At 40.7% G+C, this 576716-nt stretch overlaps 1 protein-coding gene and 6 long non-coding RNA genes across 11 annotated transcripts; 3 read left to right on the top strand and 4 right to left on the bottom strand.

The window, feature by feature from the left end:
• Positions 1 to 13564: 13564 nt before the first annotated feature.
• On the bottom strand, positions 13565 to 16628 carry LOC135734548 (uncharacterized). Of its 4 annotated transcripts, XR_010527407.2 has the most exons (5): positions 16453 to 16628; positions 16093 to 16150; positions 15580 to 15754; positions 15324 to 15481; positions 13565 to 14758 (listed from the first exon to the last, which is right to left on the bottom strand). It is a non-coding gene; the product is annotated as an uncharacterized lncRNA (long non-coding RNA). The 4 variants fall into 4 exon arrangements; XR_010527406.2 differs by having other exon boundaries at positions 13566 to 14758; positions 16093 to 16627; XR_010527408.2 differs by lacking the exon at positions 16093 to 16150 and having other exon boundaries at positions 13566 to 14758; positions 16453 to 16627.
• A 70401-nt stretch (positions 16629 to 87029) lies between these two features.
• LOC135734549 (uncharacterized) lies at positions 87030 to 97056 on the bottom strand. Its single transcript, XR_010527409.1, has 5 exons — positions 96906 to 97056; positions 96164 to 96302; positions 95992 to 96065; positions 88452 to 88627; positions 87030 to 88323 (listed from the first exon to the last, which is right to left on the bottom strand). It is a non-coding gene; the product is annotated as an uncharacterized lncRNA (long non-coding RNA).
• Positions 97057 to 128392: 31336 nt separating this feature from the next.
• On the top strand, positions 128393 to 129990 carry LOC135734475 (uncharacterized). Its single transcript, XR_010527353.2, has 3 exons — positions 128393 to 129466; positions 129556 to 129621; positions 129696 to 129990. It is a non-coding gene; the product is annotated as an uncharacterized lncRNA (long non-coding RNA).
• A 7271-nt stretch (positions 129991 to 137261) lies between these two features.
• On the bottom strand, positions 137262 to 138858 carry LOC135734476 (uncharacterized). The gene is made up of 3 exons (XR_010527354.2): positions 137786 to 138858; positions 137631 to 137696; positions 137262 to 137556 (listed from the first exon to the last, which is right to left on the bottom strand). It is a non-coding gene; the product is annotated as an uncharacterized lncRNA (long non-coding RNA).
• A 5574-nt stretch (positions 138859 to 144432) lies between these two features.
• LOC135734550 (uncharacterized) lies at positions 144433 to 462971 on the bottom strand. Its single transcript, XM_065253394.2, has 9 exons — positions 462768 to 462971; positions 339877 to 340079; positions 339662 to 339754; positions 339484 to 339579; positions 339274 to 339384; positions 160316 to 160448; positions 159534 to 160221; positions 159401 to 159432; positions 144433 to 146178 (listed from the first exon to the last, which is right to left on the bottom strand). Exons 1-9 carry the CDS (start codon positions 462796 to 462798, stop codon positions 144779 to 144781), a joined length of 2787 nt encoding a protein of 928 aa, XP_065109466.1. The 5' UTR covers positions 462799 to 462971; the 3' UTR covers positions 144433 to 144778.
• Positions 440571 to 444832, top strand: LOC135734477 (uncharacterized). Its single transcript, XR_010527355.2, has 5 exons — positions 440571 to 441007; positions 441510 to 441605; positions 442650 to 442781; positions 442864 to 442923; positions 444080 to 444832. It is a non-coding gene; the product is annotated as an uncharacterized lncRNA (long non-coding RNA).
• LOC135734478 (uncharacterized) lies at positions 454226 to 461230 on the top strand. Of its 2 annotated transcripts, none has more exons than XR_012334713.1 (5): positions 454226 to 454324; positions 455115 to 455161; positions 456891 to 456937; positions 459738 to 459874; positions 461127 to 461230. It is a non-coding gene; the product is annotated as an uncharacterized lncRNA (long non-coding RNA). The 2 variants fall into 2 exon arrangements; XR_010527356.2 differs by having other exon boundaries at positions 461111 to 461210.
• Positions 462972 to 576716: the final 113745 nt, after the last annotated feature.

The following is a 576716-nucleotide window of genomic DNA, read 5'->3' as shown; positions in this document are numbered from 1 at the left end:
CCAGGATGATCAAAGACAGTCTGGAGTTACCTAGTACTGTGACAGTTAGAAGACGTCTGTGTGAAGCTAATCTATTTTCAAGAATCCCCCGCAAAGTCCCTCTGTTAAAAAAAAGGCATGTGCAGAAGAGGTTACAATTTGCCAAAGAACACATCAACTGGCCTAAAGAGAAATGGAGGAACATTTTGTGGACTGATGAGAGTAAAATTGTTCTTTTTGGGTCCAAGGGCCACAGGAGGCAGTTTGTGAGACGACCCCCAAACTCTGAATTCAAGCCACAGTACACAGTGAAGACAGTGAAGCATGGAGCATGATATGGGCATGTTTCTCCTACTATGGTGTTGGGCCTATTTATCGCATACCAGGGATCATGGATCAGTTTGCATATGTTAAAATACTTGAAGAGGTCATGTTGCCCTATGCTGAAGAGGACATGCCCTTGAAATGGTTGTTTCAACAAGACAATGACCCAAAACACACTAGTAAACGGGCAAAGTCTTGGTTCCAAACCAACAAAATTAATGTTATGGAGTGGCCAGCCCAATCTCCAGACCTTAATCCAATTGAGAACTTGTGGGGTGATATCAAAAATGCTGTTTCTGAAGCAAAACCAAGAAATGTGAATGAATTGTTAAAGAATCATGGAGTGTAATAACAGCTGAGAGGTGCCACAAGTTGGTTGACTCCATGCCACACAGATGTCAAGCAGTTTTAAAAAACTGTGGTCATACAACTAAATATTAGTTTAGTGAATTACAGGATTGCTAAATCCCAGAAAAAAAAATGTTTGTACAAAATAGTTTTGAGTTTGTACAGTCAAAGGTAGACACTGCTATTTTTTTGAACACACCCCTTTCAACTAATTGCCCAATTGCACAGCCTTAAGAGCGTGCATATCATGAATGCTGGGTCTCATTTGTTTTCTGAGAATCTACTGAACCTACTGGTAACTTGTTTGCCACGTAGCAATAAAAAATATACTAAAAACCTTGATTATTCTGGTTAGTCACATTGTACTGCTATTATTTTGAACAAGACTGTATTTAGGACTCTTGGCGTGCTTAGATTAACCTAAAAGTCGGCACACACATCAGAGTTGTCGGCTGTTAAGTGTGCACAAACAGGTCACACATAGGCGTGTCTCTTAAGTGGCTCACTAGCGCCTCCGTTTGTCTAACATGTGGGGTTTCTTTTACCTACAGTCCCCAAATGGGTCAGTTACAACATTAAATAGCCCAATGATATTACCCAATTGATGCCCTTGCCCACCGTGCATCGTTTTCTCGGACGCACCGTGTAGCGGTAAAAAAACGTGCGAGGGCCCGCCATTGCTGCTTGCAGCTATATTTATTTATTTATTATTTTTTTTTTTTACACTTTTGGACTTTTTGGGGGCCTTAACATACTCGAAAACTCTTGAAATTTGGCACAGACGTCAGAGTCGTCCGTCATCGCAGAAATCCAAAGGCTGGAATACGGGCGTGGCACAGGGGCTCTGTAGCGCCCCCTGTAATGCAAAAAAAAACATTGATGCACAGATCGAGCAAACATGTACGCACATGTACGGGAGTTGGTACGCATATAGATCTCATCGACCCAAACAACTTTCGTACTCAAACATTTTAGCTCCGCCCAACAGGAAGTCGGCTATTTTGTATTGTTTCAAAAATGTATGTGGTGAACTTTTAAATACTCCTCCTAGAGGATTCTTGGGATTGATACCAAACGTGGTGAACGTGATGTTGAGATATTGTACTTCTAAATTGCGAAGGGATTTTTGATATCTCGAACGGTGCTGCCGAGAAACTCAGAGAAACAGGAAGTGTCTAATATCTAAGGCAAAAAAATTCTTATTGTGATGCCAAGCAGAGTGTTTGTTCGCCTGAAGATTCCGATCGCAATGATGTGCCTATTGTGAGTCTCGGGTATAGCGCCACCACCAGGCGCCAGGAAGCCTGTCAGTCATAAAGGTGGATTTTTTTGACAGTTCCATCCGATGTTCTTTTAAATACTTCTTCTAGGATATTCATGCGATTGACACCAAAAGTGGTCAACATGATCCCGAGACATTGTAGATGATAAATTGCGAAGGGATTTTTGATATCGCGAACGCTGTTGCCATGGCAACGCGTCAAACTTTACTTTCATTTTGAAGGCATATTTAAGCCTTTCAGTTGACGCTGATGTTCTTTTAAATACTCCTTCTAGGATATTCATGCGATTGACACCAGAAGTGGTGTACATGATGCCGAGACATTGTAGATGATAAATTGCGAAGGGATTTTTGATATCTCGAACGCTGTTCCCATGGCAACGCCGCAAACTTTACTTTTATTTCAGACATTTCTAAGGCTCTTGACGTGCTTAGATTAACCTTAAAGTCGGCACACACATCAGAGTTGTCGGCTGTTAAGTGTGCACAAAAATGTCAGACATAGGCGTGTCTCTTAAGTGGCTCACTAGTGCCCCTGTTTGTCTAAAATGTGGGGTTTCTTTTAGCTACAGTCCCCAAATGGCTCAGTAACAACATTAAATAGCCCACTGATATTTACCCACTTGATGCCCTTGCCCACCGCGCATCGTTTTCTCGGAGGCACCGTGTAGCGGTAAAAAACATGCGAGGGCCCGCCATTGCTGCTTGCAGCTATATTTTTTATTATTATTTTTTTATTTTTTATTTTTTTTAACACTTTTGGACTTTTTGGGGGCCTTAACATACTCGAAAACTCTTGAAAATTGGCACAGACGTCAGAGTTGTCCGTCATCGCAGAAATCCAAAGGCTGGAACACGGGCGTGGCACAGGGGCTCTGTAGCGCCCCCTGTAATGCAATAAAAAACATTGATGCACAGATCGGGCAAAAATGTACGCACATGTACGAGACTTGGTACGCTTATAGATCTCATCGACCCGAACAACTTTCGCCCTCTAACATTTAAGCTCCGCCCAACAGGAAGTCGGCTATTTTGGATTGTTTAAAAAATGCATGCGTTGAACTTTTATATACTCCTCCCAGGGGATTCATGCGATTGACACCAAACGTGGTGAACATGATGTCGAGACATTGGACTTGCTAAATTGCGAAGGGATTTTTGATATCTCGAACGGTTCTGCCATGGCGAGGCGACAAAGTTGTGGCGAAATCAGAGAAACAGGAAGTGTCTAATATCTAGGGCAAAAAATGTCTTATTGTGATGACACGCGGGGTGTTTGTTCGTCTGAAGATTCTGATCGCATCGATGTGCCTATTGTGACTCCCGGGTATAGCGCCACCACCAGGCGCCAGGAAGTGTGTCAGTCATAAAGGTGGATTTTTTTGACAGTATCATGCGATGTTCTTTTAAATACTCCTCCTAGGATTTTCATGAGATTGACACCAGAAGTGGTCAACATGATGCCGAGACATTGTAGATGATAAATTGCGAAGGGATTTTTGATATCTCAAACGCTGTTCCCATGGCAACGCGTCAAACTTTACTTTCATTTTAAAGGCATATTTAAGCCTTTCTGTTGCATGCAGGAAACTTTTAAATACTCCTTCTAGGATTTTCATGAGATTGACACCAGAAGTGGTCAACATGATGCCGAGACATTGTAGATGATAAATTGCGAAGGGATTTTTGATATCTCAAACGCTGTTCCCATGGCAACGCGTCAAACTTTACTTTCATTTTAGAGGCATATTTAAGCCTTTCAGTTGACGCCAATGTTCTTTTAAATACTCCTTCTAGAATATTCATGCGATTGACACCAGAAGTGGTCAACATGATGCCGAGACATTGTAGATGATAAATTGCGAAGGGATTTTTGATATCTCGAACGCTGTTCCCATGGCAATGCGCCAAACTTTAGTTTCATTTTAAAGGCTTATTTAAGCCTTTCAGTTGACACAGATGTTCTTTTAAATACTCCTTCTAGAATATTATTGAGATTGACACCAAAAGGGGTCAACATGATGCCGAGACATAGTAGATGATAAATTGCGAAGGGATTTTTGATATCTCGAACGCTGTTCCCATGGCAACGCCCCAAACTTTACATTTATTTCAGGCATATTTAGGACTCTTGGCGTGCTTAGATTAACCTAAACGTTGGCACACACATCAGAGTTGTCGACTGTTAAGTGTGCACAAATAGGTCAGGCAAAGGCGTGTCTCTTAAGTGGCTCACTAGCGCCCCCGTTTGTCTAAAATGTGGGGTTTTTCTTTTACCTACAGTCCCCAAATGGCTCAGTAACAACATTAAATAGCCCACTGATGTTTACCCACTTGATGCCCTTGCCCGCCGTGCATCGTTTTCTCGGACGCATCGTGTAGCGGTAAAAAAACGTGCGAGGGCCCGCCATTGCTGCTTGCAGCTATATTTTTTTTTTTTTTTTTAACACTTTTGGACTTTTTGGGTGCCTTAACATACTCGAAAACTCTTGTAATTTGGCACAGACGTCAGAGTCGTCCGTCATCGCAGAAATCCAAAGTCTGGAACACGGGCGTGGCACGGGGGCTCTATAGCGCCCCCTGAAATGCAAAAAAAAAACATTGATGCACAGATCGGGCAAAAATGTGCGCACATGTACGAGAGTTGGTACGCATATAGATCTCATCGACCCGAACAACTTTCGCCCTCTAACATTTAAGCTCCGCCCAACAGGAAGTCGGCTATTTTGGATTGTTTAAAAAATGCATGCGTTGAACTTTTAAATACTCCTCCTAGTGGATTCATGGGATTGACACCAAACGTGGTGATCGAGATGCCGAGACATTGTACTTGCTAAATTGCGAAGGGATTTTTGATATCTCGAACGGTTCTGCCATGGCGAGGTGACGAATTTATGGCGAATTCAGAGAAACAGGAAGTGTCTAATATCTAAGGCAAAAAATATCTTATTGTGATGCCATGCGGGGGGTTTGTTCGTCTGAAGATTCCGATCGCATCGATGTGCCTATTGTGACTTCCGGGTATAGCGCCACCACCAGGCGCCAGGAAGTATGTCAGTCACAAAGCTGGATTTTTTTTGACAGTTCCATGCTATCTTCTTTTAAATACTCCTTCTAGAAAAATCATGCAATTGACACCAAAAGTGGTCAACATGATGCCGAGAGATTGTAGATGATAAATTGTGAAGGGATTTTTGATATCTCAAACGCTGTTCCCATGGTAACCTGTTAAACTTTACTTTCATTTTTAAGGCATATTTAAACCTTACATCTGCATGCGGTAAACTTTTAAATACTCCTCGTGAGGAAATAATGTGATTGACTCCAGAAGTGGTCAACATAATGCCGAGAGATTGTAGATGATAAATTGCGAAGGGATTTTTGATATCTCAAACGCTGTTCCCATGGCAACGCGTCAAACTTTACTTTCATTTTAAAGGCATATTTAAGCCTTTCAGTTGACTCCGATGTTCCTTTAAATACTCCTTCTAGGATATTCATGCGATCAACACCAGAAGTGGTCAACATGATGCTGAGGCATAGTAGATGATAAATTGCAAAGGGATTTTTGATATCTCGAACGCTGTTCCCATGGCAACGCGTCAAACTTTACTTTCATTTTAAAGGCATTTTTAAGCCTTTCAGTTGACGCCAATGTTTCTTTAAATACTCCTTCTAGGATATTCATGCGATTAACACCAGAAGTGGTCAACATGATGGCGAGACATTGTAGATGATAAATTGCGAAGGGATTTTTGATATATCGAACGCTGTTCCCATGGCAACGCCGCAAACTTTACTTTTATTTCAGGCATATTTAAGGCTCTTGGCGTGCTTAGATTAACCTAAAAGTCGGCACACACATCAGAGTTGTCGGCTGTTAAGTGTGCACAAAAAGGTCAGGCATAGGCGTGTCTCTTAAGTCGCTCACTAGTGCCCCTGTTTGTCTAAAATGTGGGGTTTCTTTTAGCTACAGTCCCCAAATGGCTCAGTAACAACATTAAATAGCCCACTGATATTTACCCACTTGATGCCCTTGCCCACCGTGCATCGTTTTCTCGGACGCACCGTGTAGCGGTAAAAAAACGTGCGAGGGCCCGCCATTGCTGCTTGCAGCTATATTTTTAGGGCCCGAGCACTGAGGAGCAGGCCAGAATGGCCTGCACCGTAGGTGCGAAGCCCTATTGTTTTTGCTCGGATTATTATTAGGGCCCGAGCACCGAGGAGCAAGCCAGAATGGCCTGCACCGTAGGTGCGAAGCCCTATTGTTTTTGCTCGGATTATTAGGGCCCGAGCACCGAGGAGCAGGCCAGAATGGCCTGCACCGTAGGTGCGAAGCCCTATTGTTTTTGCTCGGATTATTATTATTATTATTATTTTTTTTTTTTTTTTTAACACTTTTGGACTTTTTGGGAGCCTTAACATACTCGAAAACTCTTGAAATTTGGCACAGACGTCAGAGTCGCTCGTCATCGCAGAAATCCAAAGGCTGGAACACGGGTGTGGCACGGGGGCTCTATAGCGCCCCCTGTAATGCAAGAAAAAACATTGATGCACAGATCGGGCAAAAATGTACGCACATGTACGGGAGTTGGTACGCTTATAGATCTCATCGACCCGAACAACTTTCGCCCTCTAACATTTAAGCTCCGCCCAACAGGAAGTCGGCTATTTTGGACTGTTTAAAAAATGCATGCATTGAACTTTTAAATACTCCTCCTAGGGGATTCGTGCGAATGACACCAAATGTGGTGATCATGATGTCGAGACATTGTACTTGCTAAATTGCGAAGGGATTTTTGATATCTCAAACGGTTCTGCCATAGCGAGGCGACAAAGTTGTGGCGAAATCAGAGAAACAGGAAGTGTTTAATATCTAAGGTAAAAAATGTCTCATGGTGATGCCATGTGGGGTGTTTGTTCGTCTGAAGATTCCGATCGCATCGATGTGCCTATTGTGACTCCCGGGTATAGCGCCACCACCAGGCGCCAGGAAGTGTGTCAGTCATGAACTTTTAAATACTTCTCCTAGAGAATTCATACGATTGACACGAAAACTTGGTGAACATGATGCTGAGACATTGGACTTGCTAAATTGCGAAGGGATTTTTGATATCTCAAACGGTGTTGCCATGATGAGGCGACAAATTTATGGCGAATTCAATGAAACAGGAAGTGTCTAATATCTAAAGCAAAAAATGTTTTATTGGGATGAAACGCAGTGTGTATGTTCGGCCAAGGATTCCGATCGCATCGATGTGCCTATTTTGAGTCTCGGGTATAGTGCCACCAACAGGCACCAGGAAATGTGGCAGTCACAAAAGGTGGATTTCTTGACAGTTGCATATGGTGAACTTTTAAATACTCCTCCTAGGATTTTCATGCGATTGACACCAAAAGCGGTCAACACGATGCTGAGACATTGTAGATGATAAATTGCGAAGGGATTTTTGATATCTCGAAAGCTGTTCCCATGGCAACACGTCAAACTTTACTTTCATTTTCAGGCATATTTAAGCTCTTGGCGTGCACTTTGAGTGCCTTAACATGCTCGAAAACAACGGAAATTTGGCACAGATGTCAAAGTCACGTGCCACTAGGCTCATGCAAAGGCTGGAATATGGGCGTGGCAAGGGAGCTCTGTAGCGCCCCCTGTAATGCAAAAAAATAACATTGATGCACAGATCGGGCAAAAATGTACGCACATGTACGGGAGTTGGTACGCATATAGATCTCATCGACCCGAACAACTTTCGCACTCTAAGATTTAAGCTCCGCCCAACAGGAATTCGGCTATTTTGGATTGTTTAAAAAATTAATGCGTTGAACTTTTAAATACTCCTCCTAGTGGATTCATGGGATTGACACCAAACATGGTGAACATGATGTCGAGACATTGGACTTGCTAAATTGCGAAGGGATTTTTGATATCTCGAACGGTTCTGCCATGGCGAGGCGACAAATTTATGGCGAAATCAGAGAAACAGGAAGTGTCTAATATCTAAGGCAAAAAATGTCTTATTGCGATGCCAAGCGGGGTGTTTGTTCGCCTGAAGATTCCGATCGCATCGATGTGCCTATTGTGACTCCCGGGTATAGCGCCACCACCAGGCGCCAGGAAGTGTGTCAGTCACAAAGCTGGATTTTTTTGACAGTTCCATGCGATGTTCTTTTAAATACTCCTCCTAGGATTTTCATGCGATTGACACGAGAATTGGTCAACATGATGCCAAGACATTGTAGGTGATAAATTGCGAAGGGATTTTTGATATCTCAAACGCTGTTCCCATGGCAACCTGTCAAACTTTACTTTCATTTTTTAGGCATATGTAAACCTTACATCTGCGTGTGGTAAAATTTTAAATACTCCTCCTGAGGAAATAATGTGATTGACTCCAGAAGTGGTCAACATAATGCTGAGACATTGTAGATGATGAATTGTGAAGGGATTTTTGATATCTCAAACGCTGTTCCCATGGCAACGCCGCAAACTTTACTTTCATTTTAAAGGCATATTTAAGGCTCTTGACGTGCTTAGATTAACCTTAAAGTTGGCACACACATCAGAGTTGTCGGCTGTTAAGTGTGCACAAAAATGTCAGACATAGGCGTGTCTCTTAAGTGGCTCACTAGCGCCTCCGTTTGTCTAACATGTGGGGTTTCTTTTACCTACAGTCCCCAAATGGCTCAGTAACAACATTAAATAGCCCACTGATATTACCCACTTGATGCCCTTGCCCACCGTGCATCGTTTTCTCGGACGCACCGTGTAGCGGTAAAAAAAACGTGCGAGGGCCCGCCATTGCTGCTTGCAGCTATATTTAGGGCCCGAGCACCGAGGAGCAGGCCAGAATGGCCTGCACCGTAGGTGCGAAGCCCTATTGTTTTTGCTCGGATTATTATTATTATTATTATTATTATTATTTTTTTAACAGTTTTGGGCACTTTGGGTGCCTTAACATACTCGAAAACTCTTGAAATTTGGCACAGACGTCAGAGTCGTCTGTCATTGCGAACAGGCAAAGGCTGGAACACGGGTGTGGCAAAGGGGCTCTGTAGCGCCCCCTGTAATGCAAAAAAAACCATTAATGCACAGATCGGACAAACATGTACCCACATGTACGGGAGTTGGTACGCATATAGATCTCATCGACCCGAACAACTTACGCACTCTAAGATTTAAGCTCCGCCCAACAGGAAGTCGGCTATTTTGGATTGTTTAAAAAATGAATGCGTTGAACTTTTAAATACTCCTCCTAGTGGATTCATGGGATTGACACCAAACGTGGTGAACATGATGTCGAGACATTGGACTTGCTAAATTGCGAAGGGATTTTTGATATCTCGAACGGTTCTGCCATGGCGAGGCGACAAATTTATGGCGAAATCAGAGAAACAGGAAGTGTCTAATATCTAAGGCAAAAAATTTCTTATTGTGATGCCAAGCGGGGTGTTTGTTCGCCTGAAGATTCCGATCGCATCGATGTGCCTATTGTGAGTCTCGGGTATAGCGCCACCACGAGGCGCCAGGAAGTTTGTCAGTCACAAAGGTGGATTTTTTTGACAGTTCCATCCGATGTTCTTTTAAATACTCCTTCTAGGATATTCATGCGATTGACACCAAAAATGGTGAACATGATGCTGAGACATTGTAGATGATAAATTGCGAAGGGATTTTTGATATCTCGAACGCTGTTCCCATGGCAACGCCCCAAACTTTACATTTATTTCAGGCATATTTAGGACTCTTGGCGTGCTTAGATTAACCTAAAAGTCGGCACAAACATCAGAGTTGTCGGCTGTTCAGAGTGGACAAATAGGTCAGACAAAGGCTTGTCTCTTAAGTGGCTCACTAGTGCCCCCGTTTGTCTAAAATGTGGGGGTTTTTTAGCTACAGTCCCCAAATGGCTCAGTAACAACATGAAATAGCCCACTGGTATTTACCCACTTGATGCCCTTGCCCACCGTGCATCGTTTTCTCGAACGCAGCGTGTAGCGGTAAAAAAACGTGCGAGGGCCCGCCATTGCTGCTTGCAGCTATATTTATTATTATTAGGGCTCGAGCACCGAGGAGCAGGCCAGAATGGCCTGCACCGTAGGTGCGAAGCCCTATTGTTTTTGCTCGGATTTATTATTTTTATTATTATTTTTTTTTTTTTTTTTTTTTTTTTTTTAACACTTTTGGACTTTTTGGGGGCCTTAACATACTCGAAAACTCTTGAAAATTGGCACAGACGTCAGAGTCGTCCGTCATCGCAGAAATCCAAAGGCTGGAACACGGGCGTGGCACGGGGGCTCTGTAGCGCCCCCTGTAATGCAATAAAAAAACATTGATGCACAGATCGGGCAAAAATGTACGCACATGTACGAGACTTGGTACGCTTATAGATCTCATTGACCCGAACAACTTTCGCCCTCTAACATTTAAGCTCCGCCCAACAGGAAGTCGGCTATTTTGGATTGTTTAAAAAATGCATGCGTTGAACTTTTATATACTCCTCCCAGGGGATTCATGCGATTGACACCAAACGTGGTAAACATGATGTCGAGACATTGGACTTGCTAAATTGCGAAGGGATTTTTGATATCTCGAACGGTTCTGCCATGGCGAGGCGACAAAGTTGTGGCGAAATCAGAGAAACAGGAAGTGTCTAATATCTAGGGCAAAAAATGTCTTATTGTGATGACACGCGGGGTGTTTGTTCGTCTGAAGATTCCGATCGCATCGATGTGCCTATTGTGACTCCCGGGTATAGCGCCACCACCAGGCGCCAGGAAGTGTGTCAGTCACAAAGCTGGATTTTTTTGACAGTTCCATGCGATGTTCTTTTAAATACTCCGTCTAGGATTTTCATGAGATTGACACCAGAAGTGGTCAACATGATGCAGAGACATTGTAGATGATAAATTGCGAAGGGATTTTTGATATCTCAAACGCTGTTCCCATGGCAACGCGTCAAACTTTACTTTCATTTTAAAGGCATATTTAAGCCTTTCTGTTGCATGCAGGAAACTTTTAAATACTCCTTCTAGGATTTTCATGAGATTGACACCAGAAGTGGTCAACATGATGCCAAGACATTGTAGATGATAAATTGCGAAGGGATTTTTGATATCTCGAACGCTGTTTCCATGGCAACGCGTCAAACTTTACTTTCATTTTAAAGGCATATTTAAGCCTTTCAGTTGATGCCAATGTTCTTTTAAATACTCCTTCTAGGATTTTCATGAGATTGACACCAGAAGTTGTCAACATGATGCCGAGACATTGTAGATGATAAATTGCGAAGGGATTTTTTATATCTCAAACGCTGTTCCCATGGCAACGCATCAAACTTTGCTTTCATTTTCCAGCATATTTAAGGCTGACAGTTACATGCTGTGAACCTTTAAATACTCCTCGTATGGGATTCATGAGATTGACTCCAGAAGTGGTCAACATGATGCTGAGACATTGTAGATGATAAATTGTGAAGGAATTTTTGACAGCTCGAACGCTGTTCCCATGGCAACGCGTCAAATGTTACTTTCATTTTAAAGGCCTATTTAAGCCTTTAAGTTGATGCCGATGTTCTTTAAAATACTCCTTCTAGAATATTCATGCGATTAACACCAAAAGTGGTCAACATGATGCTGAGGCATAGTAGATGATAAATTGTGAAGGGATTTTTGATATCTCAAACGCTGTTCCCATGGCAACGCGTCAAACTTTACTTTCATTTTAAAGGCATATTTAAGCCTTACAGTTGCATGCAGTGAACTTTTATATACTCCTTCTAGAATAATCATGCAATTGACACCAAAAGTGTTCAACATGAAGCCGAGATATTGTAGATGATAAATTGCGAAGGGATTTTTGATATCTCAAACGCTGTTCCCATGGCAACGCGTCAAAGTTTACTTTAATTTTAAAGGCATATTTAAGCCTTTCAGTTGACGCCGATGTTCCTTTAAATACTCCTTCTAGGATATTCATGCGATTAACACCAGAAGTGGTCAACATGATGCCGAGACATTGTAGATGATAAATTGCGAAGGGATTTTTGATATCTCGAACACTGTTCCCATGGCAACGCCGCAAACTACTTTTATTTCAGGCATATTTAAGGCTCTTGGCGTGATTAGATTAACCTTAAAGTTGGCACACACATCAGAGTTGTCAGCTGTTAAGTGTGCACAAAAAGGTCAGATATAGGCGTGTCTCTTAAGTGGCTCACTAGCGCCCCTGTTTGTCTAAAATGTGGGGTTTTTGTTTTACCTACAGTCCCCAAATGACTCAGTAAAAACATTAAAAATAGCCCACTGATGTTTACCCACTTGATGCCCTTGCCCACCGGGCATCATTTTCTCGGACGCATCGTGTAGCGGTAAAAAAACGTGCGAGGGCCCGCCATTGCTGCTTGCAGCTATATTTTTATTTATTTTTTTAACACTTTTGGACTTTTTGGGGGCCTTAACATACTCGAAAACTCTTGAAATTTGGCACAGATGTCAGAGTCGTCCGTCATCGCAGAAATCCAAAGGCTGGAACACGGGCGTGGCACGGGGGCTCTATAGCGCCCCCTGTAATGCAAAAAAAAACATTGATGCACAGATCGGGCAAAAATTTACGCACATGTACGAGAGTTGGTACGCATATAGATCTCATCGACCCGAACAACTTTCGCCCTCTAACATTTAAGCTCCGCCCAACAGGAAGTCGGCTATTTTGGATTGTTTAAAAAATGCATTCGTTGAACTTTTAAATACTCCTCCTAGTGGATTCATGGGATTGACACCAAACGTGGTGATCATGATGTCGAGACATTGTACTTGCTAAATTGCGAAGGGATTTTTGATATCTCGAACGGTTCTGCCATGGCGAGGCGACGAATTTATGGAGAATTTAGAGAAACAGGAAGTGTCTAATTTCTAAGGCAAAAAATATCTTATTGTGATGCCATGCAGGGTGTTTGTTCGTCTGAAGATTCAGAACGCATCGATGTGCCTATTGTGACTCCCGGGTATAGCGCCACCACCAGGCGCCAGGAAGTGTGTCAGTCACAAAGCTGGATTTTTTTTGACAATTCCATGCTATGCTCTTTTAAATACTCCTTCTAGAAAAATCATGCAATTGACACCAAAAGTGGTGAACATGAAGCCGAGAGATTGTAGATGATAAATTGCGAAGGGATTTTTGATATCTCAAACGCTGTTCCCATGGCAACGCGTCAAAGTTTACTTTCATTTTAAAGGCATATTTAAGCCTTTCAGTTGACGCCGATGTTCCTTTAAATACTCCTTCTAGGATATTCATGCAATTGACACCAAAAGTGGTCAACATGATGCCGAGACATTGTAGATGATAAATTGCAAAGGGATTTTTGATATCTCAAACGCTGTTCCCATGGCAATGCGTCAAACTTTACTTTCATTTTAAAGGCATATTTAAGCCTTTTAGTTGACGCCGATGTTCCTTTAATATACTCCTTCTAGGATATTCATGCGATTAACACCAGAAGTGGTCAACATGATGGCGAGACATTGTAGATGATAAATTGCGAAGGGATTTTTGATATCTCGAACGCTATTCCCATGGCAATGTGTCAAACTTTAGTTTCATTTTAAAGGCATATTTAAGCCTTACAGTTGCATGCAGTGAACTTTTATTATACTCCTTCTAGAATAATCATGCAATTGACACCAAAAGTGGTCAACATGAAGCCGAGATATTGTAGATGATAAATTGCGAAGGGATTCTTGATATTTCAAACGCTGTTCCCATGACAACTTGTCAAACTTTACTTTCATTTTTAAGGCATATTTAAACCTTACAGCTGCATGCGGTAAATTTTTAAATACTCCTCCTGAGGAAATAATGTGATTGACTCCAGAAGTGGTCAACATAATGCTGAGACATTGTAGATGATAAATTGCGAAGGGATTTTTGATATCTCAAACGCTGTTCCCATCAAGTACACCTGACTGCAGCTTGCAGATCGGGGCGTGGATGACTCTAGGGAGGACCTGAACAGGCAGCCCCTCCCATAACGCGTATCATTGGTTAGTAGCACAGTAATGACGTCGACGCCACGGTAAACAGGAAATGCGGTTGAAAACTGTGCGATCTTTAAAATGTGCGTTACATCGCGCTGACGTTATGAAATAATACTTTAATAAAACGATTTATTATTAAAGAAAAGTATAAAGTAATAATGGAGTAGAGCATATAGTTTCAATTATGCCTGATCTAATGTGAACTTTTAAGGAATTTCAGAGTATTGTGTAATATTTGTGTAGATTTTAAAAGTTTTTCAGATTATGTTGCACTTCATTGTGTAATTACAAAATTACCGTAAACATTAATGGCACCTTATATATTTCGTATTTTAATCACTCCTCTAATAGTTCTTGTTTATTTTTGTGCTTAATATAGGCTATTACTAAACATTTATGCCTATAAAGAAGTTAAACTACATACAGTACATTGTCAATCTCTGTATCCCATAGTATGCATGCCACTCAAAAACACCAAACCCATACCAGTGATAACTTTTATTTCAAAACAAAAATAATTGTTTAAAAGACATACACATACAGATAATCACGTACATTAACCGTACACACACAATCTACACAGCCTGAAGTTCCCCTCCATCATTGAAAAAACAATCAAATGAGCAATAGCCCTGAACCTCCTTGTCGGAATAAAACCCATTCAGGACTCCCCTTCTGCCATCACCTACATATCCAGGTGGGCAGTCCTTGTATATTTCAAAGTCAACGAGTAGGGCACCCGGAGCTCTTGCCCATATTGTCTGGAAAATGCACTCCAGTTCACAACACCTAATTTAGATAAAATACAGAACAAACAATATTGAATCATTTTGAAGAAATTGGCAAATTGGAAATAGGCATAAACATAGTAAAGAGTCATGCAAGGAATTTTTTTATGTATATGTTACACATAATACAGGAAAATGTTAGACAAAATATACTTGAGTGTTATTGGCTTTGTCTGTAAAGTACCTAAGAGACTCACTTTTTGTTTATGAACAACATAAACCAGTTAAAAAAGTTTGTTAACACAAGCAACACAAGCTTAAATTTGACTTGAGAAAGCCTATCCTACAAGTTTGAAATAGAAGTTTGAAGAATTTCAGTTTGCAGCAAAGTAGTTTTCAAGCTGAAAGTTTTGAAGGCAATACAGTCTATCAGACACAGACAAACAGACAGATGGACGGATAGACATGACAGATAGGTAGAGATAGATAGACAGACAGATAGATAGGAAGAACAGACAGATAGATAGATTGCACAAACGAACAAACAGAAATAGATGGACAGACAGACAGACAGACTTTCTCAAGTATCTTTTAAAGTACTCACAATTTAGATTTAAAAAACGTACTGTTTGGACATACAAAGGGGACCTTTTCTCTGAACTTGGGCTTGCTGAAAACGTCTCTGAAAACCTTGCATGTCAGTGAAAGTCACCATAAAGCCATATTGTCCTCTTTGTAACGACTCCCATCAGGATCTGCCAGAGGATGTAAGGTCAGGTGGCATCTGTTTAAAGTAGCAAACAGTCAGTCCAAAATGTAACTTTACATACAACTTATTAAAAGTGTAACTGAAAAATTGACAGGAGTTTATAATGCACTTACCTTGGTCAAATAATCCACAGGCCGGGGGATTTCATCACCTCTAAATTGGAGAGTAAGAACAAGAGTAGCATCATTTTCAAACCCCTGTTATTTAGGTTCAAGATTTGAAATGGGAACCAACACCTGCTTCTTTACGCTCCTCTTTTACTGGAGTTGCTCTTTCAGCATCTCTGACCTTCAAAAGTTTAAAATATAAAGTCTCATAAAAACAGTTTGTTCTTAATGACATCCCTTTTAGGACCATAATTGAAATCCACTTGTTTAGATCGATACATGTAATGAATTTATCTATAGTTAAAAACATTTATTTTAAAATGCTAAATTTAAGCATTTGGTAATTGAAGCTTCAATGAAAAGTATGTATTAAAAAAAAAGAAAACAAACAAACAAACATCAAAGGGGGAATTCTCCAAAAGCAGCAGACACTGATGTATGACAGGCTAAGTTAAAAATTAATACTGAGTTAGTTTACTTTTAATTATATGGGGGGTTTCTATTGTCTATTTCACTAACCTCTGTAAAATCAAAGGTCCCTACTGTCAGAAAGCTCAGTGAATACTGAAATGGTTTCCTGATCAATAAATAAATGTATACTTATCAATAACATATCAAAATAGTTTACATTTAAAAATGTATTCATAGAAAAAAGTCCTAGAATATAACTTTGTTGTTGTTACTATTAACTCTTAAATCCTATATTTCTTCTTTTGGTTCAGTTTTGCTTTGTTTTAATCATAATCCCACCAAACCGCACGCTCGCGCACGCATGCGCGCACACACGCGCAGTCCTAGTTATTTTAACATCACACTAAACGCCACTTCAAAATTAAAAATTGTAAATAAAATAGAACAAAAACAGGAGCTTGTACTCACCATGCAGCGATAAACATCGGAAATGAAAACTTGCTATAATCGACGTCATGACTTCACGCCACTAACCAATGAGAAGCAGTGTGGGCGGGCCTGCACGTGCAGCACCGTCCCAGGTGCATACCCGCCCAAATCTGCAGGCTGCAGACAGGGGCTTCTCGTTCCCATGGCAACGCGTCAGATTTTACTTTCATTTTAAAGGCTTATTTAAGCCTTTAAGTTGACGCTGATGTTCTTTTAAATACTCCTTCTAGAATATTCATGAGATTGACACCAGAAGTGGTCAACATGATGCCGAGACATTGTAGATGATAAATTGCGAAGGGATTTTTGATATCTCAAACGCTGTTCCCATGGCAACGCGCCAAACTTTACTTTCATTTTAAAGGCTTATTTAAGCCTTTCAGTTGACGCCGATGTTCTTTTAACTACTCCTTCTAGAATATTAATGAGATTGACACCAGAAGTGGTCAACATGATGCCGAGACATTGTAGATGATAAATTGCGAAGGGATTTTTGATATCTCGAACGCTGTTCCCATGGCAACGCCCCAAACTTTACATTTATTTCAGGCATATTTAGGATTCTTGGCGTGCTTAGATTAACCTAAAAGTCGGCACACACATCAGAGTTGTCGGCTGTTAAGTGTGCACAAACAGGTCAGACATAGGTGTGTCTCTTAAGTGGCTCACTAGCGCCCCCGTTTGTCTAAAATGTGGGGTTTCTTTTACCTACAGTCCCCAAATGGCTCAGTAACAACATGAAAAACCGTGCATAGTTTTCTCGGACGCACCGTGTAGCGGTAAAAAAACGTGCGAGGGCCCGCCATTGCTGCTTGCAGCTCTATTTTTTTTTTTTTTTTTTTTTTTTTTTTTAACACTTTTGGACTTTTTGGGAGCCTTAACATACTCGAAAACTCTTGAAATTTGGCACAGACGTCAGAGTCGCTCGTCATCGCAGAAATCCAAAGGCTGGAACACGGGCGTGGCACGGGGGCTCTATAGCGCCCCCTGTAATGCAAGAAAAAACATTGATGCACAGATCGGGCAAAAATGTACGCACATGTACGGGAGTTGGTACGCTTATAGATCTCATCGACCCGAACAACTTTCGCCCTCTAACATTTAAGCTCCGCCCAACAGGAAGTCGGCTATTTTGGACTGTTTAAAAAATGCAAGCATTGAACTTTTAAATACTCCTCCTAGGGGATTCGTGCGAATGACACCAAACGTGGTGATCATGATGTCGAGACATTGTACTTGCTAAATTGCGAAGGGATTTTTGATATCTCGAACGGTTCTGCCATGGCGAGGCGACAAAGTTGTGGCGAAATCAGAGAAACAGGAAGTGTTTAATATCTAAGGCAAAAAATATCTTATTGTGATGCCATGCGGGTAGTTTGTTCGTCTGAAGATTCTGATCGCATCGATGTGCCTATTGTGACTCCCGGGTATAGCGCCACCACCAGGCGCCAGGAAGTATGTCAGTCATGAACTTTTAAATACTTCTCCTAGGGAATTCATACGATTGACACCAAACGTGGTGAACATGATGCTGAGACATTGGACTTGCTAAATTGCGAAGGGATTTTTGATATCTCAAACGGTGTTGCCATGGCGAGGCGACAAATTTATGGCGAATTCAATGAAACAGGAAGTGTCTAATATCTAAAGCAAAAAATGTCTTATTGGGATGAAACGCAGTGTGTATGTTCGGCCAAGGATTCCGATCGCATTGATGTGCCTATTTTGAGTCTCGGGTATAGCGCCACCAACAGGCACCAGGAAGTGTGGCAGTCACAAAAGGTGGATTGACAGTTGCATGTGGTTAACTTTTAAATACTCCTCCTAGGATTTTCATGCGATTGACACCAAAAGTGGTCAACATGATGCTGAGACATTGTAGATGATAAATTGCGAAGGGATTTTTGATATCTCTAACGCTGTTCCCATGGCAACACGTCAAACTTTACTTTCTTTTTCAGGCATATTTAAGCTCTTGGCGTGCACTTTGGGTGCCTTAACATGCTCGAAAACAACAGAAATTTGGCACAGCTGTAAAAGTCACGTGCCACTAGGCTCATGCAAAGGCTGGAATATGGGCGTGGCACGAGGGCTCTGTAGCGCCCCCTGTAATGCAAAAACAATCATTGTTGCGCAGATCGGGCAAACATGTACGCACATGTACGAGAGTTGGTACGCATATAGATCTCATCGACCCGAACAACTTTCGCCCTCTAACATTTAAGCTCAGCCCAACAGGAAGTCGGCTATTTTGGATTGTTTAAAAAATGCATGCGTTGAACTTTTAAATACTCCTCCTAGAGGATGCATGCGATTAACACCAAACGTGGTGAACATGATGTCAAGACATTGGACTTGCTAAATTGCGAAGGGATTTTTGATATTTCGAACGGTTCTGCCATGGCGAGGCGACGAATTTATGGCGAATTCAGAGAAACAGGAAGTGTCTAATATCAAAGGCAAAAAATGTCTTATTGTGATGACACGCGGTGTGTTTGTTCGTCTGAAGATTCCGATCGCATCGATGTGCCTATTGTGACTCCCGGGTATAGCGCCACCACCAGGCGCCAGGAAGTGTGTCAGTCACTCCGATCGCATCGATGTGCCTATTGTGACTCCCGGGTATAGCGCCACCACCAGGCGCCAGGAAGTGTGTCAGTCACAAAGCTGGATTTTTTTGACAGTTCCATGCGATGTTCTTTTAAATACTCCTTCTAGGATTTTCATTCGATTGACACAAGAAGTGGTCAACATGATGCAGAGACATTGTAGATGATAAATTGCGAAGGGATTTTTGATATCTCGAACGCTGTTCCCATGGCAACGCGTCAAACTTTAATTTAATTTTAAAGGCATATTTAAGCCTTACAGTTGCATGCGATGTTCTTTTAAATACTCCTTCTAGGATTTTCATGCGATTGACACAAGAAGTGGTCAACATGATGCAGAGACATTGTAGATGATAAATTGCGAAGGGATTTTTGATATCTCGAACACTGTTCCCATGGCAACCTGTCAAACTTTACTTTCATTTTAAAGGCATATTTAAGCCTTACAGTTGCATGCGATGTTCTTTTAAATACTCCTTCTAGGATTTTCATGCGATTGACACAAGAAGTGGTCAACATGATGCAGAGACATTGTAGATGATAAATTGCGAAGGGATTTTTGATATCTCGAACGCTGTTCCCATGGCAACGCGTCAAACTTTAATTTAATTTCAGGCATGTTTAAGGCTCTTGGCGTGCTTAGTCGAACTTTAAAGTTGGCACACACATCAGAGTTGTCGGCTGTTAAGTGTGCACAAAAAGGTCAGATATAGGCGTGTCTATTTAGTCAGTGACTAGCGCCCCCGTTTGTCTAAAATATGGGGTTTCTTTTACCTACTGTACCTAAATGGGTCAGTAGCAACATGAAATAGTCCACTGATATTTACCCACTTGATGCACATGCCCACCGTGCATCGTTTTCTCGGAGGCACCGTGTAGCGGTAAAAAAACGTGCGAGGGCCCGCCATCGCTGCTTGCAGCTATATTTTATTATTATTATTTTTTTTTTTTTTAACACTTTTGGACATTTTGGGGGCTTAACATACTCGAAAACTCTTGAAAATTGGCACAGACGTCAGAGTCGTCCGTCATCGCAGAAATCCAAAGGCTGGAACACGGGCGTGGCACAGGGGCTCTGTAGCGCCCCCTGTAATGCAATAAAAAACATTGATGCACAGATCGGGCAAAAATGTACGCACATGTACGAGACTTGGTACGCTTATAGATCTCATCGACCCGAACCGTTTTCGCCCTCTAACATTTAAGCTCCGCCCAACAGGAAGTCGGCTATTTTGGATTGTTTAAAAAATGCATGCGTTGAACTTTTATATACTCCTCCCAGGGGATTCATGCGATTGACACCAAACGTGGTGAACATGATGCCGAGACATTGGACTTGCTAAATTGCGAAGGGATTTTTGATATCTCGAACGGTTCTGCCATGGCGAGGCGACAAAGTTGTGGCGACATCAGAGAATCAGGAAGTGTCTAATATCTAGGGCAAAAAATGTTTTATTGTAATGACACGCGGGGTGTTTGTTCGTCTGAAGATTCCGATCGCATCGATGTGCCTATTGTGACTCCCGGGTATAGCGCCACCACCAGGCGCCAGGAAGTGTGTCAGTCACAAAGGTGGATTTTTTTTACAGTTCCATGCAATGTTCTTTTAAATGCTCCTCCTAGAATGTTTATGCGATTGACATCAAAAGTGGTCAACATGATGGCGAGACATTGTAGATGATAAATTGCGAAGGGATTTTTGATATCTCGAACGCTGTTCCCATGGCAACGCGTCAAACTTTACTTTCATTTTTAAGGCATATTTAAGCCTTTCAGTTGACGCCGATGTTCTTTTAAATACTCCTTCTAGAATATTCATGCGATTGACTCCAGAAGTGGTCATCATGATGCTGAGGCATTGTAGATGATAAATTGCGAAGGGATTTTTGATATCTCAAATGCTGTTCCCATGGCAACGCGTCAAACTTTACTTTCATATTAAAGGCATATTTGAGCCTTTCAGTTGAAACCGATGTTCTTTTGAATACTCCTTCTAGAATATTCATGCGATTGACACCAAAAGTGGTCAACATGATGCTGAGACATTGTAGATGATAAATTGCAAAGGGATTTTTGATATCTTGAACGCTGTTCCCATGGCAACGTGTCAAACTTTACTTTAATTTTAAAGGCATGTTTAAGGCTCTTGGCGTGCTTAGTTGAACTTTAAATGTGGCACACACATTAGAGTTGTTGGCTGTTAAGTGTGCACAAGCAGGTCAGACATAGGCGTGTCTCTTAAGTGGCTCACTAGTGCCCCCGTTTGTCTAAAATGTGGAGTTTCTTTTACCTACAGTCCCCAAATTGCTCAGTAACAACATTAAATAGCCCACTGATATTTACCCACTTGAGGCCCTTGCCCACCGTGCATCATTTTCTCGGACGCACCGTGTAGCGGTAAAAAAACGTGCGAGGGCCCGCCATTGCTGCTTGCAGCTATATTTATTATTATTTTTTTAACACTTTTGGACTTTTTGGGTGCCTTAACATACTCGAAAACTCTTGAAAATTGGCACAGACACCAGAGTCGTCCATCATCGCAGAAATCCAAAGGCTGGAACACGGGCGTGCCACGGGGGCTCTATAGCGCCCCCTGTAATGCAAAAACAAACATTGGGGCACAGATCGGGCAAAAATGTACGCACATGTACGAGAGTTGGTACGCATATAGATCTCATCGACCCGAACAACTTTCGCACTCTAACATTTAAGCTCTGCCCAACAGGAAGTCGGCTATTTTGGATTGTTTAAAAAATGCATGCGTTGAACTTTTAAATATTCCTCCTAGTGGATTCATGGGATTGACACCAAACGTGGTAAACATGATGTCGAGACATTGTACTTGTTAAATTGCGAAGGGATTTTTGATATCTCGAACGTTTCTGCCATGGCGAGGCGACAAATTTATGGCGAAATCAGAGAAACAGGAAGTGTCTAATATCTAAGGAAGTGTCTAATATCTAAGGAAGTGTCTAATATCTAATACTCCTTCTAGGATATTCATGCGATTAACACCAGAAGTGGTCTACATGATGCCGAGACATTGTAGATGATAAATTGCGAAGGGATTTTTGATATCTCGAATGCTGTTCCCATAGCAATGCCGCAAACTTTACTTTTATTTCTGGCATATTTAAGGCTCTTGACGTGCTTAGATTAACCTAAAAATTGCTCTTAAGTGTGCACAAAAAGGTGAGACATAGGCGTGTCTCTTAAGTGGCTCACTAGCGCCCCCGTTTGTCTAAAATGTGGGGTTTCTTTTACCTACAGTCCCCAAATGGGTCAGTAACAACATTAAATAGCCCACTGATATTTACCCACTTGATGCCCTTGCCCACTGTGCATCGTTTTCTCGGATGCACCGTGTAGCGGTAAAAAACGTGCGAGGGCCCGCCATTGCTGCTTGCAGCTATATTTATTCTTGTTTTTACTGTTTTTTTATTATTATTTGAAGGTATTCCTTGTTATTTGTGATATTGTGTTTGAAAACATTAATAAAAACCACCAAATATCTCTTCTTAAGATGAATACGCATTGTTTAATTATTGTGGCTTGCTGTACCAACCCATTCTCTGATTTATCAAGAATATTTCCAAAGTAACGATTGCTAAGATATTCATGACCAGGGTCTATCCACAGATTGTACCACATTGTTTTAAGTGTTGGATGTGTGCATGCTATGGTTTCACAAAACATCCATTTACATTCAAAACCTATGGCTTCAATGCCTTAATGTCATCAACTTTTTTTTCGGTCACATCAACAGCACCAAAAAATTTTTAGAGCGTGCAAACTGATTTACTTCGTTTTAAACATGTTGTGTGGTTTCGGTCTAGATTTTTACAGAAAACATCAGAACATGGCAACGTTTTAACAATTACAAGAATGCTGAAACATTTTACTTTTAAGTGTCTCCCAAGAGTAAGTGTGGGTGTGACAAATACTTTTGGATTGTTTGGAAACGATATGAATGCAGTGAAACTATGCAAAAGTTTTGAACTTTAACATAATTTTATATGGGTCCTGATTTTTAAAAGCTGCAATGTTTCTTACACACAGAGCTATTCACATCACAAGTCTGAATGTTTAATAACATAAAAACCTTTTTTTTTTGTAGATCTCACACAATACTGATTTCATAGGATGTATATACGACATGTCGTGTATGCAAGGGTTTGTTGGCGTATTTTAAACACAAGCTGTTTATTTTAATCTTTAAACAAATGTGTATGACAAAAGTTGTTCTGACTGAACTGACACTAAGGATCAATGCTGAAATGTTAAATCTAAGTAATTGCAAAACAACCTTAACCACTATATAGATGTTTTCAATCTATTGGTACCGGTTTTAAATGTGACCAAACTATTTCAAACAGTACCAAGTTGTAGATGGTTGCGACTTAATTTACAAGGTTTTAACACACATTACTGTTTTGTCACGGTGTGTTTCATAGCATTGCTGTTGCATACAACAGGCTCTCAAGTTTATGTTAAAAGGATTACTAAATAAAAACCTAAGCATTCTGTATTATGTTGCCACTGATGATTTTACAAGTTTACAGTTTCAAACATTTTGCTATCTTCGCTGTGAAAGATTTAGTAAATAAATCTAAAACATACACAGTGTTGAGGCGTTCCCTTAATCTTCTAGCAACGATTTTCAAGAGATTACCAACATGTATGATCTACTAACTGTCAGGGGATCTGTGATATTATTTTCTGAAGAAATTAAAAAGTTAGCTATCTAATGGCTACTGCACAATAACTTAAGCGATAAAGAGTTTGACAAATGTTACATAACCTATAGAAACAAAACAAGATGAATTACAAAGTCACTGACATAAGGTTTACACATAAACAAATCACGCAGATGTTTAAAGTGAAGTTGTTCCACCCAGAGAGGAGTGTCCCTAACTCCAGGACTCCTATCTCCGCCTATCCATTACAGTCATTAAAACGGCGCCAGTATGGTTCATTCAAACACATTCGCTTAACAAGTTTCAAGAAACTATGTACTCCTACTGATACACCAACACATTCGCGCTACCCACCCCAGAGCATTATGAAGATGAGAAAGCCTACAGTTGAACCTGTGCACTCAATAAGTCCACCACAGTTCCTGATGGCGGCCCATCATCCTACAACAACACCACCCTTTGTACGGCTCAAGTAATGTCTGATGATGTTCCAATGGACCTGTGCCCCCAAGAAGGAATTGACAATGCCTGCTGAATCAATACACTATGCGTGTATCCATTCCGCAGACTGTTTGGTGTCAAGATCATGAAGCAGGCGTCGTGATACATCTGTTCCAAACTTGATGACAAAAAGCTAAAGGCGCTCTGTAGCATCTTTAGAGACTCTTACCTATGTGGTTTGTGTGTGTTTACAATATCAAATAATGATCAAATTGCTGTTTGTGAAATTATTGAACCGATGGATGATCACATTCTTGTGAAAAACGTTGTGATTTTCTACACTACAATGATAACATATGATGTATTTCTTTTACTTGATGAGAAATAAAAAACATATACCACTTTAAACATCTGCGTGATTTGTTTAAGTGTAAACCTTATGTCAGTGACTTTGTAATTCATCTTGTTTTGTTTCTATAGATTATGTAACATTTGTCAAACTCTTTATCGCTTAAGTTATTGTGCAGTAGCCATTAGATAGCTAACTTTTTAATTACTTCAGAAAATAATATCACAGATCCCCTGACAGTTAGTACATCATACATGTTGGTAATCTCTTGAAAATCGTTGCTAGAAGATTAAGGGAACGCCTCAACACTGTGTATGTTTTAGATTTATTTACTAAATCTTTCACAGCGAAGATAGCAAAATGTTTGAAACTGTAAACTTGTAAAATCATCAGTGGCAACATAATACAGAATGCTTAGGTTTTTATTTAGTAATCCTTTTAACATAAACTTGAGAGCCTGTTGTATGCAACAGCAATGCGATGAAACACACCGTGACAAAACAGTAATGTGTGTTAAAACCTTGTAAATTAAGTCGCAACCATCTACAACTTGGTACTGTTTGAAATAGTTTGGTCACATTTAAAACCGGTACCAATAGATTGAAAACATCTATATAGTGGTTAAGGTTGTTTTGCAATTACTTAGATTTAACATTTCAGCATCGATCCTTAGTGTCAGTTCAGTCAGAACAACTTTTGTCATACACATTTGTTTAAAGATTAAAATAAACAGCTTGTGTCTAAAATACGCCAACAAACCCTTGCATACACGACATTCATATACACGTCGTATATACACAGGGGCGCTGTAAAGGGGGGGGTAAACAATGACGATTCTCGGGGCCCACGAGTAGGAGGGGGCCCAGAGAAGCCCCCAAAATTGTGTTGCTAAAAAATATTTAATAGTAAAATTATTAACTTTAAATTATTCTATTTGCCGTTTCCTGGTATCAAAAGAAATGTATTTGTTTAGGAAACACAACATCCGTGGGCCCCTTTCCCCCTCTCAATTATCATAAAATGGTTCAGTCCGCCCAAATTGTATAGTCCAGGCAACACAGCTTGACTTCACTTATAGCGCCGGCAGAATATCAACTTGACTGACGAGGAAGTGAAAATGCCTCAAAAATCTGGAAGTCAAAAATGAAAAGAGAAAAAAATAAGAGAAGTGAAAGAGGCAAAGGGTCGACAGCATGATACCCAATTTTTCACAAGAAAGGGTTTGTAAGTAGACCTAAATTGTTAGTGGACCGCCCGCCCGTGACAATGATCGTAGCCTACAGCACTTTTCTGTGCTTACGCGCACGCTTTGTACATGAGGCCCCAGGTCTCTACGGTAGTATTTTTAGACAAGTAAGCATGTTTCGATAGAGCAGGGTGCAACGGGTGCACGGCTTTGCCTCACAGGCAGTCGTTGTCGGCATCTTTGTACGAGGCTCCGCTGGTCCGCCCACTTTCAGCACCCTGCTGCGGTCCACGCTGTTGCACCTGTCTTGCAAGCAGCCTAACTTCATGAACTCTGATAAAAATCCTCTGCCAGCTACTGTACAAACTACTATCAGCTGTTTGTGAGGTTTCAGTGCATCTCTTGAAGATGATGTGGAGTTGTAATACTTTCACATTATCTGATTCAGACCGACTCGGCAAAACTCAATTTAAACAGCGCAAAATGACTGCCTGTGGACGTTATAGATAGAAATGATTATATTTCTGTTTTTATTCACACAATAAATATTTAAACTAGTTTTAATGAAAATCCATGTAGTTTTAGGAAAAGGAAGGGAGCAGCAAGGCTTTAGGATTTATTTAGACAAAGTTATAGACTATGCAAATTTCAAAATGGTCAAAATGACGCTTGTTCGTTCTAGTGTTAAAGATAGTTACCACACTGCAAAAAATGATTTTCAAGAAAAAAATCGTATTATTTTTGTCTTGTTTTCAGTGAAAATATCTAAAATTTCTTAAATAAAGATGCTTTTTCTTGACAACAACCCAAGAATATTAATCTAGTTTTTAGAACAAAAATATTAAATTTCAAAGTGATTTTGTGCATAAAACAAGCAAAAAAAATCTTAAACATTTTTCTTAAACACTAAATTCAAGAAAAAATGAAGAAAAATTTGCTTACCCCATTGGCAGATTTTTTTTGAAAAAGCATCTTAATTTAGGAATTTTAAGATATTTTTACTGAAAACAAGAAAAAAATACTAAGATTTTATTTTCTTGAAAATCATTTTTTGCAATGCATAAGTTTAAATGTTGCAGTTAAAATGACTGCTGGTGGCCGTTCTAGTGTTAAATGTGGATGATAAAGGGACTCAATTTTCTCCCCATGTTATGTCAAGAAAACGCTGGAAAAAATAATAATACACAGTTTTAGTTAAACGTTCAACACTGCAAAAAAGTGACTTTCTTACTTGGTATTTTTTTCTTGTTTTCTGTAGAAATATCTAAAAATTCTTAAATTAAGATGCTTTTTCTTGATGAGCAGAATAACCTAAGTAAATGAGTCTAGTTTTAAGACTAATTAATATACAATTTCAGTGAAATTGTCCTTAAAACAAGCAAAATGATCTGCCAATGGGGTGAGAAAAAAACTTTTTTCTTAAACACTTAATTCAAGTAAAATTTTCTCACCCCATTGGTAGTCAAAATACAAAAACAGTGCATGATTTTATGTGAATTAATATGAAAAAAGTCTCAGCTGTGTTGGGGGCCCTGTCAAGATTCTTTTAATGGGGCCCAAAATCCTTAGCAGCGCCCCTGTATATACATCCTATGAAATCAGTATTGTGTGAGATCTACAAAAAAAAGGGTTTTATGTTATTAAACATTCAGACTTGTGATGTGAATAGATCTGTGTGTAAGAAACATTGCAGCTTACTGCTTTTAAAAATCAGGACCCATATAAAATTATGTTAAAGTTCAAAACTTTTGCATAGTTTCTCTGCATTCATATAGTTTCCAAACAATCCAAAAGTATTTGTCACACCAACACTTACTCTTGGGAGACACTTAAAAGTAAAATGTTTCAGCATTCTTGTAAATTTTAAAACGTCGTCATGTTCTGATGTTTTCTATAAAATCTAGACCGAAACCACACAACATGTTTAAAACGAAGTAAATCAGTTTGCACGCTCTAAAAAATTTTTGGTGCTGTTGATGTGAACGAAATTAAGTTGATGACATAAAGGCATTGAAGCCATAGGTTTTGAATGTAAATGGATGTTTTGTGAAACCATAGCATGCACACATCCAACACTTAAAACAATGTGGTACAATCTGTGGATAGACCCTGGTCATGAATATCTTAACAATTGTTACTTTGGAAATATTCTTGATAAATCAGAGAATGGGTTGGTAAAGCAAGCCACAATAATTAAACAATGCGTATTCATCTTAAGAAGAGATATTTGGTGTTTTTTATCAATGTTTTCAAACACAATATCACAAATAACAAGCAATACCTTCAAATAATAAAAAAAAACTGTAAAAACAAGAATAAATATAGCTGCAAGCAGCAATGGCGGGCCCTCGCACGTTTTTTTACCGCTACACGGTGCGTCCGAGAAAACGATGCACAGTGGGCAAGGGCATCAAGTGGGTAAATATCAGTGGGCTATTTAATGTTGTTACTGAGCCATTTGGGGACTGTAGGTAAAAGAAACCCCACATTTTAGAGAAATGGGGGCACTAGTGAGCCACTTAAGAGACACACCTATGTCTGACCTGTTTGTGCACACTTAACAGCCGACAACTCTGATGTGTGTGCCGACTTTTAGGTTAATATAAACACGCCAAGAGCCCTAAATATGCCTGAAATAAAAGTAAAGTTTGGGGCGTTGCCATGGGAACAGCATTTGAGATATCAAAAATCCCTTTGCAATTTATCATCTACAATGTCTCGGCATCATGTAGACCGCTTTTGGTGTCAATCGCATGAATATTCTAGAAGGAGTATTTAAAAGAACATCGACGTCAACTGAAAGGCTTAAATATGCCTTTAAAATGAAAGTAAAGTTTGACGTGTTGCCATGGGAACAGCGTTCGAGATATCAAAAATCCCTTCGCAATTTATCATCTACAATCTCTCGGCTTCATGTTGACCACTTTTGGTGTCAATTGCATGATTTTTCTAGAAGGAGTATTTAAAAGAACATAGCATAGAACTGTAAAAAAAATCCAGCTTTGTGACTGACGCACTTCCTGGCGCCTGGTGGTGGCGCTATACCCGGGAGTCACAATAGGCACATCGATGCGATCGGAATCTTCAGACGAACAAACACTCCGCATGGCATCACAATAAGATATTTTTTGCCTTAGATATTAGACACTTCCTGTTTCTCTGAATTCGCCATAAATTCGTCGCCTCGCCATGGCAGAACCGTTCGAGATATCAAAAATCCCTTCGCAATTTAGCAAGTACAATATCTCGGCATCATGACCACCACGTTTGGTGTCAATCCCATGAATCCACTAGGAGGAGTATTTAAAAATTCAACGCATGCATATTTTAAACAATCCAAAATAGCCGACTTCCTGTTGGGCGGAGCTTAAATGTTAGAGGGCGAAAGTTGTTCGGGTCGATGAGATCTATATGCGTACCAACTCTCGTACATGTGCGCACATTTTTGCCCGATCTGTGCATCAATGTTTTTTTTTGCATTACAGGGGGCGCTATAGAGCCCCAGTGCCACGCCCGTGTTCCAGCCTTTGGATTTCTGCGATGACGGACGACTCTGACATCTGTGCCAAATTACAAGAGTTTTCGAGTATGTTAAGGCACCCAAAAAGTCCAAAAGTGTTAAAAAAAAAAAAAAAATAAAATAAAAAATAATAATAATAATAAAAAATATAGCTGCAAGCAGCAATGGCGGGCCCTCGCACGTTTTTTTACCGCTACACGGTGCGTCCGAGAAAACAATGCACGGTGGGCAAGGGCATCAAGTGGGTAAATATCAGTGGGCTATTTAATGTTGTTACTGAGCCATTTGGGGACTGTAGGTAAAAGAAACCCCACATTTTAGACAAACGGGGGCACTAGTGAGCCACTAAAGAGACACGCCTTTGTCTGACCTATTTGTCCACTCTGAACAGCCGACAACTCTGATGTTTGTGCCGACTTTTAGGTTAATCTAAGCACGCCAAGAGTCCTAAATATGCCTGAAAAAAATGTAAAGTTTGGGGCGTTGCCATGGGAACAGCGTTCGAGATATCAAAAATCCCTTCGCAATTTATCATCTACTATGTCTCGGCATCATGTTGACCGCTTTTGGTGTCAATCGCATGAATATCCTAGAAGGAGTATTTAAAGGAACATCGGCGTCAACTGAAAGGCTTAAATATGCCTTTAAAATGAAAGTAAAATCTGACGCGTTGCCATGGGAACAGCGTTTGAGATATCAAAAATCCCTTCGCAATTTATCAACTACAATGTCTCAGCATTATGTTGACCACTTCTGGAGTCAATCACATTATTTCCTCAGGAGGAGTATTTAAAAATTTACCGCATGCAGCTGTAAGGTTTAAATATGCCTTAAAAATGAAAGTAAAGTTTGACAGGTTGTCATGGGAACAGCGTTTGAAATATCAAGAATCCCTTCGCAATTTATCATCTACAATATCTCGGCTTCATGTTGACCACTTTTGGTGTCAATTGCATGATTATTCTAGAAGGAGTATATAAAAGTTCACTGCATGCAACTGTAAGGCTTAAATATGCCTTTAAAATGAAAGTAAAGTTTGACACGTTGCCATGGGAATAGCGTTCGAGATATCAAAAATCCCTTCGCAATTTATCATCTACAATGTCTCGCCATCATGTTGACCACTTCTGGTGTTAATCGCATGAATATCCTAGAAGGAGTATATTAAAGGAACATCGGCGTCAATTAAAAGGCTTAAATATGCCTTTAAAATGAAAGTAAAGTTTGACGCGTTGCCATGGGAACAGCGTTGGAGATATCAAAAATCCCTTCGCAATTTATCATCTACAATCTCTCGGCTACATGTTGACCACTTTTGGTGTCAATTGCATGATTTTTCTAGAAGGAGTATTTGAAAGAACATAGCATGGAATTGTCAAAAAAAATCCAGCTTTGTGACTGATACACTTCCTGGCGCCTGGTGGTGGCGCTATACCCGGGAGTCACAATAGGCACATCGATGCGATCGGAATCTTCAGACGAACAAACACCCTGCATGGCATCACAATAAGATATTTTTTGCCTTAGAAATTAGACACTTCCTGTTTCTCTAAATTCGCCATAAATTCGTCGCCTCGCCATGGCAGAACCGTTCGAGATATCAAAAATCCCTTCGCAATTTAGCAAGTACAATGTCTCGACATCATGATCACCACGTTTGGTGTCAATCCCATGAATCCACTAGGAGGAGTATTTAAAAGTTCAACGAATGCATTTTTTAAACAATCCAAAATAGCCGACTTCCTGTTGGGCGGAGCTTAAATGTTAGAGGGCGAAAGTTGTTCGGGTCGATGAGATCTATATGCGTACCAACTCTCGTACATGTGCGTAAATTTTTGCCCGATCTGTGCATCAATGTTTTTTTTTGCATTACAGGGGGCGCTATAGAGCCCCCGTGCCACGCCCGTGTTCCAGCCTTTGGATTTCTGCGATGACGGACGACTCTGACGTCTGTGCCAATTTTCAAGAGTTTTCGAGTATGTTAAGGCCCCCAAAAAGTCCAAAAGTGTTAAAAAAAATAAAAAAAAAAAAAAAAAAATAATAAAAATAATAATCCGAGCAAAAACAATAGGGCTTCGCACCTACGGTGCAGGCCATTCTGGCCTGCTCCTCGGTGCTCGGGCCCTAATAATAATCCGAGCAAAAACAATAGGGCTTCGCACCTTTCGGTGCAGGCCATTCTGGCCTGCTCCTCGGTGCTCGAGCCCTAATAATAATCCGAGCAAAAACAATAGGGCTTCGCACCATTCGGTGCAGGCCATTCTGGCCTGCTCCTCGGTGCTCGGGCCCTAATAATGAGTATAAGAAACACCAACAAGATATCAAAAACATGTATAAAACGGATTATATAAACGTTGAAAAATCCCCCAGTATCTGGTATTAAGAACACTCAAACGGTATAAGTTTAAAACGTCAGCAAACAAATGATGATTTGTCACTTACAAAGTCGGTATTTTTAGTGACAATTTCGGTGCTTTACTCAAACTGTTTTCTACGCTCTGTATCCTGGTTTGAAAAACCGTCGACTACAAACTGCTTAAACTGTACATAATAGTACCAGACATAATGCAAAAAGTCTTTGATCTCTTCTAGAGTCACTTCATTTCCTGTGCTGTCCGTGACCTGTTCATCAGCCGCAAGTTCGTTTCTATAGGCCTGTTGATTACCAGGCAGGGGCTCCGGGTCCTGTTCGGAAGACGCGGCGCTTCGGATCTCAAGGGTCGGGGTCAAGACAGATGGGCACAATTCTGTATCCTCAGAATCAACCTCTTCTCGATTTAGGGATACCACCGCGGGGGCCTGTTCGGAAGCCGTGAAGCTTTGGACCTCAAGGCTCTGGGTCAAGACAGATGGGTACAATTCTGTATCCTCAGAATTGTTGTCTTCTCAATTTATGTGGATCACCCCTAACTCTGGGGTCTGTTCGGAAGCCACAGGTGTTTCTTGAACATTCATGGACGCTGATGGCGATTGCGACGGTGAAGGTAGTTCAAAATCGCAAGCGTCCCACGCATTAATCAGATCCTCATCCCAATCTACAAAGCTCACTGCTATGTCATGTGTGCTCGACCCTGCAATCAGATAAAACCTGTTATTAAAAATACCAAAATAAAACCTTTTTGTTTAAAACACCTCTAATGCTGTATAAACACACCTTGTCCAGATGTTCTAGCGTCAGACTCCAAAGGTGATACATTATCGATCGCGATGACGCTGGCATTCAAAACTGTAAAATGATGAACATGTTATTAGAAATCACCTTAAAATAAAACAATCTGTTTAAAGACCATATATAGATACGCACCGGGGGACGCACTCTGAGCCGTTCGTTGTCTCTTTGCATCAACATTTCGTAAAGTTGTATGCTGTCCCCTTGGGGGGTGAACCGTGGCCTGATTGGATCGCTGTCTTTTGCATGCTTCATGGCCACCCCGTGTTGTGTGGGGTATATTATCCACCAGGATAGACAAATCCACTGCAATACCAGAGGTCAAATGTTTAGCTTTTAAATAATTAACTTTATTGTAACTCATCAGTAAAAACACCTTTACGTACAGAGCGGTTTGCGTATCCCAGATCTACCAACGTTGTGTCGAGTAGTCTGAGCACGGGTCCCTGTGAAAGATGGATCGTAAGCCCCATGGCAGCAGTCACACGCACGCACGCACACACGCACACACACACACACACGTCTTACCGTTCTCGTTATTTCTGAGAAACCCTGTTGTATTGGGTATGCTGTCCAGGAGGTTACACAAATTCGCTACAATGATGACAGAATTTTTAAGTATTTTTGAAAACAGACAAAATGTTGGAACCAAAAAAAAGTAAAACACCAATACGCACCGAGTGTGCGGAGACCTGCAACTCCCCACACCACATCTCGATCAGATGATCTAATGTTGTTATGCACTGTGAAAATAGTTGGGTTGTTTGTAAGATACGTTGTAACCAACACACACACACACACACACACACACACACACACACACACACACACACACACACACACACACACACACACACACACACACACACATAAACACATACACACACCCACACACACACACACACACACACACATAAACACATACACACACCCACACACACACACACACACACACACACACACACACACACACACACAGATAAACAACTTACAGTTTTCGGGTCCTCAATCCTGAAGGAATTAGAGTGTTATAGATTTATTTATTTAATGTAAGTGCATCGTTTAAAATTATATGTAGAAAACGTTAAAACATACCTGACGACCTATTTAAATCACAAATTTCAGCTGCAACATTAGCGTAGTCGGGGTCGTTCAGGGCACCTAAAACAACAACACATGATATGTTATCCGATTCTTTGTGGTTTTTTTTTTTTGTAACACACAACATATTTGAAAAACAATACATACTTTTAAACACACTCACCAATAAGGTATGACTCCATTTCTTTTCTAGACTTTTTAACGTAGACTTTCTTGCTGCGAGTTCCAATCACAAGTTTTCAGGGGTGTTAAAATACATTCTGAGTGGGGCCTTACTTTATACGAAGCTGGTACATAGGTATGTCTGTTAAAGACGAGAGATCTGGTTTGTGTCAACTGATAACAGTTTGTAAGGATATTTGATTCTTGATTGTCTGTAGAGAAACTTATGATGTTACAAACGCAACTTAAAAGACCGCATAAAATACGCATTGGTTGATTATATTGGTTTAGAGACGCTTATAAAAAACATGTGGGTAATTAACCTCCATGCATGTCTCTGATTTGTTCTAACTAGTTTCAATGTAATGAAACCACCTGCCGTTGCATCAGAGAGACGAATATCATAAATTATTTGACCCATTAGGGACCAGACAGATAAACACATTGTTTTCACTACAACCCCGTGATGCATAGACGGGCGCTTGGGTTGTTGTGAACAGAGAAACACACACACACACACACACACACACACACACACACACACGTGTCCCCCGCTCGCACATCCATACACGATCATAAGAACAAACCTCTGAAACATCATACCTGTTTTAGATGCCCCCGGTGCCAAAATACTCTCTTTATTCAGAACACAGAACAGTTAATATCTAATCACCCGATATAAAAAATATTGTGGTCTGCTCCTACAAACCTAAAAATGTATGATTCTTCATGTATGGTCCTGTTTTAACCAGTGACGTTACATCTAAAATAAGCCTTTATTTTGTCATGGTGGGGCATAGTTACATTATTGTATACATACGTGTATACAAGGGATGGGTTCCATAATGAATACAACCATAATATGGGGTATAAATGTCTTAAAACTTTCAAATGATGCGTGGAGAGAAATACGTTGATCGTAAATATACATACACATGCACGATTTTAGTAATCATATTGTATACAAACCATAAGATGGGATGAAATGTCTTAAGCTTTAAAAAGTTTGTTTTTAAAACCCCGTAGATATAAGTACGCATCAGGCCACGTTGGTGCGCGCATTCACATGTTTTAATCAGAGCCTTGGTTAAAGAAATCCCTAAATCTAAAATAAACCCTTATTTGGCCAAAGCGGACAGAATTACATTTATTGTGTAATAACCACATATTCACAGTTGGTTTTATGGTTACATTAATTTAAAACAAACCCCAGATGAGATGAAAATGTCTTTAATCGTTTAAAAGTTTCCTAACGGTAGATGTGAACACGCATTCGCGTATGTTCTCTATTGTAAACGCCGGAGCGCGATCTAATGGCATGAACAGAATACGGATCATGAAAAGATTCAACTTTTATTTAAATAAATACCCTTTAGTCTAAAGAGTATAGTATTGACGGCCCCCTGTGGTTATGGCACAGTTCATTGCTATACACGTACTGTGTGCTTCATTAAATAATTTGTGATGTTACAAACTTTTAGATCCTGCAGTGTTTGCCATAAAAATAGGTGCTGGTGCTTCACCTAAAATCTAAAATAAACCTTTTACTTTTTGTCAGTGTGACCATATTACATTTTACCACTACAGTTTTAAAAGACTCTAGCTATTTTACAATCCGCCCCCTGCTGTGAATTATCTCTCTCTCTCTCTCTCTCTCACACACACACACACACACACACACACACACACACACACACACACACACACACACACACACACACACACACACACACACACACACACACACACACACACACACACACACACACACACACACACACACAGAGCAGCTTGTGCAAGCTTGTGACTGCTCAGAAAAAATAGCCTAGTTCAATAGAAAATATCAGATTTAAGTTTGACCAGTTACAACTAAAATATTTGATTCTTCCGTGACTTTAAAGAAGTCTCTTGACAAAAACAAACGTTTATATCAAGATGTATTTGTCATACACGCTGCTACTTCACCTACGATCTAAAATAATACTTTATTTTTGTCAGAGCAGACAATATATGACTTGTTGTATAATATACACATATTCACACCTGGTTTTAAGAAGCATTTAATTAAAAATAAACCCCTAAGATGGGATGAAGACGTCTTAAAAACATTTAAAAGTTTATTAACGTCAGATATAAGTTCTCTGTCACCATCGGTGCGTGTATACACATGTCTTAATCAGAGACTTGGTTAAAGAATCCCCTAAATCTAAAATAAACCCTTATTTTGCCATAGCGGACAGAATTACATTTATTAAGTTTATTTTAAGACGGCAGATATGACCGCACACCCGGTGCGTTCTCAGGCTCCGCCGGAGAGTAATCTTTAATACGCGTGAACCTAGAGAGCAGGTCATGAAAAGATTCACGGATTTCGTGAACCGTTTAAAATTTTATTTAGTTTAAAATACACAGGCTTTCGTCTAAAGAAACAGACAGGACCGTTGAACATCGGCCCCCGCTGTGAGACACTCTGGGGGCTACGGGTTTGAGAAGCGCTGGGACTAGAAGTGAGGGGTGAACGAGCACACAGGACGGAGACCGCTCATGACACCTGACAGAAAACTGGACAGTCTAAAACAATAAAACTTTTTTGACAGCAATAAACATGACAGCACACTCTTGACAAAAAACACACACGCAGGAAAAAACATCATGTTGATTGACACGTTGTAAAACGATCACAGTCCGGACAGCCGATGTCTAAAACCCCCATTAAATAGGATTGTCAAAACTAGACAGCATGTACACCGTTTGATTGATAGTCCCACCCACCTGTCAAAAGGGGTAATAAATCATATTTTGACATATACCGGGTCGTTACAACTACTCATACTGTCAAAATGATTGATGATGAGCTCTGGGGGGAGGGGCGACCTTTGACCTCTGGGGGGAGGATGACCTTTGACCGGACCACAAACGTCGTGAACTTTTGACCGAACCACCCACGTCGTGAACTTTTGACCGGACCACCCACGTCGTGAACTTTTGACCGGACCTCCCACGTCGTAAACTTTTGACCAGACCTCCCACGTCGTGAACTTTTGACCGGACTGCCCACGTCGTGAACTTTTGACCGGACCGCCCACATCAGGAACTTTTGAACCGACCGCACACAAGACGTTGAACTTTTAACCGGAACAGTCACATTGCGTTGACATGTTTATGACCGGGGTTATCTCCGGGGCCCAATAAATCAAGTCCTCCTACGATAAAACAATAAAAACAGTGTTTACACAGGTGGTCATTGTTAAAACCGCATTCCATGCCCCCATCATAAATTATGTAAGGCGGGGCCCCAATATGTATAATAAAAGCTGGGAAAATCACAGTTACGACAATCACATGGAACATGGATAGCGCATGCAGCTCGCGCAGTACTCCGGTGAGCGAATGGCAAATTGACCTGAATCATCTCGGTATGGCGCCGAAAAAACAGCGCAGGCATATCTGCCTGACAAAGTTTCTTCACGAAAATAAGAACATCGCGGATGATGAAATTTTGCTAGAAAGTAACATACTAGTCGGTTACAAGTTTAACAAAGAGACACATACTGTAATACTCTACAACGCTGAGAAAAAAGGTGAATATACACCAGGACTGGACCCCTGCATAGTTTTCGGTGACAAGGACTGGACATTGTTTAACAACAATGTCTGGAAAGATCTGCATGATTCTAAAAAGAGGCCAGGAGACTGCATCTACTTTTTCTTCTGCAAAGACAACACAAAGCTTTGCGAGCCACTGGTGGGGGTTCTACGTGACAAGCACCACAGTCTCTATGAGATGCAATTTTTGTTCAAGTGGCGTGATCTGCGAGGCATGAAAAAAAAAATTTCTACCATAAACAAAATGTTCAAGTGGTGCGACATGCATGATTGGTATTGCAGTTAAAGTACAGCTGTTTCACCCCGAGAAGTGCTCACGTGGCTAATTCCCTCTCGGACCGTCTCCGCCCATTAACTACCCCCATTCGTCACGACCGCTATAAAGCAGTAGGTAGGACCATCTCCACCAGCAATGTCTCAAGACAGCGATTCATATAACATGTCCGAGCCTTCTCTCTACATTGATGATGACTCTTACGACGATAACGCCAACCAACACTTACCCAATGACGACAACGAACCTACTGAAGAATTCAGATGCCCATCGGAGGAGGGGCTAAGACGCCTAAAAGAACTGTACGCTAATGCTACCGATAACGCACTCGATAGCACAGATGGGTGCTTTACAGACGTCGGATTAAAAATCATCAAAGGAGTGATCGGAGTGCTGCTAAACCACCTTGTCAACAACAAGATCAAGCAAGAGTGTCTGGGGTGCGAGATAAACCACCCTGGTCAGCATCGACATTCCTGTCTGTATGAATCGCCCTCATACTTTTTCGACTTACACTTTGGAGAGTTTGCAGATAAGCTGTTTCAACCCATCCTACATCCCATCGTCAACTACGCGCAGCGGGCTAAAGGCTGATCCTCGGGCTATTCAAGGGGCTGCAGGAGCTATTCTCCACGAGTTAAAAGACGAACCGAACATCATCTCGAAACTAGAAGAAATCTCAGAAAACCTGCAGGGTGACGACACAGACATCCTAATTTTTGACATCGCCGATTTCTGGAAAATGAACGCCATTAAAGAATAGCCATCAAAAGATGGGGAACTTCTGCAGACCGCGAATCATCATACCCTCTATTTTTAAAGGGTATTACAAAAGGCAATGGACTTGATGCATAAGACAATCGAGATGAAAAATGATCCGACCATGGAAAGCGTTCGTCTTTCAAATTTTAAGTCTAACTGTCAAATTCATGGGACAATATGAGTAACTTCTGCATTAAAGACCGAGTGTCGGTCTGTGCTAGCCTCAAAAAAGTTTTGGACGTTGTGTGTAAATGTAGAGATGAGATGGGTATAACAGAAATCATGACTATGTGTACATATGTATCTGAGATCTGTCGGACCCTGATTTCAAAAGATGAGAAACACGAGATTGGCAAAATTGTAGAAACTCTGGTCGACTACATGCTCAACCGAAACATGATGACCTGCATAGACGTGTTTAGTAAATATGCGGGGTGCTAAAGAATAAGACTTCGTTCATACTGCAAACATTAATGCTCAATTCCGATTTTTTGATAAAAAAATCGATTTTTTTGCAAGGACGTTCACATTTCCAATTAAATGCGACATTTTGTGATCTCCTGTGAACGTGAAATGACCCAGAAGTGACCCGCATGCGCAGAAGAGTACTCAATGGCCAATGATGTCACTCGTTGTTTGCGGAAGTAGTTAACGTTAAAAATGTATGTCAACAACAGTGTTGTGAACAGCGGAGCTCTTTTTGCAAAGTTACTTTCCCAACGGAGCCAGCACAGTTTCAATCTTCTCGCTTTAAGAAGAAAATTAAAAAGAAGGAGGAGAGCAAGGTTTTTGGCCATGGCGTTTTGTGGAGCAGTGTTAGCAACGTAGGTACAGAGAAACGTGTGGGTGCGGAGTCGCAGCCAGGAGTGGTGGGATACTGATGTGAGTGGCTTCACTAATACAGAATTTATCAGTAACTTTCGACCAGATTCACCTTCGATTATGTTTGTGAGCGCCTTCAATTAACTCTGTCACGGGAAGAGACATGTCTGCGGCGGCCCATAACAGTGCAGAAATGCGTTGGAGTGTATTGGCTAGCAACAGGTGCGTGCTATCATACGATAGCTAACTTGTTCGGCATAGCCAAGTCTACAGTCTGCTCCATTGTACACAAGTTCTGCGAAGCAGTTCGCCGTGTCCTCATGCCCCAGTACATAAAACTGCCCAAAGGGGATGACCTGCAAGAGGTCATTGAAGGCTTCAAGCAGAGAAGGGGTTTCCCTCAGTGTGGAGAAGCTATTGATGGGAGTCATATCCCCATCATTGCTCCAGAGGATAACCACGCAGAGTATTTCAACCGCAAAGGGTGGCACTCAGTTCTGCTCCAGGGTGTCGTAGATCATTGGTTTTGGTAAGAAATATATATATTGTTTTTATAATAATTTAAAAGTACTGTACTTGCCTCAATTTCTTTTGGTAGAGCCATACATCTGCAAGAATATTATCCTTGAAAATACTGTACATAGGACACTGTACACTGTTCAGTAATTTAACACTGTCTTCCAACAGCTTCACCAACATCTATGCTGGATGGCCAGGGAGTGTTCATGATGCGAGGGTACTCCGGAATTCCATGTGTACTCACTCGCAGAGAGAGGGAAGCTTTTTCCACCAGTGAGTAATCTAGTGATAGTGATTTATAACGTATACAATATCTTTAATTATTTAGCTTTTTTGTGCTTTTAAATCTTAAGGACACTGAGGAGATAATGGGCGTTCAAGTGCCAATCATGCTGCTCGGTGACCCGGCTTATCCCCTTCAAAGCTGGCTGTTAAAAGAATACTGTGACACAGGGACCCTGACAGCTGAGCAGAAGTACTTCAATGAGCGCCACAGCAGAGCCAGGATGACTGTGGAGTGCGCTTTTGGCCGACTGAAGGGCCGGTGGAGGTGCCTTGCTAAACGGCTGGATGTGGACGTTTCCCTGGTCCCCACCGTAATCAGTGCATGTTGCACACTCCACAACATGTGTGAAATGCACGGGAGAATTATGAAGAGGCTGGTGGAACTGTTCCTCATGTTGAGAGATGGGCTGAAGGAGGGGGATTTGTAGATGTGCAGCCATCAAGAGTCAGAGAAGCACTGACTCAGCTTTTTCTTAGCCAAAGTTGAGCCACAAACTGGGCTGTCACAATAATTACAATATCGTTAAACATTTTGTAATTTTTGACCTCAATGTTTATCTGTACATATATTTGTTAATTAGTTTCTTTGTCATTACAAGGTCTTCAATATTTTAATAGCTCAATATATTAAATTTAAAAAAAAAATCTTGCATCATTTGTTTGACGATGTTACTTGACTTAAAATAAATTAAAGTTGAACTTCATGCTTTTAAAAGCCATTCTATGAGATGTTTCATTTGTAGTTTTTAAGTGAGTTGCTTTGCATTTAGTGTTAGATGTATAAAAAATTAAGTAAATGAAAATAAATTTTATTTAGGCCTACTCTAGAATTGCATGGGATGCTGGAGCTTATTTCATCGTACAATTGACACAAATAAAATGAAATAACATCAGGAAATGTATGACTTTATTTAAACATTTAAGTCAAATTTTCCAACCAATCACAGTTCAGGAAAATGATTTCACAGTACAATCAAATAGGTTTAAAAGAAAAAAATAACATTTCTTTTTGCATTTTACTGTAATATGTTACAATAGCTGCAATAAGTTTTTAAATAACATTTTCAATACTGCTATTGCAGTTTCCTTTTTATTAAGAGAAAACAGTGTGGCTATAATAGTGCAAACAAATACAATGCAACATATTGCATATCAATAACCTTCACACTTCAACCTGAACATTGTGCAAAACTGCATCATTAACTGGCATTAATATTTTAGAACCATTCATAAACTTGTAAAGTGGGTTTCATCATCTTTAGACTGGAAAGGTGGCTGATGATCCTTGTTGTTGAAAGCCTGTTTACCCTGAGTATTTGCCTGTGCCTGGAAAAATGACTGAGTGAGATAAGGATGTGGATGTGTATTCTTATTTTTTTTTTTTTTGAAGATTTTATTTTACTTTTTCAGTATAACAATTAAAACAAACATCAGACAGAACACAACATACACATACACCAATAAAAAATAAATAAATATATATAAAGAAGGAAAAAAAAAACAAACAAAAAAAGAGAGATACAGTTGAAACAATTAAGAATTCAATTTAAACAAATCAAATCCGATGGTACTGTTTTTATATAATTCAAAAATGGATTCCAAGTTTTATAAAATAATTCACTTCTCCCCCTCAAGTTATATGTAATCTTTTCTAATGGTACACAGTTGCAAATTTCTGACAACCACAAACCAATTGGGACTTCAAAATTTGCTTTCCATTTCAGAGCAATACATTTCTTTGCTATTATCAACAAGATTTCAGTAAGCTTAATAGCTCGATTATTTTGGATATTAGAGTTAGCAAAATTACCTAATAAACATATCTCTGGATCCAATGGAAAATCACTTCCAAGGATCTGTGATATAATATCACATACTTGTACCCAAAATACCTTCACTTTAGGGCACAACCAGGTAGAATGCAAAAATGTTCCTTCTTCTGTACCACATCTAAAGCAAAGGGGTGAAATGCTATTTTTAAATTTATGCAATCTGGATGGAGTATAATACAGCTGGTGTAAGAAATTAAACTGGATTAATCTATATCTGGAATTCAAAGTTGTGGTGACCCCATCTTTGCATAACTGACCCCACAGATCGTCATCTAGCGTTATCTCCAAGTCCTGCTCCCATCTTTTTTTGGATTTATCTCGGTCCTCTACAGGCTGCCTTGACATCAGAGCTTCATATATTCTTGAAATTATTTTATACAGTGGCTTATCCGAAAAACAGAGTTGTTCCATAACTGTCAGTTCAGGTATATTGGGATATGTTTTGGATTTTGCCCTTAAACAATCTCGTAATTGCAAATAACTAAAGAAATCTTTATTACTCAAGTTGTATGTATTCCTTAACTGTTCGAATGACATTAAAACACTATCTTCAAAGCAGTGTTCCAAACGTATAATTCCCTTGTCTGCCCAAGTTCTAAAATTTTTGTTTTGATAACACATTGGGAGCAATCTATTTCCCCATAAAGGTGTTTTAGGGGAAAGAAAGGTCTCCTGCCCGAACAACGACTGCAGTTTATACCAGATCTGAACTGATTGAATAATCATTGGGTTACTGGTTCTTGTTTTAATCAATTTGTTATCCCATGTATATAATATATTAGCAGGGCACTCTTCTTTTATATCAGATGTCTCCATATTAAGCCAAGACGGATAAGGGGTATCAGCAAACATCTGAGCCAAATACCTGGATTGGGCTGCCCAATAATACATCTTAAAATTGGGAAGCTTCAGTCCTCCTTTGTTATAGTCCAAAGTCAATTTATCAAGGCCAACCCTAGGAGTTTTTCGATGCCAAATAAATGATCTTATCATTCCATTAAGAGACATGAAAAAAGAATTAGGGATTGATATTGGAAGAGTTTGAAACATGTATAAAGTTTTGGGCAAAATATTCATTTTAACTACATTTATTCTACCAAATAATGTGAGTGGTAGATCCATCCACTTCGTTAAATCTTTACCAATTTTTTCTAAAAGATTAGCCAAATTAAGTTTATAGAGATTCTTCAGATTACCATCTACTTGAATACCTAGATATGTAATGCCTGTAGGTGAGCACTTAAAGGAAAAAGTATCCAGTGAAGTATAATTAAACCCTGATAATGGCAAAATTTCACTTTTGTCAATATTAACTTTATATCCGGAAAAAGTACTGTATAATTGTAACACATTCTGTAATTTTGATAAGGATTCTACTGGATTAGTTAGGAACAAGAGAATGTCATCGGCAAACAATGATATTTTGTGAGTTTAGTGACCAATATCAAAGCCCTTTATATCGGGATTACATCTAATAGCCTCGGCTAAAGGTTCGATAGTGAGAGCAAAGAGAGCTGGGCTAAGGGGGCATCCTTGTCTACATCCCCGGTACAGAGAGAAGGAGGTAGAGATATTTCCATTTGTAACAATTTTAGCCTTTGGAGATTTATAAAGTGATTGAATTAGGTGTATAAATGCTTCTCCGAATCCAAACTTTTTCAATACTTCAAATAAATAGAACCACTCTACCCGATCAAAAGCCTTTTCGGCATCTAGAGAAACAGCTACTCCCGGTATATGTTTTTCTTTGGCAGTGTAAATTACATTAAAAAATCTCCTCAGATTGTTTGCCGATAACCTCCCAATTACAAAACCAGTTTGGTCCGGGTTAATTAACTGGGGGAGTCGGGTTTCTAATCTTTTAGCTACCATTTTTGTAACTAATTTATAATCCACATTAAGGAGTGAAATTGGCCTATAAGAGGCACATTTCGTTGGATCCTTACCTTTCTTGTATATTACTGAAATTATTGCATTAGAAAAGGAATCTGGAAAACATTGGTCCACCCTAGACTGATCTAGAACTTCCATTAAATATGGCACAATCAAATCCTTAAATTCTTTAAAAAATTCAGCTGGGAAGCCATCCTCACCCGGTGATTTATTATTAGGTAATAGATTAATTGCTTCAATTAGCTCAGGGGCAGAGAAAGGTTCATCCAAACTAAGTCTGTCTTCCTCTGAAAGATATGGTAGATTGATTGAGGATAGGAAAGTATCCATTTGTGAATGATCTGTACACATTTGAGAAGTATATAACTCCGTATAATACTGCTTAAACGCATTGTTAATCTCCACAGGGTTGTATGTTTCCATATTACCAGTATTTATAGCATTTATCGTTCGTTTCTGTTCATCTCGTTTCAATTGCCAAGCCAAAACTTTGTGTGCTTTCTCACCAAGCTCATAATAACGCTGCTTAGAATAGGTAATAGCTTTCTCTGCCTGATAGGTGTTCAATTTATTATATTCCATTTTTTTATTTAGTAATTCCTTATAAACATCCTTTGTCTGTGACTTATGGTATAATTTTTCAAGTGCTAAAATTTCAGATTCTAAAGTATTCAGTTTGGAATTTTTTGTTTTTATTAACCCTTTAGTGTAAGCAATACATTGACCCCTAAGAAAAGCCTTTAAAGTGTCCCATAGTAGAAAGCTATTTGGACATGAAGGTTTATTTGTAGAAGTAAAAATATCAATCTGTTCTCTTATGAATTTATGGAATTCAGGCTGTTTAAGAAGGGTGGGGTTAAGCCTCCACCTATATGTACCTCCTGTTTTTTCTGGAATGGTCAGTGACATTACCAGCGGAGAATGGTCACTCAGTAATCGAGGGAGATATTCAACATTTAACACACGATATAAAAGTTGAGTGGACAACAAAAAGTAATCTATACGAGTATGTGTACCATGAGGATGTGAAAAAAACGAGTAGTCTCTATCTTGTGGGTGTTCCTGTCTCCAAACATCAGTAAGGTTAAGATCTTTCATAAAAGCAATGGTAGCTTTAGCTGCTTTGGAGAGAGGCAATGGTTTAGTAGAAGATCTATCTAATACATTATCTAGAAAAAAATTAAAATCTCCTCCTACCAAGAGTGAACCTGGTGCTTGGGCAATTTGGAGAAAAATATTCTGCATAAACAAATGATCGTCAATATTTGGAGCATATATATTCAGCATCGTCCACTGTTCAGAATACATATGGCCTTGTATCATGACATATCGTCCCAAAGGGTCGAGGATCGACTTCGTAACCGTAAAAGGGATATTTTTGTTTATCAATATTGCCGTCCCTCTTGACTTGGAGTTAAACGACGATGCAAAAACTTGACCGACCCATTCCCTTTTTAATTTTATATGCTCGGGGTCTGTTAAATGAGTTTCTTGTAAGAAAACTATCTCTGCCCCCAATTTTTTAAGGTACATATAGACTTTTTTCCTTTTAACCGGACTATGTAGACCTTTCACATTAAACGTCACAAATTTCAATGGTTTTATCATGTATAACCCGTGCTCTCGATATCACCATATTGAATAACCTCCTGTTTAATTGTCTCCATCCAGATCGAACCAATGTCACAGATTTGAAATGCCAAAAAGTACCTCTCAGGAAAACTAACAAACAAACGAAAAAAAAACACATATATAAACACTTATATAAACACAGAATAGCTGCTGAACCAGAACCATACAGCAACCAAGGAAAAAAAACACTCCGTTGAGAAACGATAAAGTCGCTCTAACTTTCTTAAACAAATAAAGTCAGTGAGCTCTTCTTACACCTAAAATGCACTGAAAAACCAAAAGTCACTTTGTAAAGTATAGTGATCCAAAACATATTGAACTAAATTATAAATAATAATAATAAAATTGTATTATCCATCCATGTAAAATTAGTGTCTGGTTTAGTCTATAATCAGGTGGAATCTTCGAATTAAATGTGAACATATAGGCACTCACCGGAACTCCGGTTAATTCTCCCGGAGCACCGCGGGTCCATACCTCAATTTAACTTCGTTCAAAAAGTTACTCAGACGTGATCCGACAGAAATTTTAATGCTTCGTCCGGCGTGTAACAGATCCGTGCTCCACCATCCGCCGTGAGAATTCGGATACGAGCGGGATACATGAGATGACATTTAACGTTCTTTTCCTTTAATGCTTTGAGAGCTGGAATCATTTCTTTTCTACGGCTCATCACCTCCGAAGAGAAATCCGGATAGAAGCTGATTCTCTTTCCATCAAATGAAATTGGAGCTTTTTCCCTTGCAATACGTAAAATGCTTTCACGATCCTGGAATCTCAGAAGTCGGATAAGGATGTGCCGCGGAGCCTTTCCTGGGATTCGCGCCGCCGGGAGTCGGTGGGCGCGCTCGATGACGAGCGGAATTCGGAAGTTTTCTTCTCCCAAAACATTCGGTAGCCATGTGCTGAAAAATTCAACCGTGTCGCGGCCTTCCACTCCCTCACTCAGCCCAACCAAGCGGATGTTATTCCTTCTGCTATAGTTTTCCATGTATTCCAGCTTATTTTTGAGAACCGCGTTATCTTTTTGGAGGAGACTGAGGGACCGCTCATTTCCAGAAATTGTGTCTTCCACATCGCTGATTCTTTGCTCAGCAACGGCAACCCGGGTCTGCGTAGAGGAGACAGACACCGTGAGGGCATCAATAGAGCCTTGGATAGAGTTGCGAAGCTCCGACATCTGGGAAATTAGTTCCTGCTTAACACTCCCGATTACCTCACGAAACTCCTTAAGTGCGGCGGCAATCATGCTCGCAGAACTTTCCCCCTCAGAGACGTTCATCTCGGCGCCATTTTGCGGGGTCTTTTTCTCGGTAGTTTCGGCGGTTTTATGCTCGTCTTTCTTGGGTTTTGGACGACACTCCATTATTCCACGTTGATCACCAGTACCAGGTAATAAATTCCCACTATTTAAACGAAGTTTCAGTGCTTATTTCAAATGTTATTAGACAATTTCTAGAGAGCTCGCTTAGTTACGTCTAACTACTCTGGGCGCATCACGTGACTCCCCGTGGATGTGTATTATTGAGGGGCAGTGGTTGATTTAAATCTTGAAAGAAGGGCTGGATGGGAGATGGAGAGGAAGCCACAGGAAACCTTGTGAAATGATGAGTAGGAGGACGAATTAAGTTGTAAATCTGAGGGGGCTGAATTGGTGGTTGGTAGAAAGGTGGCTGTGGAGGCTGGATTGATCTCTCCATAAACTGAGATATCATGGCGAACATTTTACTATCATGCTCATGCTGAGCTGCTTGCATCTTCAACAAAAGATCTGTGTCGTCATCTTTAAGGGCACTGGTAATCTTGTCAGCAAACACCTCCAGCGTTGCCTCCATCTTTGATTTTCTTTTTCTGCTCTTGGCAGTAGTAGCTGTAAAAAAAATCAGATCAAAATAAGGATTACCATGTTTAATTTTGTATTAGTATAACACTAAAAACGCCAAGCATTCCAGTTTATATCTAGTAATAATTATGATTATTTATGGCCATTTATAAACAATACTACCCAGGTGAAAAAGTAGTACACTTCCATAGTGTATTTAAAGTGCTTTATTTTCGCGCACTAATTTTGTACTTAATATACTCAAAATTAATCTTTAGTACTTCTTAAGATAATCTTAAGATCATCTAAAGCCTGGTGCACACTGTGAGATTTCAGCCACGATTTAGCTGTCTGGGACAAATTTTTAAATCATAAAAGATTTCTGGAATCCTAGGCTAATATCTGCCGTCTTTGATCGCTAGTTTGACATGTTCACAGACAGCCGATTAATGACCGTTGCGATCAAAATTATCCTCCGACAAAATTCTGGCAGTGTCAGAAATTTTGTGTTACAATCCTGCTGTGTGACATAGTAGATTAGTGTCTCTCAATGGATGGATGTCAAAGTGGTGCCCTCAGCATAACGTAGGGTTTATAGACAATTGGAAGCATTTCTGGGGAAGACCATTTCTCCTAACCCGAGATGGCCTTCATCCGTCATCGGAAGGAAGTGCTATACTCACTAAAAATCTGATCAATAGTCTTAATTCTGATATAGTATGACTATCCAGGGCCCAGGTCAGGAAACAGACGGATCGGCTTAACCGTCCATCTGTTAGCTGCCGTGATATGTCAAGATCACATATATCCCAGCACTTCGAGTCAATCTTACCGAAATATCAGCACATTTCAACTGTATCTGTTCCCCGAACATATAAATACAGGGCACCGCTTGTTACATCTGGTACAAATCTGATTCAAATAAAATTAGAAAACAATACATTAACAGATGAATCTCGAATCTTAAAATTCGGCCTTCTTAACATTAGATCGCTTACCAATAAAGAACCTATTCTTAATGAAATAATTACAGACCAAAACTTAGATGTACTCTGTTTAACAGAAACCTGGCTTAAAGCAGACGACTACATTAGTTTAAATGAATCCACCCCACAAGACTATTATTATAAACACGAACCTCGATTAAATGGGAGAGGGGGTGGTGTAGCTACAATATACAACACAATGTTTAAAGTAAACCAAAAATCTGAGCTAAAATTTAAATCATTTGAAGTAATGTTGTTAAATATGGAAATAACTGATCGTAACCACAAACAGCTTTCTTTTGCTTTAGCGACAATCTATAGACCACCGGGCCACCATGCAGATTTCCTTAATGAAATAGCAGATTTCCTATCTGAGCTTGTAGTCACTGTAGATAAAGCTCTTATTGTTGGTGATTTTAATGTCCATGTGGACAACCCAAAAGACGCATTAGGACGTGCGTTTATAGATGTTCTAATTCTCTCAATATTAGACAAAACGTGACAGGGCCAACGCATACTCGTAATCACACATTAGACTTAATTCTGTCACTCGGACTCAATATTAATGACGTCGAAATATCACCTCAGAGTGATGCAGTTTCTGACCATTACCTTGTGTCATACACTGTACTTCTAGATAGGATCACTCAATCTACAACATGCTACCGACTAGCCAGAACAATAATTTCCACCACTAAAGATAGCTTTATTAGCACTCTTCCAGACCTGTCCCAAATGAAACATGTAGCAGATAACTGTGACGATCTAGATATTGAAATAGAAAACCTAAACAATGTCTGTTCTAACACATTGGATGCCGTTGCTCCCATTCGAAAAAAGAGATTAAAAGAAAAACCGCCAGCTCCATGGTATGACCATCACACAGCAGCCCTTAAAAAGGCAGCTAGAAAAATGGAAAGAAATTATAGAAGCACAAAGTTAGAAGTATGGCGCGCAGCATGGAAACAGAGTGTTAAACACTACAGACAGGCTATTAAAACCGCCAGATCTACATATCTTAGCAAGCTTATAAATGAGAATCATAATAACCCTCGTTTCCTCTTTAGCACAGTTGCAAAACTGACAAGAAACAAAGAACAAACAGAAACCAATAGTAAACTTCAACACAATAGTAACGATTTCATGAACTTCTTTTCTAACAAAATTACGGCTATTAGGGAAAACATCGTAACTACCCAAGCAGCCATCACTCTACCCATTAGTTCACTAAACACTAGATTACCATATGAACATTTTGATTCATTTAAACCTACTACAATAGATGAGCTCTCTAAACTAGTCACATCATCCAAATCATCGTCCTGTATATTAGACCCCGTTCCCACAAAACTACTTAAAGAGGTATTCCCTGTAGTGTCAACCCCGGTTCTAAATATCTTTAACTCATCGTTAAAAATAGGATACGTTCCAACAGCTTTCAAGCTAGCAGTTATTAAACCGCTGATTAAAAAACCACAGCTTGATCAGGGAGAGCTTAATAACTTTAGACCAATCTCAAATCTCCCTTTTCTTTCGAAAATATTAGAAAAAGTAGTGGCAAGCCAGTTACGCACATTCTTGACAAATAATAGTACGTATGAAAAGTTCCAATCAGGATTCAGGCCCCACCATAGCACAGAGACAGCGTTGCTTAGAGTTACAAATGACCTCCTATTAACATCCGATCGTGGTGAAATCTCAATTCTTATTTTACTAGACCTTAGCGCAGCCTTTGACACAATAGACCACACAATCTTACTCAATAGACTAGAAAACTATGTTGGTATCAGTGGTCAGGCGTTAGCCTGGTTTAGGTCGTATCTAACCAATCGCTATCACTTTGTTTATGTAAATGAGGAACAGTCATATCACTCCCTGGTTAAATATGGTGTACCGCAGGGATCAGTTTTAGGTCCTATCCTGTTCTCATTATATATGTTACCTCTAGGAGACATTATCAGGAAACATAACATAAGTTTTCACTGCTATGCGGATGATACCCAGCTTTACATTTCCTCACATCCCAGCGAAACCCACACGTTTTCTAAGCTAACAGACTGCATTAGCGATGTTAGTGACTGGATGGCATATAACTTTCTTAAGCTCAACTCCAATAAGACAGAGATGCTTATTATTGAACCGAATCGCTACAAACATAATATGTCAGATTACAAGTTGCACATAGATGGCTGCACTGTGGTACCATCTTCCTCGGTTAGGAACTTAGGTGTGATGTTCGACAGCAATTTATCCTTCGATAGTCATATCGGCAACGTCTGCCGCACAGCATTCTTCCATCTTAGAAATATCTCAAAAATCCGCCATATACTGTCTACATCTGACGCAGAGAAGCTTATTCATGCTTTTATGACCTCTAGAATAGACTATTGTAACTCGCTACTTGGGGGATGCCATGCAAATCAGGTAAACAAGCTGCAGCTAATTCAAAACGCTTCTGCTAGAGTGCTTACTAGATCTAAGAAGTATGACCACATAAGTCCAATTCTAGCATCTTTACACTGGCTACCAGTTAATTATCGCATACAATTTAAAATATCACTTACCACCTACAAAGCCTTAAATGGCCTAGCACCCTCATATCTTAGAGAATTACTATCAGAATACAATCCATCACGTGCACTGCGTTCGCAAAACTCTGGTCTCTTAGTTATCCCTAAAATATCAAAAGTGTCTAAAGGTGGAAGATCCTTTTCCTACTTAGCCCCTAAGCTCTGGAATGATTTACCAACCGTTGTCCGAGAATCAGACACAATAGATACCTTTAAATCTAGACTTAAAACTTTTCTCTTTAACAAGGCATTCACATAATTTGTTTTAGTAATGGTACTCATCTCACAATAGATAGCTTGTACAACCTGATAAATAAATAAACTAAATCCTCATTTTCGTCAACATTTCAAAGCATGGTAAATGCTATTAATAAACTTAAGAAAATGTTTAATCTCTCCTTACTTGTTTACATATTTGCAGCAAACCATGGGCCGAGGCATAAACTTTCAAAAACAAATTTCACGTATAAAATAGAAAAGGCTACATATAAGGAAAAGAAACGCTACTTTGTGCACATACAAACCACAATACAAGGCCAAAACTTCAACACTAGCCCAAAAAACCCCGAATCGGGCCATTAATTGCCAAGCGCAGAGGAGTGATTGAAAATTATGTATGGAATTATGTTATCACTTGTTCGGCCCTCCACCTGAGGTTTCTGAGTCGAGTAGGGGAGTACTGTGAAGCCTAGACAGGCATCAGGGAGATGACTGGCGCAGTCACGTCCCCGTCTCCCCTTTACTCCCTTGCTCGTCCGGATTTTAATAAAGCTCGGTGGGTATAGATTTGTGGTGTTAAGCCCACTAGTCGGGGGCGGGACTTCAGTCCTTAAAAGGGCGTCACTGCATCCATTTCCTAAAAATATTCGCCGTCCCGTGCATTTTTCTCGTTCTCCCTAAACCGAACTGTGCAGAGTCTGTCACTGGGATGACGTATCTTCAATACGTATATGTATGTGTGTGTGTATGTATGTATGTATGTATGTATAAGTATATATATATATATATATATGTATGTTTGTGTATATGTACATGTGTATACATATGAATGGCCCCTACGCTAATTGGGTTTTGTTTTTCTTTCTTCATGTCTCGTCCTCGTCTCCGAGGACACTTGAGACAAACAGACCCAGTTCCGGTAAATGTGAAAGTTGGCACACCTCTGACTCACCGGCAGACCGTCAACGTGATGCCCAGCTGATGCATGCCCAACGACCACCAGCAGAACCCGCTTTACCTCCGCCTAATCTCCTTAATCGTTTCAATGTATATATAAATATAGTAGTCAACATTTGAAGTGGATCAAAAACGTTCATCAAAGTTGTCCTAAGACAAGAACGGGTATTGGGCATTGGCTTTAAGACAACTTTTAGGAAAAGTTTTGATCCACTTCAAATGTTGACTAGTGTATATCTCCCAAGGGTTTTTTCCTCCTAAGACTTTTTTTTACTTCCCCTGCTGAGTCTGGGGTTTTTTTCTCATAGGGGGTTTTTCAACCCGGGGAGGCAGCCTTCTTGGGCTTTACTTAGCACCCTCTTCTTTACGTTACATTAGCAATACGCACGCTTATAATGTTGATTCATAGCTGCAGCAAATTTAGCTGCTATCGTGTATTATGTTGTGCTATCTGTCGTTTTTTTTAAGCTTTCCACTGCTTCTATTACTGTAAAGCTGCTTTGAAACAATCACAAATTGTGAAAAGCGCTATATAAATAAAATTGAATTGAATTGAACATCTCCCTACGACAACCGGCAAATCAAGACCCAAAAAAAGCACAGAACCAGATGACGCAATTAGTGCGGCGACAACAACAAATCAACGCAGACAAATGTCAAAAAGAGCCAGATAGACTATACTGCAGAAAGAGACTTGTGGAGTTATGGAAACATAAAGAGTGTTTGTACAATGTGTCATCACCACTGTATAGGATAAAAATGAAGCAGCCTGGAGAGAAATCGCGCTGGAAATACAAATGCCAGGTACTCTTCTCCTTCGTTTTTTCTTCTTTTATGCTTGAGACAAGTCATGATTAAAATGAATGATAGCTGTTGTTTCGGTTTGCTAGCCTTCGCTTTAGCGTGTGTTCGCCCAGCCGTCGTCGATCGATGGCGTAAAACTGCGGACGCGTTTGTTTGCGTGCGTCCGTTTTTTACAAGTCTTTAAACTCGTACAGTCTGACATTGATGGAAAATGAGATCATACAGTGTGACATGGACTTAACTATGATCTTGATCGCACAGTGTGGCAAGCAACAATCCTAAAGGACTTTTTAAAATCGCACAGTGTATACTGGGCTTAAGTGTACTTCACTGTGCTATTTTGAGATACCATAAATATGAACTAAAATGTGCTAAAAATGTATTTAAAAAATGTATTTGCATACCACTTGTAGTAAACTTGAACCCATCTTTGTATGAAAGTTGAGTTCAAGTTTAATACAAGTGTTAATTAAATACATTTTTAATACAGAAATAGTATGTTACATATGCATTTTAGTTCATATTCATGGTGTCTCAAAATAGCACAGTGAAGTACACCTAGATAATCTTATGAACATCTTAAGAAGTACTAAAGATGAATTTTTAGTACATTAAGTACAAAATTAGAGTGCAAAAATAAAGCACTTTAAGTACACTATGGAAGTGTACTACTTTTTCACCTTGGTAAGCTGTTAAGGAGTGGAAGCCAGTTCAACGTTTAATTCAAACAAATTAATTTCATATCACATGTTTTAGGTCGAAGGTTGCCAAGAATTCTATCAACCTCTTAACTTTCGCTTTAACTTTTTTTTTTTTTTTGAGTGCATTTTCTTGGGCTTTACCCAAATCTAAAAGCTTACAGCCTACATACCAGACTAACACCTCATTTGAAAGCTATAAAACTGATCTAACATTGTCGTGTTGCCATCAGTTTTTGACTTTTTTATGATCACAAATCTGTCAATTTTTTGTTGCACTTTCATCATATTTTTATTTCTTTTTGTCACGTTTTCATCACTTTTTTGTCATGTTTTTGTCACTTTTTAGTTGCATTTTCGTAAAATTTTCATTGCTTTTTTTCAAGAGGCTTTTAGATTTGGGTAATGACAGAAAATGTATTCGGTTCAGGTGGGGGTTAAGAGGTTAGTTGAGTTGGAAAACGATCAAAATACAGCCAAAAACATACAAGCAGTGGATGTGGAAGATGCATGGCTGTTCACAGATGTATCTTCACTTGCTGCAGAACTTTCATCACAGGTAGAGGCAGAAGGCAAAAGAGCTAGAAGGGTCCCATCACCTGTGTATGCATTTAACAAACTGTCACCCATCGTATTTGTATGTTATAAAGTTAAGTCACAGTAGCCATGTGCAAATAACCCACCTGTATCACCGAAAGAGCAACTAGCTACGCTGGCCGCGACAGCTGCGGGACCTGGGCTCTCCTCCTCGGGCTCCTCTTGGACAAAGCAGCTGTCCAACAGTTCTAGTGGCTGAACGCTGGGCTTATCCCCCAAAATGCGGTCCAACTCTTCGTAAAATGGACAGGTGATACGTTGATGGCCACTTCGTTTGTTCCAGTCTTTAACCTCCTTGTATTTGGCTCGGAGGCTTTTAATTTTTCGCTGGCATTGAAGCCAGGATCGTCTGTAACCACGCTCGGCCATTTCGCGGGAAATATTTTCATATACCGCCCGGTTCCGATAAGAGCCCTCGAGTTTGGCCTGAATAGAGCTGTCACCCCAAATATTGATCAAATATGTGACCTCGCTTCCCTTCCATTGACTCGACTCAGCAACATCGTCCGCCATTGTTGTTGTTTCTTCTTCTCCTTCCCGCCTACTTCAACACAGAATTATGACGTTTGTAGCGCATCAATGACGTACGGGTCGGATACATGTGGCCTGGCCGTTCAGACGAAGGTCGCATTTCAAAAGATCGGATACGTATCGGATTCAGGACCACATACCCAAGTGGCCTGGGTCACATTTGAAAATATCGGATCTGTGTCGTTCAGACTGTCATGAAAAGATCAGATACAGGTCGCATAGGGGCAAAAAAGTCGAAATTGGGTCGTTTCAGCCTGCAGTGTGAACGAAGTCTAAGAGCAGGCTGGAGGTTACTAAAGCCTTTGAATCTATACTCAAAGAGGGGAGAGTTCCACAGAAATTGCAGACGGATCAGGGCAAGGAATTTTTTAACAAACATTTTCAAGATTTGATGAAAAAGCACGACATTTACCATTTTGCTACCGCCACCGATTTGAAAGCGAGCGTCGTAGAGAGATTTAACAGGACATTGAAAACCAGGATGTGGAGGCTTTTAAGGGCCACTAATTCGCGTCGATACATAGATGTTTTACAAGACATTACGCAAGGATACAACACCGGTTATCACATGAGTATTAAAATGCGTCCGGTCGATGTCAATAAGGAGAACGAACCCCTGGTGTTTCAAAACCTGTACGCCGGTATGAAGAGCGAGAAACGGTCGTTTAAATTTAAAGTAGGTTATGTTGTTAGAATTTCTAAAGTCAGAGGCACTTTCACCAAAAGGTTACGAGCAGAACTACACAGAAGAATTTTTCACCGTGGCCGCGTGTGTGCCGAGACAGCCGCCTGTCTACAGACTTTCCGATTATGATGGAGAAATCATCTACGGTGTTTTTTACGAAGAAGAGCTACAAAAAATTATTGTGAGCAAAGACAAGTCGTTTAAGGTAGAAAAGATTTTAGGGGAGAAAAAAAAGGCTGAAATACACTCGTTTTAGTTAAATGGTTAGGCTGGCCCAATAAATTTAATAGCTACGTAGACAAAAAAGCCCTGGTGGACTTGCAACCGTCTTAAAATCGCGATGATCACGAAACGCAAAGTCATTTGAACCAAAAGCTACCATGGACGACGACGGTTTCTACGTCACACTACCGTGCAACGCTTCTTTGTCAGTTAACCCCAACAATCGAATATCTAGTTACAGAACAAAACTAGCGACGCCTAACGACTTGAAAGGACGATGGATGGTTGGACTGTGCGAGATTGAATATCCTAAAAGCTGGTACAACTTTAACCAGGAAGACGCAGCTTTCTTGCTAAACATGTATCCCGGCCGCAAGATAGATGCAACCCAAAATCCCGACAGAAGCCCTAAGGTTGACCAACTATCGAGATGGGTTGTTTCAAAGGATTTAAATATAAACCCCGGTTACTATGGTGATGTTCAGGCGGTGATTCAAACTATCAACGACTCGTTAATTTCATCAGGGCGCCTGGCTCTCGATCGTATAACAAACAAAGTTTTTCTGACGGCCAAGCCTAACGTTTCATTGACCTTCTACGGAAAGCTAGCCCATATTTTAGGATTGATACCGAATGTTCCTACAGGACGAGAAAACTACCATGAAAAAGCAGATTTTGAAAGAGATGTTGTGACGTATGCCCCTCATCAAACTGATATCCACGCCGGCTTTTACACAATCTACGTTTACACCGACATTATCGAATACCAGACCGTGGCGACTCGCAAGTCCCCCTTTTGAGATGTGTACATATTATGGGTAAAGACAAAGAATCGGTCAGTGTCAGGTACAACAAACCTCACTACGTGTCGATCAACAAGTCACTCATCACGGATGTCACAGTCGAATTAAAGGACGACCAAAATCGTGAAATACCATTTTCTCACGGAAAAGTTGTCATAAAATTGCACTTTAAACCGGCTAAACAATCTGTACTTTGAAAATGAGCTATTACAATCATCGTGCGATGAATGCGGACAATTACGTCGCCTATTACAGGGACCAGGCCGGGTCTGGATTACCTGGATACGCGGGAGGAGCCGTCATGTATGGCGCCGGTCTAGGAGGTATTTTCAGAGGATTGTTCAGAATGGCGGTGCCGTTACTAAAAAAAGGATTCAGCATCGCAAAGCCTCATCTAAAAACGGCTGCTAAACACATAGTTTCGGACGTCGTATCGAACGCTCTATCGAGCTTTCATACCGATAAACCTCAAGACAGGTCGGGCCTGATGGTTATGGCACGTAAGCATCTGTATAAACCCCCGGGAGCGAGGAGGCGTGGTCATTCGATAAAGAAAACAAATAGCGGTCAGAAGAAACGTTCAGCAGCGCAAAGAAAGCGCAAGAAGCCTGTTAAACGAAACGCAACGGTGAAGAGATCCCTAAAGACCATATTCTAGCATGGCGTTACTGCACAACATGTCTGGAGAATGTATCAAGTCGGAGCTGGATATATTTACAGTTCCGCCGACGCAGACGTCTCTTGAGAAAAATGCTTATTTAGAGGTTCCATCATAGAGTGTCTCATGAACTACAGTAAAGATGCTCTGGAATCTCTTTTCACGCCCGGTCTGTTTTACAAGGACACTGCGGGTCACACGGACGTCCGCGACCCCGTAGGACGAAACAGGGGCCTGCTGAAGAGATCGTCCTTCACACACGGCAGCCAAGCGGTAGATCTGCTAGTGCCTATTCACGGCGACATTTTCTTTCAGGAAAATTTCTGATAAACGCCGTCTGCGTTTCGCCATCCGTCAGACTGGGTCACGCCCAGGCGCTGCTCAGCACGACCGCCAAGAACCCTGTCGACAGAGTTCTCAAAACCATCTCTCTACCTACAGGATTGCGCGTTTCGTTTAAGAAAATCTGTTTTTAGGAACGCTGCCAAAATCAATCATCCTGGGGATGGTTGATAACGACGCTTTTTCCGGATCTTATGATGAAAACCCATTCACTTTCAATCATTACGACTTGGAGTTCCTAGCCATCTATGCCGACGGTAAACAAATACTGTCAAAACCGCTGCAGCCGGATTTCGAATCGGGTTCCGCTGTGCGTGAATATTACCAGCTGGTAATGTCCACGGGAAGACATCTGAAAAACCACGCTCTCGCGATCGATAGAGATGATTTTCGGGCCGGATACTCGCTGTTTTCGTTTAATCTCACGCCTGACGAAGAGTGCGGGCAACATCTATTGCTGGTCAAGTCCGGGAACATCAGGCTCGAAGCAAGATTTAAAAATCCACTACCCCACACCATCACGATGATTATTTATGCGGTGTTTGATTCGATCATACAAATTTCAAACTGCAGACAGGTCATGGTCGATTATTATTGAGCGAAATGAATACTTTAACACTCACGCCGCCATCTTAGTCAAGTCCGCATTCAGGAGAGACTATTAGCGTAGTGTACACACTTTTCTTAGTGACGTATGACAAATTCAGAGGGCGTGGGCACAGAGCAGCAGCAGAGTAGCCTCCGTAGGCTGCGTAAGCTCTCATCCTGAATGCGGACGCGCCTAAGATGGCGGCGCTACCGGAAGGTATTTATTTTCGTTAATAAAGTTTTAAATATGGATATTTCTACAACAACACCGCGCGGATTACTCGCCGAAGACCTTTGTTTATCATCCTGGAGCCGTTTGGATTTAATTTGTGAAGGATGGACGCACTTTTTTTGGACTTGAAGGTCGTGGACTATGGGTGGACCCCGTAACATTACATTTAATCAACTGAAAGATCTAAAACATTTTATAAAATATCCAAAAATGTGTTTGTCTGAAAAACGATGGACATGCAACTCGGACAGCTTGGGGGTGAGTAAATCATGGGTTTAATATCATTTTTGGCCGAACTATCCCTTTAAGGAATAATTCGCTCGTCTAACATGTTGACTCGGAACTGTAGAAAAGGGTATGTTTAATTCAGCAAAGGCTTTTAGAAACTCGTTCCACCCCAACGGTCTTCGCTCATCTCTGACCTTTTGGGGGTTAGTAATGCTTTTTATCAAATCGAGCATGTGCGACCCCGGAATAGGGCGTCCCTTAAACACAAACTCCCCCGACGTGTTCCACGCAGACAGATCTTTAGCTTTAATAAATTTTTCTAATATGTACCGACTGTTTTTCACGCTTCTAGAGTGCACATTCTTCATCACTTCGTCAGCAACAGCGTCCATCTCAGCCTCGTCTTTGTCGGCTTTGCGATCGGCGATGGTGCTGGTGGTTTGTGGTAAGGACAGCGTTAAAGCGGCACTCTCTTGATCCCCTTGTTTAACGACCGCTAAATACCTGGTAGGATTGTGGAGTAAAGTTTGACCTTCTCATATTGATCCAAATCAGACCTTAGTAAAATGTTTCTTATGGAAGTGTCCAGATCATTTTCGACGACTTGCTGAATGTTCTCTCGAACGTTTTCAGATTTCAGCTTGTCCAGTTGGTGGCGTGGAACTAAATACATTTTCTTCGCATACTCCATATTCAACCTGTTTTAGAAGCTATTAAGCTGGAAATAAAGGGGGCCGCCACGCTGAGGAGAGGCAAAAGAAATCTGCCCTTCTGGTTCAAAACGCACTTCTTGGCAGACAGGCTGATTTTTTTTATCGGCTACCAGTTTGCAATAGTCTTTGGGTCTGATCGGAATCGTGCCGTATAAGATGTTAAGAGCTACTTCGCACAGCGTTAAAATGAGCTCTTCGGATGCAGATTGTAAAATAAGTAACCTCTGTTTAGGTGTAGCCTAGATAAACCACTTGGCTGTCGGAAAGCAACCCGGTTCTGAGACGATATTGTTCAGGAGTTTTTGCTTTATAGTCTATCAATAAATATCCTAAGGGTCGGCTGGTCGCGTCGTGATAACACTCCATAAAGTATTTTGCATTACCGGGGTACATCTGACGACCCAGCACAGCGACCTGATTGGTGTTATATAATAACAAATAATTGGTGTTCAGGCTGATGGTTCTACTGGATTTACCTTGAGCCCAAATAAATTCTGGACGACATAAATAGCGCTGAGATTTCGATGGTGGACATACTGAGTAAAAACCTTTTGGACTTCCTTGTTTGCGCTTGCCTCGTCCATACAGTCGTCTAGCACGAGTAACGAATTCTGATCATTTGGAAATAAATTATCATCATTCAGTCTCTTTTGTATTCCTTCAACAAACTTAATGTTGTACATTTTAAGCAGTTCATCATACAGAGGTTGCCAACAATCGTACAAAAACACAATGTGATCAATCTTTTTAGAAATCACATTCATATCATTTTCCAGCAACAGTTTAACAAAAAAAGACTTCCCTGAATTCGAGGGGCCATTTATGACGGATGAGAAAGGGTGTTGGAGCCTGAAATCAAAATTAGAAGCCTCCCGCATCCCCCTGTGTTCAGAACCCATAAGGAAGGCTGCTGAAGTCGGCCAGAAGTCTACTTTTGTTATACACCAGCCTAAACCTTTTGACGACTGATTTGTTGTGCAGCGTGAGATGCTTTTTATCTCTCACAATGTTTTCAGTGTGTGCCAGGAGGCGGCGCAAGTTATCGTGCGATGTCGCATAGCTGTCAACCAGATCAATCAGAGTGTCTAATCGGATCGTTTGAGAATTTTTTGCGTTTAGGGTTATTCCCTAGCCTTCATAGTAACCTTCCTTTAGCGGTACGATAGCCATAAGACTTTGGTCCGCTAGAACAGAACTCTGAAATCACCATCGTCCTATTCGTTCGTCAGCTCCCCTAGATAATCCCCCAGCGGGGGATCCCAGTCGCCGTCCCTAGAAACGAATATAACGCTGTCTGTGTCAGAGTATCACAAACGATCGCCGAGTTTATCCATGAGTTCTTACAACTCCAGTCGCGCATGAGTGGTTGTAAATGCCCCTGCGAACACGTTAATGTCGTTTGTTTTGCACAAATCGCCTTCGGTTTTTGAAACTGAACGAGAGCCACGTCGTCCGAGACGAACGTGAAATATTTCAACGCTGTGATTCCGTTGAAAACAATTCTGGTGAAATTTTCAGGTTTTTTCATGAGTAGCGTTTTGGGGAGGTTCTCGCGCATAGAAAAGCGCCCCCAAAGAGAATTCAACAGTAGTTTATTGATGGATCTCTGAGCAGGGTTGTAACTGATCTTTCAGGGTCGAGAATGTACTTTGCTTTGTCTGCGTCCGTGACAACGTTCGCGGGGTAACCGGACGCTTGTTGTTTCAATTGCAAAAACGTTTTCACGTAATCAATTCAATTCAATTCAATTTTATTTATATAGCGCTTTTCACAAGTGTTAATTGTTGCAAAGCAGCTTTACATGAGAAGATGTAGAGGAGAACACAGAAAATCAATAGATAATATAAGAAGTAGAATATAGCGGCTAAGGTTAAACAGTACAAGCGTGCATATTAATAATGTAACTTATACAGTAAAGTGCTAAGTTAAGCCAAAGTTGGCTGACTCTCCCTGGGACGAAAAAAACCCCTAGGAAAAAATGTGAGTGCTTTGCTCTAGACAAAAATAACTACTGCGGTAAAAGTACATTTACTGGACATTTTATGTGAATGCTTTGTTAAAGAAGAATGTCTTAAGTTTAGATTTAAATTGATCGGCTGTGTCTGATACTCGAACATTATTTGGTAAATCATTCCAGAGCTTAGGGGCTAAGTAGGAAAAGGATCTACCACCTTTAGACACTTTTGCACGGAAGTGACGATGGCGCCTATGTTTGGCTTGGCCGCGTCTCTTTCTGTATTTTATGTCTCTTGGTCCCAGATATTTATTTTATTATGTCTTTAAATGCCACTATTTTTGTCTACAAATGTATCAGCGGCCCTGGTTTACGATCGGCAATTGCTAATGCTTATTAGAGCTGAAATGTCCGGTTTTATGGGTATCGGTGATCCACCTCCAATACCACCCTGTATCCGCCTGTGTTTACCAAGTCATGATCTCTCGCTGCACTGCGACTGGAGAAGAAAGTCTGCGTACCTGCCCAAGAAGTGTGGTAAACGAAAGAGGCGAGGGACCAGAGCAGGTTTCCAGGTTAAGAATCGTTGCCTATGGAAATACTCCCTTGCTGGCATTCGGACCGATCTGGATTATAATCTTCCATCTTGCAATAGTTTGGAGAAATAGTTATCATTGTCAGCTGGTAAGCGTAGAAACATTTTCCTCTTTTGAACTGCAAATCACTAGAGTTGGTCGGATAATGCCATTCTTTTGTATCCTCATTTACCATCCTCCTGGTCCTGCTGGGCAGTTTTTAACAGAGTTTGCGGATTTTATGTCTTCTGTTATTAAGTTTGAAAAGTTATTAATGGTTGGGGATTTTAACCTGCACACTGATGTTGCGGATAATCATGCCGCAAATGATTTTCTTAGTATTACGGATTCACATAATCTAAAGCAGCATGTAAATGGACCCACACATACTGGTGGTCATACATTAGACCTTGTTTTTACACTAGGTTTGGATGTTGAAAAATTATGTTGTGAGGATATGTCGATTAGTGACCATAAGTGTATATTTTTCAAACTTTCTGCTATTGCTGATCCCCCTTGCAAAAATCGTCTGACAAAATCACGTATTATTACGCAAACAACTGTTGAGCAATTTATTTCGATGTTTGATTGTAATCTTAATTTGATTAAGGGTTGTAGCAATGATGTTAACCTCTCAATTCAATCTTTTAATGGTGTATGCTTATCTGTGTTGGACGAAGTGGCCCCTTAAATAATAAAATCCAAGCCTATCTGTAACACCTCGCCTTGGATGACGGAAGATGTACGTTGTCTAAGGAGGAGGTGCCGTAAGACTGAACGTTTGTGGAAATCCACTGGGCTTGAAGTACATCGCCTGTACCTTAAGGAACTTATGCAAGATTTTAACAATTTAGTTATGAAATGTAGGGGTGCTTATTTTTTCTAATTTAATCTCCTCCTCTAAGCGAAACCCTAAGATTTTATTTGACACCATACATAATATTGTATCTCCTCCTGCGATTGAGACAACAATGGATTCTCAAAATGATTGTGATAGGTTGCGGTCTTTTTTTATTGATAAGGTGCAGTCTATTAGATCAAATATTCTGTGTGGACACATTCTCTAAACATTATTCGTTCACCTAGGCCTATTATCATTGAGTCATTCAAACCAATCAGCTTCCTTGATTTGCTAAACTTGACTAAAAAAATGAATATGTCTTTTTGTCCACAAGATATTATACCCCTTTCGTTATTTTTAAAAGTACTCCCTGCACTTGGCCCTAGTATAGTATCTATTGTTCATTCCTCTCTGGCCACAGGCTGTGTTCCATCATATTTTAAACATCCCACAATTACACCTATAATAAAAAAACCTAATTTGGATCCATCAGTTTTGAAAAACTATCGGCCAATTTCAAAGTTACCATTATTGGCAAAAATTCTCGAAAAAGTTGTGGCTAACCAACTGACAGCTGTTTTAGAGAATTTTGAATTATATGACAAATTTCAGTCAGGTTTTAGGAAGAGACACTCTACTGAAACCGTCTTAGTTAGAGTTAATAATGACCTTCAGATGGCTTCGGATGCAGGCCTATGTTCAGTGTTGGTACTTCTTGATCTTAGTTCGGCTTTTGATACTGTGGATCACCAAATTATGATTAGGAGATTACGTGAATGGGTGGGTGTATCAGGAGTGGCCCTAGATTGGTTTACCTCATATCTTTCACACAGAAGTTTTGATGTATCCATTGGTGATGTAGCGATTCAGCGGGAGGAGGGGAATAACGTTATTTGAAACACTATAAACCTCCGACTGAAATACTACGGGGATTCCCAAGGGAACTATACAAGTTTATCAGGTTTTACCTGGCGTAGCAGAATTAATAATAACAATTAATTAATATGTTCGTCCACCGAAGACATATATCCATAATCGTATATTAACATCTAAGAAACGTTAATTTCATGGCCTTTAAAATTAACCTTCTCACTGATATACAGTGCTACTCGCAGCTTGTAGCTGGATCAAAAGGCAGAAATAGTGACTTTAATTTCGTGAGCATTGAACACAGAAACAATTCAATTGTGAAAATGCAAAACCGGTTAATTAACAACAAAACGAAGTACACACAACGACTAACTAAACATACACATACAATAACATAAAACATAGATGAGAAAGAAAAGACTGAAAAGCTAGAGAGAGAGTAAAAGATTGGCAATAGCACTATTGCTTAACATCTGCACAAACCATCGGAAAAGCTCTAAGGATCGCCTTAATTTTCATAAGGGGTAAAGCTTAAACATCAGCGAGTAGAACAAGGTTAATACTTGCATTTGGCTCTTTGTGATGTAGTACTAAGTTTCTGGTGCGCGCGGGTGCGAGCAGAGAGAGAGAGAGAGAGAATCCAGGTGTGTTCGTAAGTCCGTTTGGTTGTTCCGTATGGCGGATTGTTCCGCGTAAATTGTCCGAACTCGAAGTGCAAAGTGCAAGCCAGGAAATTACTGTCCCGAAGAGTAGGACAGGGCTCAGAGAAAAGATGATGAATCCGAGGGACTCTGGGTGAGTCTCAGCGAGTTTCCAAACTGCGCTGACGGGTTACCTGAGTAACCGAGCGACTGAGCGCTCCTGAGTGATTGAGCGATTGAGCTACTGAGCGATGATGGCTTGGGCGATAGGCCGTTTTGACCTTTCACGCGCCCAGCCCATTTTAGGTGAATGACCAATGTGCGAAGTGTTCGATCGCGCGGGAAACAAGCCTTTGTTCTTTCAGACATCACATTTGCGTAATTGCCAAATGATAAAAGTTTGTTTCCATAACTCTTCAAATCGATATTAAATGACATTGATGCGGCTTATGGTAATATGATACATAGAAATGATTAGGAAATAAAGAGTGGATTAATTTGATACTAGACAAGACATGGGTTTAAGATCACGTTGAATAATAATTTCATACCTAAGATATGAACCATGCTACAGTAAACAAAATCTAACTAAAGTGTTAACACACAGTTACATCACACATACACGATCATGCAGTAAAGGGATATAAAATATATATACATTTAAACAGCTCATTGTGATCTTTAAATGTGGTTTCATCACAGACATATAGTCTGTGCCCCCTGCTGTGTCTCTGGCGATCATCGTTCGATCGGCTCTGATGGAATTCCTTTGAACCTCCTTTTACGACGGCATTTGTTTTAATTGTCGCCCACTTTACAGCCTTGATAGGTGATAGAGGAGACAGGGTTATCTAATTATCACAATTTTAGGGCTGTTACAGTCCAGACGCCAAATGGCCTCAATCTGACTCCGAGCCATTTGCTACAGTGATTTCCACTCGGCTTCGGCACCATTGTTTTGTGGTGTTCAACAGGGCTCAGTGTTAGGTCCAATATTGTTTATTTTATACTTGTTGCCTCTGGGTCAGATTATTCAAGATTTTAACATTTCTTATCATTTTTACGCAGATGACATTCAGCTGCATTTTACTTTTAGACAAAATGATTCATCCAAGCTTTCAAGGCTCTTAGATTGTATAGATGCCATAAACAGCTGGATGGCTGAATTTTTTTTGCAGCTGAACCCAGATAGGCTTTAATTGTAGCACCAGACAGTGCTATCCCTCTGATAATGCAGGAAATTGGACCTTTGTCATCTGCGGTCCGGCCTAGTTTAAGGAACCTAGGGGTTGTATTTGATAAGTCCTTATCTTTTGAAACCCATATAAAATCACTGACAAAATCATGTTTTTTTCATTTACGTAATATCAGTAAATTGAGGTCTGTGGTCTCCCAGTCAGAACTAGAGATGCTTATTCATGCTTTCATTTCTTCCCGTATTGATTACTGTAATTCACTTTTTTTCTCACTTAATAAATCTGTTCTTCATCGACTACAATCTATTCAAAATGCACCGGCTAGGTTACTTACTAGATCAAATAAGCGTACTCATATTACCCCGATACTCTACTCGCTTCATTGGCTTCCTGTAACTTACAGGATCCAATTTAAAATTCTAACCTTGACATATAGGGCTTTAAATGGTCAGGCCCCTGTTTATCTGGCTGATATAATTCATCTCCATAACCCACTTCGGTCTCTCAGGTCAAATAACCAAAATCTGCTGTCTATGCCGCGTACTCGTTTAAAGACATGTGGGGATAGAGCCTTTGCCACTATGGCACCCAGACTCTGGAATGCTTTTTAAAAAGTTATTAAGATCTCCCTGGTCAAGGTTTGGCAGTGAAAACTGTTGGACTTTAAGGCGTCCATTGCATGTTCATAATTTAGAGGAAAGGCACAAAATACAAATATCTAAGTTCAAATATTTATTGATCAGATATGAAAAAGTTTTACAGCGCGCTGGGTCGTCTCAAGTGGCGAACAACCAGCTCAGGAAGTAACATGCATATTTATAAAATATGTGACGTCGATCTTCTTCTTAGAATCTCCACCCACAAAGGCCGTTCCCCTCGTCAATCTGACTCCATCACCACACCCAGTTTCAGCCTGTAGGCGAAGATGGACACACACAGACAAAGAAAAAACAAACTGTTCTCCGCGCATCCCTGTGGGCCATGCAGTCCGTCACTTTCTCCCCAGTACTCCTCCACTTCACATATGATTGACTTCACATAGCACATTATAATGCTTTCTTAAAAACAAATCATTAATAAAACATTCATTTATTCATAAAAAACATAAGCTGTAAGATAAAAGTGATTATTATGTAAAACACATTTCAATATCATGACATTATTTAATTATTCGTAAAATTGGTTATATGAATAAGGCACACATTAACTTCTTTAGATAGATAAACACATATTAAATCTTTTACTGCAATACTACTTCTAAGCAAACACTTTAATCATTATTAAAAACCATCTGTTAGGGAAGAAAACACACACACACACACACACACACACACACACACACACACACACACACACACACACACACACACACACACAAAGAACAAGCACAGGAGATTCTGTTCTTCAAGGTTGAGCTGCCATGCCCCCATTAAGTTATTCTGTATGCAACCTTCATTTCATTGGTTAATACAAATTTATCAAAGACAACATCTTATATTTATTACATCAATTATTCAATGATTAATACTAATTAAGTAAGAAATACATTGCATATTTTATCATGTGAATATTAAAGCATTGGTTAATAACATGGTTGCCTGTTTACTTTTCCCCCTCAGGCCTCGCTCTTATCTTGATCATTGCCAGGCGTATATTCCTAGCTAATCCTCCTTGCAGCTTTTTACACACACACAAAAGCTGGTAACTTTCCACTCTCCAATACAAACACCTCATTTTTACATAATAGCTCAGTGCATATATGAAACACACAGTGTTTGTAGAATAAAATGATTAATTAAAGAAATATAAAATGGAACAAAATTAATTTCCACAAAACTCGTTACTCACAAAACAACATATCAGAACGCCTGGGAAAATGCCAAACTTCATCAATCCTAGCAATCACGTACCCCTTCTTGACGGCCTTCAAAAGCTCAATACTGACCCAGCAACTTGAGAGCTCCCTTTCTTCATCCGTGTGACTGCAGCACGACGTCTGATTTTCAGCATGAGCACATGTAAGACACAGTGGAAAAAATAATATTCCATTGCATCTACACGGGAGTACGATGTGCAGTAATTTACGGGGAGGGTACACGACGGCCTTGATAAGTCCGTAATAGTTTTCGATCGGCTTGAAATCATTGAAAATTGAAAATGATTTTGGGGTGACCGATGGGGTAGGTTTTCGTAGACTGACAGAAGGGATACAAGCTGGTGAAATCGACATATCTTATTCTTTCTCCTTCTGCCGTTTTGTGATAGAGTTTGTAGGCGTTCTTTCGACCACCAAAGAGAGCGTCCCTGGGCTTCAGTCTCTCTGGAGCAGAGTAGGTACTCATAAATAATTTTACCGAGGGATCGTCTCGTTTCATTTTGGTCCATTCGCACTCCCAAATTACCTCGATTTCTAACCCGTATGCGTTCTGCAGAATATCGACCTTTTCGTTAAACTGTCTCCTGAGAACCCCGTAGGGCATGCCCGACATGGGATGCGTGTAATGCTCTGGATATCGACACCAATGGCCATGAAATGTACAACCGGCAAATTCGTACCCGTATCTCGTACCTTGGATTTCCACAAACCCGTCCAGGTAATATTTACCGATAGACACTTCACCGTGGTTCAGGGCATGGTGAATGTCCAAGTTTCGAGTCTTTTTAACATACTTCAGCCATTCGATTGAAGCATTCGAGTACGTCTTACTCTTCTGAACGTACGCGTTGTTGTGCGTAAGAGCCAGCATCTTACTGTCGAGAAAATGCGTTTTAAACACGCCCATACAACAACTAGCCAGCGTTGTATAGTTGAAGGCGTCGAGCTCGGTGCACGCGATGAATGCGTTGCGGTATTTCATGCAAGCTTCGCGTAATAAGACCACGTCGTTCACATCGTACTCTTTCAGCTCTCTTAGTCAAAAAATTTCCCCGAAACGGTGGCGTACGACTCGTCAAACTTAGCCTGGTTTTTATCGTCATGTTATCGTAGCCGTAGAACTTTTTATCAGGGTAGGGGCCTACATAGCATTCGTTTTCCACCCTGTTGAAATGATGGGGAAAGTACCCTTTTTCCGTCGTAGTCAAGTTTAGCACTGCAGGCATCTTAGACAAGGCCATGGAAATGAAAGAGTAGCTGTCGATATATCTCTGGGCATACACATCATCATACATGTAGATTAATTTACACCCTTGCATGATGATGTCCAACGTAAGCCCCGCTTTGCAAAAATATTCCAAAATGAGAAAAGAATCGAATTTGGATGCGTAGTGGGCTATGAAAGTGTAGCCTTTGTATCGACGTTGCCTGAAATGGTTGATTAGGCACGATACGCAGTAGGGTCCTTCCGCTACAAATTTCTCACCTTGAAAAGTGATCGCGCATACAAAGTTGGCGACGTGTTTTCCGTTTTCGTAACGGGTTTCAAAATCGTAGAAGATGTATTTCTCGCTAGTATCCTTAGGATTTATAGGCCGAATAAAGCACTGATGCATCCCCTCGGTCCCAAGATCTTCGCCGCAATGGACACATTGGAAAGGCTTGCTTTCGTGCTTATCTACAGCACCCTGGACATCGTATCGTCTGTTGCACAATTTACAGTATTTTGTCATATCGCACGGCACACGGTCTCTGCCCGGGGGTATCTTCTTGTGCGCTTTGTAACCGTAATCCGATTTGCAAAAATCGCAAACAATCGGCGCAATGCACTGTTCTTGCACGGTGTTTGTGGCAATTGGGGTCGAAACACACGTTGCAGATGCGGCTACAGTGATGGTGCTTAAGGTTGCTGTAGCCTTTATAACAGAACTCACATACGTAGTCGGAACCGATGAACGCCTTCAGATTAAGAATCGTGTAAAAGTGTTTGTCGTGTAAATAGAGGTGCAACGTTTTTGGATGTGGCTCGCTCTGATTTGCGAATGTTTCTACCGGTCCATCGGACGTTCTGTAAAAAACAACTATTTTGATGTCAAACAGTCTTTCAAACTTCGTTATGTCGCAAAGGCTGATCTTGTCTTGATTAGAGAACCCTGCGTCATTCTGAATGACCGCGGCGCATCTTTCCAGTTTGCTCTCAGGGAATGCGGATCGAGAAAATGTGTGAGACAGATAGAGAAGCACAGATTATTAGAGATATTCATTAGACAAAACAAACTCGTCTTTTTTCTTTTGATCACCTGGTCCAGAGCCAAATCTGTAAGTTTGCGTCGAACACCTCCCTGCCTGTTCATTGCCACGGAAGGGCCTATCTCGACCACATCATCACACAATAGCCGCTCTTCGCTTTGTACATTTTTTTCAATTTGATCTGTAAATAACACGACATCGTAATTATTTTCCAGGGATAAAATTGCAGATACATCAGATTTGAGACTGGGACCCCTTAGGGTCAAATTGTTCACACTACCGTCGCCGCCGATCTGTCTAACAAATGCTACAATTTCAATCATGGTGTCGTGCAGGCGCATGTGATACGAAGCTAAATCTGTGGCTCTAATCTCTCTCAGATTCATGGATCTTTGCAATTCCACGCTATTGAAACGAGGTCTCGGAGAAACATGAAAGTCATTTACAGTTCCACCATCTCGTATCAGCACTTCAATCTCGACTCTGCTCAGTGAAGGTGTATTGGAAGGGGAGCGTCTGTGCGATCTTGATAGCGTCTGTAGGGGGATCTGAGGTAGTAGATGGACCTGAGGTGTTTGGTAGTGCACCGCCATCTTGGTAAAGCGTATTTAGCAGTTCTCATAGTTGAGGGTCCGAATCAAAATGGATGAATTGCTGTGACGGCTCAGAATTTGGATAAGCGTTTAACATTTGTTGTTGTGACCTACTGGACTCTTCGGGCACTGCACTCTGTGACTGATCCGAAAGAGAATGACCGCTATGCGCAACGTCTGAACAATTTTCATCATCCATTGTACATTAATTTTCAGATATTACAAAAAGCAGATAAACGATAAAATCTTAAACACGTGGTAGATATATGCTAGATTAAAACAAAATTAAAGATAAAACATGAGATAGATGAAAACAAAATTAAAGATAAAACATGAGGTAGATGAAAACAAAATAAGTGGTAATACCTGAGGTAGATATATGCTAGATGAAAACAAAATAAATGCTAAAACATGAGATAGATAAATTCTAATATCTTAAACATGAGGTAGATAAAAATAGCTAAACATATGTGACCTGATCCAGCAAAATGAGTCACAGTGACCCAAATTTCAAAATTGAGATTTTGGTATCAGTGGAAAGAGGAGATAATAAGCTTTCAAATGATATCCTAGTCAAAGTCATACCTTGAATGGTTTTAAAGATATAGACATTTGAATTAAGGTTGTCTGTCTTCTTTTTCCAACTGAAAACCTGAGAAAAACGCCTTTAAAGTTTTTTGCCCCTTTTTTGTAGATATCTTTCAAAATCCATTGCATTTTTAAAGGGATAAACAATTTATTTTACAGCTTAATTTGACCAAAGACATTAATATAAATGCTATTTCAGTAAACCAAGAAACAAGCTTATAAATCAAACAGAATGATGTTTATTGAAAATGTGTAACAGAAAGGTTTCTGTGATGTTTGGGGTTTGAGTTAGGGGAAGGGAATAGAACATGGAAACCAGAATGTGTGTGTGTGTGTGTGTGTGTGTGTGTGTGTGTGTGTGTGTGTGTGTGTGTGTGTGTGTGTGTGTGTGTGTGTTCGCGTGTGTGTGTGTGTTCGCGTGTGTGTGTTCGCGTGTGTGTGTGCGCGGGGGCGCGCGTGTGTGAGAGAAAATGAGAGAGACAGAGAGACAAGCAAAAAGAAAACAAATAATGCTTGCCTATGCAATCATATCTTTGTGTAGGCTAGTTAACAATAACAGTGTAAACAATTCAAAAAGGAGTTAAATAGGAGAGTAGTGTGCTGCGAGACTGACAAGAGGATGGCTGGACCAATCAGGTGCCCCGGGGTTTCCCATTGACAAACGATCAGCGTTTATGAAGATTTCTGATTGGCTCTAAAACAACGTGTAACACCATATTTGGAGAGATAGTGACGTTTCAGGGGATCCCCGGAATGCTCGGAGGTGACGAGAGTATTTGAGAAAAGCAATTTCCAGCGGATTAAGTAAAACTGTTTCAACTTTAATAGTCATTTAAACACCTTTACTCAATTATTTGGACTACGAAACTTTGGGAGATTATGTTTTAATGTCTGTTCTTTGAAATTAGCTAAAAATATTTTTTTTGATAATTTCATTGTTTTTCCACATTATCGGCTCATATCTTAAAATAGAACGTTGCGACTTCCGACTCATTTCGCCAGATCGGGTCACATATGTAAAATAGCATTGGATATAGAAAAAGAGTAATAATGGTGTATAAATCTTATAAAAATTGCACTATGGATAAAATATAGGGAAAACCATAGCATAAACGGCTTCGAACATTTGTCGTCTTTCTCTCATCTGCTCGAATGTTAAGTCGTGCAAACGACCGATTGAATTCTCGGCAGTTTGAATTTGGCGTCGTAAATCATGAGCTATTTCCTCTATGGCTGAACCATGTCTATCTAGGCCCATGTGAATAGCACCGTCATGAGCATCAAGCTGAACATAAATCTGGCGTACACGATCGTCTAACTCGTGTAGTTTGCGGTCGAAACTGTCTAATCTGCTATGAAGTTCGCGGTCACGACTGTCAAAATGGTTTTTAAACTATTCAATTTGAACCAGTAATCGGTTACCAAATTCAGGTAACAGTTGAGGATTTTCAATTTGTTCTGACAAGCTTTCGTCATTATTTTCATCAACGGATGCATGGATACTGTTCGATGTCTGCTGACCGCTCGATGGTAATCCGTTGTCATTACCCCAGGAAGCTTGATCCCAGACATTCATTTGTGACTCGAACCAGTCCGCCTCATCACCAGCGCATGCGCTATGATCACTAGCCCAAGATGAACAACCCCATCCGTTCTGGTGTGAGGTGCTACAGCCAGGCTCGCAATCACTACACTCAAGACAGTTTTCTGCGTGAGTAAACATAACAGAAATAAGCAAGCTGCGACTACAGTTTATATTCAATGAGTCAAAAGATGGCTCACCGTATAGCGGTACGACCTCTGCTGCATCAACGCCGAACCCCTCCTCGTGCAAGGGATCTGAAAGATCTATCACATCCCCCCACTCGTGTTCGACAGTCAGATCTATCACCACCTGATCACCGCTCGGTTTACGTGAAAATTCACTCGTGGTCGAATCGACAAAGCCTGATATCATCCATTTATCTCCATTAAAAATGATGAGGCTTTATTTTAAATAGTTACAGCTAGAAAAAAGAACATTTACCGTAGCCGCTGCTGTAGTCGTTTTGTAGAGGTATAGTCACTATTTTAAATAAATCAATTAGTATTTCACTATTAAAAATAGCAGTCTCTGAAATTTTTAAAGAGATTTAAATGATATATTTTTTTCCAAGCAGAATTACCTATAACAAATAATTAAATTTTATTTTCTGCAAAAAGATATTAAGACAATAAGACAATTAGAGACTTAGTAGACTTTCAAAGTCGATAAGCGAGCCATCACAGGAACCTAAGAAACAGACCTGTTACCGTTGAGACATTAAAAATTAATTATATAGCTCGTTGGGGAGATCACAGATAGATAGATAGATAGATAGATAGATAGATAGATAGATAGATAGATAGATAGATAGGTAGATAGATAGATAGATAGATAGATAGATAGATAGATAGATAGATAGATAGATAGATATAGATAAGGGATGTCACGAGAAGCGATACTTCGGTACCAAGACGATACCAACATTTTTTTAAACATGACGGTACCTGCTTTCTCTGGTACCGGAGGTACCGAGGCTGCAATACTCTTCCGGGACTGATGGGGGCAGCATATACGCGCCTGTGTATTTGACGCTCCACAAGAGTTAAAGAAGAGGAAGAACGCCTCTTACAAGCACATGGGAATCTCTCTAAAGTAGTTTGTCGCTATCAAACATAGAATTTGGCAAAGCTCTTGAAAGACAGACACCCCGATCTCTTTAAAGAATTCAAGGTAAGTTTTAATTCACATTAACATTATATACAAACCGTAAAACTTAAATTTTATACTGAAACCCAGACCCTATATAATGTTTGTTTGAGGCAGCTGGCATTAATACCGTGTAACCAGCTAACTTTATGCTAGATGTTAATGTTTTGTGTAAGTCAGTTATTTGTTAATGACGCTGTGTTTCTAACATAAACTAAAATCTATAAATGGGCGACCATGCATAACCATTTAGTCATCCTGTTAGCAAAATGTAACCTAATGTCACTGGATGAAGTATTAAAATGTTAAGGGTTTTTAATAACTATTTTCATCCTGCAACAATGTGAGTGATATTAAAACTAATGATTGCATTCAGAGTATGTGTATGTGCCCGTGCATGTGTTATAAGTGCACCTTAGCACCTGTAGCTTTAGCTGATTTATTAGTCATTGTCAGACAGTATGTTAAATAAATAAAATGTATTTCTTATTCTCTCTCTTTTTAACAGTATCAGCCAGAGGAGGATGTACACCAAGAGAGTCAGGAGAAAAGTCAACAAACATTAACACAGACAACCTAAACAGAAGCTCTTAAACATTTTCTACAATGTTGAAATGTTTTAATAAAAAAAATATTTAAGTATAAGTGTTCTTTTTTTACACACTGTGGTACCGACTTAGGTACCGAGTACCGTGTACTTTTTGTGGTATTGGTACCGACTACTAGATTTTTGGTACCGTGACATCCCTAATATAGATATATAATCATGGCAACGTCTTCCGGTTTCACATTCGGTTTCAAATCCGGGTCTTTAAGACAATCGATAGCTAATAAACATTGTGATAAACCTCTGTTAGCGCAAAAACACATCGGACGCATTGGTGAATGATCACAACTATTTCCGATAAAATTAGAACAGTGTTAACAAGTTTTACAGCTAGTTTATCTAAAACTGTGCCAATAGTCAGAGTCCATTGATTTCACCGTCATCAGCCTCATGCTACGTCATTGTGTGCGACGTACAAAACTTAAGGAATTCAATTTTATAATATTGTAAGCAGTAAAAACAAAAATCAGAAAATCGACGGTTTGATGATCATTTTAGCAAAATTTTAAATAATAAGAAATATGCGTGAGAACCGTAGTTTTCACAAATATATCCCAAGAGTGGACCGCGGCCTAAATATATCATAATAAAAGCTTGCAGGTCTCACATCCGGCTTAACGTGCCCTAGCGTTAAGTTAGAGACAAAAGTTTTTAGAAACTTAATTTTATTTTCACAAAAGCAGAAAAACACAAATCAGAGAATCGACAGGATGGTGATAATTTTAGCAATATTTTAAATAATAAGCAATATGCGTGAAAACCGTAGTTTTCACAAATATATCCCAAGAGTGGACCGCTGCCTAAATATATCATAATAAAAGTTGCAGGCCGCACATCCGGCTTAACTTAGCTTAGCGTTAAGAGCCGAGACTTTTTAGAAACTTAATTTTATATCCACATAATCAGTAAAAACACACACCAGAAAATCGACAGTTTGGTGATAATTTTAGCAATATTTTAAATAATAAGCAATATAAGAGGAACCTGTAGTAAAGTTTGTTCACAAATATATCCCAAGATTAGACTATACGTCACAACCGCATCTGAAATATATCATAATAAAAGCTCGCCAAAGTTAAATAAAATGTGTAATTGCCCCAACAGAATTAATAAAATCGCTTCGCCTACAGTCACAGCGTGCCATATTTCAGTGCAGTGATTTCGTTCAAAGTGTTGTTGTCATTGAATTGGAGGCATGAACGCGGGTGGTTGACTGTTTTATATCGAAGGATGGGAGGGAGGCGTCATAGACGTGTCAGAAGGGCTGAAGCTTGATACATTTTTTAGGTGATTAGATGGTCGGTAAATGGCAGCATCGCGCCATCTACTGTCACAGGCATAACGGTAGGTAAGGAATGTTGTAACTGATGACACTTGTGGTCCACTTGTGGTTCACTAACGACTGTAGGATTGAGTGTCTTCAGTTAATGGTTGATTTAAGAGTTAAGACATTAAAACGGCATGTGAGACGCGCTGCAATGCAGGCTTTTAATTAACTAGTTATGAATGCTGTAACTTGTGATCCACGGAGACCGTGGATAATGATTATAGGGTCATCAGATGACCGTAAAAACCCACCGTTAGGACAGCATTGATTTAAGAGTTAAAACATTAAAATGACATGTGAGACGTGCTGCAATGTAGGCTTTTAAATAGCTCATTATGAATGAGTGTCATATGGCCAATGCCATTGGAGATAAACTGAGTAAAAACATTTCATCTTTGTTCAAATAAACCAGGCCAGACACCCGACACTGCAACAACGATTTACGCACAGGAGCGAACGCATCTCTGCTGCTTCAAAGACAACAATCTGTGTAAGTGGGAGTATTATCACAGAGCGTATTGAACACTTTATTTGAAAAAACATCATTTCTGTTTTGGGAATCAGGTCATTTATACAAATTGAAGAATAGAACTTTTAAAAATTACACATTGTTTTTTACTCTCCGAAGAAAATCATCCAAAATGTTTATCTTGACAGAATTCATTGTTCATTATTCTTCTGGATTGAATTTCATCTGCTGCTGTGAGAAACCTTTTTTATTCTGTTGGTACTGTTTAAATGTTTTTTAATCAGACATAGTGCTAAGATTTTTAGAGGATTTTAATTTTAATCATCTTTTCTAGTCTTACTTTATTTAATTACAGTTTAATTTTACCATGAATATAGCCTTAGAAGCAAAGACGACTTTTAAAAGAAAAGAAAGAACACTTAATTTCTTTGATCATTTCACCTAAAAATTGTGTTTAATGAAACTATTCACCCTGATCAAAATAATTTGTAAAGAGGCAGATTATAACGATGCCATGCATTCCAAAATGGAGGATGTTAAAATGTAAAGTTTTTTTTTCGGCACTCACCGGTGTATAGTGCTAGCTGCATGTGTTATCCATGTTCCATGTGATTGCCGTAACTGTGATTTTCCCAGCTTTTATTATACATATTGGGGCCCCGCCTTATATAATTTATGATGGGGGCATGGAATGCGGTTTTAACGATGACCACCTGTGTAAACACTGTTTTTATTGTTTTATCGTAGGAGGACTTGATTTATTGGGCCCCAGAGATAACCCCGGTGATAAACATGTCAACGCAATGTGACTGTTCCGGTTAAAAGTTCAACGCCTTGTGGGCGGTCGGTTTAAAAGTTCCCGACAGAAATGCAAAGATTCAGCCTTTCATCACCTCTAGAAAGATCAAAGATGATCTAAAATGATCTGTAAGTACTGTGACATTTAGAAGACATCTAATTGAAGCTAAGCTGTTTGCAAAAAGCCCCCATAAAGCACTGTTGTAGAAAAAAAGGCATGAGCAGAGTCAAGTGAGTAGTAGATATCCGGGTGCATATGTCAAAATATGATTTATTACCCTCTTTGACAGGGGGCGGGACTATCAAAAGTTGTACATGCTGTCTAGTTTTGACAATCGTACATTTTATGGGCGTTTTAGACAGTGGCTGACCAGACTGTGATCGTTTTACGACGTGTCAATCAACGAGTTGTTTTTTCCGGTGTGTGTGTTTTTTGTCAAGCGTGTGCTGTCATGTTTATTGCTGTCAAAAAAGTTGTATTGTTTTAGACTGTCCAGTTTCTGTCATGTTTCACGACCGGCTTGTGTGTGCTCCCCCCCCTCCTTTCTCGCCCGTGCGCTTCTCACCCCAGCGTGTCTCACAGCGGGTGTGTGTTGTATAAATGGCTGTTATAAGATAGGCTTGTTTAAAACAGGTTTTAGGTTTTCAGTGAATGAAAAGACTTTGGCTCTGTCTTAACCGTTAAACAATGGCTGGTGCGTTTAATACCCTTCCGGCTTCTGGTATGGAAATGGATGAGGATGTGACTTTTGCGCCCAGGAGGGGTGTGGGACATCGTGTGCGTACGACAGAATTTTTACACGATTCGGAAGACATGGTTAAATATGAATTTCTAATGGCTGACAAACGTTTGGGGTACTACAAGTTTGACAAGAAATTGCGCACTGTAAAGCTTTACAGTGTGGAATCTGGTGAGAAACATGCATACGGCGATCCATGCCTTGTTCTCCCTGCTAAAGACTGGTCCTTGTTCTAAAAGCGTATCTGGAGAGATATGCAAGAATTTTGTGATGTACCGGTGTACGTTTGAGAGTGGAACGGCGTGACACGGGGGATGCGCTATCGTGTTGTCGCCAACCAGAGTAAAAAGAAACTTGATAAGTGTGTCTACATTTTCACATGTGGAGACGTATCAAAGATTTCTGAGCATACATGGCCTATACCAGAGGATGAGCACAACAATCACTACGATCTGGAATTCATATTCCAATGGCGCGACGTTCGTGTGCTTGGAGATGTTTTTGCTCACATTGACAAAATGTTTAGATGGTGCAAGATGCGAGACCAATACAACTCCGTAAGGGTTAAATTGTTTGACCCACGTGGAAGCATGGCTGAGACCGGCAAGATGCCGACTCGGCCCACTTACTACAAGCATTAAATGAGCCAGCACAGACCCCCAAACACACTGATCCATAATGTCTCAAGACTCTGAAACACCCTGCCACACCGTCAAAGATACACCCGATACCATGGAGGCTCCCCCGCCAAGTGCTGAAGACACACCGCCTATTAACAGTTGGCACGGGGCATCAGAGGACGGCGTGGAAGGCTGTATCGGCGTCGCTGGCTTTAAGCTAATAAAGGCCATTGTTGCGTCCTTTCTGGCAAGCACCGTCGGCTCAAAGATGAAGCGTGAATGCTATGGCTGCAAAATCAACTACCCTAGTCAAATACAACACGGATGTCTTTATGAACCCACGCCCTATTACTTTGACTTTAATTATGAAGATTTCACCAATACCTTGTTTAAACCGGAGTTTAAACACATCATCGTACAAGCTCTGAACCAGATCGGTCTGAAACCTCATCCCCTGAGGACCCAAGGTGCTGTGGAGGCTATTCTGTGTGAATAAAGGTCTGAACCTTACGTTATGGCTAAGCTGAAAGAAATTACAGATGAGCTAGTCGACGAGAGTTGTGAAAAACTTGTCTACGATTGTGTGGACTCCTGGAGTAAAATCTGATGAGTTTGAATTGACATCGATTTTCAGATGGGGAACCTGTGTTTTACCGGACTGATTAAAAATATGTTTAAAAACCATTATAAACATGAACTGGTTAAACTCTTATGTAGCGTGATATCTCTTGAAACTGACTTTGATTTCAAACCTGATGCTTGTGAAAGCACCGTCAAACGTGTGACCAGCCTCAAACAACAAATGTCTGATGTGCGAGATATTGCTACGTCATGGGATACCATGGTGCAGATGTGTGTTAATGCCGAAGATCAACCTTGTATTTTTATTATAAAAACTCTAGATTTGATGTAAAAAAGTAATGATGATTTTTACATAGGCGATGTAATCACAATGTCTACATATGTAATTGATTTATGCATTGCTATGTTTTTAAAGAATCCACAGTTTACTGTGTATGAAGTTGTCGCAACAGCTGCTGAATATATGATTGATAAAAAAATTGTTTCATGTATACACTTTTTATGGTATTTAGACACCCTGTAATCGCTTTCTGTATTATCGTTGCTGTGTGAAAATAAAAAAGACTTTCTACCCAACTGTAACCCTTCTTCTAGTTCCTACAGACACAACAGGTCTGAGCTATGGACCAGCTCTTTCAGAAGATCAGATTCGACTACTGAGCCCAGGAGCTTCCAACAACAATGAATCACTCACACACTTAAGTTCAACTGAAGATAGATAAATGTATTATATTCTCAGATTTTAGTATTGTATCCAAATTCCATTACACAAAAAATATAAAAATAACAAACAACAAAAATAAACAGAATAATTGGTTTGTTGCAATATTGTTCAAAGAAAAGAATAACAAAATTCCTCCTCTCTTTTTCAGATCACCTCAGTTCCAGGATCTTAAAGGACAACTTAAGGTAAGTGTTTTCTCTTTTCAGTGTTACAAATGTATCACCATATACACTATTTTCTTCTTACTTTTATGTTTCCCTTTCTTAAATTACTTTTCTGTTTACCTTAATTTACTCTGTGAAATTAAATAACCCAAATCACAGTAATAAAGGAAAAAAAATGAAATAATGTGCTTAATGCACAATTAAATCAATTCACATTAACACTTATCAATGTGCTTATAATGATTAATTCCCTTTCCAGTTGTATTTCAAAACCTTAGACTTGAAATGGAACATATAACCCAAAACAAAACAATAAATTCACTGTAAACTCCCATGCACATTCAAAATGTAAATCACATTATATGAAAGCTCAATCAAATCAGTAAATCAGTCTTTACCAGAACAGTTAATCAGTCTTTAACAAAACAGTAAATCTTTAGATCATCTTTTTATCAGTCTTTATGATCCTTTTCACATAAATGGATTGTTTTGTATCTCAGTCTTTCCTTTTAGATGAATTTACTCCACAAGAAAAATAGGGAAAAATGTAACTGTGTGTGTTTCACTTGCCTACTGTCCGTTTGGCAATAAAAGGGTTAAATCTCACGCATTTTAGGCCCTGTCCCAAATGGCGCACTTCATGTGGACTTTCGGTCTTGTGGCCTTAAATTGCGCGTTCTCGCTTAGTCTACGAGTCCGTAGGGTGTCCCATCTGTCATTTTTACGCTTTGAAGTGTGCTCATCAGCGCCTCCTTTGCCCCCTTGATGCGGTCTTCAGCGAAGCCCGCACTGCAGCAGGCTTCGCGCACTTTGCCAACCCAGAAGTCCTTGCGAAAGGGCAATCAAACCAATCAGGCGACGGAAGGAAAGAGTTCACACTGACGGGCAACTTCTCTACCTATTTCCGGTGTGATGCTCGAGTCTGTCCCAAAATATAACTCCGGTGCACCCACGTGGACTCGCATCAAGGGTCCCTAAAGTCTGGACTACGTGATGTCATCAAAGTGTGGACTCTGAGGAGGACCACAAGTCCGGAGTGTGCCATTTGGGACAGGGCCCCAGACTCGATGAAAACTCCTCGTGGCTCGCCAGTCCCAACTCCGCCCACTATCGGAAGAATTGAAAACGATTCCAGAAAGTTCGATCGTTACCGTAGCAACTTAGCCTCGTGTGCAAAACAGCATCCCACACGCAGCATTCACAGCGCAGGATGGAGACGTCCGTAGGCAACAATCATATAAACTTCAAAACAAACAAACACAACAAAAAAAAACTGACCTTGAATACACAAGGACACAAAAGCATCATTAGTTTCCAAAGTCTTCATAAAATGCATTAATGTTTACATAGAGGTCAACTTTATCAAAATAACATTACATTGCATCACATATAAAGCATACAAGCTTCACATTTCACTCTTAAACCATAAAGAAAATTAAATAAACTAATTTCACAATGCATATTTAACTTATATACATTTAAACACATTAAATGTAATGAATTTACAAACTTTAACTCACCAAAACCAATGATAAAGTCCGTTTCAAATTGTTTCAACAGTTTCTCTGAAGAGATTTTATCTCTATTTCTCCCAGTATTGAGTAAAACTCAGTATTAAAGCAATTTATACCCCCGATTTCTCCAGAGTTCTCTATGTACATCTGGGCTGCGTTCAGCCCCGACAAAACGTTGCACAACGTTTATTAAACTGAAACGGTGATGCATTGAACACCCTGTTGTGATGACGCAAGAGTTGCAACTACGGTAGCTGAGAGGCCATTCTTTGTGTTCTTTTTTAAATGTCTCTAAAGCCTGATGAAATCGTTATAAATGTGTGTTTATTACTGTAAAATACCCTCAATGTTTCAGTCACTGACCTTGCTGTCCAGAATGAAAGACAACATTCCAACTTGAACCCATTGAGCGAGCTGTCTCTTTACTATCGCGTGGTTTTATACATCTTGCCGCTGATTGGACCGACATTTCTGACACACCCACCAAACAAGAGAAAACGCTTCTAAAACCTGTTGCATTCCGTTGCACACCGTTTCCAGGAAACATGTCGTTCAACCCGGAAATCGTAGCAAAACGTTGCGCACCGGTGTGAGATTGAACATGCCCCTGCTCTCTATCTGACTCACGTCACGTGCAGACTAACCAGCGATCTCTCACGTGCGTGAGAGAAACCCGGAAGTAAGCAGTGCGCCAAACACCATTCAGACACATCATTGGTCGAACACAACATAAAACTCTCTTCTCATTGGCTGATACATTGACCATAAAATAACTATATTTATATGGAATGTTTTTTTGGTCTTTTTTAAATTAATTAATTAAATTATAAAATAATTAATTAAATTATAAAATAAAAATAAAATTGCAAAATATGTCCCAAATTTGAAAATTAAATGCTAAAATAAAAATTTAAACATTATTTCATTTTCATTTTTAACGTGATGAAGCATCATTCCGGCCAAATTAAAAAATAAAATTAAATTGATGATTTGACATTTCATTTTCAATATAATCTTGAGTCAAGACTGACAATACTAAAATAAAAAGGCAAGCTTGAAAAGGAATCTGTAAATACATTTTTTTAAAGGCTTTTTATTCATGCCCAAGCAATAAAAGGGACAAAATTAAAATGTAAAGTTCAGTTTTAATTTTATGTTCTGTTTAAATTATTTGTTTTCATTTTCTTTTTCGTTTTCATTTTCATTTTCAACTTGTATGCAAATTCAATGTTAATCAATGGGTGGCGTTTACTTGCTTAAAGAAAGGGGATTGGCTGAAGCAGCGTTTCCAACTCAGCGACTGTGTTGCTAAAATAGCGACTTTATTGCAACATCTAGTGACTTTTAGGCCCATTTAGACAAACTTAGAGAATGTTTGGATGAATCTTAGCTTCACATCTGTACAGATAGGCTACTGTGTCGCTTGTACTGGCCCACGAGTGCCGGGTGGCGCTGTCCCGGTGAAATGTGCGTCTGTGTCTCTGTGCATGGAGCTGGGCAGTGTAGTAGCTGACGCGTGGATGGGATTCGCGTACATTGTTTACATTTCAAAGGAGGAACAAACAATAAAAAGTGACTGGTCCGCTGTTATATATGTGCGTATTTTCACACATCTGGTCCGGTGAGGCGTCAGTTTAACGAGCGGATACACCGACCAGTCACTTACTTTTAAATGAACATTATCTGTTTATTTAGCCTATGTGTTGTCTGTACAAGTATCAGAACTTGCGTCCTCTGTGAAATGCGAGTCTCTCTGAGTCTTCTGTGTACACTGCACTGGACACAACATACAGTTCTTCTGACCATAGCTGAAACGTGGAAGACGAGCTACGCACATAAGGGCTGTGAGGATATCACAGTAATACTGCATCACTGCTGTAATAAGATGCCAGCTGCGCTCATAGATATGTATATAAAGGCTAGATGGCTCGTCCGCGCTGATGGCCAATTGAGTGGAACGTCCGCATTTTGGCGGCCATCTTAGGACAGGGCGCTCGCTCACTCGTAGCATTGAGTTTTAATGATGCAGGTACTTTTAAATGACCATAACTTGCTTAATTTTTTACCGATTTTCAAACGGATTGGTTTGTTATAAACGTCAAAGATGTACCTATGACACTGAATACGTATACTAAAAATAAATAAAAAAATCATGAAACATGTTAAAGCATCCAGAATTATAGTCACGTTAATAACGTTTGTAAAAAACCAAACCGTTTGTAAATCCGTCAAGAATTCAGCAAGTTACGAGCATTTTAGTTGGCGTATGTCACTCACCTTCCGTCCACAGCAGCAGGGAGCAGCACTATGGCAGCACTGACCTAAGATGGCCGCCAAGTGACGACACAGCTGACTCCGCCTTGAGCCATCTAGCCTTTATATACATATCTATGGCTGCGCTGATGTCACGGCCGCAGCCTTATAAAGCGCGTCATGCCCAAGTGCTCTGATTTCTTGAACTGTACCAACTCACTACCTGGTTTTAAACCCCTGCGCGAATAACAACATCTCTGCAAGGAAATGTCAGAGTCAGAGCCATGCCCATGAAAGTTCATGTGCAAGGAGTCCGAGCCACGCGCATATTAAGCTTTCTCATTCAAGGAGAAGCAGGCACTTACTGGTGATGATAATGATAGCATAATAATAATTTAAAACTATAATGGGCAACCATGACAACTGTCGTTATGAAGGCAGGAGCGCGTATACTGACAGCACAACTCGTTATTTGGTTGAATGCTGTGCTTATATCTGGAGCTACTGTAAGCGAATTTCTGAAAGCAATGATTGGAGTATCCATAAGTTTTGCGCAGTTATTTACGTAATGATGTAATTGTCGATTTCGTTTTGTATCCACTTTGAGAAAATCTAATTAAACATACTAACTATAATAACATTAAATAATATTTATTTTCGATATCTTTTGAGTTTAATATCAATTATGGAACAGTTTTTGTCATTGTTTGTAACCCATTTTTTGTACAATAAATTATTAAGAGTTTCAACATGTTTGGAGAAGTGTGTTTCTATTCACGGAGAGTTTACCGAAAATGAATGTCTAAAGAAATAGGAATCAGGTTTTGCACAACTCATCAGAAACAATCTTAAACTCTGCATGTTCTTTCTGCAGGTTTTCAGGTTGTTATTCTATGAAATGTTTTGTATAAAATGGGTTATAAACGATGACATAAAAGGTCTATAAATCATAGTATATTCAAAAGATATAAAAAACAAAAGTTAACATATAGAAATACATATTATTTCACATTGTTATTGCTAATATAATTTGTTGTTTTAATAATATGGGGTGGGTTGTTGTGCTAACAGTCTAACCGCGTGATTCTGTTGCTTCTTCACCACGGTCAAATAAAATCCCGTACGGTCACAGCCCTACTCACAAATCAGCGTTTCAAATGAGGACCACTTACAAATATGCCACAAAGGCTGAAGGTCTGCTCTGCCAGTGTGCCCGCTGCAAAAGTAAGTGACTGGTCACTGTATGTCCATTTTCATGAAATGCATACAAATAACACGCAGTGTGATTATAGTGCTATATATACGCCAATATTGCGAGCATATGATACTCCAGTCCTTCACGGATTTTGGCATAATTATGTATTGCACGATAATCACACTGTGCTATGTGTATGCATTTGATGAGAATGGCTGACGCCTCACGGGATCAGATGTGTGAAAATACGCACATATATAACAGCGGACCAGCCACTTTTTATTGTTTGTTCCTCCTTTCAAATGAAAACAATGAACGCGAATCTCATCCTCGCGTCAGCTCCTACACTGCCCAGCTCCATGCACAGAGACACCAGACGCACATTTCACCGGGACAGCGCCACCCGGCACTCGTGGGCCAGTACAAGCGACACAGTAGCCTATCTGTACAGATGTGAAGCTAAGATTCATCCAAACATTCGCTAAGTTTGTCTAAATGGGCCTAAAAGTCGCTAGATGTAGCAATAAAGTCGCTTTTTTAGCAACACAGTCGCTGAGTTGGCAACGCACACTGTAAAAAAAATCTGTAATTTTACGTAATTTTTACCGTTTTATTTTACAGATTTTCCACGTTTTTTTGAAATACAGATAAAAATGGTAAAACTACAGAAATATACTGCAAATTTACATATCTACTGTAAAATCACATGGAAAACACGTCAATGTGTATACAACTGTAAAAATCTGTAATTTTACGTAATTTTTACCTTTTTATTTTACAGATTTTCCACGTTTTTTTGGAATACAGATAAAAATGGTAAAACTACAGAAATATACTGCAAATTTACATATCTACTGTAAAATCACATGGAAAACACGTCAATGTGTATACAACTGTAAAAATCTGTAATTTTACATAATTTTTATCGTTTTATTTTACAGTTTTTCCACGTTTTTTTGAAATACAGATAAAAATGGTAAAACTACAGAAATATACTGCAAATTTACATATCTACTGTAAAATCACATGGAAAAACACATCAAGTGCATAACACCCCCATTTTTTTTTTTGAAGATTTTTTCATTAAAAATTATTTATATACATTATAACATTACAAATGAGCTTAATTTATCGACATAGAATGTTGAGGTTTCATCATTTATTCAATGTAATATCTTGATTTCTTAATGAAATCATAAACAGAGCTTCATTAACTCTTGAACTAAGCACCTGACTTAATGTCAGCTTAATTGTTTTTGGTTTATGAGATTGATATGTTGATTAAGATACGTTTATTTTTATATTATCAATAAAAATAACTTTTTGCATATGTATGTCATCGCGTGTTTGTGTAAAAGAACCGGTGAATCAGTGGTGAATGAATTTTTGAATCGGTTCGTTGAAACGTCCTATCCGAAAGAATCAATTTGAGCAGAATCATTTTCCATTACTACTGCTATTGACCACATCTCCTTCCGCTTATCAAGTAGTTCTGCTCCGTTTAGTTTTTTGTTACGCATTTATTCCCATACTATCGTTTTATAAAATGATATTATAACACAATGATATTTAAATGACAAATATAAAGATTTTAAATGTTCAAACTGTCCCGCCCAGGCGCAAGGATACTTTGCGTTCTTTAAGCACACAGTGAGGCTGCTGCGCGCGTGAATCATAGGCGTGAATCTGCGCGCCCAACAACTTTCAGCTTTCCCTTCAGTCCTGGATGTGAGGAGAAAATAAACAGGTAAATGTACATCTTATTTGGTCATTACTATGCTTCTTCTATTTAAGATTAAGCACTTGCAATGTTTACCTTTTTAAATCGTTAAACCAGTGTGTGTGTTTTAAACTTGGGCGCTGACCAGTAAATGAAACGTTATAACCGTTATTACGTTATAATTTAAAATCTTAATCGTTTGAGGTTTCATTGGACGGTAAGTTAAAGTATAACGTTGGTGTTGTTCTTTTTGTAAGATTTCATCCGAGTCTTAACGTTGGTTTTGTTCTTTTTGTAATATTTTATCCGTGTTTTAACGTTGCTAAATGTAAAAGTTTGTTACCAAGTAAGTCAACGTTAACTGATTGGTTGTCCCTGAGGAAAAACCCAAACAGACGTCGACGCAGTAAGGTTGGCAAACAGTAACGTTAGACATTTATAAATGTACGTTATTTTCTCCATGGTTGGAAAAATTGGTTGTAGTTATTGATTCTGGAAATTGGAATAGTGAATATTGCCACCTAACGTTATATCAAACTTCGACGCATGGTGGCATATTTTTAGAAGATTTTATATACATCATCGTTTGCGTCGTCTACTGATTCCTTTTTTTTCTTATGCATTACAACAGGAAGTTCCCCTTTGACCGCAGAGAACTTTGTTTTCTGTCCACCAAATCATAGTTAACAGCCACATCACCATCTTCAGCGATGCTCTGAAGTTGATGTTTGCATCTTACTACTGCCTGAACATTTCATACCCAGGAGACCAAGGAGCAACGCTAGAGTTCATGCAAAGGTAAAAACAGCACACACAGAATCATACCCAGATAGCAATTGACATCTGGCCCAGATGTGGCCCACATCTCCCACATTCATCTGGCTCACATACCGCGTGGAATGACGGCGATGACTCAACCTGAGTGCGCTGCCAGAAGTCAGCCATAACCGTGCCAGATATGGGCCACATTTCAGAAATGGCATGGGCCACATCAGGCCCAGATGTCAGTCACTCCACTGCCATCTGGGCCAGATGTGACCCATGCCATTTCTGAAATGTGGCCCATATCCGTCCCAATTATGGCTGACTTCTGGCAACCGCACTCAGGTTGAGTCATTGCTGTCATTCCATGCAGTAGCGTCTTCTAAGCTGTGGCACACATCTACTCTAACTATATGCTAATTAACCTATAGTTAAGAAAAAACTAAAACTCATATAGTCAAAATTTCTTTATTAAACATTTAAAAAATCCAATACAGATAATAATTTATAAATAAACATAATTATATTTGTCAAACATGTTAGTTAAATTAATATGTTATATAGTAAGATATACTGGAACCCATAGATGCATGTGCGTTGCCACAGTTACACACCTGGCCAAACTTAAAGGGTTATTTCATCCAAAATGATAATTATGTAATTAATGACCCTCATGTCATTCCAAACCCGTAACACCTCCGTTCATCTTTGGAAACAGTTTAAGATGTTTTAGATATGTGTATACACGATCAAATATATACTGTACATCATCAAAGTAGTCCATGTGATATCAGTGGGTCAGTTAGAATGTGTTGAAGCATCGAAAATAAATTTTGGTCCAAAAATAACAGAAATTATGACTTTATTCAGCATCGTCTTCTCTTCCAGGTCTGTTGTGAACCTCGTGCACAACACTGGAGTGACGCTGCTGACATGTTATCTTTTTTGCCCAAGCTTTTTCTTGTTCCCAAGCTTTTTTTACAGTCTGAGGGAGACGCACGCTATAAACAAAACAATCTTCACAAACATGTCTGAGGATAACACGTCAGCAGCGTCACTGTGCACGCTGTTTTTATTACCTTTCTGGAAATGGACAGTATACCGTACAAACATTTTCAAAGATCTGTAGCTAAAATTGTAAAGCTTAATTTTACCCAGTAACATTAGATCAATGTAATGGTTGAAATGCTTTAGCTATGATTTGATCTAAGGCTATTTACTGGTTATTTATTTTGTTTGTTATCAGAAAAAAAACTGCTCCAGAGATACTCGGTTGTTATTGAATCTATGTGGAGGTCTACCCGAAGTTAAGTTTGGGCCATGAAAGTGATTTATGTTGTTGCCACTGAAACCATCTATATTAACACACAAACGTACAACTACCATCTCCTTACATACAAAACTCTGATATAATACTCAACATTTCTTAATAAACTTATAAAACTCACAATAGGGATAGTTCACTAATTAAAATTAAAACTGTAATTTTGCTCACCCAAAGGTTGTTCCAAACCTGTATAATTTATAACAGTCAGTAACTGAACAAATACATTTGATAGAGTTTGAAACATCTTGATGGTAAGTAAATGAGTTTCCATTTTTGGGTGAGCTATGCCTTTAAATCTTCTCTTTTGCCCAACGACCTTCATCTCTGTCTGTGGCAAGCTGCAACCATGTCTTAACCCAGTGCTCAATCTCTTGGTCTCAAGCAGATAGTTGCTGTTAATCTGTTTCTTCTGACTGCAGCTACGATGACAAATGTAAACAGTGAGGTAGAGAATAAGTATAAAAAAATCTAACATTTATAGGGTATACACATATTAGCTGACACCAAACATGAATAAATAACATTAGTTATTGTCAAAAAGACTTACCAATAATCAGTTTTTAGTGGTATAGTTTTCAGTGGTGTCCTGTAATGCCGCATTCTCATTGATAGCCTGTCAGACTAACTGGATAAGTATGTAGTTTGTGAGCAGGAAGTTCAAAATTCTTCAAAACACTGTCTTTAACTGTGGTGCCTCCTCTCAAGAATAAATTGTTTTGAAATCTGTAAAATGTAATGAAAAATGAAGAAACGAGTCAAATCTCATTTTTGAGAGGAATATAGACAAACTGTGGGGGTAAAACTGATAGAGTTCCTTTGAAATACTTGGACTACTTGCACAGAGCTTTTGTGACACAGTTCTGTTTTAAAATTAAAGGGGAGCGCAGGGCAAAGCCTAATGCTTTTTGTTTTTCTCAATAATTCAAAACATACATGCATACATATATCCTATATATTAATTACATCTTAAAGGTAAGATAACCTCACAGTTGTTTTAAATCTCAAAATGTAAGATGTTTTATAAGTAAAGTTGATTGTTTCAAATGTGACATGTATTGTGTATTCAGAAATGTATACTTTTTTCAGCAAATTTGATGGTTTACTTCCAAGATTTATTTAGTAATGATGAGGAATTTCATACTCATATAATGATAGTTAAGTGTAACTGGCTTAATTCAGTAATATATTATAAAAGTATTTGTGATTATAATAATAGCTAACTAGCTAAATTAATGTAAAATTACTAAAGTTACCGGCCCGTCATACTAGTCATTTGCTCTCAAAGTTTAGGTATACTTCACTTTCAGAGTGGGAAAGTAAAGTAACTGCATTTAGAGGCAGACAGCGCTAATTCTGTAATCTCAGTTTCACTTTTGCGTGCTCAGGGCTTTCCACACATTCACTATATTATTTAATGATATAAATAGCATAGATTTTTTTTACACATTTTCTAAGGGTGTACCTACATTATATGAACCCTGTATGAAATGTAAAACTTTAGCTGTCACTGTAAAACACTCTGATATGTGCAGATGAGTGGGGGAGTGGGGACAATCGTACTCTGGTACGGTTCGGTCTGTTTAAGTATGATAAGTAAGTGCACCCTAATATAACTTTGTGCTCGTCTGAAAGAAGATGATCATATGTATTAACATGGATTAAATCATGCAGAAATTTTCATTATTCTGTGAACTATTATTCTATTATAATAGACTATTATTTTAACCCTGGAGAATCCACGGGTCAAATTTGGCCAATGTTAATCAATGTTAAGAGAAGGGTTCTTGGGTTCCCTTTCAGTCGGTCACTACGACGTCACGTCGTGACAGACGAATTGGGAACTCGCTTAGAGAGACCAATCTGCTTCGTACTCTACTAAAACGCCAATGAACTTGGCATTGAGATATTTGCATAATGCTGGCGCCGCCCCGCCAGGTGCGTATATAAGCCACAGGTGCAAATATGGAAATTAGCTTTTTTCGCTTCGAAAGCCGGCATTATCTGCTACTGAGAAGCTACTCTCTGCTCTTCTGGGAACGGTTGCTGAAGTTGATTGACAAGCAGTACTGACACAGCGGACGCTCGCAGTATTCCACTGCTCTGCATCTTTTTTGTTTTGAGTTTAGTGTGTGCGTTGCCTCTCCCTGTGCGCATCATCAGCTGAGCACCTAAGAGTGATTTCCCTAAAGAGTGATACGTGAGAGCTCTGTGTCTTTTTAAAGACAGCCACTCTCTCGTATATTCGGAGATCAGCGTCCTTTTCAGGATAGCTTTTCCTCCGTGCGATCTTGGATGCGAGAAGTACAGGGATTCCAGTGACGGTCACGAGCGCTGTCTTCGTGCTCAGGCATCGAGCACTCCGAGGCTGCGTTCGTGGAGAGCTTTTGTTCTCTCTGTGAGAGCATAACCCTCTTGGATTGCGGAGACGACTGTCGTTTCTACGGGAACGGCGTCCGCGCCTTTGCAGTGCTGAACGCCGCCATGGTGCGGCTGTCAAGCGCTCGCAGGACGCTCTTCGCATCACTACGCTGAGTAGGACGGAGGATGCGTCCTTCACCTACCGGCCTTCTCATCCTCAGCCGGTTGAGGCTCCGGTGGAGACTGCAGAGTCGTGTTCTGCGATTTCTGCCGAATCCACTGGACCTCCTTCTGGTCCCGTCACTTCTACAGCATCAGAGGGGTGCCCATTTTTTCCCTCCGAGGCGGAGTCTTCCCGGAGATGGCGGCCGTGCCCGCTCGAGCGGCGGAAACGGTAGAGTTGGAGGGGTTAATCCCTCTCCGCCCGAACCGTCCCGCCCACATGATTGGTACTTCGGAGCTGCCCGGGCCTCTACGGTCCTCACCTCCTGTGCCTGCCTTTCCCGACGGCACGAAGAGCTGACGTGATTTGCGGCCGTCTCGGCCGTTCAGCTTCACCCCTCATCTCCCTCACTAACGGAGCCGCTAAGGGGGGGATCCCTTCAGTTGAGCGGGGGGTTGCGATGCAGCTGCGTTCCTGGAGGGACCTCCCAACCCTTCCCTCCCGTGTTTGTATAGACAGTCGTCCGGTTACGGGCGCTGCCCATCAGGCATGCGGAGACGCGGCTTCAGCCCTGCACGCATTAACGTACTGCAGGTTCACCAAACGAGGCTTTAGAGGTATACGAGGGAAGCCGCGACCTTCAGTCGTGCGATGTCCACCACAGTGTTCAAGATCGCCACCCTTGGCTATGTCTGACTTATATGACGGAACAACTTCATGAATGCTCCTGTCTCACAGACCGGCCTCTTCGGCGAGCCCGGGGAGTCGTACAGCTCCGCCGCGCAGACTGAGGCGATCTCCTAGGTCGTGCCCCGGCGGATGAGAGCTGCCCTGGTCCACCAACGCCGGCTCCTCAGTCTGCCTCTCGCCGTCCGCGTCCTGCGGCGACCACCTCCGTTCCCCTCCTCGGACCCCATCTCGGCAGCGCAGGGGAACCGGTCGTCAGCAGCTCGCCCCGCCCGCTTAGCCGCTTCCCGTGAAAATCGGGAGTTTAAGTGGCCAGAGACGGGCGACCCGGAGTGGCAGAGGATCACTCTTCAGGAGACAGTGATTCGCTCCTTCCCCCGGTAGAGGGTCGGGTGGAAAATCCTTGGTTTGCATATGTTCCACCGGCTGTCCAGCCGGTACCCACTTAACCACACATAAGAGTGCATTCCTCTTTCCTCTCCAGGTCTCCGGAGGATCGAGAGAGCCGTGAGCGTACACCTGCTCACCCTACCTCTCCTCTATCGCCAGCGGGTGTCCTGAGGAGTCCGAGCTCTCCACTGAGCAGACCGGACCACCAGCACCCTCATCGGAGTCTGCGCTCTCCGCAGAGGAGACCAGACGACCGTCACCCTCAGCGGGCTCAGGTCAGTGTCTCACACACACATACTGTAGATGTTTATGCTGTCACAGCAGACGCACCGGCAGTATCACCTGTCTCGCTTCGCTGCCCCACCGCGGGTACTTCGGTAGTGTCGTTAATTCTCCTCGTACGGTCCCGGGATGCTTCGCTTCAGTTCCCAGCCCGTCTCGTTGGGTTTTACGCACTATCCGCCTCGGTTACGTAATACAATTACCGGCACTCCCCCAAATTCTCGGGCATTCGTTTCACTATAGTGAAGCGTCCGATGCACATGTACTGCGTGCAAAAGTCGATGTCCTGCTGGCGAAGGACGTTTCGAGCCGGTCCCTCTTACCGAGAATGATGATAGGGTTTTTCCAGCCTTTATCTCATAGTACCCAAAAAATACGCGGTGGGTTACGACCGATTTATTTACGCACCGGCTCTACAAATCTGATCCTTTAGGATGATACGCCGAGGCTCGTATTTCAATATTCAGATCGGTTTGCAGCATAGACCTGTAGACGTGTACTTCATGTGTCCATCTCCCCTCGCCTTAGACCGTTTTTCGCTCTGCGTTCATGGAGTGGACCTACTAATACTAAGTACACCATTCGAGCTGTCTCTCTCTCCCCGTGTCTCCATGTGCTAGTCACGGCATTTAAATCTCCGAGAGAGAGAGCGTTGTTCGCATTCTGCTTATATTTACGTCAACTATAATGGCTCGTTCTTGGCAAACGTGCGCGAACACAGAGATTTAATGCTTCAGCATCTCGCTCGTTTAAGTCATCAGGTCAGCTGGGAAAAGAGCAACTTTGCCCCGTGCAGAGGATCCTTTTCTCAGTATGGAAATAGACTCGATCGATTTATTGGCGTGTTTTACAAGAGCGCGCAACCAGTCAGTTCTGACTTGCCTCGGTTTAATTCGAGGGAAGTACGCGGTCCCTCTGAAACAATTTCAGAAGCTCCTGGACATATGGCAGCAGCTGCGGCGTGACATCTGCTCGAGCTGCTTCATATGAGACCGCTTCAGCATTGGTTCTACGATCGAGTCTCGAGGAGAGCGTGGCGCAATGGCATACACCGTGTACCATTACACCTGCGTGTCATTTCTATTTTACCCCGTGGGCAGACCCAGCATTTCTGATAGCAAGATATGAGTCGGGTCTCCTGGCATTCTGTAGCACATGCGATGCCCCCAGCACGGGATGAGCAGCCACGTATGACGGGCTTGCAGTCTCAGGGGTGTGCATAGCACCCCAACTGCCGCGAGCGGTGCGCTGTATATCTGGGACTTGTACGCTCCGCTATGGAGATGCGAGGGAAGGATGTATTAGCCGACACCGACAACATTGCGACTGTTGCGTTATTTACCGTTAAGGCGGTTTTTGCGCCCTCGTCACCTGTCGCATCTCGCTCGTCATCTCCTCCTTTGGAGTCAGAAGCATCTGAGGTCCCTTCGTGCCATTCACTTTCCGGGGACGCTCAAATACAGCGGCGGACGCGCTTTCCCGAGCTGCGCGCCCCAGAGAATGGCGACTCCACCCCCAGACGGTCCAGCTAATTTGGAATAAGTTCGGTCGTGCGCAGATAGATCTATTTGCGTCACCGGACGATACCCACTGTCGCCTGTTTTATTAACTAACCGAGGACAGCCTCGGCGTGGATGTGCTGACACACTGCTGGCCGCGGGGGATGCGCAAATACGCATTCACTCCAGTGAGCTTAATCGCACAGACACTGTGCAAAGTCAGGCAGGACGAGGAGAGCCTTTTATTAGTCGCCCCGTATTGGACGACCAGGAATTGGTTTTCAGAGTTAATGCTCCTCGCGACAGCCCCTCCCTGGCGAATTCCCCTGAGGAAGGACTTTCTTTCTCAAGGAAGGGGCACATCTTGGCACCCGCGCCCCGACCTGTGCGATTTCCATGTATGGTCGTTGAGCGCGCGCAAGGTTTAGGTGATTTATCGCAAGCGGTATCTAACACCATCGACGCGGTACGAGCACCGTCCACAAGACGGGCTTACGCGCTTAAATGAAACCCTTTTTCGTCACCTGGTGCTCTTCGCAACGCGAGGACCCCAGAGAATGCTTAACATTGTGCTTTTATATATCTTCAACACAGGTTAGATGGTAGGCTGTCACCCTCCACCATTAAAGTTGATATCGCCGCTATTTCTGCTCATCACTCGCTTATTAACGGCAGATCAGTTGGCAGCATGATTTGGTTATTAGATTTTAAGAGGCGCTCGCAGGCTAAACCCCTCGCGCCCTCCCTCTATTCCTCCTGAGACCTGTCCATGGTGCTGAAGCCCTACTACAGGTTCCGCGTTCGAGCCTTTGCAGTCTGCGAGTCTGAAGTTTTTGTCAATGAACACTCTGACCCTGCTAGCATTGGTCTCCGTAAGAGAGTAAGGAATTTACATGCATTCTCTGTTGACGATTCGTGCCTTCAGTTTGGTCCTGCTGTCTCACTGAGACCCAGACCAGGCTACGTGCCCAAAGTTCCCACCACTCCCTTCAGAGATAAGGTGGTGAGCTTGCAAGCGCTGCTCCCCGGAGGAGGGCAGACCCAACCATGGCTTTATTATGCCCCGTACGAGCGTTACGCATCTACGTGGATCGCACACAAAGCCTCAGGACCTCAGACCAGCTCTTGTTTGTTATGGTGGCCAGCAGAGAGGGAAAGCTGTCACTAAGCAGAGGATGTCTCATTGGATAGTTGATACTATCGCCCTTGCTTATAATCTGCAGGGCATTCCTTGTCCATTTAATTTGAGAGCTCACTCTACTAGAAGTGTAGCCTCATTTTGGGCATTCGCTCGTGGTTCCTCGCTAACAGACATCTGCAGAGCTGCTGGTTGGGCGACACCTAATACGTTCATTAGATTTTACAGTGTTCGTGTCGAGCCTGGCTCCTCTCGTGTTCTTTCCTCGTTAGGGGAAGCACAGAGAACAGGCTCGCAGGTCGGCTTGCAGCCTCCGACTGCTGCTCCAAACTGAGCTCAGTATGGAAGGCCTTCGAGGCAAAAACGCGTAATAAATTGTTTTGCCTTCCTCCGCTGCCTTGGCAGCCTGATGTTGCGGAGCATCCGCTGCCAGCCTCTCACTAGCTGCATCCTCGCGAACCTGTGTTTGGCTCGGGCATCCACATTGCGTCCCACCGGGTTCCTTTGTGAGTATTTTTCCGTGGGGTTAATCCTACTAGCCCACGTTTCCCTCAGCAGAGCACTGCTTTGCTTACACAGCCACGGCTGTCATTTATACCTCAACTACGGTTGACTTTCGCCCACCAATAGCCCTTAACGGGGCGGTGGCTTCCGCAGCGTCCCTATACCGCTCAGATAGGGCGCTTCCCAGTCGCTGGCACTACTGTGGGGTTAAAGGAACATCTAGTGCCCGGCCTTCTGCCTTAAAACCTAATTCTCCTTCTCCTTAAGTGGAACCGGAGGGCTTTACGCAGACACTGGAAGAGGTCAGCCCTCAGTGGCGTTTTGGTAGGGATTCCCAATTCGTCGGTCACGACGTGACGTCGTAGTGACCGACTGAAAGGGAACGTCTCGGTTACGTATGTAACCCTCGTTCCCTGAAGGAAGGGAACGGAGACGTCACGTCCCGTCGCCACAGGGCTGCTCCCTGCTGTTTATCGGCCGGTCACACTTTCCGGCTTTCTCAGCGAAATGAAGCTAATTTCCATATTTGCACCTGTGGCTTATATACGCACCTGGCGGGGCGGCGCCAGCATTATGCAAATATCTCAATGCCAAGTTCATTGGCGTTTTAGTAGAGTACGAAGCAGATTGGTCTCTCTAAGCGAGTTCCCAATTCGTCGGTCACGACGTGACGTCTCCGTTCCCTTCCTTCAGGGAACGAGGGTTACATACGTAACCGAGACGTTCTCCAGGGTTAATTTTCTATTCATCCAAAAATCCTGAAAAACACTAAAACATGAAGCAACACAACTGTTGATAATCAGAAATGTTAATTGAGCAGCAAATCAGCGTATTAGAATGATCTCTGAAGAATATTGTGACACTGAAGACTGGAGTAATGATGCTAAAATTTCAACATTAATCACAATAACAAATTACAGTTTACAATATATTCACATTATAAACAGCTTATTTACTTTGTGATAATGTTTCACAACATTTCTGTTTTTACTGTATTTTTGGTCAAATAAATAATCACAAGCTTAAACTTTTGAATAGCAGTGTATAAGTTTGAGGTTTTACTTACTAGTCATATGGTTCAGAGATGTTTTCTGACAGGTCTGTTCCAACCCTACTGCTCGGCCATTAGCATGGACAAATCTACAAACATAACATTCAATCTGTCACAGAGAAAACAATATATAAAATATGCAGTGTAAGATTTACTTATTTAATATTGCTCACACAATGCTACTCACGTTTAGATGTCAACATCTTAAAATAACTGTGATAAATGTGGAAAATTTGAAAAGCAGTTTTCTACACCTGTCTGCAACTCCCTTCAGAAAATGTTGAAATCTTGAGCTTCTCTTCTATTATAGAGGGTTTTTGTCACTCCTGAAATCAGAGAACAACATGTCTGTATTTGTATACGATAAAACATACGTACTAACGTTAGTAGCTTCAGCACTCCGTGCAATTTAACAAGGTTTAGACGTTACAGTACATCGCATATTTAGACTAAATAAATTTGCCTACTTCCAGTCATGCACTGACAACGTTAACAAAGACTTTGAAACCTCTCATCTATGTTTTCAAAAGCCCAAACGTTCATAAACAAGAGCAAAAGCTTACGCTTATAGACGGTTTCAGCAGTAACATACATACAGTAAAGAGGCTTTTGTGGAAAACACGTAACTTCCGTTAAACTCTGCTAAGCAAAAATAACAACAAAGTCCTAGCTTATAACAAGCAAATTAACAACACGTATATTGGAAACAAAAAAAATATTTTCGACGAGTTATTTTTTCAAGAGATCAGTTTAGCAAGTAAACCAACAGAAACCGGAAGCACAGTTCCGACCGCATGTGCGGAAACATGTTGGGATGGTAACGAACTTTTCTCAAAGACACAAGCCATTTATATGAGGTAAATATATAACAAAAGCGTGTCAACAACAGGTTTTAGTATTATTTGTGTGATTTGATGGACTAAACTTACTTGAAAACAGCGAAGAAACCGCGGGAGACGGAGCTAGCTGTCCTCGTGCTCCTTCAGTTTCCATGGTAACTCCCTTCGTGATTTAAAGGGGCAGGACATGTTTCGCGTGCACAGCATAGCCATTGGCCTATTATACACATGGTAAAGCCTCACACCATTTACATAAATAAACATCTCTGGAATTAGAACAGTACAGAACACTTTAAAATATCTTTAAATTGTTTATAAATCGTAAAAACTTATTTGGTTGTTCTGTGTACTATTCATCATTGCCCCATTGCAAAGTGACACATCTGCATGTGATAGTGGGACGATTTTGTATTGTTTTACACTTGTGTAGCACTTTCTATTTATTCTACAATTTGTTTTTTAATCTTTGCTTTTGTTAAAGATGTACTTTATCCTATTCTTAAAGGTCACATAACATTTTTCTGCTAAGCTGTAAAAGGTTAAATAGTTCACCCAAAAATGAAAACTCTGTCATCATTTACTCACCCTCATGTTGTTACAAACCTGCATAAATGTCTTTGGATCCCATTCACTTCTATAGCAGGAATTGGAAAAGTAATACTATGGAAGTAAACGGGGTCCACAAACAGTTTGGTTAAACTTGAGTAGCCTACCTATCGAATAGTAGTGTGCATCCTTCAAATCTCAGAAGAGTCTTTTATATCAGATTTATAAAAGACAGATCAGTTGTTTACAAAAAAGAGGAGCTCCTGGAAATAACTGTTATTTTTACCCATTCTATCAAATTTTAAGCTACAAAGAGCAAAACTAGTTTTAACTTGTCTATAACTTGGCAAATGACCATGGAATAAGTGGGATAATCAATGACTTGCTGTGCATTAAAGGATTTTAAATGGGGTTTGGGGTTCTTTGCCTCAGCGTTGTGCATTTACAAGTCTTTAATGCAGGGCAAGCAGTTAATTTACATTAAATATGCAGCGGGTAAAATTTAACTCGTCACCATTTTTCCTCAGTTACCATATATTTCTAAAGGTGTTATTGACATTAAATTTTCACCAGATGTTGCACATAAACGTAAAATTTTTAGCTGACTAAAACAAGCTGTTCTGTTACAGGGCTCAACGCAAATAATTTTTTATACTGGCCCGGTCGGGCCAGTGGTTCAAATTTTTCACTTGCCCTGCCAAAATTTTCACTGGCCCCAATAAAAAATGTCAGTGTCACATATTTAAAAATAATAATTTAAAAGTCAAATATTGTATACATATAAAACAGATATGTTCCAATGAAAAAAAGGCTCCCAACTTTTCTGCTTTACCTGTAAACTGACAGCAAATTGTGCTAAATATTGCATAGTTTCTTTCATCGTGTTTTACCCAAGTAAATGTCTGCTTCAAAGATGCTAAATACATTGATGAAAATATATTTTAGTGACTGAGGGTGAAGCACTGGCCCGATCGGGCAAGTGACAATACTTTTTACTTGCCCGAACATCTCTCACACTTGCCCCGGGCCACAGGGCAGTCCTTTATGTTGAGCCCTGTGTTAATGGATTATCAAAAAATTGTCGCCTAGAATTCTTTGAGTTCTGTGCCAGAGTCCAAGAAGATCTGATAGACAAAGCTGTCTGATTATGATAAATATGGTTGAATTATTTGAGCCGAATATGAAGAAGCCTAGCCCTGTCAGATCTAGAAGAAAAATTACAATGGAAAAAATTCAGCTGCCTTCCTTTACATTTTAAAACCAATAAGCTAACCATGCAGCATATTACATATCTGGCCCATAAATAAACCGAAACACACATAAAAACAGTCTGATGTCAACATAACCATAAACCAGTAATATCTGGCCCACACACAACAAAAAGCCATCACTCATCCTAAACCGATTTGTCACACAAGGGCCAGGACTGGCCCAAACACAACAAGCCACAACTCACGCTAAAACCGGGTTGTCGCACTCAGCCGTATCTGGCCCACACACAACAATCCACAACTCAAACTACAATTGGCTTGTCGCACACGGGCCGTATCTGGCCCACACATAACAAGCCGCAACTCAAATTAAAACCCGGCTTGTTGCACACAGGCCATAGCTGGCCCAGACATAACAAGCCGCAACTCAAATTAAAACCGGCTTGTCGCACATGGGCCGTATCTGGCCCACACACAACAAGCCCCAACTCGCACTAAAAACGGCTTGATGTGTGTAGGCCAGATATGGCCCATATGGCCTTTGACGCCACCGGAACTGAGCCATATGTGACATAGTTGGCCCAGATGAGGCCCGGTAGTGCATGCTATCTGGGTACACTTAGGGTGGGTTGCACCAACAAGGATTAAATTAAGCAGAGTTTAGAGCTCATCTAGGGTTTGTTGATCTCAGTTTAATTTTAATTCGAATTGTGTTGCACCACTTAAATTTAAACACAGATTAACAAATCTTAGATTAAAACTTTAAACTAAACCCTTCATCTGCGATTTATTTTGTCCACCATGTTAAATTTTCCGGTGTAATTAAACAGCAACAATGTTAACGTTGTCATTCAAAAAGGAAATAAACCGTTTATGGAAGCAAAGGTAATGTAATTTTTGTAGTATAAATCACCTACATACACCGGTAGGCTAATCTAAAGGTCTAATTCAAATAAAAACATTTGACAATCTTTTAAAACAATTGTATTGATTAACAGATCAGAAAATATTGTGACAGGAAAAATCACAAAACTCAGATATGTAAGGGATAATGAAGAGGCAGCCGGTAGTTATTGGGAAATAAGCCCCGACATTGTGATCAGGACCCGACGCGAAGCGGAGGGTCTTGTATCACACTGAAGGGGCTTATTTCCCAATAACTACCGGCTGCTTCTACATTATCCCGCTTATTACACGGCTACTTGCCACATAAGAAAAAAAACTGGACATGAATATGAATTTGAAACATTTTATTGGCATATTTGTTTTAAATTAACATTTTTATCCTTCCGTGAAACTTTGCACAGATGCATAAAATGATCGTAATACCTTATTAAGATCCTCTGCTTCATACTTGTCTGTCTCCATTTTTTCTCTTTTAGCCAGTCTTTGAGAAGTTTTAATCACAATATTTTTGTGTGTGTTGGCTTCGTAGCTGTCATGCTCTATTTTGTCAAGTTCAGTCTCAGTAAGCCGTCTGTCTCTTGTCGTGGTTGTCGAGTGTTTGTCACAAGATGGCGCCAAACAGACAGTAATCTTTATTGATCTTTATTGGCGCGGAGCGATTTTACTCGTGCAAGTAGTCCGGCTATGCCTTATTAATTTGGAGCGGTTATTATTTGAAAAGAACGAACCTGCAAATGTCTCAACTGACCAATCAGAATCAAGCATTCCAGAGAACCGTGTAATAATGTGATATAATGAACAAAATGTGTGGACGCATTTGTCATGAAGCGCCACCGTGTGTCCGTTCATTCACTGTCCTTCATCTGACTGGAGCGCGCGTGACAGAGGAGAAGCACATACGAGCATCGGTAGCTCTAACCGGTGCTGTTAATAATCTTTTTGAGCCGGCAAACTCACTTTGTTGAGATGTTATAATAAACGCATCTTTGAATAGCGCCACCACGCTCGCGGTATGTGTTTCTAATCATTTAGCCAGACATTTAATTGTAAAAAAACATATTTAAACTCCTCATATGCAAGTTTAAAGTTAATCCCTCGTTGAGATTTAAAACAGAGTTTCAAGTAATGGAGCAACAGGATTAAAGATAATCTAGGTTTAAAATAATGATAATGAAAGCTTGATTATTTTAAAACAGGTTTAAAGTTTGGTGCAACAGAATTATTAAATAAGCTTTGATTTAAACCAGATTTAGGCCGAATCCTGGTTGGTGCAACCCACCCCTACTCTTACACACACATTCTCACTCTCACATACACTCAATTTCATGCATTTTCACATACAGTCTCTCAACCACATCCTTGCTCTCACATACACTCACTTTCACATACACTCACTCTCACAAACACTTACTTTCACAGACACTTTTTCAACACACTCACACATGCATACACTCACTCCCACATATCACACATCTTCACTCTCATATACACACACTTTCACACACACATCTTGACTCTCATATTCACACACTTTCACACATACACATCTTAACTCTAACATACACACTTTCACACACACATCTTCACTGTAACATACACACTTTCAAACACACATCTTCACTATCATATACACACTTTCACACACACATCTTCACTCTCATATACACACTTTCAAACACACATGTTGACTCTCCTATACACACTTTCACAAACATCTCTTCACTGTCATATACACACTTTCACACACATATCTTGACTCTCATATACACACTTTCACACACATCTCTTCACTCTCATATACACACTTTCAAACACACATCTTGACTCTTATATACACACTTTTCCACACACATCTCTTCACTCTCATATACACACTTTCACACACACATCTTGACTCTCATATACACACTTTTCCACACACATCTCTTCACTGTCATATACACACTTTCAAACACACATCTTGACTCTCATATACACACTTTCACACACACATCTTGACTCTCATATACACACTTTTCCACACACATCTCTTCACTGTCATATACACACTTTCAAACACACATCTTGACTCTCATATACACACTTTCAAACACACATCTTGACTCTCATATACACACACTTTCACACATACACATCTTAACTCTAACATACACACTTTCACACACACATCTTCACTGTAACATACAGACTTTCAAACACATATCTTCACTATCATATACACACTTTCACACACACATCTTCACTCTCATATACACACTTTCAAACACACATGTTGACTCTCATATACACACTTTCAAACACACATCTTGACTCTTATATACACACTTTTCCACACACATCTCTTCACTCTCATATACACACTTTCACACACACATCTTGACTCTCATATACACACTTTTCCACACACATCTCTTCACTGTCATATACACACTTTCAAACACACATCTTGACTCTCATATACACACTTTCACACACACATCTTGACTCTCATATACACACTTTTCCACACACATCTCTTCACTGTCATATACACACTTTCAAACACACATCTTGACTCTCATATACACACTTTCAAACACACATCTTGACTCTCATATACACACACTTTCACACATACACATCTTAACTCTAACATACACACTTTCACACACACATCTTCACTGTAACATACAGACTTTCAAACACACATCTTCACTATCATATACACACTTTCACACACACATCTTAACTCTCATATACACACTTTCAAACACACATGTTGACTCTCATATACACACTTTCACAAACATCTCTTCACTGTCATATACACACTTTCACACACACATCTTGACTCTCATATACACACTTTCACACACATCTCTTCACTCTCATATACACACTTTCAAACACACATCTTGACTCTTATATACACACTTTCACACACACATCTTCACTATCATATACACACTTTCACACACACATCTTGACTCTCATATACACACACTTTCACACATACACATCTTAACTCTAACATACACACTTTCACACACACATCTTCACTGTAACATACACACTTTCAAACACACATCTTCACTATCATATACACACTTTCACACACACATCTTGACTCTCATATACACACTTTCACACACACATCTTCACTATCATATACACACTTTCACACACACATCTTGACTCTCATATACACACACTTTCACACATACACATCTTAACTCTAACATACACACTTTCACACACACATCTTCACTGTAACATACAGACTTTCAAACACACATCTTCACTATCATATACACACTTTCACACACACATCTTCACTCTCATATACACACTTTCAAACACACATGTTGACTCTCATATACACACTTTCACAAACATCTCTTCACTCTCATATACACACTTTCACACACACATCTTGACTCTCATATACACACTTTCACACACATCTCTTCACTCTCATATACACACTTTCAAACACACATCTTGTACTCTTATATACACACTTTTCCACACACATCTCTTCACTGTCATATACACACTTTCAAACACACATCTTGACTCTCATATACACACTTTTCCACACACATCTCTTCACTGTCATATACACACTTTCAAACACACATCTTGACTCTCATATACACACTTTTCCACACACATCTCTTCACTGTCATATACACACTTTCAAACACACATCTTGACTCTCATATACACACTTTTCCACACACATCTCTTCACTGTCATATACACACTTTCAAACACACATCTTGACTCTCATATACACACTTTTCCACACACATCTCTTCACTGTCATATACACACTTTCAAACACACATCTTGACTCTCATATACACACTTTCACACACACATCTTGACTCTCATATACACACTTTTCCACACACATCTCTTCACTGTCATATACACACTTTCAAACACACATCTTGACTCTCATATACTTTCAAACACACATCTTGACTCTCATATACACACTTTTTCACACACATCTCTTGACTCTCATATACACACTTTTCCACACACATCTCTTCACTCTCATATACACACTTTCACACACACATCTTGACTCTCATATACACACTTTTCCACACACATCTCTTCACTGTCATATACACACTTTCAAACACACATCTTGACTCTCATATACACACTTTCACACACACATCTTGACTCTCATATACACACTTTTCCACACACATCTCTTCACTGTCATATACACACTTTCAAACACACATCTTGACTCTCATATACACACTTTCAAACAAACATCTTGACTCTCATATACACACACTTTCACACATACACATCTTAACTCTAACATACACACTTTCACACACACATCTTCACTGTAACATACAGACTTTCAAACACACATCTTCACTATCATATACACACTTTCACACACACATCTTAACTCTCATATACACACTTTCAAACACACATGTTGACTCTCATATACACACTTTCACAAACATCTCTTCACTGTCATATACACACTTTCACACACACATCTTGACTCTCATATACACACTTTCACACACATCTCTTCACTCTCATATACACACTTTCAAACACACATCTTGACTCTTATATACACACTTTCACACACACATCTTCACTATCATATACACACTTTCACACACACATCTTGACTCTCATATACACACACTTTCACACATACACATCTTAACTCTAACATACACACTTTCACACACACATCTTCACTGTAACATACACACTTTCAAACACACATCTTCACTATCATATACACACTTTCACACACACATCTTGACTCTCATATACACACTTTCACACACACATCTTCACTATCATATACACACTTTCACACACACATCTTGACTCTCATATACACACACTTTCACACATACACATCTTAACTCTAACATACACACTTTCACACACACATCTTCACTGTAACATACACACTTTCAAACACACATCTTCACTATCATATACACACTTTCACACACACATCTTCACTCTCATATACACACTTTCAAACACACATGTTGACTCTCATATACACACTTTCACAAACATCTCTTCACTCTCATATACACACTTTCACACACACATCTTGACTCTCATATACACACTTTCACACACACATCTCTTCACTCTCATATACACACTTTCAAACACACATCTTGTACTCTTATATACACACTTTTCCACACACATCTCTTCACTCTCATATACACACTTTCACACACACATCTTGACTCTCATATACACACTTTTCCACACACATCTCTTCACTGTCATATACACACTTTCAAACACACATCTTGACTCTCATATACACACTTTTCCACACACATCTCTTCACTGTCATATACACACTTTCAAACACACATCTTGACTCTCATATACACACTTTTCCACACACATCTCTTCACTGTCATATACACACTTTCAAACACACATCTTGACTCTCATATACACACTTTTCCACACACATCTCTTCACTGTCATATACACACTTTCAAACACACATCTTGACTCTCATATACACACTTTTCCACACACATCTCTTCACTGTCATATACACACTTTCAAACACACATCTTGACTCTCATATACACACTTTCACACACACATCTTGACTCTCATATACACACTTTTCCACACACATCTCTTCACTGTCATATACACACTTTCAAACACACATCTTGACTCTCATATACTTTCAAACACACATCTTGACTCTCATATACACACTTTTTCACACACATCTCTTGACTCTCATATACACACTTTTTCAAACATCTCTCTTCACTCTCATATACACACTTTTTCACACACATCTCTTCACTCTCATATACACACTTTCAAACACACATCTTGACTCTCATATACACACTTTTCCACACACATCTCTTCACTGTCATATACACACTTTCAAACACACATCTTGACTCTCATATACACACTTTTTCACACACATCTCTTGACTCTCATATACACACTTTTTCAAACACATCTCTTCACTCTCATATACACACTTTTTCACACACATCTCTTCACTCTCATATACACACTTTTCCACACACATCTTGACTCTCATATACACACTTTTCCACACACATCTCTTCACTGTCATATACACACTTTCAAACACACATCTCTTCACTGTCATATACACACTTTCAAACACACATCTTGACTCTCATATACACACTTTCAAACACACATCTTGACTCTTATATACACACTTTTTCACACACATCTCTTCACTCTCATATACACACTTTCAAACACACATCTTGACTCTCATATACACACTTTCAAACACACATCTTGACTCTCATATACACACTCTTTCACACACATCTCTTCACTCTCATATACACACTTTCACACACATCTCTTCACTCTCATATACACACTTTCAAACACACATCTCTTCACTCTAACATACACACTTTCACACACACATCTTCACTGTAACATACACACTTTCAAACACACATCTTCACTATCATATACACACTTTCACACACACATCTTCACTCTCATATACACACTTTCAAACACACATCTCTTCACTGTCATATACACACTTTCAAACACACATCTTGACTCTCATATACACACTTTCAAACACACATCTTGACTCTCATATACACACTTTTCCACACACATCTCTTCACTCTCATATACACACTTTCAAACACACATCTCTTCACTGTCATATACCCACTTTCACACACACATCTTGACTCTCATATACACACTTTTTCACACACATCTCTTCACTGTCATATACACACTTTCACACACACATCTTGACTCTCATTTACACACTTTCAAACACACATCTTGACTCTCATATACACACTTTCACACACACATCTTGACTCTCATATACACACTTTCACACACACATCTTGACTCTCATATACACACTTTCAAACACACATCTTGACTCTCATATACACACTTTCACACACACATCTTGACTCTCATATACACACTTTCACACACACATCTTGACTCTCATATACACACTTTCACACACACATCTTGACTCTCATATACACACTTTCACACACACATCTTGACTCTCATATACACACTTTCACACACATCTTGACTCTCATATACACACTTTTTCACACGCACACATACCCACTCTAACACACATGCACACATACACACTCTAACATAATCTCTCTCTCTCGCACACGCACACACATCCTCTCTCACGCACGCACACACCCAATCTTACATTCACACAGATACACACATCCTCATTCTCAAATACACTCCCTCCCTCACTCACTCACTCACTCACTCACTCACTCACTCACTCACTCACTCACTCAGCTTCATATACACACCCAAACACAAACAACATTCTTACACTATCACAATCTTCTCATACTATTTCAAACACAACATCCTCTCACAAACATCTCTATGTAGCAAAAGTCCACTATAAGCATGTCATGTGCAAATTCTTATTATTCTGCTTAATTTACTTTAAAATTTAAAGCATATGTTATAGTCCATGTTTTATCACTATTAATTATTTCAATTCAACAGATGCATTTTTAAGATGAACCCCGATAAGGGGTCAAAAGTGGAAAAGACCTCATCAAAAAAGCAACCGTCAGTGAGTCCAAAGGTTCTTTCACTTATTAAAGGACAAGTTCGGTATTTTACACTTAAAGCCCTGTTTTCAGATTGTTTATGATGAAATAAAACGGTTTCGACTGAAACTTAGACATATGCGGCTGCCCCGAGAATTTTCGGGTGTTTGTTGTTTCACCTCCCACCTCTATAATGGGTTTATAGGTGCACTGGAACAATCCTTCCTAAAATGCATTAAACTTTCGTTTACAAAGACGTGAAACTAACCGAGTGGTCAGGGGTGTTCCAAAATATATATATATATATATATATCTGTATCGGCGTATAAGCCGCAGATATGCAGCCGATATGAAGTTCCTTACAGAAAACATTAAATGCTTTTGAAAGATGTAAGTACTTGTTTGTCCAGCAGAGCACAACATTTTACACCTGGTATTAAGACGCCCTTTGGTCGATTGGATTATAAGTGGGCGAGAGAGACACATTCCCGTTTAGATTTGGTGTTTTTAATCCGTCTCTTTTGTCAACTTGCGAGTTGTTTAAAACGCAAGCGGGAGAAATAACGCGAAAGGACGCGTTTAAACTGACGCGCAGTCTGTCCAAGTACAGCTGCTTCTGCTGTTACTAAACATGCTCATTTCAAAACGATTGATTAAATAAGCTCGCGCAACTTTACACCCTTGCTAAATAAAAGGCGTGGAGAGCAGACGCTTTAGTTTTATAAAAGTTTAAAGTCCCAGCAGAACACTGTGGGTTCGCGTCATAAAAACGTTGTGCAGTACATTAAACATAACCCTACATCAGTATGTTGTCAGTAAGTCAAGGATTGTCGTCTTTACGGTAAGTTTCTAATTAATTTGTGAAGTACATAACTTACTGTAAAGCTAATAAACAATGACTTTATAAGTTTCCATTTTAAAAAAAAATAAGCCCAATATAACATTATTCTCATCAAAACTGACAATGATTTAAGTTATATGTATTTTGTTTTGTTTGTGTTTTAAAGTTATTTATAATAAGTCAAGTTTACTGTTTTGGGCACTTATATCAGAATCATTTTGGATAATAAAGTTTATTGTTAACTTGTAAATCACACCTGCCTATATTACATATCTTTGTCACGTCATTTTAAGTGTTTGATCACCACATTTGTGGTGTGATCATAGAGTGATCATTGCAAAAAAGTATGTATATATAGTATATTCTGTTAATGTATATAGTGTATTATATGTACAGTAGGCTACTGTAGTATAATATACTGTAGTATATGTGTACTGTACTATAATATGCACATAAAGATTATCGGCCGATATATTGTTATCGGTCTTTTTTACTCCCTAATATCTGTATCGGCATCAGCCCCAAAAATTGCATATCGGTCGGGCTCTACTATAAACCCATTATAGAGGTGGGAGGTGATACAAGAAACACTCAAGAATTCTCGGGCCAGCATCATATGTCCAAATTTCAGTCAAAACTGTTGTATTTCATCATAGACAATCTGAAAACAGGGCTTTAAGTGTAAAATACCGAACTTGTCCTTTAACAAAATTGCAGACTTAAAATGAATGGAGTAAAACTTGTCCGATCTTTATCCAATTATTATTATTATTGTTATTATTATTATTTCATGTTTCATCGGTTGTCATGATGAATTATTCTATTCACTGTTCAGTTTTAAAGGACATTTTAATAATTACTTGTTTACCAAACTGCTATATTGTTGTAGTTTTAAATGTAATTGAATTTTAACTTTAAGACATTTTCTTATTAAAATTTAATACCACTGCAGTTATGAACAATTATTTGAAGAGTTTGGTTCCAAAACGCAATAAATCCATTTTGACAAATTTCGGTAAACACGTGTTTTCTATACCAAGAAAGTGACAAGATGAAAACCACTATTTTTTGTTACAAACTTTCACATAGCATCTTTAGGTTATAAAAACATAAAAAATTCAAATCCATAACTTGATTTTCAAAGATTTATTATAAAAAATATTATTTAATAATTATATTTTCCACAAAATGCAATAAATCCATGACAAGTTTTTATTCAAAATGCTATACATCTATTGAATCAATCGCCTATATAAATGTGCATTCATCTTTGCCATGTTATATTTATTTAGTTGACTAGTTGTACACACTAATTAAAAATATAAACATTAATGTCATTAATCAAAACACTTACTTTGTCATATTAAGAACACTGCGGTTATACTTGACGTCGTCGCTTAACGTTTTTCACAGCGATCAGCTGTAAAATGTTATGGTCCTGCTTAATTTTCGTTGACTTTGAGTAAAATTATGAGTTTTTCATAAGATCCCCTGGGGTCAATGTGTTAGCATGACAGAAACTTGATGCTGTCGGCCTGGGCAAACAAGCACCCGTCTCCCGAGTGCCTCTTGCGTAAATTATTAGATGTTGATGGCTTACGTTTCTTTCCCGTCACAGAAAACCATCACAGGTTTATCAATGCTAAGTATTATTTTGTTTTCGTTTGTTTGTTGGTGATCACAAAGTACACAGTAGATGAGGAAAACTAGGATTTCGTGTACTCAACGCGCCGCCATTGTTTGTTTACATTGCGTGGAATGGTGCGCTGTAATCTGTGGAGTGGAGTTATGGCTTTTTGTAGAAAAGAGGAGCGGCATTTATTGCATTTTGGGGAAAAAAGGCAGAAAAGATGACAGAATAACACGGCGGATATCGAATTTTGCGTAAAATTAAGAATTTACTTTTTAATACTGACCTGATATAATACTGATTCTGGCAGTAACTTATTTTTTTCAAAAATGGCGTTTATTGCGTTTTGGAACCAAACTCTTAATTTGTTATATTGTAATATATATTTGTAATATTGTAATATTGTTGTGGTTGTAATGAATGTTTAATTGTTATACAGTTATGAGCAAACTGTTGCTACTGCCTACAATCTTTATACCTGTATATTGTTGCATTTTTGAACAACTTTTATTGGTATATTTTTGCAGATGTTTAATAAATTTTTGAAATACATTTTGCATTTATGGCTGATTTATTCAAATTACAGCAGTGTTTACACTTTTTAGGGTTTTTACTTAACACAATATTCAAGTAAAGTTCATTATTGAACATATTGAACACAAAACATTAAAAATACAGAAAATTAATGTAATGTGCCTGTTTTTTTACGGATCTTTTTTACAGTGTAATGTAAAATTACAGAAAAAACTGTTTTTGGATTACGGAAAATTTCTGTAATTTATTGTGCCTGTTATTTAACGGTATTTTTCCGGCACCCCAGCTGCCGGAATTTTACCGTTTTTTTACGGATTTTTCGTTTACATTATAATGTAAAATTACAGAAAAAAACTGTATTTTTGTATTACGGAAAATGTCTGTAATTTATTATGCCCGTTATTTTACGGTATTTTTCCGGCACCCCAGCTGCCGGAATTTTACCGTTTTTTTACGGATTTTTTTTTTACAGTGCAGCGTTAGCCAATCCCCTTTTTTGAGCAAGTAAATAAACGCCACCCACTGATTAACATTAAATTTGCATACAAGTTGAAAATGAAAATGAAAACGAAAACGAAAAAGAAAATGAAAACAAATAATATAAAGAGAACATAAAATTAAAACTGAACTTTACATTTTAATTTTGTACCTATTATTGCTTGGGTATGAATAAAAACCCTTTTAAAAATGTATTTACAGATTCCTTTTCAAGCTTGACTTTTTATTTTAATATTGTCAGTCTTGACTCAAGATTATATTGAAAATGAAATGTCAAATCATCAATTTAATTTTCTTTTTTAATTTGGCCGGAATGATGCTTCATCACGTTAAAAATGAAAATGAAATAATTTAATATAAGGTTTAAATTTTTATTTTAGCATTTAATTTTCAAATTTGGGACATATTTTGCGATTTTATTTTTTATTTTATAATTTAATTAATTATTTTATAATTTAATTAATTAATTTAAAAAAGACCAAAAAAACCTTCCATATATTTAGAGCTTCAACATGAAAAATAATTATATTTTTATAACTTTTGTAACTGGGGTTACACAACTCCCACGCATTACTTATTTGTGGTCTGATGAGACGACATCATGTCGGCAGAGCTCATGAGCAAGGTTTATTACACACCCTCCAACCCTGGGTCTTTAGGTGGTAAAAATCGTTTAAAACAAGCCGTCAAACGGAGTCATGGGCTATGATAACATAAGAAACAGGGTCTTTTTAAAAGCAGCAGCCGGTGTCTTGTTAATGTTTAGCGGAAAGTTGGCTGTTATTTTAGGGCTGAAACCGAATGTGCCTATAGGGCAGGGCCGTGCAGAGACAATTGGAGAGGCAGGTGCTCAAAAAATAAAAAGGGCACTTTGCTCGCTGACACGCAAGCACACAACTGAAACAAATAATAAAGTAATACAGAATAGAAAGATGATTTTAAGTCTAACGTTTTCCTTTATTTTCCTTGCAAATAGAGTGAGAGAGAAAAATCTATAAAGAGTGAGTTTTATATCTATATATTTATGCATTTGGCAGCCACTTTTATCCAAAACGACTTACAGTGCATTTCATTTTGTGTTTGTGTGTGTCAACAGTATATGCAGTTTTGAAATTATATGATATTATTGCATTGTGACATTAAGATATTATTACGTTTACAGTCTGTTTTTGTTGTCATATTTAAAATACTATTCTATTCTATTCTAATCCTGTTCGAAATTTGTATACAAAGAGAGTAGCCTATAGTTTTGAATCGTGTTTGTGTTGTGTTTTTGCACACTTTGATGCCTTGATGACACGGCAATAAAATAATGACATTCATCTCTCCTTTCATTCATTTTATGAAGCCTCTAGTACTTTCTTTATTTTCAGGTAAACTAAAACTGGTTGCAAAGCTGGAGAGTTTTTGACTGAGTTAATAATTTAGCACGAGTATGGCTATATTACCCAACATCAGCTCACATTGTCTTTTATCAAAGGCGAGTCCAGTAATCGTAAATTCAATATGATACAAAAATTAAACGAGTTTTTTTTTTACCGTATTCATCGGATCTTGCTCCTCCAACAAACTCCGCGTGACAGGTGGATGACATTAGAACAGCGCGAGAGCGATTTGAAATCAAACTCCTCCGTATGATTTCCCGAATATTTCTCGCGGTACTTTGATGTCATATGCGTTTCGGTTCTTGCATTGCTGCGTGAAGTTGAGCACACCTAAAAACTCGAGACAGCTATGAACTCCCGGCAGAGAACGTCCCTGCCTTTGCCTCATCCATTGTTTTTATATGGGAAGAATGTTTTATTTTCAGCGTGAGAAATGCAAGGTGTGGCGTCACTGGCGTGTAAACTGGCTGAAATGCGTGTGTCTCCCGCCGAATGCGTGAGACTTGAGAGCCCTGTTTGCATCTAACGTTGTAGAGATGTTAATACACACAGACAGCAATAAACAAAAGCTGTGCATGCTCTCCTCACGTTGTTCTTGTAAAATAATAATAATATAACAAGCATATCGCTTCGGTTCAATGCCGGCTCGAGGGGGATCCTCCCTGTATTGCGCACCGTGTCGTGCACGTGTGGGCGCTGCCTGCTACTAGCGCTGTGAGCTAGCTAGTGATGATCGTCCCTAAAGAGATTGTCCAATGAAAGGTCAATACGTCATCATGTGACTAATTTTATTTGCGTCTAAATATTTTTTTATAAATTTTACTAATAGTTAGATTGGGCAGGCCTTCACAAAAGGGCATTTAATTACAAAAAAATGCCTTGACAAAAAGGGCACTTTGGTCATCCAGGGGTAAAGGGGCAGGTGCTTGGGCACCCGCCCCCCCCCCTGCACGTGCCTGCTATAGGGATGGTCATGCGGGCACCTGACTCTGAGTCTGTCAAGGATGTTACGACAAGAGGACCGCATCAAGCAGACATACACGGAGGCTTCTACTCGCTCTATATCTACAAGGACATTATCGAATATCAATCAGTAGGTGACGCATATGTGCCGCTCCTAGGATGTGTACATATAACTGGTGAAAACAACAACATCTTCAGTATTAGATACGACAAACCTCATTACGTACCTACAAACAAGTCTGTTATCCCAGAAATTGCTATTGAAGTAAAGGACGATCAAAACAAAGACGTTGCATTTTCTTACGGTAAAGTGTGTGTTAAACTACATTTTAGACCCGTGAAGCAGTCATCTTTTTAATATTCAGTAATGTCTTATTATAATTATAATTATAACGCAATCCCCGAGCGCTACGTGACATATTATACAAACCAGGCTGGAAATGGACTACCAGGATGGGGTCGGTGTATGGTAATGGGCTGGGGGGTCTTTTCAGAGGTCTGTTTAGATTCGCCATACCCTTGTTGAAGCGTGGCTTTAACATAGCCAAACCGCATCTTAAATCTGCGGCGAAAAACATATTTAGTGACGTCGTTAGCAATATGATGTCAGGCTCTTTCAACAACCACGATCAAGACGTTCTGGTTTGATGGTTATGTCTTTTAAACGTGTGTATAGGCCGCCAGGAACCAATAGGAGTGGCCAGAAACCAAAGAAAGCACGGCGTACAGTCAAGAAATCATCAGTTGCAAAGCGTAAGCGCAAGACATCACCAAAAAAAACACCGGCAAAGAGAGTTAAAACAATTTTCTAGATCATGGCTCTGCTACACAACATGTCAGAAGAGTGCATTAAATCCGAACTGGATTTATTCACGGTACCTCTGACTCAGACATCTATTGAAAAAAATACTTATGTAGAAATACCACCTTTATCAGCACTATCAGACACAGCCCCGTTGGAATTTTTTATAGCAGGAACCGGAGAGGATTATATCGATTTAAATAACACATTGCTGTTTTTAAGGGCGAAAATTACTAATCCTAACGGTATGGACATAGCCGCCGGAGCACCTGTGGGGTTAGTGAAATATCCTATTGGAAGTTTGTTTGCCCAAACGGACGTGTCGCTCGGGGATAGATTAATTTTGCAGAGTTCCAGCACACATCCTTATCGCTGCGTCATAGAGTGTTTGTTAAATTATGGAACAGACGTTCTCAAAACAACGTTCTCCTCTGGACTTTATTATAAAGATTCGCCGGGTCATATGGACACGACAGATCCAGCTGCTGGAAATAGAGGCCTAACAAAGAGAGCAGCCTTTACAGAGTCCAGTAATATTGTTGAGTTATTAGGGCCCATTCATAGTGATATATTCTTTCAAGAAAAATTGATGCTTAACGGTGTGGATGTTAAAATACGTATGACTAGGGCCAAAGATGAGTTTTGTTTGATGAGAAACGATAATGTAAACTACAGAATAAACATTGTTTCAGCATCTCTGTTTGTTAAAAAAGTTTCAGTGTCACCAGTGGCACGCTCAGGCTCTGTTATCAGCTACAGCCAAATACCCTATCGACAGAGTGTGTTTGAAAAACTTCATCATACCTGCTGGTTCCCGTGTATGTAACCAAGAAAACTTATTTTTAGGAACCCTCCCCAAATCCATCGTTCTGGCGATGGTTGATAATGAGGCTTTTATAGGCGCTTATAATAAAAACCCATTTGCATTTAAAAACTATGATCTGGAATTCTTGGCGATCCATTTCTGATGGTGTTCAGACACCTTCAAAACCTCTCCAGCCTGACTTTGGTAGCGGTTCTGCTGTAAGGGAATTTTACCAGCTAGCATTGGCTTCGGGAAAACATTTGAAAAATCAAGCTCTGTCTATCGATAGAGAGGCCTTTCTGCATGGATACACTCTACGCGTTTAACCTCACACCAGGGCCCGTATGTATAAAGCTGCTCAGAGTAAAATTTTAGTCTTAAGTGTGTCAAAATTCTAAGAATGATGTCATTTTACTCTTATTCCTAGACTTAAGAAAAAGTTTGATTTATAAAGCCTCCTAAGTGTTAAGAGTAGGTCTCAGCTCCTAAATTATTTAAGAGAGCTGGAGAGGTCTCTTAACCTAGTTAAGAGTAACAAGAGGGCAGCAGAGAGGCGGAGGATCATTCACTTTACAACAAAGAATGGGTTAGAATGACTTTAATCAAATGTATTTCTATAGCACTTTTGAAAACAATTATTGTTGCATTGTTGCAGAGCAGAAAATGTACAATAAATAGATGTTAGTAGTATATAGACAGTAGACAGGAATTAATATAACATTATGAAATATAAAGAGTATAGGGTTTTTATACAATGTATATTATATTACACAATATAATATACAGTATAAGATGTATATTAGTAAAAAAAGCACATTCAAGTGCTTGCACAGTACCAATAATTTTTATAGGATTATCAAGACAGCAATGGTATAATGTATATAAATTTGAATAATATACACTGTAAAAAGTTAAAGTTGGATCAAATTATTGATAATGCCTAAAATGTAATGTTTTTTCAACTTAAATTTCTCAGTTTAAGTGAAATAATTAAAGTTAAAAAAATTTAAATATTAGGTGTTAACAATTGAAGTAAGTTTTTTAAGTAGAGCCGCTTTTACATTTTACAGTTTATGATAGGTTAATAAAATACCATAAAATGTAAATAAAATCTACAATAAAAAATGTGAAGTACAAGATTGCAGTGGCATCATTTACATGTAAAGTGATATTAGAGTATAAAACCCTGACCCAAAACATAATGTTAGCAATGTTAGCAGTGAGCAAGCCAAAGGTGAAAGTGACAAAGATGGCAAATATTACAATTGTGTTTAAGTGGAGAAATCCAACTTAACTTGATCATCTTGTTCATGCTTGATCATCAAAGTATTTTTATCTAAGTGTTTGCAAACTTTAGTCTTTTCTTTATAAACAGCTTGTGAGTGAAGTTAAAATAATGTGATTAATCATCTTAATTTTTTAAATAACATTATGTTTGTCTATTTCATTAACATGTTAAAAACTTAATCAAAATGGTGAAAAATGGTTATTTGTAATATTGTTAAAATTTTTTTGAAGCAAATTTAAATTAAAATATTTTAATAATTTGAATGTCTTCATGATTCATAAATGTATGGTGTCACATGCTGCTGTGACTGTATATCATTGCCGGCTTTCTATTGGCTGATTCAGAGGTTAAGGGCGGCCATTTTAGGTTGAAATCATTGTAGTCCTCAGTTTGCGGCACTTAAGTCAGCACTTAAGAATGAGTCTTACACATTACTGAAAGTTGCTTTCAGCCTCTTTATAAACGTCTCCTATTCTCAGACTGGTCCTACTCCTTACTAAGAATTTTTTGACACTTAAGTCATAGCTTAAGACTATTCTTAAGAGCATTTCTGAGATGTTTTATACATACGGGCCCAGATGAAGAATGTGGGCGTCACGTGTCGCTAGTCAAATCAGGCAATATCAGATTAGAACTTCGTTTTAGGCAACCTCTCCAAAATACGATAACGCTGATCGTATATGCGATTTATGATTCCATTCTGGAAATATCTAATCGCCGACAGGTTATGATTGATTACTATTAATCATGAACACTCTGCAACTAACGAGCCTAATGGATAAAGTCTCATGCAACACACATTTCCTAGGAGTGGTGCTGTGTGACCATTTACCAGCTGACCCCTTAAGAACATTGCCTGCCATGGTCATAATTAATACACACCCGTCCGGACTCCCCGGCGAAGATTGGTTATCTATTTACATAAACAAATACGGAGTGGGTTGTTTTTTTGACAGTTTTGGCAACAGGCCGGATCATTACCGTTTTCCCCATCAAATCAATGACTTTTTAAATCTCAATTCCGTAACAGTGCAATACTCTGCCAAGCAAGTCCAGGATTTCTCAGCAGATACCTGCGGTCAGCATTGTGTTTTTTTCCTGTATAATATGTGCTAGTGATGCAAAGTCCGATTCATTTTCGCGAACTGGCTCTTTTCGGACAGTTCGGCTCATTGAACCGGTTCAAAAACCGGTTCCTGACGTCATCAAGAAATTACATTACTACGCATTTATTGTATCAATGAAACATTCAAATAAAGTAGTTTGTGTCAACACATTAAAACATTTAAATAAAAAGTTGTTTTTGTGAAGGCATAGCTGATTTATTGCCTTGCATTCACAAGTTAGTAATGTTTGTGGTAACAGCAGTGTTCGAATTATGTCAAAGCTTATGGGGGGTCCCCTAGCTAAGCCCCACCCCCGGCCAAGCTCCACCCCCCTCATTATAGGGTCGCTGTGATTTCACAACGTAAGATGTGATCGTCCTTGATCAACAATCATCTGATCCTGGTTTTAATCAAAGAAACCCCAAATTACCCTTAACTCAAACTCTAAAAAAAAGTTTACCCCTCAAATTAGTGTGAAACACTGGCAAGGGCAGAACTTTTAAACAGAATAGGGGTGAAATGGGGTGGACGCATTCTTAAATTACATAATTTTACTATATAGTAGTGGTTAAAAATGGATGATTACATTGCGTTTTTTGAGTCATAGATTGAATAATTTTCGGATCAGCAAAACTGGAAATTATGAGCATATAAAAATAGAAAAGAACAAAGTTACAAATAAAGCAAGATCTAACAGTAGTATTTAGGTACATAAATAGAATCAAATGAATAATAACACTGTCTTCTTCACTGTATAAATTACATATAATTAATCTTTTTAAAGATACATAATTTTAAAGATAGTTATCATGCCACCAGGTTGAAGGTTGCTGTCCCCAGCACTCACAGCAGCCCCATTCGCGTAATTTGCGGGTGGTATACGTCCCCACCGCTTTATGACCTAGTTGTTTGTGCCCCAACTTCCGACCACGAAGTAATTCTTGCGTTCATAATCATAATTAGGGTCCATATTCATTTAAAACGCATGGACAACGCATGACGCGCCGCCGCTTTCTGCTTTTCAAAGCGGTCGCCTGTGAACACGAGTTTTGTTTTAGACGCGTCTATTTGAGTGCACTTGCTGCACGTTTAGATTTAAAATAAACTTGAGCGCAACTTGATACCTTGATAAAAGGTAAATATTAATGTAAAAAAAGGTAAAAATCTACCGGTAAGTTATATATGTAACAATGATTAATCTATTAATAGTTATTCTTCATCTATTTCATGCAAACGCTAGGGGAAAATATATAGGGGAAAACATTTGTTCCTTTTCAGCAGTTGATAACTTGATAAAAGGTAAATGTCGTATTTTTTATATCTACCGGTAAGTTATATATGTAACATTGATTAATCTATTAATAGTTATTCTTCATCTATTTCATGCAAAACGCTAGGGGAAAAAATATAGGGGAAAACATTTGATCCTTTTCAGCAGTTTTTCAATAAGTTTAATTGAATAATATTAAAATACCTTATGGTAGGGCTGCATGATTATGGCAAAATCATAACTGTTTTTAGACTATTTGCATTGAATTGGAAACAATATTTTTGGAAAATATATTAATTGCAAGGCTGCAAAGAATAGTGCACTGAGGATTTAATTATATTATTTTAATATAGTCAGTGGTGAACTAAAGTGGGCCGGTCTAAGACATGAAACTCCAGGGCTGAAAATGAGTCCCACTTCGGCCCTGCATGTTACATTTTTCCAAGGTTTAAAAAAACACATGCAAAAGATACTTTCTACAAATAATTATTTATTTCTGAAAGATGCGTAGTTGAGCGATAGGCTAAGTATTAAAGAGACTATCATTTATTATCATTTAAGCGTGATTTCTTCTGCTTTCCTAATAAAATATTTTGTGTGACTGGGTTGACCAGTCAGTCTGAGTGGATAGCTTTGCCACTGTTATGAAATAATTGTTTGAGAAGATTTTTTAAAAAACCCTTAAACCTAAAGATTACTAAAGATTCTTACCGCAACTGAGGTAAAAAATACTCCACACGCAGATAGATCTCGTCTGTCAATTCCTCCAGAAAACAGCATGAGGTGCACTTGCGAGTTTCTTTATTTCGGACAGAAGTCATTTGAATTATTTTATTGCGAAATTGGGACAAATAATGGATAGTATCGCTTTGTGACACGCAAAATGAGGATTTTAAATTTATGCAGTATTTTAATTTTAATAAAAACCAGGGGACCCCCCTAATTTATATTTTTGTGCTTTATGGGGTGTCCCTTAAGGCGTATAGGAGGTCCGGGACCCCCCCAGACCCCCTTCAATTCGAACACTGGGTAACAGTTTAAATCGCGGATCATAAATAATAAAAAAATAGTAAATGCCAGATATAATTGACCAGTTTTGACAAGCCTACAACTTGAATAAGATTCCTAAAAGACACTGATGCACAATTGCGGATTTGTGTAATAATAAATAAACTTGTGTGTTAAACTCATTGGTCTTCCTTAAACAACTACAATGATTTGCATGCAAAATAAATCGTTTTAAAAACTAAAGCTTTCTAATAAAAGAAACATATCAAGAAACGAATAAAACAAAAAAACTTCGCGTATCAGGCTCGTTCAAATCCTCGGTGATTCACACGCAGTGTCAGCAACTCATCCGTCAGAATCGTCGGCAATCCTCGCCTCGGCAATCATCGACAAACTTCGTTCGTGTCTTTACGAGTCCGACGTGCTATTTTGGCTGTGCGTCCTGCGTCATCAACCCGGAACCTATGCCCAAAACTAAAGTTCGATTCAGTTCGATTTGCGAACCGGCTCGACTGGTTACTTCCTGAGAACCGTCTCAAAAGAACGATTAGTTCAAGAACCTAACATCACTAATATGTGCATGGATCGTGAATATGAAAATGTTTTAAAAAAGTATACAGATGATCTGCTTAAAAATGACAACATGGTATCGTGTTTTGTGAAAAAGCTAAAACCGTCTGATTGTTATAAGAATGTGTTTAAATGTGTTCAATGTGTGCAGACCGGATACATGTTTGTGTAATGTTTTTTGTTTATTCAGTAAATACACTATTAACCAAAACAAGATTTTTCAGAAAGATTGTTTTTTTTATTAATACAGACCAGGGCTCTGAACCGGTTCAAGGAACGAAAACGAAAACCGGAAACGAACGAAATTTTAACAGGAACAAAAACGAAAACGAAAACAAAATCAATTTTAATCGTTCTGAACAGAAACGTTTATTTAAAATTACCATTAACCGGTTAATAACGTTATTTTATCGTTTTCTTTAATATTGTACTTATCAGTGACCAATCATGATTTGAACAGTACAACACGTGACTTTGACGCATCAAGCGTGAGTGACTTTGACACATAGCGTGAGTGAAATGCCCGCGCAGCAGTCATCGAGTCTCCGGCCCGATAGCATTTGTCTTAAATAACCACAAAGCTACCCATCAAATGTTCAGAGGTATGTTTAAGTTAAAACTTGCTTGGAAATATGAAGATGCAAACTCAAAAAAGCCAGGGGACTTATACCACTGTCAATAACTTTTTAGATGGGTCGCCACCAAGAAATTCCTTTTCGTTATTATTTTTCTTACGACAAGCTGTCTTAACACGTCTGTCTGCAATATTGAAGGATGTGGGGGAGAAGTACAGTAGCCGGGAATCACTGAGGTAACTTACAGAGGCACATTTAACATAAACATCCAGCAGAGTATGCTGCGGTTTCAACCAGAAAAAGACATGGTTGAAAACGGGTCGTTTTTTCAGCTGTTTATACTTAAAATGAATGCAGGTATTTCTTTTGTGGTTTTAACAATTAATGAAATGTTGAAGTTTAGTTATATCATGTGTTATGTTATTATTTTTGTGTGAAAATTAGTCTGGATGCATGCATTTGTTAAAGTATAGCCTGAATTAAAATAACGTTATTAACCGGTATTTTTTCTAAGTAAACCGTTTTCGGAACGTAAATGTTCAATGAGGAACGCAAAAACGGAAACGTTAAAATATCGATTCTGCTCGGAGTGAAACGATTGATATTTTTTTTCGTTTTTAAGCCCTGATACAGACATTCAACAACAACAACAATGTAAAAAAAAAATTTGAAACGTAACCATTTGTTATAATCTAGATGGGGTGATTTAAACAGGGGCTCATCCAATAGAATAACAGATGCTCGAGCCCGAGATTTTCGTTTTTTACTTTTACCATAAGGAGCCGGAACACCAGGTGATGTGGCCGGTGATTTAAAAGTCTGAACAGCCTGTCTGACGGCATGGTTTGGGAGTATAGAATAAGGCAAATTTAACAATGAGATCGCCTCTAAAAACTCTGACCAGCCTACAGGTCTGTGTTCGTCTCTGATCTTATGCGTCTTCCCCTAAACACAAATTCCCCTGAACCTGTCCATGAAGATAAATCTTTAGCTTTAGACATTTTATCTAAAATGTACCTGATGTTTTTTAAAACTTTTTTGCGGTGCATTGTTTAAACACATCAGTCACAACATCGTCTGTAGCATCATCCTTAACAGCCAAGTAGTTTGCTCCTTATCTGCGTGATCAGATGGGGGAAGGCTTAATGTTAAAGTGTTGACTTCCCGGTCTCGGTGTTTTGCGATTGTTAAAAATCTCTGTAAAGCGTTCGAGTACAGCTTTGCCTTTTCATAAACATCCAAATCATTTCTGTGCAAAATATTTCGTATAGATTCATCCATATCGCTCTCGACATTCTGTTGAATAGATTCACGAGGGGATTTGGTCTTTAGTTTATCCAGTTGGTGCTGCGGGACTAGATACATTTTCTCCGAAAATTCCATGCTCTGGTTTTTATCTAGCGGCAATCAGGCTGGTAATAAAAGGGATAGCGACGCTTAGGAGGGGTAGAAGGAAACCACCCTGCTGGTTTATCAAACGTCTCTTTCGTCCGACACCAATCTTCTTGTCCGCAAAGATTTTTCTCTCACGTTTCTTCTTTTTCGGTTTTTGGTATTGTACATGCTTTAGAGGTATATGTCCGTGTAATAAATTAAGAGCTAGTTCGCACAATGCCACAACGAAATCATCCGTGGCAGATTGTAGAATAACACGTCTCTGTTTGGGTGATGATTTTAATAGAAGTTTTAAAAGAGGGAGGTTTCTACAAAGTCTATCAGACATTTTCATACTCTTTGTTTTCTTTTCCGGACGTACACCACTGGATGTGGTGAAAGCAAATCTGTTCTGAGACGATACACCTCCGGTGTTTTGGCTTTATAGTCAATCATACCCAAAAGGTTGACTGGTCGCGTCTTTGTAAGCTTCCATAAAATATTTTGTTTCTCTGGGGTACATTTGTCTGGCTAGAACAATGACCTGATTTGTGTCTCAGGGTTTTTTAAAAAGAATTAGATAATTTGTGTTCAAAGCTATAGTCCTGCTCGACTTTCCCTGGCAAAATAAATTCTGTACAATATAAATAACGCTCAAGTTTCTGTGGTGTACATACTGAGTGAATGCCTTTTCCACTTCGATGTTTCCAGAAGCATCACGCATGACGTCGTCTAGAATTAGCAGAGATGTTTTATTAACAGGAAACAAATGATCATCATTCAGAGTCTGTGGAATCCCTTCAATGAATTTAATTTTGTACATTCTTGATATTTCTTCATACATACCCGCTCGCGTGTGTGTGTGTGTATGTACAGTATGTGCGTGAGTTTTTAATTTAAAATGTCTTAACTCGGAAGGATCTGGATCACAGGTCATTTCATCTGAGATCAATCCGCACCTAATAGCCTGAATCACTTACTGATTCACACGACACAAGTCATCAGCCGTTTCCTCAAGTTCACGTCAGGTAAGTGTTTGTAAATAAATTTTAATTTTAGACTATATTAAATTGGCAAAGACGCAAATACTCAACGTTTTTGTAAAGATATAAGTTATATAAAGGTGTGTTATGTTATGTGTCCGAGTTAAAGTGGAGCTATTTTAGTTAAGGTTACCGGACAGGGTTTAGGACTTTTTAGTCTTAATTATAATTGTTGACTTAATTCTGTATGTTCAGTCTGTATGATAAGTGAATAAAGCTTTTGTTTTTATGTTACTGAAGTTAATTATTTGTTAACAACACCAGCATAAATTATTTGATAAATAATTTTAAAAAGTTTATTAAAAATTCCCAAATAATAAATATTAATTGAAGTAACACATAAAACATTGAGTAAATACTTAAATTTTAATTGACAGAGTCTTTGCTGTAAGTTTTTAAAGATTCAACTGATTAAAACATTTTAGTTGAATGAACTATAAAGCTAGTTGAGCAAACATAATTTTTTATATTTGAGTCAAGTTTGGGCCATCTAAAAAACATCAATCCAGGTAACACTTTGGAGTCAGAAATTGAGTGAACGTAAAATTTCTGTGGAACTAGTTACTAAAAAATAATTCATTGAGCCAACAATTTATTTTTTACAGTGCATACAAAGTGCGAAGCATAGCTTGTCGGTCATATTTGTAGGGCAAAAAAGATTCATCCTATTTCTTTTTATAACCTCATTGTGTGCTAGATCACGGAATTTTCTGCGAGCACCACCACCTCCATTTTTGCTTCTGACAATAGACACATTTAACATCAGATTGCCATCAACGCACACGTCCGTGTTGCTTTGCATGATTTTTTCAAGCTGATCTGACAGCACGGAGATGCTATAATCGTTGGCGGAGGTAAGCAGTGCATTTACGTCGGCCGATAAGGATTCTCCCCATAATAAAACATGCATTATTCCACCTGCGCCCCCTAATATTCTAGATAGAGAGACTATTTCATCTAGAACACCATCCAAAAATAGAACGTACGAGGCCATATCTGTAGAAGCTATTGACCTCATATTTATATTCCTACGTATTTCCAGACTGTTAAATCTTGTACAAGGAACGATGGTTTAGCCATTAAATTCACCCCCGTCTCTCACGAGCCTCTCAACATCTTCGGGCGTTAGACCCATATCATCCATTTCAGAATTGTGATGGGGGTCGTCTGACCCCTCACCACGCTGTTGAACATGTAAATTCTTGGATGCCCCATCGAGAACCTGATGGTCGTTTAGATGAGCGTTTGGTACCTCTGGTTCAATTTGATTATTGATAAAATCGGTATCTGAAGCCCCAGGTTCAATCTGCTGATTTATAAAACCAAAAACTTGATGCGTATTTAAAACATCCTGATCATCCGTGGCAGATTGTAGAATAACACGTCTCTGTTTGGGTGATGATTTTAATAGAAGTTTTAAAAGAGGGAGGTTTCTACAAAGTCTATCAGACATTTTCATACTCTTTGTTTTCTTTTCCGGACGTACACCACTGGATGTGGTGAAAGCAAATCTGTTCTGAGACGATACACCTCCGGTGTTTTGGCTTTATAGTCAATCATACCCAAAAGGTTGACTGGTCGCGTCTTTGTAAGCTTCCATAAAATATTTTGTTTCTCTGGGGTACATTTGTCTGGCTAGAACAATGACCTGATTTGTGTCTCAGGGTTTTTTAAAAAGAATTAGATAATTTGTGTTCAAAGCTATAGTCCTGCTCGACTTTCCCTGGCAAAATAAATTCTGTACAATATAAATAACGCTCAAGTTTCTGTGGTGTACATACTGAGTGAATGCCTTTTCCACTTCGATGTTTCCAGAAGCATCACGCATGACGTCGTCTAGAATTAGCAGAGATGTTTTATTAACAGGAAACAAATGATCATCATTCAGAGTCTGTGGAATCCCTTCAATGAATTTAATTTTGTACATTCTTGATATTTCTTCATACATACCCGCTCGCGTGTGTGTGTGTGTATGTACAGTATGTGCGTGAGTTAATATTTAAAATGTCTTAACTCGGAAGGATCTGGATCACAGGTCATTTCATCTGAGATCAATCCGCACCTAATAGCCTGAATCACTTACTGATTCACACGACACAAGTCATCAGCCGTTTCCTCAAGTTCACGTCAGGTAAGTGTTTGTAAATAAATTTTAATTTTAGACTATATTAAATTGGCAAAGACGCAAATACTCAACGTTTTTGTAAAGATATAAGTTATATAAAGGTGTGTTATGTTATGTGTCCGAGTTAAAGTGGAGCTATTTTAGTTAAGGTTACCGGACAGGGTTTAGGACTTTTTAGTCTTAATTATAATTGTTGACTTAATTCTGTATGTTCAGTCTGTATGATAAGTGAATAAAGCTTTTGTTTTTATGTTACTGAAGTTAATTATTTGTTAACAACACCAGCATAAATTATTTGATAAATAATTTTAAAAAGTTTATTAAAAATTCCCAAATAATAAATATTAATTGAAGTAACACATAAAACATTGAGTAAATACTTAAATTTTAATTGACAGAGTCTTTGCTGTAAGTTTTTAAAGATTCAACTGATTAAAACATTTTAGTTGAATGAACTATAAAGCTAGTTGAGCAAACATAATTTTTTATATTTGAGTCAAGTTTGGGCCATCTAAAAAACATCAATCCAGGTAACACTTTGGAGTCAGAAATTGAGTGAACGTAAAATTTCTGTGGAACTAGTTACTAAAAAATAATTCATTGAGCCAACAATTTATTTTTTACAGTGCATACAAAGTGCGAAGCATAGCTTGTCGGTCATATTTGTAGGGCAAAAAAGATTCATCCTATTTCTTTTTATAACCTCATTGTGTGCTAGATCACGGAATTTTCTGCGAGCACCACCACCTCCATTTTTGCTTCTGACAATAGACACATTTAACATCAGATTGCCATCAACGCACACGTCCGTGTTGCTTTGCATGATTTTTTCAAGCTGATCTGACAGCACGGAGATGCTATAATCATTGGCGGAGGTAAGCAGTGCATTTACGTCGGCCGATAAGGATTCTCCCCATAATAAAACATGCATTATTCCACCTGCGCCCCCTAATATTCTAGATAGAGAGACTATTTCATCTAGAACACCATCCAAAAATAGAACGTACGAGGCCATATCTGTAGAAGCTATTGACCTCATATTTATATTCCTACGTATTTCCAGACTGTTAAATCTTGTACAAGGAACGATGGTTTAGCCATTAAATTCACCCCCGTCTCTCACGAGCCTCTCAACATCTTCGGGCGTTAGACCCATATCATCCATTTCAGAATTGTGATGGGGGTCGTCTGACCCCTCACCACGCTGTTGAACATGTAAATTCTTGGATGCCCCATCGAGAACCTGATGGTCGTTTAGATGAGCGTTTGGTACCTCTGGTTCAATTTGATTATTGATAAAATCGGTATCTGAAGCCCCAGGTTCAATCTGCTGATTTATAAAACCAAAAACTTGATGCGTATTTAAAACATCCTGATCTAAGACCATACTCTGCTCTGGCGGGCCATGTGCCAGTGAACCCACCGTATTTATTAAATCTGCGAAACCGTCTACAATAGCGTGATTTCTATTCATAGCTCTGACAGTTTCTATCAGCCTTTGCATCCCCAATGCGAAATCAGTTTCAGTCTTTTTTTTTGTTCAGACCGCTCTTCTCTGCGATTTACCAGGAATAGTTAATACCAGTTTAGGCAATTTCGCTGCAACACCAGAGATCGAATTTTTAGTTTTTAAATAATCAGACAAAATGTTGGAACGAAAACAGTAAAACATTTATACGTACCAATAGCCTTAAGAGCGTGCATATCATGAATGCTGGGTCTCATTTGTTTTCTGAGAATCTACTGAACCTACTGGTAACTTGTTTGCCACGTAGCAATAAAAAATACTAAAAACCTTGATTATTCTGGTTAGTCACATTGTACTGCTATTATTTTGAACAAGACTGTATACAATCGTGGCCAAAAATATTAGCACCCTTGGTAAATATGATCAAATAAGGCTGTGAAAATTCATCTGCATTGTTAATCCTTTTGATTTTTCATTAAAAAAAATTCACAAAAATGTATTATTTTATTGAATAATAAGAATTTAAAATGGGGGGAAATATGATTATGAAATAAATGTTTTTCTCTAATACACATTGTCCAAAATTATTAGCCAAGACCTCCTGGGAAAACCAGATTGCTGCTGGTAAAGTTGTCAGTGAGACCAGCGCCCGTCGCATCATCCAGGTGAATGCTGCACATTGCTGGTGGTTTAGAAGATTCCCCATTACATATGTAAAGTGATTTGAGTACTGCAGAAAAGCATTTTCTCAAAATAAGTGTCAATATAACATTTGTCACCAAAAATCATTTCAATTGCGGAAACACAGACAAAGTTGTGGCCAAATTAAGACTAAAAAAGGCCAAAAATGGCCTCAACAACCCATAAGGCTTGAAGAGGCTTGCAAGTAAGAACATATCTCGAAATAGGGAGTAAATTGTTCCCCTGGGAAGCAAATGCTGTCCAAAATTGCCCCAATTGAAATACATGGAAAGCAATGCGGTTTTTCTACTATGATATCTATTATGTACAGCATTTTTTAATGTACATTTCTGCATAACCGTGTAACAAAGACAAGTGAGTGGGCTCATTTTACTCCGGCATCCAATCAGTATCTCAGGATTCTTACAAACATATTAATCCACACCCCTAGCAACCAAATACAGTACCCTAGCAACAGAATAAACAAAGTATTATATCTCTTCATCAGATCATCATAGACATGGAGGTTGGACCCTTTAACTTGTGACTCGAGAGTATAATCACTAGTGGGTGCAGTAGTTATAACGGGCCAGCATTCGTCAAACTTTTATGACCCCCTCCCCCACCCGGTGACAGTTGCTATCTGACAGGTCGTTTTTATGACCCTTTGACAGGGGGGGCGGGACCATCAATCAAAAGCTGTACAAGTTGTCAACTTTAGACAGAAAGTATTTAATGGTTTTATTGCCGGTCATTTAGAGTGATTGTTTTTCCTGAGTGTGTTTTATGTCAAGCTTATGGTGTCATGTTTAATGACGGCTCGTGTTTCGACATTTGCTGTTTATTGACATTTGATGTCAGATCTCAACCATCCTCCCTCCTTTGCTCGCCCCGTGCGCTTCTCAATACTGACTTTCACACCGCGGGTGTGTTGTTGAATCTAAAGTTATGCAACAGCATAAGTTTATTTAAAGGCAATCACTAATCATATATATATATATATATATTAGATGTACCAGGCTACGCTTAAAGCCGATGTTTTCTATCGAGCTATAGTTTCTGATCAGACACAAAGTCTGAACTAAATAAAATTTTAAACGGTTCACGAAGTCCGGGAATCTTTTCATGACCTGGTCTACAGTTTCACGCGTATTAAAGATCCGGCGGTGTCTGACAAAGCGTCGGGTGATTGTTCATATCTGTCATTTAAAATAAAGTTAATAAATGTAATTCTGTCCACTATGGCAAAATAGGAATTTATTTTAGATTTAGGGGAATCTTTAATCATGTCTCTGATTAAAACTTTTGATTGTAACATCACAAGTTATTTAATTAAATATTCTGTATATGGGTATAGTTTAAGCAATGACCTGAGCCATTACCTTCGGAGCCGTCAATACTACATTCTTTAGACGATAGTCTAAACTAAATAAATTTTTAAACGGTTCAGGAATTCCGTGAATCTTTTCATAACCTGCACTATAGTTTCACGCGTATTAAAGATCCGGCGGTGCCTGACAAAGCGCCGGGTGAGTGTTCATATCTGCCATTTTAAAATAATGTTAATAAATGTAATTCTGTCCACTATGGCAAAATAGGATTTTATTTTAGATTTAGTGGAATCTTTAACCAAGTCTCTGATTAAGACATGTGTATACGTGCACAGATGGTGACAGAGAAACTTATATATGACGTTAATAATCTTTTAAATGTTTTTAAGACGTATTCACCCCATTTTGGGGTTTTATTTTTAATTAAAGGCTTCTTAAAACATGTGTGAATATGTGTATATTATACAAAGAGTCTTATATTGTCTGCTCTGACAAAAATAAAGTATTTTTTAGGTTTAGTGGAATTGACAGCGTGTGTCTTATAAATACAACTTGATAATACGTTTGTTTTGTAAAGAGACTTCTTTAAAGTCACGCAAGAATAAAATATTTTAGTTGTAACTGGTTAAACTTAAAGCCGATATTTTCTTTCGAACTAGTCTATTTTCTGTTCAGACACAAAGTTTTCTGATGCTGATATTATGTCAGTGTGTGTTTGTGTGGGGGTCGTGTGATGTAATCTTTGAAAGTTTATGACCGAACCTTTATTGGGGAGCGACAAGAGATCTCCCGGAATCAGTTTGGATGGAGCAGAGCTGTTATACTCAAGTCTATTGGTATGTATGTGTTTCGCTGTGTTCGTTCCAGTATTTTGTATGATTTATTTAAAAACTAAAAATTCGATCTCTGGTATTGCAGCGAAATTGTCTAAACTGGTATTAACTATTCCTGGTAAATCGCGGAGAAGAGTGGCCTGAACAAAAAAGTCAGACCGAGACTAGAACCTCCCGCAGCGTAACACGGAAATCTTGGAACAAAAGAGACGCCGACTGGCTCGTGTTGTCCGGTGTGTTTTTATTTAATCCTGTTACAATAGATTTAAACAAACTGGTTTGGTTTAATATTTTCTAATAACATGTGTTATCTGTTTTAAAGGTTTGGATATCAGAGGCAAAGCGAACGTTGTGTGTACTATTGCAAAATATATAGCGGATCTCCACGGTACGTTTATCTTGCATAAGAAAATTGTTTTATTTAGATATTTGTCCTAATAACTTGTTTTTATCTGTTTACAGGTTAGGATACAGACCACAACGCTTTGGACGTATCTTTAAAAAAGATTAAAATCAGAGACTTTTTGGATTTGTCTGGGGATATTTTAAACATTTTGTGGCAAATTGGATTTAAAACATTTCGGATACTGGATACCTAGTTTGATTTGTCCACAGAGCTTGTTTAAGACGTTTTCACCGCATTTTAGGGTTTATTTTTAATTAAAGGCTTCTTAAAACATGTGTGAAAATGTGTATATTATACAATGAGTCTTATATTGTCTGCTCTGACATAAATAAATTTTTATATTAGATTTTAGATCAATTGACTGTGTGTGTTTTATGTCAAGCGTATGCTGTTATGTTTAATGACGGCTCGTGTGACAGCTTGTGTTTAGGCATTTGATGTCAGATATCACCCTTCCTCCCTCCTTTCGCACAAGACCTGCATTCTTTCACAGGGGTGCGTGTTGTAAAGCGATTAAAGATTTCTAAAACTCAATGTTGGTAAAACAATCCCCCATTACGGTGTCAAAAAAGTAAAATGTTTATTTTAGATTTAGACAAATCATGAACAATGCTACGATTAAAACATTTGTTTGTAACATCACAAGTTATTTAATGAAATATTCCGTATACGTGTATAGTTTAAGCAATGATCTGAGCCATAACCTTCGGAGCCGGCAATACTATAATCTTTAGACGAAAGTCTAAACTAAATAAAATTTTAAACGATTCATGAGTTCCGTGAATCTTTTTCATGACCTGCTCTATAGATTCACACGTATTAAAGATCCGACGCTGCCTGACAAAGCGCCGGGGGTGAGTGTTCATATATGCCGTTTTAAAATAACCTTAATAAATGTAATTCTGTCCACTATGACAAAATAGGATTTTATTTTAGATTTAGGGGAGTCTTTAACCAAGTCTCTGACTAAGACATGTGTATACGTGCACAGATGGTGACAGAGAAACTTATATATGACGTTAATAAACTTTTAAATGTTTTTAAGACGTATTCACCCCATTTTGGGGTTTTATTTTTAATTAAAGGCTTCTTAAAACATGTGTTAATATGTGTATATTATACAAAGAGTCTTATAGTGTATGCTCTGACAAAAATAAATTATTATTTTAGATTTTAGGACAAATGACTGCGTCTATCTTATAAATACAACTTGATATATACGTTTGTTTTGTCAATAGACTTCTTTAAAGTCACGCAAGAATAAAATATTTTAGTTGTAACTGGTTAAACTTAAATGTACTATTATCTATTTAACTATAAGCTATATTTTCTGAGCAGATATTTTTTCCGTTTCTGATGCTGGTCTTATAACAGTGTGTGTGAGATGATGGCTGTTCACAGCAGGTGGCGGGTTGTAAACTAGGGTCTTTTTAAAAACTGTAGTGGTAAAAAATGTAATAGCACATTGACAAAAATAAAGCATTTGGTTGTAACAAATTATTTAATGAAATATTCAGTATGTGTATAGCGATGAACGGTGTCAAAATCACCGGGGTCCCAACAATACTATAGTCTTTAGACTAAAGGGTATTTATTTTAATATAAATAAAATCTTAATCTTTTCGTGCACAATATTCTGATCATGCCATTAGATTGTGTACCAGCGTTTACAATAGAGAACATACGCGGATGAGTGTTCATATACACCGTTAAGAAACTTTTTTTTAAACGATTAAAGACATTTTCAAATCATCTTATGGGGTTTGTTTTAAATTAATGACATCTTAAAACCAACAGGGAATATGTGTTTATTACACAATAAAATGTAATTCTGGCCGCTCTGACAAAATAAGGGTTTAATTTTAGATTTAGTGAATTCTTTAATCAAGGCTCTGATTAAAACACATGAATGCGCGAACCACAGTTTGCCAGAGAACGTACGCTGAAGCGCTCTTATGGCGTTAAGAACCTTTTTATTGTTTAAGACATTTTGACCCCATTTCCTGGTTTTGTGTCCGCTGTGGATCCCAACCTCTATGTGTTTATTATACAACAAATGCAATTCTGTCAGCATTTCTAATTTAGAACGCCTTTGATTTAAACATGAGGGTTTTAAAATGAAACGGCCATGTGACTTTTATGACAAAAGCTATTCGATCTTAATTTTTTGTTTTAACATCCAAAAGTTTTATACACAGTCCATAATTAAACAACTAGGTGTGTATGAGTAAGATTATATCTAATGTCACACGAGCAGCACCAAATCGCGCATGTGTCTGTGTGTGTGTGTGTGCATCCAGGCTGTTTATGTGTGGGCGTGTTTATGAGCCTGTGTCTATGCAAGGTGTGTGTGCGTGTGTGTGTGTGTGTGTGTGTGTGTGTGTGTGTGTGTTTGCATGGGGGTCTATGATGTCTCTGTTTGTTACTAAAGTTTTGATATTAAGTCTGTGTCCTCATTGACAATAAGTAAGGGTTTTTAGATGTAGGCTTTATTACACAGATACTGATTAAATCATGTTATGCATTATTTGCGATTTAAAGAAACTTAAAAGGTTTAAGACATTTTATCTCACATTGTGGTGTTGTTTTTTAATTAATGTAACCTTAAAACCCTCTGTTATCCATTTAGGGAACAATAAAATGTTAGCAAATATTATTTATCAAAGTTGACGATGTTATAAGCCAGGATGTCACTAACGTGACAACAAACATTTATTTAAAGACAAAACATTTTAACAAAATTGCCATGGCTTACAGAGACACACTAGACTTAATAATAAAAATAAAAATATACTATTCGAACATCCTAACCTGGTATTAGGTTAGATTAGGTTTTAAGGTCAATCAGCGTCTTTAGCTTTACAACTTACAGCACAAAACCCCCAATGACAGGATTTTTATGAAGTGGAGCAGACCCTTGGTATGCCTGTGGGTTAGGTACAACTAAGGTCAACATCTATCAGTGCATAATAAGCAAACATGAAATTATATTTTAACTATGGTTTGTTAATGATGTTGCTAGGTTCGCGTATTTTTTCTGAAACAAACTTTTCTTTTCAAACTTAGTTAGGATACACATGTTTGTCGCCTCAAACACCTGATCAAAGTTTTTCTTCGCTAGCGACAACTAATGTCTGAGATTTTGTAAATTCATCAGATGTTTCTTACTTGTGTATTTTCTTAAACAAACTTTTTCTTTTCAATCTTAGACAGTCTTCATACGTTTGTCTTTCGATAAGTTGTTCATAGTTTTTCTTCGCTAGTGTCAACTCATGTATGAGATTTGTAAATTTCATCATATGTTCTTACATGTGTATTTTCTGAAACAAATTTATGCTTTTCAAACTCAGGTAGTCATCATACTTTTGTCTCTACATACATTTGTTCAAAGTTTCTTGTAGCTAGTGTCAACTGATGTCTGAGATTTTGTAAATTCAACAGATGGTCTTACGTGTGTATTTCTTAAACAAACATGTTGCTGTTCAAACTTAGGCAGTGTTCATACGTTTGTCTTTTCATAAGTTGTTCATAGTTTTTATTTGTTAGCGTCAACTAATGACAGAGATTTTGTAAACTCATCAGATTCAAACAAAACTCATTCATTTCTGTAGTTTATGTAACACCTTGTCAAACTCTTAAAGGTAGTACTATCTGTTTAAAACAACAATGCAAAGTATTTTAGATTTACTTGATAAATCTTTTACATCAAAACAAACTAGCATAGCAATATGTTTGAATCTGTAACAGGTGATACCATCAATACCGTGTTGTACATAACAAAGTCTGTAAAATAATAAAGATTGATTAGGTTTTTATTTAGTAAACCTTTTAACACAAAGTGTAGAGTCTTTTGTATGTAACAACAAAGATGCGATGAAACAACGCAAAACAAGAGAGGATGCGTTTGTTAAAACACATATAAATTAAGATGCATACATCTACAAATGGGGCAATGTTTGAAATAGTTTGGCCGTATAGCCTCTAAATTCGGGACCAATAGATTAAAGACATTGCCCCATTTGTAGATGTATGCATCTTAATTTATATGTGTTTTAACAAACGCATCCTCTCTTGTTTTGCGTTGTTTCATCGCATCTTTGTTGTTACATACAAAAGACTCTACACTTTGTGTTAAAAGGTTTACTAAATAAAAACCTAATCAATCTTTATTATTTTACAGACTTTGTTATGTACAACACGGTATTGGTGGTATCACCTGTTACAGATTCAAACATATTGCTATGCTAGTTTGTTTTGATGTAAAAGATTTATCAAGTAAATCTAAAATACTTTGCATTGTTGTTTTAAACAGATAGTACTACCTTTAAGAGTTTGACAAGGTGTTACATAAACTACAGAAATGAATGAGTTTTGTTTGAATCTGATGAGTTTACAAAATCTCTGTCATTAGTTGACGCTAACAAATAAAAACTATGAACAACTTATGAAAAGACAAACGTATGAACACTGCCTAAGTTTGAACAGCAACATGTTTGTTTAAGAAATACACACGTAAGACCATCTGTTGAATTTACAAAATCTCAGACATCAGTTGACACTAGCTACAAGAAACTTTGAACAAATGTATGTAGAGACAAAAGTATGATGACTACCTGAGTTTGAAAAGCATAAATTTGTTTCAGAAAATACACATGTAAGAACATATGATGAAATTTACAAATCTCATACATGAGTTGACACTAGCGAAGAAAAACTATGAACAACTTATCGAAAGACAAAGGTATGAAGACTGTCTAAGATTGAAAAGAAAAAGTTTGTTTAAGAAAATACACAAGTAAGAAACATCTGATGAATTTACAAAATCTCAGACATTAGTTGTCGCTAGCGAAGAAAAACTTTGATCAGGTGTTTGAGGCGACAAACATGTGTATCCTAACTAAGTTTGAAAAGAAAAGTTTGTTTCAGAAAAAATACGCGAACCTAGCAACATCATTAACAAACCATAGTTAAAATATAATTTCATGTTTGCTTATTATGCACTGATAGATGTTGACCTTAGTTGTACCTAACCCACAGGCATACCAAGGGTCTGCTCCACTTCATAAAAATCCTGTCATTGGGGGTTTTGTGCTGTAAGTTGTAAAGCTAAAGACGCTGATTGACCTTAAAACCTAATCTAACCTAATACCAGGTTAGGATGTTCGAATAGTATATTTTTATTTTTATTATTAAGTCTAGTGTGTCTCTGTAAGCCATGGCAATTTTGTTAAAATGTTTTGTCTTTAAATAAATGTTTGTTGTCACGTTAGTGACATCCTGGCTTATAACATCGTCAACTTTGATAAATAATATTTGCTAACATTTTATTGTTCCCTAAATGGATAACAGAGGGTTTTAAGGTTACATTAATTAAAAAACAACACCACAATGTGAGATAAAATGTCTTAAACCTTTTAAGTTTCTTTAAATCGCAAATAATGCATAACATGATTTAATCAGTATCTGTGTAATAAAGCCTACATCTAAAAACCCTTACTTATTGTCAATGAGGACACAGACTTAATATCAAAACTTTAGTAACAAACAGAGACATCATAGACCCCCATGCAAACACACACACACACACACACACACACACACACACACACACACACACACGCACACACACCTTGCATAGACACAGGCTCATAAACACGCCCACACATAAACAGCCTGGATGCACACACACACACACAGACACATGCGCGATTTGGTGCTGCTCGTGTGACATTAGATATAATCTTACTCATACACACCTAGTTGTTTAATTATGGACTGTGTATAAAACTTTTGGATGTTAAAACAAAAAATTAAGATCGAATAGCTTTTGTCATAAAAGTCACATGGCCGTTTCATTTTAAAACCCTCATGTTTAAATCAAAGGCGTTCTAAATTAGAAATGCTGACAGAATTGCATTTGTTGTATAATAAACACATAGAGGTTGGGATCCACAGCGGACACAAAACCAGGAAATGGGGTCAAAATGTCTTAAACAATAAAAAGGTTCTTAACGCCATAAGAGCGCTTCAGCGTACGTTCTCTGGCAAACTGTGGTTCGCGCATTCATGTGTTTTAATCAGAGCCTTGATTAAAGAATTCACTAAATCTAAAATTAAACCCTTATTTTGTCAGAGCGGCCAGAATTACATTTTATTGTGTAATAAACACATATTCCCTGTTGGTTTTAAGATGTCATTAATTTAAAACAAACCCCATAAGATGATTTGAAAATGTCTTTAATCGTTTAAAAAAAAGTTTCTTAACGGTGTATATGAACACTCATCCGCGTATGTTCTCTATTGTAAACGCTGGTACACAATCTAATGGCATGATCAGAATATTGTGCACGAAAAGATTAAGATTTTATTTATATTAAAATAAATACCCTTTAGTCTAAAGACTATAGTATTGTTGGGACCCCGGTGATTTTGACACCGTTCATCGCTATACACATACTGAATATTTCATTAAATAATTTGTTACAACCAAATGCTTTATTTTTGTCAATGTGCTATTACATTTTTTACCACTACAGTTTTTAAAAAGACCCTAGTTTACAACCCGCCACCTGCTGTGAACAGCCATCATCTCACACACACTGTTATAAGACCAGCATCAGAAACGGAAAAAATATCTGCTCAGAAAATATAGCTTATAGTTAAATAGATAATAGTACATTTAAGTTTAACCAGTTACAACTAAAATATTTTATTCTTGCGTGACTTTAAAGAAGTCTATTGACAAAACAAACGTATATATCAAGTTGTATTTATAAGATAGACGCAGTCATTTGTCCTAAAATCTAAAATAATAATTTATTTTTGTCAGAGCATACACTATAAGACTCTTTGTATAATATACACATATTAACACATGTTTTAAGAAGCCTTTAATTAAAAATAAAACCCCAAAATGGGGTGAATACGTCTTAAAAACATTTAAAAGTTTATTAACGTCATATATAAGTTTCTCTGTCACCATCTGTGCACGTATACACATGTCTTAGTCAGAGACTTGGTTAAAGACTCCCCTAAATCTAAAATAAAATCCTATTTTGTCATAGTGGACAGAATTACATTTATTAAGGTTATTTTAAAACGGCATATATGAACACTCACCCCCGGCGCTTTGTCAGGCAGCGTCGGATCTTTAATACGTGTGAATCTATAGAGCAGGTCATGAAAAAGATTCACGGAACTCATGAATCGTTTAAAATTTTATTTAGTTTAGACTTTCGTCTAAAGATTATAGTATTGCCGGCTCCGAAGGTTATGGCTCAGATCATTGCTTAAACTATACACGTATACGGAATATTTCATTAAATAACTTGTGATGTTACAAACAAATGTTTTAATCGTAGCATTGTTCATGATTTGTCTAAATCTAAAATAAACATTTTACTTTTTTGACACCGTAATGGGGGATTGTTTTACCAACATTGAGTTTTAGAAATCTTTAATCGCTTTACAACACGCACCCCTGTGAAAGAATGCAGGTCTTGTGCGAAAGGAGGGAGGAAGGGTGATATCTGACATCAAATGCCTAAACACAAGCTGTCACACGAGCCGTCATTAAACATAACAGCATACGCTTGACATAAAACACACACAGTCAATTGATCTAAAATCTAATATAAAAATTTATTTATGTCAGAGCAGACAATATAAGACTCATTGTATAATATACACATTTTCACACATGTTTTAAGAAGCCTTTAATTAAAAATAAACCCTAAAATGCGGTGAAAACGTCTTAAACAAGCTCTGTGGACAAATCAAACTAGGTATCCAGTATCCGAAATGTTTTAAATCCAATTTGCCACAAAATGTTTAAAATATCCCCAGACAAATCCAAAAAGTCTCTGATTTTAATCTTTTTTAAAGATACGTCCAAAGCGTTGTGGTCTGTATCCTAACCTGTAAACAGATAAAAACAAGTTATTAGGACAAATATCTAAATAAAACAATTTTCTTATGCAAGATAAACGTACCGTGGAGATCCGCTATATATTTTGCAATAGTACACACAACGTTCGCTTTGCCTCTGATATCCAAACCTTTAAAACAGATAACACATGTTATTAGAAAATATTAAACCAAACCAGTTTGTTTAAATCTATTGTAACAGGATTAAATAAAAACACACCGGACAACACGAGCCAGTCGGCGTCTCTTTTGTTCCAAGATTTCCGTGTTACGCTGCGGGAGGTTCTAGTCTCGGTCTGACTTTTTTGTTCAGGCCACTCTTCTCCGCGATTTACCAGGAATAGTTAATACCAGTTTAGACAATTTCGCTGCAATACCAGAGATCGAATTTTTAGTTTTTAAATAAATCATACAAAATACTGGAACGAACACAGCGAAACACATACATACCAATAGACTTGAGTATAACAGCTCTGCTCCATCCAAACTGATTCCGGGAGATCTCTTGTCGCTCCCCAATAAAGGTTCGGTCATAAACTTTCAAAGATTACATCACACGACCCCCACACAAACACACACTGACATAATATCAGCATCAGAAAACTTTGTGTCTGAACAGAAAATAGACTAGTTCGAAAGAAAATATCGGCTTTAAGTTTAACCAGTTACAACTAAAATATTTTATTCTTGCGTGACTTTAAAGAAGTCTCTTTACAAAACAAACGTATTATCAAGTTGTATTTATAAGACACACGCTGTCAATTCCACTAAACCTAAAAAATACTTTATTTTTGTCAGAGCAGACAATATAAGACTCTTTGTATAATATACACATATTCACACATGTTTTAAGAAGCCTTTAATTAAAAATAAAACCCCAAAATGGGGTGAATACGTCTTAAAAACATTTAAAAGATTATTAACGTCATATATAAGTTTCTCTGTCACCATCTGTGCACGTATACACATGTCTTAATCAGAGACTTGGTTAAAGATTCCACTAAATCTAAAATAAAATCCTATTTTGCCATAGTGGACAGAATTACATTTATTAACATTATTTTAAAATGGCAGATATGAACACTCACCCGGCGCTTTGTCAGGCACCGCCGGATCTTTAATACGCGTGAAACTATAGTGCAGGTTATGAAAAGATTCACGGAATTCCTGAACCGTTTAAAAATTTATTTAGTTTAGACTATCGTCTAAAGAATGTAGTATTGACGGCTCCGAAGGTAATGGCTCAGGTCATTGCTTAAACTATACCCATATACAGAATATTTAATTAAATAACTTGTGATGTTACAATCAAAAGTTTTAATCAGAGACATGATTAAAGATTCCCCTAAATCTAAAATAAATTCCTATTTTGCCATAGTGGACAGAATTACATTTATTAACTTTATTTTAAATGACAGATATGAACAATCACCCGACGCTTTGTCAGACACCGCCGGATCTTTAATACGCGTGAAACTGTAGACCAGGTCATGAAAAGATTCCCGGACTTCGTGAACCGTTTAAAATTTTATTTAGTTCAGACTTTGTGTCTGATCAGAAACTATAGCTCGATAGAAAACATCGGCTTTAAGCGTAGCCTGGTACATCTAATATATATATATATATATATATGATTAGTGATTGCCTTTAAATAAACTTATGCTGTTGCATAACTTTAGATTCAACAACACACCCGCGGTGTGAAAGTCAGTATTGAGAAGCGCACGGGGCGAGCAAAGGAGGGAGGATGGTTGAGATCTGACATCAAATGTCAATAAACAGCAAATGTCGAAACACGAGCCGTCATTAAACATGACACCATAAGCTTGACATAAAACACACTCAGGAAAAACAATCACTCTAAATGACCGGCAATAAAACCATTAAATACTTTCTGTCTAAAGTTGACAACTTGTACAGCTTTTGATTGATGGTCCCGCCCCCCCCCTGTCAAAGGGTCATAAAAACGACCTGTCAGATAGCAACTGTCACCGGGTGGGGGAGGGGGTCATAAAAGTTTGACGAATGCTGGCCCGTTATAACTACTGGGTGCCAATTTACTCCCTAGCAACCAAATACAGTACCCTAGCAACGGAATAAACAAAGCCTTATATCTCTGCATCAAAACATTGTAGAGACACTGGGGTGGCACCGTTTTACTTGTGGTTTGGAGTACAATCACCAGTGGATGCCAATTTTCTCCCTGGCAACCAAATACAGTACCCTAGAAATTGAATAAACAAAGCATTATATCTCTGCATCAGAACATTGTAGAGACAAGGGGGTTGGATTGTTTTATTTGTGGCTTGAAGTATAATCATTCTTTGAGGATATTGTCACAGCAAGCCCAACTTTACATTTTCTTCAGAAAATGTATCCATCTAGTTCTTATTTTTCTGAGACTTCATTTTCCAACTCTTAAATCTTCCTAGAGCTTTTTAAGCTACAGCCACCAAACTTTGCACAGACCTTCTATATCTGTGTGCTATATCTTTTCTAAGGTATCAGACTTACAGTTCTCTTCAACCGTTTGATCAAACATTTTTAAAAAGTCCCATAGACTTACATTCATAGAATGTTTAGGCTGAATGTTTTTTTTTCAAATTCTAACTGTCAATTCTCATACATAAACATATTCCATAATCATCTCTCTGTCTCTCTCAGCCTCTTTCTGTGTCACAAAACTCAATCAATAGCGAGTTTTAGCGCACGCACGCACACACACACACACAAGAAAATACACACAAACACACAGACACACACATAAACATACACAACAGACAAAAATACACACCCACAATATTACACACACAAACATACTCGCACAAACACACAGACATGCACAGACACACACACACAAACAAACAAACAAACCATACACACACAAACATACTCGCACAAACATACTCACTCTCACTCTCACAAAAACACAGACATGCACAGACACACACAAACAAACAAACCGTACACAACAACAAGATACTCGTGTACACACACACACACACACACACACACACACACACACACACACACACAGGATGGATGGTGGATGGATTGATAGATAGGTAGGATGCTCAGTCATATTTGATTCTCTTTTGTTCATTCACATGTCTGTTGGCATCCGTGTTTCCAAACAACCTACCAACAGCAGAATCACTGCCAGCTTTATATGTTATTGCATTAAGAGTCACCCACCAAACATGGAACGTCTGGGAGACATTCAGATCATGTCTGTATGTAGTTCAGACCCACTTTTAAACGTCTGCTGGACGTGCAATAGAGGGTCAGTGTCTGGACGTCACTCTTGCACCCCTCTTGGATGTCTGTGAACGTACCAAAAAGCTTCAGTGTATGAACGTCAGACTACGACCTCTTATGGCTGTCTGTGGACGTGCAAAACAGGGCCAGTGTCTGGACGTCACTCTTGAACCCCTTTTGGATGTCTGTGGACGTGCCAAAAAGGTTCAGTGTATGAACGTCAGACTACGACCCCTTATGGCTGTCTGTGGACGTGCAAAACAGGGTCAGTGTCTGGACGTCACTCTTACACCCCTCTTGAATGTCTGTGGATGTACCAAAAAGCTTCAGTGTATGAACGTCAGACTACGACCTCTTATGGCTGTCTGTGGACGTGCAAAACAGGGCCAGTGTCTGGACGTCACTCTTGAACCCCTTTTGGATGTCTGTGAACGTACCAAAAAGGTTCAGTGTATGAACGTCAGACTACGACCCCTTATGGCTGTCTGTGGACGTGCAAAACAGGGTCAGTGTCTGGACGTCACTCTTGCACCCCTTTTGGATGTCTGTGAACGTACCAAAAAGGTTCAGTGTTTAAATGTCAGACTATGACCCCTTATGGATGTCTGTGGACGTGCAAACCAACATGGAAAGAACCTATGAGGATATATGCACATATATGAAACCTGCAGCTTATATGCACATACAGTATATGCTGCATATAGGCAAAATTGAGGTGCATATATGTGCATATCCGGGCCATATTGGTCCATATTTGTAGCTCACATTGGCATCTGTCATACATGATGCCTAGCTCATATTTTCTATTATCAAGGCAATAACTAGGAACTAACTAAAAAATTATGTAAGAACTTATGTATGAGCAAACACATGAAATTGGTATCACATAATTGGCATGTTATGGAATTTAACTTCATTGCTCTCCACGGCGCAAGTTTGCAGGGATCGTCTGCCCTCACTCACCGGACTACATTACCCATAATCCTTTGCACCCCCTCAACCACCATCTTTATTTTTTATACACACACATGCTTACCATTGTCTTTATTCATTGTCGGTTCTTGTCTATGTTATGGGTATTTACCCATAGTCTGTCAAATAAAGTTCTGTTTAGTGTTACCTGTCATCGTCCTCCTAATCCTTCATACATACTGTGTCCCATATTACAAAATGTCTCTGCCCACCTATAGTTCTTGGAAAGGTACATGTCAGCCAAGGGGATGGGTATTTAATATTTTAAAGCAGTAGGTGTGCACACGGTCAACATCCAGTACCTGAAAAAGTGTTGAGGTCCAAACCATTGTGTAGCATATTTGGTGGTAAGACCATTTTGAACTGTGGCCTTAAGAAGTAAAATAGTACACCTGGTTTAAATGGAGGTCAACAGGGATGTCTGAAATTAAACATAATTAAAAATTGTATGAATGTCTTTTAGAGGTCTGCAAAGACATCGAAAAACCCTGTAAGGATGTCACTTGGATTTCAATAATGAACATTTGAAAAACATCCTTTAAAAGATGTCTTTTAAACGTTTAGCAAGCATGTCAGTAGGACGTCTAATTTCAACACAAAAAAGACGTCTAGAAAAGCCGTTGCAAAAACTTTCATTCTGGGTACTCCATGGACTTTTTTTGAACGTTCAACAAACATGTCAGTAGGACGTCTAATTTCAACACATACAAGATGTCTAGAAAAGACATTGAATGAACGCTGTCTCTGGCTCCCCACTGGACGTCTTTTAAACGTTCAACAAGCATGTCAGTAGGACGTCTAATTTCGACACATAAAAGACGTCTAAAAAAAGACGTTGAATGAACGTTGTCTCTGGCTCCCCACTGGACGTCTTTTAAACATTCAACAAGCATGTCAGTAGGACGTCTAATTTCAACACATAAAAGACGTCTAAAAAAGACATTAAAGGAACGTTGTCTCTGGCTCCCCACTGGACGTCTTTTAAACATTCAACAAGCGTGTCAGTAGGACGTCTAATTTCAACACATAAAAGATGTCTAAAAAAGACAAAAAGTTTGTTGCAAAAACTTTCATTCTGGCTACTCAGTGAACGTCTTTTAAACGGTAGACAAAGATGCAATAATGACGTCTTTTGGACGTGTTTTTGTTTAGTGGGCAGATAATGACGATCTGCTGCTAATTGTACTGCACACTCTGGTCACTCTCTCACATAAATTCATATGCATTGTTATGAGACTGTACTGAAATAGATTTCACATGTGCTGGAGTTATTACTGCTACTACTCATCCATAAAATAAACAAATGTTTGTCATCAAGGGCATAACTTTGGGTCTACCATTAGGGGGGTTAAGCTCCCGGCATATTTATTTATTTATTGAATCATTTTCTCTTGCTAATTTGCCTTTCCTGTATTAGAAATACATTAGTGATACTTTTAGTCCAGGATAAGAAATAGCAGATAAGAAATTATAATTAGACTATTCTTTCACCTTCCACATAGTCTGGTCTAGTAGTTTCCCTTGTAAACTATCTTTTGGAACAGCCGATTTGCAACAGATAGTGTAGGCCAGAGTATGATAACATTATATATTTTGGGTGACATTTTACAAATATTGCAGGTAGGCCTAATACATTAATAAAAAATATATTAATACTATATTCTAAAACATAAAAGATGAGGGAAGCATGATGTTTTAAGAGATTAATTCATAGTTATTAGTTACAGTTTATTAGTTTTTTTAACAAACTTTAATATTCTGTATATTTTGTAATGCACTGTAAGTCGCTTTGGATAGAAGCCTTAATATTTTCATAAAAATATAAAAATAACAGTATTTAATTTGTATTTAAATACATTTTACAACATATGACAATCTTAACCCAATACAGTGTTTCTAAATTGATGCTTATATTTAGTCAAGGAACCTAATGTCAAGTACTGTAGTTGCAGCTCTAAATATGACATAACAAATAACTGATTTAATGATTTTAAACAGATTCGTTGTCAGTGCAGTTTTGACATACAACGATGGCCGGGCAAATTGTAATTTCGAGTTATTAACATAATTTACAAGTTCCTGTTATTTAACAGTGCTCACTTTGTTTGATGTCTTTGCTGGAAACTGTAGCGGGACGGGCTGCATCTCTGTCGGCATCCTCGCTGACTTGGGGTGTGGGAGGCGGATGGAGCGGACGAGGGCGCTTGGCAATCGTTAGCTGAGCTGCTGGTTAACAACACTGATGTTGATTACTATCGTTAGCTTGAACTGTTAGATAAAAATGGGGATGTAGCATTGCAATGTTGTTTGTAAATCTGAAAAAAGGTTTCCGTAGTTCGCTTCATCTTTCCTATTAATGATGGCAGGCAGTGAACCAGGTAGTGATTGACAGTTCTCTAATCCAATTGCGTTGGACATTGTCAGAATGACGGCAACTAAATCACAGTTTAGAAGTGGGTATACGCAAATCCGACTGAAAAAGAAGTGAGAATACGCTGTATTACCTGCGTATACCCTGGACTACAGAACTGGGTCATACCAAGTAGTCGGGGCTGGGGGTACATTACAGATTATTTAAAATATAATACTATCTTTCTTGCTGGCAAATGAAATTAATAAAGAAAACGAACAAAAGTGTTCATTTGGAACATTTCATATTTATTTTAATCTGAATGATGTGATTATATTGGGGGGGGTTATATTAGCTGGATTTGATGTTTGAGGGGGTCATGACCCCCGTAACCCCCGTGCAAATTACGCGCATGTTTGTCATACCAAAACAGATTTGCATAAATAATATATGATAAAGCAACAAAAGCCTGTAACTCAATGAACTGAGAACAGGATCACATACATATTTTATGAAATTCTTTATCCATAACTTTACATAGTCAGTGCTGTTAAGTCAGGGAAAACAACCAATCGGTCACCTAACACTGGTGTCAGTCTTGTTCTGGATGCTGTTATTCGCTATCCATTGATGTTAAGATTCCGTCATCTTCTCTATTGGTACACGTACATTTGTCTCTGGTGCACCAGCAGTTGGTTTACTGCCTACCGAGCGTCTCGGTTTGCTCTCGCCCGTGTGGATTCTGATGTGGTTTTTTAGTTTGGTGGCACAGGTGTATGCTTTGGGGCAGTAACCGCAGGTGTGTGGACGGTCCATTGAATGACTGCGCCTGTGCCTCGCCAACTCCGAGGAACTCCGAAATTTTCTGGGACAGACCGTGCAGCAGTAAGGCCGCTCACCCGTGTGCACACGCTCATGGAGGGCCAGCTCACTGAAGGTGAGGAAGGCTCTGTCGCAGTGGGCGCAAGAGAATGGCCTCTCTCCGGTGTGGATCAGATAATGTCTGTTCAAGGCAAAGGGCTTGGCGAACATTTTGCCGCAGAAGTTGCACGGGTATGGCCGAGCACCGCTGTGAGATGAGACATGCTCCTGAAGGGCTCTTTTGGACTTAAAGCCCTTGCGACACTGCGGGCAGGAGTACGGTCTCTCTTCCGTGTGGGTCCTTCCATGCTTGATGAGCTCTCCATGTGAAAGAAATCCCTTTCCGCACTGCGAGCAGAGGTATGGTCGCTCACCTGTGTGCATGCGCTCATGGCGGTGCAAAATTGATGGCTGCCTGAAGCTCTTCGGGCAGTGCGGACACTGAAACGGCCTCTCGTGCGAGTGGGTGATTAAGTGTTTCTGAAGGCCGGCGCGAAGGCTGAACCGTTTGCCACAGATGGAGCACTGATGTGGCCGCTCGCCCGTGTGACTGAGCAGGTGTCGCTTGACGTCCGTGCGGCGCGTGTACATCTTATCGCACTGAGGACATTTAAACTGTTGGAGTCTACGATGGCTCTGCCGGTGAACGGACCTCTGTAGCAGGGTGTCAAACCCTTCCCCGCACTGCTCGCACAGGTACTGCTGCTTGGCGCTGTGAGTCTTGCGGTGCTGAATGAGAGCGGCGGCCGTCAGGCTGGCTTCGCCGCAGATGGAGCAGTAATGCGGCAGCTCGCCGGAGTGGCTCTTCTTGTGGTGAGCAGCCAGGATCCGCAGGTTGCCAAAGTTGCTGTGGCAGAGCTGGCAGACAAAGGCGGTCTTGCCGTGCATTTTGCGGCAATGTCTGGTCAGATCCCATGCGTGCTGGAATGTTTTATCGCATTGGCTGCAGTGGAAGGGCCGTTCACCGGTATGGGTCAGCTGGTGTCGCCTTACATCGGACCTGCGCGTGAACGTTCGGCCGCAGGTGTCACACAAGTGTCGAGCACGAGCCTTGTTGGCGGGCATCGGGTTTGTTGGCTTGGTTGCTCCAGATGTCTGTTCTGGATGTGAACCAGACGAATTTGATTCTTTCTGCCTCATGTCAGATCTGCTGGACATCTGGCCCTCCGCATCTGTGGAAAACATCAGACCATCAAAATAAACATCTGTTATTTATATTGTTATTTCCTCCAATGACCTATTGCCAAAAGTTTTGGGACACCCCTCCAAATCATTGAATTCAGATGTTCCAAACACTTCCAGTGAAAGGAACTCTTTATGCTTCATCATACCAAGACATTTTGGACAATTTTATGCTCCCAACTTTGTGGGAACAGTTTGGGGATGGCCCCTTCCTGTTCCAATAGTGCACAAAGCAAGGTCCATAAAGACATGGATGAGCGAGTTTGGTGTGGAAGAACTTGACTGGCCTGCACAGAGTCTTGACCTTAACCTAACAGAACGTCTGGGTTACGTATGTAAACCCTGTTTCCTTTCAGTTGGTCACTACGACATCACGTATTGACCGGCGAATTGGGAATCCCTACCAAAGCGCCACTGAAGCTGACCCTTTCCAGTGCTTGCGTAAATCTTCCACCCTCCATGTAAGGGGCGGAACCTGGGCTTAATGCAGAAGACCGGTCACTACAGGTTCCTTAACCTACGGTACTGAACTAGGCAAACTGGAAAGTTAACTAGCCTGGGCGGAACTAAGAACGCTGTGGAAGCCACCCCCTAAGGAGGTTACTACTGTGTGGGATACATAATATGGAACAACTGATAGGTCCCCTATATAGAAGCCTCTGAACATTCACGTAGTTTGACAGCGGGGTCGGGGTCGGGGTCTTAGTGTTACGCTGGATTTAGAAATCTATCTGCTCTCTGCCAAAATCAGTTAAACCATCTAGGGGTGAAGTCAGCACTCGCCGGGTCACGCTGCTCGTTAGAGCACGTCTGCCGCTGTATTGAGTGACCCCGGGATGTGAATGGCACGAAGAGACCTTAGATTCTTCTGACTCCATATGAGGAGATGACGGGTGAGATGTGATAGGTGATCAGAGCGCAAACCGCCTTGGCGATTGATATACGCAACAGTCGCAGTGCTGTCGGTACAAACTAACACATCATTGCCTCGGAGCTCATTGCTGAAACGGACAAAAGCAAGATATCCAGCCCATAGTTCTAGGCAATTTATGTGCCAATGCAGCTGGGGTGTCGTCCAGACCCACGAAGCTACAAGCCCATCGTACGTGGGTCCCCAACCTGTGGTGGAGACATCTGTGCATACTATAGCATGTATGGAGATCTGTCTCAAAGGCACACCGGCCTGGAGAAATGATCAATCTGACCACAGAACGAAGGTGTAATGGAGAAATGATTGAGTATGTGAGCGGTGCGAAGTGGGAGCGGAGCGAAAACGCTCCACTATCGCTCAATTACGAGTCACAACTCGCCAGACTCCGGACCAAACCACTATGAGAAAATGGAGGGGAACTTAAAAAGTTTCTTAACATATTTTGCATTCGTTTGCATTTGTATTGTTGTCTTACTAGTACTTTCACAAACATTTATATACAAGGCTTGACATTAACACCCGCCAACCCGCCAAATCCGGGTAGATTTCGGCTGTGGCGGGTAAGACAGCCAATCCCACTAGTCACTTTGGCAGGTTGAATATAATTTTTTAATTGTAGTTTTCTTAAAAGTTATGCGAAATGATAAACAATGCGCAATGCGACACTAGACAACTACAACTCCCACGAGCAATCTGCACCAAGCGCAACGCACAGAGACCGTTTGTTGAGACGTGCGTGCAATCAGCGGAGCTTTGCGGAGCACAAGAGGACGCAGTATGAGCACATACACACTTCGGGAAAGATAAAACAATTGCATGGAAGTGATTGAAGAGATATAAATTGCATGCACACTCTCAGGGCAAGAGCGGAGAGAAATTCAGCGCATGTGCTTGGCAACTGCCACTCTGCAAAAGCTTGTTTTTCTTTAAGTGAATGCAGCATTAAAGATATAGCTTTAATAAAAAATATGTTCAACCAGCCAGCATTTGTTTTGTTCAGATTCAGAGTACTTCTAGTGTTAATATAAAAGTTGGCTTAAAGTGAAGGCAGTAGACTACCTATATTTTTCGTTTGGCTATTTTTCTAAATTAATATTTTAGTTAATTTCAACACATTTTTTGTTTTGCTTTGTTTAAAAGTGAGCTAAATGATAGCCTAATTTGGGCTAATATTAGCTACTGTTTCAATTTCCATATATGATGTTCTTCTCTTAGTACTGGATATTCGTTCTTTATAAAGAATAAAAATTTGCCACAGAGCGAAAACGGAGCGCGTAAGTAAGGACGGCGCGGGGAGTGAGCGTGGAGCGGAAAATTGTATACCCAGAGTGGAGCTTGAGCGGAATAATTATGAAATGCTTTGAGCGCGGAGCGCAAATTCTTTCCACTGCACTCAGCTCACATACTCTGGCCCCAGGAGCCTTTCAAATTGTTTCAGCGTGACCGCGCTCTTGCCTTTGGAATGTATTCAAGCGCTTCTGTTAGACATGCCGTTAGTTTGAGTCAAGTTCCATACAGAGAAAAGAGATCCTCTGCACGGGGCAAAGTTTGCTCTTTTCCCAGTTGACCCAAAGACCCAAACGAGCTATGTGTTTGAGAACGAAATCTCTGTGTTTGCAAAACTTCTGACATGATATGTGAGCTATTATGAGCCATCTAGTAGTGTTGCTTTCGTCAATGAAAAGTATGACTAAATATAGTCCACTCCAAGCCGATTGCTGCGCCGCCCGAGAAAGCATAGCTGCCGTCTCAGGGTTAAAAACAAGCTACGCAACCCTTGCCGAAGGAGGGGGCGGATCTGAAACGGCGTCTGAGGTTGACCCCCCCAGATGTGGCATTTGGTGGAGGAAAGACAGACAACAAGGATGATGTAGAACACACGCCACTTGTATCCATTGGTACCTCCACTGGTGGTGGATGAGGGCACCTGAAGCTCGTTTTATACCTGCGAGGCGGGGCATGCCAGCAGATGCAAATACCTGCATGCCAAATTCAAGTTCGAAGTAGATTGGTCTCCGCAAAGCGCTTCCTAATTCATCTGTCAAAATGTGACGTCGTAGTGACCGACTGAAAGGGAAAATCTTTGGGATGAATTAGAGCGGAGACTACGAGCGAGGCCTTCTCGTCCAACAACAGTGTCTGACCTTACAAATGTGCTTTTAGAAGAATTGTCAAAAATTCCCATAAACACACTCCTAAACCTTGTAGAAGAGTTGATGCTGTTATAGCTGCGAAGGGTAGGCCAACTCCATGTTAAACCCTATGGATTAAAAATAGGATGTCTTTCAGGTATTTGTGCACATAAAGGCAGGGGTCCCAAAACTTATAGCAATATAGTGTATAAACTGATAACATTTTCAATAAGGAGAAAAGGGGGTCTACTGACAAATATATAGACATGAATGACATTATGTGTAAATTATTTTGTTGTGTGAGGAAAGAGAGTGCGGAGGGATACACAAAACATGCAGAGGTGGGTAGTAACGAATTACATTTACTTCATTACATTTACTTGAGTAATTTTTTTGGGTAACTAGTACTTTAAGAGTCAATTTAAGAATGGGTACTTTTTACTCTTACTCAAGTACATTTCTAGTGAAAAAACTGTACTTTTACTTCGCTACATTCGGCGGCGTTACTGCGCTACTGTCAAATGGTAATAATTAATGAATATATTTTTAAAAAAGTTTATAGGGCATGTTTGAAAGTTTCACGAGACAGGCTGCGTCATCCTTTAGCGTGTGACCGCGCGGTCACCCTTTAGCGCGCGCGACCGCGCCTAGATGAGAAGCAGATGAGGGCCCGTGTGCTAGATATCGGAGGCAGATCATGTGTGGCTTCAAGTTCGGTCTATGTTTTCACTCCAAGAGGTCAAAAAGAATAGTTTCATAATGCGATGCATGCTATGTTCAATAAACGAGCTGACATCACAACGTACAAGAATTCAAGATCCAACCTGAAGTAAGTGTCACAGTATTGCCTATTTGAACACTATTAATGGTCATTTCACACACTGTCCGAGTTTTTTTTTTGCCATATGCGCTCTTGTGCAAGCGATGACAAAACCTAGTGTAAGTTTAACCATACAAAGACCACGTTCACATCTGCACATTTCCATATCATTTCCCCACAACTAAACAAACTGAAAAGCATAATGTAAGGACGTCTTGCATTTATACACAAATCCGGACACCTCATAATGTGTAGAAAATACATTCAAATAAAAACGGGATTGTATTTTTATTTAAATCCTTCCAAAGAATGAATGAATAAAAATAAAAGAATAAAGTTTGATTTTAAAGAAACATGTATTATATATTATAATAAATGTAGAGTTGATTTGCACAAACAGATAAGTTACATATGAAATTCTAAAATGATTTATTAAGCTCCTGTTTATGTTCAGTAATTGCACTTTAATGGCAATGAAAATTACCTATTCATATAAAAACATGATCACAAACAGACACACACGTTCTTATCTGTTTAGTTTGCATGTTTAAAGGCAGATGCTGACAAGTTTGTGTTGTGAACATGAAAATAAATACAGAGTTAACCGTCAGAAAAACATCTGTGTGAGAGATTTTTTAGATTTTTTCTCAAATGACACATTATGTGATGTTAATGTACCCATTTCAGGACTGAGATAGGCTGCTTTATTTGTATATAAGCAGAACAATAAGACTTTTAAGGAGAGGTTTGTGAAAACCCTCCAAGTAGTCTGAAATTCAGTGCTTTTGCGCTACTTCTCTATCAGATCGGAAGTAACGAGCAACTAACTACACTGTAAAAAATAAAAAGTTGACTTAACTTACATTTTCAAGGCAACTTGCTGCACAGCTTTTTTGAGTTTACTCAACTTTTGGATGATGTAGTTCACCCAACTCAATTTACTGAGCAATGACAACTTACACCAAAAGTTGAACCAACTTAAACTGATTAGGCTATTAGCAAATTTCTAAGTTTACTCAACTAGTGACTTAAGTCCCCTCAACTATAACAACTTGTATTCCAGCATCTATCCATAAAGTTAATACACATACAAGTTGGGTAAAGGACAGTTCTTGTGTTCCTGTGTAGCTCAGCTGTAGAACATTGTGTTTGCAGCGCAAAAGGTCATGGGTTCAAACCCAGGGAACACAAGTACTGATAAAAATGTCTAGCTTTTAAAGGCGGAGTCCATGATGTTTGAAAGCCAGTGTTGATATTTGAAATCGCCTAAACAAACACGCCCCTACCCCAATAGAATCTGGACCTTCTGTTGATAGACCCGCCCCACACATACGCAACCCGGCATTTGATTTGATTTGATTGGCTATAAGTGTGTTTTGGTAGTCGGCCCGTCTCCTTTTCCAAACCATTTTTCAAACATCATGGACTCCGCCTTTAATGCAGTGTAAGTCGCTTTGGATAAAAGCATCTGCATGTTTTGGACTGTGGGAGTGAACCCACAATGTCACAGAGAGAACATGCATACTCCACAAAGAAAGGTCTCCTTAACAAAGTCTTTATCTGACTTAGTCCTTTTTTGAAACAGAGACCTTTTTTTGCTGTGAGGCAACATAATGCGCGCTAACTCATTGTGCTGCCCTCTACACTGAACACACACTTCTCAATCATGGTAACAATGAACAAACATAATTCTTTAAAAAATACTCTAAATACAACATATAACTAACATTAACAACATAACAACATAAATAAAGCCAGCAAACATTAAAACAGTCATCTTTTTTAGTAAATATTAACCAAAGAAGTGAACATGTCGCAATGCATGCTGGGAACCATTCCAACCATTGTTTTTTTTTAAATTGCTTGTTCAGATTGTTTAGTTTGGCAAGTTGGGTGAACGAATTGGACAAACACTTATACATCTAAGTCCAGTCAACAAAATAATATTTGTTAGCTGAATGATTATGCTCTTTTTATTCAGTGAACACAAAATAATTAACTGACGCCCTTCAACAAAGAAATCTTTGTTCAAGTAACTTAATGTTCTTTGTTGAATGAACATTTTAAAGTTGGATTTTTTACAGTGTACTTGAGTAGTTTTTTCATCTAATAGCCTACTTTTTTTCTCTTACTCAAGTAAATAATTCGATTGATACTATTACTTTTACTTGAGTACAGATTTTGGGTACTCTACCCACCTCTGAAAACATGAAATACACTACTTCTGCATAGAAAATCACTTACCTGAGATATTAGTCAATTAAACAAGATAATTATACACAAATACTGAGAAAGCTCAGATATTTAATACATGTGAAACGTGGTGTACATCAAGGTTCTAAATTAACTTTTTGATCACCAGCCAATCAGCATTTCCACTAGCCAAATTTTTTCTGGTGAAAATAAGAGAAATTATGAGTGCCACTGAACGCATTTGATAATTGTATTAACATTGTTGGTATGAAACACACACATAAAGTGAGGCTTCTCCCAGCAAGACACTCTTCAATACGACCTGTCTTGTCAGTTTTAATTAACGTTAGGCTCTGTGATGATGACTTCGGGCACTCTCATGGTCCTTTACTGTCTCAACTTTAAAATTAGTTCCCACCAAGAAACTGTTTGTTGTTTTGTTTTTTCTTTCGCGTACATGCATATTTTCAACATTATACAATGACAGCAATGATTAATAACTTGTTTTTACACGAATATTTGTACAATATTTTAAGAAACCAGTCATTTTATGACTGCAATACTAAAATAATCTCAGTCATACTTACTGCTATGTGTTTATGTAGTGTCCTAGAGTTAAATATTAGTAGGGGTGCGCGGGGCAAAAACTAATGCGGGGCTAGTTGTAAAACGGACTGTTTACATTGTTGCACAAGGTTGAGCGTTTTATTTTTCCTGTGGTTTTTTTCACGCTGCCAAAAGACGATCTTCCGCAAATTATTGGAAATGTATAATGTTTTTCCAGCATCGTTTTGAAATATATCTGCACCTTTTAACAACTTTTTGGGTGGGCTTGAAAATATTTTGACCCAGCTGGGTTAATTGTAACGCTTTTAGCGCAATTCTTGCAGTTTTTTTAATAGGATACACACAAATGATTGCTGGCAGCCAACAAAATAAATGTGCCTGTCTTATCAAAAACCGTGTGTCAAATTTATTTTTGTTCATATCTTTAATATTGATTGAATAAGGTCATGTCAAAGTTTAAAATCATAATGAAATGAATGGCTAAAATCAGACTTTAAAGCTCATTATCTCACAATTTGATTTTGAAACTGTAGTATGGTTATTACAGACTGGGTCACATATAAAAAAAATGTTGTCATAATTGTGCTGCTTTATAATTTTATAATCATTTATAATTGAACTATTGTTAGAAAAGGACTGGATGGATGAATGAATACAGTGTAGATACCTGTATATTATAGACACATATATAAACAAGAGTGTTAAAACTAACCCCCTACCTGTTACAATTAACCCCACCTATGGGGTAAGTTGTGTAACGTTTGCACTTCTGTCACGTCCAAGAATGGTAAGTACTAGAAACAAACTTCAAATGTTCATTTGTAGCAGAGATGTGTGTGTTGTGCTTGAGTAAAAACATAATAATTAAATCAAACTCAAAAATTTATTGAATGATTGAGCCAAAAAGCGTTAGGTTGTGCCCCGCTCTCTCGAGTCAAAATAAGATTAACATTATCAGGGCTTAAAGTGAAAAAAAAATCCTGAGCCTTAACTTTCTGTGGCTCAACCAGGACTTTTACCAAGCCTGTTTTTTCTATTAACCAATTCTATGAGCAACAGCACAGTCATATTTTCAACGTATTAACAACTTACTGGTCTCGTACACACTGCAAACTTTCGGGAGTGACAACCGCATTAAAATGCGGGAGTGAATCCCCTAAATATTCGTTTCATGTCTGTACGGAACAAGACTCACTCCCGAAAATGCGATGATTGACACAGAGATAACCATAGCAACGTTCTGCCGTCTCGCGTGCTTATTTTTGACCAAAATAATAACAGCATTGTGTTTTGCAATAAACCTCCATCTTGGCGTTGTGTATTTTATGCTTTTGTGAGGCTGCTTCACAGCACGGAGCGCGCGGTCTTGCAGTGTTGCCAAGTCCTCGTCGTTTTTGTACGTAAATACCGTTTTGGTGCTTAACAGTTTATAGCTTTTGGCTCATGAAGCGATCAAGTTTTTGGTGTTGATAAAGCGTGAAGGGGCCGGTCCCAATATTTTGATCTTTGAGGTAAAGCATTTCGATTTATTTCGGTTTATTATTGGATTCTTCTTGTTCGCTGCTTTTTTAGTGCAAGATCTGGCAACACTAGTCAGCAAACGCTTGTGCCTCTGTCATTTTCTGAACCGCGCACACAGAAGACTTTTTCCCCTTCTAAGCATTTATTTTTTTCAGAAGAGAGACCTGTCCTGTTTATGATGAACGTTTAAACACTTGATTAACTACTAGTTGTTCAGTTCGGTTATGTACACACTGTGCAGAGTTTCTGTAAATGCGGTTGTCACTACCTGCATTTTGCAGGAGTTAATTCGGTTGTGGAATTCGGTTGTCAGTACCGTAAATTACTGAACTGTGTGTGTACAGAACAGGATTAAGCATTAAAATGTGAAGTGACAACCGAATTAATATGCAGTGTGTACGGGACCACTGTGCCAAAAAAACTATGCAAAAACAAGCTCCAGGTTTCAGAAGTTTACTGCACCAAGTGCCTAAAGCAGGGGTCTCAAACTGGCTTTGGGCCATTTTGATATGGACATCTTGTCGGAGGGCCGTAGAGCTATTTTAACAAAAACACAAAATTTCTGTATATGTACTGCATTTAAATTCTACTATTAAACATAATAATACACAAAAATATAAACAGTGCTTTCAATCTATTTTATACTTTATTTATAAGAGTAAGTAAATCTTTTCTTAAGCTTATCTTAAATTAATAAATATAATAATAATAATGATAAATACAAACTTTTTCTATTAAAACCTTGCACTAAACTAACAAATTAAATGAATACATTTTTGAACTATTATAGGCTATACATTTATTTTGGACTTATATGTTCGATCTCTGTAAAATTAATATTACTGCTCCATGTGTAACTGCATAGAAAGCTACATATATTAGATATACTTTATTATTCACTTATATTGAGTTGAGTGAGCTGCATACATAGACTACTGTAGTGTACTTTTAACTTTTGCATGTTTCTCCTCATCTTTTCTATTTTCATAACCTGGGCACTAGGCTTTTTCCTCATCCATAGTTTAATATGTGTTGCATTACATCTCCCGCTCGCACTGCTTATGAGGTGTCGCCAATAAAAGCTGTGACTTAAACTAACAAACCCCGTGCAGCTTTTCTCTGAGTAACAGCTGAATAATCGCAAGTTACAGTACAGCTCTTCTCTGAGTAACATCTGAATAACCCCGAGATACAGTACAGCTCTTCTCTGGAAGAACACTCCAAAGTCCCCACCAGATTAACTGATCGCATGGTGACAATAATATGATTGAAGTGAGGTGCAGATGAGCAATAAAATCTGATCATGTATTCCGTTATCCTCGCTGGTAAGAGTGAGGGCCGCTCATGGTTGCGTAGCAAAATAGAACGCCCAGCCTCTCACGTGCTTAGGAATGAAAAAAGACTCTCGTTTAACACACGTTTTTAGACGCGACATGTGAATGGCCCCTTAAAAGTTTACATCAATAATTAACTCTTTCACCGCCAGGGTTTTTAAAAAAAGTTGCCAGCCAGCGCCAGCGTTTTTCATGATTTTCACCAAAGTTTAATGCCTTCCAGAAAATGTTTTTCTTTAAATATATAAACATACAATATACCAAATGAAAGAATAGACCCTCTGCTTTCAAACAAAAAAAAACCGTTTCATCCTACCTTTAGTGGTTCTTTTGCAATCAGCTTTTGAATATGGGTAGGTTTTTGCAAAAACACCATATTTTGAGCAAAAAGCAGAGATAATTCCATTTTTGTGACGGACTTTTCATAGAGATCCCTTTCAGAGCGATCTTTAAAACAGACACGGACATGCAGCAGCTTGCCATAGGGCAATACTCCCGGGTTTAAAAAGTTGCGGAAAATAATAGCGGTATTGCGGAAAGACGGAAAATCTCGTCATTGGCGGGGAAGTGTTTTCTCTTAATTGACGAGATATCTCGTCAATGGCGGGGAAAGAGTTAAACAAATATAAAACTAAGTAAATTAAAATCTTTCTGCGGGGCAGAATATATTATATTTTTGAAAGCAGACACGGGCCGCATAGAGGGGGAGAGACGGTCGCGGGCTGGGAGTTTGAGACCACTGGCATAAGCCTTACAGTGCTTTGTCCTCTTTCTTTAAGCCATGCCAAGCGTCACTTGTTTTTTACTTTCTTCTCCAAAGCAGATGTATTTTCTTCTGGTTTGATAAACTTCAGTCTCCATAGCGTGTGTAGCCCAAGGTTATAATCGTTAACGAAAATGAACGAATAAACGAAAACTAGGTGGGAAAAAACATTGTCGTTAACTGAAATAAAAACAAAAACGAGACATTACAAAAAAACGATAACTAACTAAAACTGTAATGTGTGTCTGGCAAAACTAACTAAAATAAAATAAAAATATAGATTAAATGTCCTTAGTTTTCGTCTTTGTCTTTTATAGAGCAAATAACGTTCAGCTTCAAATTCCTTTCCATGCGTCTCTCACTCACGCGGTGTCACACACACACACATTCGCGAATTAATGACTCGTTTAAGTTAATTCCTTACAAGGTGTTGCACATAAATGAGTCTTTTGAGTCTATTCTTTACAAAGCAAACGGGCCACTGGTTGGTGAATTGGTTCGCGAATCAGTTTAAATGAATAGTTTAGATAGATGCAAAAACTGAATCGTCTGATGCGGTTTTGCTTGTGTCTAGAAACACGCAGAACATAAAGAGTGTTGTATTACGTGAATATGAATTTACTAATCTTTTAACTAAAAGCAAAACTTCACACGTGTACCCGCCATTATATACGCGCGACCTGTTCGTCGTCAGAAACATTTAAACGCGCGCAACCTCCAGAAGCACTGTGAACGCGTGACTGAATGAAGACAGTCCATCTATGATTGACGTCTGATTCGATTCGCTGTATACTGGACTGTATGATGTAAGTGCTTCTCACAACACACACACGTGACATGAGATTCACAACATAAGAAAACATGAGTTTTGTCTAAAATCAGTTTGTATTTCATGTAAGTGTAAACTGTCGATAACCATCTTAGGAGATTCTCTGAGTTAACTTTAATATGCATAACTGAATGCAAAACACTGTCGGTTTACTTGTCTGATATTTCAGCTATAAGCTGTATACATCAACATTAAGTTTTCAGACAATACAGGCAAAAATCCTCAGTTTGCTGTGGAGTCAAGAAATGTCTAAACATTAAAAGATAAATAGACACAAGTACAGAAATGTCACCTTTAACATGCACACTATTCCAACTCAATGACACAACACATTTGTATTAATACTATCTAATGAGGCCACGTTGAGACCATTGACTCAGAAGTGTTCAAGTGAACTGTGTCCTAATGCATTAATTGTTCACACGTGTGTAGTATCAGTTTGATCCATTTATTTTAAGTTTTGCGTTTGGGTACAACATACAAGTCAGCATTAAAGGCTGTTTTTCTTTGTTGTTAAAGCATGTATGTGTTGAAACATAATTAAAGGTTGATCAAATGTGACTTCTGTACTTCTGACACACTGATATTCATCTTACCAATTTCTGGTCTCCAAACTTTTGTCTTCACTGTCCTGATACTTATGGTGTGCACTGTATACTGTGTGTGCATGTATGTGTATTTTTTTCTCAAGAGTAACTACTAACTCGCTACTTGAGTATTTATTTCTTTAGTTACTTCTTTTTACCTCTGGTTATTCGTCATGGTCTTTTCTCAGACTGAGCTCTCTGACAGTCTGACAGAAATGTCTTGTGGCTCAAAAATGGGTTGAATACATGCGGTTTATGTATGTCGTCTTTACTCTGTTGGCTCTAAGTTTTTTACTGGCACACGTCACATTTTGCACTTCCTGTGGAGTGTTGAGACTGTTTACATATTTGTGCCCATATGTACATTTTATGTACTGGTTTTATTTTTGAATGAATAATTATTCTCTAAAATTGTATGATGTTTTTGTTGAGTTATTATTACACAATTCTTTTTCTCAACTTTTTGAATCTTGCCCCTGACAAATAACCCAAATTATGAAAAAGACTAAAACTAACACTAAAACTAATAAAAACTAAACTAAAACTAAGCATTTAAAAAAAAAAAACTAAACTAAACTAGCAAACCCACTTCAAAAACTAATTAAAACGAAACTGAATTTGAAAACAAAAAGTCAAAACGAAATAAAAATAAAAACTAATGAAAAATGCAAAACTATAATAACCTTGGTGTAGCCTACAAGCTAACTGCGAACTGGTTCACCTTCTGCACAAAATCCGCCCTCCTCTCTAGCAATTGGCTAAGACAATCTAATATCATGCTACCATTGGCTGTGACCGCTGACTCGTAAATCAAGGTGGTAGGTTGAAGGGGACCGGTTATTATTACCAGTTTGTTAATTCAAATGTAGTCTGGACCTGCCCTCAAGCCAGAAATCCGGCCCCTGGCTGAAAAACTTTAAGCCCTGCATTATAATTTAGAAATTTTCTTTAGTTTTGTCATGTTTTCATAAGCTAACTCAATCGCGTGGCGTCACCTGGACTTTTGAATGTGGTTGTGCGTGGATGAACGCAAAGACGCGCCCCTGGACATGGATTTGTGTGTGTACAAATCAGTGCGCCTGCTGCTTCGCTTTTACAAGCATAAGTTGGGTAACTACATTGCATATAGATCCGTTTTTGCGGCTATTATCTTTGTAAAGGAATACACTAGTTAACTGCTAACATTTTAACTTGAGATTTACATCGAGGCACAAAAGATTTACAGTGGGGCACGTGCCGCCTTACTTGTGTTTTGGGGGATGCCATGGTTTCTCGCGCTGGTTTCACTGCAAACCGCCAATGGGTGTATGAAACATCATCACGTAGCATTACGGAACAGTGTTCATGGGAAAAAGGGATGAATGGCAGAGAACAAAGCATTATGTATCATGCATGCAATGCCTCATGCATCACCGGCCAAACTAGCTAGTAAGTTTTTATTAACACCCGCCAAAATGAATTTCAACCCACATTTGGCAGGTTGGCGGGTGTTAATTTAGAACCCTGGTGTACATGCAAGGAAAGCTCAATGTTACCTGCAATCACTCCATGTGGTTCGCCTACACTCCTGAAATGAAACAGTACGTAAGATTTAATTCTGCATTAAACTAACTCTGAAAGTGGAAAAAAGCAAAATGCTTTTGAGCTTCATGTGGCCATCAGCTTCACCTTTTCTCTGTTGTTATCTGTTTGATGGGTCGTCCTCGTCGACGCAACGTTTTAACCACATTTTTGTCTGTCGCCCCTGCTCTCTTCCTAGCCCGTCCTGGTCCTCTGCGCGTCTCTGTCGTCTGGACAACATCCGTCACTGGTGGAGCCGTGAACTCTTGAACTACAGACAAGTCCGTTCCAGCAACAGGAGAGATGTTAGCGCTGTTATCCTCGTCTTGTGCGTTCAGCTGACCGGTTTCACCAGTATAGACTTCCTGCAGACTTTCCTCATTATGTGGGATGGCCAGCTCATCGCAGGATGTTGTTGCCTTGGCATCGCTCACAACTTCACAGGCGACGGCACGTTGTGTCGTTTTGTCATGCATAAAACTGGCTGCTTCTTCCAGGGACTCCGGCTCCCTCACATCACAACCTTTAACTAACAGCATCTTCACCTTCTCCTCCACACATCCTCCTGCCTCCGCTTCCCCCACAAGCATCTCCTGGCTGCTCAGCTCCACTTCTGTGTAGTCTGTTACGATGATGGTGTCCGAGCCCAGCTGACCCAGAGTGGCAGAACTCAGCAGGGCCACGCCGGACGTCTGGACGTGATAGACGACTGGCTCTGCGGCGATGACCACTCGTGCAGACGGAGGAATGGACAGCGTGGAGAAGATGCAATCCCCAGAGGAATGAGGAACAGACCCTGAGAAGCAGAGGTAAAAGAAAACTCACTGATATTGCCTACTCGACTGAAAAGACTTATACAGTCTTCATGGGCAGTCTGTTGGTTCACATACTTGGTTTAGAGCTTTGAGTTTCTGAACCTCCAAACAGTTGGTGCTGCTGCAGAAGAAGAACGTGCAGGTCTTTTGGATTGGTCTGCATGCAGTCCTCCAAATGAGCAGGGGGAATAGTGAGCCACGACAATGTCTGATGGAAAAACAGAGAGTGAATATGAGACTACGTGCCCAGAATTGTACAAGTGTGACGTGTCGTACGTCTCACGGGTACACAGTATTTGTAGAAAAAGCCCAAAATACACTGCATGGGTCAAAATTATTATTTATTTTTTTTGCCAAAAATCATTATCAAAGTATATGTAAAGATCCTGTTAGATGAAGATATTGTGTAAACGTCCTACAAACAACATTTGCATTTTTGTGAGTGGATGCCGACAAAATCGCAATCAAAATTGGCCAGAGTTGCCTACAAACTTCGCTTTGCTCTCTGTTCCTTGAGGATTCCCATTCAAGTTTTGTTTTTATGTTAAAGCTTACAATTTCCCCCATTTAGTCAACATCATTACAATGGTAAGCCAGTAGACACGCTAAAACAAACATTTTCAGTAGTACAGGGTTGCAAACTCATCAGGGGTGAAAAAGGTGACAAAGACACAAGCACTATATAATATACCCATATAATATAAATATATTACAGTTAATATATCAATTATTGATTGTATTTTCATTTGAATCTTTTTGTTAATTATTTATTAATTGTAAATATTATTACAAATGCACTGTACTGTTTTCCCTGGGCTTTTTATTATTAGTGGTGCTTGCATTTATGCAAAGCATCACTATTACTATTGCTCAAAGATATTATTAGTAGTGCTTGCATTTATGCAAGGCATCACTATTATTATTGCTCATACTTATTATTAGTGGTGCTTGCATTTATGCAAGGCATCACTATTATTATCTTGCATACTTATTATGTTGGCTTGACAAAGCCAACATACTGTTCTTCGATCTAAGCTTATTATTAGTGGTGCTTGCATTTATGCAAGGCTTCACTATTACTATTGCTCATACTTAATATAATATTTTTTTATTTATTATTCTTATATCCGGACACTTTTTCGGCGCGTAACTCGTCCCACAGGGTTTGTCGTAGACCAATGAAACAGGGCTCAAAATGACCGGCTTATTGAGGACACGTCTGCTATGACTTTTATAAGGGATCGGGTGCAGGTTTTCTGAAAGGGGGGCAATAAACAACCCGAAAAATCCCATTGACTTAAAGGAATAGTCTACTCATTTTCAATATTAAAATATGCTATTACCATAACTAAGAACTGTTGAATCATCCCTCTGTCATCTGTGTGTGCGCACGTAAGCGCTGGAGCGCGCTGCGACGCTACGATAGCATTTAGCTTAGCCCCATTCATTCAGTGGTACCATTTAGAGATAAAGTTAGAAGTGACCAAACACATCAACGTTATTCCTATTTAATACGAGTAGTTATACGAGCAAGTTTGGTGGTACAAAATAAAACATAGCGCTTTTCTAAGCGGATTTAAAAGAGTAACTATATTTTATGGCGTAATAGCACTTTTGGGAGTACTTCGACTCGGCGCAGTAACACCCTCCCTCTCCCATAATGAGAGTGAGAAGGGGAGCGGACTTTTCAGGCGAGTCGAAGTACTCCCAAAAGTGCTATTACGCCACACAATATAGTTCCTCTTTTAAATCCGCTTAGAAAAGCGCTATGTTTTATTTTGTACCACCAAACTTGCTCGTATAACTACTCGTCTTAAATAGGAAAAACGTTGATGTGTTTGGTCACTTCTAACTTTATCTCTTAATGGTACCATTGAATGAATGGGGCTAAGCTAAATGCTATCGTAGCGTCGCAGCGCGCTCCAGCGCTTACGTGCACACACACAGATGACAGAGGGATGATTCAACAGTTCTTAGTTAAGGTAATAACATATTTTAATATTGAAAATGAGTAGACTATTCCTTTAACATTGGGCCCAACTTTGACGGGTCATAGCTCCGCTCAAGGATTTTGTAGAAACATGTGGGTTATAACATTTGAAGAGGGTGGTAGGCTCTGTAAGAACATACATCACAATGGGGTGTAAGTTGTATCCCTGGGGTGTAAGAGGCCCCCGAAATGTCCCATTGACTTATAATGGGGCAGGGAACACGCCCATATAAGGGAATAAAACCGTTCCAGATGGGATATCTTTGCTTTAAAGTGTCATAGAGATAAGTGGGTGGGCTCATTTTACTCAGGCATCCAATCAGTCTCTCAGGATCATTTCAGAGCTATTAGGCCATGCCCCTAGCAACCACTTTTGAGCACCCTAGCAACATCTCCCATAGACTGCCATTATAAAATGCCCAGATGGGATATTTTCGCTTTACAATGTCATAGAGACATGGGGGTGGGCTCATTTTACTCAGATATCCAATCAATTTATCAGGATAGTCCCAGAGCTATTAAGCCACGCCCCTAGCAACCACTTTTAAACACCCTAGCAACATAAAATTCGAACAGTTATACCTCGGCATCAGAACATCGTAGAGACACGGGGTTGGACCGTTTTACTTGTGACTCGGAGTGTAACAACTGATCACATCATTGGCCACTCCCAAGCCCCGCCCCTAGCAACCAAATCAGAGCACCCTAGCAACCGAATAAACAAAGCCTTATATCTCCGCATCAGAACATCGTAGAGACACGGGGGTTGGACCGTTTGACTCATGACTCCGAGTGTAATCACTATGGGATGCCAATATTTTCCCTAGCAACCAAATACAGTACCTTAGCAACAGAGTAAACAGAGACTTATATCTCCACATCAGAACATCGTAGAGACACGGGGGTTGGACCGTTTGACTCGTGACTCAGAGTGTAATCACTATGGGATGCCAATTTTTTCCATAGCAACCAAATACAGTACCTTAGCAACAGAGTAAACAAAGCCTTGTATCTCCGCATCAGAACATCGTAGAGACACGGGGGTTGGACCGTTTGACTTGTGACTCGGAGTGTAATCACCAGTGGATGCCAATTTTTTCCCTAGCAACCAAATACAGTACCTTAGCAACAGAGTAAACAGAGACTTATATCTCCACATCAGAACATCGTAGAGACACGGGGGTTGGACCGTTTGACTCGTGACTCAGAGTGTAATCACTATGGGATGCCAATTTTTTCCATAGCAACCAAATACAGTACCTTAGCAACAGAGTAAACAAAGCCTTGTATCTCCGCATCAGAACATCGTAGAGACACGGGGGTTGGACCGTTTTACTTGTGACTCGGAGTGTAATCACCAGTGGATGCCAATTTTTTCCATAGCAACCAAATACAGTACCTTAGCAACAGAGTAAACAAAGCCTTGTATCTCCGCATCAGAACATCTTAGAGACACGGGGGTTGGACCGTTTTACTTGTGACTCGGAGTGTAATCACTGGGCACATCATTGGCCACTCCCAAGCCACGCCCCTAGCAACCAAATTTGAGCACCCTAGCAACCAAAAAACAAAGCCTTATATCTCCGCATCAGAACATCATAGAGACACGGGGTTTGGACCGTTTTACTTGTGACTCGGAGTGTAATCACTGGGCACATCATTGGCCACTCCCAAGCCACGCCCCTAGCAACCAAATACAGTACCCTAGCAACAGAGTAAACAAAGCCTTATATCTCCGCATCAGAACATCGTAGAGACACGGGGGTTGGACCGTTTTACTTGTGACTCGGAGTGTAATCACTGGGCACATAATTGGCCACTCCCAAGCCACGCCCCTAGCAACCAAATACAGTACCCTAGCAACAGAGTAAACAAAGCCTTATATCTCCGCATCAGAACATCGTAGAGACACGGGGGTTGGACAGTTTTACTTGTGACTCGGAGTGTAATCACTGGGCACATCATTGGCCACTCCCAAGCCATGCCCCTAGCAACCAAATACAGTACCCTAGCAACAGAGTAAACAAAGCCTTATATCTCCACATCAGAACATCGTAGAGACATGGGGGTTGGACCGTTTGACTCATGACTCGGAGGGTAATCACTAGTGGATGCCATTTTTTTCCCTAGCAACCAAATACAGTACCCTAGCAACAGAGTAAACAAAGCCTTATATCTCCGCATCAGAACATCGTAGAGACATGGGGTTTGGACCGTTTGACTCGTGACTCGGAGGGTAATCACTAGTGGATGCCATTTTTTTCCCTAGCAACCAAATACAGTACCCTAGCAACAGAGTAAACAAAGCCTTATATCTCCGCATCAGAACATCGTAGAGACACGGGGGTTGGACCGTTTGACTCGTGACTCGGAGGGTAATCACTAGTGGATGCCATTTTTTTCCCTAGCAACCAAATACAGTACCCTAGCAACAGAGTAAACAAAGCCTTATATCTCCGCATCAGAACATCGTAGAGACACGGGGGTTGGATCGTTTGACTCGTGACTCGGAGGGTAATCACTAGTGGATGCCATTTTTTCCCTTAGCAACCAAATACAGTACCCTAGCAACAGAGTAAACAAAGCCTTATATCTCCGCATCAGAACATCGTAGAGACACGGGGGTTGGACCGTTTGACCCATGACTCGGAGGGTAATCACAAGTGGATGCCATTTTTTCCCTAGCAACCAAATACAGTACCCTAGCAACAGAGTAAACAAACCCTTATATCTCCGCATCAGAACATCGTAGAGACACGGGGTTTGGACCGTTTGACTCGTGACTCGGAGTGTAATCACTAGTGGATGCCAATTTTCTCCCTAGCAACCAAATACATTACCCTAGCAACAGAGTAAACAAAGCCTTTTATCTCCACATCAGAACATCGCAGAGACACGGGGGTTGGACCGTTTGACTCGTATCTCGGAGTGTAATCACTAGTGGATGCCAATTTTTTCCCTAGCAACCAAATACAGTACCCTAGCAACAGAGTAAACAAAGCCTTATATCTCCGCATCAGAATATCGTAGAGACATGTGGGTTGAATTGTTTTACTTTTGGCTTGGAGTATAATCATATATTGTCCCCCGAAATTTGCCACGGCAAGCACCACTTCACATTTTCTTCAGGAAAAGTACCTATCTAGTTAGTGGTGCTTGCATTTATGCAAGGCATCACTATTATTATTCCCCATACTTATTATGTTGGCTTGAGAAAGCCAACATACTGTCGTTGCACTTAAACTTAAACTTATTATTATTAGTGGTGCTTGCATTTATGCAAAGCATCACTATTATTATTGCTTTCGGTTATTATTATTCTTCTTCTTATATCTGGACACTTTTTCGGCACCTAACTTGTCCCGCACGGTTTGCCGTAGTCCCATGAAAGAGGGCTCAAATTGACCGGTTTATTGAGGAGAGGTGTGCTATGACTTTTATAAGGGATCGGGTGCAAGATTTTCGAAAGGGGGGCGAAAAACCACCCGAAAAATCCCATTGACTTAACATTGCGCCCAACTTTGACGGGTCATAGCTCCGTTCGAGGATTTTGTAAAAACATGTAGGTTACAACATTTGAAGAGGGTGGTAGACTCTGTAAGAACATACATCACATTGGGGTGTAAGTTGTACCCCTGGGGTGTAAGAGGCACCCGAAATTCCCCATTGACTTATAATGGGGCAGGGAACACGCCCATATAAGGGAATAAAATCGTTCCTGATGGGATATCTTTGCTTTACAGTGTCGTAGAGATAAGTGGGTGGGCTCATTTTACTCGGGCATCCAATCAGTCTCTCAGGATCATCCCAGAGCTATTAAGCCACGCCCCTAGCAACAATTTTGGGCACCCTAGCAACATCTCCCATAGACTGCCATTATAAAATGCCCAAATGGATATCTTTGCACCACAGTGTCATAGAGACATGGGGATGGGCTCATTTTACTCAGGCATCCAATCAGTCTCTCAGGATACTTACATAGATATAAGCCACGCCCCTAGCAACCACTTTTGAGCACCCTAGCAACATAAAATTCAAACAGTTATATCTCGGCATCTGAACATCGTAGAGACACGGGGGTTGGACCGTTTGACTCATGACTCAGAGTGTAATCATTATGGGATGCCAATTTTTTCCCTAGCAACCAAATACAGTACCCTAGCAACAGGGTAAACAAAGCCTTATATCTCCGCATCAGAACATCGTAGAGACACGGGGGTTGGACCGTTTGACTCGTGACTCAGAGTGTAATCACTATGGGATGCCAATTTTTTCCCTAGCAACCAAATACAGTACCCTAGCAACAGAGTAAACAAAGCCTTATATCTCAGCATCAGAACATCGTAGAGACACGGGGGTTGGACCGTTTGACTCGTGACTCGGCGTGTAATCACTATGGGATGCCAATTTTTTCCCTAGCAACCAAATACAGTACCCTAGCAACAGAGTAAACAAAGCCTTATATCTCCGCATCAGAACATCGTAGAGACACGGGGGTTGGACCGTTTCACTCGTGACTCGGCGTGTAATCACTATGGGATGCCATTTTTTTTCCTAGCAACCAAATACAGTACCCTAGCAACAGAGTAAACAAAGCCTTATATCTCCGCATCAGAACATCGTAGAGACACGGGGGTTGGACCGTTTGACTCGTGACTCAGTGTGTAATCACTATGGGATGCCAAATTTTTCCCTAGCAACCAAATACAGTACCGTAGCAACAGAGTAAACAAAGCCTTATATCTCTGCATCAGAACATTGTAGAGACACAGGGGTTTGATCATTTTACTTTTGACTGCGTGTAAAATCACTCTTAGAATATTTTGTCCCCCGAAATTTGCCACGGCAAGCACCACTTCACATTTTCTTCTGGAAATGTACCTATCTAGTTATGTTGGCTTGAGAAAGCCAACATACTGTTGTTGCACTTAAACTTATTAGTGGTGCTTGCATTTATGCAAAGCATCACTATTACTATCTTGCATACTTATTATTATTATTATTAGTGGTGCTTGCATTTATGCAAGGCATCACTATTACTATTGCTCATACTTATTATTTATAATTATTATTCTTCTTTTTCTGGACACTTTTTCGGCGCGTAACTCGTCCCGCACGGTTTAACGTAGTCCCACGAAAGAGGGCTCAAATCGACCGGATTATTGAGGAGAGGTGTGCTATGACTTTTATAAGGGATCGGGTGCAGGATTTCTGAAAGGGGGGCAAAAAACCACCCGAAAAATCCCATTGACTTAACATTGCGCCCAACTTTGACAGGTCATAGCTCCGCTAGAGGATTTTATAGAAACATGTGGGTTACAACATTTGAAGAGGGTGGTAGGCTCTGTAAGAACATGGATCACAATGGGGTGTAAGTTGTACCCCTGGGGTGTAAGAGGCACCCAAAAATTCCCATTGACTTATAATGGGGCAGGAAACATGCCCATATAAGGAAATAAAAAAAGTTCCAGCTGCGATATCTTCGCTTTACAATGTCCTACAGACAAGTGGGTGGGCTCATTTCACTCCGGCATCCAATCAGTCTCTCAGGATCATCTCAGAGCTATTAAGCCACGCCCCTAGCAACAATTTTGGCCACCCTAGCAACATCTCCCATAGACTGCCATTATAAAATGCCCAGATGGATATCTTTGCACCTGAGTGTCATAGAGACATGGGGGTGGGCTCATTTTACTCAGGCATCCAATCAGTTTCTCAGGATCCTTAAAGACTTACTAAGCCACGCCCCTAGCAACCACTTTTCAGCACCCTAGCAACATAAAATTCAAACAGTTATATCTCAGCATCCGAACATCGTAGAGACACGGGGGTTGGACCGTTTGACTCGTGACTCAGAGTGTAATCATTATGGGATGCCAATTTTTTCCCTAGCAACCAAATACAGTACCCTAGCAACAGAGTAAACAAAGCCTTATATCTCCGCATCAGAACATCGTAGAGACATGGGGGTTGGACCGTTTGACTCGTGACTCAGAGTGTAATCATTATGGGATGCCAATTTTTTCCCTAGCAACCAAATACAGTACCCTAGCAACAGAGTAAACAAAGCCTTATATCTCCGCATCAGAACATCGTAGAGACATGGGGGTTGGACCGTTTGACTCGTGACTCAGAGTGTAATCATTATGGGATGCCAATTTTTTCCCTAGCAACCAAATACAGTACCCTAGCAACAGAGTAAACAAAGCCTTATATCTCCGCATCAGAACATCGTAGAGACATGGGGGTTGGACCGTTTGACTCGTGACTCAGAGTGTAATCATTATGGGATGCCAATTTTTTCCCTAGCAACCAAATACAGTACCCTAGCAACAGAGTAAACAAAGCCTTATATCTCCGCATCAGAACATCGTAGAGACACGGGGGTTGGACCGTTTGACTCGTGACTCGGCGGGTAATCACTATGGGATGCCAATTTTTTCCCTAGCAACCAAATACAGTACCCTAGCAACAGAGTAAACAAAGCCTTATATCTCCGCATCAGAACATCGTAGAGACACGGGGGTTGGACCGTTTGACTCATGACTCGGAGGGTAATCACTATGGGATGTCAAAATTTTCCCTAGCAACCAAATACAGTACCCTAGCAACCGAATAAACAAATCCTTATATCTCTGCATCAGAACATCGTTGAGACACGGAGGTTGGACCGTATACCTCAGGACTCAGAGTGTAATCATTATGGGATGTCAAAATTTTCCCTAGCAACCAAATACAGTACCCTAGCAACCGGATAAACACAGCCTTATATCTCCACATCAGAACATCGTACAGACACGGGAGTTGGATCGTTTAACTTTTGGCTTGGAGTATAATCATATATGGTCCCCAGAATTTTGCCACGGCAAGCACCACTCACATTTTCTTCAGGAAATGTACCTATCTAGTTATTAGTGGTGCTTGCATTTATGCAAAGCATCACTATTACTATCTTGCATACTTATTATTATTATTATTATTATTATTATTATTCTTTTTCTGGACACTTTTTCGGCGCGTAACTCGTCCCGCACGCTTTGTCGTAGACCCATAAATTAGGGCTCAAATCGACCGGCTTATTGAGGAGAGGTGTGCTATGACTTTTATAAGCGATCGGGTGCAGGATTTCCGAAAGGGGGGCGAAAAACCACCCAAAAAATCCCATTGACTTAACATTGCGCCAAACTTTGACGAGTCATAGCTCCGCTCGAGGATTTTGTAGAAACATGTGGGTTACAACATTTGAAGAGGGTGGTAGGCTCTGTAAAAACATGGATCACAATGGGGTGTAAGATGTACCCCTGGGGTGTAAGAGGTGCCCAAAAGTGCCCCAATGAAAAGTCAATGGGGCAAAATCCCATAGACTTACCATTGCAAAAATTTTGACGGGTCACAGGTCCGAGCCAGGATTTCATAGAAACATGTGGGTTACTAAATTTGAAGAGGGTGCTAGACTCTGTCAGGACGTCCCCCACAATGGGGTGTAAGGTTACCATAGCAACCATTTTGGGCACCCTAGCAACCTATACCATAGACTGCCATTAAAAAATGCCCGGATGGATATCTTTGCACCACAGTGTCATAGAGACATGGGGGTGGGCTCATTTTACTCAGGCATCCAATCAGTCTCTCAGGATCCTTACAGACTTACTAAGCCACGCCCCTAGCAACCACTTTTGAGCACCCTAGCAACATAAAATACAAACAGTTATATCTCTGCATCAGAACATCGTAGAGACATGGGGGTTGGACCGTTTTACTTGTGACTAGGGGTGTAACAATTGGGCACATCATTGGCCACTCCCAAGCCACGCCCCTAGCAACCAAATTTGAGCACCCTAGCAACCGAATAAACAAAGCCTTATATCTCCGCATCAGAACATCGTAGAGACACGGGGTTTGGACCGTTTTACTTGTGACTCGGAGTGTAATCACTGGGCACATCATTGGCCACTCCCAAGCCACGCCCCTAGCAACCAAATACAGTACCCTAGCAACAGAGTAAACAAAGCTTTATATCTCCGCATCAGAACATCGTAGAGACACAGGGGTTGGACCGTTTTACTTGTGACTCGGAGTGTAATCACTGGGCACATAATTGGCCACTCCCAAGCCACGCCCCTAGCAACCAAATACAGTACCCTAGCAACAGAGTAAACAAAGCCTTATATCTCCGCATCAGAACATCGTAGAGACACGGGGGTTGGACCGTTTTACTTGTGACTCGGAGTGTAATCACTGGGCACATCATTGGCCACTCCCAAGCCACGCCCCTAGCAACCAAATACAGTACCCTAGCAACAGAGTAAACAAAGCCTTATATCTCCACATCAGAACATCGTAGAGACATGGGGGTTGGACCGTTTGACTCGTGACTCAGAGGGTAATCACTAGTGGATGCCATTTTTTTCCCTAGCAACCAAATACAGTACCCTAGCAACAGAGTAAACAAAGCCTTATATCTCCGCATCAGAACATCATAAAGACACGGGGGTTGGACCGTTTGACTCATGACTCGGAGGGTAATCACTAGTGGATGCAATTTTTTTCCCTAGCAACCAAATACAGTACCCTAGCAACAGAGTAAACAAAGCCTTATATCTGCGCATCAGAACATCCTAGAGACACGGGGGTTGGACCGTTTGACTCGTGACTCGGAGGGTAATCACTAGTGGATGCCATTTTTTCCCTAGCAACCAAATACAGTACCCTAGCAACAGAGTAAACAAAGCCTTATATCTCCGCATCAGAACATCGTAGAGACACGGGGTTTGGACCGTTTGACTCGTGACTCGGAGTGTAATCACTAGTGGATGCCAATTTTCTCCCTAGCAACCAAATACATTACCCTAGCAACAGAGTAAACAAAGCCTTTTATCTCCACATCAGAACATCGCAGAGACACGGGGGTTGGACCGTTTGACTCGTATCTCGGAGTGTAATCACTAGTGGATGCCAATTTTTTCCCTAGCAACCAAATACAGTACCCTAGCAACAGAGTAAACAAAGCCTTATAACTCTGCATCAGAACATCGTAGAGACACGGGGGTTGGACCGTTTTACTTTTGGCTTGGAGTATAATCATAAATTGTCCCCTGAAATTTGCCACGGCAAGCACCACTCACATTTTCTTCAGGAAATGTACCTATCTAGTTATTATTATTATTCTTCTTTTTCTGGACACTTTTTCGGCGCGTAACTCGTCCCGCACGCTTTGTCGTAGACCCATAAATTAGGGCTCAAATCGACCGGCTTATTGAGGAGAGGTGTGCTATGACTTTTATAAGCGATCGGGGGCAGGATTTCCGAAAGGGGGGCGAAAAACCACCCGAAAAATCCCATTGACTTAACATTGCGCCCAACTTTGACGAGTCATAGCTCCGCTCGAGGATTTTGTTGAAACATGTGGGTTACAACATTTGAAGAGGGTGGTAGGCTCTGTAAGAACATGGATCACAATGGGGTGTAAGTTGTACCCCTGGGGTGTAAGAGGTGCCCAAAAGTGCCCCAATGAAAAGTCAATAGGCCAAAATCCCATAGACTTACCATTGCAAAAATTTTGACGGGTCATAGGTCCGAGCCAGGATTTCATAGAAACATGTGGGTTACTAAATTTGAAGAGGGTGCTAGACTCTGTCAGGACGTCCCCCACAATGGGGTGTAAGGTTACCATAGCAACCATTTTGGGCACCCTAGCAACCTATACCATAGACTGCCATTATAAAATGCCCGGATGGATATCTTTGCACCACAGTGTCATAGAGACATGGGGGTGGGCTCATTTTACTCAGGCATCCAATCAGTCTCTCAGGATCCTTACAGACTTACTAAGCCACGCCCCTAGCAACCACTTTTGAGCACCCTAGCAACATAAAATACAAACAGTTATATCTCGGCATCAGAACATCGTAGAGACACGGGGGTTGGACCGTTTTACTTGTGACTAGGGGTGTAACAATTGGGCACATCATTGGCCACTCCCAAGCCACGCCCCTAGCAACCAAATTTGAGCACCCTAGCAACCGAATAAACAAAGCCTTATATCTCCGCATCAGAACATCGTAGAGACACGGGGTTTGGACCGTTTTACTTGTGACTCGGAGTGTAATCACTGGGCACATCATTGGCCACTCCCAAGCCACGCCCCTAGCAACCAAATACAGTACCCTAGCAACAGAGTAAACAAAGCCTTATATCTCCGCATCAGAACATCGTAGAGACACGGGGGTTGGACCGTTTTACTTGTGACTCGGAGTGTAATCACTGGGCACATAATTGGCCACTCCCAAGCCACGCCCCTAGCAACCAAATACAGTACCCTAGCAACAGAGTAAACAAAGCCTTATATCTCCGCATCAGAACATCGTAGAGACACGGGGGTTGGACCGTTTTACTTGTGACTCGGAGTGTAATCACTGGGCACATCATTGGCCACTCCCAAGCCACGCCCCTAGCAACCAAATACAGTACCCTAGCAACAGAGTAAACAAAGCCTTATATCTCCACATCAGAACATCGTAGAGACATGGGGGTTGGACCGTTTGACTCATGACTCGGAGGGTAATCACTAGTGGATGCCATTTTTTTCCCTAGCAACCAAATACAGTACCCTAGCAACAGAGTAAACAAAGCCTTATATCTCCACATCAGAACATCGTAGAGACATGGGGGTTGGACCGTTTGACTCATGACTCGGAGGGTAATCACTAGTGGATGCAATTTTTTCCCTAGCAACCAAATACAGTACCCTAGCAACAGAGTAAACAAAGCCTTATATCTCCACATCAGAACATCGTAGAGACATGGGGGTTGGACCGTTTGACTCGTGACTCGGAGGGTAATCACTAGTGGATGCAATTTTTTCCCTAGCAACCAAATACAGTACCCTAGCAACAGAGTAAACAAAGCCTTATATCTCCGCATCAGAACATCGTAGAGACATGGGGTTTGGACCGTTTAACTTTTGGCTTGGAGTATAATCATAAATTGTCCCCTGAAATTTGCCACGGCAAGCACCACTCACATTTTCTTCAGGAAATGTACCTATCTAGTTATGTTGGCTTGAGAAAGCCAACATACTGTTGTTGCACTTAAACTTATTATTATTATTATTATTATTCTTTTTCTTCTGAGACTAAAATTTCTAACTCTAACTCGTCCTAGAGCTTTCAAGCTACAGCCATCAAACTTTGGACAGACTTTCGGTCTGATCTGACGAGGTGTGCTATATCTTTTCTAACTGATGGGACCTTCCGAATTCCTAAACGGGGCGCTGAAACACCCCAAAATTTCCATTGACTTAACATTGAGACAAACTTTGACGGGTCATAGCTGCGAGTGAGAAACTTGTAGAAACTAGTGGCTTACCACATTTAAGGAGGCTGACAGGCTGTGTAAGAACATACCTCACAATGGGGTGTAAGCTGTACCCCTGGGGTGTAAGAGGCCCCCAAAATTTCCCATTGACTTATAATGGGGCAGGAAACATGCCCATAAAAGGGAATAAAAGCGTCCCAGATGGAATATCTTCACTTTAGAGTGTCTTAGAGACATGGGGGTGGGCTCATTTTACTCAAGCATCCAATCAGTCTCTTAGGATCACCCCAGAGCTATTAAGCCACGCCCCTAGCAACAATTTTGGGTACCCTAGCAACATCTCCCATAGACTACCATTATAAAAAGCCCAGATGGATATCTTTGCACCAGAGTGTCATAGAGACATAGGGGTGGGCTCATTTTACTCAGGCATCCAATCAGTCTCTTAGGATTCTTATTGAGGTATTAAGCCACGCCCCTAGCAACAGAATATGAAGACCCTAGCAACATAATAAACAAAGCCTTATATCTCTGGATCTGAACATCGTAGAGACACAGGGGTTGGACCGTTTTACTTGTGGCTTGAAGTGTAATCATTATGGGATGCCAATTTTCTCCCTAGCAACCAAACTTAGTACCCTAGCAACGGAATAAACAAAGCCTTATATCTCCGCTTCAGAACATCATAGAGACACGGGGGTTGGACCGTTTTACTTGTGGCTTGAAGTGTGATCATTATGGGATGCCAATTTTCTCCCTAGCAACCAAACTTAGTACCCTAGCAACGGAATAAACAAAGCCTCATATCTCTGCATCAGAAAATTGTAGAGACACTGGGGTTGGACCGTTTTACTTGTGGCTTGAAGTGTGATTATTATGGGATGCCAATTTTCTCCCTAGCAACCAAACTTAGTACCCTAGTAACGGAATAAACAAAGCCTTATATCTCCGCATCAGAACATTGTAGAGACACGGGGGTTGGACCGTTTTACTTGTGGCTTGAAGGGTGATCATTATGGGATGCCAATTTTCTCCCTAGCAACCAAACTTAGTACCCTAGCAATGCAATACATGTTAGCTTCATGCTAGCTTCCTGCTAATCATGCTAGCTTCATGCTAGCTTCATGCTAATCATGCTAGCTTCATGCTAATCATGCTAACTTCATGCTAGCTTCATGCTAATCATGCTAACATCATGCTAGCTTCATGCTAATCATGCTAGCATCATGCTAGCTTCATGCTAATCATGCTAGCATCATGCTAATCATGCTAGCATCATGCTAGCTTCATGCTAACTTCATGCTAATCATGCTAGCTTCATGCTAGCTTCATGCTAATCATGCTAGCATCATGCTAGCTTCATGCTAATCATGCTAACATCATGCTAGCTTCATGCTAATCATGCTATCATCATGTTAGCTTCATGCTAATCATGTTAGCATCATGCTAGCTTCATGCTAATCATGCTAGCATCATGCTAGCTTCATGCTAGCTTCATGCTAATCATGCTAGCATCATGCTAACTTCATGCTAATCATGCTAGCATCATGCTAGCTTCATGCTAATCATGCTAGCATCATGCTAGCTTCATGCTAATCATGCTAGCATCATGCTAGCTTCATGCTAATCATGCTAGCATCATGCTAGCTTCATGCTAATCATGCTAACTTCATGCTAATCATGCTAGCTTCATGCTAATCATGCTAACTTCATGCTAATCATGCTAGCATCATGCTAGCTTCATGCTAATCATGCTAGCATCATGCTAGCTTCATGGTAAATCATGCTACCTTCATACTTAAACATACTAACAGCCAGATAGCCTACTAAACTAAACTTATGTCAAACCGTTTTAAACGTTCAGGCTACGCTTTCTCAAGCCAACATAAAGTTTGTCTTCAAACTTTACTATCTAGTTAGTGGTGCTTGCATTTATGCAAGGCATCACTATTACTATTCCAAAAATTATTATTATATTTTATTCTTACATCTGCACGTTTTTTCGGCACCTAACTCGTCCCGCACGGTTTGTCGTAGACCCATGAAAGAGGGCTCAAATCGACCGGCTTATTGAGGAGAGGTGTGCTATGACTTTTATAAGCGATCGGGTGCAGGATTTCCGAAAGGGGGGCGAAAAACCACCCGAAAAATCCCATTGACTTAACATTGCGCCCAACTTTGACGAGTCATAGCTCCGCTCGAGGATTTTGTAGAAACATGTGGGTTACAACATTTGAAGAGGGTGGTAGACTCTGTAAGAACATACATCACATTGGGGTGTAAGTTGTACCCCTGGGGTGTAAGAGGCGCCCAAAAGTGCCCCAATGAAAAGTCAATGGGGGAAAATCCCATAGACTTAACATTCCAAAAACTTTGACGGGTCATAGGTACGAGCGAGAATTTTGTAAAAACATGTGGGTTACATTATTTGAAGAGGGTGATAGACTCTGTAAGAACATGGATCACAATGGGGTGTAAGTTGTACCCCTGGGGTGTAGAAGGCACCCGAATTTTCCCATTGACTTATAATGGGGCAGGAAACATGCCCATTTAAGGGAATAAAAAAGTTCCAGATGGGATATCTTTGCTTTACAATGTCGTAAAGACAAGGGGGTGGGCTCATTTTACTCAGACATCCAATCAGTCTATCAGGATATTCCCAAAGCTTTTAAGCCACGCCCCTAGCAACCACTTTTGAGCACCCTAGCAACATAAAATTCAAACAGTTATATCTCTGCATCAGAACATCATAGAGACACGGGGGTTGGACCGTTTGACTCGTGACTCGGAGTGTAATCATTATGGGATGCCAATTTTTTCCCTAGCAACCAAATACAGTACCCTAGCAACAGAGTAAACAAAGCCTTATATCTCCGCATCAGAACATCGTAGAGACACGGGGGTTGGACCGTTTGACTCGTGACTCGGAGTGTAATCATTATGGGATGCCAATTTTTTCCCTAGCAACCAAATACAGTACCCTAGCAACAGAGTAAACAAAACCTTATATCTCCGCATCAGAACATCGTGGAGACACGGAGGTTGGACCGTTTGACTCGTGACTCAGAGTGTAATCATTATGGGATGCAATTTTTTCCTTAGCAACCAAATACAGTACCCTAGCAACAGAGTAAACAAAGCCTTATATCTCCGCATCAGAACATCGTAGAGACACGGGGGTTGGACCGTTTGACTAGTGACTCAGAGTGTAATCATTATGGGATGCCAATTTTTTCCCTAGCAACCAAATACAGTACCCTAGCAACAGAGTAAACAAAGCCTTATATCTCCGCATCAGAACATCGTAGAGACACGGGGGTTGGACCGTTTGACTCGTGACTCGGAGTGTAATCATTATGGGATGACAATTTTTTCCCTAGCAACCAAATACAGTACCCTAGCAACAGAGTAAACAAAACCTTATATCTCCGCATCAGAACATCGTAGAGACACGGGGGTTGGACCGTTTGACTCGTGACTCAGAGTGTAATCATTATGGGATGGCAATTTTTTCCCTAGCAACCAAATACAGTACCCTAGCAACAGAGTAAACAAAGCCTTATATCTCCGCATCAGAACATCGTAGAGACACGGGGGTTGGACCGTTTGACTCGTGACTCAGAGTGTAATCATTATGGGATGCCAATTTTTTTCCCTAGCAACCAAATACAGTACCCTAGCAACAGAGTAAACAAACCCTTATATCTCCGCATCAGAACATCGTAGAGACACGGGGGTTGGACCGTTTGACTCGTGACTCAGAGTGTAATCATTATGGGATGCCATTTTTTTCCCTAGCAACCAAATACAGTACCCTAGCAACAGAGTAAACAAAGCCTTATATCTCCGCATCAGAACATCGAAGAGACCCGGGGGTTGGACCGTTTGACTCGTGAATCAGAGTGTAATCACTAGTGGATGCCAATTTTTTCCCTAGCAACCAAATACAGTACCCTAGCAACAGTGTAAACAAAGCCTTATATCTCCGCATCAGAACATCATAGAGACACAGGGGTTGGACCGTTTTACTCGTGACTCGGCATGTAATCACTAGTGGATGCCAATTTTTTCCCTAGCAACCAAATACAGTACCCTAGCAACAGTGTAAACAAAGCCTTATATATCCGCATCAGAACATCGTAGAGACACGGGGGTTGGACCGTTTTACTCGTGACTCGGCATGTAATCACTAGTGGATGCCAATTTTTTCCCTAGCAACCAAATACAGTACCCTAGCAACAGTGTAAACAAAGCCTTATATCTCCGCATCAGAACATTGCAGAGACACGGGGGTTGGACCGTTTGACTTGTGACTTAGAGTGTCATCACCAGTGGATGCCAATTTTTTCCCTAGCAACCAAATACAGTACCCTAGCAACAGTGTAAACAAAGCCTTATATCTCCGCATCAGAACATCGTAGAGACACGGGGGTTGGACCGTTTAACTCGTGACTCTGAGTGTAATCACTAGTGGATGCCAAATTTTTCCATAGCAACCAAATACAGTAACCTAGCAACCGCATAAACAAAGCCTTATATCTCTGCATCAAAACCTCATAGACACGGGGGTTGGAACGTTTTACTTTTGGGTTGGAGTATAATCATATATTGTTCCGAGAATTTTGGCACGGCAAGCACCACTTCACATTTTCTTCAGGAAATGTACCTATCTAGTTATTATTATTATTCTTTTTCTGGACACTTTTTCGGCGCGTAACTCGTCCCGCACGCTTTGTCGTAGACCCATAAATTAGGGCTCAAATCGACCGGCTTATTGAGGAGAGGTGTGCTATGACTTTTATAAGCGATCGGGTGCAGGATTTCCGAAAGGGGGGCGAAAATCCACCCAAAAAAATCCCATTGACTTAACATTGCGCCCAACTTTGACGAGTCATAGCTCCGCTCGAGCATTTTGTAGAAACATGTGGGTTACAACATTTGAAGAGGGTGGTAGGCTCTGTAAGAACATGGATCACAATGGGGTGTAAGTTGTACCCCTGGGGTGTAAGAGGTGCCCAAAAGTGCCCCAATGAAAAGTCAATGGGGCAAAATCCCATAGACTTACCATTGCAAAAATTTTGACGGGTCATAGGTCCGAGCCAGGATTTCATAGAAACATGTGGGTTACTAAATTTGAAGAGGGTGCTAGACTCTGTCAGGACGTCCCCCACAATGGGGTGTAAGGTTACCATAGCAACCATTTTGGGCACCCTAGCAACCTATACCATAGACTGCCATTATAAAATGCCCGGATGAATATCTTTGCACCACAGTGTCATAGAGACATGGGGGTGGGCTCATTTTACTCAGGCATCCAATCAGTCTCTCAGGATCCTTACAGACTTACTAAGCCACGCCCCTAGCAACCACTTTTGAGCACCCTAGCAACATAAAATACAAACAGTTATATCTCGGCATCAGAACATCGTAGAGACACGGGGGTTGGACCGTTTTACTTGTGACTAGGGGTGTAACAATTGGGCACATCATTGGCCACTCCCAAGCCACGCCCCTAGCAACCAAATTTGAGCACCCTAGCAACCGAATAAACAAAGCCTTATATCTCCGCATCAGAACATCGTAGAGACACGGGGTTTGGACCGTTTTACTTGTGACTCGGAGTGTAATCACTGGGCACATCATTGGCCACTCCCAAGCCACGCCCCTAGCAACCAAATACAGTACCCTAGCAACAGAGTAAACAAAGCCTTATATCTCCGCATCAGAACATCGTAGAGACACAGGGGTTGGACCGTTTTACTTGTGACTCGGAGTGTAATCACTGGGCACATAATTGGCCACTCCCAAGCCACGCCCCTAGCAACCAAATACAGTACCCTAGCAACAGAGTAAACAAAGCCTTATATCTCCGCATCAGAACATCGTAGAGACACGGGGTTTGGACCGTTTCACTTGTGACTCGGAGTGTAATCACTGGGCACATCATTGGCCACTCCCAAGCCACGCCCCTAGCAACCAAATACAGTACCCTAGCAACAGAGTAAACAAAGCCTTATATCTCCGCATCAGAACATCGTAGAGACACGGGGGTTGGACCGTTTTACTTGTGACTCGGAGTGTAATCACTGGGCACATAATTGGCCACTCCCAAGCCACGCCCCTAGCAACCAAATACAGTACCCTAGCAACAGAGTAAACAAAGCCTTATATCTCCACATCAGAACATCGTAGAGACACGGGGGTTGGACCGTTTTACTTGTGACTCGGAGTGTAATCACTGGGCACATCATTGGCCACTCCCAAGCCACGCCCCTAGCAACCAAATACAGTACCCTAGCAACAGAGTAAACAAAGCCTTATATCTCCACATCAGAACATCATAGAGACACGGGGGTTGGACCGTTTGACTCGTGACTCAGAGTGTAATCACTATGGGATGCCAATTTTTTCCCTAGCAACCAAATACAGTACCCTAGCAACAGAGTAAACAAAGCCTAATATCTTCGCATCAGAACATCGTAGAGACACAGGAGTTGGATCGTTTTACTTTTGGCTTGGAGTATAATCATATATGTTCCCCAGAATTTTGCCACGGCAAGCACCACTCATTTATAATTATTATTCTTCTTTTTCTGGACACTTTTTCGGCGCGTAACTCGTCCCGCACGGTTTAACGTAGTCCCACGAAAGAGGGCTCAAATCGACCGGATTATTGAGGAGAGGTGTGCTATGACTTTTATAAGGGATCGGGTGCAGGATTTCTGAAAGGGGGGCAAAAAACCACCCGAAAAATCCCATTGACTTAACATTGCGCCCAACTTTGACAGGTCATAGCTCCGCTAGAGGATTTTATAGAAACATGTGGGTTACAACATTTGAAGAGGGTGGTAGGCTCTGTAAGAACATGGATCACAATGGGGTGTAAGTTTTACCCCTGGGGTGTAAGAGGCACCCAAAAATTCCCATTGACTTATAATGGGGCAGGAAACATGCCCATATAAGGAAATAAAAAAGTTCCAGCTGGGATATCTTCGCTTTACAATGTCCTACAGACAAGTGGGTGGGCTCATTTCACTCCGGCATCCAATCAGTCTCTCAGGATCATCTCAGAGCTATTAAGCCACGCCCCTAGCAACAATTTTGGCCACCCTAGCAACATCTCCCATAGACTGCCATTATAAAATGCCCAGATGGATATCTTTGCACCTGAGTGTCATAGAGACATGGGGGTGGGCTCATTTTACTCAGGCATCCAATCAGTTTCTCAGGATCCTTAAAGACTTACTAAGCCACGCCCCTAGCAACCACTTTTCAGCACCCTAGCAACATAAAATTCAAACAGTTATATCTCAGCATCCGAACATCGTAGAGACACGGGGGTTGGACCGTTTGACTCGTGACTCAGAGTGTAATCATTATGGGATGCCAATTTTTTCCCTAGCAACCAAATACAGTACCCTAGCAACAGAGTAAACAAAGCCTTATATCTCCGCATCAGAACATCGTAGAGACATGGGGGTTGGACCGTTTGACTCGTGACTCAGAGTGTAATCATTATGGGATGCCAATTTTTTCCCTAGCAACCAAATACAGTACCCTAGCAACAGAGTAAACAAAGCCTTATATCTCCGCATCAGAACATCGTAGAGACACGGGGGTTGGACCGTTTGACTCTTGACTCTGAGTGTAATCATTATGGGATGCCAATTTTTTCCCTAGCAACCAAATACAGTACCCTAGCAACAGAGTAAACAAAGCCTTATATCTCCGCATCAGAACATCGTAGAGACATGGGGGTTGGACCGTTTGACTCGTGACTCAGAGTGTAATCATTATGGGATGCCAATTTTTTCCCTAGCAACCAAATACAGTACCCTAGCAACAGAGTAAACAAAGCCTTATATCTCCGCATCAGAACATCGTAGAGACACGGGGGTTGGACCGTTTGACTCGTGACTCAGAGTGTAATCATTATGGGATGCCAATTTTTTCCCTAGCAACCAAATACAGTACCCTAGCAACAGAGTAAACAAAGCCTTATATCTCCGCATCAGAACATCGTAGAGACATGGGGGTTGGACCGTTTGACTTGAGACTCAGAGTGTAATCATTATGGGATGCCAATTTTTTCCCTAGCAACCAAATACAGTACCCTAGCAACAGAGTAAACAAAGCCTTATATCTCCGCATCAGAACATCGTAGAGACACGGGGGTTGGACCGTTTGACTCGTGACTCAGCGGGTAATCACTAGTGGATGCCATTTTTTCCCTAGCAACCAAATACAGTACCCTAGCAACAGAGTAAACAAAGCCTTATAACTCCGCATCAGAACATCGTAGAGACACGGGGGTTGGACCGTTTGACTCGTGACTCAGCGGGTAATCACTAGTGGATGCCATTTTTTCCCCTAGCAACCAAATACAGTACCCTAGCAACAGAGTAAACAAATCCTTATATCTCTGCTTCAGAACATCGTAGAGACACGGGGGTTGGACCATTTTACTTTTGGCTTGGAGTATAATCATAAATTGTCCCCTGAAATTTGCCACGGCAAGCACCACTCACATTTTCTTCAGGAAATGTACCTATCTAGTTATTATTATTATTCTTTTTCTTCTGAGACTAAAATTTCTAACTCTAACTCGTCCTAGAGCTTTCAAGCTACAGCCATCAAACTTTGGACAGACTTTCGGTCTGATCTGACGAGGTGTGCTATATCTTTTCTAACTGATGGGACCTTCCAAATTCCTAAACGGGGCGCTCAAACACCCCAAAATTTCCATTGACTTAACATTGAGACAAACTTTGACGGGTCAAAGCTGCGAGTGAGAAACTTGTAGAAACTTGTGGCTTACCACATTTAAGGAGGCTGACAGGCTGTGTAAGAACATACTTCACAATGGGGTGTAAGCTGTACCCCTGGGGTGTAAGAGGCCCCCAAATTTTCCCATTGACTTATAATGGGGCAGGAAACATGCCCATAAAAGGGAAAAAAAGCGTCCCAGATGGAATATCTTCACTTTAGAGTGTCTTAGAGACATGGGGGTGGGCTCGTTTTACTCAAGCATCCAATCAGTCTCTTAGGATCACCCCAGAGATATTAAGCCACGCCCCTAGCAACAATTTTGGGTACCCTAGCAACATCTCCCATAGACTACCATTATAAAAAGCCCAGATGGATATCTTTGCACCAGAGTGTCATAGAGACATAGGGGTGGGCTCATTTTACTCAGGCATCCAATCAGTCTCTTAGGATTCTTATTGAGGTATTAAGCCACGCCCCTAGCAACAAAATATGAAGACCCTAGCAACATAATAAACAAAGCCTTATATCTCTGGATCTGAACATCGTAGAGACACAGGGGTTGGACCGTTTTTCTTGTGGCTTGAAGTGTAATCATTATGGGATGCCAATTTTTTCCCTAGCAACCAAACTTAGTACCCTAGCAACGGAATAAACAAAGCCTTATATCTCCGCTTCAGAACATCATAGAGACACGGGGGTTGGACCGTTTTACTTGTGGCTTGAAGTGTGATCATTATGGGATGCCAATTTTCTCCCTAGCAACCAAACTTAGTACCCTAGCAACGGAATAAACAAAGCCTTATATCTCCGCATCAGAACATTGTAGAGACACGGGGGTTGGACCGTTTAACTTGTGGCTTGAAGGGTGATCATTATGGGATGCCAATTTTCTCCCTAGCAACCAAACTTAGTACCCTAGCAACGCAATAAATGTTAGCTTCATGCTAGCTTCTTGCTAATCATGCTAGCTTCATGCTAGCTTCATGCTAATCATGCTAACATCATGCTAACATCATGCTAGCTTCATGCTAATCATGCTAACTTCATGCTAGCTTCATGCTAATCATGCTAACTTCATGCTAGCTTCATGCTAATCATGCTAACATCATGCTAGCTTCATGCTAATCATGCTAGCATCATGCTAGCTTCATGCTAATCATACTAGCATCATGCTAGCTTCATGCTAACTTCATGCTAATCATGCTAGCTTCATGCTAGCTTCATGCTAATCATGCTAGCATCATGCTAGCTTCATGCTAATCATGCTAGCATCATGCTAGCTTCATGCTAATCATGCTAGCATCATGCTAGCTTCATGCTAATCATGCTAGCATCATGCTAGCTTCATGCAAATCATGCTAGCATCATGCTAGCTTCATGCTAATCATGCTAACATCATGCTAGCTTCATGCTAATCATGCTAGCATCATGCTAGCTTCATGCTAATCATGCTATTATCATGCTAGCTTCATGCTAATCATGCTAGCATCATGCTAGCTTCATGCTAATCATGCTAACATCATGTTAGCATCATACTAGCTTCATGCTAATCATGCTAGCTTCATGCTAATCATGCTAGCATCATGCTAGCTTCATGCTAATCATGCTAGCATCATGCTAGCTTCATGTTTATCATGCTAGCTTCATGCTAATCATGCTAGCATCAAGCTAGCTTCATTCTAATCATGCTAACATCATGCTAGCTTCATGCTAATCATGCTAACATCATGCTAACTTCATGGTAAATCATGCTACCTTCATACTTAAACATACTAACAGCCAGATAGCCTACTAAACTAAACTTATGTCAAACCGTTTTAAACGTTCAGGCTACGCTTTCTCAAGCCAACATAAAGTTTGTCTTCAAACTTTACTATCTAGTTATTATGTTGGCTTGAGAAAGCCAACATACTGTTGTTGCACTTAAACTTATTATTATTATGTTGGCTTGAGAAAGCCAACATACTGTTGTTGCACTTAAACTTATTATTATTATTATTATTATGTTGGCTTGAGAAAGCCAACATACTGTTGTTGCACTTAAACTTATTATTATTATTATTATTATTATTATTATGTTGGCTTTGAAAAAGCCAATATATTGTTATTGCTATTAAACTTATTATTATTATTATTATTATTCTTTTTCTCCCCCCAAAATTTCGGCAACTAACTCGTCCTAGGGCTTTCAAGCTACATGCACCAAATTTTCCACAGACCTTCAGACTGGTCTGACTTAGTGTGCTATATCTTTTCTAACTGATGGGACCATCCGAATTCCTAAACGGGGGTCTCGAACACCCCAAAATTTCTATTGACTTAACATTGAGACAAACTTTGACGGGTCATAGCTGTGAGTGAGAAACTTGTAGAAACTTGTGGCTTACCACATTTAAGGTGGCTGACAGGCTCTGTAAGAACATACATCACAATGGGGTGTAAGCTATACCACTGGGGTGTAAGAGGCCCCCAAAATTTCCCATTGACTTATAATGGGGCAGGAAACATGCCCATATAAGGGAATAAAAGCGTCCCAGATGGAATATCTTTACTTTAGAGTGTCGTAGAGACATGGGGGTGGGCTCATTTTACTCAGTCATCCAATCAGTCTCTTAGGATCGCCCCAAAGCTATTTAGCCACGCCCCTAGCAACAATTTTGGGTACCCTAGCAACATCTCCCATAGACTACCATTATAAAAAGCCCAGATGGATATCTTTACACCAGAGTGTCATAGAGACATAGGGGTGGGCTCATTTTACTCAGGCATCCAATCAGTCTCTTAGGATTCCTACTGAAGTATTAAACCACGCCCCTAGCAACCAATTTGAGCACCCTAGCAACATAATAAACAAAGCCTTATATCTCTGGATCTGAACATCATAGAGACATGGGGGTTGGGTCTTTGGGTCATGTTAGCTTCATGCTAGCTCCATGCTAAGTCATACTAGCTTCATGCTAGTTTCATGCTAGCTTTATGCTAATTTCATAATAAATCTTGCTAACTTCATGCTAAATCATGCTAACTTCATGTTAAATCTTGTTAGCTGCACGTTAAATAGTGCTAGCTTAATGCTAATCATGCTAGCATCATGCTAATCATGCCAGCTTCACGTTAAATCATGCTAGCTTCATGCTAATCATGCTATTCTCATGCTAACTTCATGTTAATCATGCAAGCCTCGTGCTAGCTTCATGCTAGCTTCATGCTAATCTTGCTAGTTTCATGCTAGCTTCATGCTAATCATGCTAGCATCATGGTAGCTTCATGCTAATCATGCTAGAATCATGCTAGTTTCATGCTAATCATGCTAGCTTTATGCTAGCTTCATGCTATTCATGCTAACATCATGCTAGCTTCATGCTAATCATGCAAGCATCATGCTAGCTTCATGCTAATCATGCTAGCATCATGCTAGCTTCATGCTAGCTACATGCTAATCATGCTAGCATCATGCTAGCTTCATGCTAATCATGCTAACATCATGCTAGCTTCATGCTAATCATGCTAGCTTCATGCTAATCATGCTAGCATCATGCTAGCTTCATGCTAATCATGCTAGCATCATGCTAGCTTCATGCTAGCTTAATGCTAGCTACATGCTAATCATGCTAGCATCATGCTAGCTTCATGCTAATCATGCTAGCATCATGCTAGATTCATGCTAATCATGCTAGCATCAAGCTAGCTTCATGCTAGCTTCATGCTAATCATGCTAGCATCATGCTAGCTTCATGCTAATCATGCTAGCATCATGCTAGCTTCATGCTAATCATGCTAGCATCATGCTAGCTTCATGCTAATCATGTTAGCATCATGTTGGCTTCATGCTAGCTTCATGCTAATCATGCTAACATCATGCTAGCTTCATGCTAATCATGCTAGCATCATGCTAGCTTCATGCTAATCATGCTAGCATCATGCTAGCTTCATGCTAATCATGCTAGCATCATGCTAGCTTCATGCTAGCTTCATGCTAGCTACATGCTAATCATGCTAGCATCATGCTAGCTTCATGCTAATCATGCTAGCATCATGCTAGATTCATGCTAATCATGCTAGCATCATGCTAGCTTCATGCTAGCTTCATGCTAATCATGCTAGCATCATGCTAGCTTCATGCTAATCATGCTAGCTTCATGCTAATCATGCTAGCATCATGCTAGCTTCATGCTAATCATGCTAGCATCATGCTAGCTTCATGCTAATCATGCTAGCATCATGTTAGCTTCATGCTAGCTTCATGCTAATCATGCTAGCATCATGCTAGCTACATGCTAATCATGCTAGCTTCATGCTAATCATGCTAGCATCATGCTTAGCTACATGCTAATCATGCTAACATCATGCTAGCTACATGCTAATCATGCTAGCATCATGCTAGCTTCATGATAATCATGCTAGCATCATGCTAGCTTCATGCTAGCTTCATGCTAATCATGCTAACTTCATGCTAGCATCATGCTAGCTTCATGCTAATCATGCTAGCATCATGTTAGCTTCATGCTAATCATGCTAGCATCATGCTAGCTTCATGCTAATCATGCTAGCATCATGCTAGCTTCATGCTAATCATGCTAGCATCATGCTAGCTTCATGCTAATCATGTTAGCTTCATGCTAGCTTCATGCTAATCATGTTAGCTTCATACTTAAACATACTAACTGCCAGATAGCCTACTAAACTAAACTTCTGTCAATCTGTTTTAAACGTTCAGGCTACGCTTTTTCAAGCCAACATAAAGTTTGTCTTCAAACTTTAATATCTAGTTATTATTATTATTCTTTTTCTTCTGAGACTAAAATTTCTAACTCTAACTCGTCCTAGAGCTTTCAAGCTACAGTCATCAAACTTTGGACAGACTTTCGGTCTGATCTGACGAGGTGTGCTATATCTTTTCTAACTGATCGGACCTTCCGAATTCCTAAACGGGGCGCTGAAACACCCCAAAATTTCCATTGACTTAACATTGAGACAAACTTTGACGGGTCAAAGCTGCGGGTGAGAAACTTGTAGAAACTTGTGGCTTACCACATTTAAGGAGGCTGACAGGCTGTGTAAGAACATACCTCACAATGGGGTGTAAGCTGTACCCCTGGGGTGTAAGAGGCCCCCAAAATTTCCCATTGACTTATAATGGGGCAGGAAACATGCCCATAAAAGGGAATAAAAGCGTCCCAAATGGAATATCTTCACTTTAGAGTGTCTTAGAGACATGGGGGTGGGCTCATTTTACTCAAGCATCCAATCAGTCTCTTAGGATCACCCCAGAGCTATTAAGCCACGCCCCTAGCAACCATTTTGGGTACCCTAGCAACATCTCCCATAGACTACCATTATAAAAAGCCCAGATGGATATCTTTGCACCAGAGTGTCATAGAGACATAGGGGTGGGCTCATTTTACTCAGGCATCCAATCAGTCTCTTAGGATTCTTATTGAGGTATTAAGCCACGCCCCTAGCAACAAAATATGAAGACCCTAGCAACATAATAAACAAAGCCTTATATCTCTGGATCTGAACATCGTAGAGACACAGGGGTTGGACCGTTTTACTTGTGGCTTGAAGTGTAATCATTATGGGATGCCAATTTTCTCCCTAGCAACCAAACTTAGTACCCTAGCAACGGAATAAACAAAGCCTTATATCTCCGCTTCAGAACATCATAGAGACACGGGGGTTGGACCGTTTTACTTGTGGCTTGAAGTGTGTTCATTATGGGATGCCAATTTTCTCCCTAGCAACCAAACTTAGTACCCTAGCAACGGAATAAACAAAGCCTTATATCTCAGCATCAGAACATTGTAGAGACACGGGGGTTGGACCGTTTTACTTGTGGCTTGAAGGGTGATCATTATGGGATGCCAATTTTCTCCCTAGCAACCAAACTTAGTACCCTAGCAACGCAATAAATGTTAGCTTCATGCTAGCTTCCTGCTAATCATGCTAGCTTCATGCTAACATCATGCTAGCTTCATGCTAATCATGCTAGCTTCATGCTAGCTTCATGCTAGTCATGCTAGCATCATGCTAGCTTCATGCTAATCATGCTAGCATCATGCTAGCTTCATGCTAATCATGCTAGCATCATGCTAGCTTCATGCTAATCATGCTAGCATCATGCTAGCTTCATGCTAATCATGCTAGCATCATGCTAGCTTCATGCTAATCATGCTACCATCATGCTAGCTTCATGCTAATCATGCTAGCATCATGCTAGCTTCATGCTAATCATGCTAACATCATGCTAGCTTCATGATAATCATGCTAGCATCATGCTAGCTTCATGCTAATCATGCTAGCATCATGCTAGCTTCATGCTAATCATGCTAGCATCATGCTAGCTTCATGCTAATCATGCTAACATCATGCTAGCTTCATGCTAATCATGCTAACATCATGCTAGCTTCATGCTAATCATGCTAACATCATGCTAGCTTCATGCTAATCATGCTAGCATCAAGCTAGCTTCATGGTAATCATGCTAGCATCATGCTAGCTTCATGCTAATCATGCTAGCATCATGCTAGCTTCATGCTAATCATGCTAGCATCATGCTAGCTTCATGCTAATCATGCTAGCTTCATGCTAATCATGCTAGCATCAAGCTAGCTTCATGCTAATCATGCTAGCATCATGCTAGCTTCATGCTAATCATGCTACCTTCATACTTAAACATACTAACAGCCAGATAGCCTACTAAACTAAACTTATGTCAAACCATTTTAAACGTTCAGGCTACGCTTTCTCAAGCCAACATAAAGTTTGTCTTCAAACTTTACTATCTAGTTTTTATTATTATTATTCCGCTTTCTTCTGAGACTAAATTTCCGACACTAACTCGTCCTAGGGCTTTCAAGCTACATGCACCAAATTTTCCACAGACCTTCAGACTGCTCTGACTTAGTGTGCTATATCTTTTCTAACTGATGGGACCTTCCGAATTCCTAAACGGGGGGCTCGAACACCCCAAAATTTCCATTGACTTAACATTGAGACAAACTTTGACGGGTCATAGCTGTGAGTAAGAAACTTGTAGAAACTTGTGGCTTACCACATTTAAGGAGGCTGACAGGCTCTGTAAGAACATACATCACAATGGGGTGTAAGCTATACCCCTGGGGTGTAAGAGGCCCCCAAAATTTCCCATTGACTTATAATGGGGCAGGAAACATGCCCATATAAGGGAATGAAAGCGTCCCAGATGGAATATCTTTACTTTAGAGTGTTGTAGAGACATGGGGGTGGGCTCATTTTACTCAGTCATCCTATCAGTCTCTTAGGATCGCCCCAAAGCTATTTAGCCACGCCCCTAGCAACAATTTTGGGTACCCTAGCAACATCTCCCATAGACTACCATTATAAAAAGCCCAGATGGATATCTTTACACCAGAGTGTCATAGAGACATGGGGGTGGGCTCATTTTACTCAGGCATCCAATCAGTCTTAATAGGATTCTTATTGAGGCATTAAGCCACGCCCCTAGCAACCAAATATGAACACCCTAGCAACATAATAAACAAAGCCTTTTATCTCTTGATCTGAACATCATAGAGACATGGGGGTTGGGTCTTTGGGTCATGTTAGCTTCATGCTAGCTCCATGCTAAGTCAAACTAGCTTCATGCTAGTTTCATGCTAGCTTTATGCTAATTTCATAATACATTTTGTTAAGTTCATGCTAAATCATGCCAACTTCATGTCAAATCTTGTTAGCTGCACGCCAAATAGTGCTAGCGTCATGCTAATCATGTTAGCATCATGCTAATCATGCTAGCTTCACGTTAAATCATGCTAGCTTCATGCTAATCATGCTAACCTCATGCTTACTTCATGCTAATCATGGTAGCCTCATGCTAGCTTCATGCTAATCATGCTAGCATCATACTAGCTTCATGCTAATCATGCTACAATCATGCTAGCTTCATGCTAATCATGGTAGAATCATCCTAGCTTCATGCTCATCATGCTAGAATCATGCTAGTTTCATGGTAGCATCATGCTAGCTTCATGGTAATCATGCTAACATCATGCTAGCTTCATGCTAATCATGCTAGCATCATGCTAATCATGTTAACATCATGCTAGCTTCATGCTAATCATGCTAGCATCATGCTAGCTTCATGCTAATCATGCTAGCATCATGCTAGCTTCATGCTAATCATGCTAGCAACATGCTAGCTTCATGCTTGTCATGTTAGCATCATGCTAGCTTCATGCTAGTCATGCTAACATCATGCTAGCCGCATGATAATCATGCTAGCTTCATGCTAATCAAGCTAGCTTCATGCTAATCATGCTAGCATCATGCTAGCTTCATGCTAATCATGCTAACATCTTGCTAGCTTCATGCTAATCATGCTAGCATCATGCTAGTTTCATGCTAATCATGCTAGCTTCATGCTAACATCATGCTAATCATGCTAGCTAATCATGTTAGCTTCATGCTAATCATGCTAGCATCATGCTAGCTTCGTGTTAATCATGTTAGCATCATGCTAGCTTCATGCTAATCATGCTAACATCATGCTAGCTTCATGCTAATCATGCTAGCATCATGCTAGCTTCATGCTAATCATGCTAGCATCATGCTAGCTTCATGCTAATCATGCTAACATCATACTAGCTTCATGCTAATCATGCTAGCATCATGCTAGCTTCGTGTTAATCATGCTAGCTTCGTGCTAATCATGTTAGCATCATGCTAGCTTCATGCTAATCATGCTAACATCATGCTAGCTTCATGCTAATCATGTTTGCATCATGCTAGCATCATGCTAGCTTCATGCTAATCATGCTAGCATCATGCTAGCTTCATGCTAATCATGCTAGCTTCATGCTGATCATGCTAACATCATGCTAACTTCATGCTAATCATGCTAACATCATGCTAGCTTCATGCTAATCATGCTAGCATCATGCTAGCTTCATGCTAATCATGTTAGCATCATGCTAGCTTCATGCTAATCATGCTAGCATCATGCTAGCTTCATGCTCATCATGCTAGCATCATGCTAGCTTCATGCTAATCATGCTAGCATCATGCTAGCTTCATGCTAATCATGCTAGCATCATGCTAGCTTAATGTTAATCATGCTAGCTTCATGCTAGCATCATGCTAATCATGCTAACATCATGCTAACTTCATGTTAATCATGCTACCTTCATACTTAAACATTCTAACAGCCAGATAGCCTACTAAACTAAACTTCTGTCAAACCGTTTTAAACGTTCAAGCTACGCTTTTTCAAGCCAACATAAAGTTTGTCTTCAAACTTTAATATCTAGTTATTATTATTATTCTTTTTCTTCTGAGACTAAAATTTCTAACTCTAACTCGTCCTAGAGCTTTCAAGCTACAGTCATCAAACTTTGGACAGACTTTCGGTCTGATCTGACGAGGTGTGCTATATCTTTTCTAACTGATCGGACCTTCCGAATTCCTAAACGGGGCGCTGAAACACCCCAAAATTTCCATTGACTTAACATTGAGACAAACTTTGACGGGTCAAAGCTGCGAGTGAGAAACTTGTAGAAACTTGTGGCTTACCACATTTAAGGAGGCTGACAGGCTGTGTAAGAACATACCTCACAATGGGGTGTAAGCTGTACCCCTGGGGTGTAAGAGGCCCCCAAAATTTCCCATTGACTTATAATGGGGCAGGAAACATGCCCATAAAAGGGAATAAAAGCGTCCCAAATGGAATATCTTCACTTTAGAGTGTCTTAGAGACATGGGGGTGGGCTCATTTTACTCAAGCATCCAATCAGTCTCTTAGGATCACCCCAGAGCTATTAAGCCACGCCCCTAGCAACCATTTTGGGTACCCTAGCAACATCTCCCATAGACTACCATTATAAAAAGCCCAGATGGATATCTTTGCACCAGAGTGTCATAGAGACATAGGGGTGGGCTCATTTTACTCAGGCATCCAATCAGTCTCTTAGGATTCTTATTGAGGTATTAAGCCACGCCCCTAGCAACAAAATATGAAGACCCTAGCAACATAATAAACAAAGCCTTATATCTCTGGATCTGAACATCGTAGAGACACAGGGGTTGGACCGTTTTACTTGTGGCTTGAAGTGTGATCATTATGGGATGCCAATTTTCTCCCTAGCAACCAAACTTAGTACCCTAGCAACGGAATAAACAAAGCCTTATATCTCAGCATCAGAACATTGTAGAGACACGGGGGTTGGACCGTTTTACTTGTGGCTTGAAGGTGATCATTATGGGATGTCAATTTTCTCCCTAGCAACCAAACTTAGTACCCTAGCAACGCAATAAATGTTAGCTTCATGCTAGCTTCCTGCTAATCATGCTAGCTTCATGCTAATCATGCTAGCTTCATGCTAGCTTCATGCTAGTCATGCTAGCATCATGCTAGCTTCATGCTAATCATGCTAGCATCATGCTAGCTTCACGCTAATCATGCTAGCATCATGCTAGCTTCATGCTAATCATGCTAGCATCATGCTAGCTTCATGCTAATCATGCTACCATCATGCTAGCTTCATGCTAATCATGCTAGCATCATGCTAGCTTCATGCTAATCATGCTAACATCATGCTAGCTTCATGATAATCATGCTAGCATCATGCTAATCATGCTACCATCATGCTAGCTTCATGCTAATCATGCTAGCATCATGCTAGCTTCACGCTAATCATGCTAGCATCATTCTAGCTTCATGCTAATCATGCTACCATCATGCTAGCTTCATGCTAATCATGCTAGCATCATGCTAGCTTCATGCTAATCATGCTAACATCATGCTAGCTTCATGCTAATCATGCTAGCATCATGCTAGCTTCATGCTAATCATGCTAACATCATGCTAGCTTCATGCTAATCATGCTAACATCATGCTAGCTTCATGCTAATCATGCTAGCATCAAGCTAGCTTCATGCTAATCATGCTAGCATCATGCTAGCTTCATGCTAATCATGCTAGCATCATGCTAGCTTCATGCTAATCATGCTAGCATCATGCTAGCTTCATGCTAATCATGCTAGCTTCATGCTAATCATGCTACCTTCATACTTAAACATACTAACAGCCAGATAGCCTACTAAACTAAACTTATGTCAAACCATTTTAAACGTTCAGGCTACGCTTTCTCAAGCCAACATAAAGTTTGTCTTCAAACTTTACTATCTAGTTATGTTGGCTTTGAAAAAGCCAATATATTGTTATTGCTATTAAACTTATTTTTATTATTATTATTCCGCTTTCTTCTGAGACTAAATTTCCGACACTAACTCGTCCTAGGGCTTTCAAGCTACATGCACCAAATTTTCCACAGACCTTCAGACTGCTCTGACTTAGTGTGCTATATCTTTTCTAACTGATGGGACCTTCCGAATTCCTAAACGGGGGGCTCGAACACCCCAAAATTTCCATTGACTTAACATTGAGACAAACTTTGACGGGTCATAGCTGTGAGTAAGAAACTTGTAGAAACTTGTGGCTTACCACATTTAAGGAGGCTGACAGGCTCTGTAAGAACATACATCACAATGGGGTGTAAGCTATACCCCTGGGGTGTAAGAGGCCCCCAAAATTTCCCATTGACTTATAATGGGGCAGGAAACATGCCCATATAAGGGAATGAAAGCGTCCCAGATGGAATATCTTTACTTTAGAGTGTTGTAGAGACATGGGGGTGGGCTCATTTTACTCAGTCATCCTATCAGTCTCTTAGGATCGCCCCAAAGCTATTTAGCCACGCCCCTAGCAACAATTTTGGGTACCCTAGCAACATCTCCCATAGACTACCATTATAAAAAGCCCAGATGGATATCTTTACACCAGAGTGTCATAGAGACATGGGGGTGGGCTCATTTTACTCAGGCATCCAATCAGTCTTAATAGGATTCTTATTGAGGCATTAAGCCACGCCCCTAGCAACCAAATATGAACACCCTAGCAACATAATAAACAAAGCCTTTTATCTCTTGATCTGAACATCATAGAGACATGGGGGTTGGGTCTTTGGGTCATGTTAGCTTCATGCTAGCTCCATGCTAAGTCAAACTAGCTTCATGCTAGTTTCATGCTAGCTTTATGCTAATTTCATAATACATTTTGTTAAGTTCATGCTAAATCATGCCAACTTCATGTCAAATCTTGTTAGCTGCACGCCAAATAGTGCTAGCGTCATGCTAATCATGTTAGCATCATGCTAATCATGCTAGCTTCACGTTAAATCATGCTAGCTTCATGCTAATCATGCTAACCTCATGCTTACTTCATGCTAATCATGGTAGCCTCATGCTAGCTTCATGCTAATCATGCTAGCATCATACTAGCTTCATGCTAATCATGCTACAATCATGCTAGCTTCATGCTAATCATGGTAGAATCATGCTAGCTTCATGCTCATCATGCTAGAATCATGCTAGTTTCATGGTAGCATCATGCTAGCTTCATGGTAATCATGCTAACATCATGCTAGCTTCATGCTAATCATGCTAGCATCATGCTAATCATGTTAACATCATGCTAGCTTCATGCTAATCATGCTAGCATCATGCTAGCTTCATGCTAATCATGCTAGCAACATGCTAGCTTCATGCTTGTCATGTTAGCATCATGCTAGCTTCATGCTAGTCATGCTAACATCATGCTAGCCGCATGATAATCATGCTAGCTTCATGCTAATCAAGCTAGCTTCATGCTAATCATGCTAGCATCATGCTAGCTTCATGCTAATCATGCTAACATCTTGCTAGCTTCATGCTAATCATGCTAGCATCATGCTAGTTTCATGCTAATCATGCTAGCTTCATGCTAACATCATGCTAATCATGCTAGCTAATCATGTTAGCTTCATGCTAATCATGCTAGCATCATGCTAGCTTCGTGTTAATCATGTTAGCATCATGCTAGCTTCATGCTAATCATGCTAACATCATGCTAGCTTCATGCTAATCATGCTAGCATCATGCTAACATCATGCTAGCTTCATGTTAATCATGCTAGCATCATGCTAGCTTCATGCTAATCATGCTAGCATCATGCTAGCTTCATGCTAATCATGCTAACATCATGCTAGCTTCATGCTAATCATGCTAGCATCATGCTAGCTTCATGCTAATCATGCTAGCATCATGCTAGCTTCATGCTAATCATGCTAACATCATACTAGCTTCATGCTAATCATGCTAGCATCATGCTAGCTTCGTGTTAATCATGCTAGCTTCGTGCTAATCATGTTAGCATCATGCTAGCTTCATGCTAATCATGCTAACATCATGCTAGCTTCATGCTAATCATGTTTGCATCATGCTAGCATCATGCTAGCTTCATGCTAATCATGCTAGCATCATGCTAGCTTCATGCTAATCATGCTAGCTTCATGCTGATCATGCTAACATCATGCTAACTTCATGCTAATCATGCTAACATCATGCTAGCTTCATGCTAATCATGCTAGCATCATGCTAGCTTCATGCTAATCATGTTAGCATCATGCTAGCTTCATGCTAATCATGCTAGCATCATGCTAGCTTCATGCTCATCATGCTAGCATCATGCTAGCTTCATGCTAATCATGCTAGCATCATGCTAGCTTCATGCTAATCATGCTAGCATCATGTTAGCTTAATGTTAATCATGCTAGCTTCATGCTAGCATCATGCTAATCATGCTAACATCATGCTAACTTCATGTTAATCATGCTACCTTCATACTTAAACATTCTAACAGCCAGATAGCCTACTAAACTAAACTTCTGTCAAACCGTTTTAAACGTTCAAGCTACGCTTTTTCAAGCCAACATAAAGTTTGTCTTCAAACTTTAATATCTAGTTATTATTATTATTATTCTACCCCAAAATTTCTGACACTAACTCGTCCTAGAGCTTTCAAGCTACATGCACCAAATTTTCCACGGACCTTCAGACTGGTCTGACTTAGTGTGCTATATCTTTTCTAACTGATGGGACCTTCCAAATTCCTAAACGGGGCGCTCAAACACCCCAAATTTCCCATTTACTTAACATGGAGACCAACTTTGACGGGCCATAGCTGCGAGTGAGAAACTTGTAGAAACTTGTGGCTTACCACATTTAAGGAGGCTGACAGGCTCTGTAAGAACATACATCACATTAAGGTGTAAGCTGTACCCCTGGGGTGTAAGAGGCCCCCAAAATTTCCCATTGACTTATAATGGGGCAGGAAACATGCCCATATAAGGGAGTAAAAGCGTCCCAGATGGAATATCTTCACTTTAGAGTGTCGTAGAGACATGGGGGTGGGCTCATTTTACTCAGTCATCCAAAAGGTCTCTTAGGATCGCCCCAGAGCTATTAAGCCACGCCCCTAGCAACAATTTTGGGTACCCTAGCAACATCTCCCATAGACTACCATTATAAAAAGCCCAGATGGATATCTTTACACCAGAGTGTCATAGAGACATAGGGGTGGGCTCATTTTACTCAGGCATCCAATCAGTCTCTTAGGATTCCTACTGAGGTATTAAACCACGCCCCTAGCAACCAATTTGAGCACCCTAGCAACATAATAAACAAAGCCTTATATCTCTGGATCTGAACATCATAGAGACATGGGGGTTGGGTCTTTGGGTCATGTTAGCTTCATGCTAGCTTCATGCTAGCTCCATGCTAAGTCATACTAGCTTCATGCTAGTTTCATGCTAGCTTTATGCTAATTTCATAATAAATCTTGCTAACTTCATGCTAAATCATGCTAACTTCATGTTAAATCTTGTTAGCTGCACGCTAAATAGTGCTAGCTTAATGCAAATCATGCTAGCATCATGCTAATCATGCTAGCTTCACGTTAAATCATGCTAGCTTCATGCTAATCATGCTATTCTCATGCTAACTTCATGTTAATCATGCAAGCCTCGTGCTAGCTTCATTCTAGCTTCATGCTAATCTTGCTAGTTTCATGCTAGCTTCATGCTAATCATGCTAGCATCATGCTAGCTTCATGTTAATCATGCTAGCTTCATGCTAATCATGCTAGAATCATGCTAGTTTCATGCTAATCATGCTAGCTTTATGCTAGCTTCATGCTAATCATGCTAGCATCATGCTAGCTTCATGCTAATCATGCTAGCATCATGCTAGCTTCATGCTAATCATGCTAGCATCATGCTAGCTTCATGCTAATCATGCTAGCATCATGCTAGCTTAATGCTAATCATGCTAGCATCATGCTAGCTTCATGCTAGCTTCATGATAGCTACATGCTAATCATGCTAGCATCATGCTAGCTTCATGCTAATCATGCTAGCTTCATGCTTATCATGCTAGCATCATGCTAGCTTCATGCTAATCATGCTAGCATCATGCTAGCTTCATGCTAGCTACATGCTAATCATGCTAGCATCATGCTAGCTTCATGCTAATCATGCTAGCTTCATGCTAATCATGCTAGCATCATGCTAGCTTCATGCTAGCTTCATGCTAATCATGCTAGCATCATGCTAGCTTCATGCTAGCTACATGCTAATCATGCTAACATCATGCTAGCTTCATGCTAATCATGCTAGCATCATGCTAGCTTCATGCTAGCTTCATGCTAATCATGCTAGCATCATGCTAGCCTCATGCTAATCATGCTAGCATCATGCTAGCTTCATGCACATAATGCTAGCATCATGCTTGCTTCATGCTAGCTACATGCTAATCATGCTAGCATTATGCTAGCTACATGCTAATCATGCTAGCTTCATGCTAATCATGCTAGCATCATGCTAGCTTCATGCTAATCATGCTAGCATCATGCTAGCTTCATGCTAGCTTCATGCTAGCTACATGCTAATCATGCTAGCATCATGCTAGCTTCATGCTAATCATGCTAACTTCATGCTAATCATGCTAGCATCATGCTAGCTTCATGCTATTCATGCTAGCATCATGCTAGCTTCATGCTAGCTACATGCTAATCATGCTAACATCATGTTAGCTTCATGCTAATCATGCTAACATCATGCTAGCTTCATGCTAATCATGCTAGCATCATGCTAGCCTCATGCTAATCATGCTAGCATCATGCTAGCTTCATGTTAGCTTCATGATAGCTACATGCTAATCATGCTAACATCATGCTAGCTTCATGCTAATCATGCTAGCTTCATGCTCATCATGCTAGCTTCATGCTAATCATGCTAGCATCATGCTAGCTTCATGCTAGCTACATGCTAATCATGCTAGCATCATGCTAGCTTCATGCTAATCATGCTAGCTTCATGCTAATCATGCTAGCATCATGCTAGCTTCATGCTAATCATGCTAGCATCATGCTAGCTTCATGCTAGCTACATGTTAATCATGCTAACATCATGCTAGCTTCATGCTAATCATGCTAGCATCATGCTAACTTCATGCTAATCATGCTAGCATCATGCTAGCTTCATGCTAGCTTCATGCTAATCATGCTAGCATCATGCTAGCCTCATGCTAATCATGCTAGCATCATGCTAGCTTCATGCACATAATGCTAGCATCATGCTTGCTTCATGCTAGCTACATGCTAATCATGCTATCATCATGCTAGCTACATGCTAATCATGCTAGCTTCATGCTAATCATGCTAGCATCATGCTAGCTTCATGCTAATCATGCTAGCATCATGCTAGCTTCATGCTAGCTACATGTTAATCATGCTAACATCATGCTAGCTTCATGCTAATCATGCTAGCATCATGCTAACTTCATGCTAATCATGCTAGCATCATGCTAGCTTCATGCTAGCTTCATGCTAATCATGCTAGCATCATGCTAGCCTCATGCTAATCATGCTAGCATCATGCTAGCTTCATGCACATAATGCTAGCATCATGCTTGCTTCATGCTAGCTACATGCTAATCATGCTATCATCATGCTAGCTACATGCTAATCATGCTAGCTTCATGCTAATCATGCTAGCATCATGCTAGCTTCATGCTAATCATGCTAGCATCATGCTAGCTTCATGCTAGCTTCATGCTAGCTACATGCTAATCATGCTAGCATCATGCTAGCTTCATGCTAATCATGCTAACTTCATGCTAATCATGCTAGCATCATGCTAGCTTCATGCTATTCATGCTAGCATCATGCTAGCTTCATGCTAGCTACATGCTAATCATGCTAGCATCATGTTAGCTTCATGTTAATCATGCTAACATCATGCTAGCTTCATGCTAATCATGCTAGCTTCATGCTAATCATGCTAATCATGCTAGCTTCATGCTAATCATGCTAGCATCATGCTAGCCTCATGCTAATCATGCTAGCATCATGCTAGCTTCATGCTAATCATGCTAGCTTCATGTTAATCATGCTAGCTTCATGCTAATAATGCTAGCATCATGCTAGCTTCATGCTAATCATGTTAGCTTCATGATAGCTACATGCTAATCATGCTAACATCATGCTAGCTTCATGCTAATCATGCTAGCTTCATGCTAATCATGCTAGCTTCATGCTAATAATGCTAGCATCATGCTAGCTTCATGCTAATCATGCTAGCTTCATGCTAGCTTCATGCTAATCATGCTAACATCATGTTAGCTTCATGCTAATCATGCTAGCATCATGTTAGCTTCATGCTAATCATGCTAACATCATGCTAGCTTCATGCTAGCTACATGCTAATCATGCTAGCATCATGCTAGCTACATGCTAATCATGCTAGCTTCATGCTAATCATGTTAGCATCATGCTAGCTTCATGCTAATCATAATAGCATCATGCTAGCTTCATGCTTGCTACATGCTAATCATGCTAACATCATGCTAGCTACATGTTAATCATGCTAGCATCATGCTAGCTTCATGCTAATCATGCTAGCATCATGCTAGCTTCATGCTAGCTTCATACTTAAACATACTAACTGCCAGATAGCCTACTAAACTAAACTTCTGTCAATCCGTTTTAAACGTTCAGGCTACGCTTTTTCAAGCCAACATAAAGTTTGTCTTCAAACTTTAATATCTAGTTATTATTATTATTCTTTTTCTTCTGAGACTAAAATTTCTAACTCTAACTCGTCCTAGAGCTTTCAAGCTACAGCCATCAAACTTTGGACAGACTTTCGGTCTGATCTGACGAGGTGTGCTATATCTTTTCTAACTGATGGGACCTTCCGAATTCCTAAACGGGGCGCTGAAACACCCCAAAATTTCCATTGACCTAACATTGAGACAAACTTTGACGGGTCAAAGCTGCGAGTGAGAAACGTGTAGAAACTTGTGGCTTACCACATTTAAGGAGGCTGACAGGCTGTGTAAGAACATACCTCACAACGGGGTGTAAGCTGTACCCCTGGGGTGTAAGAGGCCCCCAAATTTTCCCATTGACTTATAATGGGGCAGGAAATATGCCCATAAAAGGGAAAAAAAGCGTCCCAGATGGAATATCTTCACTTTAGAGTGTCTTGGAGACATGGGGGTGGGCTCATTTTACTCAAGCATCCAATCAGTCTCTTAGGATCACCCCAGAGATATTAAGCCACGCCCCTAGCAACAATTTTGGGTACCCTAGCAACATCTCCCATTGACTACCATTATAAAAAGCCCAGATGGATATCTTTGCACCAGAGTGTCATAGAGACATAGGGGTGGGCTCATTTTACTCAGGCATCCAATCAGTCTCTTAGGATTCTTATTGAGGTATTAAGCCACGCCCCTAGCAACAAAATATGAAGACCCTAGCAACATAATAAACAAAGCCTTATATCTCTGGATCTGAACATCGTAGAGACACAGGGGTTGGACCGTTTTTCTTGTGGCTTGAAGTGTAATCATTATGGGATGCCAATTTTTTCCCTAGCAACCAAACTTAGTACCCTAGCAACGGAATAAACAAAGCCTTATATCTCCGCTTCAGAACATCATAGAGACACGGGGGTTGGACCGTTTTACTTGTGGCTTGAAGGGTGATCATTATGGGATGCCAATTTTCTCCCTAGCAACCAAACTTAGTACCCTAGCAACGGAATAAACAAAGCCTTATATCTCCGCATCAGAACATTGTAGAGACACGGGGTTGGACCGTTTAACTTGTGGCTTGAAGGGTGATCATTATGGGATGCCAATTTTCTCCCTAGCAACCAAACTTAGTACCCTAGCAACGCAATAAATGTTAGCTTCATGCTAGCTTCTTGCTAATCATGCTAGCTTCATGTTAGCTTCATGCTAATCATGCTAACATCATGCTAGCTTCATGCTAATCATGCTAACTTCATGCTAGCTTCATGCTAATCATGCTAACTTCATGCTAGCTTCATGCTAATCATGCTAACATCATGCTAGCTTCATGCTAATCATGCTAGCATCATGCTAGCTTCATGCTAATCATACTAGCATCATGCTAGCTTCATGCTAACTTCATGCTAATCATGCTAGCTTCATGCTAGCTTCATGCTAATCATGCTAGCATCATGCTAGCTTCATGCTAATCATGCTAGCATCATGCTAGCTTCATGCTAATCATGCTAGCATCATGCTAGCTTCATGCTAATCATGCTAGCATCATGCTAGCTTCATGCTAATCATGCTAGCATCATGCTAGCTTCATGCTAATCATGCTAGCATCATGCTAACTTCATGCTAATCATGCTAGCATCAAGCTAGCTTCATGCTAATCATGCTAGCATCATGCTAGCTTCATGCTAATCATGCTAGCATCATGCTAGCTTCATGCAAATCATGCTAGCATCATGCTAGCTTCATGCTAATCATGCTAGCATCCTGCTAGCTTCATGCTAATCATGCTAACATCATGCTAGCTTCATGCTAATCATGCTAGCATCAAGCTAGCTTCATGCTAATCATGCTAGCTTCATGCTAATCATGCTAGCATCATGCTAGCTTCATGCTAATCATGCTAGCATCATGCTAGCTTCATGCTTATCATGCTAGCTTCATGCTAATCATGCTAGCATCAAGCTAGCTTCATTCTAATCATGCTAGCATCATGCTAGCTTCATGCTAATCATGCTAGCATCATGCTAACTTCATGCTAATCATGCTAGCATCAAGCTAGCTTCATGCTAATCATGCTAGCATCATGCTAGCTTCATGCTAATCATGCTAGCATCATGCTAGCTTCATGCAAATCATGCTAGCATCATGCTAGCTTCATGCTAATCATGCTAGCATCCTGCTAGCTTCATGCTAATCATGCTAACATCATGCTAGCTTCATGCTAATCATGCTAACATCATGCTAGCATCATACTAGCTTCATGCTAATCATGCTAGCTTCATGCTAATCATGCTAGCATCATGCTAGCTTCATGCTAATCATGCTAGCATCATGCTAGCTTCATGCTTATCATGCTAGCTTCATGCTAATCATGCTAGCATCAAGCTAGCTTCATTCTAATCATGCTAGCATCATGCTAGCTTCATGCTAATCATGCTAACATCATGCTAGCTTCATGGTAAATCATGCTACCTTCATACTTAAACATACTAACAGCCAGATAGCCTACTAAACTAAACTTATGTCAAACCGTTTTAAACGTTCAGGCTACGCTTTCTCAAGCCAACATAAAGTTTGTCTTCAAACTTTACTATCTAGTTATTATTATTCTTTTTCTTCTGAGACTAAAATTTCTAACTCTAACTCGTCCTAGAGCTTTCAAGCTACAGCCATCAAACTTTGGACAGACTTTCGGTCTGATCTGACGAGGTGTGCTATATCTTTTCTAACTGATGGGACCTTCCGAATTCCTAAACGGGGCGCTGAAACACCCCAAAATTTCCATTGACTTAACATTGAGACAAACTTTGACGGGTCAAAGCTGCGAGTGAGAAACTTGTAGAAACTTGTGGCTTACCACATTTAAGGAGGCTGACAGGCTGTGTAAGAACATACCTCACAATGGGGTGTAAGCTGTACCCCTGGGGTGTAAGAGGCCCCCAAAATTTCCCATTGACTTATAATGGGGCAGGAAACATGCCCATAAAAGGAAATAAAAGCGTCCCAGATGGAATATCTTCACTTTAGAGTGTCTTAGAGACATGGGGGTGGGCTCATTTTACTCAGGCATCCAATCAGTCTCTTAGGATTCTTATTGAGGTATTAAGCCACGCCCCTAGCAACAAAATATGAAGACCCTAGCAACATAATAAACAAAGCCTTATATCTCTGGATCTGAACATCGTAGAGACACAGGGGTTGGACCGTTTTTCTTGTGGCTTGAAGTGTAATCATTATGGGATGCCAATTTTCTCCCTAGCAACCAAACTTAGTACCCTAGCAACGAAATAAACAAAGCATTATATCTCCGCTTCAGAACATCATAGAGACACGGGGGTTGGACCGTTTTACTTGTGGCTTGAAGTGTGATCATTATGGGATGCCAATTTTCTCCCTAGCAACCAAACTTAGTACCCTAGCAACGGAATAAACAAAGCCTTATATCTCTGCATCAGAACATTGTAGAGACACGGGGGTTGGACCGTTTTACTTGTGGCTTGAAGGGTGATCATTATGGGATGCCAATTTTCTCCCTAGCAACCAAACTTAGTACCCTAGCAACGCAATAAATGTTAGCTTCATGCTAGCTTCATGCTAATCATGCTAACTTCATGCTAGCTTCATGCTAATCATGCTAACTTCATGCTAGCTTCATGCTAATCATGCTAACTTCATGCTAGCTTCATGCTAATCATGCTAACATCATGCTAGCTTCATGCTAATCATGCTAGCATCATGCTAGCTTCATGCTAATCATGCTAGCATCATGCTAGCTTCATGCTAATCATGCTAGCATCATGCTAGCTTCATGTTAATCATATTAGCATCATGCTAGCTTCATGCTAACTTCATGCTAATCATGCTAGCTTCATGCTAGCTTCATGCTAATCATGCTAGCATCATGCTAGCTTCATGCTAATCATGCTAGCATCATGCTAGCTTCATGCTAATCATGCTAGCATCATGCTAGCGTCATGCTAATCATGCTAGCATCAAGCTAGCTTCATGCTAATCATGCTAGCATCATGCTAGCTTCATGCTAATCATGCTAGCATCATGCTAGCTTCATGCTAATCATGCTAGCATCATGCTAGCTTCATGCTAATCATGCTAGCATCATGCTAGCTTCATGCAAATCATGCTAGCATCATGCTAGCTTCATGCAAATCATGCTAGTATCATGCTAGCTTCATGCTAATCATGCTAGCATCATGCTAGCTTCATGCTAATCATGCTAGCATCATGCTAGCATCATACTAGCTTCATGCTAATCATGCTAGCTTCATGCTAATCATGCTAGCATCATGCTAGCTTCATGCTAATCATGCTAGCATCATGCTAGCTTCATGCTAATCATGCTAGCTTCATGCTAATCATGCTAGCATCAAGCTAGCTTCATGCTAATCATGCTAGCATCATGGTAAATCATGCTACCTTCATACTTAAACATACTAACAGCCAGATAGCCTACTAAACTAAACTTATGTCAAACCGTTTTAAACGTTCAGGCTACGCTTTCTCAAGCCAACATAAAGTTTGTCTTCAAACTTTACTATCTAGTTATTAGTGGTGCTTGCATTTATGCAAAGCATCACTATTACTATCTTGCATACTTATTATTAGTGGTGCTTGCATTTATGCAAGGCATCACTATTACTATTCCTCATACTTATTCTTATTATTCTTATTCTGGACACTTTTTTCGGCGCGTAACTCGTCCCGCACGGTTTGTCATAGACCCATGAAAGATGGCTCAAAATGACCGGTTTATTGAGGAGAGGTGTGCTATGACTTTTATAAGGGATCGGGTGCAGGATTTTCGAAAGGGGGACGAAAAACCACCCGAAAAATCCCATTGACTTAACATTGCGCCCAACTTTGACGGGTCATAGCTCAGCTCGAGGATTTGGTAGAAACTTGTGGGTTACAACATTTGAAGAGGGTGGTAGACTCTGTAAGAACATACATCACAATGGGGTGAAAGTTGTACCCCTGGGGTGTAGGAGGCACCCAAAAGTGCCCCATTGACTTATAATTGGTCAGGGAACATGCCCATATAAGGGAATAAGAATTTTCCTGATGGGATATCTTCGAATTACAGTGTCGTAGAATCAAGGGGGTGGGCTTATTTTAGTCAGGCATCCAATCAGTCTCTCAGGAGAGTCCCAGAGCTATTAAGCCACGCCCCTAGCAACCATTTTGGGCACCCTAGCAACATCTCCCATAGACTGCCATTATAAAATGCCCAGATGGATATCTTTGCAGCACAGTGTCATAGAGACATGGGGGTGGGCTCATTTTACTCAGGCATCCAATCAGTCTCTCGGGATCCTTAAAGACTTACTAAGCCACGCCCCTAGCAACCACTTTTGAGCACCCTAGCAACATAAAATTCAAACAGTTATATCTCGCCATCAGAACATCGTAGAGACAAGGGGGTTGGACCGTTTTACTTGTGACTAGGGGTGTAACAATTGGGCACATCATTGGCCACTCCCAAGCCACGCCCCTAGCAACCAAATACAGTACCCTAGCAACAGAGTAAACAAAGCCTTATATCTCCGCATCAGAACATCGTAGAGACACGGGGGTTGGACCGTTTGACTCGTGACTCAGAGTGTAATCATTATGGGATGCCAATTTTTTCCCTAGCAACCAAATACAGTACCCTAGCAACAGAGTAAAAAAGCCTTATATCTCCGCATCAGAACATCGTAGAGACACGGGGGTTGGACCGTTTGACTAGTGACTCAGAGTGTAATCATTATGGGATGCCAATTTTTTCCCTAGCAACCAAATACAGTACCCTAGCAACAGAGTAAACAAAGCCTTATATCTCCGCATCAGAACATCGTAGAGACACGGGGGTTGGACCGTTTGACTCGTGACTCGGAGTGTAATCATTATGGGATGCCAATTTTTTCCCTAGCAACCAAATACAGTACCCTAGCAACAGAGTAAACAAAGCCTTATATCTCTGCATCAGAACATTGTAGAGACACGGGGTTGGATCATTTTACTTGTGACTGCGTGTAAAATCACTCTTAGAATATTTTGTCCCCCGAATTTTGCCACGGCAAGCACCACTTCACATTTTCTTCAGGAAATGTACCTATCTAGTTATTATTAGTGGTGCTTGCATTTATGCAAAGCATCACTATTACTATCTTGCATACTTATTAGTGGTGCTTGCATTTATGCAAAGCATCACTATTACTATCTTGCATACTTATTAGTGGTGCTTGCATTTATGCAAAGCATCACTATTACTATTCCTCAAAGATATTATTATTAGTGGTGCTTGCATTTATGCAAAGCATCACTATTACTATTCCTCAAAGATATTATTATTATTATTCTTCTTTTTCTGGACACTTTTTCGGCGCGTAACTCGTCTCGCACGGTTTGGCTTAGTGCCATGAAAGAGGGCTCAAATCGACCGGATTATTGAGGAGAGGTGTGCTATGACTTTTATAAGCGATCGGGTGCAGGATTTCCGAAAGGGGCGCGAAAAACCTCCCGAAAACGTCCCATTGACTTTACATTGCGTCGAACTTTGGCAGGTCATAGCTCCACTCTAGGATTTTGTAGAAACATGTGGGTTACAGCATTTGAAGAGGGTGGTAGGCTCTGTAAGAACATGGATCACATTGGGGTGTAAGTTGTACCCCTGGGGTGTAAGAGGTGCCCAAAAGTGCCCTAATGGAAAGTCAATGGGGCGAAAATCCCATAGACTAACATTGCCAAAAAAATTTGACAGGTCACAGGTCCAAGTGAGGATTTCATAGAAACATGTGGGTTACTAAAATTGAAGAGGGTGCTAGACTCTGTCAGGAAGTACCCCACAATGGGGTGTAAGGTTACCCTAGCAACCGTTTTGGGCACCCTAGCAACATCTCCCATAGACTGCCATTATAAAATGCCCAGGTGGATATCTTTGCAGCACAGTGTCATAGAGACATGGGGGTGGGCTCATTTTACTTAGGCATCCAATCAGTCTCTCAGGATCCTTACAGACTAACTAAGCCACGCCCCTAGCAACCACTTTTGAGCACCCTAGCAACATAAAATTCAAACAGTTATATCTCGGCATCAGAACATCGTAGAGACACGGGGGTTGGACCGTTTTACTTGTGACTAGGGGTGTAACAATTGGGTACATCATTGGCCACTCCCAAGCCACGCCCCTAGCAACCAAATTTGAGCACCCTAGCAACCGAATAAACAAAGCCTTATATCTCCGCATCAGAACATCGTAGAGACACGGGGTTTGGACCGTTTTACTTGTAACTCGGAGTGTAATCACTGGGCACATCATTGGCCACTCCCAAGCCACGCCCCTAGCAACCAAATACAGTACCCTAGCAACAGAGTAAACAAAGCCTTATATCTCCGCATCAGAACATCGTAGAGACATGGGGGTTGGACAGTTTTACTTGTGACTCGGAGTGTAATCACTGGGCACATCATTGGCCACTCCCAAGCCACGCCCCTAGCAACCAAATACAGTACCCTAGCAACAGAGTAAACAAAGCCTTATATCTCCGCATCAGAACATCGTAGAGACACGGGGGTTGGACCGTTTTACTTGTGACACGGAGTGTAATCACTGGGCACATCATTGGCCACTCCCAAGCCACGCCCCTAGCAACCAAATACAGTACCCTAGCAACAGAGTAAACAAAGCCTTATATCTCCGCATCAGAACATCGTAGAGACATGGGGGTTGGACAGTTTTACTTGTGACTCGGAGTGTAATCACTGGGCACATCATTGGCCACTCCCAAGCCACGCCCCTAGCAACCAAATACAGTACCCTAGCAACAGAGTAAACAAAGCCTTATATCTCCGCATCAGAACATCGTAGAGACATGGGGGTTGGACAGTTTTACTTGTGACTCGGAGTGTAATCACTGGGCACATCATTGGCCACTCCCAAGCCACGCCCCTAGCAACCAAATACAGTACCCTAGCAACAGAGTAAACAAAGCCTTATATCTCCGCATCAGAACATCGTAGAGACACGGGGGTTGGACCGTTTTACTTGTGACACGGAGTGTAATCACTGGGCACATCATTGGCCACTCCCAAGCCACGCCCCTAGCAACCAAATACAGTACCCTAGCAACAGAGTAAACAAAGCCTTATATCTCCGCATCAGAACATCGTAGAGACATGGGGGTTGGACCGTTTTACTTGTGACTCGGAGTGTAATCACTGGGCGCATCATTGGCCACTCCCAAGCCACGCCCCTAGCAACCAAATACAGTACCCTAGCAACAGAGTAAACAAAGCCTTATATCTCCGCATCAGAACATCGTAGAGACATGGGGGTTGGACCGTTTGACTCATGACTCGGAGGGTTATCACTAGTGGATGCCATTTTTTTCCCTAGCAACCAAATACAGTACCCTAGCAACAGAGTAAACAAAGCCTTATATCTCTGCATCAGAACATCGTAGAGACATGGGGTTTGGACCGTTTGACTCGTGACTCGGAGGGTAATCACTAGTGGATGCCATTTTTTCCCCTAGCAACCAAATACAGTACCCTAGCAACAGAGTAAACAAAGCCTTATATCTCCGCATCAGAACATCGTAGAGACACGGGGGTTGGATCGTTTGACTCGTGACTCGGAGGGTAATCACTAGTGGATGCCATTTTTTTCCCTAGCAACCAAATACAGTACCCTAGCAACCGGAAAAACACAGCCTTATATCTCCGCATCAGAACATCGAAGAGACACGGGAGTTGGATCGTTTTACTTTTGGCTTGGAGTATAATCACTAGTGGATGCCAATTTTCTCCCTAGCAACCAAATACAGTACCCTAGCAACCGGATAAACACAGCCTTATATCTCCACATCAGAACATCGTAGAGACACGGGAGTTGGATCGTTTTACTTTTGGCTTGGAGTATAATCATATATGATCTCCAGAATTTTGCCACGGCAAGCACCACTCACATTTTCTTCAGGAAATGTACCTATCTAGTTATTATTCTTCTTTTTCTGGACACTTTTTCGGCGCGTAACTCGTCTCGCACGGTTTGGCTTAGTGCCATGAAAGAGGGCTCAAATCGACCGGATTATTGAGGAGAGGTGTGCTATGACTTTTATAAGCGATCGGGTGCAGGATTTCCGAAAGGGGCGCGAAAAACCTCCCGAAAACGTCCCATTGACTTTACATTGCGTCGAACTTTGGCAGGTCATAGCTCCACTCTAGGATTTTGTAGAAACATGTGGGTTACAGCATTTGAAGAGGGTGGTAGGCTCTGTAAGAACATGGATCACATTGGGGTGTAAGTTGTACCCCTGGGGTGTAAGAGGTGCCCAAAAGTGCCCTAATGGAAAGTCAATGGGGCGAAAATCCCATAGACTAACATTGCCAAAAAAATTTGACAGGTCACAGGTCCAAGTGAGGATTTCATAGAAACATGTGGGTTACTAAAATTGAAGAGGGTGCTAGACTCTGTCAGGACGTACCCCACAATGGGGTGTAAGGTTACCCTAGCAACCGTTTTGGGCACCCTAGCAACATCTCCCATAGACTGCCATTATAAAATGCCCAGGTGGATATCTTTGCAGCACAGTGTCATAGAGACATGGGGGTGGGCTCATTTTACTTAGGCATCCAATCAGTATCTTAGGATCCTTAAAGACTAACTAAGCCACGCCCCTAGCAACCACTTTTGAGCACCCTAGCAACATAAAATTCAAACAGTTATATCTCGGCATCAGAACATCGTAGAGACACGGGGGTTGGACCGTTTTACTTGTGACTAGGGGTGTAACAATTGGGTACATCATTGGCCACTCCCAAGCCACGCCCCTAGCAACCAAATTTGAGCACCCTAGCAACCGAACAAACAAAGCCTTATATATCCGCATCAGAACATCGTAGAGACACGGGGTTTGGACCGTTTTACTTGTGACTCGGAGTGTAATCACTGGGCACATCATTGGCCACTCCCAAGCCACGCCCCTAGCAACCAAATACAGTACCCTAGCAACAGAGTAAACAAAGCCTTATATCTCCGCATCAGAACATCGTAGAGACATGGGGGTTGGACCGTTTTACTTGTGACTCGGAGTGTAATCACTGGGCGCATCATTGGCCACTCCCAAGCCACGCCCCTAGCAACCAAATACAGTACCCTAGCAACAGAGTAAACAAAGCCTTATATCTCCGCATCAGAACATCGTAGAGACATGGGGTTTGGACCGTTTGACTCGTGACTCGGAGGGTAATCACTAGTGGATGCCATTTTTTTCCCTAGCAACCAAATACAGTACCCTAGCAACAGAGTAAACAAAGCCTTATATCTCTGCATCAGAACATCGTAGAGACACGGGGGTTGGACCGTTTGACTCGTGAATCAGAGTGTAATCATTATGGGATGCCATTTTTTTCCCTAGCAACCAAATACAGTACCCTAGCAACAGAGTAAACAAAGCCTTTTATCTCTGCATCAGAACATCGTAGAGACACAGGGGTTGGACCGTTTGACTCGTGACTCGAAGGGTAATCACTAGTGGATGCCAAGAGGTGTTAAGCCACGCCCCTAGCAACCAAATATGAACACCCTAGCAATGGAATAAACAAAGCCTTATATCTCTGCATCAGAACATCGTAGGGACACGGGGGTTGGACCGTTTGACTTGTGACTCGAAGTGTAATCACTAGTGGATGACATTTTTTCCCCTAGCAACCAAATACAGTACCCTAGCAACAGAATAAACAAAGCCTAATATCTCCACATCAGAACATCGTAGAGACACGGGGGTTGGAGCGTTTGACTCGTGACTCGAAGTGTAATCACTAGTGGATGCCAATTTTTTCCCTAGCAACCAAATACAGTACCCTAGCAACCAAATAAACAAAGCCTTATATCTCTGCATCAGAACATCGTAGAGACACGGGGGTTGGACCATTCTACTTTTGGCTTGGAGTATAATCATAAATTGTCCCCGAAACTTGCCACGGCAAGCACCACTCACATTTTCTTCAGGAAATGTACCTATCTAGTTATTATTATTATTATTAGTGGTGCTTGCATTTATGCAAAGCATCACTATTACTATCTTGCATACTTATTATTATTATTATTATTATTCTTCTTTTTCTGGACACTTTTTCGGCGCGTAACTCGTCCCGCACGCTTTGTCGTAGACCCATAAATTAGGGCTCAAATCGACCGGCTTATTGAGGAGAGGTGTGCTATGACTTTTATAAGCGATCGGGTGCAGGATTTCCGAAAGGGGGGCGAAAAACCACCCAAAAAATCCCATTGACTTAACATTGCGCCCAACTTTGACGAGTCATAGCTCCGCTCGAGGATTTTGTAGAAACATGTGGGTTACAACATTTGAAGAGGGTGGTAGGCTCTTTAAGAACATGGATCACAATGGGGTGTAAGTTGTACCCCTGGGGTGTAGGAGGTGCCCAAAAGTGCCCCAATGAAATGTCAATGGGGCAAAATCCCATAGACTTACCATTGCAAAAATTTTGACGGGTCATAGGTCCGAGCCAGGATTTCATAGAAACATGTGGGTTACTAAATTTGAAGAGGGTGCTAGACTCTGTCAGGACGTCCCCCACAATGGGGTGTAAGGTTACCATAGCAACCATTTTGGGCACCCTAGCAACCTATACCATAGACTGCCATTATAAAATCCCCGGATGGATATCTTTGCACCACAGTGTCATAGAGACATGGGGGTGGGCTCATTTTACTCAGGCATCCAATCAGTCTCTCAGGATCCTTACAGACTTACTAAGCCACGCCCCTAGCAACCACTTTTGAGCACCCTAGCAACATAAAATACAAACAGTTATATCTCGGCATCAGAACATCGTAGAGACACGGGGGTTGGACCGTTTTACTTGTGACTAGGGGTGTAACAATTGGGCACATCATTGGCCACTCCCAAGCCACGCCCCTAGCAACCAAATTTGAGCACCCTAGCAACCGAATAAACAAAGCCTTATATCTCCGCATCAGAACATCGTAGAGACACGGGGTTTGGACCGTTTTACTTGTGACTCGGAGTGTAATCACTGGGCACATCATTGGCCACTCCCAAGCCACGCCCCTAGCAACCAAATACAGTACCCTAGCAACAGAGTAAACAAAGCCTTATATCTCCGCATCAGAACATCGTAGAGACACGGGGGTTGGACCGTTTTACTTGTGACTCGGAGTGTAATCACTGGGCACATAATTGGCCACTCCCAAGCCACGCCCCTAGCAACCAAATACAGTACCCTAGCAACAGAGTAAACAAAGCCTTATATCTCCGCATCAGAACATCGTAGAGACACGGGGGTTGGACCGTTTTACTTGTGACTCGGAGTGTAATCACTAGGCACATCATTGGCCACTCCCAAGCCACGCCCCTAGCAACCAAATACAGTACCCTAGCAACAGAGTAAACAAAGCCTTATATCTCCACATCAGAACATCGTAGAGACACGGGGGTTGGACCGTTTTACTTGTGACTCGGAGTGTAATCACTAGGCACATCATTGGCCACTCCCAAGCCACGCCCCTAGCAACCAAATACAGTACCCTAGCAACAGAGTAAACAAAGCCTTATAACTCCGCATCAGAACATCGTAAAGACATGGGGGTTGGACCGTTTGACTCGTGACTCGGAGGGTAATCACTAGTGGATGCCATTTTTTCCCCTAGCAACCAAATACAGTACCCTAGCAACAGAGTAAACAAAGCCTTATATCTCTGCTTCAGAACATCGTAGAGACACGGGGGTTGGACCGTTTTACTTTTGGCTTGGAGTATAATCATAAATTGTCCCCTGAAATTTGCCACGGCAAGCACCACTCACATTTTCTTCAGGAAATGTACCTATCTAGTTATATTTTATTCTTACATCCGGACACTTTTTTCGGCGATTAACTCGTCCCGCACGCTTTGTTGTAGACCCATGAAAGAGGGCTCAAATCGACCGGATTATTGAGGAGAGGTGTGCTATGACTTTTATAAGGGATCGGGTGCAGGATTTCCGAAAGGGGGGCGTAAAACCACCCCAAAAATCCCATTGACTTAACATTGGGCCCAACTTTGATGGGTCATAGCTCCGCTCGTGGATTTTGTAGAAACATGTGGGTTACAACATTTGAAGAGGGTGGTAGGCTCTGTAAAAACATAGATCACAATGGGGTGTAAGTTGTACCCCTGGGGTGTAAGAGGTGCCCAAAAGTGTCCCAATGAAAAGTCAATGGGGCAAAATCCCATAGACTTACCATTGCAAAAATTTTGACGGGTCATAGGTACGAGCCAGGATTTCATAGAAACATGTGGGTTACTAAATTTGAAGAGGGTGCTAGACTCTGTCAGGACGTCCCCCACAATGGGGTGTAAGGTTACCATAGCAACCATTTTGGGCACCCTAGCAACCTATACCATAGACTGCCATTATAAAATGCCCGGATGGATATCTTTGCACCACAGTGTCATAGAGACATGGGGGTGGGCTCATTTTACTCAGGCATCCAATCAGTCTCTCAGGTTTCTTACAGACTTACTAAGCCACGCCCCTAGCAACCACTTTTGAGCACCCTAACAACATAAAATACAAACAGTTATATCTCGGCATCAGAACATCGTAGAGACACGGGGGTTGGACCGTTTTACTTGTGACTAGGGGTGTAACAATTGGGCACATCATTGGCCACTCCCAAGCCACGCCCCTAGCAACCAAATTTGAGCACCCTAGCAACCGAATAAACAAAGCCTTTTATCTCCGCATCAGAACATCGTAGAGACACGGGGTTTGGACTGTTTTACTTGTGACTCGGAGTGTAATCACTGGGCACATCATTGGCCACTCCCAAGCCACGCCCCTAGCAACCAAATACAGTACCCTAGCAACAGAGTAAACAAAGCCTTATATCTCCGCATCAGAACATCGTAAAGACACGGGGGTTGGACCGTTTTACTTGTGACTCGGAGTGTAATCACTGGGCACATAATTGGCCACTCCCAAGCCACGCCCCTAGCAACCAAATACAGTACCCTAGCAACAGAGTAAACAAAGCCTTATATCTCCGCATCAGAACATCGTAGAGACACGGGGGTTGGACCGTTTTACTTGTGACTCGGAGTGTAATCACTGGGCACATCATTGGCCACTCCCAAGCCACGCCCCTAGCAACCAAATACAGTACCCTAGCAACAGAGTAAACAAAGCCTTATATCTCCGCATCAGAACATCGTAGAGACACGGGGGTTGGACCGTTTTACATGTGACTCGGAGTGTAATCACTGGGCACATCATTGGCCACTCCCAAGCCACGCCCCTAGCAACCAAATACAGTACCCTAGCAACAGAGTAAACAAAGCCTTATATCTCCACATCAGAACATCGTAGAGACATGGGGGTTGGACCGTTTGACTCATGACTCGGAGGGTAATCACTAGTGGATGCCATTTTTTTCCCTAGCAACCAAATACAGTACCCTAGCAACAGAGTAAACAAAGCCTTATATCTCCGCATCAGAACATCGTAGAGACATGGGGTTTGGACCGTTTGACTCGTGACTCGGAGGGTAATCACTAGTGGATGCAATTTTTTTCCCTAGCAACCAAATACAGTACCCTAGCAACAGAGTAAACAAAGCCTTATATCTCCGCATCAGAACATCGTAGAGACACGGGGGTTGGACCGTTTGACTCATGACTCGGAGGGTAATCACTAGTGGATGCAATTTTTTTCCCTAGCAACCAAATACAGTACCCTAGCAACAGAGTAAACAAAGCCTTATATCTCCGCATCAGAACATCGTAGAGACACGGGGGTTGGACCGTTTGACTCGTGACTCGGAGGGTAATCACTAGTGGATGCCATTTTTTCCCTAGCAACCAAATACAGTACCCTAGCAACAGAGTAAACAAAGCCTTATATCTCCGCATCAGAACATCGTAGAGACACGGGGTTTGGACCGTTTGACTCGTGACTCGGAGGGTAATCACTAGTGGATGCCATTTTTTTCCCTAGCAACCAAATACAGTACCCTAGCAACAGAGTAAACAAAGCCTTATATCTCCGCATCAGAACATCGTAGAGACACGGGGGTTGGATCGTTTGACTCGTGACTCGGAGGGTAATCACTAGTGGATGCCATTTTTTCCCTAGCAACCAAATACAGTACCCTAGCAACAGAGTAAACAAAGCCTTATATCTCTGCTTCAGAACATCGTAGAGACACGGGGGTTGGACCGTTTGACTTGTGGCTTAGAGTATAATCATATATTGCCCACCCCCCCCGAAATTTGCCACAGCAAGCACCACTTCACATTTTCTTCAGGAAATGTACCCATCTAGTTATTATTATTATTATTCTTTTTCTGGACACTTTTTCGGCGCGTAACTCGTCCCGCAGGCTTTGTCGTAGACCCATAAATTAGGGCTCAAATCGACCGGATTATTGAGGAGAGGTGTGCTATGACTTTTATAAGCGATCGGGTGCAGGATTTCAGAAAGGGGGGCGAAAAACCACCCAAAAAATCCCATTGACTTAACATTGCGCCCAACTTTGACGAGTCATAGCTCCGCTCGAGGATTTTGTAGAAACATCTGGGTTACAACATTTGAAGAGGGTGGTAGGCTCTGTAAGAACATGGATCACAATGGGGTGTAAGTTGTACCCCTGGGGTGTAAGAGGTGCCCAAAAGTGCCCCAATGAAAAGTCAATGGGGCAAAATCCCATAGACTTACCATTGCAAAATTTTTGACGGGTCATAGGTCCGTGCCAGGATTTCATAGAAACATGTGGGTTACTAAATTTGAAGAGGGTGCTAGACTCTGTCAGGACGTCCCCCACAATGGGGTGTAAGGTTACCATAGCAACCATTTTGGGCACCCTAGCAACCTATACCATAGACTGCCATTATAAAATGCCCGGATGGATTTTTTTGCACCACAGTGTCATAGAGACATGGGGGTGGGCTCATTTTACTCAGGCATCCAATCAGTCTCTCAGGATCCTTACAGACTTACTAAGCCACGCCCCTAGCAACCACTTTTGAGCACCCTAGCAACATAAAATACAAACAGTTATATCTCGGCATCAGAACATCGAAGAGACACGGGGGTTGGACCGTTTTACTTGTGACTAGGGGTGTAACAATTGGGCACATCATTGGCCACTCCCAAGCCACGCCCCTAGCAACCAAATTTGAGCACCCTAGCAACCGAATAAACAAAGCCTTATATCTCCGCATCAGAACATCGTAGAGACACGGGGTTTGGACCGTTTTACTTGTGACTCGGAGTGTAATCACTGGGCACATCATTGGCCACTCCCAAGCCACGCCCCTAGCAACCAAATACAGTACCCTAGCAACAGAGTAAACAAAGCCTTATATCTCCGCATCAGAACATCGTAGAGACACGGGGTTTGGACCGTTTTACTTGTGACTCGGAGTGTAATTACTGGGCACATAATTGGCCACTCCCAAGCCACGCCCCTAGCAACCAAATACAGTACCCTAGCAACAGAGTAAACAAAGCCTTTTATCTCCACATCAGAACATCGCAGAGACACGGGGGTTGGACCGTTTGACTCGTATCTCGGAGTGTAATCACTAGTGGATGCCAATTTTTTCCCTAGCAACCAAATACAGTACCCTAGCAACAGAGTAAACAAAGCCTTATATCTCCGCATCAGAACATCGTAGAGACACGGGGGTTTGACCGTTTGACTTGTGACTCGGAGTGTAATCACTAGTGGATGCCAATTTTCTCCCTAGCAACCAAATACAGTACCCTAGCAACCGAATAAACAAAGCCTTATATCTTCGCATCAGAATATCGTAGAGACATGTGGGTTGAATTGTTTTACTTTTGGCTTGGAGTATAATCATATATTGTCCCCCGAAATTTGCCACGGCAAGCACCACTTCACATTTTCTTCAGGAAATGTACCTATCTAGTTATTATTATTAGTGGTGCTTGCATTTATGCAAGGCATCACTATTATTATTGCTCATACTTATTAGTGGTGCTTGCATTTATGCAAGGCATCACTATTACTATTCCTCAGGGATATTATTATTATTATATTTTATTCTTATGTCTGCACACTTTTTCGGCGCGTAACTCGTACCGCACGGTTTGTTGTAGACACATGAATGAGGGCTCAAATTGACCGGTTTATTAAGGAGAAGTGTGCTATGACTTTTATAAGCGATCGGGTGCAGGATTTCCGAAAGGGGGGCGAAAAACCACCCCAAAATCCCATTGACTTAACATTGGACCGAACTTTGACGGGTCATAGCTCCGCTCGAGGATTTTGTAGAAACATGTGGGTTCTAACATTTGAAGAGGGTGGTACGCTCTGTAAGAACATACATCACATTGGGGTGTTAGTTGTACCCCTGGGGTGTAAGAGGCACCGGAAATTTCCCATTGACTTATAATGGGGCAGGAAACATGCCCATATAAGGGAATAAAAAAGTTCCAGATGGAATATCTTCGCTTTACAATGTCGTAGAGACATGGGGGTGGGCTCATTTTACTCAGACATCCAATCAATTTATCAGGATAGTCCCAGAGCTATTAAGCCACGCCCCTAGCAACCACTTTTAAGCACCCTAGCAACATAAAATTCAAACAGTTATATCTAGGCATCAGAACATCGTAGAATAACGGGGGTTGGATCGTTTTACTCGTGACTCGGAGGGTAATCACTGGCCACATCATTGGCCACTCCCAAGCCACGCCCCTAGCAACCAAATGTGAGCACCCTAGCAACAGAGTAAACAAAGCCTTATATCTTCGCATCAGAACATCGTAGAAACATGGGGGTTGGACCGTTTTACTTGTGACTCGGAGTGTAGCAACTGGTCACATCATTGGCCACTCCCAAGCCCCGCCCCTAGCAACCAAATACAGTACCCTAGCAACAGAGTAAACAAAGCCTTATATCTCCGCATCAGAACATCGTAGAAACATGGGGGTTGGACCGTTTTACTTGTGACTCGGAGTGTAGCAACTGGTCACATCATTGGCCACTCCCAAGCCCCGCCCCTAGCAACCAAATACAGTACCCTAGCAACAGAGTAAACAAAGCCTTGTATCTCAGCATCAGAACATCGTAGAGACACGGGGGTTGGACCGTTTGACTCGTGACTCAGAGTGTAATCACTATGGGATGCCAATTTTTTCCCTAGCAACCAAATACGGTACCCTAGCAACAGAGTAAACAAAGCCTAATATCTTCGCATCAGAACATCGTAGAGACACGGGAGTTGGATTGTTTTACTTTTGGCTTGGAGTATAATCATATATGTTCCCCAGAATTTTGCCACGGCAAGCACCACTCACATTTTCTTCAGGAAATGTACCTATCTAGTTATTAGTGGTGCTTGCATTTATGCAAAGCATCACTATTACTATTGCTCAGGGATATTATTATTATTATATTTTATTCTTACATCCGGACACTTTTTTCGGCGATTAACTCGTCCCGCACGCTTTGTTGTAGACCCATGAAAGAGGGCTCAAATCGACCGGATTATTGAGGAGAGGTGTGCTATGACTTTTATAAGGGATCGGGTGCAGGATTTCCGAAAGGGGGGCGTAAAACCACCCCAAAAATCCCATTGACTTAACATTGGGCCCAACTTTGATGGGTCATAGCTCCGCTCGTGGATTTTGTAGAAACATGTGGGTTACAACATTTGAAGAGGGTGGTAGGCTCTGTAAAAACATGGATCACAATGGGGTGTAAGTTGTACCCCTGGGGTGTAAGAGGTGCCCAAAAGTGTCCCAATGAAAAGTCAATGGGGCAAAATCCCATAGACTTACCATTGCAAAAATTTTGACGGGTCATAGGTCCGAGCCAGGATTTCATAGAAACATGTGGGTTACTAAATTTGAAAAGGGTGCTAGACTCTGTCAGGACGTACCCCACAATGGGGTGTAAGGTTACCATAGCAACCATTTTGGGCACCCTAGCAACCTATACCATTGACTGCCATTATAAAATGCCTAGATGGATATCTTCGCACCACAGTGTCATAGAGACATGGGGGTGGGCTCATTTTACTCAGGCATCCAATCAGTCTCTCAGGATCCTTACAGACTTACTAAGCCACGCCCCTAGCAACCACTTTTGAGCACCCTAGCAACATAAAATACAAACAGTTATATCTCGGCATCAGAACATCGTAGAGACACGGGGGTTGGACCGTTTTACTTGTGACTCGGAGTGTTATGACTGGGCACATCATTGGCCACTCCCAAGCCACGCCCCTAGCAACCAAATACAGTACCCTAGCAACAGAGTAAACAAAGCCTTATATCTCCGCATCAGAACATCGTAGAGACACGGGGTTTGGACCGTTTGACTCGTGACTCGGAGGGTAATCACTAGTGGATCCCATTTTTTCCCTAGCAACCAAATACAGTACCCTAGCAACAGAGTAAACAAAGCCTTATATCTCCGCATCAGAACATCGTAGAGACACGGGGGTTGGACCGTTTGATTCGTGGCTCAGAGTGTAATTACTATGGGATGCCATTTTTTTCCCTAGCAACCAAATACAGTACCCTAGCAACAGAGTTAACAAAGCCTTATATTTCAGCATCAGAACATCGTAGAGACACGGGGGTTGGACCGTTTGATTCGTGACTCAGAGTGTAATCATTATGGGATGCCAATTTTTTTCCCTAGCAACCAAATACAGTACCCTAGCAACAGAGTAAACAAAGCCTTATATCTCAGCATCAGAACATCGTAGAGACACGGGGGTTGGACCGTTTGACTCGTGACTAAGAGTGTAATCATTATGGGATGCCAATTTTTTCCCTAGCAACCAAATACAGTACCCTAGCAACAGAGTAAACAAAGCCTTATATCTCAGCATCAGAACATCGTAGAGACACGGGGGTTGGACCGTTTGACTCGTGACTCAGAGTGTAATCACTATGGGATGCCAATTTTTTCCCTAGCAACCAAATACAGTACCCTAGCAACAGAGTAAACAAAGCCTAATATCTTCGCATCAGAACATCGTAGAGACACAGGAGTTGGATCGTTTTACTTTTGGCTTGGAGTATAATCATATATGTTCCCCAGAATTTTGCCACGGCAAGCACCACTCACATTTTCTTCAGGAAATGTACCTATCTAGTTATTATTATTATTATATCTTATTATTCTTATGTCTGCACACTTTTTCGGCGCGTAACTCGTCCCACACGGTTTGTCGTAGACCCATAAATTAGGGCTCAAATCGACCGGCTTATTGAGGAGAGGTGTGCTATGACTTTTATAAGCGATCGGGTGCAGGATTTCCGAAAGGGGGGCGAAAAACCACCCAAAAAATCCCATTGACTTAACATTGCGCCCAACTTTGACGAGTCATAGCTCCGCTCGAGGATTTTGTAGAAACATGTGGGTTACAACATTTGAAGAGGGTGGTAGGCTCTGTAAGAACATGGATCACAATGGGGTGTAAGTTGTACCCCTGGGGTGTAAGAGGTGCCCAAAAGTGCCCCAATGAAAAGTCAATGGGGCAAAATCCCATAGACTTAACATTGCAAAAACTTTGACGGGTCATAGGTACGAGCGAGGATTTCATAGAAACATGTGGGTTACTAAATTTGAAGAGGGTGCTAGACTCTGTCAGGACGTCCCCCACAATGGGGTGTAAGGTTACCATAGCAACCATTTTGGGCACCCTAGCAACCTATACCATAGACTGCCATTATAAAATGCCCGGATGGATATCTTTGCACCACAGTGTCATAGAGACATGGGGGTGGGCTCATTTTACTCAGGCATCCAATCAGTCTCTCAGGATCCTTACAGACTTACTAAGCCACGCCCCTAGCAACCACTTTTGAGCACCCTAGCAACATAAAATACAAACAGTTATATCTCGGCATCAGAACATCGTAGAGACACGGGGGTTGGACCGTTTTACTTGTGACTAGGGGTGTAACAATTGGGCACATCATTGGCCACTCCCAAGCCACGCCCCTAGCAACCAAATTTGAGCACCCTAGCAACCGAATAAACAAAGCCTTATATCTCCGCATCAGAACATCGTAGAGACACGGGGTTTGGACCGTTTTACTTGTGACTCGGAGTTTAATCACTGGGCACATCATTGGCCACTCCCAAGCCACGCCCCTAGCAACCAAATACAGTACCCTAGCAACAGAGTAAACAAAGCCTTATATATCCGCATCAGAACATCGTAGAGACACGGGGGTTGGACCGTTTTACTTGTGACTCGGAGTGTAATCACTGGGCACATAATTGGCCACTCCCAAGCCACGCCCCTAGCAACCAAATACAGTACCCTAGCAACAGAGTAAACAAAGCCTTATATCTCCGCATCAGAACATCGTAGAGACACGGGGGTTGGACCGTTTTACTTGTGACTCGGAGTGTAATCACTGGGCACATCATTGGCCACTCCCAAGCCACGCCCCTAGCAACCAAATACAGTACCCTAGCAACAGAGTAAACAAAGCCTTATATCTCCGCATCAGAACATCGTAGAGACACGGGGGTTGGACCGTTTGACTCGTGACTCGGAGGGTAATCACTAGTGGATGCCATTTTTTTCCCTAGCAACCAAATACAGTACCCTAGCAACAGAGTAAACAAAGCCTTATATCTCCGCATCAGAACATCGTAGAGACATGGGGTTTGGACCGTTTGACTCGTGACTCGGAGGGTAATCACTAGTGGATGCCATTTTTTTTCTCTAGCAACCAAATACAGTACCCTAGCAACAGAGTAAACAAAGCCTTATATCTCCGCATCAGAACATCGTAGAGACACGGGGGTTGGACCGTTTGACTCATGACTCGGAGGGTAATCACTAGTGGATGCCATTTTTTTCCCTAGCAACCAAATACAGTACCCTAGCAACAGAGTAAACAAAGCCTTATATCTCCGCATCAGAACATCGTAGAGACACGGGGGTTGGACCATTTGACTCGTAACTCGGAGGGTAATCACTAGTGGATGCCATTTTTTTCCCTAGCAACCAAATACAGTACCCTAGCAACAGAGTAAACAAAGCCTTTTATCTCCACATCAGAACATCGCAGAGACACGGGGGTTGGACCGTTTGACTCGTATCTTGGAGTGTAATCACTAGTGGATGCCAATTTTTTCCCTAGCAACCAAATACAGTACCCTAGCAACAGAGTAAACAAAGCCTTATATCTCCGCATCAGAACATCGTAGAGACACGGGGGTTTGACCGTTTGACTCGTGACTCGGAGTGTAATCACTAGTGGATGCCAATTTTCTCCCTAGCAACCAAATACAGTACCCTAGCAACCGAATAAACAAAGCCTTATATCTTCGCATCAGAATATCGTAGAGACATGTGGGTTGAATTGTTTTACTTTTGGCTTGGAGTATAATCATATATTGTCCCCCGAAATTTGCCACGGCAAGCACCACTTCACATTTTCTTCAGGAAATGTACCTATCTAGTTATTAGTGGTGCTTGCATTTATGCAAGGCATCACTATTATTATTGCTCATACTTATTATTAGTGGTGCTTGCATTTATGCAAGGCATCACTATTACTATTGCTCATACTTATTATTTATTTATATCTTTATTTATTATTCTTATATCTGGACACTTTTTCGGCGCGTAACTCGTCCCACACGGTTTGTCGTAGACCAATAAAACAGGGCTCAAAATGACCGGCTTATTGAGGACACGTCTGCTATGACTTTTATAAGGGATCGGGTGCAGGATTTCCGAAAGGGGGGCGAAAAACCACCCGAAAAATCCCATTGACTTAACATTGCGCCCAACTTTGACGAGTCATAGCTCCGCTCAAGGATTTTATAGAAACATGTGGGTTACAACATTTGAAGAGGGTGGTAGACTCTGTAACAACATGGATCACAATGGGGTGTAAGTTGTACCCCTGGGGTGTAAGAGGTGCCCAAAAATGCCCAATGAAAAGTCAATGGGGCAAAATCCCATAGACTTAACATTGGAAAAATTTTGACGCGTCATAGGTACGAGTGAGGATTTCATAGAAACATGTGGGTTACATTATTTGAAGAGGGTGGTAGGCTATGTAAGAACATACATGACATTGGGGTGTAAGTTGTACCCCTGGGGTGTAAGAGGCACCCGAAAATTCCCATTGACTTATAATGGGGCAGGAAACATGCCCATATAAGGGAATAAAAAAGTTCCAGATGGGATATCTTCGCTTTACAATGTCGTAGAGACACGGGGGTTGGACCGTTTTACTCATGACTCAGAGTGTAATCATTATGGGATGCCAATTTTTTCCCTAGCAACCAAATACAGTACCCTAGCAACAGAGTAAACAAAGCCTTATATCTCCGCACCAGAACATCGTAGAGACACGGGGGTTGGACCTTTTGACTTGTGACTCGGAGTGTAATCATTATGGGATGCCATTTTTTCCCTAGCAACCAAATACAGTACCCTAGCAACAGAGTAAACAAAGCCTTATATCTCCGCACCAGAACATCGTAGAGACACGGGGGTTGGACCGTTTGACTAGTGACTCAGAGTGTAATCATTATGGGATGCCAATTTTTTCCCTAGCAACCAAATACAGTACCCTAGCAACAGAGTAAACAAAGCCTTATATCTCCGCATCAGAACATCGTAGAGACACGGGGGTTGGACCTTTTGACTTGTGACTCGGAGTGTAATCATTATGGGATGCCATTTTTTTCCCTAGCAACCAAATACAGTACCCTAGCAACAGAGTAAACAAAGCCTTATATCTCCGCACCAGAACATCGTAGAGACACGGGGGTTGGACCGTTTGACTAGTGACTCAGAGTGTAATCATTATGGGATGCCAATTTTTTCCCTAGCAACCAAATACAGTACCCTAGCAACAGAGTAAACAAAGCCTTATATCTCCGCACCAGAACATCGTAGAGACACGGGGGTTGGACCGTTTGACTAGTGACTCAGAGTGTAATCATTATGGGATGCCATTTTTTTCCCTAGCAACCAAATACAGTACCCTAGCAACAGAGTAAACAAAGCCTTATATCTCCGCACCAGAACATCGTAGAGACACGGGGGTTGGACCGTTTGACTAGTGACTCAGAGTGTAATCATTATGGGATGCCAATTTTTTCACTAGCAACCAAATACAGTACCCTAGCAACAGAGTAAACAAAGCCTTATATCTCCGCATCAGAACATCGTAGAGACACGGGGGTTGGACCGTTTGACTCGTGACTCGGAGTGTAATCATTATGGGATGCCAATTTTTTCCCTAGCAACCAAATACAGTACCCTAGCAACAGAGTAAACAAAACCTTATATCTCCGCATCAGAACATCGTAGAGACACGGGGGTTGGACCGTTTGACTAGTGACTCAGAGTGTAATCATTATGGGATGCCAATTTTTTCCCTAGCAACCAAATACAGTACCCTAGCAACAGAGTAAACAAAACCTTATATCTCCGCATCAGAACATCGTAGAGACACGGGGGTTGGACCGTTTGACTAGTGACTCGGAGTGTAATCATTATGGGATGCCATTTTTTTCCCTAGCAACCAAATACAGTACCCTAGCAACAGAGTAAACAAAGCCTTATATCTCCGCACCAGAACATCGTAGAGACACGGGGGTTGGACCGTTTGACTAGTGACTCAGAGTGTAATCATTATGGGATGCCAATTTTTTCCCTAGCAACCAAATACAGTACCCTAGCAACAGAGTAAACAAAGCCTTATATCTCCGCACCAGAACATCGTAGAGACACGGGGGTTGGACCGTTTGACTAGTGACTCAGAGTGTAATCATTATGGGATGCCAATTTTTTTCCTAGCAACCAAATACAGTACCCTAGCAACAGAGTAAACAAAGCCTTATATCTCCGCACCAGAACATCGTAGAGACACGGGGGTTGGACCGTTTGACTCGTGACTCAGAGTGTAATCATTATGGGATGCCAATTTTTCCCTAGCAACCAAATACAGTACCCTAGCAACAGAGTAAACAAAGCCTTATATCTCCGCATCAGAACATCGCAGAGACACGGGGGTTGGACCGTTTGACTCGTGACTCAGAGTGTAATCATTATGGGATGCCATTTTTTTCCCTAGCAACCAAATACAGTACCCTAGCAACAGAGTAAACAAAGCCTTATATCTCCGCACCAGAACATCGTAGAGACACGGGGGTTGGACCGTTTGACTAGTGACTCAGAGTGTAATCATTATGGGATGCCATTTTTTTCCCTAGCAACCAAATACAGTACCCTAGCAACAGAGTAAACAAAGCCTTATATCTCCGCACCAGAACATCGTAGAGACACGGGGGTTGGACCGTTTGACTAGTGACTCAGAGTGTAATCATTATGGGATGCCAATTTTTTCCCTAGCAACCAAATACAGTACCCTAGCAACAGAGTAAACAAAGCCTTATATCTCCGCACCAGAACATCGTAGAGACACGGGGGTTGGACCGTTTGACTAGTGACTCAGAGTGTAATCATTATGGGATGCCATTTTTTTCCCTAGCAACCAAATACAGTACCCTAGCAACAGAGTAAACAAAGCCTTATATCTCCGCACCAGAACATCGTAGAGACACGGGGGTTGGACCGTTTGACTAGTGACTCAGAGTGTAATCATTATGGGATGCCAATTTTTTCCCTAGCAACCAAATACAGTACCCTAGCAACAGAGTAAACAAAGCCTTATATCTCCGCATCAGAACATCGTAGAGACACGGGGGTTGGACCGTTTGACTCGTGACTCGGAGTGTAATCATTATGGGATGCCAATTTTTTCCCTAGCAACCAAATACAGTACCCTAGCAACAGAGTAAACAAAACCTTATATCTCCGCACCAGAACATCGTAGAGACACGGGGGTTGGACCGTTTGACTAGTGACTCAGAGTGTAATCATTATGGGATGCCAATTTTTTCCCTAGCAACCAAATACAGTACCCTAGCAACAGAGTAAACAAAACCTTATATCTCCGCATCAGAACATCGTAGAGACACGGGGGTTGGACCGTTTGACTTGTGACTCAGAGTGTAATCATTATGGGATGCCAATTTTTTCCCTAGCAACCAAATACAGTACCCTAGCAACAGAGTAAACAAAACCTTATATCTCCGCATCAGAACATCGTAGAGACACGGGGGTTGGACCGTTTGACTCGTGACTCAGAGTGTAATCATTATGGGATGCCAATTTTTCCCTAGCAACCAAATACAGTACCCTAGCAACAGAGTAAACAAAGCCTTATATCTCCGCATCAGAACATCGCAGAGACACGGGGGTTGGACCGTTTGACTCGTGACTCAGAGTGTAATCATTATGGGATGCCATTTTTTTCCCTAGCAACCAAATACAGTACCCTAGCAACAGAGTAAACAAAGCCTTATATCTCCGCATCAGAACATCGTAGAGACACGGGGGTTGGACCGTTTGACTCGTGAATCAGAGTGTAATCACTAGTGGATGCCAATTTTTTCCCTAGCAACCAAATACAGTACCCTAGCAACAGTGTAAACAAAGCCTTATATCTCCGCATCAGAACATCGTAGAGACACGGGGGTTGGACCGTTTTACCCGTGAATCGGCATGTAATCAATAGTGGATGCCAATTTTTTCCCTAGCAACCAAATACAGTACCCTAGCAACAGTGTAAACAAAGCCTTATAACTCAGCATCAGAACATCGTAGAGACACGGGGGTTGGACCGTTTTACTCGTGACTCGGCATGTAATCACTAGTGGATGCCAATTTTTTTCCCTAGCAACCAAATACAGTACCCTAGCAACAGTGTAAACAAAGCCTTATATCTCTGCATCAGAACATCGTAGAGACACGGGGGTTGGACCGTTTTACTCGTGACTCGGCATGTAATCACTAGTGGATGCCAATTTTTTCCCTAGCAACCAAATACAGTACCCTAGCAACAGTGTAAACAAACCCTTATATCTCCGCATCAGAACATCGTAGAGACACGGGGGTTGGACCGTTTGACTTGTGACTTAGAGTGTAATCACCAGTGGATGCCAATTTTTTCCCTAGCAACCAAATACAGTACCCTAGCAACAGTGTAAACAAAGCCTTATATCTCCGCATCAGAACATCGTAGAGACACGGGGGTTGGACCGTTTAACTCGTGACTCTGAGTGTAATCACTAGTGGATAGTGGGTTGGAACGTTTTACTTTTGGGTTGGAGTATAATCATATATTGTCCCGAGAATTTTGCCACGGCAAGCACCACTTCACATTTTCTTCAGGAAATGTACCTATCTAGTTATTATTCTTCTTTTTCTGGACACTTTTTCGGCGCGTAACTCGTCCCGCACGGTTTAACGTAGTCCCATGAAAGAGGGCTCAAATCGACCGGATTATTGAGGAGAGGTGTGCTATGACTTTTATAAGCGATCGGGTGCAGGATTTCTGAAAGGGGGGCGAAAAACCACCCGAAAAATCCCATTGACTTAACATTGCGCCCAACTTTGACGAGTCATAGCTCCGCTCGAGGATTTTATAGAAACATGTGGGTTACAACATTTGAAGAGGGTGGTAGGCTCTCTAAGAACATACATCATAATGGGGTGTAAGTTGTACCCCTGGGGTGTAAGAGGTGCCCAAAAATGCCTAATGAAAAGTCAATGGGGCAAAATCCCATAGACTTAACATTGCAAAAATGTTGACGGGTCATAGGTACGAGTAAGGATTCCTTAGAAACATGTGGGTTACTAAATTTGAAGAGGGTGGTAGGCTCTGTAAGAACATACATCACATTGGGGTGTAAGTTGTACCCCTGGGGTATAAGAGGCACCCGAAAATTCCCATTGACTTATAATGGGGCAGGAAACATGCCCATATAAGGGAATAAAACAGTTCCAGATGGGATATCTTTGGTTTACAGTGTCGTAGAGATAAGTGGGTGGGCTCATTTTACTCGGGCATCCAATCAGTCTCTCAGGATCATCTCAGAGCTATTAAGCCACGCCCCTAGCAACCACTTTTGAGCACCCTAGCAACCTATACCATAGACTGCCATTATAAAATGCCCGGATGGATATCTTTGCACCACAGTGTCATAGAGACATGGGGGTGGGCTCATTTTACTCAGGCATCCAATCAGTCTCTCAGGATCCTTACAGACTTACTAAGCCACGCCCCTAGCAACCACTTTTGAGCACCCTAGCAACATAAAATACAAACAGTTATATCTCGGCATCAGAACATCGTAGAGACACGGGGGTTGGACCGTTTTACTTGTGACTAGGGGTGTAACAATTGGGCACATCATTGGCCACTCCCAAGCCACGCCCCTAGCAACCAAATTTGAGCACCCTAGCAACCGAATAAACAAAGCCTTATATCTCCGCATCAGAACATCGTAGAGACACGGGGTTTGGACCGTTTTACTTGTGACTCGGAGTGTAATCACTGGGCACATCATTGGCCACTCCCAAGCCACGCCCCTAGCAACCAAATACAGTACCCTAGCAACAGAGTAAACAAAGCCTTATATCTCCGCATCAGAACATCGTAGAGACATGGGGGTTGGACCGTTTTACTTGTGACTCGGAGTGTAATCACTGGGCACATAATTGGCCACTTCCAAGCCACGCCCCTAGCAACCAAATACAGTACCCTAGCAACAGAGTAAACAAAGCCTTATATCTCCGCATCAGAACATCGTAGAGACACGGGGGTTGGACCGTTTTACTTGTGACTCAGAGTGTAATCACTGGGCACATCATTGGCCACTCCCAAGCCACGCCCCTAGCAACCAAATACAGTACCCTAGCAACAGAGTAAACAAAGCCTTATATCTCCGCATCAGAACATCGTAGAGACATGGGGTTTGGACCGTTTGACTCGTGACTCGGAGGGTAATCACTAGTGGATGCCATTTTTTCCCCTAGCAACCAAATACAGTACCCTAGCAACAGAGTAAACAAAGCCTTATATCTCCGCATCAGAACATCGTAGAGACACGGGGGTTGGACCGTTTGACTTATGACTCGGAGGGTAATCACTAGTGGATGCAATTTTTTTCCCTAGCAACCAAATACAGTACCCTAGCAACAGAGTAAACAAAGCCTTATATCTCCGCATCAGAACATCGTAGAGACACGGGGGTTGGACCGTTTTACTTTTGGGTTGGAGTATAATTATGTTGGCTTGAGAAAGCCAACATACTGTTGTTGCACTTAAACTTATTATTATTAGTGGTGCTTGCATTTATGCAAAGCATCACTATTACTATCTTGCATACTTATTATTATTATTATTATTCTTCTTTTTCTGGACACTTTTTTGGCGCGTAACTCGTCCCGCACGCTTTGTCGTAGACCCATAAATTAGGGCTCAAATCGACCGGCTTATTGAGGAGAAGACTGCTATGACTTTTATAAGCGATCGGGTGCAGGATTTCCGAAAGGGGGGCGAAAAACCACCCAAAAAATCCCATTGACTTAACATTGCGCCCAACTTTGACGAGTCATAGCTCCGCTCGAGGATTTTGTAGAAACATGTGGGTTATAACATTTGAAGAGGGTGGTAGGCTCTTTAAGAACATGGATCACAATGGGGTGTAAGTTGTACCCCTGGGGTGTAAGAGGTGCCCAAAAGTGCCCCAATGAAAAGTCAATGGGGCAAAATCCCATAGACTTACCATTGCAAAAATTTTGACGGGTCATAGGTCCGAGCCAGGATTTCATAGAAACATGTGGGTTACTACATTTGAAGAGGGTGCAAGACTCTGTCAGGACGTCCCCCACAATGGGGTGTAAGGTTACCATAGCAACCATTTTGGGCACCCTAGCAACCTATACCATAGACTGCCATTATAAAATGCCTGGATGGATATCTTTGCACCACAGTGTCATAGAGACATGGGGGTGGGCTCATTTTACTCAGGCATCCAATCAGTCTCTCAGGATCCTTACAGACTTACTAAGCCACGCCCCTAGCAACCACTTTTGAGCACCCTAGCAACATAAAATACAAACAGTTATATCTCGGCATCAGAACATCGTAGAGACACGGGGGTTGGACCGTTTTACTTGTGACTAGGGGTGTAACAATTGGGCACATCATTGGCCACTCCCAAGCCACGCCCCTAGCAACCAAATTTGAGCACCCTAGCAACCGAATAAACAAAGCCTTATATCTCCGCATCAGAACATCGTAGAGACACGGGGTTTGGACCGTTTTACTTGTGACTCGGAGTGTAATCACTGGGCACATCATTGGCCACTCCCAAGCCACGCCCCTAGCAACCAAATACAGTACCCTAGCAACAGAGTAAACAAAGCCTTATATCTCCGCATCAGAACATCGTAGAGACACGGGGGTTGGACCGTTTTACTTGTGACTCGGAGTGTAATCACTGGGCACATAATTGGCCACTCCCAAGCCACGCCCCTAGCAACCAAATACAGTACCCTAGCAACAGAGTAAACAAAGCCTTATATCTCCACATCAGAACATCGTAGAGACATGGGGGTTGGACCGTTTGACTCATGACTCGGAGGGTAATCACTAGTGGATGCCATTTTTTTCCCTAGCAACCAAATACAGTACCCTAGCAACAGAGTAAACAAAGCCTTATATCTCCGCATCAGAACATCGTAGAGACATGGGGTTTGGACCGTCTGACTCATGACTCGGAGGGTAATCACTAGTGGATGCCATTTTTTTCCCTAGCAACCAAATACAGTACCCTAGCAACAGAGTAAACAAAGCCTTATATCTCCGCATCAGAACATCGTAGAAACACGGGGGTTGGACCGTTTGACTCATGACTCGGAGGGTAATCACTAGTGGATGCCATTTTTTCCCTAGCAACCAAATACAGTACCCTAGCAACAGAGTAAACAAACCCTTATATCTCCGCATCAGAACATCGTAGAGACACGGGGTTTGGACCGTTTGACTCGTGACTCGGAGTGTAATCACTAGTGGATGCCAATTTTCTCCCTAGCAACCAAATACAGTACCCTAGCAACAGAGTAAACAAAGCCTTTTATCTCCACATCAGAACATCGCAGAGACACGGGGGTTGGACCGCTTGACTCGTATCTCGGAGTGTAATCACTAGTGGATGCCAATTTTTTCCCTAGCAACCAAATACAGTACCCTAGCAACAGAGTAAACAAAGCCTTATATCTCCGCATCAGAACATCGTAGAGACACGGGGGTTTGACCGTTTGACTCGTGACTCGGAGTGTAATTACTAGTGGATGCCAATTTTCTCCCTAGCAACCAAATACAGTACCCTAGCAACCGAATAAACAAAGCCTTATATCTTCGCATCAGAATATCGTAGAGACATGTGGGTTGAATTGTTTTACTTTTGGCTTGGAGTATAATCATATATTGTCCCCCGAAATTTGCCACGGCAAGCACCACTCACATTTTCTTCAGGAAATGTACCTATCTAGTTATTATTATTATTATTCTTTTTCTTCTGAGACTAAAATTTCTAACTCTAACTCGTCCTAGAGCTTTCAAGCTACAGCCATCAAACTTTGGACAGACTTTCGGTCTGATCTGACGAGGTGTGCTATATCTTTTCTAACTGATGGGACCTTCCGAATTCCTAAACGCGGCGCTGAAACACCCCAAAATTTCCATTGACTTAACATTGAGACAAACTTTGACGGGTCATAGCTGCGAGTGAGAAACTTGTAGAAACTTGTGGCTTACCATATTTAAGGAGGCTGACAGGCTGTGTAAGAACATACCTCACAATGGGGTGTAAGCTGTACCCCTGGGGTGTAAGAGGCCCCCAAAATTTCCCATTGACTTATAATGGGGCAGGAAACATGCCCATAAAAGGGAATAAAAACGTCCCAGATGGAATATCTTCACTTTAGAGTGTCTTAGAGACATGGGGGTGGGCTCATTTTACTCAAGCATCCAATCAGTCTCTTAGGATCACCCCAGAGCTATTAATCCACGCCCCTAGCAACAATTTTGGGTACCCTAGCAACATCTCCCATAGACTACCATTATAAAAAGCCCAGATGGATATCTTTGCACCAGAGTGTCATAGAGACATAGGGGTGGGCTCATTTTACTCAGGCATCCAATCAGTCTCTTAGGATTCTTATTGAGGTATTAAGCCACGCCCCTAGCAACAGAATATGAAGACCCTAGCAACATAATAAACAAAGCCTTATATCTCTGGATCTGAACATCGTAGAGACACAGGGGTTGGACCGTTTTACTTGTGGCTTGAAGTGTAATCATTATGGGATGCCAATTTTCTCCCTAGCAACCAAACTTAGTACCCTAGCAACGGAATAAACAAAGCCTTATATCTCCGCTTCAGAACATCATAGAGACACGGGGGTTGGACCGTTTTACTTGTGGCTTGAAGTGTGATCATTATGGGATGCCAATTTTCTCCCTAGCAACCAAACTTAGTACCCTAGCAACGGAATAAACAAAGCCTCATATCTCTGCATCAGAAAATTGTAGAGACACTGGGGTTGGACCGTTTTACTTGTGGCTTGAAGTGTGATCATTATGGGATGCCAATTTTCTCCCTAGCAACCAAACTTAGTACCCTAGTAACGGAATAAACAAAGCCTTATATCTCCGCATCAGAACATTGTAGAGACACGGGGGTTGGACCGTTTTACTTGTGGCTTGAAGGGTGATCATTATGGGATGCCAATTTTCTCCCTAGCAACCAAACTTAGTACCCTAGCAACGCAATACATGTTAGCTTCATGCTAGCTTCCTGCTAATCATGCTAGCTTCATGCTAGCTTCATGCTAATCATGCTAGCTTCATGCTAATCATGCTAACTTCATGCTAGCTTCATGCTAATCATGCTAACTTCATGCTAGCTTCATGCTAATCATGCTAACATCATGCTAGCTTCATGCTAATCATGCTAGCATCATGCTAGCTTCATGCTAATCATGCTAGCATCATGCTAATCATGCTAGCTTCATGCTAGCTTCATGCTAATCATGCTAGCATCATGCTAGCTTCATGCTAATCATGTTAGCATCATGCTAGCTTCATGCTAATCATGCTAGCATCATGCTAGCTTCATGCTAATCATGCTAGCATCATGCTAGCTTCATGCTAATCATGCTAACATCATGTTAGCTTCATGCTAATCATGTTAGCATCATGCTAGCTTCATGCTAATCATGCTAGCTTCATGCTAATCATGCTAGCATCATGCTAGCTTCATGCTAATCATGCTAACATCATGCTAGCTTCATGCTAATCATGCTAGCATCATGCTAGCTTCATGCTAATCATGCTAACTTCATGCTAATCATGCTAGCTTCATGCTAATCATGCTAACTTCATGCTAATCATGCTAGCATCATGCTAGCTTCATGCTAATCATGCTAGCATCATGCTAGCTTCATGCTTATCATGCTAACATCATGCTAGCTTCATGCTAATCATGCTAACTTCATGCTAATCATGCTAGCATCATGCTAGCTTCATGCTAATCATGCTAGCATCATGCTAGCTTCATGCTAATCATGCTAACATCATGCTAGCTTCATGGTAAATCATGCTACCTTCATACTTAAACATACTAACAGCCAGATAGCCTACTAAACTAAACTTATGTCAAACCATTTTAAACGTTCAGGCTACGCTTTCTCAAGCCAACATAAAGTTTGTCTTCAAACTTTACTATCTAGTTTATAATTATTATTCTTCTTTTTCTGGACACTTTTTCGGCGCGTAACTCGTCCCGCACGGTTTAACGTAGTCCCACGAAAGAGGGCTCAAATCAACCGGATTATTGAGGAGAGGTGTGCTATGACTTTTATAAGGGATCGGGTGCAGGATTTCTGAAAGGGGGGCAAAAAACCACCCGAAAAATCCCATTGACTTAACATTGCGCCCAACTTTGACAGGTCATAGCTCCGCTAGAGGATTTTATAGAAACATGTGGGTTACAACATTTGAAGAGGGTGGTAGGCTCTGTAAGAACATGGATCACAATGGGGTGTAAGTTGTACCCCTGGGGTGTAAGAGGCACCCAAAAATTCCCATTGACTTATAATGGGGCAGGAAACATGCCCATATAAGGGAATAAAACAGTTCCAGATGGGATATCTTTGCTTTACAGTGTCATAGAGATAAGTGGGTGGGCTCATTTCACTCGGGCATCCAATCAGTCTCTCAGGATCATCCCAGAGCTATTAAGCCACGCCCCTAGCAACAATTTTGGGCACCCTAGCAACATCTCCCATAGACTGCCATTATAAAATGCCCAGATGGATATCTTTGCATCACACTGTCACAGAGACATGGGGGTGGGCTCATTTTACTCAGGCACCCAATCAGTCTCTCAGGATCCTTACATAGGTATTAAGCCACGCCCCTAGCAACCACTTTTGAGCACCCTAGCAACTTAAAATTCAAACAGTTATATCTCGGCATCAGAACATCGTAGAGACACGGGGGTTGGACCGTTTGACTCGTGACTCAGAGTGTAATCATTATGGGATGCCAATTTTTTCCCTAGCAACCAAATACAGTACCCTAGCAACAGAGTAAACAAAGCCTTATATCTCGGCAACAGAACATCGTAGAGACACGGGGGTTGGACCGTTTGACTCATGACTCAGAGTGTAATCATTATGGGATGCCAATTTTTTCCCTAGCAACCAAATACAGTACCTTAGCAACAGAGTAAACAAAGCCTTATATCTCGGCATCAGAACATCGTAGAGACACGGGGGTTGGACCGTGTGACTCGTGACTCGGAGTGTAATCATTATGGGATGCCAATTTTTTCCCTAGCAACCAAATACAGTACCCTAGCAACAGAGTAAACAAAGCCTTATATCTCAGCATCAGAACATCGTAGAGACACGGGGGTTGGACCGTTTGACTCGTGACTCAGAGTGTAATCACTATGGGATGCCAATTTTTTCCCTAGCAACCAAATACAGTACCCTAGCAACAGAGTAAACAAAGCCTAATATCTTCGCATCAGAACATGGTAGAGACACAGGAGTTGGATCGTTTTACTTTTGGCTTGGAGTATAATCATATATGTTCCCCAGAATTTTGCCACGGCAAGCACCACTCACATTTTCTTCAGGAAATGTACCTATCTAGTTATTATTAATATATCTTATTCTTATGTCTGCACATTTTTCGGCGCGTAACTCGTCCCGCACGGTTTGCCACAGTCCCATGAAAGAGGGCTCAAATCGACCGGATTATTAAGGAGAGGTGTGCTATGACTTTTATAAGCGATCGGGTGAAGGATTTTCGAAAGGGGGGCGAAAAACCACCCGAAAAATCCCATTGACTTAACATTGGGCCGAACTTTGACGGGTCATAGCTCCGCTTGAGGATTTTGTAGAAACATGTAGGTTACAACATTTGAAGAGGGTGATAGACTCTGTAAGAACATACATCACATAGGGGTGTAAGCTGTACCCCTGGGGTGTAAGAGGCACCCGAAAATGCCCATTGACTTATAATGGGGCAGGAAACATGCCCATATAAGGGAATAAAAAAGTTCCAGATGGGATATCTTCGCTTTACAATGTCGTAGAGACACGGGGGTTGGACCGTTTTACTCATGACTCAGAGTGTAATCATTATGGGATGCCAATTTTTTCCCTAGCAACCAAATACAGTACCCTAGCAACAGAGTAAACAAAGCCTTATATCTCCGCACCAGAACATCGTAGAGACACGGGGGTTGGACCTTTTGACTTGTGACTCGGAGTGTAATCATTATGGGATGCCATTTTTTTCCCTAGCAACCAAATACAGTACCCTAGCAACAGAGTAAACAAAGCCTTATATCTCCGCACCAGAACATCGTAGAGACACGGGGGTTGGACCGTTTGACTAGTGACTCAGAGTGTAATCATTATGGGATGCCAATTTTTTCCCTAGCAACCAAATACAGTACCCTAGCAACAGAGTAAACAAAGCCTTATATCTCCGCATCAGAACATCGTAGAGACACGGGGGTTGGACCGTTTGACTCGTGACTCAGAGTGTAATCATTATGGGATGCCAATTTTTTCCCTAGCAACCAAATACAGTACCCTAGCAACAGAGTAAACAAAACCTTATATCTCCGCATCAGAACATCGTAGAGACACAGGGGTTGGACCGTTTGACTCGTGACTCAGAGTGTAATCATTATGGGATGCCAATTTTTTCCCTAGCAACCAAATACAGTACCCTAGCAACAGAGTAAACAAAGCCTTATATCTCCGCATCAGAACATCGTAGAGACACGGGGGTTGGACCGTTTTACTCGTGACTCAGAGTGTAATCACTAGTGGATGCCAATTTTTTCCCTAGCAACCAAATACAGTACCCTAGCAACAGTGTAAACAAAGCCTTATAACTCAGCATCAGAACATCGTAGAGACACGGGGGTTGGACCGTTTTACTCGTGACTCGGCATGTAATCACTAGTGGATGCCAATTTTTTTCCCTAGCAACCAAATACAGTACCCTAGCAACAGTGTAAACAAAGCCTTATATCTCTGCATCAGAACATCGTAGAGACACGGGGGTTGGACCGTTTTACTCGTGACTCGGCATGTAATCACTAGTGGATGCCAATTTTTTCCCTAGCAACCAAATACAGTACCCTAGCAACAGTGTAAACAAAGCCTTATATCTCCGCATCAGAACATCGTAGAGACACGGGGGTTGGACCGTTTTACCCGTGACTCGGCATGTAATCACTAGTGGATGCCAATTTTTTCCCTAGCAACCAAATACAGTACCCTAGCAACAGTGTAAACAAAGCCTTATAACTCAGCATCAGAACATCGTAGAGACACGGGGGTTGGACCGTTTTACTCGTGACTCGGCATGTAATCACTAGTGGATGCCAATTTTTTTCCCTAGCAACCAAATACAGTACCCTAGCAACAGTGTAAACAAAGCCTTATATCTCTGCATCAGAACATCGTAGAGACACGGGGGTTGGACCGTTTTACTCGTGACTCGGCATGTAATCACTAGTGGATGCCAATTTTTTCCCTAGCAACCAAATACAGTACCCTAGCAACAGTGTAAACAAAGCCTTATATCTCCGCATCAGAACATCACAGAGACACGGGGGTTGGACCGTTTTACCCGTGACTCGGCATGTAATCACTAGTGGATGCCAATTTTTTCCCTAGCAACCAAATACAGTACCCTAGCAACAGTGTAAACAAAGCCTTATAACTCAGCATCAGAACATCGTAGAGACACGGGGGTTGGACCGTTTTACTCGTGACTCGGCTTGTAATCACTAGTGGATGCCAATTTTTTTCCCTAGCAACCAAATACAGTACCCTAGCAACAGTGTAAACAAAGCCTTATATCTCTGCATCAGAACATCGTAGAGACACGGGGGTTGGACCGTTTTACCCGTGACTCGGCATGTAATCACTAGTGGATGCCAATTTTTTCCCTAGCAACCAAATACAGTACCCTAGCAACAGTGTAAACAAAGCCTTATAACTCAGCATCAGAACATCGTAGAGACACGGGGGTTGGACCGTTTTACTCGTGACTCGGCATGTAATCACTAGTGGATGCCAATTTTTTTCCCTAGCAACCAAATACAGTACCCTAGCAACAGTGTAAACAAAGCCTTATATCTCTGCATCAGAACATCGTAGAGACACGGGGGTTGGACCGTTTTACTCGTGACTCGGCATGCAATCACTAGTGGATGCCAATTTTTTCCCTAGCAACCAAATACAGTACCCTAGCAACAGTGTAAACAAAGCCTTATATCTCCGCATCAGAACATCACAGAGACACGGGGGTTGGACCGTTTTACCCGTGACTCGGCATGTAATCACTAGTGGATGCCAATTTTTTCCCTAGCAACCAAATACAGTACCCTAGCAACAGTGTAAACAAAGCCTTATAACTCAGCATCAGAACATCGTAGAGACACGGGGGTTGGACCGTTTTACTCGTGACTCGGCTTGTAATCACTAGTGGATGCCAATTTTTTTCCCTAGCAACCAAATACAGTACCCTAGCAACAGTGTAAACAAAGCCTTATATCTCTGCATCAGAACATCGTAGAGACACGGGGGTTGGACCGTTTTACTCGTGACTCGGCATGTAATCACCAGTGGATGCCAATTTTTTCCCTAGCAACCAAATACAGTACCCTAGCAACAGTGTAAACAAAGCCTTATATCTCCGCATCAGAACATCGTAGAGACACGGGGGTTGGACCGTTTAACTCGTGACTCTGAGTGTAATCACTAGTGGATAGTGGGTTGGAACGTTTTACTTTTGGGTTGGAGTATAATCATATATTGTCCCGAGAATTTTGCCACGGCAAGCACCACTTCACATTTTCTTCAGGAAATGTACCTATCTAGTTATTATTATTCTTAGCACCCCAAAATTTCGGACACTAACTCGTCCTAGAGCTTTCAAGCTACATGCACCAAATTTTCCACGGACCTTCAGACTGGTCTGACTTAGTGTGCTATATCTTTTCTAACTGATGGGACCTTCCGAATTCCTAAACGTGGCGCTCAAACACCCCAAATTTCCCATTTACTTAACATGGAGACAAACTTTGACGGGCCATAGCTGCGAGTGAGAAACTTGTAGAAACTTGTGGCTTACCACATTTAAGGAGGCTGGCAGGCTCTGTAAGAACATACATCACATTAAGGTGTAAGCTGTACCCCTGGGGTGTAAGAGGCCCCCAAAATTTCCCATTGACTTATAATGGGGCAGGAAACATGCCCATATAAGGGAGTAAAAGCGTCCCAGATGGAATATCTTCACTTTAGAGTGTCGTATAGACATGGGGGTGGGCTCATTTTACTCAGTCATCCAATCAGTCTCTTAGGATCGCCCCAGAGCTATTAAGCCACGCCCCTAGCAACAATTTTGGGTACCCTAGCAACATCTCCCATAGACTACCATTATAAAAAGCCCAGATGGATATCTTTACACCAGAGTGTCATAGAGACATAGGGGTGGGCTCATTTTACTCAGGCATCCAATCAGTCTCTTAGGATTGCTACTGAGGTATTAAACCACGCCCCTAGCAACCAATTTGAGCACCCTAGCAACATAATAAACAAAGCCTTATATCTCTGGATCTGAACATCATAGAGACATGGGGGTTGGGTCTTTGGGTCATGTTAGCTTCATGCTAGCTCCATGCTAAGTCATACTAGCTTCATGTTAGTTTCATGCTAGCTTTATGCTAATTTCATAATAAATCTTGCTAACTTCATGCTAAATCATGCTAACTTCATGTTAAATCTTGTTAGCTGCACGATAAATAGTGCTAGCTTAATGCTAATCATGCTAGCATCATGCTAATCATTCTAGCTTCACGTTAAATCATGCTAGCTTCATGCTAATCATGCTATTCTCATGCTAACTTCATGTTAATCATGCAAGCCTCGTGCTAGCTTCATGCTAGCTTCATGCTAATCTTGCTAGTTTCATGCTAGCTTCATGCTAATCATGCTAGCATCATGCTAGCTTCATGCTAATCATGCTAGAATCATGCTAGTTTCATGCTAATCATGCTAGCTTTATGTTAGCTTCATGCTAATCATGCTAGCATCATGCTAGCTTCATGCTAATCATGCTAGCATCATGCTAGCTTCATGCTATTCATGCTAGCATCATGCTAGCTTCATGCTAATCATGCTAGCATCATGCTAGCTTCATGCTAATCATGCTAGCATCATGTTAGCTTCATGCTAGCTTCATGCTAGCTACATGCTAATCATGCTAGCATCATGCTAGCTTCATGCTAATCATGCTAGCATCATGCTAGCTTCATGCTAATCATGCTAGCATCATGCTAGCTTCATGTTAGCTTCATGCTAGCTACATGCTAATCATGCTAGCATCATGCTAGCTACATGCTAATCATGTTAGCTTCATGCTAATCATGCTAGCTTCATGCTAGCTACATGCTAATCATGCTAACATCATGCTAGCTACAGGCTAATCATGCTAGCATCATGCTAGCTTAATGCTAATCATGCTAGCATCATGCTAGCATCATGCTAGCTTCATGCTAATCATGCTAGCATCATGCTAGCTTCATGCTAATCATGCTAGCATCATGCTAACTTCATGCTAATCATGCTAGCATCATGCTAGCTTCATGCTAATCATGCTAGCATCATGCTAGCTTCATGCTAATCATGTTAGCTTCATGCTAGCTTCATGCTAATCATGTTAGCTTCATACTTAAACATACTAACTGCCAGATAGCCTACTAAACTAAACTTCTGTCAATCCGTTGTAAACGTTCAGGCTACGCTTTTTCAAGCAAACATAAAGTTTGTCTTCAAACTTTAATATCTAGTTATTATTATTCCGCTTTCTTCTGAGACTAAATTTCTGACACTAACTCGTCCTAGAGCTTTCAAGCTACATGCACCAAATTTTCCACGGACCTTCAGACTGGTCTGACTTAGTGTGCTATATCTTTTCTAACTGATGGGACCTTCCGAATTCCTAAACGGGGGGCTCAAAGACCCCAAAATTTCCATTGACTGAACATTGAGACAAACTTTGATGGGTCATAGCTGTGAGTGAGAAACTTGTAGAAACTTGTGGCTTACCACATTTAAGGAGGCTGACAGGCTGTGTAAGAACATACATCACAATGGGGTGTAAGCTTTACCCCTGGGGTGTAAGAGGCCCCCAAAATTTCCCATTGACTTATAATGGGGCAGGAAACATGCCCATAAAAGGGAATAAAAGCGTCCCAGATGGAATATCTTCACTTTAGAATGTCATAGAGACATGGGGGTGGGCTCATTATACTCAGGCATCCAATCAGTCTCTTAGGATCACCCCAAAGCTATTAAGCCACGCCCCTAGCAACAATTTTGGGTACCCTAGCAACATCTCCCATAGACTACCATTATAAAAAGCCCAGATGGATATCTTTGCACCAGAGTGTCATAGAGACATAGGGGTGGGCTCATTTTACTCAGGAATCCAATCAGTCTCTTAGGATTCTTATTGAGGTATTAAGCCACGCCCCTAGCAACCGAATATGAGCACCGTAGCAACATAATAAATAAAACATTATATCTCTGGATCTGAACATCATAGAGACATGGGGGTTGGGTCTTTGGGTCATGTTAGCTTCATGCTAGCTCCATGCTAAGTCATACTAGCTTCATGCTAGTTTCATGCTAGCTTTATGCTAATTGCATAATAAATCTTTCTAACTTCATGCTAATCATGCTAGCATCATGCTAGCTTCATACTAAATCATCCTAGCTTCATGCTAATCATGCTAGCATCATGCTAGCTTCATGCTAATCATGCTAGCATCATGCTAGCTTCATGCTAATCATGCTAGCATCATGCTAGCTTCATGCTAATCATGTTAGCATCATGCTAGCTTCATGCTAATCATGCTAACATCATGCTAGCTTCATGCTAATCATGTTAGAATTATGCTAATCATGTTAGCTTCATGCTAATCATGCTAACATCATGCTAGCTTTATGCTAATCATGCTAGCATCATGCTAACTTCATGCTAATCATGCTAACATTATGCTAGCTTCATGCTAATCATGCTAGCATCATGCTAGCTTCATGCTAATCATGCTAGCTTCATGCTTATCATGCTAGCATCATGCTAGCTTCATGCTAATCATGCTAACATCATGCTAGCTTCATGCTAATCATGCTAGCATCATGCTAGCTTCATGCTAATCATGCTAGCATCATGCTAGCTTCATGCTAATCATGCTAGCATCATGCTAGCTTCATGCTAATCATGCTAACATCATGCTAGCTTCATGTTAATCATGCTACCTTTATACTTAAACATACTAACTGCCAGACAGCCTACTAAACTAAACTTCTGTCAAACCGTTTTAAACGTTCAGGCTACGCTTTTTCAAGCCAACATAAAGTTTGTCTTCAAACTTTAATATCTAGTTATGTTGGCTTGAAAAAGCCAACATACTGTTATTGCTTTTAAACTTATTATTATTATGTTGGCTTGAAAAAGCCAACATACTGTTATTGCTATTAAACTTATTAGTGGTGCTTGCATTTATGCAAGGCATCACTATTATTATTGCTCATACTTATTATTTATTTATTTATTATTCTTATATCTGGACACTTTTTCGGCGCGTAACTCGTCCCGCACGGTTTGTCGTAGACCAATGAAACAGTGCTCAAAACGACCGGCTAATTGAGGACACGTCTGCTATGACTTCTATAAGCGATCGGGTGCAAGGTTTTCGAAAGGGGGGCGAAAAACCACCCAAAAAATCCCATTGACTTAACATTACGCCCAACTTTGATGGGTCATAGCTCCGCTCAAGGATTTTGTAGAAACATGTGGGTTACAACATTTGAAGAGGGTGGTAGACTCTGTAAGAACATGGATCACAATGGGGTGTAAGTTGTACCCCTGGGGTGTAAGCGACACCCGAAAATTCCCATTGACTTATAATGGGGCAGGAAACATGCCCATATAAGGGAATAAAACAGTTCCAGATGAGATATCTTTGCTTTACAGTGTTGTAGAGATAAGTGGGTGGGGTCATTTTACTCGGGCATCCAATCAGTCTCTTAGGATCATCCCAGAGCTATTAAGCCACGCCCCTAGCAACAATTTTGGGCACCCTAGCAACATCTCCCATAGACTGCCATTATAAAATGCCCAGATAGATATCTTTGCGCCACAGTGTCATAGAGACATGGGGGTGGGCTCATTTTACTCAGACATCCAATCAGTCTCTCAGGATCCTTACATAGGTATTAAGCCACGCCCCTAGCAACCACTTTTGAGCACCCTAGCAACATAAAATTCAAACAGTTATATCTCGGCATCAGAACATCGTAGAGACACGGGGGTTGGACCGTTTTACTTGTGACAAGGGGTGTAACAATTGGGCACATTATTGGCCACTCCCAAGCCACGCCCCTAGCAACCAAATTTGAGCACCCTAGCAACCGAATAAACAAAGCCTTATATCTCCGCATCAGAACATCGTAGAGACACGGGGTTTGGACCGTTTTACTTGTGACTAGGGGTGTAACAATTGGGCACATCATTGGCCACTCCCAAGCCACGACCCTAGCAACCAAATTTGAGCACCCTAGCAACCGAATAAACAAAGCCTTATATCTCCGCATCAGAACATCGTAGAGACACGGGGTTTGGACCGTTTTACTTGTGACTCGGAGTGTAATCACTGGGCACATCATTGGCCACTCCCAAGCCACGCCCCTAGCAACCAAATACAGTACCCTAGCAACAGAGTAAACAAAGCCTTATATCTCCGCATCAGAACATCGTAGAGACACGGGGGTTGGACCGTTTTACTTGTGACTCGGAGTGTAATCACTGGGCACATCATTGGCCACTCCCAAGCCACGCCCCTAGCAACCAAATACAGTGCCCTAGCAACAGAGTAAACAAAGCCTTATATCTCCGCATCAGAACATCGTAGAGACACGGGGGTTGGACCGTTTTACTTGTGACTCAGAGTGTAATCACTGGGCTCATCATTGGCCACTCCCAAGCCACGCCCCTAGCAACCAAATACAGTACCCTAGCAACAGAGTAAACAAAGCCTTATATCTCCGCATCAGAACATCGTAGAGACATGGGGGTTGGACCATTTGACTCATGACTCGGAGGGTAATCACTAGTGGATGCCATTTTTTTCCCTAGCAACCAAATACAGTACCCTAGCAACAGAGTAAACAAAGCCTTATATCTCCGCATCAGAACATCGTAGAGACATGGGGTTTGGACCGTTTGACTCGTGACTCGGAGGGTAATCACTAGTGGATCCCATTTTTTTCCCTAGCAACCAAATACAGTACCCTAGCAACAGAGTAAACAAAGCCTTATATCTCCGCATCAGAACATCGTAGAGACACGGGGGTTGGACCGTTTGACTCATGACTCGGAGGGTAATCACTAGTGGATGCCATTTTTTTCCCTAGCAACCAAATACAGTACCCTAGCAACAGAGTAAACAAAGCCTTATATCTCCGCATCAGAACATCGTAGAGACACGGGGGTTGGACCGTTTGACTCGTGACTCGGAGGGTAATCACTAGTGGATGCCATTTTTTTCCCTAGCAACCAAATACAGTACCCTAGCAACAGAGTAAACAAAGCCTTATATCTCCGCATCAGAACATCGTAAAGACACGGGGTTTGGACCATTTGACTCGTGACTCGGAGGGTAATCACTAGTGGATGCCATTTTTTCCCCTAGCAACCAAATACAGTACCCTAGCAACAGAGTAAACAAAGCCTTATATCTCCTCATCAGAACATCGTAGAGACACGGGGGTTGGATCGTTTGACTCGTGACTCGGAGGGTAATCACTAGTGGAATGCATTTTTTTCCTTAGCAACCAAATACAGTACCCTAGCAACAGAGTAAACAAAGCCTTATATCTCCGCATCAGAACATCGTAGAGACACGGGGGTTGGACCGTTTGACTCATGACTCGGAGGGTAATCACTAGTGGATGCCATTTTTTTCCCTAGCAACCAAATACAGTACCCTAGCAACAGAGTAAACAAAGCCTTATATCTCCGCATCAGAACATCGTAGAGACATGGGGTTTGGACCGTTTGACTCGTGACTCGGAGGGTAATCACTAGTGGATGCCATTTTTTCCCCTAGCAACCAAATACAGTACCCTAGCAACAGAGTAAACAAAGCCTTATATCTCCGCATCAGAACATCGTAGAGACACGGGGGTTGGATCGTTTGACTCGTGACTCGGAGGGTAATCACTAGTGGATGCCATTTTTTTCCTTAGCAACCAAATACAGTACCCTAGCAACAGAGTAAACAAAGCCTTATATCTCCGCATCAGAACATCGTAGAGACACGGGGGTTGGACCGTTTGACTCATGACTCGGAGGGTAATCACTAGTGGATGCCATTTTTTTCCCTAGCAACCAAATACAGTACCCTAGCAACAGAGTAAACAAAGCCTTATATCTCCGCATCAGAACATCGTAGAGACATGGGGTTCAGACTGTTTGACTCGTGACTCGGAGGGTAATCACTAGTGGATGCCATTTTTTCCCCTAGCAACCAAATACAGTACCCTAGCAACAGAGTAAACAAAGACTTATATCTCCGCATCAGAACATCGTAGAGACATGGGGTTTGGACCGTTTGACTCGTGACTCGGAGGGTAATCACTAGTGGATGCCATTTTTTCCCCTAGCAACCAAATACAGTACCCTAGCAACAGAGTAAACAAAGCCTTATATCTCCGCATCAGAACATCGTAGAGACACGGGGGTTGGATCGTTTGACTCGTGACTCGGAGGGTAATCACTAGTGGATGCCATTTTTTCCCTTAGCAACCAAATACAGTACCCTAGCAACAGAGTAAACAAAGCCTTATATCTCCGCATCAGAACATCGTAGAGACACGGGGGTTGGACCGTTTGACTCATGACTCGGAGGGTAATCACTAGTGGATGCCATTTTTTTCCCTAGCAACCAAATACAGTACCCTAGCAACAGAGTAAACAAAGCCTTATATCTCCGCATCAGAACATCGTAGAGACATGGGGTTTGGACCGTTTGACTCGTGACTCGGAGGGTAATCACTAGTGGATCCCATTTTTTTCCCTAGCAACCAAATACAGTACCCTAGCAACAGAGTAAACAAAGCCTTATATCTCCGCATCAGAACATCGTAGAGACACGGGGGTTGGACCGTTTGACTCATGACTCGGAGGGTAATCACTAGTGGATGCCATTTTTTCCCTAGCAACCAAATACAGTACCCTAGCAACAGAGTAAACAAAGCCTTATATCTCCGCATCAGAACATCGTAGAGACACGGGGGTTGGACCGTTTGACTCATGACTCGGAGGGTAATCACTAGTGGATGCCATTTTTTTCCCTAGCAACCATATCAGTAGCCTAGCAACAGAGTAAACAAAGCCTTATATCTCCGCATCAGAACATCGTAGAGACATGGGGTTTGGACAGTTTGACTCGTGACTCGGAGTGTAATCACTAGTGGATGCCAATTTTTTCCCTAGCAACCAAATACAGTACCCTAGCAACAGAGTAAACAAAGCCTTATATCTCTGCATCAGAACATCGTAGAGACACAGGGGTTGGACCGTTTTACTTTTGGCTTGGAGTATAATCATAAATTATCCCCCGAAATTTGCCACGGCAAGCAACACTCACATTTTCTTCAGGAAATGTACCTATCTAGTTAGTGGTGCTTGCATTTATGCAAGGCATCACTATTACTATCTTGCATACTTATTATTATTATTATTATTATTATTCTTCTTTTTCTGGACACTTTTTCGGCGCGTAACTCGTCCCGCACGCTTTGTCGTAGACCCATAAATTAGGGCTCAAATCGACCGGCTTATTGAGGAGAGGTGTGCTATGACTTTTATAAGCGATCGGGTGCAGGATTTCCGAAAGGGGGGCGAAAAACCACCCAAAAAATCCCATTGACTTAACATTGCGCCCAACTTTGACGAGTCATAGCTCCGCTCGAGGATTTTGTAGAAACATGTGGGTTACAACACTTGAAGAGGGTGGTAGGCTCTGTAAGAACATGGATCACAATGGGGTGTAAGTTGTACCCCTGGGGTGTAAGAGGTGCCCAAAAGTGCCCCAATGAAAAGTCAATGGGGCAAAATCCCATAGACTTACCATTGCAAAAATTTTGACGGGTCATAGGTCCGAGCCAGGATTTCATAGAAACATGTGGGTTACTAAATTTGAAGAGGGTGCTAGACTCTGTCAGGACGTCCCCCACAATGGGGTGTAAGGTTACCATAGCAACCATTTTGGGCACCCTAGCAACCTATACCATAGACTGCCATTATAAAATGCCCGGATGGATATCTTTGCACCACAGTGTCATAGAGACATGGGGGTGGGCTCATTTTACTCAGGCATCCAATCAGTCTCTCAGGATCCTCACAGACTTACTAAGCCACGCCCCTAGCAACCACTTTTGAGCACCCTAGCAACATAAAATACAAACAGTTATATCTCGGCATCAGAACATCGTAGAGACACGGGGGTTGGACCGTTTTACTTGTGACTAGGGGTGTAACAATTGGGCACATCATTGGCCACTCCCAAGCCACGCCCCTAGCAACCAAATTTGAGCACCCTAGCAACCGAATAAACAAAGCCTTATATCTCCGCATCAGAACATCGTAGAGACACGGGGTTTGGACCGTTTTACTTGTGACTCGGAGTGTAATCACTGGGCACATCATTGGCCACTCCCAAGCCACGCCCCTAGCAACCAAATACAGTACCCTAGCAACAGAGTAAACAAAGCCTGATATCTCCGCATCAGAACATCGTAGAGACACGGGGGTTGGACCGTTTTACTTGTGACTCGGAGTGTAATCACTGGGCACATAATTGGCCACTCCCAAGCCACGCCCCTAGCAACCAAATACAGTACCCTAGCAACAGAGTAAACAAAGCCTTATATCTCCGCATCAGAACATCGTAGAGACACGGGGGTTGGACCGTTTTACTTGTGACTCGGAGTGTAATCACTGGGCACATCATTGGCCACTCCCAAGCCACGCCCCTAGCAACCAAATACATTACCCTAGCAACAGAGTAAACAAAGCCTTATATCTCCACATCAGAACATCGTAGAGACATGGGGGTTGGACCGTTTGACTCATGACTCGGAGGGTAATCACTAGTGGATGCCATTTTTTTCCCTAGCAACCAAATACAGTACCCTAGCAACAGAGTAAACAAAGCCTTATATCTCCGCATCAGAACATCGTAGAGACACGGGGGTTGGACCGTTTGACTCATGACTCGGAGGGTAATCACTAGTGGATGCAATTTTTTTCCCTAGCAACCAAATACAGTACCCTAGCAACAGAGTAAACAAAGCCTTTTATCTCTGCATCAGAACATCGTAGAGACACAGGGGTTGGACCGTTTGACTCGTGACTCGAAGGGTAATCACTAGTGGATGCCAAGAGGTGTTAAGCCACGCCCCTAGCAACCAAATATGAACACCCTAGCAACAGAATAAACAAAGCCTTATATCTCTGCATCAGAACATCGTAGGGACACGGGGGTTGGACCGTTTGACTTGTGACTCGAAGTGTAATCACTAGTGGATGACATTTTTTCCCCTAGCAACCAAATACAGTACCCTAGCAACAGAATAAACAAAGCCTAATATCTCCACATCAGAACATCGTAGAGACACGGGGGTTGGAGCGTTTGACTCGTGACTCGAAGTGTAATCACTAGTGGATGCCAATTTTTTCCCTAGCAACCAAATACAGTACCCTAGCAACCAAATAAACAAAGCCTTATATCTCTGCATCGGAACATCGTAGAGACACGGGGGTTGGACCATTTTACTTTTGGCTTGGAGTATAATCATAAATTGTCCCCGAAACTTGCCACGGCAAGCACCACTCACATTTTCTTCAGGAAATGTACCTATCTAGTTATTATTATTATTCTTCTTTTTCTGGACACTTTTTCGGCGCGTAACTCGTCCCGCACGCTTTGTCGTAGACCCATAAATTAGGGCTCAAATCGACCGGCTTATTGAGGAGAGGTGTGCTATGACTTTTATAAGCGATCGGGTGCAGGATTTCCGAAAGGGGGGCGAAAAACCACCCAAAAAATCCCATTGACTTAACATTGCGCCCAACTTTGACGAGTCATAGCTCCGCTCGAGGATTTTGTAGAAACATGTGGGTTACAACATTTGAAGAGGGTGGTAGGCTCTGTAAGAACATGGATCACAATGGGGTGTAAGTTGTACCCCTGGGGTGTAAGAGGTGCCCAAAAGTGTCCCAATGAAAAGTCAATGGGGCAAAATCCCATAGACTTACCATTGCAAACATTTTGACGGGTCATAGGTCCGAGCCAGGATTTCATAGAAACATGTGGGTTACTAAATTTGAAGAGGGTGCTAGACTCTGTCAGGACGTCCCCCACAATGGGGTGTAAGGTTACCATAGCAACCATTTTGGGCACCCTAGCAACCTATACCATAGACTGCCATTATAAAATGCCCGGATGGATATCTTTGCACCACAGTGTCATAGAGACATGGGGGTGGGCTCATTTTACTCAGGCATCCAATCAGTCTCTCAGGATCCTTACAGACTTACTAAGCCACGCCCCTAGCAACCACTTTTGAGCACCCTAGCAACATAAAATACAAACAGTTATATCTCGGCATCAGAACATCGTAGAGACACGGGGGTTGGACCGTTTTACTTGTGACTAGGGGTGTAACAATTGGGCACATCATTGGCCACTCCCAAGCCACGCCCCTAGCAACCAAATTTGAGCACCCTAGCAACCGAATAAACAAAGCCTTATATCTCCGTATCAGAACATCGTAGAGACACGGGGTTTGGACCGTTTTACTTGTGACTCGGAGTGTAATCACTGGGCACATCATTGGCCACTCCCAAGCCACGCCCCTAGCAACCAAATACAGTACCCTAGCAACAGAGTAAACAAAGCCTTATATCTCCGCATCAGAACATCGTAGAGACACGGGGGTTGGACCGTTTTACTTGTGACTCGGAGTGTAATCACTGGGCACATAATTGGCCACTCCCAAGCCACGCCCCTAGCAACCAAATACAGTACCCTAGCAACAGAGTAAACAAAGCCTTATATCTCCGCATCAGAACATCGTAGAGACACGGGGGTTGGACCGTTTTACTTGTGACTCGGAGTGTAATCACTGGGCACATCATTGGCCACTCCCAAGCCACGCCCCTAGCAACCAAATATAGTACCCTAGCAACAGAGTAAACAAAGCCTTATATTTCCACATCAGAACATCGTAGAGACATGGGGGTTGGACCGTTTGACTCATGACTCGGAGGGTAATCACTAGTGGATGACATTTTTTTCCCTAGCAACCAAATACAGTACCCTAGCAACAGAGTAAACAAAGCCTTATATCTCCGCATCAGAACATCGTAGAGACATGGGGTTTGGACCGTTTGACTCGTGACTCGGAGGGTAATCACTAGTGGATGCAATTTTTTTCCCTAGCAACCAAATACAGTACCCTAGCAACAGAGTAAACAAAGCCTTATATCTCCGCATCAGAACATCGTAGAGACACGGGGTTTGGACCGTTTGACTCGTGACTCGGAGTGTAATCACTAGTGGATGCCAATTTTCTCCCTAGCAACCAAATACATTACCCTAGCAACAGAGTAAACAAAGCCTTTTATCTCCACATCAGAACAACGCAGAGACACGGGGGTTGGACCGTTTGACTCGTATCTCGGAGTGTAATCACTAGTGGATGCCAATTTTTTCCCTAGCAACCAAATACAGTACCCTAGCAACAGAGTAAACAAAGCCTTATATCTCCGCATCAGAACATCGTAGAGACACGGGGGTTTGACCGTTTGACTCGTGACTCGGAGTGTAATCACTAGTGGATGCCAATTTTCTCCCTAGCAACCAAATACAGTACCCTAGCAACCGAATAAACAAAGCCTTATATCTTCGCATCAGAATATCGTAGAGACATGTGGGTTGAATTGTTTTACGTTTGGCTTTGAGTATAATCATATGTTGTCCCCCGAAATTTGCCACGGCAAGCACCACTCACATTTTCTTCAGGAAATGTACCTATCTAGTTATTATTATTCTTTCTTATCCCCCCAAAATTTCTGACACTAACTCGTCCTAGAGCTTTCAAGCTACATGCACCAAATTTCCCACAGACCTTCAGACTGGTCTGACTTAGTGTGCTATATCTTTTCTAACTGATGGGACCTTCCGAATTCCTAAACGGGGCGTTCAAACACCCCAAAATTTCCATTGACTTAACATTGAGACAAACTTTGATGGGTCATAGCTGCGACTGAGAAACTTGTAAAAACTTGTGGCTTACCACATTTAAGGAGGCTGACAGGCTGTGTAAGAACATACCTAACAATGGGGTGTAAGCTGTACCCCTGGGGTGTAAGAGGCCCCCAAAATTTCCCATGGACTTATAATGGGGCAGGAAACATGCCCATAAAAGGTAATAAAAGCGTCCCAGATGGAATATCTTCACTTTAGAGTGTCGTAGAGACATGGGGGTGGGCTCATTATACTCAGGCATCCAATCAGTCTCTTAGGATCGCCCCAGAGCTATTAAGCCACGCCCCTAGCAACAATTTTGGGTACCCTAGCAACATCTCCCATAGACTACCATTATAAAAAGCCCAGATGGATATCTTTGCACCAGAGTGTCATAGATATATAGGGGTGGGCTCATTTTACTCAAGCATCCAATCAGTCTTAATAGGATTCTTATTGAGGTGTTAAGCCACGCCCCTAGCAACCAAATATGAGCACCCTAGCAACATATTAAACAAAGCCTTATATCTCTGGATCTGAACATCATAGAGAAATGGGGGTTGGGTCTTTGGGTCTTGTTAGCTTCATGCTAGCTCCATGCTAAGTCATACTAGCTTCATGCTAGTTTCATGCTAGCTTTATGCTAATCATGCTAGAATCATGCTAATCATGTTAGCAACATGCTAGCTTCATGCTAATCATGCTACCATCATGCTAACTTCATGCTAGCTTCATGCTAATCATGCTAACATCATGCTAGCTTCATGCCAATCATGCTAGCTTCATGCTAATCATGCTAACATCATGTTAGCTTCATGTTAATCATGCTAGCATCATGCTAGCTTCATGCTAATCATGCTAGCATCATGTTAGCATCATGCTAGCTTCATGTTAATTATGCTAACATCATGCTAGCTTCATGCTAATCATGATAGCATCATGTTAGCTTCATGTTAATCATGCTAGCATCATGCTAGCTTCATGCTAATCATGCTAGCATCATGCTTATCCTGCTAGCTTCATGCTAATCATGCTAGCTTCATGCTAATCATGTTAGCATCATGCTAGCTTCATGCTAATCATGCTAACATCATGCTAGCTTCATGCTAATCATGCTAACATCATGTTAGCTTCATGCTAATCATGTTAGCATCATGCTAGCTTCATGCTAATCATGCTAGCATCATGCTAGCTTTATGCTAATCATGCTAACTTCATGCTAATCATGCTAGCATCATGCTAGTTCCATGTTAATCATGCTAACATCATGCTAATCATCCTAGCTTCATGTTTATCATGTTGGCATTTTGATAAATCATGCTAAATCATGCTACCTTCATGCCTAAACATACCAAAAGCCAGATAGCCTACTAAACTAAACTTCTGTCAAACCGTTTTAAACGTTCAGGCTACGCTTTTTCAAGCCAACATAAAGTTTGTCTTCAAACTTTAATATCTAGTTATTATTATTCTTTCTTATCCCCCCAAAATTTCTGACACTAACTCGTCCTAGAGCTTTCAAGCTGTAGCAAATGGCTCGGAGTCAGATTGGGGCCATTTGGCATCTGGATTTCAACAGCCCTAAAATTGTGATAATTAGATAACCCTGTCTCCTCTATCACCTATCAAGGCTGTAAAGTGGGCGACAATTAAAACAAATGCCGTCGTAAAAGGAGGTTCAAAGGAGCTCCATCAGAGCCGATCGAATGACGACCGCCAGAGACACAGCAGGGGGCACAGACTATATGTCTGTGATGAAACCACATTTAAAGATCACAATGAGCTGTTTAAATGTATATATATTTTATATCCCTTTACTGCATGATCGTGTATGTGTGATGTAACTGTGTGTTAACACTTTAGTTAGATTTTGTTCACTGTAGCATGGTTCATATCTTAGGTATGAAATTATTATTCAACGTGATCTTAAACCCATGTCTTGTCTAGTATCAAATTAATCCACTCTTTATTTCCTAATCATTTCTATGTATCATATTACCATAAGCCGCATCAATGTCATTTAATATCGATTTGAAGAGTTATGGAAACAAACTTTTATCATTTGGCATTTACGCAAATGTGATGTCTGAAAGAACAAAGGCTTGTTTCCCGCGCGATCGAACACTTCGCACATTGGTCATTTCACCTAAAATGGGCTGGGCGCGTGAAAGGTCAAAACGGCCTATCGTCCAAGCCATCGTTGCTCAGTTGCTCAGCGCTCAGCGCTCAATCGCTCAATTCGTCAGCGCAGTTTGGAAACTCGCTGAGACTCACCCAGAGTCCCTCGGATTCATCATCTTTTCTCTGAGCCCTGTCCTACTCTTCGGGACAGTAATTTCCTGGCTTGCACTTTGCACTTCGAGTTCGGACAATTTACGCGGAACACTCCGCCATACGGAACAACCAAACGGACTTACGAGCACACCTGGATTTTCTCTCTCTCTCTCTCTCTGCTCGCACCCGCGCGCACCAGACACTTCGTATTACATCACAAAGAGCCAAATGCAAGTATTAACCTTGTTCTACTCGCTGATGTTTAAGCTTTACCCCTTATGAAAATTAAGGCGATCCTTAGAGATTTTCCGATGGTTTGTGCAGATGTTAAGCAATAGTGTTTTTGCCAATCTTTTACTCTCTCTCTAGCTTTTCAGTCTTTTCTTTCTCATCTATGTTTTATGTTATTGTATATGTGTATGTTTAGTTAGTCATTGTGTGTACTTCGTTTTGTAGTTAATAAACCGGTTTTGCATTTTCACAATTGAATTGTTTCTGTGTCCAATGCTCACGAAATTAAAGTCACTATTTCTGCCTTTTGATCCAGCTACACGCTGCGAGTAGCACTGTATATCAGTAAGAAGGTTAATTTTAAAAGGCCATGAAATTAACATTTCTTAGACGTTAATATACGATTATGGATATATGTCTTCGGTGGACGAACATATTAATTAATTGTTATTATTAATTCTGCTACGCCAGGTAAAACCTGATAAACTTGTATAATTAATTACAGTTAGTTATACATAATATTCCCTTTTGAGCTAAAATCTAAGATTCCCTTGGGAATCCCCGTAGTATTACAGTCGGAGGTTTATAGTGTTTCAAATAACTTTATTCCCCTCCTCCCGCTGAATCGCTACATATTAATGGTGGAGAACGCGCGGGCAGATTTAAACATTATTTTCTGAGCAAACCAGTTACAAGTCAAATGTGTTTTGCATTGTGTGAATGAAAAAGAACTATCAGCTATAACTGATTTCGTTCTTTATTTGTATGAATGAAAATGTATTTTCCTGTATCATTTTCAGGACGTAACAGACTCGCGCCCCTGTTATGTATAGTTTACTGCAGTCTTTAAGGTAACCGTATTAAAACCCCTTTGATACGCTGAATTACCGTCTGATTCCGCCTAATAAAGAGTAGAATTCCTTTATTTAGAGCGAAGCGGTGGTCGAGTGAGTACTCCCATCTAATAAGGCCTTTTTGTTAAATCTCCAGGAAATGATTTGCAATTAGAGAAGCTGTCTATTGTATTTTTCCATTTTATTCACGTACGTGGATTTTTAAAATTGTAAGCCCCGAGGGTAAGACTTCAATTTTTTTTTAAGGAGATGAAAACTTGATCAAGTATTTATAGTCACAACGTACGATAAAGCACGTTGGACTCTTTGTTTATTGCGTGTCCCGGTAACTAAGCCAAAATTAAAATAGGCAGCGCAAACATGAGCAAATTACATCCGTCGTCTTAGCAACGGAGCGGCCGCCGATGTAATTGTTGAATAGAAGCGAATCTTTGTCAGTTTAAAGCGTACTACCTAGTTCTAACACTAGATGTCAGTCTTGAGTGTCTAACACTTCTCCTTCTCCTTTACTTTAAGCCTGACTTCCGCTTTCTTTGTTTGTTGGGCGAAATATCGCCATCTGGTGGGGAAAGTTCGTTTGGCCCTCTCATAAACTCTTTTGGGAAGTGTATGACAGGAGTCAAACTTGAAATTTTTACCTTACTTCAATAACTAGGTTATTCTACTACTTTGTAGTTTTATTTCCTACATATTGAAGGTTATGGTCTTAAATGATAAATAATAATTAATATTGCTGTGGCTTTATTAATTTATTATTTCTTTATTTAATTTTTATTTTATTTTGATTTATTTTATTTTATTTCATTTTTGCTGTTCTCTCTCGCTCCTTACTTTCCTGTTCTCTTTTCTATTGTAGAGATTGTATTTTAATTAAGTTTAAATTTAAATTTAATGCAGTTTGATTTATTTTAAATTTTAATTGAATCAATTCTTTACTGTGAATAGAATTCAGCCCCATAAGTCCCATTCTCAGTGAATTCATTTATGTTTTAACTGGTGCAATAGGATAAGCCCCTGTGCATCTCTTTAAAGCTAACACTTGATAGATGAATCAGGACTTCGCCAGCGGTGAGTTCTACAAGAGACCGGTCCCGCGGAACTGACTCGAGTGTGTACAGTCGGGGTGCTGCGGTAGCTCCCTCCTTTAGCACCTTAGGCAGCAAGACACAGTGCGACCTCTGCCACCGGGCACTCCAATCGCTAACCGTGCCAGCTGACACACAAAGCCCTAGCGGCAGTGCCAGTTGGTGGGTGACACCTTTGAGTGCGGCCTGGCGGTGTGAAGGGCGTGACTGTTGAGCGGTCGAGGTGGGGAGGGCAGAAGGCCCGGCACTCTTGGCTGCGTGCTCAGGGAAGCGCCTTGTCTCTGTGTTCCACCCTGGGTTGTCTTAAATAGTCAACAGGTGTTAGTGTAAAAGAGATGCATTTTTCTCCCCTCTGTAGCCACTAGAGGCACCAGATCCCTCTCACGTTGGGTCTAGCCCAGCCACTCTAGCTAAGCCACTCCCCTAGCTCGCATGACTCCATAGTGCCCTCTCCCTGTAAGGCCCTGTCATCAAATCTAGGGTAGAGAACCTGCTAAGCTGAAACAGGAAACCCCTTTTTCCACCTCCTTTCCTCTTCATTTTCCCAGCCGTAGGACTTCGTCTGTTGGCTGTCTCAATTCCCATTTTCAGTTTATTTTTATTTTTATTATTATTATTTTATTTGTTTTATTTTTTTATTTATTTGTTTATGTTTCCTCTCTTTTCCGTTCCCATTTCATTTCCAGCAACCTATCCTCCTCATTCTTTATTTTATTTTGTTTTATTTTATTTTAATCATTATAATTAATTAATTTTAATTATTTTGATTCACTTTATTTTGGCCTGAAAGAGCAAAACTGCACAAACCATAAGGAGAATTCATTAGTAATACGCTCGATAAACCAAATGTCCAAGGTGACCTATAGGTTTTAACAAAGCGACAAATTACTAAACTTTTTCCCTTTTTTTTCCCCCACACTGATTATCTGTGCCGCTGGAGAAAGGCCCTGATAATAAGCTCATAGCCCACACATATATATATATATATATATATATATATATATATATATACCTTTTTTTATTGCCGTAGCTCGTTGAACTGTGCGGACTCGCATTGGCTCTTTGTGTTTTCTCTTCTATCAGTGTGTCAACATGTCCAGATTACCAAGCCCTGTCAACCACTGGGACCAGCTAGAGGCCTGGCTCAGCGCTGTGACATCTGAACTCCTGCCCAACCTCGCCAATGAACTGCAACACTTGGAAAGAGAGCAACTCGACGACACCCTGGACAAGTTCATAGCCCTCGACCCAACGAGGAGCTACAGTCACAAGGATATAGCCAAGATCACAGGTGCCATCGCTCACAACCTCATCATCCAGCTTAAACTGGGCGAAAGGAACATCGCCCAACTGGAACAGGATGCAGCAGCTCTACAGCTCCAAGCGGCAGAGGCACGGAGGAATCAGGAGGACGCGCAGAATCGTCTAGATCAGCTGACACAGGGATTAGAGGATCAACACCCATCGACGGAGGAGGAACACTGGAGGCTAAAGGACGAGATTGGACAACTCCAAGAGGCCTTGTCAAAACTCCGCACAGACACAGAGCACAAGGAGCAACAGGAAAAGACAGCCAGAGAAGAGCTGTCCGGAAAGCTCCAGCAGGCTGAACATCTTCTGGTCAGAGCAAAGGTAGAACTGAAGGAACGTGATGCCAAGCTGAAGGCCTGTGAGAATCACCTGCGAGCGGCTCGAGATGAAGGTCGAGCTCTGGCTCAGCAACGAGACCAGGCGAGGGACGACCTTGACTCCGCCCAAAGAGAACTCATTTATGCATATAAACTGCAAGCTGAACAAGTAAGGGAAAAAGCAACCTTTCCCTTTCATTCAACCAGTGAGCCTGCACCCCCCCACCAAAGCTTTTCTGTTGAAAAGGGGGGCGGGAGCCCACTGTTAAAGACATCAGCCAGCATCCCAGAACCTCTCACTACCACAGAGGGGTGGGAACAAACAAATTTCCCGAGGTCACCTGCAGACATGCCCGGCGTGGCACCCAAAGACCTCGACAAGCTGGCTAGAAATATCCCAACATTTACCCCAGACCCTGCAGGTGGCCATGATATCCACTCTTACCTGCAGGACATTGACTTTTATTTGCAAACACTGCCAAATGTAACCACAAGAGACAAACTGTATCTGCTACGGGTTACTTCCAGTCGTGAGGTGAGGAGTTTCCTTGACCGGCAGCCAGAAAACGTCAAGATGGATTACAAGCAGCTGCAAAAGGCTTTAATAGAAGAGTTTTCGGATCCAGAGTCAGAACATGGACTAGTTACAGCAATGGACCTCAAACAGAGCAGAAACGAAACTCCACAGGCCTACTACAACAGACTCAGGCGAGCTTACTTTGGCTCACGGAATGAGCCAGGAATGGAGGAGGACTTTAACTTCAGGACCCTTTTCCTGCGAAATCTTCATTTCACAGTAAGCCAACACTTAGGGGTTATGGCCTGCCCTCGCACGATGACAACCAGGCAGTTGCGGGACTTGGCCCATAAAGCTTATGGTAAACAAAGAGCGGCCTCTGAAAAGACTGTTAAAAACCCTGTCATTCTCCCTGTCTCTGAACTGTACCCTGAACTACCACTGGAGGGCGCACGACCGCGCCACAGTGAAAGACCTTTCAACAGAGGGTCAAGAGACTTTACAGCCAGCCAGGAATGGTACGGCCATGAAGGGGCTCGTCCCAAGCACCAAATGGGACGCGCCGAGAGGTCATGGAGCCGGCCAAACTCATCAGACAACCAGAAGGGTGGCGGCTCGTGGGAACCTGGCCGACGACCTAGAGGTAACCGTCCTGCACCTGGCAGATCAAAAACTGGTAACAGTCAACATCGATACACACAGAGCAGGGTTAAGCCTGAACTACCCCAGAAACAGAGTGACACAGACACGTCTGAATCAGCAGAGATTCTGAGAATATTGAAGGAGTTAATCCAAAAGAGGCCCCACAAGCAGGACCACGAAGACAAACCCGACTCCTTATTCATTTCACAAACCAAAGACTTTGGCGTACAAACAATATCTCAGACACCAACCAACCAAAGCCTGCAAGTACCAGAGAGTGCTGTGTTAACTGTCTCCTTCCCTACAGAGTCACAGGAAACCAGCCTTAACTGCCTGCCTATTAATACAACAGCCCCAGTACCAAGCCTCCTGGGAAACCTGATCGAAAGAGGAGAAGCCAAAAAGCTATATCTATCCATCACCTTGGAAAATGAGGTCGAAATAGAAGCCCTCGTCGACACCGGAGCTGACCTAACGCTGATGTCATCCCAGCTTTTCACCAGACTCCAGAACAGAGCTAAGGCCCAAAATTTGACCCTTAAACCCCAAAGGTGTATGCTGAATGTGCAGTCTTACAGCCAGACTGAAATTCAACTGCAACAGGTGATTCCCATCCACCTGACAATCGGTCCTATGAGCATCATACACCCTGTGTACATCTCACCAATGGACTCATATCCTCTCCTCATTGGCAAAGACCTGCTAGACCGCTTTGAACCCTTAATGGACTTTAAACAGTTAAAAATTTGGGCTCAAGTGCGAGAACCTTTACCCTTTCAATCAGCCAGATCATCTGAGGTAAACTGCCAGGTCACACAGGTCATGGACGACCCCCCAGCCAGCCGCGGGAACTTCGTCTCAGACCTAAACTCCAAAAGTTCACCGCTCTGCACTCTGCACCCAGCCAAAGACTCAGAGCCATACCCAGGACTTGACGCACAAATTCAACAAAATGTAAAAGATGCAGATGCCATGCAGGATGATGCAGATCATCAGAAACTACAAGCCTTTAACATCGCTACCCAAGCTATGTTAAACCACCTCTCAGACCCCTCCACCTACCCTATCACAAACTCTGACATGTCTGCTGCTCCAACCCCCAAACGTCTCAACGATGTCAGGCACCTGCTGTGCATACAACACAACATCCTCTGGTATGTCCCTGATGACCGCACTACACCTGCGCTTGTGGTTCCTCAGGCCCATAGGGGGGTCCTACTGATGCATGCGCATGACACAGCATGTGCTGGACACCATCGCACAAAAGCCACGTATGAAACACTGAAACAGGTGGCATACTGGCCTGAAATGCAGCAGGATGTAGCACAATACATCAAGGGATGTCTGGTTTGCTGCCAGTTCTATCCGGCTAACCCAAACCAATGGGCACCACTGCAAAAAAGAGGTGTCAACTTCCCATTGTCAGACCTCCAGATAGACCGGGTTGGACCATTACCCAGGTCAACGAGGGGCAACGAACACTTTCTCACGGTCATCTGCCAATTCATAAAGTTGGTAGAATGCTTTCCAGCACCCAATGACACCACCCAGACCACAGCATACACCACTCACCAGTATCTGGATGAACTTCATCTGGGAACGACCTTCGCTTTTCAAACAACCAAGATCTGGTACTACAGTTTCGCCCCGCCAATTCAGACAGCTCACCAGCAGCTGTCAAAGAAATTTCTGCCACACTGGGCAGGACCTCATGAGATTGTGGACAAACTCTCTCCCGTCGCATACCGAATCAAGTTGGGCAGGAGTCAGAAGGAACCAATTTTCAGAGGGGTCCACCGGAACCAAGTCAAGAGACACTCAACATTGTGGCATGACAGTAAAGGGGGGACTAGCACTAACCAGGCCAAACTCCCACCACACTGCCTCATCACTAAAACTCTGCCACCTAGGGAACAGCCGCTAATGAAAAGAAAGAGAGCTGTCCTGACCAAACAAGGACCTGTAGCGCTCACCTATTGTTCTTTCTCTCTCTCTCTCTCTGTCACCAGGATGCTGCTGTGGATCACTGTCCTGTACATCAGCCTACAAGGGGGGTGGTCACAACCTGAAATCGTGTCGCCGGGTCCAGCCTCAGGCATCGTCCTAAAAGAGCAACCTGGACTCCTGATCACAAACTGCAGAACACATAGCCAAAAGGTCTATGTCCGACTCAACCCCCGTGATGTCTACAGAGCACACTACACAGCATCAGCACCAGAAACCAGTTGGGCAGGAGAACGATGGGCGCAGAACGCTATGTTTCACGCAGAGGCCGACATCACACACATGCTGTACCAACTTCAGAAGATGACTGTCACACAAGCAGATCTCAGCGGACAAACCAAGCGTCCCAAGCGGTTCCTGGGAGCCCTACTCGGAGCCGCCGCAGCAGTCGGAACTTTGTTCAACATTGGAGTCACCAGTGTCAATGCAGTCAGCATAGCCACGGTGAGACGACATGTGAATGAGATCCAGGAGGAAATACCTCAACTGAGAGAACAACTGACAGCTCAAAGCAAATCACTGCAAACCATGGGAAAATCCTTAAAAGATACTGTCGTAATTCTCAACACACACAGTGTCGCACTGAAACAAACAGTGAACTCTTTGAAACAGATTTTCTCAGTACTGCAGGTGGATCATGCCTATTCTCAACTGGTCACAGCTCTGATGTCAGACATGCTGCGCGAGGTGAGCTCCTCTGTGGACAGTCTAGCCATGGGTAGAATTCCACCCTACCTGGTACCCCTAAGCCTGGTACAGACCATTTTATCCTCTGCCACTGCAGGGCCAACAAACACTCTGCAGGCGCATCTGGCCTACTCCCTAGGTAGCGCAATTCCCTTAAGCATAGCCCCTGAACAAGGCGAACTTGCTTTTCTGATAAACCTGCCAATCATTGAGTCACACAACATCTACAGACTCAAAGACATTGTCAATGTTGGCTTTTGGCAGGGAAACACCCACATCAGAATACGCATTCCCGACGTTGTGGCTTACCATGACAGCAATGAACAGCTGTACCTTGCACCAAACCTGCGCATGTGCAGCCTCACGAAAGACATTCATTATCTCTGCCCCAGCAAACCTTTCCTTCGGGACAACACTGACGGCATCTGTGGGCTGCGGCCCATGAAGATTGACTCTCGTTGTCCTGCCTCAGCTAAACCACGAGCCGAGGTCACTAACACCCAAGCAGAAATCGTAGGTGACCGATGGCTGGTCAACACCCCAGCCAGCACAGCCATTTTGACCTACGACCAACACGACACAGCCACCCGCATCAGTCTACCAAACCAGACGATGTGGATTCAAGTTCCAAAGGATGCGATTCTTCACATCGACGAACTCGCACTCTATCACCTTCCCAGTGAGGAGTACCACACCGAACTGGAAATTTCAACTTTCTTCAGGGACCACAACTTCACTTTAGACCCTGAACTGGAGATGAGGATTGCAGAAGGGGGGACCCAACTAATTGATGTCACGCCCATCGACACTGCCCTCCAGGCACTTGCTCGGATGCCAGCTATGCACAGCCTCCCTGTTGTCCGAGCCTGGACCGCCGCTGACACGGTACTGTGCCTCTCCACAGGAGTAGGATATGCCCTTACTCTTGGCCTCGCTTTCATCCTGTACCGAAGAGTCAGCGGGATGCAGGAAACAGTGAACAAGTGCACAGCTGCCCTCCCTCGAGCCTTCAAGCGGAACCGTGGGAAGCAAGACACACAAGCCGAGCAAGAGCCCAACCTCATCGAAATCACCCCTCTGCAGGCATGCAGAAGCGCTGCAGAAAATTAAGATACACCTGCCATCCAGACCAAATGACCTGTCCAACCATCGCCTATTGAACCATCGCCCACCAAAGTCTCTCAAGACCCTGGTGGCCATGAAGGGGGGATATGTAGCAAATGGCTCGGAGTCAGATTGGGGCCATTTGGCATCTGGATTTCAACAGCCCTAAAATTGTGATAATTAGATAACCCTGTCTCCTCTATCACCTATCAAGGCTGTAAAGTGGGCGACAATTAAAACAAATGCCGTCGTAAAAGGAGGTTCAAAGGAGCTCCATCAGAGCCGATCGAATGACGACCGCCAGAGACACAGCAGGGGGCACAGACTATATGTCTGTGATGAAACCACATTTAAAGATCACAATGAGCTGTTTAAATGTATATATATTTTATATCCCTTTACTGCATGATCGTGTATGTGTGATGTAACTGTGTGTTAACACTTTAGTTAGATTTTGTTCACTGTAGCATGGTTCATATCTTAGGTATGAAATTATTATTCAACGTGATCTTAAACCCATGTCTTGTCTAGTATCAAATTAATCCACTCTTTATTTCCTAATCATTTCTATGTATCATATTACCATAAGCCGCATCAATGTCATTTAATATCGATTTGAAGAGTTATGGAAACAAACTTTTATCATTTGGCATTTACGCAAATGTGATGTCTGAAAGAACAAAGGCTTGTTTCCCGCGCGATCGAACACTTCGCACATTGGTCATTTCACCTAAAATGGGCTGGGCGCGTGAAAGGTCAAAACGGCCTATCGTCCAAGCCATCGTTGCTCAGTTGCTCAGCGCTCAGCGCTCAATCGCTCAATTCGTCAGCGCAGTTTGGAAACTCGCTGAGACTCACCCAGAGTCCCTCGGATTCATCATCTTTTCTCTGAGCCCTGTCCTACTCTTCGGGACAGTAATTTCCTGGCTTGCACTTTGCACTTCGAGTTCGGACAATTTACGCGGAACACTCCGCCATACGGAACAACCAAACGGACTTACGAGCACACCTGGATTTTCTCTCTCTCTCTCTCTCTGCTCGCACCCGCGCGCACCAGACACTTCGTATTACATCACAAAGAGCCAAATGCAAGTATTAACCTTGTTCTACTCGCTGATGTTTAAGCTTTACCCCTTATGAAAATTAAGGCGATCCTTAGAGATTTTCCGATGGTTTGTGCAGATGTTAAGCAATAGTGTTTTTGCCAATCTTTTACTCTCTCTCTAGCTTTTCAGTCTTTTCTTTCTCATCTATGTTTTATGTTATTGTATATGTGTATGTTTAGTTAGTCATTGTGTGTACTTCGTTTTGTAGTTAATAAACCGGTTTTGCATTTTCACAATTGAATTGTTTCTGTGTCCAATGCTCACGAAATTAAAGTCACTATTTCTGCCTTTTGATCCAGCTACACGCTGCGAGTAGCACTGTATATCAGTAAGAAGGTTAATTTTAAAAGGCCATGAAATTAACATTTCTTAGACGTTAATATACGATTATGGATATATGTCTTCGGTGGACGAACATATTAATTAATTGTTATTATTAATTCTGCTACGCCAGGTAAAACCTGATAAACTTGTATAATTAATTACAGTTAGTTATACATAATATTCCCTTTTGAGCTAAAATCTAAGATTCCCTTGGGAATCCCCGTAGTATTACAGTCGGAGGTTTATAGTGTTTCAAATAACTTTATTCCCCTCCTCCCGCTGAATCGCTACAAAGCTACATGCACCAAATTTTCCACGGACCTTCAGACTGGTCTGACTTAGTGTGCTATATCTTTTCTAACTGATGGGACCTTCCGAATTCCTAAACGGGGGGCTCGAACACCCCAAAATTTCCATTGACTTAACATTGAGACAAACTTTGATGGGTCATAGCTGCGAGTGAGAAACTTGTAGAAACTTGTGGCTTACCACATTTAAGGAGGCTGACAGGCTGTGTAAGAACATCCCTAACAATGGGGTGTAAGCTGTACCCCTGGGGTGTAAGAGGCCCCCAAAATTTCCCATTGACTTATAATGGGGCAGGAAACATGCCCATAAAAGGGAATAAAAGCGTCCCAGATGGAATATCTTCACTTTAGAGTGTCGTAGAGACATGGGGGTTGGACCGTTTTACTTGTGGCTTGAAGGTTGATCATTATGGGATGCCATTTTTCTCCCTAGCAACCAAACTTAGTACCCTAGCAACGGAATAAACAAAGCCTTATTTCTCCGCTTCAGAACATCTTAGAGACACGGGGGTTGGACCGTTTTACTTGTGGCTTGAAGGTTGATTATTATGGGATGCCAATTTCCTCCCTAGCAACCAAACTTAGTACCCTAGCAACGGAATAAACAAAGCCTTATATCTCCGCTTCAGAACATCATAGAGACACGGGGGTTGGACCGTTTTACTTGTGGCTTGAAGGTTGATTATTATGGGATGCCAATTTCCTCCCTAGCAACCAAACTTAGTACCCTAGCAACGGAATAAACAAAGCCTTATATCTCCGCTTCAGAACATCATAGAGACACGGGGGTTGGACCGTTTTACTTGTGGCTTGAAGGTTGATCATTATGGGATGCCATTTTTCTCCCTAGCAACCAAACTTAGTACCCTAGCAACGGAATAAACAAAGCCTTATTTCTCTGCTTCAGAACATCTTAGAGACACGGGGGTTGGACCGTTTTACTTGTGGCTTGAAGGTTGATTATTATGGGATGCCAATTTCCTCCCTAGCAACCAAACTTAGTACCCTAGCAACGGAATAAACAAAGCCTTATATCTCCGCTTCAGAACATCATAGAGACACGGGGGTTGGACCGTTTTACTTGTGGCTTGAAGGTTGATCATTATGGGATGCCATTTTTCTCCCTAGCAACCAAACTTAGTACCCTAGCAACGGAATAAACAAAGTCTTATTTCTCCGCTTCAGAACATCTTAGAGACACGGGGGTTGGACCGTTTTACTTGTGGCTTGAAGGTTGATCATTATGGGATGCCAATTTTCTCCCTAGCAACCAAACTTAGTACCCTAGCAACGGAATAAATGTTAGCTTCATTCTAGCTTCATGCTAATCATGTTAGCTTCATGCTAGCTTCATGCTAATCATGCTAGCATCATGCTAGCTTCATGCTAATCATGTTAGCTTCATGCTAATCATGTTAGCTTCATGCTAATCATGTTAGCTTCATGCTAGCTTCATACTGATCATGCTAACATCATGCTAGCTTCATGCTAATCATGCTAGCTTCATGCTAATCATGCTAATCATGCTAACAGCCAGATAGCCTACTAAAATAAACTTCTGTCAAACCATTTTAAATGTTCAGGCTATGCTTTTTCAAGCCAACATAAAGTTTGTCCTCAAACTTTAATATCTAGTTCTTATCATTATTCTACCCCCTCAAAATTTCTGACACTAACTCGTCCTAGGGCTTTCAAGCTACATGCACCAAATTTTCCACAGACCTTCAGACTGGTCTGACTTAGTGTGCTATATCTTTTCTAACTGATGGGACCTTCCGAATTCCTAAACGGGGGGCTCAAACACCCCAAAATTTCCATTGACTTAACATTGAGACAAACTTTGACGAGTCATAGCTGCGAGTGAGAAACTTGTAGAAACTTGTGGCTTACCACATCTAAGGAGTCTGACAGGCTGTGTAAGAACATACATCACAATGGGGTGTAAGCTGTACCCCTGGGGTGTAAGAGGCCCCCAAAATCTCCCATTGACTTATAATGGGGCAGGAAACATAGCCATATAAGGGAATAAAAGCGTCCCAGATGGAATATCTTCACTTTAGAGTGTCGTAGAGACATGGGGGTTGGACCGTTTTACTTGTGGCTTGAAGGTTGATCATTATGGGATGCCATTTTTCTCCCTAGCAACCTAACTTAGTACCCTAGCAACGGAATAAACAAAGCCTTATTTCTCCGCTTCAGAACATTTTAGAGACACGGGGATTGGACCGTTTTACTTGTGGCTTGAAGGTTGATCATTATGGGATGCCATTTTTCTCCCTAGCAACCAAACTTAGTACCCTAGCAACGGAATAAACAAAGCCTTATTTCTCCGCTTCAGAACATCTTAGAGACACGGGGGTTGGACCGTTTTACTTGTGGCTTGAAGGTTGATTATTATGGGATGCCAATTTCCTCCCTAGCAACCAAACTTAGTACCCTAGCAACGGAATAAACAAAGCCTTATATCTCAGCATCAGAACATCATAGAGACACGGGGATTGGACCGTTTTACTTGTGGCTTGAAGGTTGATCATTATGGGATGCCATTTTTCTCCCTAGCAACCAAACTTAGTACCCTAGCAACGGAATAAACAAAGCCTTATTTCTCCGCTTCAGAACATCTTAGAGACACGGGGGTTGGACCGTTTTACTTGTGGCTTGAAGGTTGATTATTATGGGATGCCAATTTCCTCCCTAGCAACCAAACTTAGTACCCTAGCAACGGAATAAACAAAGCCTTATATCTCCGCTTCAGAACATCATAGAGACACGGGGGTTGGACCGTTTTACTTGTGGCTTGAAGGTTGATCATTATGGGATGCCATTTTTCTCCCTAGCAACCAAACTTAGTACCCTAGCAACGGAATAAACAAAGCCTTATTTCTCCGCTTCAGAACATCTTAGAGACACGGGGGTTGGACCGTTTTACTTGTGGCTTGAAGGTTGATTATTATGGGATGCCAATTTCCTCCCTAGCAACCAAACTTAGTACCCTAGCAACGGAATAAACAAAGCCTTATATCTCAGCATCAGAACATCATAGAGACACGGGGTTGGACCGATTTACTTGTGGCTTGAAGGTTGATCATTATGGGATGCCAATTTTCTCCCTAGCAACCAAACTTAGTACCCTAGCAATGGAATAAACAAAGCCTTATATCTCCGCTTCAGAACATCATAGAGACACGGGGGTTGGACCGATTTACTTGTGGCTTGAAGGTTGATCATTATGGGATGCCAATTTTCTCCCTAGCAACCAAACTTAGTACCCTAGCAACGGAATAAACAAAGCCTTATATCTCCGCTTCAGAACATCATAGAGACACGGGGGTTGGACCGATTTACTTGTGGCTTGAAGGTTGATCATTATGGGATGCCAATTTTCTCCCTAGCAACCAAACTTAGTACCCTAGCAACGGAATAAACAAAGCCTTATATCTCCGCTTCAGAACATCATAGAGACACGGGGGTTGGACAGTTTTACTTGTGGCTTGAAGGTTGATCATTATGGGATGCCAATTTTCTCCCTAGCAACCAAACTTAGTACCCTAGCAACGGAATAAACAAAGCCTTATATCTCCGCTTCAGAACATCATAGAGACATGGGGGTTGGACCGTTTTACTTGTGGCTTGAAGGTTGATCATTATGGGATGCCAATTTTCTCCCTAGCAACCAAACTTAGTACCCTAGCAACGGAATAAACAAAGCCTTATATCTCCGCTTCAGAACATCATAGAGACACGGGGGTTGGACCGTTTTACTTGTGGCTTGAAGGTTGATCATTATGGGATGCCAATTTTCTCCCTAGCAACCAAACTTAGTACCCTAGCAAGGGAATAAATGTTAGCTTCATTCTAGCTTCATGCTAATCATGTTAGCTTCATGCTAGCTTCATGCTAATCATGCTAGCATCATGCTAGCTTCATGCTAATCATGTTAGCTTCATGTTAGCTTCATGCTAATCATGTTAGCTTCATGCTAGCTTCATACTGATCATGCTAACATCATGCTAGCTTCATGCTAATCATGCTAGCTTCATGCTAATCATGCTAGCTTCATGCTAATCATGCTAACTTCATGCTAATCATGCTTACAGCCAGATAGCCTACTAAAATAAACTTCTGTCAAACCATTTTAAATGTTCAGGCTACGCTTTTTCAAGCCAACATAAAGTTTGTCCTCAAACTTTAATATCTAGTTAGTGGTGCTTGCATTTATGCAAAGCATCACTATTATTATTGCAAAAATTATTATTATTATTATATTTTATTCTTACATCTGCACGTTTTTTCGGCACCTAACTCGTCCCGCACGGTTTGTCGTAGACCCATGAAAGAGGGCTCAAATCGACCGACTTATTGAGGAGAGGTGTGCTATGACTTTTATAAGCGATCGGGTGCAGGATTTCCGAAAGGGGGGCGAAAAACCACCCGAAAAATCCCATTGACTTAACATTGCGCCCAACTTTGACGAGTCATAGCTCCGCTCGAGGATTTTGTAGAAACATGTGCGTTACAACATTTGAAGAGGGTGGTAGGCTCTGTAAGAACATACATCACATTGGGGTGTAAGTTGTACCCCGGGGGTGTAAGAGGCGCCCAAAAGTGCCCCAATGAAAAGTCAATGGGGGAAAATCCCATAGACTTAACATTGTAAAATCTTTGACGGGTCATAGGTCCGAGCGAGGATTTCGTAGAAACATGTGGGTCACTAAATTTGAAGAGGGTGCTAGACTCTGTCAGGACGTCCCCCACAATGGGGTGTAAGGTTACCCTAGCAACCATTTTGAGCACCCTAGCAACCTATCCCATAGACTGCCATTATAAAATGCCCAGATGGATATCTTTGCACCACAGTGTCATAGAGACATGGGGGTGGGCTCATTTTACTCAGGCATCCAACCAGTCTCTCAGGATCCTTAAAGACTTACTAAGCCACGCCCCTAGCAACCACTTTTGAGCACCCTAGCAACATAAAATACAAACAGTTATATCTCGGCATCAGAACATCGTAGAGACACGGGGGTTGGACTGTTTTACTTGTGACTAGGGGTGTAACAATTGGGCACATCATTGGCCACTCCCAAGCCACGCCCCTAGCAACCAAATTTGAGCACCCTAGCAACCGAATAAACAAAGCCTTATATCTCCGCATCAGAACATCGTAGAGACACGGGGGTTGGACCGTTTTACTTGTGACTAGGGGTGTAACAATTGGGCACATCATTGGCCACTCCCAAGCCACGCCCCTAGCAACCAAATTTGAGCACCCTAGCAACCGAATAAACAAAGCCTTATATCTCCGCATCAGAACATCGTAGAGACACGGGGTTTGGACCGTTTGACTCGTGACTCGGAGGGTAATCACTAGTGGATGCCATTTTTTCCCTAGCAACCAAATACAGTACCCTAGCAACAGAGTAAACAAAGCCTTATATCTCCGCATCAGAACATCGTAGAGACATGGGGTTTGGACCGTTTGACTCGTGACTCGGAGGGTAATCACTAGTGGATGCCATTTTTTTCCCTAGCAACCAAATACAGTACCCTAGCAACAGAGTAAACAAAGCCTTATATCTCCGCATCAGAACATCGTAGAGACACGGGGGTTGGACCGTTTTACTTGTGACTCGGAGTGTAATCACTGGGCACATCATTGGCCACTCCCAAGCCACGCCCCTAGCAACCAAATACAGTACCCTAGCAACAGAGTAAACAAAGCCTTATATCTCCACATCAGAACATCGTAGAGACATGGGGGTTGGACCGTTTGACTCATGACTCGGAGGGTAATCACTAGTGGATGCCATTTTTTTCCCTAGCAACCAAATACAGTACCCTAGCAACAGAGTAAACAAAGCCTTATATCTCCGCATCAGAACATCGTAGAGACACGGGGGTTGGATCGTTTGACTCGTGACTCGGAGGGTAATCACTAGTGGATGCCATTTTTTTCCCTAGCAACCAAATGCAGGACCCTAGCAACAGAGTAAACAAAGCCTTATATCTCCGCATCAGAACATCGTAGAGACACGGGGTTTGGACCATTTGACTCATGACTCGGAGAATAATCACTAGTGGATGCCATTTTTTTCCCTAGCAACCAAATGCAGGACCCTAGCAACAGAGTAAACAAAGCCTTATATCTCCCCATCAGAACATCGTAGAGACACGGGGTTTGGACCGTTTGACTCATGACTCGGAGGGTAATCACTAGTGGATGCCATTTTTTTCCCTAGCAACCAAATATAGTACCCTAGCAACAGAGTAAACAAAGCCTTATATCTCCGCATCAGAACATCGTAGAGACACGGGGTTTGAACTGTTTGACTCGTGACTCGGAGGGTAATCACTAGTGGATGCCATTTTTTCCCTAGCAACCAAATACAGTACCCTAGCAACAGAGTAAACAAAGCCTTATATCTCTGCTTCAGAACATCGTACAGACACGGGGGTTGGACCGTGTGACTCGTGACTCATAGGGTAATCACTAGTGGATGCCATTTTTTCCCCTAGCAACCAAATACAGTACCTTAGCAACAGAGTAAACAAAGCCTTATAACTCCGCATCAGAACATCGTAGAGACACGGGGGTTGAACCGTTTGACTCGTGACTTGGAGGGTAATCACTAGTGGATGCCATTTTCCCCTAGCAACCAAATATAGTACCCTAGCAACAGAGTAAACAAAGCCTTATATCTCTGCATCAGAACATCGTAGAGACACGCGGGTTGGACCGTTTTACTTTTGGCTTGGAGTATAATCATAAATTGTCCCCTGAAATTTGCCACGGCAAGCACCACTCACATTTTCTTCAGGAAATGTACCTATCTAGTTAGTGGTGCTTGCATTTATGCAAGGCATCACTATTACTATTGCTCATACTTATTATGTTGGCTTGACAAAGCCAACATACTGATATTGTATTTAAACTTATTATGTTGGCTTGACAAAGCCAACATACTGTTATTGTAGTTAAACTTATTATTATTATTATTATTTTTCTTCTGAGACTAAATTTCTGCAGCTAACTCGTCTTACAGCTTTCAAGCTACATCCACCAAATTTTCCACGGACATTCTGACTGGTCTGAAGAAGTGTGCTATGACTTTTTGAAGGGATCCGACTTACAGAATTCCTATAATGGGAAATTGAAATTCCGAAAGTCCCATTGACTTAACATTGGACAAACTTTGACGGGTTCTAGCTGCGAGCGAGAATTTTGTAGAAACTTGTGGGTTACCACATTTGAAGAGGCTGGCAGGCTGTGTAAGAACATACATCACATTGGGGTGTAAGTTTCACCCCTGGGGTGTAAGAGGCCCCCAAAATTTCCCATTGACTTATAATGGGACAGGAAACATGCCCATTCAAGGGAATAAAAACGTTCCAGATGGAATATATTCGCTTTACAGTGTCATAGAGACATGGGGGTGGGCTCATTTTACTCAGGCATCCAATCAGTCTCTCAGGATTGTCCCATAGCTATTAAGCCACGCCCATAGCAACCATTTTTGGGCACCCTAGCAACATCTTCCATAGACTGCCATTATAAAATGCCCAGATGGATATCTTTGCAGCAGAGTGTCACAGAGACATGGGGGTGGGCTCATTTTACTCAGGCATCCAATCAGTCTCTGAGGATTCTTATTGAGGTATTAAGCCACGCCCCTAGCAACCAAATATGAGCACCCTAGCAACATAATAAACAAAGCCTTATATCTCTGGATCCGAACATCATAGAGACATGGGGGTTGGGTCTTTTGGTCATGTTAGCCTTATGCTAGCTTCATGCTAAGTCATTCTAGCTTCATGCTAGTTTCATGCTAGCTTTATGCTAATTTCATAATAAATCTTGCTAACTTCATGTTAAATCATGTTAGCATCATGCTAGCTTCATGTTAATTCATGTTAGCATCATGCTAGCTTCATGCTAATTCATGTTAGCATCATGCAAGCTTCATGCTAATTCATGTTAGCATTATCCTAGCTTCTTGCTAATTCATGTTAGCTTCATGCTAATTCATGTTAGCATCATGTTAGCTTCATGCTAGCATCATGTTAGCTTCATGCTAATTCATGTTAACATCATGCTAGCTTCATGCTAATTCATGTTAGCTTCATGCTAATTCATGTTAGCTTCATGCTAATTCATGTTAGCTTCATGCTAGCTTCATGCTAATTCATATTAGCGTCATGCTAGCTTCATGCTAATTCATGTTAACTTTGTGCTAACTTCATGCTAATTCATGTTAACATCGTGTTAGCTTCATGGTAATTCATATTAGCGTCATGCTAACTTCATGCTAATTCATGTTAGCTTTGTGCTAACTTCATGCTAATTCATGTTAACATCGTGTTAGCTTCATGGTAATTCATGTTAGCATCATGCTAACTTCATGTTAGCTTCGTGCTAGCTTCATGCTAATTCATGTTAGCATCGTGCTAGCTTCATGCTAATTCATGTTAGCTTCGTGCTAGCTTCATGCTAATTCATGTTAGCTTCATGCTAATTCATGTTAGCATCATGTTAGCTTCATGCTAATTCATGTTAGCATCATGCTAGCTTTATGCTAATTCATGTTAGCTTCATGCTAGCTTCATGCTAATTCATGTTAGCATCATGCTAGCTTCATGCTAATTCATGTTAGCTTCATGCTAATTCATGTTAGCTTCGTGCTAGCTTCATGCTAATTCATGTTAGCATCGTGCTAGCTTCATGTTAGCTTCGTGCTAGCTTCATGCTAATTCATGTTCGCATCATGCTAGCTTCATGCTAATTCATGTTAGCATCGTGCTAGCTTCATGCTAATTCATGTTAACATCGTGCTAGCTTCATGCTAATTCATGTTAGCTTCATGCTAGCTTCATGCTAATTCATGTTAGCTTAGTGCTAGCTTCATGCTAATTCATGATAGCATTGTGCTAGCTTCATGCTAATTCATGTTAACATCGTGCTAGCTTCATGCTAATTCATGTTCACATTGTGCTATCTTCATGCTAATTCATGTTAGCTTCATGCTAGCTTCATGCTAATTCATGGTAGCATCATGCTAGCTTCATGCTAGCTTCATGCTAATGCATGTTAGCATCATGTTAGCTTCATGCTAATTCTTGTTAGCATCATGCTAACTTAGCGCTAAATCATGTTAACATGCTAACTTTTTGTTAAATCATGTTTACGGAAAGTTAGACTACTAAACTAAACTTGTTTTAAGTTTCTCTCAAACTGTTTTAAACATTTAGGCCAGGCTTTGTCAAGCCAACATAAAGTTTGTCTTCAAACTTTTCTATCTAGTTATTATTATTATTATTATTCTTTTTCTTCTTCTGAGACTAAAATTTCCGCAGCTAACTCGTCTGACAGCTTTCAAGCTACATTCACCAAATTTTCCACGGACTTTCTGACTGGTCTGAAGAAGTGTGCTATATCTTTTTGAAGGGATCCGACTTACAGAATTCCTAAAACGGGACATTAAAATTCCGAAAGTCCCATTGACTTAACATTGGACAAACTTTGACGGCTTCTAGCTGCGAGCGAGAATTTTGTAGAAACTTGTGGGTTACCACATTTGAAGAGGCTGGCAGGCTCTGTAAGAACATACATTACATTGGGGTGTAAGTTTCACCCTTGGGGCGCAAGAGGCACCCAAAATTCCCCATTGACTTATAACGGGACAGGAAACATGCCCATATAAGGGAATAAAAACATTCCAGATGGAATATCTTCGCTTTACAGTGTCATAGAGACATGGGGGTAGGCTCATTTTACTCGGGCATCCAATCAGACTCTCAGGATCATCCCAAAGCTAATTAGCCACGCCCCTAGCAACCATTTTTGGGCACCCTAGCAACATATCCCATAGACTGCCATTATAAAATGCCCAGATGGATATCTTTGCATCACACTGTCATAGGGACATGGGGGTGGGCTTATTTTACTCAGGCATCCAATCAGTCTCTTAGGATTCTTATTGAGCTATTAAGCCACGCCCCTAGCAACCAAATATGAGCACCCTAGCAACATAATAAACAAAGCCTTATATCTCTGGATCCGAACATCATAGAGACATGGGGGTTGGGTCGTTTGGTCATGTTAGCTTCATGCTAGCTTCATGCTAAGTCATACTAGCTTCATGCTAGTTTCATGCTAGCTTTATGCTAATTTCATAATAAATCTTGCTAACTTCATGGTAAATCATGTTAGCATCATGCTAGCTTCATGCTAATTAATGTTAACATCATGCTAGCTTCATGCTAATTAATGTTAGCATCATGTTAGCTTCATGCTAATTAATGTTAGCATCATGCTAGCTTCATGCTAATTCATGTTAGCTTCATGCTAGCTTAATGCTAATTCATGTTAGCTTCATGCTAGCTGCATGCTAATTCATGTTAGCATCGTGCTAGCTTCATGCTAATTCATGTTAGCATCGTGCTAGCTTCATGCTAATTCATGTTAACGTTGTGCTAGCTTCATGCTAATTCATGTTAGCATCGTGCTAGCTTCATGCTAATTCATGTTAGCGTCGTGCTAGCTTCATATTAATTCATGTTAACGTCGTGCTAGCTTCATGCTAATTCATGTTAGCGTCGTGGTAGCTTCATGCTAATTCATATTAGCATCATGCTAGCTTCATGCTAATTAATGTTAGTATCATGCTAGCTTCATGCTAATTCATGTTAGCATCATGCTAGCTTCATGCTAATTCATGTTAACATCATGCTAGCTTCATTCTAATTCATGTTACCATCATGCTAGCTTCATGCTAATTCATGTTAGCATCATGCTAATTCATGTTAGCATCATGCTAGCTTCATGTTAATTCATGTTAGCACAATGCTAATTCATGTTAGCATCATGCTAGCTTCATGCTAATTCATGTTAGCATCATGCTAGCTTCATGCTAATTCATGTTAGCATCATGCTAGCTTCATGCTAATTCATGTTAGCATCATGCTAGCTTCATGCTAATTCATGTTAGCATCATGCTAGCTTCATGCTAATTCATGTTAGCATCATGCTAGCTTCATGCTAATTCATGTTAGCATCATGCTAGCTTCATGCTAATTCATGTTAGCACAATGCTAGCTTAATGCTAATTCTTGTTAACATCATGCTAGCTTCATGCTAATTCATGTTAGCATCATGCTAGCTTCATGCTAATTCATGTTAGCATCATGCTAGCTTCATGCTAATTCATGTTAGCATCATGCTAGCTTCATGCTAATTCATGTTAGCATCATGCTAGCTTCATGCTAATTCATGTTAGCATCAGGCTAGCTTCATGCTACTTTATGTTAGCTTCATGCTAGCTTCATGCTAAATCATGTTAGCATCATGCTAGCTTCATGCTAATTCATGTTAGCATCATGCTAACTTAGTGCTAAACATGCTAACATGGTAACTTTTGGTATCATGTTTACGGAAAGTTATAATCCTAAACTAAACTTGTTTTAAATTTCTCTCAATCTGTTTTAAACGTTCAGGCTAGGCTTTGTCAAGCCAACATAAAGTTTGTCTTCAAACTTTTCTATCTAGTTATTATTATTATTATTATATCTTATTCTTATGTCTGCACACTTTTTCGGCGCGTAACTCGTCCCGCGCGGTTTGTCGTAGACACACAAAAGAGGGCTCAAATTGACCGGTTTATTGAGGAGAGGTGTGCTATGACTTTTATAAGCGATCGGGTGCAGGATTTCCGAAAGGGGGGCGAAAAACCACCCGAAAAATCTCATTGACCATTCAATTGCGCCAAACTTTGACGGGTCATAGCTCCGCTCAGGGATTTTGTAGAAACATGTGGGTTACATTATTTGAAGAGGGGGGTAGGCTCTGTAAGAACATACATCACATTGGGGTGTAAGTTGTACCCCTGGGGTGTAAGAGGCACCCAAAAGTGCCCCATTGACTTATAATGGGGCAGGAAACATGCCCATATAAGGAAATAAAAAAGTTCCAGCTGGGATATCTTCGCTTTACAATGTCCTACAGACAAGTGGGTGGGCTCATTTCACTCGGGCATCCAATCAGTCTCTCAGGATCATCTCAGAGCTATTAAGCCACGCCCCTAGCAACAATTTTGGGCACCCTAGCAACATCTCCCATAGACTGCCATTATAAAATGCCCAGATGGATATCTTTGCACCAGAGTGTCATAGAGACATGGGGGTGGGCTCATTTTACTCAGGCATCCAATCAGTTTCTCGGGATCCTGAAAGACTTACTAAGCCACGCCCCTAGCAACCACTTTTCAGCACCCTAGCAACATAAAATTCAAACAGTTATATCTCCGCATCCGAACATCGTAGAGACATGGGGGTTGGACCGTTTGACTCGTGACTCAGAGTGTAATCATTATGGGATGCCAATTTTTCCCCTAGCAACCAAATACAGTACCCTAGCAACCGAATAAACAAAGCCTTATATCTCCGCATCAGAACATCGTAGAGACACGGGGGTTGGACCGTTTGACTCGTGACTCGGAGGGTAATCACTAGTGGATGCCAATTTTTTCCCTAGCAACCAAATACAGTACCCTAGCAACCGAATAAACAAAGCCTTATATCTTCGCATCAGAACATCGTAGAGACACGGGGGTTGGACCGTTTGACTCGTGACTCGGAGGGTAATCACAAGTGGATGCCAATTTTTTCCCTAGCAACCAAATACAGTACCCTAGCAACCGGAAAAACACAGCCTTATATCTCCGCATCAGAACATCGTAGAGACACGGGAGTTGGATCGTTTTACTTATGGCTTGGAGTATAATCATACATGGTCCCCAGAATGTTGCCACGGCAAGCACCACTCACATTTTCTTCAGGAAATGTACCTATCTAGTTATTATTATTCTTTTTCTGGACACTTTTTTGGCGCGTAACTCGTCCCGCACGCTTTGTCGTAGACCCATAAATTAGGGCTCAAATCGACCGGCTTATTGAGGAGAGGTCTGCTATGACTTTTATAAGCGATCGGGTGCAGGATTTCCGAAAGGGGGGCGAAAAACCACCCAAAAAATCCCATTGACTTAACATTGCGCCCAACTTTGACGAGTCATAGCTCCGCTCGAGGATTTTGTAGAAACATGTGGGTTATAACATTTGAAGAGGGTGGTAGGCTCTTTAAGAACATGGATCACAATGGGGTGTAAGTTGTACCCCTGGGGTGTAAGAGGTGCCCAAAAGTGCCCCAATGAAAAGTCAATTGGGGCAAAATCCCATAGACTTACCATTGCAAAAATTTTGACGGGTCATAGGTCCGAGCCAGGATTTCATAGAAACATGTGGGTTACTACATTTGAAGAGGGTGCTAGACTCTGTCGGGACGTCCCCCACAATGGGGTGTAAGGTTACCATAGCAACCATTTTGGGCACCATAGCAACCTATACCATAGACTGCCATTATAAAATGCCTGGATGGATATCTTTGCACCACAGTGTCATAGAGACATGGGGGTGGGCTCATTTTACTCAGGCATCCAATCAGTCTCTCAGGATCCTTACAGACTTACTAAGCCACGCCCCTAGCAACCACTTTTGAGCACCTTAGCAACATAAAATACAAACAGTTATATCTCGGCATCAGAACATCGTAGAGACACGGGGGTTGGACCGTTTTACTTGTGACTAGGGGTGTAACAATTGGGCACATCATTGGCCACTCCCAAGCCACGCCCCTAGCAACCAAATTTGAGCACCCTAGCAACCGAATAAACAAAGCCTTATATCTCCGCATCAGAACATCGTAGAGACACGGGGTTTGGACCGTTTTACTTGTGACTCGGAGTGTAATCACTGGGCACATCATTGGCCACTCCCAAGCCACGCCCCTAGCAACCAAATACAGTACCCTAGCAACAGAGTAAACAAAGCCTTATATCTCCGCATCAGAACATCGTAGAGACACGGGAGTTGGACCGTTTTACTTGTGACTCGGAGTGTAATCACTGGGCACATCATTGGCCACTCCCAAGCCACGCCCCTAGCAACCAAATACAGTACCCTAGCAACAGAGTAAACAAAGCCTTATATCTCCACATCAGAACATCGTAGAGACATGGGGGTTGGACCGTTTGACTCATGACTCGGAGGGTAATCACTAGTGGATGCCATTTTTTTCCCTAGCAACCAAATACAGTACCCTAGCAACAGAGTAAACAAAGCCTTATATCTCCGCATCAGAACATCGTAGAGACATGGGGTTTGGACCGTTTGACTCGTGACTCGGAGGGTAATCACTAGTGGATGCCATTTTTTTCCCTAGCAACCAAATACAGTACCCTAGCAACAGAGTAAACAAAGCCTTATATCTCCGCATCAGAACATCGTAGAGACACGGGGGTTGGACCGTTTGACTCATGACTCGGAGGGTAATCACTAGTGGATGCAATTTTTTTCCCTAGCAACCAAATACAGTACCCTAGCAACAGAGTAAACAAAGCCTTATATCTCCGCATCAGAACATCGTAGAGACACGGGGGTTGGACCGTTTTACTTGTGACTCGGAGTGTAATCACTGGGCACATCATTGGCCACTCCCAAGCCACGCCCCTAGCAACCAAATACAGTACCCTAGCAACAGAGTAAACAAAGCCTTATATCTCCACATCAGAACATCGTAGAGACATGGGGGTTGGACCGTTTGACTCATGACTCGGAGGGTAATCACTAGTGGATGCCATTTTTTTCCCTAGCAACCAAATACAGTACCCTAGCAACAGAGTAAACAAAGCCTTATATCTCCGCATCAGAACATCGTAGAGACACGGGGGTTGGACCGTTTTACTTGTGACTCGGAGTGTAATCACTGGGCACATCATTGGCTACTCCCAAGCCACGCCCCTAGCAACCAAATACAGTACCCTAGCAACAGAGTAAACAAAGCCTTATATCTCCACATCAGAACATCGTAGAGACATGGGGGTTGGACCGTTTGACTCATGACTCGGAGGGTAATCACTAGTGGATGCCATTTTTTTCCCTAGCAACCAAATAAGGTACCCTAGCAACAGAGTAAACAAAGCCTTATATCTCCGCATCAGAACATCGTAGAGACATGGGGTTTGGACCGTTTGACTCGTGACTCGGAGGGTAATCACTAGTGGATGCCATTTTTTTCCCTAGCAACCAAATACAGTACCCTAGCAACAAAGTAAACAAAGCCTTATATCTCCGCATCAGAACATCGTAGAGACACGGGGGTTGGACCGTTTGACTCATGACTCGGAGGGTAATCACTAGTGGATGCAATTTTTTTCCCTAGCAACCAAATACAGTACCCTAGCAACAGAGTAAACAAAGCCTTATATCTCCGCATCAGAACATCGTAGAGACACGGGGGTTGGACCGTTTGACTCGTGACTCGGAGGGTAATCACTAGTGGATGCCATTTTTTTCCCTAGCAACCAAATACAGTACCCTAGCAACAGAGTAAACAAAGCCTTATATCTCCGCATCAGAACATCGTAGAGACACGGGGTTTGGACCGTTTGACTCGTGACTCGGAGGGTAATCACTAGTGGATGCCATTTTTTTCCCTAGCAACCAAATACAGTACCCTAGCAACAGAGTAAACAAAGCCTTATATCTCCGCATCAGAACATCGTAGAGACATGGGGTTTGGACCGTTTGACTCGTGACTCGGAGGGTAATCACTAGTGGATGCCATTTTTTTCCCTAGCAACCAAATACAGTACCCTAGCAACAGAGTAAACAAAGCCTTATATCTCCGCATCAGAACATCGTAGAGACATGGGGTTTGGACCGTTTGACTTGTAACTCGGAGTGTAATCACTAGTGGATGCCAATTTTCTCCCTAGCAACCAAATACAGTACCATAGCAACCAATTAAACAAAGCCTTATTTCTCCGCATTAGAACATCGTAGAGACACGGGGGTAGGATCGTTTTACTTTTGGCTTGGAGTATAATCATATATTGTCCCCAGAATTTTGCCACGGCAAGCACCACTTCACATTTTCTTCAGGAAATGTACCTATCTAGTTATTATTATTCTTATGTCTGGACACTTTTTCGGCGCGTAACTCGTCCCGCACGGTTTGTTGTAGTCCCACAAAAGAGGACTCAAATCGACCGGATTATTGAGGAGAGGTGTGCTATGACTTTTATAAGCGATCAGGTGCAGGATTTTCGAAAGGGGGGCGAAAAACCACCCGAAAAATCCCATTGACTTAACATTGCGCCCAACTTTGACGAGTCATAGCTCCGCTTGAGGATGTTGTAGAAACATGTGGGTTACATTATTTGAAGAGGTTGGTAGGCTCTGTAAGAACATGGATTACAGTGGGGTGTAAGTTGTACCCCTGGGGTGTAAGAGGCACCCGAAATTTCCCATTGACTTATAATGAAGCAGGAAACATATCTTCGCTTTACAATGTCGTAGAGATTGTGGGCTCATTTTACTCAGGCATCCAATCAGTCTCTCAGGAACCTTGCAAAGGTATTAAGCCACGCCCCTAGCAACCACTTTTGAGCACCCTAGCAACATAAAATTCAAACGTTATATCTCGGCATCAGAACATCATAGACACAAGTTGGACCTTTGACTCGTGACTTCGAGTGTTATCACTATGGGATGCCAATTGTCTCCCTACAACCTAGCAACTACATTAATTTGTGCTCGTGTCAAAATCACTACACGAGAGTGAGTAAATAATAACAGGTTTTTTTGGGTGAACTATTCCTTTAAGGCCAATGCAACGGCAAAAAAACTCTCAAGCTCAATGAGCAGTGGATGCGCAGCTCACACAGAACCATGCACGCATTTAGCTCTGTTGTTTGTGTTGCACTGGCTTAGAATCATTTGATTTAAAACTGCGGTGCTTAAATACCTGTAGAACGTTATGTTTTTGTGACCATGCGCACAGCAACGTGACGTGGGTGCGTAACCTCGATTGAGAAAATACTAGAAGTTAAGACTGCTTAAACTTTGTCAGCAAATAAGGTGTTTATAAATTGTAATGTATTCTTGTTTGGCTCTCAGCGAAGGCGGTCGCATTTTATCTCCTCTCCTCCCCGTAACCTTCCCTGCTTTGCTCCTCTCGTGTTGTATAGTCTTTTGTCTTAACTTTGAGAGACTCTCTCTGCACTGCTCTTGAAACTAAAAAATCATGGATTTGATCAACTGGTCTCTCAACGCAATTGACACCATATTCTCAACGAGAAGCTTGGGTTCGGGGGAACCTGTCTGCCCTGCCGGAACGTTCGCTGCTGGCTACACGATGGACGCATGGGAGAGGTGGCGGGTCGTGTGTCTGGCGGCTCTTTCCGTGGAGGACATTGAAGATATCTATCTATTTGGAACCATGATAACCTGGGGTTTGCTGACTGGATTATGCTTTGCCCTGGTTTATCGAGAAATTAAGAAGACGGTGACAGCTGCCAAAAGTCCAAAAAAGCTGCCCGGGATGATTGAAGCGGTGGGCAGAGCGGTCAGCGCTCAGGCTGGGACTATTAACTGCATTTTGGATAACAACTTGGAAATGACCAGCAATATGGATACCATCAAGGAGATGCAAACGGATTTGTTAATTGGTTTGAAAAACAGATGGACCAGAATGGACTAAGAGAGTAGTCGTGTAAAGGAATGCGGCTACTTGACCCAAGACCAAATAATTGCAATCTTATCTGCTTTCGGCCCCCTTATCCAGCACTGGCCTCGGCCAAGGCCGCTGCTGGAACAACAACTCCCTCGGAAGAGCACTGCAGCGAGACGCTCTTGCACTCGCTTACCCCTCTCCCAAAGACACCTAATGATTGTTGACTCTGTTTGGACCTAATCAAGGTTGTCTCCATGGCAATTTGCTATGTTAACGCTTTAACATCTTGCGGACTGAGGCACCGAGATTTGGGATGCCGGGAAAAGCGACTCTCTCAAGGCCTACACACACACAAACTCTTACACAGACTCACATATATATGCAATCACCACCCATTACCCAAATCCCTCGCCTTCGCCGCTTTGTACCCCCCAGCCGGACAGACGGGTCTGAGACCAGCGCCGAATATGGCTGCAGGACCGGATGGCTGTTTGCCTGTGCTGGGCTATCTCCAAACCCCCATTCCCCCCTATCGTGTTGCAAGTCGTGTGTTGTTCATGTTGTAAGATGTACTGAATATGTGCTTATGTTGCTGAGGTTTTTTTTCCCTGTTCCCAAACTGTACTCCTTTTGGAGCATAGTCTGGGGGTTTGTTTTTTTAACCTAACCTCCCTCATGTAATGCTGTACTTCTTCTCAATGCTCTGTTGACCTGTTCTGTCTACCCCCCTTGTTTTTATGTATTGTATGTATGGACAGGTTGATGGCTGTAATTTCGTTGTACTTGTACAATGACAAATAAAGCTTCATTCATTCATTCATTCATTCAAAACGGCAAGATTTGCCAAAAGGTGACAAGTTTGCACCCCTGTCAGTAATATGGGTGTTAAAGACTTGATTTAGACTTTGAATTTAAAATGCGACCACCTCAATATTTCGATTTTTTCAACCTCAGAATCCAGATTTTCAAATCGTTGAATGTCAGACAGATATTATCCTAGCCTAAAAAAAAAATCCATCAATGGAAAGCTTATTCATTTAGCTTTCAGGTGATGTGTAAATCTCAACTTTGATAAAATTGACCCTTACGACCCTTATGGTTTTGTAGTGCTGGATCACAAATAGGGATGGGACGATTACCGGTTTCACGATTAACCATGACAAAATGTCCTGACGGTTATTATTATCGTTTAAAATGAAATTATCATTACAACCGTGTTTGATTACCGTGAATTTGAAAACTTGCGGTAAATCCTGTCCAGCCAGTATCAGCTTGACGCAGGCGCGTGCATGCAACATTGGTTTTTGCACGAGAAGGCGTGGCGGAAGGCAGAAACAGGTGCACTGTGTTTTAATGCATTGCTAATGTGTGCATTTGCTGTTATTATTTAAGGTACTGTTCATTAAAACAGGTTCATACATCTCAGGGCTCCATGTTAATGTTCATTTAATGCAGGGGTGTCCAATACGACCAGTCGATCGCAAATGCAATGCCGGTAGATCACACATAAGTTAATAACTGTGTATGCTGCTCCACGTCTTTTTTATAACTCCTCAAAAAGAATGGAGTAATGGTGACAGCCCTAAATTCAACGTAGAGATAGTCCTCCTAACACACATTTAAAGTGTTATTAAAAATGTAACAGTGTTTTGTTAAAAAATGTTTTTTAGCAGCTAGGTCTTGTCGGCTTTATCATTAGGGCCCGAGCACAGCAGGGTGTGAGGACCCTATTGTTTTTGCTCCGTTTATTAGGGCCCGAGCACACCGGGGTGTGAGGACCCTATTGTTTTTGCTCCGTTTATTATTATTAGGGCCCGAGCACACCAGGGTGTGAGGACCCTATTGTTTTGCTCCGTTTATTAGGGCCCGAGCACACCAGGGTGTGAGGACCCTATTGTTTTTGCTCCGTTTATTAGGGCCCGAGCACACCAGGGTGTGAGGACCCTATTGTTTTTGCTCCGTTTATTCTTCTTCTTCTTCTTCTTCTTCTTCTTCTTCTTCTTCTTCTTCTTCTTCTTCTTCTTCTTCTTCTTCTTCTTCGAAATGGATCGCATTTTTGAGGGCCTAAACATACCCGAAAACTCATGAAAATTTGCACACGCGTCCGAAGTGGCGAAAATTTACATGTAGTATAGGCGTCAGAAGTGGGCGTGTAGAAATGGCTCAATAGCGCCACCTGCAAAATTTCAAGAGAACAGCCCCCCTACTACGAAAAACGTACAGACACGAAATTTGGTAGGGTCATCTATTACTCCAAGACCTACAAAAAAGTCTCTCGGAGCTAAGCTCTAAACCCCACAGGAAGTCAGCCATTTTGAATTTTCTCTGTCATTTTTTGACATTTACAAGCGTCGTACTTTAACGAACTCCTCCTAGAGATTTAATCCGATCATCATCATATTTGGTCAGTATCATCTAAAGGCCTTTGCGATGCTAAATTGCGGAGCTTTTGACTTTTCATTGGAGGGCGTGTCCGTGGCGGCCTGGCAAAGTGTAATGTTTCGCCATGAAACAGGAAGCTGATGTAATTCAGGCATACATTGTCCGATCCGCCCCTGACTTCACACGTTTGATAAGGGTCCAGGCCTGAACACATCAACATGGCATAATTCAGTAACACTCATAGCGCCACCTAGAGGCAGCAGGAAATACCATGTTTGATGCTGTGACTTACTGCTCTTAGGTATTTAACCATATCAACATCATATTTCACCAGTGTAATCTCAAGACCTTGTGTGATGATAAAAAGCAACGACCTTGACTTTTCATTAAAGGGCGTGTCCGTGGCGGCCTGGCAAAGTATCACTAAATGAATCGCATTTTGACAGGCTAAACAAGCTCAAAAAGTCATAAAACGTTGCACACACGTCAGAAGTGGCAAAAATGTACATGTGGCATAGGCGCCAGAAGTGGGCGTGCAGAAATGGCTCGATAGCGCCACCTGCAAAATTTCAAGAGAACAGCCCCGCCGCTACGAAAATCCTACAGATACGAAATTTGGTAGGGTCATATGTCACCCCAAGACCTACAAAAAAGTCTCTTGGAGCGAAGCTCTAAACCTCACAGGAAGTCAGCCATTTTGAATTTTTGCTGTGATTTCTGTGCAAATTTTGTCATTTCCAGGCTTCGTACTTTAACGAACTCCTCCTAGAGATTTTGTCAGATCGTCATCATATTGGGTCAATCTCATCTAAAGGCCTTTGCGATGTTAAATTGCGGAGCTTTTGACTTTTCGTTGGAAGGTGTGTCCGTGGCGGCCTGACAAAGTTCAGCGTTTTCGCCATGAAACAGGAAGTTGTTATAACTAAGGCATACAATGTCCAATCTGCCCCACACTTCACATGTTTGATAAGAGTCTTGGCCTGAACACATTTCAATGCCAATATTCAGATTCAGTCCTAGCGCCACCTAGAGGTAGCAGGAAATGCCTTGTTTTACGCTGTGATTCACTGTTCTCATAGATTTAATCAGATCATTATCATATCAGGTGAGACTGATCTTAAGCCCTTTGCGATGATAAATTGCGAAGATCTTGACTTTTCGTTGAAGGGCGTGTCCGTGGCGGCCTCGCAAAGAGTGATGTTTCGCCATGAGAAAGCTGTTGTAACTTAGGCATGCAATGTCCGACCTGTCACAGACATCATACGTTTGACAAGGGTCCTGGCCTCAACACATCAATGTTACAACAATCAATTACAATCATAGCGCCACATGCTGCACAAAGGAGGTGTGGAACTTCAAAGTTCCTTTAAATATCCGCCTATATTTACCCACTGAAATTTCAATCCCCCTGGTTCATTGCTTTACTAAGGCCATAGAGTGGTGGTGCACATGCGTGCGAGGGCCTTCCATCACTGCTTGCAGTTTTAATTAGGGCTCGAGCACCGAGGAGCAGGCCAGAATGGCCTGCACCGAAAGGTGCGAAGCCCTATTGTTTTTGCTCGGATTATTATTTTTATTAGGGCCCGAGCACCGAGGAGCAGGCCAGAATGGCCTGCACCGAATGGTGCGAAGCCCTATTGTTTTTGCTCGGATTATTAGGGCTCGAGCACCGAGGAGCAGGCCAGAATGGCCTGCACCGAAAGGTGCGAAGCCCTATTGTTTTTGCTCGGATTATTATTTTTATTATTATTATTATTATTATTATTATTATTTTTTTTTTTTAACACTTTTGGACTTTTTGGGTGCCTTAACATACTCGAAAACTCTTGTAACTTGGCACAGACGTCAGAGTCGTCCGTCATCGCAGAAATCCAAAGGCTGGAACACGGGCGTGGCACGGGGGCTCTATAGCGCCCCCTGTAATGCAAAAAAAAACATTGATGCACCAATCGGGCAAAAATGTGCGCACATGTACGAGAGTTGGTACGCATATAGATCTCATCGACCCGAACAACTTTCGCCCTCTAACATTTAAGCTCCGCCCAACAGGAAGTCGGCTATTTTGGTTTGTTTAAAAAATGCATGCATTGAACTTTTAAATACTCCTCCTAGTGGATTCATGGGATTGACACCAAACGTGGTGATCATGATGCCGAGACATTGTACTTGCTAAATTGCGAAGGGATTTTTGATATCTCGAACGGTTCTGCCATGGCGAGATGACGAATTTATGGCGAATTCAGAGAAACAGGAAGTGTCTAATATCTAAGGCAAAAAATGTCTTATTGTGATGACACGCGGTGTGTTTGTTCGTCTGAGGATTACGATCGCAATGATGTGCCTATTGTGACTCCCGGGTATAGCGCCACCACCAGGCGCCAGGAAGTGCGTCAGTCACAAAGCTGGATTTTTTTTGACAGTTCTATGCTATGTTCTTTTAAATACTCCTTCTAGAAAAATCATGCAATTGACACCAAAAGTGGTCAACATGAAGCCGAGAGATTGCAGATGATAAATTGCGAAGGGATTTTTGATATCTCAAACGCTGTTCCCATGGCAACGCATCAAACTTTACTTTCATTTTAAAGGCATATTTAAGCCTTTTAGTTGACGCCGATGTTCTTTTAAATACTCCTTCTAGAATATTCATGCGATTGACTCCAGAAGTGGTCTACATGATGCCGAGACATTGTAGATGATAAATTGCGAAGGGATTTTTGATATGTCAAACGCTGTTCCCATGGCAACGTGTCAAACTTTACTTTCATTTTAAAGGCTTATTTAAGCCTTTAAGTTCACACCGATGTTCTTTTAAATACCCTTCTAGAATATTCATGAGATTGACACCAGAAGTGGTCAACATGATGCCGAGACATAGTAGATGATAAATTGCGAAGGGATTTTTGATATCTCGAACGCTGTTCCCATGGCAACGCCCAAAACTTTACTTTCATTTTAAAGGCTTATTTAAGCCTTTCAGTTGACGCCGATGTTCTTTTAAATACTCCTTCTAGAATAATTATGCGATTGATGCCAGAAGTGGTCAACATGATGCCGAGACATAGTAGATGATAAATTGCGAAGGGATTTTTGATATCTCGAACGCTGTTCCCATGGCAACGTGTCAAACTTTACTTTCATTTTAAAGGCTTATTTAAGCCTTTAAGTTCACACCGATGTTCTTTTAAATACTCCTTCTAGAATATTCATGAGATTGACACCAGAAGTGGTCAACATGATGCCGAGACATAGTAGATGATAAATTGCGAAGGCATTTTTGATATCTCGAACGCTGTTCCCATGGCAACGCCCCAAACTTTACATTTATTTCAGGCATATTTAGGACTCTTGGCGTGCTTAGATTAACCTAAAAGTCGGCACACACATCAGAGTTGTCGGCTGTTAAGTGTGCACAAACAGGTCACACATAGGCGTGTCTCTTAAGTGGCTCACTAGCGCCCCCGTTTGTCTAACATGTGGGGTTTCTTTTACCTACAGTCCCCAAATGGGTCAGTAACAACATTAAATAGCCCAATGATATTACCCACTTGATGCCCTTGCCCACCGTGCATCGTTTTCTCGGACGCACCGTGTAGCGGTAAAAAAACGTGCGAGGGCCCGCCATTGCTGCTTGCAGCTATATTTATTTTTATTTTTTTTATTTTTTTTATTTTTTTCAACACTTGAGCTAATTTGGGAGCCTTAACATACTCGAAAAGTCTTGGAATTTGGCACACACGTCAGAGTCGCGTGCCACTAGGCTCATGCAAAGGCTGGAATACGGGCGTGGCAAGGGAGCTCTGTAGCGCCCCCTGTAATGCAAAAACAAATATTGGGGCACAAATCGGGCAAACATGTATGCACACGTACGAAAGTTGGTACGCATATAGATCTCATCGACCCGAACAACTTTTGCACTCTAACATTTTAGCTCCGCCCAACAGGAAGTCGGCTATTTTGGATTGTTTAAAAAATGCATGCGGTGAACTTTTAAATACTCCTCCCAGGGGATTCATGGGATTGACACCAAACGTGGTGAACATGATGTCGAGACATTGTTCTTGCTAAATTGCGAAGGGATTTTTGATATCTCGAACGGTGCTGCCGTGGCGAGGCGACAAATTTGTGGCGAAATCACAGAAACAGGAAGTGTCTAATATCTAAGGCAAAAAATGTCTTATTATAATGACACGCGAGGTGTTTGTTCGTCTGAAGATTCCGATCGCATCGATGTGCCTATTGTGACTCCCGGGTATAGCGCCACCACCAGGCGCCAGGAAGTGTGTCAATCACAAAGGTGAATTTTTTAACAGTTCCATCCGATGTTCTTTTAAATACTCCTTCTAGGATATTCATGCGATTGACACAAGAAGTCGTCAACATGATGCAGAGACATTGTAGATGATAAATTGCGAAGGGATTTTTGATATCTCAAACGCTGTTCCCATGGCAACCTGTCAAAGTTTACTTTCATTTTATAGGCATATTTAAGCCTTTCAGTTGACGCCGATGTTCTTTTAAATACTCCTTCTAGGATATTCATGCGATTGACACCAAAAGTGGTCAACATGATGCTGAGGCATAGTAGATGATTAATTGCGAAGGGATTTTTGATATCTCGAACGCTGTTCCCATGGCAACGTGTCAAACTTTACTTTCATTTTTAAGGCATATTTAAGCCTTACAGTTGCATGCAGTGAACTTTTATATACTCCTTCTAGAATAATCATGCAATTGACACCAAAAGTGGTCAACATGATGCCGAAACATTGTAAATGATAAATTGCGAAGGGATTTTTGATATCTCGAACGCTGTTCCCATGGCAACGCTTCAGAGTTTACTTTCATTTTAAAGGCATATTTAAGCCTTTCAGTTGACGTCGATGTTCTTTTAAATACTCCTTCTAGAATATTCATGCGATTGACTCCAGAAGTGGTCTACCTGATGCTGAGATATTGTAGATGATAAATTGCGAAGGGATTTTTGATATCTCAAAAGCTGTTCCCATGGCAACGCCCCAAACTTTACTTTTATTTCAGGCATATTTAGGGCTCTTGGCGTGATTAGATTAACCTAAAAGTCGGCACACACATCAGAGTTGTCGGCTGTTAAGTGTGCACAAACAGGTCAGACATAGGCGTGTCTCTTAAGTGGCTCACTAGCGCCCCCGTTTGTCTAAAATGTGGGGTTTCTTTTACCTACCGTCCCCAAATGGCTCAGTAACAACATTAAATAGCCCACTGATATTTACCCACTTGATGCCCTTGCCCACCGTGCATCGTTTTCTCGGTTGCACCGTGGACAGTTCCATGCGATGTTCTTTTAAATACTCCTCCTAGAATGTTTATGCGATTGACACCAAAAGTGGTCAACATGATGCCGAGACATTGTAGATGATAAATTGCGAAGGGATTTTTGATATCTCGAACGCTGTTCCCATGGCAACACGTCAAACTTTACTTTCATTTTCAGGCATATTTAAGCTCTTGGCGTGCACTTTGGGTGGCTTAACATGCTCGAAAACAACGGAAATTTGGCACAGATGTCAAAGTCACGTGCCACTAGGCTCATGCAAAGGCTGGAATATGGGCGTGGCACGGGGGCTCTGTAGCGCCCCCTGTAATGCAAAAACAAACATTGGGGCACAGATCGAGCAAACATGTACGCACATGTACGAGAGTTGGTACGCATATAGATCTCATCGACCCAAACAACTTTCGCCCTCTAACATTTAAGCTCCGCCCAACAGGAAGTCGGCTATTTTGGATTGTTTAAAAAATGCATGCGTTAAACTTTTAAATACTCCTCCTAGAGGATGCATGCGATTGACACCAAACGTGGTGAACATGATGTCGAGACATTGGACTTGCTAAATTGCGAAGAGATTTTTGATATCTCGAACGGTGTTGCCATGGCGAGGCGACAAATTTATGGCGAATTCAGAGAAACAGGAAGTGTCTAATATCTAAGGCAAAAAATATCTTATTGTGATGACACGCGGGGTGTTTGTTCGTCTGAAGATTCCGATCGCATCGATGTGCCCATTGTGACTCCCGGGTATAGCGCCACCACCAGGCGCCAGGAAGTGTGTCAGTCATAAAGGTGGATTTTTTTTGACAGTTCCATGCGATGTTCTTTTAAATACTCCTCCTAGAATGTTTATGCGATTGACACCAAAAGTGGTCAACATGATGCCAAGACATTGTAGATGATAAATTGCAAAGGGATTTTTGATATCTCGAACGCTGTTCCCATGACAACCTGTCAAACTTTACGTACATTTTTAAGGCATATTTAAGCCTTTCAGTTGACACCAATGTTCTTTTAAATACTCCTTCTAGAATATTCATGCGATTGACGCCAAAAGTGGTCAACATGATGCTGAAGCATTGTAAATGATAAATTGCGAAGGGATTTTTGATATCTCGAACGCTGTTCCCAAGGCAACGCGTCAAACTTTTTACTTTCATTTTAAAGGCTTATTTAAGCCTGACAGTTGACGCCGATGTTCTTTTAAATACTCCTTCTAGAATAATCATGCAATTGACACCAAAAGTGGTCAACATGATGCCGAGCCATTGTAGATGATAAATTGCGAAGGGATTTTTGATATCTCGAACGCTGTTCCCATGGCAACGCGTCAAACTTTACTTTCATTTTAAAGGCTTATTTAAGCCTTTAAGTTGACGCCGATGTTCTTTTAAATACTCCTTCTAGAATAATCATGCAATTGACTCCAGAAGTGGTGTACATGATGCCGAGACATTGTAGATGATAAATTGTGAAGGGATTTTTGATATCTTGAACGCTGTTCCCATGGCAAAGCCACAAACTTTACTTTTATTTCAGGCATATTTAGGACTCTTGGCGTGCTTAGATTAACCTAAACGTTGGCACACACATCAGAGTTGTCGGCTGTTCAGAGTGGACAAATAGGTCAGGCAAAGGCGTGTCTCTTTAGTGGCTCACTAGCGCCCCCATTTGTCTAAAATGTGGGGGTTTTCTTTTACCTACAGTCCCCAAATGGCTCAGTAACAACATTAAATAGCCCACTGATGTTTACCCACTTGATGCCCTTGCCCACCGGGCATCGTTTTCTCGGACGCATCGTGTAGCGGTAAAAAAACGTGCGAGGGCCCGCCATTGCTGCTTGCAGCTATATTTATTATTATTTTTTTATTATTTTTTTTTTTTTTTTTTAACACTTTTGGCCATTTTGGGTGCCTAAACATACTCGAAAACTCTTGCAATTTGGCACACACGTCAAAGTCGTCCGTCATTGCGCCCGGGCAAAGGCTGGAACACGGGCGTGGCACGGGGGCTCTGTAGCGCCCCCTGTAATGCAAAAACAAACATTGTTGCACAGATCGGGCAAACATGTACGCACATGTACGAGACTTGGTACGCTTATAGATCTCATCGACCCGAACAACTTTCGCCCTCTAACATTTAAGCTCCGCCCAACAGGAAGTCGGCTATTTTGGATTGTTTAAAAAATGCATGCGTTGAACTTTTAAATACTCCTCCTAGAGGATGCATGCGATTGACACCAAACGTGGTGATCATGATGTCGAGACATTGGACTTGCTAAATTGCGAAGGGATTTTTGATATCTCGAACGGTGTTGCCATGGCGAGGCGACAAATTTATGGCGACATCAGAGAAACAGGAAGTGTCTAATATCAAAGGCAAAAAATGTCTTATTGTGATGACACGTGGTGTGTTTGTTCGTCTGAAGATTCCGATCGCATCGATGTGCCTATTGTGACTCCCGGGTATAGCGCCACCACCAGGCGCCAGGAAGTGTGTCAGTCACAAAGGTGGATTTTTTTTTGACAGTTCCATGCGATGTTCTTTTAAATACTCCTCCTACAATGTTTATGCGATTGACACCAAAAGTGGTCAACATGATGCCAAGACATTGTAGATGATAAATTGCGAAGGGATTTTTGATATCTCGAACGCTGTTCCCATGGCAACCTGTCAAACTTTACTTTCACTTTTAAGGCATGTTTAAACCTTACAGCTGCATGCGGTAAACTTTTAAATACTCCTCCTGGGGAAATAATGTGATTGACTCCAGAAGTGGTCAACATAATGCTGAGACATTGTAGATGATACATTATGAAGGGATTTTTGATATCTCAAACGCTGTTCCCATGGCAACGCGTCAGATTTTACTTTCATTTTAAAGGCTTATTTAAGCCTTTCAGTTGAGGCCGATGTTCCTTTAAATACTCCTTCTAGGATATTCATGCGGTTAACACCAGAAGTGGTCAACATAATGCTGAGACATTGTAGATGATAAATTGCGAAGGGATTTTTGATATCTCGAACGCTGTTCCCATGGCAACGCGCCAAACTTTACTTTCATTTTAAAGGCTTATTTAAGCCTTTAAGTTGACGCCGATGTTCCTTTAAATACTCCTTCTAGGATATTCATGCGGTTAACACCAGAAGTGGTCAACATAATGCTGAGACATTGTAGATGATAAATTGCGAAGGGATTTTTGATATCTCGAACGCTGTTCCCATGGCAACGCGCCAAACTTTACTTTCATTTTAAAGGCTTATTTAAGCCTTTCAGTTGACGCCGATGTTCTTTTAAATACTCCTTCTAGAATATTAATGAGATTGACACCAAAAGTGGTCAACATGATGCCGAGACATAGTAGATGATAAATTGCGAAGGGATTTTTGATATCTCGAACGCTGTTCCCATGGCAACGTCCCAAACTTTACATTTATTTCAGGCATATTTAGGACTCTTGGCGTGCTTAGATTAACTTAAAAGTCGGCACAAACATCAGAGTTGTCAGCTGTTAAGTGTGCACAAACAGGTCACACATAGGCGTGTCTCTTAAGTGGCTCACTAGTGCCCCCGTTTGTCTAAAATTTGGGGTTTCTGTTACCTACAGTCCCCAAATGGCTCAGTAACAACATTAAATAGCCCACTGATATTTACCCACTTTATGCCCTTGTCCACCGTGCATCGTTTTCTCGGACGCACCGTGTAGCGGTAAAAAAACGTGCGAGGGCCCGCCATTGCTGCTTGCAGCTATATTTAGGGCCCGAGCACACCGTGGTGTGAGGACCCTATTGTTCTTCAAGGAGTTTTTTTTTTTTCTTCGACTTCAGCAGGACTTTAGAGGGCCTAAACATACTCGAAAACTCATGAAATTTTGCACAGATGTCAAGAGTGATGAAAATTTACATGTGGTGTAGGCTTTGGAATTAGGATGGGGGAAAATGGCTCTATAGCGCCACCTACAAATTTTCAACGAAGCTGCCCTCGGACTGTGTTTAACGTACAATTACGAAATTCGGTACGCTTCTGTAGCATGACAAGACCTACAAAAAAGTTTCTTGGAGCGAAGCCGTAAACCAAACAGGAAGTCAGCTATTCGGAGTTATTTTTGTGATTTGGGCGCAGTTTTTGTCATTTCCAGGCGTCATACTTTAACTAACTCCTCCTACAGTTTTCGTCGGATCATCTTCATATTTGGTGAGTGTCATCTTAAGGCATTTGTGATGCTAAATTACAAAGGATTTGACTCTACGTAAAAATTTGTGTCGGTTCTGGCCCGACAAAGTTTGATGTTTTCCAATGAAACAGGAAGTTGCTGGAACTCATGCATACAATGTCCGATCTGTCCCAAATTTCACATGATTGCTAAGAGTCCTGACCTGAACACATCTACATAACAATTTTCATTTATAGCCATAGCGCCACCAGGTGGCAACCTGAAGGAACATGTTTTAACGCCACTTTCAAATATTGAATGAAGCAGCCCTTGGACTGTGTTTAATGTACATGTACGAATTTCGGTATGCTCATGTATTATTACAAGCCCTACAAAAATGTCTCTTGGAGCAACGCCCTACACCAAACAGGAAGTCAGCTATTTTGAATTATTTCTCAGATTTTGGCTCAGTTTTTCTCATTTCCAGCAGTCATACTTTAACTAACTCCTCCTACAGTTTTCGTCGGATCATCATCATATTTGGCGAGTGTCATCTTAAGGCCTTTGTGATGCTAAATTGCGAAGGATTTGATTCCATGTTAAAATTTGTGTCTGTTTCGGCCAGCCAAATTTTAATGTTTCGCTATGAAACAGGTTGCTGGAACTCAGGCATACAGTGTCCGATCTGTCCCAAACTTTACATAATTGACAAGAGTCCTGGACTGAACACATCTACATGCCAATAGTCACCTATGGCCATAGCGCCACCTGCTGGCAACAAGAAGTAACATGTTTTACAAAGTCAGATCTGCCCTATATTTTACATGATCAATAAGAGTCCTGGACTGAACACATCTACGTGCCAATATTTACATGTAGTCACTCATACTCACACACACTCTCTCTCTCTCTCTCTCTCTCTCTCTCTCTCTCTCTCTCTCTCATGCTATCTTACACAATGCTACCTCGTTGTAATTTGTAATTAGCAACAGGAAATGTGGCACATTATACTACACTTTTAAATAGTTCACCTATGTTTACATGCTTAAATGCCTATTTACTACTGTTCCCTTTAATTCTTATGCCACAGCGTGGCGGTGTCATGTGTGCGAGGGCCCTTCCATCACTGCTTGCAGTTTTAATTAGGGCCCGAGCACCGAGGAGCAGGCCAGAATGGCCTGCACCGAATGGTGCGAAGCCCTATTGTTTTTGCTCAGATTTATTGTTTTTTTTTTTTTTTTTTTTTTACGTTTCGGGGCAATTTGGGGGCCTTAACATACTCGAAAACTCTTCAAAATTGGCAGAGATGTCAGAGTCGTCGGCCATTAGGACCCGGCAAAGGCTGGAACTCGGGCGTGGCAAGGGAGCTCTGTAGCGCCACCTGTAATGCAAAAACAAACATTGGGGCACAGATCGGGCAAAAATGTACGCACATGTACGAGAGTTGGTACGCCTATAGATCTCATCGACCCGAACAACTTTCGCCCTCTAACATTTAAGCTCCGCCCAACAGGAAGTCGGCTATTTTGGATTGTTTAAAAATTGCATGTGTTAAACTTTTAAATACTCCTCCTAGAGGATGCATGCGATTGACACCAAACGTGGTGAACATGATGTCGAGACATTGTACTTGTTAAATTGCGAAGGGATTTTTGATATCTCGAACGGTTCTGCCATGGCGAGGCGACGAATTTATGGCGAATTCAGAGAAACAGGAAGTGTTTAATATCTAAGGCAAAAAATGTCTTATTGTGATGCCATGCGGGGTGTTTGTTCATCTGAAGATTCCGATCGCATTGATGTGCCTATTGTGACTCCCGGGTATAGCGCCACCACCAGGCGCCAGGAAGTGTGTCAGTCACAAAGGTGGATTTGTTTGACAGTTCCATGCGATGTTCTTTTAAATACTCCTCCTAGGATTTTCATGCGATTGACACGAGAAGTGGTCAACATGATGCCAAGACATTGTAGATGATAAATTGCGAAGGGATTTTTGATATCTCAAACGCCGTTCCCATGGCAACCTGTCAAACTTTACTTTCATTTTTACACATATTTAAGGCTGACAGTTGCATGCAGAGAACTTTTAGATACTCCTTCTAGGATATTCATGGGATTGACACCAAACGTGGTGATCATGATGCCAAGACATTGTAGATGATAAATTGCGAAGGGATTTTTGATATCTCGAACGTTGTTCCCATGGTAACGCATCAGACTTTACTTTCATTTTAAAGGCATATTTAAGCCTTTCAGTTGATGCCGATGTTCTTTTAAATACTCCTTCTAGAATATTCATGCGATTGACTCCAGAAGTGGTCTACATGATGCCGAGACATTGTAGGTGATAAATTGCGAAGGGATTTTTGATATCTCGAACGCTGTTCACATGGCAACGCGTCAAAGTTTACTTTCATTTTAAAGGCATATTTAAGCCTTTCAGTTGACGCCGATGTTCTTTTAAATACTCCTTCTAGAATATTCATGCGATTGACTCCAGAAGTGGTCAACATTATGCCGAGACATTGTAGATGATAAATTGCGAAGGGATTTTTGATATCTCGAACACTGTTCCCATGGCAATGCCGCAAACTTTACTTTTATTTCAGGCATATTTAAGGCTCTTGGCGTGATTAGATTAACCTTAAAGTTGGCACACACATCAGAGTTGTCGGCTGTTAAGTGTGCACAAACAGGTCAGACATAGGCATGTCTCTTAAGTGGCTCACTAGTGCCCCCGTTTGTCTAAAATGTGGGGTTTCTTTTACCTACAGTCCCCAAATGGGTCAGTAACAACATTAAATAGCCCATTGATATTTACCCACTTGATGCCCTTGCCCACCATGCATAGTTTTCTCGGACGCACCGTGTAGCGGTAAAAAAACGTGCGAGGGCCCGCCATTGCTGCTTGCAGCTATATTTTTTTTTTATTTTTTTTATTTTTTTCAACACTTGAGCTAATTTGGGAGCCTTAACATACTCGAAAAGTCTTGGAATTTGGCACACACGTCAGAGTCGCGTGCCACTAGGCCCATGCAAAGGCTGGAATACGGGCGTGGCAAGGGAGCTCTGTAGCGCCCCCTGTAATGCAAAAACAAACATTGGGGCACAGATCGGGCAAACATGTATGCACACGTACGAAAGTTGGTACGCATATAGATCTCATCGACCCGAACAACTTTTGCACTCTAACATTTTAGCTCCGCCCAACAGGAAGTCGGCTATTTTGGATTGTTTAAAAAATCCATGCGGTGAACTTTTAAATACTCCTCCCAGGGGATTCATGGGATTGACACCAAACGTGGTGAACATGATGTCGAGACATTGTTCTTGCTAAATTGCGAAGGGATTTTTGATATCTCGAACGGTTCTGCCATGGCGAGGCGACAAAGTTGTGGCGAAATCACAGAAACAGGAAGTGTCTAATATCTAAGGCAAAAAATGTCTTATTGTAATGACACGCGAGGTGTTTGTTCGTCTGAAGATTCCGATCGCATCGATTTGCCTATTGTGACTCCCGGGTATAGCGCCACCACCAGGCGCCAGGAAGTGTGTCAATCACAAAGGTGAATTTTTTAACAGTTCCATCCGATGTTCTTTTAAATACTCCTTCTAGGATATTCATGCGATTGACACAAGAAGTGGTCAACATGATGCCGAGACATTGTAGATGATAAAATGCGAAGGGATTTTTGATATCTCAAACGCTGTTCCCATGGCAACCTGTCAAAGTTTACTTTCATTTTATAGGCATATTTAAGCCTTTCAGTTGACGCCGATGTTCTTTTAAATACTCCTTCTAGGATATTCATGCGATTGACACCAAAAGTGGTCAACATGATGCTGAGGCGTAGTAGATGATAAATTGCAAAGGGATTTTTGATATCTCAAACGCTGTTCCCATGGCAACGCTTCAGAGTTTACTTTCATTTTTAAGGCATATTTAAGCCTTACAGTTGCATGCAGTGAACTTTTATATACTCCTTCTAGAATATTCATGCGATTGACTCCAGAAGTGGTCTACCTGATGCTGAGATATTGTAGATGATAAATTGCGAAGGGATTTTTGATATCTCGAACGCTGTTGCCATGGCAACGCGCCAAACTTTACATTTATTTCAGGCATATTTAGATCCTTGGCGTGCTTAGATTAACCTAAAAGTCGGCACACACATCAGAGTTGTCGGCTGTTAAGTGTGCACAAACGGGACAAAAATAGGCGTGTCTCTTAAGTGGCTCACTAGTGCCCCCGTTTGTCTAAAATGTTGGGTTTCTTTTACATACAGTCCCCAAATGGCTCAGTAACAACATTAAATAGCCCACTGATATTTACCCACTTGATGCCCTTGCCCACCATGCATCGTTTTCTCGGAGGCACTGTGTAGCGGTAAAAAAACGTGCGAGGGCCCGCCATCGCTGCTTGCAGCTATATTTATTATTCTTCTTCTTCTTCTTCTTCTTCTTCTTCTCCGAAATGGATCGCATTTTTGAGGGCCTAAACATACCCGAAAACTCATGAAAATTTGCACACGCGTCAGAAGTGGCGAAAATTTACATGTAGTATAGGCGTCAGAAGTGGGCGTGTAAAAATGGCTCGAAAGCGCCACCTGCAAAAATTCAAGAGAACAGCCCCCCCACTACGAAAAACTTACAGATACGAAATTTGGTAGGATCATCTATTACTCCAAGACCTACAAAAAAGTCTCTTGGAGCTAAGCTCTAAACCCCACAGGAAGTCAGCCATTTTGAGATTTCTCTGTCATTTTTTGACATTTCCAAGCGTCGTACTTTAACGAACTCCTCCTAGAGATTTAATCCGATCATCATCATATTTGGTCAGTATCATCTAAAGGCCTTTGCGATGCTAAATTGCGGAGCTTTTGACTTTTCATTGGAGGGCGTGTCCGTGGCGGCCTGGCAAAGTGTAATGTTTCGCCATGAAACAGGAAGCTGATGTAATTCAGGCATACATTGTCCGATCTGCCCCTGACTTCACACGTTTGATAAGGGTCCAGGCCTGAACACATCAACATGGCAAAATTCAGTAACACTCATAGCGCCACCTAGAGGCAGCAGGAAATACCATGTTTGACGCTGTGACTTACTGCTCTTAGGTATTTAACCATATCAACATCATATTTCACCAGTGTAATCTCAAGACCTTGTGTGATGATAAAAAGCAACGACCTTGACTTTTCATTAAAGGGCGTGTCCGTGGCGGCCTGGCAAAGTATCGCTAATTGAATCGCATTTTGACAGGCTAAACAAGCTCAAAAAGTCATAAAACGTTGCACACACGTCAGAAGTGGCAAAAATTTACATGTGGCATAGGCGCCAGAAGTGGGCGTGCAGAAATGGCTCGATAGCGCCACCTGCAAAATTTCAAGAGAACAGCCCCGCCGCTACGAAAATCCTACAGAAACGAAATTTGGTAGGGTCATATATCACCCCAAGACCTACAAAAAAGTCTCTTGGAGTGAAGCTCTAAACCTCACAGGAAGTCAGCCATTTTGAATTTTTGCTGTGATTTCTGTGCAAATTTTGTCATTTCCAGGCTTCGTACTTTAACAAACTCCTCCTAGAGATTTTGTCAGATCGTCATCATATTTGGTCAATCTCATCTAAAGGCCTTTGCGATGTTAAATTGCGGAGCTTTTGACTTTTCGTTGGAAGGTGTGTCCGTGGCGGCCTGACAAAGTTCAGCGTTTTCGCCATGAAACCGGAAGTTGTTATAACTAAGGCATACAATGTCCAATCTACCCCACACTTCACACGTTTGATAAGAGTCTTGGCCTGAACACATTTCAATGCCAATATTCAGCTTCAGTCCTAGCGCCACCTGGAGGTAGCAGAAAATGCCTTGTTTTACGCTGTGATTCACTGTTCTCAGAGATTTAATCAAATCATTATCATATCAGGTGAGACTGATCTTAAGCGCTTTGCGATGATAAATTGCGAAGATCTTGACTTTTCGTTGAAGGGCGTGTCCGTGGCGGCCTTGCAAAGAGTGATGTTTCTCCATGAGAAAGCTGTTGTAACTCAGGCATGCAATGTCCGACCTGTCACAGACATCATACGTTTGACAAGGGTCCTGGCCTCAACACATCAATGTTACAACAATCAAATACAATCATAGCGCCACCTGCTGCACAAAGGAGGTGTGGCACTTCAAAGTTCCTTTGAATATCCGCTTATATTTACCCACTGAAATTTCAATCCCCCTGGTTCATTGCTTTACTAAGGCCATAGAGTGGCGGTGCACATGCGTGCGAGGGCCCTTCCATCACTGCTTGCAGTTTTAATTCTTCTTCTTCTTCTTCTTCTTCTTCTTCTCCGAAATGGATCGCATTTTTGAGGGCCTAAACATACCTGAAAACTCATAAAAATTTGCACACGCGTCAGAAGTGGCGAAAATGTACATGTAGTATAGGCGTCAGAAGTGGGCGTGTAAAAATGGCTCGATAGTGCCACCTGCAAAATTTCAAGAGAACAGCCCCCCCACTGCAAAAAACTTACAGATACGAAATTTGGTAGGATCATCTATCATCCCAAGACCTACAAAAAAGTCTCTTGGAACTAAGCTCTAAACCCCACAGGAAGTCAGCCATTTTGAATTTTCTCTGTCATTTTTTGACATTTCCAAGCGTCGTACTTTAAGAAACTCCTCCTAGAGATTTAATCCGATCATCATCATATTTGGTCAGTATCATCTAACGGCCTTTGCGATGCTAAATTGCGGAGATTTTGACTTTTCATTGGAGGGCGTGTCCGTGGCGGCCTGGCAAAGTGTAATGTTTCGCCATGAAACAGGAAGCTGATGTAATTCAGGCATACATTGTCTGATCTGCCACTGACTTCACACGTTTGATAAGGGTCCAGGCCTGAACACATTAACATGGCATAATTCAGTAACACTCATAGCGCCACCTAGAGGCAGCAGGAAATACCATGTTTGACGCTGTGACTTACTGCTCTTAGGTATTTAACCATATCAACATCATATTTCACCAGTGTAATCTCAAGACCTTGTGTGATGATAAAAAGCAACGACCTTGACTTTTCATTAACTCTTTCCCCGCCATTGACGAGATATCTCGTCAATTAAGAGAAAACGCTTCCCCGCCAATGACGAGATTTTCCGTCTTTCCGCAATACCGCTATTATCCACCAGGTGGCGCACTTCCGAACTTTTTAAAACCGGAAGTATTGCCCTATGGCAAGCTGCTGCATGTCCGTGTCTGTTTTAAAGATCGCTCTGAATGGGATCTCTATGAAAAGTCCGTCATAAAAATGGAATTATCTCTGCTTTTTGCTCAAAATATGGTATTTTTGCAAAACCCTACCCATATTCAAAAGCTGATTGCAAAAGAACCACTAAAGGTAGGATGAAACGGTTTTTTTTGTTTGAAAGCAGAGGGTCTGTTCTTTCATTTGGTATATTGTATGTTTATATATTTAAAGAAGAACATTTTCTGGAAGGCATTAAACTTTGGTGAAAATCATGAAAAATGCTGGCGCTGGCTGGCAACTTTTTTTAAAAACGCTGGCGGTGAAAGAGTTAAAGGGCGTGTCCGTGGCGGCCTGGCAAAGTATTGCTAAATGAATCGCATTTTGACAGGGTAAACAAGCTCAAAAAGTCATAAAACGTTGCACACACGTCAGAAGTGGCAAAAATTTACATGTGGCATAGGCGCCAGAAGTGGGCGTGCAGAAATGGCTCGATAGCGCCACCTGCAAAATTTCAAGAGAACAGCCCCGCTGCTATGAAAATCCTACAGATACGAAATTTGGTAGGGTCATATATCACCCCAAGACCTACAAAAAAGTCTCTTGGAGCGAAGCTCTAAACCTCACAGGAAGTCAGCCATTTTGAATTTTTGCTGTGATTTCTGTGCAAATTTTGTCATTTCCAGGCTTCGTACTTTAACGAACTCCTCCTAGAGATTTTGTCAGATCGTCATCATATTTGGTCAATCTCATCTAAAGGCCTTCGCGATGTTAAATTGCGGAGCTTTTGACTTTTCGTTGGAGGGTGTGTCCGTGGCGGCCTGACAAAGTTCAGCGTTTTCGCCATGAAACAGGAAGTTGTTATAACTAAGGCTTACAATGTCCAATCTGCCCCACACATCACATGTTTGATAAGAGTCTTGGCCTGAACACATTTCAATGCCAATATTCAGCTTCAGTCCTAGCGCCACCTAGAGGTAGCAGGAAATGCCTTGTTTTACGCTGTGATTCACTGTTCTCAGAGATTTAATCAAATAATTATCATATCAGGTGAGACTGATCTTAAGCCCTTTGCGATGATAAATTGCGAAGATCTTGACTTTTCGTTGAAGGGTGTGTCCGTGGCGGCCTCGCAAAGAGTGATGTTTTGCCATGAGAAAGCTGTTGTAACTCAGGCATGCAATGTCCGACCTGTCACAGACATCATACGTTTGACAAGGGTCCTAGCCTCAACACATCAATGTTACAGCAATCAATTACAATCAAAGCGCCACCTGCTGCACAAAGGAGGTGTGGCACTTCAAAGTTCCTTTGAATATCCACCTTTATTTACCCACTGAAATTTCAATCCCCCTGGTTCATTGTTTTACTAAGGCCGTAGAGTGGCGGTGCACATGCGTGCGAGGGCCCTTCCATCACTGCTTGCAGTTTTAATTAGGGCCCGAGCACACCAGGGTGTGAGGACCCTATTGTTTTTGCTCCGTTTATTATTATTATTATTAGGGCCCGAGCACACCAGGGTGTGAGGACCCTATTGTTTTTGCTCCGTTTATTATTATTATTCTTCTTTTTCTTCTTCTTCTTCTTCTTCTTCTTCTTCTTCTTCTTCTTCTTCTTCTTCTCCGAAATGGATCACATTTTTGAATGCCTAAACATACCCGAAAACTCATGAAAATTTGCACACGCGTCAGAAGTGGCGAAAATTTACATGTAGTATAGACGTCAGAAGTGGGCGTGTAAAAATGGCTCGATAGCGCCACCTGCAAAATTTCAAGAGAACAGCACCCCCACTACGAAAAACTTACAGATACGAAATTTGGTAGGATCATCTATTACTCCAAGACCTACAAAAAAGTCTCTTGGAGCTAAGCTCTAAACCCCACAGGAAGTCAGCCATTTTGAATTTTCTCTGTCATTTTTTGACATTTCCAAGCGTCGTACTTTAACGAACTCCTCCTAGAGATTTAATCCGATCATCATCATATTTGGTCAGTATCATCTAAAGGCCTTTGCGATGCTAAATTGCGGAGCTTTTGACTTTTCATTGGAGGGCGTGTCCGTGGCGGCCTGGCAAAGTGTAATGTTTCGCCATGAAACAGGAAGCTGATGTAATTCAGGCATACATTGTCCGATCTGCCCCTGACTTCACACGTTTGATAAGGGTCCAGGCCTGAACACATCAACATGGCATAATTCAGTTACACTCATAGCGCCACCTAGAGGCAGCAGGAAATACCATGTTTGACGCTGTGACTTACTGCTCTTAGGTATTTAACCATATCAACATCATATTTCACCAGTGTAATCTCAAGACCTTGTGTGATAATAAAAAGCAACGACCTTGACTTTTCATTAAAGGGCGTGTCCGTGGCGGCCTGGCAAAGTATCGCTAAATGAATCGCATTTTGACAGGCTAAACAAGCTCAAAAAGTCATAAAACGTTGCACACACGTCAGAAGTGGCAAAAATTTACATGTGGCATAGGCGCCAGAAGTGGGCGTGCAGAAATGGCTCGATAGCGCCACCTGCAAAATTTCAAGAGAACAGCCCCGCCGCTACGAAAATCCTACAGATACGAAATTTGGTAGGGTCATATGTCACCCCAAGACCTACAAAAAAGTCTCTTGGAGTGAAGCTCTAAACCTCACAGGAAGTCAGCCATTTTGAATTTTTGCTGTGATTTCTGTGCAAATTTTGTCATTTCCAGGCTTCGTACTTTAACGAACTCCTCCTAGAGATTTTGTTAGATTGTCATCATATTTGGTCAATCTCATCTAAAGGCCTTTGAGATGTTAAATTGCGGAGCTTTTGACTTTTCGTTGGAAGGTGTGTCCGTGGCGGCCTGACAAATTTCAGCGTTTTCGCCATGAAACAGGAAGTTGTTATAACTAAGGCATACAATGTCCAATCTGCCCCACACTTGACATGTTTGATAAGAGTCTTGGCCTGAACACATTTTAATGCCAATATTCAGCTTCAGTCCTAGCGCCACCTAGAGGTAGCAGGAAATGCCTTGTTTTACGCTGTGATTCACTGTTCTCAGAGATTTAATCAAATCATTATCATATCAGGTGAGACTGATCTTAAGCCCTTTGCGATGATAAATTGCGAAGATCTTGACTTTTCGTTGAAGGGCGTGTCCGTGGCGGCCTCGCAAAGAGTGATGTTTCTCCATGAGAAAGCTGTTGTAACTCAGGCATGCAATGTCCGACCTGTCACAGACATCATACATTTGACAAGGGTCCTGGCCTCAACACATCAATGTTACAACAATCAAATACAATCATAGCGCCACCTGCTGCACAAAGGAGGTGTGGCACTTCAAAGTTCCTTTGAATATCCGCCTATATTTACCCACTGAAATTTCAATCCCCCTGGTTCATTGCTTTACTAAGGCCATAGAGTGGCGGTGCACATGCGTGCGAGGGCCCTTCCATCACTGCTTGCAGTTTTAATTAGGGCCCGAGCACACCAGGGTGTGAGGACCCTATTGTTTTTGCTCCGTTTATTATTATTCTTCTTCTTCTTCTTCTTCTTCTTCTTCTTCTTCTTCTTCTTCTTCTTCTTCTCCGAAATGGATCGCATTTTTGAGGGCCTAAACATACCCGAAAACTCATGAAAATTTGCACACGCGTCAGAAGTGGCGAAAATTTACATGTAGTATAGGCGTCAGAAGTGGGCGTGTAAAAATGGCTCGATAGCGCCACCTGCAAAATTTCAAGAGAACAGCCCCCCCACTACGAAAAACTTACAGATACGAAATTTGGTAGGATCATCTATTACTCCAAGACCTACAAAAAAGTCTCTTGGAGCTAAGCTCTAAACCCCACAGGAAGTCAGCCATTTTGAATTTTCTCTGTCATTTTTTGACATTTCCAAGCGTCGTACTTTAACGAACTCCTCCTAGAGATTTAATCCGATCATCATCATATTTGGTCAGTATCATCTAAAGGCCTTTGCGATGCTAAATTGCGGAGCTTTTGACTTTTCATTGGAGGGCGTGTCCGTGGCGGCCTGGCAAAGTGTAATGTTTCGCCATGAAACAGGAAGCTGATGTAATTCAGGCATACATTGTCCAATCTGCCCCTGACTTCAAACGTTTGATAAGGGTCCAAGCCTGAACACATCAACATGGCATAATTCAGTAACAGTCATAGCGCCACCTAGAGGCAGCAGGAAATACCATGTTTGACGCTGTGACTTACTGCTCCTAGGTATTTAACCATATCAACATCATATTTCACCAGTGTAATCTCAAGACCTTGTGTGATGATAAAAAGCAACGACCTTGACTTTTCATTAAAGGGCGTGTCCGTGGCGGCCTGGCAAAGTATCGCTAATTGAATCGCATTTTGACAGGCTAAACAACCTCAAAAAGTCATAAAACGTTGCACACACATCAGAAGTGGCAAAGTTTACATGTGGCATAGGCGCCAGAAGTGGGCATGCAGAAATGGCTCGATAGCGCCACCTGCAAAATTTCAAGAGAACAGCCCCGCCGCTACGAAAATCCTACAGAAACGAAATTTGGTAGTGTCATATATCACCCCAAGACCTACAAAAAAGTCTCTTGGAGCGAAGCTCTAAACCTCACAGGAAGTCAGCCATTTTGAATTTTTGCTGTGATTTCTGTGCAAATTTTGTCATTTCCAGGCTTCGTACTTTAACGAACTCCTCCTAGAGATTTTGTCAGATCGTCATCATATTTGGTCAATCTCATCTAAAGGCCATTGCGATGTTAAATTGCGGAGCTTTTGACTTTTCGTTGGAAGGTGTGTCCGTGGCGGCCTGACAAAGTTCAGCGTTTTCGCCATGAAACAGGAAGTTGTTATAACTAAGGCATACAATGTCCAATCTGCCCCACACTTCACATGTTTGATAAGAGTCTTGGCCTGAACACATTTCAATGCCAATATTCAGCTTCAGTCCTAGCGCCACCTAGAGGTAGCAGGAAATGCATTGTTTTACGCTGTGATTCACTGTTCTCAGAGATTTAATCAAATCCTTATCATATCAGGTGAGACTGATCTTAAGCCCTTTGCGATGATAAATTGCGAAGATCTTGACTTTTCGTTGAAGGGCGTGTCCGTGGCGGCCTCGCAAAGAGTGATGTTTCGCCATGAGAAAGCTGTTGTAACTCATGCATGCAATGTCCGACCTGTCACAGACATCATACGTTTGACAAGGGTCCTGGCCTCAACACATCAATGTTACAACAATCAAATACAATCATAGCGCCACCTGCTGCACAAAGGAGGTGTGGCACTTCAAAGTTCCTTTGAATATCCGCCTATATTTACCCACTGAAATTTCAATCCCCCTGGTTCATTGCTTTACTAAGGCCATAGAGTGGCGGTGCACATGCGTGCGAGGGCCCTTCCATCACTGCTTGCAGTTTTAATTAGGGCTCGAGCACCGAGGAGCAGGCCAGAATGGCCTGCACCGAAAGGTGCGAAGCCCTATTGTTTTTGCTCGGATTATTATTTTTATTATTATTTTTTTTTTTTTTTTTATTTTTTTTAACACTTTTGGACTTTTTGGGTGCCTTAACATACTCGAAAACTCTTGTAACTTGGCACAGACGTCAGAGTCGTCCGTCATCGCAGAAATCCAAAGGCTGGAACACGGGCGTGGCACGGGGGCTCTATAGCGCCCCCTGTAATGCAAAAAAAAACATTGATGCACAGATCGGGCAAAAATGTGCGCACATGTACGAGAGTTGGTACGCATATAGATCTCATCGACCCGAACAACTTTCGCCCTCTAACATTTAAGCTCCGCCCAACAGGAAGTCGGCTATTTTGGTTTGTTTAAAAAATGCATGCATTGAACTTTTAAATACTCCTCCTAGTGGATTCATGGGATTGACACCAAACGTGGTGAACATGATGTCGAGACATTGTACTTGCTAAATTGCGAAGGGATTTTTGATATCTCGAACGGTTCTGCCATGGCGAGATGACGAATTTATGGCGAATTCAGAGAAACAGGAAGTGTCTAATATCTAAGGCAAAAAATGTCTTATTGTGATGACACGCGGTGTGTTTGTTCGTTTTAAGATTCTGATCGCAATGATGTGCCTATTGTGACTCCCGGGTATAGCGCCACCACCAGGCGCCAGGAAGTGCGTCAGTCACAAAGCTGGATTTTTTTTGACAGTTCTATGCTATGTTCTTTTAAATACTCCTTCTAGAAAAATCATGCAATTGACACCAAAAGTGGTCAACATGAAGCCGAGAGATTGCAGATGATAAATTGCGAAGGGATTTTTGATATCTCAAACGCTGTTCCCATGGCAACGCATCAAACTTTACTTTCATTTTAAAGGCATATTTAAGCCTTTTAGTTGACGCCGATGTTCTTTTAAATACTCCTTCTAGAATATTCATGCGATTGACTCCAGAAGTGGTCTACATGATGCCGAGACATTGTAGATGATAAATTGCGAAGGGATTTTTGATATGTCAAACTCTGTTCCCATGGCAACGTGTCAAACTTTACTTTCATTTTAAAGGCTTATTTAAGCCTTTTAGTTGACGCCGATGTTCTTTTAAATACTCCTTCTAGAATATTCATGCGATTGACTCCAGAAGTGGTCTACATGATGCCGAGACATTGTAGATGATAAATTGCGAAGGGATTTTTGATATGTCAAACTCTGTTCCCATGGCAACGTGTCAAACTTTACTTTCATTTTAAAGGCTTATTTAAGCCTTTAAGTTCACACCGATGTTCTTTTAAATACTCCTTCTAGAATATTCATGAGATTGACACCAGAAGTGGTCAACATGATGCCGAGACATAGTAGATGATAAATTGCGAAGGGATTTTTGATATCTCGAACGCTGTTCCCATGGCAACGTGTCAAACTTTACATTTTTTCAGGCATATTTAGGACTCTTGGCGTGCTTAGATTAACCTAAAAGTCGGCACACACATCAGAGTTGTCGGCTGTTAATTGTGCACAAACATGTCACACATAGGCGTGTCTCTTAAGTGGCTCACTAGCGCCCCCGTTTGTCTAACATGTGGGGTTTCTTTTACCTACAGTCCCCAAATGGGTCAGTAACAACATTAAATAGCCCAATGATATTTACCCACTTGATGCCCTTGCCCACCGTGCATCGTTTTCTCGGACGCACCGTGTAGCGGTAAAAAAACGTGCGAGGGCCCGCCATTGCTGCTTGCAGCTATATTTCTTCTTCTTCTTCTTCTTCTTCTTCTTCTTCTCCGAAATGGATCGCATTTTTGAGGGCCTAAACATACCCGAAAACTCATGAAAATTTGCACACGCGTCAGAAGTGGCGAAAATTTACATGTAGTATAGGCATCAGAAGTGGGCGTGTAAAAATGGCTCGATAGCGCCACCTGCAAAATTTCAAGAGAACAGCCCCCCCACTACGAAAAACTTACAGATACGAAATTTGGTAGGATCATCTATTACTCCAAGACCTACAAAAAAGTCTCTTGGAGCTAAGCTCTAAACCTCACAGGAAGTCAGCCATTTTGAATTTTCTCTGTCATTTTTTGACATTTCCAAGCGTCGTACTTTAACGAACTCCTCCTAGAGATTTAATCCGATCATCATCATATTTGGTCAGTATCATCTAAAGGCCTTTGCGATGCTAAATTGCGGAGCTTTTGACTTTTCATTGGAGGGCGTGTCCGTGGCGGCCTGGCAAAGTGTAATGTTTCGCCATGAAACAGGAAGCTGATGTAGTTCAGGCATACATTGTCCGATCTGCCCCAGACTTCACACGTTTGATAAGGGTCCAGGCCTGAACACATCAACATGGCATAATTCAGTAACACTCATAGCGCCACCTAGAGGCAGCAGGAAATACCATGTTTGACGCTGTGACTTACTGCTCCTAGGTATTTAACCATATCAACATCATATTTCACCAGTGTAATCTCCAGACCTTGTGTGATGATAAAAAGCAACGACCTTGACTTTTCATTAAAGGGCGTGTCCGTGGCGGCCTGGCAAAGTATCGCTAATTGAATCGCATTTTGACAGGCTAAACAAGCTCAAAAAGTCATAAAACGTTGCACACACGTCAGAAGTGGCAAAAATTTACATGTGGCATAGGCGCCAGAAGTGGGCGTGCAGAAATGGCTCGATAGCGCCACCTGCAAAATTTCAAGAGAACAGCCCCGCCGCTACGAAAATCCTACAGAAACTAAATTTGGTAGGGTCATATATCACCCAAAGACCTACAAAAAAGTCTCTTGGAGCGAAGCTCTAAACCTCACAGGAAGTCAGCCATTTTGAATTTTTGCTGTGATTTCTGTGCAAATTTTGTCATTTCCAGGCTTCGTACTTTAACGAACTCCTCCTAGAGATTTTGTCAGATCGTCATCATATTTGGTCAATCTCATCTAAAGGCCTTTGCGATGTTAAATTGCGGAGCTTTTGACTTTTCGTTGGAAGGTGTGTCCGTGGCGGCCTGACAAAGTTCAGCGTTTTCGCCATGAAACAGGAAGTTGTTATAACTAAGGCATACAATGTCCAATCTGCCCCACACTTCACATGTTTGATAAGAGTCTTGGCCTGAACACATTTTAATGCCAATATTCAGCTTCAGTCCTAGCGCCACCTAGAGGTAGCAGGAAATGCCTTGTTTTACGCTGTGATTCACTGTTCTCAGAGATTTAATCAAATCATTATCATATCAGGTGAGACTGATGTTAAGCCCTTTGCAATGATAAATTGCGAAGATCTTGACTTTTCGTTGAAGGGCGTGTCCGTGGCGGCCTCGCAAAGAGTGATGTTTCTCCATGAGAAAGCTGTTGTAACTCAGGCATGCAATGTCCGACCTGTCACAGACATCATACGTTTGACAAGGGTCCTGGCCTCAACACATCAATGTTACAACAATCAATCACAATCATAGCGCCATCTGCTGCACAAAGGAGGTGTGGCACTTCAAAGTTCCTTTGATTATCCGCCTATATTTACCCACTGAAATTTCAATCCCCCTGGTTCATTGCTTTACTAAGGCCATAGAGTGGCGGTGCACATGCGTGCGAGGGCCCTTCCATCACTGCTTGCAGTTTTAATTAGGGCCCGAGCACACCAGGGTGTGAGGACCCTATTGTTTTTGCTCCGTTTATTATTATTCTTCTTCTTCTTCTTCTTCTTCTTCTTCTTCTTCTTCTTCTTCTCCGAAATGGATCGCATTTTTGAGGGCCTAAACATACCCGAAAACTCATGAAAATTTGCACACGCGTCAGAAGTGGCGAAAATTTACATGTAGTATAGGCGTCAGAAGTGGGCGTGTAAAAATGGCTCGATAGCGCCACCTGCAAAATTTCAAGAGAACAGCCCCCCCACTACGAAAAACTTACAGATACGAAATTTGGTAGGATCATCTATTACTCCAAGACCTACAAAAAAGTCTCTTGGAGCTAAGCTCTAAACCCCACAGGAAGTCGGCCATTTTGAATTTTCTCTGTCATTTTTTGACATTTCCAAGCGTCGTACTTTAACGAACTCCTCCTAGAGATTTAATCCGATCATCATCGTATTTGGTCAGTATCATCTAAAGGCCTTTGCGATGCTAAATTGCGGAGCTTTTGACTTTTCATTGAAGGGCGTGTCTGTGGCGGCCTGGCAAAGTGTAATGTTTCGCCATGAAACAGGAAGCTGATGTAATTCAGGCATACATTGTCCGATCTGCCGCTGACTTCACACGTTTGATAAGGGTCCAGGCCTGAACACATCAACATGGCATAATTCAGTAACACTCATAGCGCCACCTAGAGGCAGCAGGAAATACCATGTTTGACGCTGTGACTTACTGCTCTTAGGTATTTAACCATATCAACATCATATTTCACCAGTGTAATCTCAAGACCTTGTGTGATGATGAAAAGCAACGACCTTGACTTTTCATTAAAGGGCGTGTCCGTGGCGGCCTGGCAAAGTATCGCTAATTGAATCGCATTTTGACAGGCTAAACAAGCTCAAAAAGTCATAAAACGTTGCACACACATCAGAAGTGGCAAAAATTTACATGTGGCATAGGCGACAGAAGTGGGCGTGCAGAAATGGCTCGATAGCGCCACCTGCAAAATTTCAAGAGAACAGCCCCGCCGCTACGAAAATCCTACAGAAACGAAATTTGGTAGGGTCATATATCACCCCAAGACCTACAAAAAAGTCTCTTGGAGTGAAGCTCTAAACCTCACAGGAAGTCAGCCATTTTGAATTTTTCCTGTGATTTCTGTGCAAATTTTGTCATTTCCAGGCTTCGTACTTTAACGAACTCCTCCTAGAGATTTTGTCAGATCGTCATCATATTTGGTCAATCTCATCTAAAGGCCTTTGCGATGTTAAATTGCGGAGCTTTTGACTTTTCGTTGGAAGGTGTGTCCGTGGCGGCCTGACAAAGTTCAGCGTTTTCGCCATGAAACCGGAAGTTGTTATAACTAAGGCATACAATGTCCAATCTACCCCACACTTCACACATTTGATAAGAGTCTTGGCCTGAACACATTTCAATGCCAATATTCAGCTTCAGTCCTAGCGCCACCTAGAGGTAGCAGGAAATGCCTTGTTTTACGCTGTGATTCACTGTTCTCAGAGATTTAATCAAATCATTATCATATCAGGTGAGACTGATCTTAAGCCCTTTGCGATGATAAATTGCGAAGATCTTGACTTTTCGTTGAAGGGCGTGTCCGTGGCGGCCTCACAAAGAGTGATGTTTCGCCATGAGAAAGCTGTTGTGACTCAGGCATGCAATGTCCGATCTGTCACAGACATCATACGTTTGACAAGGGTCCTGGCCTCAACACATCAATGTTACAACAATCAAATACAATCATAGCGCCACCTGCTGCACAAAGGAGGTGTGGCACTTCAAAGTTCCTTTGAATGTCCGCCTATATTTACCCACTGAAATTTCAACCCCCCTGGTTCATTGCTTTACTAAGGCCATAGAGTGGCGGTGCACATGCGTGCGAGGGCCCTTCCATCACTGCTTGCAGTTTTAATTCTTATTATTCTTTTTCTTCTCCGAAATGGATCGCATTTTTGAGGGGCTAAACATACTCGAAAACTCATGAAAATTTGCACACGCGTCAGAAGTGGCAAAAATTTACATGTGGTATAGGCGTCAGAAGTAGGGGTGTAGAAATGGCTCGATAGCACCACCTGCAAAAATTCAAGAGAACAGCCCCCCCGCTACGAAAAACTTACAGATACGAAATTTGGTAGGATCATCTATTACCCCAAGACCTACAAAAAAGTCTCTTGGAGCGAAGCTCTAAACCCCACAGGAAGTCGGCCATTTTGAAATGTCTCTGTGATTTCTGAGCAAATTTTGGCATTTCCAGGCTTCGTACTTTAACAAACTCCTCCTACAGATTTAATCCGATCATCATCATATTTGGTCAGTCTAATCTAAAGGCCTTTGCGATGTTAAATTGCGGAGCTTTTGACTTTTCGTTGGAGGGTGTGTCCGTGGCGGCCTGCCAAATTTCGGTGTTTTCGCCATGAAACAGGAAGTGGCTCTAACTCAGGCATACAATGTTCAATCTGCCCCACGCTTCACACGTTTGATAAGGGTCTTGGCCTGAACACATTTCAATGCCAATATTCAGCTTCAGCCATAGCACCCCCTATAGGTAGCAGGAAATACCATGTTTTACGCTGTGATTTACTGCTCTTAGAGATTTAATCAAATCATTATCATATTGGGTCACAATGATGTTAAGCCCTTTGCGGTGATAAATTGAGAAGATCTTGATTTTTCGTTAAAGGGCGTGTCCGTGGCGGCCTGGCAAAGAGTGATGTTTCGCCATGAAACAGGAAGCTGTTGTAATTCAGTCATAAATTGTCCGATCTGCCCCTGACTTCACACGTTTGATAAGGGTCCCGGCCTGAACACATCAACATGGTTTAATTCAGTGACAGTTATAGCGCCACCTAGAGGCAACAGGAAATACTATGTTTTATGCTGTAACTTACTGCTCTTAGAGATTTAACCATATCAACATCATATTTCATCAGTCTAATCTCAAGACTTTTTGTAACGATAAATAGCGACGACCTTGACTTTTCGTTGAAGGGCGTGTCCATGGCGGCTTGGCAAATTATGGCTAAACGAATCACATTTTTGACAGCCTAAACAAGCTCAAGAAGTCATTAAACATTGCACACGTGTCAAATGTGGTTACATTTTTCATTTGATATAGGGTTCAGACCTGGGGCTGTTAAAATGGCTCAGTAGCGCCACCTACAAAAATTCAAAAGAGCAACCCCCCCACTAGGTTAAACGTACAGATACGAAATGTGGTAGGATCATGTATCACCCCAGGACCTACAAAAAAGTATATTGGATCAAAGCTCTAAACACGACAGGAAGTCAGCCATTTTGAATTTTATTTGAAATTTGAGTGCAAATTTTGTCATTTCTGGGCTTCGTACTTTAACAAACTCCTCTTACAGATTTCCTTAGATTAAAACCATATTTGGTCTGTGTCATCTTAAGGCCTTTGCGATGCTAAATTGCGGAGATCTTGCCATTTCGTTGGAGGGTGTGTCCATGGCAGCCTGCCAAATTTCGTCTTTTTGCCATAAAACAGGAGATTATTATAACTTAGCCTTACAATGTCTAATCTGACCCACGTTTCACATGTTTGATAAGTGCCCTGGCCTGAACACATCAACATGGAATTATTCACATACAGTCATAGCGCCACCTGCTGCACTAGGTGTGGCACTTCAAAGTTCCTTTGAATATCCACCTATATTTACCCACTGAAATTTCAATCCCCCTGGTTCATTGCTTTACTAAGGCCATAGAGTGGCGGTGCACATGCGTGCGAGGGCCCTTCCATCACTGCTTGCAGTTTTAATTAGGGCCCGAGCACACCAGGGTGTGAGGACCCTATTGTTTTTGCTCCGTTTCTTCTTCTTCTTCTTCTTCTTCTTCTTCTTCTTCTTCTTCTTCTTCTTCTTCTTCTTCTTCTTCTTCTTCTTCGAAATGGATCGCATTTTTGAGGGCCTAAACATACCCGAAAACTCATGAAAATTTGCACACGCGTCAGAAGTGGCGAAAATTTACATGTAGTATAGGCGTCAGAAGTGGGCGTGTAAAAATGGCTCGATAGCGCCACCTGCAAAATTTCAAGAGAACAGCCCCCCCACTACGAAAAACTTACAGATACGAAATTTGGTAGGATCATCTATTACTCCAAGACCTACAAAAAAGTCTCTTGGAGCTAAGCTCTAAACCCTACAGGAAGTCAGCCATTTTGAATTTTCTCTGTCATTTTTTGACATTTCCAAGTGTCGTACTTTAACGAACTCCTCCTAGAGATTTAATCCGATCATCATCATATTTGGTCAGTATCATCTAAAGGCCTTTGCGATGCTAAATTGCGGAGCTTTTGACTTTTCATTGGAGGGCGTGTCCGTGGCGGCCTGGCAAAGTGTAATGTTTCGCCATGAAACAGGAAGCTGATGTAATTCAGGCATACATTGTCCGATCTGCCCCTGACTTCACACGTTTGATAAGGGTCCAGGCCTGAACACATCAACATGGCATAAGTCAGTAACACTCATAGCGCCACCTAGAGGCAGCAGGAAATACCATGTTTGATGCTGTGACTTACTGCTCTTAGGTATTTAACCATATCAACATCATATTTCACCAGTGTAATCTCAAGACCTTGTGTGATGATAAAAAGCAACGACCTTGACTTTTCATTAAAGGGCGTGTCCGTGGCGGCCTGGCAAAGTATCGCTAATTGAATCGCATTTTGACAGGCTAAACAACCTCAAAAAGTCATAAAACGTTGCACACACGTCAGAAGTGGCAAAAATGTACATGTGGCATAGGCGCCAGAAGTGGGCGTGCAGAAATGGCTCGATAGCGCCACCTACAAAATTTCAAGAGAACAGCCCTGCCGCTACGAAAATCCTACAGAAACGAAATTTGGTAGGGTCATATATCACCCCAAGACCTACAAAAAAGTCTCTTGGAGTGAAGCTCTAAACCTCACAGGAAGTCAGCCATTTTGAATTTTTGCTATGATTTCTGTGCAAGTTTTGTCATTTCCAGGCTTCGTACTTTAACGAACTCCTCTTAGAGATTTTGTCAGATCGTCATCATATTTGTTCAATCTCATCTAAAGGCCTTTGCGATGTTAAATTGCAGAGCTTTTGACTTTTCGTTGGATGGTGTGTCCGTGGCGGCCTGACAAAGTTCAGCGTTTTCGCCATGAAACAGGAAGTTGTTATAACTAAGGCATACAATGTCCAATCTGCCCCACACTTCACATGTTTGATAAGAGTCTTGGCCTGAACACATTTCAATGCCAATATTCAGCTTCAGTCCTAGCGCCACCTAGAGGTAGCAGGAAATGCCTTGTTTTAGGCTGTGATTCACTGTTCTCAGAGATTTAATCAAATCATTATCATATCAGGTGAGACTGATCTTAAGCCCTTTGCGATGATAAATTGCGAAGATCTTGACTTTTCGTTGAATGGCGTGTCCGTGGCGGCCTCGCAAAGAGTGATGTTTCTCCATGAGAAAGCTGTTGTAACTCAGGCATGCAATGTCCGACCTGTCACAGACATCATACGTTTGACAAGGGTCCTGGCCTCAACACATCAATGTTACAACAATCAAATACAATCATAGCGCCACCTGCTGCACAAAGGAGGTGTGGCACTTCAAAGTTCCTTTGAATATCCGCCTATATTTACCCACTGAAATTTCAATCCCCCTGGTTCATTGCTTTACTAAGGCCATAGAGTGGCGGTGCACATGCGTGCGAGGGCCCTTCCATCACTGCTTGTTATTATTTTTCTTCTTCTTCTCCGAAATGGATCGCTTTTTTGAGGGCCTAAACATACCCGAAAACTCATGAAAATTTGCACACGTGTCAGAAGTGGCGAAAATGTACATGTAGTATAGGCATCAGAAGTGGGCGTGTAGATATGGCTCGATAGCGCCACCTGCAAAATTTCAAGAGAACAGCCCCCCCACTACGAAAAACGTACAGATACGAAATTTGGTAGGGTCATGTAGCACCCCAAGACCTACAAAAAAGTCTCTTGGAGCGAAGCTCTAAACCCCACAGGAAGTCGGCCATTTTGAATTTTCTCTGTCATTTTTTGACATTTCAAAGCGTCGTACTTTAATGAACTCCTCCTAGAGATTTAATACGATCATCGTCATATTTGGTCAGTCTTATCTTAAGGCCTTTGCGATGTTAAATTGCAGAGCTTTTGACTTTTCGTTGGAGGGTGTGTCCGTGGCGGCCTGACAAAATTCAGCATTTTCGCCATGAAACAGGAATTTGTTATAACTCAGGCATACAATGTCCAATCTGCCACACGCTTCATACGTTTGATAAGGGTCTTGGCCTGAACACATTTCAATGCCAATATTCAACTTCATTCATAGCGCCACCTAGAGGTAAGAGGAAATACCACGTTTTACAGTGTGATTTACTGCTCTTAGAGATTTAATCAAATCATCATCATATTTGGTCTAACTGATGTTAAGCCCTTTGCGGTGATAAATTGCAAAGATCTTGACTTTTCGTTGAAGGGCGTGTCCGTGGCGGCCTGCCAAAGTGTGATGTTTCACCATGAAACAGGAAGCTGTTGTAATTCAGACATACAAGGTCCGATCTGCCCCCAACTTCAAACGTTTGATAAAGGTCCCGGCCTGAACACATCAACATGGCATAATTCAGTAACAGTCATAGCGCCACCTAGAGGCAGAAGGAAATACCACGTTTTACAGTGTGACTTACTGCTCTTAGAGATTTAACCATATCAACATCATATTTCATCAGTCTAATCTCAAGACCTTGTGTGATGATAAATAGCGAAGACCTTGACTTTTCGTTAAAGGGCGTGTCCGTGGCGGCCTCGCAAAATATTGTTAAATGCATCGCATTTTTTACAGCCTAAACGAGCTCAAAAAGTCATGAAACGTTGCACACATGTCAAAGGTGGTGAAAATTTTCATGTGATATAGGGTTCAGAACTGGGGGTGTAAAAATGGCTCTATAGCGCCACCTACAAAAATTCAAGAGAGCAGCCCCCCCGCTACGTTAAACGTACGGATACGAAATGTGGTAGGATCATGTATCACCCCAAGACTTACAAAAAAGTCTCTTGGAACCAAGCTCTAATCCCCACAGGAAGTCGGCCATTTTGAATTTTTGCTGTGATTTCTATGCAAATTTTGTCATTTCCAGGCTTCGTACTTTGCCGAACTCCTCCTAGAGATTTTGTCACATTGTCATCATATTTGGTCAATCTCATCTAAAGGCCTTTGCGATGTTAAATTGCGGAGCTTTTGACTTTTCGTTAGAGGGTGTGTCCGTGGCGGCCTGACAAAATTTAGCGTTTTCGCCATGAAACAGGAAGTTGTTATAACTAAGGCATACAATGTTCAATCTGCCCCACACATCACATGTTTGTAGGGCTGCAACTAACGATTATTTTAATAATCGATTAATCTGTCGATTATTTGTTCGATTAATCGATGAATCGGATTAAAAAAAAACAAGAAAAGCATTAATTTCCAACCCCTTATTCAAAACAGAACTAAAATCTTTAGAAAGTGCACAAACTTGTTGCTCATTGAACACACCTGAGCTGTTACAATAATAATAAAATAAAAATATAGCTGCAAGCAGCAATGGCGGGCCCTCGCACGTTTTTTTACCGCTACACTGTGCTTCTGAGAAAACGATGCACGGTGGGCAAGGGCATCAAGTGGGTAAATATCAATGGGCTATTTAATGTTGTTACTGAGCCATTTGGGGACTGTAGCTAAAAGAAACCCCACATTTTAGACAACGGGGGCACTAGTGAGCCACTTAAGAGACACGCCTATGTCTGACCTTTTTGTGCACACTTAACAGCCGACAACTCTGATGTGTGTGCCAACTTTAAGGTTAATCTAAGCACTTCAAGAGCCTTAAAAGTGTCTGAAATAAAAGTAAAGTTTGCGGCGTTGCCATGGGAACAGCGTTCGAGATATCAAAAATCCCTTCGCAATTTATCATCTACAATGTCTCGGCATCATGTTGACCACTTCTGGAGTCAATCGCATGAATATTCTAGGAGGAGTATTTAAAAGAACATCGGCGTCAACTGAAAGGCTTAAATATGCCTTTAATATGAAAGTAAAGTTTGACGCGTTGCCATGGGAACAGCGTTCGAGATATCAAAAATCCCTTCGCAATTTATAATCTAAAATGTCTCTGCATCATGTACACCACTTCTGGAGTCAATCGCATAAACATTCTAGGAGGAGTATTTAAAAGAACATTGCATGGAACTGTAAAAAAAATCCACCTTTGTGACTGACACACTTCCTGGCGCCTGGTGGTGGCGCTATACCCGGGAGTCACAATAAGCACATCGATCCGATCGGAATCTTCAGACGAACAAACACCCCGCGTGTCATTACAATAAGACATTTTTTGCCCTAGATATTAGACACTTCCTGTTTCTCTGATTTCGCCACAACTTTGTCGCCTCGCCATGGCAGAAACGTTCGAGATATCAAAAATCCAAAAGTGTTAAAAAAAATAAAAATAATAATAAATATAGCTGCAAGCAGCGATGGCGGGCCCTCGCACGTTTTTTTTACCGCTACACGGTGCCTCAAAGAAAACGATGTACGGTGGGCATGTGCTTCAAGTGGGTAAATATCAGTGGACTATTTCATGTTGCTACTGACCCATTTAGGTACTGTAGGTAAAAGAAACCCCACATTTTAGACAAACGGGGGCGCTAGTGAGCCACTAAATAGACACGACTTTATCTGACCTTTTTGTCAACACTTAACAGCCGACAACTCTCATGTGTGTGCCAAATTTAAAGTTAATCTAAGCAGGCGAAGAGCCATAAATATGCCTGAAATTAAAGTAAAGTTTGAAGCGTTGCCTTGGCAACAGCGTTCGAGATGTAATTTAGCATCTACAATGTCTCAACATCATGTTGACCACTTTTGGTGTCAATCGCATAAACATTCTAGGAGGAGTATTTAAAAGAACATCACATGGAACTGTCAAAAAAATCAACCTTTGTGACTGCAACACTTCCTGGCGTCTGGTGGTGGCGCTATACCCGAGACTCACAATAGGCACATCGATGTGATCGGAATCTTCAGACGAACCAACACCCAGTGTGTCATCACAATAAGACACTTTTTACCTTAGATATTAGACACTTCCTGTTTCTCTGATTTCACCATGAATTTGTCGCCCCACCATGGCAGAACTGTTCGAGATATCAAAAATCCCTTCGCAATTTAGCAAGTACAATGTCTCGTCATCATGATCACCACGTTTGGTGTCAATCCCATGAATCCTCTAGAAGGAGTATTCAAAAGTTCACTGTATGCATTTTTGAAACCATCCAAAATGGCCGACTTCCTGTTGGGTGGAGCTAATAGGTTTGATTGTGAAAGTTGTTCGTGTCGATAGGATCTATATACGTACCAACTCTCGTACATGTGCGTACAAGTTTGCCCGATTTGTGCACCAATAATTTGTTTGCATTACAGGGGGCACTACAGAGCCCTACTGCCACGCCCGTGTTCCAGCGTGTGCCCGGTCCTAATGGCCGATGACTTTGAGGTCTGTGCCAAATTCCCGGTGTTTTCGAGCATGTTAAGGCACCCAAAGTGCATGCCAAGTGCTTAAATATGCCTGAGAATGAAAGTAAAGTTTGACGTGTTGCCATGGGAGCAGAATTCGAGATATCAAAAATCCCTTCGCAATTTATAATCTACAATGCCTGAGCATCATGTTGACCACTTTTGGTGTCAATCGCATGAACATCCTAGGAGGAGTATTTAAAAGAATACCGCATGGAACTGTCAAGAAATCCACCTTTTGTGACTGCCACAATTCCAGATGCCTGTTAGGGGGCGCTATACCCGAGACTCACAATAGGCAGATCGATGCGATCGGAGTCATTGGCCGAACATACACAATGCGTTTCATCCCAATAAGACATTTTTTGCTTTAGATATTAGACACTTCCTGTTTCTCTGAATTCGGCATAAATTTGTCGCCTCGCCATGGCAGAACCGTTCGAGATATCAAAAATCCCTTCGCAATTTAGCAAGTCCAATGTCTCGACATCATGTTCACCACGTTTGGTGTCAATCGTATAAATTCCCTAGGAGAAGTATTTAAAAGTTCATGACTTGACACACTTCCTGGCGCCTGGTGGTGGCGCTATACCCGGGAGTCACAATAGGCACATCGATGTGATCGGAATCTTCAGAAGAACAAACACACCGCATGGCATCACAATAAGACTTTTTTTGCCTTAGATATTAGACACTTCCTGTTTTTCTGAATTCGCCATGACTTTGTCGCCTCGCCATGGCAGAACCGTTCGAGATATCAAAAATCCCTTCGCAATTTAGCAAGTCCAATGTCTTGACAGCATGATCACCACGTTTGGGGTCAATCCCATGAATCCCCTAGGAGGAGTATTTAAAAGTTCACTGCATGCATTTTTTAAACAATCCAAAATGGCTGACTTCCTGTTGGGCGGAGCTAAAATGTTAGAGGGTGAAAGTTGTTCGGGTAGATGAGATCTATATGCATACCAACTCTCGTACATGTGCGTACATGTTTGCACGATCTGGGCACCAATGTTTATTCTTGCATTACAGGGGGCGAAACAGAGCCCCCGTGCCACGCCCGTGTTCCAGCCTTTGCCCCTTCGCAATGACGGACGACTCTGACGGCTGTGCAAAATTTCAAGAGTTTTCGAGTATGTTAAGGCACCCAAAATGCTACACGGTGCGTCCGAGAAAAGGATGCACGGTGGGCAAGGGCATCAAGTGGGTAAATATCAGTGGGCTATTTAATGTTGTTACTGAGCCATTTGGGGACTGTAGGTAAAAGAAACCCCACATTTTAGACAAACGGGGGCGCTAGTGAGCCACTTAAGAGACACGCCTATGTGTGACCTGTTTGTGCACACTTAACAGCCGACAACTCTGATGTTTGTGCCGACTTTTAGGTTAATCTAAGCACGCCAAGAGTCCTAAATATGCCTGAAATAAATGTAAAGTTTGGCGCGATGCCATGGGAACAGCGTTCGAGATATCAAAAATCCCTTCGCAATTTATCATCTACAATGTCTCAGCATTATGTTGACCACTTCTGGAGTCAATCACATTATTTCCCTAGAAGGAGTATTTAAAAGAACATCGCATGCAACTGTCAGCCTTTATTAAACCTTTAAAATGAAAGTAAAATTTGACACGTTGTCATGGGAACAGCGTTCGAAATATCAAAAATCCCTTCGCAATTTATCATCTACAATGTCTTGGCATCATGTTGACCACTTTTGGTGTCAATCGCATAAACATTGTAGGAGGAGTATTTAAAAGAACATCGCATGGAACTGTCAAAAAAAATCCACCTTTGTGACTGACACACTTCCTGGCGCCTGGTGGTGGCGCTATACCCGGGAGTCACAATAGGCACATCGATGCGATCGGAATCTTCAGACGAACAAACACACCGCGTGTCATCACAATAAGACATTTTTTGCCTTTGATATTAGACACTTCCTGTTTCTCTGATGTCGCCATAAATTTGTCGCCTCGCCATGGCAACACCGTTCGAAGTATCAAAAATCCCTTCGCAATTTAGTAAGTCCAATGTCTCGACATCATGTTCACCACGTTTGGTGTCAATCGCATGCATCCTCTAGGAGGAGTATTTAAAAGTTCAACGCATGCATTTTTTAAACAATCCAAAATAGCCGACTTCCTGTTGGGCGGAGCTTAAATGTTAGAGGGCGAAAGTTGTTCAGGTCGATGAGATCTATATGCGTACCAACTCTCGTACATGTGCGTACATGTTTGCCCGATCTGCGCAACAATGTTTGTTTTTGCATTACAGGGGGCGCTACAGAGCCCCCGTGCCACGCCCGTGTTCCAGCCTTTGCCCGGTCGCAATGACGGACGACTTTGACGTGTGTGCCAAATTGCAAGAGTTTTCGAGTATGTTTAGGCACCCAAAATGGCCAAAAGTGTTTAAAAAAAATAATAAAAATAAAAATAATAGTAATAATAAATATAGCTGCAAGCAGCAATGGCGGGCCCTCGCACGTTTTTTTTACCGCTACACGGTGCGTCCGAGAAAACGATGCACGGTGGGCAAAGGCATCAAGTGGGTAAATTTCAGTGGGCTATTTAATGTTGTTACTGAGCCATTTGGGGACTGTAGCTAAAAGAAACCCCACATTTTAGAAAAACAGGGGCGCTAGTGAGCCACTTAAGAGACACGCCTATGTCTGACCTTTTTGTGCACACTTAACCGCCGAAAACTCTGATGTGTGTGCCAACTTTAAGGTTAATCTAAGCACGCCAAGAGCCTTAAATATGCCTGAAATAAAAGTAAAGTTTGCGGCGTTGCCATGGGAACAGCGTTCGAGATATCAAAAATCCCTTCGCAATTCATCATCTACAATGTCTCGGCATCATGTTGACCACTTTTGGTGTCAATCGCATGAATATCCTAGGAGGAGTATTTAAAAGAACATCGGCGTCAACTGAAAGGCTTAAATATGCCTTTAAAATGAAAGTAAACTTTGACGCGTTGCCATGGGAACAGCGTTTGAGATATCAAAAATCCCTTCGCAATTTATCATCTACAATGTCTCGCCATCATGTTGACCACTTCTGGTGTTAATCGCATGAATATCCTAGAAGGAGTATTTAAAGGAACATCGGCCTCAACTGAAAGGCTTAAAAATGCCTTTAAAATTAAAGTAAAGTTTGACGCGTTGCCATGTGAACAGCGTTTGAGATACCAAAAATCCCTTCGCAATTTATCATCTACAATGTCTCGGCATCATGTTGACCACTTTTGGTGTCAATCGCATGAATATCCTAGAAGGAGTATTTAAAGGAACATTGGCGTCAACTGAAAGGCTTAAATATGCCTTTAAAATGAAAGTAAAGTTTGACGCATTGCCATGGGAACAGCGTTTGAGATATCAAAAATCCCTTCGCAATTTATCATCTACAATCTCTCGGCTTCATGTTCACCACTTTTGGTGTCAATTGCATGATTTTTCTAGAAGGAGTATTTAAAAGAACATAGCATGGAACTGTCAAAAAAAATCCAGCTTTGTGACTGACACACTTCCTGGCGCCTGGTGGTGGCCCTATACCCGGGAGTCACAATAGGCACATCGATGCGATCGGAATCTTCAGACGAACAAACACCCTGCATGGCATCACAATAAGATATTTCTTGCCTTAGAAATTAGACACTTCCTGTTTCTCTAAATTCGCCATAAATTCGTCGCCTCGCCATGGCAGAACCGTTCGAGATATCAAAAATCCCTTCGCAATTTAGCAAGTACAATGTCTCGACATCATGATCACCACATTTGGTGTCATTCGCACGAATCCCCTAGGAGGAGTATTTAAAAGTTCAACGCATGCATTTTTTAAACAGTCCAAAATAGCCGACTTCCTGTTGGGCGGAGCTTAAATGTTAGAGGGCGAAAGTTGTTCGGGTCGATGAGATCTATATGCGTACCAACTCTCGTACATGTGCGTAAATTTTTTCCCGATCTGTGCATCAATGTTTTTTTTTGCATTACAGGGGGCGCTATAGAGCCCCTGTGCCACGCCCGTCTTCCAGCCTTTGGATTTCTGCGATGACGGACAACTCTGACGTCTGTGCTAAATTTCAAGAGTTTTCGAGTATGTTAAGGCCCCCAAAAAGTCCAAAAGTGTTAAAAAAAAAATAAATAAATAAATAAATAAATAAATATAACCCCCCTCGCACGTTTTTTTACCGCTACACGGTGCGTCCGAGAAAACGATGCACGGTGGGCAAGGGCATCAAGTGGGTGAATATCAGTGGGCTATTTAATGTTGTTACTGAGCAATTTGGGGACTGTAGGTAAAAGAAACTCCACATTTTAGACAAACGGGGGCACTAGTGAGCCACTTAAGAGACACGCCTATGTCTGACCTGTTTGTGCACACTTAACAGCCGACAACTCTGATGTGTGTGCCAACCTTAATGTTAATCTAAGCACGCCAAGAGCCTTAAACATGCCTAAAATTAAAGTAAAGTTTGACGCGTTGCCATGGGAACAGTGTTCGAGATGTCAAAAATCCCTTCGCAGTTTATCATCTACTATGTCTCAGCATTATGTTGACCACTTTTGGTGTCAATTGCATGAATATTCTAGAAGGAGTATTTAAAAGAACATCGGGGTCAACTGAAAGGCTTAAATATGCCTTTAAAATGAAAGTAAAGTCTGATGCGTTGCCATGGGAACAGCGTTTGAGATATCAAAAATCCCTTCGCAATTTGTGACCCATCACGGAAACCAGGGACGCAAGTCGGCAGCACAAGTTGAGAAAATGAGAAACAAAGTTTTTTTTTCAAAATTTGTGATTTTCGTTTTATTGCAGAATCTGTTAGTTGAGATCACGAAGAAGCCTCTCCATGTTTGAGATAGGCAAGGCAAGGCAAGTTTATTTGTATAGCACATTTCATACACAAAGGTCATTCAAAGTGCTTTACATAGAAATGAGAAAACAAAAATCAAAGATACATGAATTTAAAATATCAATTAAAAGAAAATAAATGTGATTTTAATAAAAACTGTTTAAATGTGTGAAAAAGAATAAAACAGGAATAAAAGTATAAAACAGTTAAAAATTAAGAATAAAATCAAGAGAAAAATAATTAAAATAGTGCATATATAATATAGTGCAATCAGTTCGGACGCAGCATAGTGCTCATTCAGTAAATGCATAGCTAAACAGATGTGTTTTGAGTCTGGATTTGAATGTGACTACTGTTGGAGCACATCTGATCTCTTCTGGAAGCTGGTTCCAGCTGCGACTGGCATAATAGCTAAAAGCTGACTCTCCTTGCTTTGAGTGAACCCTTGGTATTTCTAGCTGATGTGATCCTAATGATCTGAGTGATCTGATGGGTTTATATTCAATGAGCATATCAGCAATGTATTGAGGTCCTAGTCCACTGAGTGATTTATATACCATTAATAATACTTTAAAATCAATCCTAAATGTAACTGGTAGCCAGTGTAGAGACCTGAGGACTGGTGTGATATGTTCATATTTTCTGGTTCTGCTCAGAATCCTGGCAGCAGCGTTCTGAATGAGCTGAAGCTGTCTAATGGTCTTTTTGGGGAGGCCAGTGAGGAGGCCATTACAATAATCCACCCTGCTGGTGATGAAAGCATGCACAAGTTTCTCCAAGTCTTGTCTGGAAACAAAGCATCTAATTCTTGCGATATTTTTGAGATGATAGTATGCTGATTTAGTTATTGCTTTGACATGACTACTGAAACTAAGGTCAGACTCCAGAATCACACCAAGATTCCTGACTTGATTTTTAGTTGTTTGACCCCTAGCTTCAAGGTATGCATTCACCTTGAGCACTTCATCTTTGTTTCCAAACGCAATGACTTCAGTTTTCTCTTTGTTTAACTGAAGAAAGTTTTGGCACATCCAACTGTTAACTTCATCAATGCATTTGCACAGGGAGTCAATGGGGCTGTAGTCATTAGGGGATAGAGCTAAGTAGATCTGAGTGTCTTCTGCATAACTGTGGTAGGCAATTTGGTTCTCTCTCATTATTTGGCTTAGTGGGAGCATATACAGGTTGAACAGGAGTGGCGCTAGAATTGAGCCTTGCGGGACTCCGCATGTCATGGATGTCCACTCAGATTTATGGCCACCTATACTTACATAATAACCTCTCCCTTCTAAGTATGACCTGAACCATTTTAGGACCATCCCAGAAAGCCCGACCCAGTTTTCCAGCCGGTCAAGAAGTATGTTGTGATCGACAGTGTCAAAAGCAGCACTGAGGTCGAGTAGCACCAGCACTGATAGTTTGCCTGTGTCTGTATTGAGGCGAATATCATTTATTATCTTTATGAGTGCTGTCTCTGTACTGTGGTGTGGTCGAAAACCAGATTGAAAAATGTCAAAGTAATCATTAGAAATTAAGAATTTGTTCAGCTGATTGAAAACAACTTTTTCAATGATCTTGCCTATGAAAGGAAGATTTGAGATTGGTCTGTAGTTGCTCAATACAGTGTTATCTAGGTTGCTCTTTTTCAGGAGGGGCTTAATAACTGCAGTTTTCAGGGACTTTGGAAAAGTCCCAGAGATAAGTGATGAATTTACCACTTTTAGGAGATCTGCTTCTAAACAGTTAAAGACACTTTTGAAAAAAGATGTTGGGAGTGTGTCAAGGGCGCAGGTTGATGTTTTAAGATGCTGTACTGTTTCTTCCAAAATTTTACCATCAACTGCTTCGAAATCAGACATCGTAACTACTTTCTGATGTTGTGGTCTGATTTGTCTGACCCCGGCGCAGCTCAAGGATGTGCTGATCACCTTTCTGATATTATTGATTTTCTCAGAGAAGAAGTTAGCAAACTCACTACATTTGCTGTCTGAGAGCATTTCACTTGGAATGTGACTTGGGGGGGTTGTTAGTCTCTCTATAGTAGCAAAAAGAGTGCGTGTGTTATTTATGTTTTTGTTTATAATATTTGAAAAGAAAGTCTGTCTAGCTTTGCCTAGTTCCACACTGAAAGCACGAAGGCTGTCTTTATAGATATTATAATGGACTACAAGTTTTGTCTTCCGCCACATGCGCTCAGCTTTTCTGCATTGTCTCTTCATATTCCGCACCGCTGTTGAGTTTCTCCAAGGTGATTTTTGCCTGCCATTCTTCTTCATGACTTTTACAGGAGCAATATCATCGATTGCACTCTTAACTTTCGAATTAAAGGAATCAAGGAGAAAATCAACAGAGTCTGCAGATATGCTTGGTGTTAAAGATATAGCCTTCATAAGTAGCACACTGGTGTTCTCATTTAAGGATCTCTTTTTGACAGACACAGATCTAGTTTCAATAGTAGGAGAGATTAATATATCAAAGAAAATACAGAAATGATCAGACAGTGCCACATCCTTAATAACAATTGATGAAATGTTTACACCCTTACTGATAATTAAATCTAGAGTGTGTCCACGATTGTGTGTGGGTCCATGTACATGTTGAGTCAGATCAAAAGTATTTAAAACAGCTGTGACATCTTTTGTCATAATGCTTTCTGGCTTATCTATGTGAATGTTAAAATCTCCAGCAATAGCAAAACAGTCAAACTCTGAGGAAATCATTGATAACAGTTCTGTAAAGTCCTCAACAAATGCTGGAGAGTATTTTGGGGGCCTGTAAATAATGATCAGTAGAATGCGTGGGGTACCTTTCAACACAATACCTAGATGTTCAAAAGACGGGTAATTTCCAAATGACACTTGATTACATTGATAGACATCTTTAAAAAGAGCAGCTAGACCTCCACCTCTCCTAGCAGTTCTGCAGAAACTCAAAAAAGTAAAGTTAGGAGGGGCTGTTTCATTAAGGACTGTTGCACTGTAGCTTTCTTCTAGCCATGTTTCATTTAGAAACATAAAATCCAGGTTGTTTGTGGCTATTAAGTCGCTGACTAGAAGTGATTTGTTTTTAAGTGAACAGATATTTAAAAGTGCTAACTTAACAGTACAATTTTTTTCCCTAACAGAGATCTTAGTTTGACAAGTCACAGGCAGCAGATTAGATTGATTTGCCACACGATTTGATCTAGCCTTACACTTTCTATCATGTACTAAAACAGAAATAGAGAAAGATATAGGCACACTGAGTTCCTGCTTTTGTAAACATTTGATAAAAGTATTAGTATTTTCATAGCAGGAACTCGACACACATCACTGAGAGCCATTATCAGTTGTTTTTGGTTCACCTACAGTAGATGGAGGAGGGTGTGTGTCTTGGCGATGTGTCTGAGACCGAAGAGCTCTCATAGGGCGAGGAGGGGGAACTGGGCCCACTGGCTTTGGTGGTTGTGGGGCTTGCCGTTTTCTGGTTGAAAGCTGGGGGCTCGCAGCAATAGAGTGGGATAGTTTAGTTCCAGCATAAACCAGTTCCTCCATTTTTCCAGAGAAGGTCAAAAGCGGAGATGCTGGAGAGAGGAATGACATATCTAGTGAGGAGTCCTGTTGTTCTGATGTGACCGGAGGCTGTGATATGTTGTCCTGGTTTCCCTGGCTGTTTTCCAGAGAGTCGTCCTTGGGTGCTGAATCTTGGAGCCGTTCTAATCTGACACACTCTGACTGTGGTGAGCTCTGTGGGCATGACTCAGCTGAGATTGTGTCCATGAGCAGTGGTTGTTGTGGCTGCGTGGTGTTATCTCTGTCCTTGTGGGATATGTCGACGTCATGTCCACTCAGGTGCTGAAAAGAAGTCCTATGGTCATTCATACTCTGTCCAGGTGTGTGTGCGCCGTTCAGGTTGAGTGGATTGGCACACACTGCTGAAGGATGATGAAGGGAGAAATAGATATTGTCCTTTAGCACTCTTGCACCCAGTCTGTTTGGGTGGATGCCATCCTGTTTAAATAGTTGTCTCTGACTCCAGAAAAGATTGAAGTTGTTGATAAAGTTCAGTCCTTTTATGTTGCAGGTTTTTTGCAGCCATGTATTAAGTCCAAGCAAACGTGAAAACCTATTTGTTCCTCTTGCTGGAAGTGGTCCACTGATGAACGGCTGAACTTTCACTGTTCTGAGTGTTTCAAAAAGTTTGTTGAAATCCCTCTTAAGGAGTTCAGATTGCTCTTTGTGAATATCATTCTTCCCCACATGAATGACAACTCGATTTACAGTCTTATGTTTCATCAGAATGTTCTGAAGTTCCCTGTTTACATCAGAAACAGTTGCTTGTGGAAGGCAGCACGTAGTTGAGTCTCTGTTGCTAATGTTTCTGATAACTGAGTCACCCAATATCAGAGTTCTAGGCTCGGATGCGCTCTGCGCTGAGTGCCGCTGTCTGCTCGATCTTGAGCGGCAGTTAGCAACAGTGTTAGCTGCTGGCTGATTTGATCGGTGTTCAGTCACGTTTATCACATTTGGGAATTCCTCACTCATATTCATTAATACTTCAAATCTGTTCTCAAGATGTATAGGTGGTGGTAGAAAGTCAGTGTTTGAAATCCTTGTCATAGCTGTATCTGGGGTAGAGGAAGCTATTGCGGCAAAATGTGATGCTCGTGACAGTCTGATTTCTCGAGTGATTTTGGGTCTTGCTCCCTGTTTATACCATGGATTTGTGTGTTGATCATTAGATTCATTGGACTCACCGGCTGTATGCTGAGGGCGTCCATGATGACGATGCTCTGTTGTGTGTTCCGTCCGGTTTTGTAGTCCTGTAAGTAACTTTGTTTCAAGAACAGCAATCCTTTGTAAAAGTCTGTGGCAGTTTGTGCAGCAAGTAGATTGTTGATGAGGCATTTATTTTTCTTATCCTTTTGAATGAAGGCAGCTGTGTTTTTCCTTCTGGAATGTAAGCTGATGTCGGTGGGAGGCTAGACGGATGAAAAATTCCACTTTTTTGTAATCCTCCAGTCCCGAAAGTTTGTAAATTAACGTTGATGCCAAGCTTTGTTGTTTGAGCACTATGCTGATTTGCTGAAGTTAAAATTATAAGATAAAATATAAAAAGCGATAGAGCAAAGCGCAGAGCAGTAAGCAAAAGCGTCCGAACAGTAGCAGAGCAGGAATATTGTATATTTAAAAGCGTACATTTTGCGGTTAAAATAGGCTTGTTTTTCCGGAGATTCTAGCGTGCAGCGGGGGGCGTCATTGTCTGTGTGTATATTTACATACTGTATAAGCTTTTGTTTTCGCCTCCGCCCCCAAAGGGAACAGCGTGACTACTAAATAAGGATAGTTCGCCCAAAAATGAAAATAATGTCATAAATGACTTACCCTTATGTCGTTCTAAACTCGGATGACCTCCGTTCATCTTCGGAACACAGTTTAAGATGTTTTATCGTTAGATTTAGTCCGAGAGCTTTCCCCTTCATTGAAAATCTATGTATAGTTTCCATGTCCAGAAAGTTAATAAAAACATCATCAAAGTAGTCCATGTGACATCAGTGGGTCAGTAAGATTGTGTTGATGCATCGAAAATACAGTTTGGTCCAAAAATAGCAGAATTACGACTTTATTCAGCATTGTCTTCTCTTCCGGCTCGAGCGTGAAGTCACGTGACTGTAGTGACGCGCTGCCCTGTTCCTCAGACATGTTTGCTAAGTTTTTTTTTCCAAACTTATAGCGTGCGTCTCCCCAGACTGTAAAGCTCGGGCGCACAAAACAAAAGAAAAATAAAAGAAGCTGGGGCGGAACAAATAACAGTCAGCCGCATCGTACGTCAGCCGCGTCACTGACTTTATGCGGTGCCGCAGTAGGATGACGTCAAAGTACCGCGAGAGCGCTTCAAGAAATTTTACGGAGTAGTTTAATTTCGACTCGCTCTCACGGTACTTTGACGTCATCTCTATGTCAGTTCTTGCAGCGCAGCATGAGTCCAAACACACAGAAGTTACACAGATATAGTTGTATTCTTCATATAATTGGCTACATGTTTTGTCTATCAATATTTTCCACGAAGTCATTGGCTGATGGAGGAACGAGCGAGCCATTGGTAACATCTCTAAAGGATGTCACGTTTTCGACGGCGCTGTTTGGATGATCTATTATACTACTTCCCTATTTTAAATACAAACTTTGAAGGCGGGTTCATGTGTTTAAAGGAGTGTAAGCTCATATACCCTTACATGTTACGATTTAAATAGTCTTCAGATTGTATATTATATTGTATTACCAGACATTCATGCGAAATCTCATGTAAACAATCTATATTTCACGGATTATACGCATTTGTGGACAAATATGGTCATTGGATAATCTGAAACAGACTGGATTCGACTTGTGATCCCCACAAAGGTAAAAAGAGTCATGTTTATTTTTGCGTGTTGTCATTTGGTCATAAAATACTACATATGATGCTAGAACATCTCAAAAAGGGTTTTACAGGGGGTATGGCTTAGCTAAATGAGATGTAAATGAGCCCTATTGTCTCCCCCAGCTGAAAAGAAGAGTCTCGATTTTCTCGGTTTGAGTATTTCTGAGTTCCTATATTCAAATGGCCACAACTTCTCCAAATCTTATCAAATTTCCATGTGTCACACATCGTTGGAAAGCTTAGAAACTGCACTTTCAGAATATGTGAATAACTCAAAATGCCCAGATCCGACTTGTGTCCCTACTTTCCGTGACTGGTCACATTTATCATCTACAATGTCTCAGCATTATGTTGACCACTTCTGGAGTCAATCACATTATTTACTCATGAGGAGTATTTAAAAGTTTACCCAATGCAGCTGTAAGGTTTAAATATGCCTTAAAAATGAAAGTAAAGTTTGACGTGTTGCCATGGGAACAGCGTTCGAGATATCAAAAATCCCTTCGCAATTTATCATCTACAATGTCTCGCCATCATGTTGACCACTTTTGGTGTTAATCGCATGAATATCCTAGAAGGAGTATTTAAAGGAACATCAGCGTCAACTGAAAGGCTTAAATATGCCTTTAAAATGAAAGTAAAGTTTGACGCGTTGCCATGGAAACAGCGTTTGAGATATCAAAAATCCCTTCGCAATTTATCATCTACAATCTCTCGGCATCATGTTGACCACTTTTGGTGTCAATTGCATGATTTTTCTAGAAGGAGTATTTAAAAGAACATAGCATGGAACTGTCAAAAAAAATCCAGCTTTGTGACTGACACACTTCCTGGCGCCTGGTGGTGGCGCTATATCCGGGAGTCACAATAGGCACAACGATGCGATCGGAATCTTCAGACGAACAAACCCTCCGCATGGCATCACAATAAGATATTTTTTGCCTTAGATATTAGACACTTCCTGTTTCTCTGAATTCGCCATAAATTCGTCGCCTCGCCATGGCAGAACCGTTCGAGATATCAAAATCCCTTCGCAATTTAACAAGTCCAATGTCTCGGCATCATGATCACCACGTTTGGTGTCAATCCCATGAATCCACTAGGAGGAGTATTTAAAAGTTCAACAAATGCATTTTTTAAACAATCCAAAATAGCGGACTTCCTGTTGGGCGGAGCTTAAATGTTAGAGGGCGAAAGTTGTTCGGGTCGATGAGATCTATATGCGTACCAACTCTCATACATGTGCGTACATTTTTGCCCGATCTGTGCATCAATGTTTTTTCTTGCATTACAGGGGGCGCTATAGAGCCCCCGTGCCACGCCCGTGTTCCAGCCTTTGGATTTCTGCGATGACGAGCGACTCTGAAGTCTGTGCCAAATTTCAAGAGTTTTCGAGTATGTTAAGGCTCCCAAAAAGTCCAAAAGTGTTAAAAAAAAAAAAAAAAAAAAAAATATAGCTGCAAGCAGCAATGGCGGGCCCTCGCACGTTTTTTTTACCGCTACACGGTGCGTCCGAGAAAACGATGCACGGTGGGCAAGGGCATCAAGTGGGTAAATATCAGTGGGCTATTTAATGTTATCACTGAGCCATTTGGGCACTGTAGCCAAAAGAAACCCCACATTTTAGACAAATGGGGGCACTAGTGAGCCACTTAAGAGACAAGCCTATGTCTGCCATTTTTGTGCACACCTAACAGCCGACAACTCTGATGTGTGTGCCAACTTTAAGGTTAATCTAAGAACGTCAAGAGCCTTAAATATGCTTGAAATAAAAGTAAAGTTTGCAGCGTTGCCATGGGAACAGCGTTCGAGATATAAAAAATCCCTTCGCAATTTATCATCTACAATGTCTTGGCATCATGTTGACCAAATTCCAAATTTCAAGAGTTTTCGAGTATGTTAAGGCTCCCAAAAAGTCCAAAAGTGTTAAAAAAAATAAAAAAAATAATAATAATAATAAATATAGCTGCAAGCAGCAATGGCGGGCCCTCGCACGTTTTTTTACCGCTACACGGTGCGTCCGAGAAAACGATGCACGGTGGGCAAGGGCATCAAGTGGGTAAATATCAGTGGGCTATTTAATGTTGTTACTGAGCCATTTGGGGACTGTAGCTAAAAGAAACCCCAGACTTTAGACAAAAGGGGGCGCTAGTGAGCCACTTAAGAGACACGCCTATGTCTGACCTTTTTGTGCACACTTAACAGCCGAAAACTCTGATGTGTGTGCCAACTTTAAGGTTAATCTAAGCGCGTCAAGAGCCTTAAATATGCCTGAAATAAAAGTAAAGTGTGCAGCGTTGCCATGGGAACAGCGTTTGAGATATCAAAAATCCCTTCGCAATTTATCATCTACAATGTCTCGGCATCATGTTGACCACTTCTCGTCTCAATAGCATGAAAATCCTAGAAGGAGTATTTAAAAGAACATCGCATGGAACTGACAAAAAAATTCACCTTTGTGACCTACACACTTCCTGGCGCCTGGTGGTGGCGCTATTCCCGGGAGTCACAATAGGCACATCGCTGTGATCGGAATCTTCAGATGAACAAACACCCCGCGTGTCATCACAATAAGACATTTTTTGCCTTAGATATTAGACACTTCCTGTTTCTCTGAATTCGCCATAAATTTGTCGCCTCACCATGGCAGAACCGTTCGAGATATCAAAAATCCCTTCGCAATTTATCATCTACAAGGTCTCGCCATCATGTTCAACACGTTAGGTGTCATTCGCATGAATCCTCTAGGAGGAGTATTTAAAAGTTCACCGCATGCATTTTTGAAACAATCCAAAATAGCCGACTTCCTGTTGGGCGGAGCTAAAATGTTTGAGTGCGAAAGTTGTTTGGGTCGATGAGATCTATATGCATACCAACTCTCGTACATGTGCGTACATGTTTGCTCGATCTGTGCCCCAATGTTTGTTTTTGCATTACAGGGGGCGCTACAGAGCTCCCTTGCCACGCCCATATTCCAGCCTTTGCATGAGCCTAGTGGCACGTGACTTTTACATCTGTGCCAAATTTCTGTTGTGTTCGAGCATGTTAAGGCACCCAAAGTGCACGCCAAGAGCTTAAATATCCCTGAAAATGAAAGTAAAGTTTGACGTGTTGCCATGGAAACAGCGTTCGAGATATCAAAAATCCCTTCGCAATTTATCATCTACAATGTCTCAGCATCATGTTGACCACTTTTGGTGTCAATCGCATGAAAATCCTAGGAGGAGTATTTAAAAGTTCACCACATGCAACTGTCAAGAAATCCACCTTTTGTGAATGCCACACTTCCTGGTGCCTGTTGGTGGCGCTATACCCGAGACTCAAAATAGGCACATAGATGCGATCGGATTCCTTGGCCGAACATACACACTGCGTTTCATCCCAATAAGACATTTTTTGCTTTAGATATTAGACACTTCCTGTTTCATTGAATTCGCCATAAATTTGTCGCCTCGCCATGGCAACACCGTTTGAGATATCGAAAATCCCTTCGCAATTTAGCAAGTCCAATGTCTCAGCATCATGTTCACCACGTTTGGTGTCAATCGTATGAATTCCCTAGGAGAAGTATTTAAAAGTTCATCACTGACATACTTCCTGGCGCCTGGTGGTGGCGCTATACCCGGGAGTCACAATAGGCACATCGATGCGATCGGAATCTTCAGACGAACAAACTACCCGCATGGCATCACAATAAGATATTTTTTGCCTTAGATATTAGACACTTCCTGTTTCTCTGATTTCGCCATGAATTTGTTGCCTCGCCATGGCAGAACCGTTCGAGATATCAAAAATCCCTTCGCAATTTAGCAAGTACAATGTCTCGGCATCATGATCACCACGTTTGGTGTCATTTGCATGTATCCCCTAGGAGGAGTATTTAAAAGTTCACCGCATGCATTTTTGAAACAATACAAAATAGCCGACTTCCTGTTGGGCGGAGCTTAAATGTTAGAGGGCGAAAGTTGTTCGGGTCGATGAGATCTATAAGCGTACCAAGTCTCGTACATGTGCGTACATTTTTGCCTGATCTGTGCATCAATGTTTTTTTTTGCATTACAGGGGGCGCTACAGAGCCCCTGTGCCACGCCCGTGTTCCAGCCTTTGGATTTCTGCGATGACGCACGACTCTGACGTCTGTGCCAATTTTCAGGAGTTTTCGAGTATGTTAAGGCCCCCAAAAAGTCCAAAAGTGTTAAAAAAAAAAATAATAATAATAATAATAATAAATTCGAGCAAAAACAATAGGGCTTCGCACCTTTCGGTGCAGGCCATTCTGGCCTGCTCCTCGGTGCTCGGGCCCTAATAATCTGAGCAAAAACTATAGGGCTTCGCACCTACGGTGCAGGCCATTCTGGCCTGCTCCTCGGTGCTCGGGCCCTAATAATAAATCCGAGCAAAAACAATAGGGCTTCGCACCATTCGGTGCAGGCCTGCTCCTCGGTGCTCGGGCCCTAAATATAGCTGCAAGCAGCAATGGCGGGCCCTCGCACGTTTTTTTACCGCTACACGGTGCTTCCGAGAAACGATGCACGGTGGGCAAGGGCATCAAGTGGGTAAATATCAGTGGGCTATTTAATGTTGTTACTGAGCCATTTGGGGACTGTAGGTAAAAGAAACCCCACATTTTAGACAAACGGGGGCACTAGTGAGCCACTTAAGAGAAACGTCTATGTCTGACCTGTTTGTGCACACTTAACAGCTGACAACTCTGATGTGTGTGCCGACTTTTAGGTTAATCTAAGCACGCCAAGAGCCCTAAATATGCCTGAAATAAAAGTAAAGTTTGGGGCGTTGCCATGAGAACAGCGTTTGAGATATCAAAAATCCCTTCGCAATTTATCATCTACAATGTCTTGGCATAATGTTGACCACTTCTCGTGTCAATCGCATGTATATTGTAGAAGGAGTATTTAAAAGAACATCGGCGTCAACTGAAAGGCTTAAATATGCCTTTAAAATGAAAGTAAAGTCTGATGCGTTGCCATGGGAACAACGTTCGAGATATCAAAAATCCCTTCGCAATTTATCATCTACAATGTCTTGGCATCATGATCACCACGTTTGGTGTCAATCCCATGAATATCCTAGAAGGAGTATCTAAAAGTTCTCTGCATGCAACTGTCAGCCTTAAATATGTGTAAAAATGAAAGTAAAGTTTGAAAGGTTGCCATGGGAACGGCGTTTGAGATATCAAAAATCCCTTCGCAATTTATCATCTACAATGTCTTGGCATCATGTTGACCACTTCTCGTGTCAATCGCATGAAAATCCTAGGAGGAGTATTTAAAAGAACATCGCATGGAACTGTCAAAAAAATCCAGCTTTGTGACTGACACATTTCCTGGCGCCTGGTGGTGGCGCTATACCCGGGATTCACAATAGGCACATCGATGCGATCGGAATCTTCAGACGAACAAACACCCCGCATGGCATCACAATAAGACATTTTTTGCCTAAGATATTAGACACTTCCTGTTTCTCTGAATTCGCCATAAATTTCTCGCCTCGCCATGGCAACATCGTTCGAGATATCAAAAATCCCTTCGCAATTTAGCAAGTCCAATGGCTCGACATCATGTTCACCACGTTTGTTGTCAATCCCATGCATCCTCTAGGAGGAGTATTTAAAAGTTCAACGCATGCATTTTTTAAACAATCCAAAATAGCCGACTTCCTGTTGGGCGGAGCTTAAATGTTAGAGGGCGAAAGTTGTTCGGGTCGATGACTTCTATATGCGTACCAACTCTCGTACATGTGCGTACATTTTTGCCTGATCTGTGCCCCAATGTTTGTTTTTGCATTACAGGGGGCGCTACAGAGCTCCCTTGCCACGCCTGAGTTCCAGCCTTTGCCGGGTCCTAATGGCCGACGACTCTGACATATCTGCCAATTTTGAAGAGTTTTTGAGTATGTTAAGGCCCCCAAATTGCCCCGAAACGTAAAAAATAAATAAATAAATAAATAAATAAATCTGAGCAAAAACAATAGGGCTTCGCACCTTTCGGTGCAGGCCATTCTGGCCTGCTCCTCGGTGCTCGGGCCCTAATAATCCGAGCAAAAACAATAGGGCTTCGCACCATTCGGTGCAGGCCATTCTGGCCTGCTCCTCGGTGCTCGATCCCTAATAATAATCCGAGCAAAAACAATAGGGCTTCGCACCATTCGGTGCAGGCCATTAATAAAAATGGACTAACAAAAAAATACACATGTATGCTTTACATCTGCCAAATATATAGACTTTTTATGATGCATTTCCCATCAAGAAGCCTCTCTTCGTGGGATCAAAAAGATAGTATACGAGTACACTCTCAGAAATAAAAGTGCAAAAGTTGTCACTGGACAGTACCCTTTTAAAAAGGTACACCTTTGTACCCAAAAAGTGCATATTAGTACTTCAAAAGTACATATTGGCAGTTCAAAGATACATATTTGTACCTAAATGGTACATATTAGGACCTTTTATAAAGGGTACTGCCCCAGTGACAGCTTTGTACCTTATATTTGACTTTATGTGTTTTCTCTGATCGGATAGCTATCTCATTTGTTAAAACTGTTCCATTACATTTGGCCACATAAATGCGTCTTGTGAAAACGGAGAATGCGTCTTCTACTCCCGCGCAAAATGCAAATACACCATTCATTACTTCGCCTTAAAAAATGTAAGACAATGTTTATGCAACAAAAGGCGGCACTTACTGTATGATGTACTGTATGTGGGGCCAGGCACGCGCGTCTCCTTGCTCTACATGAGCTGGAGCGCGCAGTACAGAACAGCAGGAGAGTGACGCACGATGATTTAACATACAGGTCTATGACGGGGAAAAGCGTCCATACAACTCTCTCTCAACGTTTTATTTCTTTGTTTAATATCATTAGAGTTTGTCATTGGAGTTTTTTTTCGTTCTAGAAACTATTTTTACTCGCTGTCGTCGCTCCATAAAGCATAAAACGTGTCGTCTTTGATTACCTCTTTGCCGGCTATAACTTCCAGGTGATGCGCTTACGTTTGGTAGGAGTAAAACACTGACATGTGGTTTTCCTCTACCTTTGCTGTTTTTTTTTTATATTTTCCCCGCCGCCCTGTAATTTCTCCGCCCTGTCTATGAGGCGCCGAACTCTGCAAGCAACAGTGCGCGAGAGAGACCGACGCTCCGTCCCAAACCGCATACTTCCATATAGTAGGCGAAAATCACTACTTCTCGTACTCTTTGCCTACTATATAGTAAGGAATTAGGCGGTTTGGAACGCAGTGCGAGTCTGTTCACTCCGCTTCGCGCTTAACTGAAGTTTTTCCTTTTTTTTAATTAAATGTCTCTGCGTCACGCGACACAACAAATCAATAATGAAATTCGTTGCCAACACTTTTAGTAATCGATTTTTATCGATTTAATCGATTCGTTGTTGCAGCCCTACATGTTTGATAAGATGCTTGGCCTGAACACATTTCAATGCTAATATTCAGCTTCAGTCCTAGCGCCACCTAGAGGTAGCAGGACATGCCTTGTTTTACGCTGTGAATTACTGTTCTCAGAGATTTAATCAAATCATTATCATATCAGGTGAGACTGATCTTAAGCCCTTTGCGGTGATAAATTGCGAAGATGTTGACTTTTCGTTAAAAGGCGTGTCCGTGGCGGCCTGGCAAAGAGTGATGTTTCGCCATGAAACAGGAAGCTGATGTTATTCAGGCATACATTGTCCGATCTGCCCCTGACTTCACACGTTTGATAAGGGTCCCGGCCTGAACACATCAACATGGCATAATTCAGTAACAGTTATAGCGCCACCTAGAGGCAACAGGAAATACCATGTTTTAGGCTGTGACTTACTGCTCTTAGAGATTTAACCATATCAACATCATATTTCACCAGTCTAATCTCAAGACATCTTGTAACGATAAATAGCGACGACCTTGACTTTACGTTGAAGGGCGTGTCCATGGCGGCTTGGCAAATTATGGCTAAATGAATCAAATTTTTGAAAGCCTAAACAAGCTCAAGAAGTCATTAAACATTGCACACGTGTCAAATGTGGTTACATTTTTCATTTGATATAGGGTTCAGACCTGGGGCTGTAAAAATGGCTCAGTAGCGCTACCTTTGAGTTCAAATTTTGTCATTTCTGGGCTTCGTACTTTAACAAAGTCCTCTTACAGATTTCATTAGATTAAAACCATATTTGGTCTGTGTCATCTAAAGGCCTTTGCGATGCTAAATTGCGGAGATCTTGACATTTCGTTGGAGGGTGTGTCCATGGCAGCCTGCCAAATTTCGGCTTTTCGGCATAAAACAGGAAGTTATTATAACTTAGGCTTACAGTGTCTAATTTGACCCACTTTTCACATGTTTTATAAGTGCCCTGGCCTGAACACATCAACATGGAATTATTCACATACAGTCATAGCGCCACCTGCTGCACAAAAGAGGTGTGGCACTTCAAAGTTCCTTTGAATATCCACCTATATTTACCCACTGAAATTTCAATCCCCCTGGTTCATTGCTTTACTAAGGCCATAGAGTGGCGGTGCATATGCGTGCGAGGGCCCTTCCATCACTGCTTGCAGTTTTAATTGTATTTGTTGTTTGCTGATTTTCAAAAATAAAACTTGTAAAACGTTTTCAGTGTGTGCATCAGTTCTTTTTGAACATTTCCATCTCAATTTAAGAAAACCATGATAATATTGATAACTGTGAAAACTTTGGTCAATATAATCATGATATAAAATTTTCTAACCGTCCCATTCCTAATCACAAATATCAGAGCATGCGCTTTCTCTTTGTTAAAATCAAACAACTGCCTCAAAATGCTCTACTTTTCTGAAGTCAGGCACAGGAAACAGTTTCTCCAAGCGAGAGAGCAGATCCCACATTAGCTCTTTAAGAGCGGTGTCATACTTGGCGCCATATTCCACTGGAAACACTTCCTGTGAGAGACAGAGATAGAAAATCATATATGATATAGCACATCATCATGGCACAGATACGTTTAGATATAAATACTTTAAATATGATTTGTCTCAGACCTGAAAGAAATACGCTTTCTCAACCGGGTTTTTAAGCAGCGCCAGAACCAAAGCTTTAAAATTTGCAACTGCAGGTCTCACATCAGCGTCAATGCTCTGAGAAACAAATATTAAAATGAATAAATGTAAAAAATATAACACATGGTACGAGAGTTTAATGTTGCTTTAATAAACTTACCTCTAACGGTGTTGCCGCTGGAATCTGGATTCGGTCAAGATGTGCCTGTATGTTTCTGAAATCAGCCGTGCTGCGACACAGCTCCAAAACCATCTGACAGTAGAACAAGAAAAAATAACAGAAACGTGAATTCACAATTCAGATACGAACTAAGAAGTACAAACTCTAATGTTTGGAAAGATTTTCTGAGAAAGATGATGATGATGAGGACAAACCCTTGCTCTCAGGCCCAGCCTCAACTGAGCTCCCTGTCTGTAACTCAGCACTTGCGGCAGAGTCTCTGTCACCATGGAGACAAACTCCTCAAGCCTCCCATAATATATCACACTCTTCTGCTGCAGCACCTGCCACATGAAGGCGGACATCAGGTGCAGTGGTGGTACCAGCAGCCGCAGAGAAGAGAGAGGCAGGCTGACACCTAAAGAGAAACATCATCAGGTCACTACTACACTACTGCTTAAATCGTGTAGAGCAGTGGCTCCCAACCTGGATATCCAATCTGCTTTGACCTCAAATACAAATGCATTAAATCCACTTAACCCGCCATCAAGTCAGTAAGAAATACAGTTTTTAAGGCAGAATCCATTAGATTACCTAATTAAAAAATCCCTTCGCAATTTAGCAAGTACAATGTCTCGACATCATGATCACCACGTTTGGTGACATTCGCATGAATCCTCTAGGAGGAGTATTTAAAAGTTCACCACATGCATTTTTTAAACAATCCAAAATAGCCGACTTCCTGTTGGGCGGAGCTTAAATGTTAGAGGGTGAAAGTTGTTCGGGTCGATGAGATCTATAAGCGTACCAATTCTCGTACATGTGCGTACATTTTTGCCCGATCTGTGCATCAATGTTTTTTTTTGCATTACAGGGGGCGCTACAGAGCCCCCGTGCCACGCCCGTGTTCCAGCCTTTGGTTTTCTGCGATGACGGACGACTCTGACGTCTGTGCCAAATTTCCGTTGTTTTTGAGCATGTTAAGGCACCCAAAGTGCACATCAAGAGCCTTAAACATGCCTGAAATTAAAGTAAAGTTTGACGCGTTGCCATGGGAACAGCGTTCAAGATGTAAAAAATTCCTTCGCAAGTTATCATCTACAATGTCTCGGCATCATGTTGACCACTTTTGGTGTCAATCGCATGAATCCCATACGAGGAGTATTTAAAGGTTCACAGCATGTAACTGTCAGCCTTAAATATGCTGGAAAATGAAAGCAAAGTTTGACGCGTTGCCATGGGAACAACGTTCGAGATATCAAAAATCCCTTCGCAATTTATCATCTACAATGTCTCGGCATCATGTTGACCACTTCTCGTGTCAATCGCATGAATATCCTAGAAGGAGTATTTAAAAGAACATCAGATGGAACTGTCAAAAAAATTCAGCTTTGTGACTGACACACTTCCTGGCGCCTTGTGGTGGCGCTATACCCGGGAGTCACAATAGGCACATCAATGCGATCGGAATCTTCATACGAATAAACACCCCGAATGGCATCACAATAAGACATTTTTTACCTTAGATATTAGACACTTCCTGTTTCTCTGATTTCGCCACAACTTTGTCGCCTCGCCATGTCAGAACCGTTCGAGATATCAAAAATCCCTTAGCAATTTAGCAAGTCCAATGTCTCGACATCATGTTCACCACGTTTGGTGTCAATCGCATGCATCCTCCAGTACCAACTTTCGTACATGTGCGTACATGTTTGCCCGATCTGTGCACCAATGTTTGTTTTTGCATTACAGGGGGCGCTACAGAGCCCCAGTGCCAAGCCCGTGTTTCAGCCTTTGCATGAGCCTAGTGGTACGTGACTTTGACATCTGTGCCAAATTTCCGTTGTTTTCGAGCATGTTAAGGCACCCAGAGTGCACGCCAAGAGCTTAAATATGCCTGAAAATGAAAGTAAAGTTTGCCGTGTTGCTATGGGAACAGCGTTCGAGATATCAAAACTCCCTTCGCAATTTATCATCTACAATGTCTCTGCATCATGTCGACCACTTCTCGTGTTAATCGCATGAAAATCCTAGAAGGAGTATTTAACAGTTAACTGCATGCAACTGAAAGGCTTGAAATGCCTTTAAAATGAAAGTAAAGTTTGACGCGTTGCCATGGGAACAGCGTTTGAGATATCAAAAATCCCTTCACAATTTATCATCTACAACAGGGGTTCTCAAAGTCCGGACTCCGGTCCGGATCCGGACCCGACGGGAACTTGATCCGGACCCGCCTCCACTTCATATTACAAGTGCATTAATTTCTATGTGATTGATAAAATGTGTGCATTTGCTACTTTACAAATGCATATTAAACTTGTTAACCATTCGTTTACTTTTTTTTCTTTTTAGATTTAAGAGTATTTCTGGTCCGAAAATAAAACGAGTTATTCAAAAATGTCCTAACGCTGTAGCCATTACACCCAGATATTACGCACAGCTACTTCATGTACTACGGCTCTTGATCAGTAAGTCCTTATCAATCTGAAATCACTGTTGGTTTGAGTTGTTTAAAACATGCATTTGAAAAAGCAACACTCGGCATACATAATCTTTATACATATTCTTTATTATCATGAAATACCTGAAAAGGTTTGAAAGAACAGCAATATAAATATATCCTTAATACATTTCCTGGAGCTGCGTGTGTCTAGTTCTTCGTCTGCAGCGCATATTAAGTTTCTGCCCAAGAGCGCCCCCTGACTTTTGGATGTAGCGGCAGTTCACCGTAATTCATTGAGAAGCAAAGCAAGCATCATCAGCCAACTTATAGGTGCACCCCTAACTTTGGTCAGTGTCTCTGCCTACCAACCACACTTTTTTGCCATGGTTTATGCATCTGATGGAGAACAAACTGTGCCATTTCTCTAATTAGGTTGCTCTGTATTTTGCACCTGGTTACTTTTGACATATTTCTTGTGTTTGTTTAAAAAAAAATTTTAACTTTCAATGCAAAATACACTTATTTTTTCCCCAAACTATTTGTTTTGATTTGTTATATAAACAAATGATGTACATAAAGTTTTTCCGGACCTATGAAAATGATGAGAATTCAGATTTGGACCTTTGAATGTAAACTTTGAGAACCCCTGATCTACAATGTCTCGGCATCATGTAGACCACTTCTGGAGTCAATCGCATGAATATGCTAGAAGGAGTATTTAAAAGAACATCGGCGTCAACTGAAAGGCTTCAATATGCCTTTAAAATGAAAGTACAGTTTGACGCGTTGCCATGGGAACAGCGTTCGAGATATCAAAAATCCCTTCGCAATTTATCATCTGCAATGTCTCAGCATTATGTTGACCACTTCTGGAGTCAATCACATTATTTCCTCAGGAGGAGTATTTAAAAGTTTACCGGATGCAGATCAAAGGTTTAAATATGCCTTAAAAATGAAAGTAAAGTTTGACAGGTTGCCATGGGAACAGCGTTTGAGATATCAAAAATCCCTTCGCAATTTATCATCTACAATGTCTTGGCATCATGTTGACCACTTCTCGTGTCAAATCGCATAAAAATCCTAGGAGGAGTATTTAAAAGAACATCGCATGGAACTGTCAAAAAAATGCAGCTTTGTGACTGACACACTTCCTGGCGCCTGGTGGTGGCGCTATACCCGAGAATCACAATAGGCACATCGATGCGATCGGAATCTTCAGACGAACAAACACCATGCATGGCATCACAATAAGACATTTTTTGCCTTAGATATTAGACACTTCCTGTTTCTCTGAATTCGCCATAAATTTGTCGCCTCGCCATGGCAACACCGTTCGAGATATCAAAAAACCCTTCGCAATTTAGCAAGTCCAATGTCTCGACATCATGTTCACCAAGTTTGGTGTCAATCGCATGCATCCTCTAGGACAGTGGTTCCCAACCTTTTTTAGCCCTAAGTACCCCCAAAGCCCTATCAGTAAGGCTCAAGTACCCCTTCATCGAAACTAAACCAAAGTTGTGTTTTAAAGACAAATAATTGGTAATATTAATTAATTAATTATAAATTAATTTTAAACATTAAAGTAAAAAGCACTGACTGATGAAGCATGTTTTTTTTCCAACAAAACACTATCATTGTTTGCATTTTATCAGCTCATTTGCATTTTAAAAGACACACCCAAAAACGGCACAAAATGGCAATTTTGACATGCTATAATTAATTATCTGTATGGTGTTTTGAGATAAAACTTCACATATGGACTCTGGGAAAGCCAAAGACTTATTTTACAAATTAAAAAATTTAATCATATTACCCCTTTAAGTGCCAGATTTACTAACAGCTTGCACATTATGCGCAAACCATCATTTTGGCGTTAAATAACGACTGAACTCACTAAAGACACGCAGTAGATATTTAGCTCTGAAAAGGTGTTATTTTTGCGACCTGATTGCATATGCATTTGTGGAAGTTTTCCTTTTAGAAGCAACATTAATGCGATGAGAGTATTAAACTTTGCCAGAGGAACATACTTTAAAAAAATATATATAGTTTGCCAAGCCATGCTATGTTTAATTTGCTGGAGAAAAGAGGAGGAGAATTCACGAGGAGAAGTCAAATCAGGTATTTCAAATCTTCTTTTACAGTTCATCTTTCGTCCTCCGGTTCTTAGTGTATACTTTTACTTAGCTGGAATTTCACACTCCGCAGTCCGCATTTTCATTGTGATGTCCTGCCGAGGTCTCTTATTTGCGACCCTGTAATTTGCACTGCTCTTAGTAGATTGCAATGGTCATTATAGGAATGTGCATATGTCATTATTGTGCCTGTGTATTTTATTTGCGCCTTTGTAGTAAATTACACGCAAATGTTCCACTACGGCGCTTATTTGGAATTGAGCTCTCACGTCCTTTTTAGTAAATGCCCTAAATTTACTAAAATCTCAATTTAAGTTACTGATAATTAAAGTGTGCAAATAAGTTAAATTATTCTGTTCAAATATAAAGAGAAACAAAATGCGTTAAGACATTGTAAGATAATTTCCTGAATAAATATAGCACCTCCCCAAAGGACACTGCATGGGGGCAAAGTGAGTGCCCGGGAAGGCAACTCTCTACGATTTCACAGTGGACTTCCGACACATTTGGGTTTCAAGACACACCTTTAGGGTGTCATACATTTGTATTCTTATTCTCTCATCTACCATTTGTATGGAGATGTGATGTTTGACAATCAAGGGTATCTATCTGTCTGTAGATCTACCATTTGTATGGAGATGTGATGTTTGACAATCGAGGGTAGCTCTTTTCTATTGAAATGTCTAATTGCAAGTGGTTACAATGGTCTCACTCATATAACAACAGAATTCAATGTTAAAGTATATGTGAAACTTCATTCGATGTTGATAGACAACTCCCATTCTAAGCAGAAGCCAATCACCCACTGTATACAAATTAAGGACAGCCCGTAGTTTTACAACAACCAATCAGTACCAAATTCCTATATGCTTTGTTCTCTGGTTATATAAGGAGATGTGTAGAAGATTTAGGCGGGACTTTCGATATCCAGAAATGCACCCCCATGATGCTGTATCCTTGATATAGCATCATGTATTTCATTTTACTTTGAGGAATCTGTAACCAGATCTTCATCTCCTTACCAGGTATGCAATGGTTTTCGTTTTATTGTTTTGTATTTGAATTGGATATATTAATTGGCTTTGAATTATGTTTTTCCTACCTGGTAAATAAATTGTTACATTTGTATTCATTCTAATCTTCTCTGTATCATTGACTCTTCTAAGTTAACTTACAATAAGTATTACGATATCCTTTGTCACCATAAATCTATAACCGGGGTGTAAATTCATGCTAATTGTCTATACTGATGAACTAAGAGGTTCAGCCATTACTTTACTATATGTGGACTATCAGATGATAAGTCAGGACCTCTGATCAGTATCTCTACTATAATTATAGTTTTGAGTTCCGTATTAAGTTGGATATAGTTGGCTGGTTTGCATAATATTTTCTAATGATAATTAAGGGCACGCCAGCATGGGGCAGTTGCTTCAACCATTTCCTCTAGTTACACGGATAGACTAATTATTTAAATTATTTACCCTAACTAAGTTGTGGGTAATTGTGATGATTATTCGAGGGCTATATAAGTCAGGACCTCTGGTGCGGTTAAGTTTAATTATTTAACCCTAACTAAGTTGAGTATATTTGTGATTACCATACGAGGGCTATATAAGTCAGGACCTCTGGTGCGGTTAAGTTTAATTGTTTTACCCTAACTAACTTGAGTATGTTTGTGATTACTATACGAGGGCTATATAAGTCAGGACCTCTGGTGTGGTTGAGTTTATGTTTCAGAATCCGCACAACGGCCGGTGTGGGCTGATATGACATTGGTAATCGAATGAATGAGTTCAATGCTAACATGAGTAAATAGAATGATCAAACGATTATCCAAATTCTATATTTACATCAATTTGATTCATATTACAATACGTTTTATATCTTTGGAGTCAGATGTAAAGTTGCGTAATGTTAAAACGTCATCCACAAGCACCGGAAAAGACCGAACGCGCTATAATCCGGCCATGCCGTTTGGATTCCGTCGTTGGGCCAAACGGATGGATGGGGGCATATTTGGACCTCCTTACAACATTCTCTATAAATACAAAATACGGGACAAAATATGTTAGCCAAAAACAATGCAAAAGTTTTTTTTTGCATCATTTGAAAATGCAATGGCAGCGGGACTGAATATTATAACATTATCTGAACATTATTTATAGTTAATAAACTTTGTGTCTTTAGAAACTATTCAGGTTCATTGAAAATATCGCTCTTAAGTTGGACATCGCAGCGCATTACTCTTGACAGCTAATTATATTAATGATAAGATTAAAATTACAAAGTTGTCCTTTTTACAATGCTTTCCTCACAAGAATTAATCTTATGTAAATGACTGGACAAACGAAAGACATTTTTATTAAAAGTAAATGAGATCAAAGCAAAATGTAAATCTTTTCGCGTACCCCCTGGAAACTCTTCACGTACCCCTGGGGTATGCGTACCCCCGGTTGGGAATCACTGCTCTAGGAGGAGTATTTAAAAGTTCAACGCATGAATTTTTTAAACAATTCAAAATAGCCGACTTCCTGTTGGGCGGAGCTTAAATGTTAGAGGGCGAAAGTTGTTCAGGTCGATGAGATCTATATGCATACCAACTCTCGTACAGGTGCGTACATTTTTGCCCGATCTGTGCCCCAATGTTTGTTTTTGCATTACAGGGGGCGCAACAGAGCTCCCTTGCCACGCTCATATTCCAGCCTTTGCATGAGCCTAGTGGCACGTGACTTTGACATCTGTGCCAAATTTCCGTTGTTTTCGAGCATGTTAAGGCACCCAGAGTGCACGCCAAGAGCTTAAATATGCCTGAAAATGAAAGTAAAGTTTGACGTGTTGCCATGGGAACAGCATTCGAGATATCAAAAATCACTTCGCAATTTATCATCTACAATGTCTCAGCATCATGTTGACCACTTTTGGTGTCAATCGCATGAAAATCCTAGGAGGAGTATTTAAAAGTTCAGCACATCGATGCAATCGGAATCCTTGGCCGAACATACACACTGCGTTTCATCCCGATAAGACATTTTTTGCTTTAGATATTAGACACTTCCTGTTTCATTGAATTCGCCATAAATTTGTCGCCTCGCCATGGCAACACCGTTTGAGATATCAAAAATCCCTTCGCAATTTAGCAAGACCAATGTCTCAGCATCATGTTCACCACGTTTGGTGTCAATCGTATGAATTCCCTAGGAGAAGTATTTAAAAGTTCATGACTGACACACTTCCTGGCGTCTGGTGGCGGCGCTATACCCGGGAGTCACAATAGGCACATCAATGGGATCGGAATCTTCAGACGAACAAACACCCCGCGTGTCATCACAATAAGACATTTTGTGCCTTAGTTATTAGACACTTCCTGTTTCTCTTAATTTGCCATAAATCTGTCGCCTCGGCATGGCAGAACCGTTCGAGGTATCAAAAATTCCTTCGCAATTTATCATCTACAAGGTCTCAGCATCATGTTCACCACGTTAGGTGTCAATCGCATGAAACCCCTAGGAGGAGTATTTAAAAGTTAACCGCATGCATTTTTGAAACAATAAAATAGCCAACTTCCTGTTGGGCGGCGCTAAAATGTTTGAGTGCGAAAGATGTTTGGGTCGATGAGATCTATAAGCGTACCAACTCTGGTACATGTGCGTACATGTTTGCCCGATGTGTACATCAATGTTTGTTTTTGCATTACAGGGGGCGCTACAGAGCTCCCTTGCCACGCCCGTGGTCCAGCCTTTGCATGAGCCTAGTGGATCATTTTACTTGTGGCTTGGAGTATAATCATATATTGTCCCCAGAATTTTGCCACGGTAAGCACCACTTCACATTTTCTTCAAGAAATGTACCTATCTAGTTAGTGGTGCTTGCATTTATGCAAAGCATCACTATTACTATTGCCCAGGGATATTATTAGTGGTGCTTGCATTTATGCAAAGCATCACTATTATTATTGCTCATACTTATTATTATTTTTATATCTGGACAAAATTTTGGCGCGTAACTCGTCCCGCACGGTTTGTCGTAGACACACGAATGAGGGCTCAAATTGACCGGTTTATTGAGGAGAGGTGTGCTATGACTTTTATAAGCGATCGGGTGCACGATTTCCGAAAGGGGGGCAAAAAAACACCCGAAAAATCCCATTGACTTAACATTGGGCCCAACTTTGATGGGTCATAGCTCCGCTCGAGGATTTTGTAGAAACGCGTGGGTTACTACATTGGAAGAGGGTGGTAGGCTCTGTAAAAACATACATCACATTGGGGTGTAAGTTGTAACCCTGGGGTGTAAGAGGTGCCCAAAAATGCCCAATGAAAAGTCAATGGGGCAAAATCCCATAGACTTAACATTGCAAAAATTTTGACGGGTCATAGGTCCGAGTGAGGATTTCATAGAAACATGTTGGTTACTAAATTTATAAAGGGTGCTAGACTCTGTCAGGACGTCCCCCACAATAGGGTGTAATGTTACCCTAGCAACCATTTTGGGCACCCTAGCAACCTATCCCATAGACTGCCATTATAAAATGCCCAGATGGATATCTTTGCACCACAGTGTCATAGAGACATGGGGGTGGGCTCATTTTACTTAGGCATCCAATCAGTATCTTAGGATCCTTAAAGACTAAGTAAGCCACGCCCCTAGCAACCACTTTTGAGCACCCTAGCAACATAAAATTCAAACAGTTATATCTCGGCATCAGAACATCGTAGAGACAAGGGGGTTGGACCATTTTACTTGTAACTAGGGGTGTAACAATTGGGCACATCATTGGCCACTCCCAAGCCACGCCCCTAGCAACCAAATTTGAGCACCCTAGCAACCGAATAAACAAAGCCTTATATCTCCGCATCAGAAAATCGTAGAGACACAGGGTTTGGACCATTTTACTTGTGACTCGGCATGTAATCACTAGTGGGTGCCAATTTTTTCCCTAGCAACCAAATACAGTACCCTAGCAACAGAGTAAACAAAGCCTTATTTCTCAGCATCAGAACATCGTAGAGACACGGGGGTTGGACCGTTTGACTCGTGACTCAGAGTGTAATCACTAAGGGATGCCAATTTTTTCCCTAGGAACCAAATACAGTACTCTAGCAACAGAGTAAACAAAGCCTTATATCTCAGCATCAGAACATCAAAGAGACACGGGGGTTGGACCGTTTGACTCGTGACTCGGAGTGTAATCACTAAGGGATGCCAATTTTTTCCCTAGCAACCAAATACAGTACTCTAGCAACAGAGTAAACAAAGCCTTATATCTCAGCATCAGAACATCGTAGAGACACAGGAGTTGGATCGTTTTACTTTTGGCTTGGAGTATAATCATATATGGTCCCCAGAATTTTGCCACGGCAAGCACCACTTCACATTTTCTTCAGGAAATGTACCTATCTAGTTATATTTTATTCTTACATCCGGACACTTTTTTCGGCGCGTAACTTGTCCCGCACGGTTTGTTGTAGACTCATAAAAGAGGGCTCAAATCGACCGGCTTATTGAAGAGAGGTGTGCTATGACTTTTATAAGCGATCGGGTGCAGGATTTCCAAACGGGGGGCGTAAAACCACCCGAAAAATCCTATTGACTTAACATTGGGCCCAACTTTGACGGATCGTAGCTCCGCTCGAGGATTTTGTAGAAACATGTGGGTTACAACATTTGAAGAGGGTGGTAGACTCTGTAAGAACATACATCACAATGGGGTTTAAGGTTACCCTAGCAACCATTTTGGGCACCCTAGCAACCTATCCCATAGACTGCCATTATAAAATGCCCAGATGGATATCTTTGCACCACAGTGTCATAGAGACATGGGGGTGGGCTCATTTTACTCAGGCATCCAATCAGTATCTTAGGATCCTTAAAGACTTACTAAGCCACGCCCCTAGCAACCAGTTTTGAGCACCCTAGCAACATAAAATTCAAACAGTTATATCTCGACATCAGAACATCGTAGAGACACGGGGTTTGGACCGTTTGACTCGTGACTCGGAGGGTAATTACTAGTGGATGCCATTTTTTTCCCTAGCAACCAAATACAGTACCCTAGCAACAGAGTAAACAAAGCCTTATATCTCCGCATCAGAACATCGTAGAGACACGGGGGTTGGACCGTTTTACTTTTGGCATGGAGTATAATCATAAATTGTCCCTTGAATTTTGCCACGGCAAGCACCACTCACATTTTCTTCAGGAAATGTACCTATCTAGTTATTATTATTCTTCTTCTTTTTCTGGACACTTTTCCGGCGCGTAACTCGTCCCGCACGCTTTGTCGTAGACCCATAAATTAGGGCTCAAATCGACCGGCTTATTGAGGAGAGGTCTGCTATGACTTTTATAAGCGATCGGGTGCAGGATTTCCGAAAGGGGGGCGAAAAACCACCCAAAAATTCCCATTGACTTAACATTGCGCCCAACTTTGACGAGTCATAGCTCCGCTCGAGGATTTATTAGAAACATGTGGGTTATAACATTTGAAGAGGGTGGTAGGCTCTGTAAGAACATGGATCACAATGGGGTGTAAGTTGTACCCCTGGGGTGTAAGAGGTGCCCAAAAGTGCCCCAATGAAAAGTCAATGGGGCAAAATCCCATACACTTACCATTGCAAAAATTTTGACGGGTCATAGGTCCGAGCCAGGATTTCATAGAAACATGTGGGTTACTACATTTGAAGAGGGTGCTAGACTCTGTCAGGACGTCCCCCACAATGGGGTGTAAGGTTACCATAGCAACCATTTTGGGCACCCTAGCAACATAAAATACAAACAGTTATATCTCGGCATCAGAACATCGTAGAGACACGGGGGTTGGACCGTTTTACTTGTGACTAGGGGTGTAACAATTGGGCACATCATTGGCCACTCCCAAGCCACGCCCCTAGCAACCAATTTTGAGCACCCTAGCAACCGAATAAACAGAGCCTTATATCTCCGCATCAGAACATCGTAGAGACACGGGGTTTGGACCGTTTTACTTGTGACTCGGAGTGTAATCACTGGGCACATAATTGGCCACTCCCAAGCCACGCCCCTAGCAACCAAATACAGTACCCTAGCAACAGAGTAAACAAAGCCTTTTATCTCCACATCAGAACATCGCAGAGACACGGGGGTTGGACGGTTTGACTCGTATCTCGGAGTGTAATCACTAGTGGATGCCAATTTTTTCCCTAGCAACCAAATACAGTACCTTAGCAACAGAGTAAACAAAGCCTTATATCTCCGCATCAGAACATCGTAGAGACACGGGGGTTTGACCGTTTGACTCGTGACTCGGAGTGTAATCACTAGTGGATGCCAATTTTCTCCCTAGCAACCAAATACAGTACCCTAGCAACAGAATAAACAAAGCCTTATATCTTCGCATCAGAATATCGTAGAGACATGTGGGTTGAATTGTTTTACTTTTGGCTTGGAGTATAATCATATATTGTCCCCCGAAATTTGCCACGGCAAGCACCACTTCACATTTTCTTCAGGAAATGTACCTATCTAGTTAGTGGTGCTTGCATTTATGCAAGGCATCACTATTATTATTGCTCATACTTATTATTAGTGGTGCTTGCATTTATGCAAGGCATCACTATTATTATTGCTCATACTTATTATTTATTTATTTATTATTCTTATATCTGGACACTTTTTCGGCGCGTAACTCGTCCCGCACGGTTTGTCGTAGACCAATGAAACAGTGCTCAAAACGACCGGCTAATTGAGGACACGTCTGCTATGACTTCTATAAGCGATCGGGTGCAAGGTTTTCGAAAGGGGGGCGAAAAACCACCCAAAAAATCCCATTGACTTAACATTACGCCCAACTTTGATGGGTCATAGCTCCGCTCAAGGATTTTGTAGAAACATGTGGGTTACAACATTTGAAGAGGGTGGTAGACTCTGTAAGAACATGGATCACAATGGGGTGTAAGTTGTACCCCTGGGGTGTAAGCGACACCCGAAAATTCCCATTGACTTATAATGGGGCAGGAAACATGCCCATATAAGGGAATAAAACAGTTCCAGATGAGATATCTTTGCTTTACAGTGTTGTAGAGATAAGTGGGTGGGGTCATTTTACTCGGGCATCCAATCAGTCTCTTAGGATCATCCCAGAGCTATTAAGCCACGCCCCTAGCAACAATTTTGGGCACCCTAGCAACATCTCCCATAGACTGCCATTATAAAATGCCCAGATAGATATCTTTGCGCCACAGTGTCATAGAGACATGGGGGTGGGCTCATTTTACTCAGACATCCAATCAGTCTCTCAGGATCCTTACATAGGTATTAAGCCACGCCCCTAGCAACCACTTTTGAGCACCCTAGCAACATAAAATTCAAACAGTTATATCTCGGCATCAGAACATCGTAGAGACACGGGGGTTGGACCGTTTTACTTGTGACAAGGGGTGTAACAATTGGGCACATTATTGGCCACTCCCAAGCCACGCCCCTAGCAACCAAATTTGAGCACCCTAGCAACCGAATAAACAAAGCCTTATATCTCCGCATCAGAACATCGTAGAGACACGGGGTTTGGACCGTTTTACTTGTGACTAGGGGTGTAACAATTGGGCACATCATTGGCCACTCCCAAGCCACGACCCTAGCAACCAAATTTGAGCACCCTAGCAACCGAATAAACAAAGCCTTATATCTCCGCATCAGAACATCGTAGAGACACGGGGTTTGGACCGTTTTACTTGTGACTCGGAGTGTAATCACTGGGCACATCATTGGCCACTCCCAAGCCACGCCCCTAGCAACCAAATACAGTACCCTAGCAACAGAGTAAACAAAGCCTTATATCTCCGCATCAGAACATCGTAGAGACACGGGGGTTGGACCGTTTTACTTGTGACTCGGAGTGTAATCACTGGGCACATCATTGGCCACTCCCAAGCCACGCCCCTAGCAACCAAATACAGTGCCCTAGCAACAGAGTAAACAAAGCCTTATATCTCCGCATCAGAACATCGTAGAGACACGGGGGTTGGACCGTTTTACTTGTGACTCAGAGTGTAATCACTGGGCTCATCATTGGCCACTCCCAAGCCACGCCCCTAGCAACCAAATACAGTACCCTAGCAACAGAGTAAACAAAGCCTTATATCTCCGCATCAGAACATCGTAGAGACATGGGGGTTGGACCATTTGACTCATGACTCGGAGGGTAATCACTAGTGGATGCCATTTTTTTCCCTAGCAACCAAATACAGTACCCTAGCAACAGAGTAAACAAAGCCTTATATCTCCGCATCAGAACATCGTAGAGACATGGGGTTTGGACCGTTTGACTCGTGACTCGGAGGGTAATCACTAGTGGATCCCATTTTTTTCCCTAGCAACCAAATACAGTACCCTAGCAACAGAGTAAACAAAGCCTTATATCTCCGCATCAGAACATCGTAGAGACACGGGGGTTGGACCGTTTGACTCATGACTCGGAGGGTAATCACTAGTGGATGCCATTTTTTTCCCTAGCAACCAAATACAGTACCCTAGCAACAGAGTAAACAAAGCCTTATATCTCCGCATCAGAACATCGTAGAGACACGGGGGTTGGACCGTTTGACTCGTGACTCGGAGGGTAATCACTAGTGGATGCCATTTTTTTCCCTAGCAACCAAATACAGTACCCTAGCAACAGAGTAAACAAAGCCTTATATCTCCGCATCAGAACATCGTAAAGACACGGGGTTTGGACCATTTGACTCGTGACTCGGAGGGTAATCACTAGTGGATGCCATTTTTTCCCCTAGCAACCAAATACAGTACCCTAGCAACAGAGTAAACAAAGCCTTATATCTCCTCATCAGAACATCGTAGAGACACGGGGGTTGGATCGTTTGACTCGTGACTCGGAGGGTAATCACTAGTGGAATGCATTTTTTTCCTTAGCAACCAAATACAGTACCCTAGCAACAGAGTAAACAAAGCCTTATATCTCCGCATCAGAACATCGTAGAGACACGGGGGTTGGACCGTTTGACTCATGACTCGGAGGGTAATCACTAGTGGATGCCATTTTTTTCCCTAGCAACCAAATACAGTACCCTAGCAACAGAGTAAACAAAGCCTTATATCTCCGCATCAGAACATCGTAGAGACATGGGGTTTGGACCGTTTGACTCGTGACTCGGAGGGTAATCACTAGTGGATGCCATTTTTTCCCCTAGCAACCAAATACAGTACCCTAGCAACAGAGTAAACAAAGCCTTATATCTCCGCATCAGAACATCGTAGAGACACGGGGGTTGGATCGTTTGACTCGTGACTCGGAGGGTAATCACTAGTGGATGCCATTTTTTTCCTTAGCAACCAAATACAGTACCCTAGCAACAGAGTAAACAAAGCCTTATATCTCCGCATCAGAACATCGTAGAGACACGGGGGTTGGACCGTTTGACTCATGACTCGGAGGGTAATCACTAGTGGATGCCATTTTTTTCCCTAGCAACCAAATACAGTACCCTAGCAACAGAGTAAACAAAGCCTTATATCTCCGCATCAGAACATCGTAGAGACATGGGGTTCAGACTGTTTGACTCGTGACTCGGAGGGTAATCACTAGTGGATGCCATTTTTTCCCCTAGCAACCAAATACAGTACCCTAGCAACAGAGTAAACAAAGACTTATATCTCCGCATCAGAACATCGTAGAGACATGGGGTTTGGACCGTTTGACTCGTGACTCGGAGGGTAATCACTAGTGGATGCCATTTTTTCCCCTAGCAACCAAATACAGTACCCTAGCAACAGAGTAAACAAAGCCTTATATCTCCGCATCAGAACATCGTAGAGACACGGGGGTTGGATCGTTTGACTCGTGACTCGGAGGGTAATCACTAGTGGATGCCATTTTTTCCCTTAGCAACCAAATACAGTACCCTAGCAACAGAGTAAACAAAGCCTTATATCTCCGCATCAGAACATCGTAGAGACACGGGGGTTGGACCGTTTGACTCATGACTCGGAGGGTAATCACTAGTGGATGCCATTTTTTTCCCTAGCAACCAAATACAGTACCCTAGCAACAGAGTAAACAAAGCCTTATATCTCCGCATCAGAACATCGTAGAGACATGGGGTTTGGACCGTTTGACTCGTGACTCGGAGGGTAATCACTAGTGGATCCCATTTTTTTCCCTAGCAACCAAATACAGTACCCTAGCAACAGAGTAAACAAAGCCTTATATCTCCGCATCAGAACATCGTAGAGACACGGGGGTTGGACCGTTTGACTCATGACTCGGAGGGTAATCACTAGTGGATGCCATTTTTTCCCTAGCAACCAAATACAGTACCCTAGCAACAGAGTAAACAAAGCCTTATATCTCCGCATCAGAACATCGTAGAGACACGGGGGTTGGACCGTTTGACTCATGACTCGGAGGGTAATCACTAGTGGATGCCATTTTTTTCCCTAGCAACCATATCAGTAGCCTAGCAACAGAGTAAACAAAGCCTTATATCTCCGCATCAGAACATCGTAGAGACATGGGGTTTGGACAGTTTGACTCGTGACTCGGAGTGTAATCACTAGTGGATGCCAATTTTTTCCCTAGCAACCAAATACAGTACCCTAGCAACAGAGTAAACAAAGCCTTATATCTCTGCATCAGAACATCGTAGAGACACAGGGGTTGGACCGTTTTACTTTTGGCTTGGAGTATAATCATAAATTATCCCCCGAAATTTGCCACGGCAAGCAACACTCACATTTTCTTCAGGAAATGTACCTATCTAGTTATTATTATTATTCTTCTTTTTCTGGACACTTTTTCGGCGCGTAACTCGTCCCGCACGCTTTGTCGTAGACCCATAAATTAGGGCTCAAATCGACCGGCTTATTGAGGAGAGGTGTGCTATGACTTTTATAAGCGATCGGGTGCAGGATTTCCGAAAGGGGGGCGAAAAACCACCCAAAAAATCCCATTGACTTAACATTGCGCCCAACTTTGACGAGTCATAGCTCCGCTCGAGGATTTTGTAGAAACATGTGGGTTACAACATTTGAAGAGGGTGGTAGGCTCTGTAAGAACATGGATCACAATGGGGTGTAAGTTGTACCCCTGGGGTGTAAGAGGTGCCCAAAAGTGTCCCAATGAAAAGTCAATGGGGCAAAATCCCATAGACTTACCATTGCAAACATTTTGACGGGTCATAGGTCCGAGCCAGGATTTCATAGAAACATGTGGGTTACTAAATTTGAAGAGGGTGCTAGACTCTGTCAGGACGTCCCCCACAATGGGGTGTAAGGTTACCATAGCAACCATTTTGGGCACCCTAGCAACCTATACCATAGACTGCCATTATAAAATGCCCGGATGGATATCTTTGCACCACAGTGTCATAGAGACATGGGGGTGGGCTCATTTTACTCAGGCATCCAATCAGTCTCTCAGGATCCTTACAGACTTACTAAGCCACGCCCCTAGCAACCACTTTTGAGCACCCTAGCAACATAAAATACAAACAGTTATATCTCGGCATCAGAACATCGTAGAGACACGGGGGTTGGACCGTTTTACTTGTGACTAGGGGTGTAACAATTGGGCACATCATTGGCCACTCCCAAGCCACGCCCCTAGCAACCAAATTTGAGCACCCTAGCAACCGAATAAACAAAGCCTTATATCTCCGTATCAGAACATCGTAGAGACACGGGGTTTGGACCGTTTTACTTGTGACTCGGAGTGTAATCACTGGGCACATCATTGGCCACTCCCAAGCCACGCCCCTAGCAACCAAATACAGTACCCTAGCAACAGAGTAAACAAAGCCTTATATCTCCGCATCAGAACATCGTAGAGACACGGGGGTTGGACCGTTTTACTTGTGACTCGGAGTGTAATCACTGGGCACATAATTGGCCACTCCCAAGCCACGCCCCTAGCAACCAAATACAGTACCCTAGCAACAGAGTAAACAAAGCCTTATATCTCCGCATCAGAACATCGTAGAGACACGGGGGTTGGACCGTTTTACTTGTGACTCGGAGTGTAATCACTGGGCACATCATTGGCCACTCCCAAGCCACGCCCCTAGCAACCAAATATAGTACCCTAGCAACAGAGTAAACAAAGCCTTATATTTCCACATCAGAACATCGTAGAGACATGGGGGTTGGACCGTTTGACTCATGACTCGGAGGGTAATCACTAGTGGATGACATTTTTTTCCCTAGCAACCAAATACAGTACCCTAGCAACAGAGTAAACAAAGCCTTATATCTCCGCATCAGAACATCGTAGAGACATGGGGTTTGGACCGTTTGACTCGTGACTCGGAGGGTAATCACTAGTGGATGCAATTTTTTTCCCTAGCAACCAAATACAGTACCCTAGCAACAGAGTAAACAAAGCCTTATATCTCCGCATCAGAACATCGTAGAGACACGGGGTTTGGACCGTTTGACTCGTGACTCGGAGTGTAATCACTAGTGGATGCCAATTTTCTCCCTAGCAACCAAATACATTACCCTAGCAACAGAGTAAACAAAGCCTTTTATCTCCACATCAGAACAACGCAGAGACACGGGGGTTGGACCGTTTGACTCGTATCTCGGAGTGTAATCACTAGTGGATGCCAATTTTTTCCCTAGCAACCAAATACAGTACCCTAGCAACAGAGTAAACAAAGCCTTATATCTCCGCATCAGAACATCGTAGAGACACGGGGGTTTGACCGTTTGACTCGTGACTCGGAGTGTAATCACTAGTGGATGCCAATTTTCTCCCTAGCAACCAAATACAGTACCCTAGCAACCGAATAAACAAAGCCTTATATCTTCGCATCAGAATATCGTAGAGACATGTGGGTTGAATTGTTTTACGTTTGGCTTTGAGTATAATCATATGTTGTCCCCCGAAATTTGCCACGGCAAGCACCACTCACATTTTCTTCAGGAAATGTACCTATCTAGTTATTATTATTATATCTTATTATTCTTATGTCTGCACACTTTTTCGGCGCGTAACTCGTCCCACACGGTTTGTTGTAGACCCATAAATTAGGGCTCAAATCGACCGGCTTATTGAGGAGAGGTGTGCTATGACTTTTATAAGCGATCGGGTGCAGGATTTCCGAAAGGGGGGCGAAAAACCACCCAAAAAATCCCATTGACTTAACATTGCGCCCAACTTTGACGAGTCATAGCTCCGCTCGAGGATTTTGTAGAAACATGTGGGTTATAACATTTGAAGAGGGTGGTAGGCTCTGTAAGAACATGGATCACAATGGGGTCTAAGTTGTACCCCTGGGGTGTAAGAGGTGCCCAAAAGTGCCCCAATGAAAAGTCAATGGGGCAAAATCCCATAGACTTACCATTGCAAAAATTTTGACGGGTCATAGGTCCGAGCCAGGATTTCATAGAAACATGTGGGTTACTAAATTTGAAGAGGGTGCTAGACTCTGTCAGGACGTCCCCCACAATGGGGTGTAAGGTTACCATAGCAACCATTTTGGGCACCCTAGCAACCTATACCATAGACTGCCATTATAAAATGCCCGGATGGATATCTTTGCACCACAGTGTCATAGAGACATGGGGGTGGGCTCATTTTACTCAGGCATCCAATCAGTCTCTCAGGATCCTTACAGACTTACTAAGCCACGCCCCTAGCAACCACTTTTGAGCACCCTAGCAACATAAAATACAAACAGTTATATCTCGACATCAGAACATCGTAGAGACACGGGGGTTGGACCGTTTTACTTGTGACTAGGGGTGTAACAATTGGGCACATCATTGGCCACTCCCAAGCCACGCCCCTAGCAACCAAATTTGAGCTCCCTAGCAACCGAATAAACAAAGCCTTATATCTCCGCATCAGAACATCGTAGAGACACGGGGGTTGGACCGTTTGACTCATGACTCGGAGGGTAATCACTAGTGGATGCAATTTTTTTCCCTAGCAACCAAATACAGTACCCTAGCAACAGAGTAAACAAAGCCTTATATCTCGGCATCAGAACATCGTAGAGACACGGGGGTTGGACCGTTTGACTTGTGACTCTGAGGGTAATCACTAGTGGATGCCATTTTTTTCCCAAGCAACCAAATACAGTACCCTAGCAACAGAGTAAACAAAGCCTTATATCTCCGCATCAGAACATCGTAGAGACACAGGGTTTGGACCGTTTGACTCGTGACTCGGAGGGTAATCACTAGTGGATGCCATTTTTTTCCCTAGCAACCAAATACAGTACCCTAGCAACAGAGTAAACAAAGCCTTATATCTCCGCATCAGAACATCGTAGAGACACGGGGGTTGGATCGTTTGACTCGTGAATCGGAGGGTAATCACTAGTGGATGCCATTTTTTTCCTTAGCAACCAAATACAATACCTTAGCAACAGAGTATACAAAGCCTTATATCTCCGCATCAGAACATCGTAGAGACACGGGGTTTGGACCGTTTGACTCGTGACTCGGAGGGTAATCACTAGTGGATGCCATTTTTTTCCCTAGCAACCAAATACAGTACCCTAGCAACAGAGTAAACAAAGCCTTATATCTCCGCATCAGAACATCGTAGAGACACGGGGGTTGGATCGTTTGACTCGTGACTCGGAGGGTAATCACTAGTGGATGCCAATTTTCTCCCTAGCAACCAAATACATTACCCTAGCAACAGAGTAAACAAAGCCTTTTATCTCCACATCAGAACATCGCAGAGACACGGGGGTTGGACCGTTTGACTCGTATCTCGGAGTGTAATCACTAGTGGATGCCAATTTTTTCCCTAGCAACCAAATACAGTACCCTAGCAACAGAGTAAACAAAGCCTTATATCTCCGCATCAGAACATCGTAGAGACACGGGGGTTTGACCGTTTGACTCTTGACTCGGAGTGTAATCACTACTGGATGCCAATTTTCTCCCTAGCAACCAAATACAGTACCCTAGCAACAGAGTAAACAAAGCCTTATATCTCCGCATCAGAACATCGTAGAGACACGGGGGTTGGATCGTTTGACTTTTGGCTTGGAGTATAATCATAAATTGTCCCACGAAACTTGCCACGGCAAGCACCACTCACATTTTCTTCAGGAAATGTACCTATCTAGTTATTATTCTTCTTTTTCTGGACACTTTTTCGGCGCGTAACTCGTCCCGCACGCTTTGTCGTAGACCCATAAATTAGGGCTCAAATCGACCGGCTTATTGAGGAGAGGTGTGCTATGACTTTTATAAGCGATCGGGTGCAGGATTTCCGAAAGGGGGGCGAAAAACCACCCAAAAAATCCCATTGACTTAACATTGCGCCCAACTTTGACGAGTCATAGCTCCGCTCGAGGATTTTGTAGAAACATGTGGGTTACAACATTTGAAGAGGGTGGTAGGCTCTGTAAGAACATGGATCACAATGGGGTGTAAGTTGTACCCCTGGGGTGTAAGAGGTGCCCAAAAGTGCCCCAATGAAAAGTCAATGGGGCAAAATCCCATAGACTTACCATTGCAAAAATTTTGACGGGTCATAGGTCCGAGCCAGGATTTCATAGAAACATGTGGGTTACTAAATTTGAAGAGGGTGCTAGACTCTGTCAGGACGTCCCCCACAATGGGGTGTAAGGTTACCATAGCAACCATTTTGGGCACCCTAGCAACCTATACCATAGACTGCCATTATAAAATGCCCGGATGGATATCTTTGCACCACAGTGTCATAGAGACATGGGGGTGGGCTCATTTTACTCAGGCATCCAATCAGTCTCTCAGGATCCTTACAGACTTACTAAGCCACGCCCCTAGCAACCACTTTTGAGCACCCTAGCAACATAAAATACAAACAGTTATATCTCGGCATCAGAACATCGTAGAGACACGGGGGTTGGACCGTTTTACTTGTGACTAGGGGTGTAACAATTGGGCACATCATTGGCCACTCCCAAGCCACGCCCCTAGCAACCAAATTTGAGCACCCTAGCAACCGAATAAACAAAGCCTTATATCTCCGCATCAGAACATCGTAGAGACACGGGGTTTGGACCGTTTTACTTGTGACTCGGAGTGTAATCACTGGGCACATCATTGGCCACTCCCAAGCCACGCCCCTAGCAACCAAATACAGTACCCTAGCAACAGAGTAAACAAAGCCTTATATCTCCGCATCAGAACATCGTAGAGACACGGGGGTTGGACCGTTTTACTTGTGACTCGGAGTGTAATCACTGGGCACATAATTGGCCACTCCCAAGCCACGCCCCTAGCAACCAAATACAGTACCCTAGCAACAGAGTAAACAAAGCCTTATATCTCCGCATCAGAACATCGTAGAGACATGGGGGTTGGACCGTTTTACTTGTGACTCGGAGTGTAATCACTAGGCACATCATTGGCCACTCCCAAGCCACGCCCCTAGCAACCAAATACAGTACCCTAGCAACAGAGTAAACAAAGCCTTATATCTCCACATCAGAACATCGTAGAGACACGGGGGTTGGACCGTTTTACTTGTGACTCAGAGTGTAATCACTATGGGATGCCAATTTTTTCCCTAGCAACCAAATACAGTACCCTAGCAACAGAGTAAACAAAGCCTTATATCTCCACATCAGAACATCGTAGAGACATGGGGGTTGGACCGTTTGACTCATGACTCGGAGGGTAATCACTAGTGGATGCCATTTTTTTCCCTAGCAACCAAATACAGTACCCTAGCAACAGAGTAAACAAAGCCTTATATCTCCGCATCAGAACATCGTAGAGACATGGGGTTTGGACTGTTTGACTCGTGACTCGGAGGGTAATCACTAGTGGATGCCATTTTTTTCCCTAGCAACCAAATACAGTACCCTAGCAACAGAGTAAACAAAGCCTTATATCTCTGCATCAGAACATCGTAGAGACACGGGGGTTGGACCGTTTGACTCGTGACTCGGAGGGTAATCACTAGTGGATGCAATTTTTTTCCCTAGCAACCAAATACAGTACCCTAGCAACAGAGTAAACAAAGCCTTATATCTCCGCATCAGAACATCGTAGAGACACGGGGGTTGGACCGTTTGACTCGTTACTCGGAGGGTAATCACTAGTGGATGCCATTTTTTTCCCTAGCAACCAAATACAGTACCCTAGCAACAGAGTAAACAAAGCCTTATATCTCCGCATCAGAACATCGTAGAGACACGGGGTTTGGACCGTTTGACTCGTGACTCGGTGGGTAATCACTAGTGGATGCCATTTTTTTCCCTAGCAACCAAATACAGTACCCTAGCAACAGAGTAAACAAAGCCTTATATCTCCGCATCAGAACATCGTAGAGACACGGGGGTTGGATCGTTTGACTCGTGACTCGGAGGGTAATCACTAGTGGATGCCATTTTTTTCCTTAGCAACCAAATACAGTACCCTAGCAACAGAGTAAACAAAGCCTTATATCTCCGCATCAGAACATCGTAGAGACACGGGGGTTGGATCGTTTGACTCGTGACTCGGAGGGTAATCACTAGTGGATGCCATTTTTTTCCTTAGCAACCAAATACAGTACCCTAGCAACCGAATAAACAAAGCCTTATATCTTCGCATCAGAATATCGTAGAGACATGTGGGTTGAATTGTTTTACTTTTGGCTTGGAGTATAATCATATATTGTCCCCCGAAATTTGCCACGGCAAGCACCACTCACATTTTCTTCAGGAAATGTACCTATCTAGTTATTATTATTCTTATGTCTGCACAAAATTTCGGCGCGTAACTCGTCCCGCACGGTTTGCCGTAGTCCTATGAAAGAGGGCTCAAATCGACCGGTTTATTGAAGAGATGGTGGCTATGACTTTTATAAGCGATCGGGTGCAGAATTTCCGAAAGGGGGGCGAAAAACCACCCGAAAAATCCCATTGACTTAACATTGCGCCCAACTTTGACGAGTCATAGCTCCGCTTGAGGATTTTGTAGAAACATGTGGGTTACAACATTTGAAGACGGTGGTAGGCTCTGTAAGAACATGGATCACAATGGGGTGTAAGTTGTACCCCTGGGGTGTAAGAGGTGCCCAAAAATGCCCAATGAAAAGTCAATGGGGCAAAATCACATAGACTTACCATTGCAAAAATTTTGATGGGTCATAGGTCCGAGCGAGGATTTCATAGAAACATGTGGGTTACTAAATTTAAAAAGGGTGCTAGACTCTGTCAGGACGTCCCCCACAATGGGGTGTAAGGTTACCCTAGCAACCATTTTGGGCAACCTAGCAACCTATCCCATAGACTGCCATTATAAAATGCCCAGATGGATATCTTTGCACCACAGTGTCATAGAGACATAGGGGTGGGCTCATTTTACTCAGGCATCCAATCAGTCTCTCAGGATCCTTACAGACTTACTAAGCCACGCCCCTAGCAACCACTTTTGAGCACCCTAGCAACATAAAATACAAACAGTTATATCTCGGCATCAGAACATCGTAGAGACACGGGGGTTGGACCGTTTTACTTGTGACTAGGGGTGTAACAATTGGGCACATCATTGGCCACTCCCAAGCCACGCCCCTAGCAACCAAATTTGAGCACCCTAGCAACCGAATAAACAAAGCCTAATATCTCCGCATCAGAACATCGTAGAGACACGGGGTTTGGACCGTTTTACTTGTGACTCGGAGTGTATTCACTGGGCACATCATTGGCCACTCCCAAGCCACGCCCCTAGCAACCAAATACAGTACCCTAGCAACAGAGTAAACAAAGCCTTATATCTCCGCATCAGAACATCGTAGAGACACGGGGGTTGGACCGTTTTACTTGTGACTCGGAGTGTAATCACTGGGCACATCATTGGCCACTCCCAAGCCACGCCCCTAGCAACCAAATACAGTACCCTAGCAACAGAGTAAACAAAGCCTTATATCTCAGCATCAGAACATCGTAGAGACACGGGGGTTGGACCGTTTTACTTGTGACTCGGAGTGTAATCACTGGGCACATCATTGGCCACTCCCAAGCCACGCCCCTAGCAACCAAATACAGTACCCTAGCAACAGAGTAAACAAAGCCTTATATCTCCGCATCAGAACATCGTAGAGACATGGGGTTTGGACCGTTTGACTCGTGACTCGGAGGGTAATCACTAGTGGATGCCATTTTTTTCCCTAGCAACCAAATACAGTACCCTAGCAACAGAGTAAACAAAGCCTTATATCTCCGCATCAGAACATCGTAGAGACATGGGGTTTGGACCGTTTGACTCGTGACTCGGAGGGTAATCACTAGTGGATGCCATTTTTTTCCCTAGCAACCAAATACAGTACCCTAGCAACAGAGTAAACAAAGCCTTATATCTCCGCATCAGAACATCGTAGAGACACGGGGGTTGGACCGTTTGACTCGTGACTCGGAGGGTAATCACTAGTGGATGCCATTTTTTTCCCTAGCAACCAAATACAGTACCCTAGCAACAAAGTAAACAAAGCCTTATATCTCCGCATCAGAACATCGTAGAGACACGGGGGTTGGACCGTTTGACTCGTGACTCGGAGGGTAATCACTAGTGGATGCCATTTTTTTCCCTAGCAACCAAATACAGTACCCTAGCAACAGAGTAAACAAAGCCTTATATCTCCGCATCAGAACATCGTAGAGACACGGGGGTTGGACCGTTTGACTCGTGACTCGGAGGGTAATCACTAGTGGATGCCATTTTTTTCCCTAGCAACCAAATACAGTACCCTAGCAACAAAGTAAACAAAGCCTTATATCTCCGCATCAGAACATCGTAGAGACACGGGGTTTGGACCGTTTGACTCGTGACTCGGAGGGTAATCACTAGTGGATGCCATTTTTTTCCCTAGCAACCAAATACAGTACCCTAGCAACAGAGTAAACAAAGCCTTATATCTCCGCATCAGAACATCGTAGAGACACGGGGGTTGGACCGTTTGACTCATGACTCGGAGGGTAATCACTAGTTAATGCCAAGAGGTGTTAAGCCACGCCCCTAGCAACCAAATGCAGGACCCTAGCAACAGAGTAAACAAAGCCTTATATCTCCACATCAGAACATTGTAGAGACACGGGGGTTGGACCGTTTGACTCATTACTCGGAGGGTAATCACTAGGGGGTGCCATTTTTTTCCCTAGCAACCAAATGCAGGACCCTAGCAACAGAGTAAACAAAGCCTTATATCTCCGCATCAGAACATCGTAGAGACACGGGGTTTGGACCGTTTGACTCGTGACTCGGCGGGTAATCACTAGTGGATGCCATTTTTTTCCCTAGCAACCAAATACAGTACCCTAGCAACAGAGTAAACAAAGCCTTATATCTCTGCATCAGAACATCGTAGAGACACTGGGGTTGGACCGTTTTACTTTTGGCATGGAGTATAATCATAAATTGTCCCTTGAATTTTGCCACGGCAAGCACCACTCACATTTTCTTCAGGAAATGTACCTATCTAGTTATTATTATTATATCTTATTCTTATGTCTGCACATTTTTCGGCGCGTAACTCGTCCCGCACGGTTTGCCACAGTCCCATGAAAGAGGGCTCAAATCGACCGGATTATTAAGGAGAGGTGTGCTATGACTTTTATAAGCGATCGGGTGAAGGATTTTCGAAAGGGGGGCGAAAAACCACCCGAAAAATCCCATTGACTTAACATTGGGCCGAACTTTGACGGGTCATAGCTCCGCTTGAGGATTTTGTAGAAACATGTAGGTTACAACATTTGAAGAGGGTGATAGACTCTGTAAGAACATACATCACATAGGGGTGTAAGCTGTACCCCTGGGGTGTAAGAGGCACCCGAAAATGCCCATTGACTTATAATGGGGCAGGAAACATGCCCATATAAGGGAATAAAAAAGTTCCAGATGGGATATCTTCGCTTTACAATGTCGTAGAGACACGGGGGTTGGACCGTTTTACTCATGACTCAGAGTGTAATCATTATGGGATGCCAATTTTTTCCCTAGCAACCAAATACAGTACCCTAGCAACAGAGTAAACAAAGCCTTATATCTCCGCACCAGAACATCGTAGAGACACGGGGGTTGGACCTTTTGACTTGTGACTCGGAGTGTAATCATTATGGGATGCCATTTTTTTCCCTAGCAACCAAATACAGTACCCTAGCAACAGAGTAAACAAAGCCTTATATCTCCGCACCAGAACATCGTAGAGACACGGGGGTTGGACCGTTTGACTAGTGACTCAGAGTGTAATCATTATGGGATGCCAATTTTTTCCCTAGCAACCAAATACAGTACCCTAGCAACAGAGTAAACAAAGCCTTATATCTCCGCATCAGAACATCGTAGAGACACGGGGGTTGGACCGTTTGACTCGTGACTCGGAGTGTAATCATTATGGGATGCCAATTTTTTCCCTAGCAACCAAATACAGTACCCTAGCAACAGAGTAAACAAAGCCTTATATATCCACATCAGAACATCGTAGAGACACGGGGGTTGGACCTTTTGACTTGTGACTCGGAGTGTAATCATTATGGGATGCCATTTTTTTCCCTAGCAACCAAATACAGTACCCTAGCAACAGAGTAAACAAAGCCTTATATCTCCGCACCAGAACATCGTAGAGACACGGGGGTTGGACCGTTTGACTAGTGACTCAGAGTGTAATCATTATGGGATGCCAATTTTTTCCCTAGCAACCAAATACAGTACCCTAGCAACAGAGTAAACAAAGCCTTATATCTCCGCACCAGAACATCGTAGAGACACGGGGGTTGGACCTTTTGACTTGTGACTCGGAGTGTAATCATTATGGGATGCCATTTTTTTCCCTAGCAACCAAATACAGTACCCTAGCAACAGAGTAAACAAAGCCTTATATCTCCGCAGCAGAACATCGTAGAGACACGGGGGTTGGACCGTTTGACTAGTGACTCAGAGTGTAATCATTATGGGATGCCAATTTTTTCCCTAGCAACCAAATACAGTACCCTAGCAACAGAGTAAACAAAGCCTTATATCTCCGCATCAGAACATCGTAGAGACACGGGGGTTGGACCTTTTGACTCGTGACTCGGAGTGTAATCATTATGGGATGCCAATTTTTTCCCTAGCAACCAAATACAGTACCCTAGCAACAGAGTAAACAAAGCCTTATATCTCCGCACCAGAACATCGTAGAGACACGGGGGTTGGACCGTTTGACTAGTGACTCAGAGTGTAATCATTATGGGATGCCAATTTTTTCCCTAGCAACCAAATACAGTACCCTAGCAACAGAGTAAACAAAGCCTTATATCTCCGCACCAGAACATCGTAGAGACACGGGGGTTGGACCGTTTGACTAGTGACTCAGAGTGTAATCATTATGGGATGCCAATTTTTTCCCTAGCAACCAAATACAGTACCCTAGCAACAGAGTAAACAAAGCCTTATATCTCCGCACCAGAACATCGTAGAGACACGGGGGTTGGACCGTTTGACTTGTGACTTAGAGTGTAATCACCAGTGGATGCCAATTTTTTCCCTAGCAACCAAATACAGTACCCTAGCAACAGTGTAAACAAAGCCTTATATCTCCGCATCAGAACATCGTAGAGACACGGGGGTTGGACCGTTTTACCCGTGACTTGGCATGTAATCACTAGTGGATGCCAATTTTTTCCCTAGCAACCAAATACAGTACCCTAGCAACAGTGTAAACAAAGCCTTATAACTCAGCATCAGAACATCGTAGAGACACGGGGGTTGGACCGTTTTACTCGTGACTCGGCATGTAATCACTAGTGGATGCCAATTTTTTTCCCTAGCAACCAAATACAGTACCCTAGCAACAGTGTAAACAAAGCCTTATATCTCTGCATCAGAACATCGTAGAGACACGGGGGTTGGACCGTTTTACTCGTGACTCGGCATGTAATCACTAGTGGATGCCAATTTTTTCCCTAGCAACCAAATACAGTACCCTAGCAACAGTGTAAACAAACCCTTATATCTCCGCATCAGAACATCGTAGAGACACGGGGGTTGGACCGTTTGACTTGTGACTTAGAGTGTAATCACCAGTGGATGCCAATTTTTTCCCTAGCAACCAAATACAGTACCCTAGCAACAGTGTAAACAAAGCCTTATATCTCCGCATCAGAACATCGTAGAGACACGGGGGTTGGACCGTTTAACTCGTGACTCTGAATGTAATCACTAGTGGATAGTGGGTTGGAACGTTTTACTTTTGGGTTGGAGTATAATCATATATTGTCCCGAGAATTTTGCCACGGCAAGCACCACTTCACATTTTCTTCAGGAAATGTACCTATCTAGTTATGTTGGCTTGACAAAGCCAACATACTGTTCTTCGATCTAAGCTTATTATTATTATTATTCTTCTGTTCACACTTTTTTCTAACAGTAACTCCTCCTAGAGCTTTCAAGCTACACCCACAAAACTTTACAAAACTTTTAAGACTGGTACGTAGATTTATGCTATATCTTTTCTAACTGATGGGACCTTCCGAATTCCTAAACGGGGCGCTCAAACACCCCAAATTTTCCATTGACTTAACATTACGACAAACTTTGACGGGTCATAGCTGCAAGCGAGAAATTTGTAGAAACTTGTGGGTTACCACATTTGAAGAGGCTGTCAGACTGTGTAAGAACATACATCACGTTGGGGGGTAAGTTTCACCCCTGGGGCGTAAGGACCACCCAATTTTCCCCATTGACTTATAATGGGGCAGGGAACATGCCCATATAAGGGAATAAAAGCGTCCCAGATGGAATATCTTCACTTTAGAGTGTCGTAGAGACATGGGGGTGGGCTCATTTTACTCAGGCATCCAATCAGTCTCTCAGGATCGCCCCATAGCTATTAAGCCACGCCCCTAGCAACCATTTTTGGGCACCCTAGCAACATATCCCATAGACTGCCATTATAAAATGCCCAGATGGATATCTTTGCAGCACAGTGTCACAGAGACATGGGGGTGGGCTCATTTTACTCAGGCATCCAATCAGTCTCGGAGGATTCTTTTTGAGGTATTAAGCCACGCCCCTAGCGACCAAATATGAGCACCCTAGCAACATAATGAACAAAGCCTTATATCTCTGGATCCGAACATCATAGAGACATGGGGGTTGGGTCTTTTGGTCATGTTCGCCTTATGCTAGCTCCATGCTAAGTCATACTAGCTTCATGCTAGTTTTGTGCTAGCTTTATGCTAATTTCATAATAAATCTTGCTAACTTCATGCTAATCATGTTAGCATCATGCTAGCTTCATGCTAATTCATGTTAGCTTCATGCTAGCTTCATGCTAATTCATGTTAGCATCGTGCTAGCTTCATGCTAATTCATGTTTGCATCATGCTAGCTTCATGCTAATTCATGTTAGCATCGTGCTAGCGTCATGCTAATTCATGTTAGCATCGTGCTAGCTTCATGCTAATTCATGTTAGCATCGTGCTAGCTTCATGCTAATTCATGTTAGCATCGTGTTAGCTTCATGCTAATTCATGTTAGCATCGTGTTAACTTCATGCTATTTCATGTTAGCATCGTGCTAGCTTCATGCTAATTCATGTTAGCATCGTGCCAGCTTCATGCTAATTCATGTTAGCATCGTGCTAGCTTCATGCTAATTCATGTTAGCATCGTGCTAGCTTCATGCTAATTCATATTAGCATCGTGCTAGCTTCATGCTAATTCATGTTAACGTCGTGCTAGCTTCATGCTAATTCATGTTAGCGTCGTGCTAGCTTCATGCTAATTCATGTTAGCTTCGTGCTAGCTTCCTGCTAATCATGCTAGCATCATGTTAGCTTCATGCTAATTCATGTTAGCATTATGCTAGCTTCATGCTAATTCATGTTAGCATTATGCTAGCTTCATGCTAATTCATGTTAGCATTATGCTAACTTCATGCTAATTCATATTAGCATCATGCTAGCTTCATGCTAATTCATGTTAGCATCATCCTAGCTTCATGCTTATTCATGTTAGCATCATGCTAGCTTCATGCTAATTCATGTTAACATCATGCTAGCTTCATGCTAATTCATGTTAGCACAATGCTAATTCATGTTAGCATCATGCTAGCTTCATGCTAATTCATGTTAGCATCATGCTAGCTTCATGCTAATTCATGTTAGCATCATGCTAGCTTCATGCTAATTCATGTTAGCATCATGCTAGCTTCATGCTAATTCATGTTAGCATCATGCTAGCTTCATGCTAATTCATGTTAGCATCATGTTAGCTTCATGCTAATTCATGTTAGCATCATGCTAGCTTCATGCTAATTCATGTTAGCATCATGCTAGCTTCATGCTAATTCATGTTAGCACAATGCTAATTCATGTTAGCATCATGCTAGCTTAATGCTAATTCATGTTAGCATCATGCTAGCTTCATGCTAATTTATGTTAGCATCATGCTAGCTTCATGCTAATTCATGTTAGCATCATGCTAGCTTCATGCTAATTCATGTTAGCATCATGTTAGCTTCATGCTAATTCATGTTAGCATCATGCTAGCTTCATGCTAATTCATGTTAGCATCATGTTAGCTTCATGCTAATTCATGTTAGCATCATGCTAACTTACTGCTAAACATGCTAACATGGTAACTTTTGGTATCATGTTTACGGAAAGTTATAATACTAAACTAAACTTGTTTTAAATTTCTCTCAATCTGTTTTAAACGTTCAGGCTAGGCTTTGTCAAGCCAACATAAAGTTTGTCTTCAAACTTTTCTATCTAGTTATTATTATTATTCTTTTTCTTCTGAGACTAAAATTTCTAACTCTAACTCGTCCTAGAGCTTTCAAGCTACAGCCATCAAACTTTGGACAGACTTTCGGTCTGATCTGACGAGGTGTGCTATATCTTTTCTAACTGATGGGACCTTCCGAATTCCTAAACGGGGCGCTGAAACCCCCCAAAATTTCCATTGACTTAACATTGAGACAAACTTTGACGGGTCAAAGCTGCGAGTGAGAAACTTGTAGAAACTTGTGGCTTACCACATTTAAGGAGGCTGACAGGCTGTGTAAGAACATACCTCACAATGGGGTGTAAGCTGTACCCCTGGGGTGTAAGAGGCCCCCAAATTTTCCCATTGACTTATAATGGGGCAGGAAACATGCCCATAAAAGGGAAAAAAAGCGTCCCAGATGGAATATCTTCACTTTAGAGTGTCTTAGAGACATGGGGGTGGGCTCATTTTACTCAAGCATCCAATCAGTCTCTTAGGATCACCCCAGAGATATTAAGCCACGCCCCTAGCAACAATTTTGGGTACCCTAGCAACATCTCCCATAGACTACCATTATAAAAAGCCCAGATGGATATCTTTGCACCAGAGTGTCATAGAGACATAGGGGTGGGCTCATTTTACTCAGGCATCCAATCAGTCTCTTAGGATTCGTATTGAGGTATTAAGCCACGCCCCTAGCAACAAAATATGAAGACCCTAGCAACATAATAAACAAAGCCTTATATCTCTGGATCTGAACATCGTAGAGACACAGGGGTTGGACCGTTTTTCTTGTGGCTTGAAGTGTAATCATTATGGGATGCCAATTTTTTCCCTAGCAACCAAACTTAGTACCCTAGCAACGGAATAAACAAGCCTTATATCTCCGCTTCAGAACATCATAGAGACACGGGGGTTGGACCGTTTTACTTGTGGCTTGAAGTGTGATCATTATGGGATGCCAATTTTCTCCCTAGCAACCAAACTTAGTACCCTAGCAACGGAATAAACAAAGCCTTATATCTCCGCATCAGAACATTGTAGAGACACGGGGGTTGGACCGTTTAACTTGTGGCTTGAAGGGTGATCATTATGGGATGCCAATTTTCTCCCTAGCAACCAAACTTAGTACCCTAGCAACGCAATAAATGTTAGCTTCATGCTAGCTTCTTACTAATCATGCTAGCTTCATGCTAGCTTCATGCTAATCATGCTAACATCATGCTAGCTTCATGCTAATCATGCTAACTTCATGCTAGCTTCATGCTAATCATGCTAACTTCATGCTATCTTCATGCTAATCATGCTAACATCATGCTAGCTTCATGCTAATCATGCTAGCATCATGCTAGCTTCATGCTAATCATACTAGCATCATGCTAGCTTCGTGCTAACTTCATGCTAATCATGCTAGCTTCATGCTAGCTTCATGCTAATCATGCTAGCATCATGCTAGCTTCATGCTAATCATGCTAGCATCATGCTAGCTTCATGCTAATCATGCTAGCATCATGCTAGCTTCATGCTAATCATGCTAGCATCATGCTAGCTTCATGCTAATCATGCTAGCATCATGCTAGCTTCATGCAAATCATGCTAGCATCATGCTAGCTTCATGATAATCATGCTAGCATCATGCTAGCTTCATGCTAATCATGCTAGCATCATGCTAGCTTCATGCTAATCATGCTAGCATCATGCTAGCTTCATGCTAATCATGTTAGCATCATGCTAGCTTCATGCTAATCATGCTAACATCATGTTAGCATCATACTAGCTTCATGCTTATCATGCTAGCTTCATGCTAATCATGCTAGCATCATGCTAGCTTCATGCTAATCATGCTAGCATCATGCTAGCTTCATGCTTATCATGCTAGCTTCATGCTAATCATGCTAGCATCAAGCTAGCTTCATTCTAATCATGCTAGCATCATGCTAGCTTCATGCTAATCATGCTAACATCATGCTAGCTTCATGGTAAATCATGCTACCTTCATACTTAAACATACTAACAGCCAGATAGCCTACTAAACTAAACTTATGTCAAACCGTTTTAAACGTTCAGGCTACGCTTTCTCAAGCCAACATAAAGTTTGTCTTCAAACTTTACTATCTAGTTATTCTTTTTCTTCTGAGACTAAAATTTCTAACTCTAACTCGTCCTAGAGCTTTCAAGCTACAGCCATCAAACTTTGGACAGACTTTCGGTCTGATCTGACGAGGTGTGCTATATCTTTTCTAACTGATGGGACCTTCCGAATTCCTAAACGGGGCGCTGAAACACCCCAAAATTTCCATTGACTTAACATTGAGACAAACTTTGACGGGTCAAAGCTGCGAGTGAGAAACTTGTAGAAACTTGTGGCTTACCACATTTAAGGAGGCTGACAGGCTGTGTAAGAACATACCTCACAATGGGGTGTAAGCTGTACCCCTGGGGTGTAAGAGGCCCCCAAATTTTCCCATTGACTTATAATGGGGCAGGAAATATGCCCATAAAAGGGAAAAAAAGCGTCCCAGATGGAATATCTTCACTTTAGAGTGTCTTAGAGACATGGGGGTGGGCTCATTTTACTCAAGCATCCAATCAGTCTCTTAGGATCACCCCAGAGATATTAAGCCACGCCCCTAGCAACAATTTTGGGTACCCTAGCAACATCTCCCATAGACTACCATTATAAAAAGCCCAGATGGATATCTTTGCACCAGAGTGTCATAGAGACATAGGGGTGGGCTCATTTTACTCAGGCATCCAATCAGTCTTAATAGGATTCTTATTGAGGTGTTAAGCCACGCCACTAGCAACCAAATATGAGTACCCTAGCAATATAATAAACAAATCCTCATATCTTTGGATCTGATCATAGAGACATGGGGTTGGGTCTTCGGGTCATGTTAGCTTCATGCTAGCTCCATGCTAAGTCATACTAGCTTCATGCTAGTTTCATGCTAGCTTTATGCTAATTTCATAATATAGCTTGCTAACTTCATGCTAAATCATGCTAGCTTCATGTTAAATCTTGTTAGCTTCACGCTAAATAGTGCTAGCTTCATGCTAATCATGCTAGCATCATGCTAAGCATGCTAGCTTCACGTTAAATCATGCTAGCTTTATACTAATCATGTTAACCTCATGTTTTCTTCATGCTAATCATGCTAGCCTCATGCTAGTTTCATGCTAATTATACTAGCCTCATGCTAGTTTCATGCTAGCTTTATGCTAATTTCATAATATAGCTTGTTAACTTCATGCTAAATCATGCTAACTTCATGTTAAATCTTGTTAGCTTCGCGCTAAATAGTGCTAGCTTCATGCTAATCATGCTAGCATCATGCTAATCATGCTAGCTTCACGTTAAATCATGCTAGCTTTATGCTAATCATGTTAACCTCATGTTTTCTTCATGCTAATCATGCTAGCCTCATGCTAGTTTCATGCTAATTATACTAGCCTCATGTTAGTTTCATGCTAATCATGCTAACATCATGGTAGCTTCATGCTAATCATGCTAGAATCATGCTAGCTTCATGCTAATCATGCTAGCTTCATGCTAATCATGCTAGCATCATGCTAATCATGCTAGCATAATGCTAATCATGCTAGCATCATGCTATCTTCATGCTAATCATGCTAGCATCATGCTATCTTCATGCTAATCATGCTAGCATCATGCTATCTTCATGTTAATCATGTTAGCATCATGCTAGTTTCATGCTAATCATGCTAACATCATGCTAGCTTCATGCTAATCATGCTAGCATCATGCTAGCTTCATGTTATTCATGCTAACATCATGCTAGTTTCATGCTAATCATGCTAACATCATGTTAGCTTCATGCTAATAATGCTAGCATCATGCTAGCTTCATGCTAATCATGCTAGCATCATGCTAATCATGCTACCATCATGCTAATCATGCTACCATCATGATAATCATGCTACCATCATGCTAGCTTCATGCTAATCATGCTACCATCATGCTAACTTCATGCTAATCATGCTATCATCATGTTAACTTCATGCTAATCATGCTAGCATGATGCTAGTTTCATGATAATCATGCTAGCATCATGCTAGCTTCATGCTAATCATGCTAACATCATGTTAGCTTCATGCTAATCATGCTAACATCATGCTAGCTTCATGCTAATCATGCTAGCTTCATGCTAGCTTCATGCTAATCATGCTAGCTTCATGCTAGCTTCATGCTAATCATGCTAGCTTCATGCTAATCATGCTAGTTTCATGCTAATCATGCTAACATCATGTTAGCTTCATGCTAATCATGCTAACATCATGCTAGCTTCATGCTAATCATGCTAACATCATGCTAGCTTCATGCTAATCATGCTAGCTTCATGCTAGCTTCATGCTAATCATGCTAGCTTCATGCTAGCTTCATGCTAATCATGCTAGCTTCATGCTAGCTTCATGCTAATCATGCTAGCTTCATGCTAATCATGCTAGTTTCATGCTAATCATGCTAGCATCATGTTAGCTTCATGCTAATTAATGTTAGCATCATGCTATCTTCATGCTAATCAATGCTAGCATCATGCTAGCTTCATGCTAATCATGTTAGCATCATGCTACCTTCATGCTAATCATGCTAGCATCATGCTAGCTTCATGTTAATCATGCTAGCATCATGCTAGCTTCATGTTAATCATGTTAGCATCATGCTAGCTTCATGTTAATCATGTTAGCATCATGCTAGCTTCATGCTAATCATGCTAGCTTCATGCTAATCATGCTAGCTTCATGCTAGCTTCATGCTAATCATGCTAGCTTCATGCTAATCATGCTAGCTTCATGCTAATCATGCTACCATCATGCTAGCTTCATGCTAATCATGCTAACATCATGCTAATCATGCTAGCATCATGCTAGCTACATGCTAATCATGCTAGCATCATGCTAGCTACATGCTAATCATGCTAGCATCATGCTATCTTCATGCTAATCATGTTAGCATCATGCTAGTTTCATGCTAATCATGCTAACATCATGCTAGTTTCATGCTAATCATGCTAACATCATGCTAGCTTCATGTTAATCATGCTAGCATCATGCTAGCTTCATGCTAATAATGCTAGCATCATGCTAGCTTCATGCTAATCATGCTAACATCATGCTAGCTTCATGCTAATCATGCTAGCTTCATGCTAGCTTCATGTTAATCATGCTAGCTTCATGCTAGCTTCATGTTAATCATGCTAGCTTCATGCTAGCTTCATGCTTATCATCTTAGCATCATGCTAGTTTCATGCTAGCTTCATGCTAGCTTCATGCTAATCATGCTAGCTTCATGCTAATCATGCTAGCTTCATGCTAATCATGCTAGCTTCATGCTAATCATGCTAGCTTCATACTAGCTTCATGTTAATCATGCTAGCTTCATGCTAGCTTCATGCCAATCATGCTAGCTTCATGCTAGCTTCATGCTAGCTTCATGCTAGCTTCATGCTAGCTTCATGCTAATCATGCTAGCTTCATGCTAATCATGCTAGCTTCATGCTAATCATGCTAGCTTCATACTAGCTTTATGCTAATTAATGCTAACATCATGTTAGCTTCATGCTAATCATGCTAGCATCATGTTAGCTTCCTGCTAATCATGCTAATCATGTTAGCTTCATGCTAATCATGCTAACTTCTTGCTAATCATGCTAATCATGCTAACATCATGTTAATCATGCTAGCTTCATGCTAATCATGTTAGCATCATGCTAGCTTCATGCTAATCATGCTAACATCATGCTAGCTTCATGCTAATCATGCTAGCATCATGCTAGCTTCATGCTAATCATGTTAACATCATGCTAGCTTCATGCTAGCATCATGTTAGCTTCATGCTAATCATGCTAGCATCATGTTAGCTTCATGATAATCATGATAGCATTATGATAGCTTCATGCTAATCATGATAGCATTATTCTAAATCATGCTACCTTCAAACTTAAACATACTAACTGCCAGACAGCCTACTAAACTAAACTTCTGTCAAACCGTTTTAAATGTTCAGGCTACGCTTTTTCAAGCCAACATAAAGTTTGTCTTCAAACTTTAATATCTAGTTATTATTATTCTTTTTCTGGACACTTTTTCGGTGCGTAACTCGTCCCGCACGGTTTAACATAGTCCCATGAAAGAGGGCTCAAATCGACCGGATTATTGAGGAGAGGTGTGCTATGACTTTTATAGGCGATCGGGTGCAGGATTTCTGAAAGGGGGGCGAAAAACCACCCGAAAAATCCCATTGACTTAACATTGCGCCCAACTTTGACGAGTCATAGCTCCGCTCGAGGATTTTGTAGAAACATGTGGGTTACAACATTTGAAGAGGGTGGTAGACTCTGTAAGAACATACATAACATTGGGGTGTAAGTTGTACCCCTGGGGTGTAAGAGGGACCCGAAAATTCCCATTCACTTAAAATGGGGCAGGAAACATGCCCATATAAGGGAATAAAACAGTTCCAGATGGAATACCTTTGCGACAGTGTCGTAGAGATAAGTGGGTGGGCTCATTTTACTCGGGCATCCAATCAGTCTCTCAGGATCATCCCAGAGCTATTAAGCCACGCCCATAGCAACAATTTTGGACACCCTAGCAACATCTCCCATAGACTGCCATTATAAAATGCCCAGATGGATATCTTTGCACCACAGTGTCATAGAGACATGGGGGTGGGCTCATTTTACTCAGGCATCCAATCAGTCTCTCAGGATCCTTCTTGAGATATGAAACCACGCCCCTAGCAACCACTTTTTAGCACCCTAGCAACATAAAATTCAAACAGTTATATCTCGGAATCAGAACATCGTAGAGACACGGGGGTTGGACCGTATTATTTGTGACTCGGAGTGTAATCACTGGCCAAATCATTGGCCACTCCCACGCCATGCCCCTAGCAACCAAATTTGAGCACCCTAGCAACGGAATAAACAAAGCCTTATATCTCTGCATCAGAACATCGTAGAGACATGGGGGTTGGACCGTTTTACTCGTGACTCGAAGGGTAATCACTAGTTAATGCCAAGATGTGTAAAGCCACGCCCCTAGCAACCAAATATGAAAACCCTAGCAACGGAATAAACAAAGCCTTATATCTTCGCATCAGAACATCGTAGAGACACGGGGGTTGGACCGTTTTACTCGTGACTCGAAGGGTAATCACTAGTGGATGCCAAGAGGTGTTAAGCCACGCCCCTAGCAACCAAATATGAACACCTAGCAACGGAATAAACAAAGCCTTATATCTCCACATCAGAACATCGTAGAGACACGGGGGTTGGACCGTTTGACTCGTGACTCAAAGTGTAATCACTAGTGGATGCCAAGAGGTGTTAAGCCACGCCCCTAGCAACCAAATATGAACACCTTAGCAACGGAATAAACAAAGCCTTATATCTCTGCATCAGAACATCGTAGAGACACGGTGGTTGGACCGTTTTACTCGTGACTCGAAGAGTAATCACTAGTGGAAGCCAAGAGGTGTTAAGCCACGCCCCTAGCAACCAAATATGAACACCTTAGCAACGGAATAAACAAAGCCTTATATCTCCACATCAGAACATCGTAGAGACACGGGCGTTGGACCGTTTGACTCGTGACTCGAAGTGTAATAACTAGTGGATGCCATTTTTTTCCCTAGCAACCAAATACAGTACCCTAGCAATCGAATAAACAAAGCCTAATATCTCCTCATCAGAACATCGTAGAGAAACGGGGGTTGGACCGTTTTACTCGTGACTCGAAGGGTAATCACTAGTGGATGCCAAGAGGTGTTAAGCCACGCCCCTAGTAACCAAATATGAACACCTAGCAACGGAATAAACAAAGCCTTATATCTCCACATCAGAACATCGTAGAGACACGGGGGTTGGACCATTTGACTTGTGACTCGAAGTGTAATCACTAGTGGATGCCATTTTTTCCCTAGCAACCAAATACAGTACCCTAGCAACCGAATAAACAAAGCCTAATATCTCCTCATCAGAACATCGTAGAGACATGCGGGTTGGACCGTTTGACACATGACTCGGACTGTAATGACTTGTGGATGCCATTTTTTCCCCTAGCAACCAAATACAGTACCCTAGCAACGGAATAAACAAAGCCTTATATCTCCGCATTAGAACATTGTAGAGACACGGGGGTTGGACCGTTTTACTTTTGGCTTGGAGTATAATCATAAATTGTCCCCCGAAACTTGCCACGGCAAGCACCACTCACATTTTCTTCAGGAAATGTACCTATCTAGTTATTATTAGTGGTGCTTGCATTTATGCAAGGCATCACTATTATTATCTTGCATACTTATTATTATTATTATTATATCTTATTCTTATGTCTGCACATTTTTCGGCGCGTAACTCGTCCCGCACGGTTTGCCACAGTCCCATGAAAGAGGGCTCAAATCGACCAGATTATTAAGGAGAGGTGTGCTATGACTTTTATAAGCGATCGGGTGAAGGATTTTCGAAAGGGGGGCGAAAAACCACCCGAAAAATCCCATTGACTTAACATTGGGCCGAACTTTGACGGGTCATAGCTCCGCTTGAGGATTTTGTAGAAACATGTAGGTTACAACATTTGAAGAGGGTGATAGACTCTGTAAGAACATACATCACATAGGGGTGTAAGCTGTACCCCTGGGGTGTAAGAGGCACCCGAAAATGCCCATTGACTTATAATGGGGCAGGAAACATGCCCATATAAGGGAATAAAAAAGTTCCAGATGGGATATCTTTGCTTTACAATGTCGTAGAGACACGGGGGTTGGACCGTTTTACTCATGACTCAGAGTGTAATCATTATGGGATGCCAATTTTTTCCCTAGCAACCAAATACAGTACCCTAGCAACAGAGTAAACAAAGCCTTATATCTCCGCACCAGAACATCGTAGAGACACGGGGGTTGGACCTTTTGACTTGTGACTCGGAGTGTAATCATTATGGGATGCCATTTTTTTCCCTAGCAACCAAATACAGTACCCTAGCAACAGAGTAAACAAAGCCTTATATCTCCGCACCAGAACATCGTAGAGACACGGGGGTTGGACCGTTTGACTAGTGACTCAGAGTGTAATCATTATGGGATGCCAATTTTTTCCCTAGCAACCAAATACAGTACCCTAGCAACAGAGTAAACAAAGCCTTATATCTCCGCATCAGAACATCGTAGAGACACGGGGGTTGGACCGTTTGACTCGTGACTCGGAGTGTAATCATTATGGGATGCCAATTTTTTCCCTAGCAACCAAATACAGTACCCTAGCAACAGAGTAAACAAAGCCTTATATATCCACATCAGAACATCGTAGAGACACGGGGGTTGGACCTTTTGACTTGTGACTCGGAGTGTAATCATTATGGGATGCCATTTTTTTCCCTAGCAACCAAATACAGTACCCTAGCAACAGAGTAAACAAAGCCTTATATCTCCGCACCAGAACATCGTAGAGACACGGGGGTTGGACCGTTTGACTAGTGACTCAGAGTGTAATCATTATGGGATGCCAATTTTTTCCCTAGCAACCAAATACAGTACCCTAGCAACAGAGTAAACAAAGCCTTATATCTCCGCACCAGAACATCGTAGAGACACGGGGGTTGGACCTTTTGACTTGTGACTCGGAGTGTAATCATTATGGGATGCCATTTTTTTCCCTAGCAACCAAATACAGTACCCTAGCAACAGAGTAAACAAAGCCTTATATCTCCGCAGCAGAACATCGTAGAGACACGGGGGTTGGACCGTTTGACTAGTGACTCAGAGTGTAATCATTATGGGATGCCAATTTTTTCCCTAGCAACCAAATACAGTACCCTAGCAACAGAGTAAACAAAGCCTTATATCTCCGCATCAGAACATCGTAGAGACACAGGGGTTGGACCTTTTGACTCGTGACTCGGAGTGTAATCATTATGGGATGCCAATTTTTTCCCTAGCAACCAAATACAGTACCCTAGCAACAGAGTAAACAAAGCCTTATATCTCCGCACCAGAACATCGTAGAGACACGGGGGTTGGACCGTTTGACTAGTGACTCAGAGTGTAATCATTATGGGATGCCAATTTTTTCCCTAGCAACCAAATACAGTACCCTAGCAACAGAGTAAACAAAGCCTTATATCTCCGCACCAGAACATCGTAGAGACACGGGGGTTGGACCGTTTGACTAGTGACTCAGAGTGTAATCATTATGGGATGCCAATTTTTTCCCTAGCAACCAAATACAGTACCCTAGCAACAGAGTAAACAAAGCCTTATATCTCCGCACCAGAACATCGTAGAGACACGGGGGTTGGACCGTTTGACTTGTGACTTAGAGTGTAATCACCAGTGGATGCCAATTTTTTCCCTAGCAACCAAATACAGTACCCTAGCAACAGTGTAAACAAAGCCTTATATCTCCGCATCAGAACATCGTAGAGACACGGGGGTTGGACCGTTTTACCCGTGACTTGGCATGTAATCACTAGTGGATGCCAATTTTTTCCCTAGCAACCAAATACAGTACCCTAGCAACAGTGTAAACAAAGCCTTATAACTCAGCATCAGAACATCGTAGAGACACGGGGGTTGGACCGTTTTACTCGTGACTCGGCATGTAATCACTAGTGGATGCCAATTTTTTTCCCTAGCAACCAAATACAGTACCCTAGCAACAGTGTAAACAAAGCCTTATATCTCTGCATCAGAACATCGTAGAGACACGGGGGTTGGACCGTTTTACTCGTGACTCGGCATGTAATCACTAGTGGATGCCAATTTTTTCCCTAGCAACCAAATACAGTACCCTAGCAACAGTGTAAACAAACCCTTATATCTCCGCATCAGAACATCGTAGAGACACGGGGGTTGGACCGTTTGACTTGTGACTTAGAGTGTAATCACCAGTGGATGCCAATTTTTTCCCTAGCAACCAAATACAGTACCCTAGCAACAGTGTAAACAAAGCCTTATATCTCCGCATCAGAACATCGTAGAGACACGGGGGTTGGACCGTTTAACTCGTGACTCTGAATGTAATCACTAGTGGATAGTGGGTTGGAACGTTTTACTTTTGGGTTGGAGTATAATCATATATTGTCCCGAGAATTTTGCCACGGCAAGCACCACTTCACATTTTCTTCAGGAAATGTACCTATCTAGTTATTATTATTATTCTTTTTCTTCTGAGACTAAAATTTCTAACTCTAACTCGTCCTAGAGCTTTCAAGCTACAGCCATCAAACTTTGGACAGACTTTCGGTCTGATCTGACGAGGTGTGCTATATCTTTTCTAACTGATGGGACCTTCCGAATTCCTAAACGGGGCGCTGAAACACCCCAAAATTTCCATTGACTTAACATTGAGACAAACTTTGACGGGTCAAAGCTGCGAGTGAGAAACTTGTAGAAACTTGTGGCTTACCACATTTAAGGAGGCTGACAGGCTGTGTAAGAACATACCTCACAATGGGGTGTAAGCTGTACCCCTGGGGTGTAAGAGGCCCCCAAATTTTCCCATTGACTTATAATGGGGCAGGAAACATGCCCATAAAAGGGAAAAAAAGCGTCCCAGATGGAATATCTTCACTTTAGAGTGTCTTAGAGACATGGGGGTGGGCTCATTTTACTCAAGCATCCAATCAGTCTCTTAGGATCACCCCAGAGATATTAAGCCACGCCCCTAGCAACAATTTTGGGTACCCTAGCAACATCTCCCATAGACTACCATTATAAAAAGCCCAGATGGATATCTTTGCACCAGAGTGTCATAGAGACATAGGGGTGGGCTCATTTTACTCAGGCATCCAATCAGTCTCTTAGGATTCGTATTGAGGTATTAAGCCACGCCCCTAGCAACAAAATATGAAGACCCTAGCAACATAATAAACAAAGCCTTATATCTCTGGATCTGAACATCGTAGAGACACAGGGGTTGGACCGTTTTTCTTGTGGCTTGAAGTGTAATCATTATGGGATGCCAATTTTTTCCCTAGCAACCAAACTTAGTACCCTAGCAACGGAATAAACAAGCCTTATATCTCCGCTTCAGAACATCATAGAGACACGGGGGTTGGACCGTTTTACTTGTGGCTTGAAGTGTGATCATTATGGGATGCCAATTTTCTCCCTAGCAACCAAACTTAGTACCCTAGCAACGGAATAAACAAAGCCTTATATCTCCGCATCAGAACATTGTAGAGACACGGGGGTTGGACCGTTTAACTTGTGGCTTGAAGGGTGATCATTATGGGATGCCAATTTTCTCCCTAGCAACCAAACTTAGTACCCTAGCAACGCAATAAATGTTAGCTTCATGCTAGCTTCTTACTAATCATGCTAGCTTCATGCTAGCTTCATGCTAATCATGCTAACATCATGCTAGCTTCATGCTAATCATGCTAACTTCATGCTAGCTTCATGCTAATCATGCTAACTTCATGCTATCTTCATGCTAATCATGCTAACATCATGCTAGCTTCATGCTAATCATGCTAGCATCATGCTAGCTTCGTGCTAATCATACTAGCATCATGCTAGCTTCGTGCTAACTTCATGCTAATCATGCTAGCTTCATGCTAGCTTCATGCTAATCATGCTAGCATCATGCTAGCTTCATGCTAATCATGCTAGCATCATGCTAGCTTCATGCTAATCATGCTAGCATCATGCTAGCTTCATGCTAATCATGCTAGCATCATGCTAGCTTCATGCTAATCATGCTAGCATCATGCTAGCTTCATGCAAATCATGCTAGCATCATGCTAGCTTCATGCTAATCATGCTAGCATCATGCTAGCTTCATGCTAATCATGCTAGCATCATGCTAGCTTCATGCTAATCATGCTAGCATCATGCTAGCTTCATGCTAATCATGTTAGCATCATGCTAGCTTCATGCTAATCATGCTAACATCATGTTAGCATCATACTAGCTTCATGCTTATCATGCTAGCTTCATGCTAATCATGCTAGCATCATGCTAGCTTCATGCTAATCATGCTAGCATCATGCTAGCTTCATGCTTATCATGCTAGCTTCATGCTAATCATGCTAGCATCAAGCTAGCTTCATTCTAATCATGCTAGCATCATGCTAGCTTCATGCTAATCATGCTAACATCATGCTAGCTTCATGGTAAATCATGCTACCTTCATACTTAAACATACTAACAGCCAGATAGCCTACTAAACTAAACTTATGTCAAACCGTTTTAAACGTTCAGGCTACGCTTTCTCAAGCCAACATAAAGTTTGTCTTCAAACTTTACTATCTAGTTATTCTTTTTCTTCTGAGACTAAAATTTCTAACTCTAACTCGTCCTAGAGCTTTCAAGCTACAGCCATCAAACTTTGGACAGACTTTCGGTCTGATCTGACGAGGTGTGCTATATCTTTTCTAACTGATGGGACCTTCCGAATTCCTAAACGGGGCGCTGAAACACCCCAAAATTTCCATTGACTTAACATTGAGACAAACTTTGACGGGTCAAAGCTGCGAGTGAGAAACTTGTAGAAACTTGTGGCTTACCACATTTAAGGAGGCTGACAGGCTGTGTAAGAACATACCTCACAATGGGGTGTAAGCTGTACCCCTGGGGTGTAAGAGGCCCCCAAATTTTCCCATTGACTTATAATGGGGCAGGAAATATGCCCATAAAAGGGAAAAAAAGCGTCCCAGATGGAATATCTTCACTTTAGAGTGTCTTAGAGACATGGGGGTGGGCTCATTTTACTCAAGCATCCAATCAGTCTCTTAGGATCACCCCAGAGATATTAAGCCACGCCCCTAGCAACAATTTTGGGTACCCTAGCAACATCTCCCATAGACTACCATTATAAAAAGCCCAGATGGATATCTTTGCACCAGAGTGTCATAGAGACATAGGGGTGGGCTCATTTTACTCAGGCATCCAATCAGTCTCTTAGGATTCGTATTGAGGTATTAAGCCACGCCCCTAGCAACAAAATATGAAGACCCTAGCAACATAATAAACAAAGCCTTATATCTCTGGATCTGAACATCGTAGAGACACAGGGGTTGGACCGTTTTTCTTGTGGCTTGAAGTGTAATCATTATGGGATGCCAATTTTTTCCCTAGCAACCAAACTTAGTACCCTAGCAACGGAATAAACAAAGCCTTATATCTCCGCTTCAGAACATCATAGAGACACGGGGGTTGGACCGTTTTACTTGTGGCTTGAAGGGTGATCATTATGGGATGCCAATTTTCTCCCTAGCAACCAAACTTAGTACCCTAGCAACGGAATAAACAAAGCCTTATATCTCCGCATCAGAACATTGTAGAGACACGGGGGTTGGACCGTTTAACTTGTGGCTTGAAGGGTGATCATTATGGGATGCCAATTTTCTCCCTAGCAACCAAACTTAGTACCCTAGCAACGCAATAAATGTTAGCTTCATGCTAGCTTCTTGCTAATCATGCTAGCTTCATGCTAGCTTCATGCTAATCATGCTAACATCATGCTAGCTTCATGCTAATCATGCTAACTTCATGCTAGCTTCATGCTAATCATGCTAACTTCATGCTAGCTTCATGCTAATCATGCTAACATCATGCTAGCTTCATGCTAATCATGCTAGCATCATGCTAGCTTCATGCTAATCATACTAGCATCATGCTAGCTTCATGCTAACTTCATGCTAATCATGCTAGCTTCATGCTAACTTCATGCTAATCATGCTAGCATCATGCTAATCATGCTAGCATCATGCTAGCTTCATGCTAATCATGCTAGCATCATGCTAGCTTCATGCTAATCATGCTAGCATCATGCTAGCTTCATGCTAATCATGCTAACATCATGCTAACTTCATGCTAATCATGCTAGCATCAAGCTAGCTTCATGCTAATCATGCTAGCATCATGCTAGCTTCATGCTAATCATGCTAGCATCATGCTAGCTTCATGCTTATCATGCTAGCTTCATGCTAATCATGCTAGCATCAAGCTAGCTTCATTCTAATCATGCTAGCATCATGCTAGCTTCATGCTAATCATGCTAACATCATGCTAGCTTCATGGTAAATCATGCTACCTTCATACTTAAACATACTAACAGCCAGATAGCCTACTAAACTAAACTTATGTCAAACCGTTTTAAACGTTCAGGCTACGCTTTCTCAAGCCAACATAAAGTTTGTCTTCAAACTTTACTATCTAGTTATTCTTTTTCTTCTGAGACTAAAATTTCTAACTCTAACTCGTCCTAGAGCTTTCAAGCTACAGCCATCAAACTTTGGACAGACTTTCGGTCTGATCTGACGAGGTGTGCTATATCTTTTCTAACTGATGGGACCTTCCGAATTCCTAAACGGGGCGCTGAAACACCCCAAAATTTCCATTGACTTAACATTGAGACAAACTTTGACGGGTCAAAGCTGCGAGTGAGAAACTTGTAGAAACTTGTGGCTTACCACATTTAAGGAGGCTGACAGGCTGTGTAAGAACATACCTCACAATGGGGTGTAAGCTGTACCCCTGGGGTGTAAGAGGCCCCCAAATTTTCCCATTGACTTATAATGGGGCAGGAAATATGCCCATAAAAGGGAAAAAAAGCGTCCCAGATGGAATATCTTCACTTTAGAGTGTCTTAGAGACATGGGGGTGGGCTCATTTTACTCAAGCATCCAATCAGTCTCTTAGGATCACCCCAGAGATATTAAGCCACGCCCCTAGCAACAATTTTGGGTACCCTAGCAACATCTCCCATAGACTACCATTATAAAAAGCCCAGATGGATATCTTTGCACCAGAGTGTCATAGAGACATAGGGGTGGGCTCATTTTACTCAGGCATCCAATCAGTCTCTTAGGATTCTTATTGAGGTATTAAGCCACGCCCCTAGCAACAAAATATGAAGACCCTAGCAACATAATAAACAAAGCCTTATATCTCTGGATCTGAACATCGTAGAGACACAGGGGTTGGACCGTTTTTCTTGTGGCTTGAAGTGTAATCATTATGGGATGCCAATTTTTTCCCTAGCAACCAAACTTAGTACCCTAGCAACGGAATAAACAAAGCCTTATATCTCCGCTTCAGAACATCATAGAGACACGGGGGTTGGACCGTTTTACTTGTGGCTTGAAGGGTGATCATTATGGGATGCCAATTTTCTCCCTAGCAACCAAACTTAGTACCCTAGCAACGGAATAAACAAAGCCTTATATCTCCGCATCAGAACATTGTAGAGACACGGGGGTTGGACCGTTTAACTTGTGGCTTGAAGGGTGATCATTATGGGATGCCAATTTTCTCCCTAGCAACCAAACTTAGTACCCTAGCAACGCAATAAATGTTAGCTTCATGCTAGCTTCTTGCTAATCATGCTAGCTTCATGCTAGCTTCATGCTAATCATGCTAACATCATGCTAGCTTCATGCTAATCATGCTAACTTCATGCTAGCTTCATGCTAATCATGCTAACTTCATGCTAGCTTCATGCTAATCATGCTAACATCATGCTAGCTTCATGCTAATCATGCTAGCATCATGCTAGCTTCATGCTAATCATACTAGCATCATGCTAGCTTCATGCTAACTTCATGCTAATCATGCTAGCTTCATGCTAACTTCATGCTAATCATGCTAGCATCATGCTAATCATGCTAACATCATGCTAGCTTCATGCTAATCATGCTAGCATCATGCTAGCTTCATGCTAATCATGCTAGCATCATGCTAGCTTCATGCTAATCATGCTAACATCATGCTAACTTCATGCTAATCATGCTAGCATCAAGCTAGCTTCATGCTAATCATGCTAGCATCATGCTAGCTTCATGCTAATCATGCTAGCATCATGCTAGCTTCATGCTTATCATGCTAGCTTCATGCTAATCATGCTAGCATCAAGCTAGCTTCATTCTAATCATGCTAGCATCATGCTAGCTTCATGCTAATCATGCTAACATCATGCTAGCTTCATGGTAAATCATGCTACCTTCATACTTAAACATACTAACAGCCAGATAGCCTACTAAACTAACTTATGTCAAACCGTTTTAAACGTTCAGGCTACGCTTTCTCAAGCCAACATAAAGTTTGTCTTCAAACTTTACTATCTAGTTATTATTATTATTATTATTATTATTCTGAGCGAAATTTCTGCGGCTAACTCGTCCGACAGCTTTCAAGCTACATTCACCAAATTTTCCACGGACCTTCTAACTGGTCTGAAGAAGTGTGCTATATCTTTTTGAAGGAATCCGACTTACAGAATTCCTAAAACGGGACATTAAAATTCCGAAAGTCCCATTGACTTAACATTGGACAAACTTTGATGGGTTCTAGCTGCGAGCGAGAATTTTGTAGAAACTTCTGGGTTACCACATTTGAAGAGGCTGGCAGGCTCTGTAAGAACATACATCACATTGGGGTGTAAGCTGTACCCCTTGGGTGTAAGAGACCCCCAAAATTCCCCATTGACTTATAACGGGGCAGGAAACATGCCCATATAAGGGAATAAAAGCATCCCAGATGGAATATCTTCGCTTTACAGTGTCATAGAGACATGGGGGTAGACTCATTTTACTCAGGCATCCAATCAGTCTCTCAGGATCGCCCCATAGCTATTAAGCCACGCCCCTAGCAACCATTTTTGGGCACCCTAGCAACATATCCCATAGACTGCCATTATAAAATGCCCAGATGGATATCTTCGCAGCACAGTGTCACAGAGACATGGGGGTGGGCTCATTTTACTCAGGCATCCAATCAGTCTCGGAGGATTCTTATTGAGGTATTAAGCCACGCCCCTAGCAACCAAATATGAGCACCCTAGCAACATAATAAACAAAGCCTTATATCTCTGGATCCGAACATCATAGAGACATGGGGGTTGGGTCTTTTGGTCATGTTAGCCTTATGCTAGCTCCATGGTAAGTCATACTAGCTTCATGCTAGTTTCGTGCTAGCTTTATGCTAATTTCATAATAAATCTTGCTAACTTCATGCTCATCATGCTAGCTTCATACTAATTCATGTTAGCATCATGCTAGCTTCATGCTAATTCATGTTAGCTTCATGCTAGCTTCATGCTAATTCATGTTAGCTTCGTGCTAGCTTCATGCTAATTCATGTTAGCACCGTGCTAGCTTCATGCTAATTCATGTTAGCATCGTGCTAGCTTCATGCTAATTCATGTTAGCATCGTGCTAGCTTCATGCTAATTCATGTTAGCATCGTGCTAGCTTCATGCTAATTCATGTTAGCATCGTGCTAGCTTCATGCTAATTCATGTTAGCATCGTGCTAGCTTCATGCTAATTCATGTTAACATCGTGCTACCTTCCTGCTAATCATGCTAGCATCGTGCTAGCTTCATGCTAATCATGCTAGCATCGTGCTAGCTTCATGCTAATCATGCTAGCATCGTGCTAGCTTCATGCTAATTCATGTTAGCATCGTGCTAGCTTCATGCTAATTCATGTTAGCATCGTGCTAGCTTCATGCTAATTCATGTTAGCATCGTGCTAGCTTCATGCTAATTCATGTTAGCATCGTGCTAGTTTCATGCTAATTCATGTTAGCATCGTGCTAGCTTCAATGCTAATTCATGTTAGCATCGTGCTAGCTTCATGCTAATTCATGTTAGCATCGTGCTAGCTTCATGCTAATTCATGTTAGCATCGTGCTAGCTTCATGCTAATTCATGTAAGCGTCGTGCTAGCTTCATGCTAATTCATGTTAACGTCGTGCTAGCTTCATGCTAATTCATGTTAACGTCGTGCTAGCTTCATGCTAATTCATGTTAGCGTCGTGCTAGCTTCATGCTAATTCATGTTAGCGTCGTGCTAGCTTCATGCTAATTCATGTTACCGTCGTGCTAGCTTCATGCTAATTCATGTTAGCATCATGCTAATTCATGTTAGCACAATGCTAACTTCATGCTAATTCATGTTAGCACAATGCTAATTCATGTTAGCATCATGCTAGCTTCATGCTAATTCATGTTAGCATCATGCTAGCTTCATGCTAATTCATGTTAGCATCATGCTAGCTTCATGCTAATTCATGTTAGCATCATGCTAGCTTCATGCTAATTCATGTTAGCATCATGCTAGCTTCATGCTAATTCATGTTAGCATCATGCTAGCTTCATGCTAATTCATGTTAGCATCATGCTAGCTTCATGCTAATTCATGTTAGCATCATGCTAGCTTCATGCTAATTCATGTTAGCATCATGCTAGCTTCATGCTAATTCATGTTAGCATCATGCTAGCTTCATGCTAATTCATGTTAGCGTCGTGCTAGCTTCATGCTAATTCATGTTAGCGTCGTGCTAGCTTCATGCTAATTCATGTTACCGTCGTGCTAGCTTCATGCTAATTCATGTTAGCATCATGCTAATTCATGTTAGCACAATGCTAACTTCATGCTAATTCATGTTAGCACAATGCTAATTCATGTTAGCATCATGCTAGCTTCATGCTAATTCATGTTAGCATCATGCTAGCTTCATGCTAATTCATGTTAGCATCATGCTAGCTTCATGCTAATTCATGTTAGCATCATGCTAGCTTCATGCTAATTCATGTTAGCATCATGCTAGCTTCATGCTAATTCATGTTAGCATCATGCTAGCTTCATGCTAATTCATGTTAGCATCATGCTAGCTTCATGCTAATTCATGTTAGCATCATGCTAGCTTCATGCTAATTCATGTTAGCATCATGCTAGCTTCATGCTAATTCATGTTAGCATCATGCTAGCTTCATGCTAATTCATGTTAGCATCATGCTAGCTTCATGCTAATTCATGTTAACATCATGCTAGCTTCATGTAATTCATGTTAGCATCATGCTAGCTTCATGCTAATTTATGTTAGCATCATGCTAGCTTCATGCTAATTCATGTTAGCATCATGTTAGCTTCATGCTAATTCATGTTAGCATCATGCTAGCTTCATGCTAATTCATGTTTGCATCATGCTAGCTTCATGCTAATTCATGTTAGCATCATGCTAACTTAGTGCTAAACATGCTAACATGGTAACTTTTGGTATAATGTTTACGGAAAGTTATAATCCTAAACTAAACTTGTTTTAAATTTCTCTCAATCTGTTTTAAACGTTCAGGCTAGGCTTTGTCAAGCCAACATAAAGTTTGTCTTCAAACTTTTCTATCTAGTTATTATGTTGGCTTGAAAAAGCCAACATATTGTTATTGCTCTTAAACTTATTATTATGTTGGCTTGAGAAAGCCAACATACTGTTGTTGCACTTAAACTTATTATTATTATTATTATTCTTTTTCTTCTGAGACTAAAATTTCTAACTCTAACTCGTCCTAGAGCTTTCAAGCTACAGCCATCAAACTTTGGACAGACTTTCGGTCTGATCTGACGAGGTGTGCTATATCTTTTCTAACTGATGGGACCTTCCGAATTCCTAAACGGGGCGCTGAAACACCCCAAAATTTCCATTGACTTAACATTGAGACAAACTTTGACGGGTCATAGCTGCGAGTGAGAAACTTGTAGAAACTTGTGGCTTACCACATTTAAGGAGGCTGACAGGCTGTGTAAGAACATACCTCACAATGGGGTGTAAGCTGTACCCCTGGGGTGTAAGAGGCCCCCAAAATTTCCCATTGACTTATAATGGGGCAGGAAACATGCCCATAAAAGGGAATAAAAGCGTCCCAGATGGAATATCTTCACTTTAGAGTGTCTTAGAGACATGGGGGTGGGCTCATTTTACTCAAGCATCCAATCAGTCTCTTAGGATCACCCCAGAGCTATTAAGCCACGCCCCTAGCAACAATTTTGGGTACCCTAGCAACATCTCCCATAGACTACCATTATAAAAAGCCCAGATGGATATCTTTGCACCAGAGTGTCATAGAGACATAGGGGTGGGCTCATTTTACTCAGGCATCCAATCAGTCTCTTAGGATTCTTATTGAGGTATTAAGCCACGCCCCTAGCAACAAAATATGAAGACCCTAGCAACATAATAAACAAAGCCTTATATCTCTGGATCTGAACATCGTAGAGACACAGGGGTTGGACCGTTTTACTTGTGGCTTGAAGTGTAATCATTATGGGATGCCAATTTTCTCCCTAGCAACCAAACTTAGTACCCTAGCAACGGAATAAACAAAGCCTTATATCTCCGCTTCAGAACATCATAGAGACACGGGGGTTGGACCGTTTTACTTGTGGCTTGAAGTGTGATCATTATGGGATGCCAATTTTCTCCCTAGCAACCAAACTTAGTACCCTAGCAACGGAATAAACAAAGCCTCATATCTCTGCATCAGAAAATTGTAGAGACACGGGGGTTGGACCGTTTTACTTGTGGCTTGAAGTGTGATCATTATGGGATGCCAATTTTCTCCCTAGCAACCAAACTAAGTACCCTAGCAACGGAATAAACAAAGCCTTATATCTCCGCATCAGAACATTGTAGAGACACGGGGTTGGACCGTTTTACTTGTGGCTTGAAGGGTGATCATTATGGGATGCCAATTTTCTCCCTAGCAACCAAACTTAGTAACCTAGCAACGCAATACATGTTAGCTTCATGCTAGCTTCCTGCTAATCATGCTAGCTTCATGCTAGCTTCATGCTAATCATGCTAGCTTCATGCTAATCATGCTAACTTCATGCTAGCTTCATGCTAATCATGCTAACTTCATGCTAGCTTCATGCTAATCATGCTAACATCATGCTAGCTTCATGCTAATCATGCTAGCATCATGCTAGCTTCATGCTAATCATGCTAGCATCATGTTAATCATGCTAGCATCATGCTAGCTTCATGCTAACTTCATGCTAATCATGCTAGCTTCAGGCTAGCTTCATGCTAATCATGCTAGCATCATGCTAGCATCATGCTAGCTTCATGCTAATCATGCTAGCATCATGCTAGCTTCATGCTAATCATGCTAGCATCATGCTAGCTTCATGCTAATCATGCTAACATCATGCTAGCTTCATGCTAATCATGCTAGCATCATGCTAGCTTCATGCTAATCATGCTAGCATCATGCTAGCTTCATGCTAATCATGCTAGCATCATGCTACCTTCATGCTAATCATGCTAGCATCATGCTAGCTTCATGCTAATCATGCTAACTTCATGCTAATCATGCTAGCTTCATGCTAATCATGCTAACTTCATGCTAATCATGCTAGCATCATGCTAGCTTCATGCTAATCATGCTAGCATCATGCTAGCTTCATGCTAATCATGCTAACATCATGCTAGCTTCATGGTAAATCATGCTACCTTCATACTTAAACATACTAACAGCCAGATAGCCTACTAAACTAAACTTATGTCAAACCGTTTTAAACGTTCAGGCTACGCTTTCTCAAGCCAACATAAAGTTTGTCTTCAAACTTTACTATCTAGTTATTATTATTATTATTATTCCGCTTTCTTCTGAGACTAAATTTTCGACACTAACTCGTCCTAGAGCTTTCAAGCTACATGCACAAAATTTTCCACGGACCTTCAGACTGGTCTGACTTAGTGTGCTATATCTTTTCTAACTGATGGGACCTTCCGAATTCCTAAACGGGGGGCTCGAACACCCCAAAATTTCCATTTACTTAACATTGAGACAAACTTTGATGGGTCATAGCTGCGAGTGAGAAACTTGTAGAAACTTGTGGCTTACCACATTTAAGGAGGCTGACAGACTGTGTAAGAACATACATCACAATGGGGTGTAAGCTATACCCCTGGGGTGTAAGAGGCCCCCAAAATTTCCCATTGACTTATAATGGGGCAGGAAACATGCCCATAAAAGGGAATAAAAGCGTCCCAGATGGAATATCTTCACTTTAGAATGTCGTAGAGACATGGGGGTGGGCTCATTATACTCAGGCATCCAATCAGTCTCTTAGGATCACCCCAAAGCTATTAAGCCACGCCCCTAGCAACAATTTTGGGTACCCTAGCAACCTCTCCCATAGACTACCATTATAAAAAGCCCAGATGGATATCTTTGCACCAGAGTGTCATAGAGACATGGGGGTGGGCTCATTTTACTCAGGAATCCAATCAGTCTCTTAAGATTCTTATTGAGGTATTAAGCCACGCCCCTAGCAACCAAATATGAGCACCCTAGCAACATAATAAACGAAGCCTTATATCTCTGGATCTGAACATCATAGAGACATGGGGGTTGGGTCTTTGGGTCATATTAGATTCATGCTAGCTCCATGCTAAGTCATACTAGCTTCATGCTAGTTTCATGCTAGCTTTATGCTAATTGCATAATAAATCTTTCTAACTTCATGCTAAATCATGCTAACATCATGCTAAATCATGCTAGCTTCATGCTAATCATGCTAGCATCATGCTAGCTTCATGCTAATCATGCTAGCTTCATACTAAATCATCTTAGCTTCATGCTATTCATGCTAGCATCATGCTAGCTTCATGCTAATCATGCTAGCATCATGCTAGCTTCATGCTAATCCTGCTAGCATCATGCTAGCTTCATGCTAATCCTGCTAGCATCATGCTAGCTTCATGCTAATCATGCTAGCATCATGCTAGCTTCATGCTAATCATGCTAGCATCATGCTAGCTTCATGCTAATCATGCTAGCATCATGTTAGCTTCATGCTAATCATGCTACATCATGCTAGCTTCATGCTAATCATGCTAGCATCATGCTAGCATCATGCTACCTTCATGCTAATCATGCTAGCATCATGCTAGCTTCATGCTAATCATGCTAGCATCATGCTAGCTTCATGCTAATCATGCTAGCATCATGCTAGCTTCATGCTAATCATGTTAGCATCATGCTAGCTTCATGCTAATCATGCTAGCATCATGCTAGCTTCATGCTCATCATGCTAGCATCATGCTAGCTTCATGCTAATCATGCTAGCATCATGCTAGCTTCATGCTAATCATGCTAGCATCATGCTAGCTTCATGCTAGCATCATGCTAATCATGCTAGCATCATGCTAGCTTCATGCTAATCATGCTAGCATCATGCTAGCTTCATGCTAATCATGCTAGCATCATGCTAGCTTCATGCTAATCATGCTAGCATCATGCTAGCTTCATGCTAATCATGCTAACATCATGCTAGCTTCATGCTAATCATGCTAACATCATGCTAGCTTCATGCTAATCATGCTATCATCATGCTACCTTCATGCTAATCATGCTAACATCATGCTAGCTTCATGCTAATCATGCTACCATCATGTTAGCATCATGCTAGCTTCATGCTAATCATGCTAGCATCATGCTAGCTTCATGCTAATCATGCTAGCATCATGCTAGCTTCATGCTAATCATGCTACCATCATGTTAGCATCATGCTAGCTTCATGCTAATCATGCTAGCATCATGCTAGCTTCATGCTAATCATGCTAGCTTCATGTTAGCTTCATGGTAATCATGCTACCATCATGTTAGCATCATGTTAACTTCATGCTTATCATGCTAGCATCATGCTAGCTTCATGCTAATCATGCTAGCATCATGTTAGCTTCATGCTAATCATGCTAGCATCATGCTAGCTTCATGCTAATCATGCTAGCATCATGCTAGCTTCATGCTAATCATGCTAGCATCATGCTAGCTTCATGCTAATCATGCTAACATCATGCTAGCTTCATGCTAATCATGCTAGCATCATGCTAGCTTCATGCTAATCATGCTACCATCATGTTAGCATCATGTTAGCTTCATTCTAATCATGCTAGCATCATGCTAACTTCATGCTAATCATGCTAGCTTCATGCTAGGTTCATGGTAATCATGCTACCATCATGTTAGCATCATGTTAGCTTCATGCTAATCATGCTAGCTTCATGCTAATCATGCTAGCATCATGTTAGCTTCATGCTTATCATGCTATCATCATGCTAGCTTCATGCTAATCATGCTAGCATCATGCTAGCTTCATGCTAATCATGCTAACATCATGCTAGCTTCATGCTAATCATGCTAGCATCATGCTAGCTTCATGCTAATCATGCTACCATCATGTTAGCATCATGTTAGCTTCATTCTAATCATGCTAGCATCATGCTAACTTCATGCTAATCATGCTAGCTTCATGCTAGGTTCATGGTAATCATGCTACCATCATGTTAGCATCATGTTAGCTTCATGCTAATCATGCTAGCTTCATGCTAATCATGCTAGCATCATGTTAGCTTCATGCTTATCATGCTATCATCATGCTAGCTTCATGCTAATCATGCTAGCATCATGCTAGCTTCATGCTAATCATGCTAGCATCATGCTAGCTTCATGCTAATCATGTTAGCTTCATGCTACCTTCATGCTAATCATGCTAGCATCATGTTAGCTTCATGCTAATCATGCTAGCATCATGCTAGCTTCATGCTAATCATGTTAGCATCATGCTAGCTTCATGCTAATCATGCTACCATCATGTTAGATTCATGCTAATCATGCTAGCTTCATGCTAATCATGCTAACATCATGCTAACTTCATGCTAATCATGCTAACATCATGCTAGCTTCATGCTAATCATGCTAACATCATGCTAGCTTCATGCTAATCATGCTAACATCATGCTAGCTTCATGCTAATCATGCTAACATCATGCTAACTTCATGCTAATCATGCTAACATCATGCTAGCTTCATGCTAATCATGCTAGCATCATGCTAGCTTCATGCTAATCATGCTAGCATCATGCTAGCTTCATGCTAATCATGCTAGCATCATGCTAGCTTCATGCTAATCATGCTAGCTTCATGCTAATCATGCTAGCATCATGCTAGCTTCATGCTAATCATGCTAGCATCATGCTAGCTTCATGCTAATCATGCTAACATCATGCTAGCTTCATGCTAATCATGCTAACATCATACTAGTTTCATGCTTATCATGCTACCTTTATACTTAAACATACTAACTGCCAGACTGCCTACTAAACTAAACTTCTGTCAAACCGTTTTAATTGTTCAGGCTACGCTTTTTCAAGCCAACATAAAGTTTGTCTTCAAACTTTAATATCTAGTTAGTGGTGCTTGCATTTATGCAAGGCATCACTATTATTATTGCTCATACTTATTAGTGGTGCTTGCATTTATGCAAAGCATCACTATTATTATTGTCCCTGGATATTATTCTTCTTCTTCTTCTTATATCTGGACAAAACTTCGGCGCGTAACTCGTCCCACACGGTTTGCCGTAGTCCCATGAAAGACGGCTCAAATCGACCGGATTATTGAGGAATGGTGTGCTATGACTTTTATAAGCGATCGGGTGCAGGATTTTCGAAAGGGGGGCGAAAAACCACCCGAAAAATCCCATTGACTTAACATTGGGCCCAACTTTGATGGGTCATAGCTCCGCTCGAGGATTTTGTAGAAACATGTGGGTTACAACATTTGAAGAGGGTGGTAGACTCTGTAAGAACATGCATCACAATGGGGTGTAAGTTGTACCCCTGGGGTGTAAGAGGCACCCGAAATTTCCCATTGACTTATAATGGGGCAGGGAACACGCCCATATAAGGGAATAACATCGTTCCAGATGGGATATCTTTGCTTTACAGTGTCGTAGAGATAAGTGGGTGGGCTCATTTTACTCAGGCATCCAATCAGTCTCTCAGGATCATCTCAGAGCTATTAAGCCACGCCCCTAGCAACCACTTTTGAGCACCCTAGCAACATCTCCCATAGACTGCCATTATAAAATGCCCAGATGGATATCTTTGCAGCACAGTGTCATAGAGACATGGGGGTGGGCTCATTTTACTCAGGCATCCAATCAGTCTCTCAGGATCCTTACATAGGTATTAAGCCACGCCCCTAGCAACCACTTTTGAGCACCCTAGCAACATAAAATTCAAACAGTTATATCTCGGCATCAGAACATCGTAGAGAAACGGGGATTGGACCGTTTTACTTGTGACTGGGAGTGTAATAACTAGCCACATCATTGGATACTCCCAGGCCACGCCCCTAGCAACCAAATATGAGCACCCTAGCAACGGAATAAACAAATCGATATATCTCCGCATCAGGAAATCGTAGAGACAAGGGGGTTGGACCGGTTTACTCGTGACTTGGAGGGTAATCACTAGTGGTTGCCAAGTGGTATTAAGGCACGCCCCTAGCAACCAAATATGAGCACCCTAGCAACGGAATAAACAAATCGCTATATCTCCGCATCAGAACATCGTAGAGACATGGGGTTTGGACCGTTTGACTCGTTACTCGGAGGGTAATCACTAGTGGATGCCATTTTTTTCCCTAGCAACCAAATACAGTACCCTAGCAACAGAGTAAACAAAGCCTTATATCTCCGCATCAGAACATCGTAGAGACACGGGGGTTGGACCGTTTGACTCGTGACTCGGAGGGTAATCACTAGTGGATGCCATTTTTTCCCTAGCAACCAAATACAGTACCCTAGCAACAGAGTAAACAAAGCCTTATATCTCCGCATCAGAACATCGTAGAGACACGGGGGTTGGACCGTTTGACTCATGACTCGGAGGGTAATCACTATGGGATGTCAGAATTTTCCCTAGCAACCAAATACAGTACCCTAGCAACCGAATAAACAAAGCCTTATATCTCTGCATCAGAACATCGTTGAGACACATGGGTTGGACCGTATGACTCGTGACTCAGAGTGTAATCATTATGGGATGCCAAATTTTTCCCTAGCAACCAAATACAGTACCCTAGCAACCGGATAAACACAGCCTTATATCTCCACATCAGAACATCGTACAGACACGGGAGTTGGATCGTTTAACTGTTGGCTTGGAGTATAATCATATATGGTCCCCAGAATTTTGCCACGGCAAGCACCACTCACATTTTCTTCAGGAAATGTACCTATCTAGTTATTATTATTATTATTATATCTTATTATTCTTATGTCTGCACACTTTTTCGGCGCGTAACTCGTCCCACACGGTTTGTCGTAGACCCATAAATTAGGGCTCAAATCGACCGGCTTATTGAGGAGAGGTGTGCTATGACTTTTATAAGCGATCGGGTGCAGGATTTCCGAAAGGGGGGTGAAAAACCACCCAAAAAATCCCATTGACTTAACATTGCGCCCAACTTTGACGAGTCATAGCTCCGCTCGAGGATTTTGTAGAAACATGTGGGTTACAACATTTGAAGAGGGTGGTAGGCTCTGTAAGAACATGGATCACAATGGGGTGTAAGTTGTACCCCTGGGGTGTAAGAGGTGCCCAAAAGTGCCCCAATGAAAAGTCAATGGGGCAAAATCCCATAGACTTAACATTGCAAAAACTTTGACGGGTCATAGGTACGAGCGAGGATTTCATAGAAACATGTGGGTTACTAAATTTGAAGAGGGTGCTAGACTCTGTCAGGACGTCCCCCACAATGGGGTGTAAGGTTACCATAGCAACCATTTTGGGCACCCTAGCAACCTATACCATAGACTGCCATTATAAAATGCCCGGATGGATATCTTTGCACCACAGTGTCATAGAGACATGGGGGTGGGCTCATTTTACTCAGGCATCCAATCAGTCTCTCAGGATCCTTACAGACTTACTAAGCCACGCCCCTAGCAACCACTTTTGAGCACCCTAGCAACATAAAATACAAACAGTTATATCTCGGCATCAGAACATCGTAGAGACACGGGGGTTGGACCGTTTTACTTGTGACTAGGGGTGTAACAATTGGGCACATCATTGGCCACTCCCAAGCCACGCCCCTAGCAACCAAATTTGAGCACCCTAGCAACCGAATAAACAAAGCCTTATATCTCCGCATCAGAACATCGTAGAGACACGGGGTTTGGACCGTTTTACTTGTGACTCGGAGTTTAATCACTGGGCACATCATTGGCCACTCCCAAGCCACGCCCCTAGCAACCAAATACAGTACCCTAGCAACAGAGTAAACAAAGCCTTATATATCCGCATCAGAACATCGTAGAGACACGGGGGTTGGACCGTTTTACTTGTGACTCGGAGTGTAATCACTGGGCACATAATTGGCCACTCCCAAGCCACGCCCCTAGCAACCAAATACAGTACCCTAGCAACAGAGTAAACAAAGCCTTATATCTCCGCATCAGAACATCGTAGAGACACGGGGGTTGGACCGTTTTACTTGTGACTCGGAGTGTAATCACTGGGCACATCATTGGCCACTCCCAAGCCACGCCCCTAGCAACCAAATACAGTACCCTAGCAACAGAGTAAACAAAGCCTTATATCTCCGCATCAGAACATCGTAGAGACACGGGGGTTGGACCGTTTGACTCGTGACTCGGAGGGTAATCACTAGTGGATGCCATTTTTTTCCCTAGCAACCAAATACAGTACCCTAGCAACAGAGTAAACAAAGCCTTATATCTCCGCATCAGAACATCGTAGAGACATGGGGTTTGGACCGTTTGACTCGTGACTCGGAGGGTAATCACTAGTGGATGCCATTTTTTTCCCTAGCAACCAAATACAGTACCCTAGCAACAGAGTAAACAAAGCCTTATATCTCCGCATCAGAACATCGTAGAGACACGGGGGTTGGACCGTTTGACTCATGACTCGGAGGGTAATCACTAGTGGATGCCATTTTTTTCCCTAGCAACCAAATACAGTACCCTAGCAACAGAGTAAACAAAGCCTTATATCTCCGCATCAGAACACCGTAGAGACACGGGGGTTGGACCATTTGACTCGTAACTCGGAGGGTAATCACTAGTGGATGCCATTTTTTTCCCTAGCAACCAAATACAGTACCCTAGCAACAGAGTAAACAAAGCCTTTTATCTCCACATCAGAACATCGCAGAGACACGGGGGTTGGACCGTTTGACTCGTATCTTGGAGTGTAATCACTAGTGGATGCCAATTTTTTCCCTAGCAACCAAATACAGTACCCTAGCAACAGAGTAAACAAAGCCTTATATCTCCGCATCAGAACATCGTAGAGACACGGGGGTTTGACCGTTTGACTCGTGATTCGGAGTGTAATCACTAGTGGATGCCAATTTTCTCCCTAGCAACCAAATACAGTACCCTAGCAACCGAATAAACAAAGCCTTATATCTTCGCATCAGAATATCGTAGAGACATGTGGGTTGAATTGTTTTACTTTTGGCTTGGAGTATAATCATATATTGTCCCCCGAAATTTGCCACGGCAAGCACCACTTCACATTTTCTTCAGGAAATGTACCTATCTAGTTATTATTAGTGGTGCTTGCATTTATGCAAGGCATCACTATTATTATTGCTCATACTTATTATTATTATTATTATTATATCTTATTATTCTTATGTCTGCACACTTTTTCGGCGCGTAACTCGTCCCACACGGTTTGTCGTAGACCCATAAATTAGGGCTCAAATCGACCGGCTTATTGAGGAGAGGTGTGCTATGACTTTTATAAGCGATCGGGTGCAGGATTTCCGAAAGGGGGGCGAAAAACCACCCAAAAAATCCCATTGACTTAACATTGCGCCCAACTTTGACGAGTCATAGCTCCGCTCGAGGATTTTGTAGAAACATGTGGGTTACAACATTTGAAGAGGGTGGTAGGCTCTGTAAGAACATGGATCACAATGGGGTGTAAGTTGTACCCCTGGGGTGTAAGAGGTGCCCAAAAGTGCCCCAATGAAAAGTCAATGGGGCAAAATCCCATAGACTTAACATTGCAAAAACTTTGACGGGTCATAGGTACGAGCGAGGATTTCATAGAAACATGTGGGTTACTAAATTTGAAGAGGGTGCTAGACTCTGTCAGGACGTCCCCCACAATGGGGTGTAAGGTTACCATAGCAACCATTTTGGGCACCCTAGCAACCTATACCATAGACTGCCATTATAAAATGCCCGGATGGATATCTTTGCACCACAGTGTCATAGAGACATGGGGGTGGGCTCATTTTACTCAGGCATCCAATCAGTCTCTCAGGATCCTTACAGACTTACTAAGCCACGCCCCTAGCAACCACTTTTGAGCACCCTAGCAACATAAAATACAAACAGTTATATCTCGGCATCAGAACATCGTAGAGACACGGGGGTTGGACCGTTTTACTTGTGACTAGGGGTGTAACAATTGGGCACATCATTGGCCACTCCCAAGCCACGCCCCTAGCAACCAAATTTGAGCACCCTAGCAACCGAATAAACAAAGCCTTATATCTCCGCATCAGAACATCGTAGAGACACGGGGTTTGGACCGTTTTACTTGTGACTCGGAGTTTAATCACTGGGCACATCATTGGCCACTCCCAAGCCACGCCCCTAGCAACCAAATACAGTACCCTAGCAACAGAGTAAACAAAGCCTTATATATCCGCATCAGAACATCGTAGAGACACGGGGGTTGGACCGTTTTACTTGTGACTCGGAGTGTAATCACTGGGCACATAATTGGCCACTCCCAAGCCACGCCCCTAGCAACCAAATACAGTACCCTAGCAACAGAGTAAACAAAGCCTTATATCTCCGCATCAGAACATCGTAGAGACACGGGGGTTGGACCGTTTTACTTGTGACTCGGAGTGTAATCACTGGGCACATCATTGGCCACTCCCAAGCCACGCCCCTAGCAACCAAATACAGTACCCTAGCAACAGAGTAAACAAAGCCTTATATCTCCGCATCAGAACATCGTAGAGACACGGGGGTTGGACCGTTTGACTCGTGACTCGGAGGGTAATCACTAGTGGATGCCATTTTTTTCCCTAGCAACCAAATACAGTACCCTAGCAACAGAGTAAACAAAGCCTTATATCTCCGCATCAGAACATCGTAGAGACATGGGGTTTGGACCGTTTGACTCGTGACTCGGAGGGTAATCACTAGTGGATGCCATTTTTTTCCCTAGCAACCAAATACAGTACCCTAGCAACAGAGTAAACAAAGCCTTATATCTCCGCATCAGAACATCGTAGAGACACGGGGGTTGGACCGTTTGACTCATGACTCGGAGGGTAATCACTAGTGGATGCCATTTTTTTCCCTAGCAACCAAATACAGTACCCTAGCAACAGAGTAAAGAAAGCCTTATATCTCCGCATCAGAACATCGTAGAGACACGGGGGTTGGACCAATTGACTCGTAACTCGGAGGGTAATCACTAGTGGATGCCATTTTTTTCCCTAGCAACCAAATACAGTACCCTAGCAACAGAGTAAACAAAGCCTTTTATCTCCACATCAGAACATCGCAGAGACACGGGGGTTGGACCGTTTGACTCGTATCTTGGAGTGTAATCACTAGTGGATGCCAATTTTTTCCCTAGCAACCAAATACAGTACCCTAGCAACAGAGTAAACAAAGCCTTATATCTCCGCATCAGAACATCGTAGAGACACGGGGGTTTGACCGTTTGACTCGTGACTCGGAGTGTAATCACTAGTGGATGCCAATTTTCTCCCTAGCAACCAAATACAGTACCCTAGCAACCGAATAAACAAAGCCTTATATCTTCGCATCAGAATATCGTAGAGACATGTGGGTTGAATTGTTTTACTTTTGGCTTGGAGTATAATCATATATTGTCCCCCGAAATTTGCCACGGCAAGCACCACTTCACATTTTCTTCAGGAAATGTACCTATCTAGTTATATTTTATTCTTACATCCGGACACTTTTTTCGGCGATTAACTCGTCCCGCACGCTTTGTCGTAGACCCATGAAAGAGGGCTCAAATCGACCGGATTATTGAGGAGAGGTGTGCTATGACTTTATAAAAGATCGGGCGCAGGATTTCCGAAAGGGGGGCGAAAAACCACCCCAAAAATCCCATCGACTTAACATTGGGCCGAACTTTGACGAGTCATAGCTCCGCTTGAGGATGTTGTAGAAACATGTGGGTTACATTATTTGAAGAGGGTGGTAGGCTCTGTAAGAACATGGATCACAATGGGGTGTAAGTTGTACCCCTGGGGTGTAAGAGGCACCCGAAATTTCCCATTGACTTATAATGGGGCAGGAAACATGCCCATATAAGGGAATAAAAAAGTCCCAGATGGAATATCTTCGCTTTACAATGTCGTAGAGACATGGGGGTGGGCTCATTTTACTCAGACATCCAATCAATTTTTCAGGGTAGTCCCAGAGCTAATAAGCCACGCCCCTAGCAACCACTTTTAGGCACCCTAGCAACATAAACTTTAAACAGTTATATCTCGGCATCAGAACATCGTAGAATCACGGGAGTTGGATCGTTTTACTCGTGACTTGGAGGGTAATCACTATCCACATCATTGGCCACTCCCAAGACACGCCCCTAGCAACCAAATGTGAGCACCCTAGCAACTATATAAACAAAGCCTTATATCTCCGCATCAGAACATCGTAGAGACACGGGGGTTGGACCGTTTTACTTGTGACTCGGAGTTTAACAACTGGTCACATCATTGGCCACTCCCAAGCCCCGCCCCTAGCAACCAAATAAGAGCACCCTAGCAACCGAATAAAAAAAACCTTATATCTCCGCATCAGAACATCGTAGAGACACGGGGGTTGGACCGTTTGACTTGTGATTCAGAGTGTATTCACCAGTGGATGCCATTTTTTTCCCTAGCAACCAAATACAGTACCCTAGCAACAGAGTAAACAAAGCCTTATATCTTCGCATCAGAACATTGTAGAAACACGGGGGTTGGACCGTTTGACTTGTGATTCAGAGTGTATTTACCAGTGGATGCCATTTTTTTCCCTAGCAACCAAATACAGTACCCTAGCAACAGTGTAAACAAAGCCTTATATCTCCGCATAAGAACATCTTAGAGACACGAGGTTTGGACCGTTTAACTTGTGACTTGGAGGGTAATCACTAGTGGATGCCAATTTTTCCCTAGCAACCAAATACAGTACCCTAGCAACTGAATAAACAAAGCCTTATATCTCCGCATCAGAACATTGTAGAGACACGAGGTTTGGACCGTTTAACTCGTGACTTGGAGGGTAATCACTAGTGGATGCCATTTTTTTACCTAGCAACCAAATGCAGGACCCTAGCAACCGAATAAACAAAGCCTTATATCTCTGCATCAGAACATCGTAGAGACATGGGGGTTGGACCGTTTTACTCGTGACTCAGCATGTAATCACAAGTGGATGCCAAGAGGTGCTAGGCCACGCCCCTAGCAACAAAAAATGAACACCCTAGCAACGGAATAAACAAAGCCTCATATCTCCACATCAGAACATTGTAGAGAAACGGGGGTTGGACCGTTTGACTTGTGACTCGGAGTGTAATCACTAGTAGATGCCAATTTTTTCCCTAGCAACCAAATACAATACCCTAGCAACCTAATAAACAAAGCCTTATATCTCCGCATCAAAACATTGTAGAGACACGGGGGTTGGACCGTTTTACTCGTAGCTCGAAGTGAATCACTAGTGGATTTTTTCCCTAGCAACCAAACAAAGTACCCTAGCAACCGAATAAACAAAGTCTTTTATCTCTGCATCAGAACATTGTAGAGACATGGCGGTTGGATCATTTTACTTGTGGCTTAGAGTATAATCATATATTGTTCCCCCAAATTTGCCACGGCAAGCACCACTTCACATTTTCTTCAGGAAATGTACCTATCTAATTATTATTATTATTATTATTATTATTATTATTATTATTATTATGTATGTTACATAGGAAGGTAGATTGGTCTAATTTAAATCCAAATAATACGACTGATTAGCCCTAACTAATTGCTAGTTAGTCAGAATCATTCTTAAGACGCAGTCTTAATGTTACAGCTATGTTTATGCAACCGGCCAGGAAACCACCCAGGGCCGGAGTGGGACTCATTTTCAGCCCTGGAGTTTCATGACTTAGACCGGCCCACTTTAGTTCATGACTGACTATATTAAAATAATACAGTTACATCCTCAGTAGCCTATACATAAGTGTGCAATAGTGAGCTGTTTTCTGCATCCTTGCAATTCATTGTATTTTATTAAATAGATAATTTCCAAATCAATGCAAATACAGTAAACAATTATGATTTTTGCTCTTATCTTGCAGCCCTATGATAAGGTATTTTTATATTATTCAATTAAACATATTCAAAAGCTACTAAAAGGGAACAAATGTGTTTGTGTTTTCCCCTATATTTCTATTTTTAAAAAATGGTGGGTCTTGAGATTACCTGTTGGCTTGAAAAAGTTTAGAAACTCCTGATATACAATACACAAGCAAGATTTATCAAGTATGCAGAGGAACAGGAGGAAAAAAAATCCTTATCTTAATTTTTAGTACTTGGATCATGTACATTGCCAAATACCTTGTGTCATAAAAGAACAAATATTGAATGGACTTGTTTTACTTAAGAAAACATTATATTCATATGAAACGTTTTAAATAAACTGATGAGTTCTGCATCAAATAAGTTTTTGTTATCAAAAGACAATGAATAATAATGACTATTCATAGATCATTCATTATTGCATCTATGACTTAGATTTTTAAAAATTACGATTTGTCTCATTTTCATTTAAGTGGCCGTTCGTATCAGGTCGCGCATCTAGACGCGCGGCAAACACCCTCAAATACTATGGCAAGCGAAAGGGTCATATTTACGCAATAAATGAATCGCGTTTACATCCAAACGGCGTATTTAACGGCGCTTAAAACAGAATTTGCGCCGCTAAATACGCCGTCGGGATTCCAAACACCGTAAAAACCGCGCGAAAATCGGCAACAACGCCGTTATTTACGGCTTTTTATAATCCAATCAATGACGCCGTTTTGAGACGCCGTTTGTCTTGCCATTTACGCCGTCAGGCCAGAGCAATTCATACTGATCATCCATGATGAAATAAGTGTTTAAAGATTACATGCATGCGCAGCATATCATAAATGGGCAGCAAATTATAGTTTTTCTCTAACGTTACTAAGATTAAATATATTACTATAGTAGCTTAAGGAAAATACTGCATCTCTGTATCATGTTAAAATAGGAGCGGTAATAGCACACCAACCTCATTTAAGGTGTCCCAATTATTAAGTAAATACCTCGACATTAAGTAAGTAAGTTTTTATAAATATTTCACAGCTTTGAGTAAACATGAAATCCCACCTGGTGTAACAGAGCCCAGATCAACTGTATAAGTCGATTAGTCATGAACCATCTCAGTTAGCCTGGTGGTTAGAGCATTCGGTTCAAATGTCAAAGCTGCTGCGGTTCAAGTCCAGTATGGAGCGGATTTAAGTTCTTATAATTTTGTTTTGTTTATCAACATCACTTATTTTTTAATGAGACTGTCAATAAGAAAGGAACGCATAGAATAAGTATAATATAGTTTGTGTATATATAAGTGATTTCAAAAATATGTTATTTATCATACGCAAAAGTTAAGGCTACTGTCCACCGACATATGCTGTTTGAAGACAATTGTAAGATTTTTGGAAAGAAATACTTTTGTTGGTATTGCTTATTTCTTATGGATCTCAATCTCCATACATAAAGCTGTAAGCCGTGTGAAAGAGAGAAAGAAAGATGGAGAGAGAGCAAGCTGTGTTTACATGTGTTTGTAAGAGGCTAAAAACTTTGTATAATAATATAATGAGAATATTTATAATATTTATCTGCGGCAATTAATAATCCATTTGAAATATTTCAACATGTACTAATTCATTTGCTGGATGGTATCAGCACTAAGCGAAAACTAGGCCAATTACTAACACTGAACTGCAATAAGTAAATGAACTAGTGGGCCCCGGCTATCAGTGGTTAATTCGGTCTCTTTTTCTATTAAATAATTTTATTAATTCACTGTATTTATTTCTATATTTGTTTTGGAAATGCTTTATTTTATCAAATGAATCTGCATGTTTTTATTGATTGTAAAGTTTGCCATTTAAATGGAACGGACGGACTCGCAGTATTTCTGTCATGTCAGTTAAACTTGATGGAAAATGCAGTCCAGCAAAAAAACTAAATATTTTTAGTTCATGTAGGCTAATATTTTATTTATTAAGTGTATTTGTTAAATCCATGCATTATCTGACAATCAGCATTTGTGATGGGACGCATCTTGAACAGGTTACTTTAATCATTTCCGTAAGTACAAATTATTGCTACAACATGATTCACACATCGTATGTGCTTCTTATTTCATAACAACAATATATGGGCCTTTTCTATTCTAACATGGAAGGTTCTATTATACAAGATTTAAATTTTTAAAAAGATAAAAAATTTGATTGAGTCTGTGAAGAACTGACATTCATAAAACCCAGCCCTGGGCTGAAGTTTAATCGATCAGCGCTGCGGATTATTACTTCAAAGTTTTGAGATTTTCCAAAGAATAGCCATTTGTGTAATAGTTTTAAATATCATTGCATAGAGCATTTTGTATTATCTAGCAATTGGATGGAAATGTGAAAATATTACTCGTGTATTACTCGGAGAGCATTAGAATATAACAAAATATGTTTGCAGTTACATATTAACAATGTCATAGTCATGTATATTTATTTATACTCTTGACAACAGCAAAAATATTATCTGTCTAAAACATTTTCTTTTAACATCACGTTTTTTCTGAAAAATGGTACTTTTGTCAACTTCATTGAACTATTTAAAAAAAAAAACACAGCAGACTGCTCACAATATGGATAATTTATGGAGTCCACATGTTTAAATACTGTTAAAATACATGGGTTATTATTGTACAATAAAGTAATACTTTTGGTCCACATATCTATGGTCTTTCCGGGCAGCTTACTCGCTTACTTGTAAAGTACATTTCTTATATTTTAATCAATATATTTGAGAATGTCACACTTAGCCTATTTAAGTTTTAAAAACTGTAATAATTGCTTATTTCAAATTAATATTTTAAGTATTTAACATATTTATAAAAAATTAAATAAGCTGCAATAAAAAAAAAAAATCACACACACACAAGTTTTAAAAACTATAATTCTTACTTATTTAAAATCAATATTATTTGTATTTAACATCAACTTAAAAAAACTTTAACTATGATTTTTATTAAATATTTTTGGTTAAACATGTTAACATTTTATTATTTGAGTAAATGAAAGAAGCAAAAAAGTAGATCATATCTTAATTTAAAAATCACATCAGGGCCAAAGGTTTTAAATCAGCAGCAAACTGCGCCTCTTGCTGGACAACAAACACCGCAGGAAAGTAATTTTACACTTACAATATGTAGTCTACTTTGTTAATGAAATATTGTCTGTTTCCTTGCGTATACAACATAAGGTGCATTTATCTAAATACTTTCGGAGCCATACTGTAATATTACCTGTACAGTAACAAGCAGCTTTTTTGCATATACTGCTAGAATAATCATTTTTTTACGTATATATTCAGGTCACCAAATTGTTAATACAGCTGTACTACTTAAAATGTGTGTCAAATAATCAATTTCTGATCGTTTTATTACTGCACAATGTGGCTGTATGCAGCTTAAGGATTTTGGACAAATATGTTATTTAATGTTAAACTGTGAGAGTGGCGCTCTGTGGCGCTACAGGGATTTGAGCAACGTCCAGAATCACAACAGACAGCCGCCGTCAGTTGCCCCCTGTGTACATATTGAAAATAATGTGTTTGTATTTAAATTACATTGCGCTTTTCGTCTGGTTGTGCCCTTCAGACGCGTTTCACTCCTGCTTTGCACTCGCCTCTCTCGCGACAAGCTTTGATCTCACCCGTCTCTTCATGACTCTCCACTGACTGCATTTAAAACATGTTCATTTAAATAACGTTACCTTTTCAATGTGTGCAGGTGCATGTGTTTTACTTGTCAAATTTGACAAATAAATGTTCAATAAAATAACCTGTCGCTTTGTTTATCATTGATAATTGATGGTTCAGTATGAAATTAATACGCTTCACATTAAGTAAATACAATTTTTTTTTAGTTAAATAATACTCACAAAAATGTCTACATCTATTTAACATTTCTTTAGGATTTTTGATTACATATACTCAATTTTTTGTGATAGAAAATACATTTAATTATTGAAATATACTAAATGTACAGATTTCAAATTTACTCCATATTTTTAAGTGTATAAATGAAAAGTTTTTAAAGTGTATTACACAAATGGCTATTGTTTAAAAATTCTTAAAACTGTGATCACTTTGAGTAATAATCTGCAGCGCTGATCGAAAACTTTAGCTCAGGTCTGAGTTTTATGCAGACCAGTTCTTCACAGACTCAATCAATACTTTTTTTAGACCTTGGTTGTAATAGAACCTTCCATGTTGGAGTAGAAAAAGGCCATACATTGTTGTTATAAAATAAGAAGCACATGTGTGTGAAATATTTTGTAGCATTAATTTGTACTCACGGAAATTATTAAAGTATAGTCAAACCTGTTCATTTAGGAGCGTCCCAATACTTTGTCATGACAAAATTATAAGACTTTTTTTTCTGTGTATTACAAAAGTGCTGAGTGTCAGATAAAATGCATCGTTTTAACGAATGTGTAACCCACACAAGGTTACTGGAGTGCAATTCTCTTTATCGCCTGAAGCTGGCACAGGGAAATCACTCTGCCTGCAGGTTGCCAGGCAACCTACTAGTAAACAAACACACTTTCCTCCGGTGAAGACGTTGCTTGAAAGTATCAAGAACTGTTTGAAAGATGTGAGAGAGAAAGTTAAGCTGCAGGATATTGAGTTTTTCCAGATACCTCCGATTGGTTTTTTAGAAAGGGATAGATCTGAATCTGACCCTGGCGGTCAGTGGTGAGCCAACCGCAGAAGTGAATGGACCAAGAGCCTGGTGTGGCCAGCCGTGGCATCTTTGGACCTATCATCATCATCCTTTGCCTTCATTTTAAAAACAGACAGTGAAGAGAACATATACTTCAAGAAACACTGAGAACTTCAATGGACTCTAGGGCTGTCACTTTTTATTCGATATTCGAATATTCATTCGAACATGACGTGAAATATCCGTAACCGAACTATAAATAAACTAACCGGTTTTTTTTTTAAATGCCATGTGTAGCGCATTTTTTACAGTCTTATGTTAGACCGTTTAGTTTTTTATTTCTTTCTTATCCAGTAGGGGGCGGTCTACTCTAGACGTATTGAAGCGTATGCCCATGACCAAATCAAGCGAATAATAGCTAGTAGCTGTTTTAAAAATGGGAGACAACGAACAGAACGTCCAGCCTGAGCGGACAATTATAACTCCAACGCATCTTAAAAGTAGTGTCTGGAAACATTTTGGGTTCTTTACCGTAGATGGTAAAATAACCATAAAAGATAAGGTAGTTTGCCGAATTTGCAAAAAACGGTTTACTTACACATCATCCACCTCCAATCTTCGCGCTCGCCTGTCGAGTAATCATCCACAAGAGGCAGCGGAGTTAGAGACACAGCAGACAGCCACAGCATCGGGCATCCAACACCGCATGACTGAATACTTTCATGCACAACCGGCCGGCACCTTGTCAGATGCACGGAAAAATGCCATTACTGATAAGATGGCAAAATTTATTTGCAGGGATATGAGACCTATAAGTGTAATTTCGGGAGACGGTTTTCAGAACCTTATAATGGAACTTGAGCCACGATACACAATTCCATGTCGCACCACTATGTCCGCCCGCATAGTAAAGTTGTATGACACCACACGAGAAAACATTAAGATCGTATTGCAGGACAAGAAACTCGCTCTAACTACAGACGGGTGGACATCAGTCGCCACACATGCTTACGTGACAATCACAGCGCACTTCATTTCAGACACATGGGAGCTAGAGAATTTCGTTCTTTGCACGAAAGAGCTAAGGGGAAGTCACACAGCTGCCCATGTCGCAGAGAGCATCAGCAACACACTGGAAGAATGGAATATATCCCGTGAAGCAGTAATAGCAGTTGCCACAAACAATGCGCAGAATTATGTGAAAGCCATACGCGATTTAAGCCTCTTACATGTACCTTGTTTAGCACACACGTTAAACCTAGCCGTGCGCAAGGGACTAGAGGTAAGGGCTATTGAAACTGCCCTTTCTCGCCTTAAACAGACAGCAGCTCATTTTGGAAAGTCTCCTGCTGACTGCTGCCTGTTGGAGGCAAAGCAGGAGCTTTTTGGACTAAAAAAGGAGAGACTGATAAATGACTGCGTCACGAGATGGAACACGACGTATGACATGATCTGTCGTGCCTCCGAACAGCAAGCAGCCGTGGCCGCGGTCATTTTTGAAAAGAAAATGTCCCACTTGGAACTCAGCACTTCGGAGTGGTCTTTGGTTGAACAAATAAAAGACACACTGAAACCATTCAAAATTGCAACTCAGGCCCTCTCCACTGATGCCTATCCTACAGCATCCGCCGTCCTCCCTCTACAACATGTTATGCTCTCTCAGCTGACCGCTCCTGACGCAACACAGAGAGCTATCAAAGAAATGAAAGGTAGGTGTCTTCTTTTATTTAATTTTACCTCAGGTTATAAGTTATAACATATAGAACATGACAGCTACTAACACGAGCTAACTAAAACAACAATAATAATAATTAAATAATTTATTTTTTTATTTTTCCATTATTAGTGAGGATGGTCGACAATTTAAAACCACGCTACAGTGAAAACAACACAGAATGGATGCTTCTCAATAAAGCGGCCCTTCTGGATCCCCGGTTCAGCCGCTTGGTTCACCTTTCGCCTGGACAGAAACACCTCGTAATAGAAAGCTTATCTCAGGAGCTGAAGGAAACTGAAAGTGATACCGACGGCGAATGTGCGCAAGAGAGGAAAGACGTGGCTCCGGCTTTAGGTGCAAAGGGAAGCTTGTTTTTGGACATGTATAAATCGATCGACTCGGCCACACGCAGTAACGGCTCTGGTATCCAGGAGCTTACAAGCTACATGACTGAACCTCCTCTCCCCGCAGACAGCAACACGCTGCATTGGTGGAGAGACACAGGCTGCAACAAATACCCACTTCTCTCAACTCTGGCGCGCAAATACCTGTGTGTGCCAGGCACGTCTGTGCGCTCCGAACGTGTGTTCTCCACCGCGGGGAACATCGTAAATAAAAAGAGAGCAGCACTTGATCCAGATCAAGTTGATAGATTGGTGTTTCTTGCAAACAATATTAAGCAATGAATTAGGCTAGGTTATATGCCTTACTCCTGCTTTAGTTTCAGTTGTTAAGTTGTTTGTTTGTTTGTGACTGTCATGTAGCCAAAAGTTGTAGGCTATGCATAGTGGCACTTCATATAAGTTTATATTCATACAAGTTGAAAACCTGATGTTTCAAACTTTATAAGAAAACATAATAATCCTGAAAGTACTGTTTATGACTTTCAATGTTAATAAATTTGTGAGTGAGTCTCCATTCAGTGTTTTTGTTTGATTTGCGCACCGGGGGGGGGGGGGGAGGTTATGGGCGTGCACGTAGATATTCGAATATATTCGAATGCATTTCATGATATTCGAAATCCGTTCGAATTTGATTTTTCTCAAAAGTGACAGCCCTAATGGACTCATTCTTCATTTGAGTTATTAGGGCTCGAGCACCGAGGAGCAGGCCAGAATGGCCTGCACCGAAAGGTGCGAAGCCCTATTGGTTTTGCTAGAATTATTATTAGGGCCCGAGCACCGAGGAGCAGGCCAGAATGGCCTGCACCGTAGGTGCGAACCCCTATTGTTTTTGCTCGGATTATTATTTTTATTATTAGGGCCCGAGCACCGAGGAGCAGGCCAGAATGGCCTGCACCGAAAGGTGCGAAGGCCTATTGTTTTTGCTCGGATTTATTAGGGCCCGAGCACCGAGGAGCAGGCCAGAATGGCCTGCACCGTAGGTGCGAAGACCTATTGTTTTTGCTCGGATTATTATTAGGGCCCGAGCACCGAGGAGCAGGCCAGAATGGCCTGCACCGTAGGTGCGAAGCCCTATTGTTTTTGCTCGGATTATTAGGGCCCGAGCACACCAGGGTGTGAGGACCCTATTGTTTTTGCTCCGTTTATTATTAGGGCCCGAGCACCGAGGAGCAGGCCAGAATGGCCTGCACCGTAGGTGCGAAGCCCTATTGTTTTTGCTCGGATTATAATTTTTTTTTTTTTATTTATTTTTTTTTTTTTTAACAGTTTTGGGCACTTTGGGTGCCTTAACATACTCGAAAACTCTTGAAATTTGGCACAGACGTCAGAGTCGTCTGTCATTGCGAACGGGCAAAGGCTGGAACACGGGCGTGGCAAAGGGGCTCTGTAGCGCCCCCTGTAATGCAAAAAAAAACATTGGTGCACAGATCAGACAAACATGTACCCACATGTACGGGAGTTGGTACGCATATAGATCTCATCGTCCCGAACAACTTTCACCCTCTAACATTTAAGCTCCGCCCAACAGGAAGTCGGCTATTTTGGATTGTTTAAAAAATGCATGCGGTGAACTTTTAAATACTCCTCCTAGGGGATTCATGCGAATGACACCAAATGTGGTGATCATGATGTCGAGACATTGTACTTGCTAAATTGCGAAGGGATTTTTGATATCTCGAACGGTTCTGCCATGGCGAGGCGACAAAGTTTTGGCGAAATCAGAGAAACAGGAAGTGTTTAATATCTAAGGTAAAAAATGTCTTATTGTGATGCCATGCGGGGTGTTTGTTCGTCTGAAGATTCCGATCGCATCGATGTGCATATTGTGACTCCCGGGTATAGCGCCACCACCAGGCGCCAGGTAGTGTGTCAGTCATGAACTTTTAAATACTTCTCCTAGGGAATTCATACGATTGACACCAAACGTGGTGAACATGATGCTGAGACATTGGACTTGCTAAATTGCAAAGGGATTTTTGATATCTCAAACGGTGTTGCCATGACGAGGCGACAAATTTATGGCGAATTCAATGAAACAGGAAGTGTCTAATATCTAAAGCAAAAAATGTCTTATTGGGATGAAACGCAGTGTGTATGTTCGGCCAAGGATTCCGATCGCATCGATGTGCCTATTTTGAGTCTCGGGTATAGCGCCACCAACAGGCACCAGGAAGTGTGGCAGTCACAAAAGGTGGATTTCTTGACCGTTGCATATGGTGAACTTTTAAATACTCCTCCTAGGATTTTCATGCGATTGACACCAAAAGCTGTCAACACGATGCTGAGACATTGTAGATGATAAATTGCGAAGGGATTTTTGATATCTCGAACGGCGTTCCCATGGCAACACGTCAAACTTTACTTTCATTTTCAGGCATATTTAAGCTCTTGGCGTGCACTTTGGGTGCCTTAACATGCTCGAAAACAACGGAAATTTGGCACAGATGTCAAAGTCACGTGCCACTAGGCTCATGCTAAGGCTGGAATATGGCCGTGGCAAGGGAGCTCTGTAGCGCCCCCTGTAATGCAAAAACAAACATTGGGGCACAGATCGAGCAAACATGTACGCACATGTACGAGAGTTGGTACTCATATAGATCTCATCGACCCAACCAACTTTCGCACTCAAACATTTTAGCTCCGCCCAACAGGAAGTCGGCTATTTTGTATTGTTTCAAAAATGCATGTGGTGAACTTTTAAATACTCCTCCTAGAGGATTCATGGGATTGACACCAAACGTAGTGAACGTGATGTCGAGACATTGTACTTGCTAAATTGCGAAGGGATTTTTGATATCTCGAACGGTGCTGCCGTGGCGAGTCGACAAAGTTGTGGCGAATTCAGAGAAACAGGAAGTGTCTAATATCTAAGGCAAAAAAATTCTTATTGTGATGCCAAGCGGGGTGTTTGTTCGTCTGAAGATTACGATCGCAACGATGTGTCTATTGTGAGTCTCGGGTATAGCGCCACCACCAGGCGCCAGGAAGTCTGTCAGTCACAAAGGTGGATTTTTTGACAGTTCCATCCGATGTTCTTTTAAATACTCCTTCTAGGATATTCATGCGATTGACACCAAAAGTGGTCAACATGATGCTGAGACATTGCAGATGATAAATTGCGAAGGGATTTTTGATATCTCGAACGCTGTTGCCATGGCAACGCGTCAAATTTTACTTTTATTTTAAAGGCTTATTTAATCCTGACAGTTGCATGCGATGTTCTTTTAAATACTCCTTCTAGGGAAATAATGTGATTCACACCAGAAGTGGTCAACATGATGCCGAGAGATTGTAGATGATAAATTGCGAAGGGATTTTTGAGATCTCAAACGCTGTTCCCATGGCAACGCGTCAAATTTTACTTTCATTTTAAAGGCATATTTCAGCCTTTCAGTTGACGCCAATGTTCCTTTAAATACTCCTTCTAGAATAATCATGCAATTGACACCAAAAGTGGTCACCATGATGCCGAGACATTGTAGATGATAAAATGCAAAGGGATTTTTGATATCTCGAACGCTGTTCCCATGGCAACGCCTCAAATTTTACTTTCATTTTAAGGCTTATTTAAACCTGATAGTTGCATGCGATGTTCTTTTAAATACTCCTTCTAGGATATTCATGCGGTTGACTCCAGAAGTTGTCAACATGATGCAGAGACATTGTAGATGATAAATTGCCAAGGGATTTTTGATATCTCAAACGCTGTTCCCATGGCAACGCTGCAAACTTTACTTTTATTTCAGGCATATTTAAGGCTCTTGACGTGCTTAGATTAACCTTAAAGTTGGCACACACATCAGAGTTGTCGGCTGTTAAGTGTGCACAAAAAGGTCAGATAAAGGCGTGTCTCTTAAGTGGCTCACTAGTTCCCCCGTTTGTCTAAAATGTGGGGTTTCTTTTAGCTACAGTCCCCAAATGGCTCAGTAACAACATTAAATAGCCCACTGATATTTACCCACTTGATGCCCTTGCCCACCGTGCATCGTTTTCTCGGACGCACCGTGTAGCGGTAAAAAAACGTGCGAGGGCCCGCCATTGCTGCTTGCAGCTATATTTAGGGCCCGAGCACACCAGGGTGTGAGGACCCTATTGTTTTTGCTCCGTTTATTATTATTATTATTATTCTTATTCTTCTTCTCCGAAATGAATCGCATTTTTGAGGGGCTAAACATACCCGAAAACTCATGAAAATTTGCACACGCGTCAGAAGTGGCGAAAATTTACATGTAGTATAGGCGTCAGAAGTGGGTGTGTAAAAATGGCTCGATAGCGCCACCTGCAAAATTTCAAAAGAACAGCCCCCCCACTACGAAAAACGTACAGATACGAAATTTGGTAGGATCATCTATCACCCCAAGACCTACAAAAAAGTCTCTTGGAGCTGAGCTCTAAACCCCACAGGAAGTCGGCCATTTTGAATTTTTGCTGTGATTTCTGTGCAAATTTTGTCATTTCCAGGCTTCGTACTTTAACGAACTCCTCCTAGAGATTTTATCAGATCGTCATCATATTTGGTCAATCTCATCTAAAGGCCTTTGCGATGTTAAATTGCGGAGCTTTTGACTTTTCTTTGGAGGGTGTGTCCGTGGCGGCCTGACAAATTTCAGCGTTTTCGCCATGAAACAGGAAGTGGTTCTAACTCAGGCATTCAATGTCCAATCTGCCACACACTTCACATGTTTGATAAGAGTCTTGACCTAAACACATTTCAATGCCAATATTCAGCTTCAGTTATAGCGCCACCTAGAGGTAGCAGGAAATGCCATGTTTTGCGTTGTGATTTACTGCTCTTAGAGATTTAATAAAATCATCATCATATTTGCTCAGACTGATCTTAAGCCCTTTGCGATGATAAATTGTGAAGATCTTGACTTTTCGTTGGAGGGCGTGTCCGTGGCAGCCTGGCAAAGTGTGATGTTTCTTCATGAAACAGGAAGCTGTTGTAATTCAGGCATACATTGTTCGATCTGCCCCAGACTTCACACGTTTGTTAAGGGTCCCGGCCTGAACACGTCAATTTAACAATAATCAGGTTCAGTCATAGCGCCACCTACTGCACACAGGCATTGTGGCACATCAATTTTCCTTTGAATATCCACCTATATTTACCCACTTTAATTCATATCCCCCTGGTTCAATGCTTTACTAAGGCCATAGGGTGGCGGTGCACATGCGTGCGAGGGCCCTTCCATCGCTGCTTGCAGCTTTAATTATTATTATTATTCTTATTCTTCTTCTCCGAAATGGATCGCATTTTTGAGGGGCTAAACATACTCGAAAACTCATGAAAATTTGCACACGCGTCCGAAGTGGCGAAAATTTACATGTAGTATAGGCGTCAGAAGTGGGCGTGTAAAAATGGCTCGATAGCGCCACCTGCAAAATTTCAAGAGAACAGCCCCGCCGCTACGAAAATCCTACAGATACGAAATTTGGTAGGGTCATATATCACCCCAAGACCTACAAAAAAGTCTCTTGGAGTGAAGCTCTAAACCTCACAGGAAGTCAGCCATTTTGAATTTTTGCTGTGATTTCTGTGCAAATTTTGTCATTTCCAGGCTTCGTACTTTAACGAACTCCTCCTAGAGATTTTGTCAGATCGTCATCATATCTGGTCAATCTCATCTAAAGGCCTTTGCGATGTTAAATTGCGGAGCTTTTGACTTTTCGTTGGAAGGTGTGTCCGTGGCGGCCTGACAAAGTTCAGCGTTTTTGCCATGAAACCGGAAGTTGTTATAACTAAGGCATACAATGTCCAATCTGCCCCACACTTCACATGTTTGATAGGAGTCTTGGCCTGAACACATTTCAATGCCAATATTCAGCTTCAGTCTTAGCGCCACCTAGAGGTAGCAGGAAATGCCTTGTTTTACGCTGTGATTCACTGTTCTCAGAGATTTAATCAAATCATTATCATATCAGGTGAGACTGATCTTAAGCCCTTTGCGATGATAAATTGCGAAGATCTTGACTTTTCGTTGAAGGGCGTGTCCGTGGCGGCCTCGCAAAGAGTGATGTTTCTCCATGAGAAAGCTGTTGTAACTCAGGCATGCAATGTCCGACCTGTCACAGACATCATACGTTTGACAAGGGTCCTGGCCTCAACACATCAATGTTACAACAATCAAATACAATCATAGCGCCACCTGCTGCACAAAGGAGGTGTGGCACTTCAAAGTTCCTTTGAATATCCGCCTATATTTACCCACTGAAATTTCAATCCCCCTGGTTCATTGCTTTACTAAGGCCATAGAGTGGCGGTGCACATGCGTGCGAGGGCCCTTCCATCACTGCTTGCAGTTTTAATTATTTTTTTATTTTTTTTTTTAGGGCTCGAGCACCGAGGAGCAGGCCAGAATGGCCTGCACCGTAGGTGCGAAGCCCTATTGTTTTTGCTCGGATTATTATTTTTATTTTTTTTTTTATTTTTTTTTTTATTTTTTTTAACACTTTTGGACTTTTTGGGGGCCTTAACATACTCGAAAACTCTTGAAAATTGGCACAGACGTCAGAGTCGTCCGTCATCGCAGAAATCCAAAGGCTGGAACACGGGCGTGGCACGGGGGCTCTGTAGCGCCCCCTGTAATGCAAAAAAAAACATTGATGCACAGATCGGGCAAAAAATGTGCGCACATGTACGAGAGTTGGTACGCATATAGATCTCATCGACCCGAACAACTTTCGCCCTCTAATATTTAAGCTCCGCCCAACAGGAAGTCGGCTATTTTGGATTGTTTAAAAAATGCATGCGTTGAACTTTTAAATACTCCTCCTAGTGGATTCATGGGATTGACACCAAACGTGGTGATCATGATGCCGAGACATTGTACTTGCTAAATTGCGAAGGGATTTTTGATATCTCGAACGGTTCTGCCATGGCGAGGTGACGAATTTATGGCGAATTCAGAGAAACAGGAAGTGTCTAATATCTAAGGCAAAAAATATCTTATTGTGATGCCATGCGGAGGGTTTGTTCGTCTGAAGATTCCGATCGCATAGTTGTGCCTGTTGTGACTCCCGGATATAGCGCCACCACCAGGCGCCAGGAAGTGTGTCAGTCATGAACTTTTAAATACTTCTCCTAGGGAATTCATACGATTGACACCAAATGTGGTGAACATGATGCTGAGACATTGTAGATGATAAATTGCGAAGGGATTTTTGATATCTCGAACGCTGTTCCCATGGCAACACGTCAAACTTTACTTTCATTCTCAGGCATATTTAAGGTCTTGGCGTGCAATTTGGGTGCCTTAACATGCTCGAAAACGACAGAAATTTGGCACAGATGTCAAAGTCACGTGCCACTAGGCTCATGCAAAGGCTGGAATATGGGCGTGGCAAGGGAGCTCTGTAGCGCCCCCTGTAATGCAAAAACAAACATTGGGGCACAGATCGAGCAAACATGTACGCACATGTACGAGAGTTGGTACGCATATAGATCTCATCGACCCAAACAACTTTCGCAGTCAAAATTTTTAGCTCCGCCCAACAGGAAGTCGGCTATTTTGTATTGTTTCAAAAATGCATGTGGTGAACTTTTAAATACTCCTCCTAGAGGATTCATGGGATTGACACCAAACGTGGTGAACGTGATGTCGAGACATTATACTTGCTAAATTGCGAAGGGATTTTTGATATCTCGAACGGTGCTGCCGTGGCGAGTCGACAAAGTTGTGGCGAATTCAGAGAAACAGGAATTGTCTAATATCTAAGGCAAAAAAATTCTTATTGTGATGCCAAGCGGGGTGTTTGTTCGCCTGAAGATTCCGATCACAACAATGTGCCTATTGTGAGTCTCGGGTATAGCGCCACCACCAGGCGCCAGGAAGTCTGTCAGTCACAAAGGTGGATTTTTTTGACAGTTCCATCCGATGTTCTTTTAAATACTCCTTCTAGGATATTCATGCGATTGACACCAAAAGTGGTCAACATGATGCTGAGACATTGCAGATGATAAATTGCGAAGGGATTTTTGATATCTCGAACGCTGTTCCCATGGCAACGGCCCAAACTTACATTTATTTCAGGCATATTAAGGACTCCTGGCATGCTTAGATTAACCTAAAAGTCGGCACACACATCAGAGTTGTCGGCTGTTAAGTGTGCACAAACAGGTCACACATAGGCGTGTCTCTTAAGTGGCTCACTAGCGCCCCCGTTTGTCTAAAATGTGGGGTTTCTTTTACCTACAGTCCCCAAATGGCTCACTAACAACATTAAATAGCCCACTGATATTTACCCACTTGATGCCCTTGCCCACCGTGCATCGTTTTCTCGGACGCACCGTGTAGCGGTAAAAAAACGTGCGAGGGCCCGCCATTGCTGCTTGCAGCTATATTTTTTTTTTTTTTTTTTTTTTTTTTATTTTTTTCAGATCGTCATCATATCTGGTCAATCTCATCTAAAGGCCTTTGCGATGTTAAATTGCGGAGCTTTTGACTTTTCGTTGGAAGGTGTGTCCGTGGCGGCCTGACAAAGTTCAGCGTTTTTGCCATGAAACCGGAAGTTGTTATAACTAAGGCATACAATGTCCAATCTGCCCCACACTTCACATGTTTGATAGGAGTCTTGGCCTGAACACATTTCAATGCCAATATTCAGCTTCAGTCTTAGCGCCACCTAGAGGTAGCAGGAAATGCCTTGTTTTACGCTGTGATTCACTGTTCTCAGAGATTTAATCAAATCATTATCATATCAGGTGAGACTGATCTTAAGCCCTTTGCGATGATAAATTGCGAAGATCTTGACTTTTCGTTGAAGGGCGTGTCCGTGGCGGCCTCGCAAAGAGTGATGTTTCTCCATGAGAAAGCTGTTGTAACTCAGGCATGCAATGTCCGACCTGTCACAGACATCATACGTTTGACAAGGGTCCTGGCCTCAACACATCAATGTTACAACAATCAAATACAATCATAGCGCCACCTGCTGCACAAAGGAGGTGTGGCACTTCAAAGTTCCTTTGAATATCCGCCTATATTTACCCACTGAAATTTCAATCCCCCTGGTTCATTGCTTTACTAAGGCCATAGAGTGGCGGTGCACATGCGTGCGAGGGCCCTTCCATCACTGCTTGCAGTTTTAATTATTTTTTTATTTTTTTTTTTAGGGCTCGAGCACCGAGGAGCAGGCCAGAATGGCCTGCACCGTAGGTGCGAAGCCCTATTGTTTTTGCTCGGATTATTATTTTTATTTTTTTTTTTATTTTTTTTTTTATTTTTTTTAACACTTTTGGACTTTTTGGGGGCCTTAACATACTCGAAAACTCTTGAAAATTGGCACAGACGTCAGAGTCGTCCGTCATCGCAGAAATCCAAAGGCTGGAACACGGGCGTGGCACGGGGGCTCTGTAGCGCCCCCTGTAATGCAAAAAAAAACATTGATGCACAGATCGGGCAAAAAATGTGCGCACATGTACGAGAGTTGGTACGCATATAGATCTCATCGACCCGAACAACTTTCGCCCTCTAATATTTAAGCTCCGCCCAACAGGAAGTCGGCTATTTTGGATTGTTTAAAAAATGCATGCGTTGAACTTTTAAATACTCCTCCTAGTGGATTCATGGGATTGACACCAAACGTGGTGATCATGATGCCGAGACATTGTACTTGCTAAATTGCGAAGGGATTTTTGATATCTCGAACGGTTCTGCCATGGCGAGGTGACGAATTTATGGCGAATTCAGAGAAACAGGAAGTGTCTAATATCTAAGGCAAAAAATATCTTATTGTGATGCCATGCGGGGTGTTTGTTCGTCTGAAGATTCCGATCGCATCGATGTGCCTATTGTGACTCCCGGGTATAGCGCCACCACCAGGCGCCAGGAAGTGCGTCAGTCACAAAGCTGGATTTTTTTTGACGTTCCATGCTATGTTCTTTTAAATACTCCTTCTAGAAAAATCATGCAATTGACACCAAAAGTGGTCAACATGAAGCTGAGAGATTGTAGATGATAAATTGCGAAGGGATTTTTGATATCTCAAACGCTGTTCCCATGGCAACGCGTCAAACTTTACTTTCATTTTAAAGGCATTTTTAAGCCTTTCAGTTGATGCCGATGTTCCTTTAAATACTCCTTCTAGAATATTCATGCGATTAACACCAAAAGTGGTCAACATGATGCTGAGGCATAGTAGATGATAAATTGCGAAGGGATTTTTGATATCTCAAACGCTGTTCCCATGGCAACGTGTCAAACTTTACTTTCATTTTAAAGGCATATTTAAGCCTTACAGTTGCATGCAGTGAACTTTTATATACTCCTTCTAGAATAATCATGCAATTGACACCAAAAGTGGTCAACATGAAGCCGAGATATTGTAGATGATAAATTGCGAAGGGATTTTTGATATCTCAAACGCTGTTCCCATGGCAACGCGTCAAAGTTTACTTTCATTTTAAAGGTATATTTAAGCCTTTCAGTTGACGCCGATGTTCCTTTAAATACTCCTTCTAGGATATTCATGCGATTAACACCAGAAGTGGTCAACATGATGCCGAGACATTGTAGATGATAAATTGCGAAGGGATTTTTGATATCTCAAACGCTGTTCCCATGGCAACGCCGCAAACTTTACTTTTATTTCAGGCATATTTAAGTCTTTGGCATGCTTAGATTAACCTTAAAGTTGGCACACACATCAGAGTTGTCGGCTTTTAAGTGTGCACAAACAGGTCAGACATAGGCGTGTCTCTTAAGTGGCTCACTAGCGCCCCTGTTTGTCTAAAATGTGGGGTTTCTTTTACCTACAGTCCCCAAATGGCTCAGTAACAACATTAAATAGCCCACTGATATTTACCCACTTGATGCCCTTGCCCACCGTGCATCGTTTTCTCGGACGCACCGTGTAGCGGTAAAAAAACGTGCGAGGGCCCGCCATTGCTGCTTGCAGCTATATTTAGGGCCCGAGCACCGAGGAGCAGGCCAGAATGGCCTGCACCGTAGGTGCGAAGCCCTATTGTTTTTGCTCGGATTATTATTTTTATTATTATTTTTTTTTTTTTTTTTATTTTTTTTAACACTTTTGGACTTTTTGGGTGCCTTAACATACTCGAAAACTCTTGAAAATTGGCACAGACGTCAGAGTCGTCCGTCATCGCAGAAATCCAAAGGCTGGAACACGGGCGTGGCACGGGGGCTCTATAGCGCCCCCTGTAATGCAAAAAAAAACATTGATGCACAGATCGGGCAAAAATGTACGCACATGTAAGAGAGTTGGTACGCATATAGATCTCATCGACCCGAACAACTTTCGCCCTCTAACATTTAAGCTCCGCCCAACAGGAAGTCGGCTATTTTGGATTGTTTAAAAAATGCATTCGTTGAACTTTTAAATACTCCTCCTAGTGGATTCATGGGATTGACACCAAACGTGGTGATCATGATGTCGAGACATTGTACTTGCTAAATTGCGAAGGGATTTTTGATATCTAGAACGGTTTTGCCATGGCGAGGCGACGAATTTATGGCGAATTTAGAGAAACAGGAAGTGTCTAATTTCTAAGGCAAAAAATATCTTATTGTGATGCCAAGCGGGGTGTTTGTTCGTCTGAAGATTCCGATCCCATCGATGTGCCTATTGTGACTCCCGGATATAGCGCCACCACCAGGCGCCAGGAAGTGTGTCAGTCACAAAGTTGGACTTTTTTTGACAGTTCCATGTTATGTTCTTTTAAATACTCCTTCTAGAAAAATCATGCAATTGACACCAAAAGTGGTGAACATGAAGCCGAGAGATTGTAGATGATAAATTGCGAAGGGATTTTTGATATCTCAAACGCTGTTCCCATGGCAACGCGTCAAACTTTACTTTCATTTTAAAGGCATTTTTAAGCCTTTCAGTTGACGCCGATGTTCCTTTAAATACTCCTTCTAGGATATTCATGCGATTGACACCAAAAGTGGTCAACATGATGCCGAGACATTGTAGATGATAAATTGCGAAGGGATTTTTGATATCTCAAACGCTGTTCCCATGGCAACGCGTCAAAGTTTACTTTCATTTTAAAGGCATATTTAAGCTTTTCAGTTGACGCCGATGTTCCTTTAAATACTCCTTCTAGAATGATCATGCAATTGACACCAAAAGTGGTCACCATGATGCAGAGACATTGTAGATGATAAATTGCGAAGGGATTTTTGATATCTCAAACGCTGTTCCCATGGCAACGCGTCAAAGTTTACTTTCATTTTAAAGGCACATTTAAGCCTTTCAGTTGACGCCGATGTTCCTTTAAATACTCCTTCTAATATATTCATGCGATTGACACCAAAAGTGGTCAACATGATGCTGAGGCATAGTAGATGATAAATTGTGAAGGGATTTTTGATATCTCAAACGCTGTTCCCATGGCAACGTGTCAAAGTTTACTTTCATTTTAAAGGCATATTAAGCCTTTCAGTTGACGCCGATGTTCCTTTAAATACTCCTTCTAATATATTCATGCGATTGACACCAAAGTGGTCAATATGATGCTGAGGCATAGTAGATGATAAATTGCGAAGGGATTTTTGATATCTCAAACGCTGTTCCCATGGCAACGCGTCAAAGTTTTCTTTTATTTCAGGCATATTAAAGGCTCTTGGTGTGCTTAGATTGACTTCAAATTTGGCACACACATCAGATTTGTCGGCTGTTAAGTGTGCACTGAAAGGTCAGATAAAGGCGTGTCTCTTAAGTGGCTCACTAGTGCCCCCGCTTGTCTAAAATGTGGGGTTTCTTTTAGCTACAGTCCCCAAATAGCTCAGTAACAACATTAAATAGTCCACTGATATTTACCCACTAGATGCCCTTTCCCACCGTGCATCGTTTTCTCGGACGCATTGTGTAGCGGTAAAAAAACGTGCGAGGGCCCGCCATTGCTGCTTGCAGCTATATTTTATTTTATTTTTTTAACACTTTTGGACTTTTTGGGAGCCTTAACATACTCGAAAACTCTTGAAATTTGGCACAGACGTCAGAGTCGCTCGTCATCGCAGAAATCCAAAGGCTGGAACACGGGCGTGGCACGGGGGCTCTATAGCGCCCCCTGTAATGCAAGAAAAAACATTGATGCACAGATCGGGCAAAAATGTACGCACATGTATGAGAGTTGGTACACATATAGATCTCATCGACCCGAACAACTTTCGCCCTCTAACATTTAAGCTCCGCCCAACAGGAAGTCCGCTATTTTGGATTGTTTGAAAAATGCATTTGTTGAACTTTTAAATACTCCTCCTAGTGGATTCATGGGATTGACACCAAACGTGGTGATCATGATGCCGAGACATTGTACTTGTTAAATTGCGAAGGGATTTTTGATATCTCGAACGGTTCTGCCATGGCGAGGCGACGAATTTATGGCGAATTCAGAGAAACAGGAAGTGTTTAATATCTAAGGTAAAAAATATCTTATTGTGATGCCATGCGGAGGGTTTGTTCGTCTGAAGATTCCGATCGCATAGTTGTGCCTGTTGTGACTCCCGGATATAGCGCCACCACCAGGCGCCAGGAAGTGTGTCAGTCATGAACTTTTAAATACTTCTCCTAGGGAATTCATACGATTGACACCAAATGTGGTGAACATGATGCTGAGACATTGTAGATGATAAATTGCGAAGGGATTTTTGATATCTCGAACGCTGTTCCCATGGCAACACGTCAAACTTTACTTTCATTCTCAGGCATATTTAAGGTCTTGGCGTGCAATTTGGGTGCCTTAACATGCTCGAAAACGACAGAAATTTGGCACAGATGTCAAAGTCACGTGCCACTAGGCTCATGCAAAGGCTGGAATATGGGCGTGGCAAGGGAGCTCTGTAGCGCCCCCTGTAATGCAAAAACAAACATTGGGGCACAGATCGAGCAAACATGTACGCACATGTACGAGAGTTGGTACGCATATAGATCTCATCGACCCAAACAACTTTCGCAGTCAAAATTTTTAGCTCCGCCCAACAGGAAGTCGGCTATTTTGTATTGTTTCAAAAATGCATGTGGTGAACTTTTAAATACTCCTCCTAGAGGATTCATGGGATTGACACCAAACGTGGTGAACGTGATGTCGAGACATTATACTTGCTAAATTGCGAAGGGATTTTTGATATCTCGAACGGTGCTGCCGTGGCGAGTCGACAAAGTTGTGGCGAATTCAGAGAAACAGGAATTGTCTAATATCTAAGGCAAAAAAATTCTTATTGTGATGCCAAGCGGGGTGTTTGTTCGCCTGAAGATTCCGATCACAACAATGTGCCTATTGTGAGTCTCGGGTATAGCGCCACCACCAGGCGCCAGGAAGTCTGTCAGTCACAAAGGTGGATTTTTTTGACAGTTCCATCCGATGTTCTTTTAAATACTCCTTCTAGGATATTCATGCGATTGACACCAAAAGTGGTCAACATGATGCTGAGACATTGCAGATGATAAATTGCGAAGGGATTTTTGATATCTCGAACGCTGTTCCCATGGCAACGGCCCAAACTTACATTTATTTCAGGCATATTAAGGACTCCTGGCATGCTTAGATTAACCTAAAAGTCGGCACACACATCAGAGTTGTCGGCTGTTAAGTGTGCACAAACAGGTCACACATAGGCGTGTCTCTTAAGTGGCTCACTAGCGCCCCCGTTTGTCTAAAATGTGGGGTTTCTTTTACCTACAGTCCCCAAATGGCTCACTAACAACATTAAATAGCCCACTGATATTTACCCACTTGATGCCCTTGCCCACCGTGCATCGTTTTCTCGGACGCACCGTGTAGCGGTAAAAAAACGTGCGAGGGCCCGCCATTGCTGCTTGCAGCTATATTTTTTTTTTTTTTTTTTTTTTTTTTTTTTTTTTTTTAACACTTTTGGACTTTTTGGGAGCCTTAACATACTCGAAAACTCTTGAAAATTGGCACAGACGTCAGAGTCGCTCGTCATCGCAGAAATCCAAAGGCTGGAACACGGGCGTGGCACGGGGGCTCTATAGCGCCCCCTGTAATGCAAAAAAAAACATTGATGCACAGATCGGGCAAAAATGTGCGCACATGTACGAGAGTTGGTACGCATATAGATCTCATCGACCCGAACAACTTTCGCCCTCTAACATTTAAGCTCCGCCCAACAGGAAGTCGGCTATTTTGGATTGTTTAAAAAATGCATGCGTTGAACTTTTAAATACTCCTCCTAGTGGATTCATGGGATTGACACCAAACGTGGTGATCATGTTGCTGAGACATTGTACTTGCTAAATTGCGAAGGGATTTTTGATATCTCGAATGGTTCTGCCATGGCGAGGTGACGAATTTATGGCAAATTCAGAGAAACAGGAAGTGTCTAATATCTAAGGCAAAAATTTTCTTATTGTGATGCCATGCGGGGTGTTTGTTCGTCTGAGGATTCCGATCGCATCAATGTGCCTATTGTGACTCCCGGGTATAGCGCCACCACCAGGCGCCAGGAAGTGCGTCAGTCACAAAGCTGGATTTTTTTGTACAGTTCCATGCTATGTTCTTTTAAATACTCCTTCTAGAAAAAGCATGCAATTGACACCAAAAGTGGTCAACATGAAGCCGAGAGATTGTAGATGACAAATTGCGAAGGGATTTTTGATATCTCAAACGCTGTTCCGATGGCAACGCGTCAAACTTTACTTTCATTTTAAAGGCATATTTAAGCCTTTTAGTTGACGCCGATGTTCTTTTAAATACTCCTTCTAGAATATTCATGCGATTGACTCCAGAAGTGGTCAACATGATGCCGAGACATTGTAGATGATAAATTGCGAAGGGATTTTTGATATCTCGAAAGCTGTTCCCATGGCAACGCCCCAAACTTTACATTTATTTCAGGCATATTTAGGGCTCTTGGCCTGCTTAGATTAACCGAAAAGTCGGCACACACATCAGAGTTGTCGGCTGTTAAGTGTGCACAAACAGGTCACACATAGGCGTGTCTCTTAAGTGGCTCACTAGCGCCCCCGTTTGTCTAAAATGTGGGTTTCTTCTACCTACAGTCCCCAAATGGCTCAGTAACAACATTAAATAGCCCACTGATATTTACCCACTTGATGCCCTTGCCCACCGTGCATCGATTTCTCGGACGCACCGTGTAGCGGTAAAAAAAACGTGCGAGGGCCCGCCATTGCTGCTTGCAGCTATATTTATTTTTCTTTTTTCTTTTTTTTCTTTTTTTTTTACATTTTGGGGCATTTTGGGTGCCTTAACATACTCGAAAACTCTTGGAATTTGGCACAGACGTCAGAGTCGTCGGCCTTTAGGACCTGGCAAAGGCTGGAACTCGGGCGTGGCAGGGGGGCTCTGTAGCGCCCCCTGTAATGCAAAAACAAACATTGATGCACAGATCGGGCAAACATGTACGCACATGTACGAGAATTGGGACATTTATAGATCTCATCGACCCGAACAACTTTCGCCCTCTAACATTTAAGCTCCGCCCAACAGGAAGTCGGCTATTTTGGATTGTTTAAAAAATGCATGCGATGAACTTTTAAATACTCCTCCTAGGGGATTCATGTAAATGACACCAAACGTGGTGATCATGATGCCGAGACATTGTACTTGCTAAATTGCGAAGGGATTTTTGATATCTCAATCGGTTCTGCCATGGCGAGGCGACAAATTTATGGCGACATCAGAGAAACAGGAAGTGTCTAATATCAAAGGCAAAAAATGTCTTATTGTGATGACACGCGGGGTGTTTGTTCGTCTGAAGATTCCGATCGCATCGATGTGCCTATTGTGACTCCCGGGTATAGCGCCACCACCAGGCGCCAGGAAGTGTGTCAGTCACAAAGCTGGATTTTTTTTGACAGTTCCATGCTATGTTCTTTTAAATACTCCTTCTAGAAAAATCATGCAATTGACACCAAAAGTGGTCAACATGAAGCCGAGAGATTGTAGATGATAAATTGCAAAGGGATTTTTGATATCTCAAACGCTGTTCCCATGGCAACGCGTCAAAGTTTACTTTCATTTTAAAGGCATATTTAAGTCTTTCAGTTGACGCCGATGTTCTTTTAAATACTCCTTCTAGGATATTCATGCGATTAACACCAGAAGTGGTCTACATGATGCCGAGACATTGTAGATGATAAATTGTGAAGGGATTTTTGATATCTCAAACGCTGGTCCCATGGCAACGTGTCAAACTTTACTTTCATTTTTAAGGCATATTTAAGCCTTACAGTTGCATGCAGTGAACTTTTATATACTCCTTCTAGAATAATCATGCAATTGACACCAAAAGTGGTCAACATGATGCCGAGACATTGTAGATGATAAATTGCGAAGGGATTTTTGATATCTTGAATGCTGTTCCCATAGCAATGCCGCAAACTTTACTTTTATTTCTGGCATATTTAAGGCTCTTGACGTGCTTAGATTAACCTAAAAATTGGCACACACATCAGAGTTGTCGGCTGTTAAGTGTGCACAAAAAGGTGAGACATAGGCGTGTCTCCTAAGTGGCTCACTAGTGCCCCCGTTTGTCTAAAATGTGGGGTTTCTTTTACCTACAGTCCCCAAATGGGTCAGTAACAACATTAAATAGCCCACTGATATTTACCCACTTGATGCCCTTGCCCACCATGCATTGTTTTCTCGGACGCACCGTGTAGCGGTAAAAAAACGTGCGAGGGCCCGCCATTGCTGCTTGCAGCTATATTTAGGGCTCGAGCACCGAGGAGCAGGCCAGAATGGCCTGCACCGAAAGGTGCGAAGCCCTATTGTTTTTGCTCGGATTATTAGGGCCCGAGCACCGAGGAGCAGGCCAGAATGGCCTGCACCGTAGGTGCGAAGCCCTATTGTTTTTGCTCGGATTATTATTATTATTATTTTTTTTTTTTTTTTTTTTTTTAACACTTTTGGACTTTTTGGGGGCCTTAACATACTCGAAAACTCTTGAAAATTGGCACAGATGTCAGAGTCGTCCGTCATCGCAGAAATCCAAAGGCTGGAACACGGGCGTGGCACGGGGGCTCTATAGCGCCCCCTGTAATGCAAAAAAAAACATTGATGCACAGATCGGGCAAAAATTTACGCACATGTACGAGAGTTGGTACGCATATAGATCTCATCGACCCGAACAACTTTCGCCCTCTAACATTTAAGCTCCGCCCAACAGGAAGTCGGCTATTTTGGATTGTTTAAAAAATGCATTCGTTGAACTTTTAAATACTCCTCCTAGTGGATTCATGGGATTGACACCAAACGTGGTGATCATGATGTCGAGACATTGTACTTGCTAAATTGCGAAGGGATTTTTGATATCTCGAACGGTTCTGCCATGGCGAGGCGACGAATTTATGGCGAATTTAGAGAAACAGGAAGTGTCTAATATCTAAGGCAAAAAATGTCTTATTGTAATGACACGGGGGGGTGTTTGTTCGTTTGAAGATTCCGAGCGCATCGATGTGCCTATTGTGACTCCCAGGTATAGCGCCACCACCAGGCGCCAGGAAGTGTGTCAGTCACAAAGCTGGATTTTTTTGACAATTCCATGCTATGTTCTTTTAAATACTCCTTCTAGAAAAATCATGCAATTGACACCAAAAGTGGTGAACGTGAAGCCGAGAGATTGTAGATGATAAATTGCGAAGGGATTTTTGATATCTCAAACGCTGTTCCCATGGCAACGCGTCAAACTTTACTTTCATTTTAAAGGCATATTTAAGCCTTTTAGTTGACGCCGATGTTCCTTTAAATACTCCTAGGATATTCATGCAATTGACACCAAAAGTGGTCAACATGATGCCGAGACATTGTAGATGATAAATTGCAAAGGGATTTTTGATATCTCAAACGCTGTTCCCATGGCAACGCGTCAAACTTTACTTTCATTTTAAAGGCATATTTAAGCCTTTTAGTTGACGCCGATGTTCCTTTAATATACTCCTTCTAGGATATTCATGCGATTAACACCAGAAGTGGTCAACATGATGGCGAGACATTGTAGATGATAAATTGCGAAGGGATTTTTGATATCTCGAACGCTATTCCCATGGCAACGTGTCAAACTTTACTTTCATTTTAAAGGCATATTTAAGCCTTACAGTTGCATGCAGTGAACTTTTATATACTCCTTCTAGAATAATCATGCAATTGACACCAAAAGTGGTCAACATGAAGCCGAGATATTGTAGATGATAAATTGCAAAGGGATTCTTGATATTTCAAACGCTGTTCCCATGACAACCTGTCAAACTTTACTTTCATTTTTAAGGCATATTTAAACCTTACAGCTGCATGCGGTAAATTTTTAAATACTCCTCCTGAGGAAATAATGTGATTGACTCCAGAAGTGGTCAACATAATGCTGAGACATTGTAGATGATAAATTGCGAAGGGATTTTTGATATCCCAAACGCTGTTCCCATGGCAACGCGTCAGATTTTACTTTCATTTTGAAGGCATATTTAAGCCTTTCAGTTGACGCTGATGTTCTTTTAAATACTCCTTCTAGAATATTCATGAGATTGACACCAGAAGTGGTCAACATGATGCCGAGACATTGTAGATTATAAATTGCGAAGGGATTTTTGATATCTCAAACGCTGTTCCCATGGCAACGCGTCAAACTTTACTTTCATTTTAAAGGCTTATTTAAGCCTTTAAGTTGACGCTGATGTTCTTTTAAATACTCCTTCTAGAATATTCATGAGATTGACACCAGAAGTGGTCAACATGATGCCGAGACATTGTAGATGATAAATTACGAAGGGATTTTTGATATCTCGAACGCTGTTCCCATGGCAACGCCCCAAACTTTACATTTATTTCAGGCATATTTAGGACTCTTGGCCTGCTTAGATTAACCTAAAAGTCGGCACACACATCAGAGTTGTCGGCTGTTAAGTGTGCACAATCAAGTCACACATAGGCGTGTCTCTTAAGTGGCTCACTAGCGCCCCCGTTTGTCTAAAATGTGGGGTTTCTTTTACCTACAGTCCCCAAATGGCTCAGTAACAACATTAAATAGCCCACTGATATTTACCCACTTGATGCACGTGCCCACCGTGCATCGTTTTCTCGGACGCACCGTGTAGCGGTAAAAAAACGTGCGAGGGCCCGCCATTGCTGCTTGAAGCTATATTTATTAGGGCTCGAGCACCGAGGAGCAGGCCAGAATGGCCTGCACCGTAGGTGCGAAGCCCTATTGTTTTTGCTCGGATTATTATTTTTATTTTTATTTTTTTTTTTTTTTTTTTTTTTTTTTAACACTTTTGGACTTTTTGGGGGCCTTAACATACTCGAAAACTCTTGAAAATTGGCACAGACGTCAGAGTCGTCCGTCATCGCAGAAATCCAAAGGCTGGAACACGGGCGTGGCACGGGGGCTCTGTAGCGCCCCCTGTAATGCAAAAAAAAACATTGATGCACAGATCGGGCAAAAATGTGCGCACATGTACGAGAGTTGGTACGCATATAGATCTCATCGACCCGAACAACTTTCGCCCTCTAACATTTAAGCTCCGCCCAACAGGAAGTCGGCTATTTTGGATTGTTTAAAAAATGCATGCGTTGAACTTTTAAATACTCCTCCTAGTGGATTCATGGGATTGACACCAAACGTGGTGATCATGATGCCGAGACATTGTACTTGCTAAATTGCGAAGGGATTTTTGATATCTCGAACGGTTCTGCCATGGCGAGGTGACGAATTTATGGCGAATTCAGAGAAACAGGAAGTGTCTAATATCTAAGGCAAAAAATATCTTATTGTGATGCCATGCGGGGTGTTTGTTCGTCTGAAGATTCCGATCGCATCGATGTGCCTATTGTGACTCCCGGGTATAGCGCCACCACCAGGCGCCAGGAAGTGCGTCAGTCACAAAGCTGGATTTTTTTTGACGTTCCATGCTATGTTCTTTTAAATACTTCTTCTAGAAAAATCATGCAATTGACACCAAAAGTGGTCAACATGAAGCTGAGAGATTGTAGATGATAAATTGCGAAGGGATTTTTGATATCTCAAACGCTGTTCCCATGGCAACGCGTCAAACTTTACTTTCATTTTAAAGGCATTTTTAAGCCTTTCAGTTGATGCCGATGTTCCTTTAAATACTCCTTCTAGAATATTCATGCGATTAACACCAAAAGTGGTCAACATGATGCTGAGGCATAGTAGATGATAAATTGCGAAGGGATTTTTGATATCTCAAACGCTGTTCCCATGGCAACGCGTCAAAGTTTACTTTCATTTTAAAGGTATATTTAAGCCTTTCAGTTGACGCCGATGTTCCTTTAAATACTCCTTCTAGGATATTCATGCGATTAACACCAGAAGTGGTCAACATGATGCCGAGACATTGTAGATGATAAATTGCGAAGGGATTTTTGATATCTCAAACGCTGTTCCCATGGCAACGCCGCAAACTTTACTTTTATTTCAGGCATATTTAAGTCTTTGGCATGCTTAGATTAACCTTAAAGTTGGCACACACATCAGAGTTGTCGGCTTTTAAGTGTGCACAAACAGGTCAGACATAGGCGTGTCTCTTAAGTGGCTCACTAGCGCCCCTGTTTGTCTAAAATGTGGGGTTTCTTTTACCTACAGTCCCCAAATGGCTCAGTAACAACATTAAATAGCCCACTGATATTTACCCACTTGATGCCCTTGCCCACCGTGCATCGTTTTCTCGGACGCACCGTGTAGCGGTAAAAAAACGTGCGAGGGCCCGCCATTGCTGCTTGCAGCTATATTTTTTATTTTTTTATTATTATTATTATTTTTTTTTTAACAGTTTTGGGCACTTTGGGTGCCTTAACATACTCGAAAACTCTTGAAATTTGGCACAGACGTCAGAGTCATCTGTCATTGCGAACGGGCAAAGGCTGGAACACGGGAGTGGCAAAGGGGCTCTGTAGCGCCCCCTGTAATGCAACAGAAAACATTGGTGCACAGATCGGACAAACATGTACCCACATGTACGGGAGTTGGTACGCATATAGAACTCATCTACCCGAACAACTTTCACCCTCTAACATTTAAGCTCCGCCCAACAGGAAGTCGGCTATTTTGGATTGTTTAAAAAATGCATGCGGTGAACTTTTAAATACTCCTCCTAGGGGATTCATGCGAATGACACCAAATGTGGTGATCATGATGTCGAGACATTGTACTTGCTAAATTGCGAAGGGATTTTTGATATCTCGAACGGTTCTGCCATGGCGAGGCGACAAAGTTGTGGCGAAATCAGAGAAACAGGAAGTGTTTAATATCTAAGGTAAAAAATGTCTTATTGTGACGCCATGCGGGGTGTTTGTTCGTCTGAAGATTCCGATCGCATCGATGTGCCTATTGTGACTCCCGGGTATAGCGCCACCACCAGGCGCCAGGAAGTGTGTCAGTCATGAACTTTTAAATACTTCTCCTAGGGAATTCATACGATTGACACCAAACGTGGTGAACATGATGCTGAGACATTGGACTTGCTAAATTGCGAAGGGATTTTTGATATCTCAAACGGTGTTGCCATGACGAGGCGACAAATTTATGGCGAATTCAATGAAACAGGAAGTGTCTAATATCTAAAGCAAAAAATGTCTTATTGGGATGAAACGCAGTGTGTATGTTCGGCCAAGGATTCCGATCGCATTGATGTGCCTATTTTGAGTCTCGGGTATAGCGCCACCAACAGGCACCAGGAAGTGTGGCAGTCACAAAAGGTGGATTTCTTGACCGTTGCAAATGGTGAACTTTTAAATACTCCTCCTAGGATTTTCATGCGATTGACACCAAAAGCGGTCAACACGATGCTGAGACATTGTAGATGATAAATTGCGAAGGGATTTTTGATATCTCGAACGCTGTTCCCATGGCAACACGTCAAACTTTACTTTCATTCTCAGGCATATTTAAGCTCTTGGCGTGCACTTTGGGTGCCTTAGCATGCTCGAAAACAACGGAAATTTGGCAAAGATGTCAAAGTCACGTGCCACTAGGCTCATGCAAAGGCTGGAATATGGGCGTGGCAAGGGAGCTCTGTAGCGCCCCCTGTAATGCAAAAACAAACATTGGGGCACAGATCGAGCAAATATGTACGCACATGTACGAGAGTTGGTACGCATATAGATCTCATCGACCCGACCAACTTTCGCACTCAAACATTTTAGCTCCGCCCAACAGGAAGTCGGCTATTTTGTATTGTTTCAAAAATGCATGTGGTGAACTTTTAAATACTCCTCCTAGAGGATTCATGGGATTGACACCAAACGTGGTAAACATGATGTCGAGACATTGTACTTGCTTAATTGCAAAGGGATTTTTGATATCTTGAACGGTGCTGCCGTGGCGAGTCGACAAAGTTGTGGCGAATTCAGAGAAACAGGAAGTGTCTAATATCTAAGGCAAAAAAATTCTTATTGTGATGCCAAGCGGGGTCTTTGTTCGCCTGAAGATTCCGATCGCAACGATGTGCCTATTGTGAGTCTCGGGTATAGCGCCACCACCAGGCGCCAGGAAGTCTGTCAGTCACAAAGGTGGATTTTTTTGACAGTTCCATCCGATGTTCTTTTAAATACTCCTTCTAGGATTTTCATGCGATTGACACCAAAAGTGGTCATCATGATGCTGAGACATTGTAGATGATAAATTGCGAAGGGATTTTTGATATCTCGAACGCTGTTGCCATGGCAACGCGTCAAATTTTACTTTTATTTTAAAGGCTTATTTAATCCTGACAGTTGCATGCAATGTTCTTTTAAATACTCCTTCTAGGGAAATAATGTGATTCACACCAGAAGTGGTCCACATGATGCTGAGACATTGTAGACGCTAAATTGCGAAGGAATTTTGGACATCTCAAACGCTGTTCCCATGGCAACGCGTCAAACTTTACTTTTATTTTAAAGGCATATTTAAGCCTTTCAGTTGACGCCGATGTTCTTTTAAATACTCCTTCTAGGATATTCATGCGATTGACTCCAGAAGTGGTCAACATGATGCCAAAACATTGTAGATGAAAAATTGCGAAGGGATTTTTTATATCTCAAACGCTGTTCCCATGGCAACGCCCCAAACCTTACTTTTATTTCAGGCATATTTAGGGCTCTTGGCGTGCTTAGATTAACCTAAAAGTCGGCACACACATCAGAGTTGTCGGCTTTTAAGTGTGTACTAAAAGGTCAGATATAGGCGTGTCTCTTAAGTCGCTCACTAGCGCTCCCGTTTTTCTAAAATGTGGGGTTTCTTTTACCTACAGTCCCCAAATGGGTCAATATCAACATTAAATAGCCCACTGATATTTACCCACTTGATGCCCTTGCCCACCGTGCATCGTTTTCTCGGACGCACCGTGTAGCGGTAAAAAAATGTGCGAGGGCCCGCCATTGCTGCTTGCAGCTATATTTTATTTTGAGTTTATTGTGCACTGTGCACTCAGGAAGCCGACTTAGGTAGGCAGGGAATGTAAATAATTAATTTATTTTTTATGATACACTTTATAATAAATTTTCAAATTTACCTGTTTTGTGTTGTCTGTTTTCTGCTAACCTTTTACTATTTCAGGCTCCGTAGAGCTTCTGATACTAGCCCAGATCTAATTTCCTAATACTTAAATTAGTTATTAAATACACTAATTTGAGACAAGGGGTTACAAGTGCACATAATAGTCAAAATATTAGCATACATATAGGCCTACACGTAAACTGAATATATTTAGTTTTGCTGGACCGCATGTTTAAATTTCCATAAATTTTCGCTTAGTGCTGAATGCTGATTAGTGCTGATACAATCCAGCAAATAAATAAATACATGTTGATATTTCAAATGGGTTCTTTATATATTATTGCAGATAATTCATATACGAATATAGCCTACTAATATTTGTTCTGTCTCATTATATTATTATACATGTAAACACAGCTCTCTTGCGCTCTCTCCATCTTTCTTTCTCTCTCTCTCGCTCTCCACATGGCTTACTATGGCGTTTGAGATGCATAAAAAAGCAATACCAACAAAAGCATTTCATTCCAAAAATCTTACAATCGTCTTGAACCAGCATATGGCGGTGGATAGTATAGCCTAAACGGAACAGCAGTCGATCAAATTATTAGAAACATGCACACCCGCTGGCCGTTCGTCCAAGAAAGTCAGAGGAGGTGTGGGCATTCCCGTAATTTCGGTGGTTTTAAATATGCATAAATATAAACATAAATATAAACACATAAAATATGCTTTGCCTATTGAATTTGCCTAAATTACTTTTCAAGTACAATGCACTCAAAATGAACAAAAATGACTCGGGTAGAACAAAAAGTTAGTTAAGTCCAGTAGGAATTGTCCGCATACTTCATGATGAGCACTGAAGAAACCATGGATTGAAACGTCTGCTCTCTAGTCTGTTTTTAATACAATTTGCACTGTTGTCACTTTTGCACAAAATATTTTTGAAATATCACTTATAGACTATTTACGAAATGTGCTAAATTGCATGAACATTAAAAATCTCTTATTCTATGCGTTCCTTTTTATTGACAGTCTCATTAAAAAATAAGCGATGTTGATAAACAAAACAAAATTATAAGAATTTAAATCCGCTCCATACTGGACTTGAACCGCAGCAGCTTCGACATTTGAACCGAATGCTCTAACCACCAGGCTAACTGAGACGGTTCATGACTAATCGACTTATACAGTTGATCTGGGCTCTGTTACACCAGGTGGGATTTCATGTTTACTCAAAGCTGTGAAATATTTATAAAAACTTACTTACTTAATGTCGAGGTATTTACTTAATTATTGGGACACCTTAAATGAGGTTGGTGTGCTATTACCGCTCCTATTTTAACATGATACAGAGATGCAGTATTTTCCTTAAGCTACTATAGTAATATATTATTTAATCTTAGTAACGTTAGAGAAAAAACTATAATTTGCTGCCCATTTAGGATTTGCTGCGCATGCATGTAATCTTTAAACACTTATTTCATCATGAATGATCAGTATGAATTGCTCTGGCCTGACTCAGTTCATCATTGATTGGGTAAGAACGGTTCAAACCTACTGGCTGTGGAAATTGATGGGAGGGGCTCATTATACCACTAGCAAACGCCGCTTTTTATGCCGTCTTTGACAGAAGATAACACCGTTATTTACGGCGTAAATGGCAAGACAAATGGCGTCATTGATTGGATTATAAAACGCTGTAAATAACGGCGTTGTTGCCGATTTTCGCGCGTTTTTTACGGAGCGTTTGGTATCACGACGGCGTTCGGATGTAAACGCGATTCATTTATTACGTAAATATGACCCTTTTCGCTTGCCATACAAATACAGACGCATCTGAATCTAAACTCGTGTTCACAGGCGAGCGCTTTGAAAAGCAACCGGTGCGTGTTGCGCTAACATTTTTAAAGCCGGCAAATTGCGCGAGTGGGGCTGAATAAGGGCTGGCAGCAGCAACCTTCAACCCGGTGGCATGACAACTCACAATTCGGCGCAAATTAAAAAATTGCCATTACACAGAGTTACTACAGAAGGCATGCGCGGGCGTAGGAGAGAGTGAGCTCACGCACATAGAGAACCTGTGTGTGTGGGAAAACACTGCTAACCTTTCATGATAAACTCGAATCAGTCGTCTTCTCTGCCAGTAACATCTGACGTTTACGTGAAAATGCAAGTACAAAACACAGCCAACTTTTAATTCTTTCATTCAGTGTCATGTATGAGAGGCGCTGTCTAGGGGCTTCACGCAGAGAAAGAGAGAGAGCGCACGTGCACAAGTGAGGCACCACCGAGCGCGCACAACAATAAATGAAGCCTGTGCGACCATTGTTGATTTTGTGGCGCACACAAACAAATCAATGTATGGATAACACTGCCAGGAGCAGAAGCCGCCATTACGCGAAATGAATGTAAACAGCGATGCGTCGACAAATTTTACGCATGTCGACGTATTTTTATAGTCAACGTAATCGATGACGTCGACGCGTCGTTGCAGCACTACTGGGTTTCCTTTATTTGTTTTTAATTTAATTGCATATTGTAAGGCCAACTTTAATCGTCTGTTTTCCAAGGAAGGTTCATTAGCTTCTACATATAGACTTTGAATTGATGATGTTCTATAAGCTCCCAAAGCTAGTCGTATGCCTTGATGATGTATAGTATTCAAGGATTGGATGTATGATTTCCTGGCAGATCCATAAACAATACTTCCATAGTCCAACTTTGATCGGATCAGAGTTCTATACAAGTTCATAAGTGATGTCATATCTTCTCCCCATTTAGTTGTGGACAAAACCTTTAAAATGTTCATGTCTTTAGAACACTTCTTTTTAAGCATTTTAATATGTGGAATAAAGGACAGTCACAAAAATTGTCAAATTATTGTCAAAAATTATGCCAAGGAATTTAGTCTCCTTTTCGACTTTAATGGGAGTTCCATCCAAAAATAACTCTGGTTCATTGTGTAATGAACCAAGTTGACAAAAATGCATACAGACGGTTTTTGTTTGTGAAAATTTAAAGCCATTTCGTACTGACCATGAGAGCATTTTATTTATTTTTAGTTGGATTTTTCGTTCAATAATGTTAATATGCTTGCTCTTATAACAAATGCAGATATCATCTACATATAAACTACAAAGAACATCAGAACCAATAACTTGAGCAATACTGTCAATTTTAATACTAAAAAGAGTTACTGATAGAATACTTCCTTGAGGTACTCCAAGTCCTTGTTTATGCGGGTCGGACACAGTATTGTCTACCTTAACTCTAAAAATTCTATTCGAAAGAAATCTTCCAATAAAGATTGGCAGACGTCCTCTAAAATTTAGTCGATACAAATCCTTTAAGATTCCATGCTTCCAGGTGGTATCATACACTCTAAAAAACGTTGGGTTGTTTTTTCAACCCAACTGCTGGGTTGAGCCAGTTGGGTTATTTTGTTGGGTTGTTTTATCAGTGTTGGGTAGTTTTTTTGTAACCCAACTTGTTGGGTTATATGTTGGGTAATTTTGAAGCAGAGCCAACTTAATAGATACATATAGCTGTTTCTCAATATTACTTTCTCTAGTCCACAAAATGTATTTTAAACATAAGTTCAGGCGAGAATATATATGTATAATGTTCAAATTTGCAGTCGGTTTGTAAAGTGAACGCCAATTTTAAAGTTTAATTTCAAAAAGTCGGAATGTTACCGGCGCGACCACCGGGTGTCACTGTTGTTCTTCCCCAAAGAGAACTTCTCCCTTCCCCCACACAGACACGTCAGACTCCTCCTGCCACAGCACGCTACCTGACGCGGGAATTTAACATCACTTCAGGATTCATAAACGGTTTTTCATCGACTTATCTTTGATTTATTTGAAGGAAAAGGTTTGTGTCATTGTTTTTAATCATTTAAACTATTTCTGAATGCAAAAGTATGCAAAATGATGGTTCACAAGACATAACTCTTATTAAAAGTTTTATTAGCGTCCGCTAGTCTGTAATGCTCAGTAAATCTATATGCTTGCTTTTAAATGATTTAAATATTTCGTTTGATCAAACGTTTTATGAAATATGTCTAAAATGGCTTGTTTTAATAATTTTAGAAACGTTAGAATGTAACGTAGTCTAATGGTTTAGAAATTTAGTTTAAAACAGATAAAGTTAATATGAGGAGGAAACGTGTACGTTTTAAATAAATAATCGTTTGTTGTAAAAGTTGAAATCAAACTGATGCTTTTAATATCATGTTTAGATCATGAAACTTTAGCCTTGAGTTCACAGACAGGGTGTGAACTCTCATTTGGTCTGTAAGTTACAGACATTTTTATCTTTTTCAAATGTTTTTGATGATGCCCACTTAAATCACAGTTTTGGCTCTTTTCCTCAGACCCTGATGGATAAAAGATGGATATTTTTTTCCTGGAGAAGCTAAAACAATGTCACTTTGAGGTTCTGATACCAGCTTTTACAAAGTTATTTACAGGTAACATGAAAATGCACTTGTTTTTTATTATTTAAAGTGATATGTTTATAATACAATGAGGCATATCAAAGCATTTCTTTATTAAGAATCCCTGCTTATTTTGCTGTGAGTATGTCATTTTCAAAAGTAGTAAGGTTGCACGATTAAAGGAATAGTTCACCCAAAAGTTATATTAAACTCATGATTTACTCACCCCCAAGCCATTCGAGATGCATATGTCCATCATTTTTTAGACAAACACATTTTGAGATATTTTAGAAAATGTCTTAGATCTTTCAGTTAATCAAATGTAATGTTACAGGGTCCACTCCTTCACGTCCAAAAAATGTGCATCCATCCTTCACAAAAGAAATCCAAATGGCTCCACGATGATAAACAAAGGTCTTCTGAGGGTATTCCGTGCCGTTTTTTTGTAGAAATATCTATATTTAAACTTTATAAACAAAAATAACTAGCTTCCAGTAATACCGCCATCTTAGACTCCTCTGTATTCAAGACAGCTCTCATCTTAAATGCGGACGCGACCAAGATGGCGCCATTAGCAGAAGCTAGATATTCTTGTTATAATTCTACAACAACACTGCACGGATTACCCTCAGAAGGCCTTTGTTTATTATCGTGGAGCCATATGGATTTATTTTGTGAAGGATGGATGCAAATATTTTTGGACTTGAAGGAGTGGATCCCATAACTTTACATTTGATTAACTGAAAGATCTAAAACATTTTCTAAAATAACTGAAAATGTGTTAGTCTGAAAAATGATGTACGTATGCATCTTGGATGGCTTGGAGGTGAGTAATCATGGGTTTAATATCATTTTTGGCCCAACTATCTCTTTAATTGTATACAATTGTCAAGCCCATCTCATCGGTAAAGCCGGTTCTGTGATTAGAAGTAAATTGCCATCATCTGAAAACAGGTGAAGCACCATTTACTACACGCAGCCGTAGTTCACTGACAAGCTAGCCCATATAGCATTCATTATCGCATAAATTTACATTAAAGTTTTATTGAAAATGAATGTATGATTTGTCATTTTCAGAGTTCACAAGACTTCTCTGTGTTATTCCCTGACCATGCCGAAAAGCTATTTGAAACTTGGGCACTGCATTTTACAGACAGAATCCTGCAACTTCCCAGCCAAGAACCAGGAGCATCAACAAATCACCTACAGGTACACTTGGGAATACAATTGTTGTTTGCTGAGTATTATGACAGTAAAGTTACTAATTTAACCTAAACATTTTTCTCTACAGAACCCCATGATGATATTCCAACTCCTGTCTACAAAAGTGGGAAGAAAATCTTAAGTTTATGTAAGTAATGGAAGTATTGCACACTTTGCTTTGCAAGCAACCTAAAACATTTAATATTTTGTTTGTGAACTAGCAAGAAGACATGTTTACAAGTAGGAATAGAGTTAAAACTCGGCCAAGAAAAATGTTCTTTTACTTGCAACTCTAAAACATTAACTTTAGGGACAAACGTTAAAGGAATAGTCTACTCATTTTCAATATTAAAATATGTTATTACCTTAACTAAGAATTGTTGATACATCCCTCTATCATCTGTGTGCGTCACATCACATCAACGTTTTTCCTATTTAAGATGAGTAGTTATACGAGCAAGTTTGGTGGTACAAAATAAAACGTAGAACTTTTCTAAGCGGATTTAAAAAAGTAACTATATTTTATGGCGTAATAGCACTTTTGGGAGTACTTCGACTCGGCGCAGTAACACCCTTCCTCTCCCATTATGAGAGGGAGAAGGGGAGCGGACTTTTCAGGCGAGTCGAAGTACTCCCAAAAGTGCTATTACGCCATAAAATATAGTTCCTCTTTTAAATCCGCTTAGAAAAGCGCTACGTTTTATTTTGTATCAACAAACTTGCTCGTATAGCTACTCATCTTAAATAGGAAAAACGTTGATGTGTTTGGTCACTTCTAACTTTATCTCTGAGTGGTACCATTGAATGAATGGGGCTAAGCTAAATGCTATCGAAGTGTCGCAGCACGCTCCAGCGCTTATGTGCATGCACACAGATGATAGAGGGATCTATCAACTTTTCTTAGTTAAGGTAATAACATAGTTTAATATTGAAAATGAGTAGACTATTCCTTTAATGTCCAGCCCTGTATTCATTACATAATATATGCTAATAAAGTGTTGGCTCTATTTAGTAATAAGGGCAAGTATGCAGGTTGTTGCAAAATCTAAAAAATCGGGCTTACTGCCAGGTAAATTGACGTGGCAGAATCTGAAATTACTGTGAATCTGAGTTATTGGCATGAACAAAGAGTATATTGTAAGGTTATTGAAATAAAACAGAAATTTATACATTTCATTACAATTAAACTAGATACTACATTTGTGTGTATGAAATATGAATTGTTTGGTTTTGTATAATAATGCTGCATCATGCATTTAGCGTCTTTGCCTGCATTCTAACAAGTGTTTGTCTGTTTTCAACAGGTTGGGACCAACATGGTTGCATTCTTCTGAGAGGCTGAGGTGACAAAACCATTCCCATTTGTTCTTGGATTGGAAGATGACGATCTCTGCCATCAAGCATTCGTTGTTTTTGACAGACAGTCACTCCAGCAATACACCCTCCTTGGTGATGTTGACATGTTTTAAACTTTTTTTATGTTTTGGACATTCATTTTACTAAGCAGTGCACATCAGTGTGGGTGTTTTTGAAGACTGTTGTTTACAAACTCCCAAGAACGGAATCCCTTTCTATAAGAAGTCTGTGTAGTTATTTGTCATGCTAGGGTGATAACTCATGTTGATCATATATTGACTGTTTGTGCAACTTAGTGTTGATCTTATGTGTTACATTAACCATTTCTTATTACACAGTTCTCTTAAATGCTAGTTTCTGATTGGCCAGTCGTGACATTCTACTACTGCTCAAAACTAAAAACTCCAATGCTGCAAATCATTTTGACAGGTACAGTTTTATATTACACAAAAATTAAATATCAATGTCTATTAATAACATATCCGACATTAAATTTACAAATGATTAAACCAATGTGTTTGTGACATTTGTCCTGAAGAAACTGTTGGGGCTTTTTTCTGTGATGACATGCTGCCAATACATTATCCCTTACTTGTACAACTTTTTACTTGATCTAATTGTAATGTTAACCGGGTATCTGTCATTTTAGATTGTGAGATATAATACTAATATATTTTTTTATTAGAAAGTTGATTGTTTGTGTAGGGCTATGTGCTCTTTTATTGTTCATGTGCAATAAATATGCTTTTTCAATTAAATCTATGCTTTGTTATTTATAGACACCACAATGAAAGGTATGAAAGCAATTTAAACCACAAAATTTCAGCTTTAAACACATTAACCAAACGTTGGGTTGTTTCAACCCAACAAAAAGTTATTTCTACCCAACAGATGGGTTAAAAAATCAACCCAACTGGTTGGGTTGATTGTACAACCCAACTTGTTGGGTTAAAATAACCCAGTGTTGGGTTGGTCCATATTTAACCCAACGTTGGGTTGCAAAACAACCCAAGTTGGGTTAATTTTAACCCAACGTTTTTTAGAGTGTAGGCTTTGATTCCATGCTTCTTCCAAGTAAAAAAAAAACAGCACCACTTCGGTTTAATTTGTATATGCTCCCACTTGGTCAAATAATGAAAAAGAACCAAATTGCTTACCACAGCTATGCAGATGACACCCAGATATACTTAGCCCTGTCACCCAATGACTACAGCCCCATTGACTCTCTATGTAAATGCATTGATGAAATTAACTGTTGGATGCGTCAAAACTTCCTCCAGTTAAACAAAGACAAAACTGAAGTCATTTATTTGGAAATAAAGATGAAACTTTCAAGGTTAACACATACCTTGACTCTAGGGGTCTAAAGACACAAAATGAAGTCAGAAATCTTGGTGTTATTTTAGAGTCTGACCTTAATTTCAGTAGTCACGTGAAAGCGAAAAGCAAATCAGCTTACTACAGTACCATCTCAGAAATATTGCCAGAATTAGCTGTTTTGTCTCAAGACAGGATTTAGAGAAACTTGTTCATGCTTTCATCACCAGCAGGGTGGATTACTGCATTGGATTTCTTACTGGGATCCCCAAAAAGACCATTAGACAGCTGCAGCTCATACAAAACACTGCTGCCAGAATTCTGACAAGAACCAAAAAATCTGACCACATTACTCCAATCCTCAGGTCCTTACACTGGCTTCCTGTTACACTTAGAATAGATTTTAAAGTATTGTTACTCGTTTATAAATCACTTCAAGGCTTAGGACCCAAATACATGACAGATTTGCTAACTGAATATAAACCTAAAAGATTACTCAGATCATTAGGATCAGGTCAGTTAGAAATACCAAGGGTTTACTCAAAACAAGGTGCGTCAGCATTTAGTTATTATGCCACCTCTAGCTGGAATCAGCTTCCAGAAGAGATCAGATGTGCTTCAACAGTAAACACTTTTAAATCTAGATTAAAAACACATCTGTTAAACTCTGCATTTACTAAATGAGCACTGTGCTGCTTCACACTGACTGCACTTTTAACTCAAGTCACTTTTACTTCTGTTTTATTCAATTTTTTTATTGTTATTCTAAATTCTCATGTATTTTTGTTTTTATTGTGATTTTATCGTGTATCTATTATTTTTACATTTTCTTTTTTCTTTTTTATATATTGTTTTCTCATTTCTATGTAAAGCACTTTGAATGACCTCTGTGTATGAAATGTCCTATACAAATAAACTTGCCTTGCCTATCGTCTAACCATGTGACGATTGATGGTACATTATAAGACTATCCAAGCGTCATATGAAGCTTTCTCCGTGCTCCTAATTTAAAAAACATCTACAGCAGTAGCGTTATTTGTCATTTCGTTAAAGTTATAGTGAACTACAAACAATCTTCTAACCACCAAACTAGCTACCGAATGCGCTGACAAAATGCAGAAGAGCAAAGAATTAAAAAGGGGCGTGGCGGAATAAGGTGAATAGACCCCTTCACAGTTCACGTCACAGGCGGTTCCCACTGCGCATGTCGGGGTCAGAAAAGTCATTACAGCAGATTGAGTTGCGTGTTATTCGGTATCGTCAAAAATGCCAACTTGCGTCGTGGGCTTTGAAAATCGCACCAGGTCTGCCGTTAATTTTTTCGGGATTCCTGCAGAATCTCAAAAACAAAAAATACAACATCTGTGGCTACAAGCAATTAAATGTGTAGACTGGGACAATGCAAAGATCAAAGAGGCTCGTGTTTTGTTAGTGCTCACTTCATTTCAGGTAAGTCATAATTTTTCAGCCCTGTTAGATTAAACTAAAAAGCATAAATGGTATGAACAGTTTGACCCCATGCTGCGCATGCACCCGATAGTCATTCAATGTTTAAAAACCTTGAAGGGGTCTATATTATGTACTGTAATCTCATTTTTGTAATAATAGGCCTATATAGTAGCAGAATAAATAAACCAGCTAAATCAGCATATTTTTATCAGCATAATATTTTGTTTTTGAATAATTATTGTATTTATTGTTCACTGTCAGTTTCTATGAAAGGTTTTACTGGATGGATGTGTGGATAATAGATGCACGTGCGCCACATACACATTCAGTTCTTGTGTGTGTATTATAGGGAATGTGGAGTTGACGTCACGCCGTGTTGCATTATGGGTAATCCGCCATATTTGCAGGATCGCGTCCTATCCCGCTGTATTTGAGTTCATGTGTTGGAGGTTGTTTTTGTATTTTCTGTCGAGATTTTAATAAACTTCGATATGTTTGGTCAGTACTGCTCGATCAAGAACTGCCATAGCAGGTCACGCGATCGTTCAGGAAGGAAACTGAACAACGGAATATGTTTTTTCAGCTTTTATTCGTGGAAAAAACAAGGGAAGCCGGTGGAGGAGCTGACGAAAAGACGCCGGATCGCGTGGTTTGCCTGCTGCAACAGGAGAAAAACGTTTACTTTTCAAAAAAATTCCTGCATCAGCGAGAGTGTGTTCGCTGCATTTTCAGTCATTCAGTAATTTGTGATTAATAAAAGCAGAACCACTTAAATTGTCTTGTTTTTATGCTAACACTGTCAAACTAACTTGTAAATGTAAGTTTTTGATTGATTCATTCATATCTGATCACCCTAACCACATTCGTTATAAAAATAAATATTTAGACAATTTTGACGATTATAACAAATATTTTTTATTAAATGCAACTGCTCAAACCCACTGCTTGTGACTCTTTAAATAACATAACGTTAGCTAAATATTTAGCATTTTGTTTGTCTTAATAACTTGGCCAAAACAGAAGTGCCATCTTATGAACATGTGTTGATTCATCGCACAGAATACAACTGAGAATTTTTTTATAGAATTATTAAGATACGTAGGTATTAACACATTGTCAGTAAATAGCTGGTTTGCCAACCGTCATAAGACTCCAAAAGAAGAAGTGTCATCTTACTATAAGCTTGAAGGGATTTATAGCTCTTAAACTCCTGCAAAATGTAAATAACGTCCTGCAAAAACAAGGTTATTGACCAGATATGTAAGTGGAGGTACTGCATCTGGATCCGTAATCCAGTCTTGGGCTGCTAAATCATATGGATCTATGTTGTTTATTTGTCCAAAAAAAGTTTTTAGGCAGTAGCATTTAGTTTCTCACGATGGGGTCCCTCCTCTTTTTCTTTAACTTCTCGATTTCTTCCGTTCTTCTTCAATTTTACCTAGTTTTAGCTAAACACACCCACAATTAAATGGCATAGCGGTCGGCGGTGCCTCTAAACATGGCGCCCACGTCACATAATGCAACACTGCGGTGACGTACTTTAACATTCCCTATGGATGGATTTCAGTCACGTGATCTTTTACATCATGCCGCCATCTTTAGGACCTATCGAGTACCAGTAGGCTATTGACAAGCATTGGCTACCTTGCTACGATTTACGGATGTCTTATCTTTTACTGTCTATGATTCTTACGGATACAGTAAAGGGCTACGAAAGACAACATGTCGCATCTCGACTGTCATGAAAATAAACGCTACTTTAAAAAATATATATCTTGGTTAGGGTGTGATGCCTTCTCGATCCCTGACGCGTTCTTCCAGCCGCTGTCCGCTGCTACCGCACTACCACTATTTTACAACATAAGAAGGTGCGACACAACATGAAACTTTGCTCGAAGTATCACCTGGATCTCTACACATGAACGCGAGCATTGAGAACATTGTGTGTGTACACAGAGTTTACTAAAAAGAAAGGTTTTGTACAACTGACTTTGGCTGTTATGGTGTCCGCTTGTCATCTCTGCCAGACGTAAATAATCGATTTCCGAAGGGGAATGAATGAATCTCATATGAGGCTCCTTTTTCAACTAGAAGGTCAATATTGTTTTTCACTTGCGACAAAACAACGATGCATTTTTATGGAACTATGCTTTAGGAGAAATCAATCTTTACAATCCTCCCTCCTTACGTCGCAATTGGAGCTCGATACATCTTGACTGGGAAGATGGCGGCGAGCGGACGCCGAATCATCCAAAGTCAGTTGTTCAAAACCTTCTTTTTAGTTAACTCTCTGTTCACAAACAATGTTCTCAATGCTCGAGTTCACGTGTAGAGACATAGGCGATACTTCGAGCAAAATATCATGTTGTGTTGAGCCTTCTTAGTGTTGTTAAAATAGCGATTTTGATGCTCACAGCATATTGAAGGCATAGCTTCTAGTTCTTTTGCGACCACTTCAAGTCCTTTTTTTTTTTTTTTTGCAGTCAACAATAGAACAATGAGAATTATTCAATCAAACAAAAGTATACAATTTTTAAATCAACAAGCCAGAGTTATTTAAAATAAAATTAACAAAGAGAGAGAGAAGGAAAAAAAAGATGTCATTCAACTAGCAATGTCATATTTGCTTGTAATCATGTGAGCTCTGTCAGATTTTTTACTGTTACAGTTCTTTAGCATAGTACAGTAATTCTTAAGCTCATTTTTAAAGTGCACGAAGTTTGGTTTGGAGTCAGACCATTTTACCTTATGAATGTGAAATTTCCCCAGTAAAATCAACATCTGAATAAGATATTCCTTTTCTTTATCAAGTGTTTGATCATTGAAGTATATTAATATGTCCAGTCCAGTTAGCTGTAAAACAATATTCAGTTTTTTCACAATAAATCTTTCCAATTCAACCCAAAACATCTTTGTGTGTATACAATGAAAAAATAAATGAAAAATGGTTTCCTTTTCACCTTGACAAAAACAACATAAATAATCAATATCCAATTTAAACCTTTCCAACACATGCTTAACCGGGTATATCCTATGCATTATTTTAAAACAGACTTCTTTTATTTTATTATTTATAAAAAATTTGTCCACTGTTCGCCAAGCTTTCCGCCAATTCACATTCCCAAAAACAGAAGTCCAAAAAAAACGAGCTGGTGGATAAACAATTCTATTAAATTGGTTTCTAATATAGTTATTTGTTATTCTGTTTTGCAATATATTTATATCACCAATAAATATTTTGCTCTTTATGTCAATAAGGTTTGGATCTCCATCTTGTGATACATTTTTAAAAAGAGTCAATACCTTTTGGGGAATCGCATCCATCACAACAGCAAATTCCTTGGGTTTAATTGGTATTTTAAATCTATCCAAAAATTCTTTATATGTTAATAAATTCCCATCTTTATTTAGTAACTGACTAACTAGTACAATATTATTTTCATACCAATGGTCAAAGAAAAGTGTTTTGTTTTTATACAGCATATCTTTATTGTTCCAAATGTAGAATCTCCTAGGGGAAAAGTTGTATTCATAGGCCAGAGTCCAAGCCAAGAGCTTGTTTATGAAAATTAGCAAGTTTAACTGGTAGTTTTTCAATTGAATAATTACATTTTAATAAAAATGCAAGGTCACCCATTTGTTTAAACAAATAGTTTGGAAACGAATTCCATATACTATCTTTATTCTTTAGATATTGAATAATCCAATTTATTTTAAATACCTTGTTTAATGTGTCATAACTCAGTACTTCTAAGCTACCGTGATCTTTTCTTTTTTCAGATAGTGTGGTTTATTCCTCCAAATAAATTGAAAAAGCATTTGATCTAATTTTTTTGTGACTTTGGGAGGAACATCCAATGATAAAGACGTATACACTGACCTAGAAACCCCTTCAGCTTTTGACAATAATACCCGTCCCTGAATTGACAAGTCCCTTTGCAACCAAATATTAAACCTCTTACTAATTTTATCAATAATTGGGTTAAAATTTAAATTATTCCGTAAATGTTCATCTTTACAAATCACCACTCCAAGATAAACTACTTGATTTTCAACTGGAATATTACATATTTGGTTTACCGAACATTCTTTCAAAGGAAACAAAACTGATTTATTCACATTCATTCTTAGCCCAGATGCAATGGAGAATTCTTTCATACAATTCACTGCCTTAAAGATTTCATTTCTGTCTTTTAAAAACAAAGTGGTGTCGTCTGCAAACTGACACAACCGAAATTCTTTCCCTAAAGCTGTAATACCCTGAAAATTTCCTTTTTTAATATGAAGAGACATTATCTGCATTGCCAACAAAAATAAAAAAGGAGAAATCGGACATCCTTGCCTTATTCCTCTACCCATTTCAAATACTCATTTTTTTAATCTTCTTCCACTGCATTATTAATTAATAATTTACTAATAGAATTCATTTCACCATTTCTTTTTTCCAAATTAAAAAAATACTTAGTGTTTTTTTCTCCTTGTTCTATCCACTTATACCTTGATCTAATAAATGCACCTTCTGCCTTTTCTTCATAAATTGTATCCAATTGAACTTGTAATGATGATAAATCTGTTAATTCATGAACATTTAAAGTACCTTTACTAGATAAGTGCATTATTTCTTTTATAACTTCATTTTCTTTATATCTTTTAGTCAAGGCAATTGATTTCCCTAATGAAATAGCCAACTTTCTGATTTCATATTTCATTACCTCCCATTGCTCACCGTAAACCTTGTTTAATTTAGCCTGAGACCAGTTTGTCAATTAGCTTTGTTACCATTCTTTTAAAATGATCATCATCTAATAATTTTTATTCAGTTTCCAGTAACCTTTTTTGAATTTAGATTCAGCAGAATCACGTGAATTAATGAAAATGTTTATAGCCTTATGGTCAGTCAAAACAGATGGGTCTATAGAAATTAATTGGACAAACTTTTCTAAATCATCAGATATTAAGAAAAAATCTATGCGTGACTGTTGTGAATAATCCTTATTGTTCCATGTGTAGATTCTTTTATCTGGATTTCTAAGTCGCCAAATATCAATTAAGCCTACTCGGGTACATACATCTTTAATTACACTGTGAGTGTCTCTGTTTCTTGATGGCCAACGATCTAAGTCCTCATCAAACACACTATTAAAGTCACCCCCCCAACTATCTTTGTCAATGGGAATTTGTTCTTAATATGTTTTAATTTAGTTTCAATATTTGTAAAAAATGTATAATTAAGCTGTTTATCATTGGTGGCATACGAGTTAACAAGAGTGTAATGAGTATGATCGATAATAATATGTAATATTACCATTCTTCCTGAACAATCACTCTCATGGCTGAGGATCTGACCCTTGAAATTACCTTTTAGTATTGCGACACCTGCAGATCTAGTACTACCATGTGAAAACCATACATCATTTCCCCACTGACTCCTCCAGAACTTTTCATCATCTTTACAAGCATGTGTTTCTTATAAAATAAAAATCAACACCCTTCCCTTTACAATACAAAAATAAAGATTTTCTCTTCAATAAATTACGTAAACCTCTGGCATTTATAGATACAACCGAAATAGACATTCAACTTAACCAATTTACAATTCAAGTTACTCTTTTAACGTATAAACCATTAACTTAGGGTCTTAAATATTTTTTGTTGCAACCCTTCCATGTAACGTCTTTTTTAACAGTGCTATGCCATGTGGCGGAATCCAAACAAGTCTTTGCCATAACTACAACTTGTTACCTACACATCACACATATTGATTGTGCAATAGTAACATAATAATTCAAGCCATTAGGTCATTCGAACTTCTTTCTTGTCAACGTAAGCTTTGTTACCTACAAAATATGCTCGTTGCCCTTCCTTGCGTGCCTTTTCCACAAGAGGCCACAGCTTAATGCGTGCCTCTTTGTCTGCAGCAGTAAGATCTTCTTTGAAACGAAGATGTTTCCTCACCAAATATTCGTTGGCTTTGGCATTTCTCCACACTAAATCTCTCGCCGTCCTGGACAGAAACCTGATGATAACTGGTCGTGGTTTGACGTTCTTTCTCTGCTCCGGGACTTTTCCAATCCTATGGACCACGTCGATGCCACCCATCACCGAAATGCAGTCAGCCTCCGGGAGAATATCTCTGCAGATTTCTTTAATTGTTGATTTAATGTCTTCATCAAATCTCTCTTGTACTCCGTAAAGACGTAAATTCCACCGCCTGTTATACCTCTCTGCATCATTAATTTTCTGTTCCATTTCTTCCATCTTCTTTTGAGATTCCATGCATTGAGTCTTAAGGTTTGCATTTTCCTTCTTTAAATCAGCAATGTCTTGGTAACAGTAATCAAGTGACTTTTTCAGTCCTTCGATTTGTAAAGTGTTTTGCTGGACTGCCATGTCAGTTTGGTCAGCTCTTTGGTCAATTTTTTCAGTCAAAATGCGGATGATGTTCTCCTGCATTTCTTTCAATGACAACTCATTACCATCATCATTCTTAGCTTTTTTAATTTGATGTTTCGTTGGGCTATTTGGATCACTTTTACAGACACCGCCTTCCAGAATTTTGCAAGAGTAAGAGTGGATATCTTTAATACCTCCCAGGTAGCCAGTGCATTCGGGCCAGATCCGGCTGAGTGTCGGCGCACACGGCTGTGTTCTGGCTGCGGCTTACCAGCATTAAGCCAGCACTGGCCCAGCAAAAGTTGCCAGATTCGGCTAGGCTGTGGATATGCGGATTTGGTCCGATTTTGGCTGACAAATGGCATATTTTCCACATATTGGCTTTCACATTTCACATTTGTTTTAATAAAAATATATTAATTTAACAATTGATATGCATATAATTGTTTCTATTTAATGTTTTGATAATTGTTTTTAGTTTTCCTGATTAATGGTAGCCTATGTCAATAAGTGAAAAGTAGTGTGAGGAAAAGTTAAGCTCAGAAATTTTTCCCTAATAAAATAAGGGAAGGAGAGAAGCATATTTTAATGTTAAGAATAGGTTTGTAGAGGCATAAAGTGCCATTAGCCTATTGAATGTAAGTATCTGGGCTATTAAGTTTATACTGAAAAATTTTCTATGTATGTAATATTTCAACAAACACATATTGTATTAATTAATGGTCAAATACTAAATTGAGATTTTATAAAAAAAAATTAATAAGCTGTAAAGCTTGTCAATTTGTTTACTTTATTACAACTACAATTTTTCAGCCCTTTTCCAGAATTTGAACTAATTTGATCATAAAGATTGATCTATTTATAATTTTATCGATTACAATTTTTAGACAATTAAAGCTGGTTAAAGGAACTTTTATTTTGGAAAAAGAACTGCTGCTGTTTCAAGACATGTGCACTAGCTGCGACATCTAGTGACGACATTTACCGGGCTTTAACGGTTGTTGCTGCATGAAGTCTGCTGCAATTTCTCTGAGGTAAGACTTTTTGGAAGTTATTTAACATAACTTTAATGCATAAAATGTTTATACTCTGCACATATTAGATATATGTAAACTTAATTTAAAAGAAGGACAAACTGGTGTGACTGATATAGTATACGTAATTTTTTAAATGACCACAATCCCACTTCAACGAATATGTAAATTAGCATTTGAATTTATTATTAAAATACTGAAGTATTTCTAGATAAATTTGAGAAGAAAATCGATTTTTATATTTATCTGACAAGGAGAATTCAGACATAAGAAATGAACTCTGCTCAGTTTAATGAACTTACTTAAACAGTAATATTTCGTTTAGCAAAACAAACAAATAATATTTCGCAACTCATAAAACTGGTCTGAGGATTTGCCTCAGCAGTCTATGCAGCAGGCGGGAGTAACTGAGGGATCGTGAAGCTATTCTGCTAAACACTCGTAGCCACCTCAGCCAGTTCCGCTATTATACAGCTGACTGAGGTAATTTTTTTTTACCAAGGGATAACTTTGTCTGGTACAGAAAACGTTTAAATTTCACAGAACAGAGAGCATTGAAGCTACAGGACACAGCTGGTAGTTAAACTTCTTAACTTAAAGTGCACCTGCAGTAAAAATATTTCCACCTCACTGTTGCACAACATTATAACCGATTTCATCTATTGACAGATACTTTGTAGAAAATGAGTGAACCTTAATTATGTAATTATTACTCAACATTTTGTATCTATGATCTGTCTGTCTGTTATACAACTTAACAACTTATTGTGATTGTTTTTGTCACATTTAGATTTCTCAAGATCATCAGTTTGGACAGAATTCATTTGAAGAATTAATGTAAGTAAAAGTACAATATTGGACGAGGCATGGATATTTCTTGGGAATCAGTTTTGTTGCATTGTTAATGTCAGGACTGTCTGAGGGGTCAATTGGGGCCAGAAGTATGATAGGGATTTGTTTAGGGCTACAAATATATATTACAAATAACAAGTCTTTAAAAAGTCTTTACATTAAGTAGTCTAAATTAAACTTTGATATGTAAACGTTGTTATGTAAACTATAATAACAAGATATTTTATTAGATCACAATTCCAGTTTATGGATTTGGCAGTCATTTTGAAATATAAATATAATGGTAGAGAAAACACAATTATCTGTGGATGTGTGTGATTAAAGGGACACAAGGCAGCATTTTTATGTTAATAAATCATCTTCATAAGTCGGTATATGGTTAAATGACTCATTACATGACGAATGAAGACTCTCTCGCCCGCCCCTACCGTCTGTAGGAAGAATACCCCACTTGCAAGTTCGCTGTATCCGACCCGGTGTCCTTCAGTCTCGTATAGTCTTAGATATAGAACGCATTTACTCCCAGACACTAGGGGGAGCTAGTAGAGAGATAATACTCAGACTTGCCTTGTGTGCCTTTAAGAGTAAGGAAAACTTACTTTTTTATATAATTGAAAATCTCAAAATAACCCTTAAAAACCAAATTGAGTTCTCTTTTGCTGCATCTTGCAAATATTACAATTTTAAATAGGCAAGGCTTAAAAAGGTATAAAAATAATAATGAACTTTCTCAATAATACAACACTGGCACAATTGGGCATGTAACCGTTTTTTTTTTACCTTAGTGGTGTGCCCTTATTCTAGTACTTATGTTTCTAGTAGCTATGTTTACATGCAACCAATTAATCAGTTTGTAATCGTATTGATGGCTCAATCGTATTAAAAAGCTGTCATGTAAAAACCTTAATCAATACGATTGAGGTAGATTGGATGCCAATTTGAATCGTATTGAAAGGGGTGGTGAAGTCCAATCTGTGATCCGATCAGCAGGAGAAAAGTATGCATGTAAATGCGTGAATCGAAGTATTTTGTCGGATGCAAAAATACATTGTGCATGTGCACAGAAAATTTGTGCTCAAGTTCACGTCGTATATTTACCTCTTATTTGCTTTGGGTTGGCTTTGGGGTGGCATTGCCAAGTCCTCTCTTTTTTTCGTTCAGATTTGGGCTACTGTTTAAACTGTCTTTGCGAGTTGTTTTTTCTGCGGGTCAGATATGAAAGGATTTTGTTCATTAGTTATTGGTATTTGGGCTGTGATAAGTCATTGGGATGCTTTTGGGCTAATTTTGAATGTCCATGGGGATGGTTTTGATATGTGAAGCTGCCAACCCTGGCTGTGCGCTTGCACAGATGTTCGGTTTATATAAAATGTACATGAAAACAAACATTTTGAGGTGCAAACATTTAAACATGTTTAGGGTGCATGTAAACTGTATTGTTGTAACCTTTCATCAGATTAAATTCAGTCGGATTGACAAAATTTTGTGCATGTAAACATAGCCCTTGTGATGACAGTTTGTTCGAGGATAAGAAAACTGCCATCTAGGGTTTCAGAACGAAGCAAGAGCCATCAATATTATATATGTATTGTATGTTTATGTATATATACATTAGCAAGAAAATGTAATGGTTTTCTGAATAAATATACATAAATAACATAATGTGTCTAAAAATTATTACACAAGAAATTCAGATCTTTCATGTGTTTTTCAGAGCACTAGCAGGTTCCAATAAAGGCTGGAACAGAACAGACAGAAAAGGTACAGTATACTTTCTTTCCATGTCCGCCTTGCCCACGCACACATCCGTACCGCTTTAAAAAGTATATATTATTTACAGGACATTCACAAATTTAGAAAAAAATGAAGAAAAGTAGCAGCTCCACCACTGTATTGAATATACTGTTCTGTATGAGTGTGCAACTCAGCGTTCCCACAACGCGCACGCTTGACATCTGTTCCTCAGACATGAGGGCTCGCGAAGCACGCACACAGCGTGCAGTCAACACATGCGTGATCACTAAACTAAGTTTTCTTTCTTGTTTAAGTTAACATAAACAGCTAGATGTGTCAGTCAGTATATTAAAGCAGTGCAGTCTTAAAGCTGTTCTGGGTCTTAAAGTGACAGTAGCCTACTGCTTTCTGTGTCAGAAATGTTCTTTCCACCCAAAAATGAAAATCACTCACTTTTCTTAACTGAACAACTTTTGCAGCTGCACATTTAATTCATACAGTGAGGACTGTGCAGTGTTTTGTGTGTATTTATTGCTAATGTTAAATCATAGATTCTAATAACTAATATTTTTACATTTAATACAGATGCCTGAAAAGTAAAACAAGATGAGTATAGTGTTATGATAAAAAAACAAAAGATTTGGTTGTTTGTCAGTAGCATTGTTGTAGTGACAGCCAAAATACATCGGCCTAGGTCTGGGCAATATGGCAAAAATCCATATTGAACGATAATGATATATATTTCGATGTAAGTTGTTAATGCTTCCAGCTTTAAAACAGTATGCCAACAATGACTGAAGCCACAAAAATAAGAGGGTTCATTTATATTTTAATCTGCGCCTTGTCAGTTTTTTAGCTAGCCAAACCACTTCCATAGGAATTTGTGCTACCTTTTTGTCCACAATTTCATCATCTTTGGATATTCGTTGCCACTTCCACTCATTTTTGTTTAGTTTTTTTGTTGTTGTGTCGAGTTTGCAAAGTAGGAAATGGACTTTGTACTACTCATGTGTATTACATATAGGCCAATGTATTTTGGCTGTCACTACAACAATGCTACTGAAAAGCAACCAAATTTTTAATATTTCCTCTTAATCATAATACTATACTCATCTTGTTTTACTTTTCAGGCATCTGTATTAAATGTAAATATATTAGTTATGAAATTGTCTGTCCACATGATTTTAACATGAACCTTAGCAATAAATACAAATAAAACACTGCACAGTCCTCACTGTATGGATTAAATGTGCAGCTGCGAAATTTATTCAGTTAATAGTAGTGAGGGGTTTTCATTTTTTTTGTATAATGAACATTGAACACTCAAGACAGCTTTGAACACCCAAGACAGCTTTAAGACGGCACTGCTTCAATATACTAATAAACATACAGCTGTTTATGTTCACTTAAACAAGAAAGAAAACTTAGTGAGCCCTCGTGTCTTGAGAACCATATACGAGCTATAGACCCTTTTACAGCTCACGTGATCAAATAGCCTGCGCGCGCATTTGGGCAACGGAAGTGGTGTTATTCCCCATTGGTTCTAACGTGGTAGCAACTCAGAAAGTTTATTAAAACGGTTTCTCAACATCAAAATGTCCCGTTGTTGCGTTTGGTTGCACTAATATAATATACTAATATACGTATATATGTATCTGGCAACTTTATTTTTGGCCATCTGCTAACGTCTTTTATCCACTCCACTATAGTACACGGATCTGGTAGCTGTGTTGAAAATGTTGATAAAGTCATTTTTTTAAAAATAACTTACTGTTTGTGTTGCTTCACTGTTGATTCTTACGATACTTCCGTTGCCTAAATGCGCGCGCATACGCTGCCACGTCATCATTGTGTACAAACAGTAAAAGGGTCTATACATGCTGGTAAACAGGCACGTCACCTTGTGGAAACGCACAGTCGCACACTCATACAGTACAGTATATTCACTGCAGTGGTGGATCTGCTAATTTTCTGTTATGTTTTCAGTTGATAAGATGTGCTTTTTGATTACTGAAATTTAATTTAACCAGAATCCAGAATAAAACGAAAAACACGGAATTTGAGAAAAAATTAAACTGAATCTGGGGAAAAAACAATAGGGCCATAGCTGTGCTAAAACCTGACTCCAATTGGCTTTTTTGAGGTCATTCAATTAAGGATTCACATTTTTTTCCCAAGCACTAAGATGTTTTCTGGTAGTTCTCAATAAAGACATGAAAGATCAGAATGTTTTTGTGTAATTATTTTTAGACACATTGGGGCGGTTTCCCGGACAGGGATTAGACTAGTCCTAGACTTAAACAGTTTTAAGAGCTCTCCAAACTGAAAACAACTTGCACTTACATATCTTAAAATACATCAGTGCCCTTTGATTTACCTCAAAATGCACACAGGTAATGTTTTTAGTAAGGCATGTTTGTTAAAACTAATTATATTTCCTAATTAAACTAAGGCCTAGTTCTGGATTAAGCTAATCCTGGTCCGGGAAACCGCCCCATTATGTTTATCAATGCCCTTGACTTAGATAAAGTTTAGATCGCATTTTATGACAAATTTGTTCAGAAAACTGTGAAATTCACATACTTTTTCTTGCCACTGTATATAAAGCCATTACAATGTTAATCTATGAAGCTATAAGTCTTCCAACCTAAAGTACCTGTCATTGTTTTTGAAGCAGAATAGCTTGTAGGTAACATTTAACCCTGGAGAACCCACGGGTGAAATGTGGCCAATGTTAATTGATTCTAAGAGAAGGGTTCTTGGGTTCTCCAGGGTTAAACTAACATGCTTGCATTTACCTAATTAAATAATTTTGTTTCTTTTCAAGAATCTGTCAGAAGAAATTCAACTACTGTTCGTGCACCAGATGGTGAAGTAGAAAAGTTCGTAAAAACTTCTGCAGCTTGCATCTGACAGAGATGCAAAAAGAATAAGAGAGCGGGCCTGAAAACAAGCAAATTCAAGGTATTTCAATTGTTGTTAAAGGGATAGTTCAATAGATATTCTTTCATCATTTACTCATCCTCATGTTGTTCTAAATCTGCATGATTTTTTCTGATGAACACAAATTAAGATGTTTTGCGTAATGATGGTAAAAACACAGCACATTGTAACCATTGACTTCCATAGTAGGAAAAAGTATTTTGAAAGTATTGTGATATATGATGAAGAAAATATTTTGATAAATGATGGTTAGCACACAGGTGACGGTACCCATTAAATTCCATCATATTTTTTTATTTCTGCTATGGAAGTCAATGGTTACAATCTGCTGTGTGTTTACCATCATTCCTCAAAATATCTTCTTTTGTGTTCATCAGAAAAAATTCATACAGGTTTAAAGGTAGGGTAACACATTTTGAAAAATGCTAACGGTAGCCGCCTAGTAATGAAATCACGATCCCACCCTTAAGTCAAATCGCCATCCAAAGTCACGCCTCTTTCAAAACACATGAACAAGCACAGATCAGACGGTCACATTTCATGTCTCATTCACCAGTGAGAAAACGTTGCAGTACAAAGTGAATAACACTTCCAAAATAACCAACATAAACAACTGGTTTATATCAGAATTAGTTTAAGCACACGTTCGGTTGTGTAGACGTAGTAACTATATCGTTATGCTAATCCGTAAACGAACACAAATTTCATAAGCAACACAATGTTTCATCAAAGTAGAATATCTGAATCCATCTCAATACAAACATATCGCGTACCTACCTTACCAAAATAAACAACGACCCTTTCAGACCCTTTGCCTCCTGCAGCTGTTTGCATCTCGTGCTAAAGCAGTAAAGTTACAGATGTTAATTTGGGTTTTTGCTCTTGCTGATCCAGGCAGTTTTTGCTGTTGTTGTTATAAAAGATGCCTTTCGTTTTGTGCCTCCTGTACAGGTTGTCAATTCAGCAGAAAAGTTTGCTTTTCTCGCTGTTTACAGACAGGAGGTGAGCGCACGTGAACACGCATCTTAATACCAAGTGTAAACAGCCTCTTAACCAGCATAACTAAAAATCTTTCAGGATCAAATCTGTTACCCTACCTTTAAAACAACATGAGGATGAGTAAATGATGACAGAATTTTTATTTTAGGGTGAACTATTCCTTTAACATTTACCCAATTTAACATTAATGCCTTCAGTCTATCTGATGAAGTAACCATGAGTCATTTTCTGTTCCCCCTCTTATATCTTTTCTCTCAGTCTTTCCTTCTTTTAGGGTACACTTGAGGAGTGTCCAGATGTTTATTAATGTTTTATTAATGTAATGTTATGTTTCAAATAAACATGTAAACATACTGTATATTTTTCTTTTTTTTTAAACACCTACAGTAAAGTGTGACACTTAACACATTAAAAGCATCACAAACATTGGATAGAACTTCTAATGTGCAGTTTAACTTTTTTTAACTAAATATAATAAAAGTTTTTTTAAGAAGTACATGCCATCTTAAGGGCTAAGGTTATAAAATATTGTTTTGTGGAAAAAACACTTTAAAAAAAAATTCGGGCTAGTTTCGTCTGAGTGTACAGTTTAAGCTGGCATGATTCTGGCACTTTGCTGGCAGTGTCGGCTGACTTTAAGCACCCGGACATTGGCCAGTTTTGGCTGAGTGTACAGTTTTAGCTGGCGTGATTCTGGCACTGTGCTGGCAGTGCCGGCTCACTTTAGGCACCCGGACATGGGCCAGTGTACTTGGGCCGATTCTGGGGCGTCATTCATCCCAGAGTTGGCCCTTTTCTGGCAGCCGGAACTGGGCCGTGGTTTTTTTTTCTGGCCTGCCGGATTTGGGCCATTATTGGGCCAAACTGTTTTGGCTACCTGGGCTTTTCCTTCACAGTCTGCGTCTCCATCGTAGAATCCTCCATGTCACTGACGCCGTCAAACACGTGCTTATCAAGAGTTGTTAAAATGCACAACAAGTCACAAAAGTTTGAGGAAGGTAACTTTAAAACGTTCCGTTAACAAAATTAAGCAACATTAGAGTTTAAAGAGTTATTAAATTAGGTGGACCCTATTATTCTGTCTCAGCTCCAAAAACACAACCACTCACGTCGCCATCTTGAGCCCCCCCCCCACTTCAAGTCCTTAAAATGGCGGAAGACAAGTGAGTGACGTCAGCTGATATCCATGTATAGTTAAAACAAATGTTTTGTAGAGTTTTACTGCGTTTGTATCATCTATTATGGCAACCCCTAACTGCACAATTATGCCGGTCTTTCTGGATTTCATAATATGCATTAAAATACTCGTATCCCTCGCAATAAGTCTACCATTAGCTGTAGTGGCTCACCGGAAGTTTTACCCATATGAGCTCAAAGATGGCGGCGCCCGAATTTACGTCAGGAATAGTGTGGATAGATCAGTGGTAACAACTAAATCCTGCGCTGCGTCCCAAACCGCCTACTTCCATCCTATATAGTAGGCAAAGAGTACGAGAAGTAGTGCTTTTTGCCTACTATATAGTATGGAAGTATGCGGTTTGGGACGGAGCGCTGGATTCCATGTGCACGTGCAGCGTAGTCAGGGTAACACTGGTCTGTCAGGAAAGGTCCAGACGAGAGCATAAATCCCCTAATACACTCTTCAGAAAGCTAACTTACGTTTGGAAATCGGCCATTATGTCGGCACATTATGTGTAGTATCCATGCTATATAGGCTACTAACGTTACATAAGCAGAATGTGTAGCATGATGTTTTAATGACATTATGCACTGATAGTGCGCAACAAAGATACTTCAAATTTACACTTTAAAGAAACTACAGCCGCAAAATCTGCGCATATTCACAACAATTCACTGAATTTCAGTGAATTTTTCTGCATTCGGCTGTGTATAAAAAGTATTGTATTTTAAATACCTGTGTTTGTGTTTGTCTTCTCTTCCTCCATAGGGAATGTTTTGCTAAAACGCTCCGTCGCCAACTCGATTTTGCAGCGTGCTGCGTGCGTGACGTCAATTTCGGTCTGAAAGTGAAATTTGTAAAATAAACATTCCCCGATTTAACACGCACCCAGTAATCGTAAGCTGTGTCACAATTCAAAGGCTGCGACCTTCTAATGACGTATTTTAAGACCGATTGCGTCACAGCAGCGCGACTTCAGGCCAGTAAGGCCGTCCCATTTCAAAGGATGCTTAAATGCTGCGTTCCAGGCAACCTGTAACCCGTAACTCCCCAGATAGCACACGTACGTTACAGATAGTCTTGTATGTCAAGAGTTATATATCTAAGGTTGAAACTTTTGATAGTTTTTGACCCCACGCCATTCATTGAAATTGTGTAACACACCTTGCATTTTCACAACATTTAGTTTTAAAAATCATCTGAACAAACTCTGAGCAAACCAAAGGTGATATTGAATATGTTTATATAGATGAAGAAACCTCATAAAAAAATGAAAACACAATACACAATCATTTGACCAGGTTTAATCCAGCTTCACAGCATGAATTATCCCAGCTAACAATTTTTGGTTCCCAGAACGTTCCCGGAACGTTAGGTTTTGGTTCCGGGAACGTTCCCAGAACGTTAGTTTTTGTTTCCCAGAACGTTATTTTTGAAACGTTCCCTGTTGGTTCCCCAGGAAAGTTTTCTTTACGGAAATAGAACGTTATTTTTAGGTTCTCAGAACGTTCGCCTAACTTTGTCAGAACGTTCCGGGAACGTTCCTAGAACGTTCTTAGAACGTTCCGGGAACATTCGGGTAACATCAACCTAACCTGCTCAGAACGTTTGCAGAACCTTGCCAGAACGTTCCCGGAACGTTCTCAAAACCTCTAGTTATTCCCTATATTTAGGCACCATTAATAATAAAAATTCACAATTAAATCATTAAAAAAAAACAAGATTTCACTATATAAACTAAGTTTATTTATATATAATCTATTTAAATGAACAAATAATCACACAATCCATGTTGATCCATGGATTCTTTATTCATAGACATAAAATCAAAATCATTAATCACAGGAACATTTATATAATTTATAGACTTAGATAATAATATAATAGGGTAGATAATTTGCTTATATAACACATAAAATTGGCAATAAACATGTAGAACATTGTATCATAAAAAACATTTTAATATATTAAAAATGAAAACATTTAAACAATGAACTTCAGAACTCCACAGCAATCTCTGCCATCTGCAAAAGTAAAAAACAATAAAGGCAACGTAAGTTAGTATAACATTAGGTTAAACATTTAGATGAACAATTCAATGACAAAAGTATTATCATTAAATTGCACGACCCCGTCAAATGGTCTGATAAAAATGCATATACAGATTTGAAACGCGTTTTGTGTAGGCCTACTTCTTCGTAAAAAGTTTTAAATATATTTAGTGCGCTGCAGTTTGGTTATCAGAAGAATATTTCATTTTAAATAATTATGTTGGTATACTGATAAACAAGAGACATACAAACAAGAAAAAGTTCAGCGCCAGGATATTAGTAATTTTGATAATGATTCTTTACGACATTTTATTTTAAACTATAAAGGCTATATATATATATATATATATATATATATATATATATATATATATATATATATATATATTCGAACAAGCAGAGTTATTAAACCAATATGATAAAGTGTATACAAGTAAAAAAGTTTCACACCATAATTTTCAAAAGTATGCTATCTTTTACGCATGGTTTCTTTAAAAGTAGGCTATTTTCTCTACAACAACTGATTTAATCAGCAAAATGATTCTCTTTTACCTTAGTATTTTTAGAACAAATCTATTGAAAAGGTTTTTTTTTGTTACTTCGACAGCTACAAGTTGGTAAAAGTTTAGTACTGCAATAGTACAGTTTTTATACAGATTGAAACGAGTTTTTATTTTAAGATGTCGCTGTGGGATTGAGTATGGTGGTTCCAATTTACATTTATATTTTACTGGTAAACGGCTTAATTCATTCTTGCAAGCGCTTCAGACGATGTCGCGTTTATAAATCAGGATTTTAGCAGCCGTTAAAGGAACAACTGGTTAAATTGAACACAAGGTGTTTCTGGGTCGTGTTTTGTCACTACTTTATAGTATACTCGTTTCATGTCTGACAACCGAACAGATAATATGTAAAAAATAGCATGCAGTTGTTTTACAGTTTTTCTCGATTGCGGAAACACTATAAACAGGCTTTTGAACTAAAATTTCAAAACCATAACGCCATTTTTCAAGAAGCACAATCATTCAAAATCAATTTGCTGAACAATAAACACTACTCCCCTGATTTAACACATGAGTTTTAAATCAGTGAAGTTTTACTTCAAAACTCTACACACAAATCCCTACATCTCTCGGGGCTTACACCATGTGGTCATATGGAAAGCACTAGCATTCAATACTGTTCACTCAAGTCAGCACAGCTAAGGCTCAATTAGCAAAGGAGGAGGAGGAGGAGGGAAAGAAGGAGGAGGAAGAGGACTTGTTGAAGGAGGAGGAAGAGGAGGAGGACATGGTGAAAGGTGACAAGCAGTCTCAGATTCAAGCCACTCTAGCTGACCATGTCCTTGTCCATGGTATGATTATGAGGGAGGCTGAGCCACGAGTAAAGCCTAATTTGAGTCGCTTCACTGTTGCCTCCATGGTTTTGAGTGTAGAGTTTAATTTTGACCTGAAAATATAATACTTGGAGTATTGTGTGAGATGTTATGCAATTGTGTTGACTATTTAGAGAATATGAGGCATAATTTCAGTAAATGTGTTTAAGCAACTGAGAAAAACTGTAATATGCAATATAATGTGACAGATAAAAGAGAAGAAATTAAACATATTTCAGGTGCCAACACTCGATCAAACGCAAACACATCACATATATGCTAATTAGCGTGTGACGTAATCGCCACATGCTCTAAAAAAGTCTCTCTAAATCCTGTGGGAAACACTGAATATGATTACCATTTTAAATTTCTGTGTGGGGCAAATTTCAGGGCTAATGCAATTAAGTCTTCCACGTCAAGGGCCTTTAATGCCTTGTAGTTTTTCTGTGTTGATTCTGTAAACAAAATAAAATAATCACAGTCAATAATTTCTATAATGTGTAGATTGTAAATACAATTCGATGAAAGAATTAAATTAATTTTTCAGCTGATTATAAAAAACACAATCTCATGGCAATTAGTACTATGTATGTTACGAGGTGGCTCATTGTACTGATTTAATTCATTCTTATTTTAATAATAGTCATAGGTATTTGTATGATTTACTGTACAAATTCATAAGAATTGGCCTTGTAAAATATGTGCCATTTAAACCAGGGATGGCGAACATTGGTCCTGGAGAGGGCAGTCCTGCAGATTTTAGCTCCAACCCTGATAAAAGCTCACCTGCCCGTAGCTTTCTAGTAACTCTTTAGACCTTGATTTTAGCCTGTTCAGGTGTGTTTGATTAGAGCTGGAGCTAAACTCTGCAGGACTGCAGACCTCCAGGACCAACATTTGCCAGCCCTGAATTAAACATACAAGTTCATTATGTCATGTCATACTCATACTCCTGTATAACCACAATTGTGATGTATGGTTGTAACTGTTGTTATGATTACTACATGCATAATTATGCAAGTTGATATTCTGATCATTTATATGTTTTTCTTATTTTATAAGCACATCAGTACCAGTTACAAATCACATCAGTCCTAACTAGGCCTGTCACGATAACAAATATTGCTAGACGATAAATTGCCTCGGAATTTATCGCGATAGACGATAACATTGATGCTCAGGGACCATTATAATAATGCAGATACACCTTTTCAAAGATCTATAAACTTTTATTTCTAAACAATAAGTAATACTGGAACTGGAAGACATTTTAAATATCCACAAGAAATGAACAAAATAACAGGATGATTGCGTTTTAGGTGCATATGCATGTTTGTCGTGTTGCCACTTTTAAGTGCTACGTTTTTACCACAAATGTGACATAACGGCTCGTTCAGGTTTAGTGGTTCATATAATACTGGATTATAATTCATCAACTTTAAGATTATTCATGAAGAGACACTGTAAACAGGTGGTGTTGTTAACACAATAAACTAAGTTTATTTATGAAAAGACACTGTAAAACAATTAAACCTCAGGGGGTGTTGGTAACCCAAATTTGACCCGTAGATAAAAGAGGTCTTCAGATATACAACTCTTTGATGTGTTAATCTATTTATCACAAAGGTTTTTGAACTGTTAGCCTTTAGGCTCACATCACTGAGTATCTGCTGAAATGTAATGTATACATATTATGTGGTTCTAAGATTGTGTTTTACATACATATTCATGTGTAATAGTATTTTAAAGGTCATGGTGCGATGAGTAAAAAGGTCTCATTTCTATATATCTAAAATAAGATGGTTCAAGGGGTTAGATAGAAGATGCATTTCTTTAAGAGGTGGGGTTTTTGCCAGCACACCACTGGCTATTTTGACCAGATGTTCTTTAGGAACATTTGGTGCAGGTCAAACTGGACTTTGTAGTTTTACGATGTCTTTGTCTCACGCTGTGTATAAAAGGTGGCCTGGCTAGATGTTCAGGGAGCCATTCTGTACACAGAAGCTCCCGCACTCTGTGTGTATTCAAACATCATGGAAGAAATCTTTAACAAGAATCTTCCTAGACCACTTTGTGTGTCTTTATTTGCCAGGTATGATTTTGACATTGTGCTGATCTTTTTAGTTGTGGATATTTTTGATTGATGAATGATTGATTTAAGTGTAACCTGCCTGGCAAAATAAATTGTTAACATCTATTCATTTTAAACCTTGTCAAGTCGTTTATTATATTTTATAAATATACCGGAGGGGGGTAGATTAGGAATTACCTTGACTGAAAATATGACTGGAGTTAATTCCCACTTTTGTAGGTTGGAGGTAATAATGACTCAATCTCAATATAGATGGATCCTCATATTTTATAGTGTGTTTGGATAAACCTCTAACTTTAAGTTAAGAAGGAGAAATGCCTCTACACCCAGCTGTACGGAACTGCCTTAAGCACCTCCAGGAATACATTATATTCTCTATTTGAATGTAATTCATTCTAAATAATTAAGAGAACAAAAATATAATAATAATTATATAAATTGTGATCAGCATCAGAATAACATTGGTAACTAATAAATTGGAGTCAGATTATAATTTAACCACAGAGGTCAAAGAAACAAATTAAATAAATAGAATTATTCTTCTAGAAGCGCTACGGAGGGAAAGAACACGAGACCCCTTCGCCCACGCCATTGGGTACCTTCCTTGGGCCAATGGGTGGCGTCTTACACTCCCATTTTCCTATTTGATCCCCATACTTCACTCAATATCCTTCGTAGTAAAATGGAATTTGTTAACATACTTACTCTTTCCCAAAAGTACATAAACTTTACTGTTGACGTTTTACGTTTAAATGAAGATATCACATAATTTCACATTATTTGTAGATACATTTTTAAGGACTATTGATTCTTTTCACTGGAGTAGAAAATGCCATTTTGGTTTTAATTTTGGCTCCCTCCCTGTTCAGTTTGCATTCGATCAAGTTGTAACTGGGGTGTATTCCAGAAAGCAGGTTATGTGACTTACCCAGGTAAGTTTAGGAGTAAGTAAGTGTCACAGGTCGGGGCGGACCCGAGATAGCTAAAGGGTCACGCCCCTTTCCTAGGTTCCACCTCGGGGAGGTTTCCAAAGTCACCCAATGACCAGACCGATACAGTATTAAAATTTGACAACTTTTATTAAATATTAAAATCTCTTAGGGGGAAATTAAATACTTAAAAAAAAGGGATCTCAGTCCTTAGTCGCATGGCATATTTCGGAGATGGCACTTCCACGCTCACTCGTTTCTCCACTTGGGATGACGTACAGTAGTACGGTACAGGTAGGGTTTCCTTGTGCACTTTCTCTCTCTTTCTCTCCACAGGCTGCGGGCTGGGACACACAGATCGGTTATTCAGACTGCTGGTTTTCCGCTCACCTCTCCCGACTTGGGACGACGTACAGTAAGTACGGTACAGGAAAAAGTTTTCCTCGTTCTCTTCCTCTCTCTCCATAGGCTACGGACTGGGACACAAAGATCAGTTATTCGGGCTGCTGATTTCTCTCACCTTTCCGCTTGAGACGTCGTACAGTAAGTACGGTTTAGGTAGGGCTTTCTCGTTCTCTTTCTCTCTTTCTCTCCACAGGCTGCCGACTATCATCACGGTAATACTCCACATCCAGAGCTCACTCACAGCATAGGCCAGGTAATAACAACTGACACCGGCAGCCTTTTCGTTCTCCGACGGCGAATTTAGCGAAGGCGGGGGTTTTCTGACAATACACACACAGCAGTACACAGCACCACATCAAAGTGAAATTTCCACAACAGCACAGATTCACCCACCGCACTCAAAGTGAACACTTAGGACGCCCCATCTTCCTCCACTTCGCCGGAATCCGTTAGACGGTGTTTAACACAGCCCAGTCAGCATTCACGTCGCTGTGATAGCCCAAGTTGTCCTCCTTCGGCTCGCCCACCCACCACACTGTTTAGGGGTAGGGCCGTCCTCCTTTTCCTGGAGTCGTTCGCTACGAAACAGGTTAGTATACAGTGTGTCTCAACTCAATGTTTCATACTCAGTCACTTGTAAGATCTCTTCTGATGCTCTCCTTTCTGATACACACAGGCGATTACTCCCAGCCTCACAGAACAAAGCGTCTCTTCCCCCAACAGGGCTGCACAGCGATTTCACTTGTATCACAATATCCTCAGTATAGCAAACACTCACGCTAACTCCGCTTCTCCTTTTGTTTCGTTTCAGTATCCAGTAGTCTCCAATCGTCTTCCAACCACTATGGTTTACTTCGTCCCACACAGCCAAACCAGCTTCAGCCTGAGAGAAAAAAACAGCACAACAACAAGCGCGACACGCAGCGCTAAACGAAACCTCTTCGGGGTGCTCCTTTAAATGATCCACTGCCTGCCTTTCTTTCGCCTCCTGTGGCTCTTAGTGATGGGTCGTTCGCGAACGCCGGCTCTAAGAGCTGATTCTTTGTAGCGAACGAGCAGAGCCGAATCTTCACACGCATGCAGGGGAGCCGGCTCTTCTAAGGGAGCCGAGCCAGAAGAGCCGAATCTATGAAAAGAGCCGGACTGCCATCACTAAAATGTAGAGCCGGAGCTTGAGCCAAAAGAGCCGAATCAATGGAAAGAGCCGGACTGCCCATCACTAGTGGCTCTGTCTTCTTTCCGCTCGCTTCCAGCGATACCCGGATCAACAGAGCCTTCGGGCTCTTCAAAAGGTGCGTGTCTTCAATGTGCCCTTGTCAAAAGGTGCTTTCCCCGTGTCGATCGCCCTCCCGTGTCAATCGCTGCCCTCCTTGTTCTTCTTCTTTGAGATTTTACGGCAGCCGGCATCCAAAAAAGTTGCATTGCTGCCATCTACTGGACTTACACCTTACTGCACTATATTCTATAGTATAATCCAGTGTCTATCAAAAATTTGAAAAAATAATGCTTTCCCCTCCCGCTTGATCCTACTTCTAAAATACTTTTCAGTGATATTTCTTCCAAACCAACTTCAGACAACTCTCTTATAAGCCCTTGTCTTTGGTGATCATAATTTCTGCAATACAGCAAGACATGTTGAACCGTCTCAAGTTCCTGACATGAACACATCCCACTCTGATGCTTTCGTAAGATCAATAAAGTGCTGTTCAGAAATGTGTGACCAATCCTCATTCTAGACATAATCATCAGCTCCTTACGACTCATTCCTCCTCTTTTACATGCATTAGTGGAATCAGATACCTTACTAGATACTGAAAATAAATGCCTCCCTTTATTTTCCTGCTCCCAAAGCGGTTGCCATTTTAAAATGGTTTCTTGCCACACAATACTTTTGCCCTCTGCCTTGGATAGGTTTATGATGACATCTATATTTTCCTTTTGGACAGCTTCCTTGGCCAACTTATCAACCTTTTCATTTGATACAAGACCTACATGAGCTGGCACCCATATCAATGATATTTCTACCCCTCTTATTGTCACATCTCTAATTGCCAAAAGAATTTCATATATAATATCTTGTCGACTCCTTGATGACCCTTTCTCAATACTCTTAATAGCTGACACAGAGTCACTGCATATCAACACTTTATGATTTTTAATTTGCTCCGTCCATTGCACTGCCATTAAAATTGCATACAACTCAACTGTGAATACACTTAAAAAATTTGAGGTTCTCTTAGATGCCTGGGCATTCCACCTCTGAACCACAAAAGCTGCTCCTGTAGCACCTGTTTCTTGATCCTTTGATCCATCAGTGAAAATTAATACATGTTCCTGATATCTTTCTCTTACCCGACACTGGAACTCATGCACCAAATTTGACTCTGGATTTTTTAATTTAATCTCAAGTATCTCTAGATCAGTTTTTGGTGCCTCCAACTGCCATATAGGAATTAATGGCCACATTACTCCTGGACAAAATCTCTTATCATATACAGCCATTTCCTGTGCCACTGACTCACACGTCCATCCAAAACTTGGAAGACTTGCCACCTCTCTCTCTCAACTTGACTGGATTACTATTTTAACTGGATGATCATCCCTTTGACTCATCAAGTTGACCCTATAATTAGCCTGCAGCTGCTTCCTTCGTAAATGGAGAGGCATTTCTCCTACTTCTACCTGTAGAGAACATACTGGAGACGATCTCACAGCTCCTATACATATTCTCAGTGCCTTAGCTTGAACTATATCCAATTCAGCTAAAACTGATCTGGCTGCAGATCCATATACCAAACACCCATATTCAATTCTTGCTCTGATTAAATAAATATATATTTGTTTCAAGGAACCTACTTCTGCTCCCCATTCTGTTCCAACCAAACATCTCATTAAATTCATTACCCTTTTACATTTATCTATTAATTTTGAGATATGCTCTCTCCATGTCATTCTAATGTCAAAAATCACACCAAGAAATTTAAAACTTTTAACCCTTTCCAAATTCCTACCATACATTTTCAGTTGAATATTTTCATCAACTTTCTTCCTTGTAAAAAACATCACCTTAGTTTTCTCAATAGAGAATCTAAAACCCCAATTCTTTCCCCAATCCTCCACTAGGGTTAATGCTTCCTGTACCTTCTTCACAGTATACTTCACATTTTTCCCCCTTTTCCATAAACTACCATCATCAGCAAACAGAGACTTTCCAATTTCTGGCTGAATTTTAGAAAAAACATCGTTAATCATTATATTGAACAGCAGTGGACTAATAACACTGCCTTGCGGCGTCCCATTCTCTACCAAACATCTTCTTGATGTTTCTGCCCCTATTTGAACCTGAATACTTCTATTATTTAAAAAGTCCATTACCCAGTTAAACATATTTCCCCTAATTCCTAGCATATGCATTTTGATTAAAAGACCATAGCATATCATATGCTTTTTCCACGTCTAAAAATACTGCTACAACAGCCTCTTTTTTAATCTGTGCTTTTCTTATTTCATCCTCAAGACATATAATAGAATCAATAGTATTTCTCCCCTTTCTAAAACCGCTCTGATAACTTGCCATCAGTCCCCTTTCTTCAATAAAATGCATTAACCTACCATTTACCAACCTTTCCATTAACTTACCTAAGTGGGAGGTTAACGCTATTGGTCTATAGCTTGTTGGATTACTAGGGTCTTTTCCCGGTTTTCTTATTGGAATAATAACTGCCTCCTTCCATCCTGTAGGGATCTTTCCTTCCTCCCAAACTTTATTAAATACATTTAAAACCTTTTGAATTCCCTTATCACTCAACTTTCTTAACATGCTATAACAGATTTCATCTTTACCAGGAGCTGAAGTCTTACACTTATCCAATGCATTTCTTAACTCTCTCATTGTAAATGGAACATTATATCTATCCTCTATTTTTCCCTTCTTTTGAATAACATCAGCATATGTGACCTGATCCAGCAAAATGAGTCACAGTGACCCAAATTTCAAAATTGAGATTTTGGTATCAATGTATTATGAGCATTAAAATCTCCACACCATACAACATTAGCTCTATCCAGGCCTTCTATTTCCTCTAGCTCATTTAATTTTAGCTGCTTACAAGGGTTATAATAATTTATTACTACTATTTTCTTCTTGTTTGCCCATACTTCCACTACCACATATTCTTGCTCCTTCCCTATACCCAATACCCTATAAGGTATACCCTTCTTTACCAAAGTAGCACAACCCCCACCACTTCCTTTTTCTCTATCTCGTCTGATAACAGTATAATTAAGCAAGACAAAATCAAATCTAGGTTTTAGCCACGTTTCTTGTATACAAATGACATCTGGTTTTATACTTCTATCATCTATGAACTTCTTAAAATCTTGACCATTTGCCAACAAACTCCTTGCATTCCATTGTAAAATGAGCAGCATAAAAAATAAATTCATCCTTTACCTACTTCTTGACTTGCATGAACAGTAAGACAATCCCTAACTTCTTCCCATTTTAACTCCAGCATGCCCAAATGTTGAATTGCTGCCTTTGTAACAACTTGAATCCTTTCGGTTTTAGATTTAACCTCAGCTGTTGCATTTATTACCCCTGCAATAAATACAACCAAGTCCTTCTTTTCCTTCCATTCCTTTTCCTTCTTTTGTCTAAGTTCTTGTCTCTGAATCCATACATTCCTTATTTCTGTTTCTTCTCTGACATTTCCATTATTAATCCTCTTTGTTTGTTCCACTCTCTTAACTGCCTCTGCATAAGGAACTTTTCCCCTCCTTTTCACACTCTGAATCTCAGTCTCCCTTCTCATTACCTCACATCCCCAGTAGGCTGCACTATGCCCTCCTCCACAATTGCAACATTTTATTGTATCCCCCTCTCCACATTCCCCATAGTCATGTTCCCCACCACATTTAGCACACCTTTTAATCCCTTTACACATTTTAGTTACATGACCAAACTTCTGACAATTATAACATCTTATTGGCTTATGATTAAACTCTCTCACTCTATATCTCATATACCCAAAGTATACCTCTGCTGGCAATTCTTTTGAACTGAACTGTATCATCACTGACTCCGATTCTCTTTTCTCAACCCCCTTGGTTAACCGCTTTGCACTCTGAACAAAATCACACTTTTCTTTTAGATTCCTGACTAACTCATTCATCTCAATTGCCAAAGGAATCCCATAAATTACTCCTTTACTTCCTTGCTCACCCACTTTCACCACCTTTACTACTACTGCATTCCCAACTCTTTTCAACTTTAAAGCTCTTCCAACCTGCTCTTCAGAAATACACCCGATTAACAAATTACCATAATTTAAAACTCTAGCATATTTAGCCTCCCCAACCTGACTCTTGATTATTTTCATTAATTTTATTGGATCCATACCCTTTACTCCTACCTCTTCAAACCTCACAACAATATTCCATTTCTCCTCACTATCCCTCATTCCTCTACTCCTCTTTGCTTTATTTGTCCTCCTTACCTGCCAACTCCCTTCATTTTGTTCTAACTCATCCATACTACTGCAACTATCTTCCTGATCATCTGCCATGATAAAGATTATAAGCAAGAGTATCGTATACCGGACCTATACAGGCCGTCGGCCGACACTCCCGCTAAAATCCTCACCAAAGCTCTTACTATTCAATCTCACTAAACTATCTAACTGAAGAAAAAATATAACAATAACAATAAATAAATAAACAGATTATCTTTGCCGCAGTTCAAAAATTACCACGCCGCCGCGACCACTCTCGCCTTCCCGTCACGTGATCAAACTGAATCCCGTCAACCTGTCCACGGGGGCCTGCCCTCCTTGTGTTTCCTACAGAGCTATTTATGTGTGTTGTCTCCACTCCCTCCTCCAATCATGGGTTGCCACATTGATTCACCGCACCTGTTGCTCGTTCACTCATAATTTACATTGTCAGGGAGACCAGGAAGTAAAAAGGTGCTTTAAAAATCGGGTCCGTGCGGAAACCATCTTCAAGCGGAACCTTTCTCCGCCACTTTTGGTTCCGCCCATAGCAACTGACTCTCTGAAGATAACCTGCTCCGAGCAGGTTATGTTGCAGGGTAAGTTCATTTTAGATAATAAAACGAGGCTCCGGAGGATGTCTGCTCACTTATGATGAGCGTGCAGCGGGCGTGGAAGCATATATTTTGCATAATATTACAATGTTAAAGCATTTATTTTATTACATTTACAGTCACGAATATTTATTGCTGTCTTAAAAAATTTATGATATTTTCTTTAAAGAAACTATACATTTAATTAAGTCCATTATTAATAAAAAATTATTCATATTTGTTTTCGGACTAAACCCTGCTGAAAAAAACAGCTGGTGGTCACTAGTGATGGCCAAATGAAGCGTTTCGAAGCATTATTGCTTTCCGATACAATTGTGTCGAAAATGGTTCATTACTCGAAGCTTCATTCAAACAGAAAATGCACACCACCATCTGCTGGTAAAGTAAATGTAATGCAACAAAGCTGACAATGCGAGTAGGCTAATGTACCCGCCCCATTTTGGCTGTCAGAGCTTTGACACTGTGTTCATATTTCAAACCCTAAATAAAACATTGAGCCTGAGATGTGTTTGTGTGTGAATATTTAGCTGTAGAATACAGCACTCTACAACTTACTAACTGGACATTTATATATTTAAAAATTTATTTAATTATAATGTGGCAGAGGGCAACTGGACAGGGCTTGGACAATGTGGAGGAGGGTATTCATTAAATGTTGTGGTTTTTATTCAGAAATGTAATTTTATATTAATTATAATATATTTTTATATATTTTTTTATAATTTTATAATATAGCCTAATAGGCTATACATTTGGTGTTGTGGGCGATTTCATTATTTTTTCAACAAATTCAGAAGCTTTGGAGAATATTCTCTCGCATGAAACATGATGCTGGAGTACACAAAAATTGTTTAGAAAGCTTTTCTATGGTTTGGGTTCACTTGCGTGAAAAATAAAGCCGCCAAGTTTCAAACCTGTCAACGCCGGATTGGGCTATCAAAGCAGTCTGTGGAAATGAACCAGTGTGTTTGCTTCAGACGTCGTATTTCACGTGACTAGTGACTTAACGATACAAGCTCCGAAACAGTGGTTCATTGCAAGGATTTTTCGAGTCTGAAGCAAGCATCGAAGCTTCGGTGTCAAACGTAACATCACTAGCGTTTGCCACAATATTCAATCATCCACGTCATTTTACTACAGTACAGTAGGTGGCAGTATATTGTTCGTGTCCGTATCGTCATACGCGGAAAGCAAGTACACACACAGTACGACTGAAGTGTCGCTGGAAGGCTGCAGGAACAGAAACCCCTGGAAAGGTAGGAGTTTTAATTTAAACGTTAAAATGTGTTTAATCATTACGACAGTAAATGTTTGCTCTGCCATTGTTGAAGAATCAATTCAGACAGAATTTCGCGGACACTCGCCCTCGGTATAGGCCGTTTTTTAAACGGAAGGCTGCATCCTCCGGAGGTCGCATAGGCGGGCTGTATACGTCATCAAATCTGGTTTATTAAAGGCGCTCTAAGCGAATAATGTGCGACGTCACTTCCTGTTGATGTTTGAACTGTTTTCAAACAGACAGAGCGTAGCTAACTCCTCCCCCTCCCCCTCCCTTCCGTGCTTTCATGAACGCGCCCAACCCCCACCCCCAAATCCTTCTTGTCGTTTATTGGCTGGAATACTTTGTTTGGTTTTGTGCTGCTAGGTTTGGCCATTTGTTGATATTGCCATTTGTGAAGCCTGGGCTGTCTACAGAGATCGCGTTTTTTTACAGTTTGATCAGCGGACAGGCAGCAAGCAGATAGTGAGGAGATGTTTCCGGTATGTAACAAAAAATGTTTTATGGTCTAAAACGCTTCAATTCGCTTAGAGCACCTTTAAGTTAACTGAGCATTACATTCGCAAGTCATAAGCATATAACAACAATTTACGATTAACTAAGAATAATAGTCAACTTTATACTTGTTAACTTTCTGAAATAAGACACGCGACCTCCAGAGGCTGCAGCCTTCCGCTTGAGAAACGGCCGTATGAGCTCGCGTACTTTACCCGCTGCGTATGGATGAAAGAGTATATTATTATTACTCTAAAACCTTATATATTTACTCTAACATTGAACTAAATTAAGCGAAGCTTAATTAATACCAAAATGTACTAATGCAAGTAATGTTAATTTAAATATGGCTAACAAATTTCCTATACAAAGGAAATACAAACTATCAAACTGCACACTTGAACCAATATAAATACTGTATATGGTAAAGAAATCTTACCCTGTAACAAAAACTTGACGAAGTTATGACCTTATCTAACAATTAACTACAAAATAAATGGGATTTAGTATAAAAAATGTCGAAATGTAAAGGAGTTTTTCCCTCTTTTACCACCGTCTCGGTTGTGTCAGTTGAAGTATGACGTGTGACGCCTCGTGCCAGATAATTCAAATGATGTCGCTCGCAATAGATCTATCTGACACTTATTCATAGTATACTTCAAGATGCCCTGAACCCACAACAAAACCTACAATAATATCAAAGATCAATATATAAGACAACTTACATTATTTTACGTAATAGTAAAATATTTTTGTACTCCGTGTGACCTATGCTCTCTAAGGTGTGTATGTTCACTTTGTAGCTGGTCAGGGTGGGAGGCAGGGCCGCCTTAACCTAATGTGAGGCCCTGGGGCTGAGAGGTTTTGGAGGCCCCCCATACCCTCAATTTATAGTCTTATTAAAAAAAGTGTAATATCTAGGTAATCTACATCACAAAATGCATTAGTTTCTTTCAATACATCCAACAGTGAGTTTTCCCTCTTTGACCCAGAAAACACCATAATATCATTATTAACATATCACTGAGCCCACTTGAGCATAAACACAAGACACTATTTAACAACCACACACAGCAACTTAAAAAAAAAAATAAAACCAAAATGTGTGAGAGTATATATGTTTATAAGCTTTATATCTATATAGTTTTTGGAATATACAAATTTGCAGAAAATTGCCATTCACTAACTAAATGCTCAGCACAGTTTTAAAAATATAAGAAGTTAAAGTTAGTTTTAAAGTGAAAATGCATTAATGTTAACAAAAGATAAGTCTTATAGACAGAATCTTGTTTTTTAATCAGTTATTTATTTTGTAGGCTATTGAAAATATAGTATGCATTGTATTTAGTATTTATGCATATTACGCATGTAAAACGAACACATATGAATATTTACAAAACAGAACAGAAGGGAACATACATGTTTATAAGATCTTTAGATAAGGACATTATAAATATGAATGGTGCGATCAGGGGATGATCATTAGAGAGGGTCTTGTCGCGCTTTGACTTGCACATTTACCGCATCGTCTTTCTAAACCAACAGATGTGTACTGTGAGCTAACATCGCGTCAAACTACATCGCAACAGCTGCGCACGCGTCACTGATATAAACGCGAGTAAACTTAAACTTTATAACAACGAACAGCATTAATATGTTCGGGTACTCTTTTCTTTATTTGGCAGCACAGTATCTTGCGCAGAGTTGGAGGCTTCTGCATGTCAGAGACTCAGCTGCACGAGCACAGAGAGAGCGAGCGAGCGCGCGCGAAAGAGAGAGAGACCTGCACCTCAGTGCTTATTATGAAATTTCAGAAATTACTCTTTCATTTGTTGGTGGATTATTTCCCGTTTCTCTGTCACACTCAGTCTAACATGCAGGAATGCCAAGTTGAAAACGCGCACATTACGCGGAATAGAAAAATCTGTTACGTCTGATATTTTATTTCACGTTAAGTTACCACGGACCAGTCAGCACCCATGTAACGTGCAGTTAGAGTGATTGACAGATAACCTGACGAGTTACAAAACAATATGAACGTGAACTTGGGAGGCCCCTGAACTTGAGAGGCCCCTGGTAAGCCCGTGCATTAAGGCGGCCTTGGTGGGAGGACCATCTTGAACCAGCTAAGACCAGCCAACCAGCTTAGCCAAGCTGGTTTAAGCTGGTGGGTCAGCTGTTTTTTAGCCTGACCAGCTATAAAGTGGCCAAAAAAAACACACACATCCTGCTACACAATCCTGAACAGCTAATACCAGGCTGAGAGACCAGCTTAAAACCAGTCAACCAGCTTGGGCTGGTTTTAGCTGGTTTTCAGAATTCATATAGAGATTGATTTGCATTTAGACCTAAAATGGGTAGCATATGTCCAAATTTACCCACCTTTACTTTGAGTGAACTGTCACACCAACAATAATACCATAAACATAAAATATTAGGTAAAAGAGAGTTGTGCATGCTTTCTATTTTAAGCACAGAATTCTGTCTCCCTTATCTTTACAAATTTTGCTAGGGATTTTTTGCAAGACATTTTAAACATCTTTACAACTTCTGAATGTGTTCATTTCGTTGTTTTAGGTTAGAAGACAGCGGAAAGAATTGACATTGCAGTAAACCTATGGGATTTAAATCCTGCCAGGATTCAAAACTGAAAATAAAGCCCTGAAAGGTTGAAATTAGTGTTCGCAAACTCAAAATCTTACAAAAAAAAGTTTTGCAACATCGAAAAATAAGATTTGCAAGCTTGCAAAATGTAAAAAAATTAAAATATATCTGCAAACATTATGTTGTTTTTGAGATTTCCTTTTTCGGAACCGCAACATCTTTTTTACGATGTTGCGCAAACAATTTTTCAGAGTTTCAAATTTGTCAGTGTTCTCCCACTGTATAGTTTGTTTTCCAGGTTTGAAACCTTGTAAATGGTGAACTGAAAACTGGTGTGCAAATAGGTTAAAAAAAGTTTTGAAACTCTGAAAACTGAGGTTTGAAAGGGCTAAACTTATTACATTACATTACATTTGCACTACTTTGCAGACTATTTTTTCAGAGCTAAGTTTACAACACCCACTTTGCGGAGATACGCCCACAAAGTTGCGAGCTTGCGACTCACGTGATTTGTGGCAGCGTTGTCACGCAGCTCTGCTCTGAAACTCTGAAACTCAGACTGAGCGAAAATGAAGCCTCGCAACCTCACAACTTAAAAAAAGCGTGGAGGGAGGGCCTTCTGCTCTTGGCCAATGCTTTGCTGTCTGCTGACGTACAGTCCAATCACAAGTCGTGTTTACTGGAAAGGTGGGATTGACCGACTTCTCCGCCAATGACGAAAGCGCACAGGATACGCAAACAGATGCATGGCTCTCTGGCCACAAATCGGTCAATTAACGCCACTAAACAAACCAATAAACCAATTTTCTTCAATTTCTTTATTAAATAATAAGATTTTAAACATCTGTTTACTCTTGTATTTGTAACTATGTTGAACTGTGTACCGCTGGTTGCGGTAGCCGAACGGACTGCGTACGTGAGCCGCGAAAGCAGCCCGTTAAAGTAACTAAAGGCGTGAGCCCCGACAATACATTTCCGCTCTTTTGTATTATTATTCTAAGGTATGTCCTTTCAATTTGGGAAAACTAATCTGTTGCTGATAACCGATGAATTTAAAGGAAATCCGTATTGCTTTAATACATCATTTAACAGCTGAGCTAAGCCTGCTTGCTGTACTGTGGCCATTGTGGATCCGTTTTTGATTGTTAATTAAACATGATTGCCCATATGATTATTTTACTTATACTGTATACCCTGCACTTGCATTCTAGCCTAGACTTTTATAATAGAAAAATCGACCTTATTCTTTTCACCAAAGAAAGGAATGCTGAATGAATGCTTAGGTTCCCTTTTCAAAAGTAGCTAGATAGAGATCCAGCCTCTTATGAAGACCTTAGATGAGCCATCACCTGCGGAGAGATGACGCCAGCCAAGACGAGAACTCAAGATGAGCGCGGATCTGGCCCATATAACTGTCATATTACTAGACATTTTTTTAATCACACGGTAATTACTTTAAAATGCACATTCATTCTGGTAAACGTATGGTATATTTTATGTACTGTATAACGGCATCATCTTTTTGGCAAGCCTTAAACATTTAGCGATTTTAACCCTAAAACATAAATGCCTCAGTCAAAGTATAAACAGTAAAAAAAAAAATTTAAGTAGTTAAATAATTTGTTATTGGGTAGCCTGCGTTTTCATTATTTCGGGTTTGTTTTTGTCAGAATTTGTTCTAATGCATCACATAAATTCACAATAAAAGCAAACGAAAAATCAAGCTTTTATGCTCAAAAAGGGAGGCATAGCATCTAAGTACAGCCACTGTCTGGAACACATTAATGTGCCGCTGACAACTGTTAATCATATCACAGTGATGTGACACAACGAAAGACATTATGTTTTGTAACAAAGTAATATGTCATATTCAATGTTATAACGCCTAAACTACACTGTAAGAAATAATTCAGTGGCTTTATAAATATCACTAAAATAAAAGACTAAAGAAACTTAATAACATCTCTTAATGTCAGTAGGTGATTTAAGGTATATATTAGAAATAATTTGTTGTCATTTATTTTGGTTTGTTCCCAAATTTAACAGATATTTTTGTGTAAAATGTGCAGATATTATTTAGGTTTAGCCTATACATCAAATAAAATAAGATTTTAACTAACACATTATTTCTAATAAATATCCTTATTTATTCTTGTAAAATATGGGGGGGGCAGTGATGCCGGAAAAAAATAACCACCGCATAATGAGTTTATAGTCCCTTTAAAATTACACTTCATTGCTTTACTTTGAATGTCCGTGCGTGAATGCAGTTCCTGCGCAAGAAAATCTCTCACTTACTGAACCCTGCATGACCATTAGTGAGCATTATTAAAAATGTTGTCTAGACTATTCAATAAAAATATCCATTATTGCTTAACATTTCTGAAGGTGTCCAGTAATTGGCCTGCTTGTTTTGAATGCTTAATAAGCAAACTGCGTCATTTGGTCAAATGGAGGAGTTCATGAGATGTATCTAAAATACGAAAGCGGATCTCAAAAGAGAAAAGTAGCGAAAAGTAAAGATGAACGTCAATGAAATTTGTATACAGGTTGAGAAGATGAGGACGAAGATCGTGGGGAAGGGGAAATGTATTTGTTTTCAATGAAAAGGTCGAACATGCGGCTCTTTGTGCATGTGTTGGGACGTAATTTATTATCTATAAATATTATTATTATTAGCCTATATATCATATAAATGATAAGAATATAAATATATATTGACACATTAGGCTACTAAATGTGATTTGAAAATGACAAACAAATTTTTATAGCATATAAGCTAATACGATTATTTCATGTCCATGATGATTTAGCCTCCTTAAAGCCGCTATGAATAGTTTGAAAAATAGACCCTGTGACTTCATCACATCAGTAGTATTATTGTGCCTCTGCGTTGTTGCGTCTGTGTTGCTTGCAATTATTTTGCTTCTAAAAAACTACAATTGTCGGAAGCAGGCACGGAGCTATGGGAATCAGAAATGTAAAAATCAGCCCAATCAGAAATGTAAAAAAATACTACTCTGTATAGTTAGACATGGATACTACTTCATATGGTGTATTTTAGCTATTGAATGTTATGTTAAAAACAGTAAAATTATAAGTAAGCCTGATAACTATTTAAAAACTATTATAAAGAAGTTGAATGTTGCGTTACATTATGGTTCTAATGAGAAAAATATTCCCGAGCAGCTTTCAGCAATGATCACTTTGAGAACTTTTTTTGCAAGCAAGTGGAAAACGTATTTTGAATAACAACACGTTATCAATATGTGCTGCGCCCTTTCCTCTCAATTACATAAACACACAAAAAAATATGACAGCGGTGTAAAAAAATAGAAAGAAAAGATCTGATCACAGTGATGTTGTTTGATATAGCCTACCAGCTCTCTAACTCAGCACTATAAGTCACAGCACGTTTATTGCTACACTTTATACAATATAGCCTATTGCTTTTAAGCAATAATTAGCCTATCATAACAACCTATAAGCCTACTGTGTAATTGAGACATTAATTTAAGAAATGCATTAAAAGCAGAAAGACGTAGGCTGCGGAAATATAGTGGGTTCACTTCAATCCACACCACAGACGTTCTTGGTTTGCTTCTTATTTATTAAATCAAGGCAATTGTTTGATTAAATATTGATTAATATTAAGATACAATTTATACAAAACGAAATTCACTTTAAAGAAAGTCTTTCTACAAAACAAACCTATGCAGGGCTACAAAAATGTATCTGCGCCCTGCCCGTTTGGCGGAGGAAAAAATATTGTAATGTGTTTGCATTCTCTCAGATTTAGTTAGGTAATTATATTGTATGTAATTCGGTGTCATCTTGTTAGTCATTACTATCCCTACTAACAAGTGAAACTGTCAGGAAATGAAGTTAAAGCATAATTAAACCCATTATTCCTTTCGTGTTCACGTCTGATATGCGCGCTCATTGGCTCCGCTCTTCACGAGTAGGCTACACGCTTGCTCTTATGCTCATCAAAAAGTATATTAAATGTTTATTTATTTGTCATTTCGTTTAACCTCAGAGTCAAACATTATTCTAGCAATTCCCTTTTTCTTTCTTTATTTAGTAAGTTAACTTAAATATGTGAGAACGAAAATATATTTTTAGTGATTTGCATGAAGAGAATATGATGTTAGCTTCATTTTAAGCATTTAGTAGCTTAATTTATTTAAACAGTTTTAATAGGCTATTTTAAAAAGTATTAGGTTTTTTGTGTTCATTTATATTTCTTATCACTGTGTACAGGTTCGTTTTTGTAGGCTATGACACCCCAATAATTTGTTTTTACCAAAAAAACTTAATTAATGTCATGTTGCATTACAATTTAAAGTATATCAATAATGTCAAAAATGTGACGTGCAGTTCGGGTGTGTGTGTATGCTGTTTAAATTAGTGTTCTCACCAATGCGCTTGTGATTCCTGAAGTTATGACGAATTTTATAGACTTGTTATAGTTTCTTATTCAAAAGTGACACCCATAGATTCAGGCCCACCCGGACTTAATCCATGCCCACCCATACGTTCTGCATCCGCCACTGGTATACAGTATAAGTAAAATAATCGTATGGGCAATCATGTTTAATTAACAATCAAAAACGGATCCACAATGGCCACAGTACAGCAAGCAGGCTTAGCTCAGCTGTTAAATGATGTATTAAAGCAATACGGATTTCCTTTAAATTCATCGGTTATCAGCAACAGATTAGTTTTCCCAAATTGAAAGGACATACCTTAGAATAATAATACAAAAGAGCGGAAATGTATTGTCGGGGCTCACGCCTTTAGTTACTTTAACAGGCTGCTTTCGCGGCTCACGTACGCAGTCCGTTCGGCTACCGCAACCAGCGGTACACAGTTCAACACAGTTACAAATACAAGAGTAAACAGATGTTTAAAATCTTATTATTTAATAAAGAAATTGAAGAAAATTGGTTTATTGGTTTGTTTAGTGGCGTTAATTGACCGATTTGTGGCCAGAGAGCCGTGCATCTGTTTGCGTATCCTGTGCGCTTTCGTCATTGGCGGAGAAGTCGGTCAATCCCACCTTTCCAGTAAACACGACTTGTGATTGGACTGTACGTCAGCAGACAGCAAAGCATTGGCCAAGAGCAGAAGGCCCTCCCTCCACGCTTTTTTTAAGTTGTGAGGTTGCGAGGCTTCATTTTCGCTCAGTCTGAGTTTCAGAGTTTCAGAGCAGAGCTGCGTGACAACGCTGCCACAAATCACGTGAGTCGCAAGCTCGCAACTTTGTGGGCGTATCTCCGCAAAGTGGGTGTTGTAAACTTAGCTCTGAAAAAATAGTCTGCAAAGTAGTGCAAATGTAATGTAATGTAATAAGTTTAGCCCTTTCAAACCTCAGTTTTCAGAGTTTCAAAACTTTTTTTAACCTATTTGCACACCAGTTTTCAGTTCACCATTTACAAGGTTTCAAACCTGGAAAACAAACTATACAGTGGGAGAACACTGACAAATTTGAATCTCTGAAAAATTGTTTGCGCAACATCGTAAAAAAGATGTTGCGGTTCCGAAAAAGGAAATCTCAAAAACAACATAATGTTTGCAGATATATTTTAATTTTTTTACATTTTGCAAGCTTGCAAATCTTATTTTTTGATGTTGCAAAACTTTTTTTTGTAAGATTTTGAGTTTGCGAACACTAAATTTCAACCTTTCAGAGCTTTATTTTCAGTTTTGAATCCTGGCAGGATTTAAATCCCATATAAACCCAGCAAACAGCCAGAGACACACCAAGAGACACGCACACACACGCAGCTGAAGCGAGTTTGACTGACGCGCACGGGAGATCAGGCACGTGCACGGAAGGTTGTGCACACACACACAAACATGGAGCACAGCATAATTACAACTGTTGGATTAAAATAAAAGTACTTTGTGGTATACAATGTTTCTCGTGTCTGTTTTCATGTTTTCATTGGTTAGCAGGGAAATAAAATGACGTGCTGAGGACTTTAGGCAAACGTCCCCTAAACGTCCCGAAAGTCCGCTGACCGTCCTGCGAACGTCCCTGTGAGAGTACGGGTACCCTACACAATGACCTTTTTTTGTTAGCTGGGCTGGCTGTCCAATGACATGGTTGGCCCAACATTGTTTTAGTGGTTTTTAAGTTGGTAGAAGGTTGGTAAGGTATTTTTTAGGTTGGCAGAAGGTCTGCTGGCCATCCAATGACAGTGATAGTAACCAATACCCCAAAAAACCATGGTTACTACACTTTAACCACAATAAAACCATGGTTAATTTGCATAAGGGCTCCTTGAACTTTCTTTGCTCATGCCTAAAAACTGTCAAAATCACTGTCAAAAAACAATACTCAGTGACTGTTAACATACACATACAACAAATAAATGAAGACAGATATATATTTATGTTTAATATATGTATAATATAGGTATCTTGTATATAATATTGACAATATTTGTTTAATATATAGAGACAGATATATATTTATATTTATGTTTAATATTGCAAACATAACAGACGAGAATCTAGCTAGACATCTGACTTATGTCATACTACAGGACGGGCTGTCACACCACAGGACTTCACCTTGGCAGCCATTTTGAGTCATTGCTATACAAGACTGAGCTTGGACATTACAGTAACTGAATAAGTTCATTGTTTTAAACCTGAATATGATTATTATTTTTTTATATTTTTCTTTTCTCTTGAACTAGATAGTGATGTTACGTTTGACACCGAAGCTTCGATGCTTGCTTCAGACTCGAAAAGTCCTTGCAATGAACCACTGTTTCGGAGCTTGTATCGTTACGTCACTAGTCACGTGAAATACGACGTCTGAAGCAAACACACTGGTTCATTTCTCTAGTGAACCACAGACTGCTTTGATAGCCCAATCCGGCGTTGACAGGTTTGAAACTTGGCGGCTTTATTTTTCACGCAAGTGAACCCAAACCATAGAAAAGCTTTCTAAAAAAATTTGTGTACTCCAGCATCATGTTTCATGCGAGAGGATATTCTCCAAAGCTTGTGAATTTGTTGAAAAAAGAAAGAAATCGCCCACATCACCAAATGTATAGCCTATTATGCTATATTATAAAATTATTAAAAAATATAAAAATATATTATAATTAATATAAAACTACATTTCTGAATAAAAACCACAACATTTAATGAATAACCTCCTCCGTCTTGTCCAAGCCCTGTCCAGTTGCCCTCTGCCACATTATAATTAAATACATTTTTAAATACATAAATGTCCAGTTAGTAAGTTGTAGAGTGCTGTATTCTACAGCTAAATATTCACACACAAACACATCTCAGGCTCAATGTTTTATTTAGGGTTTGAAATATGAACACAGTGTCAAAGCTCTGACAGCTAAAATGGGGCGGGTACATTAGTCTAATCGCATTGTCAGCTTTGTTGCATTACATTTACTTCACCAGCAGATGGTGGTGTGCATTTTCTGTTTGAATGAAGCTTCGAGTAATGAACCATTTTCGACACAATTGTATCGGAAAGCAATAATGCTTCGAAACGCTTCATTTGGCCATCACTAGCAAACGCAGTAAAAACAGGTCCCGTACACACTGCATATTAATTCGGTTGTCACTTCACCTTTTAATGCTTAATCCTGTTCTGTACACACACAGTTCAGTAATTTACGGTACTGACAACCGAATTCCACAACCGAATTAACTCCCGCAAAATGCAGGTAGTGACAACCGCATTTACAGAAACTCTGCACAGTGTGTACATAACCGAACTGAACAACTAGTAGTTAATCAAGTGTTTAAACGTTCATCATAAACAGGACAGGTCTCTCTTCTGAAAAAAAAAATAAATGCTTAGAAGGGGAAAAAGTCTTCTGTATGCGCGGTTCAGAAAATGACAGAGGCACAAGCGTTTGCTGACTAGTGTTGCCAGATCTTGCACTAAAAAAAAACAGCGAACAAGAAGAATCCAATAATAAACCGAAATAAATCTAAATGCTTTACCTCAAAGATCAAAATATTGGGACCGGCCTCTTCACGCTTTCTTAACATCAAAAACTTGATCGCTTCATGAGCCAAAAGCTATAACGTTAAACGGTAAAGCACCAAAACGGTATTTACGTACAAAAAAGACGAGGACCTGGCAACACTGCAAGACCGCGCGCTCCGTGCTGTGAAGCAGCCTCACAAAAGCATAAAATACACAACGCCAAGATGGAGGTTTATTGCAAAACACAATGCTGTTATTATTTTGGTCAAATCTGTGATAAGCACGCGAGACGGCAGAACGTTGCTATGGTTATCTCTGTGTCAATCATCGCATTTTCGGGAGTGAGTCTTGTTTCGTACAGACATGAAACGAACATTTAGGGGATTCACTCCCGCATTTTAATGCGGTTGTCACTCCCGAAAGTTTGTAGTGTGTACGAGACCACAGACATGTAAGTCATTGTAAAAATTGGCTAAATCACCAAAATAAGTTTGTAGATGTGGTTCATTAATTTTTTATAACTATGCAGCATAATGAATCAGCCTGAATTTATTTAGCATATAAAAATATATTTTTTCCCTTTATTTTTAAACCTTTTTATGCTTTTATATGGTATATGGTTAAACCCTTATATGGTAGCATACAGTGAATAAAATCTTAAATTGAATTAAATCTCTTGTAATAATAAAAAAGCTCTTAATTATCAGCGAGGGTTGGGGGTACATCTGGGTAACATTTTAACATTTAAGCAGCTTCCTTTTTATATTATTTTACATAATTTGATGTGTATATATATATATATATATATATATATATATATATATATATATATATATATATATATATATATATATATATATATATATATATATATATATATATTAACATATCTTTATTTTGTTTTCTCAGCCTTTAAACATCTGATAAATGTGTACTACAAAAAAGGTAAGTTCAGCACCAGATCCACTTATGTTATACTGTAATGACCTCTGTGTATGAAATGTGCTATACAAATAAACTTGCCTTGCCTTGTATGATTGATACTGGTTTGATTTAAACAACCAAATGTTTCCAGTGCAACATAAAAAAACATTGGAAAGCAATTTTCAGCCTAAGGTTAGATAATGTAGCCAATGGTCCTTTATTAATTTCGGTACAATGGTACATTTCCTTTGTGTTTTGCAAGCTGAACTTACCGATTTATATGGACTTTACTTACAGGTAGGACCATCCTTGTGGTTTGAGTGGAACAATGGGGTAAGATTTTGTTCATGTTTTATAAAATACAAATGCTAAACGAAAACAAGGTCAGCTACATATATAAAAAAACAAAAAAAAAAAACACTTGTTTCTGTCTGAAGGGTATTGAGACCAAAATAAACAATGTGCCACTCTAGACAGCTGTGGACAAAATATGCAGTCAGAGTAGCCTATTTTCTCAAAAAGTATGCAAAGTAATACCAAGCTTCTTTTTAACATCAAGTTAAAAGAATAATAGCAAGCAAAATATACAATGTTTATATGATATATATTGACCAAAGTTGTTCTATTTTGAGGCTGTAAATATACTGAAAAGTCATTAGTCCCTTTCACACATACAGTCTTTACTGGTAATTTACTGGTAAATTGCAGTTAACATGTCATGTGTGAACAGAACCTTTCCGGTAAATCAGTGCTCCCAATTTACCAGTAAGACAGGTTGTAAGATTACCAGTAATTTACCGGTAAGCGCTATGTGTGAACGAAAAATATAGGATTACCGGCATTTGGAATGGATGACGTCAGACCGCGCTGACAGCTCGGGCCAATCAGAAAGTTTTTTATACAGATGACGCGTTTAACCCCGCACTGTTTACGTTCGTTTCCACAGACATGCTGCTTAAAATTCGAGCACACCTGAAGTTAACATCCACATTTCTTCACCAAAGTTGTTTAAAACAGCTTACCATCTGTTTGCTATATTGCCGACGTCCTTAGCACACCATCTGTGAAGCCTAATGTCCAAACGCAGGTTCCGTTTGACGCCGCCTAACGCAATTTGTTTTGTCACGAGCAACTTCGCGACCGTTTGCCACAGATGTGAAAACAACAAAATACGGACCGTGGATATTAAGTCATAACTCGCCATTGTTTACAAATACGACACGGACGGAGCTCGGCGGCCGCGCGCCACAGGTATTTCCGCTTTCTCTCTGAGTTTACCGGTATTTTGATAGTAATGTGTGAATGATGTCTTACTGGTAAAAAGACGGAACGTCACTGCATGTGTGAACAGCACATTTTTGTATTTACTGGTAAATTCATTCTGGTAAATTTATGGTATTTTACCAGAACTACTGTGTGAAAGAGGCTATTGTAAGTGTTAAAAGACAACTTAAATTTACTTTTGTTTTTTGTTTGCAGAAAGAGAATTCCAGGCCAAAAGGAATCAACAGAGACAGCATTGTAAGTACACAAAACAAAAAGTTGAAATGATTAAGAAAAATGCATGTTGTCTATACATATTTTCTTTAAATCCAATTTTTTTCACCGGTCAGCAGGACTGTAAATTATCTGAAGGTGAAATTATTAGGGGTCAAGCCCAGAATGGGCGAGACCCCTATTGGGATTGTTAGTTTTTAGGGGTCAAGCCCAGAATGGGCGAGACCCCTATTGGGATTGTTAGTTTTCTTATTATTATTATTAGGGGTCAAGCCCAGAATGGGCTTTTTCTTTTTCTTCCTCCGCCATTGCGGTCTATGGCAGCCTATAGAACCGTACGTAGGAAAGTTATGAAATTTGGCACACTGATAGAGGACTGTCCAAAAAGTCTCCACAGCAAATTTGAAGTCTGTATCTCTAACCCGCTAGCGCCACCAACAGTCCAAATTTGCACTTATGTATTTGCCTATAACTTCTGACCCGTAAGTCCTAGACACTAAATTCTTGTATCCTCTGATTCCTTGGCTCAAGACGATTCGATTGGACCCTATGACGTGGTATGTAGCATCTGGAGACACTCAGGGCAAAAAGTTATTAAAAGAATTTTGATAAACCATTCCGTTTTCGTATAGCGCGTCAACAAATTTTACGTAGAGCCCAAAAAAACAGGTTTTAGTGTGTATCTTCACCAATCTTATGTCTATTGACGCCACACTTGGTAGTTGTGATGCCAGTGAGGATCTGAGGGGGCATGCAGAGTTTCGTAACAGCACCACCTAGTGGTCATACGAATGTTGTACATGCTTATAACTTTGGCTCTGATCTGTGTTTTTTCACGGGACTTGTTTCGCTGAAGTCCAGAATAGCTGCCGAGTCCAACGTTACCAAACATGCCAGATATCGCCTTACGGTTAGCCCTGCGCAGCAAAACAGCACTTAAAAAACACGCGCGAATATCTCCGCGAGCGTAATTCTGATCGACTCGAAAACATCATAGGAAGAATATTGCATTACCTTCTGAACAAAAAGTTCTATTGGCGTTGTATTATAATTTTCATCAGAAATGGCCGAAAATTGCAAAAAACAAAAAATTACCTTTAAATTTTCTGTTTTTACACATAAATGGTTATAACTTCGTAACGCAAAGAGATTTTTTCACCATATTTGATACGCTGATGTACGACCACAGTCTGAGGCTACACAAAAAAAATTGTATGCTTGCACCACTAGTTGGCCTTATAATTGAATAAAACCTTTGAAATCAAGCCACCCTATGGTCATACAACTGTTTCTTCACTAAACTAAAGTGTATAGTCATAAAACTAGCTAGATGTAACACAGTTATGACCTGAGGTTGCATGCACGAATTTTGTCATTGCGCCACCTATTGGTTTTGAGATAGAATATGGCATTTTTTTGGCCTAAAACTACTGCAACAACACATCTAAAACCATGAGTCATCATGGATTATTCCTTTCATGGCTTTGACTATAATCACTAGTGGATGTCCATTTACTCTCTAGCAACCAATGAGAACACCTTATCAACTGTTTTTGCAAGAGCTTTTTCTCTGCATCAGAACATCGCAGAGACATGGGGATGGTCTCTTTTGACTCTTTTAACTTGTTGTAACATGTTGTGACCCATGTTTGCCCACTGTAAGCATCACATACATGTCCTTCAGTGCTCTAATGTTCCATGATTGTCAATAACCGAAGGACAGTTGCAGTAGACAAGAACATAGATTATTTTTGTTGATTACTTTGCATTTTTTCATCTGAAATCATTAGGTTTACCTAAGTTCTTCAGTCTGCTTATCCAAACGCAACTTTACATCTTTCTGTGCCCTTTTCGGCTTGACCCCGGTGATTGCTGCTTGCAGCTATATTTAGGGGTCAAGCCCAGAATGGGCGAAGACCCCTATTGTATCCGTTAGTTTTCTTATTATTATTCTTCCCTTTTCTTTTTCTTTTTCTTTTTAGGGGTCAAGCCCAGAATGGGCGAAGACCCCTATTGTATCCGTTAGTTTTCTTATTATTATTCTTCCCTTTTCTTTTTATTTTTCTTTTTAGGGGTCAAGCCCAGAATGGGCGAAGACCCCTATTGTTTCTGTTAGTTTTCTTTTTCTTTTTCTTTTTCTTTTTAGGGGTCAAGCCCAGAATGGGCGAAGACCCCTATTGTTTCTGTTAGTTTTCTTTTTCTTTTTTTTCTTTTTCTTTTTCTTCCTCCGCCATTGCGGTCTATGGCAGCCTATAGAACCGTACGTAGGAAAGTTATGAAATTTGGCACACTGATAGAGGACTGTCCAAAAAGTCTCCACAGCAAATTTGAAGTCTGTATCTCTAACCCGCTAGTGCCACCAACAGTCCAAATTTGCACTTATGTATTTGCCTATAACTTCTGACCCGTAAGTCCTAGACACTAAATTCTTGTATCCTCTGATTCCTTGGCTCAAGACGATTCGATTGGACCCTATGACGTCATTTTCCGTCATGAAAAATTTTCCGCCATTTTGATTTATTCATAAAACCTACTTTTGCGAACTTGTCCTAGAGCTTTTGCCCAATTGCCACGAAAAATGGTATGTAGCATCTGGAGACACTCAGGGCAAAAAGTTATTAAAAGAATTTTGATAAACCATTCCGTTTTCGTATAGCGCGTCAACAAATTTTACGTAGAGCCCAAAAAAACAGGTTTTAGTGTGTATCTTCGGCAATCTTATGTCTATTGACGCCACACTTGGTAGTTGTGATGCCAGTGAGGATCTGAGGGGGCATGCAGAGTTTCGTAACAGCACCACCTAGTGGTCATACGAATGTTGTACATGCTTATAACTTTGGCTCTGATCTGTGTTTTTTCACGGGACTTGTTTCGCTGAAGTCCAGAATAGCTGCCGAGTCCAACGTTACCAAACATGCCAGATTTCGCCTTACGGTTAGCCCTGCGCAGCAAAACAGCACTTAAAAAACACTCGCGAATATCTCCGCGAGCGTAATTCTGATCGACTCGAAAACATCATAGGAAGAATATTGCATTACCTTCTGAACAAAAAGTTCTATTGGCGTTGTATTAAAATTTTCATCAGAAATGGCCGAAAATTGCAAAAAACAAAAAATTACCTTTAAATTTTCTGTTTTTACACATAAATGGTTATAACTTCGTAACGCAAAGAGATTTTTTCACCATATTTGATACGCTGATGTACGACCACAGTCTGAGGCTACACAAAAAAATTGTATGCTTGCACCACTAGTTGGCCTTTTAATTGAATAAAACCTTTGAAATCAAGCCACCCTATGGTCATACAACTGTTTCTTCACTAAACTAAAGTGTATAGTCATAAAACTAGCTAGATGTAACACAGTTATGACCTGAGGTTGCATGCACGAATTTTGTCATTGCGCCACCTATTGGTTTTGAGATAGAATATGGCATTTTTTTGGCCTAAAACTACTGCAACAACACATCTAAAACCATGAGTCATCATGGATTATTCCTTTCATGGCTTTGACTATAATCACTAGTGGATGTCCATTTACTCTCTAGCAACCAATGAGAACACCTTATCAACTGTTTTTGCAAGAGCTTTTTCTCTGCATCAGAACATCGCAGAGACATGGGGATGGTCTCTTTTGACTCTTTTAACTTGTTGTAACATGTTGTGACCCATGTTTGCCCACTGTAAGCATCACATACATGTCCTTCAATGCTCTAATGTTCCATGATTGTCAATAACCGAAGGACAGTTGCAGTAGACAAGAACATAGATTATTTTTGTTGATTACTTTGCATTTTTTCATCTGAAATCATTAGGTTTACCTAAGTTCTTCAGTCTGCTTATCCAAACGCAACTTTACATCTTTCTGTGCCCTTTTCGGCTTGACCCCGGCAATTGCTGCTTGCAGCTATATTTAGGGGTCAAGCCCCGAAGGGGCGAAGACCCCTATTGTATCCGTTAGTTTTCTTTTTATTATTAGGGGTCAAGCCCCGAAGGGGCGAAGACCCCTATTGTATCCGTTAGTTTTCTTTTTATTATTATTATTCTTCTTCCGCCATTGCGGTCTATGGCAGCCCATAGAACCGTACGTAGGAAAGTTATGAAATTTGGCACACTGATAAAGGACAGTCCAATGTGTCCCCACAGCAAATTTGGAGTCTCTATCTCTAACCCGCTAGCGCCACCAACAGTCCAAAGTTGAACTTATGTTTTTGCTTATAATTTCTGAACCTTAGGTCCTAGAAACGAAATTCTTGTTTTCACTGATTCCCTGGCTCAAGACGATTCGATTGGACCCTATGACGTCATTTTCCGTCATGAAAATGTTTCCGCCATTTTGAATTATTCGTAAAACCTACTTTTGCGAACTCGTCCTAGAGTTTTTACCCGATTGCCGCGAAAATTGGTATGTAGCATCTAGAGACCCTCACGGCAAAAAGTTATCAAAAGAATTTCGATAAACCAATCCGTTGTTGTATAGCGCGTCAACAAATTTTACGTAGAGCGCGAAAAAACAGATTTTAGGCTGTATCTTCGTCAAACTTAGGCCTATTGACACGACACTTGATACTTGTGATGCCAGTCAGGAACTGAGTGTGCATGCACAGTTTCGTCGCAGCGCCACCTAGTGGCCAGACAGATGTTTCTTACACCTATAACTTTGGCTGTGATCAACGTATTTTGACGGGACTTGATTTTTAGGAGTTCTGAATAGTCGCCGAGTCCAACGATACCAAACATGCCAGATTTCGCCTTACGGTTAGCCCTGCGCAGCAAAACAGCACTTAAAAAACATGCGCGAATATCTCCGCGAGCGTTATTCCGATCGACTCGAAAACACCATAGGAAGAACATTGCATTACCTTCTGAACAAAAAGTTCTATTGGCGTTATATTAAAATTTTCATCAGAAATGGCCGAAAATTGCAAAAAACGAAAAATTACCTTTTACAATTTGTGTTTTTATACATAAATTGTTATAACTTCGCAACGAAAAGAAATTTTTTCACCAGATTTGATACACTGATGTATGAGCAGAGTCTGAAACCACACAAAAAATTGGTATGCCTGAACCACTAGGTGGCCCTATAATTGAACAAAATCTTTCATATCAAGCAAGCCCTATGGTCATACAACTATTTCTTCACTAAACTAAAGTGTATAGTCATAAAACTAGCTAGATGTAACACAGTTATGAACTGAGGTTGCATGCACAACTTTGTCATTGCGCCACCTAGTGGTTTTGAGATAGAAATATGGTATTTTTGCCTAAAACTACTCCAACAGTACATCTAAAATCTTGGGTCATCATGTATTATTCCTTTCATGGCTTGGAGATCATTGGTGCATGCCAATTAACTCCTTAGCAACCAATTAGGATACCTTATCAATCCTTTTTACAAGAGCCATATCTCTGCATCAGAACATCGTAGAGACATGGGGGTGGTCTCTTTTGAATCATTAACACCACTGTAACATTTTGTGAGCTGAGAATTGCCACTGCAAGCACCACTCACATTTTCTTCAGTGTTCTAGTTGTCAATGCTCCTCGAGAAGAGAGGGAGAGATGAAACTGAATGAAAAAACAGCTTTTTTAGCTGATAACTGTTATATTATTTAGTCTGAAATCAAGAGATTTTCCCAGGTTCTTTAAACTGCTCATCCGAATTCAACTTTACTTTCTTATGTGCCCTTTTTGGCTTGACCCCGGCATTGCTGCTTGCAGCTATATTTATAATAATTATTATTATTAGGGGTCAAGCCCCGAAGGGGCGAAGACCCCTATTGTATTTGTTAGTTTTCTTATTATTAGGGGTCAAGCCCAGAATGGGCGAAGACCCCTATTGTTTCTGTTAGTTTTCTTTTTCTTTTTCTTTTTCTTTTTCTACCTCCGCCATTGCGGTCTATGGCAGCCTATAGAACCGTACGTAGGAAAGTTATGAAATTTGGCACACTGATAGAGGACTGTCCAAAAAGTCTCCACAGCAAATTTGAAGTCTGTATCTCTAACCCGCTAGCGCCACCAACAGTCCAAATTTGCACTTATGTATTTGCCTATAACTTCTGACCCGTAAGTCCTAGACACTAAATTCTTGTATCCTCTGATTCCTTGGCTCAAGACGATTCGATTGGACCCTATGACGTCATTTTCCGTCATGAAAAATTTTCCGCCATTTTGATTTATTCATAAAACCTACTTTTGCGAACTTGTCCTAGAGCTTTTGCCCAATTGCCACGAAAAGTGGTATGTAGCATCTAGAGACACTCAGGGCAAAAAGTTATTAAAAGAATTTTGATAAACCATTCCGTTTTCGTATAGCGCGTCAACAAATTTTACGTAGAGCCCAAAAAACAGGTTTTAGTGTGTATCTTCGCCAATCTTATGTCTATTGACGCCACACTTGGTAGTTGTGATGCCAGTGAGGATCTGAGGGGGCATGCAGAGTTTCGTCACAGCACCACCTAGTGGTCATACGAATGTTGTGCATGCTTATAACTTTGGCTCTGATCTGTGTTTTTTCACGGGACTTGTTTCGCTGAAGTCCAGAATAGTTGCCGAGTCCAACCTTACCAAACATGCCAGATTTCGCCTTACGGTTAGCCCTGCGCAGCAAAACAGCACTTAAAAAACACGCGCGAATATCTCCGCGAGCGTAATTCTGATCGACGCGAAAACATCATAGGAAGAATATTGCATTACCTTCTGAACAAAAAGTTCTATTGGCGTTATATTAAAATTTTCATCAGAAATGGCCGAAAATTGCAAAAAACGAAAAATTACCTTTAAATTTTCTGTTTTTACACATAAATGGTTATAACTTCGTAACGCAAAGAGATTTTTTCACCATATTTGATACGCTGATGTACGACCACAGTCTGAGGCTACACAAAAAAAATTGTATGCTTGCACCACTAGTTGGCCTTATAATTGAATAAAACCTTTGAAATCAAGCCACCCTATGGTCATACAACCGTTTCTTCACTAAACTAAAGTGTATAGTCATAAAACTAGCAAGATGTAACACAGTTATGACCTGAGGTTGCATGCACGAATTTTGTCATTGCGCCACCTACTGGTTTTGAGACAGAATATGGCATTTTTTTGGCCTAAAACTACTGCAACAACACATCTAAAACCATGAGTCATCATGGATTATTCCTTTCATGGCTTTGACTATAATCACTAGTGGATGTCCATTTACTCTTTAGCAACCAATGAGAATACCTTATCAACTGTTTTTGCAAGAGTTTTTTCTCTGCATCAGAACATCGCAGAGACATGGGGATGGTCTCTTTTGACTCTTTTAACTTGTTGTAACATGTTGTGACCCATGTTTGCCCACTGTAAGCATCACATACATGTCCTTCAGTGCTCTAATGTCCCATGATTGTCAATAACCGAAGGACAGTTGCAGTAGACAAGAACATAGATTATTTTTGTTGATTACTTTGCATTTTTTCATCTGAAATCATTAGGTTTACCTAAGTTCTTCAGTCTGCTTATCCAAACGCAACTTTACATCCTTCTGTGCCCTTTTCGGCTTGACCCCGGTGATTGCTGCTTGCAGCTATTTTTATTAGGGGTCAAGCCCCGAAGGGGCGAAGACCCCTATTGTATCCGTTAGTTTTCTTTTTATTATTATTAGTTATTCTTCTTCCGCCATTGCGGTCTATGGCAGCCCATAGAACCGTACGTAGGAAAGTTATGAAATTTGGCACACTGATAAAGGACACTCCAATGTGTCCCCACAGCAAATTTGGAGTCTCTATGTCAAACCCGCTAGCGCCACCAACAGTCCAAAATTGCACTTATGTTTTTGCTTATAACTTCTGATCCGTAAGTCCTAGAAACAAAATTCTTGCTTCCTCTGATTCCTTGGCTCAAGACGATTCGATTACACTCTATGACGTCATTTTCCGTCATGAAAATTTTCCCGCCATTTTGAATTATTCGAAAAACCTACTTTTTCGAACTCGTCCTAGAGCTTTTGTCCGATTGCCACGAAAATTGGTATGTATCATCTTGAGACACTCATGGCAAAAAGTTATCAAAAGAATTTCGATACAGCAATCCGTTGTCAAATACCACCTTAACGAATTTTACGTAGAGCGCAAAAAAACAGATTTTAGGCTGTATCTTCGTCAAACTTAGGCCTATTGACACGACACTTGGTACTTAAGATGCCAGTCAGGAACTGAGGGTGCATGCACAGTTTCGTCGCAGCGCCACCTACTGGCCAGACGAATGTTTTATACACCTATAACTTTGGCTCTGATAAACGTATTTTGACGGGACTTGATTTTTAGGAGTCCTGGGTAGTCGCCGAGTCCAACGATACCAAACATGCCAGATTTCGCCTTACGGTTAGCCCTGCGCAGCAAAACAGCACTTAAAAAACAAGCGCGAATATCTTCGCGAGCGTTATTCTGATCGACTCGAAAACACCATAGGAAGAATATTGCATTACCTTCTGAACAAAAAGTTCTATTGGCGTTATATTAAAATTTTCATCAGAAATGGCCGAAAATTGCAAAAAACGAGAAATTACCTTTGAATTTTGTGTTTTTTACACATAAATGGTTATAACTTCGCAACGAAAAGAGATTTTTTCACCAGATTTGATACGCTGATGTACGAGCAGAGTCTGAGGTCACACAAAAACATTGGTATGCCTTCACCCCTAGTTGGCCTTATAATTGGACAAAACCTTTCATATCAAGCAAGCCCTATGTTCATACAACTATTTCTTTGCTGAACTAAAGTGTATAGTCAGAAAACTAGCTAAATGTAACGCAGTCATGCCTGAGGTTGCATGCACAATTTTGTCATAGCGCCACCTAGTGGCTTGGAGATAGAAAATAGCAATTTTTGCCTAAAACTACTGCAACAACACATCTAAAATCATAAGTCATCATGGATTCTTCATTTCATGGCTTGGACTATTATCGCTGGTGGATGTGAATCTACTCTCTAGCAACCAATGAGATTACCTAATCAACTGTTTTTGAAAGAGCTTTTTCTCTGCATCAGAACATCGTAGAGACATGGGGATGGTCTCTTTTGACTGATTTAACTTGTTGTAACATGTTGTGACCCATGTTATGCCACTGCATACATCACTCACATGTCCTTCCGTGCTCTAATGTTCCATGATTGTCAATAACAGAAGGACGATTGCATTAGACAAGAACATAGATTATTTTTGTTGATTACTTTTGCGTTTTTTTTCATTTGAAATCATGAGGTTTACCTAGGTTCTGTAGTATTCTTATCCAAACTCAACTTTACACCCTTCTGTGCCCTTTTCGGCTTGACCCCGGCATTGCTGCTTGCAGCTATATTTAGTTATTCTTCTTCTTCTTCCGCCATTGCGGTCTATGGCAGCCCATAGAACCGTACGTAGGAAAGTTATGAAATTTGGCACACTGATAAAGGACAGTCCAATGTGTCCCCACAGCAAATTTGGGGTCTCTATCTCCAACCCTCTAGCGCCACCAACAGTCCAAAGATGCACTTACGTTTTTGCTTATAACTTCTGATCCGTAAGTCCTAGAAACAAATTTCTTATTTCCTCTGATTCCTTGGCTGAAGACGATTCGATTTGACCCTATGACGTCATTTTCCGTCATAGAAATTTTTCCGCCATTTTGAATTATTCGTAAAACCTACTTTTGCGAACTCGTCCTAGAGCTTTTGCCCAATTTTCACGAAAATCGGTATGTAGCATCTACAGACCCTCAAGGCAAAAAGTTATCAAAAGAATTTCTATAAACCAATCCGTTGTCGTATAGCGCGTTAACAAATTTTAAGTAGAGCACAAAAAAACAGATTTTAGGCTGTATCTTCGTCAAACTTTGGCCTATTGACACGACACTTGGTACTTGTGATGCCAGTCAGGAACTGAGTGTGCATGCACAGTTTCGTCGCAGCGCCACCTAGTGGCCATACAGATGTTTTTTACACCTATAACTTTGGCTGTGATCAACGTATTTTGACGAGACTTGATTTTTAGGAGTCCTGAATAGTCGCCGAGTCCAACGATACCAAACATGCCAGATTTCGTCTTACGGTTAGCCCTGTGCATTAAAATAGCGCTTAAAAAACATGCGCGAATAACTCCGCGAGCGTTATTCCAATCGACTCGAAAACACCATAGGAAGAACATTGCATTGCCTTCTGAACAAAAAGTTCTATTGGCGTTATATTAAAATTTTCATCAGAAATGGCCGAAAATAGCAAAAAACGAAAAATTACCTTTAAAATTTGTGGTTTTTACACATAATTGGTTATAACTTCGCAACGAAAAGAGGTTTTTTCACCAGATTTGATACGCTGATGTATGAGCAGAGTCTGAGGCCACACAAAAAAATTGGTATGCCTGAACCACTAGTTGGCCCTATAATTGAACAAAATATTTCATATCAAGCAAGCCCTATGGTCATACAACTATTTCTTTGCCGAACTAAAGTGTATAGTCATGAAACTAGCCAGATGTAACGCAGTCATGACCTGAGGTTGCATGCACGATTCTGTCATACCGCCCCCTAGTGGTTTGGAGATAGAAAATAGCTATTTTTGCCTAAATCTACTGCAACAGCACATCTAAAACCATGAGTCATCATGGATTATTCCTTTCATGGCTTTGACTATAATCACTGGTGGATGTGAATTTACTCTCTAGCAACCAATGAGAATACCTTATCAACCGTTTTTGCAAGAGCTATATCTCTGCATCAGAACATCGTAGAGACATGGGGGTGGTCTCTTTTGACTCATAAACACCACTGTAACATTTTGTGAGCTGAGAATTGCCACTGCAAGCACCACTCACATTTTCTTCAGTGTTCTAGTTGTCAATGCTCCTCGAGAAGAGAGGGAGAGATTACACTGAATGAAAACACAGTTTTTTTGCTGATAACTGTTATATTATTTAGTCTGAAATCAATACATTTTCCTAGGTTCTTTAAACTGCTCATCCGAATTCAACTTCACTTTCTTCTGTGCCCTTTTTGGCTTGACCCCGGCATTGCTGCTTGCAGCTATATTTATTAGTTATTCTTCTTCCGCCATTGCGGTCTATGGCAGCCCATAGAACCGTACGTAGGAAAGTTATGAAATTTGGCACACTGATAAAGGACAGTCCAAATATTATCCACAGCAAATTTGGAGTCTCTATGTCAAACCCGCTAGCGCCACCAACAGTCCAAAATTGCACTTATGTTTTTGCTTATAACTTCTGATCCGTAAGTCCTAGAAACAAAATTCTTCCTCTGATTCCTTGGCTCAAGGCGATTCGATTACACTCTATGACGTCATTTTCCGTCATGAAAATTTTCCCGCCATTTTGAATTATTCTAAAAACCTACTTTTTCGAACTCGTCCTAGAGCTTTTGTCCGATTGCCACGAAAATTGGTATGTATCATCTTGAGACACTCATGGCAAAAGTTATCAAAAGAATTTCGATACAGCAATCCATTGTCAAATACCACCTTAACGAATTTTACGTAGAGCGCAAAAAAACAGATTTTAGGCTGTATCTTCGTCAAACTTAGGCCTATTGACACGACACTTGGTACTTGAGATGCCAGTCAGGAACTGAGGGTGCATGCACAGTTTCGTCGCAGCGCCACCTACTGGCCAGACAAATGTTTTATACGTCTATAACTTTGGCTGTGATCAACGTATTTTGACGGGACTTGATTTTTAGGAGTCCTGGGTAGTCGCCGAGTCCAACGATACCAAACATGCCATATTTCGCCTTACGGTTAGCCCTGCGCAGCAAAACAGCACTTAAAAAACAAGCGCGAATATCTTCGCGAGCGTTATTCTGATCGACTCGAAAACACCATAGGAAGAATATTGCATTACCTTCTGAACAAAAAGTTCTATTGGCGTTATATTAAAATTTTCATCAGAAATGGCCGAAAATTGCAAAAAACGAGAAATTACCTTTGAATTTTGTGTTTTTTACACATAAATGGTTATAACTTCGTAACGAAAAGAGATTTTTTCACCAGATTTGATAAGCTGATGTACGAGCAGAGTCTGAGGTCACACAAAAACATTGGTATTCCTTCACCACTAGTTGGCCTTATAATTGGACAAAACCTTTCATATCAAGCAAGCCCTATGGTCATACAACTATTTCTTTGCTGAACTAAAGTGTATAGTCAGAAAACTAGCTAAATGTAACGTAGTCATGCCCTGAGGTTGCATGCACAATTTTGTCATAGCGCCACCTAGTGGCTTGGAGATAGAAAATAGCAATTTTTGCCTAAAACTACTGCAACAACACATCTAAAATCATAAGTCATCGTGGATTCTTCATTTCATGGCTTGGACTATTATCACTGGTGGATGTGAATCTACTCTCTAGCAACCAATGAGATTACCTAATCAACTGTTTTTGAAAGAGCTTTTTCTCTGCATCAGAACATCGTAGAGACATGGGGATGGTCTCTTTTGACTGATTTAACTTGTTGTAACATGTTGTGACCCATGTTATGCCACTGCATACATCACTCACATGTCCTTCAGTGCTCTAATGTTCCATGATTGTCAATAACAGAAGGACGATTGCATTAGACAAGAACATAGATTATTTTTGTTGATTACTTTTGCGTTTTTTTCATTTGAAATCATGAGGTTTACCTAGGTTCTTTAGTATTCTTATCCAAACTCAACTTTACACCCTTCTGTGCCCTGTTCGGCTTGACCCCGGCATTGCTGCTTGCAGCTATATTTAGGGGTCAAGCCCAGAATGGGCGAAGACCCCTATTGTTTCTGTTAGTTTTCTTTTTCTTTTTCTTTTTCTTTTTCTTTTTCTTTTTCTTCCTCCGCCATTGAGGTCTATGGCAGCCTATAGAACCGTACGTAGGAAAGTTATGAAATTTGGCACACTGATAGAGGACTGTCCAAAAAGTCTCCACAGCAAATTTGAAGTCTGTATCTCTAACCCGCTAGCGCCACCAACAGTCCAAATTTGCACTTATGTATTTGCCTATAACTTCTGACCCGTAAGTCCTAGACACTAAATTATTGTATCCTCTGATTCCTTGGCTCAAGACGATTCGATTTGACCCTATGACGTCATTTTCCGTCATGAAAAATTTTCCGCCATTTTGATTTATTCATAAAACCTACTTTTGCGAACTTGTCCTAGAGCTTTTGCCCAATTGCCACGAAAAATGGTATGTAGCATCTGGAGACACTCAGGGCAAAAAGTTATTAAAAGAATTTTGATAAACCATTCCGTTTTCGTATAGCGCGTCAACAAATTTTACGTAGAGCCCAAAAAAACAGGTTTTAGTGTGTATCTTCACCAATCTTATGTCTATTGACGCCACACTTGGTAGTTGTGATGCCAGTGAGGATCTGAGGGGGCATGCAGAGTTTCGTAACAGCACCACCTAGTGGTCATACGAATGTTGTACATGCTTACAACTTTGGCTCTGATCTGTGTTTTTTCACGGGACTTGTTTCGCTGAAGTCCAGAATAGCTGCCGAGTCCAACGTTACCAAACATGCCAGATTTCGCCTTACGGTTAGCCCTGCGCAGCAAAACAGCACTTAAAAAACACGCGCGAATATCTCCGCGAGCGTAATTCTGATCGACTCGAAAACATCATAGGAAGAATATTGCATTACCTTCTGAACAAAAAGTTCTATTGGCGTTGTATTAAAATTTTCATCAGAAATGGCCGAAAATTGCAAAAAACGAAAAATTACCTTTAAATTTTCTGTTTTTACACATAAATGGTTATAACTTCGTAACGCAAAGAGACTTTTTCACCATATTTGATACGCTGATGTACGACCACAGTCTGAGGCTACACAAAAAAAATTGTATGCTTGCACCACTAGTTGGCCTTATAATTGAATAAAACCTTTGAAATCAAGCCACCCTATGGTCATACAACTGTTTCTTCACTAAACTAAAGTGTATAGTCATAAAACTAGCTAGATGTTACACAGTTATGACCTGAGGTTGCATGCACGAATTTTGTCATTGTGCCACCTATTGGTTTTGAGATAGAATATGGCATTTTTTTGGCCTAAAACTACTGCAACAACACATCTAAAACCATGAGTCATCATGGATTATTCCTTTCATGGCTTTGACTATAATCACTAGTGGATGTCCATTTACTCTCTAGCAACCAATGAGAATACCTTATCAACTGTTTTTACAAGAGCTTTTTCTCTGCATCAGAACATCGCAGAGACATGGGGATGGTCTCTTTTGACTCTTTTAACTTGTTGTAACATGTTGTGACCCATGTTTGCCCACTGTAAGCATCACATACATGTCCTTCAGTGCTCTAATGTTCCATGATTGTCAATAACCGAAGGACAGTTGCAGTAGACAAGAACATAGATTATTTTTGTTGATTACTTTGCATTTTTTCATCTGAAATCATTAGGTTTACCCTAAGTTCTTCAGTCTGCTTATCCAAACGCAACTTTACATCCTTCTGTGCCCTTTTCGGCTTGACCCCGGTGATTGCTGCTTGCAGCTATATTTCTTTTTCTTTTTCTTCCTCCGCCATTGCGGTCTATGGCAGCCTATAGAACCGTACGTAGGAAAGTTATGAAATTTGGCACACTAATAGAGGACTGTTCAAAAAGTCTCCACAGCAAATTTGAAGTCTGTATCTCTAACCCGCTAGCGCCACCAACAGTCCAAATTTGCACTTATGTATTTGCTTATAACTTCTGACCCGTAAGTCCTAGACACTAAATTCTTGTATCCTCTGATTCCTTGGCTCAAGACGATTCGATTGGACCCTATGACGTCATTTTCCGTCCTGAAAAATTTTCCGCCATTTTGATTTATTCATAAAACCTACTTTTGCGAACTTGTCCTAGAGATTTTGCCCAATTGCCACGAAAAATGGTATGTAGCATCTAGAGACACTCAGGGCAAAAAGTTATTAAAAGAATTTTGATAAACCATTCCGTTTTCGTATAGCGCGTCAACAAATTTTACGTAGAGCCCAAAAAACAGGTTTTAGTGTGTATCTTCGCCAATCTTATGTCTATTGACGCCACACTTGGTAGTTGTGATGCCAGTGAGGATCTAAGGGGGCATGCAGAGTTTCGTCACAGCACCACCTAGTGGTCATACGAATGTTGTACATGCTTATAACTTTGGCTCTGATCTGTGTTTTTTCACGGGACTTGTTTCGCTGAAGTCCAGAATAGTTGCCGAGTCCAACCTTACCAAACATGCCAGATTTCGCCTTACGGTTAGCCCTGCGCAGCAAAACAGCACTTAAAAAACACGCGCGAATCTCTCCGCGAGCGTAATTCTGATCGACTCGAAATCATCATAGGAAGAATATTGCATTACCTTCTGAACAAAAAGTTCTATTGGCGTTGTATTAAAATTTTCATCAGAAATGGCCGAAAATGGCAAAAAACTAAAAATTACTTTTAAATTTTCTGTTTTTACAAATAAATGGTTATAACTTCGTAACGCAAAGAGATTTTTTCACCATATTTGATACGCTGATGTACGACCACAGTCTGAGGCTACACAAAAAAAATTGTATGCTTGCACCACTAGTTGGCCTTATAATTGAATAAAACCTTTGAAATCAAGCCACCCTATGGTCATACAACTGTTTCTTCACTAAACTAAAGTGTATAGTCATAAAACTAGCTAGATGTAACACAGTTATGACCTGAGGTTGCATGCACGAATTTTGTCATTGCGCCACCTACTGGTTTTGAGATAGAATATGGCATTTTTTTGGCCTAAAACTACTGCAACAACACATCTAAAACCATGAGTCATCATGGATTATTCCTTTCATGGCTTTGACTATAATCACTAGTGGATGTCCATTTACTCTCTAACAACCAATGAGAATACCTTATCAACTGTTTTTGCAAGAGCTTTTTCTCTGCATCAGAACATCGCAGAGACATGGGGATGGTCTCTTTTGACTCTTTTAACTTGTTGTAACATGTTGTGACCCATGTTTGCCCACTGTAAGCATCACATACATGTCCTTCAGTGCTCTAATGTCCCATGATTGTCAATAACCGAAGGACAGTTGCAGTAGACAAGAACATAGATTATTTTTGTTGATTACTTTGCATTTTTTCATCTGAAATCATTAGGTTTACCTAAGTTCTTCAGTCTGCTTATCCAAACGCAACTTTACATCCTTCTGTGCCCTTTTCGGCTTGACCCCGGTGATTGCTGCTTGCAGCTATATTTAGGGGTCAAGCCCCGAAGGGGCGAAGACCCCTATTGTATTTGTTAGTTTTCTTATTAGGGGTCAAGCCCCGAAGGGGCGAAGACCCCTATTGTATTTGTTAGTTTTCTTATTATTATTATTATAATAATTATTCTGCTTCTTCTTCTTCTTCCGCCATTGCGGTCTATGGCAGCCCATAGAACCGTAAGTAGGAAAGTTATGAAATTTGGCACACTGATAAAGGACAGTCCAATGTGTCCCCACAGCAAATTTGGAGTCTCTATCTCTAACCCGCTAGCGCCACCAACAGTCCAAAGTTGCACTTACGTTTTTGCTTATAACTTCTGATCTGTAAGTCCTAGAAACAAAATTCTTGTTTCCTCTGATTCCTTGGCTCAAGACGATTCGATTTGACCCTATGACGTCATTTTCCGTCATGGAAATTTTTCCGCCATTTTGAATTATTCGTAAAACCTACTTTTGCGAACTCGTCCTAGAGCTTTTGCCCAATTTCCACGAAAATCGGTATGTAGCATCTACAGACCCTCACGGCAAAAAGTTATGGAATTCATGTCAATTCGTCCATCCGTTTCCGTAAACCGCGTCAACGAATTTTACGTAGAGCGCAAAAAAACGGATTTGAGGCTGTATCTTCGCCAAACTTAAGCCTATTGACACGATACTTGGTTCTTGTGATGCCAGTCAGGAACTTAGGGTGCATGCAGAGTTTCGTCACAGCGCCACCTAGTGGTCAGACTTATGCTTTAAACGCCTATAACTTTGGCTCCGATTGACGTATTTTCACGGGACTTGTTTCCTTGGAGTCCTGAATAGTTGCCGAGTCCAACGATACCAAACATGCCAGAATTGGCCTTACGGTTAACCCTGCGCGGCAAAATAGCACTTAAAAAACACGCGCGAATATCTCCGCGAGCGTAATTCTGATCGACTCGAAAACATCATAGGAAGAATATTGCATTACCTTCTGAACAAAAAGTTCTATTGGCATTGTATTAAAATTTTCATCAGAAATGGCTGAAAATTGCAAAAAACGAAAAATTACCTTTAAATTTTGTGTTTTTACACATAAATGGCTATAACTTCGTAACGCAAAGAGATTTTTTCACCATATTTGATACGCTGATGTACGACCACAGTCTGAGGCTACACAAAAAAAATTGTATGGTTGCACCACTAGTTGGCCTTATAATTTAACAAAACCTTTGAAATCAAGCCACCCTATGGTCATACAACTGTTTCTTCACTAATCTAAAGTGTATAGTCATAAAACTAGCTAGATGTAACACAGTTATGACCTGAGGTTGCATGCACAATTTTGTCATTGCGCCACCTACTGGTTTTGAGATAGAATAACGCATTTTTTGCCTAAAACTACTGCAACAACACATCTAAAACCATGAGTCATCATGGATTATTCCTTTCATAGCTTTGACTATAATCACTAGTGGATGTCCATTTACTCTCTAGCAACCAATGAGAATACGTTATCAACTGTTTTTGCAAGAGCTTTTTCTCTGCATCAGAACATCGCAGAGACATGGGGGTGGGCTCTTTTGACTCATTAACACCACTGTAACATTTTGTGAGCTGAGTATTGCCACTAGAAGCACCACTCATTTTTACGTCAGTGTTCTAGTTATCAATGCTCGACGAAAGAGAGGGAGAGATGACACTGAATGAAAACACAGCTTTTTAGCTGATAACTGTTATATTATTTAGTCTGAAATCAAGAGATTTTCCCAGGTTCTTTAAACTGCTCATCCGAATTCAACTTTACTTTCTTATGTGCCCTTTTTGGCTTGACCCCGGCATTGCTGCTTGCAGCTATATTTATTATTATAATTATTATTATTCTGCTTCTTCTTCTTCTTCCGCCATTGCGGTCTATGGCAGCCCATAGAACCGTACGTAGGAAAGTTATGAAATTTGGCACACTGATAAAGGACAGTCCAATGTGTCTCCACAGCAAATTTGGAGTCTCTAACTCCAACCCTCTAGCGCCACCAACAGTCTAAAGTTGCACTTATGTTTTTGTTTATAACTTCTGACCCGTACGTCCTAGAAATGAAATTCTTGTTTCCTCTGATTCCTTGGCTCAAGACGATTCGACTGGACCCTATGACGTCATTTTCCGTCATGAAAATTTTTCCGCCATTTTGAATTATTCGTAAAACCTACTTTTGCGAACTCGTCCTAGAGCTTTTGCCCGATTTCCACGAAAATCGGTATGTAGCATCTACAGACCCTCACGGCAAAAAGTTATGGAATTCATGTCGATTCGCCAATCTGTTTGCGTAAACCGCGTCAACAAATTTTACGTAGAGTGCAAAAAAACGGATTTGAGGCTGTATCTTCGCCAAACTTAAGCCTATTGAAACGACACTTGGTACTTGTGATGCCAGTCAGGAACTGAGAGTGCATGCCGAGTTTCGTCGCAGCGCCACCTAGTGGTAAGACGAATGTTTTACACACCTATAACTTTGGCTGTGATCGACGTATTTTCATGGGACTTGTTTCCTTGGAGTCCTGAATAGTTGCCGAGTCCAACGATACCAAACATGCCAGAATTGGCCTTACGGTTAACCCTGCGCGGCAAAATAGCACTTAAAAAACACGCGCGAATATCTCCGCGAGCGTAATTCTGATCGACTCGAAAACATCATAGGAAGAATATTGCATTACCTTCTGAACAAAAAGTTCTATTGGCATTGTATTAAAATTTTCATCAGAAATGGCTGAAAATTGCAAAAAACGAAAAATTACCTTTAAATTTTGTGTTTTTACACATAAATGGCTATAACTTCGTAACGCAAAGAGATTTTTTCACCATATTTGATACGCTGATGTACGACCACAGTCTGAGGCTACACAAAAAAAATTGTATGGTTGCACCACTAGTTGGCCTTATAATTTAACAAAACCTTTGAAATCAAGCCACCCTATGGTCATACAACTGTTTCTTCACTAATCTAAAGTGTATAGTCATAAAACTAGCTAGATGTAACACAGTTATGACCTGAGGTTGCATGCACAATTTTGTCATTGCGCCACCTACTGGTTTTGAGATAGAATAACGCATTTTTTGCCTAAAACTACTGCAACAACACATCTAAAACCATGAGTCATCATGGATTATTCCTTTCATGGCTTTGACTATAATCACTAGTGGATGTCCATTTACTCTCTAGCAACCAATGAGAATACGTTATCAACTGTTTTTGCAAGAGCTTTTTCTCTGCATCAGAACATCGCAGAGACATGGGGGTGGGCTCTTTTGACTCATTAACACCACTGTAACATTTTGTGAGCTGAGTATTGCCACTAGAAGCACCACTCATTTTTACGTCAGTGTTCTAGTTATCAATGCTCGACGAAAGAGAGGGAGAGATGACACTGAATGAAAACACAGCTTTTTTGCTTATAACTGTTATATTATTTAGTCTGAAATCAAGAGATTTTCCTAGGTTCTTTAAACTGCTCATCCGAATTCAACTTTACATCCTTCTGTGCCCTTTTTGGCTTGACCCCGGCATTGCTGCTTGCAGCTATATTTAGGGGTCAAGCCCCGAAGGGGCGAAGACCCCTATTGTATCCGTTAGTTTTCTTTTTATTATTATTATTAGGGGTCAAGCCCCGAAGGGGCGTAGAACCCTATTGTTATTGTTAGTTTTCTTATTATTATTAGGGGTCAAGCCACGAAGTGGCGTAGACACCTATTGTTATTGTTAGTTTTCTTATTATTATTATTATTATTATTATTATTATTATGTTTCCTCTTCCGCCATTGAAGTCAATGGTAGCCCATAGAACCGTACGTAGGAAAGTTATGCAATTTGGCACACATGTAGAGGACAGTCTTAGAAGTTACTATAGCAACATAGGTGTGTCTAACTCAAACCCTCTAGCGCCACCAACAGTCCAAAAGTCCACTTATGTTCATGCTCATAACTTCTGACCCGTGAGTCCTAGAAACTAAATTCTTGGTTCCTCTGAATCCTTTGCTCATGATGATTCAATTGCACACATTGATGTCATTTGTGTCATGCAAATCTTTCCGCCATTTTGAATTTTCTGTAAAACCTACTTTTTCGAACTCCTCCTAGAGCGTTCGTCCGATTTGCATGTCCTTTGGTATGTAGCATCTAGAGACACCCCAGACAAAAAGTTATCAAAAGCTTTTTGATAGACCAATGCGTTCTCGTATAAATTGACAACATATATGGCGGCGAGCACGCCAAAACGGACGTGAGGCCGTATCTTCGCAAAACTTTATTGTATCGACACGAAACTTGGTATTTGTCATTACAGTCATGACCTGAGGGTGCCTGCAACGTTTCGTCGCAGCGCCACCTAGTGGTCACGAGATTCGAAAAATGCCTATTTTTGCTTATAACTACTTCAAACTTGAGTCTAAAATCATGAAGGTGGTCTTGTTAGATTCCTTGAGGCATGCCAAGTCAAACGATACCAAACAGTTTTCGGTCGGCCATTTTGGGTGTCGGCCATTTTGAATTTTCTCATTAAGTTCAGTATTTCAAAAACAGATTGGCGTATCGCTACGAAATTAGGCATGGTTCATCAGTGACATGTTCGTTCTGAGCGCACCTATAAATCTTTAGGACGGCGCCACCTAGTGGTCAGGATATTTAAAATAAATTTTTTAAATCTTTATATCATTTGATTAAATTGCCACTATGACATAAGACTTCACTCTATTGATTCCTTGGCTCATGCTGAGTCCGACTGTACCAAATATGTCAGAGTCAAACCTACTTCCTGTCGGCCATTTTGATTTATATTGAACAGCTACTTTTTCGAACTCCTCCTAGAGCGCTCGTGTGATTGACTTGATTTTTGGTATGCATCATCTAGAAACAGTCTAGACAAAAAGTTATCAAAAGATTTTCGGTAGACCTATCCGTTGTCGTATAACACATCAAAGAATGCGAGGGCGAGCACGCCAAAACGTGTTTGAGCCTGTATCTTCGCAAAACTTTTGCGTATTAATATGAGACTTGGTATATGTCATAACAGTGATGACCTGAGGGTGCATGCATCATTTCGTCACACTGCCCCCTACTGGTCACGAGATATAAAAAATGTCTATTTTTGCTTATAACTACTGCAAATTTGAATGTAAAATTATGAGACTGGTCTTGTTAGATTTCATGAGGCATGCCGAGTCAAACGATACCAAATGGTTTTTGGTCGGCCATTTTGTGTGTCGGCCATTTTGAATTTTCTTTAAGTTCAAGTATTTCAGAAACGCAATTGTGTATTGTTATGAAACTTGGTATGGTTCATCAGCAACATGTTCTGGGAGGACTTGTAAACTTTTCGGTGCCCCCTAGTGGTCAAGAGATTTGAAGCTATATCTCTGCATCTCTTTATCGTATTTACACCAAATTTGGTGGGTGTCATCACAATCAAGACCTGAGTCACAATTTATTTTTTGGTCAGTGACCCCTAGTGGTCAAGTCATTTAAGGCTATATCTCTGCATCTCTTTATTGTATTTACACCAAATTTGGTGGGTGTCATCACAATCAAGACCTGAGTCACAATTTATTTTTTGGTCAGTGCCCCCTAGTGGTCAAGTCATTTAAGGCTATATCTCCGTATCGCTTTATTGTATTTACACCAAATTTGGTGGGTGTCATCACAGTCATGACCTGAGGCACCATCTATTCCTTCGGCACAGTGCCACCTAGTGGTCTCAAGATACGAAAAAATTGCTTTTTTTCATAAAACTAATGCAAACTTAGATGTTAAATCATGGCAGTCATCACGTATGAATCATTTTTTGCCATGTTTGGCTTGACCCCGTTATCGCTGCTTGCAGCTATATTTATTATTATTATTATTATTATTATTATTATTTTTCTTCCTCGTTCTTCCGCCGAAAGTCAATGGCAGCCCATAGAACCGTACGTAGGAAAGTTATGAAATTTGGCACACTGATAAAGGACAGTCCAATGTGTCCCCACAGCAAATTTGGAGTCTCTATCTCTAACCCTCTAGCGCCACCAACAGTCCAAAGTTGCACTTATGTTTTTGCTTATAACTTCTGATCCGTAGGTCCTAGAAACGAAATTCTTGTTTCGTCTGATTCCTTGGCTCAAGACGATTCGAATTGACCCTATGACGTCATTTTTCGTCATGAAATTTTTTCCGCCATTTTGAATTATTCTTAAAACCTACTTTTGCGAACTCGTCCTAGAGCTTTTACCCGATTTCCACGAAAATTGGTATGTAGCATCTAGAGACCCTCACGGCAAAAAGTTATCAAAAGAATTTCGATAAACCAATCCGTTGTTGTATAGCGCGTCAACAAAATTTTCGTAGAGCGCAAAAAAACAGATTTTAGGCTGTATCTTCGTCAAACTTAGGCCTATTGACACGACACTCGGTACTTGTGATGCCAGTCAGGAACTGAGTGTGCATGCACAGTTTCGTCGCAGCGCCACCTAGTGGCCAGACAGATGTTTTTTACACCTATAACTTTGGCTGTGATCAACGTATTTTGACGGGACTTGATTTTTAGGAGTCCTGAATAGTCGCCGAGTCCAATGATACCAAACATGCCAGATTTCGCCTTACGGTTAGCCCTGCGCAGCAAAACAGCACTTAAAAAACACGCGCGAATATCTCCGCGAGCGTAATTCTGATCGACTCGAAAACATCATAGGAAGAATATTGCATTACCTTCTGAACAAAAAGTTCTATTGGCGTTGTATTAAAATTTTCATCAGAAATGGCCGAAAATTGCAAAAAACGAAAAATTACCTTTAAATTTTCTGTTTTTACACATAAATGCTTATAACTTCGTAACGCAAAGAGATTTTTTCACCATATTTGATACGCTGATGTACGACCACAGTCTGAGGCTACACAAAAAAAATTGTATGGTTGCACCACTAGTTGGCCTTATAATTGAACAAAACCTTTGAAATCAAGCCACCCTATGGTCATACAACTGTTTCTTCACTAAGCTAAAGTGTATAGTCATAAAACTAGCTAGATGTAACACAGTTATGACCTGAGGTTGCATGCACGAATTTTGTCATTGCGCCACCTACTGGTTTTGAGATAGAATATGGCATTTTTGCCTAAAACTACTCCAACAGTACATCTAAAATCTTGGGTCATCATGTATTATTCCTTTCATGGCTTGGAGATCATTGATGCATGCCAATTAACTCCTTAGCAACCAATTAGGATACCTTATCAATCCTTTTTACAAGAGCTATATCTCTGCATGAGAACATCGTAGAGACATGGGGGTGGTCTCTTTTGACTCATTAACACCACTGTAACATTTTGTGAGCTGAGAATTGCCACTGCAAGCACCACTCACATTTTCTTCAGTGTTCTAGTTGTCAATGCTCCTCGAAAAGAGAGGGAGAGATGACACTGAATGAAAACACAGCTTTTTTGCTGATAACTGTTATATTATTTAGTCTGAAATCAAGAGATTTTCCCAGGTTCTTTAAACTGCTCATCCGAATTCAACTTTACTTTCTTATGTGCCCTTTTTGGCTTGACCCCGGCATTGCTGCTTGTTAGGGGTCAAGCCCAGAATGGGCGAAGACCCCTATTGTTTCTGTTAGTTTTCTTTTTCTTTTTCTTTTTAGGGGTCAAGCCCAGAATGGGCGAAGACCCCTATTGTTTCTGTTAGTTTTCTTTTTCTTTTTCTTTTTCTTTTTCTTTTTCTTTTTCTTTTTCTTCCTCCGCCATTGTGGTCTATGGCAGCCTATAGAACCGTACGTAGGAAAGTTATGAAATTTGGCACACTGATAGAGGACTGTCCAAAAAGTCTCCACAGCAAATTTGAAGTCTGTATCTCTAACCCGCTAGCGCCACCAACAGTCCAAATTTGCACTTATGTATTTGCCTATAACTTCTGACCCGTAAGTCCTAGACACTAAATTCTTGTATCCTCTGATTCCTTGGCTCAAGACGATTCGATTGGACCCTATGACGTCATTTTCCGTCATGAAAAATTTTCCGCCATTTTGATTTATTCATAAAACCTACTTTTGCGAACTTGTCCTAGAGCTTTTGCCCAATTGCCACGAAAAATGGTATGTAGCATCTAGAGACACTCAGGGCAAAAAGTTATTAAAAGAATTTTGATAAACCATTCCGTTTTCGTATAGCGCGTCAACAAATTTTACGTAGAGCCCAAAAAACAGGTTTTAGTGTGTATCTTCGCCAATCTTATGTCTATTGACTCCACACTTGGTAGTTGTGATGCCAGTGAGGATCTGAGGGGGCATGCAGAGTTTCGTCACAGCACCACCTAGTGGTCATACGAATGTTGTGCATGCTTATAACTTTGGCTCTGATCTGTGTTTTTTCACGGGACTTGTTTCGCTGAAGTCCAGAATAGTTGCCGAGTCCAACCTTACCAAACATGCCAGATTTCGCCTTACGGTTAGCCCTGCGCAGCAAAACAGCACTTAAAAAACACGCGCGAATATCTCCGCGAGCGTAATTCTGATCGACTCGAAAACATCATAGGAAGAATATTGCATTACCTTCTGAACAAAAAGTTCTATTGGCGTTGTATTAAAATTTTCATCAGAAATGGCCGAAAATTGCAAAAAACGAAAAATTACCTTTAAATTTTCTGTTTTTACACATAAATGGTTATAACTTCGTAACGCAAAGAGATTTTTTCACCATATTTGATATGCTGATGTACGACCACAGTCTGAGGCTACACAAAAAAAATTGTATGCTTGCACCACTAGTTGGCCTTATAATTGAATAAAACCTTTGAAATCAAGCCCCCCTATGGTCATACAACTGTTTCTTCACTAAACTAAAGTGTATAGTCATAAAACTAGCAAGATGTAACACAGTTATGACCTGAGGTTGCATGCACGAATTTTGTCATTGCGCCACCTACTGGTTTTGAGACAGAATATGGCATTTTTTTGGCCTAAAACTACTGCAACAACACATCTAAAACCATGAGTCATCATGGATTGTTCCTTTCATGGCTTTGACTATAATCACTAGTGGATGTCCATTTACTCTCTAGCAACCAATGAGAATACCTTATCAACTGTTTTTGCAAGAGTTTTTTCTCTGCATCAGAACATCGCAGAGACATGGGGATGGTCTCTTTTGACTCTTTTAACTTGTTGTAACATGTTGTGACCCATGTTTGCCCACTGTAAGCATCACATACATGTCCTTCAGTGCTCTAATGTCCCATGATTGTCAATAACCGAAGGACAGTTGCAGTAGACAAGAACATAGATTATTTTTGTTGATTACTTTGCATTTTTTCATCTGAAATCATTAGGTTTACCTAAGTTCTTCAGTCTGCTTATCCAAACGCAACTTTACATCCTTCTGTGCCCTTTTCGGCTTGACCCCGGTGATTGCTGCTTGCAGCTATATTTATTATTAGTTATTCTTCTTCCGCCATTGCGGTCTATGGCAGCCCATAGAACCGTACGTAGGAAAGTTATGAAATTTGGCACACTGATAAAGGACAGTCCAATGTGTCCCCACAGCAAATTTGGAGTCTCTGTCTCTAACCCGCTAGCGCCACCAACAGTCCAAAGTTGAACTTATGTTTTTGCTTATAACTTCTGATCCGTACGTCCTAGAAATGAAATTCTTGTTTCCTCTGATTCCTTGGCTCAAGACGATTCGATTGGACCATATGACTTCATTTTCCGTCATAAAATGTTTTCCGCCATTTTGAATTATTCGTAAAACCTACTTTTGCGAACTCGTCCTAGAGTTTTTACCCGATTGCCGCGAAAATTGGTATGTAGCATCTAGAGACCCTCACGGCAAAAAGTTATCAAAAGAATTTCGATAAACCAATCCGTTGTCGTATAGCGCGTCAACAAAATTTTCGTAGAGCGCAAAAAAACAGATTTTAGGCTGTATCTTCGTCAAACTTAGGCCTATTGACACGACACTTGGTACTTGTGATGCCAGTCAGGAACTGAGTGTGCATGCACAGTTTCGTCGCAGCGCCACCTAGTGGCCAGACAGATGTTTTATACACCTATAACTTTGGCTGTGATCAACGTATTTTGACGGGACTTGATTTTTAGGAGTCCTGAATAGTCGCCGAGTCCAACGATACCAAACATGCCAGATTTCGCCTTACGGTTAGCCCTGCGCAGCAAAACAGCACTTAAAAAACACGCGCGAATATCTCCGCGAGCGTAATTCTGATCGACTCGAAAACATCATAGGAAGAATATTGCATTACCTTCTGAACAAAAAGTTCTATTGGCACTATATTAAAATTTTCATCAGAAATGGCCGAAAATTGCAAAAAACGAAAAATTACCTTTAAATTTTGTGTTTTTACACATAAATGGTTATAACTTCGTAACGCAAAGAGATTTTTTCACCATATTTGATACGCTGATGTACGACCACAGTCTGAGGCTACACAAAAAAAATTGTATGGTTGCACCACTAGTTGGCCTTATAATTGAACAAAACCTTTGAAATCAAGCCACCCTATGGTCATACAACTGTTTCTTCACTAAACTAAAGTGTATAGTCATAAAACTAGCTAGATGTAACACATTTATGACCTGAGGTTGCATGCACAATGTTGTCATTGCGCCACCTACTGGTTTTGAGATAGAATATGGCATTTTTTGCCTACAACTACTGCAACAACACATCTAAAACCATGAGTCATCATGGATTATTCATTTCATGGCTATGACTATTATCACTGGTGGTTGCCAATTCACTCCCTAGCATCCAACGAGAATACCTTATCAACCGTTTTTGCAAGAGCTATATCTCTGCATCAGAACATCGTAGAGATATGGGGGTGTTCTTTTTTGACTCATTAAACTTGCTGTAACATAATGTGACATACGTTTTACCACTGCAAACACCACTCACATCTCCTTCAGTGCTCTAATGTTCCATGATTGTCAATAATAGAAGGAGGTTCACAGTAGACATGAACATAGATTATTTTGGTTGATTACATTGCCGGTTTTTTATCTGTTATCATTAGGTTTACCTAGGTTCTTTAATCTGCTTATCCAAACTCAATTTTACTTCCTTCTGTGCCCTTTTCGGCTTGACCCCGGCATTGCTGCTTGCAGCTATATTTATTATTCTGGTTCTTCTTCCGCCATTGCGGTCTATGGCAGCCCATAGAACCGTACGTAGGAAAGTTATGAAATTTGGCACACTGATAAAGGACAGTCCAATGTGTCCCCACAGCAAATTTGGAGTCTCTAACTCCAACCCTCTAGCGCCACCAACAGTCCAAAGTTGCACTTACGTTTTTGCTTATAACTTTTGATCCGTAAGTCTTAGAAACGAAATTCTTGTATCCTCTGATTCCTTGGCTCAAGCCGATTCGATTGGACCCTATGACGTCATTTTCCGTCATGAAAATTTTTCCGCCATTTTGAGTTATTCGTAAAACCTACTTTTGCGAACTCGTCCTAGAGCTTTTGCCCGATTTCCACGAAAATCGGTATGTAGCATCTACAGACCCTCACGGCAAAAAGTTATGGAATTCATGTCAATTCGTCCATCCGTTTCCGTAAACCGCGTCAACGAATTTTAAGTAGAGCACAAAAAAACGGATTTGAGGCTGTATCTTCGCCAAACTTAAGCCTATTGACACGATACTTGGTACTTGTGATGCCAGTCAGGAACTAAGGGTGCATGCAGAGTTTCGTCACAGCGCCACCTAGTGGTCAGACTTATGCTTTAAACGCCTATAACTTTGGCTCCGATTGACGTATTTTCACGGGACTTGTTTCTTTGGAGTTCTGAATAGTTGCCGAGTCCAACGATACCAAACATGCCAGATTTCGCCTTACGGTTAACCCTGCGCAGCAAAAGAGCACTTAAAAAACACGCGCGAATATCTCGGCGAGCGTTATTCCGATCGACTCGAAAACACCATAGGAAGAATATTGCGTTACCTTCTGAACAAAAAGTTCTATTGGCGTTATATTAAAATTTTTATCAGAAATGCCCGAAAAATGCAAAAAACGAAAAATTACCTTGAAATTTTGTATTTTTACACATAAATGGTTATAACTTCGCAACGAAAAGAGATTTTTTCACCAGATTTGATACACTGATGTATGAGCAGAGTCCGAGGCCACACAAAAAAAATGGTATACCTGCACCAGTAGGTGGCCCTATAATTCAACAAAACCTTTGAAATCAAGCCACCCTATGGTCATACAACTGTTTCTTCACTAAACTAAAGTGTATAGTCATAAAACTAGCTAGATGTAACACAGTTATGACCTGAGATTACATGCACAACTTTGTCATTGCGCCACCTAGTGGTTTTGAGAGAGAAATATGGTATTTTTGCCTAAAACTACTCCAACAGTACATCTAAAATCTTGGGTCATCATGTATTATTCCTTTCATGGCTTGGAGATCATTGGTGCATGCCAATTAATTCCTTAGCAACCAATAAGGATACCTTATCAATCCTTTTTACAAGAGCTATATCTCTGCATCAGAACATCGTAGAGACATGGGGGTGGTCTCTTTTGACTCATTAACACCACTGTAACATTTTGTGAGCTGAGAATTGCCACTGCAAGCACCACTCACATTTTCTTCTGTGTTCTAGTTGTCAATGCTCCTCGAGAGGAGAGGAAGAGATTACACTGAATGAAAACACAGCTTTTTTGCTGATAACTGTTATATTATTTAGTCTGAAATCAAGAGATTTTCCTAGGTTCTTTAAACTGCTCATTTGAATTCAACTTTACTTTCTTCTGTGCCCTTTTTGGCTTGACCCCGGCATTGCTGCTTGCAGCTATATTTAGGGGTCAAGCCCCGAAGGGGCGAAGACCCCTATTGTATTTGTTAGTTTTCTTATTATTATTATTATTATTATTATTATTCCGTTTCTTCTTCCGCCATTGCGGTCTATGGCAGCCCATAGAACCGTACGTAGGAAAGTTATGAAATTTGACACACTGATAAAGGACAGTCCAATGTGTCTCCACAGCAAATTTGGAGTCTCTAACTCCAACCCTCTAGCGCCACCAACAGTCTAAATTTGCACTTACGTTTTTGTTTATAACTTCTGACCCGTACGTCCTAGAAATGAAATTCTTGTTTCCTCTGATTCCTTGGCTCAAGACGATTCGACTGGACCCTATGACGTCATTTTCCGTCATGAAAATTTTTCCGCCATTTTGAATTATTCGTAAAACCTACTTTTGCGAACTCGTCCTAGAGCTTTTGCCCGATTTCCACGAAAATCGGTATGTAGCATCTACAGACCCTCACGGCAAAAAGTTATGGAATTCATGTCGATTCGCCAATCTGTTTGCGTAAACCGCGTCAACAAATTTTACGTAGAGTGCAAAAAAACGGTTTTGAGGCTGTATCTTCGCCAAACTTAAGCCTATTGAAACGACACTTGGTACTTGTGATGCCATTCAGGAACTGAGAGAGCATGCCCAGTTTCATCGCAGCGCCACCTAGTGGTAAGACGAATGTTTTACACACCTATAACTTTGGCTGTGATCGACGAATTTTCATGGGACTTGTTTCCTTGGAGTCCTGAATAGTCGCCGAGTCCAACGATACCAAACATGCCAGATTTCGCCTTACGGTTAGCCCTGCGCAGCAAAACAGCACTTAAAAAACATGCGCGAATATCTCCGCGAGCGTAATTCTGATCGACTCGAAAACATCATAGGAAGAATATTGCATTACCTTCTGAACAAAAAGTTCTATTGGCATTGTATTAAAATTTTCATCAGAAATGGCCGAAAAATGCAAAAAACGAAAAATTACCTTTAAATTTTGTGTTTTTACACATAAATGGCTATAACTTCGTAACGCAAAGAGATTTTTTCACCATATTTGATACGCTGATGTACGACCACAGTCTGAGGCTACACAAAAAAAATTGTATGGTTGCACCACTAGTTGGCCTTATAATTTAACAAAACCTTTGAAATCAAGCCACCCTATGGTCATACAAATGTTTCTTCACTAAACTAAAGTGTATAGTCATAAAACTAGCTAGATATAACACAGTTATGACCTGATGTTGCATGCACAATTTTGTCATTGCGCCACCTACTGGTTTTGAGATAAAATAATGCATTTTTTGCCTAAAACTACTGCAACAACACATCTAAAACCATGAGTCATCATGGATTATTCCTTTCATGGCTTTGACTATAATCACTAGTGGATGTTCATTTACTCTCTAGCAACCAATGAGAATACGTTATCAACTGTTTTTGCAAGAGCTTTTTCTCTGCATCAGAACATCGCAGAGACATGGGGGTGGGCTCTTTTGACTCATTAACACCACTGTAACATTTTGTGAGCTGAGTATTGCCACTAGAAGCACCACTCATTTTTACGTCAGTGTTCTAGTTATCAATGCTCGACGAAAGAGAGGGAGAGATGACACTGAATGAAAACACAGCTTTTTAGCTGATAACTGTTATATTATTTAGTCTGAAATCAAGAGATTTTCTCAGGTTCTTTAAACTGCTCATCCGAATTCAACTTTACTTTCTGCTGTGCCCTTTTTGGCTTGACCCCGGTGATTGCTGCTTGCAGCTATATTTAGGGGTCAAGCCCCGAAGGGGCGAAGACCCCTATTGTATTTGTTAGTTTTCTTATTATTAGTTATTCTGGTTCTTCTTCCGCCATTGCGGTCTATGGCAGCCCATAGAACCGTACGTAGGAAAGTTATGAAATTTGGCACACTGATAAAGGACAGTCCAATGTGTCCCCACAGCAAATTTGGAGTCTCTATCTCTAACCCTCTAGCGCCACCAACAGTCCAAATTTGCACTTATGTTTTTGCTTATAACTTCTGATCCGTAGGTCCTAGAAACGAAATTCTTGTTTCTTTTGATTCCTTGGCTCAAGACGATTCGATTTGACCCTATGACGTCATTTTCCGTCATAAAATTTTTTCCGCAATTTTGAATTATTCGTAAAACCTACTTTTGCGAACTCGTCCTAGAGCTTTTGCCCGATTTCCACGAAAATTGGTATGTAGCATCTACAGGCCCTCACGGCAAAAAGTTATGGAATTCATGTCAATTCGTCCATCCGTTTCCGTAAACCACGTCAACAAATTTTACGTAGAGCGCAAAAAAACAGATTTTAGGCTGTATCTTCGTCAAACTTTGGCCTATTGACACGACACTTGGTACTTGTGATGCCAGTCAGGAACTGAGTGTGCATGCACAGTTTCGTCGCAGCGCCACCTAGTGGCCAGACAGATGTTTTTTACACCTATAACTTTGGCTGTGATCTACGTATTTTGACGGGACTTGATTTTTAGGAGTCCTGAATAGTCGCCGAGTCCAACGATACCAAACATGCCAGATTTCACCTTACGGTTAGCCCTGCGCAGCAAAACAGCACTTAAAAAACATGCGCGAATATCTCCGCGAGCGTTATTCCGATCGACTCGAAAACACCATAGGAAGAACATTGCATTACCTTCTGAACAAAAAGTTCTATTGGCGTTATATTAAAATTTTCATCAGAAATGGACGAAAATTGTAAAAAACGAAAAATTACCTTTTACAATTTGTGTTTTTATACATAAATGGTTATAACTTCGCAACGAAAAGACATTTTTTCACCAGATTTGATACGCTGATGTATGAGCAGAGTCTGAGGCCACACAAAAAAATTGGTATGCCTGAACCACTAGGTGGCCCTATAATTGAACAAAATCTTTCATATTAAGCAAGCCCTATGGTCATACAACTATTTCTTCACTAAACTAAAGTGTATAGTCATAAAACTAGCTAGATGTAACACAGTTATGAACTGAGGTTGCATGCACAACTTTGTCATTGCGCCACCTAGTGGTTTTGAGATAGAAATATGGTATTTTTGCCTAAAACTACTCCAACAGTACATCTAAAATCTTGGGTCATCATGTATTATTCCTTTCATGGCTTGGAGATCATTGGTGCATGCCAATTAACTCCTTAGCAACCAATTAGGATACCTTATCAATCCTTTTTACAAGAGCTTTTTCTCTGCATCAGAACATCGTAGAGACATGGGGGTGGTCTCTTTTGACTCATTAACACCACTGTAACATTTTGTGAGCTGAGAATTGCCACTGCAAGCACCACTCACATTTTCTTCAGTGTTCTAGTTGTCAATGCTCCTCGAGAAGAGAGGGAGAGATGACACTGAATGAAAACACAGCTTTTTTGCTGATAACTGTTATATTATTTAGTCTGAAATCAAGAGATTTTCCCAGGTTCTTTAAACTGCTCATCCGAATTCAACTTTACTTTGTTATGTGCCCTTTTTGGCTTGACCCCGGCATTGCTGCTTGCAGCTATATTTATTAGGGGTCAAGCCCCGAAGGGGCGAAGACCCCTATTGTATTTGTTAGTTTTCTTATTATTATTAGGGGTCAAGCCCCGAAGGGGCGAAGACCCCTATTGTATTTGTTAGTTTTCTTATTATTATTATTATTATTAGGGGTCAAGCCCCGAAGGGGCGAAGACCCCTATTGTATCCGTTAGTTTTCTTTTTATTATTATTAGTTATTCTTCTTCCGCCATTGCGGTCTATGGCAGCCCATAGAACCGTACGTAGGAAAGTTATGAAATTTGGCACACTGATAAAGGACACTCCAATGTGTCCCCACAGCAAATTTTGAGTCTCTATGTCTAACCCGCTAGCGCCACCAACAGTCCAAAGTTGCACTTATGTTTTTGCTTATAACTTCTTATCCGTAAGTCCTAGAAACGAAATTCTTGTTTCCTCTGATTCCTTGGCTCAAGACGATTCGATTGGACCCTATGACGTCAATTTCGTCATGAAAATTTTTCCGCCATATTGAATTATTCGTAAAACCTACTTTTGCGAACTCGTCCTAGAGTTTTTACCCGATTGCCGCGAAAATTGGTATGTAGCATCTAGAGACCCTCACGGCAAAAAGTTATCAAAAGAATTTCGATAAACCAATCCGTTGTCGTATAGTGCGTCAACAAATTTTACGTAGAGCACAAAAAAACAGATTTTAGGCTGTATCTTCGTCAAACTTAGGCCTATTGACACGACACTTGGTACTTGTGATGCCAGTCAGGAACTGAGTGTGCATGCACAGTTTCGTCGCAGCGCCTCCTAGTGGCCAGACAGATGTTTTTTACACCTATAACTTTGGCTGTGATCAACGTATTTTGACGGGACTTGATTTTTAGGAGTCCTGAATAGTCGCCGAGTCCAACGATACCAAACATGCCAGATTTCGCCTTACGGTTAGCCCTGCGCAGCAAAACAGCACTTAAAAAACATGCGCGAATATCTCCGCGAGCGTTATTCCGATCGACTCGAAAACACCATAGGAAGAACATTGCATTACCTTCTGAACAAAAAGTTCTATTGACGTTATATTAAAATTTTCATCAGAAATGGCCGAAAATTGCAAAAAACGAAAAATTACCTTTTACAATTTGTGTTTTTATACATAAATGGTTATAACTTCGCAACGAAAAGAATTTTTTTCACCAGATTTGATACGCTGATGTATGAGTAGAGTCTGAGGCCACACAAAAAAATTGGTATGCCTGAACCACTAGGTGGCCCTATAATTGGACAAAACCTTTCATATCAAGCAAGCCCTATGGTCATACAACTATTTCTTTGCTGAACTAAAGTGTATAGTCAGAAAACTAGCTAAATGTAACGCAGTCATGCCCTGAGGTTGCATGCACAATTTTGTCATAGCGCCACCTAGTGGATTGGAGATAGAAAATAGCAATTTTTGCCTAAAACTACTGCAACAACACATCTAAAATCATAAGTCATCATGGATTCTTCATTTCATGGCTTGGACTATTATCGCTGGTGGATGTGAATCTACTCTCTAGCAACCAATTAGATTACCTAATCAACTGTTTTTGAAAGAGCATTTTTCTCTGCATCAGAACATCGTAGAGACATGGGGATGGTCTCTTTTGACTGATTTAACTTGTTGTAACATGTTGTTACCCATGTTATGCCACTGCATACATAACTCACATGTCCTTCCGTGCTCTAATGTTCCATGATTGTCAATAACAGAAGGACGATTGCATTAGACAAGAACATAGATTATTTTTGTTGATTACTTTTGCGTTTTTTTTCATTTGAAATCATGAGGTTTACCTAGGTTCTGTAGTATTCTTATCCAAACTCAACTTTACACCCTTCTGTGCCCTTTTCGGCTTGACCCCGGTATTGCTGCTTGCAGCTATATTTAGGGGTCAAGCCCCGAAGGGGCGAAGACCCCTATTGTATTTGTTAGTTTTCTTATTAGGGGTCAAGCCCCGAAGGGGCGAAGACCCCTATTGTATTTGTTAGTTTTCTTATTATTATTATTAGGGGTCAAGCCCCGAAGGGGCGTAGAACCCTATTGTTATTGTTAGTTTTCTTATTATTATTATTATTATTATTATTATTATTATTATTTTTCTTCCTCGTTCTTCCGCCGAAAGTCAATGGCAGCCCATAGAATCGTACATAGGAAAGTTATGAATTTTGGCACACATGTAGAGGACAGTCTCAGAAGTTACTATAGCAACATTGGTGTGTCTGACTCAAACCCTCTAGCGCCACCAACAGTCCAAAAATCCACTTATGTTCATGCTCATAACTTCTGACCCATGAGGCCTAGAAACTAAATTCTTGTTTCTTCTGAATCCTTGGCTCATGATGATTCAAATGCACACTTTGATGTCATTTGTGTCATGCACATCTTTCCGCCATTTTGAATTTTTCGTAAAACCTACTTTTTCGAACTCCTCCTAGAGCGTTCGTCCGATTTGCATGTCCTTTGGTATGTAGCATCAAGAGACACCCCAGACAAAAAGTTATCAAAAGCTTTTTGATAGACCAATGCGTTCTCGTATAAATTGACAACATATATGGCGGCGAGCACGCCAAAACGGACGTGAGGCCGTATCTTCGCAAAACTTTATTGTATCGACACGAAACTTGGTATATGTCATTACAGTCATGACCTGAGGGTGCCTACAACGTTTCGTCGCAGCGCCACCTAGTGGTCACGAGATTCGAAAAATGCCTATTTTTGCTTATAACTTCTTCAAACTTGAGTCTAAAATCATGAAGGTGGTCTTGTTAGATTCCTTGAGGCATGCCTAGTCAAACGATACCAAACAGTTTTCGGTCGGCCATATTGGGTCTCGGCCATTTTGAATTTTCTCATTAAGTTCAGTATTTCACAAACAGATTGGCGTATCGCTACGAAATTTGGCATGGTTCATCAGTGACATGTTCTGAGCGCACCTATAAATCTTTAGGACGGCGCCACCTAGTGGTCAGGATATGTAAAATAAATTTTTAAAATCTTTATATCATTTGATTAAATTGCCACTATGACATAAGACTTCACTCTATTGATTCCTTGGCTCATGCTGAGTCCGACTGTACCAAATATGTCAGAGTCAAACCTACTTCCTGTCGGCCATTTTGATTTATATTGAACAGCTACTTTTTTGAACTCCTCCTAGAGCCCTCGTGTGATTGACTTGATTTTTGGTATGCATCATCTAGAGACACTCTAGACAAAAAGTTATCAAAAGATTTTCGGTAGACCTATCTGTTGTCGTATAACGCATCAAAGAATGCGAGGGCGAGCACGCCAAAATGTGTTTGAGCCTGTATCTTCGCAAAACTTTTGCGTATTAATATGAGACTTGGTATATGTCATAACAGTGATGACTTGAGGGTGCATGCACCATTTCGTCACACTGCCCCCTACTGGTCACGAGATATAAAAAAATGTCTATTTTTGGTTATAACTACTGCAAATTTGAATGTAAAATTATGAGACTGGTCTTGTTAGATTTCATGAGGCATGGCGAGTCAAACGATAACAAATGGTTTTTGGTCGGCCATTTTGTGTGTCGGCCATTTTGAATTTTTCTTTAAGTTCAAGTATTTCAGAAACGCAATTGCGTATTGTTATGAAACTTGGTATGGTTCATCAGCAACATGTTCTGGGAGAACTTGTAAACTTTTCGGTGCCCCCTAGTGGTCAAGAGATTTGAAGCTATATCTCTGCATCTCTTTATCGTATTTACACCAAATTTGGTGGGTGTCATCACAATCAAGACCTGAGTCACAATTTATTTTTTGGTCAGTGCCCCCTAGTGGTCAAGTCATTCAAGGCTATATCTCTGCATCTCTTCATTGTATTCACACCAAATTTGGTGGGTGTCATCACAATCAAGACCTGAGTCACAATTTATTTTTTGGTCAGTGCCCCCTAGTGGTCAAGTCATTTAAGGCTATATCTCCGTATCGCTTTATTGTATTTACACAAAATTTGAAATGTGTCATCACAGTCATGACCTGAGGCACCATCTATTCTTTCGGCACAGTGCCACCTAGTGGTCTCAAGATACGAAAAAATTGCTTTTTTTCATAAAACTAATGCAAACTTAGATGTTAAATCATGCCAGTCATATTGTTATTGTTAGTTTTCTTATTATTATTATTATTATTATTATTAGGGGTCAAGCCCCGAAGGGGCGTAGAACCCTATTGTTATTGTTAGTTTTCTTATTATTATTATTATTATTATTAGGGGTCAAGCCCCGAAGGGGCGTAGAACCCTATTGTTATTGTTAGTTTTCTTATTATTATTATTATTATTATTATTATTATTATTATTTTTCTTCCTCGTTCTTCCGCCGAAAGTCAATGGCAGCCCATAGAACCGTACGTAGGAAAGTTATGAAATTTGGCACACTGATAAAGGACAGTCCAATGTGTCCCCACAGCAAATTTGGAGTCTCTATCTCTAACCCTCTAGCGCCACCAACAGTCCAAAGTTGCACTTATGTTTTTGCTTATAACTTCTGATCCGTAGGTCCTAGAAACGAAATTCTTGTTTCGTCTGATTCCTTGGCTCAAGACGATTCGAATAGACCCTATGACGTCATTTTCCGTCATGAAATTTTTTCCGCCATTTTGAATTATTCGTAAAACCTACTTTTGCGAACTCGTCCTAGAGCTTTTACCCGATTTCCACGAAAATTGGTATGTAGCATCTAGAGACCCTCACGGCAAAAAGTTATCAAAAGAATTTCGATAAACCAATCCGTTGTCGTATAGCGCGTCAACAAAATTTTCGTAGAGCGCAACAAAACAGATTTTAGGCTGTATCTTCGTCAAACTTAGGCCTATTGACACGACACTCGGTACTTGTGATGCCAGTCAGGAACTGAGTGTGCATGCACAGTTTCGTCGCAGCGCCACCTAGTGGCCAGACAGATGTTTTTTACACCTATAACTTTGGCTGTGATCAACGTATTTTGACGGGACTTGATTTTTAGGAGTCCTGAATAGTCGCCGAGTCCAATGATACCAAACATGCCAGATTTCGCCTTACGGTTAGCCCTGCGCAGCAAAACAGCACTTAAAAAACACGCGCGAATATCTCCGCGAGCGTAATTCTGATCGACTCGAAAACATCATAGGAAGAATATTGCATTACCTTCTGAACAAAAAGTTCTATTGGCGTTGTATTAAAATTTTCATCAGAAATGGCCGAAAATTGCAAAAAACGAAAAATTACCTTTAAATTTTCTGTTTTTACACATAAATGCTTATAACTTCGTAACGCAAAGAGATTTTTTCACCATATTTGATACGCTGATGTACGACCACAGTCTGAGGCTACACAAAAAAAATTGTATGGTTGCACCACTAGTTGGCCTTATAATTGAACAAAACCTTTGAAATCAAGCCACCCTATGGTCATACAACTGTTTCTTCACTAAACTAAAGTGTATAGTCATAAAACTAGCTAGATGTAACACAGTTATGACCTGAGGTTGCATGCACGAATTTTGTCATTGCGCCACCTACTGGTTTTGAGATAGAATATGGCATTTTTGCCTAAAACTACTCCAACAGTACATCTAAAATCTTGGGTCATCATGTATTATTCCTTTCATGGCTTGGAGATCATTGATGCATGCCAATTAACTCCTTAGCAACCAATTAGGATACCTTATCAATCCTTTTTACAAGAGCTATATCTCTGCATGAGAACATCGTAGAGACATGGGGGTGGTCTCTTTTGACTCATTAACACCACTGTAACATTTTGTGAGCTGAGAATTGCCACTGCAAGCACCACTCACATTTTCTTCAGTGTTCTAGTTGTCAATGCTCCTCGAAAAGAGAGGGAGAGATGACACTGAATGAAAACACAGCTTTTTTGCTGATAACTGTTATATTATTTAGTCTGAAATCAAGAGATTTTCCCAGGTTCTTTAAACTGCTCATCCGAATTCAACTTTACTTTCTTATGTGCCCTTTTTGGCTTGACCCCGGTATCGCTGCTTGCAGCTATATTTATTATTATTATTATTTTTCTTCCTCGTTCTTCCGCCGAAAGTCAATGGCAGCCCATAGAACCGTACATAGGAAAGTTATGAATTTTGGCACACATGTAGAGGACAGTCTCAGAAGTTACTATAGCAACATTGGTGTGTCTGACTCAAACCCTCTAGCGCCACCAACAGTCCAAAAATCCACTTATGTTCATGCTCATAACTTCTGACCCATGAGTCCTAGAAACAAAATTCTTGTTTCCTCTGAATCCTTGACTCATGGTGATTCAAATGCACACATTGATGTCATTTGTGTCATGCACATCTTTCCGCCATTTTGAATTTTTTGAAAAACCTACTTTTTCGAACTCCTCCTAGACCGTTTGTCCGATTTGCATGTCCTTTGGTATGTAGCATCTAGAGACACCCAAGACAAAAAGTTATCAAAAGCTTTTTGATAGACCAATGCGTTCTCATATAAATTGACAAAATATATGGCGGCGAGCACGCCAAAACGGACGTAAGGCCTTATCTTCGCAAAACTTTATTGTATCGACACGAAAATTGGTATATGTCATAACAGTCATGACCTGAGGGTGCCTGCAACGTTTCGTCACAGCGCCACCTAGTGGTTACGAGATTCGAAAAATGCTTATTTTCGCTTATAACTACTTCAAACTTGAGTCTAAAATCATGAAGGTGGTCTTGTTAGATTCCTTGAGGCATGCCGAGTCAAACGATACCAAACGGTTTTCGCTCGGCCATTTTGGGTGTCGGCCATTTTGAATTTTCTCATTAAGCTCAGTATTTCACAAACAGAATGGCGTATCGCTACGAAATTTGGCATGGTTCATCAGTGACATGTTCTGAGCGCACCTATAAATCTTTAGGACGGCGCCACCTAGTGGTCAGGATATGTAAAACAATTTTTTTAAATCTTTATATCATTTGATTAAATTGCCACTATGACATAAGACTTCACTCTATTGATTCCTTGGCTCATGCTGAGTCCGACTGTACCAAATATGTCTGAGTCAAACCTACTTCCTGTCGGCCATTTTGAATTATATTGAACAGCTACTTTTTCGAACTCCTTCTAGAGCGCTCGTGTGATTGGCTTGATTTTTGGTATGCATCGTCTATAGACACTCTATACAAAAAGTTATCAAAAGATTTTCGGTAGACCTATCCGTTGTCGTATAACGCATCAAAGAATGCGAGAGCGAGCACGTCAAAATGTGTTTGAGCCTGTATCTTCGCAAAACTTATGCGTATTAATATGAGACTTGGTAAATGTCATAACAGTGATGCCCTGAGGGTGCATGCACCATTTCGCCACACTGCCCCCTACTGGTCACGATATATAAAAAAATGTCTATTTTTGCTTATAACTACTGCAAATTTGAATGTAAAATTATGAGACTGGTCTTGTTAGATTTCATGAGGCATGCCGAGTCAAACGATACCAAATGGTTTTTGGTCGGCCATTTTGTGTGTCGGCCATTTTGAATTTTTCTTTAAGTTTAAGTATTTCAGAAACGCAATTGCGTATTGTTATGAAACTTGGTATGGTTCATCAGCAACATGTTCTGGGAGGACTTGTAAACTTTTCGGTGCCCCCTAGTGGTCAAGAGATTTGAAGCTATATCTCTGCATCTCTTTATCGTATTTACACCAAATTTGGTGGGTGTCATCACAAACAAGACCTGAGTCACAATTTATTTTTTGGTCAGTGCCCCCTAGTGGTCAAGTCATTTAAGGCTATATCTCTGCATCTCTTTATTGTATTCACACCAAATTTGGTGGGTGTCATCACAATCAAGACCTGAGTCACAATTTATTTTTGGGCAGTGCCCCCTAGTGGTCAAGTCATTTAAGGCTATATCTCCGTATCGCTTTATTGTATTTACACTAAATTTGGTTTGTGTCATCACAGTCATGACCTGAGGCACCATCTATTCTTTCAGCACAGTGCCACCTAGTGGTCTCAAGATACGAATAAATTGCTTTTTTCATAAAACTAATGCAAACTTAGATGTTAAATCATGGCAGTCATCACGTATGAATCATTTTTTGCCATGTTTGGCTTGACCCCGGTATCGCTGCTTGCAGCTATATTTATTATTATTATTAGGGGTCAAGCCCCGAAGGGGCGAAGACCCCTATTGTATTTGTTAGTTTTCTTATTATTATTATTATTCTTCTTCTTCTTCCGCCATTGCGGTCTATGGCAGCCCATAGAACCGTACGTAGGAAAGTTATGAAATTTGGCACACTGATAAAGGACAGTCCAAATATTATCCACAGCAAATTTGGAGTCTCTATCTCAAACCCGCTAGCGCCACCAACAGTCCAAAGTTGCACTTATGTTTTTGCTTATAACTTTTGATCCGTAAGTCCTAGAAACGAAATTCTTGTTTCCTCTGATTCCTTGGCTCAAGACGATTCGACTGGACCCTATGACGTCATTTTCCGTCATGAAAATTTTTCCGCCATTTTGAATTATTCGTAAAACCTACTTTTGCGAACTCGTCCTAGAGCTTTTGCCCGATTTCCACGAAAATCGGTATGTAGCATCTACAGACCCTCACGGCAAAAAGTTATGGAATTCATGTCGATTCGCCAATCTGTTTGCGTAAACCGCGTCAACAAATTTTACGTAGAGTGCAAAAAAATGGATTTGAGGCTGTATCTTCGCCAAACTTAAGCCTATTGAATCGACACTTGGTACTTGTGATGCCAGTCAGGAACTGAGAGCGCATGCCCAGTTTCGTCGCAGCGCCACCTAGTGGTAAGACGAATGTTTTACACACCTATAACTTTGGCTGTGATCGACGTATTTTCATGGGACTTGTTTCCTTGGAGTCCTGAATTGTTGCCGAGTCCAACAATACCAAACATGCCAGAATTGGCCTTACGGTTAACCCTGCGCGGCAAAATAGCACTTAAAAAACACGCGCGAATATCTCCGCGAGCGTAATTCTGATCGACTCGAAAACATCATAGGAAGAATATTGCATTACCTTCTGAACAAAAAGTTCTATTGGCATTGTATTAAAATTTTCATCAGAAATGGCTGAAAATTGCAAAAAACGAAAAATTACCTTTAAATTTTGTGTTTTTACACATAAATGGCTATAACTTCGTAACGCAAAGAGATTTTTTTACCATATTTGATACCCTGATGTATGAGCATATTTTGAGGCCACACAAAAAAAATTGTATGCTTGCACCACTAGGTGGCCCTATAATTGAACAAAACCTTTGATATCAAGCCAGCCCTATGGTCATACAACTGTTTCTTCACTAAACTAAAGTGTATAGTCATAAAACTAGCTAGATGTAACACAGTTATGACCTGAGGTTGCATGCACAATTTTGTCATTGCGCCACCTACTGGTTTTGAGATAGAATAACGCATTTTTTGCCTAAAACTACTGCAACAACACTTCTAAAACCATGAGTCATCATGGATTATTCCTTTCATGGCTTTGACTATAATCACTGATGGTTGCCAATTCACTCCCTAGCAACCAATGAGAATACCTTATCAACCGTTTTTGCAAAAGCTATATCTCTGCATCGGAACACCGTAGAGACACGGGGGTGGGCTCTTTTCACTAATTAAACTTGGTTTATCTAGGTTCTTCAGTCTGCTTATCCAATCTCAATTATACATCCTTTTGGGCCCTTTTTGGCTTGACCCCGGTGATTGCTGCTTGCAGCTATATTTAGGGGTCAAGCCCCGAAGGGGCGAAGACCCCTATTGTATTTGTTAGTTTTCTTATTATTATTATTATTCTTCTTCTTCTTCCGCCATTGCGGTCTATGGCAGCCCATAGAACCGTACGTAGGAAAGTTATGAAATTTGGCACACTGATAAAGGACAGTCCAATGTGTCCCCACAGCAAATTTGGAGTCTCTAACTCCAACCCTCTAGCGCCACCAACAGTCTAAAGTTGCACTTACGTTTTTGTTTATAACTTCTGACCCGTACGTCCTAGAAACGAAATTCTTGTTTCCTCTGATTCCTTGGCTCAAGACGATTCGACTGGACCCTATGACGTCATTTTCCGTCATGAAAATTTTTCCGCCATTTTGAATTATTCGTAAAACCTACTTTTGCGAACTCGTCCTAGAGCTTTTGCCCGATTTCCACGAAAATCGGTATGTAGCATCTACAGACCCTCACGGCAAAAAGTTATGGAATTCATGTCGATTCGCCAATCTGTTTGCGTAAACCGCGTCAACAAATTTTACGTAGAGTGCAAAAAAAACGGATTTGAGGCTGTATCTTCGCCAAACTTAAGCCTATTGAAACGACACTTGGTACTTGTGATGCCAGTCAGGAACTGAGAGCGCATGCCCAGTTTCGTCGCAGCGCCACCTAGTGGTCAGACGAATGTTTTACACACCTATAACTTTGGCTGTGATCGACGTATTTTCATGGGACTTGTTTCCTTGGAGTCCTGAATAGTTGCCGAGTCCAACGATACCAAACATGCCAGAATTGGCCTTACGGTTAACCCTGCGCGGCAAAATAGCACTTAAAAAACACGCGCGAATATCTCCGCGAGCGTAATTCTGATCGACTCGAAAACATCATAGGAAGAATATTGCATTACCTTCTGAACAAAAAGTTCTATTGGCATTGTATTAAAATTTTCATCAGAAATGGCTGAAAATTGCAAAAAACGAAAAATTACCTTTAAATTTTGTGTTTTTACACATAAATGGCTATAACTTCGTAACGCAAAGAGATTTTTTTACCATATTTGATACCCTGATGTATGAGCATATTTTGAGGCCACACAAAAAAAATTGTATGCCTCAACCACTAGGTGGCCCTATAATTGAACAAAATCTTTCATATCAAGCAAGCCCTATGGTCATACAACTATTTTATTGCTTAACTAAAGTGTATAGTCATGAAACTAGCTAGATGTAACACAGTCATGACCTAAGGTTGCATGCACAGTTTTGTCATAGCGCCACCTAGTGGTTTTGAGATAGAAAATGGCTATTTTTGCCTATAACTACTGCAAAAACACATCTAAAACCATGAGTCTTCATGGATTATTCCTTTCATGAATTGAACTATAATCACTGGTGCATGTTCATTTACTCTCTAGCAACCAATGAGAATACCTTATCAACCGTTTTTGCAAGAGCTTTTTCTCTGCATCAGAACATTGTAGACACATGGGGATGGTGTATTTTGACTCATTTAACTTGTTGTAACATGTTGTGACACCATGGGCGTAGATTTAGGGTGGGACGCTAGGGACATGTCCCTACCAATATTCAGAGAAGACTGAATTGTCCCTAGCAATAATTTCGACCAAACATTTAATCTGTATTCATATATAACCACTAATGTCCGTCTTGTTCTTGTGTTTTCTATTTTTTACTTATTATATTTTTGTCAGAAACCATTTAAATTAGATTAGAAATCTTTTGCAATCCCGTTCTGTAAAAATAACGCTCTATGTGGTACACAAACGGTTAACAGCTTTCGTTCTCTGCAATGCCCGCCTCCGTAAGTCACATCGCTAATATGATTGGCTTTGCATTTCTTTAGTCCCTCCTCTCTAACGCACATTGCTAATATGATTGGATTAGCATTCTTGAGTCCCGCCTCTCTAACGCACATCACTTTTTGATGGGCTTGTCTTTACTCGCTACGTGTGATAGGATGGTTTCACTTTGTACAACGCGCCAAAGTTCACTCAACAAAGCGTGCGTGATTATTCGGGCGACAGGTAAGTGAGGAAGAAAGTATTATTATACCCACTGTAACTGTTTCATGCACAAAAAAAGTTGTGCCACATAATGATTCAAGGACAGTGTTTTCACCAATACAGGACAATCCCATGTTAACCCTGAGGAGTTGCAAACTTGTGTCAACCTTTTATAAATGGGGTGGCAAGGTTATTTAGAGGGTCCCTAATCCATGAAAGAAAATAACCCCAACATGGTAAAAACATGAATTCATGTCATGATTGCTGAATACTTTCATTACTGCACTGTGGTCATTACTTGCACAGATGTAGACATAATGTTGCATTTTAAACAAACTATTTTTTTCACACTGATTAACTGTCTGTTAATGAAAAGAAGATTTAATGTAAACTACAGAAACGTTAATAAACTGTGTTCAGGAAACAGCATGATATATATACCTACTTCAACACTGGGATTTTTTGGCAAAATTAAATTAAGAATTAAATATTAATTGCATATTCTTCAATATTATAAAGTTAATATGGATTCATATATGTTACTATGTGATTTTCTTTTTTTGACAAAGACTTAAACAGCTACTGTTTATTAGGCTCTAGGACATAACGAATTGTTTATTATAGTACATTAAATTTGGGATGGCACCGGGGGTGGCGAGTCAGATGTCACTGAGTAAAGTGCATACTGAGTTGTCTGTTGTTTATGTCAAGTAAACGGTGATAAACAGTTTTTGCAATGCGACCATTTTATTTATGTCCCCACCAATGCCAGAATCAAACCTACGCCCTTGTGTGACACATGTTTTGCCACTGCAAATATCACTCACATGTTCTTCAGTGCTCTAATGTTCCATGACTGTCAATAACAGAACGACGATTGCAGTAGACAAGAACAGAGATTATTTTTGTTGATTATTTTTGCGTTTTTTCATCTGAAATCATTAGGTTTACCTAGGTTCTTCGGTCTGCTTATACAAACTAAACTTTACACCCTTCTGTGCCCTTTTCGGCTTGACCCCGGTATCGCTGCTTGCAGCTATATTTATTATTATTCTTCTTCTTCCGCCATTGCGGTCTATGGCAGCCCATAGAACCGTACGTAGGAAAGTTATGAAATTTGGCACACTGATAAAGGACAGTCCAATGTGTCTCCACAGCAAATTTGGAGTCTCTAACTCCAACCCTCTAGCGCCACCAACAGTCTAAAGTTGCACTTACGTTTTTGTTTATAACTTCTGACCCGTACGTCCTAGAAACGAAATTCTTGTTTCCTCTGATTCCTTGGCTCAAGACGATTCGACTGGACTCTATGACGTCATTTTCCGTCATGAAAATTTTTCCGCCATTTTGAATTATTCGTAAAACCTACTTTTGCGAACTCGTCCTAGAGCTTTTGCCCGATTTCCACGAAAATCGGTATGTAGCATCTACAGACCCTCACGGCAAAAAGTTATGGAATTCATGTCGATTCGCCAATCTGTTTGCGTAAACCGCGTCAACAAATTTTACGTAGAGTGCAAAAAAACGGATTTGAGGCTGTATCTTCGCCAAACTTAAGCCTATTGAAACGACACTTGGTACTTGTGATGCCAGTCAGGAACTGAGAGTGCATGCCCAGTTTCGTCGCAGCGCCACCTAGTGGTAAGACGAATGTTTTACACACCTATAACTTTGGCTGTGATCGACGTATTTTCATGGGACTTGTTTCCTTGGAGTCCTGAATAGTCGCCGAGTCCAACGATACCAAACATGCCAGAATTGGCCTTACGGTTAACCCTGCGCGGCAAAATAGCACTTAAAAAACACGCGCGAATATCTCCGCGAGCGTAATTCTGATCGACTCGAAAACATCATAGGAAGAATATTGCATTACCTTCTGAACAAAAAGTTCTATTGGCATTGTATTAAAATTTTCATCAGAAATGGCTGAAAATTGCAAAAAACGAAAAATTACCTTTAAATTTTGTGTTTTTACACATAAATGGCTATAACTTCGTAACGCAAAGAGATTTTTTCACCATATTTGATACGCTGATGTACGACCACAGTCTGAGGCTACACAAAAAAAATTGTATGGTTGCACCACTAGTTGGCCTTATAATTTAACAAAACCTTTGAAATCAAGCCACCCTATGGTCATACAACTGTTTCTTCACTAAACTAAAGTGTATAGTCATAAAACTAGCTAGATGTAACACAGTTATGATCTGAGGTTGCATGCACAATTTTGTCATTGCGCCACCTACTGGTTTTGAGATAGAATAACGCATTTTTTGCCTAAAACTACTGCAACAACACATCTAAAACCATAAGTCATCATGGATTATTCCTTTCATGGCTTTGACTATAATCACTAGTGGATGTCCATTTACTCTCTAGCAACCAATGAGAATACGTTATCAACTGTTTTTGCAAGAGCTTTTTCTCTGCATCAGAACATCGCAGAGACATGGGGGTGGGCTCTTTTGACTCATTAACACCACTGTAACATTTTGTGAGCTGAGTATTGCCACTAGAAGCACCACTCATTTTTACGTCAGTGTTCTAGTTATCAATGCTCGACGAAAGAGAGGGAGAGATGACACTGAATGAAAACACCGCTTTTTAGCTGATAACTGTTATATTATTTAGTCTGAAATCAAGAGATTTTCCCAGGTTCTTTAAACTGCTCATCCGAATTCAACTTTACTTTCTGCTGTGCCCTTTTTGGCTTGACCCCGGTGATTGCTGCTTGCAGCTATATTTATTATTATTATTCTTCTTCCGCCATTGCGGTCTATGGCAGCCCATAGAACCGTAAGTAGGAAAGTTATGAAATTTGGCACACTGATAAAGGACAGTCCAATGTGTCCCCACAGCAAATTTGGAGTCTCTATCTCAAACCCGCTAGCGCCACCAACAGTCCAAAGTTGCACTTACGTTTTTGCTTATAACTTCTGATCCGTACGTCCTAGAAATGAAATTCTTGCTTCCTCTGATTCCTTGGCTCAAGACGATTCGATTGGACCCTATGACGTCATTTTCCGTCATGAAAATTTTTCCGCCATTTTGATTTATTCGTAAAACCTACTTTTGCGAACTCGTCCTAGAGTTTTTACCCGATTGCCGCGAAAATTGGTATGTAGCATCTAGAGACCCTCACGGCAAAAAGTTATTAAAAGAATTTTGATAAACCAATCCGTTGTCGTATAGCGCGTCAACAAATTTTACGTAGAGCGCAAAAAAACAGATTTTAGGCTGTATCTTCGTCAAACTTTGGCCTATTGACACGACACTTGGTACTTGTGATGCCAGTCAGGAACTGAGTGTGCATGCACAGTTTCGTCGCAGCGCCACCTAGTGGCCAGACAGATGTTTTTTACACCTATAACTTTGGCTGTGATCAACGTATTTTAACGGGACTTGATTTTTAGGAGTCCTGAATAGTCGCCGAGTCCAACGATACCAAACATGCCAGATTTCGCCTTACGGTTAGCCCTGCGCAGCAAAACAGCACTTAAAAAACATGCGCGAATATCTCCGCGAGCGTTATTCCGATCGACTCGAAAACACCATAGGAAGAACATTGCATTACCTTCTGAACAAAAAGTTCTATTGGCATTATATTAAAATTTTCATCAGAAATGGTCGAAAATTGCAAAAAACGAAAAATTACCTTTTACAATTTGTGTTTTTATACATAAATGGTTATAACTTCGCAACGAAAGGACATTTCTTCACCAGATTTGATACGCTGATGTATGAGCAGAGTCTGAGGCCACACAAAAAATTGGTATGCCTGAACCACTAGGTGGCCCTATAATTGAACAAAATCTTTCATATCAAGCAAGCCCTATGGTCATACAACTATTTCTTCACTAAACTTAAGTGTATAGTTATAAAACTAGCTAGATGTAACACAGTTATGAACTGACGTTGCATGCACAACTTTGTCATTGCGCCACCTAGTGGTTTTGAGATAGAAATATGGTATTTTTGCCTAAAACTACTCCAACAGTACATCTAAAATCTTGGGTCATCATGTATTATTCTTTCATGGCTTGGAGATCATTGGTGCATGACAATTAACTCCTTAGCAACCAATTAGGATACCTGATCAATCCTATTTACAAGAGCTATATCTCTGCATCAGAACATCGTAGAGACATGGAGGTGGTCTCTTTTGACTCATTAACACCACTGTAACATTTTGTGAGCTGAAAATTGCCACTGCAAGGACCACTCACATTTTCTTCAGTGTTCTAGTTGTCAATGCTCCTCGAGAGGAGAGGGAGAGATTACACTGAATGAAAACACAGCTTTTTTGCTGATAACTTTTATATTATTTAGTCTGAAATCAAGAGATTTTCCTAGGTTCTTTAAACTGATCATCCGAATTCAACTTTACTTTCTTCTGTGCCCTTTTTGGCTTGACCCCGGCATTGCTGCTTGCAGCTATATTTAGGGGTCAAGCCCAGAATGGGCGAAGACCCCTATTGTATCCGTTAGTTTTCTTTTTATAATAATAATTATTATTCCTCCGCCATTGCGGTCTATGGCAGCCCATAGAACCGTACGTAGGAAAGTTATGAAATTTGGCACACTGATAAAGGACACTCCAATGTGTCCCCATAGCAAATTTGGAGTCTCTATGTCTAACCCGCTAGCGCCACCAACAGTCCAAAGTTGCACTTATGTTCTTGCTTATAACTTCTGATCCGTAAGTCCTAGAAACAAAATTCTTGCTTCCTCTGATTCCTTGGCTCAAGACGATTCGATTGGACCCTATGACGTCATTTTCCGTCATGAAAATTTTTCCGCCATTTTGAATTATTCGTAAAACCTACTTTTGCGAACTCGTCCTAGAGCTTTTGCCCGATTTCCACGAAAATCGGTATGCAGCATCTACAGACCCTCACGGCAAAAAGTTATGGAATTCATTTCAATTCGTCAGTCCGTTTCCGTAAACCACGTCAAAGAATTTTATGTAGAGCTCAAAAAAATGGATTTGAGGATGTATCTTCGGCAAACTTAAGCCTATTGACACGATACTTGGTACTTGTGATGCCAGTCAGGAACTACGGGTGCATGCAGAGTTTCGTCACAGCGCCACCTAGTGGTCAGACTTATGCTTTACACGCCTATAACTTTGGCTCCGATTGACGTATTTTCACGGGACTTGTTTCTTTAGAGTTCTGAATAGTTGCCGAGTCCAACGATTCCAAACATGCCAGAATTCGCCTTACGGTTAGCCCTGAGCAGCAAAACAGCACTTAAAAAACACGTGCGAATATCTTCGCGAGCGTTATTCTGATCGACTTGAAAACACCATAGGAAGAACATTGCATTACCTTCTGAACAAAAAGTTCTATTGGCGTTATATTAAAATTTTCATCAGAAATGGCCGAAAATTGCAAAAAACGAAAAATTACCTATTACAATTTGTGTTTTTATACATAAATGGTTATAACTTCGCAACGAAAAGACATTTTTTCACCAGATTTGATACGCTGATGTATGAGCAGAGTCTGAGGCCACACAAAAAAATTGGTATGCCTGAACCACTAGGTGGCCCTATAATTGAACAAAATCTTTCATATCAAGCAAGCCCTATGGTCATACAACTATTTCTTCACTAAACTAAAGTGTATTGTCATAAAACTAGCTAGATGTAACACAGTTATGAACTGAGGTTGCATGCACAACTTTGTCATTGCGCCACCTAGTGGTTTTGAGATAGAAATATGGTATTTTTGCCTAAAACTACTCCAACAGTACATCTAAAATCTTGGGTCATCATGTATTATTCCTTTCATGGCTTGGAGATCATTGGTGCATGCCAATTAACTCCTTAGCAACCAATTAGGATACCTTATCAACCGTTTTTGCAAGGGGTATATCTCTGCGTCAGAACATTGTAGAGACATGGGGGTGGTCTCTTTTGACCCATTAACACCACTGTAACATTTTGTGAGCTGAGTTTTGCCACTGCAAGCACCACTCACATTTTCTTCAGTGTTCTAGATGTCAATGCTCCTCGAGAAGAGAGGGAGAGATTACACTGAATGAAAACACAGCTTTTTTGCTGATAACTGTTATATTATTTAGTCTGAAATCAAGAGATTTTCCTAGGTTCTTTAAACTGCTCATCCAAATTCAACTTTACTTTCTTCTGTGCCCTTTTTGGCTTGACCCCGGCATTGCTGCTTGCAGCTATATTTATTAGTTATTCTTCTTCCGTTTCTTCTTCCGCCATTGCGGTCTATGGCAGCCCATAGAACCGTACGTAGGAAAGTTATGAAATTTGGCACACTGATAAAGGACAGTCCAATGTGTCCCCATAGCAAATTTGGAGTCTCTATCTCTAACCCGCTAGCGCCACCAACAGTCCAAAGTTGCACTTATGTTTTTGCTTATAACTTCTGATCCGTAAGTCCTAGAAACAAAATTCTTGCTTCCTCTGATTCCTTGGCTCAAGCCGATTCGATTGGACCCTATGACGTCATTTTCCGTCATGAAAATTTTTCCGCCATTTTGAATTATTCGTAAAACCTACTTTTGCGAACTCGTCCTAGAGCTTTTGCCCAATTTCCACGAAAATCGGTATGTAGCATCTACAGACCATCTCGGCAAAAAGTTATGGAATTCATGTCAATTCGTCAATCCTTTTTCGTAAACCGCGTCAACGAATTTTATGTAGAGCGCAAAAAAACGGATTTGAGGCTGTATCTTCGGCAAACTTAAGCATATTGACACGATACTTGGTACTTGTGATGCCAGTCAGGAAATACGAGTGCATGCAGAGTTTCGTCACAGCGCCACCTAGTGGTCAGACTTATGCTTTACACGCCTATAACTTTGGCTCCGATTGACGTATTTTCACGGGACTTGTTTCTTTGGATTTCTGAATAGTTGCAGAGTCCAACGATACCAAACATGCCAGAATTGGCCTTACGGTTAACCCTGCGTGGCAAAACAGCACTTAAAAAACATGCTCGAATATCTCCGCGAGCGTTATTCCGATCGACTCGAAAATGCCATAGGAAGAACATTGCATTACCCTCTGAACAAAAAACTCTATTGGCGTTATATTAAAATTTTCATCAGAAATGGCCGAAAATTGCAAAAAACAAAAAATTACCTTTACATTTTGTGTTTTTTACACATAAATGGTTATAACTTCGCAACGAAAAGAGATTTTTTCACCAGATTTGATACGCTGATGTATGAGCAGAGTCTGAGGCCACACAAAAAAATTGGTATGCCTGAACCACTAGGTGGCCCTATAATTGAACAAAATATTTCATATCAAGCAAGCCCTATGGTCATACAACTATTTCTTTGCTGAACTAAAGTGTATAGTCATGAAACTAGCTAGATGTAACGCAGATATGACCCGAGGTTGCATGCACGATTCTGTCATAGATAGAAAATAGCTATATTTGCCTAACACTACTGCAACAACACATCTAAAACCATGAGTCATCATGGATTCTTCATTTCATATGGATTGGTCTATAATCACTGGTGGATGTGAATTTACTCTCTAGCAACCAATGAGAATACCTTATGAACAGTTTTGAAAGAGCTTTTTCTCTGCATCAGAACATCGTAGAGACATGGGGATGGTCTCTTTTGACTGATTTAACTTGTTGTAACATGTTGTGACCCATGTTATGCCACTGCAAACATCACTCACATATCCTTCTGTGCTCTAATGTTCCATGACTGTCAATAACAGAAGGATTATTGCAGTGGATTAGAATATAGATTATTTTTGTTGATCGGCGTTATATTAAAATTTTCATCAGAAATGGCCGAAAATTGCAAAAAACTAAAAATTACCTTTACATTTTGTGTTTTTTACACATAAATGGTTATAACTTCCTGAATTGTTGCCGAGTCCAACGATACCAAACATGCCAGAATTCGCCTTACGGTTAACCCTGCGCGGCAAAATAGCACTTACAAAACACGTGCGAATATCTCCGCGAGCGTAATTCTGATCGACTCGAAAACATCATAGGAAGAATATTGCATTACCTTCTGAACAAAAAGTTCTATTGGCATTGTATTAAAATTTTCATCAGAAATGGCCGAAAATTGCAAAAAACGAAAAATTACCTTTACATTTTGTGTTTTTTACACATAAATGGTTATAACTTCGCAACGAAAACAGATTTTTTCACCAGATTTGATACCCTGATGTATGAGCAGAGTCTGAGGCCACACAAAAAAATTGGTATGCCTGAACCACTAGGTGGCCCTATAAATGAACATAATCTTTCATATCAAGCAAGCCCTATGGTCATACAACTATTTCTTTACTGAACTAAAGTGTATAGTCATGAATCTAGCTAGATGTAACGCAGTCATGACCTGAGGTTGCATGCACGATTCTGTCATAGTGCCACCTAGTGGTTTGGAGATAGAAAATAGCTATGTTTGCCTAAAACTACTGCAACAACACATCTAAAACCATGAGTCATCATGGATTCTTCATTTCATATGGCTTGGACTATAATCACTGGTGGATGTGAATTAACTCTCTAGCAACCAATGAGAATACCTTATCAACCGTTTTTGAAAGAGCTTTGTCTTGGCATCAGAACATCGTAGAGACATGGGGATGGTCTCTTTTGACTGATTTAACTTGTTGTAACATGTTGTGACATGTTGTGTTTTATGCCACTGCAAACATCACTCACATGTCCTTCAGTGCTCTAATGTTCCATGATTGTCAATAACAGAAGGACGATTGCAGTTGACAAGAACATAGATTATTTTTGTTGATTACTTTTGTGGTTTTTTCATCTGAAATCATGAGGTTTACATAGGTTCTTTAGTATTCTTATCCAAACTCAACTTTACACCCTTCTGTGCCCTTTTCGGCTTGACCCCGGTATTGCTGCTTGCAGCTATATTTAGGGGTCAAGCCCAGAATGGGCGAAGACCCCTATTGTATCCGTTAGTTTTCTTTTTATTATTATTATTATAATAATTATTATTATTCCTCCGCCATTGCGGTCTATGGCAGCCCCTAGAACCGTACATAGGAAAGTTATGAAATTTGGCACACTGACAGAGGACAGTCCAAATAATATCCACAGCAAATTTGGAGTTTCTATCTCAAGCCTGCTAGCGCCACCAACAGTCCAAAGTTGCACTTACGTTTTTGCTTATAACTTCTGATCCGTAAGTCCTAGAAACGAAATTCTTGTCTCCTCTGATTCCTTGGCTCAAGCCGATTCGATTAGACCCTATGACGTCATTTTCCGTCATGAAAATTTTTCCGCCATTTTGAATTATTCGTAAAACCTACTTTTGCGAACTCGTCCTAGAGTTTTTGCCCGATTGCCACGAAAATCGGTATGCAGCATCTAGAGACACTCAAGGCAAAAAGTTATTAAAAGAATTTAGATAAACCAATCCGTTGTCGTATAGCGCGTCAACGAATTTTACGTAGAGCGCAAAATAACAGATTTTAGGCTGTATCTTCGTCAAACTTAGGCCTATTGACACGACACTTGGTACTTGAGATGACAGTGAGGAACTGAGTGTGCATGCACAATTTCGTGGCAGCGCCACCTAGTGGCCAGACTTATGTTTTAAACGCCTATAACTTTGGCTCAGATTGACGTATTTTCACGGGACTTGTTTCTTTGGAGTTCTGAATAGTTGCCGAGTCCAACGATACCAAACATGCCAGAATTCGCCTTACGGTTAACCCTGCGCAGCAAAATAGCGCTTAAAAAACACGCGTGAATATCTCCGCGAGCGTTTTTCCGATCGACTTGAAAACACCATAGGAAGAACATTGCATTACCTTCTGAACAAAAAGTTCTATTGGCGTTACATTCAAATTTTTATCAGAAATTGCCGAAAAATGCAAAAAACGAAAAATTACCTTAAATTTTGCATTTTTTACACATAAATGGCTATAACTTCGCAACGAAAAGAGATTTTTTCACCAGATTTGATACGCTGATGTACGACCACAGTCTGAGGCTACACAAAAATAATTTTATGCTTGCACCACTAGTTGGCCTTATAATTGAACAAAACCTTTGAAATCAAGCCACCCTATGGTCATACAACTGTTTCTTCACTAAACTAAAGTGTATATTCATAAAACTAGCTAGATGTAACACAGTTATGACCTGAGGTTGCATGCACAATTTTGTCATTTCGCCACCTACTGGTTTTGAGATAGAAATATGGCATTTTTTGCCTAAAACTACTGCAACAACACATCTAAAACCATGAGTCATCATGGATTATTCCTTTCATGGCTTTGACTATAATCACTGGTGGTTGCCAATTCACTCCCTAGCAACCAATGAGAATACCTTATCAACCGTTTTTGCAAGAGCTATATCTCTGCGTCAGAACATCGTAGAGACACGGGGGTGGGCTCTTTTGACTCATTAACACCACTGTAACATTTTGTGAGCTGAGTATTGCCACTGCAAGCACCACTCATTTTTACGTCAGTGTTCTAGTTATCAATGCTCGTCGAAAGAGAGGGAGAGATTTCACTAAATGAGAACAGCTTTTTTGCTGATAACTGTTATATTGTTTTGTCTGAAATCAAGAGATTTTCCTAGGTACTTTAAACTGCTCATCCGAAGTCAACTTTACTTTCTGCTGTGCCCTTTTTGGCTTGACCCCGGTGATTGCTGCTTGCAGCTATATTTAGGGGTCAAGCCCCGAAGGGGCGAAGACCCCTATTGTATTTGTTAGTTTTCTTCTTATTATTATTAGTTATTCTTCTTCCGTTTCTTCTTCCGCCATGGCGGTCTATGGCAGCCCATAGAACCGTACGTAGGAAAGTTATGAAATTTGGCACACTGATAAAGGAGAGTCCAATGTGTCCCCACAGCAAATTTGGAGTCTCTATCTTTAACCCTCTAGCGCCACCAACAGTCCAAATTTGCACTTACGTTTTTGCTTATAACTTCTGATCTGTAAGTCCTAGAAACAAAATTCTTGTTTCCTCTGATTCCTTGGCTCAAGACGATTCGATTTGACCATATGACGTCATTTTCCGTCATGGAAATTTTTCCGCCATTTTGAATTATTCGTAAAACCTACTTTTGCGAACTCGTCCTAGAGCTTTTGCCCAATTTCCACGAAAATCGGCATGTAGCATCTACAGACCCTCACGGCAAAAAGTTATGGAATTCATGTCAATTCGTCCATCCGTTTCCGTAAACCGCGTCAACGAATTTTACGTAGAGCGCAAAAAAACGGATTTGAGGCTGTATCGTCGCCAAACTTAAGCCTATTGACACGATACTTGGTACTTGTGATGCGAGTCAGGAACTTAGGGTGCATGCAGAGTTTCGTCACAGCGCCACCTAGTTGTCAGACTTATGTTTTAAACGCCTATGACGTTGGCTCCGATTGACATATTTTCACGGGACTTGTTTCTTTGGAGTTCTGAATAGTTGCCGAGTCCAACGATACCAAACATGCCAGAATTCGTCTTACGGTTAGCCCTGTGCATTAAAATAGCGCTTAAAAAACATGCGCGAATAACTCCGCGAGCGTTTTTCCGATCGAGTCGAAAACACCATAGGAAGAACATTGCTTTACCTTCTGAACAAAAAGTTCTATTGGCGTTATATTAAAATTTTCATCAGAAATGGCCGAAAATTGCAAAAAACTAAAAATTACCTTTAAAATTTGTGGTTTTTACACATAAATGGTTATAACTTCACAACGAAAAGAGATTTTTTCACCAGATTTGATACGCTGATGTATGAGCAGAGTCTGAGGCCACACAAAAAAATTGGTATGCCTGAACCACTAGGTGGCCCTATAATTGAACATAATCTTTCATATCAAGCAAGCCCTATGGTCATACAACTATTTCTTTACTGAACTAAAGTGTATACTCATGAAACTAGCTAGATGTAACGCAGTCATGACCTGAGGTTGCATGCACGATTCTGTCATAGTGCCACCTAGTGGTTTGGAGATAGAAAATAGCTATATTTGCCTAAAACTACTGCAACAACACATCTAAAACCATGAGTCATCATGGATTCTTCATTTCATATGGCTTGGACTATAATCACTGGTGGATGTGAATTTACTCTCTAGCAACCAATGAGAATACCTTATCAACCGTTTTTGAAAGAGCTTTTTCTTTGCATCAGAACATCGTAGAGACATGGGGATGGTCTCTTTTGACTGATTTAACTTGTTGTAACATGTTTTGTTTTATGCCACTGCAAACATCACTCACATGTCCTTCAGTGCTCTAATGTTCCATGATTGTCAATAACAGAAGGACGATTGCAGTAGACAATAACATAGATTATTTTTGTTGATTACTTTTGCGTTTTTTTCATTTGACATCATGAGGTTTACATAGGTTCTTTAGTATTCTTATCCAAACTCAACTTTACACCCTTCTGTGCCCTTTTCGGCTTGACCCCGGTATTGCTGCTTGCAGCTATATTTATTATTATTATTATTAGTTATTCTTCTTCCGCCATTGCGGTCTATGGCAGCCCATAGAACCGTACGTAGGAAAGTTATGAAATTTGGCACACTGATAAAGGACAGTCCAATGTGTCCCCACAGCAAATTTGGAGTCTCTATCTCTTACCCGCTAGCGCCACCAACAGTCCAAAGTTGAACTTATGTTTTTGCTTATAACTTCTGATCCGTAAGTCCTAGAAATGAAATTCTTGTTTCCTCTGATTCCTTGGCTCAAGACGATTCGATTGGACCCTATGACGTCATTTTCCGTCATGAAATTTTTTCCGCCATTTTGAATTAATCGTAAAACCTACTTTTGCGAACTCGTCCTAGAGTTTTTACCCGATTGCCGCGAAAATTGGTATGTAGCATCTAGAGACCCTCACGGCAAAAAGTTATCAAAAGAATTTCGATAAACCAATCCGTTGTCGTATAGCGCGTCAACAAATTTTACGTAGAGCGCAAAAAACAGATTTTAGGCTGTATCTTCGTCAAACTTAGGCCTATTGACACGACACTTGGTACTTGTGATGCCAGTCAGGAACTGAGTGTGCATGCACAGTTTCGTCGCAGCGCCACCTAGTGGCCAGACAGATGTTTTTTACACCTATAACTTTGGCTGTGATCAACGTATTTTGACGGGACTTGATTTTTAGGAGTCCTGAATAGTCGCCGAGTCCAACGATGCCAAACATGCCAGATTTCGCCTTACGGTTAGCCCTGCGCAGCAAAACAGCACTTAAAAAACATGCGCGAATATCTCCGCGAGCGTTATTCCGATCGACTCGAAAACACCATAGGAAGAACATTGCGTTACCTTCTGAACAAAAAGTTCTATTGGCGTTATATTAAAATTTTCATCAGAAATGGCCGAAAATTGCAAAAAACGAAAAATTACCTTTTACAATTTGTGTTTTTATACATAAATGGTTATAACTTCGCAACGAAAATAAATTTTTTCACCAGATTTGATACGCTGATGTATGAGCAGAGTCTGAGGCCACACAAAAAAATTGGTATGCCTGAACCACTAGGTGGCCCTATAATTGAACAAAATCTTTCATATCAAGCAAGCCCTATGGTCATACAACTATTTCTTCACTAAACTAAAGTGTATAGTCATAAAACTAGCTAGATGTAACACAGTTATGAACTGAGGTTGCATGCACAACTTTGTCATTGCGCCACCTAGTGGTTTTGAGATAGAGATATGGTATTTTTGCCTAAAACTACTCCAACAGTACATCTAAAATCTTGAGTCATCATGTATTATTCCTTTCATGGCTTGGAGATCATTGGTGCATGCCAATTAACTCCTCAGCAACCAATTAGGATACCTTATCAATCCTTTTTACAAGAGCTATATCTCTGCATCAGAACATCGTAGAGACATGGGGTGGTCTCTTTTGACTTATTAACACCACTGTAACATTTTGTGAGCTGAGAATTGCCACTACAAGCACCACTCACATTTTCTTCAGTGTTCTGGTTGTCAATGCTCCTCGAGAAGAGAGGGAGAGATGACTGAAAACACAGCTTTTTTGCTGATAACTGTTATATTATTTAGTCTGAAATCAAGAGATTTTCCCAGGTTCTTTAAACTGCTCATCCGAATTCAACTTTACTTTCTTTTGTGCCCTTTTTGGCTTGACCCCGGCATTGCTGCTTGCAGCTATATTTAGGGGTCAAGCCCCGAAGGGGCGAAGACCCCTATTGTATTTGTTAGTTTTCTTATTAGGGGTCAAGCCCCGAAGGGGCGAAGACCCCTATTGTATCCGTTAGTTTTCTTTTTATTATTATTAGTTATTCTTCTTCCGCCATTGCGGTCTATGGCAGCCCATAGAACCGTACGTAGGAAAGTTATGAAATTTGGCACACTGATAAAGGACACTCCAATGTGTCCCCACAGCAAATTTGGAGTCTCTATGTCTAACCCGCTAGCGCCACCAACAGTCCAAAGTTGCACTTATGTTTTTGCTTATAACTTCTGATCCGTAAGTCCTAGAAACGAAATTCTTGTTTCCTCTGATTCCTTGGCTCAAGACGATTCGATTGGACCCTATGACGTCAATTTCCGTCATGAAAATTTTTCCGCCATATTGAATTATTCGTAAAACCTACTTTTGCGAACTCGTCCTAGAGTTTTTACCCGATTGCCGCGAAAATTGGTATGTAGCATCTAGAGACCCTCACGGCAAAAAGTTATCAAAAGAACTTCGATAAACCAATCCGTTGTCGTATAGCGCGTAAACAAATTTTATGTAGAGCACAAAAAAACAGATTTTAGGCTGTATCTTCGTCAAACTTAGGCCTATTGACACGACACTTGGTACTTGTGATGCCAGTCAGGAACTGAGTGTGCATGCACAGTTTCGTCGCAGCGCCTCCTAGTGGCCAGACAGATAATTTTTACACCTATAACTTTGGCTGTGATCAACGTATTTTGACGGGACTTGATTTTTAGGAGTCCTGAATAGTCGCCGAGTCCAACGATACCAAACATGCCAGATTTCGCCTTACGGTTAGCCCTGCGCAGCAAAACAGCACTTAAAAAACATGCGCGAATATCTCCGCGAGCGTTATTCCGATCGACTCGAAAACACCATAGGAAGAACATTGCATTACCTTCTGAACAAAAAGTTCTATTGGCGTTATATTAAAATTTTCATCAGAAATGGCCGAAAATTGCAAAAAACGAAAAATTACCTTTTACAATTTGTGTTTTTATACATAAAGGGTTATAACTTCGCAACGAAAATAATTTTTTTCACCAGATTTGATACGCTGATGTATGAGCAGAGTCTGAGGCCACACAAAAAAATTGGTATGCCTGAACCACTAGGTGGCCCTATAATTGAACAAAATATTACATATCAAGCAAGCCCTATGGTCATACAACTATTTCTTCAATAACCTAAGGTGTATAGTTATAAAACAAGCTAGATGTAACACAGTTATGAACTGAGGTTGCATGCACAACTTTGTCATTGCGCCACCTAGTGGTTTTGAGATAGAAATATGGTATTTTTGCCTAAAACTACTCCAACAGTACATCTAAATGTATTATTCCTTTCATGGCTTGGAGATCATGGGTGCATGCCAATTAACTCCTTAGCAACCAATTAGGATACCTTATCAATCCTTTTTACAAGAGCTATATCTCTGCATCAGAACATCGTAGAGACATGGGGGTGGTCTCTTTTGACTCATTAACACCACTGTAACATTTTGTGAGCTGAGAATTGCCACTGCAAGCACCACTTACATTTTCTTCAGTGTTCTAGTTGTCAATGCTCCTCGAGAAGAGAGGGAGAGATTACACTGAATGAAAACACAGCTTTTTGCTGATAACTGTTATTTTACTTAGTCTGAAATCAAGAGATTTTCTTAGGTTCTTTAAACTGATCATCCGAATTCAACTTTACTTTCTTCTGTGCCCTTTTTGGCTTGACCCCGGCATTGCTGCTTGCAGCTATATTTATTATTATAATAATTATTCTGCTTCTTCTTCTTCTTCTTCTTCTTCTTCTTCCGCCATTGCGGTCTATGGCAGCCCATAGAACCGTACGTAGGAAAGTTATGAAATTTGGCACACTGATAAAGGACAGTCCAATGTGTCCCCACAGCAAATTTGGAGTCTCTATCTCTAACCCGCTAGCGCCACCAACAGTCCAAAGTTGAACTTATGTTTTTGCTTATAACTTCTGATCCGTAAGTCCTAGAAACAAAATTCTTGTTTCCTCTGATTCCTTGGCTCAAGACGATTCGATTGGACCCTATGCCGTCATTTTCCGTCATTAAAATTTTTCCGCCATTTTGAATTATTCGTAAAACCTACTTTTGCGAACTCGTCCTAGAGTTTTTACCCGATTGCTGCGAAAATTGGTATGTAGCATCTAGAGACCCTCACGGCAAAAAGTTATTAAAAGAATTTTAATAAACCAATCCGTTGTCGTATAGCGTGTCAACAAATTTTACTTAGAGCGCAAAAAAACTGATTTTAGGCTGTATCTTCGTCAAACTTAGGCCTATTGACACGACACTTGGTACTTGTGATGCCAGTCATAAACTGAGTGTGCATGCACAGTTTCGTCGCAGCGCCACCTAGTGGCCAGACAGATGATTTATACACCTATAACTTTGGCTGCGATCAACGTATTTTGACGGGACTTGATTTTTAGGAGTCCTGAGTAGTCGCCGAGTCCAACGATACCAAACATGCCAGATTTCGCTTTACCGTTAGCCCTGCGCAGCAAAACAGCACTTAAAAAACACGCGCGAATATCTCCGCGAGCGTTATTCCGATCGACTCGAAAACACCATAGGAAGAATATTGCATTACCTTCTGAACAAAAAGTTCTATTGGCGTTATATTAAAATTTTCATCAGAAATGGCCGAAAATTGCAATAAACGAAAAATTACCTTTAGATTTTGTGGTTTTTACACATAAATGGTTATAACTTCGCAACGAAAAGAGATTTTTTCACCAGATTTGATACGCTGATGTATGAGCAGAGTCTGAGGCCACACAAAAAAATTGGTATGCCTGAACCACTAGGTGGCCCTATAATTGAACAAAATATTTCATATCAAGCAAGCCCTATGGTCATACAACTATTTCTTTGCCGAACTAAAGTGTATAGTCATGAAACTAGCTAGATGTAACGCAGTCATGACCTGAGGTTGCATGCACGATTCTGTCATAGCGCCCCCTAGTGGTTTGGAGATAGAAAATAGCTATTTTTGCATAAATCTACTGCAACAGCACATCTAAAACCATGAGTCATCATGGATTATTCTTTTCATGGCTTTGACTATAATCACTGGTGGTTGCCAATTCACTCCCTAGCAATCAATGAGAATACCTTATCAACCGTTTTGCAAAAGCTATATCTCTGCATCAGAACATCGTATAAACATGAGGGTGATCTCTTTTGACTCATTAACAACACTGTAACATTTTGAGAGCTGAGAATTGCCACTGCAAGCACCACTCATTTTAACGTCAGTGTTCTGGTTATCAATGCTCGTCGAAAGAGAGGGAGAGATTTACTAAATGAGAACACAGCTTTTTTGCTGATAACTGTTATATTGTTTTGTCTGAAATCAAGAGATTTTCCTAGACTCTTTAAACTGCTCATCCGAAGTCAACTTTACGTTCTGCTGTGCCCTTTTTGGCTTGACCCCGGTGATTGCTGCTTGCAGCTATATTGGCAATTGTTTCTGTTAATAAATTTTTCTTCTTCCGCCATTGTGGTCTATGGCAGCCCATAGAACCGGACATAGGAAAGTTATGAAATTTGGCACACTGATAAAGGACAGTCCAATGTGTCCCCACAGCAAATTTGGAGTCTCTATCTCTAACCCGCTAGCGCCACCAACAGTCCAAAGTTGAACTTATGTTTTTGCTTATAACTTCTGATCCGTACGTCCTAGAAATGAAATTCTTGTTTCCTCTGATTCCTTGGCTCAAGACGATTCGATTGGACCCTATGACGTCATTTTCCGTCATGAAAAATTTTCCGGCATTTTGAAATATTCGTAAAACCTACTTTTGCGAACTCGTCCTAGAGTTTTTACCCGATTGCCGCGAAAATTGGTATGTAGCATCTAGAGACCCTCACGGCAAAAAGTTATTAAAATATTTTTGATAAACCAATCCGTTGTCGTATAGTGCGTCAACAAATTTTACATAGAGCGCAAAAAAACAGAGTTTAGGCTGTATCTTCGCCAAACTTAGGCCTATTGACACGACACTTGGTACTTGTGATGCCAGTCAGGAACTGAGTGTGCATGCACAGTTTCGTTGCAGTGCCACCTAGTGGCCAGACGAATGTTCTATACGCCTATAACTTTGGCTGTGATCAATGTATTTTGACGGGACTTGATTTTTAAGAGTCCTGAATAGTCGCTGAGTCCAACGATACCAAGCATGCCAGATTTTGCCTTACGGTTAGCCCTGCGCAGCAAAACAGCACTTAAAAAACACGCGCGAATATCTCCGCGAGCGTAATTCTGATCGACTCGAAAACATCATAGAAAGAATATTGCATTACCTTCTGAACAAAAAGTTCTATTGGCGTTATATTAAAATTTTCATCAGAAATGGCCGAAAATTGCAAAAAACGAAAAATTACCTTTAAATTTTGTGTTCTTTACATATAAATTGTTATAACTTCGTAAAGCAAAGAGATTTTTTCACCATATTTGATACGCTGATGTACGACCACAGTCTGAGGCTACACAAAAAAAATAGTATGCTTGCACCACTAGTTGGCCTTATAATTGAACAAATTCTTTAAAATCAAGCCACCCTATGGTCATACAACTGTTTCTTCACTAAACTAAAGTGTATAGTCATAAAACCAGCTAGATGTAACACAGTTATGACCTGAGGTTGCATGCACAATTTTGTCATTGCGCCACCTAGTGGTTTTGAGATAGAATATGGTATTTTTGCCTAAAACTACTCCAACAGTACATCTAAAATCTTGGGTCATCATGTATTATTCCTTTCATGGCTTGGAGATCATTGGTGCATGCCAATTAACTCCTTAGCAACCAATTAGGATACCTTATCAACCGTTGTTGCAAGAGCTATATCTCTGCTTCAGAACATTGTAGAGACATGGGGGTGGTCTCTTTTGACTCATTAACACCACTGTAACATTTTGTGAGCTGAGTATTGCCACTGCAAGCACCACTCACATTTTCTTCAGTGTTCTAGTTGTGAATGCTCCTTGAGAAGAGAGGGAGAGATTACACTGAATGAAAACACAGCTTTTTTGCTGATAACTGTTATATTATTTAGTCTGAAATCAAGAGATTTTCCTAGGTTCTTTAAACTGCTCATCCGAATTCAACTTTACTTTCTTCTGTGCCCTTTTTGGCTTGACCCCGGCATTGCTGCTTGCAGCTATATTTAGGGGTTCAAGCCCGTAGGGCTGAAACCCTATTGTAATTGTTAAGATTTTTATTTATTATTATTATTTTGCCGTAAAACGGAATGTGCAGACCAAACCGTAAGGCCTAGAGACTTGAAACTTGGTCAAATGGTAGGACCCAATTTGGGGAGAGGTTGATAGAGTATCAACCCGATTGGCCTATAGGTGGCGCTATAGCAATAACAAACGCGTTGATGATCATAACTCCCACAAATCTTGTCCAAATGTCAAGTGTCTTATATCACTGGAATCATTGCGTCAAGTCGAACAAAACGTATATCTCCGATTTCATTTCCGCCATTGAAAATTTTTCGCTATTTTCGATTTTGTCGAAAAAAAAAAACGAACTTGTCCTAGGTTTTTCGTCCGATCGGAACCGTTCCAGTGCTGTAATATTCCTTGGAGTGTGAATATGAAAAGTTATCAAAAAAAAGTGGAACTTTAGACTCGCCGTCGTCAAGCCACGCCCAAACGCCCCCAATGGGCGGAGCCTCTTGGACTTAAATGGCTATAACTTGGGATTGGAAAGAGGTATCAACACCAAATTTGGTACACATATACAATGGACTATTCTGGGGTCACGAAACAAAAATTGCGCCGCTTGACCACTAGCTGGCGCTATAAGACCACCTCAACTTTGAAGGTCTGTAACTACAGAAATATGGGACCGATCAACTTGACATTTGGCACCGGTGCTCCTGGTCTAGGGTACTATCTGTGTCTTAAAGGAATTTCGCGTAGCTCAAAAAACATGGCCGCCATCGGCCAATCAAGAAAAAGCAGGTATTAGACAGGGTTAACGGAGGCCGATCAAAACGAAACGCGTTGGGCCTGTTTGTCTCTTGGCCATGAAGGTCTGTGCAGAGTAAGAAAAAATTCGGCCTCCGGGAGGCGCTATCACGTTTTTTCAGTGTTTAAGTGATTGTGTATTATGCAGTGTTTTAGATATCAACAAGATCCTCATATCATTTAATAGAGGTACTTATAATGAACAACTTTCCCTCAAGCAGCACTTGTCTCAGTCGAATCGTTTGTTAGATATTCATCATTTTCTTATAAACCTACTTTTGCGAACTAGTCCTAGGTTTTTTGACCGATCTGAACCAATCCAGTGCTGGAATATTCCTTAGACACTGAATATCAATAATTATCAAAAAAAAGTTGAACTTTGCACTCGTCGTTGCAATACCACAGTCAAAAGTACGAAGAGGCGGTGCCACAAATACTTAAATGGCTATCATTTATGATAGGAATCAGATATCAACACGAAATTTGGTACACATATGTATAGACCTAGGCCGAGGTCACATGCAAAAAATTTCAGAGATTGTCCACTAGGTGGCGCTATAACCTAAGAACAAAGAACGATGACTATAGCATATGTATACGACACATAAATATTTGTCTGACCTACTTGTTATTTTGCACTTAACATCTGCTTTCAGATTCTTATAAGGGTCTATTAGGATAATTACATATCTTAGAAAACATGCGACCAAAAGCCAGCCAGCATTAACCATGTACGAGTCCAGCGTAATGGTTTGAGATTACAACTAAACTGATGGGCCTGTTTGTCTTATGTTCTCAAGTGTCTGTGAGGATTTTTGGCTCATCATTCCGGAAATATTTGCATCTAGAACAACGGGTGTTACGTTAACTGTACCCTAGATCAGTGGTTCTCAAAATTATTCCTGGAGGCCCACTGCTCTGCACATATACAAAAGTCTTCTATTTTAAACAAATCTACTTTAATCATCAGTAGAGATTTGTATGAACTGAACTGATTGTGTCAGATGAGAGAATCATACAAAATGTGCCGAGCATTGGGTCTCGAGAAACCACCGCGTTTCAGTGAGTTGAAAGTACTTCTCTAGATGTTTATGTTTATATGAAAAACTATTTTGTGAATTTACTGTACTATATCTATTTAATTTTATAATCAAATCATCAAAATGTATTAAAACTAATTAAAATCTAATTATCTCCACTTCTGTTTTCAAATTAAAATATGAACAATTTATATATACATATATATTAATTTTAGAAACTCATTACTATAATATTACAATCAAATAGTTTAAATTAAAACTTGTTTAAAGGTTGAACTGCAGATTAGTATGGTTTACATCTAGGCAAATATTCACTTCTACATTCATTTCTGTTCTTATAAAAAAGTTATAATTTTTTTTTCTAGAATATTTACTCTATTAATACATAACTGAGTATTATGTAAGGATTTACAATCATAAGATGTATAACATTGAAAGAGTTTAATAAGTCCACTAGGTATGGCATCAAATACAACTGCAAATTCCTTAGCAGTTACTGGAATCTTATAGTGATTGAGGAATTCACAATAATTAAAGAGGTGACCATCATCTTTAAATAACTGCCTCACTAATATTATATTATTATCATACCAATTTCTATAAAATAAGGATCTGTTTCTTGTATAGAATATTCTTGTTATTCCAAATAACAGATCTATGTGGAGAAAAGTTATGTTTTTATATGAGCATCCAAGAAAACAAACCTGTTTATGGAAACCTGACAGTTTTATGGGAAACTTGTTTATATCAAAATTGTATCGCAAAAAAAATTCCAAACCACCCAATTTCTTAAAAATCATTTCTGGTATGATGTTCCATATACTACCTTTGCAACTTCAGTAACTTTTTATCCACTTATTTTTAAAAACACAGTTAGCAGTATTAAAATCTAGTAAAAAAAAGTATCCTCCTTTCTCAACTGGATTGCATACAATTGACTTTTTAATGTAGTGCTTCACTGCTGGGTCTGTCGTTCATACGTGGATTACTCAGTTAGCTGGATTTCATTGTTGACGATTTAGCTTCATGTTGAATTATTTGTTTCTTCGAAGGTCATCCTAGAGTTGTTGTTATAGTAACATGTCCGTAAGGTTAAAACTGCTCGGGATTCAAATTCAACTCGTAATAAAAATGATACATTTAATATTTTAGTAATGTTATTTAAAAAAACTATATAATATAAAAAACATAATTAAGACTGTGTTTTAAGGACTAGTCTGAAGAATTAGTAGTTAGTTAGGGCTAATCAGTCTAACTATTTGGATTTAAATATATTTTAAATAATTTAAATATTTTTTCACATGATACTTAAAGCAGTTATGTTCAATCATGAAGACAAAAATGTATGACTAACTTTGAATACTAGTCTTAGAGATTAATGTTACTGACCATTGGTTTAAGTGTAGTTACAGACTAAAATTTAGGCTTAAGTTTTAGTTGTCTTACTTGAAAATAGCTTACACTGGCCTACCTTTAAATATATCTGGGCCATAGTTTTGTCTTAAGATGTACACCAGAAATGTTTTTTATAAGGTTTGTTTGTAAAAAGTACCTAAATGTTTTTACATAACTAATGGCTAGTCATGCATCAATCTAAACCTGTGGGAAACAACCCAATAAAGTTATAAAGCTTCAAATGTTGTCTTAGAATTTTTCAAATCCTAAAGGTATGAAAAAGATTGCTGTAAATATGTGGATCCTTAAAGAACAATAATAGGCCAACATTAGAAATAATAACTAATAATCATACATAAAGAGAATATATATTTGGTTATCAGAAGCTTTAGTATTCTAATCTACTTTCCAGAACATAAACATGTCATGATGTATCTTATAAAGTTTTTAATAATTGTTTATAGAATTATTGCAATGAAATTGTAATGTTATGATACAATTGGTTATTTTAAATGTAAATGATTTGCTGAAAACTTACTCTAGCACAGCACATGTGTGAACACTTATAAGTGCTTAATAGCAAATCTGACTGACATTTGCTTAATGACATCATTTGTTATTAACTCCATTTGATATAAACAACACATCTGTATCAGTTATGTATGGACATAGCCAGTGGTTAAATATAAAAAAATGTAGAGCTTTAGTACTACTTTTAGGCCTACTATAATATGACAGAGGCTGTTATCTGAAATACTTGTATGTTTGCACATAATATCTATGTCAAAGAATATATATGTTCTATAAGAACAATTACTTTTGTTAAAAAAATGTCTAAAAGATTTAAACAAGCAAACATTTAGTAAGACCTACAGAATAGATCTTTATGAACTAAAATGACTGTTTCAGATGAGAGAAACATACAAAATGTGCAGAGCATGTTTGTGTATATGTTCCTTTTGTCCATAAAAATATATACGGTTTAATAACTTGCATACCTCACTTTATTTACCTAATTAAAACAGAAAGCCTTCATGGTACTCGATTAAAGGACATGAACATGAATCTGCTAAATGAAATGATATTTGTTATTGACAGGATTTAATAACACCATCCACCATTCTGATAACGTATCTGGTTGTTTTATTAAATTGTTTCAGTTCTTACACTCAACAACAGTAAAGCCAGTGCAGTACAATTTTCTCTACACTGTGTATATATATATATATATATATATATATATATATATATATATATATATATATATATATATATATATATATATATATATATATATATATATATATATCAAATACAAAAACAACTTTGCAAAAGTATAGCTATCACACAGTCATTTTGAAAATGGCCCTGACGAACGGCCCCTAAAGCTTATGACAAAGCATACAATGTATTATTGAGATCAGGCAATATACTCAAATTCCTTATTGTGGATTTTAGGTGCAATTTTCCGTTATGTCCACTAGATGGCAGAAGAGGATCAATCACTGGCTGACATTTGAACTCACAGAAAACACAGAATATGATTACTCTTTAACTAATTCTACTATTAATAGAAATCTGTTCACATTTAAAGGTGCAGTGTGTAATTTTTAGAAGGATCTCTTGACAGAAATGCAAAATGATATACAAAACTATATTATCAGGGGTGTATAAAGACCTTTCATAATGAACCGGTATGTGTTTATTAGCTTAGAACGAGACCTTTTTATCTACAAACACCAAGGTCCCCTTACATGGAAGTCAACATTTTGTGGCGCCATTTTTCTACAGAAGCCCCTAACGGACAAATGTTTTACTAAGTTGTCTCCGACGATGACAGGTTTGTCTGGTGGCGGCTACCGTAGCTTCTCTATGTGTTTCAAAAGCGAGGGGTGAGCAGTGGACTAAGCCATTGGTTGCATTTCGTGACCTCACCACTAGATGCCACTAAAATGTACACACTGCACCTTTAACTTCATGATTTTACTGTTATAATATTAAAATCAAATTTAGTGAAAGACTACCACTTCAATTGTTCTGAGTTGTCAGTTTTATCACTCATGTCACCTTATGATAGCTGTGAAACGTGAACATAACTTTGGAGGCACTTACACGACATTTGCAGTAAGAATTATATTTTTATGTTTTTTATAAAAAAAAACTACATACAAAATGAGTGTGTAACCATGTCAGTATTAAGTCTTGTTCTTTAACAGTCTTGTTTCTACTTTCTCAGGTAAACGTGTATGTGTATAATATACAATGCAGAATATCTATATGGCCATGTCCTTAAACGTCTTGTGATCCCAAATAGCTTGAACCCCGCTAATCGCTGCTTGCAGCTATATTTAGGGGTCAAGCCCCGAAGGGGCGAAGACCCCTATTGTATTTGTTAGTGTTCTTATTATTATTAGGGGTCAAGCCCCGAAGGGGCGAAGACCCCTATTGTATCCGTTAGTTTTCTTTTTATTATTATTATTCTTCTTCCGCCATTGCGGTCTATGGCAGCCCATAGAACCGTACGTAGGAAAGTTATGAAATTTGGCACACTGATAAAGGACAGTCCAATGTGTCCCCACAGCAAATTTGGAGTCTCTATCTCTAACCCGCTAGCGCCACCAACAGTCCAAAGTTGAACTTATGTTTTTGCTTATAACTTCTGATCCGTAAGTCCTAGAAACGAAATTCTTGTTTCCTCTGATTCCTTGGCTCAAGACGATTCGATTTGACCCTATGACGTCATTTTCCGTCATGGAAATTTTTCCGCCATTTTGAATTATTTGTAAAACCTACTTTTGCGAACTCGTCCTAGAGCTTTTGCCCAATTTTAACGAAAATCGGTATGTAGCATCTACAGACCCTCACGGCAAAAAGTTATCAAAAGAATTTCGATAAACCAATCCGTTGTCGTATAGCGCATCAACAAATTTTACGTAGAGCGCAAAAAAACAGATTTTAGGCTGTATCTTCGTCAAACTTTGGCCTATTGACACGACACTTGGTACTTGTGATGCCAGTCAGGAACTGAGTGTGCATGCACAGTTTCGTCGCAGCGCCACCTAGTGGCCAGACAGATGTTTCTTACACCTATAACTTTGGCTGTGATCAACGTATTTTGACGGGACTTGATTTTTAGGAGTCCTGATTAGTCGCCGAGTCCAACGATACCAAACATGCCAGATTTCGCCTTACGGTTAGCCCTGCGCAGCAAAACAGCACTTAAAAAACATGCGCGAATATCTCCGCGAGCGTTATTCCGATCGACTCGAAAACACCATAGGAAGAACATTGCATTACCTTCTGAACAAAAAGTTCTATTGGCGTTATATTAAAATTTTCATCAGAAATGGCCGAAAATTGCAAAAAACGAAAAATTACCTTTAGATTTTGTGTTTTTTACACATAAATGGTTATAACTTCGCAACGAAAAGAGATTTTTTCACCAGATTTGATACGCTGATGTATGAGCAGAGTCTGAGGCCACACAAAAAAATTGGTATGCCTGAACCACTAGGTGGCCCTATAATTGAACAAAATCTTTCATATCAAGCAAGCCCTATGGTCATACAACTATTTCTTCACTAAACTAAAGTGTATAGTCATAAAACTAGCTAGATGTAACACAGTTATGAACTGAGGTTGCATGCACAACTTTGTCATTGCGCCACCTAGTGGTTTTGAGATAGAAATATGGTATTTTTGCCTAAAACTACTCCAACAGTACATCTAAAATCTTGGGTCATCATGTATTATTCCTTTCATGGCTTGGAGATCATTGGTGCATGCCAATTCACTCCTTAGCAACCAATAAGGATACCTTATCAATCCTTTTTACAAGAGCTATATCTCTGCATCAGAACATCGTAGAGACATGGGGGTGGTCTTTTTTGACTCATTAACACCACTGTAACATTTTGTGAGCTGAGAATTGCCACTGCAAGCACCACTCACATTTTCTTTAGTGTTCTAGTTGTCAATGCTCCTCGAGAAGAGAGGGAGAGATGACACTGAATGAAAACACAGCTTTTTTGCTGATAACTGTTATATTATTTAGTCTGAAATCAAGAGATTTTCCCAGGTTCTTTAACCTGTTCATCCGAATTCAACTTTACTTTCTTATGTGCCCTTTTTGGCTTGACCCCGGCATTGCTGCTTGCAGCTATATTTATAATAATTATTCTGCTTCTTCTTCCGCCATTGCTGTCTATGGCAGCCCATAGAACCGTACGTAGGAAAGTTATCAAATTTGGCACACTGATAAAGGACAGTCCAAATATTATCCACAGCAAATTTGGAGTCTCTATCTCAAACCCGCTAGCGCCACCAACAGTCCAAAGTTGCACTTATGTTTTTGCTTATAACTTTTGATCCGTAAGTCCTAGAAACGAAATTCTTGTTTCCTCTGATTCCTTGGCTCAAGCCGATTCGATTGGACCCTATGAAGTCATTTTCCGTCATGAAAATTTTTCCGCCATTTTGAATTATTCGTAAAACCTACTTTTGCGAACTCGTCCTAGAGTTTTTACCCGATTGCCGCAAAAATTGGTATGTAGCATCTAGAGACCCTCACGGCAAAAAGTTATTAAAAGAATTTTGATAAATCAATCCGTTGTTGTATAGCGCGTCAACACATTTTACGTAGAGCGCAAAAAAACAGATTTTATGCTGTATCTTCGTCAAACTTAGGCCTATTGACACGACACTTGGTACTTGTGATGCCAGTCAGGAACTGAGTGTGCATGCACAGTTTCGTCGCTGCGCCACCTAGTGGCCAGACAGATGTTTTATACACCTTTAACTTTGGCTGCGATCAACGTATTTTGACGGGACTTGATTTTTAAGAGTCCTGAATAGTCGCCGAGTCCAACGATACCAAACATGCCAGATTTCGTCTTACGGTTAGCCCTGTGCATAAAAATAGCGCTTAAAAAACACGCGCGAATAACTCCGCCAGCGTTATTCCGATCGACTCGAAAACACCATAGGAAGAACATTGCATTACCTTCTGAACAAAAAGTTCTATTGGCGTTATATTAAAATTTTCATCAGAAATGGCCGAAAATTGCAAAAAACGAAAAATTAACTTTATAATTTGTGGTTTTTACACATAAATGGTTATAACTTCGCAACGAAAAGAGATTTTTTCACCAGATTTGATACGCTGATGTATGAGCAGAGTCTGAGGCCACACAAAAAAAATGGTATGCCTGAACTACTAGGTGGCCCTATAATTGAACAAAATATTTCATATCAAGCAAGCCCTATTGTCATACAACTATTTCTTTGCCGAACTAAAGTGTATAGTCATGAAACTAGCTAGATGTAACGCAGTCATGACCTGAGGTTGCATGCACGATTCTGTCATAGCGCCCCCTAGTGGTTTGGAGATAGAAAATAGCTATTTTTGCATAAATCTACTGCAACAGCACATCTAAAACCATGAGTCATCATGGATATTCCTTTCATGGCTTTGACTATAATCACTGGTGGTTGCCAATTCACTCCCTAGCAACCAATGAGAATACCTTATCAACCGTTTTGCAAGAGCTATAACTCTGCATCAGAACATCGTAGAGACACGGGGGTTGGCTCTTTTGACTCATTAACAACACTGTAACATTTTGAGAGCTGAGTATTGCCACTGCAAGCACCACTCATTTTTACGTCAGTGTTCTAGTTATCAATGCTCGTCGAAAGAGAGGGAGAGATTTCACTAAATGAGAACACAGCTTTTTTGCTGATAACTGTTATATTGTTTTGTCTGAAATTATTTTTTTGTCATTGCGCCACCTACTGGTTTTGAGATAGAATATGGCATTTTTTGCCAAAAACTACTGCAACAACACATCTAAAACCATGAGTCATCATGGATTATTCCTTTCATGGCTTTGACTATAATCACTAGAGGATGTCCATTTACTCTCTAGCAACCAATGAGAATACGTTATCAACTGTTTTTGCAAGAGCTTTTTCTCTGTATCAGAACATCACAGAGACATGGGGATGGTCTCTTTTGACTCTTTTAACTTGTTGTAACATGTTGTGACCCATGTTTGCCCACTGTAAGCATCACATACATGTCCTTCAGTGCTCTAATGTTCCATGATTGTCAATAACCGAAGGACAGTTGCAGTAGACAAGAATATAGATTATTTTTGTTGATTACCTTTAGATTTTTTAATCTGAAATCATTAGGTTTACCTAGGTTCTTCAGTCTGCTTATCCAAATGCAACTTTACATCCTTCTGTGCCCTTTTCGGCTTGACCCCGGTATTGCTGCTTGCAGCTATATTTAGGGGTCAAGCCCCGAAGGGGCGAAGACCCCTATTGTATTTGTTAGTTTTCTTATTATTATTATAATAATTATTAGGGGTCAAGCCCCGAAGGGGCGAAGACCCCTATTGTATTTGTTAGTTTTCTTATTATTATTATTATTCTTCTTCTTCTTCCGCCATTGCGGTCTATGGCAGCCCATAGAACCGTACGTAGGAAAGTTATGAAATTTGGCACACTGATAAAGGACAGTCCAATGTGTCCCCACAGCAAATTTGGAGTCTCTAACTCCAACCCTCTAGCGCCACCAACAGTCTAAATTTGCACTTACGTTTTTGTTTATAACTTCTGACCCGTACGTCCTAGAAACGAAATTCTTGTTTCCTCTGATTCCTTGGCTCAAGACGATTCGACTGGACCCTATGACGTCATTTTCCGTCATGAAAATTTTTCCGCCATTTTGAATTATTCGTAAAACCTACTTTTGCGAACTCGTCCTAGAGCTTTTGCCCGATTTCCACGAAAATCGGTATGTAGCATCTACAGACCCTCACGGCAAAAAGTTATGGAATTCATGTCGATTCGCCAATCTGTTTGCGTAAACCGCGTCAACAAATTTTACATAGAGTGCAAAAAAACGGATTTGAGGCTGTATCTTCGCCAAACTTAAGCCTATTGAAACGACACTTGGTACTTGTGATGCCAGTCAGGAACTGAGAGCGCATGCCCAGTTTCGTCGCAGCGCCACCTAGTGGTAAGACGAATGTTTTACACACCTATAACTTTGGCTGTGATCGACGTATTTTCATGGGACTTGTTTCCTTGGAGTCCTGAATAGTTGCCGAGTCCAACGATACCAAACATGCCAGAATTGGCCTTACGGTTAACCCTGCGCGGCAAAATAGCACTTAAAAAACACGCGCGAATATCTCCGCGAGCGTTATTCCGATCGACTCGAAAACACCATAGGAAGAATATTGCATTACCTTCTGAACAAAAAGTTCTATTGGCATTATATTGAAATTTTCATCAGAAATGGCCGAAAATTGCAAAAAACGAAAAACTACCTTTAAATGTGTGTGTTTCACACATAAATGTTTATAACTTCGCAACGAAAATAGATTTTTTCACCAAATTTGATACGCTGATGTATGAGCATATTCTGAGGCCACACAAAAAAATTGTTTGCTTGCACCACTAGTTGGCCTTATAATTGAACAAAACCTTTGATATCAAGCCAGCCCTATGGTCATATAACTGTTTCTTCACTAAACTAAAGTGTATAGTCATAAAACTAGCTAGATGTAACACAATAATGACCTGATGTTGCATGCACAATTTTGTCATTGCGCCACCTACTGTTTCTGAGATAGAATAATGGTATTTTTTGCCTAAAACTACTGCAACAACACTTCTAAAACCATGAGTCATCATGGATTATTCTTTTCATGGCTTTGACTATAATCACTGGTGGTTGCCAATTCACTCCCTAGCAACCATTGAGAAGACTTATCAACCGTTTTTGCAAAAGCTATATCTCTGCATCGGAACATTGTAGAGACACGGGGGTGGGCTCTTTTGACTAATTAACCCTCTGGGGTCTAAGGGGTTTTTAGGGCCCTGGGGAAGTTTTGACATGCACTGACATTTGTGCTTTTTTCAGTTGCTTGAAAACATATTAATGGCAAAAGTCTCATAACACTGTGTTCATCACAAACTGGGCTACAATATCATATAATCAACATGTATGTACATGTTTGTGTTTTTAAAAGAAAAATGTTTATGCGTGGTTTTTGAAAAAGCTAAATTTTTAAGTCACTGATATAACTCCACAAAACTCATTCTAAACATGTTTTCCCAAGACTTTCCAAACAGGATCTAGTAGTCTAGAGTTTATTCTTCAAAATGATGTGAAAATCATATGGCCTACTCAATCACATAAAGCAATGCATTGATTTACAATTTCTAAGACACTTTTGCTTGGAAAAGGCTGTATGCGTGGAGGCGGGAAAGCTCCTGAATAATCAGTGATTGACAGCTGAGAGACAAAAGAGTTGAATAATGAGCCACTAATGAGCCTTGTGGGGATGTTCAACAGGAATGTAACCCTCAGTAAAACCATGATAAGGTTTACTTTTCAATACAATGTAAACACACACACACACACACACACACACACACACACACACACACACACACACACACACACACACACACACACACACACTCTCTCTCTCTATATATATATATATATATATATATATATTGAAATATTTTCTATTAATATCACAATTATAAGTTACCTTTTAAAAACCATAGTAGCCTAATCATGGTAAAGGTACTGTTTGGCCATCATAAAGTGAACTCAGGGTTTGTGTTTGGTTGGCCAGCGAGAGGTTTACTTTTGTGCAGTAAAAAGCTCAAAAGAACAACTGCCTATCGTTGTCTGGACTCCTATTTGTGTTTTTGTAATCATTATAGTAGAAACACAACCAGGGACACGCGTGATAAACTTATCAATGTTTGTTTACAGCCGCCGCCATTACCTCACGTGTTGATCATGAAAGCAGTGAATGTGTGCACATGCGAGTGATCCTGTGTTTAATAAACTTGCTGTGCGGAGATATGCGCTTAGACGCAACTAAATAAGGATTGTACTGTTTGCAATCGCGTATTTTATAAGAATACCAAAAGCGCGTCGAGTTTCCTGACTCGCGTGTTTGTTTATGTGCGTTCCCGTCGCCTCAGCTGTTTGACGGAAGACAAAGAAAACACTCGCGTCTGGAGATACTGACACACATCCGCAAGTAATAAGGATTTATATATCGGACATCGATCCCATCACACTGACGAAGCACACACACTCGCGTCTGTCTGGAGATTTAGGCGCGAGTAAACAAGTATGTGATGTGTGCAATCGCATCTTTTATAATGATACCACAAAGTGCTTCAAATATGAGGCATTGTGTGTTTGTGTGTGCGTTTGGACGTCGATCGAGTCACACTCGCGTCTGGAGATAACTTTAGTTACAGTCACGAGTAAACAAGTAGATGTCATGTTTCCAGCACTCGGATTAAAACTTAACACAGCAGTGAATGGTGTGGAATGTCCATTGACTGTCAATATGCAGAGACGGAATGTCCATTGACTGTGGGGTTGACTAATGAATATGGATGATCTCTGCTCTTTTCTTCAATGGAGCGGGGCGTGGCTCATTATAGATAATGAAGCAACAGAAGAAAGACGGTACATCTCTCTCTTCTAATACAGTTAACAACGAATTACAATATTTGTTTTCGATTTCAATTACATCTTCCAAAAGCAGACATTCCAAGCATTATGTAGACATTTATCTTTTGTTTATATGACAAATATTCGTTAAGTTAGAGTTAATTTTTCTGACGTGTTTCTGAAAGGACTCCACTGAGGGAGAGAGAACAAAACGCGCATCATGTTTATTTTCTTAATTTTGCGAAAAGCACAACATGCTGTTTTTATTGGGAGTGGACAGAAAAAAACTAGACAATTTAACGTTTTAAATGATGTATAAATCATATCTGTATGTCAAAAATCAGCAGAGTTATCTAAGTCTCTTTGGGGAGTGATCGAAAAATAAAGAGTTTGCGGCGCCCGCGCCGCAGCCGACCCCAGAGTGTTAAACTTGGTTTACCTGGGTTCTTCAGTCTGCTTATCCCATCTCAATTTTACATCCTTTTGGGCCCTTTTCGGCTTGACCCCGGTATCGCTGCTTGCAGCTATATTTCTGCTTCTTCTTCTTCTTCTTCTTCTTCTTCTTCCGCCATTGCGGTCTATGGCAGCCCATAGAACCGTACGTAGGAAAGTTATGAAATTTGGCACACTGATAAAGGACAGTCCAATGTGTCCCCACAGCAAATTTGGAGTCTCTATCTCTAACCCGCTAGCGCCACCAACAGTCCAAAGTTGAACTTATGTTTTTGCTTATAACTTCTGATCCGTAAGTCCTAAAAACGAAATTCTTGTTTCCTCTGATTCCTTGGCTCAAGACGATTCGATTGGACCATATGATGTCATTTTCCGTCATGAAATTTTTTCCGCCATTTTGAATTATTTGTAAAACCTACTTTTGCGAACTCGTCCTAGAGTTTTTACCCGATTGCCGCGAAAATTGGTATGTAGCATCTAGAGACCCTCACGGCAAAAAGTTATTAAAAGAATTTCGATAAACCAATCCGTTGTCTTATAGCGCGTCAACGAATTTTACATAGAGCGCAAAAAAACAGATTTTAGGCTGTATCTTCGTCAAACTTAGGCCTATTGACACGACACTTGGTACTTGTGATGCCAGTCAGGAACTGAGTGTGCATGCACAGTTTCGTCGCAGCGCCACCTAGTGGCCAGACAGATGTTTATTACACCTATAACTTTGGCTGTGATCAACGTATTTTGACGGGACTTGATTTTTAGGAGTCCTGAATAGTCGCCGAGTCTAACGATACCAAACATGCCAGATTTCGCCTTATGGTTAGCCCTGCGCAGCAAAACAGCACTTAAAAAACACGCGCGAATATCTCCGCGAGCGTAATTCTGATCGACTCGAAAACATCATAGGAAGAATATTGCATTACCTTCTGAACAAAAAGTTCTATTGGCATTGTATTAAAATTTTCATCATAAATGGCTGAAAATTGCAAAAAACGAAAAATTACCTTTAAATTTTGTGTTTTTACACATAAATGGTTATAACTTCGTAACGCAAAGAGATTTTTTCACCATATTTGATACGCTGATGTACGACCACAGTCTGAGGCTACACAAAAAAAATTGTATGGTTGCACCACTAGTTGGCCTTATAATTTAACAAAACCTTTGAAATCAAGCCACCCTGTGGTCATTCAACGGTTTCTTCACTAAATTAAAGTGTATAGTCATAAAACTAGCTAGATGTAACACAGTTATGACCTGAGGTTGCATGCACAATTTTGTCATTGCGCCACCTACTGGTTTTGAGATAGAATATGGCATTTTTTGCCTAAAACTACTGCAACAACACATCTAAAACCATGAGTCATCATGGATTATTCCTTTCATGGCTTTGACTATAATCACTAGTGGATGTCCATTTACTCTCTAGCAACCAATGAGAATACGTTATCAACTGTTTTTGCAAGAGCTTTTCTCTGCATCAGAACATCGCAGAGACATGGGGGTGGGCTCTTTTGACTCATTAACACCACTGTAACATTTTGAGAGCTGAGTATTGCCACTGCAAGCACCACTCATTTTTACGTCAGTGTTCTAGTTATCAATGCTCGACGAAAGAGAGGGAGAGATTTCACTAAATGAGAACAGCTTTTTTGCTGATAACTGTTATATTGTTTTGTCTGAAATCAAGAGATTTTCCTAGGTACTTTAAACTGCTCATCCGAAGTCAACTTTACTTTCTGCTGTGCCCTTTTTGGCTTGACCCCGGTGATTGCTGCTTGCAGCTATATTTAGGGGTCAAGCCCCGAAGGGGCGAAGACCCCTATTGTATTTGTTAGTTTTCTTATTATTATTATTAGGGGTCAAGCCCCGAAGGGGCGAAGACCCCTATTGTATTTGTTAGTTTTCTTATTATTAGGGGTCAAGCCCCGAAGGGGCGAAGACCCCTATTGTATTTGTTAGTTTTCTTATTAGGGGTCAAGCCCCGAAGGGGCGAAGACCCCTATTGTATTTGTTAGTTTTCTTATTATTATTAGGGGTCAAGCCCCGAAGGGGCGAAGACCCCTATTGTATTTGTTAGTTTTCTTATTATTATTATTATTCTTCTTCTTCTTCCGCCATTGCGGTCTATGGCAGCCCATAGAACCGTACGTAGGAAAGTTATGAAATTTGGCACACTGATAAAGGACAGTCCAATGTGTCCCCACAGCAAATTTGGAGTCTCTAACTCCAACCCTCTAGCGCCACCAACAGTCTAAAGTTGCACTTACGTTTTTGTTTATAACTTCTGACCCATACGTCCTAGAAACGAAATTCTTGTTTCCTCTGATTCCTTGGCTCAAGACGATTCGACTGGACCCTATGACGTCATTTTCCGTCATGAAAATTTTTCCGCCATTTTGAATTATTCATAAAACCTACTTTTGCGAACTCGTCCTAGAGCTTTTGCCCGATTTCCACGAAAATCGGTATGTAGCATCTACAGACCCTCACGGCAAAAAGTTATGGAATTCATGTCGATTCGCCAATCTGTTTGCGTAAACCGCGTCAACAAATTTTACGTAGAGTGCAAAAAAACGGATTTGAGGCTGTATCTTCGCCAAACTTAAGCCTATTGAAACGACACTTGGTACTTGTGATGCCAGTCAGGAACTGAGAGCGCATGCCCAGTTTCGTCGCAGCGCCACCTAGTGGTAAGACGAATGTTTTACACACCTATAACTTTGGCTGTGATCGACGTATTTTCATGGGACTTGTTTCCTTGGAGTCCTGAATTGTTGCCGAGTCCAACGATACCAAACATGCCAGAATTGGCCTTACGGTTAACCCTGCGCGGCAAAATAGCACTTAAAAAACACGCGCGAATATCTCCGCGAGCGTAATTCTGATCGACTCGAAAACATCATAGGAAGAATATTGCATTACCTTCTGAACAAAAAGTTCTATTGGCATTGTATTAAAATTTTCATCAGAAATGGCTGAAAATTGCAAAAAACGAAAAATTACCTTTAAATTTTGTGTTTTTACACATAAATGGCTATAACTTCGTAACGCAAAGAGATTTTTTTACCATATTTGATACCCTGATGTATGAGCATATTTTGAGGCCACACAAAAAAAATTGTATGCTTGCACCACTAGGTGGCCCTATAATTGAGCAAAACCTTTGATATCAAGCCAGCCCTATGGTCATACAACTGTTTCTTCACTAAACTAAAGTGTATAGTCATAAAACTAGCTAGATGTAACACAGTTATGACCTGAGGTTGCATGCACAATTTTGTCATTGCGCCACCTACTGGTTTTGAGATAGAATAACGCATTTTTTGCCTAAAACTACTGCAACAACACTTCTAAAACCATGAGTCATCATGGATTATTCCTTTCATGGCTTTGACTATAATCACTGATGGTTGCCAATTCACTCCCTAGCAACCAATGAGAATACCTTATCAACCGTTTTTGCAAAAGCTATATCTCTGCATCGGAACACCGTAGAGACACGGGGGTGGGCTCTTTTCACTAATTAAACTTGGTTTAACTAGGTTCTTCAGTCTGCTTATCCAATCTCAATTTTACATCCTTTTGGGCCCTTTTCGGCTTGACCCCGGTATTGCTGCTTGCAGCTATATTTATAATTATTATTATTCTGCTTCTTCTTCTTCTTCCGCCATTGCGGTCTATGGCAGCCCATAGAACCGTACTTAGGAAAGTTATGAAATTTGGCACACTGATAAAGGACACTCCAATGTGTCCCCACAGCAAATTTGGAGTCTCTATGTCTAACCCGCTAGCGCCACCAACAGTCCAAAGTTGCACTTATATTTTTGCTTATAACTTCTGATCCGTAAGTCCTAGAAACAAAATTCTTGCTTCCTCTGATTCCTTGGCTCAAGACGATTCGATTGGACCCTATGCCGTCATTTTCCGTCATGAAAATTTTTCCGCCATTTTGAATTATTCGTAAAACCTACTTTTGCGAACTCGTCCTAGAGCTTTTGCCCGATTTCCACGAAAATCGGTATGTAGCATCTACAGACCCTCACGGCAAAAAGTTATGGAATTCATGTCGATTCGACAATCTGTTTGCGTAAACCGCGTCAACAAATTTTACGTAGAGTGCAAAAAAACGGATTTGAGGCTGTATCTTCGCCAAACTTAAGCCTATTGAAACGACACTTGGTACTTGTGATGCCAGTCAGAAACTGAGAGTGCATGCCCAGTTTCGTCGCAGCGCCACCTAGTGGTAAGACGAATGTTTTACACACCTATAACTTTGGCTGTGATCAACGTATTTTCATGGGACTTGTTTCCTTGGAGTCCTGAATAGTTGCCGAGTCCAACGATACCAAACATGCCAGAATTAACCTTACGGTTAACCCTGCGCGGCAAAATAGCACTTAAAAAACACGCGCGAATATCTCCGCGAGCGTAATTCTGATCGACTCGAAAACATCATAGGAAGAATATTGCATTACCTTCTGAACAAAAAGTTCTATTGGCATTGTATTAAAATTTTCATCAGAAATGGCTGAAAATTGCAAAAAACGAAAAATTACCTTTAAATTTTGTGTTTTTACACATAAATGGCTATAACTTCGTAACGCAAAGAGATTTTTTCACCATATTTGATACGCTGATGTACGACCACAGTCTGAGGCTACACAAAAAAAATTGTATGGTTGCACCACTAGTTGGCCTTATAATTTAACAAAACCTTTGAAATCAAGCCACCCTATGGTCATACAACTGTTTCTTCACTAATCTAAAGTGTATAGTCATAAAACTAGCTAGATGTAACACAGTTATGACCTGAGGTTGCATGCACAATTTTGTCATTGCGCCACCTAGTGGTTTTGAGATAGAAATATGGTATTTTTGCCTAAAACTACTCCAACAGTACATCTAAAACCATGAGTCATCATGTATTATTCCTCTCATGGCTTGGAGATCATTGGTGCATGCCAATTAACTCCTTAGCAACCAATTAGGATACCTTATCAACCGTTTTTGCAAGAGCTATATCTCTGCGTCAGAACATTGTAGAGACATGGGGGTGGTCTCTTTTGACTCATTAACACCACTGTAACATTTTGTGAGCTGAGTATTGCCACTGCAAGCACCACTCACATTTTCTTCAGTGTTCTAGTTGTCAATGCTCCTCGAGAAGAGAGGGAGAGATTACACTGAATGAAAACACAGTTTTTTTGCTGATAACTGTTATATTATTTAGTCTGAAATCAATACATTTTCCTAGGTACTTTAAACTGCTCATCCGAAGTCAACTTTACTTTCTGCTGTGCCCTTTTTGGCTTGACCCCGGCATTGCTGCTTGCAGCTATATTTAGGGGTCAAGCCCCGAAGGGGCGAAGACCCCTATTGTATCCGTTAGTTTTCTTTTTATTATAATAATTAGGGGTCAAGCCCCGAAGGGGCGAAGACCCCTATTGTATTTGTTAGTTTTCTTATTATTATTATAATAATTATTCTGCTTCTTCTTCTTCTTCTTCTTCTTCTTCTTCTTCTTCCGTCATTGCGGTCTATGGCAGCCCATAGAACCGTAAGTAGGAAAGTTATGAAATTTGGCACACTGATATAGGACAGTCCAATGTGTCCCCACAGCAAATTTGGAGTCTCTATCTCTAACCCGCTAGCGCCACCAACAGTCCAAAGTTGAACTTATGTTTTTGCTTATAACTTCTGATCCATAAGCCCTAGAAACAAAATTCTTGTTTCCTATGATTCCTTGGCTCAAGACGATTCGATTGGACCCTATGACGTCATTTTCCGTCATGAAAATTTTTCCGCCATTTTGAATTATTCGTAAAACCTACTTTTGCGAACTCGTCCTAGAGTTTTTACCCGATTGGCGCGAAAATTGGTATGTAGCATCTAGAGACCCTCACGGCAAAAAGTTATTAAAAGAATTTTCATAAACCAATCCGTTGTCGTATAGCGTGTCAACAAATTTTACGTAGAGCGCAAAAAAACTGATTTTAGGCTGTATCTTCATCAAACTTAGGCCTATTGACACGACACTTGGTACTTGTGATGCCAGTCATGAACTGAGTGTGCATGCACAGTTTCGTCGCAGCGCCACCTAGTGGCCAGACAGATTATTTAAACACCTATAACTTTGGCTGTGATCAACGTATTTTGACGGGACTTGATTTTTAGGAGTCCTGAATAGTTGCCGAGTACAACGATACCAAACATGCCAGATTTCGCCTTACGGTTATCCCTGCGTAGCAAAACAGCACTTAAAAAACACGCGCGAATATCTCCGCGAGCGTTATTCCGATCGACTCGAAAACACCGTAGGAAGAACATTGCATTACCTTCTGAACAAAAAGTTCTATTGGCGTTATATTAAAATTTTCATCAGAAATGGCCGAAAATTGCAAAAAACTAAAAATTACCTTTAGATTTTGTGTTTTTTACACATAAATGGTCATAACTTCGCAACAAAAAGAGATTTTTTCACCAGATTTGATATGCTGATGTATGAGCAGAGTCTGAGGCCACACAAAAAAATTGGTATGCCTGAACCACTAGGTGGCCCTATAATTGAACAAAATCTTTCATATCAAGCAAGCCCTATGGTCATACAACTATTTCTTTGCCGAACTAAAGTGTATAGTCATGAAACTAGCTAGATGTAACGCAGTCATGACCTGAGGTTGCATGCACGATTCTGTCATAGCGCCACCTAGTGGTTTGGAGATAGAAAGTAGCTATTTTTGCCTAAATCTACTGCAACAGCACATCTAAAACCATGAGTCATCATGGATTATTCCTTTCATGGCTTTGACTATAATCACTGGTGGCTGCCAATTCACTCCCTAGCAACCAAGGAGAATACCTTATCAACCGTTTTGCAAGAGCTATAACTCTGCGTCAGAACATCGTAGAGACACGGGGGTGGGCTCTTTTGACTCATTAACAACACTGTAACATTTTGAGAGCTGAGTATTGCCACTGCAAGCACCACTCATTTTTATGTTAGTGTTCTAGTTATCAATGCTCGTCGAAAGAGAGGGAGAGATTTCACTAAATGAGAACACAGCTTTTTTGCTGATAACTGTTATATGTTTTGTCTGAAATCAAGAGATTTTCTTAGGTACTTTAAACTGCTCATCCGAAGTCAACTTTACTTTCTGCTGTGCCCTTTTTGGCTTGACCCCGGTGATTGCTGCTTGCAGGTATATTTAGGGGTCAAGCCCCGAAGGGGCGAAGACCCCTATTGTATCCGTTAGTTTTCTTTTTATAATAATTATTATTATTATTAGTTATTCTTCTTCCGCCATTGCGGTCTATGGCAGCCCATAGAACCGTACGTAGGAAAGTTATGAAATTTTGCACACTGATAAAGGACAGTCCAATGTGTCCCCACAGCAAATTTGGAGTCTCTATGTCTAACCCGCTAGCGCCACCAACAGTCCAAAGTTGCACTTATGTTTTTGCTTATAACTTCTGATCCGTAAGTCCCACAAACAAAATTCTTGCTTCCTCTGATTCCTTGGCTCAAGCCGATTCGATTGGACCCTATGACGTCATTTTCCGTCATGAAATTTTTTCCGCCATTTTGAATTATTCGTAAAACCTACTTTTGCGAACTCGTCCTAGAGTTTTTACCCGATTGCCGCGAAAATTGGTATGTAGCATCTAGAGACCCTCACGGCAAAAAGTTATCAAAAGAATTTTGATAAATCAATCCGTTGTCGTATAGCGCGTCAACAAAATTTTCGTAGAGTGCAAAAAAACAGATTTTAGGCTGTATCTTCGTCAAACTTAGGCCTATTGACACGACACTTGGTACTTGTGATGCCAGTCAGGAACTGAGTGTGCATGCACAGTTTCGTCGCAGCGCCACCTAGTGGCCAGACAGATGTTTTTTACACCTATAACTTTGGCTGTGATCAACGTATTTTGACGGGACTTGATTTTTAGGAGTCCTGAATAGTCGCCGAGTCCAACGATACCAAACATGCCAGATTTCGCCTTACGGTTAGCCCTGCGCAGCAAAACAGCACTTAAAAAACACACGCGAATATCTCCGCGAGCGTAATTCTGATCGACTCGAAAACATCATAGGAAGAATATTGCATTGCCTTCTGAACAAAAAGTTCTATTGGCTCTATATTAAAATTTTCATCAGAAATGGCCGAAAATGGCAAAAAACGAAAAATTACCTTTAAATTTTGTGTTTTTACACATAAATGGTTATAACTTGGTAACGCAAAGAGATTTTTTCACCATATTTGATACGCTGATGTACGACTACAGTCTGAGGCTACACAAAAAAAATTGTATGGTTGCACCACTAGTTGGCCTTATAATTGAACAAAACCTTTGAAATCAAGCCACCCTATGGTCATACAACTGTTTCTTCACTAAACTAAAGTGTATAGTCATAAAACTAGCTAGATGTAACACATTTATGACCTGAGGTTGCATGCACGAATTTTGTCATTGCGCCACCTACTGGTTTTGAGATAGAATATGGCATTTTTTGCCTAAAACTACTGCAACAACACATCTAAAACCATGAGTCATCATGGATTATTCCTTTCATGGCTTTGACTATAATCACTAGAGGATGTCCATTTACTCTCTAGCAACCAATGAGAATACGTTATCAACTGTTTTTGCAAGAGCTTTTTCTCTGTATCAGAACATCACAGAGACATGGGGATGGTCTCTTTTGACTCTTTTAACTTGTTGTAACATGTTGTGACCCATGTTTGCCCACTGTAAGCATCACATACATGTCCTTCAGTGCTCTAATGTTCCATGATTGTCAATAACCGAAGGACAGTTGCAGTAGCCAAGAATATAGATTATTTTTGTTGATTACCTTTGCATTTTTTCATCTGAAATCATTAGGTTTACCTAGGTTCTTCAGTCTGCTTATCCAAACGCAACTTTACATCCTTCTGTACCCTTTTCGGCTTGACCCCGGTATTGCTGCTTGCAGCTATATTTAGGGGTCAAGCCCCGAAGGGGCGAAGACCCCTATTGTATTTGTTAGTTTTCTTATTATTATTAGGGGTCAAGCCCCGAAGGGGCGAAGACCCCTATTGTATTTGTTAGTTTTCTTATTATTATTATTATTATTCTTCTTCTTCTTCTTCTTCTTCCGCCATTGCGGTCTATGGCAGCCCATAGAACCGTACGTAGGAAAGTTATGAAATTTGGCACACTGATAAAGGACAGTCCAATGTGTCCCCACAGCAAATTTGGAGTCTCTAACTCCAACCCTCTAGCGCCACCAACAGTCTAAAGTTGCACTTACGTTTTTGTTTATAACTTCTGACCCGTACGTCCTAGAAACGAAATTCTTGTTTCCTCTGATTCCTTGGCTCAAGACGATTCGACTGGACCCTATGACGTTATTTTCCGTCATGAAAATTTTTCCGCCATTTTGAATTATTCGTAAAACCTACTTTTGCGAACTCGTCCTAGAGCTTTTGCCCGATTTCCACGAAAATCGGTATGTAGCATCTACAGACCCTCACGGCAAAAAGTTATGGAATTCATGTCGATTCGCCAATCTGTTTGCGTAAACCGCGTCAACAAATTTTACGTAGAGTGCAAAAAAACGGATTTGAGGCTGTATCTTCGCCAAACTTAAGCCTATTGAAACGACACTTGGTACTTGTGATGCCAGTCAGGAACTGAGAGCGCATGCCCAGTTTCGTCGCAGCGCCACCTAGTGGTAAGACGAATGTTTTACACACCTATAACTTTGGCTGTGATCGACGTATTTTCATGGGACTTGTTTCCTTGGAGTCCTGGATAGTTGCCGAGTCCAACGATACCAAACATGCCAGAATTGGCCTTACGGTTAACCCTGCGCGGCAAAATAGCACTTAAAAAACACGCGCGAATATCTCCGCGAGCGTAATTCTGATCGACTCGAAAACATCATAGGAAGAATATTGCATTACCTTCTGAACAAATAGTTCTATTGGCATTGTATTAAAATTTTCATCAGAAATGGCTGAAAATTGCAAAAAACGAAA

This window comes from Paramisgurnus dabryanus, chromosome 1 (assembly GCF_030506205.2).
Source record: "Paramisgurnus dabryanus chromosome 1, PD_genome_1.1, whole genome shotgun sequence".
In the NCBI taxonomy this organism is placed as follows: domain Eukaryota; kingdom Metazoa; phylum Chordata; class Actinopteri; order Cypriniformes; family Cobitidae; genus Paramisgurnus; species Paramisgurnus dabryanus.
This window is presented reverse-complemented; position numbering and strand designations above follow the sequence as displayed.

Excerpts from the sequence above, each read along its gene's own strand:
- LOC135734550 (XM_065253394.2), bottom strand. The coding sequence starts at position 462,798 with ATGGAGGAAGAGAAGACAAACACAAACACAG. Across the intron at positions 340,080-462,767 it reads GAAGACAAACACAAACACAG|GTGTCAGCCTGCCTCTCTCT; the intron begins GTATTTAAAATA and ends GTTTCTCTTTAG. Across the intron at positions 160,449-339,273 it reads CTGTGCCTGACTTCAGAAAA|ACATTGTCGTGGCTCACTAT; the intron begins GTAGAGCATTTT and ends TTTTTCCATCAG.